Source organism: Chiloscyllium punctatum, chromosome 8, assembly GCF_047496795.1.
Source record: "Chiloscyllium punctatum isolate Juve2018m chromosome 8, sChiPun1.3, whole genome shotgun sequence".
Taxonomy (NCBI): Eukaryota; Metazoa; Chordata; class Chondrichthyes; order Orectolobiformes; family Hemiscylliidae; genus Chiloscyllium; species Chiloscyllium punctatum.
In genome coordinates this window covers 1,752,911-2,329,626 of record NC_092746.1, presented here as the reverse complement: position 1 = coordinate 2,329,626, position 576,716 = coordinate 1,752,911, and the positions used below count along the sequence as shown (strand labels likewise).

Below are 576,716 nucleotides of genomic sequence, written 5' to 3'. Positions count from 1 at the left end.
TATTGCCCACCCCTTGAGAAGGAGAGCTGCTATCTTGAACTGCTAAAGTCCCTATCCTGTAGGTAGACCCTTACGGAGGAAATTCCACCATTTCGCCCAATAACAGTGAAGAAATGGTGCTATATTACTGAGATGGTGAGTGGCTTAGAGGGGAATTTGTAGAGGGTGGCATTCTCATCTGCTGCCTTTGTCCTTGCAGATGGAAATGCTTACGGGTTTGGAAAGTGCTGTCTAAGGATCTTTAGTGAATATCTGCAGTATATCTTCTTGGATTCCACACACTGCTTCTACTGAGCATCAATGGTAGAGGGAGTGAATGTTTGTGGATGTGGTGCCAATCAAGCAGGTTGCTTTGTCCTGGATGGTGTCAGGCTTCTTGAGTGTTGTTGGAGCTGCACCATTCTGGCAAGTGGAGAGTATTCCATCACACTCCTGACATATGCCTTGTAGTTAATGGACAGGCTTTGGGGTGTCAGCAGGTGAATTATTGACAAGCTAAGTGCCATGCCAGTGGCCAACTGTCCATGTTCCTTAATATGGAATTCAGCATTCCTGGTATGTTCCCAATGTGTCCATCAGCATTTTTCAGTAACCTGTCCCATTAAAAGTCTTCGTCGGAGTCCATTGCAACTAAACTTGCATCTGACCCTGCCCTCCAGCAAACTGCTCTCCTGATGCCTATTGCTGGTTCAAGCCCATTCACACCCAATGTCTGTCTGCATGCAGACCCCCACCTCTAATCTCTGCTGTATTGTATGTGAGGTGTCAGAAGCTGAGCTAGAGGCTGCAAGAATGAAATGAAGTATCACTAGAACATCGTCATGGCACTCATCTTGGTATTGCACCACTGTCTGGTCAAGTTGAAGTTCAGGAGTGTCCAAAAGCTAAATGCCACAAGGTATGTTGTGATGAGCGAAGGAGATAAAAGTAAAAAATCCAGGCTTACGCAATAGACATCTTGTTAGGTAGAACAGATTCTGGGCTGAAGGTGAAGTGAGCTGTGAAAAGGAGGATTAGGTACAAGGGTACTGTCACCTTCAATAAATTCAGCCTCTCAGCTGACCAAAATGCTGTTCTAATAATAGTTAAAAATCACACAACACCAGGTTAGAGTCCAACAGGTTTAATTGGAAGCACTAGCTTTCGGAGCGTCGCTCCTTCATCAGGTGGTTGTGGAGGACACAATTGTAAGGCACAGAATTTATAGCAAACGTTTACAGTGTGATGTAACTAAAATTATACATTGAATAATACCTTGATTGTCTGTTGAGGTTTTCATCTGTTCGAATACCATGATAGTTTCACTTCTTTCACGTGTAAATCACAAAGCTTTTTTTAAAAATTTGCATTCTCAGGTTAACTGTAACAATTGGTATTAGCTAGACAATATGTTGAAGGTGTTGGCCCCCTGTGTTCTCTGTCTATGCCATGATGTTTAGACTGATTCTAATCTAAAAAGTGAGATAACGGAGTTTTACATAAATTCATGCAGATTTTGAGCAAAGTACAATGTAACTCTGAAAGTATAAATTCACCCCACAAGCGTATATGTGTATGTGTGCGTGTGGGTTTTTGTGTGTGTGTGTACCTGGGTTGGGGGGTTGTGAGTGTGAGAGAGAGTGTATATGTGTGTGTATGTGAGTGTAGAGTGTTTTAAGTCAGTGAGGGGGTGCATATGGGAGTGTGGGAATGTGTGTATGTGTGTCTGGGGTGGGGGGTTGTGAGTGTCAGTGAGTAAGAGGTTATATTTGTGTGCATGAGTGTAGAGTGGTCTAAGTCTCTGAGAGGATGCATGTGTGGGAGTGTGTGTGTCTGTAAGGGTGTATGTGAGTGTCTGTGTATATGAGTGTCCGCGTGTATTTGTGTGTGTAGGAGTGCCTGTGTGTGTGTGTGTGTGTGTGTGTAAAGGGGTCTAAGTCTGTGAGAGTGTCTGCGTGTTTATAGTGCAATGGTGGTCACCTGTAGTGTGACATGAACCCAAGGTCCCGGTTGAGGCCCTCCCTATGGATATGGAACTTAGCTATGCGTCTGCTCGGCCACTTTTCGCTGCTGCCTGTCCCGAAGTCCACCTTGGAGGATGGTCACCCAAAGGTCCGAGGCTGAACGTCCTGGACCGCTGAAGTGTTCCCCAACTGGGAGGGAACCCTCCTGTCTGTTGATTGTTGTGCGGTGGCCATTCATCCGTTGCCATAGCCTTTGCTCGGTTTCCCCAATGTACCATGTCTCAGGGCATCCTTGCCTGCAACGTATAAGATAGGCAACGTTGGCTGAGTCACATGAGCACCTGCCACGTACACGGTAATTATCAGCCATGGCACCTCCTGTTGAGTAAGAACATGACACCATGCCTGTCACCCCCTGCTCAGCTCTTGTCATCGCTAGTCACCTGTCACCTTATGTTCTCAAGAGAGAAGTAAGTGTGCAGCTGCATGTCACACAATCTGTTTAGGGTGACGCAGTGTCATGGTTAAAAAGCTGACAATGTATGAAGACTGAAAGGTGTAGGTGTAAGGCTTGTGGCAGTGCTAAGTATGTGTGAGAGAGGTGGAGCATATAAATGGTAGTTATGAGTAAGATAGAAAATGTTGAAGGGTGAGAGGGGATGTGGATGAGGGGATTATTGAATTGAATTGAATTGAATTTATTGTCACGTGTACTGAGGCAAAGTGAAAAGCTTTGTCTTGCGAGTAATACAGGCAGATCACAGAGTTAAGTACCATAGATAGTAAATAATACATAAACAGCAGCAAGAACAAACAAACAAACAAATTAAGTGAGGTTACTGGTACAATTGGAAGGATATCGTTATTTAAGATGTATCTGGACAGATACATGAATGGGCAGGGAGCAGAGGGATACAGATTATTAGGAAATAGGCAATAATTTAGACAGAGGATCTGGATTGGCGCAGGATTGGAGGGCCAAAGGACCTGTTCCTATGCTGTAATTTTCTTTGTTCTTTGTTCTTTGATATGAGAGTTAAAGTTGATTAGCCAGTCTTCATCATTCTTATAGGCCATTGAATGCCTTGCAGGAGTGTATCCAGGACCTTGAGACTTGCCTCCTGCCACTGACCTCCATGATTACCTGCTCCCATTGACTGTGGTTCTGAAGACCCAGCCAGTCCCTTGCAGATACAAGCCATTTCTTCTCCTTTCTACTCCCTCCAAGATATTGGAGTTAACTTGATCCAACGTTGCATCTGTTTCATCCTTTCTCAAGTCAGTTTCTTGCACGACTTCCCCCAACACATGTTCTAGTCATGGTGCATCCCTCCTTTAAAAGCAGGTGCAAACTAGCTTTAAGAAATGCAGGGAAGTTGTGATGAATAACTTCCTTGAATAATACAGTCAGTCCTGGCTTCACACCAAAATCATACCAATTTAGCACAGCTTTGGTACGCTGCCTGCATTTCAAACAATAGGCCTGGATAAATCGCACATCATGAGTACCGAACCTATTGTGGGAATGATTCAAATGAGAACTGAAATAACTGCACAGCGGCTGGGTCCCATCACCAAGGCATCTTTTATTTGCTAGTGGTCAGCACACTGACTGTGGCTGGCCAGCAGCTGAGAGTCAATTCTCAACTGAGGACATTTTAATCTCCTGGTTCTTTTTTTTTGTTTCATTAACCAGTACAAATCACAAACAGTTAATATGTATAGCCACGTACAAGAAACAGCAATTTACAGGGGAAAGCCAGGCGCCAAACCCCGCCGTTCAACCAGTTTCCAGGGAAATGAGGATAAACCTCAAATCTCACATTCATTCATCGCAAAATTAACAGTAACAAATACATACAAGACAGTCTAATCAAATGAGAAACAGTACTTAGAATACAGACGCCACCCCAGCCTCCAGCAAGCCACTCGTCCCTATCTCCTGGTTATGTTTGTCAGCTAAGGCTTTCATGATTGGCCCAGGTTAACAATCCCAATCAAGCACTTCCTAGTTAATAAGGTCGACCTGATCCAAATCATGACAAGAACCCTTTGATTTTATGACATATAGTAACTCAGTCTATACAATGAACATGTCACAAGCTGTAAGCATTCCACACACAGTTCCACTAGATGGGGCCCTTGCTTCAGTTTTGAAGCAAATGTCTATGCATAATTTATTTTGGATGAATTAAAATGTTTCCTCAGTATTTTCTGTAATTCATCATTGTTTCTTGTTGTTCAAATGTACAAACATTTGCTTACACTTGGTATTGCCTTGGAATAATACTTGAAATGCAACAATAGTGTTACAGTGGAATTTGCTGTCACTACCCTTGCAGGTCGTGCATTCCAAATCATAACAATTTGTTATAAACAAATCATCTAATCATTTCTCAGCTAATGCTTTTGCCAATCATTTTAAAGATTGTCATTATCATTACCAATGAAAACAGTAATTTTATTTACTTGATCCAGAGCTTGATACTTTTCAGTACTTCTGTGACACCTCCCTTCAGACCTAGTCAAAGGGAATAATCCCATTTTAATTACTTTCCTCACAAAACCCAAGACCCACATGCAGTTTACCTGGGAAGTGACGTGCAAGTCACCAAACCTTTGACATCCTTTCGAAAGTTTGGTGCCCTGAGTTCCGTGTAATATTTTCCCAAAGGCTAATTATTGATTATAAATAGTCACTGTAACTTTTTTTCTGCTTTCATGAAGCTATTTGAGCCTGCATTGTTTCTTTTAAAGCTTCCTCAACTTGCGCTGCAACCTTCAAATGTTCGAAAATGTGAACCCTTGGGTCTCTTTAAAATTGCATTATTCAGCTATATGTCCTCTCTTTCTTCCTCAAAAAGAATGAATCCTTTCACACCTCTTGATTACATTTCATCTGCATGTCTTCCCACTTTACCGATCTGTCTGTGACCTCCCGAACTTTAGTACTATCCAATTCTCTGCTGATTGTGTTTCCATGTTTTGTCATTCACAAGGCTATGAAACGTTCCTCACTATACCAAACTCTGAATCCTTGACACAGGTCAAAACAAATAGTGGTCCAAATATTGACTGCTGAGGAATATATATGGCCTGTTAAAAAAAAATCACCACTAATCTCTGCTTTCTGACTCTCAAGCCACTGATTAAACTTTATCCGTGCTTAACTTCCTGTCATTTCTGAGGTTTGAGGTTTGGAAAGGATAGCCTTTTCTCCTAAACAGCCAGTGTCAAGGGAATGGGATGAAGCCATCGTGGTAGCTACCAGGACAGCTGTCACAGCCTGCTATCTGTTACACACACGCTAGACTGTCAGGGTTATACATTCCTGTGGGTGCTGTCTGATGGGGACTGGAAGGGTTGAGTTATAAGCAGAGGCTGGTTAGGCTGGGACATTTGTCTAGCGGATAGGAGGTTGAGGGGTGACCTTATAGAATCATGAGACATGGATAGGGTGAATAGTCAAGGTCATTTCTCTGGGGTAGGGGAGTTCAGAATTAGACGGTATAGGTTTAAGGTGAGAGGGGAAAGATTTAAAAGGAACTTGAAGGGCAACGTTTTGACACAGAGGGTGATTTGTGTGTGTAATAAACAATTAAAAGATTTGGACAGGTACATGAATAAGAAAAGTTTAGAGGGACATGGACCAAATGCAGGCAAATGGGACTAGATTGATTTTGGAAACCTGGCCAGCATGCACAAATTGGACCAGAAGCTCTGTTTCCATGTTGTATGACTCTATGGCGTGTTTTATTATGACCCGATGCTACAGAAGTGACAAAAGGAAATACTGTAATGGAATAATGGAATTCAGGAATCGGAGACCTGAATTATTCCAATCTCACATTGAGGGTGAGTGACAGGGTGAAAGGGCAGTGTAAGGGAACAGGTGCAGTAACTTCCCTAACTATAGGCATGGTCTGCTAGCTTAGGGTAGGTTCTCGCTTATCCCCACAGACAGGCAGTGAGATAATGTTGACTGGAGAGAGCCGGACTGGAGGGAGCTGGGACTGGAGCTGGGCCTGGAGGAAGCTGGGCCTGCAGGGGGTTTGGTTGTACCTGTTGAGGGCCGGTCTATGAGACAATGGTGACAGAAGATGACGGATGGTCATGGCTGCGGTGGTTGGTCAGGACAGACACACTGGCCGTCCCAGACTACACCTGTGCTGATGCCACTCTGGGACAAAAGCAGTGACATCAGCAGCACATGCACAGATGCTTCCTGCAGTCTGTCCTGACCAATTAGTGTCACCGACAGATCATTTTGATATTTGGGACAGTTGCTACAATTGCCACATTGTTGGTTAACAGCTACTTCACATCTCAGTATTCCGGGAGACCACATTCCCAGCTGCACTGGAGAGTTTGCTCATTGTATAAATGACACTGGCTGAGGGACAATGTTCTACACAGCAAGTTAGAATTTTACAAAATTCTCATCTTTCAATCCTAAAGCGTAATTACTGGAAACATTTGGGAAGCAAAGAACAATCTTTATGCGCAGTATTCAGTGATTAAAGTCACTTCCTCTTCACACGTGTGCTATTAATGATGCTCTGCACCAAGAACAGAGCTTCCCAAACTGGGGTCATGACCCCAAATGGAGTCATGAGCTCTGACACAGCAATGGCTGCCATGGAGTTAGGATTTGAGTACTAACATCTGCAAGGGTCCTTTAAACCCTCACCATTTTTCTAATGGTAGATGTGGCCGAAGAGACATATCTTTGAGACCTAATTCCTGCTGAAGAATGAAGAAATAGCCTGTGGAAAGGTGAGGTTTACATTCTCTCATTGTGGGTAGAGTTGGTGCTTAATCAGTGAGTGAGGTCTGTGACCGTCTCCATGATAAGGTGCAGCCCCCCTACACCCCTTGGGATGAACGAAGGGTCGGTCATTCCAGGCTTGCGCTCTGTTGTGCATTCAGGCCATCTCTGACCTACCCACCTGCTGTGTCTTCATTTCGCAGTTCCAGCTTCCTGGAGTCCAGTTTGCTCCAGCTCCCAATGCAGCCGACCAAGAAAATGCAAGTACCAACCCCCCCCCCCCCCCCCCCGCCATTAAAATAAAACACACTTTTGTCAATGGCCCAAAGACTATTTCCGACTAACATTACTTCCACATTCATTACAAATGGTTACCACTGTCAAAGCTCCAGAAACTCTCAAAAACAGCACTCTGGCAGTCTAAATAAAGTCAGCAATGGTTTGCCTAATAGCAACTGATGTTTAATATGAAAGCCACTATGAACCATAGGCTGCTCTCTAATTAGAAAAAAGAGAGACGACTGGTGGTGACTGGAGGGTCACCATACCTCAGTAAAGGCCTAGGTTGAGAAGACAGAGACTTTGTAGTGATTTTGGTGTCCTCTATGCTGGCCACACCTACAATGCTTTGTAACTGATTTAGAATTGACAACTATGATTCTACAGCTACTGAAACAGGCATTCGGTTAGTATTAGGACATTTAAAAAATGATCTGTTGATTTCATTTTGAACTTCGAAAAAAAACCCGGTTCAATATCTTAGTGATTCATTTTTTTTAAAGGAGAAACACAATTTCCAAATGGGAATTTTGATTATAAAAAGATTAAACAAGAAAAATCATGTACTTGTGAATTTTTTTGATGTCATATGGAAGTATCTTTTATATTTCCAACAAGTCAAATGGTTCTGTTGGTGACAGCATTGTCAAATCTGTGAAAAGTACTTCATATAAATGCATGAAAATGCCATCAGATTGTAATTAGTACTTTCTCAAACCCATATTCCACAAAAGCTACATCATTTCTGGCTTAGTTCCATCAATGATGGGAACTATGTAATGGAAATGCATCTCTGTCAAGCTAAAGGAAGGAGGAGCAGATGGATTTTGATACTTTCTTCTCGTCTTTCCGAGTATCTGGCATTTTTTGATGGTCCATAAACATTTCTGGCACATCTTGATTAAGAAGACATAGCGTTCCTTGCTGTAATTCTGTCTTTTATAGAATGATGTTAATGTTAACAATGTATCATATTACTATACTGCACTTGTGTGCAGGCATAATACTCACCAGTTTGAAAATTTGTTCAAATTTGGTCAAATCTGAAATGAAATTGGTGCACTTTTCAACTGATATAAAAGATTATTGAATTGACGCAATAAAATCTGTGGCTGTAGCATAGTCTTTCATTGTTTAAATGTTTGTTTGGGTCACCATGTATGTGGGAATATTATCTGTAACCCTTTCCAGTGTGACTGTCAAAGCATTCCAAAAGATTGGATCTTGCTAGAAATCCGGACCTGAGGAAATCCTCCTATTGTGTTTAGCACAGCGCAGATAACAAAAGGAAGATATCCACCTCCGGTACTTCTATTTTGAAAAGATTTTCAGTATTCAGTAACTATTCCGTTATAATCAAAACTCAAGTTGACACAAAGATGGATTATAATCTGTTTCTGGAGTGCTGAAATAGATAATTTATATGAACATGGAATAAATGTGCAGCAAAGCTATCGACACGTTTCTTTATAGGGATTGACCAGAATCATCATCTTTAGCAGTCCCTCAGGACCAAAAGGTGACTTTTCTTCCACACTGGAGTTGTGGGCCTTGGGATACAGCCATGCTCCCTGCTGCAGGAGGGCGGCATGGTGTTTGAGGGACAGGGTGGGTGGGATGTTCAAGTTTCTGCAAGCCCCACCCATTGCTTGTGCTTGGCTCCACCTTGACCTGTAGGACACGTTCAAAACTGTTGGCACTTTGTAGATATGTCTTCTCAAGTTTTGGTGATCTTAAGCAAGAGATTCCCAAGAGTGAATGTGAATGTTGTTCTTTTCAGGGAGGCTTTGAGGACATCCTCCAAATGTTTGTTCCACCCTCTGAGTAACTGCTTGCAGTGATGAAGCTCAGGACAGTGTTTTACTTTGGAAGTTTTGATTACAGATGAGTTGGCCCATCTAACTCAGCTGCAGACTGTAACTAGATCCTGAATGCTGGCACTGTTGAACTGAGGGGGTCTCTGTCATTGGATTTGCAGAATTTCACACATGCAGCACTTTTGATCATTCTCTAGTGATTTGAATTCTCTGTTGCACACTAGTCTTTGTTCTTGGTGCAAACAGGAGAGCTTTAACACTCCTACACTTTGAGCATGAGCTTAGTGTGGAATCTGAGGAATATTATCTGTAATCCTTTCCAGTGTGACTGTCAAAACATTCCAAAAGATTGGATCTTGCTACAGCAGGCGCACAGAGAGGGGAGCCAGAAGGTAAGCGGAGACCAGTTTAAATTAACATTTTTCTTTTTCCAGTCTGTGTTTTTTTTTCATCTAGGAGCAGGAACTCGGAAGTCATCAACAGAGGCTTCTGGGAAGGTAAGAAGTTTGATTTAAAAGCACGTACCTCCGAGGTTTCGACCTCAGTGCTACAGCGGGCGCGCAGAGAGGGGAGCCAGAAGGTTAGCGGAGACCAGTTTAAATTAACGTTTTTCTTTTCGCAGTCTGTGTTCTTTTTTCAACTAGGAGCGGGAACCCGGAAGTCATCAACAGAGGCTTCTGGGAAGGTAAGAAGTTTGAGTGGAAAAGGAACCCGAGACACTACATGTGTCCTCCTCCTCCTCTAACCTAAAAAAAAATGACTCAGTCGGCTGAACAGGTAAGCTACTTAGTGTTCTTGTTTTGGAGACTAAGTGTAGAGTTATGGCAGCGCAGGCAGTGGAATGTTCCTCCTGCAGGATGTTTGAGGTAGGGGTGACCACTGATGCTCCTACTGACTTCACCTGCAGGAAGTGCAGCCAGCTCCAGCTCCTCACAGACCGTTGTTAGGGAACTGGAGCTGGAGTTGGATGAACTGAGGATTATTCGAGAGGCTGAGAGGGTGATAGGTAGAAGCTACAGGGACATAGTTACGCTGGAGAACAGAGGTAGCTGAGTAACAGTTAGAAGTGGGAGGGGGAGGAAGCAGGCAGTGCAGGGATCCCCTGTGGTCGTTCCCCTCAACAATAAGTATACCGCTTTGGATACTGTTGGGGGGGACGGCCTAGCAGGGGTAAGCTGCAGTGACCGGGTCTCTTGCACGAGGTCCGGCTCTGAGGCCCAGAAGGGAAAGGGGGAGAGGTGGAGAGCGCTAGTTATAGGAGACTCTATAGTTAGAGGGACAGACAGGTGGTTCTGTGGACATAGGCAAGACTCTCGGATGGTTTGTTGCCTCCCGGGTGCCAGGGTCCGAGACGTCTCGGACCATGTCTTCAGAATTGTTAAGGGGGAGGGTGTGCAGCCAGAAGTTGTGGTGCACATTGGCACCAGTGACATAGGTAGGAAGAGAGGTGAGGAGGTCATTCAGGAGCTCAGGGAGTTAGGCTGGAAACTAAAAGCTAGGACGGACAGAGTCATCATCTCTGGGTTGTTGCCGGTGCCACGTGACAGTGAGGCAAGGAATAGGGAGAGAGTGCAGTTGAACACGTGGCTCCAAGGATGGTGTAGGAGGGAGGGCTTCAGGTATTTGGACAATTGGACTGCATTCTGGGGAAGGTGGGACCTGTATAAACAGGACGGGTTGCACCTGAACTAGAAGGGCACCAATATCCTGGGAAGTAGGTTTGCTAGCACTCTTCGGGGGGGTGTAAACTAATTTGGCAGGGGGATGGGATCCGGACTTGTAGTCCAGCAAGTAGGTTAGCTGTTGTTCAGGATGTCCAAGAATGTAGGGAGGCTGTGGAGAAGGTAGCACTGACAGGGAATACTTGCGGACACAGAGATGGGTTCAAGTGTGTATACTTCAATGCAAGGAGTATTAGAAATAAGGCGTGGATCGGTACCTGGGACTACGATATTGTGGTCATCATGGAAATGTGGATAGATGAGGGACAGGAATGGCTGTTGGAGGTTCCTGGTTACAGATGTTTCAGTAAGATTAGGGAGGGTGGTAAAAAAGGAGGGGGGGGGTGGCATTGCTAATTAGAAATGGTATAACGGCTGCAGAAAGGCAGTTCGAGGGGGATCTGCCTTTGGAGGTAGTATGGGCTGAAGTCAGAAATAGGAAAGGTGCAGTCACCTTGTTGGGTGTTTACTATAGGCCCCCCAATAGCAGCAGAGATGTGGAGAAACAGATTGGGAAACAGATTTTGGAAAGGTGCAGAAGCCACAGGGTCGTAGTCATGGGCGATTTCAACTTCCCAAATATTGATTGGAAGCTCTTTAGATCAAGTAGATTGGACGGGGCGGTGTTTGTGCAGTGTGTCCAGGAAGCTTTTCTAACTCAGTATGTAGATTGTCCGACCAGAAGGGAGGCCATATTGGATTTGGTACTCGGTAATGAACCGGGACAAGTGATGGGCTTGTTAGTGGGTGAACATTTTGGTGATGGTGACCACAATTCTGTGACTTTCACCTTAGTTATGGAGAGAGATAGGTGCGTGCAACAGGGTAGGTTTTACAATTGGGGGAAGGGTAAATACGATGCTGCAAGACAGGATCTGAGGAGCATAAGTTGGGAGCACAGGCTGTCAGGGAAGGATGTCATTGAACTGTGGAACTTTTTCAAGGAACAGATATGACGTGTCCTTGATATGTACGTACCTGTCAGACAGGAAAGAAATGGTCGTGTGAGGGAGCCTTGGTTGATGAGGGAGGTTGAATGTCTTGTAAGGAGGAAGAAGGAGGCTTACATAAGGTTTAGGAAACAAGGTTCAGACAGAGCAGTGGAGGGATACAGGATAGCCAGGAGGGAGCTGAAGAAAGGGATTAGGAGAGCTAAGAGAGGGCATGAAAAATCTTTGGCGGGTGGGATCAAGGATAACCCAAGGCCTTTTATGCATCTGTGAGAAACATGAGAATGACGAGAACGAGGGTTGGTCCGATCAAAGACAGTAGTGGGAGACTGTGTATTGAGTCGGAAGAGATAGGAGAGGTCTTGAAGGAGTACTTTTCTTCAGTGTTTACAAATGAGAGGGACCATATTGTTGAAGAGGAGAGTATGAAACGGACTGGTAAGCTAGAAAAGATACTTATTAGGAAGGAAGATGTGTTGGGCGTTTTGAAAAACGTGAGGATAGACAAGTCCCCCGGGCCTGATGGGATATATTCTAGGATTATGTGGGAAGCAAGAGAGGAAATTGCAGAACCGTTGGCAATGATCTTTTTGTCTTCACTGTCAATGGGGGTGGTGCCAGGGGACTGGAGAGTGGCAAATGTTGTGCCCCTGTTCAAAAAAGGGAATAGGGATAACCCCGGGAATTACAGGCCAGTTAGTCTTACTTCGGTGGTAGGCAAAGTAATGGAAAGGGTACTGAGGGATAGGATTTATGAGTATCTGGAAAGACACTGCTTGATTAGGGACAGCCAGCACGGATTTGTGAGGGGTAGGTCTTGCCTTACAAGTCTTATTGAATTCTTTGAAGAGGTGACCAAGCATGTGGATGAGGGTAGAGCAGTGGATGTAGTGTACTTGGATTTTAGTAAGGCATTTGATAAGGGTCCCCATGGTAGGCTTATGCGGAAAGTCAGGAGGCATGGGATAGTGGGAAGTTTGGCCAGTTGGATAGAGAACTGGCTAACCGGTCAAAGTCAGAGAGTGGTGGTAGATGGTAAATATTCAGCCTGGAGCCCAGTTACAAGCGGAGTTCTGCAGGGATCAGTTCTGGGTCCTCTGCTGTTTGTAATTTTTATTAATGACTTGGAAGAGGGAGTCGAAGGGTGGGTCAGTAAATGTGCAGATGATACGAAGATTGGTGGAGTTGTGGATAGTGAGGAGGGCTGTTGTCGGCTGCAAAAGGACTTAGATATGATGCAGAGCTGGGCTGAGGAGTGGCAGATGGAGTTCAACCCTGTCAAGTGTGAGGTTGTCCATTTTGGAAGGACAAATAAGAATGCAGAATACAGGGTTAACGGTAGGGTTCTTTGTAAGGTGGAGGAGCAGAGGGATCTTGGGGTCTATGTTCATAGCTCTTTGAAAGTTGCCACTCAGGTGGATAGAGCTTGTAAGAAGGCCTATGATGTATTAGTGTTCATTAGCAGAGGGATTGAATTCAAGAGTCGTGAGGTGATGTTGCAGCTGTATAGGACCTTGGTAAGGCCACATTTGGAGTACTGTGTGCAGATCTGGCCGCCTCATTTTAGGAAAGATGTGGAAGCTTTGGAGAGGGTGCAGAGGAGATTTACCAGGATGTTGCCTGGAATGGAGAATAGGTCGTACGAGTATAGGTTGAGAGTGCTAGGCCTTTTCTCATTGGAACGGTGAAGGATGAGGGGTGACTTGATAGAGGTTTATAAGATGATCAGGGGAATAGATAGATTAGACAGTCAGAGACTTTTTCCCCGGGTACAACAGAGTGTTACAAGGGGACATAAATTTAAGGTGAAGGTGGAAGGTATAGAGGGGATGTCAGGGGTAACATTTCCTCCACAACCATCTGGTGAAGGAGCGGTGCTCCGAAAGCTAGTGCTTCCAATTAAACCTGTTGGACTATAACCTGGCGCTGTGAGATTCTTTTTTAAACTTTGTACACCCCAGTCCAACACCGGCATCTCCATGTCATGACTTTCCAGGGAGACTCCCTTGGGACGTGTACGCTTGGCTGACTACAAGCCAAATTCTCAGGAGGACACAAATCTGTCCATGCAAGAGCAGTCTGCATCACAACGTCCCACTGACCTACCAATATTCTGGGTCTGGGTGTAGTAGGGGGAAACCAAGTCCAGTAATCGCCTGAGCTGCAGCTGGGCTTGGAACAGAGAGAGAGGAGGGTCAAGAATATTCATAAAAAGAATGGATTTGGAGGTGCCGGTGTTGGACTGGGGTGTACAAAGTTGAAAAAAAAACCCACAACGCCTGTCAGATTATAACCTGGTGTTATGTGATTTTTAACAGAAAAAACAGGTAACCTTGGGTTGACAGCTCACGATATAACCGGCTCTCGCCCCTTTAAATCAGAATCGGATGAAAATTCAAATGCAAGGCACGGCCACCGCCAGCAGAGAGAGGGACTTCCTCAGGAATAATACCAAAACTCACCCGGACTGGAGATTCAGCCTCTCGCTCGGAGCTTCCTCTAAAGTATGTTGCTGTTTCCTGTGGCCCGGGCCGGGGAAATGACATGGGGAATACAGCAGAGAAGTGAAACCTGGAACCGGGGGGAGGGGAGGGAGCAGAAACCTAAGCACCAGAACTCAGCCCTTTACTGCCACAACGCTACAGGGAGAAACACATCCTGATACCACATTGGGGAACAGATTAACGACAACAATTGTTTGCATTGATATAACGCCGTTTAAACCTCTTTCACCTCCCCCCGCAAAAAAGCATCTGGCACTGATAGAAATCAGGTAACCTGACTCGGGAACTCCAAAAGATGCAAACAGGGCGGTTCACTTCAGCCTCCAACGACAAAGATGGGTTTTGATAAGTTTTTCTTTTCCCCCCCAAAAAATCAGTGATTGTTGTAAAACGAGTGGACAAATTTAGGGTGAGAGGGAAGCCAAAAACCAAAAAGTGCATATATTTGCATTTATATAGCACCTTTCAGCTATAATCTAGGGTGGTCCAAAGTATTCTACATGTAATGAATCATGTTGGGGCCCAGTCACAGCAGTCAATGTGCACAGGGCAAGTTTCCAGTAACAGGAATGAAGCAAATTACCAGATTACTGGAGCAGAAACTGAATGATCTGTGTTGGTTCAATCTACAATTCAATGAACTATTTGAGTCTGGTTGCAAGATCATTGTATTCTCCTTAGCAAAGGCAGAAAAGAAAACCAGGGAATGAACAGTATATTGGGTTCTGATGTTTCGACAGTTTGGAGGTAATCACCATTAAAAACAGGGTTGAGTGGGTTACTGATGCTCATGAGGTAAAAACAATGACTGCAGATGCTGGAAACCAGATTCTGGATTAGTGGTGCTGGAAGAGCACAGCAGTTCAGGCAGCGTCCAAGGAGCAGCAAAATCGACGTTTCGGGCAAAAGCCCTTCAGTTGAACTCTTCTAACATAGTTACATCAGTATTGGTCAGTAGAATTTGGTGATGCCCTTGAAAATTAAGGATTTAGGAGATGGTGTTTTTGTAGCAAAGTCTCATTTTCAGTTCCAAGCCTTCCATCATCGGTTCTTGTTTCGGTTTTAGTTCTAGTCCTGTCTTTATAATAGGTGCAGGAACTAGTCATTGGATGTATATTTATAGAAAAGGATGTCATCAGAGAATCTAAAAGTGTTTCTCTGGAAAATTAGCACTGCCAGTTAAATAAAAGCAGGTACTATGGTCTCAGTCAGATTACGTTTCATAACAACAGGGTACCAGTTGAGCCAGAGCTGACCTTTAAGTTAAATAGATCAAACAATAATCTGATAGGAGGGCAATGGTGACTGCTGTCCCCAAAAGAAGAAAGGTCAACTCCAGACACTGCTGGGCCAAGTTGAGGACCTCATACTCCCTGGTCTACCTTTTTTGCACAAGACAGACAGAAAGCACTGCTGTATGAATTCACTCGGCCCAAACAGCAGGACAGCCTAAGCACAAGATCAAACGTATAAAGAGATGGCGTCAGTCCACTACAACCACACATAAGTTCCTTAGCCCCTAGTGAGGTCAAGCCTTGAGAGGAGTGGCTGAGAATGACAGTGGGCATGAGTACTGATCTGCTTCTCAAAGTGGTAGACATTTACGGTCACCGACTGGAACTGGCCAAGGATGATCTTAAGCAGATTGTTGTGGCCATGTGCTCCCCAGAGCTAAACAAAGATTTAGATTAGGACACTCCGAACAAATGCATGCTGGCGAAGTTGCAGGCTGGTTTGTAAGGGGTGCTGGTGATAATGTAACTACTCTAGTAATCCAGGATCCCAGGCTAATGTCATGTGGACAAAGGTTCAAATCCCGTTGTGGCAGTTGCTGAAATTTGATTTCAGAAAAAAAGCTATTCTAATGGTGACTATATAACTACTGTCAATTATTGTTTTAAAATTAAAACCTATTTGGTTCAGTAATGTCCTTTAGGGAAGGAAATCTACCATCCTTGCCTGGTCTGACCTACCCATAGCAAGGGAATTGACTCTTAACTGCCCTTTGACCATTTAGGGATGAAGAATAAATGCTGGTGTTGCCATTGACACCCACAAACAAATATTGAAAAAATGTTACTGGGGGATGGGAACTCCGACAGTAACCAAGTCCTAGTTAACACCAAGTAGGATCCTAGCAAAAGGCCAAACGTGTTCACAGTCAAACTCCATGACTTGTGCCAACATGAGAGATGGTAAAGGTTACTATTTTAATTCACTCCATTTCAAAAATCTATTTTTAAACAGCCATTAGTGAATATCACTCTCGGCATGTACAACGCCAACATAATCCGTTGGGAAGGGTTAGACACATACTCCCATTTGGCCTGGAAGCAGATTGGTGACAATGCTCACTGAACTTCTGCTGGCCACAGTTCAAGACCATCTAAAGTCTCATTCCAAGAAGTGATACCCCAGCATGCTGCCTGAATTGGAACCATCTAAGCCTCGATGCCCATGATGCTACAAAAACTTCAGTGTTAAAACTGACAATAGCAATCAGCCCCACATTTACTCCTTTTCCTGTAGAGATGGATCCTGTTGAGCAAAAGCTGGAGATATTGGAGACTAGAGGTGATGCAGATCAGTAATGGAACTCATCAAATTGCTAGCGTGTTTCAGGAACTAGGGCAAATAACTGAAGGCCCCTAGTGACTCCAGCAGGCCTCCCAGTAAGAGGTGATTGCCCTTCTTCAAACTGATGTTGGTGATAGTGCACACTGTAGAATACAAAGACCATCAGCAATTAAGTCTGTTGAGTACAGCTTCTCTGCCACCATCATTCATTGCCTCTGCCCTGAACCAAGGAAGGGTGTGCCCAAAATCTATGAGGCTTTGGAGTGGATTACAAGCCAACCACATCTGATGACCCAAAGCTGCAGGCAGTTCTCAACTCTGTGCCAGATGTACTTGCAACCTATCGATATAACGGTGGAAATGGGACCAAAATGGGAGATATTAATGGGCCAGTATATGCTCTCATGCAGAAGGACTGTTACCCTGCTGCCTCGGTAGGAGAGATGTCCTTCTGTGTTGTTGATCTTACAGACATTATGCCTGAATATTTGTGGGATTGGCATCAAGGAGCATTATGGTCTCCCCCTTCTCCATTGGTATCAGCCAGTAATGGAAGGCAGTCGCCGTCCTATTGCCTGACTCTCCCCGGAATCATGAGCACATTTCTCCCGCATGCACATTTATATTGTGTCACTCCTATCTATGCCGGTCATTCTGGTCCCTTGTAAATGCACAGCCCACCATACCACTGAGAAGGAATAGTAATATGGTGATTCAATCAATTCAGAACAGTATTCACCCGTCATTGACCACAGATGTTCATGAACCAAGGTTCTCAATGGTGACATTGAGGTTGCCATGATTGCTCAGTGGTTAGTACTACTGCCTCAGAGCATTAAGGACCAGGTTCAATTCCAACCTTGCGTGACTGTGGAGTTTGCATGTTCTCTCCATGTCTGTGTGGGTTTCATCTGGGTGCTCCAGTTTCCTCTCACAGTCCAAAGATGTGCAGGTTAAGTGGATTGGCCGTGGTAAATTGCCCCATAGTGTCCAGGGGTGTGCAGACTATGTGGGTTAGCCATGGTAAACGTGGGGTTATGGGGAGCTAGGTCTGGGATGTATGCTGTTCAGAGGGTTAGTGCAGACTGGATGAGCCGAGTGACCTCTTTCTGCACTGTAGGGATTCTGTGACACTGGCATCTGGTATTGCTCTGTGGTCTACAATCAGATCTCATAAGTGCTTTTTCATTCATGCCAGTCAACTAGTTTGCAAATCTACCTTTCCAAACCAGCGCGCATCATTGATTCTCTATGTGCACTCGATTCCAGGTTCTTGCAGTTATCCTGTGACTGCTCACTATGTCTGCCATCTCAAGCCGTGCTTTCTTGGGTATGCTCACGGGCTCCTCCCATCTTCTGAAAGCAGGTTATCCCTCCTTGGGCTTGTTACTTGTGGGAACTTCTCCAGGGAGGCATCACCTAGTCATACAGCAACCCATCCTTGTGCTGGTCCTGTGCAGACACACCCCAATGCTTTGATATGGTTACCTGAAAGTTTAAACTTCTGTAGCACATGATACATGTAGATGTAACTTATTATGTGAAGCAGCTAACACATGAAAAGTCCCTAACATTCTCAGCTACTTGATAGGATTAAAACATGACTGGTTGATGTGGCCAAGAGTTTGAGATGACAACGTTTTAAGCAGTCAAGCAATTAATAGGTACTCTATTTGTAGACAGACTACATTTAAGATAATCCAACCAGAAATGAATACTTTGTGAACTGTCTGTGTGTATTATTAAACTAGACAAGCAAATAGGATCAGGATTGAGACTTCAGAGGTCAAGGGTCAATAGTTACCAAGAGCTATCTGCAACATGTATATAGGGGACAAAATCTGAAAACTTTAAGTTAATAACATGGTCTATTGTTTGAAACATATGTATTAACATAACATAGATATAGCAACTTGGGGGTTGGAGCACAACACAATCTAAAAATTAGAATCAGATTTTTCAATAGTGCAAGTAGGGAACACTATGACGTGCAATAAATGTACAGACTGAAATTCTTTCAACAGTCGATACCTGATTAACTGTAAGTTCTAAATTTGAGACATAGAGCTTTGCTATCCCAAGGTACTAAGGGACATGGGAAGGTAAGTAGGCAGAGGTCGGTTGCTAGTCAATGAATGGTGGAATATAATTGAGAGACTAAATGGTCTTGTTCTGGTCCCATTGTCCTTCTCTAAAAAAAGGACATCCAGCAGTAATGAATATCATACCTGTTCCCGTGAAGTGATTAGTGTGGGTAGACAGGACAAAATCCTATGGTGTCACCTTGTGAGAAATACTGAAAAGAAAATAGAGATCTGCATGGACAGAATTGGATAGGTAACCCCGTGAAAATAATTTTCTTGCTACAGAAAACACTAGTGAGAAATTCTGGACTCTTCCATCTCAGAAATAATTGAATTGTACTTGTTCCATGCAGTGCTGGCACCATTTAATTCTTAATCAAAATTACTCTTTGTGCATTATTGATATGAAAGCTCTGGGATGTCGTGTCACTGGCTTTCATTCTACGATATGAAAATCCAGGCACATAGGACTTAATAGGCAGATAGCAGGAAGAGCATAAAAAAAAGCATACATTTTTAAAAAAAGGCAAAGTGGCTTCCGCCAGCTTATCCTGTCATGAAATTTATTTTGACTGAAAAATATGCCAAACCACTGAGGATAGTCTACCACTTAACTACATGGATTTCATACAAGCCCTTATTTAAAATCAAAAGAACCAAGCACCTAAAATTTAAGGAACACAAGCAAATGAGGTAACTATAATTTTTAAATAAGCGAATAATTCATACCTAAATATACATTCTGTACTAGCAATATATTATAAATTAATATACCTACAGTTTGGGTAGATATGTTTATAATCTGTGCAATATAGAATATTTTGATGCTATAGATGAAAATAGTGCTCAAATAGAAACCAAGAGTAAGCTAGGATTAAAATCATAATCACATATTGTTTGAATTGAACTTTGAAGATCATTGATTGTAATATCAGAATTCAAGAAAATTAAACTACTGCACAGTGATCACTATGTTGAGCCAGTAGTTACTCTTGTGACACAATATGTACAAAACTCCTTCCCTGATAATGTCTGAAATAACCCTGTATTCTTTCTTAAATGGGCAAGATAATGATAACTTGCCATTACTTGCAACAATTTGTACAGCAAAGTAGACAAGGATAAAGATATAGTTAAAACAGAAAAATTGAGAAGTGATTGAGATGGAGGTTTGCAAAAATCACTTTTAACAGCATTACTTATAAATAAATTGAACAACTATAGTATTCCTATATTGCATAGCAGATACAGAATAAACTCAACAATGAAAGTTAGTGTTTGTCCTTTCTAGTCTCATTATCTGCTTTAATAAATCTTAATTATCACCTTACAGTCTCTCTGAATATTAAAAATACATGAACATGGGCTTGCATTCCTTTATCTTTAAGTTGTAGTTACAAATTAAAATATACCCTCAGTGCTTGGGAGCCTCCTGTGAAGCGCGTCTGTGCTGTTTCCTCCGGCATTTATAGTGGCTTGTCTCTGCCACTTCCGGTTGTCAGTTCCAGCTGTCCACTGCAGTGGCCGATATATTGGGTCCAGGTTGATGTGTTTGTTGATAGAATCTGTGGATGAGTGCCATGCCTCTAGGAATTCCCTGGCTGTTCTCTGTTTGGCTTGCCCTATAATAGTAGTGTTGTCCCAGTCGAATTCATGTTGCTTGTCTCTCGTGAATCGGACTCCTGTGAGTGTGGCGTGTGTGGCTACTAAGGATAGCTGGTCGTGTCGGTTCGTGGCTAGTTGGTGTTCATGGATGCGGATCGTTAGCTGTCTTCCTGTGTGTCCTATGTAGTGTTTTGTGCAGTCCTTGCATGGGATTTTGTATGCTACATTGGTTTTGCTCATGCTGGGTATCGGGTCCTTCATTCTGGTGAGTTGTTGTCTGAGAGTGGCTGTTGGTTTGTGTGCTGTTATGAGTCCTAGTGGTCGCAGTAGTCTGGCTGTCAGTTCAGAAATGCTCCTGATGTATGGTAGTGTGGCTAGTCCTTTGGGTTGCAGCATGTCCTAGTTCTGTTGTCTTTCCGTCAGGCATCTGTTGATGAAATTGCGCGGGTATCCGTTTTTGGTGGACACATTGTTCTTCTTCCTCTTTTTGCAGTTCTGGTGTGCTGCAGTGTGTTGTGGCCCTTTTGAACAGTGTCTTGATGCAACTTTGTTTGTGTGTGTTGGGGTGGTTGCTTTTGTAGTTTAGGACTTGGTCTGTGTGTGTGGCTTTCCTGTAAACCTTTGTGCTGAATTCGCCGTTCAGTGTTCTCTGTACCATCACGTCTAGGAATGGGAGTTGGTTGTCCTTTTCTTCCTCTCTAGTGAATCGGACTCCTGTGAGTGTGGCGTTGATGATCCGGTGTGTGTTCTCTATTTCTGTGTTTCTAATGATTACAAAGGTGTCATCCACATATCTGACCCAGAGTTTGGGTTGAATTTGCGGTAAGACTGTTTGTTCTAACCTTTGCATTACAGCTTCTGCTATGAGTCCAGAGATCGGTGAGTCCATGGGTGTGCCGTTGATTTGTTCGTATATCTGGTTGTTGAATGTGAAGTGTGTTGTGAGGCACAGGTCCAGTAGTTTGAGTATGCAGTCTTTGTTGATAGGTTCAACATCCTGTTGTCTGTTCTGTATGTCCAGCAGGTTGGCTATTGTTTCTCTGGCTAGGGTTTTGTCGATAGAGGTGAACAGTTTCTGCAGAAACTGAAACACCTGATCAGCAGATCCAGACACTCTATACAGTCAACACAGGAATTCTTGGACATCATCAGAAATATACACATAGACAAGGAAGAAACCATGGTCTCATTCGATGTAACGGCACTGTTCACCTCTATCGACAAAACCCTAGCCAGAGAAACAATAGCCAACCTGCTGGACATACAGAACAGACAACAGGACTTTGAACCTATCAACAAAGACGGCATACTTAAACTACTGGACCTGTGCCTCACAACACACTTCATATTCAACAACCAAATATACGAACAAATCAACGGCACACCCATGGGCTCACCCATCTCTGGACTCATAGCAGAAGCGGTAATGCAAAGGTTAGAACAAACAGTCTTACCGCAAATTCAACCCAAACTCTGGGTCAGATACATGGATGATACCTTTGTAATCATTAAAAACACAGAAATAGAGAACACACACCGGATCATCAACGTCACACTCACAGGAATCCGATTCACTAGAGAGGAAGAAAAGGACAACCAACTCCCATTCCTAGACGTGATGGTACAGAGAACACCGAACGGAGAATTCACCACAAAGATTTACAGGAAAGCCACACACACAGACCAAGTCCTAAACTATGAAAGCAACCACCCCAACACACACAAACGAAGTTGCATCAAGACACTGTTCAAAAGGGCCACAGCACACTGCAATACACCAGAACTGCAAAAAGAGGAAGAGGAACACCTATACAAGGTATTCGCCAAAAACAGATACAAACAGATACCCGCGCAATTTCATCAACAGATGCCTGAGAGAAAGACAACGGAACGAGGACATGCTGCAACCCAAAGGACTAGCCACACTACCATACATCAGGAGCATTTCCGAACCAACAGCCAGACTACTGCGACTACTAGGACTCATAACAGCACACAAACCAACAGCCACTCTCAGACAACAACTCACCAGAATGAAGGACCCGATACCCAGCATGAGCAAAACCAATGTAGCATACAAAATCCCATGCAAGGACTGCACAAAACACTACATAGGACAAACAGGAAGACAGCTAACGATCCGCATCCATGAACACCAACTAGCCACGAAACGACACGACCAGCTATCCTTAGTAGCCACACACACAAATGACAAGCAACATGAATTCGACTGGGACAACACTACTATTATAGGGCAAGCCAAACAGAGAACATCCAGGGAATTCCTAGAGGCATGGCACTCATCCACAGACTCTATCAACAAACACATCGATCTGGACCCAATATACCGGCCACTACAGTGGACAGCTGGAACTGACAACCGGAAGTGGCAGAGACAAGCCACTATAAATGCCGGAGGAAACATCACAGAAGCGCTTCACAGGAGGCTCCCAAGCACTGAGGATGTCACCTAGACAGGGGACGAAACGTTTGCAAGACAAATTCCCATCTCGGCGAACAGAACCACAACAACGAGCACCCGAGCTACAAATCTTCTCCCAAACTTTGAATTAAAATATATTGAGTACATTTTTTTACTTCCTTTTAGTGTCTTTTCTCTCCCTCTCTTAATCCAGTGTTTCTTTCCCTCCATTTATTTCACTACCTGTAGCAGATTTGACATTTAAGTCACTATGCTAACTTCCACTTCTAGTTCAGTCTCAATACTGCTTATTTCACAATTGCTTAAGCCTCATCCATGTCGAGAACATTGTGTTATTTTGAACTCACCTACAGCATTACTACTTTTTTACCAGTTAGGGTAAACTCTGGATCCTTATTTTTACATTAGATTTCTTCATAACTACATGCTTGAAAAAGAACTACATTAAAAAGTAGGCACAAAGATAATCAGAATAAACAATGGAATACCCAGTCATTTGTGTATTTGGGTTTTACATTATGGCATAAAAGAGCAAGCTGAGTCTGTCATATGGATTCAGATCAGGTCTGAATATGCCTCCGTTCAAATTCTTAAGCTTATTAAAACTGATGGTGCAACTTTAACTCATTAAAGTTCTTGAACTATTGTGCTGGAATTTGCTAGCATAAGATGCAAATACCCAAAAGGTTGCTCTTGGACTTCAGTCCTTACCCCTTCTGTTCCCTCCCATGACAGTGATACGATCTCCCTTCTCCTCACTTACCATCCCACCAGCATTCAACCTGCACACACCAGGCCTTGTTATCAAATGGTCTGCTATTACTCAACCATTGTTAACGCTAATAGTCCCCATTCATAGCTATTCCTTCTCCGAGGCTAACCGTTATCCACTCCTTTGTCTGTCCAAGTGTTCTTCTCTCTCTTTGGACTCTAACCCCAACTATCGTGTACTTCTTTCCCCCTCCCCCCACACTACCTTCTGCAGAAAAAAACAACTTTGTCCGAACTACCATCAGTTCTGAGGAAGGGTCACTGAATCCAAAGGTTAACTCTGGTTTCTCTCTACAGATGCTGGCAGACCCACTGTAAGAGTGACCTTCAGGGAGGCAGTAACAACTTAGAGGTGGAGGAGTTGATTCAAGCGAACCACAGGGTTTATTATAAGTAGTTACTAGTAAATGCAGGGAGGGGAGTTCCAGGTAGACACGCAGGGATACTGGACTCACTATGAATCGTGAGCATGAGTTACAGCCTTTTATACACAGAAATAAACAACTTGTCTAGGAATCGTCAGCAGTTTGTCTCCCCCACCTTTCTCGTGTGGTCACTCTCTAGGGTATATCATGTACTCTCATTTTAGTTTGATAACTTAACCAGAGTTTGATCATTTAATCAGCTACCTACTTTATCAGCTATTCCTGTCCGATCGTCCTGTCTAATCCCGTCAACCAGCTATCTAACGGTCATAGTCCTGTGGTCTAATTGAAATATCACAGAAATGTCAGTCATTTCAACATAGTCAGTAGACCACATTGTTCTTCCTGAGTAAGCTTTGCTGAAACTTTTTCAGTCAAATATTTCACGTCTATTCTGTTATACTAACGTGTGTGTATGGGAGACTCTTCCCTTTCACCTGCTGAGCTTTTCCAGTAATTTCAGTTTTCGTTTCAGGAAGGTTGCTGTCTGAAGTGTGCTGTTGCATTGTTAGCTTCAGAATCCAGCATGATCTACATCAGTATTAAGAGATCTTGAAAGGTGTGAAGGTGCTGTATTTGTGGAATTGTTAGAAACTAATCCCACCACAGATATTCAGGGCTAATAGTTTGAAGCAGGGGTAACTCTTTAACAATATAGACTCATAGAGTCATGGAGATGTACAACATGGAAACAAACCTTTCGGTCCAACCCGCCCATGCTGACCAGATATTCCAACACAATCTCGTCCCACCTGCCAGCACCTGACCCATATCCCTCCAAACCCTTCCTATTCACATACCCATCCAGATCCCTTTTAAATGTTGTAATTGTACCAGCCTCCACCATTTCCTCTAGCAGCTCATTCCATACACGTACCACCCTCTGAGTGTAAAAGTTCCCCCTTAGGTCTCTTTTACATCTTTCCCCTCTCACCCTAAACCTATACCCTCTAGTTCTGGACTCCCCCACCCCAGGGAAAAGACTTTGTCTATTTATACTATCCATGCCCGTCATGATTTTATAAATCTCTAAAGTCACCCCTCAGCCTCCGACGCTCCAGGGAAAACAGCCCCAGCCTATTCAACCTCTCCCTGTAGCTCAAACTCTCCAACCCTGGCAACCTCCTTGTAAATTTTTTTGGAACCCTTTCAAGTTTCACAACATCTTTCTGATAGGAAGGAGACCAGAATTGCATGCAATATGATAAGTGTTAATGATACCCCATCAAGACTTCTGGCGCCAAAAATTATATGTGGTGAGTCTCATTCTTTCAGACTTTGATTTGTTTGGGAAGATTTTAAAAATGTGGAATTTTTGATTTACAGGTTTTTCATTGTTTTGCCTTAATTTTACTTTCTCTTAGTTTAACCTCTTTGTCCCTCTTTTTTTCTGGAACTGGTTCAACATTGTGTTCACCCCTTTATTTCACCCTTCTTTATATCCTTTTTGTGTTTATTAAATGTTTAGATAGATTAATTGAGTTAAATAGCACGAAAACAGACTTTTCAGTCCAACTTGTCCATGACGACTAGATATCCTAAAGTAATCTAGTCCCATTTACCACCATTTGGCCCATATTCCTCTAAACCCTTCCTATTCATTTACCCATTCAGATGCCTTTTAAATGTTGCAATTGATCCAACCTCCACCACTTCCTCTGGCAGCTCATTCTACACATGCACCACCCTCTGCATAAAATAGCTACCCCTCAGGTCCCTTTTAAATCTTTCCCCTCTTACCCTAAACCTATGCCCTCTAGTTTTGGTCTCCCCTATCCTGGGAAAAAGATGTTGGCTATTCATCCCATTCATGCCCCTCATGATTTTATAAACCACTGTAGGGTCACCCCTCAGCCTCCGACGCTCCAGGGAAAACAGCCCCAGCCTATTCAGCCTCTCACTGTAGCTCACATCCCCCAACCCAGGCAACATCCTTATAAATCTTTTCTGTACCATTTGAGGTTTAACTGCATTCTTCCATAGTAGGGCAACTAGAATTGAATGCAGAATTCCAAAAGTGGCCTCACTTGTACAGCGCTGAAAATGTGTTGTTGGAAAAGCGCAGCAGGTCAGGCAGCATCCAAGGAGCAGGAGAATCGACGTTTCAGGCATCAGCCCTTCTTCAGGAATGAGGAAAGTGTGTCCAGCAGGCTAAGATAAAAGGTAGGGAGGAGGGACTTGGGGGAGGGGCATTGGGAATGCGATAGGTGGAAGGAGGTCAAGGTGAGGGTGATAGGCTGGAGTGGGGGTGGGGCGGAGAGGTCAGGAAGAAGATTGCAGGTTAGGAAGGCGGTGCTGAGTTCGAGGGATTTGACTGAGACAAGGTGGGGGGAGGGGAAATGAGGAAACTGGAGAAATCTGAGTTCATCCCTTGTGGTTGGAGGGTTCCTAGGCGGAAGATGAGGCGCTCTTTCTCCAACCGTCGTGTTGCTATGGTCTGGTGATGGAGGAGTCCAAGGACCTGCATGTCCTTGGTGGAGTGGGAGAGGGAGTTGAAGTGTTGGGCTACGGGGTGGTTGGGTTGGTTGGTCCGGGTGTCCCAGAGGTGTTCTCTGAAACGTTCCGCAAGTAGGCGGCCTGTCTCCCCAATATAGAGGAGGCCACATCGGGTGCAGCGGATGCAGTAAATAATGTGTGTGGAGGTGCAGGTGAATTTGTGGCGGATATGGAAGTGTCTCTTGGGGCCTTGGAGAGAGGTAAGGGGGGAGGTGTGGACGCACGTTTTGCATTTCTTGCGGTTGCAGGGGAAGGTGCCGGGAGTGGACGTTGGGTTGGTGGGAAGTGTGGACCTGACGAGGGAGTCACGGAGGGAGTGGTCTTTTTGGAACGCTGATAGGGGAGGGGAGGGAAATATGTCCCTGGTGGTGGGGTCTGTTTGGAGGTGGCAGAAATGACGACAGATGATACGTTAGATATGGAGGTTGGTGGGGTGGTAGGTGCAGACCAGTGGGGTTCTGTCCTGGTGGCGGTTGGAGGGGCAGGGCTCAAGGGCGGAGGAGCGGGAAGTGGAAGAGATGCGGTGGAGGGCATCGTCAACTACGTCTGGGGGGAAATTGCGGTCCTTGAACAAGGAGGCCATCTGTGTGGTACGGTTTTGGAACTGGTCCTCCTGGGAGCAGATGCGGTGGACACAGATGCAGATGCGGGAGTCCCACAGCTACCTAGACTACACCTCCTCCCACCCTGCCCCCTGTAAAAACCCCATCCCATATTCCCAATTCCTTCGTGTCCACCACATCTGCTCCTGGGCACAAGCAAGTCTTTCTATAGCCTTCCTGCTTCCTCAACATTACTTGTCCCTCCACCCATCTTTGTGTCATCTGCAAGTTATCAACAACATCCTCAGTTTGATTGTTAATGTATACTGTAATTTGTTGTAGTCCCAACATTGAGCCCTGCAGAACTCAACTAGTCACTGGCTGCCATCCTGAAAAAGACCCCTTTATCCTTACTCTCTGTATTCTGTTCAGCAGCCAGTCCTCTGACCATGCCATCACCTTGCCCCTAACTCCATGGGCTCTTATCTTATTTAGCAGCCTTCTCTGTAAGTTCTTTGCAATATATATTCGGTTGTAGCCTATATCTAATGGTCAGTATATTTGTAAAACACATGCCCGTGATCTCATTCCTGTATCATGGTATGTGGCCTGAGGTCCACAGGTCTAATATTCCATCTCACCTTATTTTTTAAAATCTGAACGAGGGTCACTGGACTTAAAACATTAATTCAGCTTTCCCTCCACAAATCGTGCCAAACCTGAGTTTTTCCAGCAGTTTCAGTTTTTGTTTCTGATTTCTAGCATTCTTTGGTTCTTTTTTAACCTTATTTTTGATTCATTTGTGGAATGTGGGCATCACTGACTCTGCCAGGGTTTATTGCCCACCCCTTGAGAAGGAGAGCTGCTATCTTGAACTGCTAAAGTCCCTATCCTGTAGGTAGACCCTTACGGAGGAAATTCCACCATTTCGCCCAATAACAGTGAAGAAATGGTGCTATATTACTGAGATGGTGAGTGGCTTAGAGGGGAATTTGTAGAGGGTGGCATTCTCATCTGCTGCCTTTGTCCTTGCAGATGGAAATGCTTACGGGTTTGGAAAGTGCTGTCTAAGGATCTTTAGTGAATATCTGCAGTATATCTTCTTGGATTCCACACACTGCTTCTACTGAGCATCAATGGTAGAGGGAGTGAATGTTTGTGGATGTGGTGCCAATCAAGCAGGTTGCTTTGTCCTGGATGGTGTCAGGCTTCTTGAGTGTTGTTGGAGCTGCACCATTCTGGCAAGTGGAGAGTATTCCATCACACTCCTGACATATGCCTTGTAGTTAATGGACAGGCTTTGGGGTGTCAGCAGGTGAATTATTGACAAGCTAAGTGCCATGCCAGTGGCCAACTGTCCATGTTCCTTAATATGGAATTCAGCATTCCTGGTATGTTCCCAATGTGTCCATCAGCATTTTTCAGTAACCTGTCCCATTAAAAGTCTTCGTCGGAGTCCATTGCAACTAAACTTGCATCTGACCCTGCCCTCCAGCAAACTGCTCTCCTGATGCCTATTGCTGGTTCAAGCCCATTCACACCCAATGTCTGTCTGCATGCAGACCCCCACCTCTAATCTCTGCTGTATTGTATGTGAGGTGTCAGAAGCTGAGCTAGAGGCTGCAAGAATGAAATGAAGTATCACTAGAACATCGTCATGGCACTCATCTTGGTATTGCACCACTGTCTGGTCAAGTTGAAGTTCAGGAGTGTCCAAAAGCTAAATGCCACAAGGTATGTTGTGATGAGCGAAGGAGATAAAAGTAAAAAATCCAGGCTTACGCAATAGACATCTTGTTAGGTAGAACAGATTCTGGGCTGAAGGTGAAGTGAGCTGTGAAAAGGAGGATTAGGTACAAGGGTACTGTCACCTTCAATAAATTCAGCCTCTCAGCTGACCAAAATGCTGTTCTAATAATAGTTAAAAATCACACAACACCAGGTTAGAGTCCAACAGGTTTAATTGGAAGCACTAGCTTTCGGAGCGTCGCTCCTTCATCAGGTGGTTGTGGAGGACACAATTGTAAGGCACAGAATTTATAGCAAACGTTTACAGTGTGATGTAACTAAAATTATACATTGAATAATACCTTGATTGTCTGTTGAGGTTTTCATCTGTTCGAATACCATGATAGTTTCACTTCTTTCACGTGTAAATCACAAAGCTTTTTTTAAAAATTTGCATTCTCAGGTTAACTGTAACAATTGGTATTAGCTAGACAATATGTTGAAGGTGTTGGCCCCCTGTGTTCTCTGTCTATGCCATGATGTTTAGACTGATTCTAATCTAAAAAGTGAGATAACGGAGTTTTACATAAATTCATGCAGATTTTGAGCAAAGTACAATGTAACTCTGAAAGTATAAATTCACCCCACAAGCGTATATGTGTATGTGTGCGTGTGGGTTTTTGTGTGTGTGTGTACCTGGGTTGGGGGGTTGTGAGTGTGAGAGAGAGTGTATATGTGTGTGTATGTGAGTGTAGAGTGTTTTAAGTCAGTGAGGGGGTGCATATGGGAGTGTGGGAATGTGTGTATGTGTGTCTGGGGTGGGGGGTTGTGAGTGTCAGTGAGTAAGAGGTTATATTTGTGTGCATGAGTGTAGAGTGGTCTAAGTCTCTGAGAGGATGCATGTGTGGGAGTGTGTGTGTCTGTAAGGGTGTATGTGAGTGTCTGTGTATATGAGTGTCCGCGTGTATTTGTGTGTGTAGGAGTGCCTGTGTGTGTGTGTGTGTGTGTGTGTAAAGGGGTCTAAGTCTGTGAGAGTGTCTGCGTGTTTATAGTGCAATGGTGGTCACCTGTAGTGTGACATGAACCCAAGGTCCCGGTTGAGGCCCTCCCTATGGATATGGAACTTAGCTATGCGTCTGCTCGGCCACTTTTCGCTGCTGCCTGTCCCGAAGTCCACCTTGGAGGATGGTCACCCAAAGGTCCGAGGCTGAACGTCCTGGACCGCTGAAGTGTTCCCCAACTGGGAGGGAACCCTCCTGTCTGTTGATTGTTGTGCGGTGGCCATTCATCCGTTGCCATAGCCTTTGCTCGGTTTCCCCAATGTACCATGTCTCAGGGCATCCTTGCCTGCAACGTATAAGATAGGCAACGTTGGCTGAGTCACATGAGCACCTGCCACGTACACGGTAATTATCAGCCATGGCACCTCCTGTTGAGTAAGAACATGACACCATGCCTGTCACCCCCTGCTCAGCTCTTGTCATCGCTAGTCACCTGTCACCTTATGTTCTCAAGAGAGAAGTAAGTGTGCAGCTGCATGTCACACAATCTGTTTAGGGTGACGCAGTGTCATGGTTAAAAAGCTGACAATGTATGAAGACTGAAAGGTGTAGGTGTAAGGCTTGTGGCAGTGCTAAGTATGTGTGAGAGAGGTGGAGCATATAAATGGTAGTTATGAGTAAGATAGAAAATGTTGAAGGGTGAGAGGGGATGTGGATGAGGGGATTATTGAATTGAATTGAATTGAATTTATTGTCACGTGTACTGAGGCAAAGTGAAAAGCTTTGTCTTGCGAGTAATACAGGCAGATCACAGAGTTAAGTACCATAGATAGTAAATAATACATAAACAGCAGCAAGAACAAACAAACAAACAAATTAAGTGAGGTTACTGGTACAATTGGAAGGATATCGTTATTTAAGATGTATCTGGACAGATACATGAATGGGCAGGGAGCAGAGGGATACAGATTATTAGGAAATAGGCAATAATTTAGACAGAGGATCTGGATTGGCGCAGGATTGGAGGGCCAAAGGACCTGTTCCTATGCTGTAATTTTCTTTGTTCTTTGTTCTTTGATATGAGAGTTAAAGTTGATTAGCCAGTCTTCATCATTCTTATAGGCCATTGAATGCCTTGCAGGAGTGTATCCAGGACCTTGAGACTTGCCTCCTGCCACTGACCTCCATGATTACCTGCTCCCATTGACTGTGGTTCTGAAGACCCAGCCAGTCCCTTGCAGATACAAGCCATTTCTTCTCCTTTCTACTCCCTCCAAGATATTGGAGTTAACTTGATCCAACGTTGCATCTGTTTCATCCTTTCTCAAGTCAGTTTCTTGCACGACTTCCCCCAACACATGTTCTAGTCATGGTGCATCCCTCCTTTAAAAGCAGGTGCAAACTAGCTTTAAGAAATGCAGGGAAGTTGTGATGAATAACTTCCTTGAATAATACAGTCAGTCCTGGCTTCACACCAAAATCATACCAATTTAGCACAGCTTTGGTACGCTGCCTGCATTTCAAACAATAGGCCTGGATAAATCGCACATCATGAGTACCGAACCTATTGTGGGAATGATTCAAATGAGAACTGAAATAACTGCACAGCGGCTGGGTCCCATCACCAAGGCATCTTTTATTTGCTAGTGGTCAGCACACTGACTGTGGCTGGCCAGCAGCTGAGAGTCAATTCTCAACTGAGGACATTTTAATCTCCTGGTTCTTTTTTTTTGTTTCATTAACCAGTACAAATCACAAACAGTTAATATGTATAGCCACGTACAAGAAACAGCAATTTACAGGGGAAAGCCAGGCGCCAAACCCCGCCGTTCAACCAGTTTCCAGGGAAATGAGGATAAACCTCAAATCTCACATTCATTCATCGCAAAATTAACAGTAACAAATACATACAAGACAGTCTAATCAAATGAGAAACAGTACTTAGAATACAGACGCCACCCCAGCCTCCAGCAAGCCACTCGTCCCTATCTCCTGGTTATGTTTGTCAGCTAAGGCTTTCATGATTGGCCCAGGTTAACAATCCCAATCAAGCACTTCCTAGTTAATAAGGTCGACCTGATCCAAATCATGACAAGAACCCTTTGATTTTATGACATATAGTAACTCAGTCTATACAATGAACATGTCACAAGCTGTAAGCATTCCACACACAGTTCCACTAGATGGGGCCCTTGCTTCAGTTTTGAAGCAAATGTCTATGCATAATTTATTTTGGATGAATTAAAATGTTTCCTCAGTATTTTCTGTAATTCATCATTGTTTCTTGTTGTTCAAATGTACAAACATTTGCTTACACTTGGTATTGCCTTGGAATAATACTTGAAATGCAACAATAGTGTTACAGTGGAATTTGCTGTCACTACCCTTGCAGGTCGTGCATTCCAAATCATAACAATTTGTTATAAACAAATCATCTAATCATTTCTCAGCTAATGCTTTTGCCAATCATTTTAAAGATTGTCATTATCATTACCAATGAAAACAGTAATTTTATTTACTTGATCCAGAGCTTGATACTTTTCAGTACTTCTGTGACACCTCCCTTCAGACCTAGTCAAAGGGAATAATCCCATTTTAATTACTTTCCTCACAAAACCCAAGACCCACATGCAGTTTACCTGGGAAGTGACGTGCAAGTCACCAAACCTTTGACATCCTTTCGAAAGTTTGGTGCCCTGAGTTCCGTGTAATATTTTCCCAAAGGCTAATTATTGATTATAAATAGTCACTGTAACTTTTTTTCTGCTTTCATGAAGCTATTTGAGCCTGCATTGTTTCTTTTAAAGCTTCCTCAACTTGCGCTGCAACCTTCAAATGTTCGAAAATGTGAACCCTTGGGTCTCTTTAAAATTGCATTATTCAGCTATATGTCCTCTCTTTCTTCCTCAAAAAGAATGAATCCTTTCACACCTCTTGATTACATTTCATCTGCATGTCTTCCCACTTTACCGATCTGTCTGTGACCTCCCGAACTTTAGTACTATCCAATTCTCTGCTGATTGTGTTTCCATGTTTTGTCATTCACAAGGCTATGAAACGTTCCTCACTATACCAAACTCTGAATCCTTGACACAGGTCAAAACAAATAGTGGTCCAAATATTGACTGCTGAGGAATATATATGGCCTGTTAAAAAAAAATCACCACTAATCTCTGCTTTCTGACTCTCAAGCCACTGATTAAACTTTATCCGTGCTTAACTTCCTGTCATTTCTGAGGTTTGAGGTTTGGAAAGGATAGCCTTTTCTCCTAAACAGCCAGTGTCAAGGGAATGGGATGAAGCCATCGTGGTAGCTACCAGGACAGCTGTCACAGCCTGCTATCTGTTACACACACGCTAGACTGTCAGGGTTATACATTCCTGTGGGTGCTGTCTGATGGGGACTGGAAGGGTTGAGTTATAAGCAGAGGCTGGTTAGGCTGGGACATTTGTCTAGCGGATAGGAGGTTGAGGGGTGACCTTATAGAATCATGAGACATGGATAGGGTGAATAGTCAAGGTCATTTCTCTGGGGTAGGGGAGTTCAGAATTAGACGGTATAGGTTTAAGGTGAGAGGGGAAAGATTTAAAAGGAACTTGAAGGGCAACGTTTTGACACAGAGGGTGATTTGTGTGTGTAATAAACAATTAAAAGATTTGGACAGGTACATGAATAAGAAAAGTTTAGAGGGACATGGACCAAATGCAGGCAAATGGGACTAGATTGATTTTGGAAACCTGGCCAGCATGCACAAATTGGACCAGAAGCTCTGTTTCCATGTTGTATGACTCTATGGCGTGTTTTATTATGACCCGATGCTACAGAAGTGACAAAAGGAAATACTGTAATGGAATAATGGAATTCAGGAATCGGAGACCTGAATTATTCCAATCTCACATTGAGGGTGAGTGACAGGGTGAAAGGGCAGTGTAAGGGAACAGGTGCAGTAACTTCCCTAACTATAGGCATGGTCTGCTAGCTTAGGGTAGGTTCTCGCTTATCCCCACAGACAGGCAGTGAGATAATGTTGACTGGAGAGAGCCGGACTGGAGGGAGCTGGGACTGGAGCTGGGCCTGGAGGAAGCTGGGCCTGCAGGGGGTTTGGTTGTACCTGTTGAGGGCCGGTCTATGAGACAATGGTGACAGAAGATGACGGATGGTCATGGCTGCGGTGGTTGGTCAGGACAGACACACTGGCCGTCCCAGACTACACCTGTGCTGATGCCACTCTGGGACAAAAGCAGTGACATCAGCAGCACATGCACAGATGCTTCCTGCAGTCTGTCCTGACCAATTAGTGTCACCGACAGATCATTTTGATATTTGGGACAGTTGCTACAATTGCCACATTGTTGGTTAACAGCTACTTCACATCTCAGTATTCCGGGAGACCACATTCCCAGCTGCACTGGAGAGTTTGCTCATTGTATAAATGACACTGGCTGAGGGACAATGTTCTACACAGCAAGTTAGAATTTTACAAAATTCTCATCTTTCAATCCTAAAGCGTAATTACTGGAAACATTTGGGAAGCAAAGAACAATCTTTATGCGCAGTATTCAGTGATTAAAGTCACTTCCTCTTCACACGTGTGCTATTAATGATGCTCTGCACCAAGAACAGAGCTTCCCAAACTGGGGTCATGACCCCAAATGGAGTCATGAGCTCTGACACAGCAATGGCTGCCATGGAGTTAGGATTTGAGTACTAACATCTGCAAGGGTCCTTTAAACCCTCACCATTTTTCTAATGGTAGATGTGGCCGAAGAGACATATCTTTGAGACCTAATTCCTGCTGAAGAATGAAGAAATAGCCTGTGGAAAGGTGAGGTTTACATTCTCTCATTGTGGGTAGAGTTGGTGCTTAATCAGTGAGTGAGGTCTGTGACCGTCTCCATGATAAGGTGCAGCCCCCCTACACCCCTTGGGATGAACGAAGGGTCGGTCATTCCAGGCTTGCGCTCTGTTGTGCATTCAGGCCATCTCTGACCTACCCACCTGCTGTGTCTTCATTTCGCAGTTCCAGCTTCCTGGAGTCCAGTTTGCTCCAGCTCCCAATGCAGCCGACCAAGAAAATGCAAGTACCAACCCCCCCCCCCCCCCCCCCCGCCATTAAAATAAAACACACTTTTGTCAATGGCCCAAAGACTATTTCCGACTAACATTACTTCCACATTCATTACAAATGGTTACCACTGTCAAAGCTCCAGAAACTCTCAAAAACAGCACTCTGGCAGTCTAAATAAAGTCAGCAATGGTTTGCCTAATAGCAACTGATGTTTAATATGAAAGCCACTATGAACCATAGGCTGCTCTCTAATTAGAAAAAAGAGAGACGACTGGTGGTGACTGGAGGGTCACCATACCTCAGTAAAGGCCTAGGTTGAGAAGACAGAGACTTTGTAGTGATTTTGGTGTCCTCTATGCTGGCCACACCTACAATGCTTTGTAACTGATTTAGAATTGACAACTATGATTCTACAGCTACTGAAACAGGCATTCGGTTAGTATTAGGACATTTAAAAAATGATCTGTTGATTTCATTTTGAACTTCGAAAAAAAACCCGGTTCAATATCTTAGTGATTCATTTTTTTTAAAGGAGAAACACAATTTCCAAATGGGAATTTTGATTATAAAAAGATTAAACAAGAAAAATCATGTACTTGTGAATTTTTTTGATGTCATATGGAAGTATCTTTTATATTTCCAACAAGTCAAATGGTTCTGTTGGTGACAGCATTGTCAAATCTGTGAAAAGTACTTCATATAAATGCATGAAAATGCCATCAGATTGTAATTAGTACTTTCTCAAACCCATATTCCACAAAAGCTACATCATTTCTGGCTTAGTTCCATCAATGATGGGAACTATGTAATGGAAATGCATCTCTGTCAAGCTAAAGGAAGGAGGAGCAGATGGATTTTGATACTTTCTTCTCGTCTTTCCGAGTATCTGGCATTTTTTGATGGTCCATAAACATTTCTGGCACATCTTGATTAAGAAGACATAGCGTTCCTTGCTGTAATTCTGTCTTTTATAGAATGATGTTAATGTTAACAATGTATCATATTACTATACTGCACTTGTGTGCAGGCATAATACTCACCAGTTTGAAAATTTGTTCAAATTTGGTCAAATCTGAAATGAAATTGGTGCACTTTTCAACTGATATAAAAGATTATTGAATTGACGCAATAAAATCTGTGGCTGTAGCATAGTCTTTCATTGTTTAAATGTTTGTTTGGGTCACCATGTATGTGGGAATATTATCTGTAACCCTTTCCAGTGTGACTGTCAAAGCATTCCAAAAGATTGGATCTTGCTAGAAATCCGGACCTGAGGAAATCCTCCTATTGTGTTTAGCACAGCGCAGATAACAAAAGGAAGATATCCACCTCCGGTACTTCTATTTTGAAAAGATTTTCAGTATTCAGTAACTATTCCGTTATAATCAAAACTCAAGTTGACACAAAGATGGATTATAATCTGTTTCTGGAGTGCTGAAATAGATAATTTATATGAACATGGAATAAATGTGCAGCAAAGCTATCGACACGTTTCTTTATAGGGATTGACCAGAATCATCATCTTTAGCAGTCCCTCAGGACCAAAAGGTGACTTTTCTTCCACACTGGAGTTGTGGGCCTTGGGATACAGCCATGCTCCCTGCTGCAGGAGGGCGGCATGGTGTTTGAGGGACAGGGTGGGTGGGATGTTCAAGTTTCTGCAAGCCCCACCCATTGCTTGTGCTTGGCTCCACCTTGACCTGTAGGACACGTTCAAAACTGTTGGCACTTTGTAGATATGTCTTCTCAAGTTTTGGTGATCTTAAGCAAGAGATTCCCAAGAGTGAATGTGAATGTTGTTCTTTTCAGGGAGGCTTTGAGGACATCCTCCAAATGTTTGTTCCACCCTCTGAGTAACTGCTTGCAGTGATGAAGCTCAGGACAGTGTTTTACTTTGGAAGTTTTGATTACAGATGAGTTGGCCCATCTAACTCAGCTGCAGACTGTAACTAGATCCTGAATGCTGGCACTGTTGAACTGAGGGGGTCTCTGTCATTGGATTTGCAGAATTTCACACATGCAGCACTTTTGATCATTCTCTAGTGATTTGAATTCTCTGTTGCACACTAGTCTTTGTTCTTGGTGCAAACAGGAGAGCTTTAACACTCCTACACTTTGAGCATGAGCTTAGTGTGGAATCTGAGGAATATTATCTGTAATCCTTTCCAGTGTGACTGTCAAAACATTCCAAAAGATTGGATCTTGCTACAGCAGGCGCACAGAGAGGGGAGCCAGAAGGTAAGCGGAGACCAGTTTAAATTAACATTTTTCTTTTTCCAGTCTGTGTTTTTTTTTCATCTAGGAGCAGGAACTCGGAAGTCATCAACAGAGGCTTCTGGGAAGGTAAGAAGTTTGATTTAAAAGCACGTACCTCCGAGGTTTCGACCTCAGTGCTACAGCGGGCGCGCAGAGAGGGGAGCCAGAAGGTTAGCGGAGACCAGTTTAAATTAACGTTTTTCTTTTCGCAGTCTGTGTTCTTTTTTCAACTAGGAGCGGGAACCCGGAAGTCATCAACAGAGGCTTCTGGGAAGGTAAGAAGTTTGAGTGGAAAAGGAACCCGAGACACTACATGTGTCCTCCTCCTCCTCTAACCTAAAAAAAAATGACTCAGTCGGCTGAACAGGTAAGCTACTTAGTGTTCTTGTTTTGGAGACTAAGTGTAGAGTTATGGCAGCGCAGGCAGTGGAATGTTCCTCCTGCAGGATGTTTGAGGTAGGGGTGACCACTGATGCTCCTACTGACTTCACCTGCAGGAAGTGCAGCCAGCTCCAGCTCCTCACAGACCGTTGTTAGGGAACTGGAGCTGGAGTTGGATGAACTGAGGATTATTCGAGAGGCTGAGAGGGTGATAGGTAGAAGCTACAGGGACATAGTTACGCTGGAGAACAGAGGTAGCTGAGTAACAGTTAGAAGTGGGAGGGGGAGGAAGCAGGCAGTGCAGGGATCCCCTGTGGTCGTTCCCCTCAACAATAAGTATACCGCTTTGGATACTGTTGGGGGGGACGGCCTAGCAGGGGTAAGCTGCAGTGACCGGGTCTCTTGCACGAGGTCCGGCTCTGAGGCCCAGAAGGGAAAGGGGGAGAGGTGGAGAGCGCTAGTTATAGGAGACTCTATAGTTAGAGGGACAGACAGGTGGTTCTGTGGACATAGGCAAGACTCTCGGATGGTTTGTTGCCTCCCGGGTGCCAGGGTCCGAGACGTCTCGGACCATGTCTTCAGAATTGTTAAGGGGGAGGGTGTGCAGCCAGAAGTTGTGGTGCACATTGGCACCAGTGACATAGGTAGGAAGAGAGGTGAGGAGGTCATTCAGGAGCTCAGGGAGTTAGGCTGGAAACTAAAAGCTAGGACGGACAGAGTCATCATCTCTGGGTTGTTGCCGGTGCCACGTGACAGTGAGGCAAGGAATAGGGAGAGAGTGCAGTTGAACACGTGGCTCCAAGGATGGTGTAGGAGGGAGGGCTTCAGGTATTTGGACAATTGGACTGCATTCTGGGGAAGGTGGGACCTGTATAAACAGGACGGGTTGCACCTGAACTAGAAGGGCACCAATATCCTGGGAAGTAGGTTTGCTAGCACTCTTCGGGGGGGTGTAAACTAATTTGGCAGGGGGATGGGATCCGGACTTGTAGTCCAGCAAGTAGGTTAGCTGTTGTTCAGGATGTCCAAGAATGTAGGGAGGCTGTGGAGAAGGTAGCACTGACAGGGAATACTTGCGGACACAGAGATGGGTTCAAGTGTGTATACTTCAATGCAAGGAGTATTAGAAATAAGGCGTGGATCGGTACCTGGGACTACGATATTGTGGTCATCATGGAAATGTGGATAGATGAGGGACAGGAATGGCTGTTGGAGGTTCCTGGTTACAGATGTTTCAGTAAGATTAGGGAGGGTGGTAAAAAAGGAGGGGGGGGGTGGCATTGCTAATTAGAAATGGTATAACGGCTGCAGAAAGGCAGTTCGAGGGGGATCTGCCTTTGGAGGTAGTATGGGCTGAAGTCAGAAATAGGAAAGGTGCAGTCACCTTGTTGGGTGTTTACTATAGGCCCCCCAATAGCAGCAGAGATGTGGAGAAACAGATTGGGAAACAGATTTTGGAAAGGTGCAGAAGCCACAGGGTCGTAGTCATGGGCGATTTCAACTTCCCAAATATTGATTGGAAGCTCTTTAGATCAAGTAGATTGGACGGGGCGGTGTTTGTGCAGTGTGTCCAGGAAGCTTTTCTAACTCAGTATGTAGATTGTCCGACCAGAAGGGAGGCCATATTGGATTTGGTACTCGGTAATGAACCGGGACAAGTGATGGGCTTGTTAGTGGGTGAACATTTTGGTGATGGTGACCACAATTCTGTGACTTTCACCTTAGTTATGGAGAGAGATAGGTGCGTGCAACAGGGTAGGTTTTACAATTGGGGGAAGGGTAAATACGATGCTGCAAGACAGGATCTGAGGAGCATAAGTTGGGAGCACAGGCTGTCAGGGAAGGATGTCATTGAACTGTGGAACTTTTTCAAGGAACAGATATGACGTGTCCTTGATATGTACGTACCTGTCAGACAGGAAAGAAATGGTCGTGTGAGGGAGCCTTGGTTGATGAGGGAGGTTGAATGTCTTGTAAGGAGGAAGAAGGAGGCTTACATAAGGTTTAGGAAACAAGGTTCAGACAGAGCAGTGGAGGGATACAGGATAGCCAGGAGGGAGCTGAAGAAAGGGATTAGGAGAGCTAAGAGAGGGCATGAAAAATCTTTGGCGGGTGGGATCAAGGATAACCCAAGGCCTTTTATGCATCTGTGAGAAACATGAGAATGACGAGAACGAGGGTTGGTCCGATCAAAGACAGTAGTGGGAGACTGTGTATTGAGTCGGAAGAGATAGGAGAGGTCTTGAAGGAGTACTTTTCTTCAGTGTTTACAAATGAGAGGGACCATATTGTTGAAGAGGAGAGTATGAAACGGACTGGTAAGCTAGAAAAGATACTTATTAGGAAGGAAGATGTGTTGGGCGTTTTGAAAAACGTGAGGATAGACAAGTCCCCCGGGCCTGATGGGATATATTCTAGGATTATGTGGGAAGCAAGAGAGGAAATTGCAGAACCGTTGGCAATGATCTTTTTGTCTTCACTGTCAATGGGGGTGGTGCCAGGGGACTGGAGAGTGGCAAATGTTGTGCCCCTGTTCAAAAAAGGGAATAGGGATAACCCCGGGAATTACAGGCCAGTTAGTCTTACTTCGGTGGTAGGCAAAGTAATGGAAAGGGTACTGAGGGATAGGATTTATGAGTATCTGGAAAGACACTGCTTGATTAGGGACAGCCAGCACGGATTTGTGAGGGGTAGGTCTTGCCTTACAAGTCTTATTGAATTCTTTGAAGAGGTGACCAAGCATGTGGATGAGGGTAGAGCAGTGGATGTAGTGTACTTGGATTTTAGTAAGGCATTTGATAAGGGTCCCCATGGTAGGCTTATGCGGAAAGTCAGGAGGCATGGGATAGTGGGAAGTTTGGCCAGTTGGATAGAGAACTGGCTAACCGGTCAAAGTCAGAGAGTGGTGGTAGATGGTAAATATTCAGCCTGGAGCCCAGTTACAAGCGGAGTTCTGCAGGGATCAGTTCTGGGTCCTCTGCTGTTTGTAATTTTTATTAATGACTTGGAAGAGGGAGTCGAAGGGTGGGTCAGTAAATGTGCAGATGATACGAAGATTGGTGGAGTTGTGGATAGTGAGGAGGGCTGTTGTCGGCTGCAAAAGGACTTAGATATGATGCAGAGCTGGGCTGAGGAGTGGCAGATGGAGTTCAACCCTGTCAAGTGTGAGGTTGTCCATTTTGGAAGGACAAATAAGAATGCAGAATACAGGGTTAACGGTAGGGTTCTTTGTAAGGTGGAGGAGCAGAGGGATCTTGGGGTCTATGTTCATAGCTCTTTGAAAGTTGCCACTCAGGTGGATAGAGCTTGTAAGAAGGCCTATGATGTATTAGTGTTCATTAGCAGAGGGATTGAATTCAAGAGTCGTGAGGTGATGTTGCAGCTGTATAGGACCTTGGTAAGGCCACATTTGGAGTACTGTGTGCAGATCTGGCCGCCTCATTTTAGGAAAGATGTGGAAGCTTTGGAGAGGGTGCAGAGGAGATTTACCAGGATGTTGCCTGGAATGGAGAATAGGTCGTACGAGTATAGGTTGAGAGTGCTAGGCCTTTTCTCATTGGAACGGTGAAGGATGAGGGGTGACTTGATAGAGGTTTATAAGATGATCAGGGGAATAGATAGATTAGACAGTCAGAGACTTTTTCCCCGGGTACAACAGAGTGTTACAAGGGGACATAAATTTAAGGTGAAGGTGGAAGGTATAGAGGGGATGTCAGGGGTAGGTTCTTTACCCAGACAGTGGTGGGGGCATGGAATGCGCTGCCTGTGGGAGTGGCAGAGTCAGAATCATTGGTGACCTTTAAGCGGCAATTGGATAGCTACGTAGATAGGTACTTAAGCTAGGATAAATGTTCGGCACAACATCATGGGCCGAAGGGCCTGTTCTGTGCTGTATTGTTCCATGTTCTATGTTCTTGCCAGAAATCAGGACCTGTGGAAATCCTTCAATAGTGTTTAGCACAGCGCGGATAACAAAAGGAAGATATCTACTTCCGGTACTTTTATTTGAAAAGATTTTCAGTATTCAGTAACTATTCCGTTATAATCAAATGTAAAGTTGACATAAAGATGGATTATAATCTGTTTCTGGATCCTCAGGCAGCCTAAGGTGGCATCAGCTCACAGGGGGCGACGTAGAGTTTTGTTGTCAGTAACTGCCCTCACTGACAGATGGATGTCAAGTTATGAGAATTAATCTATATTGCCCAGGAACTTGCCATGGTTCCTGGCAGTCTCCGGGCTGTGTCCTGTGGCAGAAGCAGGTTAGTAAAGGGCTTCTGGATGTGTAGACCACTTCTCATATGCCTTCATGAATGTATTGAAGATGGCTTGGAGCTCAGCCTCTGAGTGTGCACGCGTGTAAGCATGGTCATAAAATCATAAAATCCCTACAGTGTGGAAGCAGGCCATTCATCCCATCAAGTTCACACTGACCCTCAGAAGACCATCTCATATAGACCCACCCACTACCCTATCCCTGTAATAATGGTTAATGCAGCTCAATGACAGAGGTTAGGGTGGTATTGGTTCTGGATGCGACGTTGGCCAAAGAGTTGGCCAGCTTGTCTCATTCCATCAGGTGCTTTGTTCCTCTGGGGTGAAGTGTTGCAGTGAGGAAGATGGAGAAGAGCATTAATGTGATGTCACAGACATGCTTGCGCACATATTGTGTCCATGATGAGGATCAGGGCTTGCATGTTGTCATTCAGCAGGTAGAAGATGGAAACCAATTTCTGCGAGCAGCCAAATTTGAAGAGGATACTCCAAAATTCCTCTCAGTCGACTGAGTCAAAGGCATTTGTGATGTAAAAAGTCATATATTGAAGTTACTGATGTTCTCTATATTTCTCATGGACCTGCCTTGCTGTAAAGACCATGTCCACTGTGCCTCTCGATGGACAGATTCTGGATTTTGGCTCTTGAAGGAGTCAGTGGTCAAGGCAATTGATAAGGTTTCTTGCAATGACCTTCCTTGGGCAGGAGAGAAATTCAGAGTTGCCTCACATGGGCGGTTTCTGACAGGTTTAAGAACAGAACAGGTGCTGTGAACATTGTTTGCATTCATTGAACATCACCAGATGGACTGTGAGGTATTGATGGAACAAGCCTATCTTCCCAGCATACTTGAGTCCATCGATATTGAATTTCCTGTGGCAGTGATTTTGCTGTTTGTCACTTTATTGTGAGGCTGGCAGTGATTATAGACCAGATTAGGCATGGATGGTCTAGCACTCATTAGCTCCTGGCGTGATACAGATACCCCCACAGTTCCTCAGATGATGATATTCAATGTCTGGAGTAAGGGTGCTGCCATCATGCCTTGTCTTTGTCTCTCTAATTAACCTTGCTGTCTATTATGACTGGGCCATGCTGCAGGCATTTGATCAGGAGGTCTTCATTGGCATTTCCTTCCCAATTCTTGCCGTGCTAATTACATTCTTCCAGAAGTTTGTGCCCTTCCTAACTCTGAAATTATTGAGAAGAATCAGTTTACTCCCATTTGGAAATGGGACAGTGACTGATGTAGGCTGGAATAGAATTCCTCTCTGGCGTTTGACATTGCTTCTGGGTTGGGTATACACATTGATGATTGTGATGTACTGCTTCCAGGTCAAGGTAAGCCAAAGGGTCATGAGGTATTCATTTATCCTATAATGAGGTTCACTGCAACAGTTAACTAGTTTGCTATTTATCACAAATTCAGTCCTTCAGAGTTACCATTAACCTTCTGGTTCCCTCTTCCTGAAGATGGTCTCTGCAACATTGTTCTTTGAGTTGAGCTTCTCTCACCCGCTGTGTCTCACTCAGAGCAAAAATATTGAGATCATAGTGTCAGAGTATGACAGTAATGCAAAGTGTAGGTCTGTCACCTCAATAAGCTGACTGGAGACCAGGCTTTGTTGCATGGATGGGACTAACATACAATAAACACACATGTAGATGTCACTAACACTCCTACGTTCCTCCAAGTCCTGCCTGCTTGAGGGTTGTGAGGAAGCCAAGTGGGAGCTCCACATCAAACAGACCTTGCAAGATCAGCAATGACTCATTGCTGTCATAACACATTGCTATAAATGAACTCCAGCGGTTTAAGAAGGCAGCACACCACCGCCTTCTCAAGGGCAATTAGGGACAGGCAGTAAATTCTGACCCATCCAGCAAGATCCATATCCCACCGATTTAATGAGTTGAATGCTTCACCAGTAGCCAATCTGATTGTCCACTGTGCTGACACCACATTTTAACTCCTGACATGGAGGTTCTGAGCTGTGGGCCTGCAGACCTCGCACAGTCCTTGGTTTTCACTGCCCCGGTCCCATTGGGAATTGAGGAACTAATCTAAAACTTGGAGGAATTGAACAGTCTTTCAACCATATATCAAATTTAATTGGATGGAACTCATACGTCATCATCAAGAAGGAATCTATATCATTCACCACACGGTGATCCATTTGAACCACAAAGCAAGAGCAAACGTCAGCTGTTCATTTTTCCGAGAACATCTTCCTCCCAAAAGGTCAGGCTAATTTTGGAAATCAACTGTTGTAAATTTATTTTAATTACAAAATTGTTGCTTGGAGCACATTTAATTTATTCAAGTTTTGAAAGTGAGGCTATTAAGGAGAAATCACTGCTGTGTGTAAACTAATCACTGATTGGTAATGCTACTACACTGTGTCTGGATAGAACATTACGAAAGGCAATGGAAACAGTTGCAGTCTTGACAAAATTAAGCGATTAACAGTTTTAAAGGGTAAAGAGGAATTTTCTTCACTGATTAGTGGGTAGCTGGAGTTCTTTGCTCACCAGTTGGTAACTGGCATTATTCACTGTCAGCAGAAAAACAAGAGTAAAGGAGTGGGAAAGGTTCCTGAATACTGGAAATAAATTAATACCAGTGGAACAAATGTACGGTCTGTCTAATGTTTTAAGTAAATGTCTCAAACCATAAGATGGATGAAGTGACTTTTTTTTGACTCTGCAGTCATGTGTAAATTTATCAACCCCTAGGCCAATTCTACAAAATTTATGTGTTGTATCAAAGCAACTATTGCTCCATCAGCTGTTGTCATTATAATCCCCATCAAGAGTGGCACAAGAAAATATGGATTAGATTGGATCCTCAGCCTACTCCCTCAAATACATTAAGATAGTGACTGATGCCATCTGTGCAAGGTCACACTGGTTCATTTTAGTCCTCTACAATGGGGTCAGTGCTGCAGCCATAAGCAGTAGGATTTGCGAACATAACTGTGTTTCCCACAGGTGCAGGGTACCATTGACTGCACACACGTGGTACTGAGGGGCCATATCACAATGCTGCGGAATTCATCGGCAGGAAGGAGATCCAACTGATTAATGTTCAGGTAATCATTGATCCCCAGTTGGGTTCTGCCAGGGCCACACAGCCTTGGTTCAAACACAACCAAAAGAGTTGAATTCCAGAGGCGAGGTGAGAATGACAGCCCTTGACATCAAGATCACTTCCAACAGAGTGTGGCATGAAACAGCCCTAGTGAAACTAGAAACAATGGGCATCAGAGGCAAAGTCTCCACTGGTTGGAGTCATAACTGGCACATAGGAAGATGGTTGCGATTGTTGGAGGTGAGCTCGGCTCCAGGACATCTCTGCAGGAGTTCCTCAGGGTAGTGTCCTCGGTCCAACCATCTTCAGCTGCTCCATCAATGACCTTCTCTCCATCATAAGGTCAGAAGTGGGATGCTGACTGATGATTCAACAATGCTCAGCACCATTTGCAATTCTTCAGATACTGAAGCAATCCATGTTCAAATGCAACAAGAGGGTGGCACGATGGCTCAGTGGTTAGCACTGCTGCCTCACTGCTCCAGGGACCCGGGTTCAATTCCCTCCTCGGGCAACTGTCTGTGCACAGTTTGCACATTCTCCCCATGTCTGTGTGGGTTTCCTCCAGGTGCTCCGATTTCCTCCCTCGGTCCAAAGATGTGCAAATTTGGTGAATTGGCCATGTTAAATTGCCCATAGTGGTAGGTGCATTAGTCAGGGGTGAATGTAGGGGAATGGGTCAGGGTGGATTGCTCTTTGGAGGGTCGGTGTGGACTTGTTGGGCTGAAGGGCCTTTTCCATACGTAGGGAATCTAATCTAATCTAATATAGACAATATCCAGGCTTAGACTGACAAATGGCAAGTAAGCTCTGTGCCACACACATGGCAAGCAATGACTATCTCCAATAAATACCACTCCTTAACATTCAATGTTGTTACCATCACTGAAACTCCATGATAAACATTCTTGGGGTTACCATTGACCAGAAACTCAACTGGACTCACCCCATAAACAAGGTCACACGCTAGGAATACTGATGTGAGTAATCCACCTTCTGACTCTCCACAGTCTGTACATCATCTAAAGCACACAAGTCAGGAGTGTGATGGAATACTCCCCACTTGCCTGGATGAGTGCAACTCCAACATCATTCAAGAAGCTTGACACTATTCAGGACTAAGCAGCCCGCTTGATTGGCACTACATCCACAAACATCCATTCCCTCCTCCACTGATGCTTAGTAGCATTAGTGTGTACGATCTACAAGATGCACCACATCAAGATCTACAAAAATTCACCAGAGATCCTTAGACAGCACCTTCCAAACCTATGATTATTGCCAACTAGAAGGACAAGGGCAGCAGTTACACGTGAACACCACCATCTGCAAGTACCCCTCCAGGGCACTCACCATCCTGACTTGGGAATGTATCACCATTCCTTCCTTGTTGCTAGGTGCTGGAATTCCTTCACCACGGGTCAAACTACAGCATGTGGACTGCAGCAGTTCAAGAAGGCAGCTCAGCATTTCTTTTGAGAGGTGAACAGAGTTAATGGCCTGTACTTATGGCCAATCAGTGTATTTCAAGTTGAGGTCATGTAAAATAAAGGTGGTGGCTAGTGGTCCTGCCTTCCTATTCATCCTGCATATTAGAGTGCAAAGGCATCAGGCACCAAATTAGATAATTAGAAAGCTCATCTCCACTGCAATAAAACATAAATATTGGGAATGTGGAAGGAAGGAGGACAGCCCAAAAGCCTTTGTAGTGTTGTATTGAATAAAATGTGGCTTTGCATCCTTTGGGATAATTCCAAGATGGTACCCATTCCTTTCTGCCTCCTGCTCTGATGCTAAAGCCCTCACCTATCAAAATTCCAACCCATTAACTTCACTGGGGCCTCTAAACCTTACTTAGCCAACTGCCTGAGTGTGCCTTCAAATCCAGGAGATATCTTTCTCCTTCCTGGAGACAGCCTACATTCCCAGCAGTGGCTAACACTCATGTCTGGTGCTTGGAGGCAGAATGTCCTGGTGGTGTAAATTCCACTCTCAAGGAATTAAGCTGCTTCCGAAGTATTATTGGTGGAGGGTTTTGAGCTTTCTGGTCACCATGCTGCCAAAGTACATTCAGATTAGAGTGGCTCTCTATCCCATGTGAAAATTCATTCCAACATTTTAAGTTGAAGACCCAATGAGTATTGTCTGCTTTTATTTCTAGCATTTGCAGTATGCTACTTTTATAAAATTCGGCAAGCTGGATTATTGTGACCAATGAAGGAAATCTCAGCTTTTATTGCCTGGATTATGGGATCATTACTGACCATTAAGCATCAAGTTCCATAAAGTCAGCAATTTTCTCGTTCAGTTCATATTTTATGTCCATAGAAAATGCATAGTCCAGTTCAAGCTCAGGTTCAGAAGTCTGAATTATTTCTCTGTCTCCCTCTAACCAATGGTTGGCTAGAGCTTATTGTGATGCTTCATCTGCTCCTAGTTTTTATCAGCTAATTTTGCAGGAACTAGAAATTGTATATAAACCTTGTAGTCTAACTGGCTTTGTGTTTGATTGAACAGTGCCAATGTTTAACCTGGGGAGCTGGAGGACCTTGGGGGTGGAAATCCAATGAATGCTATATTTAGATCCCTATTTAAAGTATTTGAATCAAATTCCTACAGGCTCAACTTTAACTAAATCATTAACTTTTTTTATTTAAAACTGGTTAACAAATTTGCTGCATAGGAATTTGGCATGCATTCATTTGGCATAAGCACCTTAATCACCATGGAGAAATTTCAAACATCTATTATTTTAACAAATTCAGTTTTAGACTGCAGTGATTCATATGGTTAATGAAACATAAAGTCAGTGCAATTTAAGGGCGATTCCTGGTAAAATGAATTGTGTATTTTTTTGTAAAGTTCATAAACAATAAGATAAATAGCTAAATGATGCTATTTTTTAAAAAATAGAGCATCATATAAAATTCTTTTCAGTGATTCATAATGCAGCAAATGTGAAATATAACCACACTATCCTTGTGACCTTTGCCAGCAGTCTTTGTGGCATCTATGAAATTGAATTTTTGGAGCAATTCCAGGAAATGAGATTGTTCTATAAACTGGCTCACTAATGCAACAACATTTATCCTGTACAATCTTCAGATATACATTACTAAAGGCAACTGATTTTACCGTGTACATCTGAATCTGAAGGTCACATGTTTAAACTTCTATTTATGTCCCAAATATGTAATCTATTCTGACATGTCAATGCACAACTAAGAGAGTACTTCATCAGTAGTATCACTGCTGTGCCACCCTGACTTCCTATTCCACAGATTCTGTGGCTGTTAAAGATTTAAAGCTATTATTTTATAAACAGCAGGTGGCTCGGTAGGTGTCCTGGTCAACATTGGAGCTTTGATCAATGCCACCAAAGCAATTAACTGGCCACCCACCACCTACTCCTTGAAGGATCATGCAATGTATAATATGAACGGTGGCAAAATTTCAATAATTAATTGTGTGTGAAGTGCTTTGGGATGTTTCTGTGAGTAATAATTAGATGGAATATAACAACAAATATCTATTTTCCTGCAACATTAACCATATGCAACTTGTCAACCCAGCAACATAATATGAGTGATGGAGCCAAATTGTATTATGTCTTGTCACATTCAAAAATGATTTAATTGTGGGGTGATGCAGATATAACTGATGTTCCATTTATTCTGATGCCACTTCGGTTCACTATATACTGTATATCAATGGTTTGGACAGAGGCCTAGAGGAAGGGATGTTGAAGTGTGTAGATCTTATGATAGCACACATTAGTTCAAATGTAGACTCAGCAGTTACGTAGAACATATTGGGATAGCTTGGTTCAACTGAAGATCAACTAACCATAAGATGCTTTCTAACAGGCAATTAGTCTTGTTAATAGCTTTACATTGACTGCAACCTTCTAGTGAATAGTCAATATTTAACCACATCCTTTCCTTTTCCAGCTTAGCTAAATGGACACTCTTTTCATGTACACAAACATTGCAAATCCCATTGCTGCAATTATATTAGAGTTATGTTATAATTAAACAGTATTAATCTTTTTTTTCTTAATCTATTCATTGATTTGGTCTCTTAAACTTTTCTTTACTGCTGTTATAGTTGTCACTTGGTAATTTAACATCATGACTTTTGCAACTCGTTTCACCCAATATAACGTTAATGTAGTGCATTTTCCTCAGTCATTCATAGAATCGCAACAGGGCAGAAAGAGACCTTTCAGCACATCAAGTCTACACCGACCCTCTGAAGATCACCCCACCTAGACCCACCCTATCCCCATAGTTACCATGGCTAGTCCACCTTGATGCTGCGGGGCATTTTAGCATAGCCGATCCAGCTAACCTGCATATCTTTGTGCTGTGAAAGGAAAGCATAAGAGGAGCCATCCCCCCCATTTATCTCAGCACCTTGGAGGCTTCCTGCCTCAATTCCTGATGAAGGGCTTTTGCCCGAAATGTCAAATTTCCTGCTCCTCCGATGCTGCCTGACCTGCTGTGCTTTTCCAGCACCACTCCAATCTAAACTTTGGTTTCCAACATCTGCAGACCTCACTTTTGCCTGGAGGAACGCATAACATCTGGCAGAAACCCATGCAGACACAAGGAGACAGATTCCACATAGACAGTCATCTAACACTGGAATCAAACCCAGGTCCCTGGCACGGTGAGGCTGCAGTGCTAACTCTGTACCGCCATGACGCCCAATTCATAGTATCGTGAACAGAACACAAATTCCTTTTCTCTCTTTCTCTCCCTTGACATGATCTCGATGTACTCTATTCTCTCCTTCCCACTCCCTATCATCAACATAAAAACCACCCTTTACCAATTTATTATCAGTCTTGACGAAGAATCACCAGATTTGAAACATTAACTCTACTTTGCTTTCTGCAGATACCGCCTGACTTGCTGAGTTTCTCCAGCACTTACTGTTTGTGTTTCAGATTTCCAGTATCTGCAGTTCTTTGTTTTTATTTCCATAAAAATACACACTGCTGTGCTCCATCAGTTACTTCCCAAACCCACTAAGAACTTTATTCATTGATTACCTTCTGCTTTCTGTCTCTATAATCCAAGTAGCTAATTCGCTATTAATTTCAAGGGGCCTCCTCATGGGTTTTTTCTTAGGTTTGGCCAAAGTGGCCATGAGCAAGTCCGGGCAGTGGGTGGTGAGGGAGGTCATACTTCCTGTCTGCCTTGCCCTCTTCCATGGCTACATTCAGGCCCAGCTGTGTTGGTGAGTGAGCAAGCAGTATCCTCCAATATGGTGGCACAATGGCTCAGTAGTTAGCATGGCTGCCTCACAGCACCAGGGACCTGGGTTCGATTGCAGTCTTGGGTGATGTTTGTGTACGGTTTGCATGTCCTCCCCGTGTCCTCCCAAAGTCCAAAGATGTGAAGGTTAGCCAGATTGACCATGCTAAATTTCCCACAGTGTCCAGAGATGTACAGCTGAGCTGGATTAGCTATGGGAAATGCAGGGTTGTGGGGATAGGGCTGGTGAGTGGGTCTGATTGGATTCCCTTTGGAGGGTTAGTGTGGACTTAATGAGCTAAATGGCCCACTTCCACACAAGAGGATTCCGTGATTCTATGAATATTCTTGATGACATCAGAGAGAGGTGGGAATTGGAAGTGATGGAATGCCTTATTTCTCCTTCCAATTCCATTTTGGCATCATCCCCTCCCTCACATTTGGTGTTAGTGTATTTCCCTTAAAGGGCTTTGCATGTAAATTGGTTATTAGATTAGATTACTTACAGCGTGGAAACAGGCCCTTTGGCCCAACAAGTCCATACCGACCCTCTGAAGAGCAACCCACCCAGATCCATTCCCCTACATTTACTCCTTCACCCAACACTACGGGCAATTTAGCATGGCCGATTCACCTAACCTGCACATTTTTGGACTGTGGGAGGAAACCGGAGCATCCGGAGGAAACCCACACAGACACAGGGAGAATGTGCAAACTCCACACAGACAGTTGCCTGAGGCGGGAATTGAACCCGGGTCTCTGGCTCTGTGAGGCAGCAGTGCCAACCACTGTGCCACCGTGCCACCCATTAGCTGGAAACATTGGTGATTTGTTGGTGGGGAAAAGAATTCAATTATACATGAAAGCACTTTTGAGGATAAAGAAAACAAAAAGAAAATAATTCCATGGGATGGGGCTCTTGAGGTGTCGTGGTAGAATCCCTATCTTTGTATCGGGAGGCCCTGGTTTAAATTGTACCTGTTCCAGAGGTGTGTAATAATATTTCTAAATGGTTAATTAGAACATATCTTAGTTCAATGGATCAGATTTTCTCTGGAGTAAGCTCTCTACATAAGGTGAATTAGGATAGGACCTATATTCAGTTCTCCAACTTTGCTATAATCCTAACCAATTTCTTGTGGCAGGGCAGGTGAACCACGCATACTGCATCTGAGCATAATCCTTACAACTAAGAGAGAACCTGTCATTGGAAGGACAAATATATGACAGTGCAACTGAACACACTTGGAGCACCAGAAAAGTAGGGGCAAGGCAATGAGCCTCTAAGATCTGACAACATTTCTTAGACTGATCAGCTTTGATCGAGAGATTGGTCTTTTAGCGGGTGGGTGCCCACTAAGTGCTCCATGCCAATATTCCCACTCTGCTGAGCAGCCATGAGAAGGTTCTACCTGTGCCAATCAGTGTGCTGACAGATTACTTCTTCTTTCGGAAGCCGCTGCCACGCACGGACCTTGCAGTCAGCACAGCACAGCACAAAAATATAGTTTGAACAAAAGTTCGTTCCTGTTCTCAATTCCGACACCACAGCTTTCTCTCTCTAGGACCCCCAACACCCAACAGATCCCAACCTCACAAAACAATTTGTCTTGGTTCTGCTTTCTCCAGGATCCTAGAACTCTGCGGGGGGGGGGGGCATACTCTTCCAGCAGCAGTCATGGCTGCCTCCTCCTTGTCTCTAGGGACCTGATTCTACATGAAGATCTGTCAATGGCCTTGCCTGCTTGGTATAAGATTTAGCAGGCTGACTACAACCTCACTTCCTCAACAAGCTCCTGCTGCAGATTTTGAATCCAAAAATTGTTATTATTCTTATTGAAACTCCATCAGCTACCATGCTGGAATATAAGCCCATGTCTAGATCTCTGGATTGCAAGCCTAGTAACTTTACCATTTCACCAGTGTCTCCTCCATGCAGCTCAGGTTGGCCTGGGCAACATGTCCCGACCGACCATGGCAATGATGAGGAAGGATGAGTGCTACCTTGCTCCAATGTGAGGGGGCCACAGGCAAGTTGTAAGTTATGGACTCACAACTGAAACAACAGGGTGATTATTATTATTATTATTATCTGTTGTTTCAGTTAGTGGCAAAAATACCTGTCTCTTTCTGATCCATAACTTTTTTTGAATCCATTTAATCTGTCCTGAAAATCGAATATCACTAAATAGACCATTGTTTACTGTTAGAATAATGATGAGCCAATAACCCTTTTGAGTGGAAGTAAAAATCAAACAGTCCAAAAGTTACAGTCTGTATTGCAATGCCCTCAACTTCATGAAATGCACTGACCAACATAAAATTACAATGTTTTCACAGGCGGTATGAACACAATTCATCGCAGAAAATTAGAGCTGGTCTGAGCTGGCACAAGGAGCCTGTTTTAGAGTCAATTTAGATCTGCACATATTTAATTAAACCTGTATTAGCTGTCAGAGATTTCTTTAATGATGTGTTAATTGTTAATTACCTACAATGAACCATCCTGGTGGTAAAAATTAACTATCACAAGATTGAAGCTACATTCCTTCGGGTTTTAATTATTATTAGACATCCTTAAAATGTGAAAGTTTAAATTACAATTTTAAAATTTTCTTTTTTGTCTCATTTTTCTCTTTTTAAAATCCAATCCTTGTTATCATCTCCTTACTTATGTTTCTATACCTAATTCAACATTGAATTCACCCACTCTAATTTGCTCTTCAATCTCAATCCTTGCACTAATTTCTCAATTTTTCAATCTGATTGGTTAGGGAGAACCATCATCCTGCTCCCTCAGATCCCAGATGTACCTTTATCCTTGTTGGATTGGAATCAGCTTGTACATTTACCAAACAACCATGCAAAATATCATCACCATTAAATGGCCAAGGGTGTTTCTAACTGATGGAAGACACTTTTGGTTGCAAACTTAAGCAAATAACGACTGATTGCATTTAACAGAAACAAAAGCATTTCAAGTAACTTAAATGCTAATGTATATCAAAAATTGACAGTAGTGTGGTGGACTTAAATGACAAAAAATCCATTCATAAATTAGATATTTATTCTTTGTTTCATTAATAGTTTTGACATGGAGTAGATTCCATTACAGATTTTATTTCTGGTAGCTCCCTTAATTCCCCTTAATGTGTTGCCTGGTAATAGTCACTTTGAATATGGTATGGGATATAAATGTTCTTGATATATTATTTTCTCCTCAACAGATTTTAAATAATAGCAGCTAATGCTTGGTTTTAATTACAAAAACACATTGTTGGAATTATCAACTGCCTTGGTCAGTGTGATCAATGGCACAAAAGTGGGGACAATACAGCGCAAATGAAAAAAACATCAAAATCTCTACATCAAGATAAAAACTCCTGATTTCCCCTTCAAAGTTTAGACAACAGGTTCAGAATCTCAGCAATAAGCAGTGACTCTCTTCTTTCTATGCATTTGTGTGGTGTGGTTGTTGGAGGTCAGTCAACTCAGTATCAGGATGTCTCTGCAAAAGTTTCTCAGAGTAGCATGCTCAGAGTAGCATGGAACCTTCAGCTGTTCCATCCATGACCTTCCCTCCATCGTAAAATCAGAAATGGGGATGTTTGCCAATGATCGCACTCATTTGCAACTCCTCAGATACTGAAGTAGTGTATGTCCAAATGCAGCAAGATTCCGACAATATCCAGGCTTAGGCTAACAAGTGGCAAGTTACATTCCCACCACAGAATGCCAGGCGATAACCATCTCCAGTAAGAGACAATCTAACCACCACCCAATGGCATCAGTGAATTCCCACTATCACCACCCTGGGGGTTACGATTAACAACAAGCTCACTGGACTTGCCACATAAATACAGTGGCTACAAGAACAAGTAAGAGACAAGGAATACTGCAATGAATAATTCACCTCCTGACTCCCCAAAGCCTGTCCATCATCTACAAGGCACAAGACAGGAATGTGATGAAATATTCCTCACTTATCTGAATGAGTGCAGCTCCAACACCACCTAAGAATCTTCACACCATCCAGCGCGAAGCAGCACGCCTGACTGGCACAGCTTCCACAATTATCCATTCCCACTGATGCTCAGTAGCAGCAGTGTGTATTATCTACAAAGTGCACTGCAGAAATTCATCACACCTTCTTAGATAGCACCTTCCAAATCACAACAATTACCATCTCAATGGACAATGGTATCAGATACATGGGAACACCACCACTGGCAGTTCTCCTCTGAGTCATTCTACATCCAGCTTGGAGGAGAACTGCTGGATATGCTAGTGAGTAGGTCAAATCTTGGAACTTTCTTTCTGATGATGTAATGCTGTGGTTCAAGGACTCAGCTCGCAACCATCTTCTCACGGGCATTAGGGATGGGCAACTAATGTTGGCCAAGCCATTGACACTCACATCCCATGACTGAATTTCTCAAAATATTTGCACCTCATTATGCCCTCAATTTGCCTCATTTCTATGCAGTTTCTATCTCCCCTCCTTTGCCAAGTTGGTGCAAATTCCCAACAAGCCCGGTGGCTCAGTGCTTAACACTGCTGCCTCACAGCGCCAGGAACCTGGGTTGAATTCCACCCTCGGGCGACTGACTGTATGGAGTTTGCACATTCTCCCCGTGTTTGCGTGGATTTCCTCCGGGTGCTCCAGTTTCCTTCCTCCGTCCAAAAGTGCGCAGGTCAGGTGGACTGGTTGTGCTAAATTGCCCTGTAGTATCCAAGAAGGTACAGGCTAGATGGGCTAACCATGAGGAATGCCGGATTACAGGTATAGGTTGAGTAGGTATTGCTCTTCAGAGGATCATTGTGGACTCAATGGGCCAAATGACCTGTGTCCACACTGTGGGGCTTCTATAAAAGTCAGAGTGTGTGTCAACAGCAGCTCACCACTTACTTCTGTAGGCCTTCATCCAACTTTGTCCTCACTACAATGTCATTTCTTGCTCTGTGATTACCTTCTCCACCAACCTTCATCCACACAGATCGGCATCTACAAACTTTCCCCCATCATCATGACCAACTCACCTACCAATTCGACCCTTCAGTATTTTCCTGTGGAGCTCAGAGATACCTTGGACTTGCATGCTTCTGCCAGGAACACACACACACACACACATCTCCTGTATCAATACAGCAAAGGTCATGGTTTACTTCTAGCATATTCACTCACTTGTCCGTACTTGTTTGCCAGGCTTTGCGGCTTTCATTGCCTTTTTGTGCATAGGAAGAGGTGATAGCTTGTCACAGAGTTAGAACAGTCTAGGGAATGGACTTGTGATGTACAAGCAGTGTGCAACATGAATGTCACAGCTACAGCATGTGTCAGCTGCTTATACAGCAAGCACACGGCATATGCTTCAACCAACAGCAACATGTGAAAGTCAAAGTCAACCAGTGATTAGTGAGGTCAAGGGAGAATACATTCCATCAGCGAGTACAACATAGTCAGTCAAGAAGTTTGTCCAATTCAAGTCTGGAGGTCAGTCACAGCCAGACCTGAGAGTCAAGTGCAACCTGTCCACAGATTCTGTGTGCATCACTGGGATGGAGACATCATGAATAAAGAAAGTGATGGGGGTGATGGTGTGATGACAATGGATGAAAGAGCATTTATTGGTGATGCATGAGTAGGAAAGTTAAGGTCTCCCTAGTGAGTGAGTGGGAAGCTCAGAGGTCAGGAAAAGTTGCTAGTTTGGGAGAATGATGTGGGTGAAAGCCACATGATGTATGCAATCGTGAGAGTTGTAGTCCACGTACCTTGGTGAAATGGATATGAGTTATAATGAATTGTGGCCCTGTGACAGTGAGGGAGGGGAGAGAAGATGGTGGCACTTACCCCTCCGACCTACCTTCCTGAATAGCAGGAAGGAGCACAGCGCTATTTCCAACCACCCAATCCACCAGCACTTCCAGGTCCTTGAGGGCAAACCGAAAAGTTACCTTGCCCTTGGTAACCACAATGCGGGACAATGCTGTGAAGGGTAGTTCCTGGCTTGCAGCATCTGAAGTGCTGTGGAGCTGGGGTTTATATACAACACTGATACAATAAATATTGCTGAGTTCTGGCAGCAATGAGCACCTCTGTCTCTCCTACTGCATGATTCCATGAGATAGGCAGCCAAGACAGGCACCCTGGCTGCATAATTAATGAGGTGAAGAGCAGAAAAGTGCATGAGGCAGTACAATGGCTCAGTGGTTAGCACCTACTGCCTCACAGTACCAGCGATCTGATTTCGATTCCACCTTCGGGTGACTGTCCCTGTGGAGTTTGCGTGTTCTCGCAGTGTCTGCGTGGGTTTCCCCTGAGTGCTCTGGTTTCCTCCCACAGTCCAGGGATGTGCAGGCTAGGTGGATTAGCCATGGAAAGTGCAGGGATACAGGGATAGGATAGTGGTGTGCGTTTGGGTGGGATACTCTTTGGTGGGTTGGTGTAGACTCTGTTACTGGATTAGTGGTGCTGGAAGAGCACAGCAGTTCAGGCAGCAACCAACGAGCAGCAAAATCAATGTTTCGGGCAAAAGCCCTTCATCAGGAATAAAGGCAGTGAGCCTGAAGCGTGGAGAGATAAGCTAGAGGAGGGTGGGGGTGGGGAGAGAGTCGCATAGAGTACAATGGGTGAGTGGGGGAGGAGATGAAGGTGATAGGTCAAGGAGGAGAGGGTGGAGTGGATAGGTGGAAAAGAAGATAGGCAGGTCGAACAAGTCAAGGAGACAGTAACTGAGCTGGAAGTTTGAAACTAGGATGAGGTGGGGGAAGGGGAAATGAGGAAGCTGTTGAAGTCCACATTGATGCCCTGGGGTTGAAGTGTTCCGAGGCGGAAGATGAGGCGTTCTTCCTCCAGGCGTCTGGTGGTGAGGGAGCGGCAGTGAAGGAGGCCCAGGACCTCCATGTCCTCGGCAGAGTGGGAGGGGGAGTTGAAATGTTGGGCCACGGGGCGGTTTGGTTGATTGGTGCGGGTGTCTTGGAGATGTTCCCTAAAGCGCTCTGCTAGGAGGCGCCCAGTCTCCCCAATGTAGAGGAGACCACATCGGGAGCAACGGATACAATAAATGATATTGGTGGATGTGCAGGTGAAACTTTGATGGATGTAGAAGGCTCCTTTAGGGCCTTGGATAGAGGTGAGGGAGGAGGTGTGGGCACAGGTTTTACAGTTCCTGCGGTGGCAGGGGAAAGTGCCAGAATGGGAGGGTGGGTCGTAGGGGGGTGTGGACCTGGCCAGTTAGTCACGGAGGGAACGGTCTTTGCGGAAGGCGGAAAGGGGTGGGGAGGGAAATATATCCCTGGTGGTGGGGTCTGTTTGGAGGTGGCAGAAATGTCGGTGGATGATTTGGTTGATGCGAAGGTTTGTAGGGTGGAAGGTGAGCACCAGGGGCGTTCTGTCCTTGTTACGGTTGGAGGGGTGGGGTCTGAGGGCGGAGGTGCGGGATGTGGACGAGATGCGTTGGAGGGCATCTTTAACCATGTGGGAAGGGAAATTGCGGTCTCTAAAGAAGGAGGCCATCTGGTGTGTCCTATGGTGGAACTGGTCCTCCTGGGAGCAGATACGGCGGAGGCGTAGACTCTGAACAGCCTGCTTCCACACTGTAGGGATTCTATGAAAACCAGCATGAGTCATGATGAACTGGGCACCATGAAGTTCATTTATAAAAGCACTTTGCTGCATGATGGTTAAATTCAGTTCTTTGGTATATTTCCAGTATTTAGATTTGATAAACAGGAGGCAGAGACATCAAAATAATGGAATTTGCCAATTTTTATTTGCCATTGCTCTCAAGGTCTGACTTATTTATTTTGGTCACCATGGCAGTATTATGATATACTTGTGTGTACTGACTTGCAGTTCAGTCAGCCTGCTGTATCATGAAGATGCTTCCGTATCCAGAACTGGGAAAGTCAAATAACTCATATAAAAACATGTACTGTACTTTAGTTCAAAAAGATGTAATTAGCCTGAAATTTGAGTATGTTAAAACAGATTTAAGCAGTAGAGGGTAATGTAGTGATAATGTTACTGGACTAGTAACTGCAGAGTAATTCTTTGTGTGAATTCAAGTCTCACCACAGCAGTCAATCTTGGAATGTGAATTTAGTATCAGTTATGTTATTGTCATTTGTCATTAAATCCCCCCATTTGGCTGTTAATGTCCTTTAGGGAAGGAAATCTGCTATCCTTACTTGGTCTGGTTTGCATGTGACTCCAGACCGACTGCCCTCTGAAATGGCCTCGCAAACCCACTCGAATCAACAGCATTTAGGGATGGGCAGTAAATACCAGCCTTGCTTGTGACGTTCACATCCCCATGCAGGAATAGAAGAAAGAAAACCATTCTGTCAGTAACACAGGTCTTAAGTATAATTTGGAAAAGTCTGTCATTCTCATAGTATCAAACTGGGGTCCTGATTTTGTCATGATTATCAAATGACTATGTGAGTGCTGCATTTAAAGGTGGGTGAATAAGCCAAAGTACAGCAAGTACTCTGCAAGGTAGAAGTGAATTTAAAGAGTAAAAATGTTCAAAATAAGAGTATCAAATCTTTTTGCGTGGCATAATCTTATGACATAGTGGCATTTAGGGACCTGATGAAAAGAATGGGAGGCAAGTGGTAAGGGAGGATCTGAAGCACAGCCCAGTGGAGGTAAGGTGCAGTGGCTGAAGGATGAGGGAAAACCACAGAACAGAAGCAATGAGCTCCCTTTGACTGAAAAGGGTAAGAAAGTCAAAGTAAAACTCAATTAGCAGAAGTACCTGATGTTGGAAAAAAGCCCTGCCTTCAGTAGCACTCCTGGGCCATGTGTGAGGGTCCTGAGTGGAGTGTTAATTTGACCAAGTAATGCTGACTGTTTAACAGATGCAGCAATGCTTGAAGCATCAATCAAAAATCAAGCATGAACAAGGTCTGTGTACTGCTGTGCACTATCAGTGGCACCATCAACAGCATTCTCATCCGCAAGGGAATAGAAGACCTGCTAGAAATAACTTTGTAAAGGACTTTGATTTTAAGGCAGATCCCAATCATGGACACAAACCAGGGGAAACTATTGATACTTTTACAAATAATTTTTGTTGCCTCACTGATAATTGCAAATATCGAACATTACAAGATAAGGTCAGCGGGACTGCGTCATAATCAGGGAGCTAGATGAAACTCTACCAGAATTTCCATTGCGTAAAGACGATCTTACATTAGCCAAAGCATAATGTTCAACTGAAAGGCTGAATTTTGTAAACAATTCCAGCTTTTTATCCATAAGGATACAAACCTTTCCAGTGGTCAGACCACTGACTCTGACACAGTCTAGTTCATTAATCACAGTACTCCAGTAAGTAAATAGTCAACACTGGAAGAGGGTACCATGCTTGCCATTGATCATTGTCCGGGTGTAATAGAAAAGCTCCACATTGCAACCAGCCTGGTCCAGGCAACAATGCTGAGTACTGCACATGCTATAGGACAGGCTATTCTATAAGTGGCTCATCAAGAGATAAGAAATTTCTGTCTTCAGGGCAAAATGTAAAATGTAATCACTCCAATCTGTAACTGTCTAAGAAGTAGTTGCTACTAAGAACAGGACACATACTCTTTGGGGGACATGCTACTGAAGAACAAAATGCATACTTTTTCAGGGCAGCTGTAGATGCACAAAGTAATTTCAGGTATGCAGATATCCTGGTTACTGGTAAGAAAACTAATTTTAAAATGAATACAGGAAAGCATATTTATTCTTCCAGATTCAACTTGGTAGTTAAAGTTATGGTTTCTTTATCTATCTTTGATCAAGATACATAAGATATCATTGTAAGATCATGAATACAAACATAGTCCAGCAGATGCTGCAATGGGACAAAATCGGTGATACTCAAATGTCAACCCAAATCACCAGAAACACTGATATAATTTTGGACCTTCTTTATTCACCAACTGCAGCAAAAATTGAAGTTAAATAATTACCTGGGCCAATCTTCTTTGGAGAACCAGCATCCCCAGGACCACAGGAGGATATTGCAGATCTTTCACTTCTATTTGAGGAAAGGCTTGAAGAAGCTGGAAGACGTCGTAACAACAATGGTGGTTATCCACAGTGAAATTAAGTTCCAGATCTTAATCTTTTCTTTTGGGATGTTGTGGGTGAGAATGGCCACAAGGCAGAGAATCTTTTGGATGAAGAGATCCTGCACCTTTATTTTTAAATCAATACACAGTTCACAAAAAAAGATGCTTTAGTTCACATAAGACATAAAATGCTCAAGATAGTTACCTTGTCTTTCAGCTCCCTAAGTAATAAATCATTCTGAAAGTTCCTGTTTATTGTTTTCCTTTGCAGTCTTATTTAATACTCTCCTACTTGCATTTGAAATTTCCAGTTTGTCAAAAGAATAGGAAAGTGAATACAGACTACTACGATGTTTGTACTACTATATTGTTCAGCTCGTCTTATTGGGAAACAGTTTACAATTTGAAGGCATATTGATTTTTTTTCTGCCCTTAGTATTATGATACCTTATAAAGAACAGATTTACAAGCAAGGCACAAATCTGAGGAAATTAAACCACCAACCCTAATTGTTTTCAATGATCTTAGAACTCCAATGTTTTGTTATGTTCTTTCATAAAAGATTTTTCTATTTCTCTAACTTCTGTTCTCCTCTATTGCACCATGATCAGACATTGACATGACCATTTAAGTGCTGCCCCTCCCTTTCAGTTTTCCCTTCTCTATTGAGAAGAAACTAATTTTTACTTGGTGTCACTTTTATTGTCATGATTGAAAACACAGCTTGAGAGATTTTGACGATATCTACTTCTTCATCTCAACCAGAAGAGGAAGTGCTAACAGATTTTATTTCACAATAGTTTGGACACCTGCCAATTTGGGCTGGAGTTAACCTCCCAATTTGATCACTTTCCACATTAGTTTTGAATTTCCTCCCATAAATTTCCACAGACATCTACCATGAAATTGCGTGCTTTAACATTTCCCTGTTTTGTTTTATGAAAAAATCCCCAGACCTTTTCCTTACTTGAATGTGTTTTCCAATAAATGTGGCTCACATTTTTGATTCTCCACATAGCAGGCTGGACGGGTGTGATCATTCAGTGTAATTTAATGGTGCTAAGGTTTTCCGCAATAAGAGGTAAAGATAATCAAAGAGCAAGTTATTCTAAACTTCTAATGTACACCTCTGTCATGACCACATACAGTCATAGAGATGTACAGCATGGTAACAGATCCCTCAGTCCAAACCATCCATGCCGACCAGATATCCCAACCCAATCTAGTCCATCTGCCAGCACCTGGCCCATATCCCTCCAAACCCTTCCTATTCAGATATCTATCCAGATGCCTTTTAAATGTTGCAATTGTACCAGCCTCCACCACATCCTCTGGCAGCTCATTCCATACACGTACCACCCTCTGAGTGAAAAAGTTGTCCTTTAGGTCTCTTTTATATCTTTCCCTTCTCACCCTAAACCTATGCTCTCTAGTTCTGGACTCACCCACCCAGGGAAGAGACTGTCTATTTATCCTATACATGTCCCTCATGATTTTATAAACCTCTATAAGGTCACCCCTCAGCCTCCGACGCTCCAGGGAAAACATACCTAACCTATTCAATCTCTACCTGTAGCACAAATCCTCCAACCCTGGCAACATCCTTATAAATCTTTCCTGAACCCTTTCAAGTTTCACAAAATCCGAGAGGAAGGCGACTAGAATTGGAAACAATATTCCAAAAGTGGCCTCACCAATGTCCTGTACAGCCGCAACATGACCTCCCAACTCCTATACTCAATACTCTGATTAATAAAGGAAAGCATCCCAAATGCCTTCTTCACTATCCTATCTACCTGCGACTCCACTTTCAAGGAGCTATGAACCTATATTCCAAGGTCTCTTTGTTCAGCAACACTCCCTAGGACTTTACCATTAAATGTATAAGTCCTGCTAAGATTTTTTTTCCCCAAAATGCAGCACCTCACATTTATTTAAATTAAACTCCATTTGCCACTTCTCAGCCCATTGGCCCATCTGGTCAATATCTCGTTGTAATCTGAGGTATTGTTCTTCACTGTCCACTACACCTCCAATTTTGGTGTCATCTGCAAACTTACTAACTGTACTTCTTATGCTCACATCCAAATAATTTATATAAATGATGAAAAGTAATGGACCCAGCACTGATCCTTGTTGCATCCCTAATCACAGGCCTGTAGTCTGAATGACCCTCCACTACCACCCTCTGTCTCTACCCTTGAGCCAGTTCTGTATCCCAATGATGAGTTCTCCCTGCATTCCATGAGATCTAACCTTGCTAACCAGTCTCCCACGAAAAACCTTGTCGATTGCCTTACTGAAGTCCATATAGATCATGTCCGCTACTCTGCCCTCATCGATCCTCTTTGTTATTTCATTAATATACTCAATCAGGTTCATGAGAATTCTGGGTAATCCAAGATGGAGGACAGGAAAAATTTCTGGCTGTAACAGGCTGCTTCTTTTTTGAGGTATTTCAGGTGTTGGGAGTAATTACTGTCTTACATGCTGTTGCATTGTTTTGGAACTTTGGAGGAAAAAAAAGTCAAAACAACAGCACTTTTAAAAGGGAGAGGAACAGACAAAGGCAGCACATGGTAAGGTCAGTGCAGAAGAGAGAGAGAGAGAGAAAAAAAGAAACCCATATTGCTAACTGATACAGTAATGAATCTGCACAATTACTGCCTTTGTTGTTTGAATTCATGTATCACTGGACATTGAAATTCACAACTAATGTTGGAGGAACCTATTTGGAAGAGGTCACAGCATAGAAACAGATAAGTGAATATTTTTAAGTATTGCCTTACAGTAAGCCTGCAGTAGTGTGGGTTCTTTCTCGATTATGTGTTTTATTGAGATATGTCGACATATGTCTCTTGATTAAACTTAAAAATATATGCCATAAGTATTAAGTTAGCCTGGAGCAGTGTTTTGTAGAGGCTTAAGACTGTGCTATTTTCTGGTTCCAAACATTGAATGAAGCAAAATGGTCTTCAGTAGAGTGAAATGCTCTTCTTGTCAGATGTGGGAGTTTAGGGAGAGTTTGCATGTGACTGAGGATAATATCTGCGAATCCTATCATTTTGAATGGATCGGTTGGAGAGACAGAGGCATTGAGAAATTTACAAGAGCAAGAGGGTGTGATGGATGGCAGTTAGAGGAAGGAGGGAAAGTCTCAGATACAATCACATAGATGGGTTAACTCTAGGAAAGGTAGCAGAGGTAGACAGGTAGTGCAGGATTCATCTGTGGGCTGTCCCCATTTCAAACAAGTATGCTGGTTTGGAAAATGTAGGGGTTGACAGATTCTCAGGGGAACGTAGCACGAACAGCCAAGTTTCTGGTATTGAGGCTGGCTCTAATGTAACGAGGGGTACATCGAGTTCCAAGAGATCGATTGTGTTACACTGAGGCACAGAGAGGTGTTTCTGTTGCCAGCAGTGAAAAGTCAGAATGGTGTGTTGCCTCCCTGGTGCCAGGATCAAGGATGTCTCAGAGAGGGTGCAGAATGTTCTCAAGGGGGAGAGGGCACAGCAAGAGGTCATTGTACACAATGGAACCAATGACATAGGAAGGGAAAAGGATGAGATTCTGAAGGGAGAATATAGAGACTTAGGCAGGAATTTAAAAAGGAGATCCTCAAGAGTAGTAATATCTGGATTACTCCTGATACTGCGAGCTAGTAAGGGTAAGAATAGGAGGATAGAGCAGATGAGTGCTTGGCTGAGGAGCTGGTGCAGGGGAGAAGGATTCACATTTTTGGATCATTGGAATCTCTTCTGGGGTAGAAGTGACCTGCACAAGAAGGACGGATTGCATCTAAATTGGAAGGAGACTAATATACTGGTAGGGAGATTTGCTAGAGCTACTCAGGAGGATTTAAACTAGTAAGGTTGGGGGGGGGGGTTGTGAGGAGGTGGGACCCAGGGAGATAGTGAGGAAAGGGATCAATCTGAGACTGATACAGTTGGGAAAAGAAGTGAATCAAACAGTCAGGGCACGCAGGGACAAAGCAGAGAACAAGGTAGGAGTGATAAATTGCATTTATTTCAATGCAAGGGGTCTAACAGGAAAGGCAGATGAACTCAGGGCATGCTTAGGAACACAGACTGGGGTATCATAGCAATTACAGAAACGTGGCTCAGGGATGGACAGGACTGGCAGCTTAATGTTCCAGGATACAAATGCGACAGGAAGGACAAAAAGGGAGGCAAGAAAAGAGGGGGAATGTGGGTTCTTTCTCGATTATGTGTTTTATTGAGATATGTCGACATATGTCTCTTGATTAAACTTAAAAATATATGCCATAAGTATTAAGTTAGCCTGGACCAGTGTTTTGTAGAGGCTTAAGACTGTGCTATTTTCTGGTTCCGAACATTGAATGAAGCAAAATGGCCTTCGTAGATAAGGGATAGCATTACCTGTGTACTGAGGGACGATATTCCCGAAAATACATCCAGGGAGGTTATTTGGGTGGAACTGAGAAATAAGAAAGGGATGATCACCTTGTGTTATAGATGCCCTAATAATCAGTGGGAAATTGAGAAACAAATTTGTAAGGAGATCTCAGTTATCTGTAAGAGTAACAGGGTGGTTATGGTAGGGGATTTTAACTTTCCAAACATGACAGGGCATTTCCTCGAAGTGGCCCATGAACTAAGAATTTAGTCCTTTTCTAATTTGTGAATGATTGAGTTGAAGATAAAAGCTACATTTAACCTTACATAAAATCAATGTTTGCTTAATACAAATCACTGCTGTAAGTTATTTAAGCAAAAGTAATAAACTTTCTAATTAAACACCTGTAGCGATGAAATGCGGATAAGGATGAAAGATATTTCTAAAGACGAAATTCAGTTCAATTTGTTTTATTCATATGTTAGCAGACCCATAGTTTATTTGTTGAAGTATTGCTTGTTTCAAGTGAGGAGGTGTATTCAGAAGCTGCGATGGCTTCTGGAGTTGAATTTTTGGCATGACAGCTGTAAATTGCCTGGATTCCTTTTCCGCAAAACCAGAGTGATTTATGAGTACCTTCCTCTGCGGCTCTCGGTTTGTAGAGAGAAAGGCCCAACTCAAGCATATTGTTCATGGTTAGTTCAGCTCAGAGCGGTGCCTGGACCTGTTTACACAGAGTCTCCTGACACTTTTGCAGAAATGGCTGTGATCAGCTGGACTTCTTTTGGAGCCAGTAGTCATATTTGATACCTGCTCTTAATGTAATATTGCTCAACTGGATTTGGTACATAAATTGCTTAGCAATGAATTAGGAAAAGAAAATGCACTAAAAATAAGTTGCCATGGTTCTTCAGTGCAGAGATCAAGATATATGACCAGCTCAAGTGCATGAAGATCAAGGTACCAACTACACCTGCATTGTACCATTGACACAAGTGGCTCCAGTGTTCTGCTCCTCTGTCCTCCAAGTTGCCTTTCGCCTCAGTATACAGCAGGAGCCCCACACCTGTTTGTCAATCACACGATACAGCAGTTTGTTCTCTTAATATTCCTGCAGTTATTCAGATCTGAACAGCAGGGCAAGCAGTAGATTCTAGTCTGTCACAGAGGCCATTAGTAGTGAGGGTAGGAATGGGGAGGCATGTCATGACTCTGTGTAGAGCTCGGACGTACACTAGGATCACCCTCAGAAGGGAGTGGGAGCATGTGCCCAGAGAGTTCAACTCCCAGAGTCTGGTCCCATGAGCTGCAGCATTTCCACAAAAGGAGTAATGACATGAATAGGATGATAGGATATGATATCTCACATACACCACAACACCAATCTCTCACACTGCTCAATGCAGACTTCCAGCCACACACCTTCAGTCCCTGACATTCATGATTCTCACCTCATATCTAGACTGGGTGGCACAGTGGCTCAGTGGTTAGCACTGCTGCCTCACAGCACCAAGGTCCCAGGTTCAATCCCAGCCTCAGGTGACTGTCTGTGTGGAGTTTGTACATTCTCCCTGTGTCTGCCTGGGTTTCCTCCCACAGTCCAAAGATGTGCAGGCTAGGTGAATTGGCCACTCTAAATTGCTCACAGTGTTAGGTGCTTCATTCAGAGGGAAATGGGTCTGGGTGGGTTCCTCTTCAGATGGGCTGAAAGGCCTGTTTCCACACTGTAGATAATCTAATCTAACTCCACAATAATCTTCCAACACCCACCATTGCAATAGACATCCACCTACCTCGCACCAGGCATCTGGGTGCATTTGAGGCCTCTGGTATCTGACCCTGTTTGGAACCTTGAGGAAGTAGGTTTATTCCTAGTTTTACAGCCTTGTCCTGACATCTGACAAGACAAGACTGTGTTTCCCACTTTCACCCCATCAACCTTCCATTTCTGAGTTCTTACTGTTCGAAAGTAAAAGCTGCTGCCAGCTGCTTCCTGCCCTGCCTCAGATTGAGAGAAAAGATCGATAACACAGGAACAATAAAAAGGCCCAATCAACTGCTGTGATCCTGGCACTATGCGTAAGCAAATAAAGACCAGAAGATGATGAGTCATTGAGCATGAGTGACCTACAAGCAGGTCAGAGACAAAGAATGGTTCATCTGCCAGCTCATTGCTGAGGAATTTGCCGAAGCACAAATATGAGGCCAAAGTGCTTTGGGATATCCTGTACTTGTAAAAAGCAAGTCTTTTTAACCTTTAAAGGATACTGTGCAAGCCGCACATGAGCAGTATCCTCAGGCCCATGTAGAACTCTACAAGGCAACTTCTTGTCCGATAATGTTTGACTCGGCCCACCTACCATTGCAGCTTATTACAGGTCAGGTTTTTCAGGTTATGTCAATTAAAAAAAATCTTATTCTACCTTTGTGAGTTTAACCCTACTGCAAAGTGTGAAGATTTTTCCAGTAAATATGCGTGCACACCAATGTTTGCTGGCACTACCTAGGAATATGGAGAAGTCAAGTTCCAACTGAGCGGAGGAGGGAGCTTATCCTGTCTGCAGCCTTCTGCTCCAACACCAAGTAGTCCTGCAGACCTGATGACACTAACACTGTAATGCGCTTGTTTTTGAATAGTTTGTTTGAACTGCTTGCCTGTTCCTCTTTTGCCCTGCAGGGATGAGGCAATACTTTGCGACAAATCCAGGAATTCTCCAAAATACCTTTGAAGGATTTCCAGACATTGCAATAGAAATAACCTTCCTGATTACCTGCTGTACCTATGTGCTAGCTTTCTGTGTTTTGTGCACAAGGACCCTCAAGTCCCTTTGTGTTGCATTTTTCTGCAGTTACTGTCCATTTAAAGAATACTTTTCTCTTTCCTCCTCCCTTCCAAAATGAAGAAACAGCCTGACCCGAACAGATTTACATTCCACCTCCAGCCTTTCTTAGTTAGCTGATCTCACCCAGAGAGGGAATTACAACTAACATTCGCTCACCTTCCCAACTTCCTGCATGAAGGAGTCAAAAATTATCTAATGATGCCCAATGAGAATATTGTGTGAGGATAGGATGATCTCCACAGTAAAGAGAACCTGATGGTGCTCAAGTTCCAGATTCTCACATCGGAAAGGGTCACAGTGTTCATTGCCGGACAGTGACAGCACCGACAAAATTCCACTCCCAAATGTGTTATTGACTTCAGGAAAGTAAGGAAGAAAACTAAAAAAAACCTGATTGAACAAAGGTATGTAAGATAGCTTTAATTGAATATTTCCTTTGAAACAGCAAGACAATAAGGGATATGAAGAGCATTTCTGTACAACATAATGATACCACTGTTTACTTATTTAACAGTATGAGCTCTAGAAATGTTACTTCCCTTGCCTTTTTCATTTATGGCCAAACCGTACATAATATCACATGAGAATAAAAGATGATAATATCAGGGATATGAGTATTTTCATGCCTGATTTGCTAATTATCACATATCTCTAAATTATTTACAACATCAGTATCAAAGGGATTTTCCTGTGCTAGAAAACAGTAACTCCTGACAATAAAAAAAATCAAACTTTGTGGGTACTATGATTTTATTTGAAAGCAGGTTTATAAACAAATGAGCTCTTACAGTCTTGCAGGAATTATTTTTTGTTTGTATATGCTTATCAAAACATCCTGGGTTTAAACTGCAACATGTTTCTGGGGACACAATGGAACATATTGTTAGACATTATCAGTTTAATTGACCGATTAAGCACCACAAACAATAAAAATTACCACTGCTGTTTACAAGCAGAGAGAGACAAAAAGACTGTTGAGATTGAATTCAAAGCAATAGTCTGATCATAGATTAAACATAATAACATAAACCACAAGAAGAGAGTTTGAGCAGTTTATATATTCTGAAATTATTACAGTTAAATTGCCTACCCTTGAGTATTTGTTGCCTTCTAATGTTAGCTGTGCAGTCTCTTCGATGAGATCAACCTTTTCAATTGCATGTGAATCAGCAAAAGGGTGAGTAGATGGGGGATGTGTAGGTGAGTGAGGTTGGTGTTTTGTAACTGTTTTAAGAGCTGTGTATATAAGGATGCAAGGGACAGGAAGACACCACCTGACCAGCAATCATGGGAGGTCTAAGTCTAAGCACAGCATGTTAGACTATGGATGTGTGTATATGTTGCCCTATGACTACAAGTTATCAGTTTGTCTGTTAAGAAAGTATGTTTGTAATCTTCAAGTAAATTGCAATGAAATTACTTACCAATCCAATAGGAGATCCTTCTTTAGTAAGGAAGACAGCACAAGAATACAACAAAGGGCAATGAGCTCTTGTAGTGCAGTGGTGCTGTCTGCAGCTTATGGGCCAGAAGGTCTGCATTCAACCCCCCTGATGTGTGTCATCACATCTCTGGACAGCTTGATTTAAAAATATCTGCAGCAGTGGGTGGGGAAGTCGGTGAAGTGGGTGAGTGTGTGAGGTGAGTAGGTTGCTGAGTGGGTGAGCTGATTAAGGTTGTTGGTTCCATTGTTGAGTGAATAATTGGGTTGAGGGCAGTTGGGGATTAGTCAGATGGCTGGGGAGATATTGAATATGGTTGTGGGTTGGTCAGGCAGTTGGTCTGAGTATGGGGTTAGTCGGGTTTTTGGATCTGGTTAGATGAGTAGTCGGGTCATGTGGGGGTAATCTCTGATCATCTGGGTGGGGTGTAGTCAAGTGATCAAGGATGCTTGAGTCTGCTTAGTGGGCCAGGAGCAGGTAGTCAGGTCTAAGTTGAGGGGGATCTGGGTAGTTAGGGCCCAGGTGGTAGACAGAGCTTGAGGGTGTTGCTGCTTGGTCAGGTTTTAGTTGGATAGTTGAGGTAGTATTGTCAGGTCGGGGGAGTAATAAGATGGCCATAGTAGTCACTGGGGTTGGTTATTGAGGATGTCTGTTCACCTACGGTTTACCCTATGGCTTAGTAGAAGCTTTTCGCTTTATGAGTAGCTGTCAGGATTAGTTATGCATTTCCAATCCAAGCCTTTATCTCTGGCTCAAAGTCAGGGATATTCATGTAATAACCTGAAGAACAAAGCTCATTGGAAGTTTTAACCTCCTGGACAATTCCCATATCGGCCCACAATCTTCTGCCATGCATCTTCCATCAGGTCTTTAGGAAACTGGGAGATTTATCAATTGACTTATTGATGTTTGACACCTAGATTTCAAATGTATTTAACAGCTGCACAATGCATTCAACATTGAGGTCATGAAAGGCCTGATAGAAATGCAGGTATTTTCTTTCTTACTGATCTATTAGCATATTTATTGTGGTATTCCTTGCAATACAAGGATGAGAGGCTGATGTAAGACAAAGTGGGAAAAGAATAGCAATCAATGGTCAAGGCCTGTAGGAGAGCAGGAGGCCAGGCAAGCAAGTGAAAGAAAGGAAAGGACATGAGGAGAAGGTAAAGGCGAGTTAAGGTTAGGCAAGTATGCAGGAGAACCAAAGAAAATAAAGTAACAGACTGAAGCAATACTTGTACTGCTGGTAGGTGACATTCTTGGAAGTAAGTCAGAGCTTGCTTTTTTGCTTTTTCCTGTTCATACATTTACATGGCTTGTTTTGCAGATAGAAAGGTGGAATTCAACTTGCAATTAAAAGGAAGATTTCTTTCCACATTACATTGCAATCTAATTGATTGTTATGAAAATACTGAACCAGTTGAATTTCAGATAAGAGTCTACACTAAACCAATTGGAAAACACAAACATAAATCTAGAGCCAAATGGTCATTTTGGATGTAAGAAAATTAAGCATATATTGACATCATAGCTTTAGTTTGATGTTGTGTTCTTGCTGCCAAGAGCTAGCTGAACTTAAGGTAAGGGTTATTGTGACATGAAATTGTTTCATGTAGTATCACTTGTAGTGACACAAAGAAGGTTTCTGTGATAATTTCCATTTGTGACTTGTTGGTATGACCCACATGGTGTAGTATAATAGATTACATTAAGTAGGCAGCACGGTGGTACAATGGTTAGTACTGCTGCCTCACAGCGCCAGAGACCTGGGTTCAATTCCCGCCTCAGGCGACTGACTGTGTGGAGTTTGCACATTCTCCCCGTATCTGCGTGGGTTTCCTCCAGGTGCTCCGGTTTCCCCCCACAGTCCAAAGATGTGCAGGTCAGGTGAATTGGCCATGCTAAATTGTCCGTAGTGTTAGGTAAGGGGTAAATGTAGGGGTATGGGTGGGTTGCGCTTCGGCGGGTTGGTGTGGACTTGTTGGGCCGAAGGGCCTGTTTCCACACTGTAAAGTAATGTAACCTAAAGACATCTGAATGTTTGATATGCTAATATGGCAGTATACAACAACACAGGAATTGAGGTATTATCAGATGATCTTGTCCTCTCATTCATTCTTATGGTAAGTTTAAATCTCAGTAATTATGAGGTATATACCTCAATTTTCACAGTCCCAGAAAGTTGTAAATCATGGTGCTCATGGCCAAAACCAGGGCAATCCAATTTTTAGCCCTAATAGTTTTGTATTGAATGTTTGGTTATATTTCTATACAACGTTGAAAGAAGCTGATCTGTCTTAAAAAATGAAAAGTGTGTCTTACAAAATGGCTCCCAGAAGCCATAGGGATACCTTTATGGATTCAGCTGTTTTTGGAACCAGCATATACTCTTCATGAAGCATCACAATGGACTTCTGAAACCTTCCAAGAGTAGATAGAAGCATATTGACAGTGGCTTCTGTGGAGGTGGAAACGTCTTCTCCTATCTCACTGAAAAATCTGAAAGAATGGGAGCAATTCAAGTTAATGATTGATCAAACATAGAAAATGCTGAGAAACTCAGCAGCTTTGGACTGTGAAATAGAGTTAATGTTTGAGTCTGAAGCACAATTCATTTTCAGAACTGCTACAATACCAAACAAATTCCCCTTTTTCTCCACAATTCTGATTAATATAATTGAGCTGAGACATTGGAAATACTTACTACGTTACTTACCGAGTACTGTATTTCACTAGTTTCCTCTGAACGTATGGGGAAACTACATCCACTCTTCATTAAATGTGATGGAGGAAGATATTATTTACAGTGCTATCAAGCAGCATTTACTCAACAGTAACTCACTCACACACACACACATGCACATCTTCTTATCTCATTTCAGCCTTGGTCCAAACTTTGACAAAAGAGCTGAACTCAAAAGGAAAAATGAAGATGATTGCGCTTGACATCAAGGAATCATCTAAATTATTGCTGCATCAAGGAGTTCTAACAAAACTGGAGTCAATGACAATACTCTCCGTGGCCTGGAGGACACTTAGCAGAAAAGAAGGTAGTTATGGTTGTTGGAAGGTGATCCTTTCAGTCCCAGGACATTACCACAGAGCTTTCTCAGGACAGGGCCAACAATCTTCAGCTGCTTTGTGAAAGAGCTATCATTAGGTTAGATATGGGATATTTGCAGATGACTACATCATGTTCAACACCATTGCAATTCCATAACACTATCTGATGTAGGACCAGAATTAGAGCTGAAAAATGTGTTGCTGGAAAAGCGCAGCAGGTCAGGCAACATCAAAGGAGCAGGAGAATCGACGTTTCGGGCATAAGCCCATCTTCAAGCCCTTCTTCAGTTTCCTGAAGAAGGGCTCATGCCTGAAACGTCGATTCTCCTGCTCCTTTGATGTTGCCTGACCTGCTGCGCTTTTCCAGCAACACATTTTTTGGCTCTGATCGCCAGCATCTGCAGTCCTCACTTTCTCCTAGGACCAAACTTAGGCTATTTAGGCCACCAAGCCAACTCTGCCATTCGGTCGTGGCTGATATGTTTCTTAATGCTGTTCTTCTGCCTTCTCCCTGTAACCCTTAATCCCCTCACAAATCAAGAACCTATCTATCTCTATGTTGAATACATTCACAGATTTGGCTTCCACAACTCTCTGGGGCAATGAGTTCCAGAGATTATCCACCCTCTGGCTGAAGAAACTCCTCCTCATCTCAGTTCTAAAGGGCTGCCCGTTTGCTCTGAAACTGTGCTCTTGGGTCTTAGTCTGTGCTGCTCGTGGAAGCATCTTCTCCATTTCCATTCTATCCTGGCTGTTTGGTATTCTGTAAGTTTCAATCTGATCCCCCCTTCATCCTACTAAACTACATTGCATACAGACCCAGAATCCTCATTCATTCCTCATACGACAGGTCCTCGATCCCTGGGATCATTCTTGTAAACCCCCTCTAGACCCCCTCCAAAGCCAGCACATCCTTCCTTAGGGAGAGAGCCCAAGGCTGCTGTGGTCTGACCAGAGCCTTATACAATCTCAGCATGAGCTCTCTGCTGTTGCATTCTTGACTTCTTGAAATGGATTAGATTAGATTAGATTACTTTACAGTGTGGAAACAGGCCCTTCGGCCCAACAAGTCCACACCGCCCCGCCAAAGTGCAACCCACCCATACCCCTACATTTACCCCTTACCTAACACTATGGGCGATTTAGCATGGCCAATTCACCTGACCTGCACATCTTTGGACTGTGGGAGGAAACCGGAGCACCCGGAGGAAACCCACGCAGACACGGGGAGAATATGCAAACTCAACACAGTCAGTGGCCTGAGGCGGGAATTGAACCCGGGTCTCGAGCGCTGTGAGGCAGCAGTGCTAACCACTGTGCCATCGTGCCGCCCGTAAATGCCTTATGAACTGCCAACTGAACCTGCATGTAAACTTTGACAATCCTGAAATAGGACTTCGAAGTCCCTTTGTGTTCCAGATTTGCAATCTCCAGTTAGGAGATTGTCTATGCATTCTTTCTTCCTGCCAAAGTGCATAACCTCACACTTTCCCACATGTATTCCATCTGCCACTTTTTTCCCCACTCTCCAAGTCCTTCTGCAGTGTCCCTGCTTCCTCAACACTACTTGTCCCCCACCTAGGTTTGGGTTATCTGCAAACCTAACAACAACGTCCTTGATTCCCTTGTCCACATCGTTAATATAAAATATGAATACTTATGGTCCCAACACAGACCCCTGTGGAACTCCACTAGTCACCAGCTGCCATCCTAAAAAATACTCCATTATCTCCACTCTCTGCTATCTGCCAGTCAGCTAATCCTCTATCCATGCCAGTAATCTGCCCATAACACCATGGGCTTATCTTATTTATCAAGCTCCTCTGTGACACCTTGTCAAAGGCCTTCTAGAAATCCAAATAGATCACGATCACTGGATTTCCCTTGTCCACCTTGTTCATTACCAAAAGAAAAAAAGAACAAAGAAAATTTACAGCCCAGGAACAGGCCCTTTTGCCCGAAACGTCGATTTTCCTGCTCCTCGGATGGTGCCTGAACTGCTGTGCTTTTCCAGCACCACTCTAATGTAGACTCTGGTTTCCAGCATCTTCAGTCATTGTTTTTACCTTCGCCCTCCAAGCCTGAGCCAATTTCTAATCCACTGTCTCAACCTGTCGCCAATTCCTAAGCATCTATATCCCTCTGCTCCCCACCTACTCCTGCATCTGTCCAGACACATCTTAAATGAATCTACCGTGCCTGCCTGTACTACCTCTGCTGGCAACGCGTTCCAGGTACCTACCATCCTCTGTGTAAAGTACTTGCCACGTGTATCCCCCTTAAACTTTTCACCTCTCACCTTGAAAGCATGACCTTTCATTGTTGAATCCTTCACCCTGGGAAAAAGCTTATCTCTATCTACCCTGTCTATACCCTTCATGATTTTGTAGACCTCAATCAGGTCCCCCCTCAGTCTCCTTTTTTCTAATGAAAAGAATCCTAACCTACTCAACCTCTCTTCATAGCACCTTCTATACCAGGCAACATCCCTGTAAACCTTCTCTGCACCCTCTCCAAAACATCCACATCCTTTTGGTAATGTGGTGACCAGAACTGTATACAGATTTCTAAATGCGGCCGAACCAATGTCTTGTACAATTTTAACATAACCTGCTAGCTCTTATACTCAATACCCTGTCCGATGAAGGCAAGCATACCATATGCCTTCTTGACCACTCTATCCACCTGTGCCCTTCAGTGTAAAATGGACCTAATCTCCCAGATCTCTCTGCTCATCAACTTTTCCCAAGGGTCTTCCATTTACTGTATAATTCACCTAGAATTAGACTTCCCAAAATGCATCACCTCACATTAGCTTGGATCGAACTCCATCTGCCACTTTTCCACCCAACTCTCCAGTCTATCAATATTCTCCTGTATTCTTTGATAGTCCCCTATGCTTTCTGCTATTTGTGTCATCTGCAAACTTACTGATCATACCAACAGTGCCCTCTTCCAGATCATTTATGTATATCACAAAAGACAGTGGCCCCAGCACTGATCTCTTTAGAACACCACTGGTCACCTTTCTCCACTTCAAGTAACTCCCTTCAACTACTACTCTCTGTCTCCTGTTGCTCAACCAGTTCTTTATCCACCCTGCACACCATGTGATTTCACATTCTCCATTAGTTTAGCATGGGGAACTTATCAAATGCCTTACTAAAGTCCATATATATGACATCTACAGCCCTTCCTTCATCTATCAACTTGGTCAACTTCCTCAAAGGCTTCTAACAGATTTGTCAAACATGACATCTCCTTGGTGAAACCATGCTGACTCCACCCTATTTTAACATGTACTTTCAAATACTTCACAATCTCATTCTTAATAATGGACTCTAAAACCTTACCAATGACTGAGGCCAGGCTAACATCAAGACCTCCTCAATACTGAAGCAATCCATGTCCAAAGGGAGCAAGACCTGGACAATATTCAGACTAGTGCTGATTAGTACCAACTAACATTTACACCACGCAAGTACTAGGCAACGGCCACCTCTAATAAGACAGAATCTAACCATTACCCATTGACACTCAATGGTAGTTCCATCGCTGAATCTTTGAATCACAGAGTACAGAAGAGACCCTTTCACACATTGAGTCTGTATTGACAAAACTACTTTAAATCTACGCTAGTCCCACAGTGCATGGTCTTGAATGTTGTGGCATTTCAAATGCTCATAAAAGTACTTTTTAAAGTACCCTCCCAGGCAATGCATTCCAGACCCCTACCACCCACTGGGTGCAAAATCTTTTCCTCAAATCTCCTGCCTTACACCTTAAAATTATGACCCCTTGTTATTGACTCTTCAACTAAGAGGAACAGCTGCTTCCTATCCATCTTCTGCCCAATCCCCTCATAACATTATGCACCTCAATCATGTCCCTCCTCAGTCTCACATGTTTCAAAGAAGAAAACCAGACCTGTTCAGCCTCTCTTCAAAGCTCAAATACTCCATCCCATGTTACATTCTGGTGGATCTTTTTTGCACCCACTCCTATGTAATTGCATCCTTCTGATAGCACAGTGACCAGAATTGCACACAGCACTCTAGCTGTGTAAAGCTCCAACATAACCTCCCTGCTCTTATAATGAGTGTCCTCTATGGCTTCTTAACTACCCCATGAACTGAGCCTGCCACCTTCAGGGATCTGTGACTATTCCTGATCAAACCTTACCTCTTCAAGTGGACATTAATTCTCTCCTTCAGAATTTTTTCCAATAGATTTCCTAACCTGATATGCAACTCATTGGTCTATAATTCCCTGGTTTATCTCAGCCAACCTTCTTGACAAGTGGAACCACATCAATTTTCCTCCAATCCTTTGGCATCTCTCCTGTGTCCAGAGAGGAATTAAAAATTTGACCAGGGCCTCTGTAATTTCTTCTCTCATCTCCCACAGCAAATGGGGTTACAACTTCTCCGGATCCTGGGAGCCTGTCCACTTTCGATGCTGCTGTGTTTCAGTAAAAGGAACACATTGGGCCCGTACTCTCCCTAGTTTCTTTTGAATGCCCCGGCTCCCCTCCACCGTTCTGGTGTAGATTTACCCACAAATAGCTATTTCCAGTTGACCTTGACCAGATGCTGCCTTATTTTAATAAAATCTGCCTTCACTCAAAACCCTTTTTTGCAGACCTTTTGTTCCTTTCCATAACAAGCTTAAAATGTACCGTGTTGTTGTTGCTATCACTAAAATGCTCCCCGTTGCCACCTCGAACATCTATCTGGCTTTGTTCCCCAGAATTCGAGCTAGTACTGCACTGTCTCTTGCTGTACCTTCTACATATTGATGTAAAAACCTCTCACGAGTACTTTTCAAGAAATCCACCCTCTCTAAACCCTGTACACCATGACTATTCCTAATAACGTTGGAGAAGATGAAAATCCATAAAAAATGACATTAGTCTTATTTTTACACACCTCAATGAATTGTCTTCATATCTGGCCCTCTATTGCCTGTTGACTGGGGACTGCTGTGCTCTTCCAGCACCACTAATCCAGTATTTGGTTTCCAGCATCTGCAGTCATTGTTTTTACCTATAATACATTCCCAGCAGTATGACTTTCTCTTTTTATTCCTAAGCTCTACCCACAAAGCTTCACTTGAAGTCCCCACAAAATATCATCCCTCCGTATTGCAGTAACTGACTTGTTAATTAATAATGTGAGACCATCTCGTCTTTTACACTGTCCCTCATCCTGTGTGATGATCCTATATCCTGGAGTGTTGAGTTCCCAGTCCTGCTCCTTCCTCAATCACGCACCATGATGGCAACAACATCACAATTCCATGTGTCAATCCACAGCCTTATTTCATCTGTCTTATTTAGAGTACTCCTACCTTAAATCCAGCCTCACCTTACTCCCTTCAAACTCAACATAGCTGAACACCATTTGCCTCAGCTCCTTTAACAATGTATGCTACTAAACTAGTGTTCTGTGTTCACTCTCCCATTGCTGAACTCATTTATACTCCTCCAAACAACACTAACATATCCAACCGAAGGATATGGATTCCATTGTGGTTTAGCTGCACACTTTCCCACTTGTACAGGTCCCACCTTACCCAGAAACAGACCCAGTGATCGAGGGGTCTAAAACCCTCCCTCCTGCGTCAACCGCTGAGGCATCCATTCTCTTGCCCTAGTCACCTAGTTCTATGTTGAGAGTGTGGTGCTGGAAAAGAACAGCAGGTCAGGCAGCATCCAAGGTGCAGGAGTATTCCTGATGAAAGGCTTATCCATGAAACATTGATTCGCCTGCTCCTCGGATGCTGCCTCACCTGCTGCACTTTTCCAGCACCACACTCTCAATGCTGATCTCCAGCGTCTGCAGTCCTCACTTTCTCCTCTCCTATCTTTATAGCACTGGGGTTACAATCCAGAGGTTACAACCTTTGAGGTCCTACTTTTTAAGCTACTGCCTAGCTCCCTGAATCTTCCACTATCAACGTCTTGAGAATTACTATTGATCTGAAAACTCAACTATGTCAGCCAGCAGTTCTGACTGCTCAAACCCTATCCACCATCTGCAAAACACAAGTCAGGAATGTCATGGAGTGCTCTCCACTTGCCTGAATGAGTGTATGCAGCTTCAAGAACTGTCAAGAAGCTCAACACCATCCAGGTAAAGCAGCCCATTGATTGGCACGCCATCTAATACCTTCAACTTTCATTACCTCCATCACAGTAGAAGCAGTCTGCATCATTTACAAAATGCACTGTGGTAATTCACCAAGGCCCCTTGGACATCTACTTCTCAGTCTAGAAGGACAAGGGCAGCAAATGCATGAGAACACCATCATCTGCAAAATCACTCAAAGCCACACACAATCCTGACTTGGATCGATATGGGCGTTACTTCACAGTCATTGGGTCAAAGTCCTCCCTCCCGAATGGCACTGTGGGTGTATGTAGCACATGGGCTTCCAGTGGTTCAAGAAGACAGCTCAGCACCATCTTCATTGGTTATTAGGAGTTACCAATAAATGCTGGCCCAGCCAGAGCTACCGATATCTCATTATTTAAATTTTAAAAATGCAGTTGTATTCCTATTTTAATAATTCACTGCTATGGGACCATGGGATAATCTGTAGCTTAAATTTAAAACATCTGTTCATGGGATTGGGGCTGGCCTAGCTCTTATTGATCATCTCTAATTGCCTGTGAACTGAATGCCTCACTTGGTCATTTCAGAGGGCAGTTAAGAATCACCCACATCGCTGTGGATCTGGTGGCCAGTTTCCTTTCCTGAAGAATATTAGTGAACAAGAGGGTGTTTAACAACAATTAACAATGGTTATAATACCAGATATTCATCAATTCAAACTTCACCAACTGGTGTGAGTTGAACCCATGTCCCCACATTGTTAGCCTGGGTCTCTGGCTCATAAATCTGTTGACTGTACCTGCATCTCCCATTCACTGATCACAAGTGTAACTTATAATAATTCTGCCCGTGTTATGACAATATTTATACTGAACCATCTTTTCAAATTGTGCTTGTAATACATCTTGCAGAAAAGCAGCCGAGAGGTAAATTAATGATGAGATTGTTGTGTTTCAACCTTCGTTGACCATGTGGTTTTGAATCCAAAGATTTTGAAAGAAATCAAATGGCAAAAAGATAAACTTCAGCAGACCATGAAACCAGAGACATAGCTGAGTAAGAAGTAAAAGATAAAGAACCTATCAGAAACCCAAGTTTATGTAACAAGAGGCAAGACAAAACAGCTGAATACAACTCATATGAGATTCCAAGTTGATAGGAGCCTGGCCTGGGGTAGAAACATAACATATTTTGCAATTGGGATGTTCAAATACTCACAAGCTATTAGTTGCATTAAATGTGTCTCACTAGGGTTTGCTGCAATGTTTAATTGGGGGCAGCCAAATTTTCCCCTGAAATGCTTCCAGTATGACTGCAAAATCTCAGGATGGGGGAGACCTTCCTTGAATTTCTTGACCTCATTCCAAAGTTGCATTGTTATTTCCTCAGATTTTCCCACACTGTATTCAGCTGCCACTTCTTTGCCCACTCCTTTAGCCTGTCCAAGCCCTTTGCAGTCTCCCCTTCTCCTCATCATGACTGGTCTCTCCACCTATTTCTGTTTTATCAACAAACCTAGCAGCAATGCCCTCAGTTCCTTCATCCAGATTGTTGAAGCGTAAGGTGAATACTGAGTCCTAACACTGATCCCTGTGGAACTCCACTAACTACTGGCTGCCATCCTGAAAATGACGCCTTTACCCCCACTCTCTGCCTTCTCCCAGTCAGCCAGTCCTCTATCATTACCTGTACCTTGCCCCTAACACCACGGGCTCTTGTTTTATTTAGCATCCTCCTGTGAGGCATCCTGTCAAAAGTCTTCTGGAAATCCAAAAAGCTCATGTCCACTAACAATATGCTTGTTTCTTCTTCAAAGAATTCTAACAGATTTGTCAGGTATGACCTCCCCTTGTTGAAGACATGCTGACTCAATCCTATTTTACCAGGAGCTTTCACGTATTCTGCATACTCATCCTTAATAGTGGACTCTGAAATCCCACCAACAATTAACATCAGGCTAACCAACTTATAGTTTTCGTCCCTATAATCTGCTTCCTTGCCTTCAAAAACAAGGGTGTTACATTAGCCACTTTCCAATCCTCTGTGACCCTGACTTCAGTGATTCCTAAAAGATCATCACCAATGCCTCTATAATCTCATTAGCTATCTTCTTCAGAACCCTGGGCTATGGTCCATCTGGTCTGGATGATTTATTCACCTTCAGACCTTTTAGCATCTCCCAGCACCTTCCCCTTCATGATGGCCACTGAACCCACCGACGCTCCCTGGCTCTCCTGAAGTCTGGTATGCTACTGATGTGTTCCACTGTGAAGACTGATGCAAAATATCTATTCAGTTCCTCTGTAATTCCTTTGTTCCTCATTATACTTCTCCAGTCTCATTTTCTAGTGGTCCAATTTCCATTATTCCCTATCTTTTATACCTTTACAAATACTCATGCAATCTTCTTTTATATTACTAGCTAGCCTACCTTTACATTTAATCTCCCCCCCCCCCCCCCCCCATTGCTTTTCTTTACTTCTGTACTGGTTTTTAAAAGCTTCCTGATCCTCTGGCTTCCCACTAATCTTCACCACATTGTATGCTTTTTCTTTTGCTTATATGCTGTCCATGTCGCTTCCCACACAGATTCTATGCCTTCTGAATCTATATCCTGCTGTCGATTTAATTCATTTCTTACTAAGAGGCGAGGTGCTGCATTTTGGGAAAGCAAATCTTAGCAGGACTTATACACTTAATGGTGAGGTCCTCGGGAGTGTTGCTGAACAAAGAGACCTTGGAGTGCAGGTACATAGCTCCTTGAAAGTGGAGTCGCAGGTAGATAGGATAGTGAAGAAGGCGTTTGGTATGCTTTCCTTTATTGGTCAGAGTATTGAGTACAGGAGTTGGGAGGTCATGTTGCGGCTGTACAGGACATTGGTTAGGCCACTGTTGGAATATTGCATGCAGTTCTAGTCTCCTTCCTATCGGAAAAATGTTGTAAAACGTGAAAGGGTTTAGAAAAGATTTACAAGGATGTTGCCAGGGTTCGAGGATTTGAGCTGTAGGGAGAGGCTGAACAGGCTGGGGCTGTTTTCCCTGGAGCGTCGGAGGTTGAGGGGTGACCTTAAAGAGGTTTACAAAATCATGAGGGGCATGGATAGGATAAATAGACAAAGTCTTTTCCCTGGGGTCAGGGAGTCCAGAACTAGAGGACATAGGTTTAGGGTGAGAGGGGAAAGATATAAAAGAGACCTAAGGGGCAACTTTTTCACACAGAGGGTGGTACGTGTATGGAATGAGCTGCCAGAGGATGTGGTGGAGGCTGGTACAACTGCAACATTTAAAAGGTATTTCGATGGGTATATGAATAGGAAGGGTTTGGAGGGATATGGGCCGGGTGCTGGCAGGTGGGACTAGATTGGGTTGGGATATCTGGTTGGCATGGACGGGTTGGACCGAAGGGTCTGTTTCCATGCTGCACATCTCTATGACTCTATAACTCTAAGGGAACCCTGCCCTATCTGCCTGTCCTTTTAATAGGATGTGTATCCTTGGATATTTAGTTCCCGGCCCTGATTCCTTTGCAGCCACATCCATGTGATACCCACAACATCGTACCTGCCAATTCCAATCTCTGCTCCAAGCTCACTTACCTTGTTTCACATACTGCATACATTTAAGTACTACAGTCCTGCATTGAATGCTTTCCTACACGTAGTTGTTCGCCTATCTGCTGTGCCTGAAGTTATTTCACTGAAACATTCCGTACTCGCCATGTTTTCACTTGTTCTGGAAATTCTAATAACCTCAGATGAGCCCTCCTCCCCTTTAACCTTTTCTATAAATGTCCACACAACTGAACCCACATCCCTACTATTCAGTTGAAACCCTATTCACAGGCCTGGTTCCAGCCTGATTGAGGTGGAGATTAGGGAGGGCAACAACGCTGTGTGGTCAAGAGTCCAAACTGAACCGATAAATTGAGATGAATTCTCATGGTTCACTGTTGATGACATTGAAATGCTGATCCCTGTTGAATGATGGAAACTCTTCAGCCAAGATTTCAGTTCACGTCAAGTGTCAATTAGGCTAAGGGCTTCAAATAAATTAGTAGTTTAATCTTCACAGTCCATGAGTAATCATACTTACTGCTCTTTGGAGATTTCTCCGGTCCCCAGAAGCACTTCTCTGAAAGATCTGTGCAGTTTGTCCTTTCGTAAAGTTTCCTCTCACTTTGCCAAGAGAGAGCAATATTTTCAGCTGGACATCTTTTCATTCTGGTAAAAACAATGACTGCAGATGCTGGAAAGCAAATACTGGATTGGTGGTGCTGGAAGAGCACAGCAGTTCAGGCAGCATCCAACAAGCAGCGAAATCGACATTTCAGGCAAAAGCCCTTCATCAGGAATAAAGGCAGTGAGCCTGAAGGGTGGAGAGATAAGCTAGAGGAGGGTGGGGGTGGGGAGAGAGTAGCATAGAGTACAATGGGTGAGTGGGGGAGGAGATGAAGGTGATAGGTCAGGGAGGAGAGGGTGGAGTGGATAGGTGGAAAAGAAGATAGGCAGGTCGGACAAGTCCGGACAAGTCAAGGAGAGTGTGCTGAGCTGGAATATTGAAACTAGGATGAGGTGGGGGAAGGGGAAATGAGGAAGCTGTTGAAGTCCACATTGATGCACTCACCCGCACCAATCAACCAAACTGCCCCGTGGCCCAATATTTCAACTCCCCCTCCCACTCTGCCGAGGACATGGAGGTCCTGGGCCTCCTTCACCGCCGCTCCCTCGCCACCAGACACCTGGAGGAAGAATGCCTCATCTTCCGCCTCGGAACACTTCAACCCCAGGGTATCAATGTGGACTTCAACAGCTTCCTCATTTCCCCTTCCCCCACCTCATCCTAGTTTCAAACTTCCAGCTCAGCACACTCTCCTTGACTTGTCCGGACTTGTCGAACCTGCCTATCTCCTTTTCCACCTATCCACTCCACCCCCTCCTCCTTGACCTATCACCTTCATCTCCTCCCCCACTCACCCATTGTACTCTATGCTACTCCCTCCCCACCCCCACCCTCCTCTAGCTTATCTCTCCATGCTTCAGGCTCACTGCCTTTATTCCTGATGAAGGGCTTTTGCCCGAAACGTTGATTTCGCTGCTCGTTGGATGCTGCATGATTTGTCACGGGGCCTACAAGAGATCCTGGAGACATGCTTTGGCATGAAGGATATGAGGGGCTATTGGGGTGGGACAGCATACAGGAAAAACAGGGTCATGTCAACAAAATTTAGATGCTGCCTGAACTGCTGTGCTCTTCCAGCACCACTAATCCAGTATCTTTTCATTCTATTGACACATCCAGGCATCCTGGCAAAAAAGCCAAAAAACTTACAAAGGTTTTTGCTAGAACAGGTTTATCAAGCGATGAAAACCATGGACATCATATCTTTTTAAAATCTTTGCTTGTCACCTTTCCAAAGTTACATTTTTCTAGTAAACAGTAGGTGTGTCACAGCTCACATTACCATCAAACCATTCAAAGAAATTGCATGTCTGTTTAAAATGCGTTTTAATCCAGAATGTTCAAACTTCCATATTCCTGTTTCACAATGTCCTTAAATAAAAAAGTATATTCCCAACACGACAACATGTTGTTCCTGCATCTTTTGTTCTGTGCTTCCCGAATAATCCCCAGAAACTCCTGCCACTGATGCCTGAAGTTAGATTGCTGGGTCTTTCCATCGTCTCTTATCCTATTACTTATTCTGGAAACATTAACAACCTGTCCTGAGTCCTTCCCTGCTTTAATTAGTTTAAAGTTTTACAACCACATTATGTCGTCTTTCTGCAAGGATCCTGATCTCAAATTGGTTTGGTGGAGCCCGTGCTGATGGTACAGTTCCCTGTTGTCCCAATGCTGACTGCAGTGTCCCACAAAATGGAACCCCTACAACTTTCCCATGCCACTTCCCCAATCTTCTTATCTCTTTGCCAGTTTTTAAGTGGCTCAGGTACTAATCCAGAGATTACAACCTTTGAGGTCCTGTTTTTACTTTTGTTGCTATTTCCTAATGTTCTCCAGTTAGGACCTCTTGCCTATGTTGTTGATTCCAACACGGACTACAACAACTGGACCATCCCTTTGCTCTGCAGTATTCTTTAAAGCATCCAACACAACACTGCTGCCAAACACACCTTCTCCTTCCTGTCAGCTAAGTTGCAGTTCCTTTCATGACACCCTGGTCCCACTCCTCTGTCATCTCCAAATATTCAGCCCCTGCCATAGCACCTTGCAATGCAATTACAGGAGGTATTATACTTTCCATTTACCTCCAATCTGCCGAAGGCCCCAAACAGCCCCTCCAGGTGAAGCAGTGATTTATTTAGATTTCTCTCAATCTAGTCAACTGCGTCTATTGCTCACAATTTTGTCTCCTCCCACAATCCAAATATGTGCGGGTTAGGTGAATTGGCCATGCTAAATTGCCCATAGTGTACAAGGGTGTGTAGTTTAGGTGCATTAGTCAGGGGTAAATATAGGATAATACAGGATAGGGGATTGGGTGTGAGTGGGTTACCCTTCGGCGGGTCGATGTGTGGACCTGTTGGGCTGAAAGGCCTGTTTCCCCACTGTAGGGATTCTATGGATTAACTCTATACTAGAGAAACCAAACACAGACTTGGTTCCCTCTTTGCAGAACATAGTCTGCAAGTGTGACCCTGACCTTCAGGTCACTTGACATTGCCCTCAAGTTCATGTTTCTGTCCGAGGCATAAAAAAGCCCAAGGCAAGCTCAAGGAATGAAGTCTCATTTTCTGATTAACAATTTACAGCCAGCTATACTCACATTGAGTTCAACAACTTCAGACTCAGTTTGATTTACCCTGCCGTCTAAACCGCCCCACCCCCAATATTGTCTGGTTTTCTTGATATCCTTTATCAGTGGAGCTGGCCTTTACTCTGTCGATTAACAGTTGCTGTTAGCATCAATGTTGGATGTATCTGGCTTCCTTTCTCTCCCTTCTGAAGAAGAGTCATACTAGACTCAAAATATTACATCTATTTCTCTCTCCACAGATATTGCCAGATCTGTTGAGTTCCTCCCATCACTTTCTGCTTTTGCTTTGGATTTCCAACATCCAAACTATTTGGTTCTGTCAGTGGATTATTATGACTCACTGACATAGCACGCTATAAATCAAGCCCTGTCATTCCCGAAGCTCTAAATGAAGTAACTCTCAATAATAAGTAACTAACTCTATAACATAAACAGGTCCTTCACATAGAAATGTTGACTAACTATTGGGTTTAGCAGTTAGCACTTCCAGCTTCATTTGTTGCTCATTGTATCTGTTGTTACACCACTTAATATTTACAACCAAACTTTACCTCATAGTGAAGCACCTTAAAAATTTGTTTCTCTCACCAAAAAAAATTGGTACATTTAAAATGATTTAAGTAGTCAAATACTAGAAAATTGTATTTGATATGTAGGATTATCTTTTTAATCCTTACCAAGTAACAGTTTATTATTGGCAATATTGCTATTTTGTTCATTATCTAACAAAAATGCACATATCAGATTTATAACACAATGTCATAACCAAGAGCTATCAGTACATTCAGTGCCACATAAAGTTATTAAAGTGATAAATTGAAGCAATATAGTCATTTTCTACAAGACAGGTTGACTGAATAAATCATTAGTAAGAAAATCATGAGTGACTTATGTTCCACATCACCAGTCAAAATAAAATTATGCTTCAATTCTGGTCTTGTATTGATGACACACATCTGGCTTTACAAAATTTCTAGTTTGCAACTTTCAGATGAGAAAGAACCCACTTATGTTCTGTTGAATATGATGGCTTAACAAACAAATTATGCAGAGCTGCACTCATTGCAAAGAAAGCTTTATAACCCCGAACAGTACTGCTCCCAGTGGCATCCTCCTGTCTGGAGCAAGGTTTCAAGATAAATGAGGTGGTGCAGTTTTCTAACCACTGGGTTGTGTGTATTTCTTGTATCCATCAGAGATGCTTTGCCAGCTAGAAATTAATTGTGGCTTTCAAACAGCTGTACATGCACAAGATTGCACATACACTGTTACTTTATCTGTTGCTCCAGTGCTTTGCAATCTTACTCACAATATAAACAATGTAAATTATGCGCCACTTGAGACATCGATGTGGGGAAGTTTACAATTGTAACACAGATGTTGATGAGGCTTACTGGCAAACATCTTGTAAAGAGAAATCCAAGTTTTATTAATTTAGGAAAGACTTGCATTTATGACATATTCAATGAAATATTTAGGATAATACAAAATATTTCACAACCATTAAAGTACTTCTGAAAAACAGAAAATACCGCAGTTAAAACAGCTCACAGCAAAGATCCACAAAGAACAATTTTTCTTTACAGTGCTGAATTTCAGTATTGTGAAAATTTCAGTATTGTCCACAACAACGAACAGCTAGGATGCGGGTTTAATGTCTAACCAGAAAGACAGCAGGTGCTTTAACTTTCTGACTTGCTGGAGTAGGGCCTTCATAGTTCGGAATTCAGTGAGTCAGGGTTTTGTCTTCTCAGCGTGTGTTTGACGTAATTAGCAGGTTACCATCTGAAAGTTTGCCAGCTTGTCCAGCCAACGATGCCCACGTCCCATGAATCAATAAAATCAACTGGCAGGATTGACATACAGTTGAATGGGAAACACGGGGAAAGAGGTCATGGGATCAGCTAAGTCTGGGCCTGACAATTGTAGCCGGTCAGATTCTGGTGGAGTTGAGGGGAGAGTGATCTTATTGTGGGATATTTGGTGGAATGTCCAAGACACTTGACGAGGTAAGTACACTGATCCAGCAAGTGAGTGGATATGTGTGTGATTATCCTAGACCGAACAGTCCTCCCCTTCCTACAACTACTCAGATTATAGAGTCATGAGAGACTCAGTATCCAGAGTGAAATTTAAAATAATCAAGATGTGAGACACACATGCTCACTATAATGTTTAAATCTTCAATCAAACCGCTTTAAAATCGGAGGTGGGTGTGGTAGGGCTGGAGTCAGGGATTCAGATTTTTAAACCTTTAACTCCCTGCACAATCACCTTTTTGGGGGTAAAATTCACCCCCAAAATCATGAGCAGTTTTGGGCCCCTTGTTTTGGGAAGGATGCGCTAGTCTTGGAAGCTATCTAAAGGAGGATTTCAAAAATGATCGTGCGGATGAAGGGTTTGTCATATAAGGAGCAGTTGAGTTTTAGGTCTGCACTTGGTGGAGTTTAGAAGGATGAGGGTGCGTCTGATTGAAACTTACAGAATACTGAGAGACCTGGACTGATTATTTACACTGGTAGGAGAGACTAGGACCTGAGGCCACAGCCTCAGAGTGAAGGACCACACTTCAGAACTGAGATTAGGAGGGATTTCTTTGGCCAGAGGTTGGTGAATCTGTGGAGGTAATTCCCACAAAAGGCTGTGCAAGTCACTGTATGTATTCAAGACAGAGGTAGATAGGTTCTTGATTAGTAAGGAGATCAAGGGTTACGGGGAGAAGGCAGGAGAATGGGGTGAGAAACATAACAGCCATGATTGAATGGTGAAGCAGATTCAAGGGGCAGAATGGCCTAATTCTTTTTCTATATCTATGGTCCCAGCATCTCTAATAATGAAACATTTCCATAGTGTTAAGTTGGATTATACAAATAAAATCTGGAGTCAGACTTAAATCGATGTAAAGGTAATAGAAACACAAATGAAGCAATCTAGCATTTTAACACAAATATTAATCCATTTATTTGCTTTAACATCTTTTCAAAAATAAAGAACAGGGAAGTTCTTTGCGGCAGCACGGTGGCTCAGTGGTTAGCACTGCTGCCTCACAGTGCGAGGGACCCAGATTCGATTCCAGCCTTGGGTGACTGTCTGTGTGGAGTTTGCACATTCTCCCTGTGTCTGCATTCCTCAGGGTGCTCTGGTTTCCTTCCACAATCCAAAGATGTGCAGGTTAGGTGAATCGGCCATGCTAAATTGCCCGTAGTGTTCAGGGATGTGTACGTTAGATGCATTAGTCAGGAGTAAATATAGGGTAGGGGGAAATGGGTCTGGCTGGGTTTCTCTTTGGAGGATCAGTGTGGACTTGTTGGGCTGAAGGGCCTGTTTCCACGCTGTAGATTCTATGATTCGAAGTATCGCACAATTGATTTAAATTGATGCACATATTGATAATTGAAATCTGTAAGACTATAAGATATACACCATATAGATGTCAACAGAAGTAGGCCATTCAGTTCATCAAATCTACTCTACCATTCAAAGAGATGATGGCTGATCGGATAATCCTCGACTTCACTTTCCTGTCTCTTTTCATAAACTTTGATTCCTTGACCAAATAGAAATCTGTCTATTTTAGCCTTTAATCTAAAGAATTCCACAGATTGACTCACCTTCTAAGAGGAAAAAAAAATCCTCCTCATTCTGTCATAACTGAGCAACCTCTTACTCTAAAATTATGTTGTCGAGGGAAAGAGACTGCAGGATCTGGTGAGTTTGGGGAAAGACTTTGGGTGGCTGAGTTGTGCGGGAGTGGTCGGATATGAAGGGAGCTGTCCGCTCATGGATGGCCGGTTGAGGCAAGTGCATTGTTTCAGCAGTATCGAAGTGAAACTACCACAGGAGGAAACAACATTTCAGCATCCACCCTGTCAAGTCCCTTAACAATTTTATATGTTTCAATAACGTCACACCTCTCATTCTTCTAAATGCTATTATGTACAAAACTAAAGTAGTCAACTTTTGCTCATAAGACAGCCCCTCCGTAGCTAGGAACAGCCTAGTGAATGTTCTCTAGACTGCCTCCAATGCCAGTATATCTTACTTTAAATATGAGGATGAGAACTGTTCACAGTCATCCCTCTGCACTGCAACATTTTGCATTCTTTGTCCATTTAATTAATATTCAGCTTTTCTATTTTTCTTATCAAAGTGCACCATTTATCATTTCCCACAGTATACTGTTTCAGCCAAATTTTTTGCCCACTGACTTAACCTGTCTGTTTCACTCTGCAGACTCTTTGATTCACCCTCACCACTTGCCTTCCCAACTAATTTTATATCATCTGCGAACTTGGTTTATAGTGCATTCATTCCCTTCATCAAAATCATTAATATATTGTAAATGATTATGGCCCAGCGCAGATCTCCATGGCACTTTACTAGTTGCAAGTTGCTATCTGGAAATGCTTTCTATTAGTTAACCAATCCTTTGTCCATGTTAATATTATACCTCCAACACCATGAGCTGTTATCATATTAAAAAGCCTCATGTGTGGTACCTTATCAAACATCTTTTCAAAATCCAAATATGTTACACCCACTGCTTCTCCTTTGTCTATGTTGCATATTATTTCCTCAAAGGATTCCACTAAATTTGTCCCTTCATGCAGCCAGCTGACTCTGCTTGATCACATGATATATTTCTCAATGCTCTGCTATCACATCCTTTACAATAGACTTCAACATTCTTCACAATAACAGATGTTACACTAGCTGGTCTTTTTTTTTGTCACCTTCCCTCATTAAATAATGGTGTTACATTGACTGTGTCCATTCCTCTGGGACCTTTCTTGAATCTAAAGATTCTTGGTAGATTATTTTGAATGCATCCACAATCTTTGTAGTCACTTGTATCCCTTGGTTGTTTTCTTTTGTTCTCAAATTGAATATTGAATAATTTATAATTTTACTGTGTATGTTTGCCCCTGTGCCCATGTTGTGAAGCACTGCCCCCACTTTCAAACCTATCCCTCGCCAGCTTCTAAGGGAGAGTGAAAAAACCCGACTTAAAATTTTTAACTTTACCACAATGTTGTTGTGGTTCTTGCAAAATCAAAGCTCATACCCACAAGGAATAGGGTAATCTGCCTCCACTGTTTTAAAAAAAGGGGAAATAAAGTAAAATCACAGTCTGCTTACAGACTGACAGTGAGAATAAGGAGCAAGTTTTAAAACTCAGTATCGGTCCATGATACCCGTTACCCTGCAAATTGTTCACGTCAGATGTGTCCTTTTGTAAGTTAGTATGGAATTTGATTTCACCATGTTTTTCAGATTTCACATTCAGATGTTAGGAACCCTCTATGTACAGAAACTTTTCATTCACCACACAGTTCTTCGGCCAATTATTTTAATCTGTGATCTTTGGTTACCAATCCATTGTCAGAAGGAACTGTTCCACCTTTCTGCTCCATCAAACACCCCTCATTTTGTTTGCCTTGTTAGGTCTCCCATTAACCTTAAGACAAAGATGTAATGCAGTGGGTGCTGAAAATCTGGAATAAAAACACAAAATATTGGAAATACCCAGCAGCATGTTATCTGATCTGCAAAGCATTTCTGGAATTTTCCATTTCTACTCCCATCTATCTTCTTTGTTCTTAGGAAAACAGTCCTCATTTCTCCATTCCTGTCACATAACCACATACTGTGCTGGTAAAATCAATTTAGAGCCTCCCCATTCTTCCTCAAGTGTTGGCTGGCATTTTCTGGACCTCAGGAGATAGGATGACTGTAGGGGAGGGCCATAGCAGTGGCACTGTGCCTACTCCCTGTCTACCCCTTGTTGAAATTTTACCAGCAGGAGAGGAGGTAAGGAATAGCTTGTTCGCCTGTGGGCTAATTCCACTCACCATGTCTTGGGATTGTACTAGTGGAAGAGGCAAAGTGTCAAACCTCCTCAGGTAACTTCCCCATTCATGTTTCTCCTTTTCTCACTTTTCATCATGCCCTATTCACCTTGGCATCCCCATCCCACTCTGGATCCAGCAAGAGCCCAGACTTAAATTCATCTGAGCTTCTAGCTTCTCTTCTTCAGGGGCCTCCCTGCAGTCCTAGCAAAGACCATTGCTCCCAGTGTCAGTACTGAACGCATTAGCTGTAGACCATTTGATTGAGTAGCCCAATGGTAGGGCTTTTTCCTCTTCTTTGGGATTGGAAAGCCTGTCTCAATTCAATGCATGGCCTGATGGCTGTGAAATGGCAGGTGGACAAGTTGGCAAAGAGAAGGTGGGTTTGACCCCAGTGGTTATGATGGAGGGAGGGAGGAATTCAACTCACAAAAAAACTCACCCTGTGGTGTCCCCAATTGTATTGCAATTGATACCTAACCAGTGACTTGTAAAGGTTTAACATGACTTTGTTGGTTTTGTAATCAATGTCTCTATTTAGAAGTAACCCAAACACTTGCGTAATTACCTTATCAACTTTCTCTGCCATCTTCAGTTACTTGGGTCTTACCAACTCTCCAAATAGTACACCACAAGTTAAACTGTCTCCCAATGTTGCTTTTTGTCCCAAACAGCAGAATTTCAAACTTATCTCTATTAAATTTAATTTGCTATGTGTCTGTTTGCACCATCAGATTGTTCCTATTCCTCTGAAGTCTGCTGCTACCCTCTTCACTGTTTATTACATTTGCTAATTGGGGAGGTAGACTTCAGAGATTCAAGCATTTAAAGGAAAGAAAGACATGGATTTAAGGTGTTAACATTTTCAAGGACTTTGGAGAAGAATGGAAATTGTATTATGGGGCTACAATTTCCAACAGCAAATGGGTTGGACGTTTGAAGGTGGTGTTGATAACTGAGGAGATAGAACACTTTACAGCATCGATGGCAATGATCTAGCAAAGCAAGTTCAGTGGTTAGCTGTTTAAATGAAATGGGTTAACAGGACCAGGAGAAGAGTCTTATAGACAAAATATGCTTCCAGCGAGGATAAGGAGAGATGAAATAGAAACTCAAAAGAGATGCAGCTTTAAGACAACGCTCTGCAGATGGGGAAGGAAGAAGCAGCCTAGGCCATGAGAGTTGGAAGCCTGCCAGAGACCAGTTACCTGCTTGGCTCCTGGGGTGAGACGAGCCTGTGGTCTCTCTGATGAGGGACTTCATCCAGCTGCAGGCATATAGGAGGCACTATCCCTCATAGTTAAGAGGCTGGAGGGTTACAACTAGTGCTGAAGCTTGCTGCTTGTCATCAAACAGGCACTGCAGCAGTGCAGCCAGTCCTGTGACTGTCTGTCTGACTCCATGGATATGTTTGCAGCTGTAGGCAGCAACAGGTCCTACACCCTCAGGGTCCATCAGCTCAGGCATTGGTTCTCCAAATCAAAGGAAGGGTTGGAGGTGTCCCCTCCTCAGAACATGGTTCCAGGAAGCATCCCGTCAGAGGAGACCCTTCAACAGGAGGCTACAGCAGTGACTGGGCCCTCCACCTCCATCGTACCTGGACCTTCAGACTGTTTGAAGTTGCAGCCAAGGAAGGTAAACTTGCACCAGGGAAGAGGATCTTTGGTATGTCTGCTTCACCCAGACCCATATGCCCCTGTCCAAATGTCCAAGGCCAACAGGCTACACCCCATATGCAGAACAGTGCAGCGCAATGCAGCAAAGCAAGAGAGTGAAGAAGAGAAAATATGCTAACATCACATGTCAGTGATGGCTATCAATGTTATATAAATAGTTTCATTTCCACAAAATATTTTGTGGATAAAGACTGAAATTTTTGGAGAAAGACACAGGTCTGGCCACACTTTTGGAGAGAAGTAGAGTTAATGCTTCAAGTGCAGCATGACTTCTATAGAACTAATGACCATTGCCAGTTTAGGTTCATCACCATTTTTCTCCCTTTATTAGCTTTATTTTCGTCATCGACTGCTGGTTCCTACAAAAAACTCCAATCCTCTGACCCATCAGTGGTTTTCACCACTTTGTATGCCCTTTTTTAAATTGAATTCTCTCCTTGACCTCCTTTGTTAACCATGGATCTTTCTCATTGTGTTCGTCTTTTTGGCCTGGATAAATTCTTATTGACTCCATTCAACATCTGCTTAAATGTCTTCTGCTGCTCTTCTACTGACCTTCTCCTTAGTCCACCCTCAACACCTCTTTCCTCATAGCACTGTAATTGCCACTGATTAAGTAGAAGACACTCCCTTGATCTTCATTTGAAATTCTGGCCAATCTTGTGATTGCTACCCTTTGGGGATCCTTAGCAATGGGAACTCTGATAAATCCTACATTATTAATTCTAAAATAACCCATTCCTAGGTTGGGTCTGCAATATATTGCTCCAAGGAACAATTCCTGATGCACTTTATAAATGTGCCTTCCCTGCTATCCTTGCCCATTTCACTTGTCTAGTAAACATGCAGATTAAAATCAATATTAGTGCCCTTCCAGTTATTTTCTGACCTATTTGTTCTATAGTGAGGTAACTCTTTGGGGTGAGCTATAGACAATTTCAGGTAAGGTGAAGATGCTGCAAGGGTTAAGGTGTTGTAGGCTTTTAGAGCAATATTCATGGCCCAGAGTTTTCCCAATTCAGTCCCTACAAAAATAGCAGTTTGCAGGTCAGTAACCAATTAGAAGCCGAATTAGCTTTGCCTGAGTGATAGAGTTAACATTCTGCTTATGGGTTCCCTGGTCAATCAGACAGAGGGAGTGAAATATCAAAAGGAAAGAATTCTAGTTGAAGGAATTTGAGGTGGGGTTAGAATTTACTGAAATAGGAATGCAGTTTCATGGTTGCAACAAGTGCAGGAAGGGGAAAGAGACTGAGGAAGTCTGCCTACTGGATCTTTTACACACACACACACACACACACACACACACCTGCTGGTCCTGCTGCAGGAGATTCTGAAGAACTGCAGTGACATGAGCTCTCCCAAGCATGGGAGGAAGAGGATAACCTTGCTAAATAAGCAGATGTGGATGCAAGTGACTGTAAATGTCAACAACAACACCACAAATATATCCCCTCCCATCTTGAGGCAGTGTAGCAAAAAGGTTCAGAACCTCAGTCGAGTGGAAAGGGAGAAAGGCATGACAATTTCAGGTGTCCAACCCCACATTGCAACTCACAATATTCTCCTGTAGCACAGCTTAGAACAATGTACCTTGCAATTCTACTGATTCCTGTAGTGTTTAATAATGTTTTGGAAATGTCATTTTAAACGATCTAAGCATGAGTCCTCTCTAACGGAGGACAAGATGCACTTAATTTTTTTGGTAATAATTCTGGTGTCAGCTACATTGATAAAACAGAATGAGTAGCATTCTTACTGATATGTCTAGGATCTTAAGGGGACTTGACAATGTTGAAAGGATGGCTCTCCTTGTTGGAAAAACTGGAACTGGGGACGTGGTTTAAAAATAAGAGGTTTCCCATTTAAGACGGAGATAGTTTTCTCTCTAAGGGTTGAGAGAAACTCTGTGTAGACAGCAGTGGAGGTTGTGTCGTTGAAGATATTTAAGGCAGATGGAGTCAAAGTTTATTAGGCTAGGCTGAAAAGTAAAGTTGAAGCCTCAAGGAGATCAGCCAAGATTTCATTGAATAGCAGTGCAGGCACAAAGGGCTAAATGGCCTCCTGCAGCTACAGTTTTCGATATTCATACAATCAGATGCATGTTTTCATATTTGCATCATTCTTATAAACATCAAGAAGTACTTTTGAAATAGAATAGAAAATAGATGCTTTTTAAAATTTTGAAGCCTGTTGTTTTGTTTCACGAAAGGTTTTATTGATGGTTACCTCAGATTACAACAGGATCTGGACCAGATGGGGCAATGGGCTGAGGAGTTTAATTCAGATAAATGTGAGGTGCCACATTTTGGGAAAGCAAATCTAAGCAGGACTTACACGCTTAATGGTAAGGTCCTCAGGAGTGTTGCTGAACAAAGAGACCTTGGAGTGCAGGTTCATAGCTCCTTGAAAGTGGAGTTGCAGGTAGATAGGATAGTGAAGAAGGTGTTTGGTATGCTTTCCTTTATTGGTCAGAGTATTGAGTACAGGAGTTGGGAGGTCATGTTGCGGCTGTACAGGACATTGGTTAGGCCACTGTTGGAATATTACGTGCAATTCTGGTCTCCTTCTTATCGGAAAGATGTTGCAAAACTTGAAAGGGTTCAGAAAAGACTTACAAGGATGTTGCCAGGGTTGAAGGATGTGAGCTATAGGGAGAAGCTGAACAGGCTGGGGCTGTTTTCCCTGGACCGTCGGAGGCTGAGGGGTGACCTTATAAAGGTTTATAAAATCATGAGGGGCATGAATAGAATAAATAGACAAAGCCTTTTCCCTGGGGTGGGGGAGTCCAGAACTAGAGGAGGGTGAGAGGGGAAAGATATAAAAGAGACCTAAGGGGCAACATTTTCACTCAGAGGGTAGTACGTGTATGGAATGAGCTGCCAGAGGAAGTGGTGGAGGCTGGTACAATTGCAATATTTAAAAGGCATCTGGATGGGTATATGAATAGGAAGGGTTTGGAGGGATATGGGCTGGGTGCTGGCAGGTGGGACTAGATTGGGTTGGGATATCTGGTCGGCATGGATGAGTTGGGCCAAAGAGTCTGTTTCCAAGCTGTACATCTCTATGACTCTGTGACTCTATTTTGGTACAGTAATTCTGTTGATGAAATGTAGTGAATTCTTCAATTGTAACCTAACTAGCACAATTTCTGATTAGTATATAATTCTTGATTTTTCATTTTACATCAGCAGATGGCATGAGGGTAATTATGCAGATTTGAACAACCTCTGTATTTCATCACTTTAATACCATTTGAGTTCTGTACTAATGCAAGTTATTTGCATTTCAAGACCATTATGCAAAGTCAGACCCCCAATTATTTACCTAATGCAGTACTTCCGATCTTTCACAGTCACTTGAGTCGTGGTTGTGGGAACCCTACTTACCTTCTGAGCTTTTCCTTTGCTGTCAAACTGTGTTATACTGACATAAGTGAATTTGGTTTGCGTAAGTCAGTTTGGTAATTTAATTAGACAGGCAAATATCATTCTGAAAATGTTACAATAGGAATAGAAATTACTTTGTTGAAACAATGTGTGGTGACACACATGAGACTGAAAACCTGAGCGAAGGTTCACAGCGGGTGTGCTGAGCAGCAGAGATATGAAATAGCATTTCAATCATTTTGATATAAATATTGGCATCACATGGGCCAATGCTTTGCAATCGGTTAACCCTGGCACATCCTGTCTCAGCAGAAATTCATTCTTTAATTGTGGCAGACAATGATTGTCTGATACACCAATGAGGCTGCAGATTATTCTTTCATGTGTGTAATTCAAAGAATATGAATTTTAAGAGGATGAAATGGCACCACAACTGAGAAGAACTACATTATTTTCAAGGGATGTAATGTAATATATTTTAACATTTTAGACTTGTATTCTCACCTTTAAAAGAGAGTTATCAAGAAATTCAGAGCTTAGTTAATCTACGAAATCTTTCTTATTGGTACTGACTCACAATGAACATTTATATCAGCACTTTGTTTGAATGGGTTATTAAGCAAAACATTAAAAACGTTATATCATGATTGTCTCATATGGTCTGACAACTGAAAACTAAAATTGTTCTTCCACAATTGTTATACCATTCCCAGGGTCAAGTCACGAACACAAAGAGGCATTTTGGAAACCAGGCAGTTGACTTGCAATGATGATATCATATGTCTTCAGTTGATGGTTGAAATCATTTATATGCTGCTGCAGTAACAATAGTGGCTGCTGGGAAAACTCATGTGGCTGTCACTGCTTGGTGCTTTCTGAATTCATGGATACAGTCTGTACAACAATACATTACAGCTACAATTCTGTAGTGGATGTTAAATTGAGTTCTTATCCCTTGACTTTTTTTTTCATCAGTTTAAGGTGTTTTATGCATTGTTGATTCCAGACAGCCAATTCTGTGCATGGCTGGCTTTGACCCAAGCTTAAATAACATCATCTACAACAGACAGAAATCTGTCGATTACAAATAAATACACTACTATGACTATGTGTGCTAGTTTGAACAGTTGAAATGGGTCAGAACTTAATTGTGAGATTTTAAAGGTGCGCATAGGCTGTGATATAAAATATTGCTATGCTTTCCAAAGAGACTAATACTTCTTTTAAAAAAGGGAGATATCCTGTTGCAGATGAGATGGAGAAGCAACAACAATCTTCGGAGGGCAAAGATGCTACTCTGAAGATGTTATAGAAGGGGACAGTGATTAATACTTCATCGTCAAGCACATTAGCTGAGTTTGAAATTAACAGTCCAGTGATAATACCACGTGGTCATCTCCCTAATAATGGAATTGTTTAATGGAGTAACTGGGGAGCTGTGTGGCATCTTCCAATCCTTGATCCACAAATGTATCCAGGATCTCACTGATGACATATCCTCCAGATCATAGCTGTTCATATCCTTATCGCAAGCTTAGGAGAGTCAAGCAACCCAGACAGTGAGATTCTCAGTCACTGTTATCTTCCACCAGTGCAGAGTGCTATATATACACCCATGCTGCTTTGACTATCATCAATGTGAACAGTTTGACTATAGAAAAGGCTTACATTACGTTAATATTCAAATTACCTCCTGACCACCAATGCCACATTCATGAGATTCACACCAGATATCCTGCAACTGCCATGATTCTTACATATTCAAGAACTCACATCTTCCTGCCTCTTTCTGAGGTAGTTAGGCCATACAAGGCTGGCTGCTGGGAGGCAAGGGCTCTCCAATCCAAATATGGCAATTGACGTTGACCAGGAGGGCCATCTGAGAGTATAATGGAACATCATTGAGTCCAAGACACCAAAGGTATAACAATTGAAACCTGCTTTCAGGATTAATGAGCTGGGTTTGGACTTCATATAATTTTTTTAACATTCTGTTGGTAACACAGAAAACTAACACTGCTTAGTGCAAGGGATGCATGGGCCGTGTTATTTTTTGTGCTGCTGAGTAAATGTCACATTATCCATCTGACTGTACACTAGAAATCTTTGGGTGATCCCACTTTAAAGTATCTGCACAATTCATGTCCTACTGATCATTAAGGTTAAAGCAACAATCAGTGAGTCAGTGACATAGTGCTTGTGTTAAGTAGTTCTTAAGACATCTGGCAGGATATCATAGCACAGTGCGGTGTGGTGAAGTCTCTCATGATAGACAGCAGATTGAGAGGAATCACCTTTTGTCTCTTCAATAAATAACCCTTCAATGTTTCAGAATGTGCGTGGACTGCTAAGTTGTTTGAAAATGCTCAAGCGTCCTGTAGAACAGAGTTGAACCTGAGAAAAAGACAACAATTTGTACACCTTTTCTCAGTGGACCAACATGCAATTAGTTACAAATCACACAACACCAGGTTATAGTCCAACAGGTTTAATTGGAAGCACTAGCTTTTGGAGCATTGCTCCTTCATCAGTGCTCCTACTCCACAACCACCTGTTGAAGGAGTGGCACTCTGAAAGCTCGTGCTTCCAATTAAACCTGTTGGACTATAACCTGGTGTTGGGTGATTTGTAACTTTGTACACCCCAGTCCAACACCGGCACCTCCAAATCATAATGTGCAATTAGCCAGAGTGACCATGTGAGCTCCCCATTGTACAACTCCCACCTTGAATGACAATGCACTCCCTTCAAATGCTGATAAACAGTATTACTTTTTCTTGCAGAGATCTACAAAATCCTCACTGATCCATACATTCTCTCACAAGGCTAAAAATCACACAACACCAGGTTACAGTCCAACGGGTTTATTTGGAAGCACTAGCTTTCGAAGGGCTGCTCCTTCATCAGGTGGTTGTAGAGCAAAATCATACGACACAAAAGTTATAGCAACAGGATTGCAATTTTTGGAATATAATATTAATCAAATTTAGCTTGAGTCTTTCATCTTTTAGAATGACCATGTTAGTTTTGTTCCTTCATATGCAAATCCCAGAACGTTTTTAAAGTTACATTCTCAAGATAGCTTTTAACAATAGGTGCCATCACAGCTCAGATTGAAGGTGTGAAGTTAAAGTCTGTCAGTGTCAGGATGTTAAGTCAGACAGATTCTGTTTCTAAAGTGGGACTTATAGAATCTAACATGAATTTATGCAGTTTTTGACCAAAATAAAATGTAATTCTGCAAGTACAAGTTCACTCCACAAACTTATATGTGTGTGCGTGTGCAGGAGAGACCAAGTGAGTGTGTGTGTGTTAGTGTGTGTATGTGTGTGTGTGTTAGTGTGTTGCACTGAGGTCACCTAAAGTGTGACATGAACCCAAGGTCCCAGTTGAGGCCATTCCCTTGGGTACTAAACTCAGCTATCAGTCTCTGCTCATCACTTTGCGTTGTTGCATCTCTGGAAGTCTGCCTTGGAGGATGGTCACCGGAAGTTCCGAGGTCAAATGTCCTGGACCACTGAAGTGTTCTCCGACTGGGAGGGAACACTCCTGGCTGATGATTGTTGTGTAGTGTCCATTCATCCGTTGCCGTAGCCTCTGTTTGGTCTCGCCAGTGTACCATGCCTCAGGGCATCCTTGCCTGCAGCATATGAGATAGACAACATTGGCCGAATCACATGAGCACCTGTTGTGTGCATGGTGGGTAGTGTCCCTATGTGTAATGGTGGTATCTGTGTGACACGTTGACACATCTTGCAGCGTCTGCCATGACAGGGCTGTATGGTGTCACCCTGAAGGCCAGGCTGTTTGCTGCAAACAATGCTGTTAATAATATTACATTTCATGACACTGCAATCCTGTTGCTATAAATTCTGTGTCATATAATTCTGCTCCACAACCACCTGATGAAGAAGCAGCGCTTTGAAAGTTAGTGCCTCCAAATAAACCTGTTGGACTATTACCTGGTGTTGTGTGATTTTTAACTTTGTCCACCCCAGTCCAATACCGGCACCTCCAAATCATTCTCTCACAAGATGGGTGTAAGTGTGGAGTGAGGTTCAAGCACATTCCCCGTACATTCCTTGCATATTACATTTAGTCTCAGTATTGTTCTCATGGAAGTGGCAATGCCTTGGCTGTGGTCCTCAATATCACAGGTTAAGGATGCCCAATGTCTGACACTATCTGCTGTAAAGGATTTGGTTGATTGTGAGAGCTAAGCAAAGCTCAGCCATTGCAACTTCTCACATCCTTGAGATGTTTGTAGGGGAACTCATCTCTGACCCAGGTGTGACATAAGCTGGTTTCAAAGCAAAACTTATACTCCAGCAGATATTTTAACAGTGAACATTTCTTTATATACAGGTCGTTCTGCTATAATGCGTGATTCAATCACCCAAATTCACTATTGCACAATTGATGAATTGGGGGCACATTTTAAAGGGGGTATTGGTTATAATGCAGTTCTGGCCCCATTAGTTTGACCGGTGCTGCTATTATACGATTTTCTTATTACACGGGATTGCATGAGAATGGAACTATCACATTATAGCAGAACTGACTGTAGTTTAAAGTATGATGCCAGAGGCATAAAATCCCAAAGATCCCAGCGGAGATGAGCAGCTCCATCACACAATTTCCCAAGAAAGGACTAGTTGCATAATTACTGAAGTGAAACGTGGAAGGTTGTGTGAGAAAAGCCATTCTGAGCCATGATAGACTGCTAATACGGATCTGACTTGACAAAACATTTTAACTCAAAATGGATAAATTTCACCTGCAGTCTTTTACCACTCTTCACAATAACTGTACTTTCAACCTGCAAGTCCCTGCATTCAAAATCACAGTTGCCCCTTTACTCTGACAAATTTTTAAAAACTGACACTTGATTTATAATTGGATTCTTGGATTTTTTATTTGCCATCGCCACAGACCTGTCTCCACACAGAGTTTCAGTACGCTCATCATCTACCTATACAGATCATCTTGTTTCACCTTAAGTTAAAGGAGACATTTTGAAACATAATCATCTTGTAAATTCACACATTTATATTTAAAGAAATACTGTGAACATTGTGGAAGATCATGTTGTCTTTCTATAAATGATCTCCCATCAAATTGTCCCTCATTACTATACAGGGAGGGTCTTTGCTTTACAAGAAATACTGTATGTCCATTCCTTACATAATTTAAAACTCTAAAGGTAATACTTCTGAAGAAATTTGTTGTTGGTATCACATTGGCAGAATTTGAAATACAAATATATTGCCAGACACAAAAATTAAAAACAATATTTTGACAAAAGCAGGAATAATTTTGCTTAAATATTTGATGTTAATATGGATTTGACAGAAACAGCAATATCATCCTGTGCTAAAATGTTACAAATATTGAGAAATAATTCAGTCATATCTTTGAATCCCATATGATCTTGTGCATAATCAGTTATTCATTCATCTGCTATATACTGTAGTACATCTTAAGTCTACTTTTCCACTTATACCTTTTGCCAAGAGAATGCATAATTTCCAATGTTGAATGTAATCTCTCTTTAGAATTGACGTGAAGAGAACTCATATTATGAGAATCTTAAATCTATCTTATTCTGCTTATTTACAGCATGGTGTGAACTAATAAATGACAGAGTCTCAAATATCACATGGGTGGGAATTTCGAGTAGAGGGATGGAATCGAATAATCCAGTTTTGATCTGTATAACATTTCACAACTCAAATTTGAGTCAAAAATCTGATCTATTCTAAACACAAATAAAATATCCAAAAATGCTTTACAGTTTTTTGTATATGTTGTAATGACTTATTGGACAATAAGTTATTGGTACAATATTGCTCCTCTTCATTTACTTCACCAAATATTGTAAAGAACAATTTAGTAGCTTTGCCAAAGCATGGGAAAAATCATTAAATAAATGATGTGCAAAATGAAGTAGTTTTGAATTTGGTGCAAAATATATTTCAGTCTTCAACATGTTAACTGAGTCATTATTGACATTTGCCAGGTGTTGTTTAGAAAATGAGGTTAGGCTGCAGACAGGAAGGTTGTAATGGTAGATCTACACTCTGGCACACATCCATTAGTATGCATCTGGCAAAGGAAAATGATTCCTTCCATTTTTTGCCTTGAAATTTCATTCAGACACAGCTATTGAAATATTTAAGAGTTTATATTGACGTAGTTTACACATCGCTAAAGGGTGCCTGTTGGCTTGTTATGTAACAGTTTTGGGTTGGATTTATATTATTGTTCTTTTGGAAATTTAATTGATCTTTCAGTTGTGGCCGAGAAATTTGATTCTGCTGCTCTTTCTTTTAGGTGGCAACAGACCCCATCACATCCAATATAGTGTCCAGTTCATTATCATTATCCAGGTTGCTCATCTGAATGAGATATTACATTCATTGCCAATGCAAATCATGGGCTTCATGGCTACTTCAGCACCTTTGTCAATTTGAATGTGACTAAGCAAGCAATCATGCTGTGGTCAACTTTCCCAAGTACGCAGTAGAAGAACATTTTAAAATTTCATCTGAAGGAAAATTAAACAAATGATTACATTTTTCAGAAGAAAATGATAAAATGATCCTGTGCATGGTCCTTTGCGTCTTTTAAGATTTCCAAAAAAGCTGAGATCTTGGGCAATGATTTGAAATTTTGCCAATATCTGTGACTCTGTTAGAGTCAAGCAGATCCTACCATCCAAACATGTGTAATGGGCAATGTTCCTCAATCTTCTGTCCAGCAAAGGTATGCAATCTTTCTGTTTAGATGTCAGCAGTTTCTGTATTGCTGGCCTTTCATATTGTCATAATCATTATTTACCAAAACTCTGGAATATTGCTCAGAATTATCAAAGAACAGAGCTCCAATACCGGGTAAAAACAATGACTGCAGATGCTGGAAACCAGAGTCTAGGTTAGAGTGGTGCTGGAAAAGCACAGCAAGTCAAGCAGCATCTGAGGAGCAGGAAAGTCGATGTTTCGGGCAAAAGCCCTTCATCAGGAAGGGCTTTTCCAGCACTACTCTAATCTAGAGCTCCAATACTGTCAATGCCCCAGATTTTGCTCAAATGTTGCTCACACATTTTTCTATTACTGCTAATTATTTGAGCTTAAATTCCCCATGAAGCATTCTGTTACTGGAAAGTGTAGTGATGGTGTACTTCTGCTCTTCTGCTTCTATGATGCCAACTGTGGAAAATTGCCATGATCAGTGCATTAGTATATTATTTGGTGCCCACATGCTAGATATTCACAGGAGATTACTGTACCCATGACTGAAATGTTCATTGTCAACTATCTCTCTGTTAAAGTCATGAGAAGGATCCAGAGCTGTCAAATTCTGGCTGAGAAGATCTTATAAATGTTCCCTTTAAATGGAGTCTGCTAATGTAGATACTGTATACCATGGCACAAAATCATGGAATCCTTAAAGTGTGGGCAGGCCATTTGGCCCATCTAGTCCACACTGACCCTCTGAAAAGCATCCCACCCAGACCTACCTCTCAGCATCTGTAACCCTGAATTTTCCATGGCAAATCAACCTAGCCTGCACATCTCTGGACACCATGGGCAATTTAGCACGGCCAATCCACTCTACCTGGACTGTGGGAGGAAACCGGAGCATCTGGAGGAAACCCACTTGGACATGGGAGAATGTGCAAACTCCACACAGACTGTTGGTGGAGGTAGAGTCTGTGATAGGTAAGAGTTACAGGGAAGTGGTTAATCCTTGGCACAAAGAAAGCTGTTAGAAGGGGTAAAAAACAGTGCAGGGATCCCCTGTGGTTGCTTCCCTGAAAAACAAGTATACCGTTTTGGAAACTATTTGGGGGGACAACTTACCAGGGCATGCACTGGGGTGCATGTCTCTGGCACAGAGTCTGTCCCTGTTGCACAGAAGGGAAGGCGGGGATGGGGGGAGTGGGGGGCGGTGGAGGAGGAGAGCATTAGTCATTGGGGACTCAATAGTTAGAGGGTCAGATAGAAGGTTTGTTGGGAATGAAAGAGATTCACGGTTGGTGTGTTCCTTCCCAGGTGCCAGGGTCCATGATGTCTTGGAGAATGTCTTTGGGGTCCTGAAGGGAGAGAGTGACCAGCCCCAAGTTGTGGACCAACGACATAGGTAGAAAGAGGAATAGGGATGTAAGGAAGGATTTCAGGGAACTAGGGTGGAAGCTGAGAGTGAGAACAAACAGAGTTATTATATCTAGATTGTGACCCGTGAACCAGAGGGGTACTAATATCCTGGTTGGGAAATTTCCTCGTGCTACTCGGTGGGTTTAAACTAGCTCAGCAGGGGGATGGGAACCTGTGGTGTAGTTCCAGTGCACAGGAGGATGAGAGTAGGGAGGACATGGACAGGATTCACAGTCAGAGGAGTGTGCTGACAGACAGCAAGCTGGTTTGAAATGTGTCTACTTCAACGGCAGGAGTATTCGAAGTAAGGTAGGTGAGCAGGGATAGGTACTTGGGACGTCAATGTTGTGGCCATTTCTGAGACATGGATAGAGCAAGGTCAGGAATGGATGCTGCAGATTCCAGAGTTTAGATCTTTCATTAAGATCAGGGAAGGTGGCAAAAAATGGGGAGGTGTGGCTTTATTAGTCAAGAACAGTATTAAGATGGCTGAAAGAACTTTTGACCAGGACTCGCCTACTGAGGTAGTATGGGCTGAGGTTACAATCATGAGAGGAGAGGTCACACTGCTGGGAGTTTTTTTACAGGCTTCCACAAAGTTCCAGGGATGTGGAAGACAGGATGAGCAAATCGATTCTGGACAAGAATGAAAGGAACAGGGTAGTCATTATGGGGTACTTTAACTTCCCCAACATTGACTGGAAATGCTATAACTCTAGGACATCGGATGGATCAGATTTTGTCCGGTGTATGCAGGAGGGTTTCCTGACACAATATGTCGAAGGGCCAACAAAGGGGAGGCCACACTAGATCTGGTACTTGGTAATGAACCAGGCCAGGTGTTTGATTTAGTGATAGGTGAGCACTTTGGAGAGAGTGACCATAATTCGGTTACGTTTAGTTTAACAATGCAAACAGATAGATACATGACACGGTGGTGGGGTTGAGGGGGGTGGTGGGGGAAGGGCAATTATAATGTGATTAGGCACGACTTAAAAGGCATGGAATGGGGCACCAAAATGCAGCGGATGGGGACAATCAAACTGTGGAGCTGGTTTAAAGAACAGATATTGCGTGTTTTTGATAGGTATGTCCCTGTCAGACAGGGAGGAAGTGATAAGGTAACGGAACTGTGGTTTACTAAAGAAAATGTACTTCCTGTTAAATGGAAGAGGGAAGCTTACGTTTCATTGAGACGAGATGGTTTAGATGGGTGATGGAGAGTTACAGAGTAACTAGGAAGGATTCAAAGAGAGAGTTAAGAATAACAAGGAGGGGACATGAGCAGTCTTTAGCAGGTAGAATAAAGGAGAACCCTAAAGCTTTCTATAGGTATTTGAGGAATAAAAGGATGACTAGGGTAGGAATAGGGCCAGAGTTTAGATCAGAATGGTTCTGGAAAAGCACAGCAGGTCAAGCAGCAGCTGAGGAGGCCCAGTCAAAGACAGAAGTGGGAAGTTATGTCTGGACCCTGTGGAGATTGGAGAGGTGCTAAACAAATATTTCTCAGCTGTTTTCACTCAGGAAAAGGAGAGTATTGTCGAGGAGAAGACTGAGTTACGGACTACTAGACTGGAAAGGATTGAGGTTAGTAAGGAGGACGTGTAATCAGTTCTAGAAGGTGTGAAAATAGATAAGTCCCTTGGGCTGGATGAGATTATTCTGAGAAATCTCTGGAAAGCTAGGGAGGAGATGGCTGAGCCTTTTGCTTTGATATTTGAGTCATCATTGTCTTTGTGTTTAGTACAAGAGGACTAGAGGATTGCAAATGTTGTGCCCTTGTTCAAAAAGGGTAGTAGAGATGACCCAGGTAATTATAGATCAGTGAGCCTTATGTCTGTTGTAGGAAAAAGTTTTGGAAAGGATTATAAGAGATAGGATTTATAATCATCTAGCAAGCAATATTTTGATTGGAAATAGTCAACATGGACTCATCAAGAGTAGGTTGAGTCTTTTGAGAAGGTGACCTAGCATGTGGATGAGGGTAAGGCAGTTGACATGGTGTACATGAGCTTCAGTAAAGCCTTTGATAAGGTTCCACATGGTAGGCTATTGGAGAAAACACGGAGGCATGGAATTGAAGGTGATTTGGCAGTTTGGATTAGGAACTGACTTTTGGTAAGACGGCAATGAGTGTTGGTTAATGGAAAATATCCAGCCTGAAGTCTGGTTACTAATGGATCTGTTTTGGAACCATTGCTGTATGCCATTTTTCTAAACAACTTGGACGCAGGCACAGGTGGGTGGGTTAGTAAGTTTGCAGATGATACTAAAGCCGATGGAGTGGTGGACAGTGTGAAAGAATGCTGCAGTTTGCAGGGAGACTTGGATAAACTGCAGAATTGGGCTGAGAGGTGGCAAATGGAGTGCAATGCAGGTAAATGTGAGGTGATTCACTTCGGGAAGAATAACAAGTAGGCAGAGTACTGGGTTATTGGAAAGATTCTTGGTAGTGTGAATGTGCAAAGGGATCTTGGTGTCCATGCACATAGATCCCTGAAAGTTGCCACCCAGGTTGATAGTGCTGTTAAGAAGGCATATGGTGCGTTAGGTTTTATTGGTAGAGGGATTGAGTTCTGGAGCCGAGATGTCATGCTGCAACTGTACAAAACGCTAGTGTGGCCTCGCTTGGAGTATTGTGTAGGGTGATGGGCTTAGATTAGTTCACAGGTCAGCGCAACAACGAGGGCTGAAGGGCCTGCTCTGCACTGTATTGTTCTATGTTTTATGTTTCAATTGACCCTGGGTCCCTGGCACTGTTAACCACTGAGCTATCACACTACCCTCAAATTGGATTGTACTATTGGGCCACGTGGAAGATCCAGTGGTCAGTAACAATATCTTTAATTTATGTCATATCTTAATATAGTACAAGGTCCAAAGGTGCTTTCCAGAAGCATTATTAAACAATATTTGATTCTGAACCATGTAAAGAGAGAGGAAAAGTTACCAAAAGAGTTGGTCAAAGAGATAGGTTGAAGGAGTGTATTAAAGGAGAAGAATGAGATAGGAGGATAGAGAAATTAAAATGAATGGGAAATTTCTTACAGTGAATTCATTTGAGAATATGACAGTTCAAAGAAAACATGCAAAGTATGTGTGATAACTCTGTAGCAATGCCTGTCCCCTAACAAAAAAAAAATGCTCATAGCTGGCCTGGAAGTCTTAGGAGCAAATATTAAGATAGGGTTGCGGGTCGCTATCTCCAAATGAGATCATTCTGTTTGTTTTCCCACCAAGCAGTAGTTCATTGGAGGTATGTTCAGGAAAAGTGATCTATCAGGTTGGTCTTTGCAGGATCAGTGATTCTCTCTTTCGTGTCTCTGAGTAACTTTAACCTGTTGCTTTGAAGAAGCAGCACCAACCTTTCCATCATCTGGTTTGCTCTTTGTATTTGCATTTCTTTCTTAGGATGGTGAATTTAGTAAAAAATAAACATCTTAGATTCATAGAAGTGAGGAGGAGGAGGTACTTGGTCCTTCGAGATTGTTGAACTAACAGGACTGATACACTGTTGGCCAACCCATCCATTCTGGTCATTCAGATAACACCAAGAAATTATTCATTATTTGTGAAAAGTAATTAAATATTAAAGGTAAGCATTATGGTGTAGACCTATTGATTATGAATACGTCCAGAGCATTTTGCTGGACTTGAGTATCTAAAATATCATGGCAGCTGTCATGTAAAAAGCTCCCCTATTTTTCAATCACATTTACATGAGGGAACCATTAGACTTGACAATGCAGGTCCTCAAAGGCATGAACAAGTGTTTATATATTCAGTCCGCAGTGTCCACTTTTAGATTGTAAAAAAGATCCACCACTTACATTTGTTGACATATATGCAACCCCCTCTTTGGTTAGAGCAATGTAATTCATTTATGAGTTTGATGGTCAGAGTTGTTGCCCAGCCCTGTCAGGAATAGCTTTTAATAATTGCTGTCCACCAAGAATGAGTTCAAACCAAAGTTCAAGATTGTGCTGGTTTTCAGTCACCAGCTATTGTCACTATTTTTCAAGGAGTGGAAGCCATAAAACAAGATCTGTCTGGCAATGAAAGCTTGAAACTAAGTTAACATCCTGAAGCAGACTTAGGAATCTTATACCTCAACCTGCACTTTGTTAAAACTTTAGCAATTGTGCGCGTGATCCTCTTGTCAAATTTTGCTTAATGTCACTGGGCTAAAAATCGTAGGCAGACTGCACTGACTAAGCAGAAATTCTGCGTGTTGAATTTGTTTGGTTTGAACATTTTTAAAGATGATGTTAGAATTTTCTTGCCATTTTTGCCTTAAATACCATATGTGAGGGACACTCCATGTCCCTTCCCAGAAGCGGAGATGGATTCAGTTTATTTCTATTAATCGAACAAGACTTTTAAGAAGTTATTCCAAACATTTGGCTGAAGCGCACGAGCAAAGTATTGGAGAAAAGTATGTGGCATTTGATAAAGTACTTTGCAGGGATTTATTGCACGCACAACAAATAAACTCTAGGAAAGAAAACAGCTCCAATCAGCTCCGAGCTGCTGCAGAAGCTGAGTTGCGATGGTGGAGTATGATGGAAGATGTAGTCCGTCAGTGCCCTCGCTCCTTCACGCACCATGGAGCTGCCTGAAAAGGGGGGGACTACAAGTCCCAGAAGGCGCTGCGAGCGGGCAGACTGTCCAGCAGACTCCACTGTTTGCAGCCTCCGGTCGGGCTGGCGACAATGTTCCTCTGCTTTGGGTTTTGCACATGGTAACGTGTGGGCACGGTGCTGTGAAACTGTTGGAAATGGCGTTGGCGATGGGTCGCAATGTGCGCATTTCAGAAAGACCTTCCTCGTATTTGTAAGAGTCTTTGTGGTTCATTTGGTGTGCGCGTTGTTTTTCCATGTCCTGGGGTATTCTTTCTTTTTGCCAAGTGGTTCTCACTGCCTGTGTTGGATATCAGCCGCCCTGCCACAGTTTTTAATCAGCAGTTTAAATAGGCAAGCAGCTCTGTCACAGTGATTACAGCGCTCCCTACTTTGCTACACCGATCATCGAGTTGGAAACGTTGTATCGCAACCTCCCCTGTCTCTGCTGGAGACGTTGTATCGCAGTGTCTGTCCACGACTTGCACAGAAGGTCTGCCCCAAGAGGGGGAGTTTGAAGAAGAAGAAAAAAATACGCGTTCAGGCAACACACTTCGAATTTGACAGTTCAGGAAGTGGTTTGAAATGGGTGATACCGCCACACCATGTAGAAGACTGTCGACCTGTCAGCATTAAATCCTATTAAATAAAAAAAAAACACACATCGAAGATGGCATCAAGTAACTCGAGTTTATCTGGCTCATCGGTTTCGTCAGGTAAGGAAGGAGAAGGCAAAATGACAGGTTAAGATGATGTCAAGTAGATGACATGCAAATTGAATGCTTTAAAGCGCGTTGGTAGTGATGCTTGCTGAGAATGTCTGACATTTTTTTGTTTGAAGATCTAATCCATAGTAACATGTTGTTATTGCCTGGAATGTCACCGTGTTTTTTTTAGTTTTCCCTTTTTCTTTTAAAAAAAACATTGAGATCACTGTTTTAGTAATATCAGCTTTTTGGCCTAGTTATACTTTGTTTTGATCGTTTTATGTTAAAAGTCACTGATAACTTGCTACATGACCCACCTTGTCCGCTCCATAAAGCATGACTTGTCTCAGCAACAGTTATAACCATAGCTTTTTTAATATATCGCACACACTTTAGTGGCAATAAAGTGTTTCTAGTCTGATGTACATAACTGCAATTCTTCATTAAATCTCTGTCAAACAGTAATCATAGGTGACTATCAATCGTGTAACCTGACTTGTATTACATACTAATTTAAAGCTTATTGCTACTGTAATAACATTAAACATTTAGATCTCTTAGCACACGTTCTAATATAATTACAATGCAATTCTAACATAAAGTTGTTTGAAATAATTTGTTTTGAGAACCCTTGATGTTTTTGCTAATTGAGTGATACAGTGATATTTAAATCTTATTTATCAGTCCATTGTTATTGAAATGACATGTAGATGTGGGTAAATACCTAGCTTCTGATTAAGATTGAAATTCTTGCTAAGGTGATGAATTCTGAGAACTTCTTAAGGTGCTTGATCTCAATTTCACATCAAAACATTGAAATTTTGGAAATTTACTAGTAGTTGGCAAGTTGTTAGAAAATTCAGAAAATATTATAGCCACAGTAAATCAGGCAAGATTTTTTTGCTATCATTGATATTATGCACAATGAGTTTTTAAACTGTGCAAGAAGAATTGAAATAATGAGTAGAGAAGCTAATTTTAATTAAGATGGTTGAAGTTACCACCTCAATCTCTATCATCTTGCTGCTTACTTGATACATATGAAAATAATGATAAAGTGGTCTAATTTAGAGATTTCTGTTTTAAATTAAAACTGCAACATGGTTCTTGGTTATTTAAAATCAACTTGAGTAGTATCGTGCAGAATTAATGTCTGGTATATCTAAATATAAAGATTGAATTGCTTTCTAAAAAAGGAGTACAACAACAAATCTAATAGCATTAATATGACATTAATCTTTCTTACCTATATTCTCATGTAGCCCTATTTTTATTAATAAACTGAGTAAACCTTGTAGCTTAAGATTGACCAGCTATATAAAATACTTCAATTCTCTTGAAAAGAGAAAATGTCTCAACTTAATTTTGCAAATCTCAAAAAAAATTGGTGCATTGGTTAATGCATTTATCAGGAAATAATTTTGTGAAATTGTGGACTTTGTCACTCTGAAGCATTTCTGAAGCTTGCTTACTTTATTACTTCTAGGAAGTGAGTCAGAGCTTGGCACCTTGCCATGAGAAAAGCACGGATTGGCAACCTGATGTATTAAGTTTGTGCCACTAGTACGACCTTATGTTTGGGATTTATCCTAAAAATATAATAAAGAACTGCATTTATGTTGACCTAAATACTTTGTATATGTTCACGTATTCCTTAAAACATCTCCACTGTAGCTGGGGGTCACTGGATATTTATACTAAAAACTGAACTGAATCTGCAGTGCAGTTTTGTTTCTTATTGAAAATGCAAGTATACTGTTATTTTTCTAAGCAAGACATGATTGCTTTATTGCCACCAAGCTTTGTGTCAAAGGAAATTCTGATTGCTCCAAATTTTATCTTTGAATGTGAATAACTGAACAGATTGCACAACTTTACTTTGGAGTCTGACACTCCAATGAGTCAGTTGGGAGTGTATTTTGGCACATTGAGGGAAACTATTATTTCTCACATATTTATATCTGTCCAAAAAAGTTGAATGTGGAATATGTAGTTTTGTTTTAATAATGCTTTGCTAACAGTGCAGCACTGCTTTGGTGAAATGCATTTTAAAAAATAAAATTCTGCACAGGTAGTGGTAGTTGAATACCATTTCCCCAGAAGTGATTGTAGGAAAGATGCTGTAATGACAGTTGACTATACATCTGCACCTTTTTGGTGGAAAACCCCAATTCAGACAGCACTTACACCCAAGTTGGGGGGGGGGGCGGTGGACGGTGGAGGGGTATAATCAATCCAAGTCATCCATGGTACAGAGGCAATAAATTACATGGTACACGGAATTCACAAGGCAAAGGCCCAGAATTGTGGATTCAAATGTGTTCTTGTGAGTGCACTATTCACATGGTGTATATGAATTATACATGATGGTTTAAAATCATTGCATGACTTTTATTGTAATAGCAATGTCTGCTTCAAAAAGAAATTCTCTCATTGTCCGTGGTGCTATCTCACTCGCACACTCTCTCTCTCATAGAGGTGTACAGCATGGAAATAGACTTCCTTCTTTCCTTCTTCTTTCCTTCTTTCCTTCTTTCTTTCCTTTTTCTTGTCTTCATGGTAAATTTTACATATGTGGCGTAATATACAGTGGTAAGATTTGTCTATGGCAAGTGACTCAATGTTCTGAGTATTGTTATTTTCATTTGAGATATAAATATTTAGCTATGATCTGTAAATTGTAATATTATAGTAGATTGATACTATTTTTGTTGCAATGTCTTCTATAAATATCAAAGTGGAAAAGAGACATTCAAGTCTTTTTTTTAGTATTGACTGTGTTCATGATAATCAATACAAACACAATTTCTTTTCCATATCTGGAATGATTTTGTGAACAAGGAGTACAGGTCTCTGCCAGTACTTACCATGAACTACCTAATAAAAACAAAAACAAAAGCAAAATACGGCAATGTTTGAAATCTAAAATAAAGATAAAATGTTGAATGCATTTAACAGGTCAGTCAAAATCTATGGAAAGGCAAACAGAACCAAAGTTTAAGGTGGTTAAGCTTCATCTGAATTGGAAAATATAATAGCAATATAATTGATTTTGAAGAAATACAGAGAAAGAATGATGGGTGTTTACTTTTGGTAAACATTATGATCTGTAATTGTTGAACCCAGAAAGCTGTACTATTTCCTGAAAGTCTGCTTTCACCCTTGCCTTCCCTCCCAGAAACAAGATAATCTTCTCCTTGTCCTCATTTTCGAGCCACCAATCTTCACATTCAATAGATCAGCCTCCTCCATTTCTGCCATTTTGAGTAAGATGCCACTAACAAGCACATGCTTCCTTTCCCTTGGCTATCTGCATTCTGAAGAAACTGTTCTCGCTCGCATTCCCCAGTCCACTGCTTTTGATCACCTCCAACACCACATCCCTATCACAGCAAACACAAGGGCAACCTTTGACTTTTTACCCTCTCCCTTCCCAGAGTCCACCATATCAAGCAATCCTTATGGTAACTACAATGTATTTGTATTTCAATTTAGTACTGTCTATTATTTGCAATCAATGTTGTCTTGTCTGCATTTGGAAGATTACATATAGATTGTATGACTGCTCTCCAGAACTCTTCTGTTTTTTCCATGTGACCTTGAGCTTCTAATTGCTTGTGATTTTTAATCTTTCACTCCTCTTCCTTTTATGACCATTGTCTTTCCCCTCCGAGTTGCACTGAAGCTCAACACACAGTCCTAGAGCAGCATTTACATTCTTTGATTTGGCATTGACAATTTTCCAAACTTAAAAGTTGATTCAAAATAGTTGTACTCATAACTTAGGCTCCCATTTTGTGTTGTTTTTGGTCAGCAGTTGTAAATAATTTCCAATGACCTGTTACTCTAGACCCATCTTTAATAACATTTTTTTTATGAATCTAATGTCAATTCCCATCATTTGATCACTTTTGGTTTCCACATTACCACAGGTCTTCTCTGTTTTTGTTTTGCTTTTTTACCTGCTCCACCCTTTTCCTGTTCCTGTACTTGCTAAGATCCAGGTTCATTTCTTGACCCGTGTCTCAGAGCTGGAAAAGGTTATCAATTTGAAATGTTAAACCAGTTTCTGTCTCTACTCCAACTGCTGCCAGCCTTCCTTAATTTTTCCAGCATCTTCTGTTTCAGTCCAATAGAAACAGTTAGTTATAGAAGTACAGCCCATAGAACCAAAACCATTTGACCATTCTTCCTACCTGGGCTAGGAAGATATATAAAATCTCCAATTTATAATTTTGTCAGGTGTAAGGACATTTTATTTGTGGATCTTGAGGTCATGATGGGTTTGAGACTCCTACATGCTGTTTGATGGGGTAGCAAAGTTTGAGCTGGACCTAACTTTCTCTTATTGGGACTATCAAGTAGAAGTATCTTGGTTTTGTTCCTGGTTGCATCAATTGAGCATTTCCTTTTTTCTTCTTCTCAGCCCTTCCATGAGAAAACTTAGCTGAGATCAGAAACTTATTACATGGGAATGCTGACAAGAACAAACCGATCACTTAGTTGTAAATTATGTCCTCATAGTAAGCTACTGCATCACTCAATCACAAATAATGCCTTCAGTGCTATTTATTTAAAAGCAGTGTGTCCTACCTCAATATTTTAGTCTTTGCTGCTTCATAGCTTTTCACTTTCCCCTTTGTAAGCATGGTATCTTTATGAAACAGTTTGAAAAATAAATGTGATAAACTCTTTGCAAAGTCTTCCTAACTACCTTTTCTCATTGCAAAGTGATGTGACTGTAGTGATAAAGGCCTGTCGCCAGAACGAGTTGCTTCCCAAACAGATATTACCCTGGCATTGTGGAACAATGTATCCCAGTATGCACCACACAAAAATTGCATGCAGAAATTGACTAGATTAGATTTATCCTATCGACTTCCTGTCAGTTTACTGCAAAGCGACGGAAGGAGTCATTAATTGATCCATGCTGAAACGTGTACTAATAATTAGCCTCTTTATTGCTCAGTTTGAACTCTGCCAGACCCATGCAACTTTACATTGCAGCACAGTTTTGATGTTGACATGGCAATAAAGGGAACCATGATTTGGAGTGGCTGGTGTTGGACTGGGGTGGACAAAGTGAAAAATCACACAACACCAGGTTATAGTCCAACAAGTTTATTTGGAAGTATTAGCTTTTGGAGTGCTACTCCTTCATTAGCCTCTGTCTGCATCAAATCATCATTAAATAAAATATGACACCAAGAACCTCAGCAAAGCTGTTAGTTGGAAATTCTTTCAGTTACTGGAGTTGTACCTGATGTCATGGAATTATGATTTTGGTTGTTTGAGGCCCTTTGGCATTGTGTTAGGAAAATAAACTGCAGAAGTTCTTCAGAGAATTCTCCTTGGTTCAGATATCTTCAACTGCTTTAAAAAACGCAAAGAACTGCAAATGCTGGAAATCGGAAAGAAAAACAGAAATTGCTGGGAAAATCAGCAGGTCTGCCAGCATCTGTGAAGAGAAAGCTGAGTTCGCATTTCCGGACCAATAACCATTTGGTGTCCGTTCTGAATTCTTTTTTTTCTCTACAGATGAATGCTGAGTTTTCCCAGCAATTTCTATTTTTTTTGTATCTTCACCTGCTTTGCTGATTACCTTTTTGCATAAGATTATACATGGGACTGATTGCTATGATTCTTGAGTGCACAACTCTGCTTTTAAAACATCTATAGTGAAGCAGCTCATGACAGACTACAGATACAGCAGTATCTGGAAAACATCCAGGCTTGTGCTGACAAATGTAAACTGGTCAGTATTAACAATCTGGAACAAAGGAAAAGATTATCCATTTCTCTTTGACTTTCAAAGGCATCAGTAATATTGAGTACCTCACCAACAACATAGAGTCATAGAGATATACAGCACGGAAACAGACTCTGGTCCAATTTGTCCATGCCGACCAGATTATACTAACCTAATCTAGTCCCATTTACCAGCACTTGGCCCATATCCCTCCAAACCCTTCCTGTTCACATACCCATTCAGATGCCTTTTTAAATGCTGTAATTGTGTCAACCTCTACCACTTCCTATGGCAGCTTATTCCATACACGCACTACACTGTGCATAAAAAAATTGCCCCTTTAGGTCCCTTTTATATCTTTCCCCTTTCACCTGAATCCTATGTTCTCTAGTTCTAGACTCCCCCACTCCAGGGGAAAAACCTTGTTTATTTATTCTATCCACGTCCCTCATAATTTTATAAACCTCCTATAAGGTCACCCCTAAGCCTCTGACGCTCCAGGAAAAATAGCCCCAGCCTATTCAGCCTCTTCCTATAGCTCAAATCCCCCAACCCTGGCAACATCCTTGTAAATCTTTTCTGAACCCTTCCAAGTTTCACAGCATCTTTCCAATAGGAAGGAGACCAGAATGGCCTAACCACTGTACAGCTGCAACATGACCTTCCAACTCCTCATACTCAATGTGCTGACTGCTGGAATTGCAAAATCTATGCCCATACTCCACACCCTGCCTCCATACCCTTCCCCTCACCTCCATTCAAGGCCCCAACGGAACCTTCCACAAACATCAAAGTTTCACCTGCACATCCACCAATGTCATTTATTGTATCCGTTGCTCCTGATGCGGTCTCCTCTACATTGGGGAGACTGGACGCCTTCTCGCAGAGTGCTTTAGGGGACATCTCCGGGACACCTGCACCAATCAACCCCAACACCCCATGGCCCAACATTTCAACTCCCCCTCCCACTCTGCCAAGGACATGCAGGTCCTGGGCCTCTTCTATCGCCATTCCCTCACCACCTGACGCCTGGAGGAAGAACGCCTCATCTTCCACCTTGGAACACTTCAACCCCAGGGCATCAATGTGGACTTCATGAGTTTCCTCATTCCCCCCCCGCCCCGCCCCACCCCACCTTACCCCACCTTACCCCACCCCACCTTACCCCACCTTACCCCACCTTACCCCACCTTACCCCACCCCACCCTACCCTAGTTCCAACCTTCAGCTCAGCACCATCCTCATGACCTGTCCTACCTGCCAATCTTCCTTCCCACCTATCCGTTCCAGTCTCCTCTCTGATCTATCACCTTCATCCCCACCCCCATCCACCCATTGTACTCTTTGCTACTTCTCCCCAGCCCCACCCCCATTTATCTCTCCACCCTGGAGGCTCCCTTCCTTCAGTCCTGATGAAGGGCTTTTGTCCAAAACGTTGATTTTCCTGCTTCTCAGATGCTGCCTGACCTGCTGTGCTTTTCCAGCACCACTCTAATCTAGACAATAAAGGAAAGCATACCAAATGACTTCTTCACTATCCTATCTACCTGCGACTCTACTTTCAAAGAACTATGAGCCTGCACTCCTAGATCGTTATATTCAATGCCCGACCCAGGACTTTATCATTAGCTGTATATGTCCAGCTCTGGTTTGCTTTCCCAAAATGCAGCACCTCACATTTATCTAAGTTAAACTCCACCTGCCACTCCTCAGCCCATTGGTCCATCTGGTCAAGGTCCTGTTGTATTCTGAGGTAACTTTTTTCGCTGCCCACTACACCTCCAATCTTGCATGAAAGGAGTGGGGTCACCATTAACCAGAACTTGACTATCTTTATCAACAACTCAGCAATGTAAGTGGAAACATACCTCATTGAGTGAATGACTTGTTGGCCACTCATGAGATATCTCCAAAATTTAATAGGTCTGAACTCAGGCATATAATAGAATACTGACTATTGGCTTGGACAAGTTAACTTCATAAGTAAGATGTTCAAAACTGTCTGAGAACAGTTTGTTCAGTGTTCCAGCACTGGTCTCTAATCACCTGCTGCAACCATTGATGCACTGTGCTAGCAACAAGCAAGATCGAGAGGACATGCTGCCAAAAGTCACTGAGGTAACTTTAATGGTATCAGCCCCTAGAATTCTTTACCACCAAAACAGGCAAGAGGCACAATGTTGTGAAAGAAACCTTTGAATTCGATTTGAACAACATCATTTGGATATTCAGAACTGTTCTTTCATCATTGCTTATTTGATGGTCTGGATTTTGTTCTTTGCAGTGAAAGAACAGAGCTTTCCATTCACCTCTAACACCCACAGACATTTTGTTTGCCGAACAGTGGCAATGTCTTCTACTCATTGTGTTATTCAGCATGATACCATCTAGAGGGAATCTGTGGCATGTGGAAAAGGACAAAAAAGTGATTCTTCAAACAACTGAAGTTGAACCAGGTGGTACAAAAGCAAGATTTAAATGATGTACAGAATATGAACTAATGATTGCAAATAAAATTAAGGGAGATAACATTTTTAAAAAGCTGTTCTTTTGTTTAAGAAAATCAAAACTAATTTTCTTTTGAAGAAATAAGGCTGCAGACTTGGAACAATGTTTTTAGAGCCATGGAAGTTGTGCAGCTGAAATGATCACTTCTCATAATTTTAAACATTCTCACTTCTAACTTTTTTTTTCAACTATTTTTAGTGTGGACTAGATGGGCTAAGACATTATTTTTACCAAGTTTGAGGTAGAAATAAATAGTAGCTGACAGGCGTTTCTATAATTATTTCAGTGTAGTTGTTTTTGTTTTTAAAAAACAAATTAAGTTTTAAAAAATGTAAAATTAACATTTTTACAGTTGAAATTTTTCAAACTATATTGTAACATTTACCGTTTAAGCTTTAAGTCGTTAAAAAGTTAATGTATTTCATCAATGTTGGAATGTTTTCTGAGGATACACACAGTATTCGCAGCATGCAACCCGACCATTTGCTTGAACTAGTCCATGCTGATATTTATGCACTGACGAGCCCCGTCCCAGCCTGTTTAATTTTACTACACCATTCTTTTGTTCCTTTTTTCCCTCATGTTTCTCAAGCATTTTCTAAATACATTCATACCAGTTGCCATAACTATTCTTTCTAACACATTGAGTTCACTGTTTGGAGAAAGAGGTTTATCCTGAATTCTCTACTAATTTATCGATCACTGTCTTAGATTTGTGCCCAAAATTGAAAAAGGAAATTTTGTTTCCAAATCTGCCGAGCCAAACCTGTCACAACCTTAATCCTTGAATCTTCCAAAACCTCTAAGGCCTGTATCAGTTCAACCCTCAGTTCATATCAGAGTCTATACTTCAAAAATACTTAAATCATTGTAAGGTGTTTTGGAATATCCATGAGTCATGAAAGGCATGATATAATTGCATGATTTTCTATTTTCTGAAGTGGATAAGCCAGTCTGTATGAACTCTCTGTTCTGATACAGTTGTCATAAATCAGCTTTGCTCTTTCTCCCAGTGTCTCTATGTATTCTTTATTAAATGGGAAACAGTACTATTCAAATTAATGCACGGTGGTCTACCCAAGTTATTTTAAACATAGTCACTCTGCTTTCAGTTCTGCCTCCATAGAAAGGGACATTTAAATGCTTCATTTTGCCTTTTTAAAATGACCATAGATATCTGCTGTTGCTACTTTTGTGTATTTATATCCTATGATCCTACGACTCATTCACCCCATTCAGAGTTAAAAATAACATAACACCAGGTTTATTAAGAAACACTAGCTTTCACAGCGCTGCTCCTTCATCAGGTAGTTGTGGAGTATAAGATTATAGGACACAGAATTTATAGCAAAAGTTTACAGTGTGATGAAACTGAAATTATATATTGAAAAAGACCTGGATTGTTTTTTTAAGTCTCTCATTCTTTAGAATGAACATGTTGGTCTCAGTTCTTTAATATATAAATCGCAGAACAGTTAAAAGTTACATTCTCAAGTGAACTTGAACAATTGGTGTCATGTCGGCCCAGATAATACATTTGAAGGTGTGAGCTGCCCTGTGAGAGACTGTCTGTGCCACAATGGTCACACTGATTCTAATCTAAAAAGCTAGTGCTTCCAAATAAACCTGTTGGACTATAACCTGATGTTGTGTGATTTTTAACTTTGTACACCCCAGTCCAGCACCGGCATCTCCAGATCATGACCCCATTCAGACAATTCCTTTTCTATCTAATCTGTTTTACTTTCTTTCTGGCAAAATATACATTTACACACTTATTTCTAATCATTTTTCATGCTCATCTTTAGTATCTTTTTATTTTTCACAGACTTCCTTCATTAACTAAACATCTCCATTTGATGTCCTCTGTAAATTTTGGAACTGTACTTCTGATAAATGGTGAACAACAGTCATCTCTGCACCTTCCCTGAAGAAAACTACTTTGTCTTTTGCAGTCTGAGTAAATGCCTTTAACCTAAGTCTGTTTTCTGTTTGATTGAGAACATGCTATCTTTTCTACTACTTTTCCTCTGACATCACTTGTTCTGATTGTAGTCATGGATGTACTATATAGTACCTTATCAAAAGCCTTTTAGAAATCCGAATACAGTATATGGTATCTTGTATGTTACTTTATTTATCTGATATAACAGACTTTTCTCATATACAGTAATGATACCAACCTTATTTTGGGTCTATAAATAATAGTGGTCTCATGGATCATATTTATTTTTGTGCTCGTTATGAAGTTTAGAAAATGTACTGCACGTAACACATCCATCCAGTCCTCCTAAATCAGTTTTGCATGAAGAAAGTAAACAGTAATGCTTTCTCGACTTGCCCATAATATGTCTTAATCCCAGTTTTAAAACCTTTTACACCAAGTTCATTAGTTTTATGATAAAGTCTTTATAATTTTGTTTTATCAATTTGGGCTATTCTTGATGTGAATTGGGTTAGAATTGCCCAAGGTTTTGTCACATAGAATCTGAAATGGGCAGGAAAGAGAGAGGAAAGTGTCTGCAATATTAGTGGAGTCTAGATTTAAGTGAGGTTCCATTATCAAGAAGAAAATGTGCTACTTACTTGGTTAAGTTACTAATGTGGTTCCATTTAAAAATAATATGTGAAATGTCTGATATGAATAGACAAGTATTTGTTAGTAGTGGGTGGAAGTTTGTTTCAGGCATTTAAAAAGATCTAAATGAAGAATTACATCATTATCCTTTTTTATGTTCTATTACAATTTTGTATTTTTTTAAAAAAGTAATTGGAAGGAGCAAATTACTGCAAATGCTGGAATCTGTATTGAAAACAACAAATGCTGAAGATCACAGTGGTCAGCTAGCATTCATGGAGAAAGAGCAATGCTAATATTTTGAATATAAGTTACTTTTCATTAGTCAATAATTGGAATGTTGATTGAATGCTTAATAGGTTTGTTGGTATTAGAGGCCAGAATTCACACATGGAGGAATGTAGTCATTTAGTCAGAGTTAAATATTCAAGTGGGACTTGCTAGAACCAGGTGAGGTCAAGAAACCAATTCGGGCTTCAGTGTTCAATCTTTCAAACAAACCTAGATCAGCTGTGATATTACTATTGGTCAAGGAAGTCTTGTCTTTTAATATAAAATAAAGTTAGGTTTGTTTGGTCCAATTTAACATAAAGGTTAACAAAGTACAAATAATAACTGAATGAACTAACCAAGTGACAACAGAAGGCAAATAAAGGCGAGCACAAAAATGCAATGCGAATGACTGTATGTGCATCTGCAGAAAATAGGGCCTCAGGCAGTCAAGGTGCAATCAAGTTCAATGTATTTGCAAGGAGAAAAATGTGCCTGAGGCAGATGGGCTCTGAAAGTGAACAGCTGTTTTGAAATGTGAAATGCCATGCATAAACTGGACATATTTAGTGATTTCAGAAGTAATTAATACCCACTTCGTAATTGTTATAACTAGTAAATGCACAACTGTTTTTATTGACAATTGGAACCACTTTGGAAAATAACTTCAGAATTGCTTTTTTTTGTGTGTGTGGAAGTAAATTTCGGTGAGCTGGAGTGGTTGTGCTTGTTTAGAATAAGAAAAACATGCTACTTCTGCTCTAGACAGACCTACTGTGGTATTTCACTTATTTAATGCCTGACTTACTGCAGCATTGATAATTACAATGATATTTAGTTAACGAAATACAGAGGAACCTCGATTATCTGAATGGCACAGGCGGGGGAGTGTTTTGTTTGGATAATCGAATGTGGATAACACAGTTTAGCCAAGCATCAGGACCCTGCGATCTTGTCCAGATAATCAACGTTTGAATAATCGAGGTTCCTCTGTACTATAACAAAGAAAAAGGTATTTGAGTGAGTTAAGTATTCTATTTGATAAAGCTTTAAAAGAACACCTGTTGAAAATTTTTTTCAGGACGTTTTGTCACTTAAAAGGTATTCAACTAAAACTGTTCACGTTCACAGCTCTTAAGTTCAGTGAATCTGCCTGGTTTTGCCAGTCAATTTGAATTTGTTTAGGCGAAAGTGAGGACCGCAGATGCTGGAGTCGAGAACGTGGCGCTTGAAAAGCACATCTGGTCAGGCAGCATCCGAGGAGCAGGAGAGTCGACGTTCTGGGCAAAAGCCCTTCATGAGGAATGAGGCTGTGAGCTGAGAGGATGACGAGATAAATGGGAGGTGTTTGGGGCTGGGGAGTGGGGTGGGGGAGATAGCTGAGAGTGCAATGGTAGATGAAGGTGGGATAATGGTGATAGGAGGGTAGAGTGGATAGGTGGGAAGAAAGATGGACTTATCATGAGGGTGGTGCCAAGTTGGAAGGTTGGAGCTGGGATAAGGTGGGGGGGGTAGGGGAAATGAGGAAACTGGTGAAATCTACATTGATGCCTAGCGTTGGGAGCCCCGAGGCGGAAGATGAGGGGTTTTTCCACCTGGTGGCGGGCGGTTAGGGGGTGGCAATGGAGGAGGCCCAGGACTTGCATGTCCTTGGTGGAGTGGGGGGGGGCGGGGGGAGGGGGGGGGGGGGGGGGTGGTGGTGTATGGAGGGGAGTGGGGGGGGTGGTGGTGTATGGAGGGGAGTGGGGGGGGTGGTGGTGTATGGAGGGGAGTGGGGGGGGTGGTGGTGTATGGAGGGGAGTGGGGGGGGTGGTGTATGGAGGGGAGTGGGGGGGGTGGTGTATGGAAGGAAGGGGGGGGGGTGGTGTATGGAAGGAAGGGGGGGGGGTTGGTGTATGGAAGGAAGGGGGGGGGTTGGTGTATGGAAGGGGTGGTGGGGTTGGTTGGTGTGGGTGTCCTGGTGATGTTCTCTGAAGTGCTCTGTGAGTAGGTGTCCTGTCTCCCCAGCATCAGGGAGACTGCATCGGGAGCAACAGATATACAGTAAATGTTCAAGTACAGGTAAAACTCTGAATGAATGTGGAAGGCTCCTTTGGGGCCTTGGACGGAGGCGAGGTGTGGGTACAGGTTTTGCAATTCCTGCGGTGGCAGGGGAATTTGAATATTTCGTTTAGAGCTACTGAAAGCCAATCCTGATAATTGTTTTTGAGAATAAACTCATTGGTTTCAGTGTATTCTTTACAATAGCAATGGATGTATTTTGTTAGGGAACATTGTCTCTGATGTTGAGATTTTGAAACTGGCTTAAACTGTTCCTTAGCTGCTGATAAAGTAAGGCTTATAAATTAAATTTACTTCAGAGTGGTTGTTCCTGTGAGGTGTATTTTCCCTGCTAAGGATGGAACTCCCCTCAGTGCTCCCCTTTAGAGGTGTGGATGAAATTAACAGTTCATAATTTATTGAAATAACTCTGGTGCAAATCTTTATGACTCTGTCTTTAGGAATTTGTATTTAGAAACCTAGGAAGAGAAGAAAGTATTTTAACTTCTCCAGCCTCTTCCAGTGACATTCAGAGTTTTGCAAACTAACTCAACGTACCTGTCTTTGCTCCATACATTGTTTAGTAGTGTCAATTGCTATTTATGGAAGGGAATTCTAAACTATGGCCCCTAAATCTAGATTCTCCCAAAAGAGGAAAAATCTGTTTGACGTGCAGCTGGCCAAGTCGCTTATGATTCTATGTTTCACCTTTCGCTGTTCTAGGTTCCAGCAGATTCAAGCCCAACCTTTCCTCATCAGGCTCATTCTAAATATTAGCTGAAAATGTGTTGCTGGAAAAGCGCAGCAGGTCAGGCAGCATCCAAGGAGCAGGAGAATCGACGTTTCGGGCATGAGCCCTTCTTCAGGAACCTGCTCCTTTGATGCTGCCTGACCTGCACTTTTCCAGCAACACATTTTCAGCTCTGATCTCCAGCATCTGCAGTCCTCACTTTCTCCATTCTAAATATTAGTCTAGTGAACTTCTTCCAACCCATTAACATTTAGCTGTAAGTATGGTGACCATTACTGAACACGGTATGCTGGATTCAATCTCACCAGTCCCCTGAAGCATAACCTCCCTACTTTTGAATTAATTCCCCTTGCAGCAAAACATAACCTTTTATTAGCTTTCCTGACTACTAGATGTCCCTGCATGCCAAAGTAATGAATATGTGTCTCGGGGAACTGTGAATGACAAGATTTTGCATAGCTTTAGGAAATGGAGAAAATAAAGACTTAAGTAGCTAAACTGACAAAACAAAATAAATAAAATATGCGGGGTGGTGGTTGGGAACAAAGATTATGATCTGAAATTGTTGAACTTCGTGTTGAGTGGAGAAAGTTCTGAAGGGTCCAGTTGAAAGATGAGGTGCTGTAATCTGTTACCAACAGAGAGTTGGCCTCTGCTAAGAAGAGATCACTGTGCCAGACAAAACAGACTCTTATCAGCTTGTTTTTCAGTGTTAGGATTAGATTTAAAAGAATGGCTTTACTGCATATGAAGGAAGAGGAGAAGTTGAGATGCTGTATGAAGTATTTTCAGTTCTCAATGAAATGATGGAGTGAAGGTACAGGTTCTGATGGAGGTGCCCAGGAGGAGGGAGAACATTGGAGATGTGTAAAAGGGTCCCCTGAGTAGGGAGGTGAGGGACTTCTGGCCAAATAATTGGGCAGTGAGATGAATGTGATAGAAGAAGAGGTCAGTATGATGCCAAAATCAAAATTTTTTTGAGATGTGGTGTAATAAATAAAACTGAGGTCCTTCTTATCACAGATTGACTTCATTTTCTGACCACGAATAGAAAATTGTGAAGACACAGCAAAGATTGAGCTTGGATGAAGGGTTGGTATCAGAGGGAAGAGATAGAAAGGATGCTTTAAGATGCTACTGATGAATTGTTGAGCTTGCGATCCTTCATATTTGAAAGGAAGAAAAGTTGTTTTTTGTTAAAGCACTGGAGGGAGTGAAAGATGAAATCATACTGGGAGCCAGGATAATTTTTCAATACAGTTAGTATCCCTGAAGAGATAGCTTGAGGGCACTTCATCTTGAGTGAATGTGCTTTCAGGAAGAGACAAGAACAGTGTTTAATAAATGCGAAATATCTAGGCATTATCAAAAACTCATACATCAACACACCTCTGGAACTTTCAACCCCTTCACTTAGATGTGATTGCATCTGATTCTATTGTTACAGCAAAAAGCAAAATTGGAAGTATCAAAAGTCCTAGCCCATCAATTAAATGTCCTGAAGAGGTAAAGAGAATAATTGGAAGCGCTAAAGTTATGCTGCCTGTTATGTCTACAGGATTGTAACAGAAACATATAGAAATCATGCTGCAACTATACAAAGTGCAAGTTAGACAACTTCTGGAGTACAGTGAGCAGCTATAACACCACTTCTTAGCAAGGCTATATTGAACTTGGAGAGGGTGCAATGTTTAATTACCAAAATGATACTTGGACTCTAAGGGTTAAATTATGACAGGAGATTGTACATACCCTGTGATTTAAGAGGGTTACCAGTGAATTGATGGAAGCTTCCAGGTTATAAAGAGGAACAAATAGGAAAGGGAAAAGAAAAGGGTGCAATATCTAAAATTTAGAGCCTGATCTTTCAGGAGTGATATTAAGAAACCCTCTTTTTTTTATTTTTCAGTGTTTGAAGTTTGACATTCTCCTTTTAGTTTTAAAGCTGACATTGAAATATTATTTCTAATCAAGAGTATTAACAGTTACAGGGCAAAATAATGTATTTAGAGTGAGGTCAAGGATCAGCCATGATCTCATTTGAATGTGGAATTGACTCAATGGACTAAATGTCCTACTCCTGTTCCTTTGTACATGACGCTTGGAGTTTTATCATGGGTTAGGTGTACCGTTTTAAAAGCATTTAATTATCAAGTTAGTTTAATAGAGTTAATTTTGTCACTATGTATTAAAGCCATAATTATAGTGAAGTGTTAGTTTCACTGCTCTTAAATGCTATTATTTTAAGATGTCTCTAACTCATTTATTTCTTCATTCAATAATTTGTTCTGCAATGTTTTAGTTTAGTAGACCTGGTTGTTGCACTTTTAATTGATGTTATCATTTAAGGTGAAGTTAGCATCAGGCATAACCGAGCCAAGCAAAAAACACATGCAGTCTAGATTCTGGATCACATTTACTCAGTTCAGTTTAATTTGTATATCAAATATAAAAAGAATATTAACTTTTAATGATGTACCATTCAGGTGAAGCAATATTTGAATGATCCAAAGGTGAGTGAAGGATGTACAAGGTGAAGAAATCAAAAGGGGCAAGGAGAGTTGATTACGCACTTGACCAAATGGATGTTTAACAAGTTTTCCAAGTCACAGTTGTATCAAAGCTCAGTAGTTTGAGGAAAGCCAATGTTTTATGGAGAGGAGGCAACAATAATCCCCAGTTCAAGTAGTGAAGGATGTTTGCTTGAGTATACTGAAAGAACTGCCTCAGACAAGTTGAAGCTAGGCTGCAGATGTGGTGGAAGAGGGATGTTTTTAAAATAAGGAAGATGACCTTGAGCTGATGTACTGGAAAATAGGATGCTAGTTGAATGTGGCAAAGATAATGAGTAATTAACTTAACTTTGTCATGCCTCACCAGGCTAGTGCACTGGAATCAAACCCTGCTATTCCTGGAGTCATCATGAAAGTTAAAAAGCTTTTATCAATTATGCAAATATGCTTGTCTTTTAGACCCAGATTAACAATGCAGCTAGGTTTTACAAGGATTAATAATTTTACTACAAATGAAAAATAAAAGTTTCTAGCTACAGGTGAGCAATTATAAACTGTTGGAGTATAAATCTCCGAGTTAAAACTCTAAACACCTTATAAAACTCCACCTTCACACCAACACAGACGAGCACAATGTGTATTAAGGGTGGAAGGGGAAAAAAAACTGGCAAGAGTTTGCTGATCCCTGCCCTCAGGCTGGCCAGTTTTTGCAACTCGCCAAAATCTCTGTTCTCCAGGTGTTTTCTGCCTCCTTGCAGAAGGCACAGAACAACTCGTTCACAAATTTAGAAGGTTGTGGCTTACTGCTTCAAAGCTAAAGCTTGCGGCAACTGGTGAGGGAAAGTAAACTGGCTTTAAGTATCTTTTACTGCAGAGGAATGGACTTGTCAGTGGGCCAGAAAGCAGCAAAAAGGCCTTTGTCATCAACAACTTGTCATCATTCCACACACCATTCAACAACTTGTTAATGTTTGAAGCTGTGTTTGCAGATAGCCCCTAGTTCTGCTCTTCTGCAGCAATCTGTCCCTGTGCTTTGAAACAATAAATGTAAACAATATTAAAACACCAACAAAAAGAAAAATAAACGCTCATAGGAACTTGTGGGAGAGCATTTGTGCCCATCAGTGCGTGAAAAGTTTTGATATGCTGTAGGCGAAAGTAGGTACCTTAACAGAATTATTCTAGCCTATCAAATGTCACTGGCTATTTATAAATGCCAGTATTATCATGAATTTGCATAGGATTCTCTTGGGCTGGAAGAACACAGCGAGCCAGTCAGCATCCGGAGGTGGAGAAGTCAACGTTTCGGGTGTGACCCTTTTTCAGGACTGGGGATGGGATGAGGGGAGCTGCAGATAAATGGGATGGTGGGCAGAGTGGTGAAGTGGGGAGAGGTGAAGTGAGGTAGAGGGTATGACCTGGTTAGTCAAGGGGAGGAACGAATCCGGTTTGTGGAAGGGATGGGGAGGGACTGGGAAGGGAGTCTGGGGAAATAAAAGAAGGTTATTTGAAATTGGAGAACTTAGTGTTGAGTCCTCCAGGCTGTAAGCTGCCCAGGTGGAAGATTAGGTGTTATTCCTTCAGTCTATGGTTTGATTCGTTATGGCAATGGAGGAGCTCAAGGATGGTCATGTCAGAAAGGGAGTGGTTGGGAGAATTGAAATGGGCGGTGACTGGGTGGTCCGGTCGGCCCCTGTGGGCACGGCTGAGATGCTCTGCAAAATGTTCCCTAAGTTTACATGTGGTCTTCCCTACATCGAAGAGACCAAATCAGGAGCACCGGATGCAGTAAACTGGGTTGGAGGAGAGGCAGGTGAACCTCTGTCTCACCTGGAAGGACAGATTGGGGCCCTGGATGGAGGTGAGGGGGGTGGTGTGCTGACAGGTTTTGCATCTTTTCTGTTTTGTAGGGGAAGGTACCAGGGCGTTTGGGGGTGTTGATGGGAAGGATCGTGCAAACCCAAAGACTGTCAAAGGGAACGGTCCTTGCGGAAGGGGGAAAGGGGTGAGTAAGAGATGATGTTTTTGGTGGTGGGGTCTAGTTGGAGATGGCGGAAGTGTTTAAGGATGATATGTTATCTGTGGAGACTGGTGGAGATGTAGGTGAGGATAAGGGGGACCCTGTCTTTATTGTGTTTGGAGAGAGTTCCATTTATAGCAATGGAACAGGGTTTAGAGGTGGTACAGTGGAGGGCTGTCTGGATGACAGAGGGGAGGAAAGCACGTTGTTCGAAATAGGTGGACATCTGTGATGTTTGGGGGTGAATGTCTCCTCTTCCTCTGAGCAGATGAGGCAGAGGAATTGGGAGAATGGGATGGAGTTCTTGAAGGATACTGGTTGGGAGAAGGTTTAGTCCAGGTTAGTTATGGGAGTCTGTGGATTTGTAGTAAATGTCCGTCTGGAGACTATGGCCAAAGATCGAACTGGAGAGGTCAAGAAAGGGGAAGGAGGTGTCAGAGAGGGACCAATTGAATTTGAGGGCAGGGTGGAAGTTGTGGGCAAAGTCGATGAACTGCAGGGAAGTTCTCCTTCTGTCCCAGATAATATGTATACTTAAACTAACACCAATTATACAGTTTATTTGGCCCATGACCACCACCTTGTTTGGAGGACATTTTATTGACCAATTGGCTACAGTATTTCCTCACATTTGAAAACCAGCAACAACACTTTTGAAACATTTGATGTTATCTTCAGGACAAGAAAAGGACTACATACAAAAGCAAATTTCTTTTTCTAAGGTTATATCATTACATTAAATTTACATTAAATCAGATCTCTATGATGAAGTAAGATTGTAGGATTCCTGCCAATCAATGTATTGTGCAGTGCAAAGAATTAAAGATGATGTTGAATTGGAGGGAATTGTGATGTTACATCGTGTAATATTCAAAAACTAAAAGTAGCATGGACAGTAATTTATTGGCACATGTCTGAGCATGCACAGATGAGTTTCATCGCCACAGCAACAATTATACCTGAACTGTAAAACCTAACTGCATGTCATAGGCAAATAAAGGACAGTTAAAATGTATTGTGCAGCACATTACTTTCTGAGCTGTAGATTTCCTACATGATCAATCCATGGCCCTGTCCAACAATGTTGCAACTAAATTTGAGGTTTCTTCTCCATAGGATCTGAAAGGGGATTTGTTTGTATTTCATATTTCTAACAGACTTCTTTCTTACATTTTCACATGATAATCATATCATTTAAAAATTAATAATTCAGTTGGGAGAAAAAGATATGGAAATTAATCTTTCCTAATGGCAAAATTGTGAGCTAAGTTGTCTTTCATTACAATGTTTACCTTTTTTTGTATTCTCCCAGAGGACATGGGAATTGTTGGCTAGGTCAGCATTTATTATCCATCCCTGAATGCTTTAAAGGGCACTTAAGAGTCAAGTACATTGCTGTGTTGGTCTGGAGTCACTTGTAAGCCAAACTGGGTAAGGATGCCAGACTTTGTTTCCTAAAAGATGTTGGTGAACCAAGTGGGTTTTCACAATAGCAAATAATCAGCAGTTATTACATGATCACCATTAGGTTAGTTTAATTTAAAATTGCAGCCTTTTTTTTGTGAGATTCAAATTCCACTATTTGTCTTTCTGAGTTTTAAGCCCATATTTCCAGAAGATTAGCCAGATGTTCTGGTTCACTGGTCCAGTGACATTACCATGATGATGCTACTTCTCTCCAATTGCGCTATGTGAAATTGCAAAGTAACTTGGGCTAAATCTTGTTTATTATTTGTTTACTGGATGTGGGTTTTCTTGTGTTTTTGTGTTCATTCCTTGGGTGCATGTATAACCACAGTAGTGTTAAATAGAGAGTGTAGAACTTTGACCCAAAGGTCAGTGTTTTGTTTTCAAGGGCAGTCACTTTCATCCCAGCTCTGGAGTTCAGTTCTTTTTGACTGTGTATGGGCCAAGTCTGTAACAAGATCAGAAGCTGATTAGCTTGGGTTCTACCAGGGTCAAACATAAGAGAGCAGGTCCCTTCTGTTATACTGCTGATGGTTGAGAGTAAACTGATAGGCAGGTAATTGGCCAGCTGGATTTGTCCTGACAAGCCATACTTGGGCAATTTTCCATTTTGCTGGAAACGCAACAGTTTGATTAAGAGCACAGCTAATTCTAGAGCACAAGCCTACCATACTATTGTTTAAATCTTGTCAGGGCTGGCTGTGTTTGAAGTATCCAGTGCCTGCAGCCATTTCTTGATATCACGTGGAGTGAGTTAAATTGGCAATAAAGGATCGGCAATAGATGCTGGTCAAGCCAGCAACACCCTCAGCCTATGAGTGAAGAAAAAGAAATGGCTGTTAGCTGCTTCAACTATGTGAGGACAAAAGCATTCAATGAAAGCTAAGTTACCATCACAAACTAAGCCAGAATCTTCAAGGAGCAGACCACTGGAATGCTTTCACATCCCTAGTGTTGGGGACCTTTGGAAGTAGCTGAGATGGAACATCCACTCTGCAGTTCTGGCTGAATATTGTTATGAATGCTTTAACGTGTTGCTAGTCCAGCACCATATTCTTAATGTGATGGTAAGACTTGGTCACCACAAGTATTGAGTAGTGGTCATGCCTACCAATATTATAGTGCATCTGTGATAGAGAGTTTGGTGAAGATGAGGTCAAGTCGGTTTTCTTAGTTGTCTCACCATCTGCCACAGGTATGTACTTCATGACCTTGTTAGGTCAGCCACTATTACTGAGCTATTCTTGGTGATTGACTTTGAAGTTCCTCACCCAGAGTACCTTCTGTGCTCTTTTCGCCCCCAGTATTTCTTTCAATTAGTGTTCAACATGGAGGAATACTGATTCTTTAGCCAAAGGGGCGCCGATAGGTGATGGTGAACCCATGTGACCTGTTGACAGACACTCTGTGGATTCAATAGTCAATTTTAAGGACTCCCAGGGTAATTCTATCTTGACTGTACACTATGCTACCGTCTCCAGTGGGTTTGTCTAGCTGGTGGGGCAGCATATACCCATGAAAGGATGGATAGATGGATGGTTGTGGTGGATTCTGGAATGTTATTTCCTCCCATTTTTTTGTAATACATCTGCATATGGTTCCGATGTGGAAGGCTGTAAGCAAACTTATGCTGCCATCTTGTTTTCCTGATCTTAACTTTCATTTCATACATCCTGTACTACCACTGGTTAATTGTTAAACAGCCCCTCCTGGCATATGTTACAAGCATATGGGTTCTAGCTAACCTGCAGCACTTAGTACCATTGTTTTTAAAGAGGAATGTGATTCCAGAAGGAGGAAACTGCTGCTGGCTCTAAGTTCTGCAGCTGGGTGCATGGAGAAAATGAATAAAAGGAGCACCGTGAAAAGGGAATTTTCCATCTGGCCCAATAGAGGTCTTAGTGTTGGAGCTAAATAAGAGGCCCCGAGAGCATAGCGGCAGTGCTGCATGAAGTCCAGTGTGTTATGTGGGTCACTGAAAGGTAAAAATTATCTTCAAAGAACATTTCATACCTTCCACACCACCATCATAGTATGCTGCTTAATCCTTCCCCTAGTACATTCTTGTATAATTTAATTCAATGCATTTGTGGGGGGATAAAAATGTTATGAAAGAGGTTTCTTCATGTCTCTTATTGCAGGATCTTGGCCAAGAGGATGTTATGACGGGGCATCCCAGCTGGAGGAGAAGGTTTGGAACGAAACCATGATAGTCAAGGAAATGTTTTGTGAGCACATTAGCGTCAGAATAGGTGTTTTAGCTGCATGCTCATGATAGTGATTTTGTAGATAACCTTGCAGACGCCACAAACTCCAGAAATAACTGTATGGGTGTGAAAGCACACCAGTGATCTGCTGCTTGAAGGTTCTGGCTCAGCTTGTGATGGGAACTTAGCTTTCATTGCATGCTTTTTGTCCTCACATAGCTGCTTCAACTATCAGCCATTTTATTCACTCACTGACTGAGGGTTTTGCTGGCTAGGCTAGCATTTATTGCCCATCCCCAATTGCCCAGAGGCCAGTTAAGTGTCAATCACATTGCTGTGGGTCTGGAGTCACATGTAGTCTAGACCAGGTAAAGATGGCAGATTTCCTTCCCTAAAGGACATTCGTGAACTAGATGGGTTTTTCCTGACAACCGACAGTGGTTTCATGATCATGATTAGACTTCAAAACTCAGATTTTCTTTTTAAAATTTAATTTGAATTCTACCATATGCCATGGTGGGATTTGAGTCCAGGTCCTAAAACATTTCCTCGGTTTCTGGATAAATAGTCTTGCAATAATACCACTAGGTCATCACCTCCCCTTGTAGAATAAGGAACGTGACATCTGAAGGTTTTTGGTGTCTTGAAGATGGCAAGGCTAGAACACTACCTGGGTGAGAAGGCACTTATAACTATCAGCCTCCATTATCTAATGTTTCAGACACTGCTAAACGCCAACTAAACATCGATGAACCTGTAGCCCTTGCAGTTGCCGTCCTCCCTCGCTTTCCCCCTTTAAAATCCTCCTTAAACTATTATCTCATTGACCAACCTTTTCATTATCTACTTTAATATCACCTTAAGTGACTGGGTGTCAAATTGTTTCACCACATTCCTGCAAGGTACCTTGTTATTAAACAGTTCGGGGTCACTTGAACCTAATCTGATGTGTGGGAATTGTGAGACTTGGATTGGCTATTCTTTACACCTGCTCAATTTTCCTCTGCTGATTTAACTAACAAATTTGATTCTTAAGACAGATATATATTGAGGAAACAAAGATATGATACTGCACTTTCTATCTTGCATTCTTAGAATAGAATCACGTGAGTACAAAATCTCAAAGGGAACACCAACATTCCTTTTACATGAAAAGAATATGTTGATTGACAAGTGGGCTCTGTTTAGTAGTTGTCACTGAGAATGCTCTAGGGAATAGATAACTACTATGTTTTTGTTTAAATTCAAACCAGGCATGTTAATTGATCAAGGCATTGCCATGGGGTGCCCACTTGTCAACCTGTCAGCATCTGTTCTCAAGCAGTACAGAGTGCTATTCTCTTGGAGGTTTGGTATTCTTGCCATTCTCGAGTGCAGTGCTGGTAAAGCACAGCAGGTCAGGCAGCATCCAAGGAGCAGGAGGATCGACGTTTCAGACATAAGCCCTTCATCAGGAATCCTGATGAAGGGCTTATGCCTGAAATGTTGATTCTCGTGCTCCTCGGATGCTGCCTGACCTGCTGTGCTTTACCAGCACTGCACTCTCCACTCTGATCTCCAGCATCTGCAGTCCTCACTTTCTCCTCCATTCTTGCCATTCTGTACTGAGGAGTCCAAGACGAAAGCCAGCATGCAGGTGCAGCAAGCAGAGAGAAAGGCAAACAGGATGTTGGCTTCCTTGTCAGGGGATTTTGTTAATTTGGGAGTTCCTGATCACAGTTACTTAGATTGTGAATAATTTGTGACCAATTTTCTGCTGGCTAACTGAGTTTAAGAAGCAGCAATTTAGATATGATACATTAATTGAAAAGACAAATTATCTGACCATGACAGATTATAACCCTTCACTGATCCCAAAGTTTTTCTGCAGAGTGGAGGGGAAGGAGTGATTGTTTTGAAGTTCACCTGGCCTGTCCTCATTGGAGTTTAGGATTGGACATATTGAGTGTCCAAATGGAGGGATCCAGAGCAAGGGATTACAGTCTCTGAATACACTGTAGGACTGAGATGGTAGTGATCCTGTGGAACTTCCTACCAGATAAGACAGTGGAGCTCAATACACTGAATATATTTAAGAAACAAATACATTTCCAGACACTGAAAGTGTCAAGAGCATGAAGAGAATGTAGAGAGTATGCTATTGAGATAGAGGATTAGCCATGGTCATACTACATGGCAGAGTGAACTGGATAAATCTAATGGCCTGTTCTTGCTGCCATTTTCATTTGTTTTCTATGAAAAGCTTCAACAGCCTGTTTCATCAGCAAATGTCAAATTCTGTGCTATTCAGTGATTGTAAAGTATATATCCTCAGCTCGGGGTGTAGGGATATTCAATGTTGTTAGGAACACCATTCCAGTCTTTTTAAGCAGCAACAGTAAATGAGCAATGATATAAATCCGAAAAAGGATGCTATGTGACTTGGAGGGGAACTTGTAGATAGTTGTGTTCCCTTACACCTGCTGCCCTTAACTTATTAGGTGATAGAGATCACAGATGTGGAAGGTGTTGTTGGAGCACTCTTGGAGAGTTACTGCAGTGCACCATGCAGATAGTTGGCATTTTTCAAGTGTGACATAAATAAATTTGATCAAACTTTTAACATGGAACATTAAATTATAAATACAAATATGTTAGTATTTATCTCCATACATTTCGTTTCTACTGTGAAAGTTCTAATATAGTACCTTTTTATAATTGTAATATGTAATTAAATATCCTAGGGCATTTCAGAAAAGTGTTAATAGCAGAATGTAATATTGCGGTACCTAAACTAAAATAAATCTTTTAACATATGTCCTAAATGTCAGAGATTGAGAAGCTTATGGAGGAAATTCCAAAGTTTAAGTAGTTACTTGGCAGCTGAAGACATGGCCACCAAAGCCAGAGCTTTATAATTAGGAATACTTGATAGGCTAGAATTACAGAAACATGGATACATCTGAGGGTTGTTGGACTGCATGAGATTAGATAAAAGTGGGACAATGGAGAAGTTTTTGAGGAAGAAATATGAGAATTATAAACTGTTTGATGGGACAGATTATAATCCAATGAACACGAAGTTGAGAGATGAACAGGATGAAGTACTAGTAAAGTCATGAATGACCTTAAGTTTACGAATGGTAAAATGTGGGAGATGAACGAGGAATACGTTGCAACCATGAAGGTTAGAGATAGAAAAGGCATGGGCTTGCATTTTGAAGGTGGATGAACTGAAGCAAAGGAGAAGTTCATCGATACTAGAGATTGGGAAACATCTGTCTTAGCAATGGCAGAGGTAAACGATCAGATATGATTCAAGATGATGGTTTGGTGTTTCCAATATTTAACTGGGCAAAGTTTTCTGTTCAGCCATAACTGAATGTTGGTTAAATAGACTGTTAGGTGATGACCTAGTGGTATTTAGCACTAGATTATTGATCCAGAGATCAAAATAATGTTCTGGAGACCTGGGTTGGAACCCTGCCACAGTAGATGATAGAATTTGAATTGAATAATAATCTGGGATTAATAGTCTAATGATGACCATGAAATCCTAGCCAATTGTCTGGAAGAGCAAATCTGGTTCACGAATGACATTTAGGGAAGGAATTCTGACATCCTTCTATCCTTGTCTGGCTTGCATGTGATTCCACTCCAAAGTAATATGGTTGACTCTTAATTGCCCTCTGGACAATAAATGCTGGGGTGTCAGTGACGCACACATCCCATGAATGAATGAATTTAAAAATAAAATGGTAATTGTTGTAGTGGGATTGAGAGAGGTGGTGGTGCGAACAGAATGTTAGCATACAAATTATACAGATGCTGTGTTTTCAGATGATGTTCTGAACAGGCTGCTTAAAAATAGAAGAGAGCCAAGAATAGATTCTTCAAGGATCAGAGGTAGTGGTGCAAGAACACTGCAAGTTGTATTCTGGCTATGACTAAATGGATGCAAATTAAACCAGGGGAGTGTACTGCTACTCAGCTGTATGACAGTCAGGGGGCTTTGGAGAGGGATGGTGTGGTCAGGCATCCCAAAGGCTGCACATGATTCGAAAGCATGGGATACGTCACCTTAACCACAGTTACATAGGATATTTTTGTGACATTGGTGAAAAGCCATTTGAGTATGGTATGAAGGCCAGATTAGAGGGATTTTACAATGGAGTTCTGGGGAAGAAGGGCTTGGATTTCTGAATTGCCAACATGTTCAAGGAGTTCAGTGAGTTTAGAGGTGGAGTTGTAATTTGGAAGGATTGTTGGCTCAAGGGTTGGTTCCTTTGTAGAAGGGATCATGATGGCACATTTAAAGGAGATAAAGGACAATACCTGAAGAAAGAGAACTATTGAATGATATGAAGACCGGGAAGGAATTTTGTGTTGTCAGCAGTTCAGTGGGAATGGAGTTGAGGGAGCAGGAGTTAGACCTTGTAGACAAGTTTGCATCGGAAATGCTTAGTGGTGAGACAGGAAAGAAACTCGATAAGTTATGAATACAAGGCTAGGTCAGGGAGTCAGCTTTGTAGAATGCTTGTCCCAGTGGGCTTTGTAGAAGGATTGTATCTAAGTGACAAAGGAGTCCCTGAGCTCCAAATACCTGTTGTTTAAGGTGAGGATGAAAGACCCAGGGGAGAGGATAAAAACAGAAGTGAAGAAGACCTGAAGAAGAGTCATTGGACAGGATGGGAAGGAAATGGGCAATATTTGCTCCCAACAGATTTACTGGATGGGATGTTTAACAAGACAGGAGAATGGAGCAATCAGAGTTGCCTCTGAATGACTACTCCTGAGTACACCAAGCAAAGTTAATCTAGATTTATCGTGAACCTAAACAATTGAATAAACTGATTAATATATGACATAGTGAGTATCTTAATGTGAATTAAATAAAAATCTGAAATGTTTTGCACAAATAATAATTATTAACATCGTGAAGAATATTATTAAACTGTCAAATTAACTTTCTCTTCTCAAAGGCTACTTTTGATTTTATGGGGTTCCTTTTCATTCTCTCTCACTAACTAACTTATTAAGTGATGCAGTTATACAGTAATAACACCTTCTGCATTTGTGTTGACATCAGGGTTATTTAGACTTGCACTGAAGTAGAATTGAAAGAATCCATCTATGTCCTCAATAAATCTGAACCTTACATTAAATGTTAAACTGTCTCACACAAAGGAAGCATTAATTTCTGAGATACCACGTTATTTGAATTGACAAGAGATAGCAGAAATAAGTTAGCAACAGTTTTCTGTTAGTAATTTTGCATGTGTCCAGTCACACAAACGTTTCCCCCTAAATATAATTTCCACAGATTGTTGAGCTTCTATCTCAAAGCTACAAGTTTTTAACGGAGCAGTAACTAATTTTCCTGTTCAATCTCAAAGCTCAGCCTGAGATTTAAATTCAACCTTTGACAAAGTGTAAATTTATAAGAGCGACAACACCTTTTCTGCATATAGTAAGTTCTAAACATATGCAGCCTAGACTAGAAATTTCACATTCATTTGCAAGGAATTCATTATCTCAGTGATTTTAAGCTTTGCTATGATGTTAACTGAGCATTCCTTTGTGGACAGGTTTACAACTTTTCCGCTTATTTGCAGTCTCTTTCCTGCCCCACCCCCTACCCCCATGACTGCACTCCCCTTTTTCCCTGAAGCCTCTTTTCTCATTCTCCTCACCCCTCTTGAAATTGCTCCTTCTCCCCACACCCACCCCACCCAACCCCATTTACAGCCTCCTTCTCTACATGGTGCCTTCCCACCTGGGAATCTGGCAGCTTCGTCTCTCGGCAGATGAAGCCACATCCTGGCAATAGACAACCATGTCAGATATCTCCACCCGAGCAGGTGGCTCAATCCAGCCCCCTCACCAGGCTCAAATAGATAGTCCACACGTCCCATTCCCAATGACCCACCCCCAGACGATTGGCAAATTGAATATTTGTTAATTAGAGTCATAAAGATGTACAGCATGGAAACAGAACCTTCAGTCCAACCCATCCATGCCAACCAGATATCCCAACCCAATCTAGTCCCACCTGCCAGCACCCAGCCCTTATCCCTCCCAACCCTTCCTATTCATACATCCATTCAAATGTCTTTTAAATGTTGCAATTGTACCAGCCTCCACCACATCCTCTGGCAGCTCATTCCATACACATAACACCCTTTGTGTGAAAAAGTTGCCCCTTAGGTCTCTTTTTATATCTTTCCCCTCTCACCCTAAACCTCTAGTTCTGGACTCCCCGACCCCAGGGAAAAGACTGTCTATTTATCCTATCCAAGCCCCTCATAATTTTGTATGCCTCTATAAAGTCACCCCTCAGCCTCCGACACTCCAAGGAAAACAGCTCCAGCCTGTTCAGCCTCTCCCTGTAGCTCAGGTCCTCCAACTCTGGCAACATCCTTGTAAGTCTTTTCTGAACCCTTTCAAGTTTCACAACATCTTTCCGATAGGAAGGAGATCAGAATTGCACACAATATTCCCACAGTGGCCTGACCAATGTCCTGTACAGACGCAACATGAGCTCCCAACTCCTGTACTCAATACTCTGACCAATAAAGGAAAGCATACCAAACGCCACCTTCACTATCCTATCTACCTACGACTCCACTTTCAAGGAGCTATGAACCTGCACTCCAAGGTCTCTTTGTTCAGCAACATTCCCTAGGACCTTACCATTAAGTGTATAAGTCATGCTCAGATTTGCTTTCCCAAAATGCAGCACCTCACATTTATCTGAATTAAACTCCATCTGCCACTTCTTAGCCCATTGGCCAATCTGGTCCAGATCCTGTTGTAACCTGAGGTAACCCTCTTCGCTGTCCACTACACCTCCAATTTTGGTGTCATCTGCAAACTTACTAACTGTACCTCTTATGCTCGCATCCAAATCATTTATATAAATTTATTGCCTCGTGTACCGAGGCACAGTGAAAAGATATGTCTTGCGAACTATACAGGCAGATCACATAGTTAAATAGCATAGATAGTAAATAATAGGTAAATAACAGCAAAGGCAAAAACAAAAACACAGGTACAGGCGAATGCTAAGAGTTTGTGAGTCTATTCAGTATTCGAACAGTAGGGTAGAAACCGTTTTGAAACTGGCTGGTAGGTGTGTTCAGGCTTCTGTACCTTCTCCCTGATGGTAGGGGTTGTAGAAGAACATTGCCAGTTTGTGATGGATCTTTGAGAATGCTGGCAGCCTTTCCTTGACAGCGGGCCTGGTAGATTCTGTAGATGGGAGGTTGGCCTTTGTGATTGTCCAGGCCGAGTTCACCACTCTCTGTAACCGTCTCTGATCTTGAATGGCATAGTTGCCATACCAGGTAGTGATACATACAGACAGAATGCGCTCTGTCTATTCTATCATTCTACTTTTATCTCTGGTCAACCCTGTGTTTGAATTTTTATGGGTTTTTTTTTTGGGGGGTGGGTGAATTTGTTTGTAGCCACCGTATTGAATGTAGTTGTTAATTATTGATAGCAAATTAGATTTTCTAATTGTGATTCACAATATGTACTTTTTTTGATTTGCTTCTGCTGCAAAGGTCATGATTATGAATATTGAGTGAATAAATACTTAAAGATAGCTATTAAGACACTCTGAATTCTGATTGAATTCATTGTTGACATTATTTCATTGTAACTTGTCCAATTGCTGATGCCCAGTTCACAGTAAAAGTGTACTCTAGCACATGTTTACCCTTTCAAAAGGTGAGGAGTTGTGCTTCCAATCGAGACTATAACTTCTAAAAGGATAGAAACACCCTAGTAATGACTAAAATAACTGAAGGATAAAACTTCACATTTTAAAGACTTTTACTGTCACAGACAATTTCATGATGCGCAAGGACTGGGGTGGACAACACCAGGATATAGTCCAACAGGTTTATAAAAGATATTCTGTGAACCTGCCCCACAAGGTACCTGATGAAGGTGCAGTGCTCTGAAAGTTTGAACTTCCAATTAAACCTGTTGCACTAAAACCTGGTGTTGTGAGATTTTAAACAAATTCAAATCAACACAGACTTAATGTTACTTAACATTAAGGTAACTAATACATAAAACTAAAGAAAAGGAGCTTTTGCAGTAACTAATACAAACACAGTGCATCTTAAACTCCTTTTAACTATGCACTGCACATCTGGCAGATGTGTAGCCTTGCAAGTATAAGTTCAAAGCTGTTCAGTAGCTACCTTCTCTGAGCTGCAGCAGACTGACTCATTTCACTCAGTATGAGTGTCCTCCATACAACAGTGTCTACGTACAGTGATAGTGGGCAATAGTTCAGATGCATTGTATTTATGGTGGATTTTCTTTTTACTCTAGGTGTAATTCATGAAGAGTATATTGACAATATTATTACACAAATGCACAGAGGAAATCTTTTAAATTGTGCATATGCAGCCCCTCTCCACCAAGGGAGGGATAAAAATTTTAACATATCACGACAGGAAAACCTATGGCAATCTATTTTTGCAATATTAATAGCCAGAAACACATCAATTTTCATTTAAAATTGCCATAAAAATACTTTTAGGCTGCAGCAAGTCTCAAAGGAGATATATATTTTTAAACCTATGTTTTTTCCTTTGGGGAATTGACAATTGCTAGATAGGAGGTCACAGTATACAGGCATATGGCAGTAGTTGACATTATAAGAGATAATGATTTTAAAAGTAAAATCATTAAGTGTAGATTTCAATGGATAGAAATATCACACTTCATTGTTTTTGTTTCCTGCTTTATAATTTGCAAGAATAATGTGAGGTTTTTTTTGTGTATCTATCCTGTTCAAAATGACTAAAATTGACATAGGGTATTCTGAAAAAAGATGACTTTCATTGAAGGGAAATGGTTGAGTGCTTTGTAACAGTATACAAATAAAAATGCTAGCACAGACCAGTTGTCAAATATTTTGGTCTCTGTGCACTGGACTGTTATATAACTGCAGTGTTTAAATGCAGTGCATGCATGTATAGACTCTCCTATCTTACTGTATGTCTTTTATTTAAATACAAAGATGAACCATTATAATCCCCATAGGGCCCAGATATAAAATGGGGTTGTGCATTGTTGTGTTATGCAACTTGTTTCTTTAATAACTGAATTGTACTTAAAATGAAAAGTCTGCACATAAAAATGTACAATAAAAAACTGTAGGATGGGCTGGCAATGTTCCCCGTCATTAGCTTTTTTTTAAAAGATAGAGAATTTTACAGCGGTAAAGCAGAGTGCCAGTGGAGACCTTGAATGATATGTTGTTCAAAAAGGCGGTTTACTCAAAATGAATTAAACCCTAAGGTTAATGTTTCTGTTTTATTTTGCCACATACATTGTAACCTTTTGAGGTTTCCACTTGTAATCCTGACCAGTGTATTTTACTTGACTGTCACTGCATTTTTGTTATGTAATCTTTGGGAATGTGGTCATTGTACTCCTTCTTTTATTTCTTGAACTACACAAGCCTTGTAATGATGAGCTTCTGTTAGGCATTGTGAGCAAATTTCTTTGGAGTAGTGTCTAAAGGTGCTCAACATCCAATCCCCTATCACTTCAAGCTAGCTCTCAGAATTAAGACCACTCTAATGCATTTACATCTCTATTGCATATTTCCCACTCGGCATATTTTTTGTGTACTATCAATTTTCTGATAGAATTGGACTTTAACAATAATAAGTTATTGCAAGGAATATTTTAATAAAAATTACATATTATGTGGTATAGACAAAATTCACTTGCTTCCATTTATAAAAAAACCCTCAATCATCATTTTTCTTTCTACATGTTTGAGTGTTATAGGTTGCATCTAATAATTCATCCTATAAATATATTCATGCACTGCAGTAGGGGGTAGAACAGTTATTAATGTAATAATTATAAAGGAGGGAATGTTACTACTTGCTGCATTAATGATTACTTTTAATTGCTTTTTCAATGAAGATGTTTTCTCAAAAAGTGAGTTGTGCTGTTTTTGGACTTGTTCATAATAGAAAAATGTCTTGACAGTTGTGTAACCTTTTAAAAAGTTAGTGTTGGTTAGGCCTTCAAAGTGAGATACTGGGAACTGAATGTATTTTCTATTTGTGGTTTCCTGTATGAATGACCGTCTTTGTGAGTAGCTCAAACTTTTGGCAGTCTCCAATCTTGATGGCTGTTACATTGGGGTGGGGGTTGGACATCGTGTATTTGAAAGTGATCTTATACATTTTTAAATGGATTGTCGAAATTAATACTTATTTACATGATAGAGGAAATGTTTTAAATACAATTCTGTTTAAAAAGTTAGTTTCTGGGTTTTTAAGACTGCAATGGCTTAAAAAAAACTGAACAAACTGGGAAATGTTGATTTGAATTTAACAAGGATGGAAAAGCCTTTTGTTGTGAATTGCAGGAAATAAGTATTACCGTTTCCTAAGATTAAACTTTGGATGTCCTGAATTAAAAACAAAACATACTGGAATTACTCAGCAGGTCAGGTAGAATTTTTGGAGATTAACCTTTCAATTTGGTGACCTTGCATCTGAACATTTTGATTTCCAGCATGTACTGCATTTTGCTTTTGTCCTAGTTTTCTGGAAGTTAAGAGTTCTGTTCCAGTCAAACATCATTCAGCTGATTTTCCAGGCAGCTTCCTTGGGCACAAGTCCAGAATGCAAAAATCAAAGATTTTGCTGAATATTTATATTCAGGGGATGAAATTGATCAACTGCTATCGAGTAGGCAAGGGTCACAGTGAATCATTTTACACTGTCCAATTTTCTTTTCTATTGATTTCAGTGATTTTCAAAGCAAACAGAATGCACTGGAAAAGACACTGCTGATTCACACGCTGCCTGCTTTATGCAACTGGCATTGACCAATTTCATCCCTCTCAGACTTAACAAGGATAAATTGCATCTGACAAAATTGAGCTCTTAACATGCTAAATAAATGAATAGAAACTACCAGGTTTCCAAGTCAAAGAGAAGACCTACAAATTGGTATGACTTTCTCTTATTGTTTCAAAGAATAACAACCATCTGTGGTTTACAGTTGGTGCATTTTATATTTGTATATCCTTCTACTATCCCATATACCCACATCTGCAGCACTTAAAAATGTATATCTCCATATACTTTCATTTTATCCTGTGGATAATGGGATAAGGTAAGTGATGATTGAAATTTGACTGAAACAGTTCTATCTAGTGAATTGTTTTATGTGGAAATATGTTACAAATAGAGTCATAGAGATGTACAGCGTGGAAACAGACCCTTCAGTCCAACTCTGTCCATGCTGACCAGACATCCTAAATCAATCCAGTCCCATTTCCCAGCAATTGGTACATATCACTCTTAAACCCTTCCTATTCATATACTCATCCAGATGCCTTTTAAATGTTATAATTGAACCAGCCCCCCACCACTTCCTCTGACAACTCGAGGACATGACTGACTAGCTGCTCAATACAGTTGTTGCAGGTAGTGCACGAAATTACCTGGTGTTTGCTCATCAAAGTGAAGTTATAGATAATCCCACTGTTTGCAGGGTATTGCTCATTGGAAACCTCACTAATGGTGATTTTTGCAAACAGAAAACATGGTTCACTGTGTCTGGCCATTTTCCCTACGTGACCATAAACTGAGTGTCATTAGATTATTTTAATATAATATGGAGGAAATTACAGGCAAGCCTGTTAAATGTTTGTGGTATGGTGGATAGCATTCTGCCCTGAAGTCTGGGTGAGTAGGCGAGCCCAGTCCTGCTCTTGAAGAAGTCTGTTTTTGCTATTTGATAATGTCTCATCAGATTTCTATATAACAGTTTTAAGTAGTGTTTAGTTATGAATGGATGTGTAACAGTTTTACTTGAAACATCTTGCTGAATTAAGTTTATTTTGTCCTTTTAGATTTACATTCTTCAGTTTCACCTGTTCAGTTTGTGCTTGATACTTGGCTAACAATAGTAGATTTAGCAACAGTCAGAAATAATAAGAATCATTCCTGCTGAGAAGCATTACCAGCACATATGGCATTTGTTGGTCCAGCTGGTATAAAGTATATTTGTTACTAGAAGCCTCCAATCTGTATTGAAATACATTTACCCTGAACAATTTGTCTAATAAACTAATTACAATTTCCTGATGTGCGAAGGTGTGTTTTACTTCTGCTTTTGATCCAAAACTGCATAGTACAGCATTTTCTCATTGGGAGAAAATAATTGTGGAATAACTGGGAATATTAACTTTCAATACTTGATGCGCAGTATGCTGTTTTAACATTTGGCATGAATTCTGAAGTTGTTAGATCTGTAGGTAAGGGAATGGAGGCAGGAAGAGTGACACATTCAAGTGCATCACTGATTGAGTAATGTTGCTGTAACCGCAGTGTATACTGTAATTGCAAGCAGATGGATTTTAAAAGGAGCAATCCAACCGGCTGAGATATTGTATAAACTGGAATTGTATGTCTTTGGAATAACTCTCTAATTACCACAGCTCAGATTTCTCATCAAAATAGCATTTGATCTTACATGGAAAAAGCAGTGAATTTTGTAGTGAAAGTCAGCCTTAAGAAGATGAAAATATTAGGTCTTGAACCATTTCTGAAATTGAAACAGATGCTTTGTACATGAGCGCATTTGCACTAAGAAAAAGAGCATCAAGGCATTCAGCTAAATTTCACAGCAACGGTTCTAAATGATTTCAGAATTGGAAGAAAATTTGATGGCCAACAATCAGGTTTCTTCTATAAATGAATTATTTGAAAGCAGAAATAGTCTGCAGTATCAAATTAATGTTGAAATGTACAGCCATTTATAAAACCAGAATAGAAGAAAATGCTACTGTGTCAGAACTTACCAATGACTTGATTTCAGAGTGACATTCAGTTTGCAAAGATTGTGGAGACTCCTGTGCATCTCATATAACCCATCTGTATTGTATTGCACTATCCTTCTGAAGAGATGATCTTCCATACTGGTTTGTAAAGTCATGCAGCTCAGAAGAGACACTTTGGCCCATCAAATCTATACTATCAAAAATACACTACCTACACTAGTCTCACTTTCTCACACTAGGCTCATATCCTTGCATGATATGAGACTTTAGTGTCCATTGAAGTACTTTATGAAATGTAATAATAATAGATTGTTTGTTTTCCTTCAATTTAATTTTAATTCAGTAGCTACACGTATGCTGGATTTTCTCAGACCTCCACCAGGACCAAATTGGGATCTTGGCATAACTTGTGCCGCTGTCCCCAGTGATGGTGTCCTAATTGGCAGCCACCAGGCTTATTATGCCATTGGAGGGGAAACCGCAGAGAGACAATCCCCACAGAGGGTCACCAGGCTGGGAAACCTTTTCAAAAATGTCTCAACGGAGGTCCTCTCAGAGGGAAAGATACAAACTTAGCTCTTTTGGATGACAGGAACCCCACCCCTGTCTTTCCACCCTACCTACATTGTTTGCATTGAATGTGGCCATACCAGTGGAGCATAACATTTCTGGCAGTAATGATCCCCTTGCCTGTCACATGAGCAAGGAGCATGCCACCATTGAGATTGCAGACTCTGCATGGGCTGGGGCTGCTCTGTGAATAGCAAAATATCCATGTGTCTGTGAGATTGCTTCTAATTGAAGCCTTAACAATAATTATCCCTCCATCTTAATGGACACCTCGAATTCCAGCTTGTCCCTAATGGGAGTAAATTGATACAGAGCTTCGCTATTTTCCCAGTCAAACCCCACTGTCATGAACTGGAAAAACCCAATGTATTACATTGTTAAAATTCTTGTCATTAGGTTGAAAGGTTCTTTATCATTTGGGAAATGCACTTCCCTCTAATAATTGTAGCTGTAAATATTTCGAGAACTTTGTACCTTTTTAATGCACTGGGTTTTTAGGTGGCTTCTTTGTGTAAAGAGTCCACATTTGCCATAGGGTGTTTTTATTAAATATGTTATACAACAAATTAGTTTGTTTTTTACTTGTTTACTACCTACTTAGCATGACAAACTGTAGGTTTTGAATGACTGGTTAATGTCTTTATGCTTTGCAGACAACAAAAAATTTGAGATTATTCGGTTGGACATGGTGGTGTCGCGGTTATATCACTGGACTCATAATCTAGAGATCCAAGTTAATGTTCAGGAACGTGGTTTGAATCCCACTATGTTAACTGCTTAAAAATTGAATAAAATTTGTAACTGAAAGCTGATCCAATAGATGTTTTCTTGAACTGCCACAGTCCATTTTATGTGGGACCACGAACTGTTAGGGAGTCCCAGGATTTTGCCACGGTGACAATGGAATTGCGATGATATAATGAAATAGCCACAATCAGGATGAAATGTGGCTTTTGGAGAAACTTCCCAGTGCAATGCATTCTTGTCCTTCTAAATGGTGGAGTGCATGAGTTTAGAAGGTGCTGTCATAGGAGCATGGGTGATTTGCTGCATTGTATCTTGTAGATGACACATATTGCCATTTTGCATTTATGGTTGATGAGTTGCCAACAAAGCCGGTGTCTTTTGCTTGGATTGTGTTGAACGTCTCAAATGTTAGAGCCATGCCCCACCTAAGCAAGTGGAAGTATTGTATCACCCTCCTGACAAGTGCCTTGTGGATGGTGGACAGGCTTTGGGGGAGTCTGGAGGTGAGTTACTCGCTGCTGAATTCACAGCCTTTGACTTGTTGTATTTATATGGCTGGTCCACTGGTAATGTGCTGCTATTACTGGGGGTTTCAAGAATAATAATGCCACTGAATGTCAAGGGGAGGCGGTTAGGTTCTCTTTTATTGGAAGTGGTTATTGCCTGAAATTTGTGGTACACATGTTTGCATCTATTGCAAGGAATATGGAGTATGCGAATGAAGATGTTTTGCTAGAATTGTATCGGGTTTCATTAATATCAGATCTGGAATATTGTGTGTAGATTTATTCTCCGTGTTTAAGGAAGTGTTATGATCCCAGCTCATGGCCTGGGAGCTACTGAAGACTAAATCCGATCCCAGGATAAAACCTGGCTTGATATATCATATGTTTAATTTTGTTTTGATAATCTACATGATGGTTAGTCATTGAAACATATTCACATATGGCTGGAAATGTTCTTTAACAAAACAACATAATTTTATTGTGCACACAAAACCAAGTCATTAGTGTTTGAATACAGTTAGAAGGATCTTAACACAAATATCAAAGTCAAGTTTCAACTTGTTTCCCAGTAGCATCCATTATAGAGACTCCAGTCAAGAGAACTTACAACCGTATATCAACTCTACAGGTTTCTACTTGAATGATTCCTTTCCAAGTTCTTTTCCTTGGGCTGTGGAAACAACTTGGTTTCTTTTGGATGCCTTTATCATTTAACTTTTCAACAATCTGACAGCTTAAACCTTTTTTGTTCAAATAACTTTTTAGGGTAGTATTCAAGCAGTCCTTGCATGGAAGCTTCACCAACTAGGGGCAACTGGCTTCCCTGAACTAACTGGCACTCCTGCCAAAAGAGAAGTTAGTACTTGTTTCTGATCTCAAGTCTGATGTTGTCTGAACTGAATTCACAACAGAGCTAATTGCCTTAATGTGTTTATACTGCCTATCATAACCTCAAAATCATAAATATCTTTCCATTGACACCAGTTATATGCTTTCTGAACACGGTAAGATTTACGTCATTGTTTCAGAATAATTTGCTTACTTTTTTTAAAAATAAAGTCTCTTCACAGCGGTAATCCACATCTTTACTTCTTTTTAGAATAAGTTAAATTCCAAAAACACTAACATTACTTATCTCTCATCACAGATGCATGTATTTGCCCATGGAAGTGATAGAGCGAAGGTTCATTAGGTTTCTTCCTGGGATAAGAGGCTGAGTAAATTAGGGTCCGGAGTTGCTGTTCTCTAGAGTTTAGAAGAAAGATATGTGCTGAGATGACTGAGAGGTGATCTTATTAATGCTGAAGTTGACTGGGTAGGTATTGAGAGCTTGTTTCCTTTTGTCTGAAACTAGGACAGTATCAGGATAAGCGGTTAACCATTTTGGATTGAGGTGATAAATTTGTTCACGAAATGGGCTTAGGAGGCCATATGTTCCGGAAAAAAAAACGTAGAATAATTTAATCCGGTAGATGGCAAATACACCAAGCCAGTGGTTATGATTTTGCACTTTATTTGATTTGGAATAAGAATACCCACTTCCTTGAAGTGGTTCTCTGACAGCATTTGCCATTCCTTGTGCAGCATAAACTGACCTGCAAATGTCATGGAGCAATTTCTTCAGCAGCTGGATTCACTCAACATGTTTCTAGATTTAAAAAAAACTAAATTTTAATAGCAAATTCTATATTGTGTCAGAATTGGAGTTAGTTGACTTTGAATGGACTAGACTGTTTAAATGCTACAAAGGGCAAAATTACTGAAATTTGAAGCCAGAAAAAAGCAGCTTCTTGGATCTCCATATTCCTTTCTGGCTAAGTATGCTAAACTGAACAAATACAGATCCTGTACTAAATGACCGTGTGTGTTGAGCAATATTTTAAATTAAACAAAACTTAGGGTCAAAGACAGAAGTTGAAATGGAAATCAGGACAAGCAGATGTTGAAGAAAATGTAAAGTTCTGAGATGAGATTACATGCATATCTATGACTATAGAAGTTTAGTTACTAGACCTGAAAATGGTTGAGGGGGATGTGGGAATATCAGAAAAGTGAGCAAAAAATAAGAGCGGGTGGTTCAGTGGTTAGCACTGCTGCCTATCTGTTCCAAGGACCTGGGTTTGATTCCAGCATCGAGAGACTGTGTGCAAACACCACCCAGACATTCTTCCCACGTCTGCGTGGGCTTCCTCCCACAGTCCAAATGATTTGCAGGTCAGGTGAATTGACTGTACTAAATTGCCCATGGTGTTCAGAGGTGTGTAGATTTAGTCAGGGGTAAAAACAGGAAATAGGGTAGGGGAATGGGTCTGAGTGTGTTACTCCTTTGGAAGGTTGGTGTGGACTTGTTGGGCCAAACAGCTTGTTTCCACATCATTGGGATTCTATGATAATGTTTAAGCATGCCAAATATTGCAAATTGATTGTGGACATAAAGACCTTTGTATGTCATGGTCATTTTGATGAGCAAAGTTGATTCTTTATAAGAATAATATATATTACAGACCCTTAGCTGGCAGAAAAATGGAGGCAATTTATTCTATGATGGGTTAAAAATAAAAAGTGAACACATTAAACTTTTTTTCTAAGAGTTTGATTTACTCAGTACAAAGTGACAAATTATCTTTTTAAGAATCAAAGTTGATCATTTAATTGGTGATTGAATGCATCAAGGGAATTTACAGCTTATTTGGAATTGGTACTTGCAAATATTTAGATGATGTACAGGAAATGGAAGTCATGGCATCATCAGTGACTGTAATGATTAAATCATGAAGGTTAACAACATTTGAGATAAGGATCTAAAGCAGGTATAGATCTGTAATATAAGGGGAAGGGGTGAATATAAGAAAATGCAGAATTTTTTTAAAAATGAGGTTCATAGTAGTAAAGAGAGACCTGGAAGATGGGGATGCTGGTAAATGAGTAATTGAGAGGTCAAACATAGTGCACAGTGATTAAATTAAAAGATGAGGCACTCACTAAGTGGAGATTGCAGTACCTTTGTTCACAAAGATCTTTGACCTATGCAGGCTAGGTGGATTAGCCTTGGGAAATGCAGGTCTACAAGGATAGAGTAGATTTGGGTGGAATCCCACCCAGAAAGTCAGTGTGAACTTGATTGATTGAATGGCTGGTGTCCACACTGTAGGAATTCTATGATATGAAACATTTGGTCTTCTTCTCTTTCTGCTGTTCCAGTTACTGTATTTCAGGTTTGTGGCATCTGCAGTACTCTTCCTTTTCTGCAATGTCGAGATTTCATATTTTTGTCATAAAACGTTGGCTTTGCAAATTGTATCAATACCAATAAGCCTGTAAGCATATCAGCAATGTTGACTATAAATATCACTATCAAATTAGCATGTAAAGAACTGCCTTTCACAATTAAGTACAAGTAGTTAGAGTTTTACAGAATGGAAACACACTGTTTGTTCGGTCCAATTCATCCATGCCGACCAAATAGCCTAAATTAATCTAGTCCCATTTGCCAGCATTTGGCTCTATTCCTTGAAACCTTTTCCTATTCATGTACCCACCCAGATGCCTTTTAAATGATGTAATGGTACCAGCCTTCACCACTTCCTGTGACAGCTCATTCCATACCCACACCGCCATCTGCATGAAAAGGTTGCCCCATTGGCCCCTTTAAAATCTTTCCCATCTCACCTTAAATTCTATGCCTTCTAGTTTTGGACATGCCCACCTGGAGAAAAGACCTTGGCTAATCATCCTTTCCATACCCCTCATGGTTTTATTAAGCTCTGTAAGGTCACTCCCCAGTCTCCCACACTCCAGGGAAAACAGCCCCAGCATTTTCAGCCTCACCTTGTTGCTCAAACCCTTCAACCCTGGCAATGTCCTTTCTGAATCCTTTTAAGTTTCACAACATCCTTCCTATAGGAAAGAGACCAGAATTGCACACAAAATTCCAAAAGTGGCATAACCAATGTCCTGCAAAGCCACAATATGACCTCCCAACTCCTGTACTCCATGCACTGGCCAATAAAGGCAAGTATACCAAATGCCAACTTTGCTATTCTGTCTACCTGTGACTCCATTGTAAAGGAAATAAAAACCAGCGTTCCAAGGTCTCTTTGTTTAGGCCACACTTGGAATATTGCACACAGTTCTGGTCACCACACTACCAGAAAGATGTGGATGCTTTGGAGAGTGTACAGAAAAGGTTTGCCAGGATGGTGCCTGGTTTGAGGGATTTTAGCTATGAAGAAAGGTTGGATAGGGTCAGTTTGTTTTCACTGGAATGCAGGAGGTTGACAGGTGTCCTGATGGACGTTTTTTAAGATGGTGAATAACATAGGCTTTTTCCCAGGGTGGAGGGTCAATTACTAGGGGACTTAGGTTCAAGATGCAAGGTGAGAAGTTTGAGATGTGCGAGCCATGTTTTTCTCACAAAGGGTGGCGAGTGCCTGGAACTTCATACTAAAGGAGGTGCTGGAAACAGACACAATAGCAGTATTTAAGAAGCACCTGGGAGAATACTTGAATAGGAAGTGAATAGAGGGATATGAATTCTGTGAGTGAAGATAGTTTTAATATGAAAGGGCAAAATATGTCAGTGCAGACTTGGAGGGCCAAAGGGCCTGTACCTGTGTTGTGTTGTTCTTTGTTCAGCAGCACTCCCCAGACTTTACCATTTAAGAGTATAATTCCTGCACTGATTGACATGTTGATTTCAAGTTACTGTGCCTGGCACCTGATGAGCTGGAAAAGACCCTGAAACATTCTGGAATTCAATTGAGGGAAAAAAAAGATGATAAAAAGAAAACCATTGTACAATGCAAAATCTGAGCTTACCGATTATTTGAACAATGTTGTTCTTTAACTGTTGAAGTTATCATTAATATGAAAGGAATGCCTTATTTATTTTGCTTTTGTTAGCTATGTTAGAGACAAAAATGCTGCAGATGCTGGAATCCAAGGTAGACAAGCAGGAGGCTGGAAGAACACAGCAAGCCAGGCAGCATCAGGAGGTGGAAAAGTCAATGTTTTGGATGTGATGCTTCTTCAGGAAGTGGGGCTTACTGTTTGAACAATGGGCTGGATTTTTATCTCCACAAGGAGGCAAGAATCTGGTTGTGAAAAGATGAACTCTTCTTTTTTTCTGCATAAATCATTTCCTTATGACCTTTACATAGGTCAAGAAGGTTTTGAGTGCAAAATGCACATGCACCACATCTGAGGTTCCCACAGAGCACCTCAACTAAATGGCATTTTCTGTGGTATTTTAATATACCTATTATAAACAATATACCTCACATAATATACCTAACCTGACTAATATATCTAACCCACACAACATCGAACACTATGGGCGATTTTAACTCAGCTAATTCACCTAACCTGCACATCTGTAGACTGTGGGAGGAAACCAACACAGACAAGGGTAGATTGTGAAAATTCCACACAGACACTCGCCTGAGGCTGGATGAACACTGGTCCCTGGTGCTGTGAGCAGCAGTGCTAACCACTGAACCACCGTGCCACCAAATGATTTTCTTTGTGCTTTTGGAAGCATTAAGAGCAGCTTACTACCTCAAAGTTCAAGCCCGTCATTGGGGAGCGGCTTGGTAAAGAGCTGTAAAATGCTTTGAAACCATCAAATGTCACTATTAAATGGTATATTGTAATGTCATGTGTTTTTATTGTAATTATGCTCCTTGGTGATGTATCCTGCCAAGATATATTGAATCATCTTAATGACTGACCACCATTGTTTTAAGCGTTGTCATGCAGTGCAGTACTATAAAATTTGAATTTTATATTTTGTTCAATCTCTGCTGCCTTGTTCTGTGCTGTATTTAAATCAAATAATAGGTTTGGCTGTTTAAAAGGGACCTGACCTACTTCTGCATCATCTTCATCTTTGATTGACAGGCAGTCTGCTTTGAAATGAGGATGGGACATGGTTTTGCTCTCCGTTTCAGGTAATCTGGTTGGAAGCTTGTATACTTCTAGCTGTAGTTCTTCTAAATGCCAAGCTGGCTTTCTAATTTTAGCCATAATAAATGCTTGGCTGGGTTTCATAAGTTCATGATAGCTGGCGTTAAGTAGGTAGTCTACTAACCCAAGAATGACTGAAACTTTTAAGAGGTTGTAATAAGCGAATATGACTGTTTACAAATCTAATTTGCATTTAAAGGATTATAACTTTTTTTATTAGTTTACTTCCCTCTGCTCCAATAATACTGTTGGTTTTGATTTGTGGTTTCATTAGTTTGTTAGGGATTTAATTTTTTTCCAATGATAAAGGAGGCTGTTTTCGCTACTCACTGATTTCAGTCATTATTTGAACACAATCCCACAATATCGAGGTCTCAGCAGTGCAGTTTGGCAGCTCAGGGGCCCTGACAACTGTGGCAGTTTAGCGCCTGTCATTTCACTGATGGTGTTTGTCACAATAAGTAGATGACTTCAACCAATTTCTTCATTTTTTCAGTTGACAAATGTATGGGGAGTTATATGTGAGTGGAAGAGTCCAGTAGTAATGTACATTGTTGCATTTTTGTGAGTGTCAGAAAGGTGTGTGTGTGTGTGTGTGTGTGTGTGTGTGTGTGTGTGTGTATGATTATCTTTTTGCCAGTCGGATGCACAGTAATCTCCTGTGGAGTATAGTCCTAGAGATGTACAACATGGAAACAGACCCTTCGGTCCAACCCGTCCATGCCGACCAAATATCCCAACCCAATCTAGTCCTGGCAGCACCCGACCCATATCCCTCCAAACCCTTCCTATTCATATACCCATCCACACGCCTCTTAAATGTTGCAATTGTACCAGCCTCCACCACTTCCTCTGGCAGCTCATTCCATACACGTACCACCCTCTGGGTGAAAAGGTTACCCCTTAGGTCTCTTTTATATCTTTCCCCTCTCACCCTAAACCTATGCCCTCTAGTTTTGGACTTCTATGTTGGACAAGTGCTGAGATCTGAAATGTTATGGCAGTAGTGCCCAGTGTAGATCCAGCAGGTTTGCTGTTCCAAGGGCAGGGTGCTATCTGAAGTCATTCCAAGTAGGTTGGTTGGGATTTTGCTTTAGTCTCTGGCCATCCATGCAGATATACAGTTCATTTTTGGTGCTGGCATTGTTTTTAGAGAGTTTTAACATGCGCTGTCATGTGTTGCTCATCTTAATTGAGATTCTAACTTACGGTGTGGAAGGATGGAGCTTGTGTGGCAAAATATCAGTGTAGTTGAACTTGTAAGATGTGATCATTATGCCATTTGTATATTTGCTGAAAAATGGGACTTGCACAGAGGCCTGGCCAATCTTCTCCATGCTCTTCTCACTCTAAATCATATCTTGTGAAGCAGTGTTCAATAACTATTCCAACTCATTGTGGTAGTACTCTGTGTACAGTGGTATTCACCTTTCTTTATATCTGGTAATCTTACAGAATCCACAAGTTCTGTTTAAGACGTAATTTCTACTAAAGAATCAAGCAAACTACAGAGGAACCCCGATTATCCAAATACTAGTTATCCAAAAATCAGATTATCCGAAGGTCCCGATAGAAACATCGCATCAAAGACGTGTTTCCAACAGTCATTGTGTCTTTTGTTTTCAGTGTTTAAACAGGCACTGTCTCCAAATGACTGACCTCCTGCCCTCTCTCTGTCCCCACACTTTCCCTGGAGTTCTATTCCGGGGTGTAACCCTAAACCCCCTTCCCCAGATAATCTCTCCAGCATTGTCCTGTACACGGCAAACTTGGAATCTGTCAAAAAGTTGTAGTAAAAGGTTTGTGTTTGTGTGTGTGTGTGTGTGTGTGACTTACCCCACAAAGGCAGCTTCAGCAGCAGTCTGTGGTTTGTGTACAGTCTGGCTGCCCCAGAGACTGGGAGGGGGGAGGGGGGGAGCGGTGTTGGACAGGGTTGGGGGCGGGGCGGGGCGGTGTTGGACAGAGTTGGAGGGTGGGGTCAGGTGGGGGACGGTGTTGGATGGGTTGGAGGGCTGGGGGGTCGGTATTGGGGGTGGAGGCTTGTGTGCTGTGTTGCTGCTGCTAGTCTCCTGAATGGGGAGAAAACTTCAAAAACTCCGAGCCCCAGAGGAAAGGCATTTAATCGATTATCCGAATGAAACAGTGCCCGCCCACCTTGCTCAGATAATCGAGGTTCCCCGTATATGATTCTTTTCAGTGCAGCAAAGGTTATAAAAAAACCAAGAGCATATCTCTTGCAAGATGCTTAATATGATTTATAACAGAAATTAAAATGATTACACTTTGGTCCACCATAACGTTTTCTCATAACTTTTATTTTGGAGAACGTTGAATGGTACATTTTTAGAAAGAAAATTACGGAAGTATTGCTAAAAGATTCCTTGAAACCACTTCAGAAAATGCCTAATTCATGCACCCGAAACATTCCATTGAAATGTGTCGTAAGTACTGAGATGCCACTTAAAGACGATAAACTGAGCTTACCTCCCTTATTTGACTTTGAGGAGGTGCCAATGTTGAACTGGGGTGGACAAAGTTAAAAATCGCACAACACCAGGTTGTGGTCCAGCGGGTTTATTTGGAAGCCCTAGCTTTTGAAGGGCTGCTTCTTTGTCAGATGGTTGTGACACCTGAGACCAACTTTAAAGCAACAAGATTGCAGTGTCATGGAATGTAATATTAAACAAATTTAGCTTAAACATTCCATTCCATGACATTGCAATCCTGTTGCTATAAAGTCTGTGTCTTATGATTCTGCTCCACAACCACCTGATGAAGAAAAAGCACTTTGAAAGCTAGTGATTCCAAATAAACCTGTTGGATCATAACCTAGTATTGTGTGATTTTAATTTTAAGCTTACAATATAATTATAGATGGGAATGGCCAATTCAATCATGTAGAATATTTTTGGGTGAATTAATTGTGTCCTGACTTTTACCCATATGTCCTACTTGTAATGTCCAGTTTTTTATTAAATACTTTTTGCCTTCTCTGATTAGCATCTGTCAATGGTGGAAGTGTTGGGCTTTCTCTGTTGTTTATCTTAAGCATGTGTTGCTGGCAACAAGCAATGAACTTCAAGGCGTTATTGATTCAACACTTCACTGTTAAATAAATATATAAAACCTTATTTAGATGGACTTGTTGTGCCTTTTGGTGAAATAGCTATCTTTTATACTTAGAAGCAGTGGCTAGTTTAAGCTAAAGGGAGGTGCCTTGGATAGCTGCTTCAGCTAATCTATACATTACATCTCCTGTGTAATGGACTTGTCAAATAAAAATGTCATTTTTAAAAAGTTAATCAAAGTACCATCACTTGAAGAAAATTTGGAGATCAGTGTAAAAAAGGCTACAGCAAGGTAGAAAATGAGGTTGCTCAGAATTTAATAAAAATCATTTGGAGAGAGTGAAAGGCAATGGCAATAACAATTCATATGCTAATATGTTCATGGCAGTAATGACAGGAATATAATGCTTGGGTGCATGCTGTTTGTAAATGTTTACAGATGAAGTTCAGTTTCCTGTTAACTATCTTGCTCATCCTGGAAATATTTATATTTCATGTTGTCACCTTTGTGCTCTTTCTTTAGCCCTTTGTTCTGATCTTCATACTAAACTGGTTGTTTAAAGTAAATGAGATTAAACTGTCATTCAAAGCCTTCCAAAAGCCTACTGTGCCAAAACTGTGATTTTACAGGCATATCTTTGGTTTGGAGCTCAGGAAACGAGTGTCTGGAACCAGCTTTCTGTTTTTGTAGTTCAAGAGCTGGCATTTGACGTAAAGAATAAAGTCAATGGATCTGTTGCTGGTAAGAGCCTGGAATTTAGTGGTGTGATGTAGGGAGTTAGCTTGTGAATGATTTGGCTTCTGGTACTCCAAACTAAACCAGCTACAATATAAATGTAGCTCTATGATTCTTTGAAATAGAATCTTGTAACACAAGAGGGGAGCATTTCTCCCTTTTGTGTGTGTTCTTGCTGTTTGAAAGTGTTAGTTCTGCTCAGGAGTTCTGATGAAAAGTTACTGGTTTGAAACATTTAACTCCATTCCTCCTTCCATAGCTGATACTTGACCATCTGCCTTTTCCTACCATTTTTTGTTTTTAAGATTCCCAATATCTGCAGCTTTTCACTTTTGTATTTGTTCCATTCACATGCTCTTTCTCTGTCACTTGAAAAACACGCAAACATAGGTACCCTGTTCCCTTTTGAAAGCTATACTGATGAAATCTGCACCCACCACTGCCGTGTTTGTGTTTCTCAAAGGTACTCCACCCTTTGCTTTTTTAAAAAGACCTCCTGCCTTTTTTTAAAATGAATAAATTATAACTTCATATATCTTTCATACAGTCTTTACAGTGTGGAAGCAGGCTATTCAACAGATTGAGTCCATATCAACCCTCTGAAGAGCATTCCACTGAGACGCACTCCCCTACTCTATCCCTGTTACCCTGCATTTCCCATGGCTAATATACCTAGCCTGTACGTTCTTGAGTATTATGAGCAATTTAGCATGGCCAATCCACCTAATCTGTGTATTTTGGACTGTGGGAGGAAACTGGAGCACTTGTAGGAAACCCATGCTGACAGTGGGAGAATGTGCAAACTCCACAGACAGTTACCCAAGGCTAGATTCGAACCTGGGTCCCTGGCGCTGTGAGGTAGCAATGTTAACCGTGCTGCCCCAATACCATTAGTGGGAGGTTCTACTAGTGGGTTTTTGTCCATGTTTGTTGTTCTGTTCATCTGTAAATCAAAAACAAATGAACTGATACAGGTTTGCAGGTCATACATTCAATGCCAAGGCACGTCCTCTCAATTTTTGGAGATTTTCAGAGAAGTGGGTTCCAATGTACATTCGTGCACAGTTGGCAGCAATCTCAGATGAATCTTGCCAGTTACGTTACAGCCAACTGAAAGGAGGACCAGTTTTTTTTTTACTGGGTTATGTTGACTACTGGATCTAGCAAATCCACATTTTTTAAACTTTGTTGCCTGGAGCAATCAGATTTGTGCATCAGACGGTGGCAGTGCTTGAGCTTGCCTAAGCCAGATGTAAAATCAGCTAAGGAAAAGTATGGAATGAGATGGCAAGCTTGTCTGCTGGGATCCCTTCACTGACTTAAATTTAAAAACACTGTCGTGAATAAATGCTTTTGTTTGATGCACATTCCCTAAGTATAAGGTATTGCAGGTGAAGCTAAATAACAGCAATTACACAAAATGGAATGGAGATTTTTTTCTGTGGGATCATGTAATTGTATGTAAAATTATAAATGCGGGTAAAATACCAAGTTGATTTCACAGAATTAGACCACATAAGGTCATGCCACATTAACCTTTACTTGGCCAGAAGATGTTGTGTTTAGTATTTATTGGCTGTTCAAATTCGGGTTTTCTACTTTTCCTTTCACTAGCCGGCAAATATACTACCTATGTTGTACCCATGAAAGTCTCAAGGTCTTTTCTGAAGTTGAATATGGAAAATACGTTTCATTTACTTGTCATTCTTAAAGGCACTAGCTGTTTATGTTTCTGTTTATGTAGTATTATGTTATTATTTATGTGTGAATCACATCAAGTGAGAAGTGGGAGGCTATTGTGTATCTCACCCAGTTTTCAATGTTAAATTGTTCAGCACTTTTGGAACTCTATCTCTGTCTGAAAGCTTTTACTCATTAAAGTATGACATCATAATAGTTGATCATTTGTAGCTTTGAATAAAGAATGTAGACTTGAATCTACATGAGTAGTTGAAATGGTCTGTTCATTAGCTGGATACAGTGTGATTTTTACCTAGAAATCCTTATCTGAAAAATAGAACCTATTACTCAATTGCAATTAGTTTAAAATAAGAAGCCAAATGATGCCTAGAATAGAGAGGTTTTTAAAAAAACCCAAAAGGCAGTATAAAGTTGCATCATTATCCAGTGTTTGCAACAATGTCGAAATGTGTCTTGAATTCCAAAACTCACTTTACATTCAAATAATCAGTGTTTTTCAAGAATTTCTGCTCTTTGATATTGTCCTGATTTTTCTGTTATTGTGAAGATGTATTTAAAGAAATGCAGCTGGGTTACCCAGCATGCATACATGACAAGTTTAAAGATTGATGTTTGTTATGTTTCAAATGTGTACTGTGTTTCTCGATTTTACCCTAAGTGGTTTTGTCCTCAGCAATTCAAAGTGTGTTTTAATTTCTAATCATCGAGGTAAGTCAAACAAGACTCAAAAGGTCCAACAGGGAATCCTTGTCTTTGTTTTCTGTTTACAGGGTATATCACAAGGTCCTTATTTCGTTAGGCTAAAGGAGATGGTTGTATATTAGATCCAGTAAAGCCAATTTCCCAAAATCCATCAGTACTGTTTGCTCAGCTGCACTTCTGAAATGTTTCATGAAATTGTAAAGTATATGAATGACCAAGCTCAATATTTGTAATTGCCTGTTGTAGTTTTATTCATGTTTAAGATGAGAGAATTAAATGTAATATCTCCAAGTTTGCAGACAAAACCAAGCCAAGTGAGAAGATGAGCTGTTGGGAGGGTATGGGGATGCTTCATTGTAATTTGACAAGTTAAGAAAGTGGACAAATGCATGACAGAAGATTTATATTGTGAATAAATGAGGTTATCCACTTAGCAAAAACAGCGAGGCGTATTAGTATCTGAATGGTGATAGGTTAGGATGACAGCAGAGCCTGGAATCAGGGATCTCAGTTTAAGTAAATGGAGTATGGGATTTAGGAAGGAGATCTGGAGAAATTCCATCATCTGGAGAGAGGTGAGCCTGTGGAACTCTCTGTGGTTGAGGCCAAAACATTGAATATTTTCAAAAAGAAGTTAGATCTAGTTCTTGGGATCAAAGAGTATTTGGAGAAAGTGGAAACCAGATACTCAGTTGGATGTTTGCTATGTTCATATTAAATGGCGGGTCAGGCTTGATGGGCTGAATGGCTTACTTATGCTTCTATTTTTTTTATTTGATTGGGCACTTTTCAACCGAAATTAATAAATCTTCCATTTCGTTACTCGACTTAACACCTCTGAAGCTGAAATGAGAACATTTTCAGTTGATCTTCAATTTTGCAAAGAAAACACAAACCTTCAGTGATTCAGCAGGTTTATGAAATGTGTGTGTGTGCGTGTGTGTGTGTGTGTGTGTGTGTGTGTGTGTGTATATATATATAGATATAGATATATATCTATATATCTAATATCTATATCTATATCTGGCATGCAAGCATTAAATCATTTTGGGTATGTGAGTGTTTCACCTATTGATGGAAATGGTGATATTGGAAGACCACATGCTCTTGTTTCAGTGTGGGAAGCTGTGTGAAATTGGGTTTGAAAGGAATAAATTACTTCTTAGCAGTATGTTGCAAATGACCAGCTTCATGGGAGATTTAGGTTAGCACAGAGAACAGAGTCGAGAGTGTGGTGCTGGGAAAGCGCAGCAGGTCAGCCTTTTGCCTGAAACATCGGTTTTCCTGCTGCTCAGATGCTGCCTGATCTGCTGTGCTTTTCCAGCACCAGCACCACACACCTGACTTAAATCTCCACCATCTGCAGTCCTCACTTTCGCCTAGCACAGAGAATAGTTGAAAATCAAGACTGGAAGTTGTGGTAGGTTGGAGAATGATATTTACCCTCTGTGACACAAGTTCCGATCCCGCAAAGACTCTTGTGCATTGTTTTCTGCAAGGAAGTTCCAAAAATCTCAACATGGCTATTTCTTTGCTAATCTCCTTACTCTCCATGTACAAAAAGATAAAAGAGAAGCCAAATAAAACCATCCTGGCATCAACCCAGAGATCAGCTAATTCAGTGATTAAGGAAATAGGTAGATTCTTGCGGACCTATGCGGAAGTAGTACAGTAGTACACCATGCAATGCATTTATCCATTGAGTAGCTCTCCAGTGCCACATGGCACTTTTAAGATCGAGCATCAAGTGTTGTTTATTGTAAGTATTATTGCAGTCCTCAAAGGTTAACCATAAATTCCTCGGTGGGAGTGCCCTGTTTTTAATGTTAGCTTCTCAAAAGCACTGGCAATCCTTTTGCTATATTGTCAGTGATTGAGCAAGGGATTTATTTGACTGAAGGAGTGAAAATATGCACACCCTTTGGATTTTGTAATTCCAAAGATGTATGTAGTTGTGGTTGTTACCATGCCAACCTGCTTTGTTTTTCTCAGACATGTAAACCAAATGCTGAGGAGAATTGGAAGATCTAATTACCATGTTAGGCAATTAGCTTATTAAATTTACTGGAATTGTCACTTTTTAATGAAGATTATACAACATTATTTGATTAAACTATTTGGTAGACTTTACAGAATATAGTGTTTTAGTGTTGCACAATATCCTTTTTATTGTTATATCCAAAATGCATAACACTTACATTTACCTTTTTAAGGAAGCTACAATAAGTGCCTTTACTGTAGCACTATGGTCATTTTGATTACTGTGTTTTATGATGCTACCAAAGACAGTGTAGTAAAAGGGTTTGTTAGTTAAGGACCCTTTCTTCTCACATTTTGTTCTATTCAAACTGGTCCTGTAAACCAAGAGTGGTGAATGTAATCAGAAAAAGAATGTATCAGATGGTCTTTTATGCTTGTACAGGTTCAACATGTACTTAATTTTTTTAAGCTAATTTTCTCTCACCTGAAGATGATTCTTTCAGTGGAAGTTTTTTTTGCTAACAGCTCTGTAGTATCGTGTGTGAGGAGCTGCAGAATGCACGTTTCCAGATTATTATAGCAAAGTGACATGCAAAGCTGCTTGTTTCAGGCTTCAGGGGAGTTGGGGAAGGAGGCTTAAGAAAAAATAGATGGGACATAAAATTGCACTGTAAGTGACACGTGAAACAAGTGTAAAATATATTTGGAAAGTATTTATAGTCTCCCCATGCTGTTGATGCAAATAGTTTAGCCAGAAGAGGGTTTCATTTGCTTTTATAACCTAAGAATTTAGCCAGCTACAATGGGGGTAGCCTATATTTTATTGCACCAACATTAATATTAGGTAGATTTATAAATTTTGTTGACATGACCCTGTTTTTCCTGTATGCTGACCCACCCCAATAGCCCCTCATATCCTTCATGCCAAAGCATGTCTCCACGATCTCTTGTAGGCCCCATGACAAATCATGCCAACCCACACACCACTCACCTTTCACCTCAACTCATCCGGTATCTGTCATGAGCAGAACTCGTGCCATATTTAGATGATGTCAAATTAAGATCTAAATATCTCATAAATCTTCTACTAGACTGAAAAAAAGACTCACATTTATAAAAACCAATTCAAGATATTTGAATGTCTTTAAGTAGTGAACACTTAATCCTTTATAAAAGGAAACAAATTTGTAATTGTAACCCACATCAAAGACAACTAATCTTTTGTTAGTTCAACAAGGTTATTAATAAAACTGTGAACATACCAACCCCACATGATTATGAATTGTGGAAAACTCCTAAATATTCTCAGTGATGTACTACATTTTTGTTGCATAGTGAACAAATGGCTATTGTAGTGTTTGAAACAGATTATTTTTGAACTCTCACTGAGCTAAGTAGCCTATTACGGTTTTTTTTAATAGCTAGGAATTTAGATTACTTAGTTTGAACTTTTTTATTTAGACAATTTATTGCCCATCCCTAACTGCCCCTGAGAAGGTAAGCTGCTGCCTTGAACTGCTGAATTCCACACACAGCTGCTAGGAAAAGCTTCAGAATATTTATCTTCTGATAGTGCCGCAATGGCAATATAGTTCCAAGTTAGGATAGTGTCTTGATTGTGGAGAACATGCAGGTGATGGTTCACTTGTGCATCTGCTGCCCTTGGCCTTTATCAAGCTTGAAGTCGCAAGTTTGGAGGTTGCTGGAAAAGGAGCTTTGAGTTGCTACAGTTCATCTTGCAGGTGATATACCCTGCTGCCACTTGCTATAGTGGTGGTGGAGATGAAAGTTGAAGATGGTGGATAGGTTGCCAATCATTTGTTTGCTTTGTTCTGGATAGAATTGAGGTTCGTGCATATTATTGAAGTTGCACTCATCTAGGCAAGTGAAGGATTTTCACTCACACTTGTGCATTGATGGATGATGGCCTGGCTTTGTCGATTTAGAAGGTGAGGTACTAACTTTGGAATTACCAGATGATGAGCTGGTCTCGTTGCCACAGTATTTAATGGCTGGTTCAGTCCATTTTTGGCCAATGATAACCTTCAGGGCATTGTTAAATTTTACAGAATATAGTACAGGTAGACAACTCTTTATATCCGAAATCTTGATATTCAAAAAGCTCCAAAATCCGAAGGTTTTTGTGAAGTTTTTTCTCATTAAAAGATTGTTTGGTGTGCAAACAGTTAACCCAACTCCACACCCACTCAATACATGTCACTCAGATGCGACATGGAGGGTGGGGGAGAAAGGTGTGTAGCAGGTCTCCATTCTGTCTCAGGGCCCATAGTATTCACTGTGAGTTTGCTGTTTGGGAAGATTTTTAAAAATTTCACATTGAACTGTCACTTATTCTGAAATTCAAAAAATTCCAAATTCCGAAAACCAGCTGGTCTCAAGCACTTGGATAAAGGATTGTGTACCTGTACTGTCCTGTTGAAGAATTGACATTTTACATTTAAATTACACAGGCAGTCTGCAATCTTCATAGAGCTGGGGATTGAAATAACCTGAGGTCATGATAGTTCTAACAAATGTCATCTATATCCGAAGATGTGTAGGTCAGGTGAATTGGCCATGCTAAATTGCCCCTAGTGTTAGGTGCATTAGTCAGAGGGAAATGTGCCTGGGTGGGTTACTCTTCGGAGGGTTGGTGTGGACTGGTTGGGCCAAAGGGCCTGTTTCCACACTGTAGGGAATCTTAAAAAAAAAAGTCTTCAAGAGTATTTATGATTACTGTTTTCAAAATAAATCAATCCTTTCTTACAGTAAGGCCTCTTTTATAGTGAAAATGGGGTCTGTTTGAACTCAGCACTCGGGTTTGCCTGACTTGAATTATGTCCTGCCCCCTTCTCCCAGTAAAGGTGAAATCTACTACAGCAAGGGTTGGAAATTTTGGGTCTGAGTCCTGTTTGCCATTTTGAAAGCTCTGAGGAGTTTGTACGGCTCCTGGAAACTCTGTGTATTTTAATATAAGAAAAAAACTTAGCACCTGTTTTTGCCTTCTAGAGTGGAGGGGAAGCAATAATAGTGAATCTGTAGTGTAGTCTGTCAATAAGTGTTAAATGATTTAATATGCATTATTTAATGCTTAATGACTGTCGTTTTAATTTACATTCTCTACTCATGAGAGAACGCAATTCAAGACTAAAATGTCCTGTATCTTTTTCTTTCCTTATTCATGGATGTGAGCTTCATTGGCTGGGCCAGCATTTATTGCCCATCTCTAGTTGACGTTGAGAAGGTGGTGGTAAGCTGCCTTCTTGAATGGTAGCAGCTTGTCGGCTGAAGGTGGGTCCATTATGCTGTTAGGGAGAGAGTTTCAGAGTTTTGATCCAGTGACACTGAAGGAATTGTGATATATTTCCAGGTCAAGGTGGTGAGTGGGTCAGAGGAGAACTTGTAGGCGATCATATTCTGTTGCAACTGCTGCCCGTGTCCTTCTAGCTGGGAATATTTCTGGTCGGAAGGTGTAATCTAAGGAGCTTTGGTGAGTTTCTTCAGGGCATCGTGTCGATAGTATATGCTGCTGCCATTTACTGTTAGTGGTGGAACAAGTGACTGTGGTGCTAATCAAGTGAGCTACTTTGTCCAGAACGGTGTCAAACTTCTTGAGTGCTGTTGGAATTGCATGTATCCAGGCGAATGGAGAGTTTTCCATCACACTCATGACTTGTACCTTGAAGATGGTGGACACGCTTTGGGGAGTCAGGAGGTGAGTTACTTATTGTAAGAATCCTAGCCTTTGACCTGCTCTTATGGGCACAATACTTTTATGATTCATCGGGTTCTGTTTCTGCTTATGGTTACACTTGGATGTTGACAGTGGGGGATTTCGGTGATGGTAACACGATTGAATGTCAAGGGACGATGGTTAGATTCTCCCTTGTTAGAGATGGTCATCGCCTGGCAGTTGTGTGGTGAGAATGTTACAAGGCGGGTTTTAGGGATTTGAGATACAGTTGTGATGTTAAAAATGCAAGGAAAGGAGCAGTGTAAATCAGACTTGGTTTCTACACCAGGAAGAATCATCTTTGTACTAATTCTGCTTCAGAGAGCCTCTGGTTAATACTGTGACTAGCTTCATTTTATATTGCAACTGTTAATATATCATTATATTTGATGAAGCCTAATATTTGTTACAATGCTGTTTTGAAATCTTACCTTTAGATCCTGTCTAATGCTTCATTTTCCTTAGCGATAATACTTTCAGAAGAATGAAAGAATGATTGATTGTATTAATGGTGACGTCATTCTTTATGTATGAACGTAACTAGGAATCTTGTATGTCTAGGAATCGTGGTAGCACTATTTCTTTAGTAATGAACATATGATAATGAATTGTTGATTGTGGTAATTTTTGATTTTGTTTTTGCAGTCAGCCATCATAAAATGCCTCTTATGTAGTTTACATTGTACAAACAGAATTGCTGGACAATGAGTTTTTTTTAATTCACTTTTTCAGGCTCACATCAATTTTGCCTATGTTTTTATAGTGTGTCATTGGTTTACAAGATGAATTCAAGCTGAAATTTGTTGACCTTGCAGCATAATTGTAACTGATTTGTTACTGGCTTAGTCCAGTGTCAGAGTATAAAACAAATCCAGTAAAGGTGCTGTACACACACATGGATTGGGAGCAGAAATAGGCCATTTGTTTCCTCAAGGTGGCCCTGCTATTTGATAAAACTGTAGCCGATCTGATTGTGGCCTTAACTCCATATTCCCATCTAACAGATATAGAGTCATCGAGATGTACAGCATGGAAACAGGCCCTTCGGTCCAACCCAATCTAGTCCCACCTGCCAGCACCCAGCCCATATCCCTCCAAACCCTTCCTATTCATAAACTCATCCAAATGCCTCTTAAATGTTGCAATTGTACCAGCCTCCACCACTTCCTCTGGCAGCTCATTCCATACACGTACCACCCTCTGCGTGAAAAAGTTGCCCCGTAGTTCTTTTATATCTTTCCCCTCTCACCCTAAACCTATGCCCTCTAGTTCCGGACTCCCCCACCCCAGGGAAAAGACTTTGCCTATTTACCCTATCCATGCCCCTCCATGAACTTGTAAACCTCCTAAGGTCACCTCTCAGCCTCCGACGCTCCAGGGAAAACAGCCCTAGCCTGTTAAGTCTCTCTCTATAGCTCAAATCCTCTAACCCTGGCAACATCCTTGTAAATCTTTTCTGAACCCTCAGACAGAGAGCAGTGGAGACAGGGTCACCAAACATTTTGAAGGCAGAGGGAGATGGATTCTTGACCAACAAGAGAGTCAAAAGATGCAAAGATGTTGTGAAATCTGAAATCTGAAATCTTTCAGATTTCACAACATCTTTGCATCTTTTGACTCTCTTGATGGTCAAGAATCCATCTCCCTCTGCCTTCAAAATGTTTGGTGACCCTGTCTCCACTGCTCTCTGTTTGAGGGTTCCAAAGACTCATGACCATTTGAGAGAGAGAGAGAGAAAATTCCCCTCATATCTGTCTTAGATGGGCGATCCCTTCTTTTAATATGTTCTCTAATCCTAGCCTCCTCCACAAGGGGAAGCATTGGCCTCAGTATTGACCCTGTCAAGTTTCCTTATGTGATCACCCCTCAGTCTTCTAAACTCCAATGGATAAAAGTCAAGCCCCTCAAATTTCCTCAAGTCAATTCCCACACTACCACCACCAATGGTATATGTTCTTTGAATTGTTCAAAAGCTTGTCATTCTAGTTATTTTAATCACCTGCCCAAATGTGTTATGATACACCTTTTTTTGGCAGGTTGAACCCAAACCTGCACTTTCTGAACCAGAGTTAGGGGCAGTACCATTGTGCCACAACATCTTTTTTAAAGTATTTATATCCTTAAATAAGAAGAACAAAACTGTACATGATCCTCCAAAACCCTTTACAATGGTTGCAAAGTACACCTATGTTTATGTTCTCTTTCCTTTATAATAAATTACAATGTTCCATTTGCCTTCCAATTCACTTGTACGTGCATAGTAACATATCAGTATCATGCATCAGTTCACCCAGGTCCTTATGTATCTTAAAGGTCTGCATTCTCTGTTTTTCATTTAAATAATATGCTGCTTTTCAGTTCTTCCTGTCAAAGTGGACAAGTTCACTATGAATTAAAATCAAAATTGAGAATTAGCAATATAGTTTATCTGCCAAATTTTGACTCACTTATTTACGTTCCTGTGTGAATTCCGAATGGGTCTATTCAAAGCTTACTCCCCTTCTTTGCATCAAAAGCAAATTTATCAACCATAAGTTCCGTCCTTTTTTTTCTAGATCTTTGACACAAATTGTAAATAGTTGAGGCCCCAACACTGATCCCTGTGACACACCACTTGTCATATCTTGTTCTTAAAATGGACGATATTTTTAATGACTACATTGTTTCCTGTTAAGCTAACCAATCTTCAGTCCATGTTAATAGGTTAACCTCAACATCATGATCTTTTTAATTTGAATGTTAACCTGTTATGTGGCAAAGGCTTTGTGGAAATCCGAGTATAGTACGTCTACCGACTGACCCATGTCTATGTTGCATGTTACTTCCTCAAATAACTTCAGTAAATTAGTCAAATATGTCTTTTCCTTTCACAAAACCACATTATCTCTGCTGGACTGCATTAAGGTTTTATGAGTATCCTGTTATAACCTCTTAGATTAGATTCCCTACAGTGTGGAGACAGGCCCTTTGGCTCAACAAGTCCACACCGACCCTCTGAAGAGTAACCCACTTCTCTCTGACGAATGCACCGAACACTATGGGCAATTTGGCATGGCTAGTTCACCAGACCTGCACATTTTTGGACTGTGGGAGCAAACCAAGCACTCAGAGGAAACCCACAGACACTGGGAGAATATGCAAACTCCACACAGACAGTCACCCAAGGCTGGAATCGAATACTAGATTCCTGAATTTTCCTTTTACAGATATAGTCTAACTGGCCTGTAGTTTCTTGCTTGCTTTAATGCAAGTGGTCACATTTATTGTTGAATTTTACCATTAAGTGTATAAGTCCTACCCTGATTTGTCTTTCCCAAATACAGCACCTCACATTTATCTAAATTAAAATCCAGCTGCTAGACTTCAGCCCATTGGCCCATCTGATCAGGATCCTGTTGTACTCTGAGGTAACTTTTGCTGTCCACTACACCTCCAATTTTGGTGTCCCCTGCAAGGTTACTAACTCTACCTCCTATGTTCAAATCCAAACCATTTATGTAAATAATGAAAAGCAGTGGACCTCGCACCTCTGTCTTCTAACTTCAAGCCAGTTCTGTATCCAAATTGCCAGTTCTTCCTCTATTCCATATGCTCTAACCTTGCTAACCAGCCCACCGTGCAGAACCTTGTCAAAAGCCTTACTGAAGCCTATATAGATCACATCCACCACTCTGCCCTCATAAATCCTCTTTGGTACTTCTTCCAAAAACTCAGTCAAGTTAGTGAGATGCTGTTTCCCACAAACATAGTCTTGTTGACTATCTCTAATCAGTCTTCACCTTTCCAAATACATGTAAATCCTGTCCCTCAAGATTCCCTTAACAACTTGCCCACCATCAATGTCAGATTAACTGCTCTATAACTCTCTGGCTTTCCATTATCACCTTTCTTAACTCTGGCACCACTTTAGCCAACCTCCAGTCTTCCCGCACCTCACCTGTGACTATCGATGATACAAGTATCTCGGCAAGAGGCCCAGCAATCACTTCCCTAGCTTCCCACAGAGTTTGAGAGTACACCTGATCAGGACCTCTGGACTTATACAGTTTTATGCGTTTTAAGACCCAGCACCATGTCCTCTGTAGTATGGACATTTTTCAAGACATTGCCATTCTTTTCCCCATGTTCTATACCTTCCATATCCTTCTCCATAGTAAGCACTGCAGAATACCCATTTAGTATTTCCTCCATCTCCTGTAGTTCCACACACCGGCATATGCATGTGTATTACAGTGTTTGAGTGTTTGACTGTGGGGCACACCTTTCACTATAATGATCCTGCAAAGGCACTTTGCATGCAGGAACAGGCATCCAGCACATGACTGGACCATGGTGTTCCTCCGCGTTCCTGGCTTGCTTTTTTCACACCAACTCACTTTGTACCTGGTCGGATGCTCACAGCATCTCTGCCATGCTTTGCCTTTTTGTGTTTCACCTCATCAGCCAGAAGTTAAATGAGCTCAGTCCATCCCTTCCAGCTTGCTTTACTTTTTGGTACTGAAGCAGATCTCACACCTGCTGGAAGAATATGTGAAAACCAAAAGTGCACGTGCTTCAATTAAACAACCATGTCTCAAAGTCTATGGAGGTGAGTCCTCAGGCAGGTCAGCCGAGACAGTCTTTAGTCAGGGGGTGACAGTATGTCAAGAATATCAATCCAGCTCCGTTGGCTGCTTGGGGTCGTCTGTGTCTGGGGTCCATACCTCTTTGATCTGGGAAGTTGGCCACAGTCAGTCCTACAGGTTCAGTGCAACCAATCGAGGTATTTCTGTTAGGGATGTGCAAGAGCTCAGACATGGGTCTGGTCAGTCATTATTTGGAGCAGTTTGTCCAAGTTGGGGAAGGCCAGAGAATCCTGGGGTTGTTCACTGAAAGTAAAAGGGGGATTATTAGGGGTTACTGCCGTGGTAGAGAAGTTGGGGAAGTTAATTATGGGGATTGGCAGCAGCAGGCTGGAATGCAGGGGGAGCAATAATTGTCAAGGAGAAAAACCTGATGGATAAAGGGGATAGATACTAATACATTGGGACTTGTGTTTTAATGTGGGAGGTGTGGTGTCATCAATGGTCACAATCACCCTGGCTGTGACAGTGGACAGTGCAGCACAATGGGTTGGCATGACTAAGCCATAGGCTTATTGCATTTGGGGAAGAGTAGCACTCCCTTAACCAAAACTTTTGGATGGGACGAAGCTTAAGATGAATAACCAGTGTAGCTTGTTTCTTGAGTAGCAAGATATTTATGAATGTGCACTTGAATTCACAGTGAAGTGTCAACTGTGCCAAATTTGTGCCCTGAAGTGTTTGTTTTTGTTTACCTTCACCCTGCGTGAAGGACAACTCCTGGCCGGCAGCACTTGACCACAGTGCTACCAAAAATGGTATTGACACTGGATACCCCTGGGGATTGTGGCAGTGGGGAGTATTTCTGCATATGGCAAGAAACAAGGTAGGATGAGGAGGGTGACCTTGAGTCGTGACGCACAGACGAGGCGATTTGGGGGGAACAGCATGAGAAATCTTACACATTTCAGGGAAAACCTCCATGCAACTTGCCAGTATTCACATTTGGCCAGCTCCTGGTTAAGATTCAGCCCCAGAAGTTGAAATTTAATGTCATGTTTTCAAATGTATTCTAAAATGTACTGCTGTGAGTAGAACTCCAATGGATTTCTGAGGCTTATACATGTGCTCAGAACTCTCATGACATCTAGAGTATGATTCACAGCCAGATGGAGCATCAGCAAAATCTTGATGTTGCAGGCTGAAAATGTTATTGTGTAGCTATGTTTCAGATTGTTGGCAGAGTATGCTCCTGACTTTTTCTTTATGCTCGGGACAAAAATTCTTTATGGTCGGAGTGAATGAGCAATGGCTGAGGGCTGAGAATCATGGATCTGAATTCTACTTTGAGGTATGAGTTTTACCCTGAGCAAATTGTGGTCAATTTTCAAGTGTCCAGAAAAATGAAAGCATTTAATTATTTCATATAAACATATTTCTGTGTATAAATATGAGATGCCTATTATACACTGCATTGTGCTTGAAATGGATGTGTCATATAGATGTGAAAAGTCAATGTGGCTCCTGCTGAAATGTCAGTTCTTATCTGGATCACTAGTTCCATCCAAGCACTTGCTACACAACTATGTTGAAAGCTCATAACCTTTTTGTGGCAAATGTGATACCCCGAACGATATATAGATTTTTATTTCTTTCTCCCCTCACTAGTTAGCTATTAGGATCACCTACAATAGATTTGTATGCACTCGTTGAGAAGTGATAAGATCAAATGTGAGTGTCCAGGCTGTTGCACTGCATGAATAAAAATGAACTGATAAAACAAGAAACTTATTGGAATACGTACCAAGTCAGTCAATATCTGACAGCAGGAATTAGCCCAACCATGCAAACTTTCAGAAGACATTAACATGGAAATTCCAGTGTTGTATCTGCTTGCCTTGTCTGTCCTGTCCAGTAGCAACTGCCGATATAGTATGCTTAAGTACAGTCAACAAGGCTGTGGCTTTGACATCAGGGTGTGCTGACTTTACCTGGATATTGAACAAGTCGAGGCAGGTTCTTCGTTGGAGGAAGAAAATGCATGTGTATGGGATAGCCTGGGAATAGCAAGGTTATTTTGCGTGCAAGATCTTGAACCTAAATCTTCTGGCCCAGAGATAGGGACATTACAACTGCAGCACAAGTGCCCTTGATCTTATTTTCTTTGTCTTCAATATTGTCTCATCACCTTGTTCAGAAATGCTATTACACAGTTTGGACCTTCACCTGAGTCTTCCAGTATAGAGGTGGGGACACTACCAGTGAACCATAAGAAGCAGTGGAGCCATTTTGTTAGTTCATACCTTGTTATGTGATTGGGATTTTGCTTGTTTCTAATATTTTTTTTTCTAATCAACTTGCTCAGAGATGTTATTACACACCTTTTCACAGGTGTGACTTAAACCCAGGCCTCATAGGTATGTACACTACCATCTGCGCCACTAAAGCCCGCTAATAGCTTATGCAATTAAGTGGTAGAGGATAATCACTGTTGAAACTTAATGAGAAGAGGCACTTGTCTTGTCTTAGTGTTATACCTATAGCAATTATACAATAAAATACAGTTACCTTGACTGTTTGAGAATAATTACAGGGGCTATCAAGAGCCAGAGATGATACATCTGTATTGCGATTTCATGCCAGACCCCTCCTCCTCCCTCATCTGAAGGCAGATTGGATGGATATGAATTCAATTTCAGTTTCAACTTTAACTCTTTGAGAACTATTACTTTATGCAACAGTTGACAAAACCTTGCTCGCAGGAGACACACGTGCTTAAACCTGAGGAAAGTTACTAGTGTCAAAATCCAAACTTGGAATATCATGGTTAAGTCTATAGCCAGTTATCATGCAAAGGTTTTGTCTGGAATGAGTCCTAACCATATCTTTTACTGCTCTCGGTTTCTCCTGTCCACTCTGTTTTGAAATCGTGTTCAAGATTCAACTTTTCTGTTTCCCATCCAGATTTAATTTACTTATAAATTGTGTACCAAGCAGATATTGATTTTACAATTTGTGAGCATTGATTTTAATAATGTGATGTATGCCATTGAAATTGACTTTGAAAAGTTTCATTAGGTTGATCTAATTTGTATTGCATTAACTTAATTTGTGTTCATTTCAAGTAGCTTTGGTATTTATTATATTTTGTAATCTGTTACTGACCTATCCCATGATTATAACCTATGCTTGCTGTGATTACTGATGATGAATAATCACTATAGTGTTACACTGTTTCTTAAATAAAATGGTAAGCCTGCAATTTTGTCTTTTGCACCAAATCTTCTAGATTACAGTTGACATTTGCTTTTTGGAAATGTTAACTCTCCAGAGACAGCTGGGAGCTTTATAACTGTTGAATTTGTTGTCCTCTAAGAAGTAGGGCCCAAAGTATGCCCTTTAATCCCTCAAATCTGCTCCACCATTCAATAAAATCACAGCTAATCTATGTTTTGAATTCCACATTCCCAACTACCCCTAAGAACTTTTTGATTCCCTTGCCTAAGAAGAATCCATCTACTTCTGCCTTAAAAGTATTCAATGGCTCCACTTCCACTGTCTTCTGAGGAAGGCATTCCTAAGTCACACAAAGCTCCAGGAAAAAAAACTCACCGGTGGCACTGTGGTTAGCACTGCTGCCTCAGAGCGCCAGAGACCTGGGTACAGTTCCCGCCTCAGGTGACTGTCTGTCTGTCTGTCTGTGTGGAGTTAGCACATTCTCCCCGTGTCTGCGTGGGTTTCCTCCGGGTGCTCCGGTTTCCTCCAACAGTCCAAAAAATGTGCAGGTTAGGTGAATTGGCCATGCTAAATTACCCATAGTGTTAGGTGAAGGGGTAAATGTAGGGGAATGGGTCTGGGTGGGTTGCTCTTTGGAGGGTTGGTGTGGACTTGTTGGGCTGAATGGCCTGTTGCCACACTGTAAGTGATCTAAGATCTATGACCCAGAATTTTAAAACTCGTTCTTGAGTAATCTACAAGGAGAAACATCCTTCTTTGTGTCTACCTTGTCAAAACTATTCAGGATCCTATACATTTCCATCAAGTCACCCTCACTCTTCTTAACTCCAGTGGAAATCAGCATGTTTGTATTTGTCATATTTGACCCTGAGATGAATGTCTGATTTATGTTATAACCATTGTCACTCAGACTGCCTATTTTCATCTCCATTTCAGGCCCTGACTTTGCCCTGGCCTCATCTCCTCTGCTGCTGATTGCTTTATACCTTCTCTGCAAGACCCTTACTTCCAACACCGTCATAGCTGACCACATTCATTCTATCCTCCATAAGTGTGATGTCATTACATAATTCAGTTCCATTTCTTTACTTACACCCAGCCCTGTTTGTCCTATACTCTGTGACCTCCATTGGCTCCTGGTTAATCAGCACTTCAGTTTCCAATCTTCATCCTTGTTTTCAAATTCCACTTGTGGCCTTATTTCTCCCGGTCTCTGTAACATCCTTCAGCTGCATAACCTTCCAAACTATCTGTGTTTAATGAATTTGGGCTCCTTAAGCATCCCTGATTTGAATTATTCCGCAATCCATTTTCTAGGCCCTAAGATCTGGAATTCAACCTGAAATATCTGTTCTCCCTCCTGTTTTCTTTTCTCATTTAAGAAGTTCCTTATAACCTATCACTGACTATGACACGTGGACACAGCCTTAGAATTAGAGGGGGTCATTTCAGAACAGAAATGCGGAGACATTTCTTCAGCCAGAGAGTGGTGGGCCTGTGGAATTCATTGCCATGGAGTGCAGTGGAAGCCGGGACGCTAAATGTCTTCAAGGCCGAGATTGATAGGTTCTTGTTGTCTAGAGGAATTAAGGGCTACGGGGAGAACGCTGGTAAGTGGAGCTGAAATGCGCATCAGCCATGATTGAATGGCGGAGTGGACTTGATGGGCCGAATGGCCTTACTTCCACTCCTATGTCTTATGATCTTATGGTCTTATGCTTTTGGCCATTTTGCCCAAATTTCTCATGTGATTTGGTCGTATTGCTTTTTAACATTGCTGAGATTGCTTTGAGATGTTTTATTACATTTGAAAGTGTTACACAATTTACAGAATGTTTTTTGGTATGATGTAACCTGCAGGTATTTTGCAGTCCCTTATCCAAAATTCTGCTAATAGAAATTGGTGTGTGTGTCAATTTAATGCAGCAACCTTTCTGGTGATCAGCCATTCTTGGTGAAAGTGGTTTATGTTAATGATGTAGCAATCTTTTGTGTGGCATTTATATGAAACTGTGAAGTCATCCTACGTATAGTATGTTCTTAATGTCTTCATGCAGAATGTGCATTGGTTTCAGTAGTTCAGAAGAAGTCAGACTGGACGGAGTGTTAACTCTGCTTTTCTCTCCACAGATGCTGCCAGATTTGCTGAGCTTTTCTAGTATTTTCTATGTTGGTTCCAGATTTCCAGCATTTACATTATTTTGCTTTTTCCTTGCATTGGTTCTGATTTTCCAAAATGACCTTGATTTGGGGATGATCACATAAGATTGTATTCAAAAAAGGAGGAAGACCGAAAACTGGACACTACAGATCAGATGCCTATCGTAAGAAAAGGGTTCAAAGTGTTATAAATAAGTAATGACAGGGTGCTTGGATAAGCTCAAATCTAATCAGGCAGAGTCAACGTGGTTTGTACAAAGAAAATCAACTTTGACAAAGCTATTGGAATTCTTTGAGATAACACAAGTTATGAACAAAGGAAATGTTGGATATACTATGCTTAGATGGCCAAAAGTCTTTTACCACATCAAAGGTTATTGCAAAAAAACAGCTCATGGTGTAGAGGATACCATATTGGCATGGAAAAGTGATTGGCTGGTTCAGGAGAAAAGAGAGTAGGTGTAATTGGGTCTTTTTCAGTTTGACTGTAATGCATTGTGTGCCGATTGGGGCTGGGAGCTCAATGACTTATAATTTATATAAATGAGTCAGAGGAAGGGAAGAAAGGTATGATTGTCAGATTCTCTGATCACACTAAAATAGATAGGAAACTAAATTGTAAAGAGGAAATGATGAGATTACAAAACAACGTTGATAGGTTTGGTGAGTGTGAAAAAGATGAGAATGTAGTATAATGTGGGAAAATGTGAACTTGCCCATTTTGACTATAAGAATTAGGAACAGGAATAGGCTACTCAGCCCTTTTTGAACCTGATGTACCATTGAGTAGGATCTGACATTCCTCATGTTCATACTCCTGCCTTTTCACTATAACTCTAGATCCCCTATTTATCAAGAATCTTATTTATCTCAGCCTTACTTATACATAAGGACTCGTCGCCGTGGTTCTCTATGGCAAAGAGTTTGAAAGACTCTGAACCCTCTCGCATGAAGAATAAAAAAGAAGCACATTGCCTAAATGATAAGATGTTGTTGAGCTTTGGGATGCATAGGGATCTGTGTGTCTTTGTGCATATATCGCAATAGGTGACTGTGCAGATGCAGCAAATGAAAGCTAATGGAATGTTATACTTTGTAATAAGATGAGCTGACTACAGAAGTAAGGATGGTATGCTTCAGTTATGCAGGCACTAGTGAGACTCTAGAGTACTGAACATAGTATTTGTCAACTTACATTGGAGGCAGTTTAGAGAATGTTTACCAGACCAGTGCCTGGAATGGACAGGTTGTCTTCTGAGGAAAGATTAGATGATCTAGGCTTGTACCTGCTGGAATTTAGGCATTAAAAGGTGAGTTGATTGAAATATACAAAACTGTGAGGGGTTTTGATATGGTGAACATGGAGAGAAGTTTTGGTATCATGGGAGAACGTAGAACTAGAGGGTCACTGTTTCTTTTTAAAAAAAAAGTAGGGTACTTCATTTAAACCAGAGATTAGGCAAAAAAAATGTAATGAGTCTTTGGAAGTTTAGCCTTGAAAAGGTTGTGGAAGCAGAATCCTTGAATATTTTTATTGAGCAAAGGTTTGAAAGGCAATCAAGGGTATGTGGGAATGTGAAGCTGAGGCTAAAATTGCCATTTAATAAGATCACCGATAATACAGAGCAGACTAGAGGGATGGAATAGCCTACCACTGTCCCAGGTTTGTATGTTCGTATATATTTAACAATGGAACAAAGATTAGATTAGATTACTTACAGTGTGGAAACAGGCCCTTCGGCCCAGCAAGTCCACACCGCCCCGCCGAAGCACAACCCAGCCACACCCCTACATTTACCCCTTACCTAACACTACGGGCAATTTAGCATAGCCAATTCACCTGAATTGCACATCTTTGGACTGTGGGAGGAAACAGGAGCACCCGGAGGAAACCCACGCAGACACGGGGAGAATGTGCAAACTCCACACAGTCAGTCGCCTGAGGCGGGAATTGAACCTGGGTCTCTGGCGCTGTGAGGTAGCAGTGCTAACCACTGTGCCACCGTGCCGCCCACAAAGCTTGAAAGGTTGAAAGAACTTTATTGACCTGGGAAATTGGGGGTGTCTTTATTGATACTTTTGTAGTTGAAAATGGATGATTCACTTGGAAAATATCAGTGTTGCTTTACTTGGAGTTTATGCAAATATTTTGTGTGTGTTAATTTTTCTTTTGATACTTGTCCTATTTCAAGCTAGTCACTGCATTTGGAGTAGCATAGAATAAATTTGCGATAATGATGAGAAGCCCTGTGTAGTTACAGTCAGATGTAAAGTGGTTTTATATAGGACTTAATCGGGTGTTAGGATTGACAGCTATCAGTTTGCAGATGTATTATGCGCCTGATGCACAATCCCCATGTTTGTATGTGGTGCGTTGATATCAGCCTTTGCAGTTTAATGAGAATAAATTTGGTAGGTATCAGTGGTGGTTCTTCTGTCATTAACCTGCGCTCTTCTTCAATTTTGAAAAGTTTTAAATCAAAATTTTTTAAACCGTTTGCTTCTGATGTTCTTCCTGGCAGTATTCCTGTACGCTACTGACGTCAAAATTGTTATAAACCGGGTTGGTGTTGAAATTAGGAATAACTGCATGACCTGAGAAGGAGAAACGAGCAAGATAAATGAAGAGAGAGGTGTGGCCAATATCCTTCAGTACAGAAGGGTTATAAACCTCCCTGATTTGGTTGCTTAAAGTCACAACAGCTGAGCATTCAGGATGTCTGTGGTGGCAGATTCACTGTATTGGCGAAGAGCCGGGAACAGGCATGGTTACTGATCTTAGTTCCCAAGACTTCCAGCCCACGCAATGTTGGGACCTCTGCATATAAAGATATGTATATTTTATATAAGGGTGTTATTGGGTTAAGCTGTGGTCAAGTAGCCTGTGGACACTCACTTGATTACACTTGCACACAGTCATAATAATTTTGAAACCATTACACTCATGATGATTACAAGATACAACTCCACTGCTGTTTCCCATAGCCCTGAAAATACTTTCTCTCATAAAAGGTCAAGCCTGTATCTAATGGTGTTCCTTTTAGCTCTGTACAGCTCTGAATGGCTGTGCAGCAATTGTGAAGGTGCCATGTCTTTTGACAAGAAGACACTGCTGTTGCATTGCTGAGCAAAAAAAAGGTTAAAAGCTTATTTGCCCTTGAAATAAACAGATCAAGTGTAACAATGAAAAGAAGCAATCACTAGTGCCTAAAAAGCAGAGGAAATTAGCTGATAAATTAGGATTGAGGAAACGTGCACCTGTGGCAAGATTAGGTGAGCCAAAGTTGAGATGCAAAGATATCTGACACAGAAGAGGCTGGAAATGTTGAACACGTTTGGTGGCATTTTTGGAAAGGGAAACTGGGTTAATATTTTGGTTTTAGTAACCTTATACCGGCACAAGAATTGCTGGAAAGGCCACAGACTTTAAACAAGTGCCGAGACAGTAAAAGGGGAGAAAGAACAAACATGCAGCTCTGCAATGAAAAAGTGGGATTGCAAGAGATCTTAAATGGCAAGAGGTTGATGGTGAAAGGTGTGTTAATAAGATAGGTAAAGAATGAGAAATCCAGAGGGACTGACTTGCCAAAAGGACTAAAAAGAGGTATATCTCGCAGCCTGAACCTGAATTTTATTTATCATTTTGATGCTTTATTCTGTTCCCCTTCAGACCTTGACGTCTACACTGTTTCAATGAAGTTTGCTGTAAGCTTGTGGATATTCTACATACTCTAAAGGGTGTGCATGAATGGAGAAACCTGACAGTAATTGTGCATTAGTCATTAAAGATGGTAAGTTGGATAGAGAGATCTGATAATTAAGCATGCAGTATTCTAGGCCTCATTAATAGGGAGATTATACTGTAGTGCAAGTGCTGGCAAGTTATGCTGAACTGATTTAGGACACTGTTAGACCACAAGTGCAGTGTTGTGCACAGTTCTGGGCCACCACCCTTTAGGAAGAATGTGTATGCATTAGAGAGAGAGTGCAGAAACTTTTGAGACTGAGTTCAGGGACTTTTGCTGTGAGGATAGATTGGAGAAGTTGGGATTGTCTTTCTTGGACATAAGAAGGCTGAAGAGAGATTTGACAGAAGTTTTAAAAATCATGAGGGATCTGGACAGATTAGACGAAAAATTGTCTCGGTTTGTAACAAGATCCAGAACTAGGGAATATACATTTTGAAGCATTTTGCAAAATAAGCAATTGAAACGTTAGAGAAAATGTTTTTCACACAGCGAGTAGTTGAACTACTTGCCAGTGTGTTGGAGGCAGGATCAGCTGAGGCATTAAAGAAAGCATTAGATGATCGTTTAAATAGAATCACCTTGCAGAATTGGAGACAAGGAAGGAGATTGGCATTCAGTGAAAATGTTCAGAGAGCCAGTGCAGACACACTTATCTCTTACAATGCCATAACAATTCTGTAATTAATTAGACATTTTGGATCATAACCATTGCTACCAATATTTCCTTTTTTAGTGTGTTTCTTTTGATTTTTTTTGTTTCAGACAGCAGCTGTTGGCAATGAATCCTTCCTTTCCTAATACACTTTTTAGTTGTGTTTTTTTTACTGTCCTTTTTGCCTAGTACCGCAATTTTGTTTACAATTTAATCTCACCTGAATTCCACTTTGTCACAAGGCTTTTCCTTTTGTTCTTACCCCCCTCCCCACTTGTCATCCCTCTAGGTTTATTTTAAAATTAGTGACCCTCAGGTCTGATGGGGGTTCATTAACCTAAAATGTAAATCATTTTCTCTGTCGGTACTTACTGTATCTGCTAAGTATTTACAAAATGTTTCGTTTTATTTCAGACTTAGTGTCTAGTAGTGCTCTGCTCTTGTAATATTAAGATCCAAAGTTGTTTTGACTGAAGTAAAATGTTAAGAATAATCACAACATTGCTACATTTCAGAATTCTGTGAGTTGCAAAATGCTTTGGAATGTTCTGAGGCTGTGAAAAGCATTGAATAAGTTAATGTTCTTCTCTGCTGGAAGTGTCTAAGCTCTGCTGATCCATACAAGATATATTTAAATTCGTTATTGTAGTCTTGTTTAAAACCGGTATATTAAGTCATTCTGAGGATGGCAGATGGTTACAAGTAAAGTCGTTGCTACCAGATCATAGGGCTGCTTTTTCAATAAATAGAGAGAGAGAGTGAGAGAGAGATGACTGGTGGTGGTTTAACCTGACTGTTAGAGTCCTCCATGGTTACCTCAGCAGGTATGAGAATTGAACTCATAATGTTGGCATAGCAGTGCACTGTAACCCAGTCGTCTACTCAACTGGGCTAACCGATTACACAATGTTATGAGTGGGGTACCCCAAGGCTCAGTGTTTGGATGACAGCTGTTCACAATCTGTATTAATGATTTGCATGTTGGGAGCAAATGTAATGTTTCCAAATTTGGGGTTGACACAACAGGTTAGGAATATAAATTGTGAGGGGGATGCAAGTAGGCAACAAGGTATTTAAAAGGCTAAGTGAGTGGGCAAAAATATGGCAAATGGATAAGTGTAAAGTTATCCACTTTCATGGGAAAAAAAGAAGTGCGGTCAAATTCAATGGTTGCTAAGTTATTGGAAAGAATTCAGAGGGACAGAATATATCTACACTTGAAAAGTCGTGGGGTTATCATGGATAGTCAGCATGGATTTGTTAAGGAATGGTTATATTTGTTGAATTTGATCAAATTATTGGACGATGTAAACAGCAGTGTTGAGGAGAGTAATATATTTGTTGTAGTGTACAGGGACTTTTTGCTAAGATCCCACATGGCACATTGGTGAAGAAAGTAAGAGCCCATGGGATCCAAGGCAAAATGAGACACTGGATCCAAATTGGCTGAGAGGTAGGAAGTAGAGAGTGACAGGAGAAGAGTGTTTCTATGACTAGACGTTGGTTTTCTGTGGTGTTCCACAGGGCTTGGACTCTTATTGTATGTGGATAATTTAAGGGATATGTTTGAGAATTTGTGGATGGCCTGAAAATTGGTAGGGTGGAAACAGAGGAAAGCCATATCCTCTGCAGACTATCCACTGACTAGTCAGCTGGGCAGAGCAGTGGCAAATGTATTTCTGCGTGGAAAAGTGTGCACTTGGTGAGGGCGAACAAGGAAGAGATTACAATATGAATGGTAGGACCCTGGAAAATGCCGAAGATCAGAGTGACCTTGGTGTACAGTTCCCTGAATTTGGTGGTTAGCTAGATCAGGTGGTTAGGAAAGCTTTTTTTAAAAAAAATTTATTCACTTGTGGGACATGTGCATTGCTGACTGACCAGTGTTTAATGCCCGCCCCTATTTCCCTTAGGAAGGTGGTGGTGAGCTGCCTTGTTGAACTGCTGTTGTCCATGTCCTATAGGTATACCGACAATGTAATGAGGAGAGAGCTCCAGGATGTTGACCCAGTAACAGTGAAGGAACAGCGATTATATTCCCAAGTTAGGATGGTGAGGGGAACTTGCAGGTGGACCTGTTTCCACGTATCTGCTGCCTTTGTCCTTCTGGATGGAAATGGTTGAGAGTTTGGAGAGTGAACTTCTGTAGTGCATCTTGTGGATGGTACACACTGCTCCTAGTGGTAGTGGAGGGAGTGGATGCTTGTGGATGTGGTGCCAGTCAAGTGGGCTGCTTTGTCCTGGATGGTGTTGAGTGTTGTTGGAGATGCTCTCATCCAAGCAACTAGGGAATATTCCATCACACTCCAGACCAGCATGTTGTAGATGGTGGATAGGCTTTGAGGAGTCAGGGGTTGAGTTGTTTGTTACAGTATTCTTGGCCACTGACCTGTTCTTTTAGTCACTGTATTTATATGATGAGTCCAGTTGATAGTGGTAGATTCAGTGATGGTAACACCATTGTCAAGGGATGGTGATTATATTGCCTCTTAGAGTCACTCTTGTTGAAGATGGTCATTGCCTGGCTTCTGTATGGTGCAAATGTTACCTGCCACTTAACAGCTAAGCCTGGATATTATCCAGATTTTTTTTTGTATTTGAACGTGGATTGCTTTAGTATCTGAGGAGTCACAAATGCTGCTGAATATTGTGCAATCTTCACTTGTGCACTTCTGATGATATGATTATGGGATTTTTGCCTTTGTTGGCTGAGACATGGAATAAAACAGCAAGGAGGTTATCTTGGAACTGTGTAACACACTGGCTGGATCACAGCTGAAGTCCAGCATGTAGTTCTAGTCATTGCATTAGAGGGAGAATGTGATTGCACGCGATAGGGGTGAAAAGGCGATTGACCAGGATGCCAGAGTTCTGAACAAGACACTATCAGACTCAAAACATTAGTTCTTTTCTCTTCCCACTGATGCTGCCAGTTCTGTTGAGTTTCTCCAGCAATTTCTCTCTTTATTTTGCTATGATGCTACATAGACTGAAGGGCCTGAACTATGAAGAAAAGCTGGACAGGCTGGGGTGGCTTTCATTGGAGCAGCGAATGCCAAGAAGACTCCTGATGGGAAGATATAAGAGTAAGAGGTGCACAGACAAGGAGGTATGTTTTTTCCCATTAGCCGAGGAGGCAGTAACCTGGCAGCATTGATTTAAGACATGCTGAAGGCTAAAAGGAGAGTTGTGGAGAAACCTTTTTACTAGTCAGGTGGTGGATGTCTAGAATTCACTGTCTGAGAAGGTGACATCGGACATTGATGTCCTGTTCATGAGTCAATGAAATCTGACATAATGATGTAGCGAGCATTAGGAAGATATGTAGTATGCTAGGCTTAATTACAACAAGGTTTGACTACAGAAATAACAGTACCTTACTGGAATTGTAGACAGCTTTGGTGAGACTGGATGTGGAAAATGGTGTACAGTTTTTGTTTCCTTATCAGGAAGGTGATAGTTCTTGTAGAGGGAGTACAATGGAGGTCCACCAAACCAATGTGTAGGATTGAGGAATTGTTGTATGAGGAGAGATTGAAGGAAGAGGGCCTGTTTGCTCTCAAATTTCAAGGAAGGAGAAGTGATCTCATCTCTGACATGGTGGGTCAGGATGGGTATAGATGGCATATTTCCTCTGGCTGTTGAACTGTAAGATGGGACGTTGAAAGGATGGCTGCAATTGAAACAGTGCTTGAATGAGACTTTTCTCTCCAGAACATTAACATGAGTGAACAAGGGAACTCTCCAGACATATATTCAAAGGTTTAAGTCATTTTGTTTTTATGCTTGGAATCTATGCCTCTTGCCCACAGTTCCCCAGTGATTTTAGTGATATATTGCACAAATGACTTACTCTGAAACTGGCACCAATTCAATGGGTTGTTATGCACTTTTTATCATTCCAGAACTTTGTTATTAATCCCCTAATACACTGCACATTGTAATTGTCTCAGGCATCCTACAGTTGGCGGATGGCTTTGATTTGAGAACAATGAGAGGAGACCTTATTGAACCATACAAGATTCTTAAGGAGCTAGACGGAGTAGATACAGAGTGGTTGTTTTCCCTAATGGGAGAGTCTAGAACTTTAGTGAATATATTTAAGTAAGGAACATCCAAACAGGTCATAAGCGAGGTGGGTGGTGAATCCATGGAATTCTTTATTGCAGACAGCTGTTAGGGCAGGGTCATTGAGTATATTCAAGCTGAAGACAGACAGATTTCTAATCATTAAAAGTATCAATGGTTAAGGGGATAAGGCAGGAAAGTGGACTTGAGAATTATCAAATCAGTAGAATCTCATTGAAGAGTGCTGTGGACATGATGAGCCAAATGACTTACTTCTGCTCCTCTCTCTTTATGGTCTTATAGTAGCTACCGCATTTCCTTCAATACAACAGTAACTACACTTCAAACGTATTTCACAGGCTGTAAAACTGTTCAAGACATCCGGTGGTTGTGAAAGGCTCTGTGTAAATGTAAGTCTTTTATTTACTATACTGTACTATCTGAGTCTTAAACTGTTTTTTGAAAGGTCAACCAAATTTTAGCTATGACATCATTTTTCCTCCAAGGGGCTCAGTTTGAAGTTCAATAATTATAAGCATCCTGTATAAAATCCATGGTTTTATGCAGTGTTCGAAGTGGTTCAGGATTTCACAATTGGCTTATGATCAGTAGTTTACTGGCTGCATGCACCGCCAATAGGATGTTGTCCTTCAAATTATAAAACTTTCTCTGCATTGAATGTGTAATCTACACCTTGCCATTCTTTCCATAAGCACAACAACTGAAAACTTACCCCGTGGGAGTAACTAACCATTTACAGCTTTCCCTCACGTCACATACATGGCAACCACAGTCTTTTTGTGTACATAAGCAACTGAAACCTACCCTAAAACAATCTGAGACGTTTAAAGGCATTATATCAGACAAATTGCAAAATAGAAAGTAACAAAAGTGTGTAATTTAATTGTTTTCTAAAGGGATCAGGCCATGGAACCTCAAAGATAAACCCTCAAGGGCAGGAGGCCAAAACAGAAGTAAAGTACAACTGAGTAAAATTTGCCATGCAGCTTTACACAGCAAAGCAATGAAATAAACTGCAAGATTCAACAAGTTCCCAAACTCTAATAGACTAAGATTTATTCACAATTTAACTAAATTGTTGACAGACTACTATAGAATGGATTGCAAATAAATTCAGCAAGGTATGCTTTTAGCATTATTTATTTAGTTGTAGGAAAGTGTATTTTTATACGACGTTTTACAGAACAGTGTGATGCAAATAATATGCAAAATAAAAGGACAGACACTTTCATCAGCACAGCTTGCCAAAACCTAACAATATATAGCGTCATAGAGTCTTACAGATGTACAGCATGGAAACAGACCCTTCAGTCCAACTCATCCATGCCGACCAGATATCCTAAATTAATCTAGTCCCATTTGCCAGCACTTGGCCCAAATCCCTCTTAACCCTCCCTATTCATATGTCCATCGACATATAATTAGTTACAGAAAGAAAACTAAAATACTACACCCAAATATACAATTTTTTTAAGATGACAAATTACATATGCACAGCAGATTAACAGAGATCAATCTCTTGTAAAAAAGTGCAATGATGATTTCATAGGCATCAAACCACAGATGACTTCAAATGGAGAAATACCAATTTGTCCACAAACAAAAATGCTCAGAAAGACTGAATCAAAAGACCTGATGGTTTATGAATCCATAAACATATTCCAACTTGGGACCCTTCAACCACATGGAACCAACATCGACTTCACTAGTTTCCAAATCCCCCCCTCCCAATCCTCTCAGTTCCAACCCTTAACTTGGCACCGCCCCCTTGACCTGTCTTACCTGTCCATCTTCCATTCCATCTATCTGCTCCACCCTCCCCACTGACCTATCCCAATCACCCCCCCAACTGCATCCACCCATTGCCTTCCCACCTACCTTCTCCCCCACCCCAGCTCCATCCTACCACACCCTCCTATTTATCTCTCATCTCCCTTCCCCTGTACATTCCTGATGAAAGGCTTATGCCCAAAACATAGACTGTCCTGCTCCTCAGATGCTGTGCTTTTCCAGCGCCACTGTTTTCGACTCTAAACTCCAAGGAGTACAAGCCTAGCCTACTCGGTCTCCTCATAAGAAAATTACTTTCATAACTAGGATCAAACTAATGAACCTTCTTTGGATACTTCTGATGCCAGTTTATTTTTCCTTAGAAAAGCAGCCCAGAACTGTTCAAAGTATTCTAGCTGTGACCTGTCTGCTGTCTTGTGTAGTTTTAGCAAGATCTCCCTATTTTTATACTCCATTCCATCGAAGTAAAGGACAACTATGTGCAATGTATAACAAACAGCCATCCAATGATCATATAGAATCAGAGTCATAGAGATGTACAGCATGGAAACAGACCTTTTGGTCCAACCTGTCCATGCTGACCAGATATCCCAATCCAATCTAGTCCCACCTGCCAGCACCCGGCCCATATCTCCCCAAAAGTGCAATGATGGGCGGCACGGTGGCACAGTGGTTAGCACTGCTGCCTCACAGCGCCAGAGACCCGGATTCAATTCCCGCCTCAGGCGACTGACTGTGTGGAGTTTGCACGTTCTCCCTGTGTCTGCGTGGGTTTCCTCCGGGTGCTCCGGTTTCCTCCCACAGTCCAAAGATGTGCAGGTCAGGTGAATTGGCCATGCTAAATTGCCTGTAGTGTTAGGTAAGGGGTAGATGTAGGGGTATGGGTGGGTTGCGCTTCGGCGGGCTGGTGTGGACTTGTTGGGCCGAAGGGCCTGTTTCCACACTGTAAGTAATCTAATCTAATCAAACCCTTCCTATTCATATACCTATCCTGATACCTTTTAAGTGTTGCAATTGTACCAGCCTCCACCACTTCCGCTGGCAGCTCATTCTATACACGTGTGAAAAAGTTGCCCCTTTGGTCCCTTTTATATCTTTACCCCTTTCACCCTAAACCTATGCCCTCTAGTTCTGGACTCCCCGACCCCAGGGAGTCTATTTATCCTATCCATGCCCCTCATAATTTTGTAAGCCTGTATAAGGACACCCCTCCGCCTCCGACTGATGGAAAATAGCCCTAGCCTTTTCAACCTCTCCCTTTAGCTCAACCTCTCCCTATCGCTCAAGTCCTCCAACCCTGGCAACATTCTTGTAAATCTTTTCTGAACCCTTTCAAGTTTCACAACATCTTTTCGACAGGAAGGAGACCAGAATTTCACACAATATTCCAACAGTGGCCTAATCAATTTACAGTACAAATGCGACATGACCTCCCAACTCCTGTACTCAATACTCTGACCAATAAAGGGAAGCATACCAAATGCCTTCTTCATTATCCTATCGACCTGCGACTCCATTTTCAAGGAGCTATGAACCTGCACTTCAAGGTCTCTTTGTTCAGCAATACTCCCTAGGACCTTACCATTAAGGTGTGCAGGTCCTGCTCAGATTTGCTTTCCCAAAATGCAACACCTCGCACTTATCTGAATTAAACTCCATCTGCCACTTCTCAGCCCATTGGCCCATCTGGTCCAGATCCTGTTGTAATCTGAAGTAACCCTCTTTGCTGTCCACTACACCTCCAATTTTGATGTCATCTGCAAACTTACTAACTGTACCTCTTATGCACTCATCCAAATCATTTATATAAATGATGAAAAGTAGAGGACCCAGCACCGATCCTTGTGGCACTCCACTGGTCACAGGCCTCCAGTCTGAAAAACAACCCTCCACCACTACCCTCTGTCTTTTAACTTTTTGAGCCAGTTCTGTATTCAAATGGCTAGTTCTCCCTGAATTCCGTGAGATCTAACCTTACTAACCAGTCTCCCACTGGGAACGAGATGTGATATGGATTGAGGGTAAATGTTGAGCGACAACATGGAGAACTGAATTATTCATTTTTGAACTGTGCCATTGGAGCTGCCCATTTGGGGTTTTGGTTTAATGTTACATCAAAAAAATGGCACCCCCAACAGTACGGCACTCTCTCACTACTGCACTTAGAGCATCATCCTTCATTTTTTGTAATTGAACCCATGTAAAAACGTTAATCATGGTGACTTTAACCTTTGTGTAGATTGGGAAAGTCAAATTGCTGAAGGTAGTGATGAGGAAGATTTCCGAGTATATTCAGGATAGTTTCCTGGAACAATATGTTGCTTTGTTTTTATTCACAGACTGCGGGCATTTCTGTTGGAGCCAGCATCTATTGTCCATCCTTAGTTGCCTTTGAGAATGTGGTGGTGAGCTGGCTTCTTGAACTGTTGTAATCCATTTGTTGTAGGTAGACCCACAGTGCCATTAGAAGGGAATTCACAGTAAAGCTACAGGAATGGTGATGTATTTCCAAGTCAGGATGTGGAGTACCTTGGAGAGGTACCTGAGGGTAATGGGGCTCCCATGTATCTTCTGTCCTTGTTCTTAGAGATGGCAATAATCATCGTGCACAGTGCTGCTGTTGCTCATCAGTGGTGGAGAGAGTGAATGTTTGTGGATGTATCGCCAGTCAAGTGGGCTGCTTTCGCCTGGTTGGTGTCAAACTACTTGAGTGTTTGTAAAGGTGCACTCGTCCAGACAAATGGGGAGTGTTCCATCACATGCCTGATTTTGCTCCTTGTAGATGATAGGAGATTAGGGGATTTGGAAGACAAGTTACCAACTACAGGATTCCTAGTTTCTGACCTCCTTTTGTAAGCACAAAACATACATAGCTTAAAAATGTGTTGCTGGAAAAGCGCAGCAGGTCAGGCAGCATCAAAGGAGCAGGAGAATCGACGTTTCGGGCATAAGCCCTTCTTCAGGAATGAGGAGGGTGTGCCAAGCGGACTGAGATAAAAGGTAGCGAGGGGGGACTTGGGGGGAGGGGCATTGGGAATACGATAGGTGGAAGGAGGTTAAGGTGAGGGTGATAGGCTGGAGAGGGGGTGGGGGCAGAGAGGTCGGGAAGATGATTGCAGGTCAAGAAGGTGGTGCTGAGTCTGAGGGCTGGGACTGAGAAAAGGTGGGGGGAGGGGAAATGAGGAAGCTGGAGAAATCCGCATTCATCCCTTGTGGTTGGAGGGTTCCTAGGCGGAAGAGGAGTCGCTCTTCCTCCAGTCGTCATGTTGCCATGGTCTGGCTATGGTGGAGTGGGAGGGGGAGTTAAGTGTTCAGCCACGGGGCGGTTGGGTTGGTTGGTGCGGGTGTCCCAGAGGTGTTCTCTGAAACGTTCCGCAAGTAGGCGGCCTGTCTCCCCAATGTATAGGAGGCCACATTGGGTGCAGCAGGTGCAGTAAATGATGTGTGTGGAGGTGCAGGTGAATTTCTGATGGATATGGAAGAATCCCTTTGGGCCTTGGAGGGAAGTGAGGCGGGAGGTGTGGGCGCAAGTTTTGCATTTCTTGCGGTTGCAGGGGAAGGTGCCGGGAGTGGAGGTTGGGTTGGTGGGGGGGTGTGGATCTGACGAGGGAGTCACGGAGGGAGTGGTCTTTCTGGAACACTGATAGGGGAGGGGAGGGAAATATATCCTTGGTGGTGGGGTCTGTTTGGAGGTGGCGGAAATGACGAAGGATGATCCAATGTATCTGGAGGTTGGTGGGTGGTAGGTGAGGACCAGTGGGGTTCTGTCCTGGTGGCGATTGGAGGGGTGGGGTTCAAGGGCGGAGGAGCGGGAAGTGGAGGAGATGCAGTGGAAGGCATCGTCAACCACGTCTGAGGGGAAATTGCGGTCTTTGAAGAAGGAGGCCATCTGGGTTGTTCGGTATTGGAATTGGTCCTCCTGGGAGCAGATGCGGCAAAGGCGAAGGAATTGGGAATATGGGATGGCGTTTTTACAGGGGGCAGGGTGGGAAGAGGTGTAATCTAGGTAGCTGTGGGAGTCAGTTCAGTTTCTTATCAATGGTAATACCCTGGATGTTGATAATGGAGGATTTAGTAATGGATAATGCTATTGAATGTCAAAGGGTATTGGTTAAATTCTCTCCTGTTGGAACTGATCTTTATTTGGCACTTGTGTGATGTAAATGTTACTTGTCACTTGTCAGCCTTAGTTTGGATAGTATCCAGCGGCTTGCTGTATTTGACCATGGTAAAAACAATGACTGCATATGCTGGAAATCAGATTCTGGAGTAGAGTGGTGCTGGAAAAGCACAGCAGTTCAGGCAACATCCGAGGAGCAGTAAAATTGACGTTTCAGGCAAAAGCCCTTCATCAGGAATACAGGCAGAGAGCCTGAAGGGTGGAGAGATAAGTGAGAGGAGAGTGGGGTTGGGGAGAAAGTAGGGGTGGGGATGAAAGTGATAGGTCAGGGGGGAGGGTGGAGTGGATAGGTGGAAAATAAGATAGGCAGGTAGGACAAGTCATGGGGACAGTGCTGAGCTAGCTGGAAGTTTGGAACTGGGGTGAGGTGGGGGAAGGGGAAATGAGGAAACTGGTGAAGTCCTCATTGATGCCTGGGGTTGAAGTGTTCTGAGGCAGAAGATGAGGCATTCTTCCTCCAGGCGTCTGGTGGTGAGGGAGCGGCGGTGAAGGAGGCCCAGGATCTCCATCTTTTACTGTTCTGTATTTGACCATGGACTGCTTCTGTATCTGCGGTGTCTGAAACAGTAGTGGGCATTGCACATGGAATACATACTATCCCATCACATCAATCGTCATATAATATCCCTACTCCTGACTTTATGATGGAAGGGAAGTCTTGGATATAACACCTGACAATACATGAGCCAAGGACAGTACAATGAGGTACTCCTGCTGTGATGACCTGTAACAACCACAGCCATCTTCCTTTGTGCTCTGTATGATCAAACCAGGGGAGTGTTTTCCCCTTGATTCGATTCACATTGATTTTTCTCTAGGGCTGCTTCATGTCACTTAACCCACAGCCAAATGTGGCCTTGATGTCAAGAGCAGTCAATCTTTTCTCCACAATACCTCACAGATAGTCAGTCTTTAGATTAGATTAGATTCCCTACAGTGTGGAAACAGGCCCTTCAGCCCAACCAGCCCACCCTGACCCTCCGAAGAGTAACCCACCCAGACTAATACACCTAACACTGTGTGCAATTTAGCGTGGCCAATTCACCTGACCTGCACATTTTTGGACAGTGGGAGGAAACTGGAGCACACCCAGGCAGACATTGGGAGAATGTGCAACAAACTCCACACAGACAGTTGTCTGAGGCTGGAATCGAACCTGGGACCCTGGAGCTGTGAGGCAGCAGTGCTAACCACTGAGCCACCGTGCCGCCCCAGTCATTAGATCTGGCATGGCCGTTTTAAATCCAGGGCAGAGTCTGGGTGAAGATCAGAGAAGGATGGGGGGGCGGGGGAGAGGAAAGAGGGAGAGGGTCTCTCAACCCCCCCACCCCCCACCACCACCACCATTCCGAGCTTTTGGTCACCTTCCCACCTGACTCAGGAGCACCCACCCCCACTCCCGTCAACACAGATGAACCATATTTCAAAATCACGTGCACAATACCGCATTTGAACATGTAAAGTACATCTGTCTCCGTGTGCATGAACGTTCCAGAATGAGTGTTCATTCCCATTTGTCCCAGTTGCTGGTGTCAGCAAGCTCTACCATCAGAGAAGGATGAGCAGTACACTCTCTCAATCATAATCACCATCACCAGAAGAATAAGAGAGCATTATTTTAGGATAACCTTTTTATGTTTATCATACATCATAGCTGTTTCACAAGACTAGTCTCCTGTCCTGCTAATATTACTACATTAAGCATTTCAGACAGCAGTCAAAAAGATGACAGAGAAAATGACAATACTCAAATTCCATGAACCTACATCTGTGACAACTGCCGTGACTTATTGGACACGAACTGTTGTAAGATTTGAAAGCTAACTTGTAGCTTCAAGAAGTTACAATCCTCCATGTTATAAATTACAATCAGCCCACAATAGTGCAGATAAGAGACTTGTTACATTTGGAATGCATAACAAATGGTGTGTGTATAATACAGTTAAACAAGACAGGAAGTCAAAGAGCAGCAGTTGTGAATAGGACAGTTTTATAATTGCTGCTTCAGTTTTGTCGGAGCTGACCAACCTGTTTAATGGCTTTCTTTTTAAAGGGGGCAAACAAATGTGTCTGTGGGATTACTGTGAACTTGGCTGAGGGGGTCCTGCAAGAGTCCATGTTCAATTGACAAGAGGCTCTAAAGACCTCCGGTAGAATAAAGGTAAAGCAGAATGGTGGCTCAGTGGTTAGCACAGCTACCTCACAATGCCAGGTACCCGGTACGATTCCACCCTCTGGAGACTATCATGTGAAGTTTCCATGTTCTCTGCATGTCTACATGGGTTTCCTTTGAGTTCTCCTATTTCCCCTCTCAGTCCAAAGATGTGTAGGCTAGGTGGATTAGTCATGAGTCTGGATGGGATGCCCTTCGAAGGGTTGGTGTGGACTTGATGGACCAAATAGCCTGCTTCCACACTGTAGGGATTCTATGATTTATGATTTGAAGTCGCCATAGACCTCCCAGACCATACAGGTGCTCTATCAATGGAGAAATGAAAAGGTGGTGGTTCACTCGGAGAGTCACCACACCTCAGGCAAGGGGAAGAGATTGAGAATGAGAATCCTTCATGGTAACCACAAAATTGAACCCTTGCTGTTGGTATCCCTCTGCATTGTAAAGCACTCACCCACCCAACAAAGCTAACTGACCCATAGCTGATGAACGCAACTTGAAGACTAAATTGATTTTGATTGGGAAGGAAAGAGATCCCACTACCAGAAACCAAGTGAGAGGACTTTAGAACTGGGCATAGTGCCACATGTCTGCCGTGTGTGATGGGGATATGCTTGTGGTTGTGTCAGACATATCTTGGTTTTGTGAATTATTTGAAGAATAAATTACCTTATTTTATTTGAAGCATTTGGCATAAATTCATGTGTAATTTGTGTGGATTCTGATTCATGTTAAAGTGAAAATCTCAAAACATGAAATCTTGTTGGAAATCCCTTGATTTAGGACACATGTGAATCAGTTTGGTTGACTGCCCATGATGAGTGGAACAAGATTCCATTTGGAGCCCTTAAGGCACCAAACGTTCCAGAGCTTTTTCTGTACACTGGTGTACTTAAGAGTTCTTCATGTCTCTCCCATCCCAAGGGATGCAAAGACAAGTCATTTACTACCATGTAACAAAATTGTAGTAGCTTCACAAAATATATTTATTCTGTACATGATAAAATGCAATAAAGTTAAAGGGCCAAAACATCAATATTTAATCTGATAATGAGAAATATATTATTTCTGTGATATATATGAAAACTTATTTATTTTCTTCATGCACTGATAGGAAAATAATATGCAAGAATCCATTATGAATAGGCTTGGGGAAGAAACCCCATCCCACCATCCTGCATAATTCCACTTTCTTTTCCACTTTGATCATCACAAGGTCGTTTGGATTTTCATCTTACTAAATCTCAGCCAGATTTCTGCTATTTAATGGTATTCTACACCATCCCGTGTGTGTGTGTGTGTGTGCTTCAAAATTACCCTTGATCCTCATTAGCTCTTAAGTATGCCTTTTTAAAAATTCCTTTTTTGTTCTCCTTGGAAATTGCATAAAAGTGATCCTTTTTAGCATTTAAAACTGTAGTGCTGGTGGTTTTACACAGACATTTTTATGTAGTTATGTAAGCTGTTGCAATGCCTTAATTATCCTTCATGTTCAAAGTTTAGTCATAATTTTGTGTGCTTTTCAGCAACAGACATTCCTGATCTGGTCATTGCACTGTTTGCTTCAAAACAGGTAATGTTTATACTAAATGTATTTACTTTTGATGCAATTTAGATTCATTTTAAATTGACTTATTTGATTAATGACCTCGCTTTCTACAGCCTTCTTTCTCACAGTATTCTCCCTCATATCAGTGATCTCTAGTCATGATCCACCAATAACCTTATTTGCTTCTCATCCTAGAATGTCCTTCATTTTGTATGTCCAGCAATGTGTAATCTGGGCAAAAGTGAGGACTGCAAATGCTGGAGATCAGAGTCGAGAGTGTAGTACTGGAAAAGAATAGCAGATCAGGCAGCATCCGAGGAGCAGGAGAATCGATGTTTTGGTCATAAGCTCTTTATCAGCAATGAGGCTTGTGGGCCGGGGGCTGAGAGATAAATGGGAGGGGCGTAAGGTTGAGGGGAAGGTAGCTGAGAACGTAATAGGTGGATGAAGGTGTGGGAGAAGGTGATAGGGCAGAGGGGAAAGTGATGGACGGGCCTGGAGGGTGGTGCAGAGTTAGAGGCTTGGGACCAGGATAATGTGGGGAAAGGGAAATGAGGAAGCTAGTGAAATCCACAGTTATCCCGTGTAGTTGCAGTGTCCCAAGGTGGAATATGAAGCGTGCTTCCTCCAGGCGTCGGGTGGTAACGGTTTGGTGATGGACGAGGCCGAGGACTTGCATGTCTTTGGAGGGGGAGTTGATGGGGCGGTAGGGTGCATGGGTGCGGGTGTCCCAGAGATGTTCTCTGAAACGGTCTGCAAGAAGGCGTTCCCCTCTCCCTAATGTGGAGGAGACCACATCAGGTGCAATGGATGCAGTAGGTGACATTGGTAGAGGTCCAGGTAAATTTCTGACTGATGTGGAAGGATCCCTTGGGGCCTTGGACAGAGGTGAGGGTAGTGGTGTGGGCGCAGGTTTTGCACTTCCTGCAGCGGCAGGGAAAGGTTCCAGGAGTTGGTGGGGGGGTGGGGGGGAGGCGTGGACCTGACGAGGGAGTTGTGGTGGGAATAATCTCTCTGGAATGATGATAAGGCTAGGGAGGGAAATACATCTTTTGGTGGTGGGGTCTGTTTGGAGGTGGCAGAAGTAGCAGAGGGTGATGCAATGTATGCGGAGGTTGGTGGGTTGGAAGGTGAGCACAGCAGGTAAGGCAGTATTTGAAGACCAAGAGAGGTATGCCTAGTTGTTCCTCCCACCAGCCCCCCCACCTCCACACCACCTCCAACCAAGTTCAATCACTTGGTTTGATAGGGGAATGGAAGAATGAGACGTGTACCTGGCCATGAGGTTAATGATCCTGGTGGAAAACCGTTCTGTTGAAGATGACCTACTGCACCTCAGTACTGAAACTGTTCCATTTCACGTGTTGGCGAAATGAAATTTGCATGTTAACATGATACAGCGTGCCATCAATGTGAAATTGGGACGTTTTCCCCCTCCAGTTCTGTGTGATAGTGCATGCAGGAGTGACAATCTTGAAAAGATGCATCTACAACAGGATAGGTTGGAGAAGACTAGGTAGTGATTTAAGGTCTTGGATATTCAGAGTGCAGTATGTGCTGCTGTCAATTGTAATTCTTCTTCTGAGTTGTTTGCAACATGGAAGAGCATTTATTTTGCAGCTGTGGGAGGTTGGTATGTGGTAACAAGCAGGAATTTCCTTGTCCATTTTTGACCAGTTCTTGTGAGACTGCCTTTGTAATATTAATCATGTAATATTGATGATTCCCAGTGATTTTCCCTTTCAACCGTTGCTCAAAATACACGGCAGCAGTGATTTCACTGCCAGAATGGCAGGGAGAATTCCATCAGTGGGCAACCCATCAGATAGAAGTCAACCCCATAAGCAGATGCATAGAATCTGTGAGGAACTCCTTGTAAAACAACGGTCTGGTTCTTTCTTGCATTTCCAGCTGATGACTGCTTTCAAGGTTAATGCAGGAGAGAACAGCCTGCAATTAGAAGGACAGCATTTTGGGTAAGAAAGAATGAAAGGAAAGGAAGTGAGTGACGCTTATGCATAGAAGTGTGTGCCAGTTATTTCAGAAGAAAAATCTTTTGTTGACTGTTGTGTTGTCCCAAGTTAAATACTATAGTGTCGAGCAAACTAGTGTTTTCTTTGTGTTGTGCCTTTTGGTTTAATGGAAGATTCTTAGTTATTCGGGATATTGAAGATATTTTCTAATTCTCCTTCAGTGTCAGTCCAAATATGACATTGATCAAAACAAATACTTTCTGACTGCATCCCCTAGTAAGTGAATTCATAAGACTCCAGATATTGATTCCAGATCCCATGGAATCTCATGGTTTCAGATTAAACGTGGTCACACAACTCTTCTGCTGGTTACCATGTACTATCCTCCCTCTGCTGATGAATCAGTACTATTCCATATTGAGCAACACTTGGCATAAGCATTGAGGGATGGCAGCTGGAATAGCCACTTGAAGGAGTAATACAGTGGCTCAGGCTAATGATGTGGGAACAAGGTTTTGAGTCCCAGCATGGTAGATGGTAAAATCTGAATTGGATTAATATATCTGAAATTAAAAAAAAGACTAGCCATCAAGTGACCAGAAATCTGAGGAGGAAGTGGAGACTGCAGATACTGGAGACTCAGAGTCGAGAATGTGGTGCTGGAAAAGCACAGCAGGTCAGGCAGCATCCGAGGAGCAGGAGAATCGACGTTTCATGCTTAAGCCCTTCATCAGGAATTCCTGATGAAGGGCTTATGCCTGAAACAACGATTCTCCAGCTCATCGGATGCTGCCTGACGTGCTGTGCTTTTTTAGCACCACACTCTCTCTACCCTTGCCTCTGAGCCTCTGTCCCACTGGTCTTGAGATGTATAATAGGATGCTTGAATGGGTTGATTTAAAAACTATCCACATTTACTCCCTTTGGATACTGATGCAGAGCTCAACTGTCATTGTGTGACATCATTAAATTGGGTGGAGCAGATGCAACTTCAAGATGAGCTTATTACCAAGGCCCTGTTTCGGCACGGTGGTAGGATCCCTATCCCTGGACTGGGTGACTTGGCTTAAAGTCCCATCTGCTCTAGAGGTGTGTATTAATATCTCTGAACAGGTTGATTAGATACAAAAAGATATAGCCCCCATTCAGAAGTATTACACCAAGATTTCACAAATGGGGTCCCAAGTTGAAATTTTGAGTTTACAATCTCCAATGTAGCAATAGCCACCATACAATTCTTCGGAGTTATGAAAGCTGCTCTCCTGTTCTATGATACGGCCCCCATTTTTTCAAACTGCACATCTCCTGCACTTTTGCGAATCTGCCTGTCCTGCTGCTGTGACTGAGGGATTACAGCAGTTTTCGGGAATTGAAATGGTGTGATGGTGGGAAAACCTTTGGGAAGCACGACAACCACGCCGCATGCTTCCCTGCCCCCACTCCCAGCTCCTAGCTCCCAGCCCTGCTGTATTTTCACCATCCCTCCAGACCTCCCCCTCTCTGAGGATGAAAGATTAGTCCTCAGCAGAGGCCTCACCTTCATTCCCCTACGCTCTCGGATTAACGAATTCAACACGCGGCGAGACATCGAGCGTTTCTTCCGCCGCCTTCGTCTCCGCGCCTACTTCTCCAACCAGGACTCCCACCCACCCTCTGACAACCTCTTCTCCCAGCTCCAACACACCCCATCCACCTGGACACCCCGTGCTGGCCTCTTACCCACCCTCGATCTCTTCATAGACAACTGCCGCTGTGACATTAACCGCCTCAACCTCTCCACCCCTCTCACCCACTCCAACCTCTCACCCTCGCAACGTGCAGCCCTCCACTCTCTCCGCTCCAACCCCAACCTCACCATCAAACCAGCAAACAAGGGAGGCGTGGTGGTAGTTCGGCACACTGATCTTTATATTGCTGAGGCTAATCGCCAGCTCGCGGACACCTCCTCTACTGCCCCCTTGACCGTGACCCCACCTCCCACCACCAAACCATCATCTCCCAGACCATCCAGAACCTCATCACCTCAGGGGATCTCCCATCCACCGCCTCCAACCTCATAGTCCCACAACCCCGCACCGCCAGTTTCTACCTCCTGCCCAAAATCCACAAACCTGACTGCCCCGGCCGAACCATTGTCTCAGCCTGCTCCTGCCTCAGCGAACTCATTTCTGCATACCTTGACACGGTCCTGTCCCTCTTTTAGTGCAAGAACTCCCCACCTATGTTTGGAACACCACCCATGCCCTCCACCTCCTCCATGATTTTCGCTTCCCCGGCCCCCAACGCCTTATCTTCACCATGGACATCCAGTCCCTATACACCTCCATCCCCCATCACAAAGGCCTCAAAGCCCTCCGCTTCTTCCTTTTCCGCCGTACCAACCAGTACCCTTCCACTAACACCCTCCTTCGACTGACTGAACTGGTCCTCACTCTGAACAACTTCTCTTTCCAATCCTCCCATTTCCTCCAAACCAAAGGAGTAGCCATGGGCACCCGCATGGGCCCCAGCTATGCCTGCCTCTTCGTAGGATATGTGGAACAGTCCATCTTCCGCAGCTACACTGGCACCACCCCCCACCTTTTCCTCCGCTACATCGATGACTGTATTGGCGCTACCTCCTGCTCCTACGAGGAGGTTGAACAGTTCATCCACTTTACTAACACCTTCCACCCCGACATCAAATTTACCTGGACCATCTCAGACTCCTCCCTCCCCTTCCTAGACCTCTCCATTTCTATCTCGGATGACCGACTCAACACAGACGTTTATTTTAAACCAACTGACTCCCACAGCTACCTAGATTGCACCTCCTCCCACCCTGCCCCCTGTAAAAACGCCATCCCATATTCCCAATTCCTTCGCCTTCACTGCATCTGCTCCCAGGAGGACCAGTTCCAAAACCGTACAACCCAGATGGCCTCCTCCTTCAAAGACCGCAATTTCCCCTCCGACGTGGTTGACGATGCTCTCCACTGCATCTCCTCCACTTCCTGCTCCTCTGCACTTGAACCCCGCCCCTCCAATCGCCATCAGGACAGAACCCCACTGGTCCTCACCTACCACCCCACCAACCTCCAGATACATCGTGTCATCCTTCATCATTTCCGCCACCTTCAAACAGACCCCACCACCAAGGATATATTTCCCTCCCCTCCCCTCCCCTATCAGTGTTCCGGAAAGACCACTCCCTCCGCGACTCCCTCGTCAGATCCACACCCCCCACCAACCCAACCTCCACTCCCGGCACCTTCCCCTGCAACCACAAGAAATGCAAAACTTGCGCCCATACCTCCCCCCTCACTTCCCTCCAAGGCCCCAAGGGATCCTTCCATATCTGTCACAAATTTACCTGCACCTCCACACACATCATTTACTGCATCCACTGCACCCGATGTGGCCCCCTCTATATTGGGGAGACAGGCCGTCTACTTGCGGAACGTTTCAGAGAACACCTCTGGGACACCCGCACCAACCAACCCAACCGCCCCGTGGCTGAACACTTTAACTCCCCCTTCCACTCCGCCAAGGACATGCAGGTCCTTGGCCTTCTCCATCACTAGACCATGGCAACATGACGCCTGGAGGAAGAGCGACTCCTCTTCCGCCTAGGAACCTTCCAACCACAAGGGATGAATGCAGATTTCTCCAGCTTCAAAATTTCCCCTCCCCCCACCTTTTCTCAGTCCCAACCCTCAGACTCAGCACCGCCTTCATGACCTGCAATCATCTTCCCGACCTCTCCGCCCCCACCCCCTCTCCGGCCTATCACCCTCACCTTAACCTCCTTCCACCTATCGTATTCCCAACGCCCCTCCCCCAAGTCCCTCCTCCCTACCTTTTATCTTAGCCTGCTTGGCACACCCTCCTCATCCCTGAAGAAGGGCTTATGTCTAAAACGTCGATTCTCCTGTTCCTTTGCTGCCTGACCTGCTGCGCTTTTCCAGCAACACATTTTAAGCTCTGATCTCCAGCATCTGCAGTCCTCGCTTTCTCCGAAGCATTGTGATACCTACTTAGGCAGTAAGCTTTTACTCAGTTCAGCATTTGACCATTTCTTTAGCTATCCTTATCAACTAATTGTGTAGGCATGATCTGCACTTAAGAGATGTGCAACCAAGAGAAATTATTGATTGTCCACCGCTTTACAATACCTTTTTATAAGGAATATATGCTGGTCACTTGCACAATAGCAGCAAGGCATGATTAAACTCAGCATGGTGGCTCAGTGGTTAGCACTGCTGCCTCTCAGCACCAGGGACCTGGGTTCAATTCCAGCCTTGGGAGACTGTATGGAGTATGCACGTTTCTCCTGTGTCTGTGTAGGGTTTCTGGTTTCCTCTCATAGTCCAGTGATGTGTAGGTTAGATGGATCAACCATGCTAATTCTCCATGGTTTTCAGACTTGTGTAGTTAAGTGCGTTAGCCATGGAAAATGGCTAGAGTAGTGAAATTGGCCTGGGTAGGATGATCTTTGGACAGTTGGTGTGGGTTTGTTGGGCTGAATTGTCTGTTTCCACACTGTCGATTTTATGGAAAAGAAAAAAAACAATAATTTACTAAAGTATCTGCTACTCTTCTTAAATGTTTGCAATAAATGAAGTGCATGCCTAAACTGTTTCTCCATGCATGCAGCATTACATACCCCTCTAGTACAGAGAATTGCAACCAAGCATAGAAAAATGGTTCATTGTAAAACTAATTAGGGAATTTACATTTTATTTTCTTGACTATTATTAACTGCAGTTTTACAGCTACTAGCACATTGATTTTATTTGGAGCTATTATAGATGGATGTGGTGAGGATATAAATGACTATTGTGTGAAATTTTTTTATTGTCTCTCTGTCTCTCATTTTGCAAACCCTTTTCCTCCAAACCTCATTCTATTATTATACCATTCTTGTTTCTGATAGTTATAGTTCACCTTTCATTTGGCTTCATAGTGTGGTTTTGATTTAAATAGCTTTGAGTTGTTTCTGGTGATTAGTAGCTGAATGGGCAGGCAGAAGAGCAATGAAATAGCGTTTGGTTCATTGAAAAAATTCTTTGTGATTTGTTGTATAATATATTCATATTAAACAGTTAAATATTTTGTATTACATCTAGTAAGACCAAGTGTCCCACCCCAAAACCACATTTGCTTGCTTATCTGGCATCCAGCTTCCCAGTTGCTTTCCAATGTGCCAGGCAATAAGCCAGTAAGCTGTCAAGCAAGTAGCCTGCTATAAAAGTTTAAACAATGCCCTGTAGTTAATTTATGTAGAAGATTTGGGAAATCCTTGCTTCCGAATTTTCTATGTAGCAGTTCTCCTCCTTCAGAGTGCTGAGGAAGTTTTTAGGTCCAATGAATAATGTGCACATGAATCATGGCAACTTAAGTGAAGTGTCTGATGATAAATCAAGTTCATCCTTCCATCTCTGTGGGCTGCTGCGAAATTTGATAGGTGGGGGAGTACTTGCCAATCTTCGGACCCCCTGCTTTACTGACTGAATGTTTCATATGCTTATCCTTTACCTATATACTTTGAAATCAGGTTGCAGCAATGCTGGTGGCTGGAGATGGACACATGTAATCCCACTTATTGATGTGGGATGGGGCAGGGGTTGGGGGTGGGGGGGCGTGCGCAGCGTGCTGGAAGGAGTATTTCGAGGTTGTGTTGAGAATCCTTTTCAGACAAAGGAGTTACGTTTGCAATATCACTCTCTTTGTTGGTTGTCAATCAGAGGTTGAAGGTTATGCTATCTGTCATTTTTCACATAAAATGACATATTTTTAGATCAAGTGCTCGGTGACTTGTGCCACTTCCCCACAATACCTAGACAATGACGAGCCTATTATTGTTCAGAAGCGCATCCATAGGAATGATTTTTAAGTCTTGTACTTAAAATGATAATATATCTTTACCTATAATAACTCGTAATATAGTAGATCAGTGTATTGGCAGTGAGTTACAGAGAGCAAGCACCAAAATATGAAACGAAAACCTAAACAACAAAAGTAAGGAAATGTCAGTGCACTACTTGTCAAGCACTATTTGTACACTTAGCTTAATCATTTATGATGTGAAAGAACAGGATTGACTTCAGGCTGTTTCAGCAGATATGGGCAGGGAATGTTTCACAATAGTTGGCTGACGTTGTTTGATTGCCTAAAGGGCATTCAAGGTATTTACAACTTCAAAATTGACTGTGCAGTGACTGTAGGGTGTAGAAAGAGAAAAGAACCATACTTTGACTTGTTCAGGTTTGGCTGTGGAGGTAAGAAATGGTAACAAAAATTGTGCTGTACTTCATTCTAAAGCTTTGTGCAAATTTGTAATAGACTTGATATTTTGAATATGTTGTGCTTTTCAATTCTGCATCAGACTAGAAATTGAAGTTACATGATGTATTCATAATTAATATACCTGGACTTTCATGCATCCAATAATTACAATTTTGGAAACAAACGTTCTTATTCATTCATTGATGAAGGTGCAGTCTTCATTTTGACTTCAGTTCCCACCTAGCCTAATATTGGCTAAGTAACTTGATGTAGTTAAAAATTGCATTATTAGAATGAATGGGACCCACATTGAATTCGGTTGAGGGTAACCACATACCACCTGTAGTCACATGTGTGTTAGGTTAGTAAGAATTAACTGAATGAGTCTGTTGGCAAATGGTTACTTTTCTCTTCGATGTCTCCACAGTAGCAGGTTTACTGAACTTAATTTCAGAGGTGAGACTTTACAGCTCTAGGCTGCTGGTCCACTCACATAACCATCGGAAGGAAAGAGCAAAAGAATGCTGCAGATAATGGAAATCTTGAAGAAAAACAAAGAAAAATGTGGGAAGCACTGAATAGATCACTATTTGTGGAAACAACAAATTATTTAGAATTTTGGTGTGAATGCTTTATCAAATAGATTTTTTTTTGCGACATGGCTTTGATTTGTTAGAGAACGAGGATCAAGGAAATCTCAGAGGTTGCAGAATGTTCGGAAAGGGGAAAGGGCCCAGCAGGAGGCCATTTTACACATCGGAACCAACAACATGGGAAGGGGAAAGGATGAGATTCTGAAGGGAGAATATAGAGAGTTAGGCAGGAATTTAAAAAGGTCCTCAAGAGTAGTAATATCTGGATTACTCCTGGTGCTGCGAGCTAGTGAGGACAGGAATAGGAGGATAGAGCAGGTGAATGCATGGCTGAGGAGCTGGTGTATGGGAGCAGGACTTTTGTTGGATCATTGAAATCTCTTTTGGGGTAGAAATGACTTGTACAAGAAGGACAGATTGCACCTAAATTGGAAGGAGATTACTAGACTGGCAGGGAGATTTGCTAGAGCTGCTCGGGATGATTTAAACTAGTAGGGGGGTGGGACCCAGGGAGATAGTGAGGAAAGAGATCAATCTGAGACTGATACAGTTGGGAAAAGGAGCGAGTCAAACAGTCAAGGCAGGCAAGGACAAAGCAGAGAACAAAGTAGGACTGGTAAATTAAACTGCATTTATTTCAATGCAAGGGGCCCAACAGGGAAGGCGGATGAACTCAGGGCATGGTTAGGAACATGGGACTGGGATATCATAGCAATTACAGAAACATGGCTCAGGGATGGGCAGGACTAGCAGCTTAATGTTTCAGGATACAAATGCTACAGGAAGGATAGAAAGGAAGGCAAGAGAGGAGGGGGAGTGGCATTTTTGATTATGGATAGCATTACACCTGTACTAAGGGAGGATATTCCTGGAAATACACCCAAGGAAGTTATTTGGGTGGAACTGAGAAATAAGAAAGGGATGATCACCTTATTGGGATTGTATTATAGACCCCCTAATAGTCAGAGGGAAATTGAGAAACAAACTTGTAAGGAGATATCCGCTATCTGTAAGAATAATAGGGTGGTTATGGTAGGGGATTTTAACTTTCCAAACATAGACTGAGACTGCCATAATGTCAAGGGTTTAGATGGAGAGGAATTTGTTAGGCATGCACGAGAAAATTTTCTGTTTGGACGGGGTTGGGGCAGATGGCTGGTGGGATTGGACAAGGTTGGGGGGTTGGATGGGGGCATGGGGAGACTGCTGCTGCCTCGTCTCCTGAATGGGGAGTACACTTAGCAAGTGCTGGCTGTGTCAATCCCATTGAACTGAATGAGGGGTGCTGCAAGTCCCTTACACACAAGCGTTTGTCTGCTCAGAAACCAACCCTGAGGCAGAGAGAGGGAGCAAAGCAGGCAGAATGAGGAAAAAGGAAACTTCAGAAATCTGAGTCCCAGAGGAGAGGCACTGAATCAATTAACCGAATAATCAATTGCCTGAATGAAATAGTGCCCACCCATCTCGTTTGGATAATTGAGGTTCATCTGTATTCCTGTTAGGGTGAAAGGAAAGGCTGGTCGATGTAAGGAATGCTGGATAATGAAAAGAAATTGAGGGTTTGGTTAAGAAAAAGAAGAAAGCATTTGTCAGGTATAAGCAAGATCGATTAAGTGAATCCTTAGAGTATAAAGGCAGTAGGAGTATACTTAAGAGGGAAATCAGAAGGGCATAAAGGGGACATGCGATAGCTTTGGCATATAGAGTTAAGGAGAACCAAAGGGTTTTTATAAATACATTTAAAGACAAAAGGGTCACTGGAGAGAGAATAGGGCCCCTCAATGATCAGCAAAGCGGCCTTTGTGTGGAGCTGCAGGAGACTGGGCAGATACTAAATGAGTATTTTGCATCAGTGTTTATTGTGGAAAAGGATATAGAAAGTAGCAAAATAGATGGTGACAACTTGAAAAATGTCTATATTACAGAGGAGGAAGTGCTGGATGTCTTGCATAAAAGTAGAGAAATCCTGAGAACCTGATCAGGTGAGCCTTAGAGCTTTGTGGAAGCGAGGGAAGTGATTACTGGGCCTCTTCCTGATTTATTTGTATCATCAATAGTCACAGCTGAGGTATCAGAAGACTGGAGGTTGGCTAACATGGTGCCATTATTTAAGAAAGGTGGTAAAGACAAGCCAGGGAACTATAGACCAGTGAGCCTGATGTCGGTGGTGGGAAAGTTGTTGGAGGGAATCCTGATGGACACGATAAACGTGTATTTGGAAAGACAAGGACTGATTAGGGTTAGCATGGCTTTGTGCGTGGGAAATCATGTCTCACCAAGTTGATTGAGTACTTTGAAGAAGTAACAAAGAGGATTGATGAAGGCAGAGCAGTAGACGTGATCTATATGGACTTCAGTAAGGCGTTCGACAAGGTTCCCCATGGGAGACTGGTTAGCAAGGTTCGGTCTCATGGAATACAGGGAGAACTAGCCATTTGGATACAGAACTAGCTCAAAGGTAGAAGACAGAGGGTGGAGATGAAGGGTTGTTTTTCAGACTGGAGGCCTGTGACCAGTGGAGTGCTACAAGGATCGGTGCTGGGTCCTCTACTTTTCATTATTTCTATAAATAATTTGGATGTAAACAGAAGATGTATAGTTAATAAGTTTGCAGATGACACCAAAATGTAGTGGAGAGTGAAGAAGGTTACCTCAGGTTACAACAGGATCTTGATCAGATGGGCAAATGGGCTGAGAAGTGGCAGATAAATGTGAGGTGCTGCAGTTTGGGAAAGCAAATCTTAGCAGGACTTCTACACTTAATGGTAAAGTCCTAAGGAGTGTTGCTGAACAAAGAGACCTTGGAGAGCAGGTTCATAGCTCCTTGAAAGTGGAGTCGCAGGTAGATAGGATAGTGAAGAAAGCATTTGGTATGCTTTCCTTTATTGGTCAGAGTATTGAGTGCAGGAGTTAGGAGGTCATGTTACGGCTGTACAGGGCATTGGTTAGGCCACTGTTGGAATACTGCGTGCAATTCTGGTCTCCTTCCTATCAGAAAGATGTTGTGAAACTTGAAAGGGTTCAGAAAAGAGTTACAAGGATGTTGCCAGGGTTGGAGGATTTGAGCTATAGGGAGAGGCTGAACAGGCTGGGGCTGTTTTCCCTGGAGCATCGGAGGCTGAGGGGTGACCTTGTAGAGGTTTACAAAGTTATGAGAGGCATGGATAGGATAAATAAGCAAAGTCTTTTCCCTGGGGTCGGGGAGTCCAGAACTAGAGGACATAGGTTTAGGGTGAGAGGGGAAAGATATGAAAGAGACCTGAGGGGTGACGTTTTCACGCAGAGAGTGGTACGTGTATGGAATGAGCTGCCAGAGGATGTGGTGGAAGCTGGTACAATTGCAACATTTAAGAGGCATCTGGATGGACATATGAGTAGGCAGGGTTTGGAGGGACATGGGCCGGGTGCTGGCAGGTGGGACTAGATTAGGTTGGGATATCTGGTTGGCATGGACAGGTTGGACGGAAGGGTCTGTTTCCTTGCTGTACATATCTATGACTCTATGTCTCTTTAAAAAAATATATGCTTCAAATTTCCTTACATTTACAACAATAGAACTTTTTTTTTCTAATAACTCTTTCCTGAAGAAAACAAAACTCTGTACTTGTGTAGTATTTCGAAAGTTGATTTTCCATATTATTTGAGTTGGCCAATCACTACCTGATTTAGGTGCTTCCTAATTGACCTTCTCTAGTCATGTTATTGTACTCTGCCTAAACAAGTGCGACGTGAACCAGCCCTCCTAGCTCAGAGGTAGGGACATAGCCACTGTGTTCACAGTGTTGCCTCCATGTGTGAGGTCTTTGAAATGTTACCACCATTTACTTAATCTTTAATGGACCAGGACTTGCAGATGTTATTGAGTACCCACTTAGTCATTTATTACAATAGTCTTCAGATTAAAATAGTTTGCTTTCAAACTGTTATTGAAGTTTTAGCTGAAGAGAACATGGCAACAACACGGCATCTGGAACCGTGGCAACAACCGGATCAATGTGAATTAAGGATTTTAGGAAAAAGATGCAGAAAAACAAAATGAGCCTGAATTAGAGTGAATGTATTCTATTTCAAATCAGGCAAACAGAAATAAATAAACAGGATACGAAAGATTAGAATGAGAGAAAAAAGTAGTCAGAACAGGAAAGAAAGAAAATAAATCTTACAACTTAAATGCTCCAACAAAAAAGTGAATGAAATTCTCACATTAAAAGAAATTCACTTTCTAGACCAGAAAGACTAATTGTTGTTAATTAGTAACAAATTCCCATTAAAAGTTACTTGCACAACTAATATTTTAACTTTAATTATTTTAACTCATATTTTAACAGAAATATTATAACTTTCTCTGTGTTAATGTACAAATAAAACTGCCATAATTCATATGCCATTTTCATGAAGCCAGCAGCAGAGCTACAATTCATCAAACATCTTGTGGGATGTTTTCAATTTAGGGAGCACCTCTTCCTTTCTACAAGCTGCTGTTGATTTCACATTATTAATAGCATATGTTATTCAGTACATCCAGTCCAGAAAATTAAATATACTTCATGAAGTGACAATATAGCAAAAGCAAAATCCTGTTTAAAACCAGAATTAAAAATAGAAAATCCTAGAAAGACTCAGCAGACCTGACAACATCTACATAGAGATAAACCGAGCTATGTTTTAAATCTGTGACACTGAATTGTAGTCACCTGTACCATCTCGGCTTGGAGATGCTTAAAAAACATATCTCAATCAGTGTCGAGAGTGTGGTCCTGGAAAAGCGCAGCAGGTCAAGCAGCATCCAAGGACCAGAAAAATCGGAATTTTGGGCAAAAACCCTTCACAAACCTCATTTCTTGATGATGAAGGGCTCTTGCCCGAAACATCAATTCTCCTGTTCCTCGGCTGCTGCCTGACCTGCTGTGCTTTTCCAGCACCACACTCTGGACACTGATCGCCAGCATCTGCAGTCCTCATTTTCTCCTCCTTAAAAAAAACATACAGCAGAGTCTAAATGATTAGTCGTCAATTAATTTCAACATATGTTCTCCTATGTTGCAAATAAATGCATGAATGTAGTAAGACTGCTCTTTTGAGTAAAATATAACAGGGAAAAACTTAAAATCTTGATGCCAGACTAGACTCTGCAGTCTTTTTGAGATATAAGGATAGTGAAGCACACTCATGACTATATAATGCTGCAACAACTTGTCATTGATTTTACAAATGGCCTAACTCTTTCCTTACAGGTCACAAAGTTTCCAATTCACCAACACAAAAAAAAAATTCCGTGAAAAAGGCCAAGGTTTGGTATTTGTGGTCATCTGAAGTGTCATTTGATACCAAGGGGTAAACCAAAATAACACATGCAAAAAAGAGGAGGATGAAATTAATTATCATTGTTGCCTGGGCATACTCTAGTGAGCACTGATGTTGCACCCCCATTTGCAGTAAAGTCCTTTCCAGAACTTTATAATTACTAGAAAAGATTGACACAACTACCTATTAAAAACATCATCAAGTAAAGCTACTTGACATTTAGATTATTTATTTGAATAGCTAGACATCAAAAGGCTGAAACGTTTCAAAGGTACTTATACTCTTGCGCGAGAACAAGTAGAGTCATAGAGATGTACAGCACAGAAACAGACATGCCTCTTAAATGTTGCAATTGTACCAACCTCCATCACTTTGTCTGGCAGCTCATTCCATACACGTACCACACTCTGTGTGGAAAAAGTTGTCCCTTAGGTTTCTTTTATATCTTTCCCCTCTCACCCTAAACCTATGCCCTCTAGTTCTGGACTCCCTGACCCCAGGGAAAAGACTTTGCCTATTTACCCTATCCACACCCCTCATCTGAAGAAAGGTTACACCCAAAACATTGACTTCTCCACCTCCTGACACGGTCTGGCTTGCTGTGTTCTTCGAGCCTCCTGCCTTCTATTTTGCCACCCTTAACCAGACAGACTTCCACACCTTGGCCAGCCTCCTGATCATGTCCCCATGACACTCAAGCTCCTCTGCCTAGGTCAGCCTTCAGCCCCTGTTCAACTGAAACTACCACCACCTGATCTCCACCCAGTACAAAATAGGAGGACACTGTGCAAAAGAGGGCAAAGCAGTGGCTACTTGCCCCAATGTCCAGTAAACACAGTACCTCCCCCTGTTACTCTCGTATTGAAGCAAATGGACTTTCTTATGCCTGCTACTTTTGAAGCTCCATCTGCCTTTAACATTGAGAACTTAATTGCAACCTTTTGACTCAGAGGCGAGAGTGCGGCCAAACAAACCACAACTGAACGATGACACCTTGAACATACTGCAGGATAATGCACATTATGCTTTCAGCGCACCTAGATATTGAACAAGTACAATTTTGGAGACCTTATCTTTCACCCCGGGTCTGACATCTACTTGTTCAGGTAGACTATAAATATTCCGCTGCACTACTTTTGTTGTTTATAGGGACTCCTGTTAGACATGCTGAAAAATCACCTGAAAATTTGCATCATTATCACTTCTGGGCAACATTGTGACTCTTGTTTCTAACCTCATTCACATCTCATGAGAGATAGCAGATCAGCGATGTTGTTGTGGTTTGTGAGATTGTGTGTACTAGCTGTGATGTTTAACTACACCAGTGGCTACACTTACAGGTAATTATTTGCATGTGAAGTGAGTGTTGGAATGTTTATTGAATGTGCGATAAGGCAATATTATAAATCCTGCCTTTGTACTTTATTTGCCTTCTTGAGGAGAAGATCATGCATTACTGTAATTCCACTATTTCCTTCTGTAAATACATTGTCATCTCAACAGCATTAAAGCACTTCACTGGATTTTAATCAATTTAAGCATGTTTCCATTGGTAATCATGAGTTCTGTTCATAACAGGTTTAAAGTGTTTGAGTGTCCTGTTTAGGTACCTATGAAATGTGATGCCACTTCAATCACTTTGCAAATTTATTTGAGTGTGGTTTCTGCGATGAATTGAAGATTGAATTTTTTGCATGAAATATATTAATTTAACAACTGTGAATTAACCAACTACATACGATGCTCTGATTAGACTTTAACCTGCTACTGTATATACTCATGTAAAAGTTGATCTCATGTAAAAGTTGACCCCTTATTTTTGGCCAAAACAATCTTGTATTTTCCATATATATCATGTAAAAGTTGACCCTACTGTATCGCATTAAACACAACTTACAAAGGAAACTGCATGTTCCAATTAGGAGAAAATGGGGACTGCAGATGCTGGAGATCAGAGGAGCAGGAGAATCAACGTTTCAGGCAAAAGCCCTTCATCAGGAAAGGGCCTATGCCCGAAACGTCGATTCTCGTGCTCCTCGGATGCTACCTGACCTGTGCTTTTCCAGCACTACACTCTCTGCATGTTCCCATTAACCCACTTAAAAGAAATCGCATTCATTCATTCGGGTAACTCTTCATTGCTTTTTGTTTACTATACTGTGTCTCCGTTCCTCCGTTCCTCCCTCCCTCCCTCCCTCCCTCCCTCAATCCCTCACCCGGTTTACTACAGCACATTTTGATTGATTCATTCGTTCATTCAGACTGGTACAAAATCTATTGGTACTTGTTGCACTTTATTCACCATACATCCAAAACTTAATATATTAAAAAGTTAATCATTTAAATTGTGCCATTATATCTGAATAAAAGTGAGATATATTAGCTACATATATCTTTAATTCTTTGACAAATTTGTTAATGTTATTGAGGTTCATTACATACGAGAATAAAGGAGAGGTAAACCGAAGAATTTGGCGAGAAAGTTCAAGACGCTTACGCATTCAAAATTTTAGTAAGTGTTCCATTTTAAGTGTGCCATTATCCCAGGCTGTGATGATGCTGAACAGTGCGATTTTGTGGGATTTCAGTGAATCTCTGACATGTTAAGTTTTCATACCGGTATATATAAATAAAATTTACTACCAGTAATTCACTCTTGTTTCTCTTGCTTTTATCTGGTAATTACCTTTACTTAAATTCATTGCGTTTTACTTCTTTACCTGGGATTAGTTGAGCGATCAAATAGACCTCTGCTAATAATATAGTATTTCGAACTGCAGCTTGAATTTCAGCCCCTCAAACCAGTGCCTGTATAATAGTCGACCCTATAAATTGAACCTTTAAAGATGGTCTAAAAAGTTCAATTTTATGCAAGTATATTCGGTAATTCTAATTTATTCATTTATAGAAGTACTATGTCTAGAAAACTTTGTTTTGTCAGGGAGATAAAAAGTTAGCAGTGTGCCCTATACCATGTCATGTGTTCGTTTAAATCCATTTGCTTGGATGTGTTACAACATACCTCTGTGGCTATTACATCCTGAGGTGGGAATTGAACCCATAGCGACATTACCACTGCACCAGCAGTCCATTCTTTTTGCTTCAGTTGTTTGCCAACCAAAGAAAGAAAAATGTCATACCACTTATTTTTCTGTAAAGGTAGTGCACTTTAAGGACATTTAACTGACATTTCAATTACCTTAGGTACTATTTAATCATCTTCTAAGTCTAATAACCTATGTTGATATGCATAGATCTCTCACCAATAGATACTGACTTACGCTGTCAGCATTTTACACACTTCATACGATTTAGAGCAAAGTGAGGGGATTAACTGTCAGCTAGCATTCTTGCAATTATTGATAATGAATGCATTTCATTTTGCTGCCAGAATATCACTTCTCCCTCTTTTTTTCTATCCCCAATATTATACTCCTTGATTTGGAAATGTCCAAGATCTTAAATGTATTTCAAAACATCCCAATGTTTGGAAGGAATGACTTTTTTTTTTGGATATTTGAAGAATATAGTGAGTGGGTGATAGCTGAAATATACACTGCAACAGCTTTAATTATTTGGTGTAGGGCCATTTCATTTTTGTGGTTGTGTTTCATTTTACATTCCTGATCAACAAAATCACCTGCAGGAAGCCTATTTGGCAACAGCTGGGCTGTTGTGTCCCTACCTCTACACCAGAAAGTCTGTGTTCAAGTCCCACCTACTCCAGAGGTGTATAATAGCAACTCTGAACGGGTTGATTAGAAAATATCTATTTGACAATGGCAGCTTGCTGATTTGAAAGACACAAAATATGTTAAGCTTGAAAGAGTCTGACAGTCTTTCTGCTGAACCTTATTTCCAAAGATGGGGCTGTGAATATCCATTGTATTGATCTACAGTTTAGGGTAAAGCACTGCTGAGGTTTGCCATTGCCTTCTGCAGGATGGCTGACCAGGAAACACTCCCATTCTTACTGCAAGTCGTCAGGTTAATGGAAAAGATTACAGGTTGAAAGTCAACCTGTTCCGTCATATTATAAAGACTGCTTCCATAGTCAAAAGTCCTGGTCTATATCATTAACCCAGAGCTTTTGGCTCAGGGATAGGAACACCACAACAAGACTTCCTGGAAATCAAAATGAATGACAATTTTCAAAATCTTCAAACACAGCATAAAGATTATTATTGTGAAAGGTTTCTATCAAAAACCAACAGGTACTGGCACAAAAATATGGGCCAAATTTGTAATCCGCTTTCCATTAAGTAGTCACTAAAAATTGGTTGTGGCCGAGTTCAAACCCACAACAATGTGGTACAAGCTTGCAATATTTGGAGGCAGCAACTAAAGTATTTTTGGGGATATAACCATATGATTTGTCTTGGATCGTCATTCCTTGTTTCTAACAGGAACTTTAGCCATCTTGATTGAGGCCCACTCAAAATGCATATTTTAAAAAAGTAGCCAAATTGGTAGAACAGACATTTTTCTTCTTCTTTTGCAGAATGTGAAAATATCCCTATCATTTGTAACGTTCAACAAACATATTCTGTGTCAAATGTTTTAAGTTTCATATAACTGCCTCAACCTGTCTACCTCCCTCCCCCACTCCAACCTCTCACCCTCACAACGCGCAGCCCTCCAATCCCTTTGCTCCAATCCCGACCTCACCATCAAGCCAGCGGATAAAGGGGGAGCAGTGGTAGTCTGGCGCACTGACCTCTACACCGCTGAAGCCAAACGTCAACTCGAGGACACCTCTTCCTACTGCCCCCTCGACCATGACCCCACCCCCCATCACCAAACAATCATCTCCCAGACCATACAGAACCTCATCACCTCAGGAGATCTCCCACCCACAGCTTCCAACCTCATAGTCCGGGAACCCCGCACTGCCTGGTTCTACCTCCTTCCCAAGATCCACAAGCCTGACCACTCTGGCCGATCCATTGTCTCAGCATGCTCCTGCCCCACTGAACTCATCTCAACCTACCTCGACACTGTCCTATCCCCCCTAGTCCAGAAACTCCCCACGTACGTTCGAGACACCACCCATGCCCTCCACCGCCTCCAAGACTTCCATTTCACTGGCCTCCAATGCCTCATCTTCACCATAGATATCCAATCCCTCTACACTCCATCCGCCATGACCAGGGCCTCCAAGCCCTCCGTTTTTTCCTCTCCAGACGTCCCCAACAGTACCCTTCCACCGACACTCTCATTCGTTTGGCCGAACTGGTCCTCACCCTTAACAATTTCTCCTTTGAATCCTCCCACTTCCTCCAGACCAAAGGGGTAGCCATGGGCACACGTATGGGCCCCAGCTATGCCTGTCTCTTTGTTGGCTACGTAGAACAGTCAATGTTCCGTAATTACATCGGCACCACTCCCCGCCTCTTCCTCCGCCACATTGATGACTGCATTGGCGCCACCTCGTGCTCCCGCGAGGAGGTTGAGCAATTCATCAACTTCACCAACACATTCCACCCTGACCTTAAATTTATCTGGACCATCTCTGACACCTCCCTCCCCTTCCTGGACCTCTCCATCTCCATTAATGACGACCGACTTGACACTGACATTTTTTACAAACCCACCGACTCCCACAGCTACCTGGATTACAGCTCTTCCCACCCTACCTCTTGCAAAAATGCCATCCCGTATTCCCAATTCCTCCGCCTCCGCCGGATCTGCTCCCAGGAGGACCAATTCCACCACAGAACACACCAGATGGCCTCCTTCTTTAGAGACCGCAATTTCTCTTCCCACGTGGTTAAAGATGCCCTCCAACGCACCTCGTCTACATCCCGCACCTCCGCCCTCAGACCCCACCTCTCCAACCGTAACAAGGACAGAATGCCCCTGGTGCTCACCTTCCACTCTACCAACCTTCGCATAAACCAAATCGTCCGCCGACATTTCCATCACCTCCAAACAGACCCCACTACCAGGGATAAATTTCCCTCCCCACCCCTTTCTGCCTTCCGCAAAGATCGTTCCCTCCGCGACTACCTGGTCAGGTCCACGCCCCCAAACAACCCACCCTCCAATCCTGGCACTTTCCCCTGCCACTGCAGGAACTGTAAAACCTGTGCCACATCTCGTCCCTCACCTCTATCCAATGCCCTAAAGGAGCCTTCCACATCCATCAAAGTTTTATTTGCACATCCACTAATATCATTTATCGTATCCATTCCTCCCGATGCGGTCTCCTCTACATTGGGGAGATTGGACACCTCCTCGCACAGCGCTTTAGGGAACATCTCCGGGACACCCACACCAATCAACCAAACCGCCCCGTGGCCCGACATTTCAACTCCCTCTCCCACTCTGCCGAGGACATGGAGGTCCTGGGCCTCCTTCATCGCCACTCCCTCACCACCAGACGCCTGGAGGAAGAACGCCTCATCTTCCGCCTCGGAACACTTCAACCCCAGGGCATCAATGTGGACTTCAACAGTTTCCTCATTTCCTCTTCCCCCACCTCACCCTAGTTCTAAACTTCCAGTTCAGTTACTGTCCCCATGACTTGTCTGGACTTGTCCTACCTGCCTATCTCCTTTTCCACCTATCCACTCCATCCTCTCCTCCTTGACCTATCACCTTCATCTCCTCCCCCACTCACCCATTGTACTCTATGCTACTTTCTCCCCACCCCCACCCTCCTCTAGCTTATCTCTCCACCCTTCAGGCTCACTGCCTTTATTCCTGATGAAGGGCTTTTGCCCGAAACGTCGATTTCGCTGCTCGTTGGATGCTGCCTGAACTGCTGTGCTCTTCCAGCACCACTAATCCAGAATCTGGTTTCCAGCATCTGCAGTCATTGTTTTTACCTCCTCATTTAAGGTTTGTCTATGTATTGTGTGATTAGTTTGTACAGGTTACACTTCTAACACTTCTTATTGAGCTTCATTTTCTATTTTTACTCAAATTTAATTCTCTTGTTAATGTACCTCTGTTTTTCAACTGTACTGGCATAGGGATATGCTGCACATCTTGTGGTTGATGACAGTCATCCTTTTATTATGCTAATGTCACTTTTGCATCATTTTGAGTAACCTCCAGTTTTAAACCATGAAGTTCACAGATTGCTTCGTTTCTGATGTTTGCATTTTACACTGAATCATTTTTATTTAGCTGGGCTAAATGAAGTGATACTTTCTTTGAATTGTTTATAACAGGAAGTTCCCTCCCACCAGAGACATTTAGATTTTCACATAAGCACACAGCTAAATGCTCCTTAGCAGTGTGTATGTATGCTTTAACGATGCTTATGTGGTTTTCTTGATCTTACAGTCAGCTCTGATGTTGAGAACCAGAAAAACCTGTCCTGTCAACAATTGACTTTGCAACTTTGTAACACCTTCCAAACTATATTTTTCCTTAATGAGTAAAGTTTTTTTTTTGTTCAGCTACTGCTGTAATGAAAAGCAACAGTAGATATTATTTTGTTATATTGTAGTGAATTATTTTGTCTATATTATCAAACAGAAGTTGAATTAGTTTGACTCTTAATTCTCACTGTAAGCATGGTCAATTTAGAAAAAACCCTTGCGATGGTTTTATCCACACTCGCTTACTGTGGCTGTGCTGCCATAAATATGAAGCTGCAGATGGGTTGTGAGAAAACTGCTTCAAAATAAATGGTGAAAGGTGGATTAACGCAGCAGTCTTCTGCTCTATAAATCTTTTGTCTTTCTTAGTGGTCAAATGGATTTTGGAGATTACATGGGACATTTTTGCCAGTAAGAGGTTCACTGTGCTTTCTCATCCTTTTTTGGTTTCCCCAACACCTTCAGCACCCCTATTAACCACACAATTCCCCAGTGGTTTTTTTTCTTTGGTAAGGTCTAACGGAGTCTTGCTGAACAAAGAGACCTTGGAGTGCAGGTTCATAGCTCCTTGAAAGTGGAGTTGCAGGTAGACAGGATAGTGAAGAAGGCGTTTGGTATGCCTTCCTTTATTGGTCAGAGTATTGAGTACAGGAGTTGGGAGGTCATGTTGCGGCTGTACAGGACATTGGTTAGGCCACTGTTGGAATATTGCGTGCAATTCTGGTCTCCTTCCTGTCGGAAGGATGTTGTGAATCTTGAAAGGGTTCAGAAAAGACTTACAAGGATGTTGCCAGGGTTGGAGGATTTGAGCTATAGGGAGAGGCTGAACAGGCTGGGGCTGTTTTCCCTGGAGCGTCGGAGGCTGAGGGGTGACCTTTATAGAGGTTTATAAAATTATGAGGGACATGGATAGGGTAAATAGACAAAGTCTTTTCCCTGGGGTCGGGGAGTCCAGAACTAGAGGGCATAGGTTTAGGGTGAGAGGGGAAAGATATGAAAGAGACCTGAGGGGTAACTTTTTCACACAGAGGGTGGTGCGTGTATGGAATGAGCTGCCAGAGAAAGTGGTGGAGGCTGGTACAATTGCAACATTTAAGAGACATCTGGATGTGTATATGAATAGGAAGGGGTTTGGAGGAATATGGGCCGGGTGCTGGCAGGTGGGACTAGATTAGGTTGGGATATCTGGTCGTCATGGATGGGTTGGACCAAAGGATCTGTTTCCATGCTGTACATCTCTGACTCTGAAGTTGTGGTTGATTTTGTTGGTCATTTTTGATACTCTTAACTTTGTCACTTTCCAGTGTTCTGCTGCATCAATACACTCTAAGAAATCAGTTTGACTCTGATTTCACTTCCTGATTACAAAGTTTTCTTATGGGGGTGGGATGGCAGGAAGGAAGAGTTTGACGAGTCTCTGTCAAGTTATTCAGTGAAGCATGAAAATCAAAATCTGGCTGCCAATAGTAGGTTACAAACTTAGAGAGGAGAAAGTGAGGACTGGAGATCAGAGTTGAGTATATTGCTAGAAAAGCACAGCAGGTCAGGCAGCATCTGAGGAGCAAGAGAATCGATGTTTCGGGCATAAGCCCTTCATCAGGAAAGCCCTTCATGCGCTCAACAAACAGGTTATCTCTACTGCATCGGACATAAAAGAATGTAAGTTTAAACAAACTTTCATGTACTTCCCTCAATATACTCGTTTCCTCAAACCTTCCCAGAACCTTCTCCTGGCCTCTGAAACCACCCAGTTGCCATTAGCCACGCGGCTGCTTTCTCCATGACCATTGGGCCATCAATGACGTCACCGCACCGCACCCTGCCGCCACCGCACTGCCTGCAGCCACTGCTGACCACACCACCTCCGAGATCGCTGTCCACCCAACTACCTCTACGACTGCCAAGAGGACTACCGCCACAGGATCCCCTGGTGCCGCTAGATTCACCCGTACAGGTGTGAAAACTTCCTTGCACGTCACTTCTCCCCCTGCCCGTTGCCGCAGTGGCAGTCGTTCTCCTGTCAGGCTCTATTGTTGGCGTTACTTCTGTCACCACTGACATCACCAGCCGAGTACCTAACCGAAACATTGCCCTCCCCGCTCATGACACCACTTCAGTCCCTGTTAGTACAGCCATAAGCACCTGTTTGTAAACGTCACTTCCCTTGGTGATGTCACTATGGACCTTATAACCACGCCCACTCAAGCGACTGTCTCCGCCCCTATCTTGAGCTCCAAGTCCTAGCTCCCATCCCTGTCATGTCTTCACCATTCCCTTAGACCTCCCCTTCACTGAGGACGAACGTTTAGTCCTCAGTAAAAGCCTCACCTTTATCCCTCTACAATCCCAGATTAATGAGTTTGACACATGCTTGAACCTTGAGCATTTCTTCTACTGCCTTCGCCTCTGGGCACACTTTTTCAACCAAGACACCTGCCCGCCCACCCACCGAGGACCCCTTCTCCCGCTTCCAACACACCCCATCCACCTGGACACCCTGTGCTGGCCTGTTACCTGCCCTTGATCTCTTCATTTCAAACTGCCACCGTGACATCAACCACCTCAACCCCTCCAACCTCCCGCCCTCACAACGTGCAGCACTCTACTCTCTCTGCTCCAACCTCATTCCTGATGAAGGGCTTATGCTCGAAACATCCGTTCTCCTGCTCCTCAGATGCTGTCTGACCTGCTTTGCCTTCCCAGCACTACACTCTCGACTACAAACCTAGTGATTTAAATGTAAATACATTTGTTGGTCGCTAATGACCCAGTCAATAGTGCAAGATGTAACCTGTGCAAAGAAGATGACTCTTTTTCGATTTATAATACATTCTGTTCCAGGATATTAGTTACGTAATCAAATGTAATGTTCTTTATCATAGACATGTGTTTTATATACAATATTTGAGAAATATATAAAAGCAGTCAGTTCAAAACTGGATAAAAACAAAATAAAAAATTATTTTAAAATAAATTTGCAATTCTTGATCTAATATGTCGCCTTGTTTAAAGAATTGGCATATTTCATATTTCTATTCAAGGAAATCATTTCTTACATCTAAAGGCTACATTTCCTGAGTCAGCCATATGCTCAGCATGATCAGAACTCTGCCAAAAATACATTTCATAATAGGACAATTTATGAGCTTGAGTTACCGGAAGTTAGAGTACAAACTGTATAAGAGATGACAGCATAATGTATTTGAAACTAAATCCTCAGGGATAAGAGTAGCCAACTAAACTTGAATTTGCCTATCTTATATTATGGCCGTATCAGCTTCTTGATCATAACTCAATGCCCTTCCTCTATACTTCTCAACTTGGTGGCTTCTGTCAGATACAGTAGAATTGCACCATTTCTTAAAATGGTCACTAAATTCTTGTAGAAGTGTGTTAGCACAAGATATTTTTGCCCTCCCTCCAAGTGGTATGTTTAGGCAAATGACATACACCATTCACAAGCTGCTCTACAAGAAATTTGCTCCCTTAAACTCCAATTTCACCTTCATTTAACGTGGAGAAAAGTGTGTCAACTCTTATTATATCTGAACAGAAATGGGTGAACCTACAGCTGACTGTTAAGGGGTCCCTTTCACAGGAGTCTAAAGGCCAAAGCTGTGCCTCAAGAATACTAATGGCAATGGCCGTGCTGTTGTATCAAACATTTTTAGCCCTCTGTTTGTTTAGGGGTCTTTTTTTTTCTCGTGTTATTTTGCAGATGTGTTGCGAACAGTGGTATTTGAGCATCAGTACAGCATTCTGTCAACTAGGAAAATAGTCAACTGAAAGATTAGTTGGAAAGATCACTTGTTGCATGACTTGAAAAATGAGTAGCATCAGGAAGGCAAAGTTTCAATACATCATTTAAATGTTTCTACACATCATTTAAATGTTTCTACATGCAAGTGTTCTCTGATCAGTGCAAGGAAAAATCTGAAGGTATCAATTAAATCATCCAAGCAGACAGAGGCTGCTGCTCATAGTCTGCCATATTTTGTTTCAAGTACTGTCTAGTGTCTCAGGTCCATCTTCGATAGTTATACTTTAAGTGATGTTGATCTCCACTGTGATCCCTGACATCAGTCCCAGCTCTTCCATGAGAATTTCAGTGCCCTAAGTAAGCGTAATGTTTGTTCAACTTCCTTTTTGGAACAGAGCCTTGGAAGTCCGAGTCGACAGGATCGGAAACCAGAATCTGACCTGTACAGAACATTGCCTTGGATTCAGAAGGAAAATCAGTCAGAATTACTGATGTCAGGGATGTGTTGTCACTGTCCAATGATCTCTGCTGGGGATGTGTTTAAGTGTTAGGTGATAAACAAGTTTAATTTGTGGGCGGCACGGTGGCACAGTGGTTAGCATTGCTGCCTCACAGTGCCAGAGATCCGGGTTCAATTCCCGACTCAGGCAACTGACTGTGGAGTTTGCACATTCTCCCTGTGTCTGCATGGGTTTCCTCCGGGTGCTCCGGTTTCCTCCCACAGTCCAAAGATGTGCAGGTCAGGTGAATTGGCCATGCTAAATTGCCCGTAGTGTTAGGTAAGGGGGCAAATGTAGGGGAATGGGTGGGTTACGCTTCGGTGGGTCGGTGTGGACTTGTTGGGCTGAAGGGCCTGTTTCCACACTGTAAGTAATCTAATCTAATCTAATCTTGATTTCTCTTCTGGTTGCATAATCTACAAGCATTCGTTAAGGCTAATATGACTAATGAGTAGAGCCTGAGGCTTTTTTCAAATTCACTGATAATATTAAAAACTTGAAAGGGAACATACTGTAGGAATGTTCAAGAAACTTGCTGCCTTCTGGACAATAGGAGGGATTAAAAGAAACATTGGAAGGCGAGAAAATTCTGTGAACAAAGCGTGGAGTTGCGCATCTTCAGGTGCAACTGACTCCTCACCCCCCTCAGCAAGAAGGCTTGCCCAATCAATCTCCAGTCAGCTTTTTAAGAATTGGCAAATCACGTGCCTCAATACTGATGATGTGACCTGGCAAAAGCTGAGACCCAGCAGCTTCTGGACCTTGGGGATTGTTGCTGGAGGCACAGACTTTTGGGTCTCATACAGTGGGGCAAAGGTCATGGCTTTTAACAGCCAACTCTTTGCCTGCTATCCCTGACCTGTTTGGCCCCACGTTGGTGCACAAAGAGGACCCCATCAAAGCAAGCAAGTCAAATCAGACATTTTTTAATATATCTGCTGGGAATGCAGAGAATCGGGCCAGTGGCCATTTGAGGCCTTTGTGCAGCTGTTAATAGACCACTTAGGGGGCTTAATTGGTGGCGAGCCAAGAAGATTGCCTAAGGACCTTCTCGTGCAGCACTGAATTACTGAGGCTGACAAGGGGATGAAGATTTCTTTTGGGGCCAACCAATTATTTCCCTTCTCATCAATTTCCACACCACCTTTAGGTAGAGATAATTGTGCCCTTATTTGGTAACTCTGATTACATGATGGCTTTAACAGTGAACTTGCTAATTTATAAAGCTAATGAACTTGCACATTAATGGCCATTATCTGCACCTGGGGTCATTTATTTTTATATGGACTGTTTACTTTGTCACTGATGCCCATGTGTTTAATTTGGGATTGCGTTTGATTAATGGGGATAATTTGATGGATGCAGCAACTAAATTTTGACAATGCAAGTTGTTTGAGTGTTCTAACTCCAGTAATTGAATGGAAATAACATGTGCTTAATGAACCTTTTAACTGTCCTGCTTGTCAGTACATGCATTGATTCTTCAAATAACTATATCCCAAAGGGAACATGCACTCTTGTTAAAAGATAATTAAACTTGAAATATGCTTTCCGATCATCTGAAATACCTTTAATGGTAATTCTCTTTCTGACATTTGAACAAACGTGGATCTTTTTTAAAAAAATTGAAGCTCTGACATTGACAGTTCGGGATAATGGTGGGTGCATAGAATTTTGCGTGGGTCTCCACATGGTATGAGGTTTCAAATCCATGGTGTGTGACTTTTCCTTGATTGATTCCCTGACTAAAAGTCAGTTTGATTTTCAGGCATGGATGGTTGTACTTGGTGCGAGCTGCTCCCGTAATGTGGGAAAAGTCTGATCCCGAATTCTGGAGTAGACGGTGAGGAAATTCAGCCTCTGCTTAGTCAATAACATATTCTCTCTCTGAATCTGAAGTTTGAGCATTCAAGTCCGAACCCAGGATGTGAGAAAAATCAAGGTTAATAATCCAGTGCAGTCCTGAGGAAGTGCTGTCTTGTTTAAGATGCGATCTTTGGGTGGGTCATTAAATGAAAATTCTGTCTGCCATCTCGGTTGGATGTAAAGCATTCCACAAGAATTTTTTTTCTATTTTTAAAAAAAGTAGAAAAGATTATCCTTGGTATGCTGGTGAGAATCTGTCAGTCAGCATCAGTTTATCAGGTTATTAAGACTGTTTGTGAGATCTTTGTTAGCAATTTGGCTGCTGTATTTCCTACATTAGAAAAATGCCTATATTTTAAAAGCACTTAATTAGCTTTAAAGTGCTTAGTGATAGTTAGTGCTAGTGAAAAATTCGATTATAAATGCAAGGCTTTTCTTAATGGCTCATTTTCTGTTTTCTTTTCTTTTTCTCTGTCTTTTTGTTTTATTAATTCTGTTTGCCTTTCTAACTCCCTCGCTCTCATTCTTTCATTCAATTTTCTTTTGTTTTTCCTTCATTAGATCTTTTGAGTCCCTAACTTGATTTCTACACAGTTGGTTCGGCCACTGTTGAAATATTGCGTGCAATTCTGGTCTCCTTCCTATCGGAAGGATGTTGTGAAATTTGAAAGGGTTCAGAAAAGATTTAAAAGGATATTGCCAGAGTTGGAGGATTTGAGCTATAGGGAGAGGCTGAACAGGTTGGGGCTGTTTTCCCTGGAGTGTCGGGCGACCTTACAGAGATTTATAAAATCATGAGGGGCGTGGATAGGGTAAATAGACAAAGTCTTTTCCCTGGGATGGGGGAGTCCAGAACTAGAGGGCATTAGGTTTAGCGTGAGAGGGGGAAGATATAAAAGAGACCTAAGAGGCAACTGTTTCACGCAGAGGATGGTAAGTGTATGGAATGAGCTGCCAGAGAAAGTGGTGGAGGCTGGTACAATTGCAGTACTTAAAAGGCATCTGGATGGGTATATGAGCAGGAAGGGTTTGGAGGGATATGGGCCAAGTGCTGGCAAATGGGACTAGACTGAGTTGGGATATCTGGTCGTCATGGACGAGTTGGACCGAAGAGTCTGTTTCCTTGCTGTACATCTATCTGCAGGCATTTTTGGAGTGCAGTGCAAGTATTCCATTTTGCAGTGGTAACTCATGCAGGATCAATGACGCAGACATTCCTAGTAATTAGTACTCTACCATCTTGTGTTAGCACTCATAATTTGTCAAACTTGCAAAGTCCTCCTTACTGGAATAGCTGTCCCTGATATGTTTATTCACAGAGAATCATACCTTACAAGCAATATCCTAGGCACCATTATTTCTTCATAGGTATGTCCTACCTTACCAAAAGGACAGACCCCCAAAGATGGGGAACAGTAGTACTCAACTGGAAGGGAGTTAACTTGGAAGTCTGAAACAGTCCCCTGACATTATCTCAAAGATGAGCAAAGAAAGTTTCTGTTAATTACCATATACCCCACCTGCTCTCAGCTGATGAATCAATGCTCCCCATGCTGAACGCCACGTGGAGAATGTACAGAGGGAGGCAAGGCATGAAATGTACTCTGGATGAGGGATTTCAGTGTCCATCATGAAGAGTGGCTTTGTAGCATTTCAACTGAGTGAGCTGGTAGAGTCCTAAAGGACACAGCTGCTAGACTGGATCTGCAGCAAACAATATTTGACCTCATCCTGATTATCAACCTGTAGCAGATGCATCTCTGCAGGCCAGTATTGGTAGGAGTGATGACTGTAGAGTCCACGTGGAGACCAAGTCCTGTCATCAGATTGAGCTTACTCCCCATTGTTACATGTGGCACCATCACTGTGTTGAAAGCGATAGATTTCAAACAAATCTAGTGACTCAAGACTGGGCATCATGAGGTGCCATGGGCCAATTCAGTAGAAGCAAAATTGTATTCAACCACAGTCATAATCCGGTGGCTAGCATTTCACCGAGATATGTTCAGTCTACAAAAAGCAAGGATAAAACCAAACTAGCCAATTGCTGCCCCAACAGATAACTGTTGTAAGCAAAGTAATGGAAGGTATTGTTGATAATGTTATCAACTGTAACTTACTCCACATTAAACTCAACCTGATTCCTGAAGCTCAGTTTGCGTTCCACCATAACCAGTAAGTTCCTGACATGATTACAGCCTTGCACCAAACATGATCAGGACAGCTAAACTCCAGGGGAAGTGAGGATAACTACCATCAGCCTCAAGGCAGCATTTGAGTGAGTGTTGCATCACAGAGCCCCAGCAAAACCAGAGTCAATGGCTATCAAAAGATAGCTCTCCACTTGTTGGAGTCACACCGAGCATAAGGGAAGATGGTTGTGGTGGTTGCAGATGAGTCATTTCATCCATAGGACATCACTGCAGGTGTTCTTCGTTTTAGTGTCCTCAACCCATAAAACTTCAGATGCTATATTGATACCATGCCTTCTATCATAAAGTCAGTGGTAGGTTTATTTGCTGAAGATTGTGCAATGTTCAGCACTATTCTTAACAACTGAAATGCTAAAACATTCATTGCCCAAATGTGGTAAGACCTAGACATCATTCAGGCTTACACTGAAGAGGAGCAAATGACATTCATAGTACGCAAATGCCAGGCAATGACCACCTTCAACAAGAGAGAATCCAACCATCTCTGCTTGATGTTCAATGGCATTTCCATTCCTGAATCGCCCACTATCAATATCCTAGAGGTTACTATTTAACTGGACCAGCCGTATAAATACTGTGGCTACAAGACCAAGTCAAGGAGTAGAGTTGATCTTTCTCTGCACCTTCTCTGTGGCTGTAGCACTATATTCTGCATTCTGTTCTATTACCCTGATGTACTTACCTAAGGTATGAGTTTGTCTGGTTAGCACAAAATACTTTTCACTGTACCTTGGTACGTATGACAATAATTATAAATCAAATCTCCTGACTCCTCAGAAGTGTTTTTTTTATCAACAAAGCACAAGTCAGGAGAGTGATAGAGTACTCTTCACTTGTCTCAATGAGTACAACTCCCAATGACTCTTCAGGAACACCATATCATTCAGAACAGAGAATCCTGCTTGATTGGAATCCCATTTATCAGATTCACCATTCATTCCTGCCATTACCACCCCACAGTGGCAGTACTGTGTACAAAATCTACAAAATGTAATGCAGCTACTCATCAAGGCTCCTATATCAGCAGTTTGAAACTCATGACCTCCATCATCGAGAAGACCAAGTCCAACACATGCTTGGGAACACCACCAACAACAGGTTCCACACCAAGGCACATAGTGTCCTAGGTTGGAAAAATATTTCTGTTCCTTCACTTGTTGTGATCAAAATCTTGGAAGTCCTTTCCTGGCAGCATTGTGAGTGCATCTACCCCACCGATTATAGACCTTCGAGGAGGCAGATCTCCAGGACCACCTTCAGGGTAATAGCTCACGAGATCCACATCAAATGAATGAATTAGAAAGAAACTTAACTTATTTGCAATTGTGCTGCTCTTCCTTGAGGCTTTTCTTTGTCTGATTGATGCCCTTTAATTACAGAGTTGTGAAAAAGAAATATTTTGCTTACGAGCTTCCATCTCGCTAAGGAGGCTTCAGGCCAATCTCCATCCAACAATCTATTGAGGCAGCTCTGTTCACATTTGGACAGCTCTGAAAAGTTCCACTACAGCTGCTGAGATGGAGCAGAACATTGCACTACAATTAACAACACTCTCTAAACAAAGCCACTCTCAAACATCCTTAACAAAAGAAACGCGACTTTCCCTATCACAAACAAAAGCAGAAATTGCTGGAAAAACTCAGGATCTGTGCAAAGAAAGTAGAGGTAATGTTTTGAGTCTGGAGACTCTTCTTCAGAGCTGATAGTAAATAGGAAAAAGTGACATTTATGCTGAATCCAAAGTGGCGAGGGGATAGTGAGTGGAAGGTGGAGATTGTGCCCAGAGAAAGAGAACGAGATGTAAAAGGGATAGATAACAAGGAGATTATGGATAGTAGGCCAGGACAGAAAAATAGGCGGAATGAGTGATGATAAAAGCTACAAGTGAGAAAAATAGGTGGGCTGTGCTGGATGTGACCCATATAATTTGATAAAGGGCCTAGGACTATGTGAAAATGGGTAACTGTGCTAAAAGCAACCGATGTCATAACAGAACTGGGTGTGGGAGGGGTAAAAAGCATGGAAGGATGGAATCAGGCTCGAGAGATATTGAACTCAGTGTTGAGTCTTTGAGGCATCAAGATCCTCAAGCAGAAAATGAGATGCTGTTCTTCGTACTCACTCTGAGGCTTGCTGGAACTCTACAGCAGGCCTGTGACAGAAATGTTGCAGTGCGAACCTGGTGATGTGGTGAATCGACAGGTAGCTGGAAGCTTGGGTCATTTTTATGGACAGAATGTAGGTGTGATGCAAAACAATTACCTAGTCTGCATTTTATCTCCACAGTGTAGAGAAGCCCAGATTGTGAACAATGAATACAATAGAGTAGACTGAATGAAGTACAGGTAGATTGCTCTTCATCTGGGAGGTATGTCTGGGGCCTTTGACTAGTGAGGAGGGAGGAAGTAAATGGTATTGCACTTTCTGTGTTGCATAGGAAGGTGCTTTTGGAGTAGAAGGATTTGTTGGGAATGGAGGAGGAGTAGACCAGGATGTCACAGCAGGAGCCATCCCTGTGGAAGGCTGACTGGGAAGGGGAGGGGAATATTGGTCTGGTCACAGCATCCTGCTGAGGTTGACAGGAATTATGACTCACAATCCTTTTGGGTTGGAGGCTGGTGGGGTGGTAAATGAGAATTGAAGGGACCATACCATTATGGGAGGGGAGGAAAGGGGTGAAGGCAGAAGTGTGGGATAGGTTGAACATGACTAAGGGCCGTTTTGATCACAGCGGGGAATCCATAATTGAGGAAAAAGGTGGATATTTCTGAGGCCCTACTGTGGAAGGTGATGTTGACAGATTGTCAGATGTGATGGAGACAGAGAAAATGGGAGAATAGCATGGAGTCTTTACAGAGAGCAGAGTGTGAGGGTAGAAAGTGTCAAGCTAATTGTGGGAGTCGGTGGGTTTGTGGTATATATTGGTGCCCATCCTATGCTGGGACCTGGAAACAGATGTCGAGAAATGAAGGAGTCCGAGATGGACCTGTGAGGATGAGGGTAGGATGGCAATTGATAAATTTTTCCAGTTCTGAACAAGCGAGGGAAGTGGCAATTATGATGTCATTGATGTATCGGAGAAAGAATTATGGGGAGGGACCTGAGCACAACAGGAACAAGGAATATTTTTCATCCATCAAAAAGAGACAGGCATAACTGGGGCCCTTGTGGGCACCCATGGCCATACTTTTGACCTGACGAAAGTGTGAAGTATTAAAGGAGAAGTTGATTAAAGTGAGGATGAGCTTGGCCAGAGGGAGGGTGGTGGTGGATGGGAACAATTCTGGCCTTTCTTCCAAGAAGAAGAGAGCCCTGAGACTATCCTGATAGGGGATGAATGTGCAAAGGAATCGGTAAAGAAATCCATGGTAAAGAGAATGCGGCTGGAAATTTTAAAACTGACAGAAAGCATCCGATGAATCACAGATCTAAATGGGAAGGGACTAGACAAAATAAAAACGGAGTTGATGTAAGAAGAAATATGTTCTATGGGCAGGAACAGACGGAAACAATTGGTCTGCTTTGGGATTTTGGGGAGAGGTAGAATTGTGGGGTATATGGGGTAGGGGGATTGAGTTTGGGAGGATGTCATGGGGAGATTCCCAGATGAGATGAGGTTGATGACAGTCATGGAAGCAATGGCCTGATGCTTGATGGTGGCATCATGGTCCAGGGCACAGATAGGCAGAGAAGTTAGAGAGCTGGTGCTCAGCCTCTACAGTATAGAGGTCAGTACGCTAGACAACAACAGCACCTGTTTCCTCTATCTCCAAATGTTAACAAAAGTTTCTGCCATTTGGATCCAGTAATTTTGTTTGATGTTTATGCATTAGTTTTTGAAGCATTTTGATAATTATCAAACAAACTTTCAAAAGGCCAAGAGATTTACCTCTGATACAGATATGTAAGTAACGGGTATTCAGGCTTCCAGATGAGAACACCAATTTAACTAACTAACATGACCAAAGAGAAGAAAAGACTGACTGTTGAATACTGTCTTTATTTCTAACAGAACCTCTGCATGCATTGCCTTGCTGAGTTTCCTCCACGACATCTTCCTATATATAGTGGGACCTTAATCTCTGTTTATGGGACTGGTTATTGTGTTCCTTGTTTGGTTGGTGGTAGGCACAAATGTGTTTTAAAAGTGTCTGACCTATACAACAAGAAATAAAGCATTACACTTCTCCTGTCAATTTCGTTGAAGCTTATTTGATATGTAGTTCAGCAAAGTTGTTGAAATATAATTTGTTCTTCTTGGAGCATAATCTTTCTTTTTCGCTATGTTGATTACCATATAAATAAGTTGCCTCGTCGAAAAGGAATTCTGTTAAAGGCTTTATCTTTGTGTTGAATCTCAGGAGATGGCAAAGATATTAAATGCATATTTCACGTCAGTTTTTACTGTTGAGAAAGAAATGGAGGCTAGAGAACTCAAGGAAATAAATATTGTTGTTTTGAAAACAGTTCACATTACAGAAGAGGAAGTTCTGGAGGTCTTAGAAAACATAAAGGTAGACTAATCTCCAAGACCTGATTTAGGGTATCCCAGGATGTTGTAGGAAATTAAGGAGGAAATTACAGAGCCCCTATCAGAAATATTTGTCTTATCTATGAACGTGGGGAAGTACGAGAGGTCTAGAGGGTTGCTGATGTTGTGGCATTGTCAGGAGAAGCCTGGAAACAATAGACCCGTGAGTCTGACATCGGCGGTGGGTAAATTGTTGGAGATGATTTTGAAAGATGCGATTTATATGCACTTGGAGAGGCAAGGATTGATTAGGGATAGTCAGTGTGGTTTTGTGTGAGGAAAATCATGTCTCACAATGAAGTAACCAAAAAGATTGATGAGGGCAGATTGGTAGACATTGTTTATTTGGACTTTAGTAAAGCCTTTAACAAGGTAGACTAATTAGTAAAGCTAGATCACATGGGATTCAGGGCAAGCTTGCCAATTGGATACAAAATTGGCTTTACAGCATGACACAAAGAGTGATGGTGGAGGGTTGTTTTTGGGCTAGAGGCCTGTGACCAGCCTGTTCTTCAAGGATCGGTGCTGGGTTCATTTTGCTTTGTCTTTTTTCATATAAGTGATTTGAATGAGAGTTTAGGAGACATGGCTAGTACGTTTGCAGTGACTCTAAAATTGGTGATATAGCGGGCAGTGAAGTAGGTTATCTAACATTACAAAGAGATCTTGATCAATTGGGTTAATGGAGTGAGAAGTGGCAGATGGAGTTTAATTTGGATAAATGTGAGGTATTGTATTATGGTAACACATAAAGGACAGGACTTATACAGTTAATGGTAGGGCTCTGACATTAAGAAGGCATTTAGCACACTTGTATTTATTGCTTAGACTTTTGAGTGTAGGCTTTGGGAAGTCATGTTGAGTTTTCGAGGACATTGGTGAGGCCTCTTCTGGAGTACTGTGTCCAGTTCTGGTTACCCAGCTGTAAGAAGGATATAATAATAATAATAATTCAGAAATGACTTACCAGGTTGTTGCCAGGAAGGGAGTGTTCAAGATATAAAAACAGGCTGAAAGGACTGGGAGTTTTTTTCACTGGAGCACAGGTGGTTGAGGGGTGATCTTCTAGAGGTTTATAAAATCATGAAGGGTGTAGATAAGGTGAATGTCAAGGGTCTTTTCCCTAGGTTGGGGGAGTTCAAAACTAGGGGGCATATTTTTTAAGGTGAGAGGAGAAAGATTTAATAAGGTCACTAAGGACAACCTTTTACACAGCGAGTGGTTCATGTGTGGCATGAACTGCCAGAGAAAGTGGTAGATGCGCTTACAATTACAATGTTTAAAAGACATTTTGTGAATAGGAAAGGTTTGGAGCGGTACAGGCCAAGCGCAGGCCGGTGGAACTGGTTTAGTTTGGGAACATGGTCAGTGTGGATGGAAGAGTCTGCTTCCATCCTGCATGACTCCATGATTTGCACCATCAGTTGATATCTTAAAGGTTTGTAGCTGTTCTCTTAACTGAATGTAGTTTGAAAAAATTATGAAACTGTTGAGTTTTAAAAACCAATTAGAACCTATGCACCCACTTGTTGCGCTTTGTTGTAATAAGTGTGCCCAGAAGTTTGCTACATATGCCCCCAAAGCCAAGTACTGGCTAATAAAAATAGATTTTAACTGTGATTGTTTTACATTCTTAGAATCTCTGGAACTCTGAATCGTCTCAAATTTAAAAACAGAAAATGACCGTGAAACTCAGCAGGTCTGGCAGCAGCTATGGATAGAGAAATCGAGTTAACATTTCAAGATCACTGATCTCTAGATGTGCTACATCAACCTCTTAAGGGTTCTGCTGTCTACCACTGGAAAAATCCACTAGAAAGAAGCATTGTTGTAGAGCAAATGTAACTATCTACTCCATTCTTCTATTACCAATTAACTTCTTAAATTCTTCTGTCTCTTTTCCGACCTGACGTCTGACAATACCTTACTTACATTTTCACAGGCCCAAGATTCACCTACCTCTCACTTTAAAGTTATCATTCTTGTATTGCATCCTTCCATGCCCCTCCTATGTAATCTACTCTTCATCTGTTCCTGAAACACCATTTCTCTGAATTTTGGCTGCTTGCACCTAACCCCTACTGCAACAATCACTTAAGGAGATTGAATGGCTTTTCTCCTTTGCCATTCCGAATTTGACTGCAACAGATTTTGTTTTTGCAAAGCATTTACTTGACAATTCAGTGAGTGTTTAACTGTTGACATGACCATAAAAAGCACAAGAAAATTTTCTTGGATTTTTAGCATGAAGAGAGGTTAGCTTTTATTGTACTTTACAGTCTAACTATGAATGCTTTACGGTTAATATAGGAACACAGGAATTAGGAGTGGGAGTAGGCAACTCAGCCCTTTGAGCCTGCTCCACTGTTTAACATGGTCATGGTTGATCTTGGTTGACAAAAAGAGGAGCTGGAAAAGCCCAGCAGGTTTGATAGCATTGGAGGAGCAGGAAAGTCGATGTTTTGGGTGGGGACCCTTTTAACAGTCTTGATGAAAGGTCCTGACCGGAAATGTTGACTTTCCTCCTGCTCCGATGCTGCCTAATCTGCTGGGCTTTTCCAGTTCCTCTGTTTTTTTTTAGATTACTTATAGTATGGAAACAGGCCCTTCGGCCCAACAAGTCCACACCGCCCCGCCGAAGCGCAACGCACCTATACCCCTACGTCTACCCCTTACCTACACTACGGGCAATTTAGCATGGCCAATTCACCTGACCTGCACATCTTTGGACTGTGGGAGGAAACCCACGCAGACACAGGGAGAACGTGCAAACTCTACACAGACAGTCGCCTGAGGCGGGAATTGAACCCGGGTCTCTGGCGCTGTGAGGCAGCAGTGCTAACCACTGTGCCACCGTGCCGTTTGTCGACGAAGATCAAACACGATCATGTTAAATGGCAGACAGGCTCGAAGGGCTGAGTTGCCTACTCCCACTCCTAATTCCTGTGTTCCTGATTTAATTGAAGGGTCCATCCTCCAGTCTTTAGCACAAATTTATCTGAAATATTATCAGATTAAGCTGAAAAGAAAGGGTACTAACTGAGTTCTGGTCTCTGAGCAGATCACGTTTCTGCTCAAAGTTAATACAAAAGTGCTCGCTAAAATTCTGCTTCACTCCATCTCTTTGTATTCAGTGATCTAATTTCATGAGCATCTCACCTTTTTTCATTTTGAGTAAGAATGTTTTGTAAAGAAGACCATTGTCTAATGCTGAGACTCCTGAGCATGTAATTTTATTTATTATCATAATGATAGATGCCAAAAAGTAGAAGCAAATATTAGAATCAGCAGTTAGTACTAGCAAAGGGGCATAGCACACTTATAATGCAATTTCAGACGTAGCTGTTTGTCTATTCTTAAAGTCTTCTATTTCTGTTCAAATCTCTGAAAGATTCGTTATTGTCGGGAATGATACATTAATTTAGAGAAGCAGCAAGATGGGCCTGTAGCATGAAAATAAATGGGTTTTCTGTGAGAGAGATCAGTCAGCAGGCATGTAAAGATATATTTCTGTTGTGGAAGCAAAAGGAGTATTTGAGAAGAAAGTTATATAGAACTACAAACAAGCATCCAGAACAATAACATTAGTATTGTGCAAATAGAAATAATGAATTCAAGAGAAACAATAAAAACAGAATAATGTACTGTAATGGAATCAAATATAAATGCACACACTTCCTTATGTTATCTTTTCTTTCCCTGCTTACTGTTAATGATTCAGTGTATGACTTCTGTCCTTTGATACCACATCCAAATAGCTGCCCCTAAATGTGTACCTTAATATGAAATTTAATGATTAGTTTAACTGTGGGTCAGTCTGAATTGTGCTCAATATCCACAGCAGGATACATGTTTCATGATCCTCTTCAGTTTTGATGTGATAAGGGCAGCTGTATTTTATAAGCTGCTGTCCTGATCCAGATCATTTACCAGTAACTCAGCACAGATATGACATTCAGTCTGGTATCATCATGGTCATGAGGTTCAGCTGCAGAGCTTTAACTGAGCCACCTGGGGAAAGTCCATTGCAACATATACATTTAGACTGTAAAACATAAATACTCAGCAAATAATTTTGGCAAAATTGCTGCGTGAATGTTTTTTTTTGCAGATTTCTGATGATCATTTTTATTTGATTTCTTTAGAGGAAAATATGCAACAAAGAATGTGATATATCTGAGAACTAGTGTGGGGTATTGCAATTTCTGTAAGCCTGACCTGATTTTGCAATTGTAAAGTCAAAACTGCACCTGATACCTCTCAATGTAAATTGAAAATAGCTGATTAAGAAGTTCTTATTTAAATTACTTAAGTAAACAGTTCAGAATTTCTGGCAATGAGCATAGTTATGAAAGTTTAGCTGAAGGATTGATGATATATGGAAAATCATGTATTTTGCTGGTCATTTTCTGTGTTTGCTAGAAAATTGCACTTGAAATTCAGGTTGCAAGTTGGGATATGATTTACCAGTCATATTTGAATATATGATCAGCATTATTGTTAGGATATGTGGACTGCAATTCTTCATTGTTGTGATTAGTATGGTATTCCAGAAATTTATCTTAGCAATAATATGGGGATACATCTCCAAGGGAATGTGATGGAAGTTGTAGGACAATGAAATGTCCTATAAAAAATGAAGTTAATGGATTTCTGTTATGCACTGTGTAGGTAATATATACTGTATCAGTAACATACCAATGATAGATGAATGGATGTTGTCAAATTGATAAAGATACCAATCAAGTGGACTGCTATTTCGTGAATGGTGTTGAATTGTTTTGAATGTTGTTGAAATTGGATTGGTAACGTGAGTGGTGATTGTTCCCTCATATCCCTGATACAAGCCTATTTGATGTTGGATAGAATTTGTGGGAACAGATGGTGAGTCACTTCGAGTCATAGAGATGTACAGTACAGAAACAGACCATTCGGTCCAACTCGTTCATGCCAACCAGATATCCTAACCTAATCTAGATTCATTTATAGAGCCAGAGTCATAGAGATGCACCTGGCCCATATCCCTTTCAACACTTTCTATTCATATACCAATCAGATGCCTTTTAAATACTGCAATTGTACCAACCTCCACCATTTCCTCTGGCAGCTCATTCTACACTTGCTGTCAAATATTGAGCCTTTGCATTCTGGGTACTTACAGTGTTGATATGGTACCATTAAGTTCCAGAAATATGGTCACCCAGGATGTTAATGTCGGAGAACTGCGTAATGGTAATGCTGTTGAACATTGATAGGTGGCAATTTGATATTTTTCTAGTTGTAGCTAGCCATTACCTGGCACTAAGAAGATGTAAACATTACCTAGAACATGTTGATCCAAGCCCAGATGTAATCCCTATCCTGTTGTACTTTTGTATAGCTGTAGTAGTGATAGACAAGTCTTATTTCTTCACTGCTTGTGCTTTTCTATTTAGTCGCACACAGAAGTGTTTATTTTCAATGTTGGAAAAAAATACATTTGAGATGGCCTCCCACTGCCTTCCTGTGTCTGCTTAAAGGAGAGTTCTTTTTCTGAAGGATTCTGCACAATAAGCAGTAATTGTTACCTGAGATTTTAGGTCTGTCACCATCATTAGTGAACAATTTTCTGGTTCCACCATTGGTCATGGTTAATGACCCTGGATACAAAACCCTGACCTGGACCACCGGCAATTTGCAGGACAAGAGAACCTATCTCCTGAGGTTTCAAATGACCGTGTTGGCTTAATTTTATGCAGACTGCTTTATTATCATTTAACTTGGAAATGGGGTTGAACAGTAGAACAAGGAGTGAATGGACACGTTACTAATGTAGCAACTGAAGATGCTGACACAAATGAAAGCTTAAAGACTCTAAAGTTGTGATGCTTGCCTTCTGAATGTATTGAACATTTCCTTTTCTCTCTGGTATTACTTTGGCAGCTGGAAGATTTTCAACTTTAAAAAAAAGCAACCTATTTTTCTAATCGACGGGTTCAGAGGTGTTAGTACAGACCATGGAGCAGATGGGACTCGAACCTGGTTCTCTCAGTCCATGGGTTATGAACACTACCTTTGCACCAGAAGAGGATCCCAAGGTTTTCCATATGATCCCCTTAACCTCATTGCCTTCAACTGTGCTAGGTCTTTTAATGTTATAATTAGTAAGATGTTGCCTTGATGTCAGAAGCATCTGTGCTGTGGCATTCAGCTTGTGCCCAAATGCATATGGGCATTGCTCTGTTAGAGATAGAAGAAGTAGGATTCTAGTAATTATAATCTCTGTTGGGTGTTAAAAGCCCACAATTATTTACAGTCATTACTACTATGTACTGAACTACTTTCTCAACACAAAACCTTCTCCCCACCTTGCTCTGTATTTCACTTTGCTCTGTGAACCTATGAAGTTCCCAGTAGAGTTTGAAAAGTCTAAGAACATATTTTCTCCTTAAATCTTCAAAGTGACTGTCTCAAAGTGTGTTTTTGAACCCCACCTCAATCTTAAAATTGATCATTATTTGTATCTGCAAAATGAGCCTGCACATGTTACTTTTATTAAGTGAGGTGATTTTTCTATTACTTTAAAATATGTTGGGAAACGAAAATAGATTCCTCAGTAAATTAATGTGGGCATCTTGTGGGAAGACAGACCCTCTATTAATATGCCATCCTAGCAATCAACACTTCAGTTTATGACCTGGTAATTGAGTTCCAGAAAATAACATTTAACTCTTTTTTTAATATATATTTTGGCCCTATGTCATGGGTTTGTTGAATTCTGAAGGTGTTAATGCTAATTGTTAGACTTCCATGAAATCATCCCCAATCAGCACTTGAGAGCTATTGTACTAAGTAATATAAAGAGTGCATGTGTACTGGGATGTTGATATCATGGTAATATCACTGGACTTGTAATCTAGAGAAAGTGAGGACTGCAGATGGTGGAAATCAGACTCAAAAAAACATCTGAGGAGTAGGAGAGTATATTTCTATATTAACAACTCTCCTACAATCCCTTCTGAGATGGGGGAAGGTTGATTATGTGATGAGAATAATACACTGCAGGTCACTGAGCATGTGTGGAGAACCAGATGCTCTGGACCTGCTAAGTATTTCTAGCAATTCTAATTAACAAAATGTGGGGCCTTCCAAATCCAAGCAGTTCAGCTTTTCATGTTTCCACTGCCAACTTAAGATCAGGTTGATCACTACAAAGGAGAAATTCTGCAAGGTACAGACTGGCACTGAATCTGACTTGGACAGTGTCAAGATTGCATGCAGCTTGAGCTTCCCAGGCTAATGTGACCTGTATGTTTTACTTGGCCAACAAGCTGTACAAAGGTAGTTTATACCTTATTTTTACTGTTGCATCATTTTCTTTAAATAATGGGGAGAAAGTGGGAATAGTGTGTTGAGTCAGATGTTTGGTCATGATTATATTGAATGGCAGAGCAGATTTGAAGGGCCGAATGGCTTGCTTCTCCTATATTTTTTGTTTCTAAATCTTTCTTGTGCCATCAGGTAATACACCCAAAAGAGAGATTTCTAGTTTGAAGGTTGAAAAGCATGTCTTGTTCCGCAGTGTTTTGAAAATTTTGGTACCAGTCTGAGCTTTTCCTTTCCAGTTATATTCGGGTATGGTATGCAATTTTCAATAAATTAATAGAGTAATAAACTGATATCTGAGGTGTTTTGTTCTGATAGAAACATAGAAAGTAGCAGGAGATGGTCATTCAGTCTTTTGAATCTGCTATTTGAATGCCATTTTCCAACTTTCCATGCCCTTTGATGTCTTCATTTAAATTTTAGCCAACTCTTTCTTGAATGGACTCTGCCTCTATAGTCTTCTGTGATACCAAATTCCACAAGCTGACCACCCTCAATGAAGAAATGTTTCGCACCTCAGTGCTAAGTGGCTTACCATGTAACCTGAGACTGAAACCTCTGATTCTAGATGCTCCAACTAGGGGGAAATATTCTTCCTGAATTTAGTCTGTCTACCCATCTTCAGAATTCTGTATGTTTCAGTGAAATCAAGTGTCATTCTTCTAAACTCTAGCAAATACAATTTCAGTAGAACCAACCTCTCATTGTTTGGCACTCCTGGAATACCCTGTATCAGCCTAGAGAACCTTTGCTGCAATCCCTCAATAGCCTGTATATCCTCTCCTATGGAAGGGAGACCAAACTGCACACAATACACTAGGTGTGGCCTTACTGAGACTCTGTATAACTGCAGTAAGGGATCCCTATTTCTGAACTCGCAGCTTCCTCTAATGAGAGCCATTATACTGTTTGCCTTCCCAATTCATTGCTCCAGCTGCCTGTTTGCTTTCATTGTTTGGTGTTCAAGGACACCCAGATAGCTTTGTTCATCCACATTTCACAAAATAGTGAACATTTAAATAATACTCAGCCTATTTGTGTTCCACACCAATGTGTAGAACTTCACATTTTTTTCCTTGTTATAATCTGTGACTCGTCAAATGCTCAGATACGTTTATGATGAGTGTACATGTATTCTGTTGAGTGTCATGCTGCTTATCGTCCACGTACTGATTATTTGAAAGCGATTTTTAAAGGAATTAAAATGGCAGAATGGTTGGGCAGATTTTACCTTTTTATGAATAATTGTATGTGATGAATATGAAGCGATAGAGATCTAGCATCATATGTGTCCTCTTTTCTCTTTCCTTCTTTAGAAACATCTAACATTGTTAAAAAAAGAAAAATCTATTTATTTTGTGTCCTAGTGTTAATACAAAATTGCATTTCCAAGCATTTTTAAAACAGTTATGTCTATTCAAAGTTTTGTCATGGGTATCAATGTGGCAAATATTGTCATTCATTTGAAACAAAATTGTTTTGAAACAATTGGATAGTGTGTGTTTATGCTAATACTTGACTATTTTAAATACTCATTATGTTGATGACAGAGGTTAGAAGGATCTCTCTCTCGCTCTCTCTCTCTTTCTCACTCTCTGTCTCTCTCTCTCGCTCTCTCTCTCTCTATAGTTCCATCTCTCCGTGGTCACAACATATATTTAGTTGTTTTGTCCAGTTACCAATCTACTCAACTATGTACTTTGTACCAGGGCAAATTAACAGCTTCATCTCTTCACTTTTTTAAAAAAAAAAGATTTATTATAGTAATATTGATTTGACAAAGATGCAAAGCTGATCAACACATGTTTTGAAGTATGGAAGTAAAATATTTACTCTTCTAAATGATCCCAACATAAATAAAAAAACAAAAATTTCTCTGCGCAGATGAACTTTGTATAAAAGCACTTTTTCCAACATAGTTGCTAATTCTGAAAGAATAAAATTATAAGTTATAAAATGTTCAATTTTTGTTTGTCTGACATCCTTGTAAATGTAGATGAGTCACTAGATGGAAACAGTTGTCACTAATTAGATGAGGTTTTCTCTCTGGGATCAGTTCAAATCCAATTCATTTAGGATGTTGAAAGGAAGCTTTCTTGAAGCCTTTCAGGAAAAATAGCTAATTCGGAACTTCAGATTTCACACAGCATCCTCAAGAGGATTTTCCAGGAAGTTGGCAAAGGCTGAACAAGTGGGGCTTATGTCCTCATAGGCTATACACTGACTAAACTTCAAAACAATATGAATAGCTACAATGTTGACAGACATAAACTCCGACATGTGACTTCCAGTAAGTATCTTTAAAAAAGAAATAGAGTCATAGAGATGCACAGCATGGAAGTAGACCTTCAGTCCAACTTGACCATGCCAACTAAATATCCTAAATTAATCTAGTCCCATTTGCCACCATTTGGCCCATATCCCTCTAAACCCTTCCTATTCATACACCCATCCAGATGACTTTTAAATGTTGTAATTGCACCAGCCTCTACCACTTTCATTAGCAGCTAATTCCATACATACAGCACCTTCTGTGTGAAAAAGTTGTAACTCAGGTCCCTTTTAAATCTTTCCCCTCTCACCTTAACCCTATGCCCTCTAGTTCTGAACTCCCCAGACCCAGGGAAAGTACCTCGTCTGTTTACCCTCTCGAAGGTCACCCCTCAGCCTTCGCTCAAAAATGTTTATTCTAATCTCCAGTCAGTGACTTTTTTTTAAAAGAAAATGTCCAGATACCTATTCAGAACCCAGTGAACCAATTTTCTCAAATGGTCAGATATGAGTCCTCAGAAAATGCCATGAATAGAAGTACTTTCACAAAAGTCCTTATTTTGTGTCAGATCATGTACTTGCAAATATCATGCTGGTCCTCCCTCTGCTAGGGAATGGAATACTTTCTCATTTTGGACAAACATTGCTCAAGCCCATGTTGACTACTGCATGATGAAATCCATTGATGCTTCTGTTAGTGTGTTTAAAGCCCAACTTTGCAAATGCACTTTTAGTGAAACATATTTTCCCTCCTCACATTCATGCCTTCAGATTGTAAATTGAGTAATTAGTGTTTTTTCCTTTATTCAGAGGACTTGGGTTAAGACAGGTGAGGCTTATTTCATGTATAACTTTCTATCCAGATGATGAGATCTTCTGTCCAATCCAGGACAGATTTGACCTACGCTGTAGAGGCAAAGTTTTTTTTGCCACCTATTTCCCTTCAGACTCTTTTTTTTTGTCTTTTGAGTTATAGCTTTCAAAATAGTTAACACTTCCACACATTAGTTTGCATTAAAAATACATGCAAACCATCCAAATATTGTTTCTGAACCATACCCAACTTTGAAATGGTTAGATACCTTGTAAAGCAATCATTGTGTAGTTCATATATAATGTGGGGTATTTTAATGGCAAATAATATGTGAGTTTGGGTAGGGGAGGATTGTTAAAATTGATGAAAAGGTCAATTAATTTGGAAGTCAGTCAAAATGCCAACTTTTGGATTTAGTTCAGATGCTTTATTATGCATGTGAATTACTCTTTCCAGAGGAATGGGTTGGATTATGATATATAAATAAGGTCATTTAAATGAGACTTTTACTCGGATTTAAATTCAGTATAGCACGCATGAATTTCTTAGACTTACTGAAACTTAGTATTGTATTGAAAGGAAGAAGACTGCTCATTCATGGGGTTCATAAAAAGTTAAAATTACTCCCATCTAGGAACAAGATAGTGATCAACAGTGGCAACAGCCTATTGTGAAAAGACCTACAGGTTGTCAACAGAAAAGGAAGCTTCACCGGATTGAGATCTCAAGGGACACTGCCCACAGGTAGTACAGGCTGAGACTATGTTGCTTGACCTCTTGTAGGAACAGTGTTTGACATTGACATTGTTACTTCAGGTGGTGACAGAAATCTTCAGAGAAGATCTGCTCCCTGCTGAATTTAATGGTCATATATTTGTTGCCTGTGCATATGACCATGACCCTCAATATATTTTGGTTCCAGATTCTTCCTACATGTTCTTGATCACCCAGTTACTTGCCCTTTGTTACGGGGTTTGGAAGGATGAACTGATGCTCTATTTTCCCTTGTTATTGCTGATTTAGAATTTTTAAAAGGTGATGACATATTAAATCAATAAGCCAACTATATTTTTTGACAATTTTATTACTGTACTGACATACACAATGAAAACAAATGCAAAATAGCAATTTTTTAAAAATTCTCGAGGGTGGCAGGTAGCTCAGTGGTTAGCACTGCTGCCTCGCAGCACCAGGGTCCTGGGTTCAATTCCACCCTCAGGTGACTGTGTGGTATGTGTACATTCTCCCAGTGTCAGTGTGGTTTCCTCCAACTGTCCAAAGATTGCATGTGATGGATTGGCCATGCTGAAATTGCTCAATAGGTGGGCCAGCCAAGGAAAATGCAGGATGACAGGAATAGGTTAGAGGGTGGGTCAAGGTGGGATGCTGTTCAGAAAGTCAGTCTGGACGCAATGGGCCAAATGGCCTGCTTCCACAGGAGGGGTTCTATGTTCTATGTAAGCTAGATATACAAACATGTTCTTCAGGTGACCTATGGTCCTGTGTAAATATGCAGCAGTTTATTTTGTTCTTCTGAAAACAGTGATGCTTAGTTGACAGAACCTTTAGTAGTTTCTCTGCAAGTATGCTTCTGGTCTATTACAATAAACAAAGTGCACCCTTTGAGAGAGATTTCAGGAATCTGACAGTAGTAGCTGGTCCTGCATTTTTCTAGCCTTGGCAGTCAATATGGCTGATGTCATGTGACTGGCTTTCAAAACTGTAATTTTCTCAGTCCAAATAGTAGATTATAAAAATCCCATAAAGCTGAAGGGTTCCTCGCCTGTTGTAATAAACTCTTATAGATCAAAGATGGTCACTTATCCTTTGTATTCTGTTGGCCATTATAGTGTAGTCAAGATGATTGAATATTTATATCACAGCTCCATTATAATGCTCCATTATACCTTTTGATGAGGTTAGAAAGGATCAGTTCAGACTTCCATGGGTTAATGTCTCTGCCTCTGTGAGATTTCATGTGGTTACACAGTGTTACAAATTAGTTTTAGTCATCTTGAATTTCAGTCATTGTTCTTTGTTTCAGATTAAATCTGCATTTCTAAGGAGCCCGATTTTTTTGAAGTAGCTAATGAAATTACAATATAATATTTTATTTAGAACATCTCCTTAAGAAAACTGCATAAGGCAGATCACTAATGGATCACTGCTGGTCTTTCCATAGTTCAGACTGTCAACAACTGCTCAAGGTACATTCCCAAATCAACAGATGCACCTTTAAACCACTAGAGATTCCATGTGATGAGGGTGCAGCTCTTGTGTAACCACAAAAGTGGGTTTGTGCAGTTCTCTGCCAGATTCCTGTGGACCTGCAATGATTCTTGCATCTTGAAGTAATTCGAGCTCTGGTTTCTTTGGACGTGCAAACAAACTGAATTAGCTCAGAGCTAGCTTCTCGAGTGAACAGAACCCCTGGCACTCCTGTTTGTCAGCACTCCCTGATTGGGGCTGTTAACCTGGTCCAATCAGGTAACTGATTTTCTATGAGGACCACCTGGCTGATCTTGTTCCAAATGCTACATCCTTCTCCCTCTAAGCCTGGGGATGTAGGCCCATTCTTTGTCCTGTGGCTTCTTCTGAGGTGTTTTTACACCAAGTCCAGTTCGTATGACTATGCCTCGGATACTGGCAGTGTGTACTAGACCATAGTCCATGTCCTGTGCACGGAGTGCCTCGGAAGAAACTCCTCTTCAGGCAGTAACAATGTCAACGCTGCGACATTTGCTGTATCCATCTTGTCCTCCGACTTTTCTTTGATGCTATGTGGAGGGGGAGAATCCACAGGTTCTGACAGCCTTGCTGGATTGTACTGAGGGACTGTGTATGTTTCGCTGTTGTCCCATTTGCGAGGTTGCAGCTTTTGTGTGGCCCATATGCTTGTTCAGGACCATCTCACCAACTCAAACTTTGCATGTCACTGGACCTGACCTTACTTTGACTATGCCTCTTATGCGTGCAGGGCTGTTCTTGTGGTATCAACACCAAACATCACTCCCTGAAGCAAACTATCTGTCTTGCTTAGAGGGGTCTTGTGTCCCGCTTTTGGCGTTCCTGATGCCATTTCATACACTCACCCACCACCACTACCGCCGCCACGGTTTAACCTGGTGTGGAGTCTTCTCCTTGTTAACAGACTACAGTAGCTGCCCATATAGTTTTGTGAGGGGTGGTCCTATAAACAAACAGGAACCGGGACAGTTTGCTATGTTGTGAAGATGTAGGCTGTTTCTTTAAGCCCACCTTCAATGTTTGGACTGGTCTTTCTGCCAAACCATTGCACAATGAATGATATGGAGCTGTCCTTACATACTGAATGCTATTTAACTTTACGAAATACAGAACAACCTCGATTATCCAAACGAGACAGGCAGGGAGTATTTTGTTCAGGTCACTGATTGTTTGGATCATGGATAACGTTTTTACCAGACATTGAGATCTTGTTCGGATAATCCGAAATTCCGATAATTGATGTTCGGATGATCAAGGTTGTTCTGTACTCTAATTCCTGGTCGTAAGTGATGTTCTGTTGTCTAACACTTCCAGGTATCTTTGTATTGTAAAAGATGCTTGCAGCTTTTTGATCATTGACCCCGTGTTTGATGAATAGACTTTATGCACAGGCAACCACTTTGGATGGACATCCACCATGACAAAGAATACACAGCCCATGAAAAAGCTGGCATAGTTTACCTGGCCTTCCCCACAAATATATGGGCACTGCCCCACCAGTGCAGATTTGCATCCAATCGTGGCCACCAGACATAACTTCTCGTCAGCTTCTTCATTTTGGAAACCCCAGATGACTCTGGTGGAGTTCAGCCAGTATCTGGTGGCAGTCTTTGCTCTGAACAATCACTCTTGCTCCCCATAACAATAAATCATCCTCTGCTGTGCTCTGGTCTCTCGAGTCCAGAAAGTTGTCAATTCTCGTCATGATGGCCCTTTTGTTTTCCCATCATCATGAGCTGTTTGTTTTGCTAGGACTGTCTAGGGACTATTTACATTGTGTGTAAAAGTAGAGGCAGAAATCAGGAGGCTGGAAAGTGTAGGAATCATCAAACCAGTAAAGTTTGTGGACTGGGCAGCACTGCTCATGACGATTGTGTAGTCTGATGGGTCAATTCACCTTTGTGTAGATTTCAAACAAATGGTAAGCTGCTTTTTGTAGCTAGATAAATACCAAATCACCAGTATAGAGGGTTTATATGCAAAACTGGAGGATGTCTGTCCTTTGTGAAGCTGGATATGAGCCATGCAGACCTACAGTTGTGATTGGATGAGGATTCCCAGTGATATGTTATGATCAATACCCAGAAGGATTTGCACCAATATATGAGACTACCTTTTAGACTACTATTAGCTGTGCAGATGAAAGAGAGCATTTTACAAGGTCTACCCAAGTCACCATTTATCTGGATGACATGCTAATAATCGGCAATACCAATAAAGAGCCCTAAGAGAACTTGGACATAGTGCATTCCTGATGAAGGGCTTTTGCCTGAAACATCAATTTTCCTGCTCCTCGGATGCTTCCTGACCTGTGCTTTCCCAGCACCACTCTGATCTAAACCCATAGTGCTTAAATACCTATTCAAGGCTGATGTATGTCTTGGGAGGGAAAAATGTGTTCCAGGTGCCCCAAGTGACCTACTTGTGTGACAGAGTGAGCACAATCAGATTACACACGTTGCATATAGTGAGGGTAATCAAAGTTGCCCTGGCTCCCACATCTTTACTGGAGCTGAGGGCTTTCCTGGGCTTGGTAAACTAATACAGAAAATTCATATGTAACCTGGCCTCTGTCTTATCACCCTTACATTTGCTATTGAAGAAGGGTCAGCCTTGAAATGGTCTCATAGCTTTTAAGAAAGTGAGGAAGCTGCTATAATTGTCTAATGTGTTGGCAGACTATGAACCCAAGTGAGAAATGGTGCCAACATGTGGCGGCTCTCCATATTGTGTAGGGGAGTGTTGGCTTACTGGTGGCCCAGCAGAGAGGAACACCTGTTAATATATGCTTCCCAGACTTTGGCTGATGCCGAATGAAACTACAACCAGATAGAGACTAAAGGTTTGTCATCATTTATGGACATACATTGATAGTCATAATGGAGCACAAACCCTTGCATGGGCTACTTAGAGGACAAGGCTGTGCTGCCTGTAGCTTCAGGTTGAATTTAATGGTACGCTCTTATTCTGGTGTGTCCAATTGCAAGTTGGAGCACCATCTGGGAAGTCAAGGGGCAAATGCTGATACCTCGAGCCACCTCCCACTGGCAGATACACCACCGGTGGTGCAGCAGCTAGAAATGGACATTCTGATTTTAACCTTTCAGGACACTCTTCCTTCTGGCCACAGCTGACACATCAGACTCTGGGCGCAAAAAGATCCCATCCTCATCATTCTCTAAAATAGCTCCTCAAAGGCCTGTATCCTGATATCAAGTCACCCATTACTTACATGTGCATATTACCTGACACTGACCCAGCTATCTCAGAGCTGACTCTCAAATGAGCAGAACACCTGACACTGCTGTTTATAACTGTCAGCCAGGGCTCCATAATTGGGCTGTTAATTTGGTCCAGTCAGGGAACTCTTATTCTACGAGATCCACCAGGCTGATCTCATTCCAATCCCTACAGTAATAATAGTCAACATGAAAGTCAGTGTGTGTTTCTGGTGGCTACAATATTTTGCTTACTCCTCTACTCCATCTTGGCCAACAGTTCTTATCCAAGTATAGTGACATCCTGCAACCCCTATCCACAGTATTAGAATTAGGCACAAACCATATTACATTGGTGTTCCTCTGACTCATTTAGAATACAGTTCTCCACTTCAATACTGCTCTTTGGAGCACATGGACATTTTTCTTTTCAATATTACTACCAGGCCACTTGATGTGCACACATCTTGACATGTCATACACCCTCCTCTGATGCATCACAAGGCTGTTTTTGGTTGTTTTTTTTAATATAGTGCTCGGTGATTGCACACCTACTTGGATGCTCATGACATCTTTAACTTGTTTTAGCTCTATATGCTTCATTATCTCATTCAGATTTACAGTGCTTCTGTCTTGATTTACTCTTTAGTGCAGACATGAAGTCATGCAGCTTGTAATGTCTCCTGGAAGTGAAACGTCAAAGGGATCCAATGAAGTATCAATGAGCCACCTACGTGCCCTTAAATTTTCTTTATAGTTTCCACCCACTGTATGGAATGTGATGGGCCTTTCAAGCCTCGTGGCATTTGATCTGATGCACATCTGGGCTTCAGATGTGGTGGTGGTGGAGGCAATCCTTGACGGTCCTGGAGTATTTCCACCACTAGTGAGCACATGATAATGCAAGCATGGGACATGATGCATTCATAATGAGGTGAACAACATGTGGTAAAATTCAACCCAATGTGTATGTTAAGTTTTGAGTTTTGCAAGAATGGGGTTGTTTGTTATGGTCAGTACCTTGCAAGGAGATTCTGTTTCATGTGAGCTGCCAGTCTTTGGGATGTACCACCTACATTCCTAGTATCACGCAGGCACAGAAATTTAAATGCCACGTGACTTATTTGTGTGATAGGCAAAATGTCTTTTTTTCGCAAGAACACTCTTGCTCTGTTCCAACAAATGACAAATTGTAATTGACACTGGTATAGTTATCTTTGCTTAATTGGGTAATCTGGTCAAAATTGCTGGTACTCCATCCAAGTAAATTGCTTGTCTGAACGTTAAGCGGGAAAAGGATTTGTTCTTTGGTCTTTGAGAGGTGCCTGTTGCGTGACCATTGTACTAATGGAGCAGTATGCCAAACAGATAAATGAAAAATATAGAGCAGGTCATAACAGTTAGAAATAATTAATTTTCTAAGAATAACCATTTGATCTATCTCCCATATATCATTTGCATTTTGGTAGCCATCAGTTGTTATGCTTTTCTTGTTTGAAAGTAGGCAAAGAAATGCAAATATACAGCAGGTGAGTAGCACTTTGTCTTCTAAATACAGTTGGACACAAATTAGATTTCTGTCATTTGTAGTTCAAGTGATTTGGTATATTACAGTGCCCCCAGGGATTCATTTAAAGAAAATTGAGCTACATTGTACTGCAGCTGCACTGAATTGTATCTGTTGCTATGGGAAGCAATATACCAGCAGGACTCTTGCATAATCAAGTATGTGCCATTGTAATGAGGTCACTATTATATATTTGCAACAGCCTAAAGTTCAAAGACAAAAATCAGTCATACAAATTAAAACTAAAACTATTGACTCCAGATGACACAACACCATAATAAGTTGATGGTTTTAGAAAATTTGTTGCACTATTAAATTATTCTATTCTCAAACTGCTGTTCTTCTGTTGTGATTTATTTTGGAGATGCCGGTGTTGGACTGGGGTGGACAAAGTTAAAAATCACACAATACTAGGTTATAGTCCAACAGGTTTAATTGGAAGCACTAGCTTTCGGAGCAATGCTCCTTCATCAGGTGGTTGTGGAGGACACAATTTTAAGACAGAATTTATAGCAAAAGTTTACAGTGTGATGTAACCGAGATGATACATTGAAAAGTATCTTGATTGTTTGTTGAGTCTTTCATCTGTTAGAATGACCATGATAGTTTCACTTCTTTCATATGTAAATCACAAAACTTTTTTAAAAAAGTTATTCTCCGGTTATCTGTAACAATTGGTGTCAGCCCAGATAATATGTTGAAGGTGTTAGCCCCCTGTGTGCCCTGTCTGTGCTATAATGGTTAGACTGATTCCAATCTAAAAAGTGAGATAACAGAGTCTTACATGGATTCATTCAGGTTTTGAGCAAAGTACAGTGTAACTCTGCAAGTACAAATTCACTCCACAAACGTGTATGTTTGCATGTGTGTCTGTCTGTCTGTCTGCGGTGGGGGGTTGAGTGTGAGAGAGAGTGTATATGTGTGAGTGTAAAGTGTCTAAGTCTGTGAGAGGATGCATGTGTGGGAGTATGTCTGCCTGTACGTGTGTGTGTGTGTGTGTGTGTGTGTGTGTGTGTATATATAGTGCAATGGTGATCACCTGTAGTGTGACATGAACCCAAGGTCCCGGTTGAGGCCCTGCCTATGGGTACGGAACTTAGCTATCAGTCTCTGCTCGGCCACTTTTCGCTGCTGCCTGTCCCGAAGTCCGCCTTGGTGGATGGTCACCCAAAGGTCCGAGGTCAAATGTCCTGAACCGCTGAAGTGTTCCCCAACTGGGAGGGAACCCTCCTGTCTGGTAATTGTTGTGCGGTGCCCATTCATCTGTTGCCGTAGCCTTTGCTCGGTTTCCCCAATGTACCATGTCTCCGGGCATCCTTGCTTGCAACATATAAGATAGACAACGTTGGCTGAGTCACATGAGCACCTGCCACGTATATGGTGGGAGGTGTCCCCACGTGTAATAGTGGTATCTATGTCCACACTGACACGTCTTGCAGCACTTACTGTGATAGGGTTGTATGGAGGGTTCTGTTGTTTTCTCAAAGTTCAAAGATAGTTTCCTGTATATGTACTCATGAACAATAAAATTTATTTCTGCTTCTCTAGGCACTGATTATAATTTACAATCTAATGTCACAGCTGATGCTATTCAAGTGGTCATTATTTATGTTAAAAATCACACAACACCAGGTTATAGTCCAACAGGTTTATTTGGAAGCACTAGCTTTCGGAGCACTGCTCCTTCATCAGGTGGTTGTGGAGTATAAGATCATAAGACACAAAATTTATAGCAAAACCTTACAATGTGATGTAACTGAAATTAAATTATATATTGAAAAAGACCTAGATTGTTTGTTAAGTCTCTCATCTTTTAGAATGACCATGTTGGTTTCAGTTCTTTCATATGTAAATCCCAGAACTTTTTTAAAAGTTACATTCTCAAGTGAACTTTAATAATAGGTGCCATGTCAGCTCAGATAATGCTTTGAGGGTGTGAGGTGCCCTATGTGAGGCTGTCTGTGCTACAATGTTTAGATTGATTCTATTTCTTAAAAAAGGGATTTACAGAATCTTACATGGATTCATGCAGTTTTTGAGCAAAATAAAACGTAATTTTGCAAATTTAAATTCACCCCACAAATGTATGTGGGGAGGCAGTGAGTATCTGTGAGAGAGTGTGTGTGTATGTGCGAGAGTGTAAAAGGGTATATGTGTTTGACAGAGTGTGTGTATGTGGGTGTGAGTTTATGTGTGAGCATATGAGGGAGGGCCTGTGTGTGTGTGTGTGTGTGTGTGTGTGTGTGTGTGTGTGTGTCAGAAAGAGAGAGCGCAGAAGGGTCACCTGTAGTGTGACCTAAACCCAAAGTCCCGGTTGAGGCTATCCCCAAGAGTACCGAACTTGGGACCTTGGGTTCGTGTCACACTACAGGTTAACCGCACTGTACTTACTTACTTACTTACTTTCTCTACACTCTCTCTGCCTCACTCTCACGCGCTCTCTCTCTCTCTCTCTCTCTTTCGCAGACTCTCTCACTCACGCAGACACTCTCTGAGACACAAACTCTCTCTCATATGCTCACACATACACCCACACCCATCCTCTCAGGCATATACCTCTTTAGACTCATACACAGTCTCTCACAGTCACTCATACCCACCCCCCCCATACATACACACACATATACACACACACCTCACACACGTTTGTGAGGTGAATTTGTACTTGTAGAATTATATTTTATTTTGCTCAAAAACTGCACAAATCCATGTAAGATTCTGTAAATCCCTTGTTTAGAAATAGAATCAATCTGAACATTGGGACACAGACAGTCTCACACCTTCAATGCATTACCAGAGAGAACTTGGCACCTATTGTTAAAGTTAACTTGAGAATGTAACTTTTAAAAAATAGCAGTTTAGCACTAAAAAAGAACTGTAACCAACATGCCCATTCTAAAAGATGAGAGACATAACAAACAATTCAGGTCTTTTTCAATATATAATTTCAGTTGCATCACACTGTAAACTTTTGCTATGAATTCTGTGGCGAAAGTGAGGACTGCAGATGCTGGTGACTAGAGTTGAGAGTGTGGGACTGGGAAAGCACAGCAAGTCAGGTAGCGTCTGAGGAGCAGGAGAATCGACGTTTCGGGCAAAATTCCTGATGGAAGGCTTTAGCCCGTAACGTCAATTTTCCTGCTCCTCAGCGTTAAATTCTGTGTCTTATGAACATATACTCCACAACCACCTGATGAAGGAGCAGCGCTCCAAAAGCTAGTGCTTCCAAATAAACCTATTGGACTATAATCTGGTGTTGTGTAATTTTTAACTTTGCACGCCCCAATCCAACACCGGCATCTCCAAATAAATTTTTATGTGTAAGCTTAAACAGAAATAGACCCTTGAATAGCTGACATTTCCTTCATCTGTGCCTGTAATGAAGCTAATATAAATAAGAATCTCTTGAGTGTTAGAATCTTAGCAGAGCCCAAAGACACTAAATCCAATGATTGTGTCGCGCCCCCCCCCCCCCTCCCGTTATGGGTATTAACTTAGCTAGGATGGATCAGGTTTCAAATGAAGACATTTGTGGTACGCATAGGTGGATAGCAAATGACAATAATCCTCAAATTTGAGCTCAATTGCCTGTATGCTGATCTTTATTTATTTTCAGTATTTCTTTCATTCATATGTGATACAAGCAAGTAAATCTTGAGGATGAATGTGCAAATACTTTAAAAGTAATGACATTTTTGTTGTATTTTGCTCAAATCTCACCGCCTAAGATTAGTATATTGATGTGTATTTTTATTTTCAAAGTAATTTTGAGTTGGAGTGGCAACATGTATTTAGTAAGAGTTTATGCGTGTTGGTGAAGAAGTCAAAAATATACTGATGTCCTTTAGCACGATACATTTTCTTTTGAAAGGGTTAATCCATTTTATTTATTTTTAATTAAACCTTCAGTGTTTTTGGGGTGGCACAGTGGCTCAGTGGTTAGCACTGCTGCCTCACCGCACCAGGGCCCCAGGTTGAATTCCAGCCTTTGGTGACTGTCTGTGTGGAGTTTGCACATTCTCCCCGTGTCTGCATGGGTTTCCTCCGAGCGCTCTGGTTTCCTCCCACAATCCAAAGATGTGCAGGTCAGGTGAATTGGCCATGCTAAACTGCCCATAGTGTTAGGTGCAGTAGTCAGAGGGAAATGGGTCTGGGTGGGTTACTCTTCGGAGGGTCAGTGTGGACTGGTTGGGCCAAACGGCCTGTTTCCACACTGTAGGGAATCTAATCTAATTCTGGATTGCATATCCTCTGGGCCTGGTGAGTTTTCTTCTTTATCCCATTAAAAAAAAACACAGTTTCCTTTTAAGAATGTATAACCGAGGAACTGCTATAAACCATATAGCGCCTCCAGCCTGTTCTGTCATTCCTCAAGATCTTGGCTAACTTTTTGTCTTAGTTCCATTTCTCCACATGCTCACTATATCCATTGATTTGCTGACAGGCCAAAAAAAAATTGCCTCTCTGCACGTTGAAGTTATTCAATGACTAAGCATTTGAGCCTTTGTTTTGGATGGGAAAGATCCACATACCTGTGAGTGAAGGAATACCGATTTTTTTTTTCACCTTATTAAATGATCAGCTCTTAATTCCAAGAACCGAACCATGAAGGATTTGAAACTAAAGGTTAAATCAGCCATTCAGCATAATATTCTATCACCATCTCCCAATCCTTGATCTTTCAATAAGATCACGTCTCACTTTTGTTTAAACTTCAAATGATAGGCTCATTCTATTCAATGTAGCATTGTAGGATAACTCCGTCCAGGAATTAGTTTAGCAAATCTTCTTGGCACAGTCTCCAAGGCAATAATATCTTTCTTTAGATCAGAATACCAAAACCTAGCATTATGTTACAGGTGTGGTCTCACGAATGTCCTGTCCAATTATGTCAAAACTATTCTTGTGCTCCAGTGTCCTTGCAATAAAATCTTGCCTATGCTTAAATTTCCTAATTGCTTGCTGTAGTTGCATACTAACTTGTGTTTCATATACAAATCTCTCTGCCAACGTGTGAAGCTTTGTCATCAGTAAAAATGCTTCCTATTCTTCCAACCCTTTCCTTTCCCACGTAACAAACAATTTGCTACCACCTTAATTTCCACTCACTGAACCTGTCTATAATGGTCTCTAGCTTAGTTCTTATTCCTCACAAGCCTACTGTTCCGTCTACTTTGTATCACAAGCGAACTTGGATATACTATCTCCAGTCTCTTCCTCTGAGTCATTAATAGAGATTATAAATAGCTGAGACCCCATCAACATTCCTGTAACTTTTCTTGCTTTCAAGGTTCACGTGTAGCAACAGAAGCTATGATTGGCATGCATGGAGCTTCCCAATTGCCATTCGGTTTACAAGGAACATTACCCAACACTGATCATTGCTGCCTTGTTACTGCATAGCAACTTGAAAGTGCCCCACCCATCCTCATTCTCTGCTTTTTATCTGTCAACCAACCCTCTTTGCATGCAAACATATTTCCCCTAATCTCATCTTTTGTAATAACTTTTTTACATGACACTTTATTAGATATTTCTTTGAATATTTGTATCTGATAATGGCCATTTGAAATCCTCCCTGAATGAAACTTCTCTTTAATTTTACTTCCCAGTGTAAAAACAGAGACTATTCATTTTGTTGGTTATTTCTGTATTCTTAGTTAGAAGATAGCTCTCTTTCATGTCTGTTGTCATACTCTTTGTTTATAAAAGATCTTGTTATGAGTACATTTCTTATGCTATTTTGCATTTTTTGCGTTTTTTTTCTGTATAATGACTTTTTTAAAAACTTTTTTTAACTTCACATTTTTACATTACTTTTGAAACAACCTTTTGATTTATTTGAGGACTGCCAATTTTGGAAGCATTTATTTTATTATTGGTTAATTATACTTCATTATTGCAATATCCATCTCATTCAAATTTTGTCCATAGCAGGTCTGTTGAACTGCAGTAATTTTTAATTAATTAATTCAGACTTGCATACCTTACATACTACTAAAATTAAATTAACTACAGTTCCCAGATTTTTATTTTATCTTGGTTTTCTTTTATATTCAGATATGAATTTAATTAGGTTATTATCTACTTCCCAAGCGTTATAATTAGTTACTCAGAACTGTATTCATCTCCATGTGCCTCAATGGGTATAGAAAATATCAGTATTCATTAGCAAGAGGATATAAATTTATTTTGGAGGTGCTAAGTTGAATCTATTTGTTTTGATCTAAGGAACAAAACAAAACCACTGCTTCTTTGGGAATTCATGATAGTGTTGAATGAATAGCAGAGAAGTATTAAGAAATGAATTAACTCCTAAGTTTATATAAATCAAGAACATAACTAAGTAGAGGTGGCTGGGCAGGTGATGTGCTGTAGCTGTATGATGTGAGAGCTGAGACTAGATTACAGTGGTGCTGGAAAAGCACAGTAGGTCAGGCAGCATCCGAGGAGCAGGAAAATTGACGTTTCAGGATGTGGGAGCTGGCTGATCCCCTTGTGAATGGCAGTGACCACATCTGCAGCAAGTGTTGGTTGCTGGAAGGCCTCTGACTGAGTTGATGATCTGGAATTTGAGCTTCAAACACTTCCAACTTTGTGTCTGCGTGGTGTTTGCACATTCTCCCCATGTCTGCGTGGGTTTCCTCCGGGTGCTCCAGTTTCCTCCCAATGTCCAAAAATGTTAAGTGATTTGACTATGCTAAATTGCCCATAGTGTTCAGGGTTGTGTACGTTAAGTGCATTAATCAGGGTAAATAAAGGGTAGGGGCAATGGGTCTGGGTAGGTTACTCTTCGGAGGGTCAGTTTGGACTTGTTGGGCTGAAGGGCCCACTGTAGAGATTCTATGATCTATGATCACTGTGACACGTCCAAGAGGGGGAGAACTACTGGATGTTGTGTTTCAGGAGACTGTCACACCTGGCAGATTGAATTTGCAGTATTTAATCAATGATCAGGGATAGCAGGGTGTGACTGCAAGTGAGGCAGGTAGGGAGATCCTGAGTTCAGGAATGGAGGCATCTTAGTGCTTGACCTTGTCCAACAGGTATGAGGTACTTGCTCAGTGTGTGGATTAGGAAGGCGGCTACAGGGAGGATGAGCCAGCTGACCACGGCACCCATGGTGCAGGAGGACCTTCAAGAGCGGGGAGCAAAAAGACAAGTGGTAGTTGTAGGGGACTCTATAATTAGGGGGCTAGATAGTATCCTTTTTAAGTAGGATCGTGAGTCCTGCATGTTGCCTACCCAGTGCCAGGGTGTAGGTCATCTCTGACCGTCTTAAAAGCATATCAGAGTGGAAGGGCAAGAGTCCGGTTCTTGTGATCCATGTTAGGACAAACAACATACACAAGGCTAGGAAGGAGGACCTGTTTGGGGATTATGAAGCACTACGAACGAAATTAAGGAACAGGCCTTCAAGGGTTATAATCTCTAGATTACTACCCGAGCTACGTGCAAATTGGCTTAGGGATAAGAAAATTAAGAAAGTAAACATGTGGGAAAGAGGGGTTCCATTTCATGGGGCATTAGCATCAGTTTTGGAACAGGAGGGATGGTTCAGGTGGAGACTGTCCCAATCTGGAGCAAGTGTTCTAGTGAAAAGGATAAATAGGGTGGTTACTAGGACTTTAAACCAGTGAGTCAGAGGGAAGGGAAGGGTTAAATGACAGGCAGTATGGTGGTAAATAAAAAGAAAAGCAGCAGGTCAGCATGTGTGCAAGAGGGTTTAACTACATTGCAGACTATGATAGAAATAAAAAAGGATAACTCAGGATTTTTTATTATTGGAGAGATCAAAATTCATAAAGAGCGTACAAAAACTAGTATGCTCATGGCATTCCTAACAAGGTAGAAATCATCATGAATGAATATGATTTAGTAGCCATTGCATGGACATGTTGCAGGATGGTCATAACTGGGAGTTGAATATTCAGGGGTATCAGACGATTTGGAAATACAGAAAGGGAGGTGGTATAGCTCTGATATTTAAGCATGACATCACTGCAATGGTGAAAGATGATACAGGTTCTATGGAGAATAAGGTTGAAACCGTTTGGGTGGAAGTTAGAAATTCTAAGAAGAAAAAGTCACTGATAGGTGTAGTCTATAGGCTATCGAATAATAATACCACATTTGGGTGGGCAATAAGCAAAGAAATAATGAATGTTTGTAAAAATGGTATGGTAATTATCATGGGGAATTTTAATCCACATGTCAATTTGTCAAACCAGGTTGGTCAAGGTAGCCTTGAAGAGGAATTCATTGAGTGTATCCGCAATAGTTTTCTTGAACAGTATGTAATGGAACCGATGAGAGAGGAAGCTATCCTAAATCTGGTCCTGTGTAATGAGACAGGAATAATTAGTGATGTCATAATGAGGGATCCTCTTGGAAGGAGCGATCACAGTATGGTTGAATTTAGAAGAGAAGGCATACAAAGTGGCCAAGATCAGTGGGAAACTAGAAGATTGCGAAAACTTTAAAGGTCAACAGAAAGTCACAAATAGAGCTATGAGGAAAAGTAAGATAGATTATGAGAGAAAACTAGCTCAGAAAATAAAAGCAGACAGCAAAAGTTTCTATAAATCTATAAAACAAAAAAAGAGTGGCTAAAGAAAACATTGGTCCTTTGGAGGATGAGAAGGTGGATTTAGTACTGGGGGAATAAAGGAAATGGCCAAGGCATTGAATAGGTACTTTATGTAGGAGTCGAAGTTAGGTGAGGACCTGGAAGCAATCATTATCACGTGTTGGGCAGGTAATGGAGCTAAAGGTAGGCAAGTCTTCTGGCCCTGATGGAATGCATTCCAGGGTGCTAAAAGTGTTGACGGGAGTAATAGCAAATGCACTTGTGGCAATTTTCCAAACTTCACTGGACTCTGGGGCAGTTTCAGCAGATTGGTAAACAGCACTGTTTATAAAGGGAGGTCAACAAAAGATGGGGAATTATAGACCAATTAGCTTAGCTTCTGTAGTGGGGAAAATGCTTGATCTGTTATCAAGGAAGTACTAGCAAGGCATCCAAATAGAAGTTGTCCTATTGGGCAGACGTAGCATAGGTTCATGAAGGGCAGGTCATGCATAATTAATCTTTTGGAATTCTGTGAAGACATTACAGGCACGGTGGACAATGGGGACCCAATAGATGTGATTCCAGATTTCCAAAAGGTGTCGCACAAAAGGCTACTGCATAAGATAAAGGTGCAAAGTGTTACGGGCAATGTATTCGCATGGACAGAGGATTGGTTACCAATAGGAAGCAAAGAGTGGGAATAAATGGATGGTATTCCAGTTGGCAATCAGTGACTAGTGGTGTCCCTCAGGGATCAGTGTTGAGACCGCAATTGTTCACAACTTACCTCGATGATTTGGAGTTGGAGACCACATGTAGTGTGTCAGAGTTTGTGGATGGCACTAAGAAGTATGGTAGAGCAAAGTGTGCAGAGCACTGTGAAACTTTGCAAAGGGACATAGTTTAAGTGAGTGGGCAAAGGTCTAGCTGATGGAGTACAATGCTGATAAATGTGAAATCATCCATTTTGGTAGGAATAACAGTAAAAAAAGATGATTACTTGAATGGTAGGAAACTGCAGCATGCTGCTGTGCAGATGGGACCTGGGTGTCCTTGTGTACAAACCACAGAAGGGGCAGGTGCAACAGGTAATTCAGAAGGCAAATGGAATTTTGTCTTTCATTGCTAAAGGGATTGATTTTTAAAAGCAGGGAGATTATGTTACAGTGGTATTTGGTGCTGGTGAGGCCACACCTGGAGTGGACACTTTTTTGGTCTGCTTACTTGAGAAAGGATGTACTGGCACTGCACTGGAAGGGGTGCAGAGGAGGTTCACTAGTTTGATTCTGAAGTTGAGGGGGTTGGCTTATGAGGAGAGACTGAATTGACTGGGATTATATTTGTTGGAATTTATAAGAATGGGGGGATCTTATGGAAACATATAAAATTATGAAGGGAATAGATAAAATAGAAGTCGAGAGGATTTTTCCACTGGTGGGTGAAACAAGGGCAAGAGGGCACAGCCCCCAAATTAGGGGGAGCAGATTTTAGGACAGGATTGAGAAGGAACTTCTTCACCCCAAAGGTTGTAAATCTGTGGAACTCCCTGCCCAGTGAAGTAGTTGAGGCTTCTTCAGTAAATGTTTTTGAAGCTAGATAGCTAATTTTTTGAACAGTAAAGGAATTAAGGGTTATGGTCAGAGGGTGGGTAAGTGGAACTAAGTCCACGAAAAGATGAACAGGTACGAAGGGTCAGATGGCCTACTCTTGCTTCTAGTTGTTGTGTTCTTATAATGGAATTGAGTTTGAGGACTGAAAAGTATAGCTAAATGAAGATAGCACATATTAGGCAGAATCAGAAAGCTATTAGTGCTTGGAAATTTAAGAGTCTAAATGGGTTGGAGGAGCAGAGGGATCTGGGGCTATAGATTCACATAACATTAGATGTTAACAAGGCCATTGAGTTGCAAAGTCCAAACTTTGAATAATAAAGCCATAAAACAGTGGAATTATCTGAACATATTTTAAACCTCAATGCACAGTTCTGGTCAATATTATAGGTAAAAACAAGGATTGTAGATGCTGGAAACCAGATTCTAGATTAGAGTGGTGCTGGAAAAGCACAGCAGTTTAGGCAGCATCCGAGGAGCTGGAAAATCGACGTTTCAGGCAAAAGCCCTTCACCAGCCCGAAACATCGATTTTCCTGCTCCTCAGATGCTGTCTGAACTGCTGTGCTTTTCCAGCACCACTCTAATCTAGAATCTGGTCAATGTTGTGCAAAACAAAAAGGTAGAGACAGGAGAAGATACCAAAAACATCTCCAAGGATGAAATCAGATCAGAGAAGTTTTAACTTTTAAAAAATAGCTGAATAGGCTGGGATCTCTTGTCTTTCAAAAGAAGGACAAGAAATTCTGAACACACGAGTTAGGGATAAGCAAGTCGGCCCCTCCAGGCTGGTCCACAATTAATAACTGATCAAATTGATCTTGGTCAGACGTGATTTTTGTAGGAAGATGGTTCCATATAAGGGAATTTAAAACTAAGGGTCATATATATAAGAGAATTGTTAATAAATATGATAATAAATTTAGGAGGATCATCTTTTGAGTGCATAGTGAAAATAAAAATGACACATCTAAGGGGATCTAGATTTGTACTTGAGAAAGTAATGGACAGAATGATTTGTTGTTCAATTTGGAAGAAGTACTGTGCGAATAGTACATTCACTTATCTTGTAAGGGATTTGGAGTATAAATATAAAGAATAAATATATAACTAGAGAACAGTGTACAGATTTAATGTACATATGTGCCTTGAAGAGTTGCAAGAAAAGACTCTGAGGATTAACTTCTGGGATGTGAGGACTGACTTATGTTGAAAGATTGACGAAGTGGGCATAAAGCTTTGAGGGTTTGGCGCAATGAGATGTCAAAACATATAAAATATCCAGGAGAGCTGTGCTGGGTAAATACTGAGCAGCTGTTTCTCTTGCCTAGAGGGTCTAGAAGTAGGAATCATGGTCTCCGTAGAATAGGAGTTAACTATTTATGACTGACGAGGAGAAGAAATATCCACCTCCGAATCATTGGCGTTTTCTCAGACCTTGAAAGTTATGGATGCTCAGCTGATTAGCATATTCAAAACTGAGGTTGTTAGGATTTGGTATGAAGTGGAGTGTGAAAATGGCATTGATATATAAATTTTGCCATGATTTTATTGATTGACAAAGATTACTTGATGTACTATAGTATCTACTATTGGTATTTGTGATTGTTGATATTTCTTTTGTTACTTAGAGGCTTGAATAGAACATGATTGACTCAGGCTGGTTGGCAGAGTGCCCTGCTACTTGCTATAAACTCTGTTAAACCACCCCAATCAAATGACTGGATTTTGACTCATAATGTTTGGTGACTTTATCCAACAATATACAGAGATTAAAATCCATGTGAATGGGCAAAGAAGGAAAGTGACTTTATACAAGTGATGCTTCTTTATCAATGAGCCTTAGAACAGAAAGCAGGAAGACATTGCATGGTCTCACTTTATGAAAGTATTTAGGCCAAATTTGTAACAAAAGGAAAGTAAAGCATCTGGATACTATGACTGGCCTCTTAATTTCTCAATTTAAAATAATCTTCATATATTCCAGTCAGTTATTCAAGTGGAAAATGTAAGTTTCCAAAAGATTAAAGGAAAATGGAAGCAGATAAATTGGATAGAAAAACGTCAACAGAAAAATGAAGAAGACTTTTTAAACAAATTATTAGAGTTCATATTAGTTTTAACAAGAAATAAATATTTGTGATAAAAATGAAGTTCAGAAAAGTAGGTAAATTAAGGTACTATAATTTCAATTCACTGATCATCTTTTGTTAAGACACTAGAATATTCAAAGGAATGTTGAAAAGGAAGGGTGTATAGAAATGACAAAAGATAAAGTGGGATATGAAGAAAGGTTAGTAAGTAACAATGTGAAATTATTAAGTAATTTAATAAATATATAGCTTGTAAAGAAATTATAAATTTGCTGAGAAGTGATGAGGGGACATTTGTAGAGCATGACAGAATTCACGCATACCAAATTAATACTTTGCAGTTTTAAAGTATATTTTCATTTCTACTGTGAATGCTTTTAATAGAAACTGATGCAACAATTGTATGTTTAGCTGATAAGAGACATCTATAATAAAGCTTTTTATCTTGCTGCCATTAATACAAACTCAAGAATGTCAAAATTCAAGCAATCACAATAACTAATTCTGCAGAAAGAAAGGGGATGCTTGGTGGTTGACAAGTCAGCACTGGTTGAGACACTGCCACAAAGAAAGCAATGAAGGATGACACGGTGGCTCAGTGGTTAGCACTGCTTCCTCACAGTGGTCAGCCTCGGGTGACTGCCTGTGTGGAGTTTGCACATTGTCCCCGTGTCTGCGTGCGTTTCCTCTGGGTGCTCCAGTTTCCTCCCGACGTCCAAAGATGTGCAGTTTAGGTGAATTGGCCATGCTAATTTGCCCATTATTGTTCAGGGATATGTAAGCTAGGTGCATTATTCAGGGGTAAATGTAGAGTAATAGGGTAGTGAAATGGATGTGGGTGGGTTACTGTTTGGAGGGTCAGTGTGGACTTGTTGGGCCGAAGGGCCTGTTTCCACACTGTAGGGATTCTAAGATTCTGTGACTGTAGGCTCCCATGTTTCCATGTAATTTTAAAAAAGAAGTAAAGTTTTCTTTTAACAGGAAAGGAGTCCATGTGTATGAATGTTTATCAGAATTAGAAATGAATGCATGTTGCAAGTTTGACTGATAAATCTAAATGTCTTGTTACCTTGACAATTTGCATATTTTAGATTGTTCAGTAAGTGATATCTCATCGTGAAATGAGAAATGTTCAATGTGTGCTATCCAATTATAAAATGACACCTTTTAACAGCAATGTTTTGTTTAGGGTTTTGCTCGCATTGGCTAATTGAGTACAGTTTGTCAGCTACCTATTCCAAATAGCTGGAGGAATATTCTTTTTGATCAGATCAGTCAATGGTTGGGAGATACAGCCAATGTAATTGACATTGCACTAGTGATAAATTAATGCACAACATTGCTCAATTGTGTATACAGCAGAATGTCTTTTTGAAAAGGTGATAGCTTCCTACTTAATGGAAAATGCTAATCTCATCATCACTACAATGTCAAGTACTGTGTATCACGTATCTTAAGTATTGATAAGGAAGTTATTTTGAAAAATGCTTTTGATAATTTGCTGATGTTCTAAGTTGCTAATTAAGGAAGTCAGAGAGGAAATTAAACTAACCACAAGTTTTCAAGACTATTTTTAATGTGGAAGCTGTGTTGATTGGAAAATTGTCAATGCCATGTTTCAGTTCCAAATGTGAGAAAAGAATTAACTGAAGTAACTTTGTACCAATAGCTTAATAACTGGAATGGACATGATGGGCTTAAATGGCCTCTTGCTTTTCTCTAAATATTTTTATTAGCTGAACTCTCAAACTCTGGTTTAGTGTCCATTTTGGGGAGTTTCATAGAGGAGATGTGTCTGTGAGCTCTCGTAAGTTATCTCTTTCAGTTTTTTGCTGCTCATGTCATTAAATATGCAACATAACCTTAGTACCATTCCTCACCCCTCTTTACTTATCATGGAATCCCTACAGTGTGGAAACAGGTCCTTCAGGACAACAAGTCCACACTGACCCTCTGAAGAGTAACCCCGACCCACACACCGCTGAACACTATGGGCAATTTAACATGGCCAATCCAACTAACCTACACGTCTTCGGATTGTGGGGGGAAACTGGAGCATGGAGCATCTGGAGGAAATGCATTCAGACACAGCGAATGTGCAAACTCTCCACAGACAGTCGTCGGAGGCTGGAATTGAACCCGGGCCCCTGGCACTGAGAGGCAGCAGTGCTAGCCACTGAGCTACTGTGCTGCCCTCTTCAGTGGCGTGTTCAAACATTTCTGAACAGTGCAATTAGAAAATAGAGGAATGACAGCCCTTGCAGCACAGTGGAGCTGCCCCTATCTCTTAACCAGAATCTTCTGGTTCAAGGCCAATTTGTCCCAAATGTGTATCATTGTACTGTAAATTGTTGTTTTAAAAATAAACACATTAATGCCCTTTAGGGAAGGAAACTGCCATCCTTATCTGGTCCAGTCTGTGTGAATCCAGACCCAGAGCAACATGGCTGATTCTTAAATGCTCTTTTAGCAATTAGGGATGAGCAATAAATGCTGGCATAGCCAGCAATTCCTGCATCCCAAACAAATGTTTAAAAGCTAACCGGTCCAAACAGGTTAATTTAAAATAGCTACAATGTTATGGTTGGATTGCAGTCTGAACTTTTTGTTTGGGCTCTTGCTGTTCAGTTAATAATGCCCCCACCTCTGAGCCAGGAGGCTCAGGTTCAAGTCCCACTTGCTCCCTCCAGAGGTGTGTAATAACATCTCTGAGCAGGATGATTAGAAAATCTTTGTAAACATATTTTCTTTACATCAAAGTGAATTTATGGCCAATTTACTCAATTTTAAATTAATCATGAGCGAATTCTCTCTCCCTATCTACCTCGATATGTTCTTTGGTGGTGAACCATGGTTGATGTGTTAGGATTTTGTTGAGTTCATTGAGAGGCCTCATTTTTTGAGGTACAAATTTTGAGGCCATTTAACCACTCAGATTTCCACCAACCTGAAGAAACTCCTTGATACGGAAGCTGACAAGGTATGAGCACTGATGTCGCGCAGCAGCCATCACTGCAATGTTGTTTCACTTCTGCAGAACATAGAATGCTAGGATTACGCGGCACATTCGAGTCTGAGTGTACTACAAAAGTGAACCTAACCAATCCTAGCACTTGAACCTCATCTCTAAGATACCATTACCTGCTCCATGAAGGCCCTTGTGGAAGAATATATTGCACTGTATCTGTGCTTTGCCTCACCCATAGGGTTGCAGAGGATAACCCTTGTTTCCAAGCCTTAAAAGACATTTGGCTCTTGAAATAGAGAGTTTTCAAGGATATAGGCATTGTTGCTGCTTTCGGAATATGTGATGCTGACTTCTAAGATGTGGGACCAGTGATCACCGATGACTTAGACATTGATCGAATAGAATCCTTTCCATTTTATGGAATTGTTGTGTCATGAGATGATAGTCTTAATATGATGTATGTGCAGTCTGTTAAACCCTACACAGGAATGATGACAAAGCTTAGTGCCTGGGCTGCAGCTCTGGCCACGACACTGGGAAGCAAGATGACGTGGTGTGATCTTACAAAACTGCTGGAGGAATATTCTTTTTGAACAGATCAGTTAATTTTTGGGACACACTGCCAACATAACTGGCATTGTACTGATGATAAATCCATGCACAACGCTGCTCAATTGTATACAAGACACAATGTCATTTTGAAAAGGTGACAGTATCCTATTAATGGAAAATGCTAATCACTACATGCTAGCAATGTCAAATAGAGGGAGGGATGGAGAGGGGGATCAAGAGGTCCAACACCGGTCCCCTTTGGATCCTTGGATGCAGCCGGGATCTCTCACATTAGCGCAGCTGGACACTGGGACAGGATGGCTGCCTGCCCCAGTAGATGACAGAGTTCTGTGACAGTGTCCCTGAGCATTCTCGTTTGGTGGCAGCACTGTGCCTTGCTCTTCTGGAGGAAATGTTGTCAAGGGCGAGAAACCCTAGGCCACATGTACTTCCTCCGCGTCCTGTCTGCTGCTACCTCTTTAAGTGGAAGCAGTTTGGTGATTGCTAGAGATTACTGCTAGTCCTGGTCTGGTTGGCACATCTGTTCCTCAATTTCATTTTGATGTTACATGGCCACGTGGTGCAGGTATGACACTGATGTAACATGGTGTCACAGAGTAACATGACCACCACCTTGACTGAACACTATTGGCAGTCACTGCCCATGGAGGTTGCTAGCTAAGATGGAGGCCCAGAGAAGATGCCAATGAGCTGCAGTCTGCTGAAACTTTCATTTTAGGGATTGTCACCATCTAGTTTTTGTCAACTGCATGGAAAAATGCACCTTGGGTGTAAACAAGGTGATATCAAGTGCATGCAAATAGGCTCGAGCTGCTCGCTTTCAGAAAGTTAGACTTTTTTTCTGGATGATGCCAATCTCACTTTTATGACCTCACCATATTTTCCCAATTGACTGCCCAATTGCCCATGTTGTTCAGGGCTGGGAAAGTTCTGGCCTCTGTTTTTATTTGTATTGGAAATGGTTCCAGATGCCAACATGAAATAAAAGCAATGCTTCTTTAGAAAGACTTGGGTTAACTAAAGTCAGACAATGTGACTAATTGGAGTTATCTGTGGAATTAAAAATGGATTAATGTAGCAAACACATTGAGCATTTTGCATGTGGATTTTCAAAAGGTATTTGAGGTGTCGCATAGGAGGCTTATTGTTTAAAATTAAGGTGCACCATTTTAGACCAGTATGCAGCATGGACAGGAATCTAGTTGACCTGTAATCTAACACACTCTATTCTTTCATGAAATGTACAAGTTGTTGGCAGGATCAGTGTTTGTTGAATGAACTGCCCCAATCTTTGAAAAGTGTGATTTTATGATTATAGAATGATCCTAAATTTGTTGGTGGTGGTGTTGTTTTCATACATGTAAAACAGGTGGATATTAAAAGAATAGAAAGTAATTCATGCATTGCTGAGTATGCTATGAAATATAAATAGAAGTGTTTTTGAGGTAATACTGTTCTGAGGAAATGGTCCACTGAGGTAATATTTCACCTCATTTGACAAAGCTATGAACAGAGCTTTATCAGGGAGGAAGCCGTTGAAAACATACTATTATACTGTCAAACAAGAACAAGTTATGTGCTTGAATTGTCAGTTTAATGCTTAATGACTTGCCAAAAAGAGCAAATACCGTAATTATTGTACCTTTTGTAAAAATGATATTAATTCAGCTGATGGTAAGTGGCTGCAGTTTTGCATTGAAAGGGAAAGGTTATTCAGTGCAAAAGGTAAAATGCTGTTGATGGTGTAAATCTGAACAAAAAGAAAATTTAAGAAACACTCAGCAGATCAATCAGCAACTGTGGAGAGGGAAGAAATCAAGTTTTAGGTTGATGCTCTTTTGAAAAGGGAGACCTGTTGCTGAAGCTTTTTATTTTGCACTCATCAGGACAAAGACAAGAATGCCAAATTTCAAACAATTACAGCAATTGATGCAACAGGAGAGAAGGGCTGCTAATTAGCTAGTAAGTTGATTGATTCTGGGTCTGCTTCTCCTGCATGACAGTATGCAGGTTTAATAACTTGCTAACTTTCTATTGTCTGCATAGGACCCATCACAAATACTGACGTCTGGATGGTACATTTCATCCAAGTGCCTGTACAAGCCAACCTGTTGCATACTTTTACCAACATTGCTGTTTAATACTAAGGCCGGTCACACTGTTACCCTACTATCTTGCACATTCAAATATTTGCTACTTGAACCATGAGAGACCTTTAGTAACATGTGATTGTGCTATGCACCCTGATGGATCAAAGTTGCCGATCTTTCCCTGCACAGAACTCAGGATTTTGGAGGGTGTTGTGGTTGCTCAACTCCTCTGCAATTTCTATCAGGACCATGTTGGTCAAGTGACAGGGTATTTATGACTGTTTGTGGGTATGAGCTAGGGGGTGTCTGATGAGGAGGGGTACATCACAACCCCAGTGATCAGAGCGTAGAGCCCCATGGGGGGGTGGGGGGGGGTGCAGTGTGCTTAGGTTAGTTGCTGAGGACTCAAAGATTTCTGTTTCTGCTGCTGGCATGAACTCCTCCCACTGTGGCCTGGAGGAGAATCTGCAGCAAGCATGGTTAAAATGTGGGGCTGGTCTTTGTTCAGGCTGAAAATGGAAATAAATTTCTGAATGATGCTGACTTGATTCTGTGTGTTTGCATCAGATTCATTTTAACTAGTGTCACTTTCTAATGGGAATGTGCTCCCCTTGTCAACTTAATTTTGCAATGACATCACTGAATTGCAATGCTATTTGGTCACTGTGAGATTCAATCCAGTTAATAGAACTTAAATCGGAAGTGAATGTGACTGGTATAGCCCAGTAATATAAATATTGGAGAGGTTTTTATTGACATAATACTTTATTATGGAAATCTATATTAACATCAAAACTTATTTGAGATATGCTTGATTTGATAGAGTAAACTTGATCCCATCGGTAAAAGTGATGTTTTAAAATAAAATGCAATCTCAAAAGTATTGCCAATCAACATTTGAACACATTTCCGTTTGTCAGCTGTACTCCTGATTCTGAGATTTGCAGGACTAAATGATGACCTACAAATTTGAGCCTGTGCATTTCACTCGTGGGTCTATAACCTTTTCTGAAATGGACAGGTGGGAGAATTCAGATTAGTGGTAGACAGTTTAGTGTATGATTAACTAAAGCCTAAATGACTTTAACTCTTGGGTAGTCTCCACATGCTACCAGTCAGTTGCCGACCTGAAAGGAGTGAAAACAGACAGGTGAAGGGAGCAGAAAGTCGGAAATTCTGAAACTCGTGATACTTTTGGGGAGACAACACTTAGTGTGGATTTACCCTTTTCAAAGACCTGTGACTTTGAAAAGTCACATTGCACAACCAAATATTTGAAATCTTAGGAGGACATACCAGGAAAACAGTTTGACTTTGCTGGAAGCATAATGAAAAATTGAGAACGGGTGAACACCCCATTTTATGATGGGATGGTGCCATTGTTGGACTGAGGTGGACAAAGTTAAAAATCACGTAACACTAGGCTATAGTCCAACAGGTTTATTTGGAAGTACTAGCTTTTAGAGAGCTGCTCCTTCATCAGGTAGCTAGCATTTTATATTTATTCATGGGATGTGGGCACTGGCTGGGCAGTATTTAATCTTGAGAAGGGGAGACTGATTAGCAAGGTTAGATCTCATGGAACACAGGGAGAACTAGCCATTTGGATACAGAACTGGCTCAAAGGTAGAAGACAGTGGGTGGTGGAGGAGAGTTGTTTTTCAGACTGGAGGCCTGTGACCAGTGGAGTGCCACAAGGATCTGTGCTGGGTCCACTGCATTTTGTCATTTATATAAATGATTTGGATGCGAGCATAAGAGGTATAGTTAGTAAGTTTGCAGATGACACCAAAATTGGAGATGTAGTGAACAGCGAAGATTACAAAAGGCTCTTGATCAGATGGGCCAATGGGCTGAAAATTGGCAGATGGAGTTTAATTTAGATAAGTGTGAGGTGCCGCATTTTGGGAAAGCAAATTTTAGCAGGACTTATACACTTAATGGTAAGGTCCTGGGGAGTGTTGCTGAACAAAAAGACCTTGGAGTGCAGATTCATAGCTCCTTGAAAGTGGAGTCACAGGTAGATAGGGTAGAGAAGAAGGCATTTGGTATGCTTTCCTTTATTGGTCAGAGTATTGAGTACAGGAGTTGGGAGATCATGTTGCAGTTGTACCAGACATTGGGTAGGCCATCGTTGGAATATTGCGTGCGATTCTATCAGAAGGATGTTGTGAAACTTGAAAGGGTTCAGAAAAGATTGACAAGGATGTTGCCAGGGTTGGAGGATGTGAGCTATAGGGAGAGGTTGAACAGGCTGGGGCTGTTTTTCCTGGAGCGTCAGAGGCTGAGGGGTGACCTTAGTGTTTAACAAAATCTTGAGGGGCATGGATAGAATAAATAGACAAAGTCTGTTCCCTGGGGTGGGGTGGGGGTGGGGGGGGTGGGGAGGGGGGAGGTGGAGACCAGAACTAGAGGGCATAGGTTTAGGGTGAGAGGGAAAGATATAAAAGAGACCTAAGGGACAACTTTTTCACGCAGAGGGTGGTACGTGTATAGAATGAGCTGCCAGAGGATGTGGTGGAGGCTGGTACAATTGCAATATTTAAGAGGCATTTGGATGAGTATACGAATAGGAATGGTTTGGAGGGATAGGGGTTGGGTGCTGGCAGATGGGACTGGATTGTGTTTGGATATCTAGTCGGCATGGGTGAGTTGGACTGAAGGGTCTGTTTCCATGCTGTACACCTCTATGACCCTATGATTTTAAGGTTGCTGGTAAGCTGCCTTCTTGAACCACTGCACTCTCTCCCACAATACTGTTTGCGAGGGGGTTCGAGGATTTTGATACAGCAGCTGTAAAGGAACAGCGATATATTTCCAATTCAGGTTAGTGAGTGGCTTGGAAGAAAAATTGCATGTGGTGGTGTTCCCATTGCTGATCTTGTCCTTCTCCATGATCATGGCCATGGCTTTGGAATATGGTGTTTAAGGAGCTTCGGTGAATTTCTGCAGTGTATCTTGTAGATCGTACAAAGAGATGCTCCAGTGTCAGTGGTGGAGAGAGTGAATATTGAAATTGTTAAATTTGGTGCCAATAGAGTGGATGGTGTCAAGCTTCTTGAGTGTTGTTGGAGCTGCACTCACCCAGGCAAGTGGGATGTATTCTATCAAACGCTTGACGTGTGCTTTGTAGATATTGGACAGGCTTTATGGAGTCCCGGGGTAAGTTACTGTTTGCAGGATTTCAAGCCCCTGACCTGCTTTTCGAGCCACAGTACTTATATAACCAGTCCATTTCAGTGTATGTTCAAGGGACAGTGGTCAGATTCTGTCCTGTTCGAGATGTTCATTGTTCAGGGTTTGTTTGGTATGCGTGTTACTTGCCACATCTCAGCCCAAACCTCGATCATTGTCCAGATCTTTCTGCATTTGGAAATGGACTCATTTTTTGGTATCTGGCAAGTGATGAGAGCTGCTGAACATTTCATAATCATCAGCAAACATCCCCACTTCTGATTTTCTGATGGATGCTAGGTCATCGATAAAGCGGCTGAAGGTGTCTAGAACACCAACAGGAGGAACACATGCAGAGATGTCCTGGAACTGAGGTGATTATCCTCCAATAAATCTAAAGATCTTACTTTTTGCCAGGTATGACTCCAACTAGTGAAGAGTTTTCCCTGAAACCCTTTGACTCAAAATTTTCTACAGCTTCCTAATGTCATGCTTGATCAAGTGATGTCAAGGGCAGTCACTCTCACCACACCTCTGGTATTCAACTGTTTCGACCATATTTGCATCAAGGCTATAATAGGGTCAGGAGCTGAGTGGCCCTAATGGAACACAAAGTGGGTGTCACTGAGCAGGCTGTTTGAGGTGCTGCTGCTTGATAACACTGTTGAAAGCATCTACTGAGAATAGACTGGGGTAGTACTGGACTGGATTTATCCTGCTCTTTTTTTTGCACAGACATATATGGGCAATTTTCTACTTTGCTTCGTAATTTTCCACATTGCTGGGTAGGTACTAATGTTGTCACTACACTGGGATAGCTTGGCTAAGAGTGCAGTAAATTCTGTAACTCATCCTCAGTACTGTTGCCTGAATGTTGTCCGGTCTATAGCTTTTGCGATATCTACTGCCTTCAGCTAGTTCTTAATATCATATGGAGTGGAGTGGAATGAATTGAATTGAATTGGTTGCAGACTGGCATCTGTAATACTGGGAACTCTTGAAAGGGGTTGAGGTGAATCATACTCTTGGCACTTCTTGGTGAAATAGTTTTATTCCTTCTCTCTCTGGCAATCACCGGGCCTGCATTTACTGCTCATTCATAGTTGCCCTTGAGAAGATGGTGGTGAGCTGCCTTCTTGAACAGTTGCAGTATCTTTGGTATAGGTAGACCCATAATCCTATTAGCATGGTTTTATTTGCCGATTCGAATAGATTCAAGATTGCACATCAATATTTGAAGGGGAACAGAAAAGTTCACCTGTTATCATGGCCAGCTGTTCATCCTATTGCTGTTTGTGGGATGTTAATTGATACAGTTAGTTCTTGGGTTTGCCATATAAATAACAGTAACCACATTTCACCTCCTTTATTTGCTGTGGAACCCTTTGGTTGTTGTGAGGTTGAATAAAAATGCAAGTTCTTCCTTAATTTCTTACTCTGACGAATAGAATATTTTAGGTCTCATTTATTGCTTCTCTGTCCACATTTTCATGTGTTGAGAGTATTGACCCATTTTTGAATTAATTCTTTGACATAAATATCAACTAGCAACACCATCTATTTGAAATTTAATGATTTTTTTTTAAAGAAAGGTGTAAATTTTGCCAAGTTTTACTTACTATTTTATGTAAATTTTTCAAAACAGTTTTAATGTACTTACAATTAGTCATTTTTTCACTGTTCCTGTGCATGTAAAGTTTTCCTTAGATTTCAGACATGATACTTTTAAACTCCTGAAATTAAAAGTTATTACTTTTTGATGTCCATTGTGAAAATTCAGACTCAGCTGATCTCTACATTGGCTCAGATGATCTCGCTGGTACTGCAAAACAAAGGCTTGGTTTTTTGGAGTCAGAGTGACTGCAGATCTCTTTCACAGAAGTAATTGGGACCCTGTTCTGAGATTCCTTTCCCATTCCCATTCCCATTCCCATTCCCATTCCTGGTTATTTTCACTGACATGCCCACATGCAGCACATGGCGATTTACTTATCAAGGTGGATAGTTTAACTCCACAACAGCAATTATAGTGTAGTTGGCTTCCTTCAGTAATTAAATATAATTCTTGGTCTTATAGAGGAGGTAAAAACTACAAAGGGTTTCGAATCTCAAGTGAGGAACCAAAACACAAAATGTAGTCATCTGCTTTGGGAATTTTTATTTTGACAGGCTTTGAAACACAAAAAGAAATGTTTTTTCATGATTCAATAATTAGAGTCTATGTTGTAAGTTAAATGTGTTTTTGCTGCAATGATAGGGATCTCTAGTTCAACAATCTAGAATGATTTCTTTGACAAGAGTCCTCATAAAATGAATGTAAACCTTCATAAACTTTCAGAGTCAAATAAACACCAGCGTCTGCACTGCTTTGATTGACAAGACATCTGATGTGGCTTTGTCAAATCTTTCTTCTTCAATTTCAGTAGACTCCAATGTTTACATTTGCCATGATCCATTATTAACATTGAAACCATGTATATGCCTAGCTGAGTTTCAAACATTTCAGAATCAAATACCTCAACAGTTCACATTTTGAAGTTAATTTTCAGACTGTATCAAAGCACTGTCCATGTTTTATGTGATTAGTTAGCAAGCATGTTTCCACTGTCAAAAGCTGGGAACCACTGGAAGAAGACTGCTATTTGTCATTTTTATAAATGACTTAGACGCAGGCATCGGTGGATGGATTAGTAAGTTTGCAGATGACACTAAAATCGGTGGAGTAGTGGACAGCTTGAGAGAATGTTGCAGGTTGCCGGGAGACTTGGATAAACTGCAGAATTGGGCTGAGAGGTGGCAAATGGAGTTCAATGCAGCTCAATGTGAGGTGATTCACTTTGGGAAGAATAACAGAAAGGCAGAGTACTGGGTCAATGGAAAGATTCTTGGTAGTGTGGCTATGTAGAGGGACCTTGGTGTCCATGTACACAGATCCCTGAAAATTACTTCCCAGGCTAATAGTGCTGTTAAGGCATACAGTGTGTTAGGTTTCATTCGTAGAGGGATTGACTTCTGGAGCCATAATGTGATGCTGCAACTATACAAAGTGCTAGTGCGGCTGCACTTGGAATATTGTGTGTAGTTCTGGTTGCCCCATTACAGGAAGGAAGTGGAAGCATTGGAAAAGGTGCAGAGGAGATTTACCAGGATGTTGCCTGGCCTGGAGTGAAGGTCTTAAGAGGAAAGGCTGAAGGACTTGGGTCTGTTTTCATTGGAAAGAAAATTTTCTAAGAGGGGATTTGATAGAGACGTATGAGAGGGCATAACTTCAAATTGAGGGCTGACAGATTTAAGACAGATGTCAGAGGCAGGTTCTTAGAGAGTGGTAAGTGCATGGAATGCCCTGCCTGCCAATGTAGTTAACTCAGCCACATTAGGAAGATTTAAACAATCTTGGATAAGCACATGAATAATGATGGGATAGTGTAGGGGGGTGAGCTTAGATTAGTGCACAGATCAGCGCAACATTGAGGGCCGAAGGGCCTGTTCTGTGCTGTATTGTTCTATGTTCTATAATACCTTCTTTTGCAACAGATTTACCAGTTGAGGGGAATTTACATTTTCTAGTATCAAGTTATGTTTGAGTGAGAGCCCTATAGATTATTGGAAGTTTCTTTTTTAGTCTTGAGCCGGCTTCTGACATCTACATGTAATACATGTTGAGTGAGTGGTAATGGACGACAAGCGAGATGGAGGGGAATGTTTGGGCAAAAATTTAAAGACCTAACATGCATCATTAAAATTTGGCTAATGTTGCAGAAAAGAGAGGAGTTTCTTTCAGCATACTGGCCTTGACATTCTCCAGCCTCTGTTCTAACCTCAGGTCTGAATCTGGTAAATCTAGTCTTTACTGTTTATGTATCTGCACCTACACCTGCCCAGAGCACAATGTGGTTAGCTGGAAGCTTTTTTCAGAGGAGATGGTCTGCTGGGTGAGGACGTTTCCTGACATGACCCTTCTGCACTCTCTGAAAATCCAGCCCATTTAATGTAAAAACTGCAGGTGTTGATTGGTTGGCTAATGAATAGTTTATTTTGCGTTTTTTTTAAATTTTAATAATTTATCTTTTTCCTAAGCATTGTGTAGCTTAATGACTTTAGCATTTTTTTTCAGATGAGGCAATCTTACTTAGATTGTTCAACAGTGTTTCAGGATCATTTTAATTTTTAAGATAAAAGAATGAAATATGTTTTCTTGCATTTATCTGACAGACAGCCACAATGTGATTTGAGTCAGAGCCCAAGGCATCAATATAATCCACAATGAAAATTTTCCCTTGAAGTGTTTGACTCATCATTCTAACTTGTACAATATTTTAAAGTTATTTTAAGAAACACACTGGTTTGTAGGAGTACAAATAACTTAATCTGCCAGTATGTGTTTCCAATAGTATTTGCAACCATCTAGTTCTCCTTATCTCTATTCCTCCCTGTGACTTTCAGCTTATTACTGGAAGATAAGCTGGTAATGTGAAACTTATAGATGGCTGCAGTTGGGCCTTTGTTTTCCACACAGCAGACCAAACATTGTGTAGCACAGTGAAATTTCATTGATTTAGAGATAAATTACTCCTGGTGTATCAGTAGAGTACTTGGACTGTGAATTTCTTTCTAAAAAATCTCTCATCTGATATTAGTAGCAATTATATGCATCCATATTAGACATAAGAGTTTTGAGACGTTGGGGGAGTAAGAAAATTAGCCTCAGTGACGGCCAGCATATAATTATCAGCCGCATTACTAAGATCCATTAAAAAACTAAATTGTATTTATAAGTTGCAATATGGATGTAGAGAAATTGGGATCATGGGAATTATGTTAAAATGAAAGAATGAAGGCGGTATAATATTTTGCATAATTGTGAGTAATTATTTGTCAACATATTAAGAAAACTAGGGCTGATTTTAAGCAAAATGGAAGAAAAGGATTTTTTTCAGTAACCAGTTATTATAAACTTGTAGAAATCGGGGGTACTAATAGTTATTGAAGTGTAATGAGTGTGACAGAGCTGTACAAGCAGATTAGGCGTAAAATTAGAATTGATCAAATGCAGAGCACTGACATTTCTCAATTAATTATTCTGCTGAGGTAGTGAAGACACAGTTAATTAATATCAGCTGATGATGAGATGGAGGTCATGCTGCCAGCAATATCAAATGGAACATCATCAGCATATAAATGGATTTTTATCAGTGACGATGGAAGAAGACAAATGCTGAGAGGATTTGATGTGTTGTGTTGGTCCTGTGTTGAGGATAGATTGGAGAGAAAAAAGGGCACATCTGAAAACACAATCTTGTCAAAACTGAATGAGACATAGCCCGATGTTCCTTACATGTGACACCGTATGGGTTGTGTGAATAAAGCATTTTTTCTAGCTGAAAATTGCTCTGAGTCAGGAATCCTTACTTTTTCATCCACATTTACTAGGTGTTTGTGTTTGCTTTCAACTCCATTTTATTTTAAAATAAGTCAATAAATTCTTATGCTTTTATTTTTGTCCGTTTTGGTTCTTTGGTTTCTCACATAGCATTCTTTTTTCAGATGCTAAGTGATCTATTCCCATGTTGAGATAATTTGACTTTATTGAATTAAGTGCCTGTGTGTTGTGGCTTCCCTCATTCCCAACAGTCTTCTTTCCCACCTTCACAGAATCAGAGTTATTCCGCTGCATTAGGAGGCCATTCAGCCCATCACTTACCACCGGCTCTGTTATCTGGTCTGGCTCCCTCATCTAATGTCAAGCTCCTGCCCTTTCTCCATATCCCTGCACACCATTATTATCTGAAAAAAAACCATTTGCGACCTCTTGACTATCATACAGGCAATGTGTTCCAGACCCTCACAACTCTTTAGCTGAATTTATTTTCCTTGCATTACCCTTGCTTTATCTGCAGATCTCTTTAAATCTATGTCTTGTTTATGGTTCTCTTACAAGCAGAAGCAGTCTTGCCGTATTTACTCTGTCTGCTATGTACATGATTGTGAAAGTCTGAATTAGATCGCCTTGTGTTCTTGTCTCCAGGGAGAACAGTCCCATCATCTTCAATCTATCCTCTCCAGCTAAAGTTTCTCATTCCTGGAACTATTCTTGTAAATCACTTCTGCACACACTCTTCAATGCACTTGTATCTTTCCTTTAATGTGGTACTAACAACTATACACAGTACTCTTGCTGAGGTTTAACAGGTATCCTGTACATGTTCAACATCATCTCCTTGCTCAGTCCCTGTCTGAGAAAGCAGTAACTTGTATCAATTCTGGCTCAGTTTCCCACATTCTCCTTTCTGATCTGATACTAACAACTGTGGAGAGACTCCAGTGCAGTAGTGAGGAAATGCTGCATTGTTGGAGGTGTCATCTTTTGGATGAGAAATTAAATCAAAATACCATCTGAGGTGGATGGTAAAAGTTTTCGTGGCACTATTTAAGAGGAGATTAGGGAATTACCCTCAGTGTTCTGGACATTATTTGTTTCTGTGCAAGAATGAAACCTATCTTTGTTTTCATCTGAATTCATGTCAAAAAATACCAAATTATCTGATAATAATAAAATCAAGGTTTGTGAAAATTGTGGTACGCTAGCTTTTATGTGTCCTGCAGTACACAATGTTACTCCATGAAGAGGGTTTGAAGAAACTGACCTGCCTTCTTTATATTTTTTTAAAAATGAAAGTGGTCTCATTGAAACTTGCAGCATTTTATAGATGTGGCTGGGATGTTTACCCTGACTGAGCCTAGAACCAGGCAATGTAGTCTCAGAATAAGGAACAGCTAGTCTAAGTTGAAGATGTGGAGGAATTTTTACACTTGGAGACTGGTAAATCTTTGGAATTCTATACCCAGATGACTATAGAGTTGCAGATATGAATGACATTGTATTATATGGTGATACCCTGTAGTTGTTTTCGAGAACAGAACTTATGAATTGCAAGAGAGGGAAAGAGATCCATTTTGTCAGAACTTTTTCTCTTGCATCCATCAGGAGAAAATTACAGGAATGCCACTTCAAGGGGAAAACATTTATGCTGTATGAGAGAAGAATGCTGATTGGTTGACAAATGGACTCCAATTGGAATTACTGTGGAGAATGCACCTAATAATGCTGATGGTTAACTGCCAAGCTTTATTTGAATTTTACACCAGGTAGGTTGACCCTGGTTGGTCAGGGCATTGCCATGACTAATCAACCAGCGAATGATTGTCATCGGTTGTTGAGTTGAAACAGGTGCAGTGCATGTATTCTTTCTGTTTGCAAAGCACAAGGCCCCGTGTATATAGCTTCCAGTACCTGTATATGTGTCACACTTTGAACTAAACTGACTCCTAAATTTAGGACTATCCAGCAACCTATGTTCAACTTCAGATGCCCATTTAATGTTGGATATTGTGTAGCGTGTTTTGCAAGCAGGGGCCGGTTGATAAAGGTGAATACTTGTCTTGTTGTGAACTGCCAAAGGGTTATGCTGTTTTGTATGATTTGCCAGTCTTTAGGACATACTGTCTACTTACTTGGCATCTCAATTGCATTGAAATTCACATGCCAAAATTACTCATTTGTGTGACAGACAAAATGTCTGTTTGGTTTAATGGCAGGCTCCTGTTAATGGTAAACACAACTTATGCTGCTGCTGTGTATTTGTTTTTTTTGTAGTACTGTGAAATAACTAGCTTCACCTGTGGCTCGAATGTTTGAGATATAGGATCATAGAGTCCGTATGAAGCAGAAGCAGGCCATTTGGTCCATTTGAGTTCTCAATGACCCTCCAAAGAGGATCCACCCAGACCCACCCTGCTACTCTATCCCTGTAACTCTACATTTACCATGGCTAATCCACCTGGCCTGCATATCCCTGGATACTATGGGACAATTTAACATGGCCAAAACACCTCATGTGCATATCTTTGGACTGTGGGAGGAAACCCACACAGACACTAGTTCTTTGAAGAGGTGACAAGTAGGTTAGACCGGGGAAACCCAGTGGATGTGGTCTACCTAGACTTCCAAAAGGCCTTTGATAAGGTGCCACACGGGAGGCTGCTGAGAAAGGTGAGGGTCCATGGTGTTCGAGGTGAGTTACTGGTATGGATTGAGGATTGGCTGTCTGACAGAAGGCAAGAGATTTGGTATAAAGGTTCTTTTTCAGAATGGCAGCCGGTGACAAGCGGTGTCCCACAGGGATCAGTGTTGTGGCTGTAGCTGTTCACATTATATATTAATGATCTGGATGAAGGGACTGGGGCATTCTAACGAAGTTTGCCGATGATACAAAGTTAGGTGGACAGGCAAGTAGTACTGAGGAAGTGGGGAGGCTGCAGAAGGATCTAGACAGTTTGGGAGAGTGGTCCAGGAAATGGCTGATGGAAGTCAATGTGAGCAAATGTGAGGTCTTGCACTTTGGTAAAAAGAATACAAGCATGGACTACTTTCTGAACGGTGAGAAAATTCGTAAAGCCAAAGTACAGAGGGATCTGGGAATGCTAGTTGAGGATTCTCTAAATGTAAACATGCAGGTTGAGTCCGTGATTAAGAAAGTGAATGCAATGTTGTCATTTATCTCAAGAAGGTTGGAATATAAAAGCACCATTGTGCTACTGAGACTTTATAAAGCTCTGGTTAGGCCCCATTTGGAGTACTGTGTCCAGTTTTGGTCCCCACACCTCAGGAGGGACATACTGGCACTGGAGCGTGTCCAGCAGAGATTCACACGGATGATCCCTGGAATGGTAGGTCTAACATATGAGGAATGGATGAGGATCCTGGGATTGTATTCATTGGAGTTTAGAAGATTAAGGGGAGATCTAATAGAAACTTACAAGATAATACATGGCTTGGAGAGGGTAGACGCTCGGAAATTGTTTCCGTTAGGCGAGGAGACTAGGACCCGTGGACACAGCCTTAGAATTACAGGGGGTAAGTTCAGAACAGAAATGTGGAAACATTTCTTCAGCCAGAGAGTGGTGGGCCTGTGGAATTCATTGTCGCAGAGTGTAGTGGAGGCTGGGAAGCTAAATGTCTTCAAGGCAGAGATTGATAAATTCTTGATGTCACAAGGAATTAAGGGCTACGGGGAGAATGCGGGTAAGTGGAGTTGAAATGCCTATCAGCCATGATTGAATGGTGGAGTGGACTTGATGGGCCGAATGGCCTTACTTCCGCTCCTGTGTCTTATGGTCTTATGGAATGTGTAAACTCCACGCAGTCACTTGAGGTTGGAATTGAACTTTTGTCTCTGGAGCTGTGAGGCAAGAGTGCCAACCACTGAGCTACCCTACTACCACCCTGAGCTTGTAATCCCTGCATTTTCAGGGTAATCTGAGATAAATTGGCCACTTTCACAAACAAGAATTGACTGTTTTAGGCTTTCTCATAACTTTGCATTGAAAAACAGTGAGAAATGTTCTAATCAGGGTGGCCATTGTCCCACAAGATGACTTTATGCACTGTATTACAGCATCAAGGTGATACAGTGAACAAATGGCTTGGGCTTTATTTACAAAGTTGCTGCTAAGGCTCATACTATACTGCATGGAACTATAGGAATCCCAATGTGCATACTAACCAGTGAAAGTAGGTTTGTGGTAAACTCAGGCATTGAAGAAAGGGAACTAATTTGACTGGTCCATTTCAAACATGAGTTTAAGTGCAGCCTGAGCTCATTAAGAAACATAAGAGCATTTTTACATACAGCTGCTGGTTCAAATATTATAACCTATCAAAGTATTGGAAATAGGCAAGAGGGGTCTGCATGGAACCCAGCAAAAATGTTTGTAAGAGCTGGACCTCAAGAATCCCAGGGCAGTATCATCTGTTTGGGCATATGTTGGTGGTGTTGAAACTGAACTCAACTACGTGAATTGCTGAGATCATCAGATTTATGCAATATTATCATGTCTACATTGCCATGACATAGTGCTGCGATGCAGGTGTCTACTGCCTGCATGAACATTGGTGACGAGGCCTTAGCAATGTCAAATGAGCACATGGATACTGCATTACTTTCACTATGCAGTTTTTTTTTGTGTGGACTTTGCAAATGTGTGGGAATCCTTCACTGTAAAAGTGGAAAACCTACTCAAAACTGATTGTAACAATTTGCCCAATAGTGTTTGGCTTGTTCATGTTGTGAACTGATTGTGGACAAGACAAGGTGTGAAGTGACATTGCTTTTATGTGTCATTGGCAGCCCATACAAATGTAAAACATCACACAACACCAGGTTATATTCCAACGGGTTTATTTGGAAGCATTAGCTTTCGAAGCACTGCTCCTTCATCAGGTGGTTGTCCTCAAAAGCTAATGATTCCAAATAAATCTGTTGGACTATAACCTGGTGTTGTGATTTTTAACTTTGCAAAAGTGAGGACAGCAAATGCTGGAGATTAGAGTCAAGAGTGTGGTGCTGGAAAAGCACAGCAGATCAGGCAGCATCCGAGGAGCAGGAGAATCAACGTTTCGGGCAAAAGCCCTTCATCAGGAATGAGGCTTGTGGGCCGAGGGGGTGGAGAGATAAATGAGAGGGGGTGGGGCTGGGGGTAAAGGGATCTGAGAATGTGATAGGGAGCTGGAGGTGGGGATAATGGTGATGAATCGGGGAGGACGGTAGAACGGTTTAACCTTGTCCACCCTAGTCCAACATCGGCTGCTCCAAAACATGCAAATGTAATGTGATAGTTCTGTTCCTGTGCGATCCTGCATGTAAGAAAATTACGTAAAAGCAGCACAATTTTAAACAATGGGACTGGAAACATCTTATAGTCAATACAGTTAAAGAAAGTTCACGTTCTACAAATGACCGTTTAAATTCTTCAATTGCCAATTCACATTGAAGGAACACACATTATTGCAGAACCGACAGTCTGTCCTGTTTTACTGACAATCATACATATATATCCTGAACTCATTGCTCTTTCGCAAGTGCAACAAATGTCTTTTTTCTTCCTAAAATAAAACCAGCTTTGTTTGTGATATGTACAAGCCAGACAGATTCACACCCTTCAGAGAAAATCAGAGGCAGTCTGTACCTTCATTTCAGCAAGCAGATGGTTTAGGTTCACTGGTAAGAAGAGCTCTGCATAATATCAGTGCCAGCCACCTGAAGAGAAGCAGTTCACTCATTGCGCAGAAAGATTGACTGCTTTACAAAAATATCAGGCCAAAAAAAACCATGAGCTAAATCTCAAAATGCTCAGAGGAACCTGACTGAGTTAGATTGGTTTTGAGTAAAGCTGTTCAGACATACTGTTTAGATCATCCAGTTAAGAATGGCGTACACTTTGTTGATATAGTCATACTTAAGAAGGAAATGTATTTCAGGCCCTTTGTCAGGTTTACTACTGTGTATGATCATGTCCCACCTTTGACACCTTGCAATGCTATCAGACATTCACGCTGCATGTGTAAAGTGGACAGGTTCTTTGGAATCTCTCAATGCGCATGCATTAGATTGAGGTGGCACTTCAAGGATTCACTATAGTCTGTGGGCACTGCCTTGTAATGGAATATCAGGGAGTAGAGGACTTTGAACTGACTAATAATCTTCCTGTTTCATTTGGGTTGAAGTCACACCAAAATTGTAGCCATGCAGAAGCACAAACCCACACTTTCAGAAAGTATATGATCAGTGAGATTTTCTGCATGTTTAGTGGCATCGCTAGTTGTTAATCGTTGCCAAACAGCTTCGGTTTAAGTGAATTCATGGTGCGAGTATGTTTTGATTTGGTACTGTCTATGGTGCAGTCATCTATTGAAACAATCTAGTGACATAAACGGATCAAATTGAAAAATGAAAACTTTTGTGTATTTCAGACGAAGCACAGCATTGCACACAATGCAAATTAGTAGTCCTATTCAATATTGTCTTGCATAAACACCTTTGAATCTTAGAAGTGTTTCACTTTAGCAGTATCAAGACATTTGGAATGGAAAATTGGCACAACTGGGTTTTAATACACTCTTGAAGCAATTCAACAGAAAGATTTAGCTGTTCTTAATTTACCTGTGAGTTGAACTGTGTGTTAATTTCTTGGGTTTGGTCTTTATTGCTCGAGTCGAGAATGGGGTGCTGGAAAAACACAGCAGGTCAGGCAGTGTCAGAGGAGCAGGAGAATTAATGTTTCGGGCAAGAGCCCTTCATCAGGAACCTTACTGCGAAGCCTCTTCCAAGGGTGCCCACCTTGAAGAAGTTCTCCTCCTCTCTCTACAAGCGTCGATTGTCCTGCTCCTCGGATGCTGGCTGACCTGCTGTGCTTTTCTCGCACCCCACTCTCGACTCTGAGCTCCAGCATAGCAGTCTTCACTTTCTCCTCTTTATTGTTTCAGACATGCAGGTAGTCATTTGGCAGCATTGAACTTGAGTATTGTGGGGATGGTGCTAGTGGGGGGTGGGTGGGAGAAGCAGTGTAGAGGTTGATGATCAGCCATGAATTGTTTGACAGGCTGAGAGACCAACTTGTACTCCAAATTCCCAAATTGCTATAAAGTACTTATTTAGCCATAAAGTACCTTGAGATGTCTGATTACTGTGAGAGGTATTTTATTATTAAGTGCTTTCTCACTTGTATATGCTGTTTGTCTTTCTCGCACGCGAATGTGTCATCTGATTGCGTAGTTTTTAAGAAAACAAGGTAAAAGGACATTTCTGCTTTAAACATCTGTATATGGAAAATTAAATTTTAAAAGAGAAACTGTATCTCCAAGATAAACATTGCCTTGGTGGCCTCTGTTAGCGTATTGATTCAAAGATTGTGGAACTGTACCATCTCATTCACAATGCAATGCAATGCACATTCAATGTGAAAATCTCCGGTCTATCTGTGGGCCCTCAGTCTATCAGTGGATCCTCCTAATGTTTTGTTGTCTGCTGAGCGCATCTCATCTCAACAGAGAACAAAATAGGAGGCACTTAAGTGAAGTGCAGCATTTGAAAGGTAACTGCCTCAGCTGAAAGATGAGAAATGAATCTAGCACCAAAATATAGACTAGTCAACCCCCATAGTTGGGAAAGGTGGCATATCATTCTGGAACAGACATGTTTTTACATGTTGAAATTTATGCAACTGACTGTACCCTTATCTTGCGGTGCAGAATTTCAAAGAGAAGACTTTGAGAAGGTACCCTTCGATGGAAACTGTGACCAAGGAAGTGGGATGGGGAAAAGGTATACAGAAATCAATATTATTCTGCTAAGGAAGTCAAGTAGAATGTACTGAAACCACAGAACTGGTGAAGAATAAGGAAATTTCTCTCTTCCAAAATCTGCTGTTCTGAAGAACCTCCCTAGACAAGAAAGCCTCACCTAATCAACTAAAGAAACCATTGCATTTATTGGATCTGATATCGTGTTAACCCTTTTCACTTTAACAATAGTGAACTCAAGTAATGGACTCCAGTGGTATTTCATAGAGATGTATTGGGACTCCCTTAATAAGTGTTTTTTTTTGTCTGATCTGTAGTTGCTTTAAAGTTGTTATCTGTAATTTCTTGTTAATGTCTATATCTGCTTTATCCCTAATGAAGCATTATTAACAACTTGTACCAAACTAATCTTTTTATCTTATTTAAACAAAAACTTGATTTTTAGTTACTTTAACTTGCAGCATTACAAATTGTAGTGGGGGTGGGGGGTGGGTGTGGGCTACTTTATCAAGTAGTAGACATGCCCACCAGTTGTGACCAATATTTTTCTCCACATCCATCCTTCTTTCCTTTTGACTCTTTCCCCCCAACCTTCCCCAAACACATTGGGAGCCCTCCAATACAGTTCTTTGGATCAACGGTCGAATTCTTTTCCTTTCTCTCTCCAGATGTTGGCTGACCTGTTGAACATTTCTGGGATATTTTTTCACTTCCCAGCAACTGTGAAATAATGTTTTTGTTCATTAGTGTGGAACATCCTCATCAAGTTATTAAAGCAATTTTGCTGACATTCTCATCCATTTAATTATATTTTCTTTCACTGCAAGACTCTTGCATTTATTTTCTTAACTATTTACCTTTGCCCTAAACTTATTGTCCTGATACACCTCTGTAATGTTCAAATGATTGTTCCTACATTTCTGGTCTCAAGTGTAAAAGTAGAAATAAAAAGGTGCAAGCTAATTTGCACGTACAACATTATTGCTTTTTCTTTCTATTTAAGTACCACGTGAATGGAATAGATACATACCTTAATATTATTAGCATAAGACATAATAAAGTCCCTCAAACTAAGACACCATTGCAGCCATTAAGTGATGATAAGATCGAAAATATAATCAGTTGATGTCCCATGTGCTTGTGTCACTTAAATAGCGGTTTTTGACTTTCCAGGCTGTTTTCACACAATTGCTCTCAAACCTCAAATAAATGGAAATTATAGCCTTTCGGATGTTGAAACCACTTCTGCGAGGTTTTTAAATAAATTAAAATGCAAGTAGGGATTTTGGTAATAAAATGGGTAGTCATGTGCATGCTAGAGATGTAGAACATGCTAACAGAAACATCGACTGATACGGATTGATCAGCACCTGTGAGAGAGAATAGGTAAATGGGTTTTGTACAAATTTTAGGTTAATGAATTATTAATCTTTTTTTGTACAGATAATTGCCAACCTGCTGGCAAGCTTTCAGCTTCTTTTAATGCTTACCTCTGAATTCCAGCATTTTGTCTCCTTTTTGTGAAGATGTAATCAAACATAAATTGTATCTGACTTTCTTCTGCTACACTGGTTACACAAGACTTAGAAACTCTAATGGCGATACAGTCTACTTAGTGAATACTGATAAGAAATTAAGGGTCTGTTACATGGACTGTGAATATCTTAACCCTGTTCGTTCTTTTCCACTCTCCGAATACATTTATTCTGGTATAAACTACATAATTGAAGCCACTTAGTGTTATAGAGCTATACAGCAATTCAAGTTCAGAAGTATTTTGACTTACTACATGGAATTAATATTTCTTTAAATTTCTTCTTTAAATGGTACATGATGGAATAAGACCAGGGAAGTGGCAGTATTGGGATGGCACTTGAAAGAGTCGGTGCCGACTGTGATATTAGATTAGATTACCTACAGCATGGAAACTGGCCCTTCGGCCCAACAAGTCCACACCAAACCTCTGAAGAGAAACTAACCCTCTCTGTATTTACCCCTGACTAATCCACTTAACACTATGGGCAATTTAGCATGACCAATTCACTTAACCTGCACATCTTTGGACTGTGGGAGGAAACCGGAGCAAACCCACACAGACTAGGGGAGAATGTGCAAACTCCACATGGACAGTTGCCCGAGGTGGGAATTGAACCCGGGTCCCTGGCGCAGTGACACAGCAGTGCTAACCACTGAGCCACCGTGCCGCCCCATCAATATGCAGTGAACCATTAGGAGATATGCTCATGATATTATCATCATAACATTTGACCTGAGGGTCCAAAGTGCTCAGTTTCAATTTTAGCTGTGGCCACTTGAAGCATGAGATGCTGATGAAGCTTTGCTATTGTTTATTGGCAAATAGTTGAGTATTGACCTAGAAAAAATACGAACAGGATGGGATATTCACAGCCCACAAAGAGCAATCCTTAATTTCTTCTCAGTATTCAGTAAGTAGAATGTTTATCTCCATTAGATTTTCTAAGGCTTGTGTAACCAGTGTAGCAGAGGAAAGTCAGAAACAATTTATGATCCCTAAGATGGTGGGGGAGTAGGGGAGCTGAGCCTGCGGCTTGTCTGTTCCCGTCGACTTTCTTTCTCTCGCGCTCTCTCTCTGTTTAATCTTCTTTCTACTTTTGCTTTGTCTCTTCTTTTTGTTTCTTTTGCTTTAAAGACTGGAGAGTGCTGGGTGAAGGAGACGACATTTGGCAGCAGCAGCAGCCACACCAACAAACCAGATACAGCCCCGCCCCCAGCCTAGGGTCTCCCATCAAGCAAGGGGCAGGACTTGGGCTGACTCCCCCATCTCCAGGTCCACAGCTGGGCCTGGGTGCCTGAAGGAGCAGAAGCTTCAGCAAAAGGGTTAAATGGTAGGTCGACAGCAACAGCTGGAGGAATGTCTGATTGGGAACAAGCAGTGACCAGTGACGATGTGGCCCAGCAAGGCTGTCTTCAGCGCAGGGGTCCGGCCCAGTATTCCTGTGGCTCGGCGGGTGGTCTTTTCTCAGAATGGCGGTCTTGTCATGGCTGCATCTTCAGGGTATTCCATTGTCCTATTGTGGGGGAGAATCACCAGCCTCAGAGTCAGTCGGAGTTCAACGACAGTTTATTGTACAAGGAAATACCAGAGCTCAGGGGAGAGAAAGACACCAACAGTGGTCAGCTGCAAGTCTTCTCACAACCCGTTACACATGTCAAAATACTTCTGTACATTTTGTAATATAATAGGTCAATGATGTGTTTATTGTCTTTGTAAATAGTTTGTTTATTGTAAACATTGCAGAATTATTGACAGTCAATGACAGTTCCAGCGCAGTCTTTATCAATTTCAGCATCCGTGTGGAGGTCCATTACTGTAATAGTGGGCGCTAGTTGCTCTTCCTGAGACGGACGGTTACTACAGCCCAGGCTATTAGCACTTTGTATTGAGTCTGTAGCAAACAGTTAACATTTCTGTCAAAGATGTTGGCTGGACCCAGACACTTTGGCAGGCAGTATACGCTTCTCATGTGCATTCTCACCTATCTTAAACTAATCAGCGAGGTTGTAATCATTGTGCTGGCACCCTGGTGACCCAGGCAGCATCTTTGTTTGCTCTGCTGTCTCTCTCCATAATGTTGTCCAGTGGCTATCTTGTGTGTCAAGTGGCCAACTTATGGCTCAGCAGCCATCTTATGTGTGCGTGTGCCTAGTGTCATCCTGCGCCATGCCATCTCCTACTTCAGTCTCTTAATCAGCTTTCCTTGAGCTCAGGAGCCATTAACTGAACTGGAATGAACCTTGTCTTAATTTTCTTTTTGTTTTATTATGCATGACTTTTGTCATTAATGCAGGCGCCATAGTGTGGTGACATAGAGTCATAGAGATGTACAGCATGGAAACAGACCCTTCGGTCCAACCCATCCATGCCAACCAGATAATCCCAACCCAATGCAGTCCCACCTGCCAGCACCTGGCCCATATCCCTCCAAACCCTTCCTATTCATATACCCATCCAAATGCCTCTTAAATGTTGCAAATGTACCAGCCTCCACCACTTCCTCTGACAGCTCATTCCATACCTGTACCACCCTCTGTGTGAAAAAGTTGCCCCTTAGGTCTCTTTTATATCTTTCCCCTCTCACCCTAAATCTATGCCCTCTAGTTCTGGACTCCCTGATCACAGGAAAAAGACTTTGCCCATTTACCCTATCCAGCCCCTCATAATTTTGTAAACCTCTATAAGGTCACCCCTCAGCCTCCGACGCTCCAGGGAAAATAACCCCAGCCTGTTCAGCCTCTCCCTATAGCTCAAATCCTCCAACCTTGGCAACATCCTTGTAAATCTTTTCTGAACCCTTTAAAGTTTCACAATACCTTTCCGAAAGGAAGAAGACCAGAATTGCACGCAATATTCCAACAGTGGCCAAACCAATGTCCTTTACAGCTGCAACATGACCTCCCAACTCCTGTACTCAGTTTTCTGACCAATAAAGGAAAGCATACCAAACGCCTTCTTCACTATCCTATCTACCTGCAACTCCACTTTCAAGGAGCTATGAACCTGCACTCCAAGGTCTCTTTGTTCAGCAACACTCCCTAGGACCTTATCATTAAGTGTATAAGTCCTATTAAGAGTTGCTTTCCCAAAATGCAGCACCTCGTATTTATCTGAATTAAACACTATCTGCCACTTCTCAGCCCATTGGCCCATCTGATCAAGATCCTGTTTTAATCTGAGGTAACCCTCTTCGCTGTCCACTAAACCTCCAATTTTGGTGTCATCTGCAAATTTACTAACTGTACCTCTTATGCTCGCATCCAAATCATTTATGTAAATGACAAAAAGTAGAGGGCCCAGCACCGATCCTTGTGGCACTCCACTGGTCACAGGCCTCCAGTCTGAAAAACAAACCTCCACCACGACCCTCTGTCTTCTACCTTTTGAGCCAGTTCTGTATCCAAATGGTTAGTTCTCCCTGTATTCCATGACATCTAACCTTGCTAACCAGTCTCCCATGGGGAACCTTGTTGAACGCCTTACTGAAGTCCATATAGATCACATCTACTGCTCTGCCCTCATCAATCCTCTTTGTTACTTCTTCAAAAAACTCAAATCAAGTTTGTGAGACATGATTTCCCACGCACAAAGCCATGTTGACTATCCCTAATCAGTCCTTGCCTTTCCAAATACATGTACATCCTGTCCCTCAGGATTTCCTCCAACAACTTGCCCACCACCGAGGTCAGGCTCACTGGTCTATAGATCCCTGGCTTGTCCTTACCACCCTTCTAAAGAGTGGCACCACGTTTGCCAACCTCCAGTCTTCCGGCACCTCACCTGTGACTATCGATGATACAAATATCTCAGCAAGAGGCCCAGCAATCACTTCTTTAGCTTCCCACAGAGTTCTAGGGTACACCTGATCAGGTCCTGGGGATTTATCCACCTTTACCCATTTCAAGACATCCAGTACTTCCTCCTCTGTCATATGGACATATTGCAAGATGTCACCATCTATTTCCTTACATTCTATATCTTCCATATCCTTTTCCACAGTAAATACTGATGCAAAATACTCATTTATTATCTCCCCCATTTTCTGTGGCTCCACACAAAGGCTGCCTTGCTGATCTTTGAGGGGCCCTATTCTCTCCCTAGTTATCCTTTTGTCCTTAATGTATTTGTAAAAACCCTTTGGATTCTCCTTAATTCTATTTGCCAAAGCTATCTCATGTCCCCTTTTTGCCCTTCTGATTTCCCTCTTAAGCATACTCCTACTGCCTTTACACTCTTCTAAGGATTTATTCGATCTTTCCTGTCTATACCTTACATATGATTCATTCTTATCAAACTTTTCATTGCATTTTTCATGAAGAGTATACGTGACAATAAATTTCTGTTCTAGTCTGCACTGAAGCATGTGTGACTGTAAAACATGTATGTACCAGGAGTTGTAATAAACATAGTGTAAAATCTTTTAGTACTGTTACCAGTGTCTAGTACTTGTGTTAGTGGAGCTTACATGAGGCTTGCCTCATCAGGTACAAATACCCTGCTGGAGTGAAAATCCCACATCATGGTTGCAATCCTATGCTGCATGATTTTTGCGGAAGTTGGTCTGTATGACTCATCAAAGTTGCTTTTCACTTCAGTTGGCATCCTCCTTTCCTCCATTCCCTCTCACTTGCGAAGATTGCCCAGTCTCCAATTTACAGTTGCAGGTTTTCTACTTGTGGAATTTTCAGAGTGTCAAAATAAATCCTTGTAAATCTCGATGTTAGATATTTCATGATTCTTGGCTAATTGTATGGTTACAAATTACTCCAAAAATGTGATGATGCCTTAGTCAGTAGAATCCAGCTTTCTATTAGAGCTGTTAGTGGCAGCAGCGTAAGTACAGTCTTCTTGTCCATCCTTCTTTATTTTAAATCTGCTGAATCTATTTGTCATGCTGCATGGGTAATTTGACCAAATTATTGTGCAAAGTGCAGACAATTTTCAGTCTAACATGAAAATCTTGCCTAATTTTGGCTAAAGGGGTAGGATCTTAATTTTTAAGCACCCATTGTCACAGTATTTTCTTCAAATATTTTAGGATGCTTTATTGCGTTAAAGGTGCTATTTCGATGTTTGCTATTAGGATCCTCTGTTGTAGTGCATATAAGTAAATTACATTCAAAAATTTGGGTACTAATTTTCAGTGAATTTTTACATTAAATTACTTAACAGTATGGAAACAGGCCCTTCGGCCCAACAAGTCCACACCGACCCTCTGAAGAGCATCCCACCCATACCCATTCCCTTACATTTACCCATTCACCTAACACTACGGGCAATTTAGCATGGCCAATTCACCTAACCTACACATTTTTGGACTGTGGGAGGAAACCGGAGCACCCGGAGGAAACCCACGCAGACACTGGGAGAATGTGCAAACTCCACACAGACAGTCACCTGAGGCGGGAATTGAACCCGGGTCTCTGGCACTGTGGGACAGCAGTGCTAACTGCTGTGCCACCATGCTGCCCACTAATTTTATAGTTCACTTTTTGGTCAGTCACAAAGAGTAACATATGTTTGGATGGTTTTAAATGTTCATAACTGTTAAATATTTTCTCCCCAAGAAAGGATGACTGAAGTGCAAATCACACATACATATTGATGGAAGTGGAGTTTTTTTTCTCTGTGCTCAAATTCCCATACTTAACTGTACATGTTCTGACACCAGAAATTGCTGTTGATTGTGTCATTATAATAATGGTTCCTCCGCATTACAATTGCATAATCCTAACCATAAGTGTTTTATCATTGGAAATTTATGCATGTCAAAGGAATGCAGACATACAATTATGCTACAGCAACATCTGCAAGCTTATATTCAGGGAGGTGATGTTCTTGTGTTATCGTTAGATAATTAATCCAGAGACCCAGGTATTGTTTTGGGGACTCTGGTTCAAATCCTGTTATGACAGATGGTGGAATTGGAATTCATTAAAAATTAAGAGACTAATGATGACTACAAAGTTGTTGGGAAAGACCCACCTCTTTCACTGATGGCCTACATGTGACTCTGGACCCATGGCAATGTGGTTGACTCTGAATTGGGAAACCAAGTTAGGGATACTAATTTCCCTAACACCCCTCCGGGTACTCCTGTTTCCTCCCACAGTCCAAGGATGTGCAGATTAGGTGAATTGGCCAAGCTACGTTACCCGCAGTGTTCAGGGATGTGTAGGTTAGATGCATTATTTGGGGTTTGAAGTAGAGTAGTAGGGTAGGGGAATGGGTCTGGGTGGGTTACTCTTCGGAAAGTTGATGTGGACTCGTTGGGCCGAAGGGCCTGTTTCCACACTGTAGGGAGTCTATGATAAATAGATTGGGGAAAGATTTCCCTGGTGTGCTTGGTGGAGCAAATCCATGATTGGTTTTGAATGTATTTGAATTTATGATTCTCCTATATTTGAGGTACTGAAAAAAATTGCTTGTCGATTGTCCATTGTTGGAGTAGTGATGAGGAATTTGTCTCCATATTTGCTCAATTATCTGCCTGATAGTAGATTATTTGGTACTGATACTGCATATAAAATTAGCAAAGAAATTTCATTCTTTGCACCTATATATTATTCTGTCTGATGGCTAACAGAAAATAGCTGCCATTTTTTTCATTGTTAGTGCTGATCCATTACATTGGTTCATTTACTGGTTTATCCTTTGTTGCTTTTTAGTTTCTGTGTTTAGTCTGCAGAAGATTCCCATTAGATGTTCATCGAAGTCACCTAACGTGAATTTCCTTCTTCATAACTCTAAACATAAGAAGTGAAAAATAACATACAAATCCCATTGGAGTGAAAAGAAACACCTCCCCCAGCTGTTTATATTTTCCATTAGTTCTTAGAATTGTTTTGCTATTTGCATATGAGAACAATAAAAAAAATTACTCAGGGAAGATGAGATATTCTGTTCTTACACACAAATGGACAGTTGTTGCTGGCGAAACAAATTATTAGAAGGTAAGAAAGGACGTACATGCTTTTCCCTGTACAAGTACTGTGCACCAGTAATTTTTTCAAGTTGTGTATTTTCTTACAAATGTGAATGTTCTTGAACTGACAATTCTGAGACACCTGCTAAACTACCTACAGTGACTAAAATGAAGGCCATGGGATTCTTTAGAAAAATAAAATATTGATTTGATAACTGGTTGAAGCATGGACTGTTATGGAGGAAATTGTAAACAGGTAGTGTTACATAAGCTTCATAATGATGAAAGTGGAAAGTAGTGTTGTTCAAGGTACAGATATAAGTATTAAGTTAATAAATACATTTCAAATTACATTTAAAGAATGATTGTATATAGTGTCCCACTGGATATCTTTAATCTGCAGCAAATGAAGGAGTTACTACAGCATTGTGGTGTCCTAGTTACGTGTGGTGCATGAACATAGCAAGCACCAATGATGCAGCTTTAGTGTTTATCTTGTAGAACATGCATGATTGATAGTATGTCTGCGGCCTGACCCTGCATTGTGTCATTGTCTGCGGCTTGATGTGATGGGATTTTTGACCAGGTGGGCCTATTGGAGACTGGAGCTGCAGATAAGAGAAGTGTGAGAATTTCCAGTTCACATGTGGAATCATTGGTACCTCAGTTGTTGTCATGCACAGGTATCGGACATTTAAGTTAGAAAAATATTCGGTATTAAGTTTTGGAAAGGCAAATCAGTGCAGGCCTTATACACTTAATGGAATGTGCTGGGGAGTGTTGTTGAATAAAGAAACCTTGGAGTACAAGTTTATAGACACTTGAAAGTGGAGGCACAGGTAGATAGGATATAGGATAGTGAAGAAAGCATTTGATATGTTATCCTTTATTGGTCAAAGCTTTGAGAATAGGAATTGGGAGGTCATGTTACAGCTGTACAGGATATCGGTTAGACCACTTTTAGAATATTGTGTGCACGTCTGGTCTCACTCCTACAGGAAGGATGTTGTGGAACTTGGAAGGGTTCAGAAAAGATTTACAAGGATGTTGCCAGGGTTGGAGGATTTGAGCTATAGGGAGAGGCTGAATAGGCTGGGGCTGTTTTTCCTGGAGCGTCAGAGGCTGAGGAGTTATAGAGGTTTATAAGATTTACAAGGGGCATGGATAGGATAAATGGACAAGGTATTTTCCCTGGGGTGGTGGAGTGCCGAACTAGAGGGTATAGGTTTAGGGTGAGAGGGGGAAAAAAGATTTAAAAAGGACATAAGAGGCAATTTTTTCACGCAGAGGGTGGTAGGTGTTTGTATGGAATGATCTGCCAGAGGAAGTGGTGGAGGCTGGTACAATTACAGCATTTAAAAGGCATCTGGATGGGCATATGATTAGAAAGGGTTTGGAGGGATATGGGCCAAGTGCTGACAAACGGGACTAGGTTAGGTTGGGCCTATCTGGTCAGCATAGACCAAAGAGTCTGTTACTGTGCTGTATGTCTCTGTGACTCTAATAATGTTTTTGAATATCAGCAATCAGAATAGATGGGGTTGATGGACAAATTCACCACCAAAACCTCCAAAACTCCTGGGAAAATTCAGTCATTGATATGACCAATGAAGGAATAATTGTCACGGTAAATAAAATGGATTGAACCAGTGCAAAGTTGTATTCATTCATAGGCTGGAACTCTGTACAATTGCTGCTTAAAATTCACTGAATGGGAGAAGTAAAAATAAAATCACCACCTCTATTTTTCCTCCTGAAGTGCATTACCTCACATTTCCTCACACTATCGTCCACATACAGAGGAACCTCGATTATCCGAATATCAATTATCAGAATATCGGATTATCCGAAGGAGATTGTAAGGTCCTGATAGAAACATCACATCAAAGACTTGTTTCCAACACTGATCGCATCTTTTGTTTATTGTGATTAAAAGCGCACTCTACTTCCTGAAATGCTGCCGAGAACAGTCCTGGACTGGTGGGAGCCCGGGCACCGTCTCCAAATGACTGACCTCCCACCCTCTCTCACTCCCCACGTTTTACCTGGGGTTCTACACAGATGTGTACCCTAAACCCCCCTTCCCCAGATAATCTCTCCTGTACAGGGCAAATGTGGAACTAGTTAAAAATTTGCAGTAAAAGGTTGTGTGTGTGTTTTTGTGCACTATATTTGGAGTCTCACCCTCTTTCCCCCCTCACCCTCTTTCCCCCCTCACCCTCTTCCCCCCCCCCCCCACCCCCAAAAGGCGGCAGCAGCAGTCTTGTTGTTGGTGTCCAGTCCGGCTGCCCGGGAGAGGGGCGGGAGCGGATGGGGAGTGGACAGGGTTGGGGGCGCGGCTGGGGGTTGGGGCGGATGTTGGGGCAGTGTTGGATGGGGTTGGGGTTGGGCAGGGGTGGTGTTGGATGGGGTTGGGGTCGCGGGCGGGGTGGTGTTGGATGGGGTTGGAGGGGTGCGGGGGCTTGTGCGCAGTGTGCTGCTGCCTCCTCTCCTGAACGGGGAGCGGACTTAACAGAAAACTCTGAGCCCCAGAGAAGAAGCATTGAATCAATTAACAGAATAATCAATTATCCAAATGAAATAATACCTACCCATCTTGTTCAGATAATTGAGGTTCCTCTGTACCAGGTTTTTGACTCACTTAACCTGCTTATATCCCTCCGCACGCTGTCATCTTCACCACCTGCCTTCCCACATACATTTTGCAATCTTAGCTATAGTACATTTACTTTCTTCATCCAAGTCATTCATATACAGGTATATTGTAAATAATTGTGGCTGCAGCACTAATCGCTATGGCACACCGTTAGTTATAGGTTGTCACCATGAAAATGTCCCCGTTATTTCAATTCTACCTTCTAATAGTTAGCCAGACTTCTTTTGTTGCTAATATGTAACCTCCAACACCCATGGGCTCTTATTATGTACCCTAATGGATGGCACTTCGCTTAACACCTCTTGGAAACCCAAATATATTACGGCTACTGCTTCCCCTTTTTCCTGCTTGTTCCCCCCTCAAAGAATTCCAGTAAATTTGTTAGGCATGATTTTCCCTTTATGAAGTCCTGCTGACTCTTCTTAATCATATTATGCTTTTCTAAATGCTTTGCTCTTACATCTTTATTATAACCGTTACCCAATTACAAAAGTTAAGCTAACTGGCCAGGTTTTTATCTCTCTCACTTTCTAAGTAAAGGTTTTACAGTTGCAGTTTTTCAATCCTCTGAGACTTTCCCAGAATCTAAGAACTGGAAGATTACCACCAGTGCATCCACTATCTGCAGTGCCTATTTTCTTTTAATATCCTATTATGCATCCCTTCAGGTCCAGGGGACTTATCGGTCTTTAACCTCATTTGTTTCCTATCATTTTTTTCCTGTAGTGATACCCTTTATGTTTATCTCCTCTGGGATGCTATTAATGCCTTCTATTGTGAAGACCGATGCAAAGTATTTATTCTACTCTCCTGCCATTTCTGGCTCTCCTTTTATTATTTCCTCAGACTCATTCTTAAAGGGCTTATATTCACTTGGGCTTCTGTTTTCCTTTTTAAATAATGAAGGAAGGTTTTGCTGTTATCTTTATACAGTGGAAACTCAATTATCCGAATGTGATGGACGGGCACTATTCCGTTCAGATAATGGATTATTCGGAAAATTGATTAAATGCCTTTCCTCTGGGGTTCGGAGTTTTGGAGACTGCAGCAGCAGACAGCATGTGAGACCCCGCCCCCAACACCATCTCCCGCTAACCCCCCCCCCCCTTCCCCCAGCACAAAGCGCACGAGCCCTTGTCCAACCCCACCTCCCCACTCCCAACTCAGCCAACCCTGTGCCCCAGCACAGCCAACCTCCCACCCTCTTCCCCCCCGCCCCCCCCCCCTCCTCAGCCCCTTGCCAGGGCATCCAGACTGCACACCAACAACAAGACTGTGGGATAAGTCTCCAAATAGCGCGCAAACACAGTCACAGCCACACACACACAACATTTTACTGCAAATTTTGACAGGTTCCATGTTTGGCCTGTACAGGACAATGTTGGAGACATTGTTCATGGGAAGGGAGGAGGGTTAGTGTACACCTCTCTATAGAACTCCAGAGAAAGTGTGGGGAGAGAGAGGGTGGGAGGTCAGTCGTTTGAAGAGAGTGCCTATTTAATCACTGTCAACAAAAGACGCATCACTGCTGGAAACACGTCTTTGATGTAATGTTTCTATCGGGAATTCGAGATCTTCTTCGGATAATCCGATTTTTGGATAATTGGTATTCGGATAATCGAGTCTCCTCTATTACTTGCAAGTTTACTCTGAAAGTTTGTTTTCTCCTTTTTTGTTTTGATTAAACAAATTATTGCAGATGCTGGATATCTGGAAAAGAAACCAAAAGCACCTGGAGAAGCTCAGCAGGACTGGCAGCATCCGAGGTACTGGACTGAAAATGTTAATTCTGTTCGATGCCAGACCTGCTGAGATTCTCCAGCATTTTGTTTTTTAAGTTGTGAAATACTGTTCATGCTCAAAATAAATCATCTTAGACAGCCTGCTGGGCTGTTGGTCTGGCCAAACTTTGACAAAATACTGACAAATAGTAAGATATTTTTGTTCTCCCTTATGCTCGTGTTGTATTTAGGTGAGGTAATTATGAATTGCTGGCCACCATGCTGCTATGGGCTGAGTCTATGCCTCTATTTTGTGAACAAACTCACTAACATACCTGCTAAGGTTATTGTTTGGTCTTCTGGAGGGTGCATCCACAGTTTGCTGGTTTCCAGTCAGCATAGATATCTCCTAATCATCCTGTTCGGAGATGCTATTACATTATTCTGGAGCAGGTGAAACTTGAACCCAGGTCTCCTGGCTCAGGGTTATGGACACTAACACTGCAATACAAGAGTCCACTGTTTCATCGACAAAACTCCTAGGGGAAAGTTAAAATCTCTTGGTTTATGAAGACATGCTTGCATGTTCTTTTTCATCTAGGATAGAGATCAACATTTGTTATCTGTCTTTCTGACCAACTTCTTACCATAGATGTCTGAAAATCTCTTGTAAGCCCATATAACTGAGTAAGGCCCTTTCTCAATTGCATCAACAGAGTTGTTGTATTTGGTAATGTCTATGATGTAGATTAGATTTGGTTTACAACAGCCATCTGCTCGTTCCTGGAAGAGCTCTACTCATAAGCCTGTAGTTGAAATGTTGGAAAGGATGACATTGTATGGCCTAGAGCATCTGTGAATGTGTTATTGGCCTGAAGTTTCCACTGACCAAACATTAGTTACCCCAACTAAGATAGGAGTTGCACAAAGGGATGTTTTGGAAACCCCATCCTAGCATAATGTGAAGGAATTGCCCAGAAAATTGAAGATTTCAAGAAACAATTCCTCGACACTCGGAACCCTCCAAATGTCTGCACCTAAGTTGGAGAGTTCAGAGGGTTTTGATGAAATTAAGTATAATAGTTACTGAGGAAAAGTTGGGCTATTATATAGGTCTCCCCCAAATCGCTAACATTCCTGGTATCTATACTGCTACTCCCCTGGCATGTCTGCCACCAGGTCTGACCCAACTCTGCCATCACCTGACTGGCCATCTATCCTTCCCACCAGAGCTGACTTCTCCCATCTATTTGACCTACTTTAAAAGTTGTGTTACTGAGCTTGCCACTTTGGCGCCCTACTCATCTATCAGCCTATTCTGCTATTCATTTGATATACCACACCTAACTCTTCACTTGGCATTCTCCCCTAAGAACCCTGCTTAGCTGACTCGCTATCCTCAACCCATCTGTCATCCTACTTACTGGCACCATACTTGTCTGCATCCGAACTCTGCCCCCATCTGGTATCTTACCAGCACCCTACCATCACATTTACTTTATGCGTTTACCATTTAACAGCAACTGTCGTTGTGGTTGTCAGCACTGTTAAATATGGCAGCTGCTGACTGCTGTGAAAAGGACCAGTATTTTGCCTTCCTCTGATTGTTCTGCATAATGGAAGAACTGTCAGAATGGAATTGCATCTCTGCTTTTCTGAGGCAATCCAAAGTGCAGTCTCCTGTCAGAAATACTGAGCTCCCTTCTTCCCTTTTATAAAATGAAAGGGCAGGAGTGACAGTCCGTATGACTCCTTGGGAACATCCGGCCCAGTGTCCTCAATCCTCTGAAAACCATTCTTCTGCTGTTGGTTCCACACCATCCTTGAGTATTTAACATGATGTGCCTCAAAAATTCTACTGACACTCATGTCAGTGGAGCAAAAATTTGAGTAACTGGTTTAATTTCCCAAAAACATTTGCGTGTGTTGAAATGACTTCAAATTAGGATACTGTGGAATGGCTTGGTTTTCTGTGTATCTGCCACCCCAAAACCAGTGACTGTGTGTTCCAATAGTAGCTATAAGCATGCATTTTCAACAATTGTTCACTGTCTGTTAATATAATAACTCGATGCTGAGTGAAGCCTGAAATTAGTGAGATGTCCTTTGGGATAAATATCTACTTTTGAAAAGACTTGGTCTGGATCACGTATTCCTTGTAAGATTTTCTTCTATTGTAGACTGTTCTTTGTTTGGGAAGCAATTTATTTGCTTTGGCACATGTTCTGAAATTGACTTATTGTATTTTTAATAAAGCATTCCTTTTTTGATCGCTGGACACTACCTGTGCCTGTCAGGTTTCCTTGCTCCACAGCACCAATGGGGGAAGATCTGTGCACCAATCTGTGCACCAATCTGTGCTGCTACTCTCTATACTGGTTACTTCTGTCTCTTGAGTTGAAAAATGAAGTGCTGGAAAACCCAGCAGGCCAGGCAGCATCCGAGGAGCAGAAGAATCGACGTTTTGGATATAAGCCCTTCTTCAGGAATGAGGCTGGTATGCCAAGCGGGCTGAAATAAAGGGTGGGGGGGGCGGGGAGGAATTTTGGGGGAGGGGGCGCTGGGAATACGATAGGTGGAAGGAGGTGAGGGTGATAGGCCGGAGAGGGAATGGGGGTGGAGAGGTCAGGAAGAAGATTGCAGGTCAAGACGGCGGTGCTGAATCAGAGGGTTGGGACTGAGATAAGGTGGGGGGAGGGGAAATGAGGAAGCTGGAGAAATCTGCATTCATCCCGCGTGGTTGGAGGGTTCCGAAGTGGAAGATGAGGTGCTCTTCCTCCAGGTGTCGTGTGGTCAGTGTCTGGCGATGGAGGAGTCCAAGGACCTGCATGTCCTTGGCGGAGTGGGAGGGGGAGTTAAAGTGTTCAGCCACGGGGTGGTTGGGTTGGTTGGTGCGGGTGTCCCAGAGGTGTTCTCTGAAACGTTCTGCAAGTAGACGGCCTGTCTCCCAAATGTAGAGGAGACCACATCGGGTCCAGCGGATACAGTAAATGATGTGTGTGGAGGTGCAGGTGAATTTGCGATGGATATGGAAGGATCCATTGGGGCCTTGGAGGGAGGGGAGGGGGGAGGTGTGGGCGCAAGTTTTGCATTTCTGTCTCTTGTGGTTTTGTAACGTAAGACTGACTGATCTTGAATGATCCTCTGTGATAATATTGATTTTCTTCCTTTAGAATTAATCTGTGCTGATTCCAGACCAGCTTCACTCATCATTATGGCTTTCTCTAGAGTCAAATCCTATTTTGACTGGAATTAATCTGACAAAGACTCATCAGCGTTCTGACAACTGTTTCTTATGAACTCTGACATTAAATCAGCGTAGTTGTATTTTTCTACTAATCTGGAGGGAAATCAAATTATTGTTGGCAAGTTATTGTTGATGTTGAACTCCTCTGTTAAATCTTGCTCTTTCAATGATCTCACTTATTCTGTTAATAAAGAAAAAATTGCTAAGGGCTTTCATAATTCTTCAAAAGTATCCATTACTTCTATTAAACTTTAGAGAGCTATAATGTCATGAGCTGTACTCTTAGTTATACAGAGACATGTATTCACTTATTCAGCTTCTGATTTAGCATCTAATTTGGAAACTATGTAGCTGGTTCATTTCAATTTCTGGTCAATGATCAAAGATCCTCCACAAAACTATTCCGAATAAAAGACCAGGTGAGAAGAGAGATGAAAATAGGTGTTCCTGGTTATAAATACTTTGCTGTTTGCTCACCCCTACTGTGTGTAAAATGGCTGTCATACATTAATTAGCTGTAGAACACTTGTGACACTCTGAAGGCTAACCCATAACATAGGCTGTGAACTTTGGGGTCCCTTTGTGCAAAGTTTGAAGGAACTAGAATATTGGTCATTTCCAGTTGATGAGAAACAGACACAGTACATAGAGTGAACCAGTATTGTGCAGTTACTTTTGTTGTTGCTTTGTATGTCTTCCATTAACTGGAATATTGTCAATCGGCTCATTTTGGCAAAGACTTCAATTTCAAGAAAATAACCACTGATGTCAAAAGCATCAGTGTTTGCCTGAGAGAAGTTATAGGATTGACTTGTAGTATGGTTCAAATCCCTCACGGTGTACAATATCGATCATCTATTTGATTCTAGCCTGAATGATCTGAAGAAAGGTCACTGGACCCAAAATGTCGATTCTGCTTCCTGTTCACAGAAGTTGCCAGACTGCTGAGTTTCTCCATCTATTTCTGTTTTCATTTGATTTCCAGCATCTTCAGTGTTTTTGTTTAATAACTGTTGACTCTTTGTCTGTAAAGATGGGTGTTGTTTTTATATTTCGTGAAAACTATGCCATCTTTCCACAAAACAGATTTTGAAGCCAAAGTTTTAAGTGTCATCTGTTCTAATGAGTAGCTGAGCCTAAACTGAATTACCCAGACTGAGGAGCCACTGCTTAAATTACATTTAAAGTGATAGGGCTAAGGTTAGAATCAGTGCCGCACATATAAGTTGTGCACTTAATCAGCTTGTAAAATACTTAGAGGACGTAGGCATCGCTGGCTGGCCAGCATCTATTGCCCATTCCTAGTTGCCCTTGAGAAGATGGTGAGCAGTGTGTTGAATTGCTGCACTCCGTCAATGGGTAGGTTGCCCCTAGTGTGCTGTAGGTAGACTCTCAGTGATGTGAGGGATGGGGTTTCACAATTTTAACCCAACCATAACGAAGGAATGACGATATATTTTTCAAGTCAGGATGGCGAGCAACTTGGAGGGGATCTTTTCAGGAGGTGACGTTCCCATATATCTGCTGTTCTTGTCTTTCGAGGTGAAAGTGGTTGTGAATTTGGAAGATGCTGTCTCAGGATCTTTTGGCAAATTTCTGCAGTGTATTTGTGATTGAGCATCGATGGTGGAGGGATTGGCTGCTTGTGTATGTGGTGCCAATCAAGCAGGCTGCTTTGTCTTGAATGGCGTCAAGCTTCTTGAGTGCTGCACCCATTCAGGCAAGCAAGGAGTATTCCATCACAGTCCTGACTTCTGTTTTGTCGATGGTGCACTGGCTTTGGGTAATGAGGAGGTGAGTTACTCACCACAGGATCCCTAGATTCTAACCTGCTCTTGTAGCCACCGTAATTACATGGCTAATTTAACTTGCTGAAAAATCAGTTAAAAGTAGATGAGCATTTTTATTTAATATGATCTTCTCCACTTTAGGTATTACTTCAAGTTTATGCCTTGCACTGATGCTTGCCCGACTCAGTGTTGTGAATTTTTAATATAAATATGTAAGGCTGTGATGGAAGGTATTTGGTGACTTGGGGGAATGGGCAAGATGGTGGAGTCGAAGCCCACAATCAGCTATGATCATAATAGATAGTCAGAAGCCTCCATAGAATGTATAGTCTACTCCTGGGTAGACCTGTTCTAATCTATTGTGGTGTTGTCGTGAAAGTGGTTTATTACTTATCACAGAGGAGCTAAAGCCAAGTTTCTACCTTGCTGAAACATTTTGAAGAATTCTAGATCAGGACTAGATTAGTTGATTTACAAGTTTTCCAAAAGACTATTCCAATTATGCAGCTTGCTTTTCTCTGCAGTTCTCAAATTTTTACCTGCAGTAATCTGCGTTTGTTTCAACCATAAGAGAATCAAAATAGTGAGATGTAAAGATCAAATGTTTGTGTGTAAATATGTTGCACGTTTCCTACGCAAAGGAAAAATATTATTAATCAGCTGATCAAATTGAATTGACCTTTTTAGTTGAATTCAATGGACTTCTTCCCAAGACTATTAATATTGAATACTGTAGATGAGCTAATTCATAATTCATGCGCTGGAGGACACATGTTCAATTGTTGTGTGCCTTCATAACCAATTAGTGATTTTACATATCATTAAACTGCTATCAAATGAATTTGCTGAGTCTGTGTTCTTCATTGGTTGAAAAATCAGCTTTAGAAGTCATTTCACCACCTCTGAATTTATTTTTATAAGTCTTGCTACCAGCTTCACAGTGGAGGGATAGAGCTGAATATTGAAATGGAAGCATTGACGGTTGAACGTTTTTTTTTAAAGGCCCTGAAGTATTTAAATTGATAAAAGGGTAGAGAATGGTGAAGAAAAATGAAATTGTTTTTGGGCATGTTTAATATTGGATGTTGGAGAACGAAAATGATGTGAAGAAGTGTTAATGACTGGTTACCCAAGCACAAATAAAGAGTCATTTTTGGTTTAGTATAGGGTTGCATTAGTGTTTTATGGTTTTCAGTAGCTTTAATATTTGTACTTATCATCTACATCACATTGAGCTAAATGCCATAAAGAATTGTTTGATCTTATTGAGTAGGAATTTATTTGCACATGCTATCTGTTTATAGGATAAAGCAGATAACTAGATGGGAAAATACAAGATTTAACATTTCTATGTTTGATATATCTGGTCAGTTCAGCAATTAGGAAAAGTTGAAAACTAAATTGGGAGAAACACCTTTAATCTCTGAAGATAGGTGCAACAAGAGGAAATGCCAGTTTCGTTTATTAAAATATACAGTGAAATATGTGCAACATTTTAATGTATCTGCAGGTTAGATTACTATATTTAAGAAGAAATGTTGCACTACAACTGCAACGGTTTCAAATTCTGTTGATTCAGAAGATCACAGATGAAGCTGTGTTAGAGGATGGGGAATGCATCTCGCATGGTGTACCACCGTAATTCCATCCATTTTAAAGTCAATGCTTTGACGACCTCCTGTAATTATTCATAATTAATTAGCAAAACTTGCAATATTTTGGAGGCAGTATGGATATACAAGTTCATAATGGTGAAAAGTATGCACAACTGTAAGATCTGTAATATGTTATAACAATGATCATTTACACTAGAAGCAAATTAAGGATGTGTTAGAATTACAGAAGCTTTTGTTCAAATGATGTCTGCTGTAAGAAACTTAGACATATTATATATTTTCAACTTGTCTTAAAATGGTACCTAACGTATGTTGTGTGCAATTAAAACTGATTCCTTGATCTGTTTCACAGAGAGATAAGTATGTGAACATTGACATCTCTTCTGTCATGATAGTACAAGGATATCACTAACCAGAGATAAAGCTGTGTTAAATCTGATGGAAGAATCATAGAATGTATGTGCTAATTACGCTGAATCGGTCCTCTGTTTAAAATATTTGTAATATAATTTAGGTATGAATGTGCAAACTGATTCCATAACAAAACTGAATAACACACCTGTTAAGAATGTCGCAACTTCACTTCATTGGCATCAAGCCCAAACACTACACTCAGACCACGGCTATTCACGTTATATAATAACGATATGGACGAAGTAACTGAGGGCACTGTTGCTAAATTTGCAGGTGACAAAGATAGCTGGGGCAACAGGTCATGTTAATGCAGTGAGGAGACTGCAGGAGGACTTCAACACACTAGGAGAGTGGCTAAAGGTATGACAGATGGAACACAATGTGGGGAAGTGTGAGGTTATGCACTTTGGTAGGAAGACGAGGTGTAGACTAACTTCTACATGGGGAAGGGTTCAGAAATCTGAAGCACAGAGACTTAGGAGTCAGAGTTCAGGATTCTCATAAGCTTAACATGTAGGTTCAGTTGGCAGTTAGGAAGACTAATGTATTTTTAGCATTGATTTCAAGGGGACAAAAATACAGGAGCAGAGGTGTATTGCCATAGCTGTATAGGGCTTTGGTCAGACTGCTTTTGGTATATTGTGAGCAGTTTTGGGCCCCATATCTAAGGAAAAATGTGCTAGTGTTGGAGAGAGTTCAGAGGATGTTTATAATAACGATCTTAGGGATGAAGGGTCACATTCTGAGACTGTACTGAATGAAGTTTATAAGGATGAGAGGGAGGTCAGTTGAAACTTACGGAATTATGTGTGGTCTGTATAGAGTGGGCATGGAAAAGATACTTTTACTAGTAGGAGAGACGAGGACCTGAGGGCACAGTCTCCAAGTGGATCAACAACCCTTTAGAACTGACTTGAGGAATCTCTTCAGCCAAATGGAGGTTAATCTGTGGAACTCATAGTCGCAGACGACTATGGAGGCTAAGTCATTAAATGAATTTAAGACATAGATAGGTTCTTGACAGTAAAGGGTCAAAGGTTACGGGAGACGGGATTGAAAAACATATTGGCCATGACTGAATGGTGGAGCAGAATCAATAGGTTGAATGATCAAATTCTGTTCCTATGGTCTCCTCACATTTTAAGTGCTAATGTAGTGTGAAAGCATCTGTTTGATTCAGATGAATTTGAAGTCTGGTAACTAAATGAGCAAATGGATGTTAATAACTAAGGTTCTGAAGTAGGAATTATTTGAGAAACTCTCGTAGCATCCATTGTCTGCACTGGTTGTCTCAAAATTTGCTTGTGTCATTGTTCTAGCCTGCTGTTGCATGACATGTTGTTTAGGTATTTGGTTCGACTGCTTATGATTTTTCCTGATGCATGGGGATTTCAAGTACCCAATAGAAAATGATGGGATGAGGAAATGAAAAAGGAGAAGAGGATGGGACTTTACAACATGGCACAAGATTCCTGTCTGACTGAAGAGGAGTCATACTGGACTCAAAACATAACTCTGTCTCTCTATCTCTCTCTCTATCTCTCTCTCTATCTCTCTCTCTATCTCTCTCTCTATCTCTCTCTCTATCTCTCTCTCTATCTCTCTCTCTATCTCTCTCTATCTCTCTCTATCTCTCTCTATCTCTCACTTCTGCTTCCTTCTGCTTTCCAGCATCTTCAGTATTCAAAATAGAATCCCTCCAGTGTGGAAACAGGTCTCTTGGCCCAGCAAGTCCACACCAGCCCTCTGAAGAGCATCCCACCCAAGACCCATCCCCCCCAACCTATCCCTGTAACCCTGAATTTCTCATGATTAACACACTTACCCATATTGTTCAGGGATGTCTAGGTTAATTTACCAGGACCAGTCTGCCCAACTTGCACCTCTTTTGACTGTGGGAGGAAACTGGAGCATCCGATGGAAACCCACGCAGAAATGGGGAGAATGTGCAAACTCCATACAGACAATCAATGAATGTAGTTCCATTTCGAAAAATCAGGAATTTATTTCAGGGGGAGAAACCAATAACTTGGAAAGCCTTTGTTTTCAGTTCGCAGGAGTCCTGACTAACATTGGAGATGTGATGTGAAAGACTCTTCTTAGAGAAAGGAGCTTGTTCAGAAAAGTTAGGAGAGAGATTACCTCAGGATCAAGGTTTTAGTTGATAGTTCCAGTTCAGAAGTGTTTGTCAGAACAATGCAGGGGTTGTTCAAAGCTGTGCAAATAGTCAGTTCAGTTGTGTGAGTAATCAAAGGAGAGGCAGTTCTAACAATGGTATGTACCCAGTTGTTATGTATTAAAGCAAATTTCAGTATAAGACATTGTAAAATAATAAGACACCGGAAGCTTACCTATAGAATGCTTATAATCAAAAGTTAGATAAGCAGGAGGCTGGAAGAACGCAGCCAGCCTGGCATCATCAGGAGCTGGAGAAGTCTATGCTTTGGGTGTAACTCTTCTTCTGCAATCAGAAGTGAATCAGTTTACGTGGACTTGTTGGAGGATCGGACTGAAACGGGTGACCAGCCTACTCTGTCTTCACCTCCAGGTGCTGATCTGAGGACTCTGGTCCTCGAGCTAACAAACTGTTACTCTGAGACATATTTACTTGTATTCCTTTTCCATGCCAGCAGACTGTGCAATCAAACCTTGACACTATGTAGTCTACAGAAATTGATCAGTTTGACCACTGGTCAAAACATCACAAATGTGTCAGTTTAATCCTTTGATCATTAAGACAACTGCTTGGTTTTAATAGAAAGAGGCTTATCTCTCAGTTTTAATGAACCTTGACCTCAGGCCAATTTGTTCAAGCTACTCACATAAGCAATTCCTTGCAGTTTTAATGTCATCCAAACAACCTTATGATATTTTCACATCACAATGTGATTAACAGCTTTGTTTGACTAATGGTACCACGCTCTCTCGTGCACTATATCTGATTTAAACAGAACTTCACCCAGACACTCTGTGCCATCAGTTCAATTTATCACCTACCATCACATCCCTTCAGCAAGACGTAGAAAATATTAAGGAGGAGAAAGTAAGGACTGCAGATGCTGGAGATTAGAGTCAAAAAGTGTGGTGATGGAAAAGCACAGCAGGTCAGGCAGCATCTGAGGAGCTGAAAAATCAATGTTTTGCGCATACATTCTTCATCAGGAATGATGAAGAGCTTTTGCTCGAAACGTCAATTCTCCTGCTCTTTGGATGCTGCCTGACCGGCTGTGCTTTTCCAGCACCCACATTGAAAATATTAAAGCCAGTGATCTTTCTAATTATTAGGTCACTATCTGATTGACCTTTCTAATAAAGCAGGCTTTATTTCTTTTTCTATTTTGGCTGATCAAAGTTTAGGGTTGTGACTGTCATGAAGGCGTCTCGAGTCACAGTGGTAGTATCCATACCTCTGGTCAGGAAGCCTGGGTCCAGAAATGTGTAATTAAGTCTTTGAACAGGTTCATTAAAAACCATCCAGAAGTGGCGAGGAAGCAGTAGGGACTAATATCTAAACGTTGAATTTCAAAGAGAAATGGATAGTGTCAGAAGACTAGTAAGTGAGAAATGGAGTTCTTCATCCTGAGACTTTAGACCTTAATATCAGTGGGCTAACAATACCAGCTTCGGGGGTAGGGGGGGGAATCCAAGATGACGGCGATCTGAGAAGATTGCACTGCCGAGCTCTGCATTGTATAGTACAAGCAGGACGAACCTTTAACCCGCCCAACCCAGGACATCGTGATGTCTTGGGACACCGGAAAGATTGTGGAGTCCCAAGAAATTTCTGAAAATTAACTTACCTGTGTTTCAAGCTGTCCAGAGACACTGAGAAAGGAAGGAGGACCATCAGAAGCCAGGTCTGCAGTTCAGCTTGTAGGATCCTCTGAGTCTATTACTTTCCAGGCCCTGGTGAACGAGCTCTCGAAATCTTGTGAGATGCTGGGGAAACATTGAAGAGAAGCAGGCTCCAATCTCTCTTATGCTGCAGAAGCATGAGCAGCAGCTGGGAGACCTGGAGAAGAGGACGGATGAGGTGGAGCACAGGGTCACAATGGTGGAGGCTGATGCCAGTTCATCCAAGGATAGGATCCAAGCCCTGGTCACGCAGGTCCATAACTTGCATGACCAAGTGGATGATCTTAAGAACAGGGGCAGAAGAAAAGACATTTGGTCTCCCTGAGGGTAAGGAAGGTGAGTGGCCTGCGGAATTTGTTGAGGACTGGCTGCCGAAATTCCTTGACTTGGAAGCTGGCATGAGAGGATTGAAAATGGAGAGGGCTCACCGGATCACAGCACGGAGATTGGGTCCGGGTCAACGTCCTCATCCTCTCCCAGTGTGGTTCCATCATTACTGAGTTAAGGAGAGAGTCATGGAGACTTCCAGAGTCCAGGGGAAGGATCTGAAGGCCCTAATTTATGAGGGCTCTAAGATAATGTTCTTTCAGGACTTGTCAGCAGCGGTGATCCAGAAACGAAAATCTTACGACTGTGTCAAGAGAAGACTGAAGGAGCTTGGGATTTGGTACTCCCTGAGGTATCCGGCAATGCTTCAATTCACCTTCTATGGATCCATACATCTCTTTGACACATCAGAGAAGGCAAGAGACTTTGTGGACAAGCTAACCTATTTTGAATAATTGTAGTATGTATAAATCGTGTTGTTTGGGTATATGTTTATCATTCTGTAAAAGAAACAGAGGAGGTCCGGTTGGAGCTTTATTTTTCTTTTTTCCTGTATTGACAATAATTTGGTTTAAACTATGGTTGGCGGTTGAGTTGTGCATTTTCAATTTCTAAGTTAGGATATACCAAAGGATGGGTGGGGTAATTATTCCCCTTCTGCACACATTGGACAAAAACTGACCCATCTAAAGTACTCAAACTATTGTATTTCCAGACAATATTTGGAAAGTTAAAGTCCCCCTTAACAACTACCATGTTACTCTCGCTCCTATCCAGAATAATCTTTGCTATCGTTTCTTCTACATCCCTGGAACTATTCGGAAGCCAGTAGAAAACTCCTAACAGGGTGATCTCTCCTTTTCTGTTTCCAACCTCAGCCCACACCTCCCCCTCTTGTACCGTCTTCTTTGTTCTTACTGAAAGGGATGGACTGAGTGTATGCAGAAAGGAGTTTTCCCTGGCGTGGGGGTCTAGAACCAAGGCATAGTCTCAGAATAAATGGCAAACCATTTAGGACTGAACTAAGGATGAATTTCTTTTCTTGGTGGGTGGTGAATCTTCGAAGTCTCTGGTGCAAGAGGGCTGTGGATGTTCAGGTATTAAAGATGGATAAGATTTCTAGTTAGTAATGACATTGAGGGATATGGGGATAGCACAAGAACATGGCTTTGAGGTGGATGATTAACTATGGTTGAGAGTGCTGGAACAGGCTCAAGGTGCTGAACACCTACTGCTTCAATTTACCTGTGTTTTAATGATAAACAATTTAAAACCAGAAATGTAGGTATTGCTTTGCTTGGTATTACATTTCACATGGACTGTTAAAGAAACCTATAAAGATTGACAAATTTTCAAATTTATTTCTTTTTCATTTATATATCTGTGAACTATGAGAATTTATACATGATGTGTAAGAGAAACTTGAATGCATCCTGGTGGTGTAACTGCATTCTGAGCCTATGAAAGCATAGAAGTGACTGAGATTAAGATAAAATACACTTCACTTTTTCTTCTCAAAGCTAAATAAACACTTCCATATCCGCCACTGGGAGTTAGCCAGCAACACCCACATACTGTGAACAAATTTTTTTTGAAAAACTGGAGAGGATGTGAGTCAAAGATGCAGCTTTGCACATAAGTCCTGGACATGGTCCAAGTGAACTCTGTGCTGGACAGAAACTGTAGTCTTACAACTTGCTGCAGGTTCTATTATATGAAGATACCTGTGGTTCTGCAAAGGACAACATAAACCTTAATTCTGGTTTGCAGGCTGTCGTCAGGAAATGCATACCACCAGGAGCAAACCTGAAATTCTGCTCCACATCAGCGGCCAGTGAGCCCATATGATTCATTTTCTGTGCTAATAATGCCAAGCTCTGTAGCTTCAGTGTCTATACTAGCCAATGTACCATATTTCCAAGCATCTGTTTACACATTTTCCAAAAGCAGGCACCTCATTATACAGTGGTAGCATCCCTATCTTTACTCAGAATATCTGGGTTCAAGTTCCACTTGCTCTAGAGGTATGACATGACATGACCAAACAAGTTGATTAAAAATAAATTATGATTGTGCTTGTGCACAAGATGAGAATCATCTCAATTTGATTGTCAAGAGTGAGTCAGCTTAAAATGACATACAGTTGTAGTTTCAATTATATTACCAGTATAGAGATGTAAGCAAAGTATACTGTCAAGACATTTACTAAACTTAAGATTTTGTTTCTTATCATAGCAAAACTTAAACTCATTTATCCACCTGCTACTCTGACTTTATTCTTGTATCGTTTTGATCGTACTATCAAATACTATTTTTAACAAAATGCTAATCTACCTGGTAGGATACTTATAAATATTCATATATTTTGATGATTTCACAGAGGGTCCTCCTAGCTTTTGGTGCTGGAGTATATTTGAAATGCATATAAATTGCATATTTGCATAAAGCATATGGTTTACAAGTAATGAGGGAATCAGAGAATTTTGAAGAAAATGTGTTTTAACCTTTTTAACAAGCAAATCTTTCTTTCTTGTTTTCTAGATGCTGAAGAGTATCAACCACCGATATGGAAATCCTATTGTAAGTTTAGAATCTGCATGAAACATATACAAATTTCTATACAGAAGTAAGCTATAACAATGCGTTGATGTTAATCCATACTAACATAGCATCAGCAATTTGATTATTTTCCCCACCATTTTAATGTCAGATTAGCGTTGTAGGCTTTAATTTTACTTTTAATTAAGTCCTTAAGGAAAATTTAACAGATGTGCTTGACAGTAAGAAGACCATTAATTCTTCTGAAATGGTGTTTTGGTAATGTAATGCTCCATTTATACTTCAACATTATTCATAATAGAAGGCTGCTGCTGGTCTGATTTCATTACATTTGTATCACTGGGCAACTTCAGAGTTCTGGCAATAAAATGGAAGTAATTAAAATTAGCAACTGTCTTTAATTTTATTTAATTTATCCTTCTTCATTTCTACACTCTCATCATTACAATGAGTTGTGGTCTATTCATCCTTGTGACAATGATTCCTGGTGTGAAGGGGGAATCAATACATTTTTAGCACCTTCTTGTTAATTTATCTAAATGACTCTCGGTCCAAATGCAAAATCATGCAAAAACATCTTTCAAAAATCATAATCAAGACTTCACATTTCTGACCAGTGGGAAAACTATGATTTGGACAAGGGGATAATATGAAAACTGGTGTCATGTTTGAATCCATCCAATGCAAGGAAATATAGGTGAACAGAGGCAGGCAATTCTGTGACCATTACCAGTTGCTAGCAAAAGCAGTTTGTTACATGAGCTCCCTTGATATTTGAAATCCACCTTGTGGATTAGCCACCAATCCTCTTGCAACTTCCAGCACAGTTAATGTTGCCATCTTGATTAGCTGCTGACACCACCTACTTCTTCACTTCACATCATTTTTCACAGAATACTCAATAGGAGGAGTTTCTGTAGTTTTATTTCTATTTTGTCTCTATGGTTCCCTCCAGCTTCATGATCCAACCTGCACCATTCCCACCAGTCTTACAGGCTCCTTTGTTTGTGGCGGTGTTCTGTCACCTCTCGTATTCCATCGTTGCTCCCTAATTCCTACCCTGTTATTCACCAGTGAATTCCTCTTCAATTCTACAGCAAATTGCTTTGCTTTGGGACAGATGTTACATTGAGTTTATTATGAAAACACAAATTCAGTGGCTTGAAAGAGAAAAAAAAATACAATATGGCAAAGGTAAGAAGTAAGCCTGAAGATTTGAAACGTTTTAAAAACCAACAAACACAACCAGGGAAGCAATAAAATGGGAAAGAATAAACATCTGAGTAATATGAAAACAGACAGCAAGAGCTTCTTTAAATCTCCATAAAGGAACAGAGAAGCCAAAGTGAATGTTAGCCTCTTGGAGAATGAGCTGAAGAAATAGTAATAGAGAAACCAGGAAATGGCAGAAGAGTTGAATAAATACTTTGCTTCAGTTTTCACAGTAAAAGACATTGATAACATCCCCTAATTACTAAATATGTAGTGGGCAAAAGGAACAGAGGAATTAAATATAATAATTTATCACGAGAGGGAAATAGTGATGGGAAACAAATGGGATAAAGACCAATATGTCCCCTGGGATGATAGTCGAATCATAGTACCCTCCAATCCTACAGTGTGGAAGCAATCCATTCGGCCCATTGGGTATGCACCCACCATCCGAGCAGCATCCCTCCCAGACTCCTTTGCATTTCCCATGGCTAATCCTTCTGACCTACACATTCCTGGACACTGGGCAATTTTGAATGGCCAGTCCACCTGACCTGCACACCTTTGGACTGTCAGAGGAAACCAGAGGCACCTAGAGGAAACCCACGCAGACACAGAGAATATGTAAACTCCAAAGTTAAAAATCACACAACACCAGGTTATAATCCAACAGGTTTATTTGAAAGTACAACCTTTTGGAGTGCTGCTCCTTCGTCAGGTAACTAGTGGGGCAGGATCATAGGGCATAAAATTTATAATAAAAGATCAAAGCGTCATACCTAGTGTGATGTATCGAACAAACCTAGATTGCTATTAAGTCTTTAGTTACTTAGAATTGAGATGCAGGTTTCGATTGACAGTCCCAAGGCTGGAATTGAACCTGGGTCCCTGGTACTGTAAGCCAGCAGGGCTAACCACTGAGCCACTGTATGCCCTAAGTGTTGGGATACATCTTAGAACATTAAAGGAAGTGGTTACAGAAATAAGGGTATGCTAGTAATAAACTTGCAGGAATGCTTAGATCCTGGAATAGTTCCAGAGGATTAGAAAACCACCAATATAACACCTTTATTTCAAAAGGGAGGGAAACAAGAAAAAACATGTGGCTATAGGCCAGTTAGCTTAAAATCTGTTGTTGAGAAAACATTTTGGGCCTATTATAAAGGCTGTGATAGCAGAGCAATTAGAAAAACTTAACATGATCAAGAAGAGTCAACAAGGCTTCATCAAGAGGAAATCCTATTTGACAAACTTACTGGAATGTTTGGAGGAGATAGCAATTGGGATAGATAAAGAAGAAGCCGGGGATGTAATATATTAGGATTTTCAGAAGCTGTTTAAGAGGGTACCACACTTTAGACAAGTTAATAAGATGATATCTCATGGTTTTGGAGATATATTAGCACAGGTAGAGGATTGGTTAACTAATGAAAGGGAAAGAGTTTGGGTAACAGTGGATATTCGTGATGGCAGACTGTAAAACTAACAGTGTACCAAGGCATTCAGTGCTGCATCCACAACTTGGGTGAGGAAAGTGAATGTACTATAACGGGTTTGCAAAAATATATAGGAAGGCAATTGATGTAGATGACACAGAGTCTGCAGCTGGATTTATTATCAGGTAAAGAGAGTGGGCAAAAACTTGGCAGATGGAATATCATTTGGGAAATTGTGAGGTTATGCACTTCGACAGGAAGAACAGTGGATTTGGATATTATTTAAGTGGAGAAAGACTGCAGAAGGCTACAAGATGGATTTGGGAATCCTCATCCTTGAATCATCATTTTAGTTTTTTGAGTTTTAAGTATAGAAGTAAGGTGGTTTTACTAAAATTATACAAGGCATAGTCAGACCAGGAAAGTTATACTGGCTTTGGAGGCAAGCCAGAGAAAGTTCATCAAGCTGATAGCAGGTATGGGGGTGCTACCTTATGAGGAGAGATTGAGTATGTTAGGCTGTACCCATTGGAATCTAAAAGAACGAGAGACAACTGAATTGAAACATAGAAGATTCTTGGAGGTCTTTACAGGAAAGCTGAAGAGAGGTTAGTGGGAGAGTCTAGGGCTGAAGAGAGGTTAGTGGGAGAGTCTAGGACTAAAGGGCACAATTTCAGAATATTGTTGCATTGTTTAAGCCAGATGATGAAGAATGTCTTCTGTTGGAAGATAGTGTTACTGTAGAATTCTTTACCTGAAGGGCTGTCAAGACTGGGCTATTTAGTATTTTCAAGGCTGATATGATATGGACAGATTTTGAATTCGTAGGGAAATCAAGGGTTATGTGGAAAGACAAAGTGGGGTTAAGGATTCAGATAAGCCAAGATCACACTGAACTGTGCAGTCGACTCAATGGCTGAATGTCCCACGTTCACTTCTACATCTGATGGTCTTTAGCACAAGTAACATTGACAGATTTAAGACTCAAGGAATTTAGCTCAAAATCCTGGTTCACTTCAAGTTGAAAGGTGATGGAAATCTTCACTGTCTGTTAGAGATAAGGATTTGAATTGAAGTAGTTTTAGGAGGTTGTAGTAATAGTTCAAAACTATTCCTGATTTGACATGAATTGGAAATGTATCTGAACTGTTTTCTTAGGTTCAAGTTTATGAAGACTCCGGTAACTGCAGCTTATAATCAGCTTGTTTACCTTTTACAGCTCACTATTTAATTTTCGAATGATGAACCAGGTGCTATGGCAATTAACTGTAGCAATAAAGATAATGACAATCTGAGAATGGCAGGGAGGAACTGCATGTACAAACTTCGGTCCACTTGTAGTTGACGCCCAACTCTTCAAAAATGTTAAGATGACAACTAAAGATATTTTTTTGCTCAAATGAAAATAAATGCATCTAATCTGATCGCTATTACAGTAACATTGCTGTCAGATGACGTCTCTTGGGACCTGAATATTCAAGAATAATTGATATTCCAGAAGAATGCAATGCTATGAAAGTGTGGTGGGGTTGCTGTGTTACTTAAGGATGGTTTCATTATACTAGTGAGATGTGACTGAGTTCTAAAGATCAACATGTTTGGGTGGGGATTAGAAGCAGCAAAGGTAAGCAGTCAAATGTGGAAATAGTTCTAAGCACCTTACCGGTAATAGTATTGAAGGAGGAGGCTACATGGTAAAACAAATGGTTGTCTAAGAAAAGTACTGCAATTATATGAGTGACTTTAATCTAAATATAGATTGGACAGATCAGCTAGACTGGAAGAGGAGGTCAAAATGTGTTTGTGGTAGTTTTTTAGAGCAATATATCCTAGAGCCATCCAGATTTGAAGCTAAGTTGGATGTGCCAATGTGTAACGAGACAAGTTTAATTCATGACATCATTGTAAAGGAACCTTGAAAAGCAGTGATAATGACATGGTTACATTTGGCTTAAGGAAAGGAGTGGGCCTAAGACAAGTGAATTATACTTGGCAGTGTTTGTTGACAATTGGGGTTTATGCCTAAAATGTCAATTCCCTGTTTCTCGGATGCTGCTTGACCTGCTATGCTTTTCCAGTGCAACCCTTTTACACTCTGAGTCTCCAGCGTCTGCAAGTCCTGACTTTCTCCTACTCAAAAGCAGATGACTATGCCTATGCACCAATTGAGAAATGCATGTGTGCATGATCCCAGACACATTGAGTGTACAGGTACCACAGGTACTGCACTGCGCCTGAATATTGAAGCACACACTTCTGAACCAGGGTTTGGCAACAGAGACTCAGGATGTACATGGAGGGAATTGTGAGGAGAGGAGAGACGCCTGGGTCCTTGACCTGTCTTGTCTCCCTGTGCCATCTCCTGGATCGCGGCCCCCCTTCCCCCCCCTCGCGCCCCCCTTCCCCCCTCTCGCGCCCCCCTTCCCCCCCCCGCGCCCCCTTTCCCCTCTCGCGCCCCCCTTTCCCCTCTCGCGCCCCCCTTTCCCCTCTCGCGCCCCCCTTTCCCCTCTCGTGCCCTACCTTCCCCTCTCGTGCCCCCCCTTCCCCTCTCGTGCCCCCCCTTCCCCTCTCGTGCCCCCCTTCCCCTCTCGTTCCCCCCCTTCCCCTCTCGTGCCCCCCCTTCCCCTCTCGTGTGCCCCCCCTTCCCCTCTCGTGTGCCCCCCCGTCCCCTCTCGCGCGCCCCCCCCGTCCCCTCTCGCGCGCCCCGCCGTCCCCTCTCGCGCACCCCCCCTTCCCCTCTCGTGCCCCCTTCCCCTCTCGTGCCCCCTTCCCCTCTCACCCCCTTCCCCTCTCGCGCGCCCCCCCTTCCCCTCTCACGCGCCCCCCCTTCCCCTCTCACGCGCCCCGCCGTCCCCTCTCGCGCGCCCCACCTTCCCCTCTCGTGCCCCCCCTTCCCCTCTCGTGCCCCCCTTCCCCTCTCGTGCCCCCCCTTCCCCTCTCGTGCCCCCCCTTCCCCTCTCGTGCCCCCCCTTCCCCTCACGTGCCCCCCTTCCCCTCTCATGCCCTCCTTCCCCTCTCGTGCCCTCCTTCCCCTCTCGTGCCCTCCTTCCCCTCTCGTGCCCTCCTTCCCCTCTCGTGCCCTCCTTCCCCTCTCGTGCCCTCCTTCCCCTCTCGTGCCCCCCTTTCCCCTCTCGTGCCCCCCTTTCCCCTCTCGTGCCCCCCTTCCCCTCTCGTGCCCCCCTTCCCCTCTCGTGCCCCCCTTCCCCTCTCACGCCCCCCTTCCCCTCTCGCGCCCCCCTTCCCCTCTCGTGCCCCCCTTCCCCTCTCGTGCCCCCCTTCCCCTCTCACCCCCTTCCCCTCTCGCGCGCCCCCCCGTCCCCTCTCGCACCCCCCCTTTCCCTCCCGTGCCCCACATTCCCCTCTCGTGCCACCCCTTCTCCTCTCGCGCGCCCCCATTCCCCACTGGCCTTCCCCACTGGCTCTTCCCTCCCCCACTGGCCTCCCGCCCCCCCCCCCCCACCCCCAGCGCCCTCCGTTCCTCTCTCACGCCCACCCCCATTCCCCTCTCGCGCTACCCCTTTCCCCTATCGCGCCCCCATTCCCCACTGGCCTTGCCCACTGGCCTCCCCCAGCGCCCCCCCTTCCCCTCTCGTGCCCCCCCTTCCCATCTCGCGCGCCCCCCTTGCCCTCTCGTGTGCCCCACCTTCCTCACTGGCCCCCTGTCCCCCTCTCGCACGCCCCCCTTCCCCTCTTGCGTGCCTCCCCTTCCCCTCTTGCATGCCTCCTCTTCCCCTCTCGACCCCCCCCTTCCCCTCTCGACCCCCCCCCGCCCCATGCCCCACTGCCCCCCCTCCCCTACTGGCCTTCCCCTCTCGCGCGCCCCCCTTCCCCTCTTGCGCGCGCCCCCCTTCCCCTCTGGCCCCCCCTTCCCCACTGGCCTCCCCCTTCTCCTCTCACACGCTCCCCCCTTGCTGTCTCGCCCCCTCCATCCCCACTGCTTCCCCCAATTCCCCACTGGCAATCCCCTCGCGTGCCCCCCCTTCTCCTCTCGCGTGCCCCCCCTTCTCCTCTCGCGTGCCCCCCCTTCTCCTCTCGCGTGCCCCCCTTTCTCCTCTCGCGTGCCCCCCTTTCTCCTCTCGCGTGCCCCCCTTTCTCCTCTCGCTGCCCCCCTTCTCCTTCGCGTGCCCCCCCTTCCCCTCTCGCACACCCCGCCCCTTACCCTCTCGCGTGCTCTCCCTTCCCCTCTCGCGCGCCCCCCCTTCCCATCACACCCGCCCCCTTGCTCTCTCGCCCCCTCCTTCCCCACTAATTTCCCCCCCCTTCCCCACTGGCCTTCCCCTCTTGCGCTCCCCCTTCTCTCGCACCCCCCCTTCTCCTCTCTCGCCCCCCCTTCCCCTCTCACGTGCCCCCTCTCACGCATCCCCTACTTTCCCTCTCGCGCGCCCCCTACTATCCCTCTCGCGCGCCCCCTACTTCCCCTCTTGCGCGGCCCCTACTTCCTCTCTCACGCACCCCCTTGCCCTCTCGCGCCCACTGCCCTCTCGCCCCGTCACCTCCCTTCCCCAATGGCCTCCTCTCCCCACTCGCACCCCTCCTTCTCCTTCCCCTTCCCCTTCCCCTTCCCCTTTGCCCTCTCTTCCCCTCTCGCTCCCCTTCCCCCCTCGCCTGCCACCCCTTCCCCACTCGCCTGCCACCCCTTCCCCCCTCGCCCGCCCCCCCTTCCCCCCTCGCCCGCCCCCCCTTCCCCTCTCGCTCCCACCCTTCCCCTCTCGCTCCCCCTTTCCCTCTCGCCTGCTCCCCCTTACCCTGTCGCCCGCCCCCCTTCCCCACTCACCACCCCTTGCCCATTCGGCCCCTCTTCCTCTCTCGCCACCCTTCCCCTTTCGCTGCCCCATTCCCCTCTCGCTCCCCCTTCCCCTCTCGCTCCCCCTTTCCCCTCTTGCTTCTCCCTTCACCTCTTGCCCGCCCGCCCTTCCTCTCGTGCCCCCCGTTCCCCTCTCGCGCCCCCCCTTCCCCTCTCGCATATTCCCACTTCCCCTCTCGCGCGCCCCGCCTTGCTCTCTTGCCCCCTCCATCCCCACTGGTTCCCCCCCTTCCCCACTGGCCTTCCCCTCTTGCGCACCCCCTTCTCCTCTCTCGCCCCTCCTTCCCCTATCGTGCCTCCTCCTTCCCCTATTGTGCCCCCCTCCTTCCCCTGTTGTGCCCCCCCCCTTCCCCTATTGTGCCCCCCCCCTTCCCCTCTCGCACACCCCCCCTTCCCCTCTCGCACACCCCCCCTTCCCCTCTCGCGCCCCCCCTTCCCCTCTCGCGCCCCCCGTTCCCTCTCTCGCCCCGTTTGCCCACTCGCGCCCCCACTTCCCCTCTCGCCCCCCCTTCCTCTCTCGCGTATTTCCCCTTCCCCTCTCGCCCCCCCTTCCCCTCTCGCCCCCCCCTTCCCCTCTCGCCCCCCCTTCCCCTCTCGCCCCCCCTTCCCCTCTCGCCCCCCCTTCCCCTCTCGCCCCCCCTTCCCCTCTCGCCCCCCCTTCCCCTCTCGCCCCCCCCTTCCCCTCTTGCGTATTCCCCCTTCCCATCTCGCGCGCCCCCCTTTGCTCTCTCGCCACCTCCTTCCCCACTGGTTCCCCCCCTTCCCCACTGGCCTTCCCCTCTTGCGCGCCCCCTTCTCCTCTCTCGCCCCTCCTTCCCCTCTTGTGCCCCCCTCCTTCCCCTCTCGTGCCCCCCTCCTTCTCCTCTTGTGCCCCCCTCCTTCTCCTCTTGTGCCCCCCTCCTTCCCCTCTCGTGCCCCCCTCCTTCCCCTCTCGTGCCCCCCTCCTTCCCCTCTCGTGCCCCCCTCCTTCCCCTCCCGTGCCCCCCTCCTTCCGCTCTCGCGCGCCCACTACCTCGCCCCCGCGTGCGCCCACTACCTCCCCCCATCGTGCGCCCACTACCTCCCCCCCTCGTGCGCCCCCCTCTTCCCCACTCGCGCCCCCCTCTTCCCCACTCGCGCCCCCATCTTCCCCACTCGCGCCCCCCTCTTCCCCACTCGCGCCCCCATCTTCCCCACTCGCGCCCCCCTCTTCCCCACTCGCGCCCCCCTCTTCCCCACTCGCGCCCCCCTCTTCCCCACTCGCGCCCCCCTCTTCCCCACTCGCGCCCCCCTCTTCCCCACTCGCGCCCCCCTCTTCCCCACTCGCGCCCCCCTCTTCCCCACTCGCGCCCCCCTCTTCCCCACTCGCGCCCCCCTCTTCCCCACTCGCGCCCCCATCTTCCCCACTCGCGCCCCCATCTTCCCCACTCGCGCCCCCCCTCTTCCCCACTCGCGCCCCCCTCTTCCCCTCTCAACCCCCCTTCCCCACTGGCCTTCCCCTCTCGCGCACTCCCCCCTTCTCCCCTCACACGCCTTGCCCCTTCCCCCCTCGCACTCCCTACCCCTTCCCATCTCACACGCTCTCTTGCCCCCTCCTTCCCCACTGGTTCCCCCCCTTCCCCATTGGCCTTCCCCTCTCGTGCGCCCCCTTCCCCTCTTGTGCGCCCCCTTCCCCTCTCGTGCGCCCCCTTCCCCTCTTGTGCGCCCCCTTCCCCTCTCGTGCGCCCCCTTCCCCTCTCGTGCGCCCTTCCCCTCCTCCTCCTTCATAACTCCTCCTTCCCCTCTCTCTTCCGCCCTCCACCCCGCCCACTCAGCCCCCCTCTCACTCCAGCCCCCTCTCCCTCCTGCCCTTCCCCTAACCTCACCCTCCTTCCTCCATCCAGCCCCCCATTCCCCCACTCCCACTCACACTGCTAATTAGTAAAGTTGAGTACTGTATCAAAAGTAAAATCATATGATTCTGCAAAAATTAGTTAGGGAATGATAGAGCTTAAAAAGCAGCCAAGAATAACACAAAAAAAGGAGGGCATAAACCCCAAGTGTCAACAAACACTGCCAACTTTAAAACATTTGTCTGAGGCCCACTCCTTCAGCCAAATGTAACCATGTCATTATCACTGTTTTTTAAGGTTCCTTTACAATGATGTCATGAATTAAACCTGTCTCGTTCCACATTGGCCCATCCAACTTAGCTTCAAATCTGGATGGCTCTAGGATATATTGCTCTAAGAAACTATCACAAACACATTATGACCTCATCCTCCAGTCTAGCTGATCTATCCGATCTATATTTAGATTAAAGTCACTCATGACAATTGCAGTGCTTTTCTTAGGCAACCGTTTGTTTTCCCATGTAGTCTCCTCCTTCAATATTGTTACCGATAAGGTGCTTAGAACTATTTCCACATTTGACTGCTTAAGTGTGTTTCTGCACTGGCAGAAACATTAGAAGGCACCAATAACAGCTCAGAAATATTTGTAAATCAAGGGGTGAAAGAAAGAGAGGAACTTAAAACAATTGCAATCAGGATAAGTTAGAGCTAATAACAGTTCAAAGTATCCTAACAGTACAGCTTCCACTTGCTTCAGTACTAGTGTTAATTTCAAAGGAATTGAGACTCATTTCTCCCACACCAGCTTTTGAGACACTAATTTCACTCTCTAATCTTATTTACCCTCCTCCAACATGTTTGTGGTTCAGCTACCAATCTAGAGATCATTAGATTTGATGTTCTTTTTAATTTTGCCCCGAGCTGCTATACTCTCTAAGCAGAACCTCTTATCAATGTCATTGGTATCGACATGGATTAATGACAATTCGATCCTCCCTTTCCCATTGCACTTCCCAGTCCCACTCAAACAGGCAACATAAATGTCTGGACTCTTGTTCCCAACAAAAGAGAATTGTGTCTATCTCCAGCAATATACTGTCTGTGCTGCACTACATTTCTAATAAACTTCTTGAATGGCTTCCTGTACAACTGTGCCATGGCCACTTTGATCATCCACCCTGCCTTGTTCTGCTTTCATCTGTACAGGTCACCAGAACCTCGATCCTTTTGCACAATTGCAAGGGCTGATTCTCTTCCACTTCTGTCCTTTTGATCATACCTACCTAACTGCCAGTCATTATGTTCTGCGCCTGACCATGGAACAAAACAGAGTACCCTACTCCAAGGGGTGTGACGATCTCTTGAAACAATGTGTCCTGGTAACATTCCCCCTCACTGATTTGTCACAGTACCTTCAGCTTGGCCTCCAGCTCAGTGACTAAGAGCTGAAATTCCTCCAGACACAGGCACAATTAGATTAGATTAGATTAGATTACTTACAGTGTGGAAACAGGCCCTTCGGCCCAACAAGTCCACACCGCCCCGCCGAAGCACAACCCACCCATACCCCTACATCTACCCCTTACCTAACACTACGGGCAATTTAGTATGGCCAATTCACCTGACCTGCACATCTTTGGACTGTGGGAGGAAACCAGAGCACCCGGAGGAAACCCACGCAGACACGGGGAGAACATGCAAACTCCACAGTCAGTCAGTCGCCTGAGGCGGGAATTGAACCCGGGTCTCTAGCGCTGTGAGGTAGCAGTGCTAACCACTGTGCCACCGTGCCGCCCACTAGATTGTAGATGTGTTCGCCATGGATCACAGGAATATCCATGAACCCCCACGTTCAGCAGCTTTACACATTTTCTGTCCTGCCACCTTCATCACGTTTAATTAATTTTTTTATTTGCACTTTAATTAATGTCCAATTTGTACTTATTATTTAAGTAAGTTTTTCTTACCCTGATTGGCTTATCTTAAATAGGGAATTCCAACATAGTAAGTTGCACTGAATAACAAATAATGATTTGTAGAGTTACCCAAGTTTTGAAAGATAAACGAGAAAAATAATCATCAACTAATCAACCAACTATGTTCTTGTGATCTTTTTCTCAAATCATGATCAGCCCACTCACAAACCCAAGGTTGACATGGATAAGTGCTGTATTCTGTTACTGGGTCATCCTGTCTCCTGCTCTTTTCAAGAGATGATCTTATGATGCACAGTTTGGACCTGTACCCATTGGGATTTAGAAGTGTGTGATTCCTGAATTGCTGAAACATGTAAAATCCTGAGTAGAGTTGACAGGTTAATGCTGAAAAGGAGACGTAGTTTAAAAGTAAGTGACCTCCCGTTTACCTTGAGATGAGGAGAAATTTTTATGCATGATGTCGATCTATGAAATTTGCTTTGCTACAAAGGGGTGAGGTCACTGATTTTTTTTTAAAGACAGAAGTAGATAGATCCTTGATTGAATGGGTCTCAAAGGTTATGGGTGGACAGCAAAGCACAGTTGAGCCCATAATCATATTAACCACGATCTTATCAAATTGTTAAGCATATTAAACACATGGGAGTTTGGGTAATGGACTGATATGAATAGAGAATGGTTGGCAAACAGATACTGGAACATAGAATCAAAGAGGTCTTTTTCTGAGTAGTAGTCGAATCCCAGCTAAAACCACTGCCTATTTACAGTATATGTTAATATAACGTTAATGAATGAGATGAGGCAACTAAATGCAATATTTTCCAAGTTTGCTGATAATGCAAAGCTGGATGGGAGAATGAGCTGTGAGTAGGATGCAGAGATGTTTCAGTGAGAGTTGTGAGTGGGCAGTAGCATGGAGGATGACGTATAATGTTGATAAATGTGAAGTCATCCACTTCAGTTACAAAAATGGTCTGGCAGATTATTATCCGAATGGCAATAGGTGAGGAAATATAAAGGTAGAACTAGACCCGGGTGTCCTCATACACCAGTCACTGAAGCTGAGAATGCTGGTCTCGGAGGCAATAAATAAGGCAAATGGTATGCTAGCCTTCATAGCAAGAGGAATAGGAGTGCATGTGTAGGAATGTCTTAGTACAACTGTACAGGGGCTTGGTGAGATGACAGCTCGGGTATTGTATGCAGTTTTGGTTTCTTTGCTAAAGGGTGTTCTGGCTATGGAGGGAGTGCAATTCAAGTTTAGATTAGAGTAGTGCTGGAGAAACACACCAGGTCAGGCAGCAGTCGAGGAGCAGGAAAATCGACGTTTGGGGCAAAAGGGCTGCTGCCCGAAATGTCTATTTTCCTGCTCCTCGGATGCTGCCTGACCTGGTGTGCTTTGACAGCACCACTTTAATCTTGACTCTAATCCCCAGCATCTGCAGTACCCACTTTTGCCTGCAATTAAAGCTTACCAGATTGCGTCCTATGATGGTAGGAATGATAAATGAAAAAAAGATTGAATCAAGAAGGACTATATTCAGTGGCATTTAGAAGAATGAGGGTAATCTCATAGAAACATATTAAATTCGAAGTGGACTAGACAGAATAAATGTTTCCAGACTGGGGATTCCGAACCCAAGGTCCGAGTCTAAGGGAAAAGGGTAGGTCATTTTGGACTTAGATGAGGAAAAGTTTCTTCACCCAGAAAGTAGTGAATCTGTCACAGGAAATGGCTGAGGCTAAGACATTGAATGTTTTCAAGAAAGAAATAGATATTGGAGCAGTATGGTGGCAGTAGTTAGCACTGCTGCCACATGGCGCCAGGGATCTGGGTTCATTTCTGGCTTCGTCTGACTGTCTGTGTGGAGTTTGCACATTCTTCCTATGTCTGTGTGAATTTCCTTTGGGTTGTCCAGTTTTCTCCCACAGTCCAAAGACGTGCAGATGAGGTGAACTGGCCATGCTAAATAATCTCATAGTGTAGAGGGGTACGCAGGCTAGCTGGATTAGCCATGGTAGGAGTGGGGTTACAAGAATAGAGTTTGGGGTGGGGGTTGGATCCAGGTGGAATGCTCTTTGGAGGGTCCGTGCAGACTCGAATGGCCTCTTTCCATGCTGTAAGGATTTGGAGCTAAAGAGACCAAAAGGTGTGGGGAGAAAGCAGGATCAGAGGTTCTGGGTTGGATGACCAGCCATATTGAATAACAGGGCAAGCACAATGCGCTGAATGGCCTCATCCTGTTCTATTTTCTGTGTTTATGGTGGAACAGACACAAAGTGTCTCCTCATTCAAATGTTTATTTGTCAAATTAGCAGTGGTTGAAACGAGGTTGAAACTAGAGAAAATAGGTTAAATTTTAAAAAAGAAAAGAGTTCTCTCCTTCTGTGGCTTAAAGCCAGTTGAGATAGTCCTTGTTATAGTTCTAACTCTTACCCCGCTGGAAGAAAATGCCAGATCGTGCTGACCTAAGGAGGTGGCTGAAACCAACTCCTGTGACAGAGTGGAACGAGCTTTGCCCTACACATCACGCTGTTCTGTTTCAATGCTCATTGCTAGTGATGGGATGAAAATAAAAGATATTTCATTGTTATGAACTTTAATGAGTGAAAACATTTAAAAGGAGAAGGTAGATTTTTAAAAATTTGTTCATGGGATGTGGACATCACTGGTCAGACAAGAACTTATTGTTCGTCCTTGATTAGACAAAGGGCGGTTGAGAGTCAACCACATTGCTGTGGGTCTGTAGTTGCATGCAGGCCAGACCGGGTAAGCATGGCAGATTTCCCTCCCTGAAGTGGCATTGGTGAGCCAGATGGGTTTTTCTGGCAAATGACACCAGTTTCATGGTTATCATTACACACTTAATCCCAGATTTCTTTTCTTATTGAATGCAAATTCACCTGCATGATGGAATTTAAACCTGGGTCCCCAGAACATTACTTGGAATTCTGGATTAAAGTCCAGATAATAGCATTAGCCATCACCTCCATAATTGAGTTTAAGACAAAAAACTGATCCTGTGATGGTTTTATATTTGCAGTATATGGAAAAAGGTAATCATCTGAGATTGAGATGTATCTGAGACGCCCAATATTTGGAATTTTTCTATAAGAAAATTCCTTCAATTATTAGAATGTTACAGGCAATTTTCAAAAAGAACAATATCAAACTGTATTTAATTTCCATTAATTAGTTATTTTTGTTTCACCCCCTCATTGCAGTAATTATAACTTTTTCTGTCTGTTCTCAGAATAAGCACCCATATTTATGAATAGGTATAAAATATATTCTGTCCTCTGCTCTTTATCTAGATAATTGCTCATGCTGCATTTATCGAGTATTTTTGGACCTGCTGATAAGTCTGCAGTTTTCAGTCTCCCTTCAGCCGCATTATATTTCATCCAGTGATTTAACTGAGAAATAAGCAATCTGCTTCCCTCACTAGAAAACCGAAACATCTGTTGAAACTTGTAATTTAGTTTAAATCGCTCTCCCAAGCTGGGAATCTGTTGCTGTTCATCTGCAGTAACCAATTCCTTAGCTGCTGTTTTGATGATCCAATTGATGTGGCAGTTTCTAGGACAAACAGTAGTTGATTAACCATTTTACAACCAAATTTTTTTTCATGACCTAACAGTGCAGGCTGACAAAATATCTGCTTGTGTCTATTTCCATACTTTGCTTTTCCTGGATCAGAGTTTGTGTCTTGACCAAGCATGACTGACCAGCAGCAGCTGCTCCTCTTATTGTCTTCTATAGGCATATTGAAAGGACTTAAAGGGTTAAGGTTAACCTGTTTGGCTTTTTCACGAAAATGCTTTCTGAAAAATGTTGCAAGTCTGAAATCCAATGTCAAATCAGACATGAAATAAAGACACAATGAATGGAGTGTAGGCGACCAACATACATGAAGGAGACGTGGCAGCCATTTCAGTGTCCTGGTGGTGCAGAAAATCTCCCAAGTTCACCTCCATTGAAATGGTGAAATTGACAACAGGTTGAGAACCCGTTTCAGTGCATCGACGTCCACGTTTAACTGTGGTTTGTTCGGCTGTGGGAGCAAACCTCATGGGAGATGCATGTTGTCAATTTCAACATATCACTAACTTAAGAATGGTTTTAATATGAGTTTGGGATTTAACTGCAAGTGCTTGAATTTCCTGGGGCTTTTGGAATTTGCCAATGAAAGTAAAGTGAGTACATCATGGTAAGGGGATAGAAGAAATTATACGACAAATATTACACTAAATATTGAAACTGTATGCTTTATTAACTATTTATGTCAAAGGCTTTTGTTTATAGTACTTGGCCTGAGTTTCAACATTCATCACTTTCATTTACCTAAACTGCACTTTGTAGATGTGAGTTGTCACATCAGCATGGTTGCCAAAATTTGAAAGGGTCCCTTTCAAAGGACCTCTGTACTTGGTATTAAGTGCTCGCTTTCCTTCTATCGCCAGTAAAGCAGAACAGTAATCGAATGTGGCATGAACAAATACTTTCATTTGACTTCAAAATCAGACAGAAACTTAGCAATTTCACATTGTGCACTGTTAGGTGCATTATAATGTTCTGGAGTAGGCATAAGAAAGCAGAATGAAGACATTGATCTGATACATGTATTAAGACGGTGTTGAATATGCCACTGTTCCCACCTTAGTTGCTATGCTTAAGTTAATAAACTGCTTTTGTCATTACATCCATGAGCGTAACACTACACTCTTGCTGCTCAACCTCAAATCAATCTCCAGCCACAGTTGCTTATTTTCATTGCCAAACATTCCCCCCTCCTCAATATGGAACAGTACAGAACAACCTCAGTTATCTGAATGCCAAATTATTCGAATTTCAGATTATCCGGATAAGATCTCGAGGTCCTGTAAAAATATTATCTGTTTTCCAAACAATCCGTTATCTCAGCAATGTTATCCGAGCAGAATATTCCTTGCCCATCTTGTTCAGATAATCAAGATTATTCTGTATTTCCTTATGGGTCTTAGCAGCCAACATCGTTTCCAAACGGAGATGCAGACTTGGTATTTCACTCTAACAGTTTTTTTTTCCATTGTTCTGTGACGTCTCGAATCCATCAACTATTACTCATGCAGTGCCCCTTTAAATGTCTGCATTGAAATCCTCTCAGGCAAATCATTATGACAGCTGCTCAACCTAATTGGCTGGCAAATCTGGAAGTCAGATGCAAGTAGCTGTGTTTAAAAGTCACTGACAAATGCACTGCATTTGATTCTAAATTTCCACAGGCCTCTAAACGCCCTCACCTTATCCCATCAAGTTCCTGCTTGATGCTTTCTTACAGTCATAGAGCTGCATAGCGTCCAACTCGTCCATCCTGACCAGATTTCTAAATTAATCTAATCTCATTTGCCAGCATTTAGCCCATATCCCTCTAAACTCTTCCTACTCATGTACCTATCTAGATGCCTTTTAAATGCTGTGATTGTACCAGCCTCCACCATCTTTAGAAGCTCATTCCATACGTGCACCACCCTTTGCTTGAAAATGTCACCCCTTAAATCCCCCTTAAATCTTTCCCCTCTCACCTTAAACCTATGACCTGTAGTTTTGGACTGCCCTACCCTGAGGAAAAGACCTTGATTATTCACCCTATCTACACCCCTCATGATTTTATCATCTTCTATAACGTCACTGCAGCCTCTGATGCTCCAGGGGAAATAGCCCCAGCCTATTTAGCCTCGCTGTATAGCTCGAACCCTCCAATGCTTTCTGAACCCTACATGTTTCCCCACTGCCGTCCATGGAGACACCACCACACTGACTTGGATTCCTTGACAGTCTCTGGGTCAAATTTCTGGAATTCCCTCCTTAAAAGCATTGTGGGTCTACCTACAGCAAATGGACAGCAGTAGTTCAGGAAGACAGCTCATAATCACCTTCTCAAGAGCAGTTAGTGATGGATAATAAATTTTGGCTGAGTCAACAAAGACAAGTTCCCCTAAATGACTAATGATTTTGTAAAAAGTCTATTTTAGATTATCAATAGATGCATCAATGAACCAAAGAATATACGTTTGGAAATAATTTATATTTATTTTCAACTAATTCTTTTAGACAATAAACAATTTTAGTCAAATTAAACAAACATAAATTGAAATTATATTAAACTACTAGCTATAATTTGTTTTTGTTGTGAATTTGATGAGGGTTAGCTATTCATTGAGAAAGTAACTCTATCATACCTGCCTTCACTGTGTACTATCTCTATTTAACCATAAAATCTGAATGGGTCTTTACAGAAGGCAACTGCATGAAAGCCAACAAAACAATTCAAAAATGCTACATAATGTTATCTCTTTTCCCACTTCATATGTTTGTCCTACATATTAAAATTTCTCTGGTAAAAATATAATTTTAAATCAAAAATTATTGTAGCCGGTTTTCCGTTAACCAGTCATTTTACAGACAGTCAATGGGAATTGCACTTGGAGCTCCTCGGAATTCCCATTGTAGCACTTTAAAGGAATTGCCTGGGAAAATGAAGATTCTGTTGGGAAATTCCTCTATGCTTGGAATCTTTTGACCATCCTCATTAAAAACTGAGGGCTTCAGAATGTTCTGGTGAAATGAAGTCAACACTTTACTCCAGGAAAATCTCAACAGTTGAAATACATTGTCTAACGCCTGAGTAACTATTAAACAGACATCATACTTCCCTGTCACACAACCCAGACCTCAGACCTAATAAGAATCTCCTCCCTGAAATGCAGAGCTCCCTTCTTTCATTGTAAAAAAAAACCAGGGGCTAGAGTGGCAGTGTGTGTCGGATTGCCACTCTCTGGAAAATCTGGCCCAATTTATCATAGGGAGATAATTTTAGTAAAATTGTTTTTTTATATACAGACGTTTATGGCTTCACTGCAATTACACAGCAGGGGAATTTCTCGCATAGGAATTTAGAAGCAAAAAAAAAACTATTACCCTCTTATATTCCTAGTGAGTGGCAATGAAAGCTCAATCATTGCTGCTTCGCAACTAACTGCTTGAGTGTGTGAAAGATGATTTACCTGTCCATATTTATTTATTTACTTTCATGCTTCTTTGTATTGTTTGTGAAAATAACCAGTCTTTGCTCATCCATTAGAGTTTCCACATAGTTAATGACAGGATTGACCTTACGATTAGCAGCAACATCTCCATATTTAATTCCTCTAATGAATGTTTCAAGCATCAAGCTGACAACTCAATCTAGCTTTTTGTTTGGCATACTAGATGGATTTTTGTTTCTTCAGTTTCAGTTTTTCTTTTGGATTTCCATGATGGTAGATCTTTTTGTAACGTCATGCTTTGCCTCTTTAGATTTGAAAAAAGAATTGAAGCTCGTTATTATGTAAACCAATCAAACATAACTTTTGTATCAAAAGACTGTGTGCTACTGTTTTAAAATGGGCACACTACTAACATATTCATACAGGAAATTCTAAGATTATAAAAATATTTTCACTGTATAGCACAAGCTCTATGATGCATGCATATTATATAGAGTCATAGAGATATACAGCATGGAAACAGACCTTTCGGTCCAACCCGTCCATGCCGACCAGATATCCCAACCCAATCTAGTACCAACTGCCAGCACCCGGCCCATATCCCTCCAAACCCTTCCTATTCATATACCCATCCAAATGCCTCTTAAATGTTGCAATTGTACCAGCCTCCACCACATCCTCTAGCAGATTATTCCATACACGTACCACCTCTGTGTGAAAAAGTTGCCCCTTAGGTCTCTTTTATATCTTTCCCCTCTCACCCTAAACCTATGCCCTCTAGTTCTGGACTCCCCGACCCCAGGGAAAAGACTTTGCTTATTTATCCTATCCATACCCCTCATAATTTTGTAGACCTCTATAAGGTTTACATCCCTCAGCCTCCGACGCTCCAAGGAAAACAGCCCCAGCCTGTTCAGCCTCTCCCTGTAGCTCAGATCTTCCAACCCTGGCAACATCCTTGTAAATCTTTTCTGAACCCTTTCAAGTTTCACAACACCTTTCCGATAGGAAGGAGACCAGAATTGCACGGAGTATTCCAACAGTGGCCTAACTAATGTCCTGTACAGCCGTAACATGACCTCCCAACTCCTGTATTCAATACTCTGACCAATAAAGGAAAGCATACCAAACGCCACCTTCACTATCCTATCTACCTGCAACACTACTTTCAAGGAGCTATGAACCTGCACTCCAAGGTCACTTTGTTCAGAAACACTCCCTAGGACCTTACCATTAAGTGTATAAGTCCTGCTAGGATTTTCTTTCCCAAATGCAGCACCTCACATTTATCTGAATTAAACTCCATCTGCCACTTCTCAGCCCACTGGCCCATCTGGTCCAGATCCTGTTGTAATCTGAGGTAACCCTCTTCGTTGTCCACTACACCTCCAATTTTGGTGTTATCTATAAACTTACTAACTGTACCTGTTTGCTCGCATCCAAATCATTTATGTAAATGACAAAAAGTAGAGGGCCCTGCACCGATCCTTGTGACACTCCACTGGTCACAGGCCTCCAGTCTGAAAACAAATTTCCACCACTACCCTCTGTCTCCTACCTTTTGAGCCAGTTCTGTATCCAAATGGCTAGTTCTCCCTGTATTCCATGTGATCTAACCTTGCTAACCAGTCTCCCATGGGGAACCTTGTTGAACTGCTCTGCCCTCATCAATCTTCTTTGTTACTTCTTCAAAAAAACTCAATCAAGTTTGTGAGACATGATTTCCCACGCACAAACCCATGTTGACTATCCCTAATAAGTCCTTGCCTTTCCAAATACATGTACATCCTGTCCCTCAGGATTCCTTCCAACAACTTGCCCACCACCGAGGTCATGCTCACCGGTCTATAGTTCCCTGGCTTGTCATTACCACCCTTCTTAAACAGTCACACCACGTATGCCAACCTCCAGTCTTCTGGCACCTCACGTATGACTATCAGCAAGAGGCCCAGCAATCACTTCTCTAGCTTCCCACAGAGTTCTTGGGTACACCTGATCAGGTCCTGGGGATTTATCGACTTTTAACCATTTCAAGACATCCATCACTTCCTCCTCTGTAATCTGGACATCTTGCAAGATGTCATCATCTATTTCCCTACAGTCTATATCTTCCATATCCTTTTCCACAGTAAATATTGATGCAAAATATTCATTTAGTATCTCCCCCATTTTTTATGGCTCCACACAAAGGCTGCCTTGCTGATCTTTGAGGGGCCCTATTCTCTTCCGAGTTACCCTTTTGTCCTTGATATATTTGTAAAAACCCTTTGAATTCTCCTTAATTCTATTTGCCAAAGCTGTCTCATGTCCCTGTTTTGCCCTCCTGATTTCCCTCTTAAGTATACTCCTACTTCCTTTATACTCTTCTAAGGATTTGCTCGATCTATCCTGTCTGTACCTGACATATGCTTCCTTCTTTTTCTGAACCAAACCCTCAATTTCTTTAGTCATCCAGCATTCCCTATATCTACCAGCCTTCCCTTTCACCCTGACAGGAATATACTTTCTCTGGATTCTTGTTATCTCATTTCTGAAGGCTTCCCATTTTCCAGCTGTCCATTTTACCTGCGAACATCTGCCTCCAATCAGCTTTCGAAAGTTCTTGCCTAATACTGTCAAAATTGGCCTTTCTCCAATTTAGAATTTCAACTTTTAGATCTGGTCTATCCTTTTCCATCACTATTTTAAAACAAATAGAATTATGGTCGCGTGCTACCCCACTGACATCCTCAGTCACCTGCCCTGCCTTATTTCCCAAGAGTAGGTCAAGTTTTGCACCTTGTCTAGTAGGTACATCCACATACTGAATCAGAAAATTGTCTTGTACACACTTAAGAAATTCCTCTCCATCTAAACCTTTAATAATGCCTTTGTTTTTTTCCCCTGTGTAATCCCTATGCACAAAAATATCAGTGCTCCTTCAATTCTGACTTCTATTTTGACATTTCCGATTATAATTAGTCCACTGTCAGTGGCTATCGAAGGGTATAAAGTTGGATTCACTTGTGTATGTTATTCTAACTCAGTATAAATATGTAAATTGCATAATCTCAACAGGCAAATGACCACTGAGTGAAAGGGATGCTCGGAGTTGAGGAGAAAAGTTGTATTTAGGAAGGTTCAGATTTGATGTGCTATATGGCATCACTTTGCATGTGGCACTGAATTGTCTGGCTTGTAATCTGAGTAATTACAGAGTAAACATGTCCAATCACAACTTTGGGATTTAGGTATTTATTCTTGTAATGTGTTGAATATTATGTCTTGTAATGTCTTTAATGTGCTAATATTACTTTGTTATGTTTTTGGGCAGTGTATCAGTTACAGCAAGAAGCCCCACGTCCGAAGAGAATTATCTGTCCTCGAGAGGTCAGTTGGAAATTGGACTTGAATAATGTGACAACACAGTTTGAGGTTTGAATAGCATGGGACGTTTTCATTGTAACTAATGATGGAGAAGGAATCCTGCAGCTTGTAGTCTGACCATCAGTATGGTGAAATGAAACATTATCTTGTCATGTGGCAAAGTTCACACCTGAAAATGATTTTCAGTATCAATGACAAAGTGAATTTAGTGTTGTAAACTAATAAATGCTTGACTTAGCACTTCACTATTCATCCTTCGGAGTTTATAATAGTGTACGATAGTTTCATATTAATTTCCCCAAGAATTTGAAACTAGCATGATTCTCATTAGCTTGGGTATCATGTCGCAAGTTTGTTGAAAAAGTCACCTACTTGAAATATAACACCTTTTTTGGCATAATTTTCCACCTAAATTACTTTGTCAACTCAGTACTGTGCTAATATTTAAATAACTCTTTTAATTTGTACTCTTCAGTTTCTTTGTGTTAATGATGTGGAATTGTACTGAATTACAATAGAATTCCTTCAGTAGTATAATGGTTTCTATATGCTTGAGTATTTCATCCATGTATTGAATGGATTAACAGGAATTTTGTAAAATTACAAAACAGAAAATAAAAATATTAACCAATTTTTATAGCAAATCATCTTCTGCTTCATCACTTTTAACAAGATCCTAACTATTAACAAGTATAACTGTTATCTTGTCATCAAGATCCTTGTCATCTTGACGTTCAACTGAGTTACTTCAAATTTACAAGGTTTTGCTGATGGCTAAGCTGTGAGTTTTCATGTATACATTTGCACAGCATATCATAGTGAAACTTATTTGGAAGATTGAAATTGCGTAAATTTGCTTTTGTGCTTTTTTCACTAGCTCTGCTCCTTGATTCAGACTTCTATACGATGAGTTTATAGTTATTGTACTTCTAAATAATTATGATACAATAATGGATTTTTGCTGGCTTCTGAAAGTTGGATTTTTATTTTGATAAAATGTTCGACCATTCTGTCTGTCTTGCATGAATATTTTTTTACTGGACCTTGCACTATTTTGCAGACGGCTAACCTTTGCTTGCTAATAGTTTGCCAGATGTTCATTTGCTTGCAGTAACATACCACAAATAGAAAATCCTTTCGGCGGTTTGAGCAGAAGCATGTTTGGAACTCTATAACCTGTATTCTGTCTCATTTGCTCCTCACATACTTCCTTGTGAGTCACACTACGTTCCGCTTCACATTGAATTTAAAATCCTGATTTCCTTGTTCAAATCCCTCCATGATTTCAAGCTGTCCAACCTCTCTCATACCTTCTCCTTTCTTTCCTTCAATGCCATTTACAATCCAACTCGCACCTTTACATGCTCCCTCCCTTCATCTTATCACTAATGGAAGAGCCTTCACTCACCCATCAACATTACCTTTTTTTTTCATAAAGCTCAGTTTAAACTCTCTCTTAACTATCCAACACCCACCCCCCCTTCACACTCACCCCAGTCCCTCTGAATTATGCTTCCACTTTTAAAGGCCTAAATTTAACCAATCCTTTGACACCTCTTCTAACTCCCACACCATTGCTTGATGTGCTAAGTTTTCTTTATCAACATGTTAGTCAGCAGAGGCTTTTCCCCAGGGTTGAAGTTCAATTACAAGGAGGCACAGGTTCAAGGTGTGAGGGGGAAAGTTTAAGGTAGATGTGTGAGGGAAGTTCTTCACTCAGAGTGGTAGGAGCCTGGAGATGGTGGAAGTAGGCACATTGGTGACATTTATGAGGCATCTGGATGGTTACATGAATATGGAGCAAATAGAGGGATAGCGAGTGAATAAGGGCAGAAGGGTTCTTTTAGTTTAGTTGGGGCATGATGATTGGCCCAGGCAGGGAGGGCCAAAGGACCTGTTCCTGTGCTATACTTTGCTTTTGTGCTTCTGTTCAGCAGTGGGTGGTGCATTTTTTGGAATGAGCTGTCCGAAGGAGTGGTGGAGGCTAGTACAACAACACTTCAAAGGCATCTGGATGGAACTTGAATAGGAAGGGTTTAGAGGGGCAAGGGTCAAATGTTGGCAAATGGGACTAGATAAACTTAAGATATCTGGTTGGCATGAAGAGTCTGCTTCTGTCCTGTATAATTCTATGATTATATAACCTCTTTTGTTTTTTCCATTTCCTCCTCTAGTTTTTTGGGGGATATTTTCTATATTAAATGCATCATATGCAAGCAAGTTGTTGTATGTAGAATTGAAAATACAGTAAAAAGAAAAGAAATTCCTAGTTTCATAGAATCATAGAGTCACACAGTATACAAGAGGCCCATAAAGTCTGAGCTGACAAAAACTACTCAAAATCTACACTAGTCCCACTTTCAACAGTTGGTTATGTTATTTCATGTCTGAAAATCTGTTGCTGGAAAAGCGCAGCAGGTCAGGCAGCATCCAAGGAGGAGGAGAATCGACGTTTCGGGCATGAGCCCTTCTTCAGGAATTCCTGATTCCTGCAGAAGGGCTCATGCCTGAAACATTGATTCTCCTGTTCCTTGGATGCTGCCTGACCTGCTGCGTTTCTCCAGCAACACCTTTTCAGCTCTGATCTCCAGCATCAGTGCACTCCTCACTTTCTCCTGTGTCATTTCATGTGCCCATCTGAGTATTTTTAAAGGTTGTGAAGTTTTCCACCTCAATGACCTTTGTCAGTGAATTTCAGATCCTCACCACCTTCTGGATGAAGTCTCTTTTTAACTTCCTTTCTAAATCTCCTTCTTTTTACCTAAAAATTATGCCCCCTTGTTATTGACCCATCAACTAAGGGGAACAGTGGTTTTCTAACCACCCTGTCCATGCCCACCATAAGTTTATATACTTCAATCAGATTCTCCTTCAGGCCTCTCTTCTTCAAAGAAAACAACCCAAGCCTATCCAGTTTCTCTTCACAGCTAAACTACTCCATCCTCTACACAATCTTGGTGAATCTCCTCTGCACTCCCGCGAGTGTAATGACATCCTTTCTTTCATGTATCAATTCATGTACCAGTGATTATAATCAAGTATCTCCCAGAACTGTGATTCAGATGGTGTAGAATATATCAATTTCTGTTGTTATCACTATAGTCCCATTATTGTTTGAAATTGTTTGATATAAATACCTATGGCAGTTGCCATCTAGTGGACTTTTCATAACATTACACTTGGACTTCCTAGTGCAATGAATCCAGGGAGTGCTTCAAACTGATTTTCTAGCATTTATTTACATTTCTAGTTTCAAAACTTAGCAGTGACATTTGGTAACTCAACAGGAAGATGTATAATAAGATAGTTTAATTTTGGAGGAGAGATTGACCTCCCTAAGATTGTACAGTATAGAAATCCATGAAATTATTGATTAACCTTTTTATGAAATTTGAATGATGTGAATGTAAAAGTTAATAGTTTTTCAACTAATCTTTATGAAGTTGAGCAGTAACAATGGTCATGCTGCTCTGGAAATAATCGTCTGACACATTCAAATGCTCTTTCTAGTGTTGTGATAATGGCTATTTTTTCTTCTGGATATATCATATGTTGAGGATCATGATTTAGATCTGCTTGTCATTGCTTTCTTTTCGAGTTTACTACCACCCCTCTTCCAACAAATTCCGAGATTAAGTATTTATGCATTTCATTTGCTGTTTGGGAGGTTTTTCTGTGTATGAGTTGTATGCATTAGCACTTCAGGATATCCTAGGTGACTTGTTAAGATGATGTCCATACATGAATGCAAATTCTTTCTTATTTTCGGAATCTAGTGATCTGGTAACATTTGGTTGGTAACAAGATTCATACCTGTAAATGTATTAATGTATGAGGTAAATCCTCAGCAATTCATTTAGCAAAATATATTTAAAGCAGAGCCATTTCATAGAAATGTCGTATTCTCAAGTCGCCCAAAGTGCTTTGCAAAGGTCAACAACAACTTGCATTAGTGTAGTGCATTTGAATATCATAAACTGACACAAGGTGCCTTACAAGAACAAAATTGTCAACAAGTCAAAGAAGGAGACATTGACACAAATAACTAAAAGCTTGGAGAAAGGGGTAGAGTAAGTTTCAAGTGTGTCTGAAAGAAAAGGATCTTAAGCAAGGATTTCTAGAATGTTATGGCCTGCATCACACCCTGCATTTCACAGATGCAAAAGTGGGAATACATTCCAGTTTGTCTAGTCTAGATCTGATTCCAAGACCAACTATCAGTCCAGGGCAGTATTAAAATTTGTTTGAAAATAAATTGTGGGTTCCTGCGTTTTTCTAGCACTTAACTTGTGGTCGAAGTATATATTGTACAATATCAGACATAAATGGATAAAGTAGGGCCATCTTCCATATTAGAGAATAAAATTAATATTTGAGGACTGCCATTTACAAGATGTGTATAATGTTTTGATTTTGAAGCACTTTTGTAAGCATACAGTATTTAAATTGTTTGAGAATGTTTCTGGTAGGTTAGGTAGCAAATTCCTTACTTATATTTCAGATCACTTGCTCTTCAAGGACCAATATACATATACGTTGCTAACAATTTTCTTTGGTTTACAGGTTGAAAACAGGCCAAAGTACTATGGAAGAGAGTACGTAAATCATTTTAATTTTTGTTAATATTTTAGACTGTGTTTTGCAAATAACAGAGCAAGAAGTACTGTAGATCGGATTGTTGTTAGAAAAGCAGTTATGCTGAAGAGTAATGTATTTACTTGGTTTATGCATGATTGTATTTTAGTTTCTAATGTATGGTGGCTTACAGTGGGATGATGATTTGAAATTTGCATTCTTTATCAATATTGTGATGTAAAAAGCAATCTTGTACCCTGGCACACGAGAAATAATTTTGATACCACATTGCAGCAGAGTACATTTCTATATGATAACACACAATAATGTCCTGATACCAGGGATGAATAAGACAAACAGTAATAAATTTGAGTGTTCCCTTTAAGTTATATTTTAGCAGACACAAGAATATCTTCAATTTTAGCTGTTACTTGACACAAGCAACATGTTTCTGAAATACTGTTCTGAAGAATCACTTACGAATGCTGTTTAATTGTTATCACAAAAGAAATGAATTCTCTAGTTTTCTCCAAAATGGAAACCTATGCTTGTCAATTTCCTTGTGTTATCAAATTATTTAGAGAGAAAAGAACAATAATTTTCTTGTCACTGCTTTAATGAGTGCTTTAATAGCTACGATCTTCTTTCAATTCCTATCATTTTACTCCGGGTTGCTGATTGATCACCTGCCTCCAACTCCTTGTGTCAGATATTCGTTCCACTTCCAATCCTGTTTGTCTTTCATCACTGCCACTTTCTATCTGCACTTGGGTCTTCCTGCTCTCCTTTCTGGCAGTTCAATATCCATCACTTGCCTCACCATTTTTCCCATCCCTTTTGGCAATGAGTGACCACATGATTTCAGTTTTTTCCAGCTACTTCCTTCAATGTCCCCGCAATCTTCACTGACCTTCTAAAGTAGTAATCCCTGATCTTGTCCCTTTCTTATTTGTCCATATGTGCATTTTCATATTTGCCTATCATTAGTAACCTTTGTTCCTCCTTTCCTGAAGTTGCTCAAGTTTCTGGACTGTGTAACAAGACCATTCTCTCAATTGTTTTGTTGATTGTGTTTTTCAGTTTTAGCAATATTTTTCTATTACAAAAAAGCCTCAGTGCACTTCTTTCAGTTACTCCGATGGAGCTAAACAACTCCTCAGTTTTTGTTTCCACATTTCTATCCCCTGCCACCCACAGGTTCTGCCAGGGGTGTTCACTTACTTCCTTCAGCTAAGTATTATACTGACTTTTTTCTCTTTTTGGAGACCTGACTGTTTCCACTTCTTTAACAAATCTATCTTTTCTTTTTATCATTCTTTTTGTTTTTAATCTGCCATCGAGTTTATTTTTCGAGGTTCTTTTCTCCCGGGTAATATTTCTTTCACTTTTCATCGGTTTTGCTAATCAAACTTGTCACCAGGCTTTTATGGTGCCCGTCATAACTTCAATTTCTCGTAACTATTTCTCCATCTGATTTCTCGATTCCCTCTTCCCTCTCCAACTGATGTTCTGGCCACATCTTGTCCATCACTGTTTTGTTTTCTTTGCAGCCAGTTCTGTCACCGAGACTCAATGCTGGTACATAACGACTGTAATGTGACTAAATTAATATGGAGAAATTATGTATAAATGGTGTGAATTTGTTGTTACAGTATGATGTTCAGTGACTGGCAACTTACCTTAAATACTATACTGTAACAATTAGCTAAGCACATTTACATTTCTCTGAGAATTAAATTTGGAGTCACTAAATTGTCTGCTGGAAAGGCCTGTATAAGTATTAGATGACAGTTCAACTTCTCCCAGGCAAAATTTCAAAGACAGTTAGCTTTGCCAAATAAAATGTGATAACCAGTGACATTAATGCAAGTTTGAGTTTGCTTTTCTTCACTTGTTCTTTTTTTTATAAAGAAAATCCTGTCTTTTTTTCTTCCCATTCTAAAGCTTCTGCGTTTCAGATAATTTACTTCTGTAGAGTCGGGAAAATCCATAACTTCACCTGTCTACAGATCAGGCACTTGTGATGGTTAACGTTTTATTTATCACAGTTGTTTTCTTCTAGCCCAGTGAAATGTTTGCAAATGTTATTCTAGTTGATTGCTACAAATTAACTGGAGTACAGTTTCAGCTCCTTGATGCATGACTATTCATTTTTCTGTAGATTAGGAATGAATGCTGAAAATTTGCTAACTCCATATTCAGGGTGGATTTATATGAGTAAATAAAGTGCACCTGTATTTTTCAAGATCTCTGCATGGCATACTCTGCACTGTAACTTGGGGTCACACCACACCACTGTCCTTCAGCTGTTTTCATATAATTAACATTGAGGCTTGTAATTAGTTGATAGTAATTCAAGCTTGAAGGTTACCTTGTAGATTTTTATCACCCTGGATTATGCTACAAACTGTAATAACAGCCATTACTGAAATGCCACATTTTTAAATTTAAAAAATGTTTTTAGATCCCATTGTATAAAGAGAGTAAGTTCAAATTGAATTATTTGAATAATATCATATTTGGAATTTGAGTATGTATTTATCAGATAATTATGCATCTTTTATATAATAATAATTAGTAAAAAATTTCAGTAGTCAGAGGCATGGTCTGTTGTATTCTCTAAATAGTTTTAATACTGAATGATTATACATACAAATTAATCATCAAAACAGGTAGCTGATCAGTATGGTTCCAATGTAGATCTTAGATCAAATTGTCTTTATTGACTATGTTTTGCTGTTCTGTTCTTTTGCTTTTCAACTATCAATAAAATTATAATTGGCAAAATTGATCAAAATGAGCAGATTTGTTAATTCTCAAGCAAGTGACATATTGTGGTTTGTAGCTTAATAAGATCAAGTTTGGATTTATTGTAAAAAATAGTTTTTGGAAAGTTAGTTCAAGGACTTTTGTTTCTATAGAAAACAACAATATTAATTCCAAGTTTGTAAACAAAATTACAAAGTGAAATGGTTACATAGCTATCATGTTACTTGTGTTCTGTGATCTCATCTCATGGGAGCCTGTGATAAAATGACTCGGTTGTTCCATTTCTGCTCTTTTTGGAAATTGTTTTTGAAGAGGGTTTGTTTTTGTGTAGAATGTCAATCCTGCCACAGTTAACACTTTTTTTTCCCCATCTATTTATGGTACCTTAATTTCTTTGTCACTTTTGTGATTTTTGCAGTATTTTCTTTTCTTAGGTTCCATGGGATGATATCGCGAGAGCAAGCTGATGAACTGCTTGGTGGTGTTGAGGGAGCTTATCTCATTAGGGAGAGCCAGCGTCAGCCTGGTAGCAACACATTGGCTCTGAGGTACATACCTGCTCTTGATGTCGATGAACTGAATAAATTATGTTGAACTTGCTTTTTTTTATTTGAGATGTAACAAACCTTGGCCCTCTTTTTTATTTCTGGAGTCATTGATCTAGAATAAGAAAAATAGAAATTTTAGATGATTCTCACTGTTGAGTTTTGATTCCTATAGGAGTCCAACTGTCTTAAGCTTTTGCTGTTTCATATCCTCCCTTTCCTGTGAATATTTCTATGTGTCTTCAAGTATCAGTCAGGTCACCTTGACTCAGCTCTTCTATGCAGCAAAAGCACAAGATCACATGTAAACCATGCTCTACAATTTAAAATGAATTTCAGAATGTTCAAACCATTTATAGCTGTAGATTAGGCTATGGCCTTAAGGTCTTGTTTTGCTTGCAAATTCAAATGGAGTACAGAAACGTGACAGAATTATGGTATATGTCCAGTTATGAGCCACTCTTCATAGAGTAATAATATTAGAATTGTGCATTAAGGCAACAGAACTTTCAACTTTATTCATCTGATGTTATTATTGCTACAAGACCTTGTTAGTTCTTGTATTCCACACAGCACACTGGATATATCTGTTAGGTCTGATTTCACTATGTTCAACCCAGTATCTGACATAAGGAAATAAATTAATACATGGCTATATTCCTAAAGTACAAATCCACTATGTAAAGTTTAAACTGAATTGAATAAATATGATCATGTGTGACATGGCATTAGGGCAAAATTTATCATTAAAGTTTCCATTTTATTGTAAAAACCTAACTAGTTTGATGACAGCCCCTATCTAGTCTACTCGTGATTCACTGACTGCCCCTGTCTGTTGAGGTGACCTTGTAAAACAGTCATTTGTAAGATGCCTGTTACTAGCAAATTATTAAAGGTATTGAGGAGGCCTGTTGTCAATTATAAATGTGTCACACAGGTGCAAGAGTCGTTCCCATTGACTGTGGACTGGCTTCCTCAACAAACTTTGGAGACTTGTATCCAAATTGGTAGACCTCTTCCATTACTAGTCAACCAATATAGTTTTATTCAGTTAGCCAGGTTGCTCCATGATGATTCCTGCTTATGTCCTGTCCAAGATATACTCAGTAGCAGCAGAGGCACAGGGTTGGACTATATAGCAACTATGACCTTGGACATATACAACTTTAACCTCAGACCCCCAAGGAGCCTCTTAGCTTCAGGTATAAGAAATACCCTGCTGAATGCCAATCACCTACTGACAAATCAGTTCTCACTTATATTTTACGCCACATAGTAAGGGAAGTTTGTTTTTGTTCACAATATTTGTTCATTGGATGTCAGTGTCCCAGGCAAGGCCACAATTTCTTGTGTACTTCATCACACACCTGACATCCGTAGTGCCTTGCAGATCATAGAAATACTTGGAAAGCCAGAAAGTGAATTAATTGCTGCAGAGTACCCTGCCTCTGGTCTCCTCTTGTATCCACAGTCAGGCTGGTTCAGTTGTTTTTCTGATAATTAGCAATTGCCAGAGAGTTGTTGAGGGGAGATTTGGTCCTGGCAGTGCTGATAAATATCAAAGGAAGTTTGTCAGACCCTCTGTTGGAGATAGTCATTATTTGGCGCCTGTGCAGCATGAATGTTACTTGCTACTTATCATGTTTAGCTTGGATGTTGTCCTGGGTTTGCTTTGTTGAGAACAGACTGTTTCGTTATCTGAGATACTGTGAATGGAATTAGAAACTGTACAAACATTAGAAATATCCCCACTTTTGAACTTACAGAGGAGTGGAGGTAATTAATGAAGCAACTGAAGGTGGTTGAACCCAGGACATTATCCTGAGAAAGGAGAGCTCTGTGCTGCAGTGGTGGTGTACCTGTTCCTGAGACAGGAGTCCCTGGTTCACATCGTACCCGCTCCAGGGAATGTAGTAACATCTTCCAACAGATTGGTTGGAAATACCTACCCCTGAGAAATTAAGGAGGCTCTTGTGATGCAGTGGCAATTTCCAAACTGTGGAGCAGGACGCCCAGGTTAAAGCCCACTTGATTCAGAGGTGTGTATTAATACCTCTGAGCAGTTGATTAGAAAATATCAATGCTGGGAAGCTGTTAGATAAGAATCCAGGCAGTGGAAAGATCTCCCTGATTCACATTGATTTCAGTTCTATCTGGGCTCCTTGATACTACACTTAATGAAATATTCCTTTGATATTAAAGGCAGTCACTCTCATCCCACCACTGCGATTTGACTCAATTGTCTGTACATGGGTAAAGTTATTAATGAGTCAAGAGTGTGGTGCTGGAAAAACACAGCAGGTCAGGCAGAATTCGAGGAGCAGGAAAACCTGACCTGCTGTGCTTTTCCAGCACCACACTCTCAACTCTAATCTCTGCAATCCTCACTTCTGCCTAAAGTTATAATTAGCTCTTCACAAAATGCAATGGAATACCTATGAACAGGTTATTGTTGATTAAATGTCACTCAATAGCATTGTCAACACACCTCACACCATTTTTATGTTAATTAAATGTAGACTAATGGAGCAGTACTTGGTCAGAGAATTTGTTCTGAACAGGGAATACCCGAGCAATTTTCCATATTGTTGAACATTAGTTTAGCAGCTTTTCTGGAACAGCTTGGCTAGAAGCCTGGTTAGTTCTGAAGCATAAATCTTCACTACTGTCAGGATGTTGTTTGAGTCCATTGCCTTTGTATCCAGTCTGCTCAGAGTTTTTTAATATATAATGGGGAGTGAATTATCTTAGTTGAAGACTGGCATTAGTAGTGGTGAGGACACCGGCGGGAGACTGAGATGAATCATCCACTCCACATTCTGGCCCAAGATGGGTGCAAGTGTTTCAATCTTGTCTATTACACACACAGGCTGAGAGCTAGCATTATTAGGTTTGACAGTAGACAATAGATGCAGGAGTAGGCCATTCAGCCCTTCGAGCCTGCACCGCCATTCAATATGATCATGGCTGATCATTCCCAATCAGTATCCTGTTCCAGCCTTATCTCCATAACCCTTGACTCCACTATCTTTAAGAGCTCTATCCAATTCTTTCTTAAATGAATCCAGAGACTGGGCCTCCACTGCCCTCTGGGGCAGAGCATTCCACACAGCCACCACTCTCTGGGTGAAGAAGTTTCTCCTCATCTCTGTCCTAAATGGTCTACCCCATATTTTTAAGTTGTGTCCTCTGGTTCGGCACTCCCCCATCAGCGAAATATGTTTCCTCCTGCCAGAGTGTCCAATCCTTTCATAATCCTATACGTTTCAATCAGATCCCCTCTCAGTCTTCTAAACTCAAGGGTATACAAGCCCAGTCGCTTCAGTCTTTCCGTGTAAGGCAATCCTGCCATTCCAGGAATTGACCTCGTGAACCTACGCTGCACTCCCTCAATAGCCAGAATGTCTTTCCTCAAATTTGGAGACCAGAACTGTACACAGTACTCCAGGTGTGGTCTCACCAGGGCCCTGTACAGCTGCAGAAGCACCTCTTTGCTTCTATACTCAATTTCTCTTGTTATGAAGGCCAGCATGCTATTAGCCTTCTTCACGACCTGCTGTACCTGCAAGCTTGCCTTCATTGACTGGTGGACAAGAACACCCAGATCTCTCTGAACAGCCCCTTTACCTAATTTGATACCATTGAGGTAGTAATCTGCCTTCCTGTTCTTGCCACCAAAGTGGATAACCAGACATTTATCCACATTAAACTGCATCTGCCATGCATCTGCCCACTCACCTAACTTGTCCAGGTCACCCTGTAATCTCCTAACATCCTCATCACATTTCACCCTGCCACCCAGCTTTGTATCATCAGCAAATTTGCTAATGTTATTGCTGATACCATCTTCTATATCATTAATATATATTGTAAAAAGCTGCGGTCCCAGCACGGATCCCTGCGGTACCCCACTGGTCACTGCCTGCCATTCCGAAATGGAGCCGTTAATCACTACCCTTTGTTTCCTATTAGCCAACCAATTCTCTATCCAATCTAGTACTTTGCCCCCAATACCGTGCGCCCTAATTTTACTCACTAACCTCTTGTGTGGAACTTTATCAAAAGCTTTCTGAAAGTCCAGGTACAGTACATCCACTGGATCTCCCTCGTCCATCTTCCGAGTTACATCCTCAAAAAATTCAAGAAGATTAGTCAAGCATGATTTCCCCTTCATAAATCCATGCTGACTCTGTCCTATCCTGTTACTATTATCCAGATGTGCCGTAATTTCATCCTTTATAATAGACTCCAGCATCTTTCCCACCACTGAGGTCAGACTAACTGGTCTATAATTTCCTGCTTTCTCCCGCCCACCCTTCTTAAAAAGTGGCACAACATTAGCCGCCCTCCAATCCTCAGGAACCAACCCCGATTCTATTGAACTCTGGAAAATAATCACCAGCGCATCCACGATTTCCCGAGCCACCTCCTTCAGCACCCTGGGATGCAGGCCATCAGGTCCCGGAGACTTATCAACCTTCAGACCTAACAGTCTCTCCAACACCAAATCCTGGCAAATATAAATTCCCTTAAGTGCAGGTCCTTCAGCCACTGTTACCTCAGGGAGATTGCTTGTGTCTTCCCCAGTGAACACAGATCTGAAGTACCCATTTAATTCCTCTGCCATTTCTTTGTTCCCAGTAATATATTCCCCTGTTTCTGTCTTCAAGGGCCCAATTTTTGTCCTAACCATTTTTTTGCCTTGGACATACCTAAAAAAGCTTTTACTATCCTCCTTTATACTCTTGGCCAGTTTACCTTCGTACCTCATTTTTTCTCTGCGTATTTCCTTCTTACTAATCCTCTGTTGTTCTTTAAAAGCTTCCCAGTCCTCAGTTTTCCCACTTATCTTCACTAAATTATACTTTTTCTCTTTTAACTTTATATGTTTCTTTACTTCCCTCGTCAGCCACGGCCGCCCATGTCTCCTCCTGGGATCTTTCTTCCTTTTAGGAATGAACTGATCCTGCAACTTCTGCATTATACACAGAAATATCCGCCATTGTTCCTCCACGGTCTTCCCTGTTAAGGTATTGCACCATTGCACTTTGGCCAGTTGCTCCCTCATAGCTCCATATTTCCCTTTATTCAACTGAAATATTGTCACTTCTGATTGTACCCACTCCCTCTCAAATTGCAGATTGAAGCTTATTGTATTATGGTCACTACTTCCCAATGGCTCCTTCACTTCGAGGTCACTGACCAATTCTGGTTCGTTACACAATACCAGATCCAGAATCGCCTTATCCCTGGTCGGCTCCAGCACCAGCTGCTCTAAAAATCCATCTCTGAGGCACTCCACAAAGTCTCTTTCTTGAGGCCCGATACCATCCTGATTCTCCCAGTCTACCTGCATGTTAAAATCCCCCATAACAACTGTAGTAACATCTTTGCGACAAGCCAATTTCAGCTCCTGATTCAACTTACATCCGACATCCAGACTACTGTTTGGGGGCCTGTAGATGACTCCCATGAGGGTCTTTTTACCCTTAGTGTTTCGAAGCTCTATCCACACTGACTCTACATCCCCTGACTCTAGGTCCCCCCATGCAAGGGACTGAATATCCTCCCTTACCAACAAGGCCACCCCACCCCCTCTGCCCGTCAGTCTGTCCTTACGATAGCACGTGTAGCCTTGAATATTCGTTTCCCAGGCCCTGTCCCCATGAAGCCACGTCTCAGTTATCCCCACAATATCGTATCTGCCAATTTCCAAAAGAGCCTCAAGCTCATCCACCTTGTGTCTAATGCTTTGTGCATTCATATATAGAATTTTTAATTTGTTACTGCTCTCACCCTTCCCCTCAACCCTTATTTCACTCAACTTTACAGCATGATGCCTTTTCCAGTTTTCTGCCTCCTTGATACAGTTGTCTTTCTTGACTTCTCTTGTTCCAACTACCCCTTCAATTTCCTTTTTAAACATCCAGCTTGTCCCCTCCCCCCCGCTACTTAGTTTAAATGTAGCGGTGTTGCAGCAGAAAACCTGCCTGCCAGAATGCTGATCCCTGATCTATTAAGGTGCAAGCCGTCTCTCTTGTAGAATTTATGGTTACCATAAAATATACCCCAGTGATCCAAGAACTTGAAACCTTGCTTCCTGCACCAGTTCCCCAACCACACGTTCAAGTCCATTATCTCCCTGTTTCTGGCCACACCAGCCCGAGGAACTGGAAGCAAACTGGAGATAACCACCTTGGACGTCCTGCTTTTTAGCCGCCTTCCTAGTTCTGCGAAGTCTCGCTGTAGTATGTTCCTCCTCTTCTTCCCGACATCATTTGTGCCGACGTGTACCACCACCTCGGGCTCTTCACCCTCGTCCTTGAGGATGTCCTGCACTCTGTCCGCGATGTCTTTCACTCTAGCACCAGGAAGGCAACACACCATCCTTAAATCCCGTCTGCTGCCACAAAAACCCCGGTCAGTTCCTCTCACGATGGAGTCCCCTATTACCACGGCTCTGTGCGATGTCCGACTCTTCCGCTCTGCTTCTGCGGCAACTTTTGATTGACAAACATGGCCGCCTTGCGAACTGGCAGTGTCATCAGACTCTACTGTATCCAAAAGCTTCAACTTGTTCCTGACAGGTACTTCTCCCGGCGTCTCTTGCACCTGTCTCCTCTCTGCCTTCCTCATCGTCTGCACTCTTCTGCTCTCTTCTGGCATGATTGGTGTAATAACATCACTGAAGGTCTTGTCCAGAAAGATCTCGTTCTCTCGGATGAGCCTAAGGTCTTCGAGTTCTTTCGTCAGTGCTGCAATATGCTCGGTCAATTGCTGAATGTGCGCACACTTTCCACACATATACGAGCCAGACACACCAGAGTCGTTGACCTGCCACATCAAACACGTAGCACACTGAACCAGCTTGGTTAAGTTTGTGGAGTTAAGTTTCCTTTATTTGTTAACTTGTCCTCTACTGTTCACAATTGGGCTGTCAGCAGTGTTGGTCTTTCATCTGATCATTATTTATGAGCGCATTCTGAATGGAGGACTTCGATACCCGCAGAAAGAACAGCTTGATTGTGTTATTGTGGATAAACTGGACACTTTCTTGATGCTTATCACTTTGCATAAGTTAGTGGTCTTCTGCTCACAAACTACCTGTTGCCGACCGAGCTGGGAATTAATATACTTAATAAAGTAACGTCTTCTGAAAACAAATTTATTTTTCTCTCAGTGAAAGCCTCTTTACTCGGGTAATGTGTCATGCCTGCCATGCTCATTGGAATGGACTGAGAAGAGATTTGCCAACCTAGAAGTGGGCATTCATGAAACCTGTCCCTGAGTAACAGCAGAATTGCACACCAACACAATTTGTCACCACATTTCATGATGTATTTCTCAATTCTCCATCACCATCAAGTTGAAAGATCAGTAGGGAGGGCATAAATACCAGAACCAGTCAGGCACAATTTAGCAAATCTACAATGCAAGGTTTTAACTGGAGTTTAGCAATTCCACAATTAGTAAATCAAGGCATTTAAACTGTAATAAGTACCTCAAAGTTTATGCATTGCTAGACTAAATGTACCTAGCTTTCTAAGCTTGTCTGAGTAATTATGTCTGTAAGTAGGAATCATGTTTGTGGCCCTCTTTAGTAAAGCCTCTGTCATCCAATAACAGCAATAACTCAGTTAACTTAAAATGTCCCAAGACACTCGACTGTGCGTTAGAAAATGGAATCCAATCCCTAAAACACAGGAACTAGCATTGGGTGATCTCCAGTTTTCAGAGGGTGGAATGTGATTCAGGAGTGTAGTTCAGCCAGGATTTTGTTCAAACAACCAAATGTAGAGGTTAAAAATACATGAATGAGCAGTTCAGCAGCCAGTGGGCTGAGATGTGTGAAATTGGGTGTTTGTATGAGTTAGTAGTGTTAGAGATTATGAATTTAGAAGCTTACATTGTTTTATATATGACACAAAGAATGCAAACAGGTGGATTTTGCCAGGAAGAGGGAGGGAGTCAGCAGCTAGGGAATAGAGTTTGAATTGAGGACTAAAATAATGGCTTCAGTCCTTGCACTATTTAAATTGAAAATATTTCTGTTAATTCGGTACCAAATGTCATGTAAGCAGCCTGATACACGCTATGGTGATATCATCATATGAGAGGACCAAAGTTGAATAGTGCTTTGAATGGGGTCCAGCCAAAATATAATTACCTACTGTTTACAAACAAAAAGTCGATAGCGAATGTATGGTTTAAACTGAGTAGGGCTTATAGAACAGAGTGATAACAGTACCTAAGGAAAAGGGAGGTTGCAAACAGAAGACAGAGGGCAGTGGAGCTCCAGCAGAGAGTGACTGCTTTAGTGAAAGAAATAGATGAAGGAAGCTATTAAAACATAACAGTACCCTTTTCCTCCACTGAGCTTGAAAGTTCATCTCCATAAGATGGAAATGATTATGATAAACTGGACTTCCGTGCTAGAGGCCTGAGGAAAGGATTAAACAAACACGTTACTGACTGAGAACCATATTGTTGGACAATTAGGATGACAGCAGGACTGCAAACACTTCTCAGTGGGGAGAACATCTCAGTTTAATGATGTGAGTGAGATTGTTTTGGCAAGGATAGTTCCATACACACCAGTAATGCTGTTCAGCTAATGCACACCACATTGTATATTATTCACTTTCAGAAGAACATGAGAATAGGAGTTGATCATCCAGCCCCTCAAAGCTCAAGCACCAGTCAGTAAGATCATGGCCGATCTGGCCCAGGCTCAACTCTTCTTCTGTGCCATCTCCTCTTAATCCTCCACTCCCCAACGTTTCAAAAAATGTCTATCAACTTCCATTCAAGTACCTTCAGTGACGTAACCTCCACAGAATTCCAGACATTCAGTACTCTCTGGGAGAAGGATTTCCTTTATGTTTCAGTTTTAAATGAGTGTCACATTCTATAATATGTTCCCTAGTTCACGATATCCCTTCTAGGAAATAACTTCTCAACAAGCCCCTCAGAATTTTGTCATGACACGGAATAAACCCTCCTGTTTACTTTAAACCAACAACACAGAAAAGATATATCCCATACAGTAATCTGTGAGAATTCGAGAAGCCAAGAACTATTCAAAGTAGAAATTAACGATTTTATTTCTTAAAATATAACAGAGAATAATTGACTAACAACTATTTACAACTCTTTCCTTTAACCTATCTTTTACCTTCCCTTCTATAATACTAGTCCGATAAAACCTCCCAATTAAGATTTACCAAAAATTCAAGTTTTCAAAACCAGCCAGCTGTCAAATCTTCTGTTTTGATCTTCCTGTGTCATCTTTTCTTCTTCTTGGGCATTATGCTTCACAGGTCACAGATCGATAAAGGTACCTTTACGAGAGCTATTCTCCGGGCAGTCTGCAGATGTCACTGGCTTGCAGTTCTCCTCCCAATTGTTCAATTTTCCCCTGTCTTATACCTCCAAAGCATCGGATTGTGTCATTGGCTTTTAAGATTGTCAATATACGCAATTCAAACTTGATTGGAATTTGGTATTTTTCAGGGTATGATTTAAACTGATTGGCCTAATTCAAATCTGTTTTGTTGTTTCCAGGCAATCAGCTAATCTAGCTTTTGATCAAGTGTTACATTGTTACCATATTCAGAACACTTGGTGCTTTGTCTGATAGTTCTGCTAGCTTTTAACTCTCTTAAAGGTACCATATACCCACATCTTCATAACAATTTTGTTTCAATAAGGTTACCCCTCATTATCCTAAACTGTAATGAATAAAGGTCTGACCTGTTTAGTTTGATATATGTCTTGATAAGTTGACCTTTCCAATCAGTCATTCAGCCGAGTGTGTCTCTTTTGAACCGACTGAATGTTAAAACAGCAATTTTTAAAAATACAGAGACGATCTTGGTTTTCAGTTAATGATCTTTAGACTATTTGGTTATGAACATTTCTGTGATTATTTTTAGATGACATATTATTTATTCAGTTCGATCCCACACAAAAAAGTCATTATATTGTTGAAAGTTTAGTATGGTGCTTTAAATACAAATAATGGGTAGTGGAAGTGATATCAAGAAATTATAGCTCATGTTCTTTTTTACATTTATCCACTTGTAGTATATTGAAGCCAATATTTTATTTAAATTGTAATAAGTGCATTCAGCAAAGGTTGTGTATGCAAAATTTTATAGGTGGGAGTTATCTAACACATGCCTCCTTTACATCAGTGATACTGAGCTCATGCTGTGTGGAAAAACAATTGCAATGCTGCTAATCCTACTAACTTTTATCAACAAACCAGAAACCACATGAAAGGGACGATCTATTATTGTGACTTAAAGAAACTGTTGTTTATTTTCAGATGAATGCAACATTTATTGTGCTGAAATGCACTATCACTTGAAACTGTTCAAACAATAGACTGCGCTGTGGGAATAGAGCAATAAAAGACGTTTTTATCAATTTCAAAGAAGAGTACTTGATAATAAAGGGAGTAGATGGTGATATTTTTTGTAAAGTGTCGAATCGGTTTTTAAAAATTAATCAGCCAATTTAAATTGCAGTAGAAAAGATGAAAGCACAAGCCTACAAGAGATATAATAATCGTTTGGTGCCATCCACACTGGGGAAAAAAAAGTGCATCAATACGTGTAACAAATTGGCACCAGCAATCGCTCACTGAGTTTGATTTGTCCACTGAAGAAGTTATGTTTCACTGGTCCTGGAGTTTGTAGATCCTTGATGAGTCTGATCCAGGAGCCACATCTCCAACCAAATGTTAGTCAGTTTTTTTCCCCAGAAGGTGAAATTGGTCTATGGCCTAAAGATTGCTGGCATTTCTTTCCCTAGTTCCTTTTCCATAATTCCTGTTGCTGACAGGTGTTCTCAAAGAATGGTGTCCCTTCATACAAGAGGTTCCTGCATGGTGGTTTCTTCTGAGTGAGACTGTCTGAAGGTTTGATATCTAAATTGCCGAATTAACTGCAAAGAGGCTGGCATCCTGTTACCAAGTCGCCTTTTATTTGCTTGTGTGTGGTACACTGGCTGTGGTCAGCCAGGGTCGAGAGTGTGATGCTGGAAAAGCACATCAGGTTATGCAGCATCTGAGGAGCAGGAGAATTGATGGATCCAGGTCAGAGTCAGTCCCTGAACTGAGAAGATTGTAAATTCCCTGTTTATATATATTTTTTTCTTTCCCCAGCACACACATTGTGCTTGTGCAGGTATGAGACACAGTGAAAGACAACAGGTATACAAATCTTTATTCCATTTTCACCACCAGAAAGAAAGGGAACACCCGAGTGGCCAGTGATAAGCAGTGCCCTTCACATCAAAGGGCAATGCTGTGTGATCAAACAGTGAAGGGGAGAGCAGGGATTAAATCAAAATAGAGTTGGAGGGAGAAATAATGCACTCCACTCCCTGCGGTGCCCACCTCTCCCTGAACAACTCCAGGGTGTTGGTGGACACCACGTGCTCCTTCTCTAGAGACACATGGTTCCATAACCGTGGAAGAGAGGCAGGCAGTCGGCCCTGACGACCCCCTCTATGGCCTGCTGCTTGGACCTGTTCATGGCCAGTTTGGCCAGGCCCAGGAGCAGACCCACGAGGAGTCTTCAGACCTGCCCTCCCTCCTCCGTACCGGGTGCCCAAAGATCAGGAGTGTGGGACTGAAGTGCAACCAAAACAGAGGAGTAGGTCTTTAAGGAAATCAAAAAAGGAGTGCAAGCGATTCCTTGTTTATATTGGTGAGCCAGGGCTTCTTGCTTAGTCCAGGTTAACAATCCCAATCAAGGATGTTGTAGTCAGCAAGATCCACCTGATTCTGATCAGTACATTTCCAAACCAACAATGCCTCCTCCTTTACCCCCTAAAAGACCAGGAGGTAGGCCCAGTCTTCCTCTTGTTGCTTTTCCTGCCACATTTTCACCCCAGGTCCAATTCCTCTGATTCAGACTCTGACACGGACTGTACCATAGCTGAGCCCATGCATCCATTTCATCTTGGGAGCGGTTCTTGCTCTTCTAGCAGTAACACTCTCAGTGGTTAGCACTGCTACCTCACAGCGCCACGGTCCCAGGTTCATTTCCAGCCTCTGGTGACTGCCTGTGCAGAGTTTGCACATTCTCCCCGTGTCTGCGTGGGTTTTCCCCGGGTGCTCCGGTTTCTTCCCACAGTCCAAAGATGTGCAGGTCAGGTTAATTGGCCATGCTAAATTGCCCATAGTGTTAGGTGCATTGGCAGAGGGAAATGGGACTGGGTGGGTTACTCTTCGGAGGGTCAGTATGGACTTGTTAGGCCAAAGGGCCTGTTTCCACACTGTAGGGAATCTAATCTAATCTAACAGTATTGAGGCTGCATTCATCATGTTTTATCAGACATGAGACAGAGGGGGAGAACCTGTGGTTTCTGTCAGGCCTTCTGACTTTTCTGAGGTGGCAGGTGTGTTTTGCTCCTGTTTTTCTTTGTTTGCGAGGTAACACCTTTTAGGTGATCTACGTGTTTGTTCAGGACTGCCTCATCTGTGTGGACTTTGCATGTCATGGGACCTGACCTTGCCTCATACCCATGCAGGGTCACATCCATGGTTACGGCACTGAACCTCATCCTCTGAATTAAATTATTTTTCTAGCTTGGAGGCATGTGCTTTCATGCTGGTATTTCACCCCTACACACGCCCCTACACCTACACCCCCACACCTACACACGCCCCCACCCCTACACACACCCCCTACACCTACACACACCCCCACACCTACACACCCCCCTACACCTACACCTACACACACCCCCACCCCTACACACACCCCTACACCTACACCTACACACGCCCCCACCCCTACACACACCCCCTACACCTACACACACCCCCACACCCCTACACCCCCACAACTACACACACCCCAACACCTACACCCCCACACCTACACACACCCCTACACCTACACCTACACACACCCCTACACCTACACCTACACACACCCCCACACCTACACACACCCCTACACCTACACCTACACACACACCCACCCCTACACACACCCCTACACCTACACCTACACACACCCCCACCCCTACACACACCCCTACACCTACACCTACACACACCCCCACACCTACACCTACACACACCCCCACCCCTACACACGCCCCCACACCTACACCTACACCCCCACACCTACACACACCCCCACACCTACACACACCCCCTACACCTACACACACCCCCACCCCTACACACACCCCTACACCTACACCTACACACACCCCCACCCCTACACACACCCCCACACCTACACCTACACACACCCCCACCCCTACACACACCCCCACACCTACACCTACACACACCCCCACCCCTACACACGCCCCCACACCTACACCTACACCCCCACACCTACACACACCCCCACACCTACACACACCCCCACACCTACACACACCCCCTACACCTACACACACCCCCACACCTACACACACACCCCCACACCTACACACACCCCCCACACCTACACCTACACCCCCACACCTACACACACCCCCCACACCTACACACACCCCCCACACCTACACCTACACCCCCACACCTACACACACCCCCACACCTACACACACCCCCACACCTACACACACCCCCACACCGACACACGCCCCCACACCTACACCTACACCCCCACACCTACACCCCCACAACTACACACACCCCAACACCTACACCCCAACACCTACACCCCCACACCTACACACACCCCAACACCTACACACACCCCAACACCTACACACACCCCCACACCTACACACCCCTACACCTACACCCCCCCACACCTACACCCCCCCACACCTACACCCCCCCACACCTACACACACACCTACACACACCTACACACTGACACACACGCCCCTACACCGACACACACACCCCTACACCGACACACACGCCCCTACACAGACACACACAGCCCTACACCGACACACACGCCCCTACACAGACACACACAGCCCTATACCGACACACACAGCCCTACACACCTACACACACACAGCCCTACACACCTACACACACACAGCCCTACATACCTACACACACACCCCTACACCCCTACACACACACACCCCCCTACACACACACACCTACACACACACCCCTCCACATGCACACACACCCCTCTACACGCACACACACCCCTACTCCTACGCACACACACTCCTACACCTACGCACACACCCTACACCTACACACATACATCCTACACTTACACACACCCCCCTACACCTACCCACAAACCCCTACACCTTCACACAAATCCCCTTCACCTACACACACAACCCCTACACCTACACACATCCCTACACCTACACACACACACCTCTACACCTACACCTACACACACACACACCCCTACACCTACACACACCCCTACACCTACACACACACACCCCTACACCTACACACACCCCTACACCAACACACACACACCCCTACACCTACACACACACCCCTACACCTACACCTACACACACACACCCCTACACCTACACACACACACCCCTACACCTACACACTCACTCCCCTACACCTACACACACACACCCCTACACACACACACCCCTACACCTAAACACACACCCCTACACCTACACACACACACCCCTACACCCCCACACACCCCTACATCTACACCCCCACACACCCCTACACCCCCACACCCCCTACGCCTACACACACACCCCTACACCTACACACACACACACACACCCCCTACACCTACACACACACACCTTATACCTACACCTACACACACACGCCTCTACACCTACACACACACCTCTACACCTACACACACACACCCCTACACCTACACACACAAACACACACCCCTACACCTACACACACACACCCTACACCTACACACACACATCTTACACCTACACCTACACCTACACACACACCTCTACACATACACACACCTCTACACCTACACACACACCTCTACACCTACACACACACCTCTACACCTACACACACACACCTCTACACCTACACACACACACCCCTACACCTACACACACCCCCTACACCTACACACACCCCCTACACTTACACACACACCCCCTACACCTACACACGCACACCCCCCACACCTACACACGCACACCCCCCACACCTACACACGCACACCCCTACACCTACACACGCACACCCCTACACCTACACACGCACACCCCTACACCTACACACGCACACGCCCCTACTCCTACACACAGACACAACCACACACACACCCTACAACTACACACACACCCCCTGCACCTACACATACACCCTACACCTACATACACACACCCCTACACCTACACACACACCCCCTACACCTCCCCAACACACCCCTCCACCTACACACACACACACCCCTTCACCTACACACACACACCCCTCCACCTACACACACACACCCCTCCACCTACACACACACAAACACCCCTCCACCTACACACACACGCACCTACACCTACACACAAACACACCCCTACACCCCTACACCTACACACACACACCCCTACACACACACACAAACACACCCCTACACCCTACACCTACACACACACACCCCTACACACACACACCCTACATCTACACACACACACCCCTACACCTAAGCACACACACCCTACTCCTAAGCACACACCCCTAAAACCTCCCCAACACACCCCTCCACCTGCACGCGCACACCCCTCCACCTGCACGCGCACACCCCTCCACCTGCACGCGCACACCCCTCCACCTGCACGCGCACCCCCCTCCACCTGCACGCGCACCCCCCTCCACCTGCACGCGCACCCCCCTCCACCTGCACGCGCACCCCCCTCCACCTGCACGCGCACCCCCCTCCACCTGCACGCGCACCCCCCTCCACCTGCACGCGCACCCCCCTCCACCTGCACGCGCACCCCCCTCCACCTGCACGCGCACCCCCCTCCACCTGCACGCGCACCCCCCTCCACCTGCACGCGCACCCCCCTCCACCTGCACGCGCACCCCCCTCCACCTGCACGCGCACCCCCCTCCACCTGCACGCGCACCCCCCTCCACCTGCACGCGCACCCCCCTCCACCTGCACGCGCACCCCCCTCCACCTACACACAAACACACCCCTACACTTACACACACACACACCCCTACACCTACACACAAACACACCCCTACACACACACACCCCTACACCTACACACAAACCCCTACACCTCCCCAACACACCCCTACACCTACACACACCCCTCCACCTACACACATGCACCCCTACACCTACGCACACACCCCCTACGCCTATACACACACCCCTACACCTACACCTACACACACACACCCCTACACCTACACATAAACACACCCCTACATCTACACACACACCCCTACACACACACACTCCTAATGCCCACACACACACCCTACACCTACACACACACACCCCTAACACCCACACACACACCCCTACGCCTATGCACACACCCCTACAAGCCTACATCTACGCACACACCCCTACACCTACACCTACACACACCCCTTAGTCTACACCTACACACACACCCCTAAGCCTACACCTACAACTACACCTACACACCCCTACACCCCCACACCCCTACACCTGTACCTACACACACACACACCCCTACACCTGCACCTACACACACACACACACCCCTACACCTGCACCTACACACACACACACCCCTACACCTACACACACACACACACACAAACACCCCTACACCTGCACCTACACACACACACACACACACACACACACCTTTATGTCAAGACCAGTCACTCTAACTGCAACCCAGGAATTCAGCTGTTTTGTCTATGTTTGAACAAATGCTATAATGAAGTCAGGAGCTGGGCAGCCCTGGTGGAACCCAGCTATGTTACTTCATTCACTCTATAAATTGGGAATCCAACCTCAGATAGGCAGGTACACTTGATTCTCCTGACCTGCAAAAAGACCAAAGGAAGTTTTCACAGGATTCACAAGATTTATGAAAATTAGATTTCCCCCAAAATAGCAAAATGTAGACCTTAACATATTGTTGAATGTCCACATTAAAATTTGGCTTCAGTGCATTAAAAATGGACATGCAGCTCTATGTTACATATGTATATGTCTATATATCACATCAGGATACAATTCATATTTACAAAATGACCGTCTTGATGTAAAATATTTACTTTTTTTTCCTTTTTAATGAGATAGGAAAATTGCTGGACAAAGTCAGCATTTTTTTTGCTTAACCCTACTTTTGCTTGGTCCGAGTCCATTGCGTGGCCATTGAAGACTCCAGCACATTACTGTGGATCTGGAGTCAGACGTAGGCCAGACAAGATATGAATGGCAGATTTCCTTCCTTGAAGAACACTGGAGAACTAGATAGATTCATAATGCATCTTTACTAAAGCTAGATGCCACTTTTATAAATTGGATTTCAATTCCACTGTCTACTGTGGAGGAATTTGAGCCTGTGCCCTGTCTGTGTCCCTGGGTTACTAGTCCACTGACATTACCACTACACTACCATTTCCTCAGAACTCAGTGTTTTAATTTCATCTTGACCATTGAAAATTCCTGTCACCACAATCCACCTTGTTTTCCTGCCGCTATCTTAAAATTTGTTTCTGATCTAATCAATTTATTAAAACTATTTGCTCAAAAATTGCTATTTTTGCTCTTAGTCACTAAAATATCTGATTTTAACTTATTTTTTGGAATGTTTGGTGAATTATTTATTGGTATTTGCCATTCCAGTAATTTATTGGTTTGTTTGCACCTGCTGCTCATATTATTTTTCAGCATGTTCATTACTCCATTAATCTGTTGATTTGCACTCAATGCTTCAACAGATGTTGTTTTGGTGTGTCAATTCCTCTATGAATCTCTTAGTACACTGCTTCTGGTTATTTTCTTAATTTATTGATAATGCTTGCTGCTTTTTTAAAAAGTATTTCTGTGCCTAGTGCTCTGAATATATCAATTCACTTGTGCCTACTCAGTAACACAATGCAATGTTAAACCTTCAATTTTTAATGAGTTTTGATATATGTTGGTTTCTATAGGCTTAATATGTGTTAAGATATATGTTCTAATTTTCTAGTTTGCACAATATTCTATTCTGATAAAGTGTTGCTGGAAACGCGCAGCAGGTCAGGCAGCATCCAAGGAACAGGAGAATCGACGTTTCGGGCGTAACCTGCTGTGCTTTTCCAGCAACACATTTTTCAGCTCTGATCTCGAGCGTCTGCAGTCCTCACTTTCTCCTAATATTCTTTCTGTTCGTTTCAAATCTCCATATATTTTAAAGATAGTAAGCCATTCAGCTCCTTAAGTCTATTCTGCTATCAACAGCACTGACCCTTTGCAGAGCAGCACCCCCCCAATCCCCATCCCCATCCCCATTAGACTATGACTGACTGATATCTTAATTCTGTTTACCCTGGCATGGTTCCAAAACCCTTAGTATAAATGCTTAGCAAAATTTATCAACATTAAACTTGAAAATTTCAAATGCCCAGCTGTAACAAGATTTTGGGGGAATAGTATCAGACTTGAGTACTGTTTGTGTAATGAAGTGATGACTGACATCTCTGAAAACTGAGGTTTAACTTTAAGCCCATGCCCCGTTTTAATGACTCTTCCATATGCAGAAACAATATGTCTAACCAATAAAATCCTTCAGTTATGCATCAGTATTTACTGTGGAAAAGGATGTGGAAGATATAGACTGTAGGGAAATAGATGGTGACATCTTGCAAAATGTCCAGATTACAGAGGAGGAAGTGCTGGATGTCTTGAAACGGTTAAAGGTGGATAAATCCCCAGGACCTGATCAGGTGTATCCGAGAACTCTGTGGGAAGCTAGAGAAGTGATTGCTAGGCCTCTTGCTGAGATATTTGTATCATCGATAGTCACAGGTGAGGTGCCGGAAGACTGGAGGTTGGCAAATGTGGTGCCACTGTTTAAGAAGGGTAGTAATGACAAGCCAGGGAATTATAGACCATTGAGCCTGACCTCGGTGGTGGGTAAGTTGTTGGAAGGAATCCTGAGGGACAGGATGTACATGCATTTGGAAAGGCAAGGACTAATTCGGGATAGTCAACATGGCTTTGTGCGTGGGAAATCATGTCTCACAAACTTGATTGAGTTTTTTGGTGAAGTAACAAAGAGGATTGATGAGGGCAGAGCAATAGATGTGATCTATATGGACTTCAGTAAGGTGTTCAACAAGGTTCCCCATGGGAGACTGATTAGCAAGGTTAGATCTCATGGAATACAGGGAGAAGTAGCCAGTTGGATACAGAACTGGCTCAAAGGTAGAAGACAGAGGCTGGTGGTGGAAGGTTGTTTTTCAGACTGGAGGTCTGTGACCAGTGGAGTGCCACAAGGATCGGTATTGGGCCCTCTACTTTTTGTAATTTACATAAATGATTTGGATGCGAGCATAAGAGATACAGTTAGTAAGTTTGCACATGACACCAAAATTGGAGGTGTAGTGGACAGCGAAGAGGGTTAACTCAGATTACAACAGGATCTGGACCAGATGGGGCAATGGGCTGAGAAGTGGCAGATGGAGTTTAATTCAGATAAATGCGAGGTGCTGCATTTTGGGAAAGCAAATCTTAGCAGGACTTATACACTTAATGGTAAGGTCCAAGGGAGTGTTTCTGAACAAAGAGACCTTGGAGTGCAGGTTCATAGCTCCTTGGAAGTGGAATCGCTTGTAGATAGGATAGTGAAGAAGGCGTTTGGTATGCTTTCCTTTATTGGTCAGAGTATTGAGTACAGGTGTTGGGAGGTCATGTTTCGGCTGTACAGGACATTAGTTAGGTCACTGTTGGAATATTGCGTGCAATTCTGGTCTCCTTCCTATCGGAAAGATGTTGCGAAACTTGAAAGGGTTCAGAAAAGATTTACAAGGATGTTGCCAGGGTTGGAGGATTTGAGCTACAGGGAGAGGCTGAACAGGCTGGGGCTGTTTTCCCTAGAGCGTCGGAGGCTGAAGGGAGACCTTATAGAGGTTTACAAAATTATGAGGAGCATGGATAGGATAAATAGGCAAAGTCTTTTCCCTGGGGTGGGGGAGTCCAGAACTAGAGGGCATAGGTTTAGGGTGAGAGGGGAAAGATATAAAAGAGACCTAAGGGGCAACTTTTTCACGCAGGGGGTGGTGCGTGTATGGAATGAGCTGCCAGAGGATGTGGTGGAGGGTGGTACAATTGCAACATTTAAGAGGCATTTGGATGTGTGTATGAATAGGAAGGGTTTGGAGGGATATGGGCTGGGTGCTGGCAGGTGGGACTAGATTGGGTTGGGATATCTGGTCGGCATGGACTGGTTGAACCGAAGGGTCTGTTTCCATGCTGTATATCTCTGTCTCAATCTCATTTAAATCACTCCTTTATCTGCAATATTCAAGGAAATTGAAGCTGACCCTTTGTAACCACCTGTCCTCAGCATTTAAGCCTTTTACCCAAGGTATCACTCAGGTGAATCCATGTTACACCTCTGAAAGACCTTCCTGTATCTTTCCTGAAGAACAGTACCTGAACTGAATGCAAAGATCTACGTGAGGGTCTGACCAAATTCATCACAGCTATCGAATAACATTCATCCCTTTGAACTATGTCCTGTTGAAATAAAGGCCAGCACTATATAGTAGCCTTTTAAATTGTTTTTATATCTGTCCAGAAATCATCAGTTTAAAAAAAAACTCTGGACTGAAATTAACAGTTTTATTGAAAGGTACTGAAACCAGTCAGTTATGAAGAAACCTTGACACAGTATGCACTGCTTCAGTGCAATTGGTATACTAATACATTGTTTGGTGTTTATAAATGCAAGTTCATAGCGTTAATGTTGCTGCCTCATTAATTTTCCTTACGTCCCATTTCTACTTTAGGTTTTCAATTTTAACTAGCTTTTCTGTTGGGAACATGATCCTAGAATTATTTTATTATCCTTTAGCAGCAAGCTTTTATGATCAATATACTGTTCCATTATCCTTATCTCACACCTGCTAGTTCTAATCTGCCTTCAGATAACATAGTTTAATGATAATGTTATTGGACTGGTAATTCCAGGGCCTCGACTGATAATCTGGGTGGCTGTAGGATTGGCCCTGAAAGTCCTTGAACATAGACACAAGATTCTCATGACTTCAGGCCAAACATCAGCAAGTAATTTATAGCCTTTTCTTTATTATCATGTTTTCCCTTCTTTCAATTACTGAAACAATAGTGAGAAATGTTGAGAGCATAGAGTATACTCTGGATAGGAACCTTTAATGTTCATCCATTTTTATTAATTTGGGAACGTAGGCTTCACTGGCTGCAGCAAATCTTGTAAATTATACACACTGGAGGGAAATGTTCTCATCCAGACAAGTGGGGAGTATTCCATCACCCTGCTGATTTGTCTTGTTCAGGCAGGAGATGAGTTACTCCTGCAGAATTCCTAGCCTCTCACCTGCTTTTACAGCTGTGATATTGATGTGACTAGTCTAGTTCAGGTTCGAGTGAATAGTAACCCCCCCCGCCCCCCAGGATGTTGGTAGCAAGCGATTCAGTGATGCTAATGTCATTGATTATCAAGTGATAGCGATTAGAATCTCTCTTGTCGGAGACGATCAGTGTCTGGCACTAGAGTAGCATGAATTTTACTTATCAATCCAATCTTGCTGAATTTGGACATTTTGGATTCCATATTTGAGGAATCACACATGATACTGAAAATTATGCAATTACCAATGAACATCCCACTTCTGACCTTCCAAAGCAGCTGAAAATGGTTGAGGATTGGACACCTCCCTGAGGAACTTCTGCAGTGATGAGCTATTGCTGAGATGGCCCTCCCACTCTGCCGAGGACACCCGCACCAATCAACCAAACTGCCCCGTGGCCCAACATTTCAACTCCCCCTCCCACTCTGCCGAGGACATGGAGGTCCTGGGCCTCCTTCACCACCGCTCCCTCACCACCAGATGCCTGGAGGAAGAACGCCTCATCTTCCGCCTCGGAACACTTCAACCCCAGGGCATCAATGTGGACTTCAACAGTTTCCTCATTTCCCCTTCCCCCACCTCATCCTAGTTTCAAACTTCCAGCTCAGTTACTGTCTCCTTGACTTGTCCTACCTGCCTATCTCCTTTTCCACCTATCTACTCTACCCTCTCCTCCTTGACCTATCACCTTCATCTCCTCCCCCACTCACCCATTGTACTCTATGCTACTCTCTCCCCACCCCCACCCTCCTCTCACTTATCTCTCCATGCTTCAGGCTCACTGCCTTTATTCCTGATGAAGGGCTTTTGCCCGAAACGTTGATTTCGCTGCTCGTTGGATGCTGCCTGAACTGCTGTGCTCTTCCAGCACCACTAATCCAGTATTTGGTTTTCAGCATCTGCAGTCATTGTTTTTACCTTATTGCTGAGATGACTGACCTCCAGTGTTGACAATCTTATTACTTTGTGCCAGCAGGGAGATTTTCCCCAATTCATGTTAAGTCCAGTTTTACAAGGGCTCCTTGTATCCTTGCCCTGATCAAATAGTGTTAGGTAAGGGGTAAAGGTAGGGATATGGGTGGGTTGCGCTTCGGCGGGGCGGTGTGGACTTGTTGGGCCGAAGGGCCTGTTTCCACACTGTAAATAATCTAATCTAATCTAATCTAATCTAATCTAAAAATATGATCATGATATCAACAGCAGAAGGTCTCGCCTCACCTCTGGAATTTGATTCTTTTCTGCATTTTTGCATCAAAGCTGGAGTGCGGTCTGGAGCTGAGTGGCCCTGAGGGAATCCAAACTGAACATCAGTGATCAGATTATTGCTAAGCAAGTGCTGCTTGAAAACACTGTTTATGACCCCTTCCATCACTTCACTGATGGCTGAGAGTAGACTGACAGGGTGGTAATTGGCTGGTTTAAGGTTTGTCCTGCTCTTCTATCGGACATATCTGGACAGTTTACACGTCGTTGGGTAGATGCCAGTGTTGTAGCCATACTGGAACACCCTTATCTGGAGGTTTTGCAATTTTTGGAGCGCACGTCTTCAGTAAAATTATCAGGGTCCACAGCTTTTGCAGTATCCAATGTCTTCAACTGTTTCTTAACATTGCATGGAGTAAATTGAATTGGTTACAGCTCCATGCATGTCCTGTGCTGTTCATCGAACAGTGATCCCCTAGTTTGATGACTTGGTGGAGTGGGGTTGCTAGGGCATGAGGTTTCAGATTGCATTTGAATTCAATTCTGCTGAAGCGGATGCCCCACCGTGGCACATGGATGACCTTAAATTGCTAGACATATTCCAAATATTCAAAAGAGGGGGTTCTTTGGGAGCGACCAACATTGATTCAGGACCCCATGAAGTCTCAAGCCACCAGATGAAATATCAGCAAAGCAACCTCTGTCCTGTCTGCTCCACACAGTCCTTGTGGAGACCAAGTCTTGCCTTCACATTGAGGCTATCCTCCATTGTTTTGCATGGGACTACCACTGAGTTGTCACCATTTTTTATGGATATGTCCAGGGATAGTAATGACAGTGTCTTGTGTGTAAGATACACTTCTGTGAGTGTGACTGTATCGGGCTGTTGGTTGGAAGGTCGGTGAGACAGCTGTCCAAATTTGGCACTGGCTGCGAATGTTGATAAGGAGGACTTTGCAGGGATAGCAGGGCTGAGTTTGCTGTTGTTTCTGGTGCCTTGGTCAATGCTGTGTGGTCTGAACTGTATTTGTCGTCTTATTCCACCTTGAAGAAAGGACTACTCATTCCTGATGAAGGGCTTATGCCTGCAATGTCGACTCTTCTGCTTTTCAGATGCTGCTGACCTGCTGTGCTTTTCCAGCGCCACACGCTTTGACACGTGAGTGGCCAGGTTGGCCATTTCAGAGGGCGGAGTCAACCATATTCATGTGGATCTGGAGTCACATGTAGGCTCGACTGGATAAGGGTGGCAGATTTCCTTCTGTTAAGGACACATTAGTGAACCAGATCAGAAACGTTTTTCTTTCAGGCTATCAACAATGATTTCATGGTCATCATTAGACTTTTAAATCCAGATTTTGAAAAATGAATTCAAATTCAACCATGGCTTCTAATTCAGGTTTCCAGAGTTTTATATGAATCTCTTGGTTGCTAGTCCAGTGACAATACCACTCTTATCACCTCCCTGTGTTTCTAATGGTCTATGCTACTACTGACTTTGAGCCCTGTAACGCATAGCTGTCGAGCTGGTTTTTGGGTAGATAATAAGAGAACCAACGTCAAGATGTCATCCTGCTGTAGGTTCACTGGTTCATGGAAGCGTTGGTAGGAATGAGCAACCCAACTCATTTGGGTCCAGTTCTGGCTTCAAAGTGAGAATTATTGGACTAGTGTGCCGAATGAAATAGATTCGGTGCCAAACTGGCAGCTCATGAGGTAGCGTGGGCTGTTAATAGTAGCAGTATTATACATAATTATAATCTGAACCCATGTGATCCACCATTTTCCTCACATCTCTGTCACCATCAAGCTTATTAACTCTAGTTCAGTGAGGGTACAAAAAGAGCATGCTAGGAGCAGCATGAAACATTTGTGATTATGAACGACTAACCTAGTGAGGGTGTAACATAGGACTACAGCCGATTAAAGAGAAGTGCAGCTTGATGTAGGTAGAGCTCTGTAATCTCCACGGCTAATAGAACAAGTCCAGTCTTTCACTTCACAGTCATGCATGAGCATCTAATGAGGAGAGGAAAATTCACAAAAAACCTCTTCCATTTTGACAGAAACCAGATAAAACTGAGGTGTTTGCAATCAACTTCATGCAGAAGTACGACATTTTTGATCTTCCTCAGTTGCCTTCTGAAGTGAGGTTATTGACTTGCTTGCTGAGCTGGTAAGTTTGTTTGCAGACCCTTCATCACTATACTAGGTAACATCATCAGTGAGCCTCCGGTGAAGTGCTGGTGTTCTGTCCCGCTGGCTATTTATGTGTCTGGGTCTGCTGGGGTTGACGGTGTCATTTCCAGTTTTGTTGCTGGTTCAGTTTCTTAGCGGTTGATATATTGGGTCTAACTCTACATGTTTGTTAATGCACTTCCAGGTTGAGTGCTAGGCTTCCAAGAATTCCCATGCATGACTCTGTTTGGCTTGTCCTGGGATGGATGTGTTGTCCCAGTTGAATTGGTGTCCTTCATTGTCCATTTGTATGGATACAAGTGATAGCTAGTCATGTCTCATGGTGGCTAGTTGGTGATCATGTACCCTGGTACTAATTTCCTTTCTGTTTGTTCTATGTAGTGCTTTTGACAGTCTTTACATAGTATTTTGTATATAACATTGGTCCTGTTGGTTATGGGTATGGGATCCTTTATACCTGTTTCTAGCTATCATAGTGTGGTAGTTTGTTTGTGGGCTACCATGATACCTAGGGTTTGGAGTAGTTTGGTGGTCATTTCTGATATGTTCTTAATGTATGGCAGTGTAGCCAGCCATGTTGTGACTTCCTGTTGTGGTCTGTCACGTATGTACCGGCGAACTACACGTTTTTGGTAGCTTGTTGTTTTGGAAGACATTGTGTAGGTGTTCTTCTGCTTTGCGCAGTTATGGTTCACTTGAACAGTGTTCTGATGTAGCTGCATTTGTGGGATGGTTGCTGTTGTACTTCGGTACTTGGTCTGTGTGGCTGGCTTTCCTGTATACGCTGGTGTGGAGCTCACTATTGGCCTTGCGTTTGACCAGTACATCCAGGAAGGAGAGTCAGTTATTGTTCTCTTCCTTGGTGAAGTTTATGCCGGTAAGGCTGTTGTTTGAGTTTGATGGGTTTCTTCCAGATGTGATCATTGCTAATCATAAAGGTGTCATCTACATAGGAGATCCACAGTTTAGGCTGGATAGTGGGCAGTGCTGTCCATTCTAATCTTTGCCTGACAGCTTCTGCTATCAGTCCTAATATCGGTGATCCTGTGGTTGTTCTATTGATTTGTTTGTGTACCTGGCCATTGAAAATGAAATGGGTTATGAGGCACAGAGAGTAGTTTGAAAGTGTTGTCTTTGCTGATGGTTTTGGTGCTGTAGGTTGCCTGATTTCCTGGTCCTTTGAGTAATGAGGCAAGTGTGTCCTTAGCTAAGGTGATGTCTATGGAGGTGAACAGTGCTGTCAGGTTGAAAGAGACCATAATCTCATGCTCATCTATTTTTGTGTCCTTGGTGATATTCAGGAATTCTTTGGCAGAGTGGATGGAGTGGTTTGAGTTGTCCACTAGGTGTTTTAGTCTTTGATGCAGTTCTTTAGCTAGTCTGCATGTTGGTGTTCCTGGGAGTGAAACTATGGGTCTAATGGGGGCCCCTGGATTGTGTACCTTGGGGAGTCCATTGAAGCAGGGTTTTTTGGATCCCTTTGGCATCATTTTTTTGGAAATCCATCTTGTTAATTTCTCTCGTCTTGTGTAGATTTCTCAGGGTAACTCTGATGCAGTTTTCCAGTTGTGGTATTTGGTCTGTCGCCATCTGTTGGTAAATGTAAGTAGTGTGTTCGCTTTCTCTATGTATTGTGCTCTGTTCAGTATGACAGTCCTGTGCCCTTTGTCCACTGGTAGGATTACAACGTCTTTGCCCCCCTGAGTTCTTCTAGGGCTTTCCTCTCCTGTGTGTTGAGGGTGTCTCCTTCACTCTCTTTCTGCTTAACATTGAGGTCATTATGTGCCTAATGATCTTATTGGGTTTCCTCTGTGAGTTGGCTGTTCTTTAGAATGGCTTCTACAAATCTTCTGGAATATTCTGAACCTTCTGAAATCCCTGTGCTTGTAGATGGCAGTGTAAAATAAACTTGGTTGCATCCATGTCAAGAAACAGCTGAATGGTCAACGTAGCAAAAGCAATGTGCCTTGTCAGAATTATTTTTGAGGATGTAACTCTCAAGATAGACAAGGGAGATCCAGTAGATGTAGTGTACCTGGACTTTCAAAGCATTTGATAAAGTCCCACATAGGAGGTTAGTGAGCAAAATTAGGGCGCATGGTATTGGGGGCAAAGTACTAACTTGGATTGAAAGTTGGTTGGCTGACAGGAAACAAAGAGTTTCCATTTCGGAATGGCAGGCAGTGACCAGTGGGGTACCGCAGGGATCCGTGCTGGGACCGCAGCTTTTTACAATATATATTAATGATATAGAAGATGGTGTTAGTAATAACATTAGCAAATTTGCTGTTGATGCTAAGCTGGGTGGCAGGTTGAAATGTGAGGAGGATGTTAGGAGGTTACAGGGTGACCTGGACAGGTTAGGTGAGTGGTCAGATGCATGGCAGATGCAGTTTAATGTGGATAAATGTATGGTTATCCACTTTGGTGGCAAGAACAGGAAGGCAGATTACTACCTAAATGGAATCAATTTAGGTAAAGGGGCAGTACAGAGAGATCTGGGTGTTCTTGTACACCAGTCAGTGAAGGTAAGCATGCAGGTTCAGCAGGTGGTGAAGAAGGCTAATAGCATGCTGGCCTTCATAACAAGAGGGATTGAGTATAGAAGCAAAGAGGTTCTTCTGCAGGTGTACAGGGCCCTGGTGAGATCAGACCTGGAGTATTGTGTGCAGTTCTGGTCTCCAAACCTGAGGAAAGACACTCTGGCTATTGAGGGAGTTCAGCGTAGGTTCACGAGGTCAATTCCTGGAATGGCGGGACTACCTTATGCTGAAAGACTGGAGCGACTGGGCTTGTATACCCTTGAGTTTAGAAGACTGAGAGGGGATCTGATTGAGACATGTAAGATTATTAAAGGATTGGACACTCTGGAGGCAGGAAACATGTTTCCGCTGATGGGTGAGTGCTGAACCAGAGGACACAGCTTAAAGATACGAGGTAGACCATTTAGGACAGAGATGAGGAGAAACTTCTTCACGCAGAGCATGGTGGCTGTGTGGAATGCTGTGCCCCAGAGGGCAGTGGAGGCCCAGTCTCTGGATTCATTTAAGAAAGAGTTGGATAGAGCTCTCAAGGATAGTGGAATCAAGGGTTATGGAGATAAGGCAGGAACAGGATACTGATTAAGGATGATCAGCCATGATCATATTGAATGGTGGTGCAGGCTCGAAGGGCAGAATGGCCTACTCCTGCACCTATTGTCTATTGTCTATTCCATTATTCTGAAGCCTGTAAATATCAGAAAATGTTCGAGGAAGTTGCCAAGAACTGCTATTTTCCAGCTTCTCAGCAATAACCCAGCTACCTTATGCTTGTTTTGGGCTCCAGCAAAATCATTAGAATTTTGGTCTACATGTTGCATGACCTGAATTCTCGTGGTGAAGCTAGAAAGACTGTTCTTGATATTATAGCAGAACCTCATTGGACATAGTGCCAAGGAATTCTGGTAATACTCAGGACAGTGGGAAGTGAAGGAAACTCACCACTGGCTGGAAGCATACTTGTTACAAGGAAGTTTGCTGCTGTTTTTGAGGCCCATCATTTAAACTGCAGTGCATCACTGTAGGACTTCCTCACAATGGTTTATGAAATCATTTTGTGAAACCAGTCAGTGGACTGGTCCGTATTCAGGACTCAGTGCCAATCAAATGACCATGCCAGTACCGTCACAGACTTCATCAGAAAGTGTGTAGAGGATTCTGTGCCAAAGAAGTAAATCCCAGTATTCCCCAACTGGAACCATGGATGAACCGGAATACCCAGTCCCTACTAAAGTCCAGGTCAGAGGTATTTAAGTCTGGTGACCCTGACCTCTGCAGGAAATCCAGATACGATCTTCACACAGCCATCCGGGACACCATGGGACAACATCAGATTGAACTAGTCCCAGGGTCATCATATGAACACACATTGACAGTGGCAAGGCTTATATGATATAATGGGCTACAAAGCAATGTTGAGTGGAATTGCTGCCAACAATGCATCTCTCCCCAATGAGTTCAATACATTCTCTGCTAGATTTGAACAGAAGGTCAATGAAATGATGTCACCTATCCCAGCAGCCTTGGGTGTACCTGTCTCCACAGTGACAGTGCAGATGTCAGACCAGTTGTCTTGAGAGTGAACCCACTGAAAGCGACGGGTATGGATGGAGTCCCCAGCCATGTGCTCAGATCCTGCATGAACCATCTGGTGGGAATTTTTGCAAACATCTTTCACCTCTCCTTGCTATGATGTAAGGTTTCCATTTGCTTCAACAAGACACTAGCATCCTGGTGCCAAATAAAACTGTCAGGCAATGTGCCTTAAAAACTGTCACCTAGTGACTCAGACATCCATTATTATGAAATGCTTTGAGATGACACGCATCAACTCCATTCTCCCAGATTGTCTTGATCCACCACAATTCACCTACTGTTGCAATAGGTCCACGGCAGATACCATCTCCTTGACCTACGCTCATTCTTTGATCACCTGGATAACAAGGACATCTATATAGAACTCTTATTTATTGACTCCAGCACCATAATTCCAACCAAACACATCTCCAAACTTCAAGACCTAGGACTCTGCTCCTCCCGCCCCCGCAACTGGATCCTCGACTTCCTGACCCACAGACTGCAATAAGTAAGGACAGGCAAAAACACCACCTCCACCATAATCCTCAACACCGGTGGCCTGAAACGCTGCGTACTCAGCCTCTTACTATACTCCTTCTGCACTCTCAACTGTGTGGCCAAATTCAGCTCTAACTCCATTTACAAATTTTCAAATGACTCCACCATAGCAGGTTAGATCTCAAAAAAAATGACAAAACACTACAGGAAAGTGATAGAGACATTAGTGGCATGGTGTAAAGACAACAGTCTCTCCCTCAATGTCAGCAAAATGAAGGACTTCAGGAAGTCGAGTGGAGGACACGCTCCTGTCTATATCAATGGTGCTGAGGTGGAAGTGGTCAATGGCTTCAAATTCCTAGGAGTAAATATCACCACAATCTATCCTGGTCCATCCCCATTGGTGCTCCAGTCAAGAAAGCACATCAATGCCTTTATTTCCTCAGAGGGCGAAGGAAGTTGGGCATGCCCACAATGACTCTTAACAATTTTTATAGATGCACCATAGAAAGCGTCCTACACAGACGCATTACAGCTTGGTATTGGTGACTGCTCTGCCCAAGACCACAAGAAATTACAGAGAATTGTGAATGCAGTCCAGTCCATCACAAAAACCAACCTTCCTTCCATTTACTCTGTCTACCCTTTTCACTACCTTGGGAAAGCAGCCAACATAATCAAAGACCCCTACCACCCTGGTTATACTCTTCCATCCTCTTTCAACATACAGGAGTTATGAAAGTTTGAATGCATGTTCCAACAGATTCAAGAACAACTTCCCTGCTGTTAATCAAAATTATGAACAGACCCTCATATATTAGCGTTGATCTTTCTTTGGATCTTCTCTATGGCTGTAATACTGAATTCTGTGTTCTGCTCTATTACTCTGATGTACTTACATAACCATGACTTGGAGTGTTGGGCTGGGGTGGACATAGTTAACAATCATGCAACATCGGGCTATAGTTGAACAGGTTTATTTGGAAGCACTAGCTTTCAGAGTGCTGCTCCTTCATCAGGTGGTACTTACATCAGGTATGCTTTGCCTGGTCAGCACGCAATAAGATACTTTTCACAATATCTCCGTACCTGTGACAATAATAAATCAAGTCAGTGTTTATTCCACTGCGCTCATTATTTCCCAGGTGATGAAGTAATCTGTTGTGTGTACTTAGGTGGTGAGAAAGTTAGTGCCACTTAAATACAGGCAATGACCATCTCCAACAAAAGTCCTAATATTCACCTGCTGACGTTCAATATCATTACCCCAGCTGAATCCCCCACATTTCAGAACAAAAACAGAAGATTTCCTTTCTTTTGTAATTTTAATGGCCACGGAACATCTCAAAGTTTTTCACAGCCAACAAATTACTTCTTAAATGTAGTCACTGTTGCAATGTAGAAAATACAATAGTCAATTTTGCATGCACCAAACTGCAACAGCAACATGATTATAACTAAATAATTTGGTTTTGTGATGTTGAGGGATCAGTTTAGGTCAAGAAATTGGGGACAAATCTCCTAGTCTTTTTTTAAAAATGCTGCCACGCAGTCTTTTACATCTACCCAAGCAGGCCTCATGTTAACATCTAATTTGAAAGAGCATCTCCACCAGTGTAGTAATCACTCAGGATGTCATTGGAGTATCAGCCTTGGTACTTGTGGAATGAGACCAGAAACTGGAACCTTGTTTTACAAATATGAAATTTATAATTTAGGTTTGTGGGCACTCTTAAGGTAAAATTTAGTAATGAAGGGAGCTATGTGAATCTGAATCCTGCTTGTGACAAGACGCCCGATTGGATTCGTTGCGGTGTTTTTTGTGAGACTCAGTTTTTTTTACTGGGAAGAAAATTTAAGATTGCATCAAAAAGGCACATTTTGGTAAAGTTCTCATCAGTATATTCACAAGAATACCAATGTAATGGGCATCAACATTTTTTAAATTATTCTGTATGAGAAGGGCATGTTGACTGGTTTTCAACTGGACTCTGATTGGTAGAGATGTGGCCCAGGTAGACCTGCCAGTTTTCTGGTGATTGATCATTAACTGCTAAACTTTCTTTAAACTTAAACCAGGAGGGTTGACTCCATTTATACACACACTTATACATGTCATGGGTAATTAACGAGTATAGCTGAAAATGTGTTGCTGGAAAAGCGCAGCAGGTCAGGCAGCATCCAAGGAACAGGAGAATCGACGTTTCGGGCATCAGCCCTTCTTCAGGAAATCATTGGATGCTGCCTGACCTGCTGCGCTTTTCCAGCAACACATTTTCAGCTCTGGTCTCCAGCATCTGCAGTCCTTTCTCCCCTAATTAACGAGTATAGATAACTTTGGTTTGTATTTCCCCATTTGATCTAATTTTGATTTTATACTTCAGTTTATTAAAATATGCTTTTGCAAGGTAAAACACTTTCCACTTAACACCCCCGCCCCAATTTTCTCAATAAAACATTTGAGTTTTTTAATAAACTCATTGTGTTGTGTTTCCCGATCATATTTCTTGTATCATGTTCACCCAATTTTTCATTTGTAGCTATATTTTACTTGAATTATCCTGTGATTTATTTGATTTAGATGCTGAGATGCTTATAACTACTATCTTTTTGGTGTTTTCTTTGTAGATTTGGATATCAGACCTTAAACTACAGGTTGTTCTATGATGGAAAGCATTTTGTTGGTGAGAAGCGTTTTGAGTCGATTCATGATTTAGTGACTGATGGTTTGATAACACTGTACATAGAAACTAAAGCATCTGAGTATATTTCAAAGATGACAACGAATCCCATCTATGAGCACATAGGATATGCCACACTGTTGAGAGAACAAACTTCAAAAAGACTGATTAAAGCAAAACATGACAGTAGGAAGGTGTCCTTGGTGAACGATGAGAACAGTTCTGTTGAAAAGGTAAGAATTTCCATTTGTTTTTGTTTCCATGGAAATGATTATTTCATGGCTTTATTTTTATTTGTAACTTCTTTAACACAGCATTTTTTTACAGTTTCTACATGGTTGCTTATGTCCTGCCTGATGTCATTAATGTCATGCATTTTGAATTTCATGGGATAATACTCTGCTTTCCAATTACTCGATCTGTAGTACAAAAAAGAAATATTTGCAACACTATACCTATTAGGTTTTTGTGTTACCTGTGTCGTACTGCTCAATCTTCATTGTATTTTTTGGAAATATCAATTTAAGGGTTACGTTAAATATTTGCTTATTGTGGATAAATCATGTACAAAAAATACTTGTAGTTGTCTGACGCTGATATATATGTGGTTGACAGTGAGACAGAAGATCACATGATCCAACTAACAATGCAAACTCTATCATGGAGATGCCAGATACCTAGATAATTTCTTGATCAATCATGGTAATGTAACACATCTGTTGAAAATAATTTCAAAGGTTTATGATCCACTGAGTGAAGAAATTTCACTCTATCACAGTCCTAAATAATGAGCATCCTCTCCTGAATCACTGCCCTGAGTTGGTTCCTTCGCCAAGAGAAACAGTTTCTCTGTCAATTCTGTCAAGCCCTTTCAGGAGTTTGTATATTTCATGTAGGTCACATCTAATTCGCTAGACTCCAGAGAAGAACAGACCCACTTTACTCAGCTTCTCAGCCCAGGAACCAATCTAGTGAATCTTTGTTGTGTTACATCCAAGATGCATAGAGTATGAATATTATGGAATCTCACTGTATGTCATTACTTTCACTTACCTTCCAGTTATAATAGATGGTATTTGATATGTTGGAAAAATACAGCACTGAATTGTTTCATCTGCTTCACACATTTTAGTAAAAGAAAATATTTTCATTACTGTATAACTGTATGCAAAGTAAGAGTTCTATAGCAAGTCCAAGTACCAATCATCAGAAATTTGCTTGCATGAAAGAAAGTCAAATTTGTAACCATTAACTGAAGAATAATGCAATCGGAAGTCTATATACGCCACGTAAATTACCCTAATCAATCTTCTCTCTTATCTCATCAAAAAAATAATTTGAACAATTTAGTGAAACATGAATTGCCATTAACGAATCAGTGCTTAATTAACCATCATTTGCCTCAGTAACTACTGATTTTGTATTAAAGCATTGCTCTAAAAGCTTCCCCACTACCAAGGTTGACTGAACTGTAGATGTTGGACTTATCTTTACATCCTTTTTTTTAACAAAGCTTTAACATTATCATTCTCATGTACTCTGGTACTACCCTTGCATCAAAGGAGGGTCAGAAAATTCTGATCAGAGCCTGAGTTTCTACCTTCAATTTCTTCACTATCCTTGAGTCCATTTCACATGGTCCTGGTGTCTTATAAACTTTAAATAGTCAGCATGTCCAATAGCACCTCCTTAGCAATTTTGGGTGCTGGCAGGTGGGACTAGATTGGGTTGGGATATCTGGTCAATAGACAATAGGTGCAGGAGGAGGCCATTCTGCCCTTTGAGCCTGCACCACCATTCAATATGATCATGGCTTATCATCCTTCATCAGTATCCTGTTCCTGCCTTATCTCCATAACCCTTGATTCCAGTATCCTTGAGAGCTCTATCCAACTCTTTCTTAAATGAATCCAAAGACTGGGCCTCCACTGCCCTCTGGGGCAGAGCATTCCACACAGCCACCTCTCTCTGGGTGAAGAAGTTTTTTCTCATCTCTGTCCTAAATGGTCTACCCCGTATTTTTAAGCTGTGTCCTCTGGTTCGGCATGGATGGGTTGGACCAAAGGGTCTGTTTCCATGCTGTACATCTCTATGACTCTAAGTCAGTACTACATAACCTTTTCTTCCACTATGACCTGGGAAGCACCACTTCCCTTGGTAAAGATACATGCGAAGTATTAATTTCATACTTCGCCTATTCCTGCTTGATCCAAAACTTTGCTGATTTTGAATACTGCTTTCCTAGAATAGTTATTCAGCAAATCAAACTATTCAATAGACTATTAGCTGAACTAGATTTACTTGCCTTTGCTACTTGATCATTTTTTAAAGCCACATTAATCAATTGCAATATTGAAAATTCAGGGAGAGTTCCAGATTTCCCACAGCCTTTGTTTGAAATCACGCTTTTTCAATGTAAATGGACCATTTCTAACTTTAAAACTGTGCTCCTTGCTCTGAGTTTACTCATCAAAGGAATTAACTTGATTCAACACATTAAATCACTATTATTTTAATTAATTCAATTAGATTGCATCTGAACTGCTCAAAGTCAAGGGAATGAGAATCAAATTTATGTAATCATCCTTGTAATTTAATCCTTAAGGCAAATCTGTACTATACTCCTTTAATGCACATAACGTCAACCTTCTGACCAAGACTATCTGTAAACAATGTTGTATTCAGAGCACAATCCAAATATAAAGACACTTATTCTGGATATGGATGATGTTACTCTGTATTTTGGCAGGAACTGCTGTCCATGGTCAGTATGGTCCTGCAGGCCATTCACCATTGACGATCATGGTTCATTTACCTCAATGCGCATTTTCCAATGCTATCCCCGTAACCCTCGATGTCATTAATATATAGAATTCTATTGATCTCTACCTTGGATGATTTAACACATCTCTCTGTGATGGTCATTCCAAAGATCCCCAACCTCTGAGTGACCAAATACCTTCTTATTCTAGTCCTAAGTGACTTGCCCCTTGTTGTGAGACTCTGGTTGCAGACCACCCCCTCCCCAGCCATGGGAAATATTCTTTCTGCATCTACCATGTCTAATACTTTAAGCATTTCCAAGTTTCAATTAATTACCTTTAGTCTTCAAAAGTCTAGAGAATACCACCCTGTCTCCTCAAGCTCTCTTCATAGGACAATCCTGCTATCCTAGCAATTAGTTCACTGTACTTCTTCTATGGCAAATAACTTCCTCCTATGAAAGTGGCCCAAACTGCACCAATTACTCCTGGTTCAGTTTGAATACCATTACACATAATTGAAACAAGACATCTTTACTCCTCAAACTAAATCCTCTTACAATGAAGGGCTTAGGTTTAAATGACTAGGAATAAACTAGAAGTATGCTTGAAACATCGATTCTTCTGCTCCTTGGATGCTGCCTGACCTGCTGTGCTTTTCCAGCACCACACTCTCCAACTCTAATCTCCAGCATCTGCAGTCCTCACTTTCTCCCAGGAATAAATCCAGTAAGGTCCTTTTGAATAGCAACACTTTGCAATTTCTCACTGTTTAAGAAATACTCAGCAGCTCCACCCCCATTCCTCCCATTAAAGTGAATAACTACACACATCCACATTACATTGTATCTTACATATTCTTGCTTCTTCGTTTCATCCTCATAACAATTCATACCTTGTTTTTCATCATCTACAAACTTGGAAAAATGGTACCCATATCCAAGCCATTGATGTATGTTGCAAATAGCTCGAATGGAAGTAATTATCTTTATGGTACCCCATTAGTTACAGCCTGCCAACCTAAGAATGACCTGTTTATTCATACTGTCAATTTTCTCTTTCTTTTATTGCTAAATGGAGGAGTAAGGCTAACTTGGAACGAAAAAGGGAAAATGGAAGCATAGAGCAGTAAAGGAACCAAAGTGGTTGGTGTTCCCCAGGCCCTGGTGACAGTTGAAGATACTCTGTCATTACAGCGGTTTAAAATTGATCAGAAAGAAGTATTGGGTTGAGTATTGGTTCTTAAAGTTGACATGGCACTGGGACCAGATAAGATGCATCCAAAGGAATCAAGAGTGGAAATTACAGGGGCACAGACCATAATTTTTCAATTTTCCCTGGAGTTGAGGAGACTGGAGGATTGCAAACATCATGGTCTTGTTTAAAAATGGTTGTAGAATAAGCCAGCAATTACAGACCAATCAGACCAATTAACTTCAGTGATGGGAAGCTTCCAGAAACAGTTATTTAACATAGAATTAGTAGTTCGATTGGAAGAGCATGGGTTGATTTAACAGAATAAGTATGGGTGTCTAAAGAGGAAATTAGATTTAACTTGGGGGAGATTTCTGAAGAGGAAACAAAGTCAATGAGAGCAATATGTTTAATGGGTTGTACATCCAGTGTTTGACACAATGCCACATAATAGATTTGTGTGAAAAAGGAAAAGTGGCAAGGTGAACAAAAATTTGGCTGAGTTATAGGAAGCAGTCATGGTCAATGGATATTTTTCATATTGGAGGAAGGTTTGTGGAGAGGTTCCCCAGGAGTTGATGTTGGGACCCTTGTTGATGTGTATATTAGTATTCCAGATCTTGGTATGCAGGAGACAATTTCAGAATTTGTCAATGATACAAAACTTCCAATCTACATAAACTGAGGAAACTGTAGAATTTTGAAAGCTGTAGATAAGTTGGTTGGGGGATGGAGAAGTACCAAACGAAATTCAATGCATAGAAGTGTGTGGTGATGTATTTTGGTAGGAACAGCATAGAAGGGGTTATAAAACGAGGGAGAGAATTCTAAAGAGAACAGTGGAGTGGAGACATCTGAGTCTATATCTGCATTGAGTGTTCAAAGTGGCAGAATGAGTGTGTGGATAACAGTTAATGAAGCATACTGTATCCTGCACTTTACTACTGGGAGCACAGAGTTCAGCATAACTTCCGTGTATGATACACTTGTTAGACCTCAGCTGAAGTATTGTCTACAGTTTTGGGCACTATATTTATAAGAAGTGCATAAATGCATTGGAGAGAGTAAAGTGATGTACAAGAATGCTTCCAGGGTTGAAAAGCTTCAATTATGAGGATAGATTGGAGAGGTTGGGGCAATTCCCTTTGGAGCACAGATGGGCAAGACATCTGATAGAAGTTTTCAAAATCATGTGGGGTTTTAATATAGTAGGTAGGAAGTAACTGACCCTGCTCAAAGGATTGAAAAGGAGATTTGGAAGAAACCTTAAAGTGATTTGCAAATCTGATGTGTGGGGAAAAAACATTCTTCACAGAACACCATGGTTTGGATCTGGAAAGGACTGCCTGGAAATATGGTAGAGGTAAGTCAACTGAGGCTTCGAAAAGGGTTTGAAATGGTATGGGGAAAAGGCTCATTTAAAGAGTTAATACGGGCAAAATGGGCCAAGTGGCCTCATTCTGCACCATGACATTTCTGTGATACTTTCCATTTAGTATTCCTCAGTCTATGTCAGTATATTACCTTCTAACTTTCTGTATGGGACCTTACCAAGTCCAAATACACCCCTCCACTGCTTCCCCTTACTAACTCTACTAGTAACAAATTGAAAAAACACTGACAAGTTTGTCATTCATGATTTTCCCTTCATAAATTGATATTCACTCTGCTTAGTCCGATCATTATTTTTCAAAATGTTCAGTTATTGCATCCTTTAAAATAGATTCTCCTATTATCCCTATCACTCATGTCATGCTCAAAGGCCTGTGGTTCCTCTCATTCTCCCTCCCTGCTTTCTTAAGAAGCAGGGTTACATTTTCAATCTTCCAATCTGTAAGTACCATTCCAGAATCTCTAGAATTTTTAAGGATGGGAGGGTCACCAATGTATCCACTATCATTATAGCCTCTTGTTTGAACACTGAGATGTTGATCATTGAGTCTTGAAGATTTGTGAACTTTTATTCCCATTCATTGCTGCAATACTGTTTTCAACTAAGATGAGGGGGAAAAGATGAATTATTTTCACACAGAGGGTAGTACATGTATGGAATGAATTGTTAGAGCAAGTGATAGAGGTGGGTACAGTTACAACATTTAAAAGGCATTTGAATGGGTACATGAATAGGAAAGGTTGAGAGGATATCTGCCAAAGATAGGCAAATGGGACCAGTTCAGTTTAGGTTACCTGGTCAGCATGGATGAATTGGACCAAAGAGTCTGTTTCCATGTTGTGACTCTAACTGAAACTAATTTCAGTGTTGCTTAAAAAAAGGCATACTTTGTTGAAGGTTTTCATCTTGCACTCATTTGGTTATTATGCCAGAATACCAATTCAAAGGGAAAACCCACATTTGTACTACATTAGAGGAGACTGCTGATTGGTTGGTTAGTGGACTCTAGTTGGTCACAGTGATGGCATGGAGAATGTATCCATTAGGACGTTGCCTTGAGAATTGAACCAACGAGTGGCTGTCACCTATTTTGTTGAATTTGAAACAGGTACAACCCACATACATGTTTTTCCTGCCTGCAAAGGGCCCTTTGTATTGATAGATGTACCTGCCAGTGCATCATTAATACAAGCCCAACTGATAATCCTAAATTAGTTGTCAGTGAAATCTTAACACACTCAGGATTATCAAGCAAATGTTGTCCAGTTGCAGAATTTTGACAAATATTGGACATTGCGTCATAGCACCTTTTTAAGCTTGCTTATTGCAAACAGTAGAGGCATACAATGTTTGATACAATCTACTAGTCTTTGAGATGTACAGCTGTTTTTTCCTGGCATCAGATTGCCGCTGCATTTTGTATACCTCATTATCTCATTTGTGTTCTTTTTTAATTCATTCATGGGATGTGGGCGTCACTGGCTGGACCAACATTTATTGCCCATCCTTAATTGTCACTGGTTTGCCACTGCCATTTCAGAGGGCAGTTAACTGTTGGCCATGTTTTTGTGGGTCTGGAATCAGATGTAGATCAGACCAGGTAATGATGACAGTATTCTTTCCCTAAAGATAATTAATGAACAAAATATGTTTTTACGACAATCGACAGTGGTTACCATTAAACTAGCTTTTAATTCCAGATTTTCATTGTCTGCCATGATGGAATGCAAACCCATGTCCGCTGGGCATCAGCCTTTCTCTCTGGTTTACTAGTCCAGTGGCACAGGCAGAGCATCATCTTGAGTTGTCTCTGGCAGTTAACTGTTAATCAGCATTAATGAGTTTATTCTTCTTGGCAACATCCCTACCAATATCAACTTGCTAATCTACCAGCACCCTGCTCCCATGCAGTGAAAATATTAGTTTTCCTTGTGAAATATTGTGATGGACACAAGGTAAAAAGTTTCAATAAAATGTATCCTATTTCAACAGTACTCCAGTTCATTTATATCCTATTCTCTTTGTTAGCTTCTTCATCTTCCTTTACTGAATTCTAAAGTCCTCATGCTTTTTACATTTCTTGGCAATTTTATGAACCTCCTTATTTGATTCAATACCGTGCTTAATTTCCTTTGATATCAGTGAATGACTTACTTTCCTTGTTGTGTTTTTCAGCCTTTTATATTATATCACAATTATTTATTGTAAACCATCTATTATTTCTAAGTGCTAGCCACTGTCCATCTGCCATCAAATGTTTGAATGTATTTTCCCAATCCACCAACTGATTCTTCATAGTTTCCATTGTTTATATTAAAGACCCAGGCTTTGGTTGAAACAATATCATTTTCAAGTGCATGTTTTTTTTCATTTTATAGTTGCTCTTCTCTAAATATTATTTTATTAAGTCGCCCCTTCTCCTTGCCTAATACTAGATCTAAACTAATCTATTCCCTAACACACTGCTCTGGAAAACCATCTCACACACGTACCAGAAATTGGTCTTCCTCAGCATTGGCGTTCATTAGATTTTCCCAAAGTCATCCACAATTACTGTCTTTTCCTTGTTCTAATTCATACCATGCCCTACGTTACCTTTCTGCTTGCCATACAAACAACTCCATACTGTTTGTTGTCCCATTCTCTGTCTCTACTCCATCCAATTAGATGCTACTTTTTTTTTGACATTCCTATCTTACTAATGCATCGATTCCATCCTTTATTAAAATCACTACCTCATCTTCTTCCTAAATAATGAGTATCCTTAAATATTTAGATCTCCATCATGATCACCCTTCAGTCATGCCTCCACAATAGCAACTAAATCCTCTCCATTTATTTCCAGTTTTGCTGTTATTTCACCTCTCTATCTGAACACTGCATGCATTTTATACTTTAATATTAAACTTTTATGCTACCTTTTTAGCATTATTCTGTTTTTTAGCCGATCTGATGTTTGCATTTGTTTTGCTGCCTTCCACTTTTATTCATTTCTACCTCCCATTGTCAAGTTTGCTTTAATAAGCCAAACAACTACTTGTACTGTAGATCTGGAAAGAAAACTGAAATTGCTGGCAAAGCTCAACAGGTCTAGCAGCATCTTTATTAGATTAGATTCCCTACATGTGGAAACAGACCCTTTGGCCCAACCAGTCCACACCGACCCTCTGAAGAGTAACCCACCCAGACCCATTTCCCTCTGACTAATGCACCTAACACTATGGGTAATTTAGCATGGCCAATTCACCTAACCTGCACATCTTTGGACTGTGGGAGGAAACCGGAGCACCCAGAGGAAACCCACACAGACACAGGGAGAATGTTGCAAACTCCACACAGCAGTCGCCTTCAGGCTGGAATCGAACCTGGGATCCTGGTGCTGTGAGGCAGCAGTGCTAACCACTGAGCCACTGTGCCACCCATCTGTGGGGAGATAGCAGAATTAACATTAAGTGACTCTTCAGCAGAACACCAGATTCATTTTCCTCTATTCTGAATTCCCTCTCAGCTTGTCAGGAGGATGAAAACCTAATTTAAAATCTTCCCAGTAGCACCACTAAATCCGTCTGCAATGATATTAATCCTGGTCTTGCTAATGTGTCACCTGTCTTGGTTCAGTTCCCACCTATCCCAGAATCCGTTCCATTGATTTGGAAATGTAAATCACTTTCTCCTTAACCAGCTGTATGTTCATTCGCTCATTCATCTTATTTCTATGCTCACTGGCACGTAGGACTGCGATTAATGATTCCTGATGAAGGGTTCCTGCCCGAAACATCGATTTTCCTGCACCTCGGATGCTGCCTGACCTGCTGTGCTTTTCCAGCACCACACTAATTCTTGTACTGGGATTAATGCTGAGCTTAAGGTCTGAGAGGTTCTGCTTTTCTATTTCTTTCTTAACTGCCTGCACTCTGCATTCAGGACCTATAGTGGCCTTCCTACTCATGTTATTGCCACACCATTGTAAACCTCAACCTATGTATGCTCACTGCTGCCCCCACTCCAAAATAAATGTTCTGCAGCTGCTTCGTGTTATCCTCAACCTTAACGCTATGGAAGTGACATACTATCCTGCAGTCATATCTACATTCACAGGAACATCTAGATGTTTCCCTAACAATTGAATCTCCCATCACATTCTTCTCTCCATTTCATTGCACATCAGTGGTGTTTGGGAACTTATTGTGTGAGTAATTAAAGCCATGGTACCATGCTGCATCACTCTGTGGTGTTTTTGCTTTAGTATCTGAATGTGATCTGTTGCCAATTTGTATATAAAGCAGATCTAACAATTGCAACTGACTAATCTGAAGCATCTGAATTGAATATAAGAACCTCAGTTTAAAATTCCCATCCGGACTTCAAGTTATTTTCTGAAGGTTGAATAATTTTTATTCTTACTTGATACTTTTGGCGTTCCATTGAAAGAGCAAGGAAAGGCTAGTTATAAAGAAATTAATCATGGCATGTGTTCTAAGAAGAAACAGAATTATGTAAAAATAACAGTTATCAGATGTTGCACAATGTTTAGCTATAAAAGTGAGTTAATGTTGTTTAATTAATAACTTTTGTAAAACCATATTTCTCAGTCAATTTGGGAGTGGATTATAACCTTAGTGGTTTTCATATTATAAATCATGACTCAACCAGCAACTGACTGTGTCACTTTATTCAGTTCAGCTCATTAAAGGTACTTGTGTTCTACATAGCCCATTCATTAATAGCTAACTCCTCTGATACGTGAGGTAAAATTGAAATCCTCTCTGCCTTTGAAAATGCCTTTCAAACATCACTAATTATGATTTTTTTTGGTCAGTAAAGTGAGCTGAATGTAAATTATATTTGATGTGTTCATTATGCTCTTCAGTACATTCCTCTGTTTTATATGAAGGTCATCCTTTAAGTGGAAAAATACAAGAGCATGTTTGATGTGGCAATTTGTGGCATTTCTGGTTGATGTAAACCAAAGCTCTGAATATATTTACATAGTTGAGAAATTCAAGTTTATTTTCTAGTAACAGCAAGTAAAATATCTTCTGTTTTGTCATATTACATTGTGTGTTTTCTTTTAACTTTTAAACATTCTAATATTGGTGCTGATTTTCTTTGCTATTCTCCTGTTTAGTAGATGGCATTTATGTTCAAAATATTTCCATAAATAATGGGCTCGGTAATATCTTGTCCTTTTTGCTGGTTGTTGATGTGTATGCCTGAACAGTAAGTCTTGGGAGGTTATTCAACAACTGGATCATCACAGCTTAAGATTTAGCATGTCCTCACTTAATAACTTGCTATGCATAATTTCAGTAGCTGTCAGGGGAGACGAATTCAAAATGGCAACTTTGCCTTGTTTACATCATCCCTCACCTCGTGATGTGGATGTTCCCTTTAATGTTACAGCATCAATGTCAACAACAGCTCTTACTTTACACTGTTGCCCAAAGAAACAGAGATAGTCCTTTGGAAGCATTAAGAAGTGCTGTGTCCTAAAACCTGCATTGGAAGCAGTGGCAGTAACTGATAAAAACACGTCTATTTTGTTATGCCTGTTGCCATGTTGAATTCTTTTTTTCCAGCTATGAGCAGGCAGAGTTTTTCACCACACTGTTTAACACAGTTAACGAGGACAAACCTTGCTAGCCATTTTGGAAAGTCCTTCATAGAGTCATAGAGATGTACAGCACGGAAACAAACCCTTCAGTCCCACTCGTCCATGCCAACCAAGTATTCTAACCTAATCTAGTCCTATTTGCCAGCGCTTGGTCCATATCCCTCTAAACCCTTCCTCTTCACGTACCGATCCAGATGCCTTTTAAATGTTGTAATTGTACCAGCCTCTATCACTTGCTCTGGTAGCTTATTCCACACATGCACCACCTACTGCATGAAAAGGTTGTCCCTTAGGTCCCTTTTAAATTTTTCCCCTCTCCATCTAAACCCTTAACACTATAGCTGCTATTCTATGTTTGGAAAGTTAAAATCCCCTAATAACCACACTATTGTTGCTACAGATAACTGCAATCTCCTTACAAATTTGTTTCTCTATTTCTTGCTGACTTTTGGGCGTCTATAATACAATCCCAATAAGGTGATTATCCCTTCTTATTTCAATCAGGATAAGCCTCTAAGCATGTATGCACACTTATTTGTTGTTGTTAATTCTGTTGAAACGTTTAAATGAAAATATACTCACAATTGAGTGGCTCCGAGGTTCTTGAGTTGAGGAAATTCTGTATGATGACAGCCCTCTGATTGTTTGAGCTGCAGTATTTTGGGATTGTAAGTACTAGCACAGCAGGTACAAGTATTGGGAACCATAAAACAGAAAGTATCCTCTGTCTGTCTGTCTGTCTGTCTGTCATGCATAAAAAACTGAGAAAAATTGAAACAAGAAATTCTAACCTAAAAAAGTTGAATTGAAAAATGACCATTACCCTACAAAAAAACAGTGTCATCCGTTCTAAAACTTAAAAAATTGTCAATTTAACTCACTGTTGAAATTTAGACTCTAGATTGGAATTTTTTACTTGTCTATTTTCTTTTTCCACCCATGTCAAACTCTTTGACTTTTGTCTGTCTTAATTGAGATTTAATGTTTGGGATTTTCAAAGCTATACAATTTAAGTTGCACAGCAGTGGTTTAGAAATCCTTTCTTTTATCTGCTTAAAATTAAGTATGCTGCAGTAAAGTTACCTTCTGTTATAGTCAAAACTGCTTGTGAATTGTTTTTGGCTTGAATAGCAATCTGTCAGGCAAGTTGATCATTTTGGTCACCATGTTGGGATATCAATATTTTGTGGTGACTTGTGGAACAATAGGGCACAAATATCAGCATTCCCAGTTCAGTCGTAACAATGTTTGACATGAAATGAGAGTGCAGGAAGGCTTCTATGGCGAATAAATAATGGAACAGACCAGTTGAACTGAATGTGAGAAAGTGAGGACTGCAGATGCTGGAGATCAGAGTTGAAGAGTGTGGTGCTGGAAAAGCACAGCCAGTCAGGCAGCAACTGAGGAAGAGCTTATGCTCGAAACGTCAATTCTCCTGCTCCTCGGATGCTGCCTGACCAGATGTGCTCTTCCAGCAGCACACTGTATGAAGTTGAGCCTTATGGCCTGTTTCTGTGCTATAAAATTATAACAATTTGTACCATAGCACCACCCTATGGCTAAAAGCTGTAAGTGCTTGCAAACAGGAAGCATAATTAAAAACTGTTAAAAATCACATAACACCAGGTTATAGTCCAACAGGTTTATTTGGAAACGCTAGCTTTCGGAGCACTGCTCCTTCATCCTGTGGTTGTGGAGTATAAGATCGTAAGACAGAATTTATAGCAAAAGTTTACAGTGTGATGTAACTGAAATTCTATATTGAAAAAAGACCTGGATTGTTTGTTAAGTTGCTCATCTTTTAGAATGAACATGTTGGTTTCCGTTCTTTCATATGTAAATTGCAGAACATTTAAAAGTTACATTCTCAAGTGAACTTTCACAATTGGGGTCACGTCGGCCCAGATAATACATTTAAGGTGTGAGATGCCCTGTGAGGGACTCTGTGCCAGAATGGTCAGACTGATTCATGCAATTTTGAGCAAAATAAAATGTAATTCTGCAAGTAAAAATTCACCTCACAAATGTGTGTATATGTATATGTGTGTGTGTGTGTGTGTGTGTGTGTGTGTAGGGGGGGGTGGGGGAGTTTGAGTGTCTTTGAGAGAGTGTGCGCGAGTATAAAGGGGTATAAGTCTGTGAGAGGATGCATGTGTGAGTTTAGGAGTGTATGTGTGAGCATATGAGAGAGAGTCTGTGTTTATGGGTCTGTAGGAGTGTGCGTGTGTCTGTCGGACTCTGTGCAGGACCTCCAACCAATACTATACACCATGTACATTGAAAACATTTTCTTCATGTGGACCCATGGTGAGGAGTCACTGAAACAACTACACAGTGATATTAACCAGTTTCATCCCACTATCAAACTCACCATGGACTACTTTCTACTATCTGTCTCATTCTTGGACACCTGCATCTCCACCAAGAATGGGCATCTCAGCACCTCACTTTACTGCAAACCCACGGATAACTTTACAATGCTACACTTCTCCAGCTTCCACCTGAAACATATTAAAACAGCCATCTCCTGTGGACAAGCCCTACACATACACAGGATCTATTCAGATGAGGAATGTGACAGGCACCTGGAAGTACTCAGGGATGCCCTCATAAGAACTGAGTATGATGCTCAACTCATTGACCACATGTTCCGATGTGCCACAGTGAGGAACTGTAATGACCTCCTCAGGAGACAGACACGTGCTGCAACCGACAGGGGACCCTTCGTTGTTCAGTACTTCCCAGGAGCTGAAAAACTACACCATGTTCTTTGTGACCTGCAACACATTATCAATGAGGATGAGCACCTCACCAAGACCTTCCCCACACCTCCACTGCTTGCCTTTAAACAACCACCGAACCTCAAACAGATCATTGTTCGTAACAAACTGCCCGGTTTTCAGGACAACACCATACAACCCTGTCACAGTAGGGCCCTGCAAGACGTGTCGGAGTGTGGACATGGACACCACCATTACACTTGGGGAGACACCTCCCACCATGTACGTGGCAGGTACTCCTACGACTCAGCCAATGTTGTCTATCTCATACGCTGCAGGCACGGATGCCCGGAGGCATGGTACATTGGGGGAACCGAGCAAAGGCTACGACAATGGATGAATGGGCACCGCACAACAATCAACAGACAGGAGTGTTCTCCGACTGGGACGGAACACTTCAGCGGTCTAGGTCATTCAATCTCGGACCTTCGGTGACCATCCTCCAAGGTGGACTTCAGGACCAGCAACAATGGAAAGTGGCCGAGCAGAGTCTGATAGTCAAGTTCGGTAGCCATGGGGATGGCCTTAACTGGGACCTTGGGTTCATGTCACACTACAGGTGACCCCATTGCACTATACACATAGACGTCCCTATACACATTCTCACACTCCTATACACACTCACACATACTCTCCTACATACATACACACACACACACACACACACACACTCTCCTACAGACCCATACACTCATGCAGACCTTCTCCAATACGCTCTCACATACACTCCCACACTCTCACATGCATCTTCTCACAGACACTCATAACCCATGTGGGCGGCATGGTGGCATGTGGGCGGCACGGTGGCACAGTGGTTAGCACTGCTGCCTCACAGCGCCAGAGACCCAGGTTCAGTTCCCGCCTCAGGCGACTGACTGTGTGGAGTTTGCATGTTCTCCCTGTGTCTGCGTGGGTTTCCTACGGGTGCTCCGGTTTCCTCCCACAGTCCAAAGATGTGCAGGTCAGGTGAATTGGCCATGCTAAATTGCCCGTAGTGTTAGGTAAGGGGTAAATGTAGGGGTATGGGTGGGTTGCGCTTCGGCAGGTCTGTGTGGACTTGTTGGGCCGAAGGGCCTGTTTCCACACTGTAATGAAATCTAAATCTAATCTAAACCCCTGCCCTCTTTCCCCCAATGCACACATACACATATAGGTTTGAGACATTTTACTTTGCTCAAAAGCTGCATGAATCCATGTAAGACTCTGTAAATCCATTTTTTTTTAGATTAGAATCAGTCTGACCATTGTGGCACAGACCGTCTCACACAGGACAGCTCACACCTTCAATGCATTATCTGGGCCAACATGACACCAATTGTTAAAGTTTAATTGAGAATGTACATATGAAAGAACTGAAACCAATCTATTCATTCTAAAAGATGAGAGACTTAACAAACAATCCAGGTCTTATTAAATATTCATTTTCAGTTACATCACACTTGCTAAATTCTGTGTCTTATGATATGATACTCCACAACCACCTGATGAAGGAGCGACGCTCCGAAAGCTAGTGCTTCCAAATAAACCTGTTGGACTATAACCTGGTGTTGTGTGATTTTTAACTTTGTACACACCAGCCCTACACAGGCATCTCCCAATCTTAAAAAACTGTTGATTACTCCGGCCTTTTTCACTATCTAACAGGCTTATCTATCAATTAGACTATCTGGGTTTGTTTTATATGAATTCAGAAGTAAAGCAATTACATTGGAAGTTGTTACCACCATTCCATTCAGCAGGTTAAAATAAATAACAACACTGTTATCTGAGTTTGTTATAAACAGGAATAAAATCTATGAATAAAGACAAGGGGCTGGAGCAATTCAACCAAGTCAGGCAGCATCTATAGAGAAAAATTGAGTTAATGTTTTTATTTAACCCTTTCCTCACCAGCACCAAAATAAGTGTTTAGTTCAAAGTTTGGGAGAAGATTTGTAGCTCGGGTGCTCGTTGTTGTGGTTCTGTTCGCCGAGCTGGGAATTTGTCTTGCAAACGTTTCGTCCCCTGTCTCGGTGACATCCTCAGTGCTTGGGAGCCTCCTGTGAAGCGCTTCTGTGCTGTTTCCTCCGGCATTTATAGTGGCCTGTCTCTGCTGCTTCCAGTTGTCAGTTCCAGCTGTCCGCCGTAGTGGCCGGTATTTACAGGAAAGCCACACACACAGACCAAGTCCTAAACTATGAAAGCAACCACCCCAACACACACAAACAAAGTTGCATCAAGACACTGTTCAAAAGGGCCACAACACACTGCAGTACACCAGAACTGCAAAAAGAGGAAGAGGAACACCTATACAAGGTGTTCGCCAAAAACAGATACCCGCGCAATTTCATCAATAGATGCCTAAGGGAAAGACAATGGAACGAGGACATGCTGCAACCCAAAGGACTAGCCACACTACCATACATCAGGAGCATTTCCGAACAGACAGCCAGACTACTGCGACCACTAGGACTCATAACAGCACACAAACCAACAGCCACTCTCAGACAACAACTCACCAGAACGAAGGACCCGATACCCAACATGAGCAAAACCAATGTAGCATACAAAATCCCATGCAAGGACTGCACAAAACACTACATAGGACAAACAGGAAGACAGCTAACGATCCGTATCCATGAACACCAACTAGCCACGAAACGACACGACCAGCTATCCTTAGTAGCCACACACACAGATGACAAGCAGCATAAATTCAACTGAGACAACACTACTATTATAGGGCAAGCCAAACAGAGAACAGCCAGGGAATTCCTAGAGACATGGCACTCAATCCACAGACTCTATCAACAAACACATCGACCTGGACCCAATATACCGGCCACTACAGCGGACAGCTTGAACTGACAACCGGAAGCGGCAAAGACAGGCCACTATAAATGCCGGAGGAAACAGCACAGAAGTGCTTCAGAGGAGGCTCCCAAGCACTGAGGATGTCACCTAGACAGGGGACGAAATGTTTGCAACACAAATTCCCAGCTCGGCGAACAGAACCACAACAATAAGTGCTTAGTGTTTCTCATCAAGTTCTAAAGAGGTATGTTACTGACAGTAACAGAATTACAGCAAACCTAGAGCTACTGATCAACCCAGAAGATCCCCCAAAAACCAGACATTTACAGGGATGTCAGAGTGCAGTGCAGACTGGTTAAAGTCTCCAGAGATTTTGCCTCAATTGTTTGGTCACATTATAAGCTCTCTGGTCCTTACTCTCCATCACTCCACATTTATTCCCATACCCACACCTCTATGCCATTTTGTGACTCCCTAGGCCCCATGTCAACACAGTGCCACTAACACCCATACCTTGTAGCCCTTTGTACCCTCTCTGCAAACCCATTCATTTAGTATACATACACTCAAAAGCAATGAGCTGTAGAATAAGAATGGCATATGTTAAAATTCTTGAAAAGCAAACACCCCTTCACAATCATTGGGGATAAAAAGCTGGCATTCCATCAATTATTCATCAAAAGTGTTTAGTTTGTAATTCAGAGGCCCAGGCTAATATTCTGTGAAGATGGGATTAAATCATAAGAAATAGGGACAGGAGTAGGCTGTTCAGCCTCTCAAGTCTGCTCTGCCATTTAATAGGATCATAACTGATCCATCAGTCCTCACATCCACTTTACTGCCCTTTCCCCATATCCCTGGATTTTCCTACTGATCAAGAATCTATCTGCCTCAGCCTTAAATATATAGAAGGATTCTGCAACCAAAGCTCTCTGTGGTAATGAGTTCCAAAGACACCCAACCTACTGAGAGAAGGAGTTCCTCCTCATCTTAATTTTTAATTGGCAACAATTTTTTCTGAGTCTATACCCTCTGGTGTCAGACCTTTCCAGTAGGGGAAACATTTAACCTGTCAAACCCCTTAAGAATCCTGCAATGAGATCTCCAGTGTGCATCGTCTACAAGATGCGCTGCAGTGACTCACCCAGAATTCTTCCACAGCACCACCTTAATCCAGATCCTCTACCATCTGAAGGATAAGGGTCGTAAATGCATGTGAACACCACCATTTGCAAATGCTCCTCCTGAGTCTCACACATCCTGACTTGGAACGATGTCAGCTTTCCTTTAGTATTGATGGGTCAAAACCCTGGAACTCTCTTCTTTAAAAGCATATGGCTGTACCTACACCCCAGAAACTGCAGGAACTGAAGAAGGCAATTCACTTCCAACTTTTCCAGAGCAAATAGAGATGGGCAATGTACACTGTCCGAGCCAATGACACCTACATTCTGTGGACAAATAAGAAAGAAACAATGCTCTACCCATGTCTTAATTTTATGCAAAATTTTATGATTTTAATAACCTTGATAATGCAATGTTCAATTTTCATCATTTGACTTCTGTATCTGAGACTTCCACTTATGAAAACAAAGTCTGGACAATCCACATAGAATATCCAAAAAGAACCAGCTGCCTCGATATTCACGGTTTTAATAACGAGCACTAAAATTCAATGAAGTACCAAGAAAATTGCACCTCTTGTTTTACTCACATTTGTACCATGACATGGCATGTTGGAGTTGAAGGGTTACCAGAATAGTGTTCCATTTGGAAAAGAAAATGGAGCTAAAGTGGGAATACACAAACGAGGAACAAGTCGAAAGAAAACTTCAGAGGCTGAATATATCAAAGATACAGAAAGCTCCTCTCTCCCAATTTCAGTCATTGCAAACTTGGGGTGGAGAAAAATCAACTTGGAAGAATGTCAGTTGACTTGAGAAATGAAAAGGTATTTATAAGCTATTTGTTCCTGAGCAAATAGTACAGTAGCTTAGCAGTTGGGACTTGGATTTTACTCCTACAATTCAGATTCAGAAAAACTTTAAGTTGCAACTGCCTTTGTCATCTGGTTTGTGCTAACACTAAAGAACTGAACTGGACCGGGTGTATTAACACTCTGGTTACAAGAGCAGGTCAGAGTCTAAGGATTATGTGCGGGTACCTCGTCTGTCCAATTGCTGTCTTGCATTGCATCTTGTAGATGGTGCACACTGCCATCACTGTGCATCAGTGGTGAAGGGAGTGAATGTTCAGGGCTGTCGATGGGGCGTCAGTCTGTTTTGACATGGATAGTGGTGAGCTTCTCTAGTGTTGGTGGTGTCACAGCCCTGAGACCAACTGATTTGTAAGCTTATTACCTGTGTTTAAAGTATGATTAGATTAGATTCCCTACAGTATGGAGACAGGCCCTTCAGCCCAACAAGTCCACACTGAGCCTCCAAAGAGTAACCCACCCAGACCCATTCCCCATATTTACCCCTGACTAACGCACCTAACACTATGGGCAATTTACCATGGCCAAGTCACCTGACCTGCACATCTTTGGATTGTGGGTGGAAACCCATGCAGACACAGGGAAAATGTGCAAACTCCACACAGACAGTCACCTGAGATAGGAATTGAACCTGGATCCCTGGTGCAGTGAGGCTGCAGTGCTAACCACTGAGTCACTGCGCCGCCCTGTGTTGCCACATTTTATGATTCCATTAGGTAACAAAATTCCATTCTCTTCCACTCAAGAAAACATTAGAATTAGTTCATCTTCCATTTTGACCTGTTCAACAAAATCTAATCAAAATATAGTAGCTATAGCTACCTGCTATTTTGCCTCACTGAGGTAACACATTGGAAATCAAGCTTTTCTATTCACAGACTCATCACAGAAGTTAAGTTAATCAAAATATGCAGTGTTATCCATTTACTTATCAGAGCCAGGCTAACAGACAAAGCGGATTAGGTTTCTGTACTTAACGAAAATGACTATTTACTATAAATAAATAAATTCTAACCACAAGTAAACAGTGGTGAAGTGTTGACATAAAACATACAGATCAAATCTCTAACTCCATGCTAAGCAACACCCCTGTGTATGCTATAATTTATTTGTCTTCCATGCAAACCTCTGTGGTCCATATGCAGCAGCGAGTGCTGGAACAGGAAGTTGATGCTGCAATCTGTGTTGGCATGGTGATCGCCACATGCCGAACATTGGAGTGGCACAGTTTAGAGGAAGCATTGCATGCGCCACCTCCACCTCCCTACGTGGACATGTAGATAGGCTCAGACAGGCAAAAGGAAAACATTGGTGTTATGGGTGAAAAGGGAAGCAGTTCAGTGGCCCAAGTCAACAACATTTGCTGACATATTCCTTATGCTTGCCAGGATTTTCTGTTCCTTGGTCTCCTCTTTTCACTTCCTCACAGGAGGCCTCAGCGATTCGTACATAAACTGCAAAGTTTCTTAGTACCTGGCTAATGGTGGCAGCTAAGGCAACTGCTGAGGGAAAACAAACAGGCTTTGCTTCAAACTTTAAGCTTTTTACTGGAGAGAAAGAAACATCATCTTGGCCTTGCAGCAACCAGAAAGCTTCAGCCAATACTATGCACACCCACCATTTGTTCAGGTACCCAAGAGCCAATTGATAGATATTGTCAGGTTCATGACCTTTATCATCTACAACTGGCCACAACACCAATCAGCAAACTGTTGCCAGCTGGAAACACTTTATACATACCTACTGGGGCCAACCCATCTGCAAGCAGACACCCCAACTGCTTGAATAAAGCAACAGTGTGAACATCATTTATAATGAGTTTTAATAACTTGCCTTTTATAAGTATTTCTTTCTTGATCTTTTGATGTAAAACAGATATTTTTCCATTTTAGTCCACAATCAAAAACCCCACAAAAAACCTTTGATATATGAATGAACGATTTACTGTCATATGTATCTTGAGGATAGAGTGAAAAGTGTTTTGTCACCACAATCCAGCGCCATTTTGAGTGTCAGACAAAAGGATAAAAAGATATTACTCAAAAAAGAGTTTATCTTTTGTTCAGATTGTGGTCTCAAGCACATTCCATGAAAAAAAAGGAAGACATTGTAAGAAAATATGTTGTGCCTGACCAAAAGGGAGCTCTGGTAGACGGGTAGACTAGTGGTGGCTTGGGTATGGTTGGACCAATGGTGGTTTGGGGTGTACAGGTGGACCAATGATGGTTTGGGGTGTACAGGTGGACCAGTGGTGGTTTGGGGTGTACAGGTGGACCAGTGGTGGTTTGGGGTGTACAGGTGGACCAGTGGTGGTTTGGGGTGTACAGGTGGACCAGTGGTGGTTTGGGGTGTACAGGTGGACCATAGTGCTTTGGGGGTACATGTGAATGAAACAGGTGGACCAATGGTAGTTGGACAAATGGCACTTTTGGGACAGGTAGATCAATGGTAGTTTGAGTACAGGTGGGTCAATGATGGTTTTGGTGCATGGGGGAGCAATGGTAATTGGACATAGGTGTTTATGAAGTGGATGAGTTGCTAATCAAATGGATTGATTTGACCTAGATGGTGTGAAGCCTTGAGTGTTGTTGGAGCTGTATTTTTTCCAGTGAACTGTTTGACTTGCCTCACAGTCCAATTTGCTGAAAAAAAAGAAGTCCCTCAACTTTCAGAAGGATGTACAGCACCAAGAAACGAAATGCGGAACATTTGTAGCTTGCACGTCAGATTTAGAAAACTGATAACTGGAGAAGTGTGTGGGTTGAATGCCAAAAAAAGAAATTTTGTGGCAGGACTGTTCATGTTAATGGTATCCATCATGCAGCTCACCTTTGAAGCAAGGCATTTTCATTACCTGAGGCCTCTGATTATTTTTGACTTTGTGAATCAAATTTCCAAACTTCAAATGTACTGCATCATATCAATTACCTTTGAGTGTCTCACTCAGATCGCAGTTATTGTCTTGTTCCTATTCATCTGGAAGAATATATTCTTGGAGTAGCAGGCTACATCATTTGGATATTCTCATGTGAGTTTGTACAGATTAGCCTCCTGAGTTTGTCACTGTCTAATCCAGCTTGGTCCCCAAAGGGAGTGCAGGTGTTGGAATGGTTTGGGCTCATCATGCATCTGCTTTCGCACATTTTCTGTTTGGTTTTTGTCACTGCACATGCAATTGACTTACACAAAATCATCAGGAACACTGATGGTCCCATGAAAACCAAGCGGAAGACTCCACCAAAGCTTAAATTTGCAAGGGTCAAGGAGCTGGGTGTGTAATCATGCCCCACAGTCTGTATTGTCAAGTCACATTCCTTCTATGACAAAGAAATGTTTCCCCAAGTCATATTGGGCTTCCTCCAGACAGTCGTCCCACAGACAGTGATGGCCAGGTCCACTCCTTTCTGTTGAAAGTTGACCCAATGGCATTCTTACAGAAAGATTAAATCTGCAATTACAACTCCTGTCCAGGATTTTAACCTATGGTGGATTATTGGGATGCTTATTAAATATGTTTAAATAAAGATGTATATTATATATTTTACAGCACTCTCCAAAACGATAAGGGTACAATATATTTTTGTTGTTTTCTAAAATACTGTACTGATTCAAACATTTGCATATAACTTCAGTTGGTTCTAAAGATTAATTGTACCCCTTTTTAAAAAATAAAGTACAGTTAATAATTATTATTAAAAGGTTAACATTTTACGAAAAATGCAGATAAATGTGAGGTGGTTTGCTTTGGGAAGAATAACAGGAAGGCAGAGTACTGGGTCAAAGGAAAGATTTTTGGCAGTGTGGATGTGCAGAGGGATCTTGGTGTCCATGTTCATAGATCCCTGAAAGTTGCCAGTGCTGTTAAGAAGGCATATGGTGTGTTAGGTTTTATTGGTAAAGGGATTAAGTTCCGGATGTGATGTCATGCTGCAGCTGTACAAAATGCTAGTGCAGTCTCACTTGGAATATTGTGTACAGTTCTGGTTGCCCCATTACAGGAAGCATGTGGAAGTATTAGATACGGTGCAGAGGAGATTTACCAGGATGTTGCCTGGTCTGAAGGGAAGGTCTTATGAGGAAATGCTGAGAGACTTGGGTCTGTTCTCATTGGAGAGAAGGAGGCTAAGAGGAAATCTAATAGATACATACAAGATGATCAGAGGATTAGATAGGAGGGACAGTAAGAGTCTTTTTCCTTTTTTGAGGGTGTTGGCTTGTACGAGGGGGCATAGCTGCAAATTGAGGGATGATATCTATAAGATAGATGTCAGAGGCAGGTTATTTATTCAGAGTGGTAAGGGTGTGGAATGTCCTGCATGCCAATGTATTAAACTCAACCACATTAGCGGCATTTAAACAGTCTTTGGATAAGCATTTGGATGATGATGGGATAGTGTAGGGGAATGGGCTTAGATGGGTTCACAGGTCAGCACAGCATCAAGGGCCGAAGGGCCTGTTCTGCGCTGTAATGTTCTATCTTCTGTGTTAAAAGAGGGGAACCTCTTCACCTGGCCTGAACGTAATAAACTCTGAGACATTGCCAAAAGAGATGATAGGAAATATAATCTGGTACACCACATAAAGATTCCAACTAAGTAAAATGGCCAATCCTATTTAGGATTCCTGCAAAGCTGATCTTTTTAAAAGTCTCAGCTAAGGGAATCGTGACTTCAAAATTTCCTCCTTCCAGTGTTAGATGGCTGTGGGGCTGTTGTGATTTACAAGGATATATTCCCCTCTGACTATTCACATAATGAATGACAGACCTTTCCACCTAAAAATAATTCTATTCATTGATTTTTCCTTAGCAGTTCCACACATGCCATGTTACTATATGGTTCATTAATTCAGTACATCATCTATTCTTGGGCAAAGAAAGGTCATCTGTTGGCATAGTGTGTATAAGGTGCCTTAGGGCTGGATAGGAGATCATGAGTTGGTATTGGTAAGATCTTTTGCATTTGTGTTTCAAAAGGTTCCCAGACTGAGGCTTATAGCTCCCTGAGATCTAACAGCTGTGCCTGATGGGGAATGCAGTTTGACCCCATGAAAATCTTTAGGAGGCTAGGATGCTTACCACTGCAAGCAGGCTCACTACCTGCACTCTTAATCCTCATTAGTGAAATTTGTGAGCTCAGGAAATGGGAATCCTGGAATTGGGTCACCTGTCAATTTTTAAAGAGCTTAGGAGTTCTCCTGATGCTGAGAAAATATGGGTGATGCTCTTGAATATTGTGGGTGAATTTTCAAGTGGATTACAATCACATTAGTTATAAACTGGGGCTGCAATTTGTTGCAACAGGACATGTAATACTTCTTGCTGCTGGTTAGACTTGACCTTGCACACTTAGATTTTTACATCTTTGTTGCAAGTTGCTGAAACTGGATACAGATAATTTTGCAGAGAGCGAAACTGGAGATCTGCATGAGCAAGTCAACTTGTTGAAGCCTTGTGAAATTAACAGTACAATGAATAAGATGGAAATTTAAATTAGTTGTGTTTGAATGGATGAATTCAGTGTCTAAAATCAATTATAAAAAAGGAGTAAAAGATTGCATTACAAGAGAGGATCAGTGGGAATATAAAGGAAAGCTTACAAATGTATTTTGTTGAATAATTAATATCTCTGATAACAATTAAAACTTATAGGAATGAGACACTGCACTCAGCAGAGTTAGTTTTCAGTGCCAGAGAGGGTACTTGACATAAATGAACACTTTCACAGGTTGTGGAAAGGTACTTAAACTGAAATGGAAAATCTTAACTTTCTGCACTGAGTTTGTACTGACTCATATCTAGTGCCCAACTTTGTGCTGTTCAGTGTATTCCACTTAGAGTCATAGAGACGTACAGCACGGAAACAAACCCTTCAGTCCAACCCGTCCAGGCCTACCACATATCCAAAGTTAATCTAATCCATTTAACAGCACTTGGCCCATATCCCTCTTAAACCCTTCCTATTCATATACCCATGCAGATGCCTTTTAAATGTTGCAATTATACCAGCCTCCACCACTTCCTCTGACAGCTCATTCTATATATGTACCACCCTCTGTGTGAAAAAGTTGCCCCATAGGTCTCTTTTATACCTTTCCCCTCTCACCCTAAGCCTATGCCCTCTAGTTCTGGACTTGCCCCATCCTTGAGAAAAGACCTTGCCTATTTACCCTATCAATGTCACTCATCATTTTATAAACCTGTATGAGGTCACCCCTCAGCCTCCGAAGCTCCAGAGAAAACAGCCCCAGCCTATTCAACATTTCCCTATAGCTCAAATCCTCCAACCCTGGCAACATCCTTGTAAATCTTTTTTGAACCCTTCCTTGTGAGGAACATAGTGAAGTAATATTTTTGTGAAGTGAATGGCAAAGTGATTTTACTTTGCAACTGTTCTGGTGACTCAATGTTAACTCTGCTTTCTCTTCCCCGATGCTGCCAACCTGCTGAGTTTCTCCAGCAATTTATGTTTTTGATATACATTAGTGAGCTTGATGTTGGTACGCAGGGGATAATTTTAAAATTGGGAGGTGACAAGGAATTTGAAAGAATTGTGAACTGAGAGGAGGACAGTGTAGACCTACAGAAGGACATAGACAAGTTGGTTTATTGGACAGATTAGTGATTGATGAGGTTCAATGCAAAGAAGTATGCAGTGATGCATTTTGGTTAAGAGAACACTGAAACTATAAAATAGGCAATACAAGTCTATAAGGTTCAATTCCAGCCTCGGGCAACTGTCTGTGTGGAGTTTGTACATTCTCCCTGTGTCTGCATGGGTTTCCTCTGGGTGCTCCAGTTTCCTCCCACAGTCCAAAGACCTGCAGGTCAGGTGAATTGGCCATGTTAAATTGCCCATAGTGTTAGGTGCATTAGTCAGAGGGAAATGGGTCTGGGTGGGTTACTCTTCGGAGGTTCGGTGTGAACTGGTTGGGTTGAAGGGCCTGTTTCCACACTAGGGAATCTAATCTGTATCAGATTATTGAACATGACAGGACAAATGGAGAGAGCAGTTAATAAAGCATAGTGCAAGCTTTATTAACAGGGCCATAGAATACAAGACCAAGGAGGTGATAATGAATTTGTACAAGATACCTGTTAGACTTCAGCTGGAGTATTCTGAACAGTTCTGCATTAAAGGAATGATGTACACAGCTTGGAGAGAATACAAAGTGATTTACAAGAATGGTTACAGAGATCAGAAACTTCAGTTATGAGGATAGATTGAAGAAATTGGGACTGTTCTTTTTGGAAGGGGGAAAAGAAAGAGGAGATGTGACAGAGATTTTCAAAATCATGAATGGGCTGGATAGAATGAATAAGCAGACACCGTTCCTGCTTTTAAGGGGAACAAGAATGAGGGTGCAGAGACTGAGTGATTTACAAAAGGAGCAGTGTGATGTGAGGAAAAAGAGTTCACACAGCGAGTGCTTAAGGGATGGAATGCAGTATCTGGAAGTTGGTGGAGACATTGAAAAGGGCATGGATGACTATTTGAATTGAAATAGTATGCGAGGATATATGGGAGAAAAAGAAGGTTGGCATTAGGTGATGCCTACTTGAAGAACTGACCCAGACGCAATGGGCAGAATAGCCTCTTACACCATAATAATTCAATTACTCTGGGACAAATAATAATTATCCAATGATTACAAAACCTGACTATACCAACAATAAATACTAACACTGCGCTACAATCTGAAGAACTGAAATTAAATGACTTGCAATGTGCATTGATAGATCTTCAAATGGTAAATATTTTTCAAATGTGATCTGTGTCTGTCAAAAATACAGACTATTGAAATAATATAAAAGCTGTGAAATTTAAATAGTGGTTCTGTATGAGGTATTATTTGCCATTTGTTTGTGTTTGCCAACTTTACATTTCCTGATTCTTAGATTCTCACCCATAAAATCACAACTTTTATGGTACTTCAACATTTTTGCTCGAGTGTAGGGGATATGTGTTGAAAGGGTAATCTTTTCCCTGAACCTTTCCTCTTCTCTCAAAGCTGCCAGGTTCCCCGAGACTTGAGAAGCGTGGCCACCTTCTGTAACACGTATAGAGTGAATTGAATGTAAAACTGGGCATGAAGAATTTACAGAATCAACTTTCTGACACCCATCCTAGCCCTCACATGTGCACCAATATGTGATTACTTGTGAAAATTCCTCCCTAGCATCTCGTGATGCAGTTATTAACTGAAAAACACATGATTGGCCTGCACGCCAGGACAGTGCAAGGTTGGCTATGGTTGACTTTGCACATCTCTACAGTTCAGTTTTGAAGCTTCTGAATTATGTATAAATCTTGAGCCCATCAGTGATGGTTTCATCCTAGCTTCACAGGAAGGATGCAAAATTTGTGATTGTGTTCTCTCTCATTAAACACTGCAACTTTTAAATGTAATTTGAAGATGCCAATAATTAATAGGGGTCAATAATGATAAAACATGATTAACTGCTGCAATTTTATGGTAACTTTTCTGCATGATTAGAGTTTATATTACAGTGTGCTGTTCCAATATATACGGAGGACCAGACATTTAATATCAGTTCTGCCATAAAATAACATTTGTCAATATTTGTGGTATATAATAATCTTTTTCTCCATCACAAAAATGGTAGCTCAGTGACTCACAGCACCAGGGAGTTGGGTTCCATTCCAGACTTGGGTGACTGTCTGTGTGCATTTGCATGTTCTCCCTGTGTCTGCATAGGTTTCTGCTGGGTGCTCTGGTTTCCTCCCACAGTTCAAAGATGTGCAGTTTAGGGTGGATTGGCCATGCTACATTGTCTTGTAGTGTCCAAGGCTATGCAGGCTAGATGGATTAGCCATGGGCAATAAAGGGTTACAGGGATAGAGTAAGGGAGTCGGTCTGAATGTGATACTCTTTGGAGGATCAGTGCAGAGTCAATTGGCCAAATGGCCTCTTTCCACACTGTAGGGATTCTATCATTCTAAGAAAAATGCAAGTGTTGCTGGAGAAAAGCAGAGTTAACATTCCAGAGATCCTTCTTTAGAATATATGAGAGCCAGGAAAAAGTGGTACATATGCTAAGACAGGGAGTGGGACTGGTAGGGGGTAAGGGAGTAAGAGATACGTGAAGCTGGAGCCCAGAGGTAGAGAAAGACATTTAGGCAGACAAAGCGGTGTATAATGTAAGCAAGGGAGAAAGAAGAGCTGCTCATATGGACCAGGAGTAGGTGAAAATGGGTTGGCAGTGCTGAAAGCAGCCTATGTGATAACAAGGCCTGGAGTGTGGGGGTGGAAAGGACATGGAAAAAGGTGTTCAGGCCCTAAAACTGTCAAATTTGATACCGAGTACTGAAGGTTGTGGAAAATGAGATACTGTTTTTACAGCCCTCTACGCAAAAGACAAATATTGGTCAGGGAACACAGTGGTATGTTGAAGTAGCAGGCAATTGGAAGCTCTGGTTCATTCTTGCTGACAAAATATAGGTACAAAACCTAAGTACCTTTTCCCAGCTACCATCAGTTCTGAAGAAAGGTGGCTGGACCTGAAACTTTAACACTCTCTTTCTCCATCCACAGATAGAACATAGAACTATACAGCACCAGGAATGGGCCTTTCTGCCTACGATATTGTGCCAAACATGATGCCACATTAAACTGATACTTTCTGCCTGCCCTTGGTCCACATCCTTCCATTACTTGCACATTTGTGTGCTTATCTAAAAATCGCTTAGATGCCCTGATCATTTCGCCTCCACTGGCATCCCTGGTAGCATGTTCTAGACCCCTACCACTCTTGTGTGTAAAAAAGAAAATGCCCCTCACATGTCCTTTTGAACTTCCCCTTCTCACCCTAATATGCATGCCCCCAGTTATTAAACATTTTAATTCTGGGAGAGAGATTCTGACCTTCAATCCTATCTCTGCATCTCATAATTTTATACACTTTATCAAGTTTCCCCTCAGCCTCTGCCGCTCCAGAGAAAATAACCCAAGTTTTTCTGGCCTCCCTATTATAGCTTATACTCTTTAATCCAGTCAGCATCCTGGTAAACCTCTTCTGCACCCTCTCCAAAGCCTCCACATCCTTCTTGTAATGAGGCGAACAGAATTGAATGAAGTACTCTTAAGAGTGCCATACACCTTTATCATCCTGTTTACTTGTGTGGCCATTTTGAGGGAGATATGGACTTGAACCCCAAGATCCCTCTGTATACCAATGCTGTTTAGGGTCCTACCATTAACTGTACACTTTTCCTTAACATTTGATCTCACTTACCTGGATTTAACTCCATCTGCCATTTCATCGCCCATAGCTACAACTAATTTATATCCCACTGTATCCTTTAACACTATCCAAACTCCACCGATCTTTGTATCATCTGCAAACTTACTAACTCATTCATCTACATTTTCATCCAAGTCATTTATATATTTCACCTTGAGTGGTCCTACTTTCTCCCTAGTTATCCTTTTAGATTAGATTAGATTACTTACAGTGTGGAAACAGGCCCTTCAGCCCAACAAGTCCACACCGCCCCGCCGAAGCGCAACCCACCCATACCCCTACATCTACCCCTTACCTAACACTACGGGCAATTTAGCATGGCCAATTCACCTGACCTGCACATCTTTGGAGTGTGGGAGGAAACCGGAGCACACACGGGGAGAACGTGCAAACTCCATACAGGCAGCAGCGGGAATTGAACCCAGGTCTCTGGCGCTGTGAGGCAGCAGTGCTTAACCACTGTGCCACCGTGCCGCCCATAAATGTGGAACATTTCTGATGAAGAACTCTATTTTCCCCATTCTAATCAAATTACAGTCCTGGTTTGCCAAATAGGCTTTCTGAACTTTGAGCGGAAATTGTTCTAGCAGGGAAGCATTCATAACGTAGTCAGCAAGATTCGAACCTACGTGGGGAAACCCCAATGGATTTCTAATCCATCGCCTTAACCACTCTGCCATGACTACAGACCTCTTATTTTTAATGTTGTATAGAATGCCTTGGGATTTTGTTAACCCTAGTTGCCAAAGTCATTTCATGGCCCCTTCATGTTCTCCTAATTCCCTGCTTGAGTTTTTTCCTGCTTTTTTTTATATCCCTCATGGGCATTTCCTAAATGCTGCCAGATCTGAGTTTCTCTTTCAATTTCAATTTTTTTTTAGATTTCACGCATGCGCAGTTCTTTATTTTGTTTGTCTGTATCTCCATGTTCACTTCCCTAATTCCAATTAAGAATGAATGTTCTTAATTTGGTGGATGTGATCAAATATTTTTATTTGTTGCCACAATATTCATTGTGCATTCATACCAAAATAATCTGTATGCTATAGTAGGCGTTTGTACTTCTCCAAACAAAATGCAAGGAATTTAATCACAATAAAACTTGTGCAATTTTAATTATTTTCAGTGAATTCTGACATTGTAATGTCACCCAAGCTAAAAGGCATCTAACCATGCAAACACACCTAGTTTACAAATTCAATTTAGTCATTAGAATATAGAACATAGAACAGTACAGCACAGAACAGGCCCTTCAGCCCACGATGTTGTGCCGAAACCATTGATCCTCATGTAAGGTAAACCTACTGTATGAACCCTCAAATTTCTGTGACCATATGCATGTCCAGCAGTCTCTTAAATATTCCCAATGACCTCGCTTCCACAACTGCTGCTGGCAACGCATCCCATGCTCTCGCAACTCTCTGCGTAAAGAACCTGCCTCTGGCATCCCCTCTATACTTTCTGCCAAACAGCTTAAAACTATGACCCCTCGTGTTAACAATTTCTGCCCTGGGAAAAAGTCTCTGGCTATCAACTCTATCTATGCCTCTCATTATCTTGTACACCTTTTATTCTTTGCATGAATGCTCTGAAAATGATTCTTTTATCAGCAGACTTTATGAATTAATGACAGTTTAGCTCTCCTTTTCCAAACCTACTCATTGAAAACATTAACACATTGTGTTATAAGGTTACAAAAGGCTTTTGAATTTGAAGACTCAATTTAAGCATTGACTTGGATAGTTATACACTCGGTTATGTTACAAAATAATTTTCCAGGGAAAGGTTCCAATGAATATCTATGATTAAGATACTGAGGAAGAATAATTAAAATGACATAATTTCAGTTTACATTTGGCACCAGCGAGAAGCTGGCTAGCGTGTCTCCATTTTGTGCCAATTGAAGGTTTGAGTGGTGGCCTTTGCAGTGTACATTAAATTGTGTAATTTAAGGTTTATATTTTGTATAATTTGATAGCAAAATTGTAAAACATGGTTCTAACATGTGCATACAATTTTACTGAAATAACACTCAATTATTTTCTACTTCAGGATCTGATGACCGTTTCAATGTAGTGTTCAATTGCAAGAGCTATTTCTTGAAAATTATATGATGAGTGACTAGACCTCATTTACATCTGATGGGATGCACTAATTATTACTCAGGATTGATGCTGTTGTGATCGTACCTGATTTTACTACTGGGCAGATCAGGTCCCAAGGTGAAATCTGGCATGATATAGCTTTGTTTGGTACAGTTAGTGAAAATGGTGGTGAAACACATTCACGCAAGGCTGCGGCCTTTGCTGATTATTACATAAAATAATTGAACATTTTTTTAAAAAGCAAACTGTCTAAATATGGAAAATAGTTAACACAATCTAAAACACACTGTAAAATAAAGTTTCAGTGTGTTTCCCAAAACTATCCACTATCGAGACATGAATCCAGAAAAAACTACATCCCTATTTCAACTTGTTTCGTTAACTAAGTCCTTCTAGTCCTTCACTGTGGACTGTGGAGACGATTCAATGACCTCTTTCTACATTTGGCAACATGGACTTTTCATAAATCAGAGAGTCTAAACTGTCTCAGTTCTAAAAGCTTGTACAAAGTTAACAATCTCACAAAACCAGGTTATAGTCCAACAGTTTAATTGGAAACACGAGCTTTCAGAGCACTGCTCCTTCATCAGGTGGTTGTGGAGGACACGACTGTCAGACACAGAATTTACAGCAGAAGTTTACAGTGTGATGTAACTGAAATTATATATTGAAAAATACCTTGACCGTTTGTTGAGTCTCTCATCTGTTAGAATGACCATATTAGTTTCACTTCTTTCATATGTAAATCGCAAAACCTTTTTTAAAAATTACATTCTCAAGTGAATATTCAGATAACTAGCTCCTGATCTACTTGATGAAGAGGAGTTACTTTTAAACTGGACCCTGGTGTCTTTTGGGCTCAACTAAAAAAAATCTCTTCAATCGTAGATGTTTCTGAACTGACAGCTAATGACCTTCAGTGTTTGCTCCATCTGTCACAAACCCGTATACATCTTTACCAGTAATACCAGAAGGGCCTGTCATCTCCTGCTCTAATAAATGATGAATTTGGCTCACTATTCATAAAGTACACTTCGATCTTGTTTTAATTATTCACAAACATCTATCTCTATTTTGAAATCCAAACTTCAAAAAATGAGATCTAACTAAATATATTGTTCACTTTTGGCATAATACCAAAATAAACTATGTCCTGGATGTTTAGATTCATAGATTGGTTCATCAAAATTCAATAAAATTAATAAAGAAACAGCTAAATTGTACATTGAGAAGGGGTAGGCTTGGTATTTTTCAGTTTTTTTTATAGGATGTACATCTTGGCAGGGTACCATTTACTTCCAATCCCTAATTGTTTTGGAAAAGGCAGTGGTGAATTGCAACCTTGAATTACTACAGCCCCTGGGGTACAGCCCATGGGAAGGGAGTGCAAGGTCTTTGACCCAGTGACAGTGATAGAACATGATATGGTTTCAAGTTAGGATAGTGTGTGGCTTAGATGGGAAATCTCAGGTGGTGGTGTGCCCATATGTAGCTGCCCTTTACCTACTAGAAAGTCAATGTCACAGGTTTGGAAGGTGCTGTTGAAGACAGCTTGGTAGAGTTCTGCAGTGCACCTAATATATGCAACTTGCTGCTGATACTGTGTGTCGGTGCTGAAGAGAGTGAATATTAAAGCTGGTAGATCGGATCTGAATAGAATTGAGCTTCTTGAGCCTAGTAGACATGCACCCATCCAGGCAAATTTGGGGTATTCCACCTTTTGACTTGTGCCTTGTAGCTGGCAGACAGACTTTAGGAGACAGGAGGTGAGTTCCTACATTCCTAGCCTTTGACCTACCCTTGTAGCCACAGTAATTATACAGTTGCTCCAATTCAGTTTCTGATTAATGGTAAACCCCCAGGATGTTGATATTGAGAGACCAATAATGGTAATGCTATTGAAAATCAAGGAGTGATGGTCAGATTTTTCTCTTGGATATGACCATTGACTGACACTTGCCTTAATTAGCACTACTTAGCCCACATCTGGATGTTGTGCAGGTCTTGTGCATTTTGACATAGAACATAGAACATAGAAGAATACAGCGCAGTACAGGCCCTTCGGCCCTCGATGTTGCGCCAATCAAAGCCCACCTAACCTACACTAACCCACTATCCTCCATATACCTATCCAATGCCCGCTTAAATACCCATAAAGAGGGAGAGTCCACTACTGCTACTGGCAGGGCATTCCATGAACTTACGACTCGCTGAGTGAAGAACCTACCCCTAACATCAGTCCTATATCTACCCCCCCTTAATTTAAAGCTATGCCCCCTTGTAATAGCTGACTCCATACATGGAAAAAGGTTCTCACTGTCAACCCTATCTAACCCCCTAATCATCTTGTACTCTATCAAGTCACCCCTAAACCTTCTTTTCTCCAATGAAAACAACCCCATGTGCCTCAGCCTTTCCTCATAGGATCTTCCTACCATACCAGGCAACATCCTGGTAAACTTCCTCTGCACCCGTTCCAGTGCCTCCACATCCTTCCTATAGTATGGCGACCAAAACTGCACACAATATTCCAGATGCGGCCGCACCAGAGTCTTATACAACTGCAGCATGACCTCAGGACTCCGGAACTCAATTCCTCTACCAATAAAAGCCAGTACGCCATATGCCTTCTTCACTGCACTATTTACCTGGGTGGCAACTTTCAGAGATCTGTGTACATGGACACCAAGATCCCTCTGCTCTTCCACACTACCAAGTAGTCTACCATTAGCCCAGTAATCCATCTTTTTATTACTCTTACCAAAGTGAATCACCTCACACTTAGCTACATTGAACTCCATTTGCCACCTTTCTGCCCAGCTCTGCAGCTTCTCTATATCCCGCTGTAACCTGCCATATCCTTCCTCACTGTCTACAACTCCTCCGACTTTCGTATCATCCGCAAACTTGCTCACCCACCCTTCTAACCCATCCTCCAGGTCATTTATAAAAATGACAAACAGCAATGGTCCCAAAACAGATCCTTGCGGAACACCGCTAGTGACGGCCTCACAGCGCCAGAGACCCGGGTTCAATTCCCGCCTCAGGCGACTCTCTGTGTGGAGTTTGCACATTCTCCCCGTGTCTGTGTGGGTTTCCTCCGGGTGCTCCGGTTTCCTCCCACAGTCCAAAGATGTGCAGGTCAGGTGAATTGGCCATGCTAAATTGCCCGTAGTGTTAGGTAAGGGGTAGATGTAGGGGTATGGGTGGGTTGCACTTCGGCGGGGCGGTGTGGACTTGTTGGGCCGAAGGGCCTGTTTCCACACTGCAAGTAATCTAATCTAAAGATGAACCTTTGCCATCAACTACTACCCTCTGTCTTCTTCCAGCCAGCCAATTCCTAATCCAAACCTCCAACTCACCCTCAATGCCATATCTCTGTATTTTCTGCAGTAGCCTACCATGGGGGACCTTATCAAACGCCTTACTAAAATCCATATATACCACATCTACCGCTTTCCCCTCATCTACCTCCTTAGTCACCTTCTCAAAGAATTCAATAAGGTTTGTGAGGCACGACCTGCCCTTCACAAAACCATGCTGACTATCCTTTATCACATCATTCTTATCCTGATGTGCATAAATCCTATCCCTTACCATTCTCTCTAAGACTTTGCCCACAACAGAAGTGAGACTCACTGGCCTATAGTTACTAGGATTATCCCTACTCCCCTTCTTGAACAAGGGAACCACGTTTGCTAGCCTCCAGTCCTCTGGTACTACTCCTGTAGACAAAGAGGACACAAAAATCAAGGCCAATGGCTCTGCAATCTCCTCCCTTGCTTCCCAGAGAATCCTAGGATAAATGCCATCAGGCCCAGGGGACTTATCTATTTTCACCCTTGCCAGAATTTCCAACACCTCTTCTCTACATATCTCAAAGCCATCCATTCTACTTATTCGTGCCTCGGTATTCATATCGACAACAATGTCCTGTTCCTGAGTGAATACTGACGAAAAGTATTCATTCAGTGCCTCCCCAATCTCTTCAGCCTCCACACGCAACTTCCCATTACTATCCTTGATTGGACCTATTCCTACCCTAGTCATTCTTTTATTCCTAACATACCTATAGAAAGCCTTAGGGTTTTCCCTAATCCTACCAACTAAGGATCTTTCATGTCCCCTCCTTGCTGCTCTTAGCTCTCTCTTCAGGTCCTTCCGGGCTACCTTATAACTCTCAATCGCCCCTATTGAACCTTCATGCCTCATCTTTACAAAGGCCGCCCTCTTCCATTTAACAAGGGATTCCAACTCCTTATTAAACCACGGCTCCCTCACACGACCCTTTCCTCCCTGCCTGATAGGTACGTACTTATCAAGGACACTCAATAGTTGCTCCTTGAACAAGTTCCACATGTCAATTACGCTCTTGCCTTGGAATCTACTTTTCCAATCCACACATCCTAAGTCATGCCTCACTGCATCATAATTTCCCTGCCCCCAGCTATAACTCTTGCCCTGTAGTACACACTTATCCCTCTCCATCACTAGAGTAAAAATCACCGAATTGTGGTCACTGTCCCCAAAGTGCTCATCTACCTCTAGTTCTAATACCTGGCCTGGTTTGTTACCCAGAACCAAATCCAGTATGGCCTCACCTCTTGTTGGCTTATCTACATATTGTGTCAGGAAACTCTCCTGCACACATTGCACAAACACTGACCCATCTAACGAACTTGAGCTATAGCTTCCCCAATCAATATCAGGAAAGTTAAAGTCTCCCATAACAATCACCCTATTACTGTCACTCTTCTCCTGAATCATCTTCGCAATCCTTTCTTCAACGATTCTAGGACTATTAGGAGGCCTGTAAAAGACTCCTAACAGGGTGACCTCACCTCTTCTATTCCTAACCTCAACCCAAACTACCTCAGATGGCAAATCTTCGTCCATCTTCCTTTCCACCGCTGTAATACTATCTTTGACAAGCAAAGCCACACCCCCCCCTCTTTTACCCCCACCTCTGACCCTACTAAAACATTTAAACCCTGGAACCTGCAACAGCCAATCCTGTCCCTGATCTAGCCACGTCTCCGTAATAGCCACAACATCGAAGTCCCAGGTACCAACCCACGCTGCGAGTTCACCTACCTTATTTCGTATACTTCTGGCATTAAAGTATACACACTTCAAGCCACTCTTCTGTTTACAGGCACCCTCCTTTAAGATTGATGCCGTATTCCTAACCTCCCTACAGTCCAGGTCCTGCACCCTAAAGCTACAGTCTGGGTTCCCATGCCCCTGCAGAGTTAGTTTAAACCCTCCCAAAGAGCACTAGCAAACCTCCCCCCAAGGATACTGGTGCCCCTCAGGTTCAGGTGCAGACCATCCTGTTTATAGAGGTCCCACCTTCCCCTGAAAGAACCCCAGTTATCCAAGTACCGAAATCCCTCCCTCCTGCACCATCCCTGTAGCCACGCATTTAACAGTTCTCTCTCCCTATTCCTCGACTCTCTATCACGTGGCACGGGTAACAAACCAGAGACAACAACTCTGTTCGTTCTAACTCTCAGCTTCCAACCTAGCTCCCTAAAAGCCTGTCTAACATCCTCAGCCCTCCTCCTACCTATGTCATTGGTGCCAATATGGACCACGACTTCAGGCTGCTCCCCCTCCCCCTTAAGGACCCGGAAAACACGATCAGAGACATCACGTACCCTTGCACCTGGGAGGCAACATACCAAACGTGAGTCTCTCTCGTTCCCACAAAACCGCCTATCTGTGCCCCGAACTATCGAGTCCCCAATTATTATTGCTCTGCTCTTCTCCACCCTTCCCTTCTGAGCAACGGGGACAGGCTCCGTGCCAGAGGCCTGAGGCCCGTTACTTACCCCTGGTAAGTCGTCCCCCGCACAAGTATCCAAAACATATACCTAAAGAATAGGAAATGATGCTAATCATTGTGAAATCATCAACAAATAGCTGCACTTCTGATCAACCTCGCCTTTTAATTTCAGCTCTCTAGTCCATGCTTGGACCAAGGCTACATGAGATTAGCAGCTAAATGGCCTTGGCAAAACCCAAGCTGGGCCTTGGCAAAACCCAAGCTAAGCATCAGTGAGCAGGCTATTCCTTTGCAAGACCTGTTTCATCACTTGAGAGTAGACTGACAGAGTAGTAATTGGCTAGATGTGTTCTACTTTTTCTGCACAGGACATATCTGGGCAATTTTCTATATTGTACTGTCACGGTTTGGCTAGTGATACAGCTAGGTCTGGACCACAACACTTCAGTACTATTTCCCCATCATGCCAATTCAACTAATTATTATTTTGCAGATGATAGTTTGTTAGGAAAAGCACTCATTCATAAAAGCACGTTTCAACAACTATTGACAAGTTTAATGTTTCTTGATAAGTTTGATGATTTTAGACAGTTCCAAGTCATCATGTACCTTTTACACACATTTTTTTTCCATTGTTAGTAATTGTAAAGTACACAAGAATCTCATCCAAAAGGTGCCTGACTCCTATAAGGATACTACAAGGAAGTCTGAAGATCATATCCAGAGAAATAACCTACCTCTCCAAATAAATCCACAAAATTCCAACTTGTTCTTAGCAGGTCAAGTGAGCACAGTCTGGTTTCCACACTACAGGACTGCCAAACCCAATTCAGTGGTTGCAACTAATGATTGAAATGGCCAACTGATTCCATAAAATGTGCATGCATAAAACCTGGCCTAGCCCCACTCTTACCTCAGCAGAAATGGCATGTGCCATGTTTAGGGGCAAGTCTTATGACTTTGGGCCAATTCTGGCATTTTTCATCACAATGGAGAGAGTTGTATCAAAACTTTAGGCCTCTGAATTTATGACTCCAGAGATTCTCTGCTCTGCTGATTAGTGCTGCCTGTTTCTATTGCCCTCGTGTACCCTGAAATTAATATCCAAATTAATGCTACTCCAGACTGACTATTGCAGTGGTATCATAGATATATTGAAAAATATATAGAACGATCGTAAACAGTGCTTCAATGATTTCTGGGTATGTTTTCAATCATGTTTACGCTCACTCAAGTGAGAGCAAGGAGGTGGGAGTAGCATTTATAACAAATATACAGTTCTGTGATATGGGGTAAATTTATTCACAAAATTGACCATTTAATATTGGAAATGATTTTAAACGTTGCTGCCACAGACCTGCTCTTCTAATTTAAAATCTTGTTTAGCGTTTCTTTACACTACATTCTGCTTCTGTATTTTTAATTACCATAGAATAGAATAATCATGGAACATTTACAATGCAAATTTGTGGGATAGAAATAAAAATTAAGATAATATTGCTTTATAAAGTAACAGGAGAAAGTGAGGACTGCAGATTCTGGAGATCAGAGCTGAAAATGTGTTGCTGGAAAAGCGCAGCAGGTCAGGCAGCATCAAAGGAGCAGGAGAGTCAACGTTTCGGGCATGAGCCCTTCTTCAGGAATGAGGAAAGTGTGTGCAGCAGGCTAAGATAAAAGGTAGGGAGGAGGGACTTGGGGGAGGGGCGTTGGGAATGCGATAGGTGGAAGGAGGTCAAGGTGAGGGTGATAGGCCAGAGAGGGGGTGGGGGTGGAGAGGTCAGGAAGAAGATTGCAGGTTAGGAAGGTGGTACTGAGTTCGAGGGTTGGGACTGAGACAAGATGGGGGGAGGGGAAATGAGGAAACTGGAGAAATCTGAGTTCATCCCTTGTGGTTGGAGGGTTCCGAGGCGGAAGATGAGGTGCTCTTCCTCCAGCCGTCGTGTTGCTATGGTCTGGCGATGGAGGAGTCCAAGGACCTGCATGTCCTTGGTGGAGTGGGAGGGGAGTTGAAGTGTTGAGCCACGGGGTGGTTGGGTTGGTTGGTCCAGGTGGCCCAGAGGCGTTCTCTGAAACGTTCCACAAGTAGGCGGCCTGTCTCCCCAATATAGAGGAGGCCACAACGGGTGCAGCGGATGCAGTAAATGATGTTTATAAAGTAACAGTCAAGTTGCCACAATTCTAGCTCTCTCATTAAAGAAATAACTGGAAACTAACTCCATATTAAAATCATGACGGACAGTTATCCGCTAACACGGACTTCAGCCAAAAAACATCCAGAATTATTGTACAGAAATTGTAGGGGAAAAATACTTTTAGATTTGTAGTATTAAATGAGAGAAAGATTTCACTGAGGGAAGATTGAATATTAAAGCTTACATGGAAACTCTGCAAATATTATAGATTCAATGCCTGAAACTGAACGTTAAAAATATATATTATAGTTAGGGAATAGGTGAATCCGGAAGGTTTTTTTAACTATAGTGTGAGAAGTTTATTTTCTAGATATTGTAATCTGTATATTACAGGCATTTGCTATCTACACAGCTGAACTCTTATAACAAAACATGCAGCAAGATATTTACAATGGGCTTTCCTGTTCTAGTAAGGTTAAGTACACATAGCATGCTGTGTAAATAAAGCCTTAGAAATTTGGTTAAAATCTGCAAGCTTTTTCATTTTCAATGTTGAAAGTTAATATTTTTCTGTGAATTTATACTTCTTCATAGTGGGTTTTTACATGACAAATTCTGTCAGCAATTCTAGGACTGATGTGAAAAGCTAATAACAAAATGAATCAGACTGTAAAATTATAGATCAGTAGTGCAGAATCTGAGTCAAGGAGTGTAGTGCTGGGAAAGCATAGCTGGTCAGGCAGCTTCCGAGGAGCAAGAGAATCGATGTTTCGAGCATAAGCTCTTCCCCATCAACTCTCCTGCTCAGATGCTGCCTGACCAGCTTTGCTTCTGCAGCACCACAGTCTTTGACTCTCATCTCCAGCATCTGCAGTCCTCACTCTCTCCTAGTGCAGAATCTGAACCAGGACATGTTTAGAAGAGTGCATTCATTGGCACATCAGCTTCAAAAAGTGAAATAAAGAAAAGAAACAGGAGATGTAATCGAGAGAGCACAATAAATAAGACAGAAAGAAAAAGTAATAATAAATTTAAATAACATCTGCAACTTTCAAATATTGAGTAAACATGCCTCAAAAGATAAAGTCGCCACAGTCTTTGCCAGATCATAGAGCTACTCTCTCATGAAATAAAGAGACATGGTTGCTGATTATTTTATTTGCAGGTCACTATGCCTCAGGTGAGGGGAAAGGTTAAGAAGGACAGTCCTTGATGGAAACAGCAGCCGGTGTTAGAATTGAACTTACATTCTGCATTGCAAGCCAACCGTCCAGCCAGCTAAGCTAACCGAAACCCCCCCCCCCCCCCCCCCCACCTTTTACAATCTCTCTAGCATTAGTGTTAAATGTTTGTATGGCAATAATTAAGTTTTTTTTTGTTTACACTGAAGTTGATAAATGGGAACTTTTTCTGATGATTTGAGCTCATATCTGTATCATCATAGGACAATCATTCCATTCGATACCTTTATATCAGGACCTGGAAATGTTTTCATGCAGTTTACAGACTGTTCCTTAATTAGCAGCATCTGGATTTTCATATTTAACTGCACGTGTGCTTGATAGAAGTTGTGTAATTTGTGCAGCAAGATCTAGCCCATGCAATATTCGAAATGTCTATGATAAGATTTGTGAAGTATAATAGTAGTGAGGAAATCAGACAAACCTTGGTCAACGAAGCCCTGATATCATGATACAAAGATTATCAATAGCTAGAAGCAAACCAGACAGAGGTATACTTTAAACTACCAAGTATATTAATCAATGAAATAACATATTAAACTTTTGATTATTTGAAAAGGCATGCCTCTTATCCTTTGAGGTGATGAGTCAATACAAGTACATCGAACAAATCATTGGTAAAGAATTTGTTGGGAGTTATCCTGTTCTATTTTCTTACAGCAGATGCCAGCTGTAGTCAATACCTTGATGCTGTTTGTTCTGTTTTAGGAGTAAATTCATCACTTTGCCATAAATCAGCAATTCTTACCTGCATTACAGAGTCTGTTCATGGAACAAACCAGCAATATCAGATTCTGTCTTTGCCAAAAGTGACAATGGGAACATGTTCAAGGATGAAATATTCCATAATGCACAACTGGTGATTATCATTCAGGAGTAGAGGGCAGGTCCAAAATGGAGTCTGGCCTGCTGCCCTCGAAAGTAGTTGGAGGTGGCCACAGGAACTGTTAAATGCCAAGCAGGGCTGTTGAAAGGTCTGCCATAGTGCTCTTAAATTTTACGTATTTGTCTTATTATGTACGTCATGTTACAGCTATACAGGACGTTGGTGTAGCCATGTTGTCACAAAGCTAATCCTTTTTTTTCTAAAAGCTGTTCCTTGGCTCAAGGAAACTCTGTCCTTGATTTTTTTCAGAGGGGTAGTAAACCGGCCCGGGCTCCCATCAGTCTGGTTTGGTACAGAGATGAAAGTTATTTTAATGGCCTTTTGTTTCTCTGCAAACAGATGAGACTTCAGGCCAAAGTGGTCATGTTTTAGAAGTGACCTGTAGAATGAAAGGGGAGTGGTCAGCTCTCTAGCTGAGCAGTTTAGTTCATCCAGAATTGGGAGTTCAACAGTGAGCTGTGTGGAAGTGATCCTTTCTCTTGGAACTGTTGTGTATATTCGGAACATTGGATAGACTAAGTCCTGCAGTTTTTTAAATTCAGTTCTTCGTGTTTCATTGTATAATTTTGTGAATAAATTTTTTTGTCTGTTTTAAACCTGGTAGTCACCCTCGCTAACTTACTCCAGGTAATTTTCACTGTACACTTACCAAACCAAATTGCATAGTTATGGTCTGGGCTGCCTGCTTAAGAATGTTTTAAGTGGTCTGGCCTAGTCCATAATAATGTTTAGAATACAGTGTTCAATTCTAGTCTCCCTGCTTTAAGAAACTTGAAAGGGTTCAGAAAAGATTTACAAGGATGTTGCCAGGATTGGAGGGTTTGAGCTAAATGGAAAGGCTGAATAAGCTGGAGCTTTCTTCTCTGGAATATTGGAGGCTGAGGGCTGACCCTTAAAGAGGTTTATAAAATCATGAGGGGCATGCAAGTGAATAGCCAAAATCTTTTTCCCAGGGTAGGGAGTCTAAAACTAGAAGGCATAATTTAAGACGAAAGGGGAAAGATTTTAAAGGGACCTGAGCGGCAACTTTTTAACACAGGAAATGGAGCCTGTATGGAATTAGCTATCAGAGGAGAGAGTGGAAATGAGTATAATTAGTACATTTATAAGGCATCTGGGTGGGTATATGAATAGGAAGAGTTTAGAGGGATATAGGCCAAATGCTGACAAATGGGACTAGATCATAGGATATCTTGTTGGCATGGGCAAGTTGGACCAAAGTGTCTGAAACCCGTTGCTATGAAGCTGAAAGCATGTACTGTACCTTTTCAGAGAGAGAGAATGCTATTCTGAACTGAGAGATTATAAGCACCTGTGTATATGACTAGATGGCAGTCCCAGAGTGTACTGGAAAATTGAAAATATGTAATATTTGGCTGTGAAATGGATACCTGAGTTTTGTTTGATGTTTTTGCAACAATTTGAATTTAACCAATTAATTTAATTTATGCACCAGGATACTAAAACCCAATCAAGTTTGAATTTTTGTTTTGCCAACATCGAACCAATGGGACGATATGATGTTGGAGATGTATGAGAATGCGGACATTTTAGAAATTGGTGAGAGGGCAACTGCTGGAGTGCTACTTGCCCATCTATCATCTAGCTCTCAAAGAAATTAGAAAACACTCTCTCTATCAAAGGTACCTTTTCCATAAGACCATAAGACATAGGAGTGGAAGTAAGGCCATTCGGCCCATCGAGTCCACTCCGCCATTCAATCATGGCTGATGAGCATTTCAGCTCCACTTGCCAGCGTTCTCCCCGTAGCCCTTAATACCTCTAGACAACAAGAACCTATCAATCTCGGCCTTGAATACATTTAGCGTCCCGGCTTCCACTGCACTCCGTGGCAATGAATTCCACAGGCCCACCACTCTCTGGCTGAAGAAATGTCTCCGCATTTCCGTTCTGAAATGACCCCCTCTAATTCTAAGGCTGTGTCCACGGGTCCTAGTCTCCTCGCCTAACAGAAACAATTTCCTAGCATCCACCTTTTCCAAGCCATGTATTATTTTGTACGTCTCTATTAGATCTCCCCTTAATCTTCTAAACTCCAACGAATACAATCCCAGTATCCTCAGCCGTTCCTCATATGCTAGACCTGTCATTCCAGGGATCATCCGTGTGAATCTCCGCTGGACACGTTCCAGTGCCAGTATGTCCTTCCTGAGGTGTGGGGACCAAAACTGGACACAGTACTCCAAATGGGGCCTAACCAGAGCTTTATAAAGTCTTAGTAGTACATCTCTGCTTTTATATTCCAACCCTCTTGAGATAAGAGACAACATTGCATTCGCTTTCTTAATCACAGACTCAACCTGCATGTTTACCTTTAGAGAATCCTCGACTAGCACTCCCAGATCCCTTTGTGCTTTGGCTTTATTAAGTTTCTCACCATTTAGAAAGTAGTCCATGCTTTTATTCTTTTTGCCAAAGTGCAAGACCTCGCACTTGCTCACGTTAAATTCCATCAGCCATTTCCTGGACCACTCTCCCAACCTGTCTAGATCCTTCTGTAGCCTCCCCACTTCCTCAGTACTACCTGCCTGTCCACCTAACTTCGTATCATCGGCAAACTTCGCTAGAATGCCCCCGGTTCCCTCATCCAAATCATTAATATATAATGCGAACAGCTGTGGCCCCAGCACCGAACCCTGCGGGACACCGCTCGTCACCGGCTGCCATTCTGAAAAAGAACCTTTTATCCCAACTCTCTGCCTTCTGTTAGATAGCCAATCCTCAATCCATCCCAGCAGCTCACCTCGAACACCATGGGCCCTCACCTTGCTCAGCAGCCTCCCGTGTGGCACCTTATCAAAGGCCTTTTGAAAGTCCAGATAGACCACATCCACTGGGTTTCTCTGGTCTAACCTACTTGTTACCTCTTCAAAAAATTCCAACAGGTTTGTCAGGCATGACCTCCCTTTACTAAATCCATGTTGTCTTGTTCTAATCAGACTCTGCTCTTCCAAGAATTTAGAAACCTCATCCTTAATGATGGATTCTAGAATTTTACCAACAACTGAGGTTAAGCTGATTGGCCTATAATTTTCCATCTTTTGCCTTGATCCTTTCTTGAACAAGGGGGTTACTACAGCCATCTTCCAATCATCCGGGACCTTTCCTGACTCCAGTGATTCTTGAAAGATCTCAACCAATGCCTCTGCTATTTCCTCAGCAACCTCTCTCAGAACTCTAGGGTGTATCCCATCGGGGCCAGGAGATTTATCAATTTTAAGACTTTTTAACTTTTCGAGCACTATCTCTTTCGTAATGGCAACCATACTCAACTCAGCCCCGTGACACCCTTTAATTTTTGGGATATTACTCATGTCTTCCACTGTGAAAACTGATGCAAAGTACTTGTTAAGTTCTCCTGCTATTTCCTTATCTCCCATCACTAGGCTCCCTGCATCAGTTTGAAGTGGCCCAATGTCTACTTTTGCCTGTCGTTTGTTTCTTATGTACTGAAAGAAACTTTTACTATTATTTCTAATATTACTGGCTAGCCTACCTTCATATTTGATCCTCTCATTTCTTATTACACTCTTTGTTATCCTCTGTTGGCTTTTGTATCCTTCCCAATCTTCTGATTTCCCACTGTTCTTAGCCACTTTATAGGATCTCTCTTTTTCTTTAATACATTTCCTGACTTCCTTTGTCAGCCAAGGTTGTCTAATCCCTCCCCGGTTAATCTTTCTTTTCTTGGGAATGAACCTCTGTACAGTGTCCTCAATTATACCTACAAACTCCTGCCATTTTTGCTCTAGTGTCTTCCCGGTTAGCCTCTGCTTCCAGTCTATTTTAGTCAGTTCCTCTCTCATGCCCTCATAATTACCTTTATTCAACTGTAACACCATTATATCAGATTTTGCCTTCTCCCTTTCAAACTCCAGACTGAACTCTACCATATTATGGTCGCTACTTCCTAAGGGTTCCCTTACTTTAAGATTTTTTATAGAGTCTGGTTCATTGCAAAGCACTAGGTCCAGAATAGCCTGCTCTCTTGTGGGCTCCATGACAAGCTGTTCCAAAAAGCCATCCTGTAAGCATTCGATGAATTCCCTTTCTTTAGATCCACTAGCAACATTATTTATCCAGTCCATCTGCATATTGAAGTCACCCATGATCAATGTAACCTTGCCTTTCTGACATGCCTTCTCTATTTCCCGGTACATGTTGCGTCCCTGGTCCTGACCACTGTTAGGAGGTCTGTACACAACTCCAATTATGGTTTTTTTGCCTTTGTGGTTCCTCAATTCCACCCACACAGACTCCACATCATCCGACGCTATGTCATTCAATACCATAGATTTAATTTTCATGTGAAACATGCTCACTGTAAAAAGAAAGAAGATGACCAAGGGAGATCAGCAGCAAGAAGATAGTTATAAGAGTTGGAGTCAGAGAGTAAACAGTTAAGAGAAAGGGGAGCTTAGATTTGTGAATTTATTTTTGTTTAATGTTCACTTTTAGAGTAAGAAAATAAATTGATATTTTATTTACAAAGTGGAATTTAGGAATTCTCTGCCACTGATATTTTAACAGATTACAAAGTGAGGTGGGCTTTTCTGGGTGTTTTGTTTAATTAACAGAAAAGATTTGTCTCCTTGTCTTAACAGATTTGGGGGATCCTGCACCTTTCTCCTAACTGCTTAGTTTCTGACTCCAACTCCATAACAATTTGCTGTTCCAATAAGACACTTACTAAAATTACATTCTTTGTTTCATCTGCTGTCTTCAACTTTCCTGCTGCTGACCTCACTGGGTTGTCATCTTTCTTTTAACAGTGAAAGGGTTTCTTTGATAGAGAGTGCTTTATAATTTCTTTGAGAGCAAGATGTTAGATGGGCAATTAGCTCTCCAGCAGTTGCTCTCTGACCAATTTCCAAAATTGTCAGCATTTTATACCCTTCCAACATCGGATCATCTTATTGGTTCACTGTTTTGAATGTTGTGAGGAAGCCCACACCTTCTGTGTCTTCCTCACAACTCACTCAGTTTCTTGTTTTGCTTGTCAGCTATTGTGGGTTAAAACGATCAAACTATTTCTTACTACTTACACCAACAAACCAAATACATGTAATCTTTAAATGCAGTTTCCCAGAAAAAAAAGTTCAGTTCCTGGTTTTGAGAACAGGAAATACAGAAAATATCAACAGAGTCATGGGAGACTTGATAACTTGCTTGTGGAAAAAAAAACACAGATGAAATATATCTGATAAACTTTGCACTCTAAGATGCAGATTAAGATATCTTAGTGTAAAATCTGATTGTCTTAAATAAGCAATGATTTTGTTTTGCTATTCTGATGTAAATAGACTTAACCATGAGTTTTCCCCGTCTGCTTTCTTATTAAAAATTTGAAATACTACTTTGGGGAATTATGAAAATAGGGAATTGTATGAAGCATCCCCACTTCTGACTTTTTGAAGGGAAGGTCATTGGTGAAGCAGTTGAAGATGATTGGGCCTAGGGCGCCACCCTGAGGGGCTCCTGCCGCGATGTCCTGGAGCTGAAATGACTGACCTCCAACAACGACAACCATTTTCCTTTGTGCCAGCTCTGACTCCAAACAGTGGGAAAATTTCTTTCTGATTCCCATTGACTTCAGTTTTGCTAGGGTTCCTCTATCCCACAATTAGTTAAATTCAGCCTTGATGTCAAGGGCAGTCACTCTTCCCTAACCTCTGGAATTCAACAGTTTTTGTTCAACCAAGGTTATAATGAGGTCTGGAGCTGAGTGGCACTGGTGGAACCCAAACTGGACGTCACTGAGCAGTTTATTACTAAGCACTTTACTGATTAAGTACAGACTGATGAGGTGGTAATCGGCCATATTGGATTTGTCCTCCGTTTTTGTATATCAGATGTACCTCAGAAATTTCCTAGATTGTCAGGTAGATGCCAGTGTTGAAGCTATACTGAAACAGTTTGACTAGGGTTGCAGCTGATTCTGGAGCACAAGTCTTCAGTACTACTATCAGAATGTCAACAGGTCCCATGAACTTTGCAGTATCCAGCGCAATCAGCCATTTCTTGATAACACATGGAGTGAATTGAATTGGCTGAAGATAAGCTGTTGTGATGCTGTGGACCTCAGGTGGAGGCCATGCTGGATCATCCACTTGATACTTCTGGTTGAACAGCAGGATTGCTTCAGTGTTACCTCTTACGTTGATGTGCTGGGCACCCCCACGATTTTAGCTGGGAACGTTTCTGGACTTCCTCCTCCAGTGAATGTTTAATCATTCACCACCATTTGTGACTGAATTTGGCAGTATTGCAGAACATAGATCTGATCTGTTGGTTGTAGAATTGTTTATCTCTGTTTACACGCGAGTTGTCCTGTATTGTAGATTTGCCAAGTTAACAACTCATTTTTAGGTATTCTGGGTGCTGCTGTTGGCGTGCTGACATGCACTCTTCATTGAACTAAGATTGATCTTTTGGTTTAATGCTCATGGTTGAGTGTGGGAATGCTAGGTATACGCGCACTCCAATTTTATTTTATTAACACTTTTCTTTTTAACAACCTCTTTGGAGAAAGAATTGTCTTTCTCCACCAAAGGAATTTGACAAGCAGCTGTACTCCTTAATATCGTTCTGGATTTAATTTGAGGAATAATTTGAGGAATGGGGACATAGTTTACATCTCTCATTCATTTTATTTAACTGTCCTGCATTTTCAGCAGTGTATTATTTTGTTCTTGTTGTAGTTAAAAATATAATTTAATGCACTGATATGTTAGTGCCAGGTACATCTCCCTCACCTTCCCCCACAGCACGACATATTCTCCCTTTTCAGAAAATAATTGAATTCTGTCTCTCATACCTCAAATTCAAGGCCTCTACCAAACTCTCAGGCACTGCATTCCAGATTTTAAGCACTTAGTGTGTGGAAATCCTCGAATGTTTTCCTCACCTTGCCATTGCGTGTTTAGCCAACTAACTTAAATCTGTATCTACTCATGTTTACTCCCTTTACACGTGAGAATAGTTTTTCTACACCCACTCTGTCCAGCTCTTTATCAATCTCCTATTGGCTGGTCCTTCTGCAAATTGGCAATTTCTGCAATCTAAGTAGCTGAAGTACTTAATCCTTGGGATTACTATTGTGAATCTTTTCTGCATCCTCTCTAAGGCCTCTGCATCTTTCCTAAACTTTGGCACCCAAAACTCAGAAAAAATTAGTACTTAACCTGCAGGTTTCTGGTAGAATTGTAAAACTGAGGAACATAGGAAGTTAACAGCAAAGACTGCACTTCAATTGCTTATCCAAATGTTTTCCAATTGTGATATTAATTTCTGCCTCTACCATCCCTTTCAAATAGTGAGTTCCTAATCCCACCATTACCAGTTGAAACAAATTCTCCTCAACTCCCCAATAATTGTTCTGCCAATGACTTTAATCCCCTAGTTCTTGGCAACCTCAGCCAAGGGAAATATATCCTTCAATTAAAGAGTCAACTAGTCTCTTAAAAAAAAAACAAAATAATAGCTGAACCAGTTTGTTCTTAAAGCTAAACTTTTCCAATTCTGGCAACAGCCTCATAAATCTTTTCTGTGCCCTCTCTCAATTGCAATTACATCCTTCTCATAATGCACAGTTCAGACTGTACTCTTTATTCGAAGTTTAACCTGACTAGTGTTTTCCACAGTTCAAGCATTTCCTTCCTGACCTTGGAGTGTGTGTCTCGGCTAATTACATAAAATATTTCATGTGCTTGCCTTCCCCAAATTCATTACCTCTCACATTTTCAGATTTGAATTAAACTCACTACTATTGTATTCATGTGACCAACCAATTGATACCTTTCTGCAGTCTATAGATTTCTTCCCCACAGTTAACCACAGAGCCATTTTTTATGTTGTATGCAAACCTCCTGATTAAGCCAGTTAAATCATTGAAAGACACTACAAAAAGTAAGGGACCAAATATCGAACCTTACTGAAAATAGTCCTTCAGTCACAAAACATCTGTCAGCCATCAATCTTTGCTTTCTGCTGCTGTCAGTTAAAATCAAGCATTCCCATCACTGCTCAGGGCACCTTAGCAAGGTGCCTGCATTAAAGAAGATTTTAAAAGGACCTGAGGGATAATTTTTCCACACACAGGATGGTGTGTGTATGGAGCGAGCAGCCAGAGGAAGTAGTGGGAATGGGGACAATTACAACATTCAAAAGGCATCTGGATGAGCATATGAATAGGAAAGGTTTTAGAGGGATGTGGGCCAAATGCTGACAAATGGGATTAGGTCAGACTGGAATGTCTAGTCAGCATGGTTAAGTTGGACTGAAGAGTCTGCTTCCGTGCTGTATGATTCTAATAGGAGCAATAAAATAAAATGAGTTAAAATTCTGGGATATCACTTTGCTCACTGAATTTATCCATCCCAGTCTCAACTCGTCACACTTCCTTCCCACTCACTGCCACGTTGTGTCATTGTTCACCATCCCCAGGAATTAGGAAAGGGAAAAGTACTTATGAACAGAGTTCCAAGTGCACATTAATTTCTTTTTTACTGATGTAGTACCATGGCAGAACATTCACAGGAAGTTAAAACCTACTCACCTTGATAAAACGTCTTGCCTCGTTTTAAAATTTTTAGCTGTTTTTTGTCTTTTTACCATGCATCTAACTGAGTTAGGATTACAACCACAAAATTGGCTGTCTGATCAGTATCCCTAAGACCTGTCCAGCTTCACTCTTTCAAACTAAAACCAGAACTCTCTCAGTCTTACTGGATTCGCTATATACTGGTTATATTCTCCTGAATATATTTTAAAGTCTCAAAAATAGGAATACTGGAGAAGCTGGATCATTATTAGGACCTGGCCTGATTGATTAAAAGGCGTGGTAGTACCAAGGATGAGAAGCTAACCAACAAGATGCTAGGATTAGTTTAAATCATCAAAAGAATCTTTACTTTGCAAGCTTGAAGAAAGCAAACAGAAGCAGTAATGGCTTGGTACACTGAACCATATAGTGATTCTAAAGAATATAAACTTTTACATTAAACTCAGGCTAAAAACTTAATCCAGTTTAATTATTTTACCATAGCTCTCACTTGGATTGGCTTTTAAGCATAGGTGTGCACAAGAAGGCAGTTTTGGTACTGTCTTCACAGGACACAGTTCAGGTCTATAAAAATAAATTTGCCATCATTTGCTGGGCAACGTAGAGAGAGAGGAGAAAGTGAGGACTGCAGATGCTGGAGATCAGAGCTGAAAATGTGTTGCTGGAAAAGCGCAGCAGGTCAGGCAGCATCCAAGAAACAGGAAAAGCCCTTCCTGAAGAAGGGCTTATGCCCGAAACGTCGATTCTCCTGCTCCTTGGATGCTGCCTGACCTGCACTTTTCCAGCAACACATTTTCAACATAGAGAGAGAGACACACACACACACACACACACACACACACAAGTGGTGATAACCTAAACATCACCACACCTCAGACAAGGGGAGAAGTTTAGAAGGAGTACAGGAATTGAACCCACACTGTTGGCATTGTTCTACTAATAACCCTACCAATGCCACCATCTAGCACCTGTATTTTCAATTTTCTATCTCTTCTGCCTTCTGATACTCACTTATTAATTCTTTGCATTCCATTGGCAGCTTTACTTCTTTCCTCTTACATCCCAGTTATTCAGTTGCAGTAAGCAAATCACCCAAAGACGGTGCAATACAATCAGCATTCTTCCCGGTATCCTGAAAGGACCGGTTAGATACAGCAGCGTAAAACTGGTGGCCATTGGGGAAGCCTGTATGCCCTGTACCATTAGGAAGTGGCCTTCTGGATCATGAGGTAGTGCCTGTGTCATCTAGTGTTAGTGAAAATGATGCTATGTTTTTTACTGTGACTACCTTATTGCCTTATATCCCAGGCGGCATGGTGGCTCAGTGGATAGCACTGCTGCCTCAAAGTGCCAGGAATCCAGGTTCGATTCCCGCCTCGGATGACAGTCTGTGTGGAGTTTGCACATTCTCCCCATGTCTGCGTGGGTTTCCTCCAGGTGTTCCAGTTTCCTCCTACAATCCAAAGATGTGCAGGTTAGGTGAGTTGGCTATGCTAAATTGCCCATGGTGTTAGGTGCATTATAGGGTAATATAGGGTTGGGGAATGGGTCTGGGTGGGTTACTCTTCAAAGGGTCGGTGTGGACTTGTTGGGCCGAAGGGCCTGTTTTTATACTGTAGGGAATCTAATCTAATCTAATCTTGAGTCTCTGCTCACCCTCCCCCGATTGCCTGGTGTGATATGCAGGCTGCAGATAATTCAAGGTGGTACCTAAACAGGGTGACTTCTTGCAAGCTCTGCGCAGCAGATCTAACTCTTACCTTTTAAACTTAAATTCTAAATTTGCAAAAATTACTAATCTGTCCAAGTTTTCTTTTCACTCTACTTAGGTACACATAACAATAAGTCAAATCAAATGGAAGATGGAATCACTGTTTCCTTTTGTTTTACACTGCGCTCAGTTTCCTCACCCACCCTTTCCCTTTCTGAGTGACTCCTTCAGATACCCAAGAATTGCTGCTGACTTAGTAGCAGCTTCAGGAGGAACTGAGAGGGCAGTAAGATCCAATTTTTAAAATGTGACACAGCCACCAGTCCAGACACTAATACCAAACATACATAGGAGACTATGATAAAAATAAGATCAGGCATGACATAGAACTGCATTCCAGACCTGGCATTAAGGATTTTCAGTGTGCCAGCTTCTTAAAAGGTAGGGTGATGAGTCTGCTGTCGAGGATTCAGATGCAGATCATGATGGGGCAGCAGCATATAGGACATAATTGATCTTGAACATTGTGCTCCCATAGCCATACTCCGTGTCCTCCCCAGTTAGAACTCAGGTGCCATTTGTAAGTGAGAAACATAACCTGGCAATCTAATGCAGTTCTCATTCATACATAATTCCCATTGACAACATCCAGTCAAAACATTTAAATCTCCTCTACTACCTCAGAAGTCAAGGGTTGCATAGTCATCAGAACACCACCAGTTGCAAATTCCACTTCATGCTACACACCATCCTGACTTGGAACTATGTTGCCATTCCTTCTCTGTCATTGGATCAATATCCTTGAACTCCCTTCCTGATAGCACTGTGTATGCATTCACTGTCCAAAGACTGCAGTGTTTCAAGGGGGCAGCTGAGCAGCACATTCTTGAGGGTGATTAGAGATAGCCAATAAATGTTCAAAGCCAATGACACCTACATGTCCAAAATGAATTTTAATAATGTGATCCATCACTTGTAAAAAAAAGACTTTATTCAGTAGCCACATTAAAGACAGATCGCCCTTTATAATTTCTTTGAAATGTCAAACTGTGAACTCAGAAATCCCTGCTGCAAAAGTGCTTCTGTAACTTCTGAAACTCAGGCAAGTAATCATGTTAACATAAAACAGCGCTCAGAAACATCAGTAAAGAGCTCTGTTGAAGCTGTAGAATAGGTAATCTTGTTTACTTTTCGAACCAACATGAGACAACTTTGGAACCATTTCAATTCAATGGTCCCATTGATTTTTTTTATAACTCATTGACAGCTTAAGCCTTTTTATTAAGTTTAAAGAGTTAATGACACTTTGACAGACCTTATCTACATTTCAAGAGTGACGATGTGCACCCAAGTATTTGTGACTTCCAGTGGCAGGTTAAGGCCCTGGGGCCAGGCAAAATATGGTCTGTTTGAACTCAGCACTTAAGTTCAAAAGACCCTGCTGAATTTGGCTATTTTGCTTCTGTGATTCATGGTCCAACCCCTTGCCCCACCAGTATGATTGGGAATGGGTTTGGGACTCCTGTATTCAGGTCTCCCCTATTTTTAAAGGCCTGTGGTGTCTTCCCAACTCTTCAAAAATTGCTCCTAAATATTAAAATCGTAAAGCTAGCTTGATGATTTTAACTTTCGAAAACGTTTCTCGAGTGAGGTACTGTTGATATTTAGTGCTATTATCAAATACAGGTAGAAGTCTGCTTTTCATTGAATCCCTACAGTGTCTAAGCAGGTCATTCAGCCCCTCGAGTCCACACTGGCCCTCTGAAGAGCTTTCCACCTCCCTCACCCTATCCCTGCATTTCCCATGGCTAACCCACCTGGCTTGCACCTCCCTGAACAGTCTGGGCAATTTAGCATGGCCAATCCACCTAACCTGCACATCCTTGGACTGTGGAAGGAAACTGGAGCACCTGGAAGAAATCTATGCTGTCACAGGGAGAACGTGCAAACTCCACACAGACAGTCATTCGAGGCTGGAATCGTACTGAAGTCCCTGGCACTTTGAGACAGCAGGGCTAACCACAGAGCCACAATGCTGTCAAAATCAAACTAGATACTCCAGAAAGCAAACATTTCCTGTGATGACTCAGTACAAGGTAGTAGACTGTATGCATTTGCCTATGCATACAAATAACTTTACATATTTAGATTTATAACGGTTGTGGTGGAAGCTCAAGTATTAATGTGATTGTAGGTGACAAATTGAATCTTACGTGTAATAATAAGATGGCATGTTAAACAAATCAGCAAGTAATTCTCTGAAGATTATCTTGCAGAAAATGTATTGCTGTTCAGTGATTAGTATAGACCTAGCTTACCTAGAAGCTGGAACCAGTGAAATGCCCACATTTAACAAGGATTTGTCAACAAGACAAGGTGACAATTTAACAGCAATATGTTGTTTTTAATGCAGTTTCATCAATAATTCTGTACTAAAGAAATTGCTTGTTTGCTACTTAAAGTAAGCTTCTGTTTTGTACAAATTGTTGACTAGTGTTCAAGATTTTGACTGAAGAATTGTGCATAACTCTTGATTGGCTGATAAGCTAACCCTGCTTCCACCACAACCATTATCAATCTAAATATGTAACGTGATTTGTACTCCGAGGCAAATGCATACAGTCTACTACATTGTACTGAATCGTCACATGAAATGTTTGCTTTCTAGAGTATCTAGTTTTGATTTTGACAGCATGGTGGCTCAGTGGTTAGCACTGCTGCCTCAAAGTACAAGGGACCTGAGTTCGATTCCAGCCTCAGGCAACTGTCTGTCTGTGGAGTTTGCACCTTCTTCCTGTGACTGCATAGGTTTCCTGTGACTGCATAGGTTTCCTCTGGCTGCTCCGGTTTCCTCCCACAGTCCAAGGATGTGCAGGTTAGGTGGATTGGCCATGAGAAATGCAGGGATAGAGTAAAGGAAGTGTGAAGCTCTTCAGAGGGCTAGTGTGTACTCACTCTATAGACTAAATGGCCTGCTTACACTATAGGGATTCAATGATTCTATGAAAATTTTAGTTCTAGGTTATTTCAAATGCTAGCAAATAAATTACTACAAAAAACACTAACAGGTTTCTCTACTTAACTAAAATGTTCTGTTTTTTACTGAAATGTTTTAAATGCAATTTTTGATTCTAAAGGCTTGAAATTACTACCAAGAGTTAAAACAAAAACAATAAATTTCTTCAGAGCAAAGTAAAGGGCACAGCAACAATTGAACTAGTATGTCCTTTCGTTTACAAAATATTCCTGTGTTTGTACAATAAACTCCACATCCATTCGTGATAAATAAATATGTAAATAGGTCACAAGTTTTATTTTGATTTATTTTTCCCCATTCCTATACAGTGTTTTTAGATCGGTTTTTTTGGTTGCTGCATTTATAAATACATGGGTGTGTCATGATCTTATATTAAAATAACAGAGTGACAACTGTGTACAATACCTCTGGTAAATGTTTGTGTATTATTGCTGCTCAAGCATCACTGATGTTCATTTGAAGCACAATAATATTGCATACCTCCACTCTATTATTATAGATTCTTAATGTCACTTGTGTTCAAAGTTATTAAAGACTGAGGCTTATTATTTTGGTATGAAGTGGGATAATTCTCAAAAGTCAGTTGCAATCCATGCATACTCACTATATTGTTTTGCACAGTTCACATTTATCACCTTTGCATCATCCAAATCATTCTATCAACTGGAGTTGTCTATATTGTAAATATTCAGAATTATTATAGAAACCTAAGGTTAAAAAAAAGCTATATAGTTGCACTAAATGCAATGGCGAAAAACATCTAGTTCATGAAAAATAAATACTTCCTGCCAATTTGGTTGACAAAATTCACAGGCCTGGAGTAAGTGTTCCTAGAAAATATTAATAAAGTGCATTAGTTAAAAGTCAGATAATGTAAATGGAACCGAAGCTGTTAAATGATTAAGTAGTAATACTTTGTGAAACAAAGAACTGTGGATGCTAAAGATTTGAAACAAAAACAGAAATTGACGGAGAAACTCGGCAGGTCTCGCACCATCTGTGGGAAGAAAGCAGAGTTAACATTCCAAGTCCAGTGACTGTCCATCAGATTATCTTTTGTTGGCTTGGAGCACATGAAGCAATAGTACGTTTTTACTTTGGCTGTATGCCAGGGCCACTGGGCCAAGGCATTTGAAAAGCTTTTAATATTTATGCAACAACATGCTCCATAACTGGATATTTGTCCTATTGTATCATATTTACTTATGAAAGAAAGCTCCTCTGTAATAATCATTTCCTACCAATAGGTACTGCTATTCTGCCACAAAAGAAGCAGCATTGGAAAATATTGAAATATCTCATTCTTTAATTTCTGAAATTAATATTTGAAATATTTTAGATTTCAAAAAAAACCTTATATTTACCTTCCATTTAGATTGCCTACATAATTTTTGTTTTACTGTATATCATTAAGTAGTTGTAGAATTTTCCATTGACCTAACACCAGTCTGAGCAGTGTTCTATTTGTCTGTTTAATCGATTATCGGTGTTGAACGGCTAAGCCATGTGACCCGTTCCCTGTATTAAAACAGACTTCATGTCCACCAGCATTAAAGGATGATAAATACATGACAAAAAATTGTCTGTTGTTTACAAATGTTCAGTGCCACAGAATAAACAATGTATTATTGAATCATCAGCCTGTGTACCTTTGCAGGGGCTGATATCAGCATACCTTTATATCACACGTATTTCCTAGCTTGATGGAATAGAGGAAGAAGGGATGTAGTAGGCTGAGAGTGGTGGCCTACAGTTCCATTGCAGTTGATGGTCGGTGGTGGTTTTTGAATATTCAGTTTTGGATTTTAGTTGATGAATAGTTTGTCACATTTGGTGCTTTTGTAGTGTCACACTGTACAATGGAAGGTGTCCTAATTGCAAAGATAAGACTTTATCTTCTGAAGGAGTGTATGAAGGTTACTCCAACCAATGCTATCATATAAAAATGTATTTTTGATGCTTGCATTGGTTAGGTCAAAGTCAAGTGGATTACACCTATACATTGACTCCTTCAAAACCTGATGCAAGACTAGTTTGGCCTCTTCTGAGTTTGGCAACTCAGCTAGTACAAGTATTTGCAAGGATTGTTGATGGATTAATTAAAATACCCCACCCAAAACACATTTTGTTCTCTTGCTTCCTCCAGGTGTTCACCATGCAAAGAGTTGAGGCTAGGCAACGGGTGGTAATTAGCAAAGGTTTTCCCTTGTATTGTTTGACCTGAGGTTATGAGACTTCATGGGATCTAGAGTTGAGCAATTCTTAGAGTCAGAGATGTACAGCACGGAAACAGGCCCTTCGGTCCAACTCTCCCATGCCGACCAGATATCCCAACCCAATCTAATCCCACCTGCCATACCTGGCCCATATCCCTCCAAACCCTTCCTATTCATATACCCATCCAGATGCCTTTTAAAGGTTGCAATTGTACCAGCCTCCACCACTTCCTCTGGCAGCTCATTCAATACACGTACCACTCTCTGTGTGAAAAAGCTGCCCCTTGGGTCTCTCTTATATCTTTCCCCTCTCACCCGAAATCTATGCCTTCCACATCTGGACTCCCCCACCCCAGGGAAAAAAATCCCTTTGCCCATTTACCCTATCCATGCCCTCATGATTTTATAAACATCCATAAGGTCACCCCTCAGCCTCTGACGCTCCAGGCAAAACAGCCCCAGCCTATTCCATGTCCACGTGGGTTTCCTCCAGGTGCTCCGATTTCCTCCCACAATCCAAAGATGTGCAGGTTAGGTGAATTAGACATGCTCATTTGCCCATAGTGTTAGGTGCATTAGTCAGGAGTAAATATTGGGTAGGGAAATGGTCTGGGTGGGCTATTCTTCAGAGGGCCGGTTTGGACTTGTTGGGCCGAATGGCCTGTTTCCATACTGTGGAGAATCTATTCAACCTCTCCCTAAACCCTGGCACATCCTGGTAAATCTTTTCTGAACTCTTTCAGGTTTCACAACATCTTTCCAATAGGAAGGTGACCAGCATTGCACACAGTATTCCAAAAGTGGCCTAACCAATGTCTTGTACAGCCGCAACTTGACATCCCAACTCCTGTACTCAATACTCTGACCAATAAAGGAAAGTTTACCAAACACCGTCTGATGGGATAAATTATGCTTCCATCTTTAGCAGATCAGTTTGTTTGGCAGGACACGACATATCTGATAATGCAGCATAATTTGAAATATCGACTGATAAAAATGTTTCTAAATGAACTTCAATGCAATTGGTTTAACTGTTTATGTGAAAATTCTCCTAACTTGGAAATTAATCTTCAAATATCAGCAAGGAGAATATTGTAGGTTACACTGGGTTGGACTTACTAAAGTTTTATCCTGCTATGATTTCTGGGTAAATCCCAACATTTTAATGCTTACCACACATTTTTCCTATGTAACTCCATTGTAAGGGCTTTTAAAATTGTTTTCACAATGAGAGGACAGGGTAGTGGGAGTGCTATGAGAGCGGGAGCCTGTTACAGGAGAGTGCAAAGCTGTAATAGCTCAGTCAGAGCTCTATGGCAACCATTGTGGCCTCAGGCCTTGTGAGCCCAACATTGTAATTGGTGACCTCACTTTGGGGTCTTGAGCTCCCCTCCCCCCCTGTTTAGGAAGCCGTTCTGATAGTTCTATCTGATGTTTGATTTGCTGTGTTTTATAGTGACTGGTAGCTTCCTAGGCTCTTTCAAATTCAGCCATATGATGCAGAACTGAAATCAGTAGGTCAGTCTGGGAAGATCATCCATGGATATTTGTAAACCTGTTGGGTGTTAGCCACATGCTATTAGGTTTATTGAATTTTGTTTCAAAACTTATTGCATCAGATAACCACTAAGATGGCATATGCATTTCTCCTTGCTACTGTCCTGTTTAACACCTCACTGGTCCAATCTCATTGCATCTGTTGTGGAAGAATCACTCCATGTTCAATAAAAAATTACCAGGAGACACAGAAAATCCTTCACAAAATTAAACTTTAATCTTGCAAAATCAAAGCTATACAAGCCAGCAAAGTGGCTTCCCTGGCCTCCCCCCAAGCTCTTTGTTCTCCTCCAGTTTATACAATTTGTTGGTCCCGCGCTTATTGGATAATATTAGCATAGCCAATCATACTGGCTTGCTTTGTCTTTCTAAACTAATCATAGTCTGCCACACTGGTTCCCTCCATCACACTTTTAACCAATCACATTACAACACCGTCATCTTCAGCATTAGCTCATCTCCCAGGGATTTAACTAACCAATCACAATGCACTACCATGATCTGTTACTGGGGCCCTGTAACATGATCCCGGGCATACATTGCAACACTAAGTTAATTACATTACTGCCATAATAATCTTCTGTACATCTAAGACCTTTTCCTTAAGTTCCCCTCACCCCATCACACCTATTTTCTCAATGAAGGCAGCCACATATATCTGCACCTATTTCCTGTTGAGCTCAGACCCTATCTCTGTTACAAGCCATTATGCATCACAGCAATATTTTTTAATAAAATAAATCAATTCTTATAGCCATATTTAAATGGTAGTTGTGCTATCTGTGGAAGAACAACTGACTTGCATGAGTAATTGCACCGGCCTGTGCCAAAGCCACTTAATCTGCATGTTCCTTGAAATGGATTATGCCTCATTTTCACTTGTTTTTGGCACATTAAAATTGGTTTCAGCTATTGTCCATAAAAGCACCAGTACCTTTCAGATTAAACATAATGTCTGTAAATGTCTACTTCTTTTCAGGATCCTTCAAATGATCAATTGCCATATCTTGACATTCTCAGCAGGAGTGCTTTCAGAGTGGTTTATAGCATTGAGACAATCCCAGATGAAATTATTCTTTCACTGTCTTTGCTCAGCCTCACCACCACCTTCAGCATTATTAACCATTCCATTCTTCACAGCTTCATCACCTTCACAGGGCTCCACCAGTTCCAAACCAGGCCTCTGGCTGTCCCCACTTCACCCACTGGCCACCATCCCTGCTCCGATTCAGGCCACTGGTCACCCCTGCACTGGGCTGCTCACCACCATCCCCACTTTGCTCAGGGTCCTCTGGCTGCCATCCCCACTCCACTACAGGCCCACTTGCCATCTCTGCCCTGCTGCAGGCTACTGGCCGGCCCCGTGCTGCTTCGGGCCATTGGCAGAAGAGAAAAAGCAACGAGAGAGAGAAAGAAAAAGAAAAGGAACAGACAGAGCAGACGAGCTCCAGCTGGATGGTCCTACCCCGTTGCCATCTTGTCTAATAACTAGGAACTATGCATTCATTGTTTTGTTGCTATCTGACCACAACATGATAGCATGTCTATATGGATTTTAATAAAGCATTTGACAAGGTCCCACATGGCAGACTGGTCAAACAAAATTAAAAGCCCATGGGGTACAGGGTAATGTGTTGAATTGAATCCCAATTTGGCTTAGTAACAGGAAACAACTGATCAATGGCTGCCTTTGAGAAGGGAAATCTGTTTCAATAATGATCTACTAGGCTCAGTGTTGGGACCTCCGATGCCTGTTTTACACATTAACAATTTGGAGTTGAACATGGTGGGCACAATTGGGATATTTGCAGATTATACAAAAACTGACCATTAGCGGATAGTGTAGGGTATACTTTAACCTCCAGAACAAATGGTTGGTTGAGTAGACCATAAGACATAGGAGTGGAAGTAAGGCCATTCGGCCCATCGAGTCCACTCCGCCATTCAATCATGGCTGATGCACATTTCAGCTCCACTTACCAGCGTTCTCCCCGTAGCCCTTAATTCCTCTAGACAACAAGAACCTATCAATCTCGGCCTTGAAGACATTTAGCGTCCCGGCTTCCACTGCACTCCGTGGCAATGAATTCCACAGGCCCACCACTCTCTGGCTGAAGAAATGTCTCCGCATTTCTGTTTTGAAATGACCCCCTCTAATTCTAAGGCTGTGTCCACGGGTCCTAGTCTCCTCGCCTAACAGAAACAATTTCCTAGCATCCACCTTTTCCAAGCCATGTATTATTTTGTACGTCTCTATTAGATCTCCCCTTAATCTTCTAAACTCCAACGAATACAATCCCAGTATCCTCAGCCGTTCCTCATATGCTAGACCTGTCATTCCAGGGATCATCCGTGTGAATCTCCGCTGGACACGTTCCAGTGCCAGTATGTCCTTCCTGAGGGGTGGGGACCAAAACTGGACACAGTACTCCAAATGGGGCCTAACCAGAGCTTTATAAAGTCTTAGTAGTACATCTCTGCTTTTATATTCCAACCCTCTTGAGATAAGAGACAACATTGCATTCGCTTTCTTAATCACAGACTCAACCTGCATGTTTACCTTTAGAGAATCCTCGACTAGCACTCCCAGATCCCTTTGTGCTTTGGCTTTATTAATTTTCTCACCATTTAGAAAGTAGTCCATGCTTTTATTCTTTTTGTCAAAGTGCAAGACCTCGCAATTGCTCACGTTAAATTCCATCAGCCATTTCCTGGACCACTCTCCCAACCTGTCTAGATCCTTCTGTAGCCTCCCCACTTCCTCAGTACTACCTGCCTGTCCACCTAACTTCGTATCATCGGCAAACTTCGCTAGAATGCCCCCGGTTCCCTCATCCAAATCATTAATATATAATGCGAACAGCTGTGGCCCCAGCACCGAACCCTGCGGGACACCGCTCGTCACCGGCTGCCATTCTGAAAAAGAACCTTTTATCCCAACTCTCTGCCTTCTGTTAGACAGCCAATCCTCAATCCATCCCAGCAGCTCACCTCGAACACCATGGGCCCTCACCTTGCTCAGCAGCCTCCCGTGTGGCACCTTATCAAAGGCCTTTTGAAAGTCTAGATAGACCACATCCACTGGGTTTCCCTGGTCTAACCTACTTGTTACCTCTTCAAAAAATTCCAACAGGTTTGTCAGGCATGACCTCCCTTTACTAAATCCATGTTGACTTGTTCTAATCAGACTCTGCTCTTCCAAGAATTTAGAAACCTCATCCTTAATGATGGATTCTAGAATTTTACCAACAACCGAGGTTAAGCTGATTGGCCTATAATTTTCCATCTTTTGCCTTGATCCTTTCTTGAACAAGGGGGTTACTACAGCCATCTTCCAATCATCCGGGACCTTTCCTGACTCCAGTGACTCTTGAAAGATACTTGAAAGACTCTTGAAAGATCTCAACCAATGCCTCCGCTATTTCCTCAGCAACCTCTCTCAGAACTCAGAACTCAGAACTCAGGAAAGTGGCAAATGGAGTCCAGCTCTGATCAGTGTGAGATATTCATTCATGTAGTTCAAACAGTAAAAAGAATACACAATAAACGGGAATGTACTGAGAAGTGTAGATGAAGGGAGAAATTTTACCATACAAGTGCACAGGCCCCTAAAGGTTGCTGTACAGGTAGATAAGGTTGTAAAGAAGAGGGGACATGAGGAAAAACAGTTTTATGCTGAGGGTGGTGGGTGTCCAGAATTCACTGTCTGAGTTTGTGGTGGATGCAGAGATCCTAAACACTTTTAAAAAGTACCTGAATCTGCACCACAAGGGCTATGGGCCGTATGCCGTAAAATGGGATTAGAAAGGGTATCAGGGTGTCTTTGGCTTGGCATAGACAATATTGGCCAAAGAGTCCTCTTCTGTGCTATAACATTTCTATAGTTCTAACTTGTTAAATGTGTTTTCTTCGCATGTCTGTATAGTTAACTTTGTTGTGCTTGATGACTCTCTTCATGACAGCCTTCAATTCATCACTTGTATACCACCTTGAGAAATTTCTCACTCAAGCATGGCTGGGCTTCCCCCAGTGTTTAAATGACCCCTAATCCTGTTTCTCTGAAGGCATTATTGTTATTTACTTTATTTCTCTCTTGTACGTCTCTTGTACGTGGGGCAGCATGATGGCTCTGTGGTTAGCACTGCTGCCTCACAGGGACCCAGGTTCGATTCCAGTCTTGGGCAATTGTCTTTATGGAGTTTGCAGTTTCCTCCCACTGTACAAAGATGTGTAGGTTAGGTGGATTAGCCATGTCAAATTGCCAGTGAGTCCAGGGATGTGCAGGCTAGGTGGATTAGCCATGGGAAATGCAGGGTTATAGGGATAGGGTATGGGGGTATGTCTAAGTGGGATGCTGTTCAGAGGGTCAGTATGAACTCGATGACCAAATGGCCTGCTTCCACATGGTAAAGATTCTAATTCTAGTTTTTTCAATTCTATTTTACTTGCTGATTTTTCTCTTTCACGTTTAGTTTCATTTTTTCCTTACTCTCCAACAGCTTTAATTGCATATTGATTAATGTACCGTTAGAATGTTTGAAAGACACTTAGATAAATACATGAATAGGAAAGGTTTGGAGGGATATGGGCCAGGAGCAGGCAGGTGGGACCAGTTTAGTTTGGGATTATGTTCAGCATGGACTGTTTGGACCGATGGGTCTGTTTCTGTGCTGTATAACTCTGTGGCTAAGTTCAGAAGGTTAAATAAATTATTTTTACTTCACTCCTGATGTTAGTATAACAGAGTTTGAATATTTACAAGACGTAGTTTATCCAAATGCAGCTTGCACTTGACTTTGTGTGAAGAAATAAAACCAGCCAAATTTATTGAGATACCAAATAAGGAGTTTGTTTTTATGATTCTAAAAAAACTTTGTTAAAAACATAAACACTTTTGAAAGGCAAAGACGTGCCCCGAATGCTGTGATGTATGCACACACTGGCATGTGTGCAAAGTGAACAAGTTACAGAGTTGGGGCAGGTAAAATTGGAGAATACCAAGTCCTTATATTAAAAAAGTACTTTCTGATGTCCCATTAGTTGGCTGGAAGTTCAATGGCATTGTGACCAATGCAGATTGGCTGTACTTCCAGAGGTATAGTTGTAATATGACACGAAGTTTTTTTCAATTCTATTCACTGTGATGTATTGTAATTTGTAACAGGAACAGGGTTTGAACTTAACAAGATTGTTGAGAGAAAAAGGGAGAGCTGGTGTTATATTATTCTATATTGTCGGCCCTCTTAATATTATTGAAATCTGTAACAAACATAGATAAGCTTAAAGTTTTAGTTCTTCCCATGTGAGGTTCTGATCATGTGAGAGCTGGCTATTGGCCTGTAATAGAGAGAATCCATATTAACAAAGGAGTTTTGATATACTATTGTCAAAGCTGTCAAGATGCTATTTAAGGAGGTGGCATCTCCCTTTCTACATATAGATGACCTTTCTGCTGGCATTTCCTGATGAAATAGTTTAAATGTAAATCAATTCTTAAGCAACATTGTTTTAGCAACCATTTTTTAAGTTCCAGTGGAGATTAACCAGTTTGCCAGCCAAGTAGTTTCTGCAGCCAATTTAAAACTGTTTAAGGTGTTTTTATTCAAACAACAATCCTGAGTAATAGATCAGTTGAAGGAGTTAAAGATGAGTGATCTTTTCATTAACCAGCACCTGTGGACCAGGAGTCAGTTGATCAAATATTCTGGTTGATCAAGAGGTCTACATAAACAACGTAAAAATACACACTAAGTAAGAGAAACATAATGCAAGGAGTATACCCATCACTGTTATACTTTATTTACCACATAAATCACTCAATAATGCTACCTTTTCTTAAATAAGGCTTATTGACAGAGAGCCTTCATATTCTCACTCTCAACTGACTACCTGGACATTGCAATATTACCTTAGACATCTGGTATTTGAGGTAAATAATTTTCCCCAGTTTATCAAGAGTGCCTATTCAAAAGATGCTGGTTAAAACAAAGTTTACTTTATTACAACTTCATGACATACTCTTCAATATCACCATCCTTCTCTGAGGTAAATGTAACTGTCTGCACTACAGCTTCTCAAGCTGAAGCTATATGGTACACAATTCACTTGTGACTTTTTTTCTCTCACGTGGGATCTGTTTCCAAAGATGTTGCCTTTCAGCTTTGGACTACAGTGATGTGTCTGACCCCTTTTATAACTGAAACCCTCAGCCATAGCTCCATTGGTGTAGAGATTGACTTTTCAAATATATCTTTCTTACTGTGTTCCTGCCCCCTTCAGAAACTAGAAATTGTTTAGAATACGGCCACATGCACATCACCATCGTCACTGCTATCCTAATCCAACAGTTTTGGGTATTTAGCTAATTTAGTTCAAAGTTGCCATTCTTTAAAATCCACCAATTTTGGGTATCCTTTCAGTCAACCATCTGAAATTAAAATTATATTTATTTCCCTAATACCTCTATATCACTAATCTTCTAACCATATTTCCCTTCTAATTTCCTTTCCTTCTTTCTACTGTTTTTCTCTCGTTTTAATCCTTTCTTTCTTTCCCTTGTTTTATTTTCCACCTAAATAAATCTTGTAAAAGATTTTGGCTCCGTTGTGTTTTTGTATTTCTTCTGCTACTGGTCTGTTATTAATATTCAGTGAAGGTACACAGACAGCCAGATTAACATTAAATTTGAAAGGTCAAAAGTATATTTGGAAATCTAATAACAGCAAGAAAGAAGCTGTTCTTGAATCTGTTGCAATGTGTATTTAAGCTTTTGTATCTTCAGCCCGACTGAACAGATTAGAAGATGTTATAACCAGGGTGGGAGGGGTCTTTGATTATGTTCACTACCTTCCCAAAGCAGCAAGAAATATGGTCAATGATGGAAAGTTAACTTGCATGTAGACTGGTCTGTGTTCACAACTCTCTGTAGTTTCTTACTGTCCTGGGCACAACAGTAGTTGTACCAAGCCGTGATGCATCTGTATAGAATGTTTTCTATAGACCATCTATAAAAATTGGTAAGAGTCCTTAAGGACATGCTGAATTTTAGTCTCAGACTGATAATTTGCAAGAAACAGTGCATTTCATAAGTGTCAGGCAATAGCAGTCTAAGAAATAAGGGAATCTAATCGTCATTACTTGACATTCATGAGCATTAACTGCTGGCCTAGCTAGTGATGCTCAAAATGTATAAAAGCTTTGATATAAAATGAATTGTATTGAATTTCCAAATGTAGATAGTTGCTTCTGCTGAATGATGAAATCAGAAAAATGCATACTTTGAAAGATGAATAGATCTTTGTTTGCCAGCAGATGCTTACAGTCTATTGATGAAGGAACACAACTGTTTTGTCTCATGAAATGTTTAGTTTCTCCTCCTAATATTTATAATTGAGTGTTGGACAATGCAGCACAGTCTAATAGTTGACCAATCATACTACTAGGAGAAACAAAGATTGAAATCCATGTGGAATTAGTATGACAAGGTATACATTGTCCCACAGAACAGGGATACATTGGCTTATTTGCTCAGTTCCTCACACAAGGTCATGACCTTCAACACATTGACATAGGCTGCAATTCTACACCTATTAGCAGATGAAACAAAAGCAACGCTGGTGGGGGTATGCAAGAATTCTGCTTGCTGTCACTGGCTCAGCCCTGTGGTGAATAGAGATGCAAGTAGACTTGGACAGGGGGAGGGGAATTAACATAAATGTTGAAATTTTCACTGGACAAGTTGCAAAATGAGCAGCAGAACTGCACGTCAGGAAGGTCCTGGTTTGATCCCCAATGTAAACCAGGTTACCTGAGATCAGAATTAATTTTTAAGCTTGAATAATCAGAATATTTGATTGTTGAGGCATGCGTCTAAAAGGCTATTTGGTGATATGCAAGAAGTCGAATAGTATTTATCGAACTATACTCCAGGAAAATGTCAGTACATTTAAAGAGAACATTTACGAAGAGAAAGCAAAGTACAACTAGAAATATGCTTTGATGAAAGATATTTTTGATTTGCAAATAAAGCTTCCTGACTAATACTTTACAGCTCATTATGTCTACATGTAATTTTTTTAGAATATAGTGCAGGCTTCGATATTAGCACAATGTTTAATTGAGATAGGGTTTTGGAATGTGCCCATCTAGAACTTGTAACCTGTGGTTTATTCTTTCGCTACATTAGCCACCTTGCCCAATCATAGTTCCTTGCTAATCTCTATAGCTCTTGCATTCAGTGGTGATTACATTTGAATTCATCCACAGATTTGCGATGGGCTTTTTTTAACGATATAAAGTTACAAAGAGCCTTTAGTCTATTTGGACTGATAATTGGAATAGTAATCCTGACTGCAGGCTAATGCTGTGGACACGAGGTCAAACCTCACTATGGCAACGAGTGAAATTTCAATTCAATTAATAAATTTAGTTGTGGGCATCTCGGTGGCACAGTGGTTAGTACTGCTGCCTCACAGCGCCAGAGACCCGGGTTCAATTCCCGCCTCAGGCGACTGTCTGTGTGGAGTTTGCACATTCTCCCCGTGTCTGCGTGGGTTTCCTCTGGGTGCTCCAGTTTCCTCCCACAGTCCAAAGATGTGCAGGTCAGGTGAATTGGCCATGCTAAATTGCCCGTAGTGTTAGGTGCAGGGGTAAATGTAGGGGAATGGGTCTGGGTGAGTGCGCTTCAGCGGGTCGGTGTGGACTTGTTGAGCTGAAGGGTCTGTTTCCACACTGTAAATAATCTAAGTAAAATCTGGGAATGAAAGTTAGTATCAGTAACGGTGACTGTGGAAATATTATCAATTGTTGTAAAAGCCCATCATGTTCACTAATGTTCTTTAAGGAGGGAAATCAACTATATTTTTCCTACCTGTGACTCCAGACAGAAAGCATGTGGTTGACTCTTAATTGACCTCTAAAATGACCAAACAGTCCACTCAGTTGAAGGGCAATTATGGATGGGTAACAAATGCCAACCTTGCTCACTTCCCATGCAACAAATTATTTTTAATATCTGGGACTTTTGAAGAAATCAAGTAAATAAGCTTGAAGAAACATTACTGAGACATACAGAGTCTAAACCAGGAAATGCAAATTAGAAAGCGTAAGGCCAAAGTATGTGCATAGTGTGAAAATCTGGCCAAATGTCATATTCTCTTTTTAATAAAAATGCTGTTTGCCGTACCATAAGACCATAAGACATAGGAGTGGAAGTAAGGCCATTCGGCCCATCGAGTCCACTCCGCCATTCAATCATGGCTGATGGGCATTTCAACTCCACTTACCTGCATTCTCCCCGTAGCCCTTAATTCCTCGAGACAACAAGAATCTATCAATCTCTGCCTTGAAGACATTTAGCGCCCCGGCCTCCACTGCACTCTGCGGCAATGAATTCCACAGGCCCACCATCTCTGGCTGAAGAAATGTCTCCGCATTTCTGTTCTGAATTTACCCCCTCTAATTCGGTGGATTATGACATAAATTTCTGTTTTCTAACTAGCCTCCTTCATTGTAAAGATGTCATTAATCCAGCAGTTGATTTGGGGATATTCGGGTTTATTTGGGTGGAGGTATGTGTTTATTTGGGCATAAAGTGGAGAACAGAGATAGTGGATCATTTTCAAATTGGCAGGCTTAATTAGTGAAGTACCATAAACATCAATGATGGGGCTAAAGCTACTTGAAGGCCATATGAATGATTTATGCGGAGTCTGAAAATAATGCACAGTTTTTTTTTGTTTCTCGCTCATGGAACGTGAGCATTGCTGGAAAGGTAGCCGTTTACTGCCTGTTGCAATCCTCTTCAATGAGGTAGTAAATGGCTGCAGTCCACAGTGCTGCTAGGAAGAGGCTTGCTTGTTTTTGACTGTGGCAGTGAAGGAACAGTGATATGTTTCCAAATTGGATTGGAGCAGACTTGCCATTGGTGTTTCCATGTGGTCTCCTGCTGTTCTCCTTTTAGCTGGTAGAGGCTACAGAATTATAACATGCTGATGATAGAAAGTTAGGTGGGAATATAAGCTGTATGGAGAACACAAAGAGACATGGACAGGTTACATGAAAGGGTAACAAGATGGCAGATGGAATATTATGTGGTTTGTAGACTTTGACAGTTAGAATAAATCAGCAAGGTATTTTCTAAACAATGTGAAACTTGTTTATGTCAACGCTCAGCAAGCTTTGGATGCAGCTTGTCTGCAAAAAGTTAGCATTAAGGTACAGAAATCAATTCAGATGGTAAATGGCATATTGACTTTTATTTCAAGGAATTATGAATATAATAAGAAAACCTTGCTACAATTGTGTGGATCTTTGGCAAAATCACACCTGGAATTCTGTTTGCTGTTCTGATTTCTGTAGTGTCTAAGAAATTATACACTGGCACTGGAGGTGCTACAGCAAAGGTTTGCTTGATTGTTTTCTGAGATGAGGAAATTAAATGATGATGAATTGGGCCTGAACTCTCTGAATTCCACAAGAATGAGAGGTGTGCTCATTGCAACACACAAGATTCCAGAGAACCTTGCCATGCCAGACACAAAAGGTGTTTCCCTGACTGGGCAATCTACAACACAAGGACATAGACTCAGGCTAAGGAGTTAATTATTTAGAGCTGAGATGAGAAATGTATTCACTCTGAGGTTGGGAGTCTTTCAAATTGTGCACTTTGGAAGATACTGGATGCTGCATCATTAAGTATAATCAGGGCTAGGATACAGAGATTGTTAATTTCTTAGGGAATTAACTGGATATAGAGAGAGTATGGGAAAGTGAAGATCATTTATGATCAATTGAGTAGCAAAGCAAACTTGGGAGGCCATATGGCCAACTCCTGTTATTTATGTTCTCTTGATCTTCTCTGCTTCAATAACAATTGTGCTAATTTTGTCAACATTTGCTCATGACTGAAGTCCCTGATCCCTGGTATCATTGTGGTAAACCTCCTTTGTATCTTAAAGTCTTTACGTCTTTCCAAGTATGGTGCTTAGAATTTCCCATATCAGCTGAGGGCTAACCAATGTTGTAAAGCTCTTGCAATATCTCTACTTATATTTTTATTCCTGTATTTACAAACCTAAGTAATCCGATGTTCTTTTGCAGCCACTTTATTATTTTGTCCTCCCACCTTGAAGAAATTGTATGTGCGGACACCAAGATCTCTCTCTTCATCTACACTTTTCAGAATTGAGTTGCTTATAAAATATTGTCTTCCATATAAATTCTCCAAAAGTGCATCTCTTCACTCTTTTCGATATTGAACTCAAGTCCTATCCTCCTTCCCATCTGTACAAGTCATCTTGAAACCTAAAACTGTCCTCATCATTACAACTTTGTCGTGTTTAGTATCACTGAAAACTTTATAGTGTGCTCCCTACAGGAGATTAGGTCATTGTTTTTTAAAAGAAAAGGAAAACAGAAATGGATCCATAACTGATCGTTGGACAATACCAAGTAAACCATCAAGACTGGAAAAAACATCCATCCACATGATCCTTTGCTTTCTGTCAATATATCCATATTGCCAAGTTTCCCTTAACTACAAAGACTTCTTTCTTTGAAACAAGCTTTCCGTGTAACAGAATACCTTAAAAAAAAATACCTTTATTAAACCTTTTTGTTATTTCATCAAAAAATTCAACCAAGTTACACTCTATTTTATAGTCTACATAATGCAGCAACTACAGCCACAGAAGTTGAGCGATGTATTCACTCAATTTCTATTATAATCTGTGCTTCTAGAATCAAAGATAATGATTTTTTAAGATCCCTATCTATGTGCAACGTTATCACTTATGGCTGATTGCGTAGCCTCTCTGGTGCAGCTTTCACTTCCACAGATTTATAGAATCATAAAGATGTACAGCACAGAAACAGATCCTTTAGTCCAACTCATCCATGCCGACCAGATAAATCTAGTCCCATTTGCCAGTATTTGGCCATATCCCTCTAAATCCTTCTTATTTATATACCCATCCATTTGCCTTTAAAATACTGTAATTGTACCAGCCTCCACCACTTCCTCTGGCAACTCGTTCCATATGCGCAGCACCCTCTGTGTGAAAGATTTGTCTCTTAGGTCACTTTTAAATCTTTCCCCCCTCATTTTATACCTATGCCCTTTTGGTTTTGACTCCGCATCCCAGGGAAAAGACTGTCTGTTTATCCTATCCATGCCCCTCATGATTTTATAAACCTCTGTAAGGTCACTCCTCAGTCTCTGATGCTCCAGGAAAATAGCCCTAGCCTATTCAGCCTCTCCCTATAGCTCAAACTCTCTATGCTTGTAAATTTTTTCTGAACCCTTGCAGGTTTCACAACATCTTTCCGATAGGAGGCAGGCCAGAATTACGCACACTGTTCCAAAAGTGGCCCAACCAATGTCCTGTACAGCCTCAACATGACCTCCCAACCCCTATACTCAATACATAGACCAATAAAGGCAAGCATACCAAATACCACCTTCACTCTCCTCTCTACCCTCCACTCCATTTTCAAAGAGCAATGAACCTGCATTCCAAGGTTTTCTTTTGTTCAATAACAAACAATAACAGTAACTGGACTTTACCATTGAGTGTATAAATCCTGCCCTAATTTGCCTTTCCAAAATGCAGCACCTCACATTTCTCTAAATTAAACTCCATTTGCCACTCCACAGCTCATTTGCTCATCCTATTAAGATCTTGTACTCTGAGGTAACCTTCTTCGCTGTACACTTCACCTCCATTTTTGGTGTCATCTGCAAACTTACTAACCATACCCCTGGCGTTCGCATCCAAATCATTTATATAAATGATGGAAAGATGAGGCCCAGCACTGAACGTTGTAGCACACCACTGGTCACAGGCCTCCAAAGATTTATTGGTTATTTCAAGATCCTTCATTTGTCATCTTGAACTTTCACCAGGAGTTCCTTCTTTCCCTCTTTTGAACATTAGGTATTATCATTTCAACCGTACTAGTGTATTATTTCACACTTTGCTACATTTAACAAGAACTTCTGGCTATCTTGCCATCGTGTTAGCTGTCAATGGCCCCTTACGCATTTTTCCTTCACCAGTATGGAATCCCCAGTGACTCACATCAGAGTTGTGCACACATGCTGTAGATGTCATTTGAACCTCTAAGGTATTGTGAATCTAAATTTTGTAAGCTTGGTGTTTTATATGTTCCAAAATCTGCCTTTATCCCTTTAAACTGGAGGAAATTTATATTGATACAACTGATATTATATTGATACAGGAGGAATTTTTGGTTCGGAAATCTTAAGGTGAAAGATGGAACTTAAAATATTTCTCAGCATCTAGTTTCATTTTGATGTATTTAAACAAACATTAATATCAACTGTGTGAATGCATGTACATTAGTATGTTACAAGGACTTAGAGAAGGCAACTGTATATAAAAGTGACATCATATTTCTTATGATCAGCATTATAGCTGCAAGAATTACAATTTTCTTTTTTCTAAAATTGCTTTGGTTCTGTATTTTTAAGAAACTAACCAGATTCTTCATTTGTTACAGTTTTAACATGGTAATACTTAGGAAGTGTAACAGACAAATATTGACAATATTTGATTTTAGTTTTACCATACTGTCAGTTTTTTTTAAATTGGCTTGTATGATTTCCAAACACTATGCAGAATTGCAATTTTAAACCGAGACTACTGTAGATTCTTGTGAATCCTTTGATAATGTTATCATATGGATATGGTATTTGCATACTCTAAGGTTGGATTAAATCTTACAGCCCAATCAACTTTTGAGTCTGATTTGTTGTGTAATTGGATGCAGTATTTGACCAATACCATCTGAGCTAGTTTCTTTAATGTGGTATTGTGCAGAACAGATTGGGCTTTTGAAATCTGTTGTGGTCTCAGAGTGCTGAGCAACCACCCTCTGCCTAAAGTTTCAGTAACGTCTGTCTAGAAACGGTTGCTAAGGTTTTGCAGGGTTTATGAATGTGCGCTTTTGTCTGCAGCACACGTCTGCCTTGAGTGCTTACTCAGACATTTGCTAAGGCTCATTCAGATGCAGAAACCCCTTCATCACACAAGACAGCCCATTCAAGTCACATGCCTGAGGATTCAGCAGAATGGAGTGCAGCTGCTCCCACTCTGGTTGTTAACATTAGAAGCTTTTTGGCAAACTTGAGGACGTTTAAACTTTACAGCTCACAGGACCAGGCACATATTTGGGATCCTAACGCCATGCCTTCTCAAGGACTGTGGTCAGAGAGTGAACAGACATGTTCTCCTATTACACACAAAGCAAAAAAGAGCAAGAACCATCAAGAGCTTCTGGCAGTGGCACTAGGGATGAAAACTGTTAGAAGGAATACAGTGTTATGGCAACCTCTGAAACTTTTTGCCTATTCACAGATCACCTCACTTATCAGAAGAGCTGCCTTGAAACAAAGTGAAAACCATTTCAATTATGAAAAAGCTCATAATTTTAAGGTAAGACTGACTTTTACATTTCTGTCATTTAAATGCTGATTACAATGCATCTTGGCTTTATTTAGTTTTTACTTTAACATACTTATTGAACAATGCAATACACTTGTGGTAATGTGACTGCTTACATGCAGTTTCACTTATTAAACGTTTAGAAAATTCCAAAATGCATCTTTTTGACTTTAATGATATACATACAAATAAGGGGCTTTTTAAACTAATTGTTATTTAACTGCTCTTTGACTGGATCTAGTTAAAGGTGGATTGTGCTTATGTGATCAGAAATATTTCTGCAATGGAAAGTTGTAAAGCAATGGTACTTATGTTAGTGTTAGAAGTACTCCACAATTACCGCAGCTGCTATCTCTTACTACTCGCTGCTGTTCACAACATAAGGTATTACTAATTAGCTTTGTAAGTAACATTAAATAAGTGTTGAGGTTGTACCAATCCCTAGCATTTTCTTTAACAATCGGACAAACATGGTAACGTATAATGAAAACTAATTTTCTTCTTAATGTACAATGAAATACTTAAAGAAAAGTATTGCTAATCCCTTCAGCAATATTTGCTGATCACTGCAAATTTCATGTAATTGGAGATGGTGAGGGTGCAGACATTGATCGTTATGTGTCCTCGATGCTACTTCAAAATAATTACATGAAATGCATAGTAGTTACTGAGGAGTGATTTTCTTTTTCATATTTTGTTTTGGGAAAGTAAGTGATCACTGTCAACATTTTCTCAGAATGATGTGACTGAAATAGGAAATTCTGGTGTGTGAACAATTTGGATTACGCCTTAATCCTACTACACCTTTGTGTTAATGTTGACCTCCAATCCGGTGTACTATTGCACTGCTCTTTCAAAACAGAAAAAGAGCAACAAGATAACCATGGGAATATATTTGTGAGCAACCAACCTTGGCCTAACTCACTATGTTTGGTGTATCAAATTTCAACATTCTTGCAGTAAATATACTGAATTGTGAAACACTCTTAACCCATGACACAACGTACCCTCAAGCAGTTCAGAAGGACAACTTTTCAACTTACTGAATCTGCCAGCATTTTGTTAGAACTGTCCAATTGGTCCCATTTCCTTGCTCTAATGAAATAATGGTGCAATAAAACAATTATTCACCCAGTCATCCTTTGGACAATAAGTGAAGTGTCTACTGGTATTTGTTCTAAGTGAGAAAATTCAATTGAACCACAGTTGACAAATTCCACATGTCTGAACGGTTTCATCCCTTGGTAGTTTAAATATCACATGGTCAGTATTTTACTTTTGCTTGAATAAACTCATTTTGTCAATGCAGCAATTATAACCACAAGTAAGGAGTTTGATATAGAGATGAGAATTGTTGACACTCTGAGCAATCTATTTAAAAAAAACAATTCTTGCTTTATTCTCTGGAAAGCAATTGGCTTTCAGTTCTTCCATGAATTCTTTGCAAAAGTTAGCATTTTCAATGTAGACTGAATTCCTTGTTGCATATGAAACTTTATTCAGTATCTTTAAACATGCATATTGGTTTGCTAGACAGATTGTATTTTCCTCAAATAATTTCTGTACATTCTGGCTAAAACCAAACTTCTGTTTTGGAAATGGATCTTTTTTTTCAATTATGCATGGTTATTTCTGAAACACAGAAATGTTATATTGTGTTCTATTTTTAAACTGGTGAAGAGTCAATTCAAGCTTGAATTAAATTTGGCTTTGTACACACTGAAAATGTCAATGAATAGTAAATTGATGCTTCTGTATCGCAAACCAGAAATTATCTGAAAATAAATCTTCATGGCAACCTTGCAGCCCATTATTCTAATGTTAAAGTTCATAATTTAATAATTTACTGGTTTCACAGTGATACGTCTTTCAATAGCTACAATCAATAATGAATATATTATGTTACTAACATAAATACTAACATAGTGCTTCTAGTAGTCATTACTGGAGTTTAGTGTTTCAAACTCAGTTCCATTGTAATCAAAAGAATGGCAAGAAAATAATATGCAGAGCACAGATAAGAGGAATAGCAGAGGTCTTTTCCCTAGAGTAGGGGAATTCAAAACTAGAGGGCATAGATATAAGGTGAGAGAGGAAACATTTTAAAGGGAGCTGAGGGACAATGTTTTTACACAGAAGGTGATGTGTATGTGGAATGAACTGCCAGAGGAAGTGGTAGATGCAGGTCTAGTTACAACATTTAAAAGACATTTGGACAGTTACATGCATAGGAAAGGTTTACATGGATATGAGCCAGATGCAGACAAATGGGACTAGTTTAGTTAGGAAACCCTGGTCGGCATGGATGAGTTGGACCGAAGGGTGTTTCCCTGCTAGTAGACTCTCTTTCTTTTTTCAGATTTTCAGCATGCAGTATGTTCTTTAATCATTTGATAAGCCCATTTTGTAGAAAAAAATAATGTTTAATTAATGTTAATATTTGCAAAGATCTAGTCATAAACAATTTAATTGTGACAATTGTATCTTAGAGCATTGAATTATTTTAATTATTTCTAAGTTAATATCCAAATATTATTGAATCATTGATCAGGTTTATCAAGCTGGTAGTTTGATAGCTCATAGTTCTGGTAATTCATAGTGAAGTTACAGTATGGAACAATGTAGGGATATTTTGTTCTTTCCATCTTAACTGATCAAACATCACATGAACATTCTTGTTTTGACAAGTTACAGGGTAATAATGACAGCATTGTGTCTGTCTTCCTACAGAGGATAGGAAGAGGTAGTATTAAAGTAGGAGAAAGAGATTAAAAATTTAAAGCTTATAGGAACTTTTATTATTAAAAAAGGAATATGAATCCAAATTGAAGCCAGAATCGATCAATGGTGAATTTTTTTGCCCCCATAGATCGATGACATCACCTGGTATTTTGGGCATGTTTTGTCAAAGTTTAAAAGCAAAGTACTGCAGATACCAAAAATCTGAAACAAAGAATTCCAGAGAATTTACAGATGCTATCAGATCTGCTGAGTTTCTCCAGCATTCGAAGGTTATCCATTTTGGAGTGCAAATTGATAAATCAGAGTTTTTATTTAATGAATAAATTAGTGGAGACACTAAATCAGATAGCAATCCACATACAAAATCACTAAAATGTTATCATTAGAGAAGGAAGTTAGTCAGAATAACCAATGAATGTAACCTTTCCAAACACAGTGCTAAAATATAAAGGGGAGAAAGTCTTCCTACTATTATACAAAGACCAGATTAGACCTGGGTAGTATCCTGGCCAATATTCATTTCTCGATCAACATCATGCAAAAAGATATGCTAGTTTGTATTACACTGTTTGTGATTGACATTTCCTGTGTGTATTGTTTACTTTAAGTTTTTTCACATGATGTGGGGTATCTCTAGTTAGGCCAACGTTTATGAACCATCTCTAATTGTTCATGAGAAGTTGGTAGTGCCTCTTGAACCACTAGCTACACCCGCATTGCTGTCCGAAAAAAATAACAATATAATACAATTTTGTGTGGTGTGTGGCTAGTATTTATCAAAATGTGAAAGATTAGTCTGCTTAATACATTATTCACTTAGGCTGAGATTTCTTCATCCTTCTGTTTATTTCAATCAAGATTGTTCCATCAAAGCTCCTTCAACATCTTTATCTGCAAAATGCTTGTTTGACATAGGCACTTTAAGCAAAGATAGCTTGGGTCAGAATTCACCTGGTTCTAATATTCTTTAACTATGGAGTTTTGTGTTCAAATTTCCTTCTCCTCAACATGGTTATAACAGATATGTAACTTATTTCCAGTAGTCCTTCAATAAGTGAGCCAGCACTTAGCATTTCAACCAAATTCCTGCGCAAGATAGGTTTTCTTCACTTCAACTTTCTCTAAACTCTCAAACTAACCTGTGCAACACAGCACCTATAAAAACATCTGAATTACACTGCTACGTATAAATTCTCTTCTGTATCCATGGATGTTATCCTGTAGAATAACTGTAGCCAATGCACTCCTAATTGTCTTCTGTACAATATTTTGCATTTATGAGAAATGAAATCATCCAAAGAGCTCACATCTCACTTTGTCAAGTTGCACCACCTGAGCCTTTGAGTCAGAAGATGACCGTTTCAAGCCTCACATAAGTACCTCAGCTCCTTGTATAACTGAAGCATGGAGCAGTACCATATTAAATGTGATGTTAAATTGAGGCCTACCTTTGGCTAGTTGAAAGAAATCATCTGGTGATTTCCATGCACATTATGGACTACTGCATTTTCCATCACATCTTCATAAGAATTAGTTGGCATTAAAGCAATTTTAGATTACTTGAGGAGATGGAAGACAATGTATAATGTAAGCTCATTTAAAAAAAATTACACGTTTATCACTTTCTTTGATTTGCATGTCTAATATTTGACATTTCTATGTTTTAAACGCCTCCATAGGGTTGGCATTCACAGGTTACAGCAATATTTTGGTAGCTTTTTTTTAAATGGAATGGCAAATTCTTTCAGCTTCATAATTAAGTTTTCATGAATGAAGAATGATTCTCTCTCCATTATAGTCTTCATAAAAAAGTTTTTTTTAAAATTTGTCTTGAGTCCAGACAATGACCTTCTGTGCAAATTCTTAACATAGTTAGCATTTAAAGTCAATAGATCTTATTGTTGCCTTCCTGCTGAGATTCTTGCCTCTGGTGCTGACTAATGAAGCCAATCAAGTTAAATGGCTGCTGATAGCAAGTCAAGAATGGTCAAATATAAAACCCATGAAGGAGTTGAAAGATTTGATCCAATTACTAAAATAGTTTAAAGGTTTGTTACACTTAAAATCTCAACTTTGTAATGAACATAAGAGGGTTTTTTTTTTCTCTGATGTTCAAGTGTTAGTGGGAGGAAAACTGGATGGAGGTATCTGTTGCCAAATTGTTATCCCAGAAACTCTGCTGTATTAAATTTTCTTCACTCCTAATGGTAATTTCAATCACCAGATCTTCACCATGCTTTGTGCAAAAATCAACAAGACGGAAAGGATTTGGGGTCTATTCCAACTGGAAAAGAAATGGTTGTAGGGAGAGCAGTACAGTTCTTAATGAACAATTAGATGAATATTTAAAACAAATAATATGAGGCTATGAAGAGTATGTGGAGCAGTGATATTAGTCAAAGGAAAGTGCTGGAAAATGCAGAAGACTTGAAACATTAAATTAAAATACTACAAACAGTCAAGTTATGTAGATCAAGTTATGTCTTTGTGAATTCTGATAACGAGGCTGCACGGTTGTGAAATTGGGGCAGTATGGTGGCTCAGTGGTTAGCACTGCTACCTCCCAGCATCAGGGACCTGGCTTCAGTTCCCGCCTCAGGTGACTGTCTGTGTGGAGTTTGCACATTCTCCCAGTGTCTGCATGGGTTTCCTCCGGGTGCTCCAGTTTCCTCTCTCAGTCCAAAGATGTGCAGGTTAGGGTAGATTAGTTATGCTAAGTTGCCCATACTGTTCAGTGCATTAGTCAGTGTAGGGGAATGGGTTACTATTTAGAGGGTCAGTGTAGACTTATTGGGCCAAAGGGTTTGTTTCCATACTGTAGGAATATAATCATAAAGGGTTATATATAAAACATGAACATTTCAGTTTTTGGGGAGTATGCTGCCTGACTTGCTCAGTGTTATCAACAATTTGCACTTGTTTTTGCAGTGGGATTAATATGTAGATTTCTCCAGCTAAGAGCTGATGCAAAAATGCTGACTCCACTGGTTAATTCTGGTGCAGATTCTCCTTGTTCTTTCATGTGCTACCAAAGCAATGAATCATAAGGAATAGGAACAAGAGTAGGCTGCTCGGTCCCTCATGCCTGTGCCACCATTCAGTAGCGTGGCTGATCCAACATTCCTCATGTCCACTTTTCTGCCCTATGGGATACCATAAAGATCACTCATTGGGTCTCAGCCATTTATAATCGATGTTTATGACTTAAATGATGGGGCAGTACATAAAGTGTTGAAGCTGGTGATGTAAAGTTATCTGGGCAAATAAGCAGGCTGGAGGAATATAAAATGGCCACATAACAATATGGACTGTTTGGGTAATGGGCAAGAACTTGACAGATGAAATATAACATGGTGAAGTATGAAGCTCAATACAATTTGAATGTGAGAAGCTGGGAAATACATGCATTCAGAGGGACCTGAGAGTGAACCACTTGGACTTTTAACAATTAATGATTGTACTATAACCAGTTTTATATCACAGAGGCATTATATGAACCTGAGTTCCACCAGCTGCTTTGGTGGGTTTCAGACCCATGTCCCCTGCATTCCTCGTCCAGTGACATGCTACCATTTCTCCCTGAGAGTATAAAAGTAAAGCAGTATAACTGCAATTATGGAGGACCTTGGTAAGGTCACATCTGGAATATCATGTGCAGTTTTGATCTCCTTATATAGGCAAGCATGTACTTGCCCTATAGCAGGGCCTCTTAAAACTGGTCAGGACACATTGTGGGGTCATAAGCTAAAATTCTGGTATGCCGAGCTCTGCAGCAACCATGCCGTGGCGCTGCAGTCAGGTTTGTAATAGCTGTGCGTGTGCTAACAGGCCCTACCTCACATGTTCTCCCCCCACAATTCCAAACATTCCTCCTGTAGTTTTTACTGAGGGGTCAATCCCCAAGCCTCAAAATGGGGTGAAAGTCAGCAAAAGGTTTGGGAAGCATAGCCCGAGAGGGAGTGCAATAAATGTTCCCTATATTTATTCCTGAGTTGTGAGGGGATTGTCCTATGAGGAGAGATTAAGTTAACTCAATTTATAGTCCCAGGGATTCTAGATAATGATAGGAACTAACTAAAATACATAACCTTCCTGTGACTTGACTGGGATGTTGAGAAAGTGTCTCTCCTGGTTAGGGAATCTAAAAGATGTTGTCATACTCTCAGAAAAAGGAGTTGGCCATTTAGGTCTGAAATGGAGAAGAATTTGTTTCCATTCCAATGGTTGTGAATCTTTGGAATTGTCTACCCTGGAAGGTTGCAGATGCTCAGTCTCGATGTCTATTCAAAATAGAGATTGTTAGATTTTTGGGTGCGAAGGGAATTATGGGATACCAGCAGAGACCCACAAAACATTTGTCTTGAATTAGTTTGGTTATTGCAATGGTAACTCTTTAAATACAGGATTTCTATTCATTCTTTTACAAAAAAAACTGTAAGGGAATCCAAACTTCTCACTTTTCAAAAAGTTATATAAAGCTGTCCACATACTAAAAATTACCCTGGCAATATACATTGAACTTATTTTTCAGCCCGGCCTTGTGACTTGAATATAAATATAAAATATGAACACCTAATTGAAAATTGTCGTCACTTTGGGCTGATAAGACAGATTTACTTCTGATGAGCACAATATTACTTGAGGATTCTATTTCCTTGAAATATGCCTCTTATAGTTTCAGCGTGTATCATCAAAGAACACAGTCCCACAACTACCCATGTTGTTCCATGGCTGTCTTGGTATAGATTAAAGTTTCATCGCAGTGTTAGAGTTGTTCTTTTCTTGAGTTCAGGTTTTCACAGTGTCATGCATATTTGAGTTAATTTAATCTTCAGTTATAACATAAATAATAGCTTTTGTATAATGAATTGCATCAAATAATTATCCCCATCTTTATGCCACAATTAACCAAATCCATTGTTTGATCCTCCCCTATAATGCTGTCCTCATTCTATACAAATCCATTCTTCTCATTGTCGTCCCTCTAATGTTATTTCTATTGCATCCCTTCCTTCCAATTTCCCATAGAAATAATTTCTCCAGCTGTTGTTTCCTCACACATGCTTACAGACACACACAGCAATATTACCAACCATTGGCAGCCAGACATGATGAGCCTAAAATAAGGTGCTGCAAGTTTGTTAAGGCAGAAGTGAATTGTTAGGCACAGAAAGCACTATTGTTTAATGCAAAATAGTTTTCTCTTGGGGCCAGCTGTGAAAAAGTAGAGATAAAGCTTCCTAGTCCTATAAAGACAGTTTCATATGTTGATCCCCACTGTGTGCTTTGTGATCAGCACTTTAGTGTGTTCCATCTGTCAGACCATCTGGCTTCAACCTTCATTCCTTTATGCACCTTTGTGTTTTTCAGGTCCATACATTCAGAGGTCCTCACTGGTGTGAATACTGTGCCAACTTTATGTGGGGTCTAATCGCTCAGGGAGTGAGATGTTCAGGTAGGGTCTCATTTTATTCTCTACAATGAGCTATCCTTTTTAAAAAATTATTTACAAAAGCACTGATCAGTCAGTACATATTGTTTTGCATTAAATATATTTTTCTCTTTTTAGTCAAGATATGTAAATAACCATCATTTAAGATAGAAGTTTAAGCTCATGTTTCTATGGAGGAAAGGTGAATTTACATTTGAGTGAAACCAATGAGTGAGTGCTATAAAAATGTTACTGCAAGAAAAGGTGTTACCTGGAAAGTTATCAGTTACTTTTAAGAAAGCTGAGCTCTTTAAATGCAAATCTTTAAATATTTCTTGCTGGAACAATATTTCACGCAGCTGTCTGTTTTTGCAGGTAACAATATGGAAATAATAAAATGTTTCTTTTTTTTAAAGTTGTAAAGAGTATAGCAACATCATTGTTATGTTCTGTCCATTTTAATGTGCTTTTTACTATACTAGATATAACCATTTCAGTTTTAATCTGAACTGTTGTACTTTACTGTGAGAGTTACCTCCTTGTCGATAATTTATAAAAGTAAAAGAAGAATGACACTGAACAAATGTAGGCTTCTGTTTAGTGGGCCTGGATTGTTGGACAATTTGAGGCCCTTGGGTTGTTGCAAGATCATTTTACCCCACTATCAATACAGCCTACTGAGCTAACTCAAGCAAGTGAGAGATGTTTGTATGTGATTACATACTCTTCACTCTCTGTATACTTCTAAGTTACTTTACAAACAGTGTGAAACTCTGTACTTTACAGTGTTTTTTTAAGATTGTAACCTTCTTTACCAGAAGGTCTAATTTAAATGAATAAATAAATGGATCTTGTTCAGCATAATGCAGCATGAGACTGTCCTTAATGACTGTCCCATGTTTTGTTTTAATAGATAAATGTACCATTATATATATATATATATATATATATATATATTATGAAGCATGAATAATGTCATTCAGATAAACAGTGCTCAGTGCACTGAAAAAGATAACACTGACCTGATTGATATCTGACTAATAAAAACCAGACAGAATTCAAAATGAGCTTGAACTGGGAGGAAGCAGCTCCATTCAAGGTCTTAGTGAATTTATCCAGTGAGTAGCCTGGCCACATACAACAGGATGGTTTAAGGTTCAGTCCCCGGTCTTTGCCAAGTTACTGGTTCTCTGCCAAATCAGAGATATGTACCATCACTATATCTGGCCCAACAAAGAGGCTTTTATAACAGTTCTTCATCCTAATTACTGTTCAACAGCTCCATTGAACAGTCCACGCAGCACGTGTAAACATTGCTTGAGAAAATAATAGGCACTGTCGTAGTGCCCCTTTTGTTAACTTGCTTGACAGCACTCATTGTTGAGTTCAAAAATGGCTTGGTAAGGTTACTGGAGTGCAACTGGTACTGCATCAAGGAATTACCAAGATGAGAGTGTAGTTAATTATTGAAGATAAAAAAGCACATGAAAGTATCATTATTGTAAATTTAAAATTGTAAATAAGTCAAAAGTGCACAAAGATATTGGTTCAAAACATACTGAAGTATTACAAGGAGGTATCTGAGGGCTGAAATACCTAGTTTATGAACATATTAACCATGGAATATCTTCACTCAAAGGCAGTTTAAATATGTAATTTATTATTTATAAGTTATATGAACATTATTTTTTTTTCCAGTATTCAGTTTATAGTTTCATCATTTTGGAGATGAGAACCAGTTGTAGAATGCACCAACACAAACTATCAGTTCTGATTACCTAGTAAGGCAATAAATACTGTCATAATTTTAATATTTTTGAACTTATAAAAAAAAGTGTCTGCATAAAGATAAATGGTCATTGTTTCTTGTAATAGAAAGATTATGCTTTTAGAATAATCTGTCCAATGTGGATTTGTTTGACTCAGTGTCACTTGTTAGAATAATCTATTGGATTTAAGGTATTTTTTGCAACAACATAACATTGTTTCAATGGTCACTCAAAAATTACAAATATGACTGGCTGAATGAGCTACTCTTGCTCCAATTTTGTGTGCTCCTTAAAAAAAAATTGGAGACTTTTAAAAATTCAAATTAAAAATAACTTGCCTGTACTGTTTCTGTCAGTCTCTTTTATCCCCATTTCCCTTAATCTTTCTTGTATTCCCCAGGTTGTATTTTTGGTTTTTGTACATCTAATCTAATTTACCTTTTCTGTTTCTCACTTCCAAACTTGTGATCTGTGCATAAAGATTTTTCAATGTGGTTGGTTGGTGAGACTTTTTGCCAATGACCCTGCTTGCTGATCCCCTCTAGAGGGCACTGTACTGAAATGAATGCCAAATTAGAGGAAATTTCCATGGATAGATTTTCTAAATGTCTCTTGAGCAGCTGACAGCAGGCACCATTCCTTGGTCACTGACAGCAATGTGCAGCCCCTTGTGTTTTCCTCTTTTGGATCTGGTCTGTCATATATTTTTAGCATTTTCTAGTTTTATTTCAGTTTACTAGCATTTCCACTTTTCCTCGTTATTCATCGGAAGCAAGTTGTCCTTCCGCTTCTTTTGAAACAAAGGCTTCAATAGCAGTATCGCTCAAAAATGAAGTTCAGCATTTAAGTAACCTAATTAGGTGGAAACTGCATGTATGTCTGTTAACTGTAAGCCCTACTAACAAGTTTCCAGACATATAGATCTGTGTCTCTAGCACAATCAGACATTGGCAATTGAGATGCAAATAATGTATTTAGACTATAGGAAACACATGAAACTTAGGAGTAAGGTGTGCTTTGATTAAGAATATTGTTTAAGATTTTAATCAAAACAGGCAAGTCTCAGTGCATTTTGTATGACAATATAAATTCATGCTTCAATGTTTGATTGAAACGAGTCAAACAAGTTTTATCTTATTCTAATGCCAAAAAACAATAGAAGGAGTAGTTCAAAAATCATTATCTCCCTTTGAAATGGAGAATGGGCACAATTTTGTAAAGAGACAATAAATAACAAAAATTACATTTTAATAATTCCCACAACCAACTGATTCCTCTCACAAGATGACAGGACAATGTCACTCATTCATGAGTGAGGCAAGTTTATAGAGGTAGAGAATGAATGTCATCCTTAGTTAGGGAGGAGAGTTGAGAAAACATGCTGATTGAGGTTTTATTTTATTGAACTGTATGAGTTTTATGTCAGGGACTCTGTGAAAGGACCCAAGTGACTTGGAAATTTCCATGCTGTTAGAACTCCGTTATCTACTAAATCCAATAAATTCCTAAGTGTTGGATTCAAAGCTGTGGGAAAGTCCCAAGAGTTTGGAAGTCAGTATAACCCCAGTGCCATTAATTATTCAGTATACCTGAGAGTGGGAGTTGGAAAGTTCACAAGTTCAAATTTTTTTGATGCAACTGATTTAAGGTGTGATCAAGACAAAACCATGTGCTGGTAGTGTCTGTGTGTAATTACTAGAGAACAGTTTCTGGACTCCAGGCGAGTGTAAATTCAGATAAGGAAGGTGATTCATTAAAACTTGAGCAGTCATTGCAGTCAGGATTGAATGGCTTTTGAGAGGGAGTGGGTTAGACAGAGTAGATAGGGAGAAGCTGCATCTACTCATAAAGGGAACAGAAATGAGACAGCATAGATTTAAGGTCATATGCAAAAGAAGCAAGGGTAATGTGAGAAAAAGTGAGAAAAACTATTCACAGTGAATAGTTAGGATATTGAATGCACTACCTGGAAATATGGTGTAGATAGTAAATTAAAGCACTTGAGATTGGATGATCATTAGGATAGAAATAGTGTGCAAAGATAAGGAGAAAAGGCAGCAGATTGCCACCATGTAATGATGTCTGCTTGAAGAGCTGGTGCAGTCACAATGAGCCAAATGGTCTCTATGTTGTAACAATTCTGAGAGGGAAGAAAGTATGTGTTGGAAGGATAAAAAATATGGAAATCTTGCTTAGTTGGAAGAGTAACAGAACAAATATCTTAGTTTAGATTTGGCATGCTTCTGAGAGGGAGAAAGAACACAAAAATATTACTCAATTTCATTGCTCTTGTAGAGAGCATTGATCAAAACATGATCATCAAGTTATAAAATGTGCCACATACTAAGTGCCACTTTCGGCAAGTTTCATCAAGGGTATCACTCCATGAAGCCGAATGAGTCTTTTTCATTCTATGTTTCCAAACTCACTTCATTATCTATGCACCACTCCTCTATGAACACCCCAGCTTGTCATTTTATCCCACTTGCCACAGGCAGCCGTATTTACCACTACCAGGATATGATTAGATTAGATTCCCTACAGTGTGGAAACAGGCTCGTCGGCCCAACAAGTCCATACTGACCCTCCGAAGAGTAACCCACCCAGACCCATTTCCCTCTGACTAATGCACCTAACACTATGGGCAATTTAGCATGGCCAATTCACCTAACCTGCACATCTTTGGATTGTGAAAGGAAACCAGAGCACCCAGAGGAAACCCACGCAAACACAGGGAGAATGTGCAAACTCCACACAGACAGACAGTTGCCCGAGACTGGAATCTAACCTGGGTCCCTGGCTCTGTGAGGCATCAGTGCTAACCACTGAGCCATCATGCTGCCTAAATCCATAATCCCTTAATCCCTGCTTTTGTGCCGTCTTTAAACTCTGACAGTGCACAGGGTCAAGTGTGGCAGTCTGGAGTTGCCCATCATCATGCACATAGTGGGAGAGCAACCATAAACCAGTGCTTTTCACAGCACAATGATAATTCATCTGACACTTCCCTACACAAACAAGGGCACAGTTTTACATCTATCACAGTGTAAGAACCAGTCTGCATGATTTACCAGTCATTAGCCACATCCCTTCTTATAACTCTGTCTTACTATTCTTTCCCCAATACCCAGTGTAGCCCATCATCTTATCATTGGTCAGTGTGGACCATCACATTTCAGAAAAGCCTTCATATTGTCCAAAACATTCAGTTTTATTCATCAAAACAAACAAACAAACATACATACAGAAACTGACTGTGGAACAGAAAAGACCATTTGCCTTTTGAGCAACAATTTTGCAGCCAATAATGATCATTGCACCCAGATCTCATCTGTTGGAACTGGGTGTCCTGCCGCATTGGGGTAGTGTGCTGGAAATAAACCCTGCTATGCCTGGAGTTGTCATTAAAGTTAATGTTTTAGAAGAAATGTATAAAATCCCCAGATTACCTGCATTTCAGACCCATGTTGATAGAAATCATCACTGTTTAGTACAGATTATGAGATTCTAGCAACAGGTAAACAAACTAAATTAATTTGAATGAACTCTACAGATTGAAACTCTAAACTCCCCCATGACTTACACATACAAACATAAATATAAACAATGTCCCCTTTACCCATATGGAAAAAAGACCATTGTGTAATCTTTGTTCACCAGATGTGTTGGGTTGACTCTTGCTGATTGGAAGATTTCTCCTGAACCTTCCTTTTTCTGAGTGCTTCCACTGGCTAGTGAGGCTAGTTCACTTATGAGAGGTTTCTGACATATCCACTTCAAACAAGTGCAGCTTCTGCTGAAGGAAAGATAAGCTTGTTTTCTTCAAGTTGCAAGTGGCTTACTGCAGAGAACTGAGTGAGTGATTTTGACTGCTGCAAATCTTTTGGGTCTTTAGCCAGCCTGACCAGCTTCTGTCTGTTTGGTTCACAGCCCAAGCTGTTGAGCTACCTGACAACCAATCGCATGGTTGGTCATTGATTCTTTGGACTAGAAACCAGTTATCAATGGCTTCACTTGTAAACTACCCATCGACTTTAGTTTGCATGTTTCTGGAACCTAGTATATATCCTGCACTTGAGGAAATTAGCTATGTTGCCAAAGCCAATAGCCTGGGTTGTGGCACTGAACTCCTCAAGATAACTGACGTCATCAAGATGGTAGCAGCATAGGTCTCCTGTGCAGGAGCTTGTCCTCTCTGACCACTTTTCTTGGTTTGTCTTTACTATATACTGTATACCTGACTCCCCTTTACTACCATTGACAGCAAGGCAGTAGAGGAGGGATGGCAGCACACACATTGCTGATGATTGATGGATTGTCTTTATGCTATACCTTTCTTTTTTTTGATCTTAAAAACTATTCAAACGGGGTCGGATCGTGGCAACAGTGGAAAAGCTTTTCACTGTATTTTACTGCTTCTCTCACTGTAAAATACAAGTGACAATAAAATCAATCAATCCATCAATCATTCAGTCATTTCTCAGGGAACAATAAGATGAAGAAGTGTGATCTGGGTCAGATTGTATCAGTAACAGTCTTGATGCATTTGTTGGTTGAGGCTGAGAGATTCCACACAAATGCCAAGTGATCCATGGAAGGAGCCAGTTTCACAAAGGTTTAGAGCAGTTGCTACCTCAATGGCCACTAGGATCACCTTCATATTTGTTGGCCCCGCTCCAGCAATTGCCGTAGTTCTGTGACAGTGTCCTAGAGTATCCTCTGCCTGTGGCAGCACTGTGCCTCAGTCAGTTGGAGGAAATGGTGTCAAGGAGAACAGATTCTGGGCCTCCTGTACCTCCTGCCTCCTGTAAGGGCGTCTTCGTGGGAAGGCTCTTCGGCAGCCATGGCGGTTGCTACTGACCTTGGAGGAGCATCTTGAACATGAATAAATCTAGAATGCTCAGTTGCAAACTGCGTCATCACAGTATTGGAGGTAGTAATTCTGCCAGGCAATACTACGGGCTATTGGTGAAGGAATATGGGTGGAAGTGCAGTGCTATCTTCTTGGCAGAATCATGCTGTACCTCCTATAATCTCAGAAATCCTCATAATCTTGGAGGTCAAATTGCTTCTCTGATGTGATACTATGCATGTCCACTGGCACAGTGTAAACCACAGCTATTATACCAGCAGTCTGAGCACTTACTTCAGGGCTTAAACTTAGGTGTCTGCTGCTTGTGTTCTACTGGACGCTGGTGACCATGATTGTGAAATTGTGAGATGAGAGATCGTAATCACTATCGTCTTGCTCTTCACCCATTGCTTGACCAATTTGGTATCTGCAAGGAGAAAGACAAAAAGTAAGATTGTGATTTGTTGCGCTGGGGAGAGGTGGTGATGTTGTTACAAGGTACAGGTTGCATGCTTACGCCAGCCACAACTTACAAGTTGGAAGAGATTATGATTTGAGGGGTAAGGAGTGCAGTTTATGTACGAGCATGGCCTCACAATGTCTGCCTCATTAACAATCAGCACAATTTCCACCAGTTGACAATACGTAGGCACTCATGTTCCCATCCAATTACCTCCTGTTGCCTATAATTAGGGGCCACTATGGTTTAGAGTCAGAGATGTACAGCACAGAAACAGACCCTTCAGTCCAACTCGTCCATGTCAACCAGATATCCCAACCCAATCTAGTCCCACCTGCCAGCACCCAGCCTATATCTCTCCAAACCCTTGCTATTCATAAACCCATCCAGATGCCTTTTAAATATTGCAATTGTACTAGCCTCCACCACTTCCTCCAACAGCTCATTCCATTCATGCACCACCCTCTGTGAAAATGTTGCTCCTTTGGTCTCTTTTATATTTTTCCCCTCTCACCCTAAACCTATGCCCTCTAGTTCTGGACTCCCCCACTTCAGGGAAAAGATCTTGTCTATTTATCCTCTTTCCATGCCCCTCATGAGTTTATAAACTTTTACAAACTTCTATAAGGTCACCCCTCAGCCTCTGATGCTACAGGGAAAATAGCCCCAGCCTGTTCAGCCTCTCCCCATAGCTCAAATCCTTGTAAATCTTTTCTGAACCCTTTCAAGATTCACAACATCCTTCCAATAGGAAAGAGACCAGAATTGCACGCAATATTCCAACAGTGGCCTAACCAATGTCCTGTACAACTGCAACATAACCTCCCAACTCCTGTACTCAATACTGTGACCAATAAAGGAAAGCATACCAAACGCCTTCTTCACTATTCTATCTACCTGCAACACTACTTTCAAGAGCTATGAACCTGCACTCTAAGGTCTCTTTGTTCAGCAACATTCCCTAGGACTTTACCATTAAGTGTATAAGTCCTGCTAAGATTTGCTTTCCCAAAATGCAACACCTCACATTTATCTAAATTAAACTCCATCTGCCACTCCTCAACCCATTGGCCCATCTGATCAAGATTCTGTTGTAATCAGAGGTAATTTCCTTCGCTGTCCACTACACCTCCAATTTTGGTGTCATCTGCAAACTTACTAACTATAACTCTTAAGCTCACATCCACCCATTTATATAAATGATGAAAAGTAGTGGACCCAGCACCAATCCTTGTGGCACTCCACTGGTCACAGGCCTCCAATCTGAAAAACAACCCTCCACCACCACCACCACCACCACCACCACCACCCTCTGTCTTCTACCTTTGAGCCAGTTCTGTATCCAAATGGCTAGTTATCCCTATATTCCATGAGATCTATCCTTGCTAACCAGTCCCCCATGGCGAATCTTGTTGAACGCCTTACTGAAGTCCATATAGATCATGTCTACCACTCTGCCCTCATCAATCCTCTTTGTTACTTCTTCAAAAAACTCAATCAAGTTTGAGATACATAATTTCCCACGCACAAAGCCACGTTGACTATCCCTAATCAGTCCTTGCCTTTCCAAATACATGTACATCCTGTCCTTCAGGATTCTCTCCAACAACTTGCCCACCACTGTCATCAGGCTCACTGGTCTATAGTTCTCTGGCTTGTCCTTAGCAGCTTCCTTAAATACTGGCACCACATTAGCCAACCTTCAGTCTCGTCAAGAGGCCCAGCATTCACTTTCCTAGCTTCCCACAGAGTTCTAGCGTATACCTGATCAGGTCCTGGGGATTTATCCACTTTTATGCATTTCAAGACATCCAGCACTTCCTCCTGTGTAATATGGTCATTTTTCTAGTTGTCACCATCTATTTCCCAATATTCTGTATCTTCCATGTCCTTTTCCACAATAAACACTGATGCAAAATACTCATTTAGTATCTCCCCCATCTCCTGCGGCTCCACATAAAGGCTGCCTTACTGATCTTTGAGGGGCCCTATTCTCTCCCTAGTTACCCTTTTGTCTTTAATGTATTTGTAAAAACCCTTTGGATTCTCCTTAACTCTATTTGCCAAAGCTATCTCGTGTTCCCTTCTTGCCCTCCTGATTTCCCTCTCAAGTATACTTCTACTGCCTTTATACACTAAGGATTCACTCAATCTATCCTGTCTATACTTAACATATGCTTCCTTCTTTTACTTAACCAAACTCTCAATTTCTTTAGTCATCCAACATCCTCTATACCTACCAGCCTTTCCTCTCACCCTGACAGGAATATACTGTCTTTGGACTCTTTTTATCTCCTTTCTAAAGGCTTCCCATTTTCCAGCCATCCCTTTACCAGTGAACATCTGCCTCCAATCAGCTTTTGGAAGTTCTTGCCTAACACCATCAAAATTGGCCTTTTTCCAATTTAGAACTTCAACTTTTAGATCGGGTCTATCTCTTTCCATCAAAATTTTAAAACTAATAGAATTATGGTCGCTGGCCCCAAAGTGCTCCCCCACTGACACCTCTGTCACCTGCCTGCCTGCCTTCCCAAAAGTAGATCAAGTTTTGCACCTTCTCTACTAGGTATATTCACATACTGAATCAGAAAATTTTCATGTACATTCTTAACAAATTCCTCTCCATCTAAATGCTTAACACCATAGCAGTCCCAGTCTAAGTTAAAATCCCTTACCATACCAACCTTTTATTCTTACAGATAACTGAAATCTCCTTAAAAATTTGTTTCTCAATTCCCTCTGACTATTAGGGATCTATAATACAATCCCAATAAAGGTGATCATCCTTTCTTATTTCTCAGGTCCACACAAATAGCTTCCCTGGATGTATTTCCAGGAATATCCACCCTCAGCACAGCTGTAATGCTATCCTTTATCAAAAACACCATTTCCCCCTCCTCTCCTGCCTCCCTTTCTATCCTTCCTATAGCATTTGTATCCTGGAACATAAAGCTGCCTGTCCTGTCCATTCCTGAGCCATGTTTCTGTAATTGCTATGATATCCTGGTCCCATGTTCCTAACCATGCCCTGAGTTCATCTGCCTTCCCTGTTAGGCTTCTTACATTGAAATAGATGCAGTTTATCTGTCCTACCCTGTTCTCTGCTTAGTATCTGCCTGTCCTGACTGTTTGACTCTCTTCTTTTCTCAACTGTACCAGTCTCAGATTGATCTCTTTCCTTGTTATCTCCCTGGGTCCTCCCCCCACCCCACATAGTAGTTTAAATCCTCCCAAGCAGCTCTCACAAATCTCCCTGCCAGTATACGCGTCCCCTTCCAATTCAGGTGCAATCCATCCTCCTTGTACAGGTCACTTCTATCCCAGGAGAGATTCCAGTGATCCAAAAATGTGAATCCTTCTCCTATACACCAGCTCCTCAGCCATGCATTCATCTGCTCTATCCTCCTATTCCAATCCTCACTAGATCATAGCACTGGGAGTAATCCAGATATTACTATTCTCAAGGACCTCCTTTTTAAAATCCTGCCTAACTCTCTATAATCTCCCTTCAGAAACTCCACCTTTTCCCTTCCAATGTCATTGGTTCCAATGTGTACAATGACCTCCTGCTGGTCCCTCTCCTGCTTGAGAACATTCTGCATCCTCTCTGAGACATCTTTGATCCTGGCACCATGGAAGCAACACACCATTCTGATTTTTCATGGCTGGCTGCAGAAACGTCTGTCTGTGCTTCGGACTAGAGAGTGCCCTAACACAATCGATCTCTTGGAATCTGATGTACACCTCATTGCATTCGAGCCAGTCCCGATACCAGAAATTTAGCTGTTTGTACTACATTCCCTGAGAATCCATCACCCCCCTACATTTACCAAAATAGCATACTTGTTTGAAATAGGGATAGCCACAGAAGACTCCTGCACTATCTGCCTACCTCTCTTACCTTTCCTAGAGTTAGCCCATCTGTGTGACTGTTTCTGTGACTTTTCTCTCTTCCTATAACTGCCATCCATCACGCCCTCTTGTTCTTGTAAATTCCTCAATGCCTCTAATTGTCACTCTAACCAAGCCATTCGATCTGATAGGATTTGCAACTAATGGCATTTATTGCAGGTATAATTCTCAGTTACATGTAAACTGTGCCTAAACTCCCACATGGAAGATGGAGAGAGAGAGAGAGAGAGAGAGAGAGAGATATGTTAGTGAGTATTGTACAGTGTGTTTGAATGATGTGGCTGTAACAGCTGAGCAGCTAACAACACATACAAACTGTGTGTGGGTGTGGCATTTGCAGTAATGTTATCAGGAGGGGTTCAGTTTGTGAGGATGCCAAGGTACATATGAATGTCATGTATGATTTCTAATTGATATTGTTGGTGATGATTAAAGGAGGGCGTGGTGAATTGAGCAGTTTGAGGGTAGTGATGCCCTTGGTAGAATCTGACCTTTTAAGGCACGTCAATTGATCTTGTGAAATAAGGCCACATAAAATAGGAACAGGATTATGCCATTTGTCCCCTTGAACCACCATTTAATAGGGTCATACTGTTCCAACACTCCTCAAGTACACTTTCCTACCTTTTCTCCATAACCCTTAGATTCCTGATGAGAAGTAGAATCATCTATACATAAGAAGTCTACCCCATAGCTCTCTGTGACAAGTAGTGCCAAAGACACTCAACCCTCTTTGTTTTAAATTGGTGCCCCTTTATCCTGAGGTTATGCCCTCTGGTCCTTGACTCTCCCATGAGGGGAATCATCCTGTCAAACATTTACCCCTATCAAACCCTTTAAGAATCCTTTATCTTTCAAAGAGATCACCTTTCATGCTTCCGAATTCTAAAGAGTAGAGTCTCAACATGTTTAACATTTGCTCATAAGATAATCTCCCCATAATGGGACCATCCTAGTGAACCTTGACCATGGCTATTCTTTTCCATTGGCCTTTGGCCAAGGAGAGTCCCCTTGCATATAAACAAAAATCTTTCCTTTTGTCTACCTCCTTCACCAAGGCCTCCAGTGCAATATCTGAAAACACAGGAATCATTTTCTCTTAAAATGCAACTCCTCAATGTTTCCCAGATTAGAATCACTTCCTGCAAAGTTCCAGCACCTGCTTGAGTCACAACATAAGAACATAAGAACTGGGAATGGGAGTAGGTAGTTCATCCCCTTGATACAATTATGGCTGATCCCATCTTGGCCTCAACTCCACTTTTTTGCCTGCTCTCTATAATCCATTAACCCATTAATAATTAAAAATCTGTCTATCTCCTTAAAATGTACTCAGCATCCAATGTCCCAAAATCCACCACAGGCCTTTGAGCAAAATAATTTTTCCTAATCGACTGCCCATTATCTGAAAGCTCTGGCTTCTTGTTCTGAATCACCTCAGGTGAGGAAACATCCTTTCTATACCTGGTTGTCAATCCCCTTTAACACATAATTTAGTTATACAATCTCCTCTCAACCTTCTAAACTCCAGAGAATATAAGCCTAAACTGCTCACTCACTCTTCTTAAGACAAAAGCTCTGGTGTCTGGAATCAATCTAGTGAACCTCTGCAGAACTGGCATGGTGGCTCAGTGGTTAGCACTGCTGCCTCACAGCACCAGAGACCTGGGTTTAATTCCAGTCTCGGGTGACTGTGTGGAGTTTACACATTCTTCCCGTGTCTGCGTGGGTTTCGTCCGGGTGCTCCGGTTTTCTCCCAGAGTCCAAAGATGTGCAGGTCAGGTGAATTGGCCATGCTAAATTGCCCAAAGTGTTAGGTGCATTAGTCAGAGGGAAATGGGTCTGGGTGGGTTACTCTTCGGAGGGTCGGTGTGGACTTGTTGGGCCGAAGGGCCTGTTTCCACACGGTAGGAAATGCAACTACCATCCCTCCTTGAGAGGACCAAAATACTCCAGATGCTTCATGCAGTTGTTGTAACACTTCCCTACTTTTATAATTTATTGCTTTAGTAATAAATGGCACAGTTCCATTTGCCTTCCTTATTACCTGATTTGAGGTGAAAATGTGTTGCTGGAAAAGCGCAGCAGGTCAGGCAGCATCCAAGGAGCAGGAGAATTGACGTTTCGGGCATGAGCCCTTCTTCAGGAATGCCTTCATCTGCAGTCCTCACTTTCTCCTTATTACCTGATTTACCTACAGACTAGTGTTCTGCGATTCATGCATGAGGACACCCAAATCATTCTGCACCAAAGCACTCTGAAGTTTCTTTCCATTTAGATAGTACATTACCTTTATATTCCTCTAAGCAAAATGGATTACATTAATGGATTATCCACATGAAATTTCATCTGCCAATTTTAACAGTCATCTAAGAGGATAGCTTTAATGTACATATTGGAGTTGTATAATTAATCATTTGTGAATTGCTTTTCACAGTTTTCATTCAATGCTGTGTTATATCTTTTTTAAGCAGTGTTGTGTCAAACAACCAACAGAACTGCTTTTCTTGCCAAGTGAAACTCATCTGAAATGAAAGCTTTTTTTTCTTAATTGTATAAACCAGTGTAACTTGAACATTGAGGATTGCTCACAATTGTCCTTGGTATGACCAAAAAATGTTTTTCAGTAACCTGTCATAGATAAATGGTTAGAAACAAAACAATGTGAATGGCAGAATTCTTTCACTTTTTACTCCCCTTTGTCAATTTTGAAATTTTTTTTGCCACCTACTCATGAAGAAGGCATTCAGGACATGTGTAAGACTTTTGCCTTTATTTGAAACCACCTTTCCTAATACAGAAACCATATCACAACATAAATGAATGTGTAGATCACAAGTCTGACTATATGTTACAACCAAGTTACAGTTGTCTTTTCAATTTAAAATAATACTGTCTGAATTAGTTAACAGTTTATAATTGTTGACAGGTCCATGTTCTAACAATTGCCAAAAATAATGTAAAAAAGAACTACTCGTATGTCAATAGAAAACCTTTCCTTACTACTACTTCCTCCAGACATTCACCATTCATTTACGAATTGTAAGTAACTTGCACAGTTAGTTTGCCTTCTAACTTGGTGGGGTATGATCTGCTTCAGTGATAGTATACTTGAACAAACATTTAGAAAAATTATACAATTAGTGCAAAGCCAATCACAAATGTATTTCTGAGCCATGTAACAAAAGCCCTGAATAATTATACTCCTGTTGGTTTTTGTTCCAGACTGTGGACTGAATGTACATAAGCAGTGTTCAAAACTTGTACCCAATGACTGTCAGCCTGACCTCAAGAGAATCAAGAAGGTGTACAGTTGTGACTTGACAACTCTGGTAAAAGCACACAATACCCAGCGGCCAATGGTGGTGGATATGTGTATTCGAGAGATTGAAGCACGAGGTTTGAAAATACTCTTCATCATGCTGCAAAATATGAATTTATTGTAATGTTTGCTTGCTTAGTATATCTAAATGTAGTTGGTGCATTTTAGTTATGCTTGTCTTGCATTGCCATGGAAGCAGAGAGGCTGACTTATATTTTAATAGGTACTATCCTGTCATGTTTTTGTTATGTTTACATTTTATAGTATCATATTATAAACACACTTTATATTAATGGTATTCATAAAAGGAAGATATGATATGGGTAAACAATCAGGAGACATCAAAGGAAGGTCAGTGCCCTGCAACAAGCCAAGAAGCACCATTGAGCAGTTCCATTGGTTATGCATCTCAGTTTGCTGTTGTTCATTGTAACTGTTGTAAAATCAAAGAATAACACAAACATATTCGGAAATAATGGATGGATTACCTTCTTGTTGTCATTCTTCTACCAATCATTTTACTACACACATGGTACCATTTAAGTGCAAATCATGTTCTTGGGGAGGTGAAGGTGTAAGAGAGTTCAGAAAAGGTACTATATGTAGTACTTGTGAATGATTGCATCAAACAAATTGCAGTGTTTTTCAGAATCTTCTCAATTGTTAATAGGAATAATATAGTGCACTATATTGAATCCAACAGCAAAAAACAACACATGAATCTAACTAAATAGCTCAATGAACAATTGAAAACCCTATGGAGTATAGTCTGTCTGTTTCATTGTACAACTTTCAGAAAATTCCTCAAATTTACTGTTTATGCCTTGGATATTTATAAGTAGACCAAAGAAATGTAATAAAAGTGATCTAAACATGTAGCAGAGCAAGCTTGTCTAACACATGGCTTAATAAAAATATTTTCTCTTCAAAGGCAAAAGTTTATTGGCATGCTCATTTTTTTCTGGCTGTACCTGTAGTGATCATTACACAACAGTTTTTTTCTGTTATATGAAAGAAGGATGTATAATTAGCATATGGTTTCCAAAGCGTGGGCGGCACGGTGGCACAGTGGGTAGCACTGCTGCCTCATAGCGCCAGAGACCCAGGTTCAATTCCCGCCTCAGGCGACTGACTGTGTGGAGTTTGCACATTCTCTCCATGGGTTTCCTCCGGATGCTCCGGTTTCCTCCCACAGTCCAAAAATGTGCAGGTCAGGTGAATTGGCCATGCTAAATTGCCCGTAGTGTTAGGTAAGGGATATGGGTGGGTTGCGCTTCGGCGGGGCGGTGTGGACTTGTTGGGCCGAAGGGCCTGTTTCGACACTGTAAGTAATCTAATCTAAAGCGTATGGGTAAAGAGGGTACAACAGTGTATGGGATGAAAATATTGTAGTGCAAATTTTATTGAGTGTTAGTGATGCGATCAATGGCTTAAAAATGTACTTTAAATGTGGAACATATCTTTGTTTCAAAAGCATATACCTCAAAGAAAGTTTATGCTCTTTGATTTTCAGTGAATAGAAGAGATAATCATGTAGGACATGTTTTTCCTTCTAAAAATCAATAGGCATTTTGACTTTTTCTTGCTGGAGTATTGTCTTGAATTCTGGATGTTTGCATTTATCGCAATGTGAGAATTTTCATGGGTGTACTTTGAAAACATGCACTTTAAGCTTCTCAATTTCCCCACTGTACGTAATACAGGCAATAAAAGAACAATTGTCATTTTGTTCAATAGGTTTGAAATCCGAAGGACTTTACAGGGTCTCTGGTTTTACTGAGCACATTGAAGATGTTAAAATGGCATTTGACAGAGGTGAGTGCAATCCTTTATCTTGTGGTTTTAACTTGAAATATATATTTGCTTCATAGATATCAGTTTTGTGAGTTTTCACTTTGCCTTCACTTCAAGGTAACAGTGCAATAACAAGATTCCACTTCATATTTGTGGAAGCTTTATAAGAGTCATAGAGATGTACAGCACAAGAACAGACCCATGCTGACCAGGTATCCTGACTTAATCTAGTCCCACCTGCCAGCACCTGACCCATATCCCTCCAAACCCTTCCTATTCATATACACATCCAGATGCCTTTTAAATGTCGCAATTGTACCAGCCTGCACCACTTCCTCTCGCAACTCAATCCATACACCTACCACCCTCTGCGTGAAAAAGTTGTCCCTTAATCTCTTTCATATCTTTTCTCTCTCACCCTAAGCCTATGCCCTCTAGTTCTGGACTCCCCCACCCAATGAAGATACTTTGTCTATTTATCCTATCCATGCTCCTCATGATTTTATAAACCTCTATAAAGGTCAACCGTTAGCCTTCAACACTCCAGGGAAAACAGCCCCAGCTTATTCAACCTCTCCCTATAGCTCAAATCTTCCAACCCTGACAATATCCTTGTAAATCTTTTCTGAACCCTTTCAAGTTTCAGAACATCTTTCTGATAGGTTTGAGACCAGAATTGCATGCAATATTCCAGAAGTGGCCTAACCAATGTCATGTACTGAATACTCTAACAAATTAAGGAAAACATACCAAACTCCTCCTTCACTACCCTTTCCTCTTCTATTTCTAGCAAGATCTTAAAACACAAATTTGACAACTAAATTTATGATTTGGACTGCACACACCAGTTCATATCTCCATTAATATTTATTTAGTTTTATATTTGTCATGGAACTCCGTACTCTATTTGACCATAGTTGAATTCCAGAGTATCCTCACTTAGCGTCACGGTTGTTTTCCTCAAAATTGCAAGTTTAAACAAGGCAATAATTCTTATAGAAAGTTGTTTTTGAATGCTGTGTTCCATAGAGTCATAGAAATATACAGCATGGAAACAGACCCTTTGGTCCAACTTGTCCATGCCAACCAGATAAGCTGAATAAATCTAGTCCCATTTTCCAGCATTTGGTCCATATCTCTCAACCATTTCTATTCATGTACCCATGCAGATGCCTTTTAAATGTTGTAATTGTACCAGCCTCCTCCACTTCCTCTGAAAGCTCATTCCATACACGTACCACCCTCAATGTGAAAAAATTGCTGTTTAATTCCCTTTTAAATTGTTCCCCTCTTACCTTAAACCTTTGCCCTTAGTTTTTGACTCCCCACCCAGGGAAAGACCCTATCCATGCCCCTCATGATTTTATAAACCTCTATAAGTTCACCCCTCATTGTGACGCTCCAGGGAAAATTCCCCAGTCTATTCAGCCTCTCCCTATAGCTGAAACTCTTCAACCCTGACACCATCCTTGAAAATCCTTTCTGAACTCTTTCAAGTTTCAGGAGGAAGTGAGGACTGCAGATGCTGGAGATCAGAGTCGAGTGTGGGATGCTGGAAAAGTGTAGCGGGTCAGGCAGCATCTGAGGAGCAGGAGAATTGATGTTTCCAGCAAAAGCCATTCATCAAGGGCATTTGCCCGAAATATTGATTCTTCCTCTGATGCTGCCAGACCTGCTATACTTCTCTTTTAAGTTTCATAACATTTTTTCAAGAGCAGGGGTCCAGAATTGCACACAATATTCCAAAAATGTTCTAACCAATGTCCTGTACAGCAGCAACATGACCTCCCAATGCCTATATTAAATGCACTGACCAATAAAGGTAAGCATACCAAACACCACCTTTTACTATTCTATCTGCCTGTGATTCCACTTTCAAGGAACTATGAACCTCCTCTTCAAGGTCTCTTTGTTCAGCAACATTCCCCAGGACATTACCATTCAGTGTATAAGTCCTGCCTTGATTTGCCTTTCCAAATTGCAGCACCTTACATTTGTCTAAATTAAACTCCATCTTCCACTCCTTGACCCATTGGCCCATCTGATCAAGGTCCTTTTGCAGTCTGAGGTTACCTTCTTTGTTGTTCACCACCTCCAATTTTGGTGCCATCTACAAACTTACCTCCTATGTTCACATCCAAATCATTACATAAATGACAAAGCAGTAGACCCAGCACTGACCCTTGTGGCATACTGCTGGTCACAGACCTCCAGTCTGAAAATAAAACCCTCCACCACCAATCTCTATCTTGTACCTTTGAAACTGTAATATGGACATTTTAAGACGCCACTATTTATTTCCCCATGTTTTCTATCATCCATTCCCTTTTCCACAGTAAACTTCAATGCAAAATATTTGTTTAACATCTCCTCCATATCCTGTGGTTCCACCCCTAGGTGGCCTTGCTGATCTTTAAAGGGGCCTTATTCTCTCCCTAGTTACCCTTAATGCATTTGTAGAATCCCTTTGGATTCTCCTTAATCCTATTTGCCAGAGCTATCTCACATCCCCTTTTCACCCTCTTGATTTCCCTCTTAAGTCTACTCCTACTGCTTTTCTATTCTTCTAGGGATTCACTTGATTTCTACTGTCTATACTTGATATATGCTTCCTTCTATTCTTTGACCAAAGCCTCAATTTCTCTAGTCATTCAGCATTCCCTATCAGCCTTGCCCTTCAAAAATGAGATAACAGGAGTCCAGAGGATGTTCTGTTAGGGTGAAGACTTCCCATTTTCAAGCCATCCCTTTACCTGCGAATATCCACCCCAAATCAAATTTTGAAAGTTCTTACCATCAATATTGACCTTCCTCCAATTTAGAACTTTAACTTTTAGATTCGGTTTATCGTTTCCCATCACTATTTTAAAATAATAGAATCATGGTGACTGGACCCAAAGTGCTCCCCCCTTGATACCTCTGTTACTTGTCCTGCATTATTTCCAAGAGTAGGCTAGGTTTTGCACCTTCTCTAGTAGGTACCTTCACATACTAAATCAGAAAGTTTTCTTGTATGAACGTAACAAATTCCTCTCCATCCATAACACTATGGCAGACCCAGTCTATGTTTGGAAAGTTAAAATCCCTACCATAACCACCCTATTATTCTTACAGATAACTGAGATCTCTCAATTTCAGGGGGTCTATAGTACAATCCCAATAAACTGATCATCCATTTCTTATTTCTCAGTTCCACCCAAATAACTTCCCTGAACGTATTCACAGGAATATCCTCCCTAAATATAACCGTAACATTATCTCTAATCAAAAATGTCACTCCATCTCCTTTCTTGTCCCCCTTTTGATCTTTCCTATGGCATTTATACCCTGGAGTATTGAGCTACTAGTCTTGTCCATCCCTGAGCCACGACTCTGTAGTTGCAATATTATTTCAGTCCCATGTTCATAACCATGCCCTGAGTTCATCTGCCTTCCCTGTTAGGCGAAATTGAGGACTGCAGATTCTGGAGATCAGAGTCAAAAAGTGTGGCGCTGGAAAAGCACAGCAGGTCAGGAAGCATCCGAGGAGGAGAATCGACGTTTCGGATATAAACCCTTAAACAGGAATATTCTGGTGAAGGACTTATGCCCGAAACATCGATTCTCCCACTCCTTGGATGCTGTCTGACTTGCAGTGCTTTTCCAGCACCACAATTTGACTCTTACCTGTTAGGCATCTTGCATTGAAATAAATGCAGTTGAATTTATCAGTCTGTCTTGTTCTCTACTTTGTTCCTACCTACTCAGTCTGTTTGACTTACTCTTTTTCCCAACTGTACCAATCTCAGACTGACTACTTTCCTCATTATCTTCCTGGGACTCTCTCCCCTTACTAGTTTAAATCCTCCTGAGTAGGTCTAGGAAATTTCCCTGCCAGTATATTAATTCCCTTCCAATTCAGTGCAATCAGTTCTTCATATACAGGTCACTTCTACCCCGGAAGAGATTGCAATAATCCAATAATGTGAATCCTTCTCCCCTGACCAGCTCCTCAGCCACGCACTCATCTGCTTTATTCTGCTATTGCTACCCTCACTAGCTCATGGCACTGGGAGTAATCCAGATATTACTACCCTCAAGGATCTACTTTTCAATTCCTTCCTAACTTCCTATACTCTGTCGGTAGTTCTAATGTGTACAATGACCTCCTGCTGGTCCATCTTCCCTTTGAGATTAGTCTGCACCATCTCTGAGATATGTTTGATCCTGGCTCTAGGGAAGCAACATATCATTCTGATGTCTCGCTGTCAACCACAGACTCATCTGTCTTTGTCTCTGATTACTCCCTATTACAATCAATCACCTGGAACCTGGCGTACGCCACACTACATTAGAGCCAGTCTCGGTACCAGAAACCTGGTCGGCAGTGCTACATTCCACTGAGCGTCTGTCACCCCCTACATAAATTTTCCAAAACATCACACTTGTTTGAAATGGGGAATCAAATTAAAATTGGACTTAGGCTTTGTAAGGCCTTTCTTAGCAAAGGAGAATAAATAACACATCTGTACTCTCAGAAATGACCTATGCTATATATAGCTTATTTCCTGCATTGGTGAATGAAATAACTGTTAAACTCAATTTAAGAGTATACAAGAGAGCTATAACATTGGAGGAATTCTAAGTCCAATGGTGGACTCTCCAAGAGTGGAACTGGAGGGAGGCTGCCTGAGGCCTGTTTGCTGGGTGAGGTTGGTGGCGGGGGATGGGGGATGGGGGGGGGGGGGGGGGGGATGATGGGGGTGGGGAGGAAAGAGAGAGATAGATTGCTGTTTTTGGGAGAGGGAAGGGGATGCTGTTTGGTTTTGGAGTTGCACCTTGTCTTTGAATACCATGTTCTATGCTGCCTGCTGAGGCTACCTATTGCTCCTGGTTGCATCATAGCCACTGCCTATTAGCATCCTTTGTGGGGTTCACAGAGCCCTTTTCTGCTGCAGTCCACTGCAAATTACTCGATGAGGCTGAGCTTCTTTCCTGGTTGCCAAGCTCCCTTCAGCTGCTCCTAACTGACAGGATGTTGGGTCATAACTAGCTTGCTGGCATTTCCTCTTCTGTGAAAGTGGATAGCGCAGAGAAGTAACACATCGTGGCTCGCAAGTACTGAGAAAACTGGGGTAGTTGCTGGGCTTTGTTTGGTTAGGATGATGGCCACTCTGATCCAGATGGAGGTAGGTGGCTCACCTGCATTTATCACTAGCTGTTGACCGTAAGCTTCCCTTCCTTTGTTAATTTTGGAGTAGATATTGGATGAATTTCCATTTATATTTTATTAGTTTTTAATACACCTTTTCTGAAGAACTAACTTTTGTGCCGTTCTTGAGCTGTCAATGAACTATTGTTAACATGCAATTGCACACAGCAAGTTCCCAAAGCAGCAATATGATGATGACCAAGATAGTTTGTTTTTGTGCCATTTACTGAGGGGTAAGTATTGGCCGGGACACTGGGGATAACTCCCCTTGTCTGCTTCAAAGTAATGAAGTCTCAGCTTATCCAAAAGATGACACCTTCACAGGGTAGCACTCCCTCGGTTATAACACTGAAGTGTCAGCCATGGACATGGAGCTCAGATTCTGGACCAGTGAGATTGTACCAGCCTTCAACAGGCATCAACTATGAAAATTCAACTGTTCAAAAATGAAAAAAAAAGTTATTATTGTAGAGGAAACAAATCTCTGCCCATCACTATGATTGTTTATTTGTGTGAAGATCTGAAGGAGTGATAACTAGCATATATTCTTTATAAAGGTAACTTGTGTAAGATTTGGGTAGTTTTATTTATTGCACTATGTTTGTGTTTTTAGATGGTGACAAAGCTGACATCTCTGCCAGTACATATGCAGACATCAACATCATTGCTGGTGCACTTAAGCTCTACTTTAGGGATTTGCCTATTCCTGTCATCACCTATGATTCATATCAAAAGTTCATTGAAGCAGCCAGTAAGTATGTGAATTCTGAGTACCTGTCCAAATGACATTTGAAGCTGATGAACAATGGACAAGATACAGAGAATAGGCCTACACTGTAATAATGCTAATTTGTAATTGCATGCAGTTGTAATTTTAAAAGCCTTTTTTTTCCAAATAAATGTAGCCATGGACAAAGATAACTAGAGTAATTTCTTTACCTCACTTGCAGTGTGAAATTTGATCCTAGGTGGGTCTATAATTCTGCAGTTAGATGATCTGTGCCACCTCACACAGGTCCACCTCAAGTGGATGGCAAAGCCTAAGCAGTGAGTTTTGACAGTAAATTCAACTGTCAAAAGGGCACCACAGTTTACATTAAAATGAGGAGCAGAAGGCAATTCAGCACTTTTGGCCAGCTTCATCATTTAATATATCATGGCTGATCTCATCTTGGCTTCAACTCCACGTTCCTACCCTCTCCCCATAACCCTCAATTAAAAATCTGTCCCTCCTCCTTAAATGTACTCTGTCCCAGCTCCTACCATAGTGAATTCCACAGATTCACAACACTTGGAGAAGTAATTCCTCCTCTTTTCTGTTTTAAGTTGCTCATCTTCATTACAACCCACTTTCCCAATTATTACTGTAATCTGCAATTTGGCTTTTGTACACCTATCCCTCCGACCAAGTCATTAATATAGATTGTAAATAGTTCAGGCCCGAGGACCAAACCCTATGCCACCCCTATTAGTTACAGCTTAGCAACCAGAAATGACCTACTTATCTTGACAGGGAGGAAGTGAGGGCTGCAGATGCTGGGGATCAGAATGGAAAGTGTGGTGTTGGAAAGGTACAGCAGCTCAGGCAGCATCTGTGGACCAGGAGAATTAATCTTTCAGGCATAAACCCTTCATCAGGGATTCCTGATGGTGCCTGACCTGTTGTGCTTTTCCAACACCACACTCTCTCCTTATCTCGACACTCTGGTTTCTGTCAGGCATCTATCCAAGCTAACTTATTACTCCTAACCCCATGTGATCTTTAGCCCAGCTCCAGTGCTTACTGGAAGAGCATAACAGGAAATCTAGTCATTTACTTTCCATCTCTGAAAATGTCATGTCTTAGGCTGTCAAACAGCCTGACAATACATTCAGATCTGCTGGATGAATATTGGTTATTGGAGCGAGGTATCTGATGGTACTATAGCACCCTGTCACCTGTACCCCAACAAGAAATTAGGCCTACCTAAGCCCTTAAAATAGTCAATTAAGTCATTTTAAGAACCCATTTGCCTCAGTGAAATGATACATGCAGCTGGAGAAGCCAGAAGGAAGGCAATCTACCAGATTTCAAAGTACAGATAAAGATGGAAAGGAAAGGGATATTGAGGTAGCGTATGCCTATCAGGTGCTCCCCCTCTGTATTTCCCCTTGGCCTTGAAAGCCTGACCACCCATCCTTCCATTGAGAAATCTTGTCTCTCTCCTTGATTGAAAGTCCAGCATCCATGTTATTATTTCCTTGGGATTCTGTAATCCCAGCAGATTGGAAGGCTGGGAATTCCTGACCCCGAATGGTGGAAGTCCTAAATTTGCCTCATTTAGACCCCTCTACCATACTGTCAGTGTGTGGCAGCAAAGCTAAAGTCAGCATGTTGCTTAACTTCGATGGGGAGGTGGGGGGGGGGGGGAGCAGAGAGGAACACCAGCCACCAGCATAAAATTCATCAATTTCTATTTTATGACTATTGTGTATTTGCTCTTAATTAGAAATTATTAACCCAGATGACAGACTGGAGGCCATCAATGAATCTTTAATGTTACTCCCTCCTGCACATTATGAGACACTGAGGCACTTGATGACTCATCTGAAAAGGTAACTCGGTTTTATCCTTGGGAAATGATTTCTGCATTCAGCTGAAAAATATTAAACATTTAATTTTAAAAAGGGAAAGGCATAATATCAAAATTATGCAAACTCCCTAGGTAAAAATATTAACATTTAATCAAGTTCTTCAAAATTCATCTGATTTATCCATAATCTGCATTGATGCCTACATGACAGTTCAACGTTGCAGTAAATTACCAATCCTGCCAAATTGATGATTCATTCAAAAAGAATTAAACTCTATGGTAACGGAGATGCCTTTTGCTCTGATCTCAACATTTATCTGTATTCTTTGTAAACGTAAACTAATTTAGTACAGCGAATGTGCATTTCACTTTAATACACAATATTCAATCCATACAATAATGGCTTTAAGCAGCAGATGCCAAGTACATCAAATACAAATGTAGATAAATGGAAAACATAAGACTCTCTCCAAAACTGTTTGGTCAAATAAAAGAAAATTTACTAGTATTTCTTTCTGCTCTTTATTGTCATAGTTAAAGCTTTAAACTCTGTCAGGTGAAGCACGAGAGCATACATACTGTGTAGTTCTTCATCTAATGACATGAGTTATGGTAATTACCATGAATTTTGCCTACAATCTGTGGTAATAACTTATAATTATATGGAATATTTATTTGCTTTTAAGATGCTAAGATGCATTATAAGAAAACTTAAGGTGGCAATGCACCAACAATAGTCTGAAGCTATTGGAAATCCTATACAAAAGTATGTTTCATTATGCCAATGTTTCGAACAAGGCATAAGTTTACCCATGGCCCTTTCTTTCATCACCCTAATGCTTGCTGGCCTATATTGGCTTCTTATCCAGCAATGCCTTGGTTTTCAAATTTCCATCCTTGCATATCATATTCTGGAATCATGTGCAAATCTGATTTCCTTCAGCTCTTCATTTTGTCTACCTGGGCTTTATGCCCTGGAATTTGCACCTAACCTGCTTCACCTTCAAGATAGATCTTAAAACTTATTTGACCAATCTTTTGATCACCTTATGTGGCTCATTGTCTGTTATAGTAAGTCCTTTAGAACATTTTTCTGCATTAAAGGACCTGTGGTATTGTGAGCTGGTATTATACCTTTACTTATGGCAATTATTATTCTTAATAATATTCAAAGAGATTACTGTTGTTTTTCATGGTGAAAATCAAATCACATGCACAATTTGAAATATGAAGTGGTACATACAATGAAAAAAATGTTGAGAGCCATTTAATCAATTCTAAATATATTTCAAATTATGTTTCACAAATGTGGTCATAATATGTCACAAACTAGAAGCTAACAGGAGACTATTTTAGCATTACACATTAATCTTGAAATTAAACTGCAATGATATACAAAATTTGCACAAACTAATTCAGTGATTGTTATCTGGTTTTTTTCTGATTCCTTTGTTCTCCTTCATTACATTAGCTTCCCTTTGATTTAAAATAGTTCCACTGAAGCTTTCATTGACCAGATGTTTCAACAAAAAAAAACTGCTTATTTTAAGAATGTGAATTTCAAAACATTTTTATATAAATTCTTTCTTCATTTCTTTGTACCTATTCATGGGAGTAGTCATAAATTATTTCTGTGGGAGAGCAGGATAGTCTTTCATAACCATCTCAATAGCTGTTATCTCGGCACTATTCTAAGGGTAGCCAAATAACCAGAACAAGCCTAGAGTTCCTATTTTTTCATTTGGAGAAGAAAATGGAGTGTAGATGTAAACATATTCCTGATGCATTTCAACCAGAATATTGAGAAAAACTCAGAGGCAGTAGCCCTGTCCATCAGCTGCAAAGTTGGCCCTGAAAGCCAGAAGTGGATTTTACAGTTGCGTGAGGCAATAAAACAGAAATGCTGGAAATACTCAGTTTCTCACCATTGATGCTACCTGGCCTGCTGAGTTAACATTTCACGTCAATGAAGGAGTTCAGCTAAGTGTTTCTACTTTTTCCCCATTTTTATTTAAGATTTCCAGTGTCAGTGTTATTTTGCTTTTGTGTTTAGTTGCCCAAGACCAGGGCTTCAGTCTGCATGAGGCAATTCCTTCCACCTCCAGTCAGACAGCTGGCAGCTCCTCGTTCCCAAGAATGCCACAAAGAGCAATGGCCACAGCAGGGACTATAGTCAATTCATGATAGTAGTAGCACCATAGCACTAAGTGAGTGAGTTGAGCATGTCAAAAGATTCAGACAGGCCCCACCAGGAGTAAAGACTAATGGCTCACTCAGTGCTAGAGGAGCCATTTGGGATTAAGCAAGCATGGAAAACCCTTCACACTAAAAGGCCCTTAGTTGAGGACAGGTTGCCCAAACAGGACGGAATCCCTCTGCCAGGATATATGTGGTGACCTCACCAAATGGTAAGGGCCCTTCCCCCCACTTCAGCACCAGTAAAATGCCAGCAGTGGCTGGAGAAGGCCCTTAAGAAGCTCGCTAAGTTTTTCAGTTGGCTTTAGAGCAGGCAAGCCACCCAAAGTCTCTCTTGCTGCTAGTAAAATTCCAGGGGGGACAACAAACACTTACACCTTCCTGCTTTCCCACTCATTTTTACACCACAATACTTATTGCCAATCTACCATGAAGGGGACATAAAACTCCAGCTGGCGTCAATGATTGAATTCTTGGGTGTCCAACTTACAAATGCCTAAATGTGAAGTAGAATTTATGCTTCCGGTGCTGAAAGCTTATTAAACTGAAAGCAGTTAATGCATTAATCTGAAAACCAGTTATATAACTGAGTACCTTTTAATGTCTGTACGACACAACTATTCTTTATGCTGTAACACATTTTGTTAGTCCATATTGCTAAGCAATCAGTCTCAGCCATATGTACTTATGTTTTTCCATTGACATTTAGCATGTATCATAAAATTTTCAGAGCACTACTGACATGCATATTTTGATGTATCAGTTGAAAACCTTATCATTTGATGGCTTGCTTGTTGAGTACAACTAATTTGAATGATTACCCATGATCCTCACCACTTTTCACATCTTGCATTTACTTAATGGCATTCACTTTTAAAAATGTGCTATGATGTACTGCCAATACGTTGGATTATCCCAGATCCTACAGAAAATCACGTGCTATGTGATTAATCTTAGTTGTAATAGTAAACACTACTGTTCAACGTCTAAACTGATGGCTGGTCAAATCTTCTTTTTGAACAATATTTAATTGATACATGCAATTATGTGAAATTTACCAACCTAATGAATTTTTAATTAATACAGGAACTAAAAGCAAACATTTTCTCCTCTCAAAACAAAATTTTAGGACTTCCTCTTAAAATGTTTAATAGGGCTGGCAAAAAATCAAGTCAATATTTATTATATTACCTGTTCTGTGTTTTGGTCATAATCGTGTACTATTAATTTATTGCTAATCTCACATTTTATAGTCTCATACGAGGCCTGAACTGGAAACTGTATAATTGTACTTTAAGTGCTGAAACTTGATTGAAAGGAAGACATTTTACAAATCTGTGACATAAGGTTAATTTGGTTTTCTGTCACAAGTTAAATACTTTTTAAAGGGTTTTCACTGAATTTGTATTTATTGATATATCCACTGCTGCTTTTAAAACAACCAATCAGAAGCAATAAGAGTGCCTTGGCATATGAAGTGTCCACTTTACCTGAAACAATATAAATATATAACAAAACAAAGACATTGAAAAGTATTGGAGTGTTCAACAATCACAAAAAAATCTAATAGACTGATCTCATTCTTTATAGGGTCACTATGTTTGGAAAGGACAACTTGATGAATGCTGAAAACCTTGGAATTGTATTTGGGCCTACATTAATGCGACCCCCTGAACAGAATACACTGGCAACTTTGAATGATATGCGATACCAGAGACTGATTGTTCAACTCTTGATTGAAAATGAAGATGTATTGTTCTAAGAAGAAAACAATATGAAGTAAAACCAACTTTGTAGTTGCTGTTTGTGACTCAACTGCAAATGGCTCTGGTGCTACTATCTCCTTGCACAATTGGCTATGTAGGCTTAAGAAGTCTGTAATGCTGCAGATGAGCACTAAAACATTTCCTGTAACCTGCTTGTTAGGTAGTACATGTTTAAGAGTTGAGGTTGGAAAAAGATTATCTTAATATACTATATACTTTCCAACAAAAAGTAGCTTTTGCTGTATAACATAACTGTGTGTGACTACCACAAGCTACAGAGTTGATACCTTGCTTTTCAAAATCAAAGACAAATATCCTCATTTGGTAAAGCTAATAGTCAGATTTCCACTCCAAAGTTATCTTGGTGCAGAATGAGTGATTTTTAAAAAAGTTATAATTATATTATTTACTTGTTTTGTTTCTGAATTACGTCACAGAAGTTTGAATTGCACTAAGTGTCTATACATTAGGTATAAATTAATTGATATACTATACATTTTCAAAAATCATTACCCATTAACTTGAATAGAAATTTGTGCTACATAACAAATCAATATACTACAAATGATCAATTTTGCAATAATTATACAAAATGCAATGCATATGCAGCAAAATGATATTGGAACAATAATTTTAATTATCATTGTACACTTCTGTTCTTTTCTGCCCAAAGTTTCATTATATTTACATTCAGTTCACTATGAGAATTGAATTAATCGTCACACTGCTGTATTTATGACTGCCAGAGTGATTAATGGAAGGCATTTAATTTGTATATATGTATAAAGTTGTGTTTAGCTATCACTTTGGTAATAATAGCAGAATGTCACCAAATTAAGGAAGGAAGGATCTTCTGTATTTCTTCCATTTTATTTTTCTTTGTGAACATTAGCTATATTCCTGATTATTATGGGCCATATGGGCTGCATTTCAAAACTGTTGAACTTCGTACTTTCTTTGCAAGTTCCTTTCATATATCATTTTGGTTAGAGGAAACTCAAACCCTTTATGTTTTGCAGTGGCATATTAGTAGTTTTCTGTGGTTCCCTTGGTGTTGTTAACTCATCCTTTTCAAAACAAATATTTAAAGTAGATTGAAAATGTTTTAAGAAGTGTTCTGTGATATCATTTGGATAGTTTCCAAATGCAAATTATATGTTTTAACTAAATCAAATGCTGCAGATGTTTAAAAGATAACTTTTAAATTCTTTTGGAGATGTACATTTTCAATTGTTTAGTGAACTGAGCATAGTCACTGGTACTTCTGTTTAAAATATTTGCTTTGAAACCTTTTTGGCTATTTTATTTCTCATGTATGAATGTGTAAAATGATGTCAGATTTACTTTGTAAATTAAACAATGTACTGTGAAAAATTTATTAAATGTACTATTAAATTTAAATCACATATTACTGACTTTTATCAATAAATGACAGAGGAAGATTTGATCTTTACATATTGTACAGAAAATTTCACTCATGCCAATAGATTAAGATACACATTTTGCTGCATCTTACAATGCTCAGCTGTACATTTTGTTTTGCCATTTTAGAAACAGTGTACACAGTCTCATATCTCAGCACAGTGTGTAAGTTAGGATTTCAGTTTTCATGACTTGATGAAATGGCAGCAATACTATCTGCCACTCTGAGTGCCATAGTTACAACGTTTAAAATACACTTAGATAAGTACATAAATATAAAAGATTTGGAAGGATGTTGGCCAGGAGTTTAGTTTGGAATTATGTTTGACATGAACTTGTTGGACTTAAGGGTCTAACTATTTTTAGAAAGAAAAGCAAACCAATTCTTCGGTGTTCTCATTTATAGGAACACAAAGGTCTTTCAAAATCTGTGGAGAAACAGATGATGTTTAAAGATGAATGACTTTTTAACTAATGAGGTCAAGAGTGTGGAACAGAAATACAGGTCAAGGAAAGATTAAAAAGGGAAGTTGAAGATCAAAAAGTACCATAGAAGGAAAGACAAAGGAGTTGTAATATGGTCGAGAAAACAAGGAATAGATCCAGAGTGTTAAGAAAGAGGAGTTCAAACTGAAAGCAACTCATGAAAAACAGGATATAGATGTTGGGGCGTGTTGGGAGGAGAGTAGAGATACTGCTTCCTATTTCCCTGTAGACTGACTACATCGCTGAACATCTAACCGTTTTTCGACTGTCACTGATATCATCTTCTCTGAAGATCTTCCCTCCACAGCTTTCCACCTTGTACACTCAGTTTGTAACTTCTCTCCAAACTCCACACACAGGACTGCCCTGGTAGACCCATAGTTTCAACTTGTTCCTGCCCTGCTGAACTTCTATTTCCCTATCTTGACTCAATTTTATTCCCTTGTCTGTTCTCTTCCCAACCACATTCATAATTCTTCTGATGGTTTAAGTTAATTTAACAATTTCCAGTTTTCTGGCCTGAAACACCACCACTTCACTACACATCTACAGTTTAATTCCTCATAGAATAGTGTAAGGGTCTTCACTTCTTCCTTGAATGGAGACCTAAACAGTCCCATCACCACCACCACCCTCTGTTTGACTGAGTTAATTCTCACAATAATTTCTCCTTTAACCGTCGCACTTTCATGGGCCCAAGCTATGGCTGTCTTTTTGAGAAGTATGTGGTACAGTCCTTCCCACAACTGCTTCTCCAGCATACCGATGACCTGTATTATTACTACCTCCTGCTCTCGTTCGAAACTGAAATAATTTGTTTACAGGAGATTGAAGAGACCCCCTGTTTACAGAGTGTACTATCAAGCATGTGGTTGATGATTGTGTTATATTGTGAAGGCCCAAGGAAAAGTGAGAAGGGAATTTAATAACAGCAATGGAATGAAGTGAAGCTGTCCATGCACTTATGTCAGTCACATGGTTAACCTGATTAAATATATGTCCAATCAATTATGATAGCCAAAGGCAGGCTAAAAGCAAATTCTTTAAAAAAAATAATTCAATGGAGAAGTCTCTGAACTGCTAGAGGCTCTCTCTCCGCCATTGTGAAACAACTCATTGATGTTGGAAGTGGATCTAGGTGTTTGGTGATATATTCTTCCCAAACACGATCACTAACTTTATACTTTCAAATTTAGCTTCAGGATTGGAAAAGATCTCCCAATAAAGAATGATGTGTTGGTGTTGGTGTTGAATTGGGGTGAACAAGGTCAGAAGTCATATGACACCAGTTTATAGTCTAATAGATTTATTTGAAATCTAGCTTTCAGAGCTCTACTCCTTTCTCAGGTGAAGAGAAGCGCACAGGCACAGAAATTATAGCAGAGATCAAAATATCATACAAATGGAGAGAGTGAAGTTTTGACAAATTGAATAATAAGTCTCTGCAGGTGATCAAAAGTGTCAACAGTTGAATAGCAGGTGAAGAGATGACCTATGATCTGATTAATTGAGGAAGAGAGTTTTTAAAATTGTGTGAGATTAAGATGGTGCTAGAGACAAACCAAATGGCTGAAATAACATGCTAGATATAAGACTCACATGCCAACTGATGTAATAAGTAACCCAAAACTCTACAAGTTACTGTACACTGTGGGCAGCACAGTGGCTCAGTGGTTAGCACTGCTGCCTCACCACACCATGACCCCAGGTTCAATTCCCACCTCGGGCAAGTGTCTATGTAGAGTTTGCACATTCTGCATGCGTTTTCTCCAGGTGCTCTGGTTTCCTCTCACAATCGAAAGATGTGCAGGTAGGTGAATTGGCCATGCTAAATTGCCCATAGTGGTAGGTGCATTACTCAGGGTTAAATATAGAGTAGGGGAATGGGTCTGGGTGAGTTACCCTTTGGAGGGTGTGGACTTGTTGGGCCAAAGGGCCTGGTTCCATACTATAGGTAATCTAATCTAACCTTAATTAAAAGGTAGAGAGATCTTGATTAAGGTAATAGTGTTAAAACAGGACAGTAAAGGAAGATTTTACAAAATCACATGCACCATGAAATGAGCACATGGTCACGGTTGAAGCTGTCTTCAGGGGTACAGAACTTGGCTTCGAAGGCCGCCTTTGAGGATCCTTACCCTAAAATGTCTCTAACTATTGAAGTGTTCCCCACTGGGAGGGAACATTCCTGACAGGCAGTTGTTGAGAGGTGTCCATTCATTGTTTGTCATAGCATCTGCATTATCTCACCAATATTCCATGCCTTTGGGCATCCTTGTCTGCAGTATATGAAGTAGACAACATTGCCTGATACTCCTGTGACTATGTGTGGGTGGTGTTCCCACATATAATGGTAGTATCCATGTCAATGATCTGACATGCCTTGCAGAGGTTGCCATGGCAGGGTTGTCGGGTGTCGTGGTAACTTCTTCTGAAGGCTGGGTAGTTTGCTACAAACAATGATCTGTTTAAAGTTTGGTAGTTGTTTGAAGGAGAGGTGTGGTGGGATAGGAATGGCCCTGGTGAGCTGTTAGTCTCCTTAATGACACGTTGAAGGCTGTGAAGAACATGGCATAGTTTCTCCACTCTGGGAAAGTACTGGACGATTAAGGTACTCTATTGTTCATATCCTATGTCTGTCTTGTTGCAGTTTCTTGCTGTGGCACTTTGGAACTAGCAATCAATGAGCTGAGCATCATATCCTGCTCTGATGAGGTCAACTTTCAGCATCTTTAGATGGCTGTTGCATTCTTGCTTGTCAAAGCAGATCCTACAAATACGCAGAGCTAGTCCATAGGGGATGGTTTCTTTGACGTGTTTATGGTGGAAGCTACAGAAGTACAGCAGCATGGGGTTATCTTTGGGTGAATGGTAGAGTGAAGTACTGAGGTCTTCTTCCTTGATGGAGATGTGTGTGTCCAAGATGAGATTGGTTCTCAACAATAATCCATGGTAAGTCTGATGATGGGATGGAACTTGTTGATATAGTTGTGCCGTCATTTCAGTGATTCCTCAGATCAAAAATGTTGATGTATCTGGTGTGTAGTGTTGATCATTGGTCCTGTGTAGCAAAAAAGTGTTGCTTGAATTTGTGCATAAAAATGTAGATGTTTTGGGATGCAAGTGTGAGTTCCATGGCTGTTCCATGCATGTGGATGAAGAGCTGGTTGTCGATGGTGAAGACAGTGGTCAAGGATGAAGCAGATTAGTTGTAGAACAGCGTTTAGAAATTGAGTTAGAGAGAGAGAGAGACCTTCACAACTCCAAAAGAAAAAGTACTTTAGTACAAATGGAGTTGCCACTTTCATAAAAGAAAATGTCCTTTTGATAAAAGGAACTAGGCTGTGTGACAAATAAAGGTAAAAACAATGACTGCAGATGCTGGAAAGCAAATACTGGATTAGTGGTGCTGGAAGAGCACAACAGTTCAGGCAGCATCCAACGAGCTGCTCGTTGGATGCTGCCTGAACTGCTGTGCTCTTCCAGCACCACTAATCCAGTATGTGTGACAAATAAGACAACATTCAGCAAAAGAAAATTTCATGTCTAATTCCGTAGAAAGCTTGATAAATGCAGTAGAGCCAGAGATCATATGAAAAGCTTGCATTAAACATCCAACAAAATAGCACTGTTATAGAACGATTCATTAACCAAGATTTCACAGAAGGTAAAAGAATGGCAAGTCATTTGAGGTAATGAGTCACAGCACCACCCCTAGGTACAACTGGTACTGCAGATAAGTATTGGCATTTTTATAGTGCGTTTATTCAGAAATTCGCAATTCACTGAAATGTAAGGTTACAATCAATTGATTTTATCATAAAATAGATGACTGGGCAAATCTTGATGGAGAAATAATGCTGTGTGAAAAAGGCTGACTAATTTATACAGCAAATGTAAGGATTAAAAGAAACCGAATGTAATGAATCTTCAGAGTATGTTGGTTGATTTATATTGTTTCACCACAAAACAATCACATTGCTACTCTCCCCTGTAAGAAAGCTAGGGCTTGTAATCAAGAATGCAAGGACTTCTTACCAATGTGAAATTTGTAAATGCAATGCCAGTCAATCCCTCTAATGAAAAGGGAAATTTCAAACATTTTTCTTGTTTTTCATAAATCTTCAGACTTGTAAAAATCTCAATAATTTTTACCTTTAAAAAACTTTCTGCACTCCTTAAACCAATCACTCCTTCTCACTTTTGTTTTCCTTTACCCGTTTCAACTCTAATTTGCTCCCATTTTCCACTTTTTATTTCTTTTTCAAGCCTTCAATCTCATTGGTTAGAGAACTGATTAAGGATTAGAGGTTCCTGATGCCTTTTTGCACTTGCCATGCCATTATCTGCTGAAAGTGAGAATTGATAAAGGCACAAAATATTTTAAATATGTTCAGGAAAAATAAGTTGCAGTGCTTTTGTTATAAGATGCCCTTTTACATCAAGCATGATTTATTGTCTCCAGCTGTATGACGCAGAATGATTACTCTTAGATTTAAAAGTAGTGGTATTTCCTGTCAGAGAGCTAAGGGAACTTATAGAAACAGTCCATCACCCTATTTGATGCCTCAAATAACCATCCTGTATCTTAGCAGGAGGAGAATCCTTAAATATCTGCTAATCCCAGTTGCCATTTAACGATGTGGTAAAACAAGTAACTCCTAAGTAAACTCATATCTTATTATTTGACCTTCTGTATCATTCTTTTCCTGATATTATCTCACCATTTCCTTTCAATCAGTGTATTGGAATTTCTTTCTTTCAGTTCTTTTCCATGATATGAACTCTGCTAGCTTAGCCAGACCTTATTAATGAGATCTAATTTTATTTTAGAAGCTGATGGGAGTGTTGCCTTAATGAATTGCTGCAGTTCTTCTGGTATAGCTAGGCCTACAAGGCTGTTAAGGAGGGAGTTTTGAGATTGTGACCTAGCAATGACCAAGGAAGAGAAATAGATTTCCAAGTCAGTATACTGCTTGATTTGGAGGGAATAAGAATGCAGTCACGGTCCTATGTACATGTGGCCCTTGTTTTTGTATGTGGCACGGGCATGAGGGCCAGCTGCAGCCTTTTGAGTTTGGATTCCTGACCCAATTCCTCCTGCCTGCTCGGTTACTGCTCTTTCCTGGTATCACTGGAGGAAGCCCATTGGTAAGTTCATATCAGCACCCCAAAAATCTCCAAATTATCCCAATGATGGGAGAGGAAATAACAGTGACCAATCTTTCAGACACAAATGTTTATCTGCTGAAAGCCTGATTCTCAATCAAGCCCTTCATTTACTAAGTGTCTTACCTCTACAGTCCTGACACCCTTTTAATAAGCTTTTTTTTGTACTGGAAGAGAATCTGAATTTTCTTAGATAGTAGGCCTGTGTTTGCTGAAGAGAATCTCAGTGCAAAGGAAGCATTATGCATAAATAAGCACTCTTAAGCAAGAAAACTGAACTGGCATCTGCTGGAAGTCCAAATGTAGTTATTGGTATTTTTTTTCTATTTATTGTTTATCCTGGTTTTTCTTTCCTTTCTCCAGGCAAAACCCTTTCAGCTGAACATAAAATTGTATGAAGGTGGCACAGTAACAAATACTGTTGCTATCTAAACAATTAACCAAATTCAATACCATACTATCACAATGCTTCCTTCCCCTAAAGATTTTAGCACTGTACCCTGTTAGGGGCTCCTTGGATGCTGCCTGACCTCCTGTGCTTTTCCAGCGCCACTCTTTTTGACCCCTTTCAAGGCTATTGGCAGAATGCTACCAGAGCCTAAATGGTTAAATTAGGAGTATATATTGCATGAGGCTTAACTGATATGTTTACAATGATAATTGGATTCAACAAGAAAGATACAGATAGGTGATTTCTTCTGATGGGAAATACAGAACAAGGAACTAATGATGATATCAGAGGTAGTTCCCTTAGGTGTGAAATCAGGAAGCATTTTTCCACTCAAACTAGTAGAATTTTCTCACTCTAAAAGCTGTGGGCACTGACTGAAGGTGGCTTAACTCTGTTAGATTTTTTTGTTAGGTGTGAGCATTAAGGTATCGCATCAGCCATGATTGAATGGCGGAGTGGACTCGATGGGCCGAATGGCCTTACTTCCACTCCTATGTCTTATGGTCTTATGGTATTTGGAACAAGTGGTGTTAGGATAAGGTGATCCATGATTTAAATGAATGGATGAGTCTGACTGGAGTATTCTTGTTGGTCTGTTCCTCAATTTTGATTTTTTTTAAAGCTTGGTAAGATTAAATCCAGAAAACCACATGTAGACACAGAAGGCAGCCCTTGTCTGCCCTACCATTCAACAATATCACAGGTGATGTGATAATTCTCAAATCCACTTTCCTGCCTTTTCCTCATAACCTTTACTGACTGAATGTGGTGTTTTTTGAAAAAAAACACTTTCTGCTTGGAATATGCTCAACAACATAGCATTGGAAGCTTTCTGTGAGAAGGAATTCCACAGATTCATGACCCTCCAGTGAGAAATTGCTCTTCATCTCTACCTTAAATAGGTAACGCCTTACTCAGATTGTGCCCCCTGGTTCTTGAATTTCCTATTTTGTGTATTGCACAAGTTCTTAAGACAGTATATTCACTTCCGTCATCCAAGTCATTAAAACACAATTGGAAATAAACGTGGCCCTGTACTGGTCCTGCAGTATTCAACTATGGAAAGCTATCTTGAAAATTCATCCACTTTATCCCAAGTCTGTGTCTTGCATTTGTTGATCAGTCCTCTATCCATGCCAATATACTCTCACAACACCATGGATTATCATTACGTTAGAAGTCACACGACACCAGGTTATAGTCCAACAGGGTTTATTTGAAATCACAAGCTTTTGGAGAGCAATTCATTTGACAGGTGAAGTGGAGGAGAAGCACATTAGCACAGAATTTGTAGGCGGAGAGATCATTACAAGATAATTCTAGGTAATTAAGAGTATCGAAACATAGTATAAATGGTGTGAATGGAGTGCCAACAGATTGACTAACAAGTTTTTTCAGGTGATCAAAAGTGTCAAACAGTGTGAGTAAAAGGTCAATAGCTATGATCTGATTAACGCAGAGGGATAATTATAAAAGAACCAAGAATAAGATACTGCTAGAGACAAATCAAATGGCTGGAATAACATGATAGGTATAACAGTTGCATGTTGAGGATTTATCATAACAAGTAATCCAAAACTGTACAAATTAATTAGAGCTCATAACTGATTATCAAAGGTGATGGTGTCAAAACAGAACAGCAAGGAAGATTTTACAAACAATAGCGTGGTAGGATTACATGTAGCACAACATGAACCCAAGATCATAGTTGATGCAGTCTTCATGGGTGCGTGATTCTGCATTCAAAGGCAGTCTTGGAGGTTGCTTACCCGAAGATTGGAAGCAGATTGTCCTCAACTGCTGAAAGACGTTCTCATAAGAATGAGATACAATGCCCAGTTCCAAGGTCCTACAGCAAAAAGCTGTAACAACCTCCTCAGAAGTCAGACACAGGACGCAACCGTTAGAGTATCATTTGTCATCCAGTACTTCCCCAGTGCAGAGAAACTACGCCACGTTCTTTGCAGCCTTCAACATGTCATTGATGACAATGAACATCTCACCAGAGCCTTCCCAACGCCTGCACTTCTCACTTTCGAACAGCCACTAAACCTCAAACAGACTATCGTCTGCAGCAAACTACCCAACCTTCAGGAGAACAGTGACCAGAACGCCACACGACAGTGGCTCAGCAAACTCTAAGTCATGCCAGATCATCAACGTGGATACTACAATCACACATGGGAACACCACCCACCAGGTACACGATTGGTACTCATGTAACTCGGCCAATGTTGCCTATCTCATACACCGCAGGAAAAGATGCCCCGAGGCATGGTAGATTAGCAAGACAACCTAGATGCTCCAATAACAGATGAATGCACATGGTGTAACAAAATCGACAGGCAGAAGTGTTCCATCCCATTCAGGGAACACTTCAACAGTCAAGGACGTTCAGCCTCTGAGCTTTGGGTAAGCACCCTCCAATGCTTTCTTTGAGATACACAAGGAGAATCATGGAGCAGAAACTGATAGCCAAGTTCGGCACCCACAAAGATGGCCTCAACCATGATCCTGGGTTCATGTCGCACTACATGTTACCCCACCATACTGTTCTGTATTTGTAAATTCTTAGTTACTGTCCTGTTTTGACACTATCACCTTGATAACTAGTTATGATTTATCCACCATAGTTAGTTTGTACAGTTTTTTTATTACCTGTTATTGATTAAACCCTCGGCATGTGACTCATATGTATGATGTTATTTCAGCTATTTGGTTATCTCTAGCACCATCTTATTTTGGATTTTTTTTTGTAATTAATCGCTCTGAGAAAGTGAAGACTGCAGATGCTAGAGGTCAGAGTCAAGAGTGCGGACCTGATGAAGGGCTTGTGCCTGAAATGTTGATTCTCCTGCTCCTCAGATGCTGCCTGACCTGCTATTCTTTTCCAGCACCACACTCGTGACTATCTCTCTACCTTAAATTAATCAGATCATGGCAATAACACTTTACTCACAGCGTTTGACACTTTTGATCACCTTGTTATTCAGGCTGTCGACAGTCCACTCACACCATTTATATCATCTTCTGAAACTCTTTATCACCTAGAACTATCTTGTAATGATCGCTCCGCCTATAAATTCTGTGCCTATGTGCTTCGCTCCACTTCACCTGATGAAAGAGCAGCTCTCTGAAAACTTGTGATTTCAAATAAATCTCTTGGATTATAACCTGGTGTTGTGCAACTTCTACCTTTGTCCACCCCAGTCCAACACCAGCATCTCCGTATCTTATGATGTAGCCTTGTGTGATTTCATGTTGAATGCATTTTGGAAATTGAATATATTATATCTACCAGTTCCCCATCATATATCTTGTTGTTACTTCCTCAAAGAATTCTAATAAATTTATTGGGCATGTCTTCCTGAAGGGAATGCTTGATGATAGCTTATTTTTACATGAAACTTGAATGGAGCTTGCTTGCCCAAAACTTCCGCGTGACAAACTATTAGCTCAACCTGTTTGCATATGTCATGTAAAAACCGAGCATTTAGAAATACTGTACATCTTTTACAACAGACTAATATTTTCCCCAATGGCATTGGTTATGCTAACTGACTTGTAGTTACATTTTTCATCGCCCTTTTGAGCATTTGGCCAATTGTCTGGACTTTCCAGAATCTAAGGATTCTTTGGAAAATTAATGAGAGTCTGGCCATTATTTCAACAGCTACTTTCTTTAGTACCCTATAATAGAAGGCAAGAAGCCCAGGAGAACTATTGGCTTTTAGCCACATCTTCCCCTCACCGTTCCCCTCCCCCCCCACCCAGAATTGTTATTTAGTCTCACGATAATTATTGTATTTAATTACTCCCTCCTTTAGCCCCTCGATTATTTTGCATCTTTGGAATGCTACTAGTGTTGTCTACTGTGGAGACCATTGTAAAGTATTTCTTCAACTCCTCTTACAGTTCCTGATTTCCCATTATTTCCCAGCCTCACTGTCCACGTTCTCTTTGTCCTCTCTTTCCCTATTTATACATTTGAAGAAGTTCTTACTGGCTATTTTATATTACTTGCTAGTTTACAGTCAGTCTATTTTCTCACTTCTTTTTGGCCATCTATTCTTGGCTTTCCTTGGATTCCCTTTCTGGGCTGTTACTATTTTGCCAGCCCCTTTCCTGATCCAATATGGTAGCCATACATTGAAGAGAACAGTGAGCCTGAATGAGGAGAGGTTGAGAATTTAAAAGTCAAAATGGCAGGAACAGATCAGTCCTGGTGTTGTTCACAGAAGGGAAAAACAAACTTGGTGCGATTTAGGAGGGGAAAGAATGGACAAATTTAGACTGAGATAGAATGAGAATTCAAAAAGGAGGATGGAGAGTCTACTTTTATCATGACTCTAATGCCATAGAGTCAGAGGCAAAAAGCATGTAAACTGACCCTTCGGTCCAACTAGTCCATGCAAAAAATAATCCCAACCTAAACTAGTCCTATCTGCCTGCTCCTGGCTCACATCCCTCCAAACTCTTCCTATTCACCTTATACTCTCTGCAATTTGCATGCAGATTTGCTTCATTTCCTTTTCAGTATTCTATAGCCTGCAATGTACAGCCAGCATTACAATAGTTCCTCCAATGTTCCTTGAAACAAACCAAAGAGTCCCTCCTGCAATCCACAAAAACAATATATTTAAATCTACTTTATTTTTCTTTCCAAATCATCTCTTTGGTTTATCTCTTCTTTAAGTCTTCATCCTAGTCCAGCACTTCCTGTCAATTTAGGTATCCTTTTCAAGAGGATATTTATCCTAACCCTGTTTAGGTGCAACCTGTCCTTTACAGCTCCTTACAACACAACTGATTCTAATTCCATGTTTAAAGCCACACTTTCTACACTGTTTTTCCAGGCACACATTAACTGTAATTATCTTATTGTTCCTATTTGTGATCAATGTTCATCCATTGTTACAATATGGGCCTGTTGTGTTGTTTTACGGTTAGTATGTCAGTGCATCTTTAAGGGACATCCTCATGATCATTGTACTAGTCTATTACCTTCTGCTCTTTACATAATCTTTGAATAAATATCTTGTATATTTGTAGCACTAAAACAGACCTACTCGCAGAGCGCTTCAGAGAACATCTCCAGGACACCTGCACCAACCAACCCCACCGCCCAATGGCCAAACACTTCAACTGCCCTTCTCACACTGCTGAGGACATGCAGGTCTTGGGCCTTCTCTATCTCCACTCCCTTAACACCCGACGCACCTGGAGGAAGAACACCTCATCTTCTGCCTTGGGACCCTCCAACCCCAGGACATCAATGTGGATTTCACCAGTTTCCTCATTTCCCCTCCACCAACCTTACCCCAGTTCCAACCTTCCAGCTCAGCACCATCCTCATGGCCTGTCCCATCTGTCCATCTTACTTCCCACCTATCTGCACCACCCTCTTCTCTGACCTATCACCTTTATCCCCCACCTCCCTCTCCACCCCTGAGGCTCCCAGCCTCATTCCTGATTAAAGGCTTTTGCCCAAAATGTCAATTTTCCTGTTCCTTGGTTGCTGCCTGACCTGCTGTGCTTTTCCAGCACCACACACTCTATTCTAATCTCCAGCATCTGCAATACTCACCACTTTCTCCTGAAACAGATTTATTCTACAGTAAATATATCCAATGTTTATTAAATAAGCATAGCAAATTATTGATCAAGCTCCAGCCCATAGAGCTATTTCAGAAATGCTCATCCCTCATCCAACACATTCTGAAGCACAAGTCTAAATATTTTCAATAAGTATTGGTTCATTTATCAATGAAACAATTTCAAACAGTTCTTTGTAAGTATTGATTCATAGGAGTTTCTTGTTAGTCCTCTTGTTAAAGTTAACAATTTATTTCACTCATCTCAAGCAGACTAGTCTAGTTGGACAGGAACATGTATTTCAGAATCAGTCCTATTTAATGGAACCAAGAGAAAGGATAACTAATAAGTAAAATTTTATGTACTGGGGACATTTTGGAGCCTTAACATTTTGAAACAAATTAAATAAACCTTTGAATTAATCATTCATGCTTTAAAATAGATTTGAATGAGATACTTATTTTATTATCATCATTATCAGAATAAATATAAACAATTAGCCCTTGAACTAAAGGAAAAATGCTGTGGATGCTGGAAATCTGAAACAAACAGAATACTGAAGACACTCAGTAGGTCTGGCAGCATCTGTGGAGAGAGAAATAGAGTTAACATTTTGAGTCTGGTATAACTCTTTTTCAGAACTTTGAACTGTACCACTGAGATTGATATATAAAATAGACAACAGTATTTCTTCCTCTGATATTCAATTCTGTATTATTGGCTTGAGCTCTATTCCTATAAAGCTACAAAGGTGCTTGAGTTATGCATGCAGTTCAAAACAGAACATACAGGGGACAGAAAGCCATCACACAAGCAGTCTCTTTCAGCTATACAAGTGTGCAGTGCAACAAACAGGCTGCACTACAGATTTGTGATTTATTACAAAGCATGAACTTTGAATCTGCTAGGTGTGGCAATGCTTACTTTTCCTCAAGTATTGACTCCTCTCCTATGACTGGCAGCACTCCAGTACTTAACCCAAGTATATGTTCTTCCTGTTTGAATCTAAACAACTGATTACTAAATGTCTTATTAAGCTTCACTGGAATCAATGTCATTAATGAAAACAGTGAAGTTCTGAAGGATACTTCTTTTATCCCAGTACCAATAGCTCAGATGTCAGAAGAATCAATCCCCTCTGAACAAAAGCATCAGCCCTCAATGGCAAAAATCAAAAGGTTAAAATTGAAACATACAGCATCCTTGCAATCTCTACCAAAAGCCCTGGTAACAAATTACCCTGGTGCCAGACCAGACTGCATAGTTAGGAAATCATCCAACAATATTCTGCAGATGCAAGATTCAATCAATCAATCAATGTGATTGAAGCTAACTGCACACTGGAAACAAATCCATTGCCTGTATATGCAGTTGAGGCACTGTCAACAATCTTCTTTGAAAACAACCATCACTTCTGAATTTCCAGACTTTAAACCAAGGCGATTTTTAAAAGTAATCTTAGGCAATATTAAATTTACTAGCGGTAACACACACAGTCCTGGCTATATCTTTCTATTTGACCTGGACATCTTGAATTTAAGTTTTGCCTGACTGTTACACTTCCTAATTACTACTTTTTTCCTACATCAGGAAATCTTTTCGATCTATTCCCTTATACAAGCAATTTTCCATCACAAATATTCAATTTCTATTTCAACATACTGTTCAATTTGTTAAACATTTTACACTTCTGTAGAGGTTTAAATTCTGAATGAAAGTAATTAACAATACCTGGCATTGCCTGCATACTATAATTGCGATGATGCCAGTCAGATGTGGACCCAGCATAATTGCAATTAGACAGAAATCCTGCTTGTTACCCTTTTGGGGACACTTACAGCAGTATTCCCTCTGCAGGTTTCAGACATATCATGAAGTTCAAATGGTACTCAGGAGTCTGCACAATGATTAAAACAGTGAGTCACTCACCCAACATTTTGTTTTAACTGGCCAATTAATGGTGAGCCTGCTCTTTGGCCATTCAGTTAAGGGCAATGGACTGGAAGTAGTAATGCAAAGTCCTCACAGATAAATGATGATAGGAGCACCCTTCCTCCAACTGATCTGACCAACTCCTTGCAATTGGCCTTAAGTGGCTATTAATTAGTTGGATGGGTACACTGGATGACAATGATTGGGAAACTCAACAGTTATTCAGCTATTGAATTGAGGTAAATTGTATCTCCATCATTTTTAAAAGTAGTTCTTTTATAACTCCTGTTAAAGAATTGTTTGCAACTAATTTAGTCTAAATTAAATATTGCTACAACAAATAATGTGTGTCACTACATTCTCATTTGCAGTATTGGAAAGATTTATTAAAAGGCTAGCACACCCTGTTCTGTAGTTTATGTTACCTGAACTGTTTGTATCTACTTCAGTATTATGGAGTAGCCAATGTTCAAATGAAATATGTGCAAAGAGTTTGTTAGTCAAGTGAACAAGCTGAAAAAGGTGAGACCTGACATTCTACTAATGAAGCTGCTGCATAGGGGCATCTGTCAATGGTTAAATACCATACTAATTCAGCAAAGTACCTGGATTACAGGAATATATAGTTGGTTGGTCAGATCAACGCCAATGGAATTCAGTCTAGATAAGTGTGAAGTGATGAACTTTGGCAAGATTACCAAGGTAAGGGAATACATGATGAATGGTAGGACACTAGAAGTACTGAGGATCAGATGGTGCTTGGTACGCACATCAACAGATAGATAGTGATTAAGGAGGCAAATGGGATACTTACTGTTATTAGTTTAGATAGAGTACAAGAGCAGGGAGGCAATGCTGGAACTGTATAAAATGTTGGTTAGGCTGCTGCTAAAAAGTGTGTGTGCAATGTAGAAGCATTGTAATATTGCATGCAGTTCTGCAATTCATATTATAGGACAGGTGTTATTGCACTGGAGGGGGTGCAGAAGAGAAATTGTTTGGATGTTGCTTGAACTAGAGAATTTTAATATGAAGCAAGATTGGATAACCAGGGGTTACTTGCATTGGGAAGTCAGGTGAGGGGGGTTAGTGTGGGATCGCATGATTGAGAGCAGAGGGATCTTGGTGTCCATGTACACAGATCTCTGAAAGTTGCCACCCAGGTAAATAGTGCAGTGAAGAAGGCATATGGCGTACTGGCTTTTATTGGTAGAGGAATTGAGTTCCGGAGTCCTGAGGTCATGCTGCAGTTGTATAAGACTCTGGTGCGGCCGCATCTGGAATATTGTGTGCAGTTTTGGTCGCCATACTATAGGAAGGATGTGGAGGCACTGGAACGGGTGCAGAGGAAGTTTACCAGGATGTTGCCTGGTATGGTAGGAAGATCCTATGAGGAAAGGCTGAGGCACTTGGGGTTGTTTTCATTGGAGAAAAGAAGGTTTAGGGGTGACTTGATAGAGGTGTACAAGATGATTAGAGGGTTAGATAGGGTTGACAGTGAGAACCTTTTTCCACGTATGGAGTCAGCTATTACAAGGGGGCATAGCTTTAAATTAAGGGGGGGTAGATATAGGACTGATGTTAGGGGTAGGTTCTTCACTCAGCGAGTCGTAAATTCATTGAATGCCCTGCCAGTAGCAGTGGTGGACTCTCCCTCTTTATGGGCATTGGATAGGTATATGGAGGATAGTGGGTTAGTGTAGGTTAGGTGGGCTTTGATCGGCGCAACATCGAGGGCCGAAGGGCCTGTACTGCGCTGTATTCTTCTATGTTCTATGTATAAAATTAAGTGCATAGATAGTGTAGACAGGAAGGAATGTTTCCCCTTGGTACAGGGATTGACGACCAGGAGACATGGTTTTAAATTAGAGTTAAAGAAAAGATAGGAGGGAAATATCTTTCATCCAGAAGCCGATGGGAATCTAGAACATACTGCCTGTAATAAGTAGAGGCAGAAACCCTCAAAATGTTAGTAGTATTTAGATGTGCACTTACAATGCCACGGCATTCAAAGCTATGGCTCTATTACTGGAAAATGGGATTAGAAATAGTTAGATGGTTGTTTCTGACTGTCACAGATTTGATGAGCTAAAGGGCCTTCCTCTGTGTTGTAGATCTCTAGGAATCCAGGTATATAAATCATGTTGTTACTTCCAGACGTAAATTTATCAAAGATTCTTTCAGAATTGTCTCTTTGGCTTGTTTTATAGGGAATATTCAAAATTCATATTTATTGCACATTTCCAGAGATTTCTGAAATATCAGCCCAGTTCGGATGGTTGTATCTTGAGTAGTGATGGCTATCCCCTTTGGATCTGTTTGATGACATCAGTGAGGAATGACAAGAGCATTGCAAACAAGTGGTACAATGCAGTTCAGAGCTTGACAGGGGTATTCATCAAGCAAATCATTGGCTTGTTGAAAAGGTGCTTCTGTTGTCTTGATCAATCTGGAGCTGATCTGCAGAATAAACCCGGTGAACATGAATAGTTGTGGATCCTGAGCACTTTATAACGTGGCAACATAAAGAACTGTTGCAGCAGGAACAGTCCTGCTCAAATGATGAGTTGGATGTGCATAAACAGAAGCCAGGACTGGGTGGGAAGCCAGGACTGGATGTCAGAGCCATGGACAGAAGTGTATTGGAGACCAAAATCAACCTAATATGCATTAGGCACTGACAGGAGACCTTTTCTCAGGTGGAAATGGCTATCATGAAGGGGCATAAATTGTAGGGTGATTTGAGGAAGGTTTAAGGGAGAGGTCAGAGGTAGGTTCTTTACAGAGTGGTGGGTGTGTGGAATGCACTGCCAGTAGTGGAAGTAGAGTCAATTACGTTAGGGACATTTAAGCTATTCTTGGATAGGCACATAGATGATAGTTTTCTCAGAGTAGGATAAAAGGTCAGCACAACATTGAGGGCCAAAGGGCCTGTACTGTGCTATACTGTTCTATGTTCTATTAAGACCATGACTCAATTCTGGAATTCTACTACCTGTTTGGGATTCCTACCAACCCCTGCCATCATTCCTGGAGAGCTAACACTGAAAGTACATTTGTTTAGAGGTACAATAGTAGCTGTGCATATTTGCTATTGATCCCTTCCGAATCTGTATCACATTTGAGCATATATCAATTAGCATACCATGTCTGGAAAATCACCATCCTTACAAGGCTTTGAATTCATCTACAACATTTTAATCATCCTTGAGTGTAATGGACAGTCTTCTTTATAATGTATAGATACCAGTTGAGACTGCTATTTAGCTGTGTGCCATAGACTAGTGCATTCAAAACTGAGCCCTAAAAATGAACATTTAGGAGAGATTGAACATACTTATTGTGAAAATGTCAAAGAAAATATTCCTAATTCTTTGAATTTTATTGCATACCACACATTTTGTTAGGTTAGTCTAAACAACCACTCATAATACATACACAAAAGTAAAATCAATATATACGCAATATCTATGTGGCAAAAGTCACGGCCATGATGCAAAGCCATTGGTTTGTCCAGGAAGTTCTTTAATAGCTGTCTACACTGGTTACATTCTCAACTGAGAGCAATTTTCACCAATGAAAGGCTTCAAATCTCAAGTGCTCACATCTCTTGGCCTGCTGCTGGCAACTTAGGTTTTAATTAGAATCAAGAAAGAGCCAGCTCCCAACATTTGTGGCTCCAACTTTGAAAGGTATGTCACAGATAAGATATCACCCATTGACTGAAGTGATACTTATTCTATTGGATATCTGGAACTCGTTGCACCTCATCTATGTGTCCAGTCTCTCTGTGGCCATAGGCAGTTAGTTAGTGTCAGCAGTCTGTAATGATGTTGCAAAATGCTGTTATAACACATTGGTGGTGTCTTTCAACCAGAAGGCCCAGGTTCAAGTCTTACCAGAGGCATGTCATAACACATCAGAACAAGTTATTTAAAAAGATTGATGAGGATGTGACAGGGCATTAAATTAAGTATTTCGTACTCCTCCAAGTCAAATAAAAAGAGGCGTTGAGTTGGGGTGGAGATGTGAGTCATATGTAGCAACACTGGCTGCTATCCCTTCTCTCTGGCATGTTGCATGTTGAGTTTAATAGTAGTAACTTGACAGAAATTAGCAAGTTCAACAAGGTGATCCAGAATGGAACTTCGGGAAAGTACAGCTAGAATAAACCTATCAAGTATTGCTTTTTTTTAAAATAAAATTTAAACTGGTAAACTGATTCACTTTAGTGCTTTTCCAAATTTTAACTTTATATTAACTAAACAAATTTTTCCATAACATGCAATAGTTTCTGTATGAAATGTAAGTAAGTTAAAACCAACATTTCAGTGCAAGATAAACTTGCTCACTGATGCTTTTTAAAGAAAGCTATTTTACTGGAATATGTATGCTCCAGAAAAATGTGCAATTTGTACTTTTATTCTTAGCTATTTGCCACAGGAACAAAGGTTTGTGGTTCAAAATGACACTTAGCAAGAATTCAGTCTAACGTGTACTTTTATCATTGTATAAAGGCAACTTAAATACAGCTCTGACAAGAACAATTCCAAACACACAAGACAAAGTTGCCACTAAAAATATGGATTTTATTTCAAATTGAGATAGCAGTCCCGATGCCTTTTCTGACACCAATTTCATTTTTTCTCTTTTGGGTTTTTTTTTGCTTATTTGTAATCTACTTGAGCAAATAACTGGGTGGACAGCACAAAACCAGACACAGCACGTGCAGAGCTGCCAAATAAGGTCTTTCAATGGAAATGAGTGACACCACAAAGTGACCTCAAAGGGTCAGTGTAAATGGAGACCAAACAAAGATCACTTACCCGCATTGAGACAAGGCATAACAGCAGGAATTCAGGTAAGTCAGCAGTTGCCAAAAAGTTATTTAAATCCCAGCTGGATGATTGGAAGGAGATGGGTTGTGCATTTGTGATTTGTATAGGAGACTAAGTGTTAGAAAAGAAAATCAAAGCACAGACGAGGAAGCCATTGATATTGCTCAGAAAATATTAACTAAAGGCACATTTGGAATGGAATCAGGAGGAAGTGAAAGATCTTAAAGCATGCAGAGATGAAGTCTGGCATGAATATAATACACTCGTAATGGAACACAAAAAGCATCTTAATAAAATTCTTGAATAAACCAAAAGGATAGTCAATAAAAACAAAAAATAAATTTTGGAGAGAGACAGAGTCTGAATGTTACACGTCACAACATTTGTTTAGCCAGACACTTGGGAGGGGGGAAAAAAAAATCAAACTAGTTATTAAACAAAGTATTTGCAAATAAACAACTGTTTTATGTTAGAATGGTTTGACAGCATACTACCAATGTCCCATCACATTATATACTTTCATCCTGGTGTAATCCAAACCCTTTAGGACCCATCAGGTACTTCATTCATAAGGTTATACATGAATTTACCTCTGTATTCCACAATATCAGAACAGCCAAATCACTACAGACAAGTTGGTGTCAATGCAAATTTTGCAACTTTAGGAACAAGCAACAGAGAGACTTTGATAGTAACAATACCATTCCTAATCCTGCCCAATCCTAGTCTTGGCAATACTTCCCCAAGTCTCTTGTAACTTTAGTTTGGTTCCTGAGTGCAGACGATCAGTCTTTGTTTTTACATGCCAGTCACTTCTTCCTTGTCTCCAGAAGATCCAAGAGATGGATCTGTAGGTAAGTCCTGTATTTAATACCTTTTTGGATGGTTTTCTGGTACTTTCTGTAATTCTGGCTAATCAGGAAAACTTGCTGAATGGTTTGAAATATTATCAAACATTTGGATTGCTTGCTAATATTTGTGTAGCAAGGCCTGCATGCCTTTATTGTTTTCAGTTAAAAAGATGCATTACTCCTTTGTTTGGTTGAACTGTTGATGCGATATGTGCTTTTCAACTCTACTAATGTTAGCACCTAGCTGCTGTATCTAATTTCTGGGTTTGCAATTTGCAGAGCTTTACTTGGTCAACATGTCCCATACTCTAGCATTTCTTGCTGTTTGGCCAAGTTGGCAATCTACTTGTGCTTTAGCAGCCATGAGGCTGCTTCACTGGCATTTGCAGCAGAGGTGGAGACAGTCTGCAGAACGTTATGCCCCATTGCCTCTGATGATTGGTGTTTGTTCTCATGTTCAGGGTATTAGTTGGCTCTGGCTGAGGGTATCCTGTTGTGGTGCAGGGGGCGCTCACCATGGCCTCAGCTACTGGAGATACTTACCACAGGCAAAGGACAGAAGAACGATAGATGGCCATTGCAGTACCATCAAAATGACAGCCAACCATCTCAGGGATATCACTTCTGGTCTGCCAATGCAAGAGGGCCCTCAACAACTCCCAGAGTGAGGTCTTACTGCATAATCCCATTCTTGCCACACCATCACTGAATGGTGTCCATACTCAGAGTGATAGAATACAATCCAAGCACTTATCCAACAATGGCTGACTGTTCTACAGAACTAGCACTCCATGGAGGAAACCATGTATTTGGCATGGCTACAACAGGGCAGAAGTCATCGCCTGGATGGACTGAGCATTAGCTCTGGCATTTATTAGCTATTCCCCTGCATCTCCAGAAGGTCACTTGTAGCTATGACAGGTGGCCCATCATGAGAACAGGGATTTGCATGGGATGAGTCTACTGTAGATTGCAAATTGTCAGAACTTTTGACTCTCCAGTCACCATCAACTGCTGTGACATGTTCAGAGTCTAATCCTGAGCACGTTCCCACTAAGGTGATTACCTCTGTGCTGAGAGACTGTGGGTGATAGTGGTGACAATGCATCCTCCAAGTCTTCAACTTCATTATCCTTAGAAGTGGAGTGCTAACTTACTGACCGATGAGTGGCTGTCGCTCCAGAATGAGGGTCCATGGTGGAGAACACAAAGGCAGCAAATAATAAGCAAAACCCCATTCCCATTTCTGGATTATATGTGCTCTTTATACAGGATTAGTGGTGCTGGAAGAGCACAGCAGTTCAGGCAGCATCCAACAAGCAGCGAAATCGACGTTTCGGGCAAAAGCCCTTCATCAGTATTTGGTTTTCAGCATCTGCAGTCATTGTTTTTACCTTCCTGTGCTCTTTATACATCCAGTTCTTAACATTGGGTTGAATATACATTCCTCTGCTATCTTGTGACTCCTGTCTCCCCATTCACAACCACCCTTTCCACACCCATTTGCATTGTCTCCTCTTCTGAAAAGGTAAAAATCAGTTTTGAGACTCCCACTCCCATCCCCACCAGTCACCTAGTATTGTGCTATTAAGTCCTGAAAGTGCATCTAACAATTGAATATCTTCTGACTGAGCAACTAACCCCAATATGTGCATGCAGCTTATGACAGCATATGGCCACTCTAAGTGATTTACACAATTTTCTGCAACTTGTACAACTTTGTCTGCATGAATGGATTCCCATTCATTCAGGCCGGCATCATTTTACACCTGGTGAAAACTTTTAGACAGCAGATTCCCACCTGACATAACTCTTCAAATGCACACATATGCCCTCATGGGAGCCACTCTGCTGAAACCCCATTGCACAACATATCCAGTGCTCCACCAGGTTGTTATTAACTCTTTTAGTACTAGAACTGATTTCATTTGTGGATCCCACGGTTGCTAACCTCCAAATGTTGGCTTGGTCATGCAGGGAGGTCTTCTGGTGCCATCACTGAGGAACCGTATCTCCCTCCTTTCCCAAAACACCTGGAGGAGAACCTGCAAGGAGATAACTGAATGAGACCTTACGTTGTTTACTCAGACATGCCTCAGTATTCTCAGGGATTCTGAGGTCCAAAAGTGAGAGATAAGTGGCAGTTTAAGGTTCAAAGTTGCAGTCCTCTAAAAAGCTGCTGCTCACTCACAGGAACTGGATGCCGTTTATGAAAGGTTCCCAGACATTCAATCCTGTGATCTGATGGCAAGGTTATTCATTTCCTGCTTACATATGCAGCAAATAGGCAAGCCCAGAGCATCTCCAAATCTAATTGACTGGTTGCTGTGCAATTGCACACAGCCAAGCCCAAGCACAGGTCTCCAAATGTTACAATGGAAACTCACCAACGCAATTAAAATCTCACTCTTAGTCTTATCTTTAAAATGATTTGTTTCCTCATCAATTGTGAGCCTGCAGGTTGGAATGTTATTAAGCCACATTGCATCTACAGACTAAAATGTTCCTATTGAAAAAGATGCATCACTCTCTTTCCATTGCTCTTTATCAAAGAACATAAGTATTCTCTCTATTCTTTAGAAATTGGGTCCTTGCCAGAGTCTTCAATCAATTGGATGGACTCTACCTGACATACTTTCAAAGACTGTATGTATACTGGGAGTCAAACAGGTGTCATGTGAATACCAATGGCATAATATCTTCATCCCCACCCATCTCAATCAATCATGCAACTCTCTTTGACACATCATAGCATATATCTGAAGTTCTTTTGATCTATTTTCAGAGTTGTTTATCATGAAAAAAGGAGGATTTAATTAACCTCTATATAGCCCAGTCTCTTCTATACCATATTCAAAAATGTTGCTTACAAAAGTACACTATTTTGAGTAAGCACTTGATTCTTATTAGCTTAATTGTTTGGCTGCATTAACTTTATCCTGGATCTTCCCCTGCTCCTACATCAATTCAAAAAAAAAGTATTCAGCTGTTCCATTACCTCAACGTGTTACTGTTGGTACACCCAGCTGTAGATCCTATTTCTAGCAATTCTGCCAATTCTCATTTCCTTCATCATTTAAATTGATGCTTACATTCCCCCATCTGTTCAGACACTTCTGTTTTCCATTTTAGTAATAATTCCAGTACTAATTAATGTGGTCAGGTGTATTCCCTCCAACTTGACTTAGAGAAGTCTTCTCCTATATGCAATAAATAATCACATATCATAGTACTGGTATAGTTAAGATTAATGGCAGACAATTTAACAAGAATCATAGAGAGGAGCCTCCATCAATGTCACCATCTTCAATCAAGGTGGGGCCCAGAACATCAGTGCAAAAGACAAGTTTGAAGGATTTGCAAACATCTTCAGTAAGAAGTATCCAGTAGTCCACCTTTGGGAGTTTTTTATTTTGCAGTCTATTTGAAACCTGCACCATCACAGATGATGGTTTTCAGACAATTCAATTCATGTGATTAAAGAGATAACCAAGGACACTGGATACAGCAACGACCACTTGATTTCACAATACTCCAGCTGTGGTTGTGAGAATGTGTTCTGGAAACTAGAACAAGCCAAACCCCTAGCTAAGCTGTACTAGCAAACCACAGCATTGGAATCTAACCATGAAGGTGGAAAATTGCCCAGGTATATCCTCTCCACAAAAAGCAGAACACATCTAATCCAGTCAATTAAAGAAAAAAAAAAGAATTGCAGATGCTTGAAATCAGAAACAAAAAAACAAGCAAGTTGCTGGAAAAACTTAGCAAGTCTGACAGCACCTGTGGAGAGAAAGCAGAGTTACCTTTTCAGGTCTGGTGACTCTTCCTTGAACATATTCTGTTTTAATTCTAATCAATTCAAGTCCTATTGCAATTGTACTTGCAACTATAAAAGTGGTGAAAAGTATTGCTGATGTTGCTCTGAAGTGACACTTACCAACTGCTTAACAATGCTAATAAGTACCCAATTTGGGTTTGCTGATGATGGTATTGTAATGTGATGGGTAAAGTGTTGTGGAGGGAATCAGTGTGGCAGATGATTAGTTTAGAAAGATGAAGCAAGCCAACATGATTGGCTATGCTAATGTTATTTGACAAGTGTGAGAAGAACAACTGAACAAGATGCAGAAGAACAAAGTTGTGGGGAGTCAGGGAAGACATTTTGCTGGCTTCCACAGTTTTGATTTTGCACAATTAAATTTTATTTCATGAAGGTCTCCTGGTAACTTTTTAATAGAAAATTGGGTGATTCTTCCACAACAAGTTGTGCAAGGCACCACATACAACCCAGACTTAGATACAGCCTTGGCCCAAAATGAAGAGAACTAAATTGTAGAGGTGAGGCGAAAATGGTTAGTGCTCAACACTAGAGTTTGATTCTAGCCTTGGGCGACTGTCTGCATGGAGTTTGGACATTCTCTCCATGGGTTTTCTTTGGGTGCTCTGGTTTCCACCCACAGTACAAAAATGCACGGGTTTGGCGGATTGGCCATGCTAAAAGAAATTGCTACATAATTGTGCAGGATAGGTGGGTCAGCCATGTTAAAAATCCCATGAGGGATTACAGGGATGTGTGGCATGGCAGATTTGGGTGGGATGCTCTTTGGAGCTTTGGTGCAGACTGATGGTCTGACTGCCTCTTTCTGTACTTATAAGCATTCTATGATTTCACCACAGCAGCTGACCAAGTGAGGAATTGAAGAACTGAATTAGCCACAAATACTGCAGTAACAAGAAGTGGTCAGAAATAGAAAATTTAAATAGCTTACCTTGTTTCCCCAAAAGATTGTCTACCGTGTACAAGGAACAATTCAGGAATGATAAAATAATCCCCACTAGCACACCTCTGATACTCAAGAAACTCAACACCATCCAGGCACTCCCTCCAACACTGGTTCTGCATGTCACTGCCATGGTGCATCTACAATATGCCTTGCAGTTCTGCACAATAGCTTCTTTGACAGCATCTTCCAGACATGATTCTACCTATACCCCTCAACACAAGAATAGCAATTCCCAAACATTTCCCAATGACCCCACTTTTGAGACTTCAAAATTATCATGACCCCCTCAGAATTGAGACTGGTGTTCTTGGGTTGGTCATGGAAGGTATTTCTCTTATCTCCACCTACACCCTGAAGCATAGGTGGAGATAAGAGCAACTAGATCTCTCCTGTCCAGATGGAAAAAAGTCTTTGGCCTTTCTTGTTTTTACCCTCCTGACAAGCCTCACCAAATCACAGAAAGAAGCCACTGTATATGAAGTATTAAGATGCTTTGAGATAGAATAAGGCACTAATACATTAAAATTAATAATTTTGTTTTAAAATTGAAACATATACAGGACAAAATGACACAGCTCTTTGAAATTCAACAATCCGACCTCACTCTAGTTTTGCTATTGCCCCTATCCAACTATATTTTGGATAGCATTTCTCTCTACCCCACTCGCAAACCACTACAAGTGTTTAATTTATAAATTCTGTTATACTTATCTTGAATTTACTTTGATAATTTCCCTTTAATATGTGTAGAGCTGAAAATGTGTTGCTGGAAAAGCGCAGCAGGTCAGGCAGCATCCAAGGAGGAGAATCGACGTTTCGGGCATGAGCCCTTCTTCAGGAAATGTGTGTAATCCTTTAATATGTGTAATCCTGGTTTGTCTTAATTTGAAATTTAAGAAAAATATATTCTACACATCTAAACTCTCAAAAACGTTTCCACATAAAATCTACTTTTTTGTGTGAATTGTGCAAAAGCTTCATTCAAAAACACAACATTTTGAATAGTTCATTTCGGAAAGTTGGTTCTGTTTCGAATTTAACGCTGCAAACTAAGAGCATACGCTGGATAAAGAACACAAAGCGTGAAGATCAACCTGATACGCACAAATTGCATTGCAGACATTTTAATTGTTTAATGTTGAATGTCACCTTCCCTCACCCGGAGATGGCTTCGGAGCGGATTAGAACCCATTCGCCGCAACACCACGATGATATTGCGGCACGGTCCGGAGTGTAAACCCTCCGTTCAAGTTTGACCTCTCCTCATTACTGGACTTCACTTACCACCGAAAGAAGAAACTCTAAGACTCGTGGAGACAAAAGCTCAGGTGGAGTTTGGACGCCTCACGGCGGCGCGCGATCCAGGTACAGCGCTCGAGCCCGGACCTGGACAGGGAGCTCACCTGAGGCGCACGTGGCCGCTTCTGATTGACAGAGGCGATGTTGCCACCCTAGCGGGAATGAGCCAATAGGGGCAGAGGGAGGGAGGGAGTCACCTGCGGCAGGTTTGCAGCCTGAGCCAGGAGAGTGAGAGGCGTACTCTCAGAGACAGTGCGCAGGGTAAAACAACAACTTCTACCTTATCTTCAACCGCCACTTGGGCAAAGTGCGTGGATTTGCAGCAGACATGGACTGACGATCGTGCGGATTTAAGGAAAGGCGGTTTGATCGTTTGAATTGCTAAAGTAAATTCTGTTGGAGATCGTGTCAAAACTTGAGAGAGGCAAACAGGTGAGTCTGGAAGATAGAAGCAATGATGTGGAACTCCTGTTTAAAACGTTGGAAGTGGCGTTGTTTCTGTCTTGCGCTGTATTTTTGAGATGAAGTCTTGAGTAGACGTAAAATAGTTGCTCTGCTAAAACAGGCGGTAGTCTTCAGTCCTTCAATGACAGTGTCTGTGTTTTAAAGCTGATCAAGAGTGTGGAGAGGTAGCCGGGAAATGGCCGACGGTGGGAAGACCAGTTGGTGGAAGTCCATGACCCTGAAGAAGAAGCCGGACAAGGGAGCAGGGCAGGAGAACGTGCAGTCGTCCGCAGACAAAACACCGGCCCAGGAAAACAAACATCCCAATCTCATCGAAGATAAGGAATACGTGGACCCCAAATTAGAAAGGGGCTTTAATGAGAAAAGCACACGCAGAAACCTGAAAATCTCCCGCTCTGGACGTTTCAAGGAAAAACGCAGAGTCAGGGCTACTTTACCGGAGAGCCCCAAGTTTTTTGAAGGCAACGCGAATGGAAGTACAAATGATGAGAACTGACACAAAATACAGTTTCTAAAGACGCCGTCCGTTCGGGTGTCAACGAACTAGTCAATGAACTCCAAAAGGACATCTCACAACCTTTTTAATTTAATAAGATAAAAGCTGAAATTAAAGTGTCAATTTATATTACTTTGAATATTTCATGAATTGTTAAATATTTATTTGTTGTAATGCAGATACCTGCTGGTGTAAGTTGATTTTTACAGTCCTGAACTCTTTCCTTATCAAGTGCAGAGACAGTAAAATTCACTGCGGGTGAGAATTATGAAGAAACGCTTGTTCTGATTCAGAACTTTTTGAGCGGAAAATGATTCAAGTTATTAGTTTATAATGACAACTCTACCTTTTAGTAAATATTTTTGTTTGTGGCTGTTATGAAGTTGAAGACTAAAAACAGCGTCAACTTCCTATCAAAGCAATTGTTTATATTTGAGATTCAAAGGGATTAATTTTTTAAAATAAAAATATTTTCATGAACGTTCAATCTGTATTGTTTCATATTTGCTGAATATTGTTTTTTTTCCCTTGAAAGGTTCAAACAAAGGTGCTTTACTCCCTCTGGCCTATTGTAAAAGTTAATTATTTGCTAAACTGTGGCTTAAGACTGAAATGCAACACACCCAGTAAACTAACACGCAGGACCTTTTTCTTTTAAGGATAGTTCTTCTGGAGCCTTGCCACAAAATTTATAGGCACCTATTTGGATCAGTAGGCACCACTGTTTACCTGGGGAAACTTTTTTCAGGCAATTTCTCAGTGAGTAATTGGGGATTATTCTTCGGGTGAGTGAAGGTGTAGGTATGCCCTTGGTTTGAATAAGAAAGAGATGCTGTCATTAATTTGCTGGGAATATGTTTCTCTGCTACTATGGTAGCTAATAAAGTACCAGATGAAAAGATGGACTGTAGGTATTTATCACACGTATACCTGGCCCTGGTTCACAGGTCGAGTGGCTTGTGCTAGGGAAGTTTAGCAAGCATGCTCTGACTTTGATTGTACACCTACTCATTAAGCACCTTTTTGAATTTGCATGTAAATTGGTACAATAGATTATGCACATACTGGTAAATCTCTTTTCTGTGAACAAAAAAAGTATAAGCAAAAAGCAACTAGAATAAGTCACTGGCATGACTTTTGTGCTTTTCTCATCCGCTTCTGAAATTGTCGGTATTGAAGGACTAAGATATTTTCCCGTTAACTCCGGAGAACATACCCCAGCTATGAGAACTCTATGAAATATTTTACTGTCAAAGGGCTTGATACCTATTTGTAATCCCATTAATTTACACTTCAGCTCAGTTTGTTCCAGGTAGTATGCTACATTTATTGATCATAAAGCATATCATGACAATTCTTTTTATCTTTTGCAGAGAACAAGATTTAACGGCATTTCCTTTATCGCAAAGATGAGCTGTTTGGCAGCACACCATTTTTGAATAGACTACCAATGGCATTTAAAACTAAAATTTGTACCCAAACTGGCAGGTTTTCAGGATGACTTTGGCACAATTAGAAGATTACTCCATCAAGATGAGGACAAGCTTCAGTGCTAACTCGATGGGGAACCTAAAATGGGTCTCCTTTTCATTTTTAAAGGGATATGGGCCAAATACTAGCAAATGGTACTAGGTCAGATTAGGATGTCTGTTCAATGCAAACTAGTGGCTTTAATGGTCAGTTTCCATGCTATATGAACCTAAGACTCTATGAATAGAATGAGATGTGGGAAAAAGTGCAGTTTCAAGTTTGTAGTGAGGTACAAGATTGATATTTTAAAGATCATTGTCTTTAATATTACCCTGAATAAGTCAAAACGAATTCTATCTGAGTAGATCGCAGATGTATTGCACAGAAATTTATATAGCAATTGATAATACTTGACTCCATCACATCATTTGTATATTGTCTCTAATGTGCACTAATATAGCTGGTCTGTTAGCAATGTTGTCTAATATTTGTTATTCAATGAGTTTGAGAGAATAACTAGGCATACAGGATCGCGGGCTTTATAAAAGATAATTGACTATCACCTATGGAAATTATGCTAAGCCTTTATGAACCTTGATGTGGCCATCACTAGAGCACTATGCTCACTTTAGGAATCATTAATGGCCCTTGAGAGGTTACAGTGAAGATGTACCAGAATGGTTTCAGGGATCAGAATTTTAATGAGAAGCTGAGATTGTTCTCCTTGATCCAAAGGACATTGAGAAGTTTGATTGGTTTTGATATATATTTATTTTGCCTTATCTATCTCCTACACATCTATCAATGTTGTTTCTATAAACTGATGGTACAAAGACCATTAGGTACAGGTTTAAGATTTTGGACAAGAGTTGCGAGGTGATATACAGCAAGGAGTAATGAATAGTCACCTGTCTATAAGGGCAGTGGGTGTGGAAACCTGAATGATTTCAGAAAATCAGATGTGTACATTTGGGAAATAAACTAGAACAGGGGAATGGGACTAATTAGATTGCTGCACAAAGAGGTGAAATAGGCTCTTATGATATTACAGAATATTTCAAGGAACTGGTGAAAATTAGGTACATTTCTTATGCAATAAAATGTTGAAATAGAATTCCATCAGAACATTTATAAATATTCTAAGATTGTTTATATGATAGATATTCTCCTATAATAAGTGACTAAGAGTGAGCAGTTTCACTGATTGTTAGAAGATTGGAATAAAACTTTGCATACAACCTGACTATGTCAAAATATTCTTACCAAACTTTGCAAATGATAGCTTAAATATTCTGAATAAAACAGGAAGAAAACTATGGAACATATTTTGATCTGTTTTTTATATCCTCCAAACTAGAAGGATGAAAGGCTTTGAGTCAAAATACTATCCAAGTGTAATGTTTTCCTTACAGGAGGAAATCTTTTAGACAAAGAAGCAACAGAGTGATTGCATTTCATGTCAGTTTTAAATTTCTTTAATTGTTTTAATGAAAAAGAGTGCTAATTAAAAGTAATTGGATCTTATCATTTGAGAAATGCATACTGTATCAATTATGAAACATAATTGCTTTTGTTCAAAAAGTAATTATGAATTAAAATTCTTTCCACTACACCTAGTATCAGTCAGGCATATTCAGGTGAGGAATAATATGTTTGTGCATAACAGTTAAGTGTATATATACTAATAACATCTGCCTGTATCTAAGTATGGTTAAATTTCCACAGCAATTATAGAAAAATAATTTAGACATTGGCTTTATTTGCAGTAAGAAAACATAGTGCAAAGTTGTAACATCTTGAATTTGAATTGACTCAGATGAAATTTGACACTGGCTCATTTTGCTGCAAATACTCTTGGGGATAAAATAAATTTGCTGTAATATATTATACTTAATGGTGTTTATGGTACTCTTCTTGAGTTGCTAAATACCTATTGCTTTATTATTAATCCAAGGATCCTAGTAATGTTCTGAGGACCTGGGTTCAAACCCCACCATGGTAATTGGTGAAGTCTGAATTCAATATTTAAAAATCTGGAGTTAAGAGATGAATGAGGACCATGAAATTGCTGCCAATTGATGAAACAACCCTTCTGGTTCACTAATATCCATTAGGAAAGAAAATTGCCGTCCTTAGCTGCTCTGGCCGACATGAGACTCCAGACCCACAACTATGTGTTGACTCTTAACTGCCCTCTGAGCAATTATGGATGGGCAATAAATGTTAACCTAGTCAGCAACACTCATCGCAAGACTAAAACATATCCATTAGTAATAATTACTAAGGAAGTTTTGTGCACAATCCAGCTAAAGTGTGAGCAAAGTGTCTGCTGACTTTCTGAAATTGTCAGATAAGTCAGAGGAAGACCTGTCTGAGTTTATTAGATTGTTTGCAACACAGACAGGAACACCAGCTTAACATAATCATCCTTCTCAGAGCTCGAGAATGAATCATTTTTGTATATGGTCGATGGAACTGACTGAATTGTATTATTATTTAATAACTTTAGATCTACCGTTGAAAATTTCAGATTTGTTATTGTTATTGAATGGTGAATGGTATTCACATACTTGAACTGACATTGAAGAGATTACTTCAAGAGATAATTTTCAACAGTAAGGTTAAAATTTCAAGAAGATTACACATTAAATTGCATTGCATTGAGCCATATTGTTTGTGTATTTCAGAATGCAACATCATTTGATCATTTATGTTCTATGCATTCAGATTCCTGAGCAGTTGAGAGCACTGAAAGCATTATATTGAGAATCAGAAGTGAAATTCCACAGCATTTTGTAGCTGTTGTGAATCTATGGGGATTTTCTTTTTGCAGTAATGGCCCAAATTTGCTGTTAAAGTAACAGTCAATGTACTATTTAACCATATGCTGTAGAGACGTCAAGTAAGGGCAAAGGTGTGAAATGGAACACATTCATTTGACCTGTGCTGCCCTACTGTTAGCTTAGCAAAAGCATCTTATTAGCCATCTCCCTATTCAAATGTGCTGAGCACCATAAGTGTTTGTAGTTTAATGGTAGATCTGAAGTAAATTCACTAGAGAAAGTCAAGGTGTTGAAAACTTGAAGCACATTTTTAACAAAGATGCAGTTAATTACAGTTATTTATATTTAGTCGTGTTTCTTCAGTTTGTGATTTGTGAAAATTTTAAAAATACACTTTTCTGAAATTTTTTTTTCTTTCTTTCACTCTGAATTAAATCTTCCTTTCGGAAAAGGCAGCACGGTGGCACAGTGGTTAGCACTGCTGCCTCACAGCGCCAGAGACCTGGGTTCAATTCTCGCCTCAGGCGACTGACTGTGTGGAGTTTGCATGTTCTCCCCGTGTCTGCGTGGGTTTCCTCCGGGTGCTCTGGTTTCCTCCCACAGTTCAAAGATGTGCAGGTCAGGTGAACTGGCCATGCTAAATTGCCGTAGTGTTAGGTAAGGTGTAAATGTAGGGGTATGGGTGGGTTGCGCTTCGGCGGGCTGGTGTGGACTTGTTGGGCCGAAGGGCCTGTTTCCACACTGTAAGTAATCTAATCTAATCCTTTTCCTCTCTATCTGAAATTGACTTCATCATTTGAACATGCATTTACTTCTGAGTATGCTGTTAACCTCAGAATCCTTAAATCTGGTAATTTATAGAGATGTATACAGTCAGTTTTGCTATAGCATAGTAGTTCCGTTCTTGTGCAATCCCATGTTATAAGAAAATCACATAGCAGCACCATCTAAACTAATGGGGCTGGAATTGTGTTACAACCAATACAGGCTTTAAAAGTTCAGGCTTTAGAAACAGTGTCTCCAATTTGTCATTTGTGAATTTGCATTCGTGAAACGTGCAGTATAACAGAACAACCTATAGTAGTTTCTCCTGTTCACTCAAACCAAAGACACCTTCAAAATGGTGGAAATGCCATCTTGAGGGTGTGCTGTTCCCACCTCTCAGCAATCTGGAGGGAAAAGTATTCGTGAATTTAGACAAGCAATGATAAATCTAATTGCAGGTACTGCTTGTTGGCCTCCTAAACCAATTTTTGTGTGTGTACATAAAGGGTAAAGCATATTATACATTGTTACTGGAAGTGGGTAAAAAGTTCTTATAATGCTAAAGCTGTGTGAAAAAACATCTAAAAATATAAAATGCTATGCTGCAGTTAGTTAAGAAGAAATCCTTAAACAAAAATACATTTTCCAACCTCCTTTTTAAGATTTTACTATGCACCTTCTATATCTCTTTGTATTAATTAAATGTTATTTATTTCAAAGTTAACTTTATTCAGATGTTCAGCATTATTGCTTTAGGTCCGACCTTTAAGTTCAAGCCCAGTCCCAGTTCAGGACTAGGTTTGCATTCCAGTACTGTACTGAGGTAGGACAGTCCCATGATAATATTGTGTAGAGTTATGCCAATTTCTTACTCAAACAGCAGTAAAAATCAATGAATAGTCATTTATCTTGTTTGTTGTTTAAGATCTTGCTGTAAATCAATTCGTTGCTCTGTTTGCATGAACTTCAACATTATTTGCACAGTTTATTAGGCGCAAAGTACTTTGTGCCATCTTGATTGTTCAGTCAGGAAATATCCAAGTCAAGTTTATTTTTTAAAAAATGTTTCAAATTTATATTCTACTCACCAAAAGCAAAAGCATGTTTTAATCTATTGCCATCTATCAAAATTACTTTGAGAAGACCATATACAGAAATGATTTTTTAAAAACATAGTTGTTTAGTATTGCAGAACTTGAATATTGCTGGAGATAAAAGACTTTCTGTTGAAGCTTTTTATATTACATTCAGATACATGAGTAGCAAGTTATATAGAGGACAACAATTTATATGACACTTTGAAAAGCGTGCTAATTGGTTGGCAAGTGGACTATGATCCCTTCCCCTTGCCTGGACATGTTCTTTTTGTTTACACTGTGCCTTTTATAAATTAAACAAAGCTTTGGGGACAGTGGTTCTCTTGTTTATCTTTTATGGCAACACCTTGAGCAACCTTCAACATGTCTCTGATTCCACATTAATATGTTTTATTCAATGTGCAGATTCTGTAGTTTTTTAATGTCCATAAAAGGAAAATAGATCAAAATTCTGCAATGACACTTTTACTGTAGATCAATATTTCCATTAGAATGTTATCTCTTTTTGACTTAACTTCAAATTATGATGGTGTTTGGGCTCCGACTTGGAACAAAATGGCTGATATCCACAATCCACTACATGCAGAAAATTACCCTTTGCAAAGACGTTTGAGCCTAGACTTTCTTTGTCCACGTAGGACTATGGAATGATTCCTCACCATTGCTCTAAACTTATTTTCCTGAGTCAAGTGGGAACCTGCCTCTTCTTCCTAGGAATATCTGCATAATGCTGCAATAAAATGTATTGTTGAAAGGGACAGAGACTCTTAGGGAAAAAATGTTAGCCTTTGCGTAGGTTTTGCAAAGAATGAAACCATAAACAGATATCTGAGACCTTTGCAGAGGGAGACTACTTCAATTCTCTCTTCTCACAGTTCACAGCACTTCTGTTGTTTCACCAAGGTCAAAGGCCAGCTTGAACCCTGGGGAAAAAGATACAGCTAAAGGTGGAAGCGCAAGTTGGGTGAGAATCTGGGTTTTGCCTCCCTATGATACTTGTATTTATTAAATGGAAAAGGGAGCAGCTTATAGTCCTGATGGGGTCTTGGTGTTTGGAATGAGGGAGGAACTGTTAACATTGCGGCCTGTTTGTTTTCAAAGTTGTTTTCATCTTTGGTGAAGGATAGTGAAATAATGTCCAGACATTGACCTTTTGTGGCATGACCATGCAACATGTTTTGGGATAGTACGCTCCTTTTACTTTGAATGAAAATTGGTTTCATGTAGATAATATTAGAAGGCAACATTGATGTGAATTAGGCAATTATATCTTCATATTAATTCACAGATCTATTGAAAACTGAAATATTATTTCTGTTTCCACTCTAAATCCTCCTACAAGACTTTTTATTTGTTTTTAAAAATCATCATAGGATGTGATCATTGTTGTCTTGGCCAGCACTTGTTGTCCCTTCCTTAATTTCCTTGAAGGTGTTGAGCTAATTATTCATAACTGACCTTGAACAAGGTCATAAACCAAGCAATTTTTCTACTAAATTCTACAAGCCCATTTTCAGTTGGGAGTAAGAGTTAGAAAAAAAGGAAGATGAGCCAATTTTGTCTTTTTTAAAGTGTTTGTGCACTTTAAACATACAGTGAAACATACAGTGAAATGTAGGGTAAATTCAGTGCTGCCAATCAGGAAATCTTTCTTGGAGTGAATAAGACTTGAGAAGTAAAAGCTACAATAGTGTAGATCCAACTCAAACTTATACTCCTTTAAAGAAGCTACAGGAGTATTGAATTTAAGTTTGTCAAACATTTACTTTGAATCCTGAAGGTTACCAGGTACTTCATTTTAACTGAACATGAAACTGAACTAAATAAATGTGCATAACAAACAGTCTGGTAAGGCAGAAAAGTCCAGTCTGTATCCAGTTTCTAGTAATTCAAGACTACAGGCAGGATGCACATGATATCATGGACAATTCGGTGTTCAGATCAAGATTAAAAGACACTTCTTCAAAATTTCAATTTGAAAAAAATCAATAATAAACCCAATACCTTAGCAGCTTGGAATAACATGTTATTCCTGAATTGTTAAATTTTCCAGGAGTTGTGGTAAATGTGCAGCGCAATAATATTTATATTATAATGATCTGCATCTTTGTTTCAGATAAATAGTTTAATGCTTAGCATTTTAGAAGTCAAGTGTTACCCTAACTATTTCTATGAATGACCTTTTGCTGTTAAGTGCATAATCTCACAGTTTGTTTATACTTGGATTTCACCATTGCAATCACTGCTAGTGTCTGATGACAGGATTTGTAGCCAGGATTTTGGAGACGGATGTTGAAATTAATTTCATTTGGATGATGAAATCAAGACCTTTATTTGACCTGATATGCCCTGTATATCACGGCTCCCTGATTTGACCAGATTAACAGCCCCAATTAGGGAACTCATATTACATGAGGTCCACGTGGATGACCTTGTTACAGTCACTCTAGATTTACATAAATTTGAGGGAGGAGAAGCGTTATGGTGAAGAATATAATGAGTAGCAATTTTAACCTAACACAAGCAATCCCAGAAATATGGGAAACTGCAAAGAATTTTTTTCTTCGGTGTATTGAAAAGCCTGAGGGTATTATTAGGTAAAGTTCTAAAACATGAGCACTGGGATCACATAGTGCTTGGTCAACCTGCACTAATTTGTTGTGATATGTACTATATGCAAATTTTAAGCAGCCTATGAATTTACTTAATTGCAGGATGGAGCCAGCAATTAGTACTACCAAATGTCTCTAATATAAATCTGGTAGCTTGCACACATCTATGACAAGCACATTAGCCAAGTGCAATACACCATATTCACTAACCTTCCCTCTCTTTTGCAGGACAAGCTGAAAAACTGAGCATCAATACCTAGCCAGCAGGGAACAAGCACAGTTGCATGTCGTCATCCCAGCGGAGAGATGGTGCGCATTATGGAGATATGGGTTCTGTCACTCCTATCTGAATCTCTTGGGCTGTTTGAAGAACCAGTATACAATATATTAAAGCTGATCTTTACTGAATGAGAATACATTGTGAAACGGATCTAAGGTAAAGATGAGGAATTGAAGAAATGAAGATCATTCATTAATGTCTTAAGTGTTTGGGAACTGTTAGTTCAATTGCTGTTTTGGGGTAGTACAATAACTGGAAGAGCATAAGTGAACCATATAACCATGTCAACAGAATGATAGGAGAGGTTGTAATAGGTGAAGTGTACCTTGGTTCCATGTTTTAACTTCATTGTCACTTTTGTGTACCTTTATGGAGAGTTTAAAGTTGGGATTGTTCAGAGTTTTGTGTAAACTATTTTATGTTGTTCCATTGGATTGTGTATTGTGACAAACCTGAATTCATCATAAGCTTAAACATAAGCTTAATAAAGAATCATGTAATCATACCAGAATCATAAAGGAGGATTTATCAGAGTGCTCATTTTGGATCATTTTGCATAAGATTGTTGAAGACCTAATACAGTAATTATTACAGTGGATGTCTGTGTACTTTGGTGTTTTAAAGTCACAAAGCAATTCGAGCAAGTAACTGGTACCAATCATTGATACAGCCACAACTCTTTCATCTCAGATCTGTTCTGATTCCCAAGTTGTAGATGGTGTAAGCACATTGTTCTTACTTTCCTCCTCTTCTGTCACTGCAAAGCAACCCTTGTGCCTTTTCCTTTTGGATACCCAAGAATTGTCATCTGGCCAGGAAGTGGTACGGGACATTGGACCTGAAGTGGAAGCAACTACAGCAGGTGGAACAATCAACTGACCTCACATCAGCACACACCAGTTCAGATATTGATGCTGCATTTACTCTAACAGATAGCATAGAGGCAGGATATACACAGGGTAACCCACTGGAGACAAAGAAAAGAGTGCCAGCTTCCTAGAGGGCAAAGTCATCCCAAGTACTAAGGCCAGCAGCCTGTATCACATGGGAACACTTAAGAAAGAACTAGGAAAATTCACTAGATATACTTGGAGCTTATGGATGGATAGATTGTAAAGGAATTATGCTTGTGTCTGCTTATGATTGTAATTTGGTTTTTTTTAAAAATTCCATTGGAGGCTTTTTGAAAATGCAAGAGTGACTGCTCACCCCAAGACTGTTTGAAGTTATTAGGTCATAGCAATCATTGTTTGACAATGAGTTTCATCTTCAGCAAACAAATGGTTTCTTTTGGTGGTGGCTCAGGTCAGTGGATAGCAGATGTTGTATTTCTCTGCTTCTGTTCTGGAATTTCTCAATAATGTTAATGCCCATCTGTTAAATAGCCCTTATCACTCAGGAACTTACCCTAAAGGCAAGCAGTGGGAGTGAAAAGTTGAGGCAGCTGGGAATGCCTTGATATTGACATTCTGTAGCTGCTTCTAGACTATTGACCACATCCATGAGCATTCATTGGGAATGGTTGTAAACGGGTTAGAGATTGGTGGAGAGAAGACCTCTGGCTAGCCTATGAGAGCCTTAATGACATGTGTGCACCTGGGGGAGTGCAGTGATGGCTCCAAATCGCAATGCTCTTTCAGACTGACTGCCTGGATTAGAGCAACAAAATTGCAGGGCCAGATAATAATGTGAGAATGACTGGCAGATGCCACATATTTCATCAGTGAGTCTTTGCAGTTATGCAGAGAGATCGATCAGATGTGTAGAGATTAAAGGCCAAGGTGATCTTAACCAGCATTGGTGTCAGGTGGCCATCAACACAAATGGGGCTCAGCATCGTGGCATAAAGATCTTGGGAGAGGCACAATCCAGCATTCCAACATCATCTGTCTGTGTACCCTTGGGCATTTTTGTCTCTTCACTAGAACACGCTCATGGATCACTTTGCAACCACTTTACAGGTGGTTGAATCTACAAATAGCATGGAAGTTTCTGCTATCCAGATCCCACTGGCTGCAACAACCCCTCAATAAGAAACTGCTCCTGACTTGAGGGACTGCCTCCTGAGTGGATGATCCCTCTACACCTCCATCCGCCACGACCAGGACCTCTAAGCCTTCTGTTTCTTCCTCTCCCGACATCCCCAACTGTACCTTTCCACTGACACTCTCATTCGTTTGGCTGAACTGGTCCTCACCCTTAACAATTTCTCCTTTGAATCCTCCCGCTTCCTCCAGACCAAAGGGGTAGCCGTGGGCACCCACATGGGCCCCAGCTATGCCTGTCTCTTTGTCTGCTACATAGAACAGTCCATCTTCCGTAGTTACACCGGCACTTCTCCCCCGCCTCTTCCTCCGCTACATTGATGACGGCATTGGTGCCACCTCATGCTACTGCTAGGAGGTTGAGCAGTTCATCAACTTCACCAACACATTCCACACTGACCTTAAATTCACCTGGACCATCTCTGGCACATCCCCTTCCTGGACCCCTCCATCTCCATCAATGGCAACCAACTTGCCACTGACATTTTTTACAAACCCACCGACTCCCACAGCTACCTGGATTACACCTCTCCCCACTCTACCTCCTGCAAAAGTGCTATCCCGCCTCTGCCATATCTGCTCCCAGGACAACCAGTTTAACCACAGAACACACCAGATGGCCTCCTTCTTTAAAGATCGTAATTTCCCTTCCCATGTGGATGAAGATGCTCTCCAACGCATCTCAACCACATCCCGCACCTCCAACCATAACAAGAAGAGAACATCCCTGGTCCTCACCTTCCACCCCACCAACCTTCACATAAACTGCATCATCCGCCCCCACACTTCTGCCACCTCCAAATGGACCCCACCAACAGGGATATATTTCCCTCCCCACCACTTCCTGCTTTCTGGAAAGACCATTCCCTCTGTGACTATATGGTCAAGTCCACACACCCCCCAACAACCCACCCTCCCCTCCTGGCACCTTCCCCTGCCACCGCAGGAATTGCAAAACCTGCGCCCACACCTCCCCCCTCACCTCCATCTAAGGCCCCAAAGGAGCCTTCCGCATCCATCAAAGTTTCACCTGCACATCCACCAATATCATTTATTGCATCCGTTGCTCCTGATGCAGTCTCCTCTACATTGGGGAGACCGGACGCCTTCTCGCAGACCGCTTCAGGGAACATCTCTGGGACATCCGCACCAATCAACTCCACTGTCCCGGGTCCAACATTTCAACTCCCCCTCCCACTCTGCCGAGGACATGCAGGTTCTGGGCCTCCTCCACCACCACTCCCTCACCACCTGATACCTGCAGGAAGAATGCCTATCTTTCATCTCGGAACACTTCAACCCCAGGGCATCAACGTGGACATCACTAGTTTCCTCATTTCCCCTCCCTCCACCTTGCCGCAGTTTCAACCTTCCAGCTCAGCACCATCCTCATGACCTGTCCTACTTGCCAATCTTCCTTCCCACCTGTCCGCTCCACCGTCCTCTCTGACCCATCACCTTCGCCCCCACCCCCATCCACCCATTATACTCTTTGCTACCTTCTCCGCAGCCCCACACCCCACCCCCTACCCATTTGTCTCTCCCCCCGGAGGCTCCCTGCCTTCAGTCCTGATGAAGGGCTCTTGCCCAAAACTTCAATTTTCCTGCTCTTCGGATGCTGCCTGACCTGCTGTGCTTTTCCAGCACCACCCTAATCTAGTCTCTGATTTCCAGCATCTGCAATCCACACTTTTTCCTGAGTGGATGATGCCTATGGTGGGTGGGTACTGCTGATCTCAATGGCCACTCTCCTCAGTGTTTTCTCCACCCAACCCACCTCACCCTACCCCACTGCCTCTCTGCCTTTCTCAATGCATCCAATTGTCAGCAGCCAGGTATCACTATGGAAACTTGAACCAAAAGCCCTGACACCTGAACTTGGCCATGATGCCCCAGTTCTGGAGAGATACACAGACTAGTCCAGTGGCTACTGAGTGCAGCAATGACTTTCCTTACTGCCTGATGTACCTGGCAGGGCTCAGAAGGACTATGAGTCATTGTAAAAAATCGGAATGATCCCATAACATCCCAACCAATTGCTACTTTAATTGTCTTAATTGATTTTTTTTGTCAAATCCACTTGTCATTCAAACCAGATATGTTTTTTGCTCCTCATAAAACCATTACCTGACACAATGACAAGGGAACTCTGTTTCAACACCACCCTGCCTCCTTAACATGTCCACCTACAAGGCCATCCATAAATGGGCCAGGAAACCCTGGCCACCATACCTGTTCAAAAGCATGCCAAATTTGATTAAATTCATTGAATAATTTGATTAGATTTCAAACTGACTAAGGTTGACAAGTAAAAACGAACTCTCATAATATACAGATGCCCCACGCATTGCAATATTTTAAATTGAAGATAAGCATTTATCTCGTAACTAAACCTACTTGTCACTGCACCTGATGATGATTCACATTGGTGCACTGGTGCTATGATATTGATATCACTGCCCTGAGTGAAATACGACAGACAGGAGACAGTCAACTCAAAGTATAAAGTGCCAGTTGCACCTTCTGCCAGAGTAAATCTGAGGAAAGTTGAATCCATGGAATTGGTTTTGCCAAAAACAAAACTAGTTGACTATCTGGAAATAGAACATAGAACATAACAGCGCAGTACAGGCCCTTTGGCCCTCGATGTTGCGCCGACCAGACATAGAGTCATAGAGATGTACAGCATGGAAACAGACCTTTCAGTCCAACCCGTCCATGCCGACCAGATATCCCAACCCAATCTAGTCCCACATGCCAGCACCCAGCCCATATCCCTCCAAATCCTTCCTATTCATATACTCTTCCAAATGGCCTCTTAAATGTTGCAATTGTACCCACCTCCACCACTTCCTCTGGCAACTCACTCCACACACGCACCACCCTCTGCGTGAAAAAGTTGCCCCCCCAGGCCTCCCTCACTTCCTTCCCCTCTCACCTGAAACCCACTGTAATTGATAATCCAATGATTGTGAAAGCAAATGCCAAAGGAATCCTCCTCCTGACGCAATGCCTAGAGCATAGCCTGTCATAAAGAACACCATATTTCATCAGTCAGACCAATACACATCCTCACGCCAAAATCATAAGTCTGGCCATTGGTACCTACTGCATTATGCATTTGTCAAAATGAGAATTCGCCAGGATGTTCACATCACCTGCACCAGGACAGGTGCAGATGATTCCTCTGTCAGTTATTACCTAATCTCGTTATTATCTCTATCTATGTGGCCCAAAAGCAGTAGTAGCAGCAGCAGAAGGGCTGCCACAGGAAATTGAATGTTGATGGACTTGAGGACTCTGAAGAAAGAAATGTTTAGAATCAATCAGGTGACTTTCAGTAGACAGGATCCACAGAACGTAAGGACTAATCTGCCTTTAAATCCAGCATAAGTTGCATTTGCATTGACACTCATTCAATAAGAGTTTGGAACTTTACAAACTCTTCAGTTACCAGAATACGGCTACTAATGCTGTAAAAAAGGGATGCAGTTCACCTTTCCCTGATGATCCTACATGATGAGGATTCCCTAGATTGAAGCCTTGCTGCACATTTTCTGAAGGCACCAACATTAGAACTCAGAGGCAGAAATGGGGAGCACAGACTTGTGATAACAGAGTTGTTGTGAAAGTAGCAATCTGATGGTGATTGTTGCTCTTGGAGATTTTGGGGTGAGCTATTTTAATCATTCATGGAATGACAGCATCACTGGCTAGGACGCATTTATTGCCCATCCCTAATTTCCCAAAAGGCAGTTAAGAGTCAACCATATTGCTGTGGGTCTGGAGTCATATGTAAGCCACACAAGGCAAGAATGGCAGTTTCCTTCTATAAAGGGAATTAGTGAACCAGATGGGTTTTTCAAACCATTGGCAATGTATTCATGGTCATTATTAGACTTGTAATTCCAGATATTTATTGAATTCAAATTCTACCATCTACTGTGGCACATTTTGAACCAGGCACATCAGAACATTATCTGGGTCTCTGTGTTCACATTCCAGCCGTAATACCAATATACCATTGCATCCCCTTTGGACTCCAGTGGGATTAAGCCTTGATAGGTTACAATGTGGGACTAGTGGCTATAGCCTTTGGGCAGGAGCAGCAGGATGAGGATTACTCGTTGTTGCCTTCCACTGTGCTGGAAATCGAAAATGTACATTGAAGAAGAAAATATCTGCAACCACCCTCAGAATGACTCAGTCAGTGAGGGAATGGGCTATAGCTTACACTTAATCAAAGAAGTTTTGAAGAGTAAGAATATGGGTCACAGGCCCATACAATGCACAACACATCTGAAAATCTACCTACTCCTAGGCTATCCTGTAGCATCGAACCTCACCTTGGCATAGCCACTGGTGAACAACTCTTTAACATGTACACCTTTGTGCACTTTAGGGATGTTGAGAAGGTCAAATATGTCATTATGACCCTGTCCCACATGCACACCTTGTCCATCATGCTTCCAGACAGTGCAAAGAAATTGTCAGTGCAGACCTCCCTTCCTGGACCCTCATCTGTGGTCATGAAGAGCCATTGGATATTGCTAAGGTATGTTTAATGACTATACAGAGACATTGTCAAATATATGGAAGTTAATTTCAGGAACATTTATGCAGAAAGTGATAGTCGCATGCAAATCTTTTTCATCCTTGCTACTAAAGTGCCCTCAATGAATCTTTTTTTCTCTCAATGCATCTTAGTGTAGTCTCTGGTTCCACAACTGGGATGGAAGAAGCCTATTTCGAAGTGGAACTTGTTGATCCTGAGGTTTGGTGGGGTGACCTGGGAGGTGGGAGGTGGGGGTTGGGGGGGTTATGGTTGGGGATGGGGTGGGGTGGTATGCAGTTCCTGCCAGAGACAAGGGTGTTGTAAGATAGGGCTGAAATTGGACATGAGAAATGCTATTGGGGTGAAGTAAGTAATTAATGTGGTAAGTCCAATTGGGGCAGCACGGTGGCTCAGTGGTTAGCACTGCTGCCTCACAGTGCCAGGGACCTGGGTTTGATTCTCAACTCGGGCGACTATCTGTGTGGAATTTGCACATTCTCCCCGTGGATTTGCTCCCACATCCAAAGATGTGTAGGTCAGGTGAATTGGCCACGTTAAATTGTTAGGTACATTAGGTAGGGGAATTGGTCTGGTTGGGTTACTCTTTGGAGGGTCGGTGTGGACTTTCTGCAGGAATCTAATCTAAAAAAGTTTGATAAGGTAGGCCAAAAAAACTTGTTTGGCCTCACAATGAGAAACAACATAAAAATGACACAATTTGGACTTAGCCAAAATAGCATAAGCTTCAACCCAATGAATCCCTAATTAGTTTCTTAATCAGATTTTGAAGTAACAGAGTTTTGGTTTATCTTTGAACCTTACATTTGAGTAATTTTACATCTTCAATCCTGTTTTACTGGTGTAAATGGAAGATTAGAAGAAACCTATTCATTTTTTCCCAAATGTCTGCTTAGAATCATTGTCCTGAATATGGGATCACTTAAGAGTTTTTAAAAACTGATGGGTGCCTCCTGAGTTCAGGATTCTGATTTTTATCGAATTTCTTTCAGAAGCAGTCCGATTTGACCAGCTCCACTGCTGTTCCACAATTTTCAGATAGTTAGCTTTTTAGAGTTGTGATTATTTATAGTACGCCAGAGGTGTCATGAACTAGATCCTGTATGAGGAGGACCTTTCGAATGGTAAGTCCAAAGTTCCTCTTCATGTCCTCTGCACCCATCATGCTCCATGCGCCAGGATGACATTTCCATGTCCATTCACCCTATGCATAAAACTAATTAATACTATAGTGAAAGCTGGACTTGCTTTAAAAAAAACTTTAAAAACCATCATTCATTAATCAAATATCGTGCTATGTTTAAAAATGTTCCTCTTAATTCAAGCCAAGTAAAGTGTCAATCATCCCTTTAAAAGGTTCAACAGTTGAATCCACAAATTTCTTGAAACCACTTCAACTCATTTGAAGAAACATTGTGAAGTTAATAGCAGAGATCAGAGACCGAAGTTGCTAATCAAGCAGAGGCTTAGGTGTTTCAACAGACTACTTGTTATCTGGTGGGAGAATGTTGGAACCTGCTTCCTTTCAATTATTTGGAAGAATAGATTAAAATCATTTGCTGCAAGGGAGTAAAATCTTGGCAGATATATCCCAGAACTAATACTAACTATTTTTTATCTAGCTGGTTTCTGAGGATTAAAATCATAGTTGTTACTTTAAATTATTCCAGACAAGCCACTTGGACAAGTATTATATCCGAAATTGGAACAATGCACTGGTAATCAATCTCAAGTAACCCACTAGTGTAAATATATCAATTCAATTACCAAAATGGCTGTTTTCACACATTGTACTGCTATCTAGAATAAAGAATGATGAAGTTCTGATGAAGAGTTACCAGATATGTTAACACAACTTTCTTCCCGCAGATGCTGCCAGACCTGTTTCATATCATCAGCATCTGCAGTCATAGAGTCATAGAGATGTACAGCATGGAAACGGACCCTTCGGTCCAATCCGTCCATGCCAACCAGATATCCCGACCTCACCTAATCCCATTTGCCAGCACCCGGCCCATATCCCTAACCCTTCCTATTCTTCTAAATGCCTTTTAAATGTTGCAATTGTACTAACCTCCACCACTTCCTCTGGCAGCTCATTCCATACAAGCACCACCCTCTGCATGAAAATATTGTCCCTTGGGTCTCTTCTATATCTTTTCCCTCTCATGCTAAACCTATGCCCTCTAGTTCTGGACTCCCCTCAGCCCAGGGAAAAGACCTTGTCTATTTATCCCATCATTTCCCATTCATGATTTTCTAAACCTCTATAAAGTCACCCCTCAGCCTCCGATGCTCCAGGGAAAACAGCCCCAGCCTATTTAGCCTCTCGCTGTAGATCAAATCCTCCAACTCTAGCAACATCCTTGTAAATCTTTTCTGAACCCTTTCAGGTTTCACAACATCCTTCCGATAGGAGGGAGATCAGAACTGAACATTTTATTCGAAAAATGGCCTGACTAATGTCCTGTACAGCCACAACATGACCTTCCAACTCCTGTACTCAATACTCTGACCAATAAAGGAAAGCCCGCCAAACGCCTTCTTCACTATCCTATTTACCTGTGACTCCACTTTGAAGAAACTATGAACCTACACTCCAAGGTCTTTTTGTTCAGCAACAATCCCCAGGACATTACCATTAAGCATATTAAGACTGATTTGCCTTTCCAAAATGCAGAACCTTGCATTTATCTAAATTAAACTCCATCTACCACTTCTCAGCCTATTGGCCCATCTGATCAAGATCCAGTTGTAATATGAGGTAACCTTCTTTGCTGTCCACTATACCTCCAATTTTGTGTCATCTCCAAATTTACTAACTATACTCCTATGTTCACATCCAAATCATTTATATAATTGACAAAAAGTAATGGACCCAGCACCGATCCCTGTGGCACCCTACTGGTCACAGGTCTCCAGTCGGAAAAGCAACCCTCCACCTCCACCCTCTGTCTTCTACCTTCAAGCAAGTTCTACATCCAAATGGCTAGTTCTCCCTGTATTCCATGAGATCTAACATTGCTATCCAGTCTCCCATGAGGAATCTTGTCAAATGCCTTACTGAAGTCCATATAGATCATGTCCACCGCTCTGCCCTCATCAATCCTCTATGGTACTTCTTCAAAAAACTCAATCAAGTTCATAAGGTATGATTTCCCACGCACAAAGGCACATTGATTATCCCTAATCAGTCCTTGCCTTTCCAAATATTTGGTACAATGTAATTTACACTTCAGATAGCTTTTTCACCTCCTCATACTCCCCAGATGCCTCCTCTGATAGTGATGCAAATACCTCACTAGACCTACCAACAAATTTTGTTTGGATCAACGAAACCGACATGGTCACAGGCCATTGCATTTGTTCAGCCACTTTTTCAAATGAGATGAACAAGGCTTCCACATCCTTCTCATCAAATTTAGGCAATGCCAGAACATACTTAAGCAGTTTCTCAGTAGGTTTTTGACTACCAGGGGTTTGCTCACCCCCACTCTCTTCCTCACTAGACATATCTTCAGCCTTCATCTCCATCTTTTTCAGCTAACTTTCCTTTCTAAGTGTCATTTTCTGAAGTTCAAGCTCTCTCTATTTTTCTTTCACTTCTGCTAAAGCCCTTCATTCCTTTTCCTTTCTCTTCTGCTTTTAACCATATCTCAAAGTCTCATTCTGCTGCTCTTTCCTTATCTCTTGCATCTCACTCAAGCTGCTTCATTTGTAATTGAACTTTAGCCATCTCTCCAGATTCTGATGGTGGTTCCAGTGAACTAAATGCTGAACAATTGCTGTAATCATCTCATTTTCCCTCACTGAAGGAAGCAGCTCCAATCACAGCTTGTCTGCTAATTCCAGCAGCTTGGGCTTAACCACCTTTTGCAAAACCCCAAGGTCACTTCTTCTATCCCTGGAAAGTTCTTGGTGACTGAAAGAGCCATTGCTAGCCCGAGCTCTGTTTACCCAACCAAATCAACACCTGGAATAAAGACATTAACACCTACCATTCATTGCCTCCAAGTCCAAACAATTTGAATCCCAAATCCCAATTTGGAACTACAAACAAATCCTGCAAAGAGCCCCAATCTGTTCTGGACCAGGCCAGAGCACCTCAAAATACTTTAAGAAGGTAGCCCAGACCCTAACTTTGCTAGTGTGGAGTGGATATTCAAGGAGAGAATCATCTGGTCAGACTACTTACTTTTAAACAAAACAGAATTTATTTAAAAGATTACACAATGAAACACGAAGAGCAGAAAACAGAACACTGAAAAAACTTATCCTATCGGAACATGACAAGCTATCCTGATTTAATGATGCTATTCCAAAATACTGACCACTCCACTTTCATTATACATGTTTTTTTAAACTTGAAAGCCTTCTGCCTGAAGCAGTAGCTGTTAGCTGTAAACAATGGGCCCTAAAATCTATCTAAACCCTCTGACCTTTCGGAATCTGGGCCAAAGACAACCTCCTGAAAAAAAAACAAGGACAACACCACCTTGTCAGAAGGAGCAGCCTTGTTAACATAGGCTAGACTGAATGATTTGTTTCCAAACTTTATGACTCTATGGTATCTGTGAAGCTGGGGCCCACTGGAAGAGGCTGAGATGGTTCATTCACTTCTGGCTGAAGATTTCTCTCAATCTTGATTGTTGCTTGATCCCTTCAGATAGCTTTCAGATGGTTTTATGTTGCAGATCACACACCTCATAGAAGAACATTGAAACAGGTGCAGGCCAGCCATTAAGATCCTGGCTGATCATCTCCTCAATGCCACTTCCTAACACTATCTCCATATTCCTTCATGTTAATAGTTTCCAGAAGCCTATCAATTTCTCTCTTTTCTCTGTTCAATGACTGTCCTACCACAGTCCTCTGTGATAGTATGTTTCCTCTGCTTGTGACTCTCCGACCATCTGACATAATCTCAGGGCAAGTGACAGAAAACTCTGAGGAATGCAAGCCTATAGTGTGTATCCTTCCTCAAACAAGGAGACCAAAAATGGACATAAGTTTGTCTTCTAAATTGACCACAGCACTTTATTTCCTAACCCGCCACATTCTGTGAAAAATACTCTGCCTTTCTGTCCTTTCATTGAAAGTGAAATGAGTCAGACAGCTCTCCAGCCCGTCATGTCTGCGCTGATGAAAAACTACAACCTAATGATTGTTATCCCACTTTCCTTGACATGACTATTATAATTCCATTCTCCAGCACTTGGCCTTGTAGCCTTGGCATCACAAGTGTACCTCTCAAAGCTGAGGGTTTCTACCTCTACCCTCCTCACATTCAGATTCCCATCACACTCTGGGTGAGAAAGGTTTTCCTCACATCTCCTCAAAACCTCTTGCCCCTTCCCTTCAATCAATGCCCTTGCTCATTGATCCCTCCATCAAGGGGAAATGTTTCTTCCTGTCTACCCAATCTATGCCCCTCATCATTTTACACCTCTCAGTTCTGTTCCCTCCTAATCTTCTGTACTCTGAGGAAAACAACCCCAGTGTGTCCAATCTCTCTTCGTATCTGAAAGTCTCTAGTCCAGGCAATGTCCTGGTAAATCTGTTCTGCACTGTCTCCATCGTTACAGACCAGATCAGACCCTGTAAAAGTATTGTAAGGAGATAGCCTAGACCCTAACTTTATTCCTATAACACAGTTAAATTACAAAAAAGAAGAAGACTTGGCATAATCTTAGCTCTGTTGAAATATTTAACTAGAATGTGTATTATTTAACCACTAAGCACCAACTATTCTGATATAGGCAGCATCCCATAAACACATCCCTTTGCAAGACAAATCAGCAAAACAGTTTGGATTTGCACATACTGTCTCTCTCCACTCCAGAAGAAGGAAATTATCTGCCCCTTTTGGTTTTTAAGGGGAAGTCGTCTAATACCTTATTCTAGCAGAAAACCTAAGGTTTTAGCTCAACAACCAGAAGAAACCTTCTCACTAACCAAAACAAGACTAAAACCCTTCCTGGGTCTGTGTGAGCCCTGAACCCGCTCACTCATATTTCTAAGGGAGAAGTCTAAGCTGTTTATCAACTGTCTGTCTGAGAGAGTTATTCTAGTCGCACTGTGACAACAGCCCTCTGTAGGAGATACAGATCAGAACACGTCTCTCTTAAAGGCACAGAACCATCATGCCAGTGCAACCATATCCCTCCTGTAGTGTGGATTCCCAAACTGCACACAATACACTCACTGTGGCCTAACTGACCTTTTATAGTGTTATAGCATCACCTCCCTGCTCTCAAACACTATCCTTTTGTTTTATTATAAAAGAAATGTCCACCAGGCTTCATAAATCATGTCAAAGTAATCAGTTTATTATGAACAAACTTATTGTTAAAGTAGTGTGAGTGGTAAATTTTGATTAACATCTAAACTATGACCCAGAATTAAAACTGTATCTACATGAAATGTAGAGGTATATAGGCATGTAGAGATGATGGTTCTTTTTTAAAAAAGGCCAAAAGCGTAAATACATAATCTCTGTGGGCAAGCTATCAGGAAATAAAGGATCATAAGTCATAAGTCATAGGAATAGAAGTAATCTATTCAGAAGTCTGCTCCACCAGTCAATAAGATCATGGATGATCAGGTAAAGATTAACTCCACTTTCATGCATTTTCACCACTACTTTCATCCTTCACTGATTAAAAATCTGTCTATCTCGGCTTTGAATATGTTCAATGACCCAGCCTGAACAACCCTCCAAAGGTTGCTGGCAATCATTAACATAGGGCACCCTAGACTTTTCAAAGCTAGGTTTTCCTTGTAATTAAAGCAGTAAAATCTGTGTCTTATCTCCTCAAAAGATTCACTTAGGAGCTTCTCCAAAGTCACTTTTATCCAGTAAAAGCAACAGGTGGCTTATAGCACACATTAAACATTTCACCTCCAAGAAATCATATGATACAATCTCTCTCTCTATCCAGTGAATGTCCAAACAATCCAAAATCTTTTTTTCATACAGCCTATTAATATAAATATGTATTTCCAGCACCAGAGTTGCTAACTCTCTGATTGCTCATCATCTTTGAGGTAGGCCTTCCTCTTAGAAAGGAGAAAGTGAGGACTGCAGATGCTGGAGATCAGAGCTGAAAAATGTGTTGCTAGAAAAGCGCAGCAGGTCAGGCAGCATCCAAGGAGCAGGAGAATCGACGTTTCGGGCATAAGCCCTTCTTCATTTCCTGAAGAAGGGCTTATGCCCGAAACATCAATTCTCCTGCTCCTTGGATGCTGCCTGACCTGCTGCAATTTTCTAGCAACACATTTTTCAGCTTCCTCTTGGAAAGGAAAGGAAAGCTCGTCTTAGTTAATGAAAAGTCTGATGACTATTAAGTGGTTGTGGATGTGTGGGTGTCTTGGATGACAGGATATATCCAAACAGTTCTTTTCAAATTCGGTTGAATGTAGTTAAGAGAAGGCTCAATAACAGCAATTTGCTTAAGCATGAACATTACTGAATAATAACAAAGGATGGAAAAGGAAGGAAAAATAAAAGACAAAACTATGAACATTTATCAAGTAATAAATGAAGATGAAAGAGGAAGGAAAAGAAAGCAATGAGCTTCACACCCTCCAGCTCTTCGGGAACCCCTCGAGCAACAGCTGGTCTGGAGGCTTGGGTTTGTTTCTGGCATTGTTCACGATCTTGATCCAAGGTGAAGTCTAGTGACTTGGAACAAAACTCTCTCTCTTGTACAGTGTAACAAACAGCCAGCACAGAGAAGCAGATACAGAAAACAAGCTGATTGCAAATACCGAAAACAAGTTTTGATTGTGCCATCTGCAGCATGTAGAGCAATGTTCACAGGACTCATTCAAGGTCGTGCAGCTGTTGAATAGCATCAACAATGTTTGCCCTTCAGCCCATCCTATACAGTGGGTCAAGCAGAAGTGGGCTTTCCACAGAGAGAGGGGACCTCATCCCCAGTGTAAAATTCAGATCATTATGTCAATTACATCGTAATTTAATTATACATATTGTACCTTTTTCAGATTTTAATACTACAATTCGCAATCCTGTTTAGAAAATGATGCTTCATAGCTTGACTAAATGTACAGTTCCTTTAGGACTGATTTACGTTGCTGCTTGCCTTGGAACAGAAAGCATGCTTCCCTTTCATAAGTTTTCATAGTGAGATCAAAGTACATTTCTTTTCGCAAATTTATATATTGTTTTTAATATTCACTTGGGTATGAACAGATTGTTCAGTGCAATAAATGGTTGAGCCATTCTGAATGTATTCCAACTTCCAATGCCAAAGAAGAGTCAAATAAACATGAAATAAATCTTGAGTGCCATTACTAACATTTTTCCATTAATTTCCTGACTTGATGGTAGACTGATAAGACAATTCATATGGAAATTCATTCTTAGGAATATGGTCATATTGTCCAATATCCAATTATGTAAATAGCCTAACCTACAATCTAATTACTGTATACTATTGACTTGAGCGTGAAGTTCATGTCTTATAAACAACATAGGATCGTGCTTTGCAAATGTAAGCATCCTTTTGCCATAAAGATCCAATGACAAGCATGTCTGAGAACTGCATGAGGAAGTATTAAGTGTCAATTGAATTGCTGCAGGTCATATATGAGCAGCAATTGAAAATGATCTGAATTCCCTCACTAGTATATTTATCATGACCAAGAAATTTGTCTACTTAATGCTGCTGTGCAGACTTACTTCAATTCTTAAGGGACAGGCAGCTCTCCGGGCATCTACCTGCATAGCCAGTATGGGTTTCTTCATTGTTGAAGAATATCATGCAGGCCTCATATATAGTAGTTTATGGTGTTGCCTGCTCCCAAAAATCAACATATGTTTGTTCAGGGAGTGCTAATATACAGACATTTCCCACAATATCTCTGATTCTGTGTTTCATTACTCTCTATTCACAACCAGAAAGGGATTAACAATCTGCAAATACAAAGTTATTTATTGATTGCCAAAATAGGTGGGAAAAATGCTTAATATATACAATCTGTTGATTGTAAACATCAAGAGTTTAAACTAATATTTAAATACCTTTCATCTCAGTGCCTTATTTTTCAAGACTATGAATATATTTACTAGTTATTTCGACTGATCATTGCTGAATAATCTTTTGCAAAGTTTGCAGGAGATTAGTAGCGATCTTGGCAAAATAGGATAAATGTCCATTTATGTCATTTGTCAGATGATTCTGCTGAAGCTTTCATGGACATTCTGTTTAACGATTTAATATTTTATAATCCCCAAAATCTAAAAGCAAAAACATTCCATAAGATGTTGAAGATTACACAATGATTGGACACACTGCTCAAGAGATGGGGAGGGGTATAATTTTCCTTTAAGAGCAGAAAAGCTAAAAAGATGAAAGTCAGAGTGAAGACACATCAGAAGTTCTCTTGATCTTGTGGGCGGCACGGTGGCACAGCAGTTAGCACTGCTGCCTCACAGCGCCAGAGACCAGGGTTCAATTCCCGCCTCAGGCGACTGACTGTGTGGAGTTTGCACATTCTCCCCGTGTCTGCGTGGGTTTCCTCCAGGTGCTCCGGTTTCTTCCCACAGTCCAAAGATGTGCAGGTCAGGTGAATTGGCCATGCTAAATTGCCTGTATTGTTAGGTAAGGGGTAGATGGAGGGGTATGGGTGGGTTGCGCATTGGCGAGTCGGTGTGGACTTGTTGGGCCGAAGGGCCTGTTTCCACACTGTAATCTAATCTAATCTAATCACCTGTTGTAACTTTAGATGAAGAGCTGAGGAAACCTAAGAAAATTAGTGTTTACACTGAGCTACCAGAGTTGGTGCAGCGAGATTTGCAACATAGTGGTGGACTAATGGGCATACAGAGATTAACCAAATATTTAATCAATAAAAATGAGCAGGATTAAGTACCTGTAAATCAACAAACTCTTCAATATTTAAAAGATCCTGTAAATAAGAAAATATAATTTTACTAGGTAAATGGTGGGTCACGCAAGTGTAGACTTAGCTAGTGACCTAAGTTTGAAATGTTTCTGTTTGTACGCTTGAGCTTCATTTAAATGCCATATATTCAATTCAACAGACAGATTTGAAGTGAACATAAAATGGCTTCAAACGGGGAAAAAAATGAATGGCTCACCAGATTGAAGATTAAAAATATGGAGGCGTGGTTTGAGGAGGATTGTGTGGAAGGGAGAAGGGAAGTGATTAATATAATTTTGGCTCCACCTTTTTTATAGATGTGTCAATCTGAGGATGGAAAGAAGGATTTAAAACTTTTGGAGGAGGGAGCAGATGTACCTGTACCAGTGCATAAGGTCCTAGTAATCCTACTTGGCCAAATGTAGTTGTATTTGATGCTATTATGTAATAAACAATCTCATTACATGAGAAGACTCTTCTTTGGGCACTTTATAGTGGTGTAGTCTCTGCCACTAATCACTAGAGGTCCAAGACAAAATAAAAGCATATTTCTTCTTTACAGGTGGTCCCTGTATTTGCTTTTAGAAAACCACAATGGAATATGCCACCAACACCCTCTAGGGGATATGTATTCCAGCTCATAGCCACTTGATTGTGTACAAAGGTTTCTTGTGTTGTTGCCTTTAGTTCATTATCCCAATCTCTGATGAGATCAAGAGTGCCTGTGAAGAGATAACACTTACATTGCAGCTATATCAGGTGGTCTAATATCCCTAGTTGAACCTCTGGATGCATGCCTCTGCAAACCATTTAAGGATCATGCTCATGGTGAATGGAATAAATGCATATTATTTCTATATTTGTTCATGGGATGTGGGTGTTTCTGGCATTTATTGCCCATGTACCACTTCCCTTGAGAAGGTGGTGATGAGCTAGCTCCATAGACTGCTGCAGCCATTCGGGTGTAGGTGGATCCACAGGCTGCCAGTAGGAAGGGAGTTCCACGATTTTGACCCAGTGACAGTGAAGGAATAGTAATATAGTTTACTCAGGATGATGTATGTGGCTTACTGTTGGTGGTGTTCCCATGCACCTGCTGCTATCGTTCATCTGGATGGTAGAGTTTGTGCATTTGAAGCATGCTGTTCAAGGAGCCTTGGTGAGTTGCGACAGTGCTACTTATGGATGGTACACTCTGCTGTCACTGTGCGTCAGTGGTGAATATGGTGGATGGGATGTCAACCAAGTGGGCTGCTTTGTTCTGTTTCCTACTGAGCTTTTTAAGCATTGTTGGAGCTGAAAAAGAACTATCTCCATGGAGAAAGGAAATATGCATGCTAACACGTGGTTCCATCATCAAATTGTGGCATACTTTAAGTGCAAAAGTGTAAATAGTGTAAGGTATGCAGCTGCTCCAAGCAATTAGGAAGGAAATGAAATGCTAACATTTATTGCAAAGGGAATGGAATATGAAAGTAGTGAAGTTTAGACTATGCATGTAGAAGGGGCACTACCTTCCACAGTTTTATTCTACTTATCAGGAAGGATATTAGTGCTTTCAACTCAGTTCAGAGAACGTTAATTTGACTGATTCCTGGGTCTGAGGAAAGATTGGACAAGTTAGGATTGTGTTTCCTGGATTTTGAATAATGGGAGGTAATCTTATTGAAACCTATATAATTTTGAAGATGCTTGACATGATGTTTCCCCTTGTGGGAGAGATGAAAACTACAGGGCAAAATTTAAAAATAAAAGATGGAGATGAGGCAAATGTCTTTCACACAGTAATGTAGAGGCACACAACCCGATCTTAATCTTGTTCAAAAACAGAAAGAGCTGGAGAAACTCTATAGGACTGGCACATTGCAAAGAGAAAAACACAGTTAGTGTTTCAAGTCTGGTGACCCTTCGCCAGAGCCAGGAATAAATTTGTTAAATGGTTGAGCAGCTTCCAGGTGTCGAATGACGCACTCCATCTTCCAATTCATGTTTGTACGTATCAGTTCATTTAAAAACTACACAATATCCAATTCAATGGATAGACAGCAAGATGAGCCAAATCTGCTGCATTGTAAGTTCATTACGATGCCTCCATAGCCAAAGTCACTCAGGATTAATTTGATGAACTCTTTGTGTCAGACGCCAAAACAACAAACTTGATGAAATAAAATGCTTTGATTTCATGTGGTTTAGGTGTTGTTGACCCAGCCATTTAATGTACATCCCTAAGAGTCTGGAGTCATATGTAGACCAGACCTAGATAAGATTGGCAGACTTCCTTCAGTAATCAAATGGGTTTTTATGATAATCAGTCATGGTTTCCTGGTCAGCATTAGTCTAGCTTTTTGTTTTAGAGTTTTTTTTATTGAATTCTGATTTCACCATCTTCCAGACTGGGATACAAATACATGTCCCCACAACATGAGCCTGCGATTTTGGATAATTGGTCCTGTGACACTATGGTTGTGATTAAAGATTATTTTGGTATAATTAATTTGTTCAAGAGACTGTGTCAATGAATAAGAATTCGTTTTTTTTTCCCATGTTTCAAAATGATAACCATCCAGACCAGTTGGAATCAAGGTTATGATGGTGTCAAGAGCTGATTGAACATGAGTGAGCAGATTGTTCTAAGTGAGTGCCACGTGATTGCACTGTCAATGATGCCTTGCATCACTTTACTGATTAGTGAGAATAGATTGATTAGTGGTAATTTTCTGGTTGGATTTTTTTATAGGACCAATGTGGACAAATTTCCACATTGTTGGTAGGTGACAGAGTTGTAACTGTACTAGAACAGTTTGGCAATTGGCTTGAAAAGTTCTGGAGGACAAGTGTTCCAATACCAATCTTGTAATATTCTCAGAGTTCACAGCATTTGCAATATCCAGTGCCTTTCATTGATATCACGTGGAGTGAATCAAATTGTCTGAAAACTGGTATCCATGCTGGGGACCTCCAGAGGAGGCTGAAATGGATGAACCATTTGTGTGATGATAGGTGCCTTTAAGAGGGTTTTGTTTTGTCCTGCTTTCCTTGAAAACAGGTTTTGTAAACCTGGTGTTGAGGTGTCTGCTCCATGGAAAGCTGAATAAATAGCTTTGGGTATTTTAAAAGTAGATAAAGGAGCATGGATCAGTGGGGTCAGGCTGACACAGACCCAGGGTTTTAGTTCGGCTTTCAGTTGTTGGAGTTGAGGTTTTTCAGAGTTGAAGCTGCTAGATACAGCTCTATTTCTGACTCTACTGCAAAAACTTGAATGCTCTCTCTGCTGCTAGATTCATCCTGTTGGTGTTCCTTCTTATGGACTGGAGAAGATAGCAAGTGAGTGAAATCTGTTTTGCTGAATTTGCCTTTGCCAAGGGTGTTTATGGGATGCTGCTATATTGGAACAATTGATGAATGGTAGTTAAAATATAAGCTACTTTGTTAAGTATTTCAATAGAGTTAAAGCTTTACCAATTCTTTTTTTGTTTATATTTTAACTGTGGGGTAAGAATAATGTGTGTTTTACCTAAAGCCTAGTAGCTTAATGAATCAAATCACATCTGGAATGCAGTGCCTTACGCTTGCATTTAAATTATATAAAAGTTAGGGTATAGGCTACCTCTTTGATGTATTTTGAAGGGGTTTGGTCTAATCCACAACACCTGGCACTTGTTGCTGCAACAGATTGTTGCAAATGCTTTAGCTTTATCTTTTGCACTGAATGTTGCTCTTCCCCATTATTTAGAATGGCGATATTCATCGAAAGTCCTGCTCTAGTGAGTTTAAAAGTGTTCACCACCATTCATGATTGATGTAGCAAAACTGCAGAGCTTAGATCTAATCTTTGGTTGTTGATAGCATATAGTTGTCTATTAGTTGCTGCTTATTCTGTTTTGTAATAGTTCTGCGAGTAATCCTGTGTTTTAGCTTCACCAAGGTCACATCTCATTTTGTTTTGGTATCCTTGGTGTTGCTCTTGGAATGCCCACCTGCACTCTTCATTGGGCCAGGGTTGATTCCCTGGTTTGATGGTAATGGTAGCATGGGGGATATGCTTAGTAATAGAAAATAGAAGCAAGAGTATTCAACCCTTTCATCCTGCTCCATCATTCATTATAATCATGGTTGGTCATTCAACTCAATAGCCTGTTATTGCTTTTTCCTCATAATCTTTGATCCCATAACCTCATGTGCTATATTCAACTCCTTCTTGAAATCATACAATGTTTTGGCCTTGACTGTTTTCTGTGGTGTTGAGTTCTACAGGCTCACCACTCTCTAGGTGAAGACATTTCTTCTCATTTCATTCCTAAATTGTTTACTCAGTTTTTCTCAGATCGTGACTCCTGGCTTTGGGCTCTCCACCATCAGGAGTGGCAATTAATGGGTTCTTTTCAGGCTATCAGTAACTAGTGGAATACCATAAGGATCAGTGCTGAACTCCAGCTATTCACAATATATGTAAATAACCTGGATGAGCGAACTGAAAGCAAAGTTTCCAAAAACCGGAAGTTTTTCAGTTTTCAAAACTTGCTGAGGAGGGCAGATGTGGGTCAAGGAAGAGTTTGTGAGTTGTTAAGAGGATACAAGGCAGTTGCAAAGTGATTTTGATAAGTCAGTTGAGTGGACAAACATTTGGCAGATGCAGTGCAATGTAGCATTCACGGTACAAAAATGTCAGGCAATGACCATCACCAATAAGAGATAATCTAACCTCCACTCCTTGACACTCCTTGTTACCCTCACTGAATATCCCACTATCAACATTCTGGGAATGACTTTTGAACAGAAAGTCAACTGGACTCACCATGTAAGTACAGTGGCTATAAAAACAGGCCAGAGGCTAAGAATACTGCAGCAAGTAATTCACCTCCTGACTCCCCATAGCCTGTCCATCATCTACTAAGCACAAGTCAGGAGTGTGATGGAATAATCCCCACTTACTTGGATGGATGCGGCTTCAGCAACACTCTAGATGCTTGACACCATCAGGACAAAGCAGCCCATGCGATTGGCATCACATCCACAAATATCCATTCCTTCCACCACTGACACTCAGCAGCACAATCCACAAGCTGCATTGTAGAAACTCACCAAAGATCCTTATACGGCATTTTCCAAAACCATGAACACTTCCATCCAGGACAAAAGCAGCAGACACATGGGACCACCATCACCTGCAAGGTCCCCTCTAAGCATCTCACCAGCCTGATCTGGAAATATATCACTCTTCCTTCATTGTCGCTGGGTCAAAGTCCTGGACTTCCTTCCTGAGGACATTCTGAGTATACCTAAAGCCAGCAATGCCCATGTACTGTAAGTGAATCTAAATATTTAGCTAAATGTGAAGTTATGTACTTCAGTGTGAAAAACAAAATAAACGGGGTACTATATTAATAGTGACATATTGGGAAATGTATAGGTAAAAAGGATCTGGATGTCCTTACACGCCAATCAGTTAAAGTAGATAGGTACGGGAAGCAAACAATTAAGAAAGCAAATAGTATATTGGCCTTCGTTGCAAGAGGATTTGTATTGAGAAATAAAAATATCTTAATGCAGTTGTACAGGGCCTTGGCAAGACTACATCGGAATGTTGCATCCAATTTTGTGCTCCCTACTTAAAAAGGATATACATATTCTGGAGGGAGTGCAACAGAACTTCACTCAGCTGATACCAGAGGAAATAATCTGACTGAGCCTGTATTCTCTAGGGTTTAGAAGGATGAGACAGGATCTCATTGAAATGTATTAAATTCTAATGGGGCTGGACAGATTAGATGCCAAAGGGGATGATTTCCCTGGTTGGGGAGCCTAGAACCAGGGTTCAAAGTGTTAGAATGTGGTCCAGGCTATTTAAGGCAGCAATGAGGCAAAATAACATCTCAAGGATAGCTAACTTGTGCAATTCTCTACCACAGAAGGCTACGGAGGCCAAGTCACTGTATATGACCTCCTGGTCAGACTCCCTCACCCCATTGAAAACTATTAACCCAGTCTCTTCCTTATGTGTGCAAAGAATGATAAGGAAACTTGTGAGTAGTAATAATCCTATACAACTAGCTCATTTTGTTGTATGGAATAGCATTAATCTTTACAGAAGAGAGCTTTGACAAAAAAACTTTGTACAAAAAATTTTGAGACGGTTCATTTGTTTTGGCCTAAATGCATAGTTCTTTCTGATTGAAATAGATGTAACTAGAACAGTCATCTTATACTTTAGCACTACTGTCAGCTGTGTATTGATATACTTCATGAAAAGAAAGATAACAATAGTAATTGGGGCCTGGTCTAACAAAGCTTCCATTGAACATAATAACAGATTGTTACTTGATCATTCAACCACAATAGCAACATTTATTATAGTTCATAATTCTGCTGTGTTTTAGAGCACCATTGTCAACTATGCAAAAAACACTTGTACAATATGTTCTTTAATTACCACAGTAAATTATTATTGGAAAATATTTCTTCTTGTTACTAGTTGAATTATTGCAATATCTGCAGCATATTTATTTAAAAAAGAAAACAACATTTTGTTAGATAGCAACAGGGATCTAAACATGAAAGGGGAAATTTTTTAACCCACCCTGATCCTCAGAAAGAGAACAGGAAGTAATTGAAATGGAATAGTTCTCAATGACTCCCCTTTTAAACATTGTCAGTTTAATGATGACAGAGACTTCCCCAGTATTCAAACAGCAACTTTACTAAAAAATGCATATTGATATCCCGTGCCATTCAATTACAATGGTATTGTAACCTTTCATTGAGTGGAATATGGATAGTGGTTGAATTGTACATACAGTTGTTGGAAAGCTAGCAGCATTATTACAAATAAGTGGAGTAAAACTCCTCTTATAGAGTAGGACTGGTCAAAGGAAATTAAAAGTATCTACAGTTACAGGCTCCCTTCCCAGTCACCAAGTCCTTGACACATCCCTTCAGAACTACATTGTTGCTGGCAAGTTTCCTTGGTGCCAGACAATAACATCTGTGCAGCTGCCCACCAGTCTGCAGCAAATTTGTAGTAAATAGTTTGAATTCTGTCAACTATTCTGTCTTCTGCCATTCCCTGATGTTGTAACTAGAACTGTTGTCATTGCCAGTTTCTTTTTGCTGTTTCACGTTTGAGTAATTAAGTTTCCAAGCAGTAGCAATGTACATGCAAAACATGTCCAATTTGGAGGTGGGGGAAGCTTTTCATCAGTACAACCACTGTCAGCTGACAATACTGCACCAATTGGTGGCGTGTTATGGAGGCTCCTGGCCAAACAAAGAGACTCTGCATAGCGGTTACAACACACCTGCCTAAGTACACAGCGCACGGCAGCATGAGTGTCTTCAAAATTAAACTTAACTTGTAATGATTTCACAGTGTATTAGATTCACTTCAATCATTGGTGCATCATCAATATTTGTAACAATGACTTTAGTCAGATAGTTCAATGTACTGTCATCCATTGTGGTTGGCATAGGTTGATGATGATTGGTGAGTTGTTGACATTGCCTTTATTGTGAAAGACACAATATTCTGATTTCGTGACCATTCTTTTTGGATGTTAACATTAGTATTCTGTATTGTACTTGCCTCTGATTGGGACATGGCTTAAATAAGTGCAGACTCAACTGACCTTTTATTCTGCACATGGTAAAAGATTGTCTGAGATCACTATCAGTAGGCATAATTGAACTCCTGTACAGGACACTCTAAGATGGACATGTAGATAATGCTGATACCACCTTTTATACCCCTCATTTTTCACCTTGACTGGTGTCTCCATCACACCCAGGATGCCAGACACTTTCCATTCCACTCCTCCATGCTCATGACTTCGAACATTTTGAACTAATCTCTTCTCCACTTTCTCTTCTTAAAGGAGATCAGAACCAAATTCTCCACATTACTGAAGCTCTTCATCCTGGAAACATTCTCAGAAATCTTTTCCATACCCTCTCCAATGCTATCACATTCTGACTAAAGTGTAGTACCCTTGTTGGATACAATACCCTAGATGAAGCTGAATCGGTGTTTAACAGAGGTTTACCATAACTGCTTTGGTACTCTGCCTTTATATTGTTGTTGTTGTTGATTATCTTGACCGAGTGTTGCAGACTGGCACATTCTAAGGTTCAGGACTACATGCTGAGGGATGCACTGAAACTTGGGGCAGCTGCTGCCAAGGCGAGGTGGGGAAAGATCACCATCGGTCAGCCAAAGTTAAATGATGATCTGTTCAGTTATCAGACCCCACCCCCCACCCCCACCAAAGTGCCTCAAATATTTGTAAGTAAAAACTTATACAAGTAAGACATGCCTTTGGTTTGTTTGTTGGATAGAGTCACACTCTAATGTTTGTTTGTTTCTTCAAATGCAACTATACACAACTGAACTGCTTTGGTGCCTATGTACACATATAAAGGCATTTTTATAAATAAGGTACATTTTTGAAATAAAAAAGCGCCCTGCCATTATGTCACAAATTCCATATGTCTTATTGACTATCTTGGCCTGTTCTGCTGTCTTCAATGGTTTTGTACATACATCCATTTGTTCGTCTCCCCAAATCCCTTTTAAAATAGTACCAATATTCAAGTTGATGCCATGGATCATTTACATCCACCTGAGAGGGCAGACAAGGTCTTGGTTCAATATATCATCTAAAAGACAGTAACAACATAAGAGAATAAGATGTACAAACAGAAGTAAGCCATTCAGCCTGCTGAATCTGCGGCTTCCTTCAATAAGGTCATGGCTGACCTGAACGTCTTCATCTCTACTTTCTTGTCTATCCCCATAACACTTGATTACCCTCTGAGATATAAAAAAAACCTTCCTCATCTCTGTCTTAAATGAACAGTCCCTTTCTAAGATTATTCCCGTTGGTCCTCGACTCTCCCAAGAGGGAAATAAACTCTCCCATCAACCCTGTTAAGCCCCTAAGAATCTCACACATTTCAATAAGTTTCCTTTCATTCTTCTAAGCTCCAATTAGTACAATCACAATCTACCTGACCGCCTTGATAAGAAAACCCTTCCATACTCAGAATCAACCTAGTCAACATTCTCTGCACAGTTCCGCGTCTTTTCTTAGATAAAAGAACTGAAAATGTTTAGGGTCAACATGTAGCCTGACAGATGCCTTTAATAGTTTTGGCTACACCTCCCTATTTTTATACTCCATTCCATAAAGGAGGAATTGAGGACTGCATATGCTGGAGATCAGAGTCAAAGAGTATGCAGAGTCAAGGAGTGAGGAGCAGGAGAGTCGACGTTTCGAGCATAAGCTCTTCATCAGGAATGAGGGGGCAGTCCAAGGGGGCTGAGAGATAAATGGGAGGGGGATAGGGCTGGGGCGAAAGTAGCTGGGGATGCAATATGTAGATGAAGGTGGAGGTGAAGGTGATAGGCTGGAGAGGAGGGTGGAGCGGATAGGTGGGAAGGAAGACGGACAGCTCAAGATGGCGGTGCCAAGTTGGAAGGTTGGATCTGGGATAAGATGGAGGGAGGGGAAATGAAGAAACTGGTGAAATCCACATTGATCCTGTATGGTTGGAGGCTCCCGAGGTGGAAGATGCAGTGTTCTTACTCCAAGCGTCAGGTGGCTAGAGTTTGGTGGTGGAGGAGGCCCAGCACTTGCATGTCCTTGGTGGAGGGTGGTGGGGCTATTTAGTGCATATGTCTCTCTGAAACAATCTGCAAGTTGGTGTCCTGTCTCTCCAATGTAGAGAAGACCACATTGAGAGCAATGGACACAGTAGATGAGGTGTGGAAGTACAGATAAATCTCTGTTGGATGTGGAAGGATCTTTGGGGCCTTGGACGGAGGTGAGGGGGAAGGTCTGAGCAAAGGTTTTGCTCTTCTTGCAGTGGCTGGGGAAGGTGCTGGGAGTGGCGTGTTGGTTGGTAAGTGGCGTGGACCGAAGAAATGAGTCACGGAGAGAATGACTGCAATTTCCCCTCCCACATGCCCTCCATCGCATCTCCTCCCCTTCCCACACCTCTGCCCTTGGACCCCATCCCTCCACCCTGGTCCACCTTACCAACCGCTGGATAGATCACATCATCCTCCGCAATTTTTTCCACCTACAGTCAGACCCCACCAGCAGGGATATATTTCCCTCTGCAACCCTATGTGCATTCTGTAGAGACCATTCCCTCCATGACTCCCTTGTCAGGTCCATGCCCCCCACCAATCCGCCCTCCACTCCCGGCATGTTCTTCTCCCACTGTAAGAAGTACAAAACCTGCACCCACACCTCCCCCCTCACCTCATTCAAGGCCCCAAAGGATCATTCCGCATTGAACAGAGATTTTCCTGTTCTTCCACACATGTCATCTACTGCATCCGTTGCTCCTGACATGGTCTCCTCTACAGTGGGGAGACAGGATACCACCTTGCGGAATGTTTCAGAGAACATTTCTGGGACAGCCACACTAAACAACTCCACCGCCCTGGGGCCTAACACTTTGACTCCCCCTCCCACTCTGCCAAGGACATGCAAATCCTGGGCCTCCTCCAATGCCAAACTCTAGCCACCTGACACCTGGAGGAAGAACACCTCATCTTCCGTCTTGTAACCCTCCAACTACAATGTGGTTCAACGTGGATTTCACCAGTTTCCTCATTTCCTCTCCCCCCACCTTATCCGAGATCTAACCATCCAACTTGGCATCGCCCTCTTGAACTGTCCTACCTGTCCACCTTCCTTCCCATTTATCCACTCCACCCTCCTCTCTGATCTATCACCTTTACCCCCACCTTCATCAACATAGCATATTCCCAGCTACCTTGCTCCCCTAGCCCCATCCTCCCCTCCCATTTATCTCTCAGTCCCCTTGGGCCTGATGAAGAGCTTATGCTCAAAATGTCGACTCTCCTGTTCCCCGGATGCTGCCTGACCAGCTGTGCTTTTCCAGCACCACAGTCTTTGACCCTATAAAATAAAGGCCAAAAGTCCATTTGCCTTTCCTATTATTTGGATATTGGATGAATCATGAACAAGGTCTCCTGATTCCTTCTGTGCTGCAGCTTTCTGCAATATTTCCCCATTTAAATAATACTCTTCTAGTCTTCCTGCCAAAGTGCATCTTTTCACGTTATATTCTCTCTGGCAAGTTCTCGGCTCCCTCTGTCAGCTCTTTATGTCTTCTTCATCACTTGCCCACTCACCTCCGAACACAAGTTATGAATGCTTCTTGATCGTTACCTTTGCCAAAGTTTGCTTTTCCCAAACTTCTTGAAATTTAAAGTCACACACGGTCAACATGCTGCCTTTTTTTATCTGCCTTCATTATTTTGATGTACTTTCTGTTAGATGAGTTAGACTACTCTTGCCAGTGCCTTTTTCACCTTGTTACTTCTAACCTCTAGCCATATGTACCCTACAGCTTCTGATCCTAGATTATTTCTTGCCATAATTCTTATTCTGTCTCATGCTAACAAAGCAATCCCACCACTCTGCCCTTCCTTTCTGTCGTCAAGAAGTCAAATACCTCTGATTACTTAGTTCTCAACTTTAAACTCCATATAACCGTATCTCGTTATGGCTATTATATCAGACCCATCCTACTTGTGCTATTAATTCATTTATTCTGTTCTAAAATACCATCTGTATTTAATGTAAATAGCCATTAATTTTTTTAACCATTTTTTCCCCCCTTTGATCCCATTTGTTGGTGTATTCACATGCTTGTCCACTCTGACCCTTCCTGCCCCACTATGGGTATCTATATCAAAATAGTTGCCCTGCAAAAACAACATATCCTTTTGCTTTTTAAGCCTATGTATCCCTGATCCTGAGTCCTCCACGCCTTTGTTATTCTCTACTGTACTTGCTCCACCTGACTGTTCTGTTTGAATTTTGGCTGAAACTATTATTAGAGTTAACAAAGTAAGTTCATGTACACAAGATGACTAAAATGTCTCGTATTATATTTCGATGAATTAACCTGTTTTTACTTCTGTTTTCTCTGCTTTGGTTCTGCTAGATTCTTTTTGTTTGCCTGTATTTTCAGTGCAGCCAGTTCTCAGATAGAAAGTAAATTGTAATGTGCTTACTTCGACTCTGCAACAAAGCATATTACGGATGGGTGAAGAAAGAAATAATGTCAATGCCATTGATGTTTGTGTCAAAATTTATCCAAAACAAAACGAGATTCTGTGTGGTGCAGAAGATTAACAATTGTCGACTATCACAAAAACCTGGATCTCAATTCAACCCATACTGATAAAATGAAAGTCAACTACAGATAAGGTCAGCCTTGATTGTTCTTTTGTAGCAGCATAACTCATGCCGTTGAACCGGAAAGGTATTTTGAGCACATCAGCCAAATTTCATTAGTTCAGATATGCAGAGTGCAACTCATGTTTCCGATGTTATCATAAAGTGCCCTCTATTGGCAGGCAGAGTTCCTGCAAGCTCAAATCATCCAAACTTCTCACAATCATGACAGCTTGGAAGGAGGCCAATCGAGTGCACGTCGACCCACCGAACAGCATCCCACCCAGGCCCACACTCCCACTCTATCCCTGTAATCCTGCATTCCCTTTGGCTAATCCACCTCCTGGATACTGTGGGTAATTTAGTATGGCCAATCTACCTGACCTGCATCTTTTGACTGTGGGAAGAAACCACAACACTTGGAGGAAATCCATGCAGACTGTGAGAATGTGCAAACTCCACACAGAAAGTTGCCCGAGGTTGGAGTCGAACCTGGGTCCCTGGCGCTGTGAGGCAGCAGTGCTAATGATAAATTCCGTAAGTTCCAATTGTGAGTAGTGACTTCATCATTGACACACACATAATATCACTTATTGAATGATGTTATCAGACAGCATATTTATGATCCTTCAATGCAAAATTTAAAAATTTTATTGACTATAAGCTAGCTATTACATCAAGTGCAATTATATTTCTCCAAACATTCCACCTTCCATTAAATGATTGCATGCAATTAAATGTTAAGTTACTTAAGTGGAGGAACAGAGGGATCTTGGGGTGCAGGTACATAGATTCCTTAAAATGGCCACCCAAGTGGACATGGTTGTTAAGAAAGCATATGGTGTTTTGGCTTTCTTTAACAGGGGTATTGAGTTTAAGAGTCATGAGATCTTGTTACAGCTCTATAAAACTTTAGTTAGACCGCACTTGGAATACTGCGTCCAGTTCTGGTCGCCCAATTATAAGAAAGGATGCTTTGGAGCGGGTTCAGAGGAGGTTTACCAGGATGCTGCCTGGACTGGAGGGCTTATCTTATGAAGAGAGGTTGACTGAGCTTGGACTTTTTTCATTGGAGAAAAGGAGGAGAAAAGGGGACCTAATTGAGGTATACAAGATAATGAGAGGCATAGCTAGAGTCGATAGCCAGAGACTATTTCCCAGGGCAGAAATGACTAACACAAGGGGTCATAGTTTTAAGCTGGTTGGAGGAAAGTATAGAGGGGATGTCAGAGGCGAGTTCTTTACACAGAGAGTTGTGAGAGCATGGAATGCGTTGCCAGCAGCAGTTGTGGAGGCAGGGTCACTGGGGACATTTAAGAGACTCCTGGACATGCATATGGTCACAGACATTTGAGGATGCATACATGAGGATCAGTGGTCAGCACAACATTGTGGGCTGAAGGGCCTGTTCTGTGCTGTACTGTTCTATGTTCTATGTTCTAAGTCACTCAATATACATGATCATTAGTAAAGGTATGTAATCTCTACTCACTTTCACTTTTGACATCTCTACATTAACTGTAGACTTGATTACAGTCTTGGTCTATACACAGAGATGGATTAAATTCCACAGTTGAGTTGAGAAAGCCTGCCCCAGACATCAAAGTAACACTTGAGGAGTGTGCTCCTGAGAAATCTAGTAAAACTGAAGTCAATGGTTATTTGGGTGAAATCTCCAGGTGCACAAAGAAAGATGGTTGTGGTTGTTGGATGCAATTATCTCACTTACTCGGCATCAGTGCAGGAGTTCTTTAGGTCAGGAGAGGTACCTTCAGAATCACTCTGTTTAGAGATGATATTACACACCTCTGGAGCAGGTGACATTCAGAGGCAGAGACTAACACTGCAGCAGAGGAGCCTCTCCTTGGGCCAGAAATGTCTGAGGCATTACTATCTTCAGCATCTCTCAATAATTCCTCTCTCTCTCTCTTTCTTTCTTATAAAGTCAGTAGTGTAACTGCTAATAAGCAGCTTCCTGTTGGACACACTAGCGTGAGTTTTATTCTATCAGGTTTCTTTCTCTAAATGGTCACATTAAACGCAGGAAAAATACAGCATTGGTTAGATATGGGACAAGTCTACGTTGTGCTATCAAGCATTCCCAAATCATTAAGGGTACAGGATTAAAGTTCTTCCCACACTGTCCACAAGACTATAAGGCTTTGGAGCAGAATTAGGCTGGTCACTCCATCAAGTCTGCTCCACCATTTAATTATGGCTGATACATTTCTCAACCCTATTATCCTGCCTTCTCTCTGTAACTCTCAATCCCCTTAGTAACCAAGAACCTTTCTATCTTTGCCTTAAATAAACTCAAAGACGTGGCCTTCACAGCCTTCTGAAGGTCATCCCTTCGCTCAGCAAAGAGGGTTATCACAGATTACAACAGGATCTGGACCAGATGGGCCAATGGGTTGAGAAGTGGCAGATGGAGTTTAATTCAGATAAATGCGAGGTGATGCATTTTGGGAAAGCAAATCTTAGCAGGACTTATACACTTAATGGTAAGGTCCTAGGGAGTGTTGCTGAACAAAGAGACCTTGGAGTGCAGGTTCATAGCTCCTTGAAAGTGGAGTCGCAGGTAGATAGGATAGTGAAGAAGGCATTTAGTATGCTTTCCTTTATTGGTCAGATTATTGAGTACAGGAGTTGGGAGCTCATGTTGCAGCTGTACAGGACATTGGTTAGGCCACTGTTGGAATATTGCATGCAATTCTGGTCTCCTTCCTATCGGAAGGATATTGTCAAACTTGAAAGGGTTCAGAAAAGATTTACAAGGATGTTGCCAGGGTTGGAGGATCTGATCTACAGGGAGAGGCTGAACAGGCTGGGGCTGTTTTCCCTGGAGCGTCGGAGGCTGAGGGGTGACCTTATAGAGGTTTACAAAGTTATGAGGGCATGGATAGGATAAATAGACAAAGTCTTTTCCCTGGGGTCGTGGAGTCCAGAACTAGAGGGCATAGGTTTAGGGTGAGAGGAGAAAGATATAAAAGAGACCTAAGGGGCAACGTTTTCACTCAGAGGGTGGTACGTGTATGGAATGAGCTGTCAGAGGATGTGGTGGAGGCTGGTACAATTGCAACAGTTAAGAGGCATTTGGATGGGTATATGAATGGGAAGGGTTTGGAGGGATATGGGCCGGGTGCTGGCAGGTGGGACTAGATTGGGTTGGGATATCTGGTCGGCATGGACGGGTTGGACCGAAGGGTCTGTTTCCATGCTGTACATCTCTATGACTCTATGTCGGCTGGTTTGGTTTTTGTTTAACTTGCTCATTACCTCCTCAGAGAATTCTAACAGATTTGTCAGGCATGACCTCCCCTTGATGAAGCCGCGCTGACTGAGCCCAATTTTATCTTGCACTTCCAAGTACTCTGCATTCTCAACTTAATAATGGATTTTAAATTCATACCAACAACCAAAGTCAGGCTAACCTATTGTTTCCTGTCTTCTTCCACCTCTCCTGCCTTATACAGGTGTGTTACATTAGTCAATTTTCAGTCCTCTGGGACCCTCCTGGACTCCAGTGATTCGTGAAAGATCGCTATCAATGCTTCTACAGTCTCTTCAGCCATCTCCTTCAGAACTCTGAGATGTAGACCATCCAGTCCAGGTGATTCATCCACTTTCAGACCTTTCAGCTTCACCAGTACCTACTCCTTAGTGATGGCTACTACACTGACCTCTGCCCCGACTCTCTTGAAGTTCTGGTATGCCTACGGTGTCTTCCACTGTGAAAACCGATGCAAAGTTTTCTTTGTTTCCCACTACTACTTCTCCAGCCTCATTTTCCAGCATCACAATGTTGACTCTTGGGTCTCACTTGCCTTTTACACATCTAAAGAAACTCTTGCATCCTTATTTCATATTAATAGCTAGCTTCCCCTAATGGGTTAAGGGGCAGAGATTAGTGTAATGGCCATCAGTATGGAGAAGGTGCTGGGGAAACTGAAAGGTCTGAGGGTGGATTCCATTTTATTCCCCACTTACTGGTTTTTTAGTTGTCCTCTGTTGGTTTTTAAAAGATTCCCAATCATCTGGCTCCCAACTAATCTTTACCACATTGTATGTATTTTTTCTTTTGCTTTTATGTTGTTCCCAACTTCCCTTGTCAGCCATGATTGCCTCATCCTCCCTTAACATAATTTTTCTTTCTTGGGATAAATTTCTGCTGTGCCTTTCTAATTACCCGTTGAACCTCCTGTCAAACCAATCCACCTCAGGTTAGGTCCTTGACAAGCTCTAAGTGTAGTCACAGCACAGAAACAAGTAAAATCACTAGAGTTGGAGGATTATAAAGAGTTCAATTGCCTATGGTGGTTGGAGGGCCATGGTTTGCAGAAAGTGATGGACAACCCCTTGCCCAAACTAGAGGTAGTCTTCTTTGACCACTGAAGATACAGTATAATGAGCACAGGTAGTATGGGCCACTTAAACAAAAGCAGGAAGTGTTGGAGAAACCCAGCAGGTCTGGCAGCATCCTTGGAGAGAAAAGCAGAGTTAGTGTTTCAAGTCTAGTGACCCTTCATCAGAACTGCAAGCACTTGGGAAAAGATGGTATTTATGCTGATGATGGGGTTTTGGGTTTGGGGCGGGGCTAAAGGAGTGAGACAGATATGAAATGGTGACTGGAGAAGAATGGACGACTGACAATAAACCTGGGAAGAAGTTAATGTTGAATAGGGGTAACGGAAATTGGGAATGGTTGAAAATGGGTTAGTTATACTCAGAGCAACCTATACAGGACATGGGGGTGTGAAGCTGGGTCATGAACGTGGAGGGAAGTGTTCTCGCTCTGAAATTGTTACACACAATATTGAGTTCTGAAAGCTGTAAGGTGCCTAGATGGAAGATGAGGTGTTGTTCCTCCATCTTACATTGTGCTTTGCTGGAGCACTGCAGCAGACTGAGACAGAAATGTTAGTCTGGGAACGGGGTGGTGTGTTGAAGCAGCAGACAACTGGAGGCTTGTTAAGGACAGAGTGTGGGCATTCCACAAAGCTGTCACCTATTGTATGTTTTGTCTCCCCAGTGTAAAAGGATCACATTTTCAGCAGCGAATATGGTAGACTAAATTGAGTGAAGTGCAGATAAATCTACCTCTTAGCTGTGTCTGGGGCCTCTGTAGTGAGGAGTGAGGAAATAAATGGCCAGGAGTTTCACCTTTTGCAATTGCATGCGAATGTACTATGGGGCAGTGTTGGGAATAGACCAGGGTGTTGTGGAGGGAATGTTGACAAGGGCAGATGTGTGACGTGTGTCTGGTGATGGCATTCTCTGGAACTGGCGGAAATGATAGCTTATGATCCTTTGGATTTGGAGGCTGCTGTAGTAGGAAGTGGGGGCAAGAGGGCGCAATTGCTGTTGTGAGAAGGAAGAGAAGGGCTGAGGGCATAGGCTGCACACAGCTGAAGGCCCATCCACCTCAGTAGTGGGGAATGCTCAGTTGAGGAAATCTTTGCAAGGTGATTGTGATATTACAATTTCCTTGTTCCCTCACCTCTCAGTTGTTTGCAATTGATGTGCATTTTAAGATGGACTTTTTTTTAACCTTTTGGCTGGTGAGAGTTTGACACAGATCAGTCTTTCTGAATTTAAATCTGAAGAAAAGATAAACACTTATCCATGTGACATCTGGAATGTAAACACAATGAAACACTCACTCCCACAAGCAGACACATATACACAATAAAAGATGCATTTTAAATTTGATGTGTGCATTTGGGTTATGACCGGGATAACAAGGAAACAAGACATGTGTTTAAACTGATCCTTAGAACAATAAAATCTGTTGTATAATGCTATTTTTAAACATATGACCAAATGATTATTCCTTCCATTGTCTACACAAATGATTTGAAACTAGAAGCCATGGCTATACAAAGAAGAATGACTAGTGGAAGTTCTTACCTGCTTGTGGTAAACTCCATACCTCTCCTTATTATAATTTGAGTTTGCAGATGCTAAGTTGGAGGTGACCATACTGAATTTAAGTTTCGGTAAACATTCAGATAATAGAAACTGTATATTCTGTAATCTCATATATTGACTGTCTTGGCACCGGTGGTGATTCCACCCATAGATATTTACAGTTTAATGGCTATCCAGTTCTATGAGTTAGTTATTATACACGCAAGTCAGATCAGATACCTCATAGTGCCCATTTTTGCAGCAGCCTATGGTTAACCTTTAAAAGCAAAAATAATTGGAAACAGTATACGTTGAATAGAGTTTGTGTCTTAAGATGTAGGAATATGACATATATTTACTGGCATGACACCATAGTGAATTAAAATCAAAAACAGAAATTGCTGGTAAAACTCAGCAGGCCTGGCAGCATCAATGGAGAGAAAGCAGAGCTAACATTCTTCAGAAAGTTCACCGGCCCTGAAGTGTTAACATGATTTCTCTCCATAGATGCTGTCAGACCTGTTGAGTTTTACCTGCAACTCCTGCTTTTGTTTTTGGCTTCCAGCATCCACAATATCTTTGGGTTTTCTTAACCATAATGGATTATCCCTTTTTCCTCTTCTGTTTGTTTTCCGGTTGACAATACCATTCTCCACAATACTTTCCCCTTCATTGCCTTTCATACGGGTGATTCTATACTTACCTATCCAATCATAGCCAGAGAATCAACTTGTAATTGCCGCTTTTCCACTCCTTCATTGCTACCTATAAACATACACCTATTTGTCACCAACACTTGAGAACTATTATTGATCCAATCCAATTTCTCATCTGGAAACTATCCTTCATGTTATCTGAAAGTACAATATCATGGTTTCACATATGTGCTGATGGCCCCAACTTTACCACCAGCACTCAACTCTTCTACTTCTGATTTGTCACATTGCTTGGCCAATTTAGTATTGAATGAGCAGGAAACTATTTTTTGAATTATACATTGATAAAATTAAAGCCATTGTCTTTGCGAGTCTCCGCAACAAACTCCACGTCCTAGCCCCGCGCTCTATCCCTCTCCCTTTTGACCATCTCAGGCTGAACCAGACTGTTCATAACCTTGTCATTCAGTTGGAGCTGAGCTTTAAACCTCATATCCTCTCCATCACAAGCCTGTAACTAGTTGTGTAACATCCCTTAGTCTCACATTGCTTCACCTCATATGCTGTTGAAGCCCTCATAGATGTCTTGTAACTAAAGACTATCATTTGAATGGGCTCCTGAGGACGTTGTCCTCCATAAACATGAACTCATCCAGATCTTTGCTGCCTGTATCCTAATTTGTTCACCCAACCCACCTGTGGTTGTCCAGTTACATTGTGCGCCAGCCCGACAAAGCCTCATTTTTCAAATCTCTCCTGTTTACAACACTCCATGACCTGGCCCTTCCCTACCTCAATAACTTCCTCCGACTGTACAATTCACTGTGATAACTGACTTGGTCTATCTTTTGTGCATCCCCAGTTTTCATCACTCCATCTTTGACAGCTATTCTTCAGCTTTTTTTAGATCCTCAGCTCGAGAATTTCCTCCTTTCACCTCTCTCCTTGTTTAATGTGCCATATCAAACAAATGTCTTTGACCACACTTATGGTCACTTGTCCTTTTATCTCCTAATATGACTTGCTGCCAAATATCATTTGTTAACACTTCTGTGAAATATCTTGAAGCATGTTACTATGTTAGCATTATATGAATACAAGTTGCTGAAAACCATACTGTTCCAGGTTATAACAACTCTATGGGGCGGCACGGTGGCTCAGTGGTTGGCACTGCTTCCTCACAGCACCAGGGACCCGAGTTCGATTCCTGCCTCAGGTGACTGTCTGTGTGGAGTTTGCACATTCTCCCCGTGTCTGCGTGGGTGCTCTGGTTTCCTCCCACAATCCAAAGATGTGCAGGTTAGGTGACTTGGCCATGTTAAATTGCCCATAGTGTTTGGTTCATTATTCAGGGGTAAATGTGATGTAAAAGGGTAGGGGAATGGGTCTGGGTGGCTTACTCTTCAGAGGGTCAGTGTGGACCTGTTAGGCCGAAGGGCCTGTTTCCATACTGTGGGGAATCTAATCTAAGCTATTTGAAATGACGTTTGGTTTCAACTCCATTTCGAATGGATGCATCTGCACAACAAATATCACAGGCAAATGGCAAAAACTTAGGTCATAAGGTTCAGGAAGAATATCAAGATGACTGATAGGGAGTGGAAAGTGAATCAGAAAATGTTGGCAGGTGCAGCACATAACTGGGAAGGCAACACACATGTTAGCCTTTGTGTAAGAGATTGAGTCATAAAGAAGGGAAGTCTTAGTACAGCTGTGAAGGGAATTAGTGAGGCTATGGCAAGAGTACAATGTTTAGTTTTGGTCTCCTTTTTGAGGAGAGATATACTTGTATTGAAAGCAAATCAAAGAAGGTTCATTAGGTTGCAGTACCTGCCGAAGAACAACGCGGGAAAAAATATGGTAAAAACAATGACTGAGATGCTGAAAACCAGATTCTGGATTAGTGGTGATGGAAGAACACAGCAGTTCAGGCAGCATCCAAGGAGCAGCGAAATCGACATTTCGGGCAAAAGCCCTTCATCAGGAATAAATCCTGATGAAGGGCTTTTGCCCGAAACGTCGATTTCGCTGCTCCTTGGATGCTGCCTGAACTGCTATGCTCTTGCAGCACCACACCCACTCAGTAATTGAGCTCCGCTGACGTCTCAGTTAAACATCTGGATGGTCAACATATAGATTTGTATATACAAATTACTCAGTCTGTTTTCTTTATGTAAAGACATGTAATGTATATATGAATGGCATCACGAACTGTACAGATACCAAAAGATTTCTATGAACAAAGTATATTTTTGAAATAATTTTTTTTAAAAATCAAAGAAGGTTTGTTAGGTTGAAGGGGATGTCTTATTAGGGGAGAATTAGAAGGTTGGCACTATGCTGATTGGAATTTAGAAAAATAAGAGGTGTCTTTGTTGCAACATACAAAATTCTAAGGGGTTATAACAAAGTCAATTCTCAGAGGATGCTCCCTCTTGTGTGGGAGTTTGGAACTAAAAGAGAATTTTTAAATGAAATGCTTTCCATTGAAGACTGAAGGGAAGAGGAGGTTTTTCTCTCAAAGTTCTGGTAAGTTTTAGAATTCCCTACACCGGGCAACAATATAATTTGGGCCCAGAATATATGGTAGCTTGAGTTAGATAGAGTCATGATCTGCAAGGGGGTCCAAGGTGATGGGAGGGCAGGAGAAACTGAGGACTGCAGATGCTGGTTATCAGAGTTGAGAGTGTGGTGCTGGAAAAACACAGCAGGTCAGGCAGCATCCTTATGAAGGGATTATGCCCAAAACGTCAATTCTCCTGCTCCTCAGATGCCATCTAACCTGCTGTGCTTTTCCAGCACCACAGTCTTGACTTGTGACAGGGCAGACAGGAAAGTGGAGCTAAGACAACAATTGGATTAGGTATCATCTTAATGAAAGACGGAGTAGACTCTGAGAGCTAAAGGTCTTCTCCTGTTTTTATATCAACACATGTTCAAAACTGAATTTGCACAAATGCCAAGCATTATATGTAAAACCTCAACAATATCATTTGGAAAACAAGATCAATACCAAGATCCCCAACTTTACATCAATAATACTTCCCCCAACACAGTCTCTAAATTAACAGACTGATTATCCAACATCCAGAAGTAGATGGACAGAAATTGCCTTTTTCTGAAACATTATGTCAGCTGAACTGAACCTTGGAGTCATATTTGGCATCAAAATATCTTTCAACCACATATGCATGTCATCGCTAAGATTTCCTATTCCACTTGAGTCATGTGTGATGTTATCCAACTCCATCCGGTCTTAGTTCATCTACTGCTGACCGCTTCATTATGCCTTTGTTCCTTCTAGACCTGACTATTCGATTACCAAGTTAAAAATCACACAACACCACGTTATAGTCCAACAGGTTTAATTGGAAGCACTAGCTTTCGGAGCGATGCTCCTTCATCAGGTGATTGTCGCTCAGAAAGCTAGTGTACTTCCAATTAAACCTGTTGGACTATAGCCTGGTGTTGTGTGATTTTTAACTTTGTACACCCCAGTCCAACACCGGCATCTCCAAATCATTCCATTACCAGATTGTCTCGCCTCTTACAGCCTATTCTCATTGCAGCAACACATAAATACCGTGTTGAAAATAAGCTGTTTAAAATACCAAATTCTTTGGGACATGATGCAATTGGGTAACGCCTCCTTGTGCCTCCAACACTAACTGTTGTAATGTGCAGAGTCTTAGAAAGGCATCCCACTTAACATGAGTGGGTGCAAGCAACTATACAGATGCATGCCAAGAGGCAAAATTTAGGTATTTGACTCAGTGAAGGGAATGAGTTTGCCCAGACCCAATTCTCCTTTCTCTTGTTACATTTCCGTTGACCCCTTTTATAATGTAGTTGATCAGTAGAAGGATTTTTTTTGGAAGAAATACCTCAGATTTCTTTGCAGGTCTTGGTTACATCTCTGGACAAGCTTTCATAAATATCAGATCCTAACAGATTCACTGGACAGAATCAGAAAGAGTCAGAGTGAGAGGGTCTTAGGCAAGCTATATGACAGAATCAGTGGACAAGTACAGGAAGGCCCAACTCAACCTTGACATCAGGTCACTTCTCATATTTTTCATAAGTTGCATGGCAAAATTCTGAAATGCACAAAAACAAAAATTACTGGAGAAGCTCAGCAGATTTGGTAGCATCTGTAGAGAGAAAACAGAGTTAACATTTGTATCCAGTGACTCTTTTTCAGAACCATGAGATGCCAATTGACAGGGGTTAATTCTAGTCAAGCATCTTGTTAACTCCGCAACTAGTCTCAGTAATATTCATCCATCCATCTTATCAAGCTCGCCAGTCAAGCTGGTTATTGGGAAAGCTCAACATGGAAACCTGAGCATGTACCCAGTAGATTTAGATCAGTGCTTGCTCCGAACCACTTCTATGATGGCTGCAATCAAACCACAGTGCAGGATACCATACACAAGCACCAAGGGGATGAAGGGGATGATGACATAGCTAGAAAAAATGTATGAGGAGGGGGCTCAGCTACAGTCAGGAACACCTTGCTTTCAAGGCGGGAAGGGAAGGAACACACCTGGCAATTCATTTCCCAGGGTCTGTTTGGGAAGGGTGGGCGTAGATAGGTTGGTTTCGGACTTGTGTAAGTGAAGTCTTATATGTTGATGGGATGGGCCACTAGAAAGGGGATATAGATATTTGTGAGCACAGTATTAAGATCAAGCTAAGACTGGGAACTGCTGGAAGAGGAGCACTTCCTGTCCCCTCCCATCTTGCTGGAGACCAGAAATGTGCAATGGGAAGGAAATGCTTGCGAGCACAGTCCAAGTGAGTGGAGTAAGTGACCCACCCTGTGAGGAGGGAACTGCAGCAGACATTGTTCATAGGGCTTTTAAAGAGACACGGATAGGGTTCGGGTTTGGGTCAGGGTCAGGGTCAGGGTTAGGTTTAGAACTAGGCTTAGATTAAGGGTGAGGGTTAAGATCAGGTTTAGAATCTAGGTTAGGGTGATGATTGCAGTTAGGTTTAGGTTTAGGATCAGGATCTGGGTTTGGGTCAGAGTTAGGGTTAGATTAAGGGTTAAGGTCAGGTCAGGACCGGCTGAAAGGTTTTGCGTACTGGCCTCTAGGGTCAGGGTTAGGGCTAGGGTTTGGTTTAAGGTTAGTTAGTGAGTTTTGAGAAGATTTGTAGCTCAGGTTGAGGTTCTGGATGTAGGTTTGCTCGCTAAGCTGGAAGTTTCATTTTCAGTAGTTTTGTCATCATACTAGGTAACATCTTCAGTGAGCTTCTGGATGAAGCGTTAGTGGCATGGCCCACTTTCTATTTATGCGTTTAGGTTTCCTTGGGTTGGTGGTGTCATTTCCTGTAGCGATGTCATTTCCTGTTCTTTTTCTCAGGGGGTGATAAATTGAATCCAAGTTTGTTGATAGAGTTCCAGTTGGAATGCCATGCTTCTAGGAATTCTCATGCATGTCTCTGTTTGGCTTGTCCTAAGATGGATGTGTTGTCCCAGTCGATGTGATGTCCTTCCTTATCTGTATGTAAATATACAAGTGAGAGTGGGTCATGTTTTTTTGTGGCTAGTTGATGTTCATGTATCCTGGTGGTTAGTTTTCTGCATGTTTATCCAATATAGTGTTTGTTACAGTTCTTGCAAGATATTTTGTAAATGAATTAGTTTTGTTTGTTGTCTGTCTAGGGTCTTTCAAGTTCATTAGCTGCTGTTTTAGTGTGTTGGTGGGTTTGTGGGCTACCATGATGCCAAGAAGTCTGAGTTGACTGGCAGTCATTTCTGAGATGTCTTTGATGTAGGAGAAAGTGGCTAGGTTTTCTGGACATGTTTTGGTTGCTCTTTGGGGTTGTTGCTGAGAAATCGGCAGACTGTGTTTTGAATACACTGTACAGGTGATTTTCCTCTGCTTGTGTAGTTCCTCTGTGTTGCAGTGTGTGGTGGCTTGTTGAAATAATGTTTTAATGCAGCTTCCTTTGTGGGTGTTGGGATGATTGCTTCTGTAGTTCAGTAATTTGGACAGTAGGTGTTGCTTTCCTGTAGTTGCTGGTTTGAAGTTCCCTGTTGACTGTTCGTTCTACTGCGACATCTAGGAAAGGCAGTTTGTTGTTGTTTTCCTCCCCTTTAGTAAATGTTATATCTGTAAGGGTATTATTGGTGATCTTGAAGGTTTCCTCTAATTTATTTAATTTAATAATGACAAAGGTGTCATCCACGTAGCGGATGCAAAGTTTAGGTTGGATGGTTTGTTTGAGTCTCTGCATTACTGCCTCTGCTAAGAATCCTGATATCGAAGATCCCATGGGTGTTCCATTGGCTTGGCTGTAGGTTATTGTTGTTAATGTTAGTGTTAGGTTCAGCACCCCCGAATGGTATTGCACATAGGCCTGTAGGGTTAGGGTTAAGGTAACAATAGGGTTTGTTTAGGGTTGGGGTTAGGGTCAGGGTTAGGGTTAGGGTTAGTTTTAGGGTTATGGTTAGTCACCACCCCTGAAAGGTCTGGCACAGGAAAAGCATTCACTCTCTCTGTAGGTGGCACCTACCTGGACAATTGTTTGGCAGGTACACATTTGAGCACTGAGTGATCCAAACATTCAGAATATTCATCTAAAAGCACCAAAGGCGCCAGCAGCATTCAATGCCATTGGTACGCATGCAATCCATGATGATAATTGATAGGGTTGACACTCAATGCAATCCTTAATCCATGAAGTTTCACGAAGAATCCATCAACTGCTGACAAATGACATGACAATGTGATCAGTGCCTAGAAAGAGAGGCTCAGATGTAGATGCATGCAAGGAAAGTCTACATCACGTATATCAAAGATTTGGTTAATCACATAGACTTCTTCACCCATGCTATCAAAGTATCCTCAATATGTTTTCTTTTTTCTCTCCCTCCCACTACACCGAGGTGCACACTCTGGGTCTGCAACTGGGTTGGAGGGAGTCCACTCTAATGTAGAGGCCACTGGCCCTAGAGTATTGGTAGGGTGACCTCAGCAGTGCTTGTGTCTAGATGGGTCAGATATGCCAGAGGAAGGTTAACCTTCCTTCATTTGAACAAACAAGGTGGGGGGGGGGCGGATGGAGGTGGATGGTTTGGACACCACACAGTGTCCTGCATGGGAACTGCTGAGGGGCATATGTGTTGTACTTCCTCCCACTGGATGCCCTCTGACAACGTCCTGTCACCTTATGAGGAGGGAGCACCTCGCTTGGGGTCAAGGATTCCCATCCCCTTATCACCTTGCCTTTGGTTCTGGGGATCAGTGGCTGGGGGGCTGGAGTATAGTTGCTTGCACATCTCTAGACGTTCCTGAGGATGCTGGGCCTGTGCCCAGTGTCAGCCATCCAGGCAGTCAGATAGTCACTTGATTTGCTGCAGTGATGCAGCTCCTGGATAGGGGCAGCCACTGTATCCTACATGCCTGTCAGCCACTGCTGCTCCTCCCTGTGCACTTGTAGGAAGCCCTTGCTGGCTGACTTCTCCACGTCATCTCCCCTGTGGGCCTGAGAAGGCCTCCAACAGTGTTTTGGAGCTGTCTGAGTGAGGTGCTCTCCAGACTGTTTGCCCTGAGGCATCAGTATCGGAGAAGGTGGGAGTTTGAGGATAAAGTCTTGCTGATGCTTCCTCTGAGGCCTTAGAACCTGTATCCTCAGTGGCTGAGGACGAGCTTCTGTAAAGTATTCCTCCACAGAAACCAAGAGCAGGCTTGTAGAACCTGTAAGACAAAAGAGAGAGGTTGCTGTGGCCAATGGTGAGATTGATAGTGTGATTTATGTGAGAGTTACGGTGGAGTGAAAAGTCGCACTTACTCGTTTGCAGTTCCCACACTAGTATTCTTGCCTCTGAATCAGAAGATGATGGATTCACTTTTTACCCCAGGACTTCAGCACAAAAACAAATCTAGGCTGATACTCCAAAGTAATGGCAGAAGAGTTGAATTGGTACTTCAGATCTGTCTTCACTGGGGAAGACACAAGCAATCTTCCTGAGGTAACAGTGGCTGAAGGACCTGCACTTAAGGGAATTTCTATTTGCCAGGAATTGATGTTGGAGAGACTGTTAGGTCTGAAGGCTGATAAGTCCCTAGGGCCTGATGGTCTACATCCCAGGGTACTGAAGGAAGTGGCTCGAGAAATCATGGATGCGTTGGTGATTATTCTCCAGAGTTCGATAGATTTGGGATCAGTTCCTGCGGATTGGAGGGTGGCTAATGTTGTACCACTTTTTAAGAAAGGAGTGAGAGAGAAAGCAGGAAATTATAGACCAGTTAGTCTGACCTCATTGGTGGGAAAGATGCTGGAGTCAATTATAAAGGATGAAATTATGACACATCTGGATAGCAGTAACAGGATAGGTCAGAGTCAGCATGGATTTATGAAGGGGAAATCATGCTTGACTAATCTTCTGGAAATTTTTGAGGATGTAACTCTGAAGATGGACAAGGGAGATCCAGTAGATGTAGTGTACTTGGACTTTCAGAAAGCCTTTGATAAAGTCCCACATAGGAGGTTAGTGAACAAAATTAGGGCGCGTGGTATTGGGGGCAAAGTACTGACTTGGATTGAAAATTGGTTGGCTGACAGGAAGCAAAGAGTAGTGATAAACGGCTCCATTTCAGAATGGCAGGCGGTGACCAATGGGATACCGCAGGGATCAGTACTGGGACTGCAGCTTTTTACAGTATATATTTTTACAGTGATATAGAAGATGGTATTAATAGTAACATTAACAAATTTGCTGATGATACAAAGCTGGGTGGCAGGGTGAAATGTGAGGAGGATGTTAGGAGATTACAGGGTGACCTGGACAGGTTAGGTGGGTGGTCAGATGCATGGCAGATGCAGTTTGATGTGGATAAATGTATGGCTATCCACTTTGGTGGTAAGAACAGGAAGGCAGATTACTACCTAAATATAGTCAAGTTAGGTAAAGGGGCAGTACAAAGAGATCTGGGTGTTCTTGTACACCAGTCAATGAAGGCAAGCTTGCAGGTACAGCAGGTAGTGAAGAAAGCATGCTGGCCTTCATAACAAGAGGGATTGAGTATAGAAGCAAAGAGGTTCAACCAAATTACCTTTTACTCTTCTAAACTCCAGCCTAACATATTCAATCTTTTCTCATAAGACAACCTGTTCATTCCAGGTATTAGTCTGGTCAACATTCTCTGAATTGTTTCCAACTTATTCACATCCTCCCTTAAATATGGTGATCTATACTTGACACAGTAATCCATGTGTGGTCTTACCAGTGTTCTGTATTATGCATTCAATTACTCTCATAATAAATGAAAACATTCTACTATCTTTTCCGAATCACTTACAGTGACTGCATACTAGCCTTTTGTGATTCATGCACTGGTATATGCAGCTCTGTAATCTATCACCATTAGACAATTTGCTTTTTTTTTAATACTTCCAACCAAAATGGACAATTTTATATTTTCCCAAATTATACTCCATTTGCCAGATCTCTAGTTATTCTATCTATATCCTTTTTTTGTAGCCTCCTTACATTCTTTTATCACACATTAATATGTATTGCATCGAGTTTACAGGTGCACAACTGATAATAAACCTACTAATTTGACAGTGAGAAGGCCTGAAGTATGTCTACGTAGGCATGGTACATCTTCTAAACCTGTAGCATTGTTGTTGTAGGTAGCACAGGCATTAGGCAAAAAGGCAATAGACCCTTAAACCTACTTTTGCCACCTTCTCATTATTAATGAGCGACAGCTTACATGATGCCCCTTCTGGAAATATTTGACATTATAGATCGGTGGGATGGGGAGGTAGGGGTAAGTAACTTAATATTATATTTCAACTTTTAAAATAATGGGCTTTGAGTTGTCTCCTCATTTCACCTCTGGCGGGCTGTCCTGTTCCACTCTCTCCCCTATGTAGGTCCACAATAAGGTCATGGATTTGGAGGCCTGTTCACAATGTCTCACTCATTATTCCAGTCCATTTCCAGAAAGAGCAACTTTTTCCCTTACAGTAATTATTTCACTCAATTTACAATGACTCTGGAGACTCTGGAGTGTGCGAGGTTAAGGGGTAACCTCATAGAGGAGAGGTGTTCAAAACTACTTATCAGATGAGTGGAGAGAGATTTAAAAGGGACCTGAAGGGTAACTTGTTCTTACAGAGGGTGGTGCATATGTGGAATGAACTGCAGGTACAGTTACAACATTTAAAAGACATTTAGACAGGTACATGAATTGGAAAGATTTAGAGGGATATGGGCCAAATGCAGGCAAATGGGACTAGTTTAGTTTGAGAAACTTGGCCAATACGGCCAAGCTGGACCAAGGGTCAGTTTCTGTGCTGTATGATTCTATGACTTGCTGGCTGCATTAAAGCTTCAACAGATTTAAACAGGCACCCAAAATGAGGCTTCTGATAGATTTGGTTTTCTGCAATATGCTGGATGATGTCAGGGTCTTATGTATCCAATCCTAGTAGTAAAACGCTTACTGGAATCACAGTAAATCAGAGGAAAATTCTGTTCACTGACTAACCATCCTGATATATGTGTGTCTGGCTTTGAGTAATGATAATAATGATAGCTGGGAGAGTGAATGGCATCTGCTAAAGATGTCATGGTTATTTTGTCAGTTTCATGCACTAATGTAGAGATCAGGATGATTGGCATTACATATTAATGGCATATTTGAGCAGAAAATATCCCAGCAAACTAGTAATGCTGGTCAGTAAGTTGATGGAGTTAGCATGCACTTGAGCAAGGCAGTCCGTCTATGGTAGGAGAGGACTCTATCTTATTCAGACAGTCTACAAGCAAGGATGTACTAACATCAGTTCTCAAAATACCTGCATATTTCCAGGCTGTGATTCTCAATCCTTTGTGAATTATTGGATGGGGAAGTATATTGAAATGGCATTCATGACCATCTAATGTCACTGTCAAATTGACTGTAGCCATTTGGGCCTTTGTTTATTGGTGACTGCCACAGATCTTATCGACATATCTCAAAGTACAGCTCACTATTTATTACAGAAAGATAATCATCGATGCGGGTAAGCAAATTACTTAACCTCTTTGAATTCCAATGATGTTAGGCTGAAAGATCCAAAGGTTTCATGTGTACTGCTGATTTTCCAAAGTTTAAGGTGTGGTAGGTCACAACCATGTAGATATCAAAGCTCTGTTGGGGAATCGATGTAAAATTTTTTATTCCATCAATATCTAACCTGTGTGTCACCAACATTAAGGAATATATGGCTTTGTGCCCATTATCCTAGGATTAGGCAATATGCTTATATTCTAATGCACTCCCAGATGCCACAAATGTTCTCTCCACCACAGCCATTGGACAGATGACAACATGGAGACAAGGGATGGCCACTGAAGAGATGTCTCATGGCCCAGTTGAAAGCTCCACGTACATAACCTGAGATACATTACAATAAAAGTCAAGCATGTTCCAGAGAAAGGGATTTCTTTGGTGACCTAATGGAGTTTTCCACATTTACTGATGACAAGGATGAATCAGAGGATGAACAGGAAGACATTGTCGAACCAAAAGGGAATGGGACAGGTGTACCTAGTTGTGGACATGGTCTGAATGAGAAACTGCTGCCACAACAGTTCACAAAATGGAAAGGCATGCTGTCGCCTGTTGTTGCTCCATAGCTTTAGTGCTAGCTGTGGAAGCTGTCTGCCTCAAAGTACTCTATCACCAAACATGGAAGTCTTGTGAAACAAATGCTAGTTTGGTTTTAAATCTGTGACCATCACCAACTTCTGGTCCACGGCCTAACCCTATACTCTTGGATGTCCACTGACTATAGCACTGTGGTCCAGGGAGCCATTCAACAGAGGGGTGAGAAAAGGTAAATGTAATTGTAATCAGGGATAGTATGGTCAGGAGAATAGGCACTGTTAACTACGGCCAGGATCAAGAGTCCCGAAGACTGTGCTGCTTGCCTGGTGCCCTAGGTTCAGGATATCTCGTCCAGGCTGCAGGGGAACTTGAAGTGGGAAGGGGAACGATGCAGTTATCGTGGTCCATGTAGGTGTCAATGATCGAGACAGAAAGAGGAAAGAGGCTCTGCTGAGGGAATATGAACAACTGGCACTAAAGTCAAAAGCAGAACCAAAAAGGTGACAGTTTCTGGATTACCACGATCCAATTGGCACAAGGTCAATAAGGTTAAAGAGAGAAACTCATGGCTCAACGGTTGCTGTGGGAGTAATGAGTGCAAATTCCTGGGAGATTGGCACCAGTACTGGGGATGCGGGGGCTATTCCAATGAGATAGGCTCCACTTGATGGCCTCCTTCTTTAGAGACTGCAATTTCCCTTCCCACGTGGTTAAAGATGCCCTCCAACACATCTCATCCACATTCCACACCTCCGCCCTCAGACCCCACCCCTCCAACCATAACAAAGACAGAACGCCCCTGATGCTCACCTTCCACCCTACCAACCTTCGCATAAACCAAATCATTCACTGACATTTCCACCACCTCCAAACAGACCCCACCACCAGGGATATATTTCCCTCCCCACCCCTTTCCACCTTCTGCAAAGACCGTTCCCTCCATGACTACCTGGTCAGGTCCACGCCCCCCCTACAACCCATCATCCCATCCTGGCACCTTCCCCTACCACCGCAGGAGTTGCAAAGCCTGCACCCACACCTCCTCCCTCACCTCCATCCAAGGCCCTAAAGGAGCCTTCTACATCCATCAAAGTTTTACCTGCACATCCACCAATATCATTTATTGTATCCGTCGCTCCTGATGCGGTCTCCTCTACATTGGGGAGACTGGGCGCCTCCTAGCAGAGCGCTTTAGGGAACATCTCTGGGACACCCGCACCAATCAACCACACCGCCCCGTGGCCCAACATTTCAACTCCCCCTCCCACTCTGCTGAGGACATGGAGGTCCTGGGCCTCCTTCACCACTGCTCTCTCACCACCAGACACCTGGAGGAAGAACGCCTCATCTTCCGCCTCGGAACACTTCAACCCCAGGGCATCAATGTGGACTTCAACAGTTTCCTCATTTCCCCTTCCCCCACCTCACCCTAGTTCCAAACTTCCAGCTCAGCACTGTCCCTTTGACTTGTCCTCCCTGCCTATCTTCTTTTCCACCTATCCACTCCACCCTCCTCCCTAACCTATCACCTTCATCCCCTCCCCCACTCACCTATTGTACTCTATGCTACTTTCTCCCCACCCCCACCCTCCTCTAGCTTATCTCTCCACCCTTCAGGCTCTCTGCCTTTATTCCTGATGAAGGGCTTTTGCCCGAAACGTCGATTTTACTGCTCCTCGGATGCTGCCTGAACTGCTGTGATCTTCCAGCACCACTAATCCAGAATCCACTTGAATCATCCTGAGTCCTGTGTCCTTGTGAATCGCATAACTAGGGCTATGGATCGGGTGTTAAACTGAAGAGTGAGAGGGTCGATGGGTTTGGTTGCATGGAAAATTAAGGAAAATGTTTAAGGGAGGAGAGCTCAGCAGACATTATTAAAGTTTCCGGAACAATTAATAGAACAGTAAAAGTTTACCATGATGTTGCCTGATTTGTAGAATTGTAGCTATAAGGAGAGATTAGACAACGTTTTTTTAATAGGCCCTCAACAGTATCCTCAACCCGTGCTTCCACCCTTGCCCCTTCCCATCACTCTCAACAGCATGATTGGGTTCCCCTTGTCCTCAATTAACATCCCATCAGTCTCCACGTTCAAAGGATCATTCTCCACCAATTCAGATGGCTCCAGCAGAATGCCTCCACCAAACACATTTTCCCCTCACTCCCCGTCTGCGTTTCTCTGGTATTGTTCTCTCCAGGACATTCCACGATCACCAACACCATCCCCCTCCCCATGACACTTCTCATGTAACCGCAGAAGGTGCAACACCTGCCTCTTCACCTCCTCCCTGCTCACCATCCAAGGGCCTAAACAGTCTTTCCAGGAGAAGCAGCATTTCACCTGGACCTCCTCCAATCTGCTGCATTGTATTTGCTGCCCCCAGTGTGGCCTGCTCCATATTGGAGAAACCAAATGCAGACTGGGAGACCGCTTTGCATAATCATTACCCTGACCTTCCCATAGCCAGTCATTTTAACACAGTGTCCTACTCGCTTGCCCACATGTCTGCCCTCGGCATGCTGCAGTGTTCCAGTGAATCACAGCTCAAACTGGGGGAACAACATCTCCTCGTCAGACAAGACACCTTACAGCCTTCTGGACTTAATACTGAGTTCAACACCTTCAAATTGTGAACCAGCTCCCATTTCTTCCCATTTCTTATAACTTGTTACATTTTGTTATCATGTCTCCCCTACCCTCCCCCCATCCCAATGGGACTGTCTAGTCTGGCAAGAGAGACGCTATTGTGCTGCCATTCTGACATCCTGATCACTTAATCTGAACTATCAACACCTTTTCTCCAAAATCACCCTACACCCACTGCCCCCACACACCCCCACCCCAAACTGTAGCATATTGCTGACCCCTCCACACTTCACTTCAGCTCCTAATGAAGCGTCATCTCGACTCGTAATGTCACCCTATGCTGACACATAATGCCTGTCTCAGCTAAAAACTTTGTGCCTCTATGTGATCTGTATCCCTCTATTCCCTGCTTATTCCTGTCTCTGTCAAGATGCTTCATAAACGTTGCTACTCCACCTGCTTCTACCACATCCTCTGGATGCTGTCTGACCCACTGTGATCTCCAGCATTTGTTGTTTTCAGCACAGATTCCAGCATCTGCAGTAATTTGCTCCTAAATGCCTTTACTCATTGGTAAAACCGTTACATCTGATTCCAATGTGTCCCTCTCAAACTGCTGGGTGAATTCTACCAAATTATGACTATTGCTCTCAGGAGTTCCTTCACCTTAAGCTCCTTAATAAAGTCAGCCTCATGACACATGACCAAATCCAGAACTGCCTGTCCCTTAGTGGGCTTTGCCACAAGCTGCTCCAAACATCCTTCTCGTAGACATTCCACAAATGCCTTTTCTCGGGATCGGCTACCAACCTGATTTTCCCAGTCCACCTGCATATTGATATCTCCCATGATTATTATAATCGTGCCTTTTCTATCTCCCAAATTATTTTCTTCCACACATCTTGACTGCTGCTAGGAGGACTGCTATTAATTCTCAACAGGGTTTTTTTCTCCTTTGTGGTCCCTCAACTCTATCCACCCAGATTCTACACCTTCTGACTCTATCACTTCTTGCTATCATTGCATTGCTATTAATTTAATTTCTTATTAGCAAGGCAAAGCCAACCCCTCTGCCTATCTACATGTCCTCTTGATAAAGCATATATCTTTGGATATTTAGTTCCTAACCTTCATCCCCTTGCAGCCATGTCTCTGTGATAGCACCTGCCCCTTGACCTCAAAGTCAGGGATCCTCTTGGAAGGAGTGATCACAGTATGGTTGAATTTAAAATACAGCTGGACAGTGTGAAGATAAAATCCAATACCAGGGTCCTGTGCTTGAATAAAGGGGACTGTGATAGAATGAGGGAGGATCTGGCAAAAGTAGACTGGAAACAGACTTTTTGGTGCAACAGTTGACAAGCAGTGGAGGACCTTCGAAAAATTTTTTCAAAGTGCTCGGCAAAAGTATATTCCAGTGAGAAGGAAGGACTGTAAGCGGAAGGGTAATCTGCCATGGACATCGAAGGAAATAAGGCAGGCTATCTCAGTGAAAGAGAAGGCATACAAAGTAGCCAAAAACAGCAGGAATCTACAGGATTGGGAAAATTTTAAAGATCGACAAAAAGCCACAAGAAAAGTAAGATAGAGTATGAGAACAAAACTAGCACAGAATATAAAGACAGACAGCAAACTGTTCTGTAAATATATAAAACAAAGAAGAGTGTCCAAAGTAAATGTTGATCCTTTAGAGGATGAGAAGGGGCAGTTGTCATGGAATATGATGAAATGGCTGAGGCATTGAACAGGTACTTTGCATCGGTGTTCACAGTGGAGGATACTAATAACATGCCAGTAAGTGATGAAGAGATAAAGATAGGTGAGGACCTGGAAATAATTATTATTATGGAAGAGTTGGTGTTGGGAAAGCTAATGTAGCTAAGGATTGATAAGTCTCCTGGCCCTGATGGAATGCATCCCAGGGTACTAAAAGAGATGGTGGGAGAAATAACAGGTGGACTGGCAGTAATTTTCCAAAATTACTGGACTCTGGGGCCATCCCAGCAGATTGGAAAGTAGCAAATGTGACACCACTGTTTAAAAAGAGAAGTAGACAAAAGGTGGGAAATTATAGACCAGTGAGCTCAATCTCTGATGTGGGGAAGATGATTGGTCTATTATCAAGGAAGAAATAGCAGTGCATTTCGAAAGAAATTGTCCCAATGCAGCATGGGTTCATGAAGGGCAGGTCATGCTTCACAAATCTTTTGGAATTCTATGAAGACATTTCAAGCAAAGTGGACAACGGGGACCCAGTGAATGTGGTGTACCTAGAAATCCAAAAGGCCTTTGGCAAGGTGCTGCACATAAAGCTGCTGCATAAGATAAGGATGCATGGTGTTCGGGGTAGAGTATTAACGTGGTTAGAGGATTGGGGAACTGACAGGAAGCAAAGAGTGGGGGTGAATGAGTACTATTCTGGCTGACAATAGGATTCCTGATGAAGGGCTTTTGCCCGAAATGTCGATTTCGCTGCTCGTTGGATGCCGCCTGAACTGCTGTGCTCTTCCAGCACCACTAATCCAGTAATCAGTGACTAGTGGTGTGCCTCAGAGATCGGTGTTGGGACCACAATTATTTACAATTTATATAGATGATTTGGATTTGGGGACCACGAGTCCAGTGTCAAAATTTGCCAATGACACTAAGATAAGTGGCAGAGCAAAGTGTGAAGAGGACTGTGAAATTTTGCAGAGGAATATAGATACATTGAGTGAGTGGGCAAAGGTCTGGCAGATGGAATACAATGTTAGTAAATGTGAAGTCATACACTTTGGTCAGAGTAACAGCAAAGTAGGTTATTACTTGAATGGTAAAAATTGCAGCATACTGATTTGCAGAGGGATCTGGGTGTCCTTGTGCATGAATCCCAGAAAGTTGGTCTGCAGGTACAACAAGTAATTAGGAAGGCAAATGGAATTTTGTCCTTCATTGCTAAAGGTGTTGAGTTTAAAAGCAGAGAGGTAATGTTACAACTGTACCTGGAGTACTATGTGCAGATTTGGTCTCCTTAAGGAAGGATGCACTGGCACTGGAGGGGTTGCAGAGGAGGTTCACTAGGTTGATTCCAGAGTTGAGAAGAAGCTGAGTAGACTGGGATTATATTCATTGGAATTTAGAAGAATGAGGGGGATCTTATAGGAACACATAAAATTATGAGGGGAACCAATAAAATAGAAATAGAGAGGATGTCTCCAATGGTAGGTGAGACTAGGACAAGAGAGCATGGCCTCAAAATTCGAGGAAGTAGTTTTAGAACTGAACTGAGAAGGAACTTCTTCACCCAGAGAGTTGTTAATCTGTGGAATTCCTTATCCAGGGAAGTAGCTGATGCTACTTCAGTAATCGCTTTTAAAGCTAAGTTTGATACTTTTTTGAAAAATAAAGAAATTAAGGGATAGGGTGAAAATGTGGGTAAGTGGAGCTGAGTCCACAAAAGGATTGGCCATAATCTTATTGAGTGATGGAGCAGGCTCGAAGGGCTGGACGGTGTACTCCTGCTCCTGGTTCTTATACCCACAACATTCAATCCACCAATTTCAACCTGCATTACTAGCTCACTTACCTTTTTTCATATATTGCATGCATTTAAGTACACACCTTCAGTCCTGCGTTGGCCACCCTCCCTTCTCATAGTTGTCTCCTTATCTGCTATGCCTAAAGTTAGATTCCTGAGCCTGTCTATGGAAATCTGAAGCACAAAGGGAATTGTGAACCTTAGTTCAGGATTCCCTTAATGTTAGAATGCATGATCAATTGGCAGTTAGGAAGACAAATGCAATGTTAACATTCATTTCAAGAAGGTTATAATACAAGAGTGGGGATGTACTACAAAGGCTGTACAAGGCTCTGATCAAACTCCATTTTGAATATTACGAGCAGCTTTGGGTCCATATCTAAAGAAGGATGCGCTGGCATTGAAGAGGTCGGGAGGAAGTTTATAAAGTACAAAGAACAGTACAGCACAGGAACAGGCCGTCTGGGCCACCAAGCCTGTGCTGACACATGATGCCTTTCTAAAGTAAAAACCTTTTGCCTGTATGTGATCAGTATCCTTCTATTCGCTGCCTATTCATGTATCTGCTGAGACGCCTCTTAAATGTTGCTACTCTATCTACTTGTCCTCTGGCAGCATATTCCAGGCTTTTATCACCTTCTGTGTAAAAACTTTATCTCTCACCTCTCATTTTTACCTTAAATCTATGTGACCTTGTAGTTGACATGTCTACCCTGGGAAAAAGACTCTGACTAATCACTCTATCCATGTCTCACAATTTTGTAAACTTCTATCGGGTTGCCCCTCAGCCTCCAATGTTCAAGAGAAAATAAACAAAGTTTGTGTCATCGCTCCTCGTAGCTAATGCCCTCCAAACTAGGCAATATCCTGGTAAATATTTTCTGTACCCTCTCCACATCCTTCTGCTGGTTTGTTGACCAGAACTGCATGCAATATTCCAAATGTGCCTTCACCAAAGTTGTATACAGCAGCAACATGATTTGCCAATTTTCCTTTTGCTATATATCTTGACCAAGAAAAGCAAATTGCCATGTCTTCTTGATCACCTTATTCACTTGTGTTGCCACTCTCAGGGAACTGTGGACCTAACCACCTTGATCCCTCTGCATGCTAATGCTTTTAAGAGTTCTGTCATTTACTGTACACTTCCCTCCTACATTAGACAATCCAAAATGCATCTCCTTTAATTTTCTGGATTAAATTCCATCTGCCATTTCTCCACCAAAATCTTCAGCTGATCTATATCCTGCTGTGTCCTCTGCAATCCTTCTATCTGCAGCTTCCCTAATCTTTGTGTCATCCACAAACTTACTAATCAGATCACCTATATTCTCCTCAAGTCATTTATATATATTACAAACGTCACAGTACCAGCATTGATCTCCATGTTGGTCACAGATCTTCAGTTAGAAAAATAACCGTCCACCACTACTGTCTTCTACAACCAATCCAATTCTGTAACCATCTTAACAGCTCACCATGAATCCCATGTAACTTCACCTTCTGCATCAGTCTGCCATGAGAGACCTTGTCAAAGGCCTTGCTAAAGTCAATGTAGACAACATCCACTGCCCTACTTTCATCAATCAGATTTGTCACTTTCTCAAAAAACTCAATCAAGTTTGTGAGACATGACCTCCCCTGCGCAAAGCCATACTGACTATTGCTGATCAGGCCATATTTATCCAAATGTGAGTAAACCCTATCCCTAAGAATCTTCTCCAATAAGTTCCCTCCCACTGATAGAAGGCTCACTGGTGTGTTATTTCCCAGATTATCCCTGTTTCCCTTCTTAAAGAAACAACATTGGCTAATCTTACTCAGGGACCTTGCCCATGTCTAAAGAGGATACAAAGATTTAGTGCAAAACCCTAGCAATTTCTTATCTCTCCTTCCTCAATATTCAATAATGGTCCTGAAGATGGACAGTTTGTTATATGAGGACTGGTTGAGGACTCGGGAGTTTAGAAGGATGTGGGGGGGGGGGGGGGGGGGTGGATGGGGGGGGGGGGGGGGTGGTGGGGGGGGGAGGGCTAGAATCTCATTGAAACTTACAGAATTCTGAGATGCCCAGATAGAGTGGACTTGGAGAAGATGTTTCCACTAGTAGGAGAGACTACCACCCAAGGGCACAGCCTCAGAGTGAAGGGCAAACTCTTCAGAATTGAGGTGAGAGAGAATTTTTTCAGATAGAGGGTGATGAATCCATGAAACTCACTGCTATAAAAAGTTATGAAGGCCAAGCCACTGAGTATATTTAAGACAGAGATAGGTAGGTCCTTGAAGAATAAGGTGATCAAGTGTTACAGGGAAAAGGCAGGAAAATGGAGTTCAAAAAGATACCAGCTATGATCGAACAGTAGAGAGGATTTGGTGGGCTGAATTACCTGACCTTCTCCCCTATATCTTGTGGTCTTATGCAGGATTGGGCATGGAGCTCCCTTTTGGAGATAATTAGCCATACAGCATTTTATTGCCTGTGCTGAAATAGTGGGGGTCAGGAGCAAGTTTACATTACATCTCCCTCATTTCACAAGAAGATGTAAGATCAGCCCTTTGTTGGGCAAATTTTTCCTGGGCAAATATTTTCATTTTTTAATGGTGTGCTCTTTCTATGTTTACCTTTAAGTTACTAGATTTAACTTGTCTCCTTTTCCATAAATCTATTGTTCTACATCACTAGAAACTAGGCATCATGAGTTTTCAAGGTCAGTGCATTCAAATCGTTACTGTGTGCTGTGCTAATGCAATGACAGTGTGCTATTCATGCTCAAATGATATCCTAGTTGCCTTGTCACATGCAAACTGTTTTGTAGGATACTTAACATGAATGGATTCAAAACTGCTGATCCGAAGTTGACTCAGTCACCTTCAAGAAAGACGTAGAGAATTTTTTCTCCATAATTATTGGTCTGTTTATCTTAGGTGTTTCATCAAATGAGTTGAATGTAGTCCAGCCAGGATTTAATCTTGTTATAGATATGCCTTCCGTTTCTGCAGTTTTGCATTGCATCATTATGGATTTTCACTACTCAGTGTCACAATACTGTTGCTGCTGGTAAATTAATCCCAAATTCACTGATAGCATGAGCAAGAACCTCCCAGTCAAAGAACTCAATCAGTTAAAATTAGCAAAGCTGGAAACAGAAGCAGCAGTGTTGTTGGACAGAGTACAAGCTTGCATTTTAAATTTGCAAAGCCACCAGTATAGGAGGTCTACCTATTGCATAGATTTGTGTACATGTGCAGAGGTGTGATTTGTCTGATCTGAAAATGACATGGCAAAACTATAATTTAACTCTGGCAGCTTCTCATTGCTCTAAGTAGCTACAAGTCATAAATGAGTATCTAAAATATATTAGGTCCAAAAGATTTTAAAACAGAAAACAGTATGTCAGGAATCAGCATTTGACCTCCCCAATATATGGTTACAAAACAGTCGGAGGAGCCTGTGTGGATAAACGTAACATAGGCTCCTTCGGTCCCACTGGCCTGTTTCTATTCCGTAGAATAAGTCTAACATGAAAAACTTAATAAGAAGTAAAATGATCTAGAGCCAACAGTACTGGACGTTCACAAGGTTTGAATTTTGTAGTTAAAAACAAAGTTTAAAATTACTGCATTGGTTGGATGGGAGAGTGTAATTTTTGCAAGGCAACTAACTGAATGGTTTTCAACTTTGCTAAATATGCTTGAAATATCCATTAGATACCACCTCATCATGTAGTCAATCCATTTTATCATAGATTGTTTACAACAGAGAAGGCCATTTGGTCTGTTATGGCTGCATTGATTCTCTGAAGAAGCAATCATCATTGTCAATAGTGATCCAATTCCCTTTTGAAAGCCTAAATTTAACTGCCTCAGTCACACTAGAACATAGAACATAGAAAAATACCGTGCAGTACAGGCCCTTTGGCTCTCAATGTTGCGCCGATCCAAGCCCACCTAACCTACACTCGCCCACTATCCTCCATATACCTATCCAATGCCCGTTTAAATGTCCACAAAGAGGGAGAGTCCACCACTGCTACTGGCAGGGCATTTCATGAACTCACGACTCGCTGAGTAAAGAATCTACCCCTAACATCTGTCCTATACCTACCACCCCTTAATTTAAAGCTATGCCCCCTCGTAATAGCTGACTCCATACGTGGAAAAAGGTTCTCATGGTCAACCCTATCTAAACCCCTAATCATCTTGTACACCTCTATCAAGTCACCCCTAAACCTTCTTTTCTCCAATGAAAACAGCCCTAAGTGCCTCAGCCTTTCCTCATACGATCTTCCTACCATAACTGGTAAACCTCCTCTGCACCCATTCCAATGCCTCCACATCCTTCCTATAGTATGGCGACCAAAACTGCACACAGTACTCCAGATGTGGCTAAAACCAGAGTCTTATACACTCTCAGGTGATACATTACAGATTCTAATTACTCGTGTGAAAACATTTTTTTGTGTGTATGAAAACATTTTTCCCATGTTGCCATTGCTTCTTTTGCAAATTAGCTTAAACCTGTACCAACTGGTTCTCAACACTAAACTTCCACCAACGAGAAAATTTGATCCATATCCATTCCATCCAGACTCCACAGGGTTTTGAATGCATTTATCAAATCTCCTCTTGGCCATTTTTTCTCCAAGAAGAACAGCCCAGATTCTCCAATCCCTTTTACTTGTGACTCTTATTTAAGGAACCATTTTCATGATATTTTTCTGTCTTCTCTCTCATGCTTTTGCATCCTTCCTAACATGTGGTGCCAAGGGCTGGACAGAAGATGCTAGTTGAGGCCAAACCAGTATTTCATACAAGTTTAATATTACTTCCTTCGCTTTTGTACTCTATGCTCCTATTAATAAAGCCGAGGATGCCATATTGCCATATGCTTTATTAATGGTGCTATCATGATTTGTGCATTTATACAATTGGTTCCCTATGCCCTTGCACACCTTTAAAATAATATCTTTTATTCTGTAATGCCTCTTCATTTTTTTTTACAAAACTGAATCACTTCACACTTCTCTGCATTAAATTTCATCTGTCATGTGACCACCTACTCCACAAACCTGTGAAAGTTCTTAAAAAGTTTGGCAATATCCTCTTCATGGTCGACAATGCATTAAAGTATTGCAAATTTTGAATTGTGCTCTGTACATCAAGGTCTAGGTTTTTAATATGGATATCAAGAAGAGCCGCGGTCTTAACTTTTATCCCGGGGAGCTCCACAAGAAACCTACCTTCAGTTTGGAAAACAATAATTTTGTCACTGCTCATTGTTTCTATTATTGTATCAAAGTTGCTACTTTCCTTCTAATTGCATGAGCTCACAGGTTAGTTCTGCAGCATGTTATTGAATACCTTATGGAATTTCATTGTCAGCACAGCAATGGCATTGCCCTGATCAACCCTTTCTGCTACCTTAGTAAAAATACTCCAGCAAGTTATTGGGTAATATGACTTGCATATAACAAATTAATTTTCATGTTCCTGAATTTAATCTGCAATTTCCCAAGTGACTTTTCATTTTGCGGTTGAGAGTGTGGTGCTGGAAAAGCAAAGCAGGTTAGGCAGTATCTGAGGAGCAAGAGAATTGACAATTCGGGCATAAACTCTTCATCACGAATCATTTTGTCACAATTTTTCAGTTCTAAAGACTTTCCAAACACATCAATTCAATGACTGGTCTTTCAGTGTTAGTCTTAGCGTTTGTAATTCCAGAGTAATTGGCACCACTGGCACCAATCTGAGTTAAAATAAAACAGATTATGGCCAGTACCACTGCAGTTTCCCTTCTCACTTCCTTCAGTTGCTTTGAAGGCATCTGATCAGATCCGAGTGCCTTATAAACATTAAGAACAGATAGTCTGTCCATCATCACTACCCCATCAATGTTAAAGCAACCTCTTTCATCATGACCATTATTTGCCAGAAACTTGTTACCAATGGTTTAGATAGGACCTTTTAACAACAATTTGAACTTAATATTGCAACTTTAACATTCCAAACTGCAACACAGGATTGTTACCAAACACCGAATTACCTAAGGAGTTATGAGAAGAGATGATTAAAATCTTGGTCAAAGGTTTTATAAATCCCTACACCACTCCATAGATAAAGATAGATTGATGGGACTAGATGAATCACTGGGTGCAATAGGATAGCTAAGAATGGAGAGGCTATGTACTTGGGCTGATACTGTCTGGCTCTCTGAGTCAACATACAGGATTCTGAAAGATTAGATTTGATTACCCACAGTGTGGAAACAGGCCCTTTGGCCCAACAAGTCCACACCGACCCGCCGAAGCACAACCCACCCATAGTCCTGCACCTAACACTACGGGCAATTTAGCATGGCCAATTCACCTGATCTGCACATCTTTGGACTGTGGGAGGAAACCGGAGCACCTGGAGGAAACCCATGCAGACACGGGGAGAATGTGCAAACTCCACACAGTCAGTCGCCTGAGGCGGGAATTGAACCTGCGACCCTGGTGCTGTGAGGCAGCAGTGCTAACCACTGTGCCACCGTGCCGCCTGGCAAGGTGGCTACAGGGATGCTGTTTCCCCTGGTTGCAATCTCTAGAATGTAACAGGGAGGGATGGATAATAGTTAAAGGGTAAATCATCTAGGATTGATGTGGGTCGATCATACATGAAGGAAAAAGTAGCAAATTGAGATTCATGATCTTAACATGGCGGCAGCACAGTGTCTCAGGAGGTGGCACGGTGGCTTAGTGGTTAGCACTGCTGCCTCACAGCGCTAGAAACCCAGGTTCGATTCCAGCCTGTCTGTGTGGAGTTTGCACATTCTCCTTATGTCTGCATAGGTTTCCTCCTGGGGCTCCGGTTATCCTCCCACAATCCAAAGATGTGGAGGTTAGATGAATTGGCCAGGCTAAATTGCCCATAGTGTTCAGGGATGTGTAGGTTAGGTGCATTAGTCAGGGGTAAATATGGGATAATAGGGTACGGGAATGGGTCTGGGTGGGTTACTCTTTGGAGGGCCAGTGTGGACTTGTTGAGCTGAAGGGCCTGTTTCCACACTGTGGGGATTCTATGAAACCAATAGCACTGTCATTCTCAGTAGAGGTAACTTCAGAAACCCACACTGGGATTGCTTATTAGGAGTGCTAATGGGGAGGTCAGTGGGCCAAGTTGGCCATTCTGTCCCTTAAATATCTACCCTCGTATGGAATCCTGTCTGCTCCAATTATTTTTTTAAATGTATTTTGACTGAAAAATAGATTTTTTAAATATTGCAACAAACACAAAACAATACAAAGAAAGAATTGCAAAAAAAATGTAAAATCCCAAACCACTCTCATGTACAAACGTATAGGAAAAAATATATAAAATCTCTAACTAATTACTTAACTAAATAAATAATAACCAACAACAAACTAATAAATAATAATAACTCAGCTCAACGAAACAAAACACTCAATCTCGAATAACGAATACACTAATTTTCACATTCATAAGTTCATAATTCCCCCTTTCTGGATATTGGACTCGTAAAACACAATCGTTACGGTTACATAAAAGCCCTTATGAGTGTGGCAGACAAATCTGTGTCCAGGTATTCCAGAAAGGGCCACCATATCTTATAGAATTTCTCCATTTTCTGGTGTACCATACGTGAGAAAATCCAAGGGGATATGCTCCATAACAATCTTCCGCCAACCTGACAGGCCCGGGGGATTTTCGGACACCCAACCTAACAAGATATTCTTTCTTGTGCAGGAAGTGAGGATGTTGAAAAGTTATTTTTCTTATCCCATCTGCAGGGAACACACTGGGCAGGCCCAGAAGAAGAGAGATCGGGTCCTTTTCCACCCTTACACCCAAAATCCCCTCCATTGCACCCATCACAGCACTCGGTATGTTTGAAGCCTACCTCAGGACCAGACATAATGGGTAAGAGTGCCCATACCAACCTGGCACTTGGGACAGATACCCCTGGTTTAAATTTTGACAAATGATCCAGAGCCAAGTGGACTCTGGAGAATTTTCAACTGTAAAGCCTGGGTCCTATTGTAAATTAATATCTTTCTTATGTTTTCCCAAATATCTTCCCATGCCTCTGAGGAGACCTCAATGCCTAGCTCTCTCTCCTAGAATCAATCTAGGATATAACAGAGATTAAATCTGATCTATTGGTTGTGGAATCACTTATCCCTGACTATTAATTGTTGCTTACCCCATTGAGCCTACAAGTAGCTGTGTTGCGGCATCACCAGGTTGACACGTCAGTTTTAGGTATGCCTGTGCTGCTCCTGGCATGACCTCCTGCACTGTTCATTGTTACAGAATTGGTACCCTGGCTTGATGGTAATGGTCATATGGGAATGTGCCAAGCCATTAGGATATAGGTTTGTGTTTGAGTACAGTTCTGCTGCTGCTGATGACCTAGAATGCCTAATGGATGCCTGATTCTGAGTTCCTACATCTGCTTAACATCTATCTAATTTAGCATGGTAATAGTATCACACAACACAATATAGGATATCCTCAATGCCAAGACAGGACTTGATCTACCCAAGGACTACAGTGGTTACTCCTCCCAATACTGTCATGCACAGATGCATCTGTAGTAGGCAAATTGGTGAGTATGAGGTCAAGTATATTTTCCTTATTGTTGATTCCTTCACTGCCTGATGCAATCATGTCCTTTGGGACTTGATCAACTCAGTCAGTAGTGGTACTGTCAAGCCACTGCTGGTTGATGCACATTGAAGTCCCCCACCCAAAGTACACATTGTGACTTGCCATCTTTCAATGCTTCATCCAAGTGGTGTTGAATATGTAGGAATACCGATTTATCAGCCAGTGGGATGGGTGTGAGGGTATTCAGTGACCCTTCATCAGCTAAAACATTCAGAAGGTCTGAAACACTAACTCTGCTTTCACTTCATAGACTCTGTCAGATCTGCCGAGTCTTTCCAGCAATTTCTGATTGTGCTTTTGAGTTTTCCAGTGTTGTATCATTTACCCGCAGAGAGCTTTTATTTACTCTTTCACATTTAAATCAGCTGCTCATAAGCATAACCCAATGTAACCCAATGTTTTAAAATAAAAACAAGAATTGCTGGAAAACTCAGCCTGTCAGGCAGCACCAATGGCTAATATCTATCTTTTCTCTTCAATCCATTTGTTGTGAATCATTTTGTATGTTTTGGGAATGTGAAAAAATATAGTGTAAATGCTAATTGTATTTTTGCAGTAAGGTTCCTCATTGTTCTCTAGTGTGCAAGTTTACTTTCTGCTCAAATTTTATAGATGTATCATAAAATCTTTACAACACTTGCCTTTATATAACATCTTTAATATGGAGGCATAATGGATACCAAACCAGAGAAGGAAATTGGTGAAGGTGATCAAAAGCTTAATCACAAGATTGGGTTTGAAGGAAGATTTTAAAACAAAGAATAAAGAACCTTACAGCACAGGAATAGGCCTTCCTGCTCTCCAAACCTGCGTTGATCCAGATCCTCTATCTAAACCTGCTGCTTATTTTCTAAGGATCTGTATCCCTTTGCTCCCTGCCCATTCATGTATCTGTCTAGATACATCTTCAATGATGCTATCTTACCCGCCCCACCACCTCCGCTGGCAATGTGTTCCAGACACCCACCGCCCGCCGTGTAAAGAACTTACCACATATATCTCCCCTAAACCTTTCTCCTCTCACTTTGAACTCGTGACCCCTCGTAATTGAGTCCTTCACTTTGGGAAAAAGCTTCTTGCTATCTACCCTGTCTACACCTCTCATGATTTTGTCGGCCTCAATCAGGTCCCCCTTCAAATTCCTTCTTTCCAATGAAAATAATCCTAATTTACTCAACCTCTCCTCATAGCTAGCACCCTCCATACCAGGCAACATCCTGGCGAAACTCCTCTGCACCCTGTACAAAGCATCCACATCCTTTTGGTAACATGGTGACCAGAACTGTACACAGTATTCCAAATATGGCCAAACCAAAGTCTTATGTAACATGACCTGTCAACTCTTGTATTCAATATCCTGTCAAATGAAGGAAAGCATGCCATATGCCTTCTTGACCAATTCTCTGACCTGCGTTGCCAGCTTCAGGGAACAATGGACCTGAATTCCCAGATCTCTCTGTACACCAATTTTTCCCCAGGACTTTTCATTTACTGTATAGTTCTCTCTTGAATTGGATCTTCCAAAATACATCACCTTGCATTTATCTGGATTGAAGCATCTGCCATTTCTCTGCCCAACTCTCCAATCTATCTATATTCTGTTGTGTTTTCTGACAATCCCCTTCACTATCTGCTACTGCATCAATCTTAGTGTCATCTACAAACTTGCTAATGAGGCAACCTACACCTTTCTCCAAATCATTTACGTATGTCACAAACCACAATGGTCCCAGTACGGATATCTGTGGGACCCCAATGGTCACAGGTCTCCATTTTGAGAAGCTCCCTTCCACTACTACTCTCTGTCTCCTGCTGCCCAACCAGTTCTCTATCCATCTAGCTACAGCATTCTGGACCCCTTGCAACTTCACCTTCTTTATCAGCCTACCATTGGAACCTTATCAAATGCCTTACTAAAATCTACGTATATGACATCTACATTCCTTCCCTCATCAATCAACTTTGTCACCTCCTCAAGAAATTCTATTAGCTTTGTAAGACATGACCCTCCCTGCATAAAACCATGCTGCTTATTACTGATAAATCCATTTTCTTCCAAATGGGGATATAGCATATCCCTTAGTATCTTCTCCAGTAGATTCCCTATTGCTGACGTCAGGCTCACAGGTCTGTAATTACCTGGATTATCCCTGTTACTCTTCTTAAACAAGGGGACAACATTAGCAATTCTCCAATCCTCTGGGTCCTCCCCCGTGTTCAAGGATGCTGCAAAGATATCTATTGAAGCCCCAGTTATTTCCTCTCTTGCTTCCCTCAGTAACCTGGGATAGATCCCAACCAGACCTGGGGACTTGTCCACCTTAATGCCTTTTAAAGTACACAACCCTTCCTCCCTCCTTATGCCGACTTTACCTAGAGTAATTAAAGATCTAATCCTAACCTCAACATCTGCCATGTCCCTCTTCTCAGTGAATACTGATGCAAAGTACTCCCTAAGAATCTCGCCCATTTTCTCTGACTCCACGCATATCTTTCCTCCTTTGTCCTTGAGTGGGCCAACCATTTTTTTCATTACCCTCTTGCTCCTTATATACAAATAAAAGGCTTTGGGGTTTTCCTTAACCCTACTTGCTAAGGATATCTCATGACCCCTTTTAGCCCTCTTAATTCTTCCTTTCAGATCGGTCTTCCATTCCTAATATTCTTCCAAAGTTCATCTGTCTTTATTTGCCTAGACTTTATGTCTACATCCTTTTTCCTCTAAGCTAGTCTCCCAATTTCACCTATCATCCATGGTTCCCTAATCTTGCCATTCCTGTCCCTCATTTTCACAGGAACATATCACTCCTGAACTCTAATCAACCTCTCTTTTAACAGAAGACTGGAGGTTTGAGGGGAGGTAATGATAGGAGTTCCAAAGAATGTTAACAGATGTTATGTCGAGCAAAGAGTGGATAAATAAAAGATCAGAATCAGAGGAATGGAAATGGTTGAAGGGGGGCTTTGTAGCTCTGAAGAATGTCACAGAAATAGGGAGGAAACATTCTTAAACACATGGATGAGCATTTAATATAGTTAGAATATAATGATCTGGCTAACATTTGTCCTGAACTAACATTGCTGAAAAAAATCACTAATTATTCTTTTCAATCTGTTTGTAGAAATTAGCCATGCATGAAATGGCTGCTGTATTTGCCAGCATCTAAGTAACTATGTCACAGTCATTTATTGAAAAAATGGTTAAAACACTTCAAAGGGACATAGTATTTTGTAAGTGCATGTCTTCCAGCGACTGTGGTATATGAGGGGATATTATTGAAATCAATGCTCCTGATCATTCTCTTGTGTTACTTGTTTAAAATGTGCGTACCTGACTGAGTAAGGACAAGATAGGACGAGTAATTAAATAACCTGCTGACACCAAATAGGTTCACATATGAATAATCAATTGGGCAATGTTCCAGGTACCTGAGGAACCATCTTACCAGAATTCAATAAAACTGCC

At 41.5% G+C, this 576,716-nt stretch overlaps 2 protein-coding genes, 1 long non-coding RNA gene and 1 other non-coding gene across 6 annotated transcripts; 2 read left to right on the top strand and 2 right to left on the bottom strand.

The window, feature by feature from the left end:
• Window positions 1-108,408: 108,408 nt before the first annotated feature.
• On the top strand, window positions 108,409-476,156 carry chn2 (chimerin 2). Of its 3 annotated transcripts, XM_072575033.1 has the most exons (13): window positions 108,409-109,082; window positions 304,512-304,550; window positions 326,072-326,127; window positions 330,688-330,719; window positions 333,903-334,016; window positions 366,177-366,462; window positions 438,661-438,738; window positions 446,860-446,944; window positions 461,139-461,312; window positions 462,973-463,050; window positions 468,834-468,971; window positions 470,710-470,815; window positions 474,580-476,156. In XM_072575033.1, the coding sequence occupies exons 1-13, from the start codon at window positions 109,037-109,039 to the stop codon at window positions 474,749-474,751; spliced, it is 1,404 nt and encodes a 467-aa protein (XP_072431134.1). In that variant the 5' UTR covers window positions 108,409-109,036; the 3' UTR covers window positions 474,752-476,156. The 3 variants fall into 3 exon arrangements, with proteins under 3 accessions (XP_072431134.1, XP_072431137.1, XP_072431138.1); XM_072575036.1 differs by lacking the exons at window positions 108,409-109,082; window positions 304,512-304,550 and adding an exon at window positions 306,980-306,987 and having other exon boundaries at window positions 326,074-326,127; XM_072575037.1 differs by lacking the exons at window positions 108,409-109,082; window positions 304,512-304,550; window positions 326,072-326,127; window positions 330,688-330,719 and having other exon boundaries at window positions 366,177-366,232; window positions 366,325-366,462.
• trnas-aga (transfer RNA serine (anticodon AGA)) lies at window positions 395,630-395,711 on the bottom strand. The gene has a single exon. It is a non-coding gene; the product is annotated as a tRNA-Ser (tRNA).
• Window positions 451,298-501,670, bottom strand: LOC140480314 (uncharacterized). The gene is made up of 3 exons (XR_011961256.1): window positions 501,571-501,670; window positions 497,451-497,544; window positions 451,298-453,968 (listed from the first exon to the last, which is right to left on the bottom strand). It is a non-coding gene; the product is annotated as an uncharacterized lncRNA (long non-coding RNA).
• Window positions 501,671-501,797: 127 nt separating this feature from the next.
• LOC140480216 (proline-rich protein 15-like) lies at window positions 501,798-503,026 on the top strand. Its single transcript, XM_072574936.1, has 2 exons — window positions 501,798-502,017; window positions 502,195-503,026. Exon 2 carries the CDS (start codon window positions 502,226-502,228, stop codon window positions 502,544-502,546), a length of 321 nt encoding a protein of 106 aa, XP_072431037.1. The 5' UTR covers window positions 501,798-502,017; window positions 502,195-502,225; the 3' UTR covers window positions 502,547-503,026.
• Window positions 503,027-576,716: the final 73,690 nt, after the last annotated feature.

Bases quoted from the DNA above. Each gene is read 5' to 3' on its own strand.
- chn2 (XM_072575033.1), top strand. From the start codon at position 109,037: ATGGCATCAAGTAACTCGAGTTTATCTGGCTCATCGGTTTCGTCAG. The intron at 109,083-304,511 runs GTAAGGAAGGAG...CTTGTTTTCTAG, and splicing joins TGGCTCATCGGTTTCGTCAG to ATGCTGAAGAGTATCAACCA. The intron at 470,816-474,579 runs GTAACTCGGTTT...CATTCTTTATAG, and splicing joins TTGATGACTCATCTGAAAAG to GGTCACTATGTTTGGAAAGG.
- LOC140480216 (XM_072574936.1), top strand. From the start codon at position 502,226: ATGGCCGACGGTGGGAAGACCAGTTGGTGGAAGTCCATGACCCTGAAG.